The 433,420-nt window shown below is 37.4% G+C and overlaps 2 protein-coding genes and 4 long non-coding RNA genes across 7 annotated transcripts; 4 read left to right on the top strand and 2 right to left on the bottom strand.

The window, feature by feature from the left end:
• Nucleotides 1-5,813: 5,813 nt before the first annotated feature.
• Nucleotides 5,814-17,793, bottom strand: LOC123877737 (coiled-coil domain-containing protein 63-like). 2 transcript variants are annotated; one of them, XM_045924598.1, is made up of 12 exons: nt 17,639-17,793; nt 16,422-16,544; nt 15,569-15,668; nt 14,283-14,380; nt 13,790-13,929; nt 13,154-13,328; nt 12,622-12,804; nt 11,998-12,148; nt 11,446-11,617; nt 7,154-7,286; nt 6,377-6,507; nt 5,814-6,065 (listed from the first exon to the last, which is right to left on the bottom strand). In XM_045924598.1, the coding sequence occupies exons 1-12, from the start codon at nt 17,723-17,725 to the stop codon at nt 5,870-5,872; spliced, it is 1,689 nt and encodes a 562-aa protein (XP_045780554.1). In that variant the 5' UTR covers nt 17,726-17,793; the 3' UTR covers nt 5,814-5,869. The 2 variants fall into 2 exon arrangements, with proteins under 2 accessions (XP_045780554.1, XP_045780555.1); XM_045924599.1 differs by lacking the exons at nt 14,283-14,380; nt 16,422-16,544; nt 17,639-17,793.
• LOC123877751 lies at nt 13,994-29,463 on the top strand. Its single transcript, XR_006798669.1, has 3 exons — nt 13,994-14,054; nt 25,776-25,780; nt 29,454-29,463. It is a non-coding gene; the product is annotated as an uncharacterized LOC123877751 (long non-coding RNA).
• A 6,708-nt stretch (nt 29,464-36,171) lies between these two features.
• On the top strand, nt 36,172-405,525 carry LOC123877738 (alpha-2A adrenergic receptor). The gene is made up of 7 exons (XM_045924600.1): nt 36,172-36,319; nt 145,198-146,500; nt 212,024-212,167; nt 394,469-394,618; nt 396,040-396,152; nt 398,993-399,128; nt 404,762-405,525. The coding sequence occupies exons 2-7, from the start codon at nt 145,967-145,969 to the stop codon at nt 405,359-405,361; spliced, it is 1,677 nt and encodes a 558-aa protein (XP_045780556.1). The 5' UTR covers nt 36,172-36,319; nt 145,198-145,966; the 3' UTR covers nt 405,362-405,525.
• Nucleotides 168,211-186,051, bottom strand: LOC123877756. The gene is made up of 4 exons (XR_006798674.1): nt 185,956-186,051; nt 179,302-179,310; nt 169,979-169,983; nt 168,211-168,220 (listed from the first exon to the last, which is right to left on the bottom strand). It is a non-coding gene; the product is annotated as an uncharacterized LOC123877756 (long non-coding RNA).
• LOC123877753 lies at nt 194,079-195,488 on the top strand. The gene is made up of 2 exons (XR_006798671.1): nt 194,079-194,139; nt 195,442-195,488. It is a non-coding gene; the product is annotated as an uncharacterized LOC123877753 (long non-coding RNA).
• Nucleotides 405,526-417,337: 11,812 nt separating the features above from the next.
• Nucleotides 417,338-418,211, top strand: LOC123877752. Its single transcript, XR_006798670.1, has 2 exons — nt 417,338-417,642; nt 418,081-418,211. It is a non-coding gene; the product is annotated as an uncharacterized LOC123877752 (long non-coding RNA).
• Nucleotides 418,212-433,420: the final 15,209 nt, after the last annotated feature.

Genomic DNA, 433,420 nt, shown 5'->3' with positions numbered 1-433,420 from the left:
CAAAAACTACTGGCCAGGCTTGGCTGAAATTTGGAATGGAGATAGATAATATCCAGGATTAGCACATAGGCTACTTTTTATCCCGGAAAATCAAAGAGTTCTCACGGGATTTCGAAAAACCAAAATCCACACGGGAAGTCGAGGGAATCATCAAGTATAAATTATTATGGTAACCGAAATCGTGTGCAAGCAATTAGCATGGGCAATGGACATAATATAATATTGGTGAATGTGATTTCACAATCATTTCGACGGCCATTTCGGCGCTGTAATATCGGTAATATGTAAATTTGTGGTTCATGTACACATGCCTAACGATGCATCTATTTATATTACATTTTTTTATAGGTGTGGAAATGAGAAGATCCGTAGGAGAACCATAACAGGTATAGCTAAAAGGATTGCGAAGCTGAAGTAGTAATGGGCAGGGCACATGGTAAGAAAACAAGTGTAAATAAAAAATTTATAACACCCCCGACAAGTGAAGGTTACAGTAACTAGAAAAGAGCTGATAACTTTCAAACGACTGAACCGATTTTCTTGGATTATAGCTAAGAACACTCTCGATCAAGCCACCTTTCAAACAAAAAAAAAATTAAATTAAAATCAGTTCATTAGTTTAGGAGCTACGATGCCACAGATACACACGTCACACTTATAACACCCCTCTTTTTGGGTCGGGGGTTAAAAACAGGCCAAGTGTGAGTCAGACTCGTGCACCAAGGGTTCCGTACTCTGGTATTTTTTCCGACATTTTGCACGATAAGTTAAAAACTATTTACCATGCATAAAAATAGATAAAAATCTGTTTTAGAATGTACAGGTAAAGCCCATTCATATGATACTCCACTTGGAATAGTTATCTTACTTTGAAAACTGAAATCACTAATTACATTATTATTTGTTCATGAGCACATTTCAATTTTTTTTCGCGATGTAACCACAAATTCACGGTTTTCGGATTTTTCCTTTCTTTATGCTATAAGACTTACCTACCTGCCAAATTTCATGGTTCTAGGTCAACTGGAAGTACCCTAGGTTTATAGGTTTATTGACAGACACGACGGACGGACAGACAGACAGACAACGAAGTGATCGTAAAAGGGTCCCTTTTTCCTTTTGAAGTATGGAACCCTAATAAATAGTTATTTCAGGATTATTGGGAATTCGATCCCCCACCGAAAAAATTCCATTCGAACAAAGACAGGGCTGATTTGCTAGTCTTCCAATACATCGCTTCACCGTAGTTTAACAGGGCTCTCTCCGTCACTTACTCCATACAATCGTAGTTCCAATTTCATTTGAATATTAAGCAACCAAAGTCCATGAAATTTTGCAGACATATTCGAAAAACTAATATCTGTGTCTGTGGTGTTTAAGATTTTTATAAAAATATGTAGTTTTAAAATTACCGGGGCTCTAAGATTTGTATGTGAATTTTTAAGACAGGGTAACTTTGAAACCGAATAATATTTTAAAGGAAATCTGGAAAACCACAGGCATAGATATTAGTTTCTAGAATATGTCTGCAAAATTTCATGGACTTTGGTTGCTTAATATTCAAATGAAATTGGAACTACGTTAGTATGGAGCGGGTGACGGAGAGACCCCTCTTAAAAGTAGTTAGTAATTAAAATTTTACTAAAATTTATCCGAGACTAGTTTTTCTTACTTACCATACCTCTGACACTAATTAGGCGTCCAGGGAAAAGAACAGGAAGTTACACTAAAACCGGGAAGTTTTTAATTAAAACTGACGAATACAAGTTTTGTTCTACTTCCTTGTTGTAGTAATTAATATACATGTCTGGTAACTTGAGGGACGAAATTTGATAATAATTTAGTATTAAAAAAATACATGTTTCGTAATAAGTGTAAATTAAAAATTTATAACACCCCCGACAAGTGAAGGTTACAGTAACTAGAAAAGAGCTGATAACTTTCAAACGGCTGAACCGATTTTCTTGGATTATAGCTAAGAACACTCTCGATCAAGCAAGCTTTCAAACAAAAAAAACTAAATTAAAATCAGTTCATTAGTTTAGGAGCTACGATGCTACAGACAGATACACAGATACACACGTCATACTTATAACACCTTATTAGGTACACTTATTAAGTACTAGCTGATACCCGCGACTTCGTTCGCGTGGATGTAGGTTTTTTTAAATTCCCGTGGGAACTCTTTAACTTTCCGGGATAAAAAGTAGCCTATGTGCTAATCCAGGGTATAATCTATCTCCATTCTAAATTTCAGCCCAATCCGTCCAGTAGTTTTTGCGTGAAGGAGTAACAAACATACACACACACATATACAAACTTTCTCCTTTATAATATTAGTGTGATACATGTTATCTCCCAAAGCCAACATGATCCGAACTTCATAGTCGCTGATCGTTCCTACCTGTGTTGAGAACCAACGCAGAGAAACTTTCAGCTTTCATGAAATAACGAAAGTCTGGCACGCGCTGGCTCTCTGTCTATAAAACAAATGACGACAGCAGGTAGGTACTAAGAATAGCAACACTTGCGTTTTTACGGCCGTCCTACAATGAAATTCTTTGAGAACATTAAATTACTTCCTCACAATAGACGCGACGGACGGACGGCGGAAGCTCTCAAATAGTTAAAAACTCCGAAAGGACCAATCTCAACTTTGATTCAATTTTAAATTAAACTTGGACGCCGTCGGTTGCTTTAATAAAATTAAGTGTAAACTTTCTTTGCGTTTTTGAATACCTGGGTAGCTTTAGCTCAGATATCCCTAAACTTTTTTCAGGCAGGTAATTTACACAGGGACTGAACCATCAGCGACTATGATCTTTTCACTTTTGAGTTTGGATCATAGTGGCTTTGGGAGATAACAGGTGACAAAGGTGTAAAAAAATTACGTCAAAGTATGATTTTTTTGTTTTGTTTTGGGGATCTGTGTGTTGTTGCGTAAATACGCAGTATTGCTTAGTGGTAAGTTTTTCGCATGTTGCATTGCACCACACTGATTTGTCAGTTTCAGCGGATTATAGCAAACTAAACTTTTGGTTCCCTGTATCTTAATGCTTCTAGATTTTTCCGCGCGTGGATTGCCATACCTACCCCTTCCAGGTTAGCCCGCTTCTATCTTAGACTGCATCATCACTTACCACCAGGTGAGATGGCAATCAAGGGCTAACTTGTATCTAAATCCATACTAATATTATAAATGCGAAAGTGTGTCTGTCTGTCTATCTGTCTGTCTGTCTGCCTGTCTGCTACCTTTTCACGGCCCAACAGTTTAACCAATTCTGACGAAAGGTACAGGGTCAGGCTTATATCCCGGGGACGGACATAGGCTACTTTTTATCCCGGAAAATAAGCTTCTTAAAAATACCTTTTTTTTTTCTCTCGTCTGGCTTTACAAAGATTAGCCAATGTCAAGTTTGTAGTTATTTGCATACAAGTATGGACCCCGTCTGTGCCGGTGCTCGCCGATATACGCACGGCACCTCCTTAGAGCGCTTTTCAGTCAGTTTTAACGAAAAAAACACTCCAAAAAGGCAGAGCACGCCCGCCAGCTAACACCAACACAGACGAAGTCCAAAAATACCTACTTACATAGGTTTCTTATAAATGTGTCAATCTTAATGCTTCTAGATTTTTCCTCGCGTGGCATGCAGCCGGCGCGAGTGCCGCGAGGAGTTCCGCCGGGACGGCAGCAGCGCTTCCGGTCTCGAGAAAAGTGCGGGGAAACAAAGGAAAATGCGTCTTTACGTTTTCCCTACTTTTTCTCATTTTTCCAAGCAATTTTGTTGTTTGCACCTAGATGGAAGATTTTCTCCCTTATTTACACCTAAGCATTTTATTTATAACTAGCTGACGCCCGCGACTTCGTCCGCGTGGAACAAGGTTTTTCGAAATCCCGTGGGAACTCTTTGATTTTCCGGGATGAAAAGTAGCCTATGTGCTAATCCAGGATATTATCTATCTCCATTCCGAATTTCAGCCAAATCCGTCCAGTGGTTTTTGCGTGAAGGAGTAACAAACATACACACACACACACACATACAAACTTTCGCCTTTATAATATTAGTGTGATTAGCATTCCTAATCCACATGTATACCTTATATCCATCCGTCCTTCCATACTAATATCTATACTAATAAATAAAATTGAAGTGACTATCTGTTTGAACGGGCTAATCTTCGGAATGACTGAACCTATTTTGACGGGGCTTTCACAGACAAGTTGAGAATTAACCAAGGAGTAACATAGGCTACTTTTTAACCGACTTTAAAAATGGAGGAGTTCTGTTTTTCTACCTATGCACCCTATGCACTGATATCTCCGAGGTTTCTGCACCGATTTGCATAATTTTTTTTAATCGATAGAGGTACTTTTGACATTGAACTCCTCAATCCTGATGCTGTAGAGTGTAGGGGATCTGACCAATCCACGCGGGCGGAGCTGCGGGCATTATCTAGTAATATTATAAAATGCGAAAGTTTGTCTGTTTGTCTGTCTGCTAGCTTTACACGGCTTATCCGTTTAACCGATTTAGATAGATTGCATCTCGGAAAAGGACGCAGGCTACTTTTGGACCCGGTAAATCAAAGAGCTCCCACGGGATTTTTGAAAACCCAAATCCACGCGGATGAAATCGCGACCATCATATTATAGTTATGTATAAATGCGAAAGTGTGTCTATCTGTCTGCTAGGTTTTCATGACCAATCTGTCTAATCGATTTTGACAAAATTTCAAAAGAATGGAAAAATAGATTTGGCACAGAGATAGACTTCCATCTTACGGACGGACGCAGGATACTATTTGTACCAGAAAATTAAAGAATTCCCACGGAATTTAAAAAAAAATTAAATCGACGTGAATGAATTCGCGGACATCATCTATTTGGTACGGAAATAACTTTCCAGTTAAATATATTACTTACTTAAATAGCAAATATATTACTTAAACTAGCTGTGCCCGCGACTTCGTTCGCGTGGAATCAGCGCGCTTTATATAGCCACGGACGCTCAGGCGCGAGGCGTGTAGTACGTACTCTGTACGTTAAAAATGTTCGCCGTGATTCTTTAAATTGACATAACTTTTTTATTTATGAACCGATTGACATGAAATAAACACTAAATGGTAAGTGAAGCTTACTAAAATATATTAGTGAAAACCGTATCTAAATCGAATAAGCCGTTTCTGATATTAGCGTGCACAAACACACAGACAAACAGACAAACAGACAAAAAAAAATTAATTACAATTTCGGGTTCGGCATCGATGTAATAACAACCCCTGCTACTTTTTTTATATATTTCCATTGTACAGAGTACAGACACCGTTTTTCTACAATTTTATTATATGTATCTATAGATATTCTTATCATAGCCTGAATAAAACGAAAATCACTTGCTTTAACGGTGAAGGAAAACTTCATGAGGAGGAAACCTCCTTGCCTGAGAGTTCTCCATAACGTTCTCAAAGGTGTGTGAAGTCCCAATCTCAGCCAGCGTGGTAGACTGTGGCTAAACTCTTCTCATTCTAAAGGAGACCCGTGCTTAGTAGTGAGGCGGCGATGGGTTGATCATGATGATGTGGTACCAGGGTTCAAGAAATAATAGAGAGTTAGACAAAAACATAATTTATTTAGCATCAATCACATTTAATATTATAAAGGCGAAAGTTTGTATGTGTGTGTGTGTGTGTGTGTGTATGTTTGTTACTCCTTCACGCAAACACTACTGAACGGATTTGGCTGAAATTTGGAATGGAGATAGATAATATCCTGGATTAGCAAATAGGTTACTTTTTATCCCGGAAAATCAAAGAGTTCCCACGGGATTTCAAAAACCTAAATCCACGCGGGCGAAGTCGCGGGCATGGGCTAGTATTGCATATATCGCCTGGCAAGTATGAGTCTACTGCTCGGCACTCGGCACTCAGTGAGGGGGTGTATTCTGTCACTCCTCTCGAAGGCTGGCTCGTCAGCGAGCTCTTTCAGCGCTGTTGCACACATCGCCTTATCGAATGGCACTTCTGGGGAGTCGGTTACGCGAGATAGCCAGCGGGCTTCGATACAACTGAAACAAAAATGTAATTTAAAAAAAATAGCGAGCAAACGAGCAGCCGGGTCACCTGATGTTAAGTGATTACCACCTTCCATGAACATTTGCAGTACCAAAGGAACCGCCAATGCGTTGCTGGCCTTTCAGGAATTTGTTGGTCCCCATTGTTGTAATCTAATGGAAACACCACAGAAGGAAGTTGATTCCACAGTTTTCATGTCCGTGGAAAAAAGATTGCATGTCTGGTATAACGGGCGGTTGAAGTGCACCAGGAACCCAAGGTTTCTTAATATGTACGTACAGACAGACATACAGCGTATACTCACGCGGGACAAGGATCAGCAGGGACGAGCACGTGGATAGGTGTAGCTGTCCAGTATTCTGGAGGCTGAGGTCTGACAGTGTACTTCTTGAGACGGGAACTACTTTTATCGCTTTTCTTTTGGATATGCTTCTCCTGAAACACCCATGGGCATAGTTAAATACATGGAGGCTGGAGAGTGATATAGGCTACTTTTTACCAAAGGAAAATCAAAGAGTTCCAACGAGAATTTTAAAAACCTAACTGAAGGTTGTGTTTCATATTTGTCGTGAACTGTAGCCAAACTAAGAGCCGGTTCCCACTTGTCAGTTATCGGGCCCAGATTTTAATCGGATCCAGTGGCAGAACATTTGATATGAAGCTGTTCACACTTGTCTAAAAACGTTTTTAACCCCCGACCCAAAAAGAGGGGTGTTATAAGTTTGACGTGTATATCTGTGTATCTGCGTATCTGTGCATCTGTGTATCTGTCTGTGGCATCGTAGCTCCTGAACGAATGAACCAATTTTAATTTAGTTTTTTTTTGTGTGAAAGGTGGCTTGATCGAGAGTGTGCTTAGCAATAATCCAAGAAAATCGGTTCAGCCGTTTGAAATTCATCAGCTCTTTTCTAGTTACTGTAACCTTCACTAGTCGGGGGTGTTATAAATTTTTAATTTACACTTGTGTGTCAAAATGTTCTGCCATTGAACATCCGATTAAAATCCGAGCCCGACAGACGACAAGTGGAAAACGGGCTTTAGTCGACTATACAGTAAATATACTAGAACCTTAGTACTTACGTAATAGTATGTAAGTTGGATCAATTCCTGTATCTTATCAGTGATAAGCCTGAAGGTCAGGTTGACGTGGTGGAGGGACGGTTGCTTGTCGCCTAGGAGATTCTGGTAGGGCTCCAGGGAACAGTCTAGCATCCTGGGACAACAACATTTTTTAAAATATTAAAACTTATACTTAAACCATTGTTTTGTACTATCCATATATACTATTCATCCATCCATCCATACTATTTTATAATATTATAAATGCGTTACGTTTTCACGGCCCAACCGCTGAACTGATTTTAATATTTAGTATAGACATGGGATACATACATAGGCTACTTTTTATACCGGAAAATCAAAGAGTATGGGATTTAAAAACCCGAAATACACGCGGGCGAAGCCGCGGGCATCCTGTAGTTTATAATAATATGCACGCTTGGAAAAGCTATATACGAGTAATTGATTTTAGAGACACTTTATTTATTCTGAGGTAAGTATAATGCAACAAATCAATTTGACTCTGACTTTTATCGACTATATAAGTTAGCGCTTGACTGAGATCTCATCTGGTGGTAAGTGGTGATGCAGTCTAAGATAGACGCGGGCTAACTTGGAAAAGGTATGGCGGTATGGAATTTTCACATATTTCTTGTATTAAAAGTGTACATACATTTGTAAAAGTGTAGGTAACTAGTTTTTTTTTTAAAAAGAATATTAGCCATGCTAATCATGACTAATACTCCCCTTTCCCCTCCAATTAAGTGTAAAGCTGGTGCCAGGAGTGGGTACGACAATAGTGTTGGTGGGGTTTGAACCGCCGACCTTTCGGAATTCAGTCCGCTCCTCAACCGTTGAGCTATCGAGCTGTAGTTTAAAGAATAGTTGAAAAGCAGAGCTCAGAGTACGTAGTTAGCAGTAATTGGTTCGGCAGTAATGGATCGCTCACAGCGAGGGCAGGTACATTGAGGCACGTGCTAAGCGCCAAGGTAACTATGGCAGTTTAGATGGATGAAAGAGATTTTAGAAATCAATTCCACGGTTTTTATTTAGGATCTACTTAGTGCCATAGTGGCACCTCGAATAGTGAAAACCGAGAATTTGTGCTTACACCACATAAAAAAATTAAAATGTGTCCATGAACAAATCACACTAATATTATAAAGGAGAAAGTTTGTATGTGTGTGTGTGTGTGTGTGTGTGTATGTTTGTTACTCCTTCACGCAAAAACTACTGGACGGATTGGGCTGAAATTTAGAATGGAGATAGATTATACTCTGGATTAGCACATAGGCTACTTTTTATCCCGGAAAATTAAAGAGTTCCCACGGGATTTTTAAAAAACTACATCCACGCGAACGAAGTCGCGGGCATCAGCTAGTAATTAATATTTTCAATTTTCTAAGTAAGATAACTAAACCAAGTGGGGTATCATATTATGAAAGGGGAAAACAACATTTTTAGGGTTCCGTACCTCAAAAGGAAAAACGGAACCCTTATAGGATCACGGTCTGTCTGTCCGTCGTGTCTGTCAAGAAACCTATAGGGTACTTTCCGTTGACCTATAATCATGAAATTTGCCAGGTAGGTAGGTCTTATAGCACAAGTACAGGAATAAATCTGAAAACCGCAAATTTGTGGTCACATCATTAAAAAAAAAATTAAAATATTATGTTTCAATTTTCAAAGTAAGATAACTTAATACCAAGTGGGGTATCATATGAAAGGGCTTTACCTGTACATTTTAAAACAGATTTTTATTTATTTTTATGCATTAGTTTTTGATTTATCGTGCAAGATGTTGGAAAAAATACCGAGTACGGAACCCACGGTGCGCGAGTCTGACTCGCACTTGGCCGGTTTATAATGATACGGGCAATGCGGCGGTAATCATAGGTTAGATTAACAGCTAATCCCAGCTTCGTGTCATGTGGGTCGTATCTCTATTGCGTTATAATTGCTAGTTATTGTGTTATGTAATTAACGGTAATTCAATTAACGGATGACATAGGACCGCGGGTTGTACCTACTGCACCTATCTATACTAATAATATAAATGCGAAAGTGTATCTGTCTGTTTGTCTCTTTGTCTGTCTGCTACCTTTTCACGGCCCAACAGTGTAACCGATTCTGACGAAATTTGGTACAGGGTTAGCTTATATCCCGGGGACGGACATAGGCTACTTTTGTCCCGGGAAATCAAAGAGTTCCCACGGGATTCCCAAAAACCCATCCGCTTAACCGATTTGTATGAAAGGTACCGAGGTAGCTTGCGTCCCTGTAATTGAAATAAGCAACTTTTTATCCCGCAAAATCAAACAGTTCCCACGGGATCTTAAAAACCTAAATCCACGCGGACGAAGTCGCGGGCATCCTCTAGTATTATACAAAATTGTTTTTCTGTCGCTCTGTATATTTTAACATTGCACCAGTTAAAAAAGTACACTGCATTTGACGTAATATGAACTATGAATAGTACGCGACAGGCCGAGATGGCATTCCCGCACAGCCTCCGCGCTTATCTGGTGCGGGTGAGCGCATGTGACATGTGGGTGTGCGGGTCCCCCTGCCTCAAACCCCAATTGCCATCTCGACCTGTCGCGTACTATATACCATTAAGAGGGGTCTCTCCGTCACTCGTTTCATACAATCGTAGTTCCAATTTCATTTGAATATTAAGCAACCAAAGTCCATGAAATTTTGCAGACATATTCTAGAAACTAATATCTATGTCTGTGGTTTTCCAGATTTCTGTTAAAATATTCGGTTTCAAAGTTACGCGGTCTTAAACATTTTCATACAAATATTTGAGCCCCTGTAATTTTAAAACTACATATTTATAGAAAAATCTAAAACACCACAGACACAGATATTAGTTTCTAGAATATGTCTGCAAAATTTCATGGACTTTGGTTGCTTAATATTCAAATGAAATTGGAACTACGATTGTATGAAGCGAGTGACGGAGAGAGCCTTGTTAACTATATAATCTCATTACCATAGGCGATCAATCATAGCGCAGCACGGTTGCGACGTTTGCGGGTAGTGCACACTATTAATTATCGTCAGCGTTGATTTCACTGTGATACGACAACGCCCATGGGAATGTTACCAGTGTACACTGGGATTTACCTTAGTATGGCTCACTTAACATCAGCAGTAGACTTCATCACCATCATTGTCAATCGATAGAGTCACTTGAGATACACTCTAACACACAGACAATCACACTAACTTTTGTAACATTATGTACCCACTGGTTATAGGGCACATCAACTATCAAAAAATATTATAAAAACAAGTGTAAATTAAAAATTTATAACACCCCCGACGATCCAAAGTATTTGAGTTATCCAAAACATAATTTTCAAATAAATAATTATGTATTTAGGTAACGTCCATCTTGACAGCTTGATATTTGTCTATTGACATAATATTATGAACCTAACGGTTATCTAACCTTCTTTTCTACAAGAAAACTAGAAAAGAGCTGATAACTCTTAAACGGCTGAACCAATTTTTTTAGATTATAGCTAAGAACACTCTCGATCAAGCCACCTTTCAAACAAAAAAAACTAAATTAAAATCGGTTCATTCGTTTAGGCGCTACGATGCCACAGACAGATACACAGATACACAGATACACAGATACACACGTCAAACTTATAACACCCCTCTTTTTGGGTCGGGGTTTAATAATATTTAGGATAACTTTTTGTACTACAATAGTTAAAGAACTTTGATTGAACAAGTGTAAATTAAAAATTTATAACACCCCCGACAAGTGAAGGTTACAGCAACTAGAAAAGAGCTGATAACTTTCAAACGGCTGAACCGATTTTCTTGGATTATGGCTAAGAACACTCTCGATCAAGCCACCTTTCAAACAAAAAAAACTAAATTAAAATCGGTTCATTAGTTTAGGCGCTACAGTGCCACAGACAGATACACAGATACACAGATACACAGACACACAGATACACAGATACACACGTCAAACTTATAACACCCCTCTTTTTGGGTCGGGGGTTAAAAAAATTATAACACCCCCGACAAGTGAAGGTTGCAGTAACTAGAAAAGAGCTGATAACTTTCAAACGGCTGAACCGATTTTCTTGGATTATAGCCAAGAACACTCTCGATTAAGCCACCTTTCATACAAAAAAAAACTACATTAAAATCGGTTCATTAGTTTAGGCGCTACGGTGCCACAGACAGATACACAGACACACAGATACACACGTCAAACTTATAACACCCCTCTTTTTGGGTCGGGGGTTAATAAATGAATCTTGAATCTTGAATATACTCACTTGAATAGCTCTTCAACTTTCTCCATAGTGTCATTCAGAAGTTGCACCTTCTGCGTTAATTGCTTCTTTTTATCTTCTGTAACCAACTTCTGTTTCTCCAATTTGTCTCGTAACTCTTGCAACTCCTTCTGCCTTTTATCTTCCATCTTCTCGTTCCAGTCTCTTCTGTCCACTAGATTGAGATTTATCTTTTTAAACGACTTCTAGAAACACGAAGTTTCACAATCATAATCTTTTTTAGGGTTCCGTACCTCAAAAGGAAATACGGAACCCTTATAGGATCACTTTGTTGTCTGTCTGTCTGTCAGTCCGTGTGTCCGTCGGTCCGTTTGTCGTGTCTGTCAAGAAAACCTATAAGGACTTCGCGTTGACCTAGACACATGAAATTTGTTAGGTAGGTAGGTAGGTAGGTCTTATTGCACAAGTAAAGGAATAATTTCAAGTGATATTGAATTACTTAAAACGCGCATAACTCTTATGATTTATTTTATATGGAGAAACGCGTAAGAAGTGTAATGTAACCTTAAGACAATAGGGTTTTTAACTTTTTACCAATTTCCTGTATCAGTTTTTCCTTCCCTCTCTTCAACACTTCATTTTCAGCGCAGTATTCGTTCAGCAGCTTGTATATGGAGAAGTTCTCATGTTCCACGCGCTCGAATTGCTCTATTATTTTGTTGACATCGTACTCGTTTGTGTAATCCTAGAATTTAACATTTACTTATGCACTGCTAGTTGACTAGCTGACTTTGACTTTGACTTTACTTGGTTTTTAGGGTTCCGTAACTAAAGGGTAAAAACGGAGCCCTATAATTAATGTCACAGGTCTCTAGCTCGTAGACTGAGTTACAAACCTGAAATTTAGGTATTTTGCATAGAATGTTGACCCAAAATCAACTATTGAATTAAATTTAACTAATAAATTATTTTTCAGGGGGACTCCCGCCTCCCATACATGAAAATGGAGAAGGAAATTTTTTTTCTTTCCCTAGCACATGCTTTTATTGTTTAGAACTCGTCGGACTTAGGTTTTTATAAATCCTGTAGAAACTATTAGATTTTCCGGGGTAAAAAGTAGTAGTCTATGCCACATTGATTCGTTGCTCCGTTGCGACGTGGTTGAAGGACCAACAAACAAAAATATACACTTTCGCTTTTAAAGTAGTGGTTACTTACATTAATGTCGCTGAATATTTTAGAATGCGCTTCCAAATCCTTCTCGATATCTTCTTCTTGTTTCTTCTTCTGCGCCTCCTCTGTCTTCTCCGCCTTCTCGTTGATTCTCATGACACCTTTCTTTGCTAAGAAGTTGTACAACTTCATCTCATGGTCAAAGGCTTTTTGTAAGTCCCTCATTTCCTGAAACAAATAATTCATTAATTACTTGACAATACAGCATTGTAAAGTCGAAATCTCCTGAGGATGCTCCGGTGTCGGGGCGAAACGTACGTCGAGAGTAGTGGAAAAGTCTTGTGTGGTGGTGCATGTGAGTGGTGGTGGCAGTGCTTGCTTGGGAACTTGGCTTTATTGCTTGGTTGGGGAGGTAAGCGGTGCTTAGCTTGTAACTGCATGTTTGACCATACAGATTTTTTCTGTTGGCGGATTATAGCAAAATAATTTTTAACTGTTTCTTGCTACAAATAATTCAGTTTAAATTACCGCTACCGCTCAAGCAAGGCCTAAAGTTTTAACGATAACTTTAGCTAACCTGGACTTGCACCATCTGATCAACTTTCCCTTTCTCTTGAGCAGACTTTAGCTTGGAGCACCACTCGTCTCTCTGGTCGTACGCCAGTGTGGACGACTCGAATAGATCCGTTAGGAACTTCTTGCCTTTGTCCAGAGCTGACATCATTTTAGTCCAGGATTGGTTGAAGAGTGCTCTGAAGAGATTGATTTGAACCAAGTTTACTAGCTACTTAGTTAGCTGCTTAGTTTAGTTTATCTTTACTAGTTTATGCCCGCTACTTTGTCCACGTGGGCTATACTAAACCTCTATTTTGTACCCTTAGGGGTTGAATTTTCAAATATCCTTTCTTAGCGGGTGTCTGCGTCTTAAAGCTATTTGTATGCCAAAAAAAAGATCTATCCCATAACTATCGAGTAGTTTGAGCTGTACCTTGATAGATCAGTCAGTCAGTCAATCAGTCAGTCAGATTTTTTCTTTCATATTATTTAGAAGAAGTTAGTGCTTCGTGAAAATCTAGTAAATTAGGTATACTCCTAAATAGAATCTAAACCTGAGTACAAGAGTCTATCCTTTGATGGAAATCATATGAAAATCTGTGAAGTAGTTTTTGATATTAGGCCACATAAACGGACAAATTTGGAGGTGGATTCTCACCTATCATTGAGCATATGCTCAATCTCCCGTCGAATCTTCTTATTCTCGCACTGCACCTCGTTGAATCTCCACATAGCCACCTCGAGTTTATTCTCAGCAGACTGTAGTCTATTCTCACTGAGACCTCTGCGTACTTCTAGCTGTTGGTATTAAATAGACCTTTCTTTTTGCGTTGTATCCTGTATTTTACTATACTGCACAGTATATTTTTTACTCGACTGAGGCGAAACTCAAAAGGAGGATTATGTGTTTGACTTGTGTGTATGTCCATACTTATGTCTACGCAACGGCTTAACCGATTTTGATAAATGATTCATTACACATTACATTCGTTTTGATGGTGCGAATGTCACTACATACATAAAATTCCTAAAAAATCAAAATGGCGGATTTTATATGCGGGTTGAAAATATTAATATGTCGGCAATTAAGTATTACATACAATATGTACTTGAATGAACCTAGATTTGAAACAAATATTTGTTACTTTTACCTCTCCAATATTCGCTATGACTTTGCTATTTATTTGAAGTAACTCTTTATTCTTTCGGTGCAACAATTCCTCTACTTGCTCCATTAGAGTAAGTCTTTCTGGAAATCGGAGGAATACTATTTTAAACATAGCAGTAATAATCTTACTGCATTTAAGTATTTAATCTTTAGATGCGATTTTATTTTTAAAGCGCACTTTGACTTTGCTCAGACTTAAGATTGAGTTAAAACGAGACAGATTTATGTGAGAGATATACATCTGTCTCGTTTTAACTCTGGCTTAACAGGGCTCTCTCCGTCACTCGTTTTCACTCGTTTCATACAATCGTAGTTCCAATTTCATTTGAATATTAAGCAACCAAAGTCCATGAAATTTTGCAGACATATTCTAGAAACTAATATCTGTGTCTGTGGTGTTTTAGATTTTTCTAAAAATATGCAGTTTTAAAATTACAGGGGCTCAAAGATTTGTATGTAAATTTTTAAGGTAACTTTGAAACCGAATATTTTAACAGAAATGGAAAACCACAGACATAGATATTAGTTTCTAGAATATGTATGCAAAATTTCATGGACTTTGGTTGCTTAATATTCAAATGAAATTGGAACTACGATTGTATGAAACGAGTGGAAACGAGTGACGGAGAGAGCCCTCTTAAGTCTAAGCAAAGTCTGAGTGCGGTTTATAGATCTCACCCTAAGAGACGTGAGGCGGACATGTCAGTTTTACCAGTAATAATATAAGAGAAAAGCGGCCATAGCCTAATGGTTAAGACGTCGTCGGCCGCTCAGTCGGGGGTTCGATCCCGGATGCGCATCTTTAATTTTTCGGAGCTATGTGCATTTTAAGCAATTATGAATGACTTGCTTAGCGCTGAAGGACAAGATCGTGAGGAAACCTGCATGCCTGAATGCAGTTCTCAATAACGTTCTCAAAAGTGTATGAAGTCTGCTTTGGTAATGATGCTAAAAGGCGAAAGTTTGTGTATGTGTGTGTGTATGTATGTTACTCCTTCACGCAAAAACTACTTTTTGGCTGAAATTTGGAATGGAGATAGATAATATCCTGGATAAGCACATAGGCTACTTTTTATCCAGGAAATCGGCTAGTTTGCTAATAAACTATGATCTAAACTCTTCTCATTCTGAGAGGGGTCCCATGTTTAGCAGTAGGCCGGCGATGGGTTGACCATGACGATGATTGTGTGATTAATGGAACAAGGGGTCCCAACCCTCAGCAATGGGGAATACAACGCAAAAGGAAGAAGCCTTAAGTCTTGTTTTTACCTTCGCATTCTTCTTCATGTTGAGTCCGTGTGAGGAGGGCTCGCGTCAACTCCTTTTTCATCTTCTTATCATTCTTCTTATGTGCCCCTGACCTTGCTATCTGAAATTGACATTCTTTTATTGATAACCAGTTTCAATAGAAAGGCAATAATGCGAAGAGGTTTTTTTTAATTAGCATAATAACACACTGAGGTACAAATTATAATGCGTAAAAAATAAGTTTCCCGCGCCACTTTAACTCTACGGATCAATTGTTATGCCAAAAGTACCACCTTTAAAATAAAACCTAAAATTGTACTTTTGACATGATATTTGACATATAAAGTTAAAATGGCGCGTGAGAACTTATTTTTTACGCATTATACCTCAGTTTCGAAGAACTTTTTATTTATTTATTTTATCTAGGTCACAATAACATAGTGGACTGTAAGCATATTAGAATAAACTAAGGACAGTTATTGGACTGAAATTAGATTTAGAAATTATTCATAAGTAGAAGTTTAAGCTAGAATAAAATTACTTATTAGCCCATAGGCTAGATCGTAGTAGGAATAAAGCTACCATTATAATATAATGGAGCTTTATGGTAAGAAAAAAAAAAAATATATTTATTTATTTAATAAATTGTAGGTACATTTTACAAGTTTGCTACCATGCTAATAAAAAAAAACTTCTTCGCATTATTGCCTTTCTTCTATTGAAACTGGTTTGCTCCCCCGTGGCCGGTGGTATCCATACCGGATTTTCTTCACGAAAAATAAGGCTTTAGATAGAAAATTTCTTAGTGTGATGATCGCCAAACTTCGTTTCGAAGAAAACATGCGATGATGATGATGGTGATAGTGATGAATACCTTAAGGTCCTTATAAAGGTTGAGGTACTCCTTCTTAAGAGTGCGCAACAGATGGTCCTGTCGCCGGAACTGTGGGTGGACTCCGAGCGAGCGGTGCTGCCTGTCTGTCTGTATCATGCGAACCTGGAACAGTTTGTTTGTTTGTTTGTTTATTCGTCCGTTCGTCCATTTGTCCGTCCGTCCGTCCGTCTGTCTGTCAACAAACAAACAAACATGTTTGTTTGTTTGACGACCTTCCTGGCGCAGTGGTAAGCGCTGTGGTCTTATTAGAAGGAGGTCCCGGATTCGATTCCTGCCAAGGATTTGGATTTTTATAGTTTCTAAATCTCTGGTCTGATCTGGTGGAAGGCTTCGGCCGTGGCTAGTTACTGGCAAAGCCGTGCCGCCAAGCGATTAACATTCCCGTACGATGCCTTGTGGAAACCAAAGGAGTATAGGTTTAATAAAAAAAGTGCCATATCCCTTTAGGTTAGCCTGCTTCCATCTTAGACTGCATCAGGTGAGATTTTGCAGTCAAGGGCTAGCTTGTATCTGAATTTAAAAAATCTTTATTGTACAAACTAGCTGACGCCCGCGACTTCGTCCGCGTGGAGTTAGGTTTTTCAAAATCCCGTGGGAACTCTTTGATTTTCCGGGATAAAAAGTAGCCTATGTGGTAATCCAGGATATTACCTATCTCCATTCTGAATTTCAGCCAAATCCGTTCAGTGGTTTTTGCGTGAAGGAGTAACAAACATACACACACACACACACACACACACACATACAAACTTTCGCTTTTATAATATTAGTTTGATGCACACTACTTATTCATAAATGCAGGGAAAAACATACAAAAGGAAAGCTAAACTCGTACATTAGGATGCAAAGGCGGTCTTAATCTCTCCCAGAAACCTTCTAATAATAATTTTAGGGTATGATTCTAAAGCCCTTATATGATCACTTTGTTGTCTGTCTGTCTGACTGCCTAAATACCCCTGAAAATTAGACTTTATACTTTGACGTAAGATTTTTCACACCTTTGTTACATATGTCCCAAAGCCACCATAATCCATACTTCCACAATCCATACTTAGTGGCGGATCGTATCTCCCTGTTTTGGGGACAATAAGCTTTTATTAAATAACTGAGGTCTGGCCCTCCCGGGTTCTTAATCCATGAAGATATGTCATATTCTACGATTTTTAATACTTAAATAACTTGTAAACTATACTTACTTGTCTCTGTAACCGTAAGTGTTCGTCCTCCATTTTTTTCTGGACTTCAAAATCACTAGTTTGGTGTTCTGGACTCGGTGGATCCATGTTTTTAAATAAAAAATTAACTAATACGTGTAAATGTTAAAATAATTGTGCCTTTTGACTAATTATACGAGGCCTACTTGAAATGTATTTTTTTAAAGGAACAATTTTTAAATAAGGTTAATAAAACGGATGTACAACTACAGTACATTAAAATTCTATAATTACATTAATAAATATTAAGTTATTTCTAAACACACATTAAGAATAAATAAATAAAATTAAAAACTAAAATCTAAATTATTAAAACAAAGAACCTAAAACTACTAATAACCTTAAAATTACAATTACATAAACATTATAATTACATTATATAGTGTGCTCACATATTTATTCGTATTTTTAAAACAATGGAAACTTTAATAACTTGGTAAAATATTGAAAGTTAATAAAATCCGATAGCACGTTTTGAACGTAACATGTCTATGTATAGTACAAGTGTAAATTAAAAATTTATAACACCCCCGACAAGTGAAGGTTACACAGTAACTAAAAAAGAGCTGATAACTTTCAAACGGCTGAACCGATTTTCTTGGATTATAGCTAAGAACACTCCTGATCAAGCCACCTTTCAAACAAAAAAAACTAAATTAAAATCAGTTCATTCGTTTAGGCGCTACGATTCCACAGACAGATACACACATACCCAGATACACACGTCAAACTTATAACACCCCTCTTTTTTGGTTGAACGCTTTGAGGGGTTTCCATTCAAAAGGAAAATAGAGTCAGGCGATAATATTTCGCTATTCGTGGTTGCTTTAATGTCCAGTTTCCAAAGTGTTATGAGTTTTTCCACTATGTAATCCACATCCCAGCTTTGAGAGTCGCCTCTATTAATAACCTAACCTATATTCCTGTATCCTACTTTTTTAATTGACCTAAAAAATGGAAAAGCTATGTAGTTTGCGGAATTTGGCATCGAGCCTCAACTTTGACTTTTTACGTAAAGAAATTTCAGTTACACGTTTTATATGGCAAAGTTAACTTTGTTGGAGTCTAGCATAACTCTATTTTTTTTTAAATTTATTATTTTAAGGTACACCCAAAGGCCCCAAGGCATGTTCACAAAACACTTAAAAATACAATAGTATAGTGTTATTCAGTGTGACACACCACTTACGGGCACACACAACTCATGCAGGTAAAACAATGTAATATACATGACCGATCGCATAATATTATTAGTTAATAATAAATTTGGAAAAATTATATAGCTCCGAAGGATAATAAAACAAAAACAAGATAAAATTAACAAATAGTACCTAAAAATAATGACTGAATTTACTTATTTCTAAATGTTTGTTATCAGTTTTTAATTATTAACTATGCAATTAAATGTGATTGGAAATAACTACAAAATTAGGAACTTTATAGATAGATGTATTCACGGAGAGAAGTTAATATAGCGCTCTCTCTGTTATATAACCCGATACAAATGACAGAGACAAACAAATCAGTGGGCATTTACCATTGGAGATCGTGGCGTGTGGAGATTCCTACAAGAGAGCTATGTCCAGCAATGGACGTCTTTCGGTTGATAACGACCGAGAACGATTATAATGAATATCCCTCTTGTAATTTTGATGTTAGGTGACATTTTTAACCCCCGACCCAAAAAGAGGGGTGTTATAAGTATGACGTGTGTATCTGTGTATCTGTCTGTGGCATCGTAGCTCCTAAACTAATGAACCGATTTTGATTTAATTTTTTTTTTGTTTGAAAGGTGGCTTGATCAAGAGTGTTCTAAGCTATAATCCAAGAAAATCGGTTGAGCCGTTTGAAAGTTATCATCTCTTTTCTAGTTATTGTAACCTTCACATTTTTTTTTAAAGTTTTATATTTTTAAGGGGCTTTTATTGGTGTTCTATATGCCAGCCCCATCGGTACAATCTAAATTAAAATCAGACTAGGTATATACCTAAAACTACAACAATTTGAGAGAATCACTAACAAATTCATACACTTTCATTGCCGAAACGCTCAAAGGTTCTTGTCGGGGCTGTTAAATTTTTTTAATTTACATGTCTTGTTATAGTTTTGGTTAGTTAGTAGTGGTAGTTCAAGTCAATCCTCAAAGTCTTCACTTAAAAAAAAAAGATTCCGACGGATTGAGTATAGGTACTCAGTCCTCCTTTTTTTGAAGTCGGTTAAAAAGTGAAGTCTTGGGACAAGCTAGTGGGTATGTGGAAATGGTAAAGACATTATGAGATGCCGCGGGTGAAATGTCATCAGAAACTGCTTATCAGCCAACAGCGACGCGATGCACTACACCATCAGGGTTGGCAACGTTTAGTTTCTTAAATTGTTTTAGGTTTTTCCCGGACAAATCTAGCATTTCATGAGCGAAGCGGATTGTACAGATATTACGATATTTACCATCTAGTGGAATATGGAATTCTGACAAACCACCATTAGTTCCTCATGCCTGGACTCAGGACTACGGAGACAGTGTCATGCCAGCGATAGCGATGAACATTCGTAGGACCTATCGGGAGACAATCTGGACCCTTACCCTCAAGTCATTGATTAGCTATATTTCTAATGGATATCACTGACGATAGTGTAAGTGTTACGATAGTATAAAATTAAACTCAGCTTACCTACTTACTTTGATATCCGGCTGTTTATATACCGCGCTCTTTAGCGGCTCTGTTGAGGGGCTCCTTTCACCTCCATCACCATATCAGCTCAATGTCAGTCATTTCCAGTTCCTTTCAAAAGTTTGCAAAATATCAAATTAATACTACAATTGATTGGTGTAAAAAAGTTGTTAAATTCGCTTACATACTTATGAAATTTTAAAAAGCTTACAAGTAAATCGTGTAAGACAGCTACAATTTTAATAAATTCATTTTCTCGCAGGTGACAACCCTAAGCACCTCCCAGGAGAGCAGCGCGCGAAATTGAAATCTGCACCAACAAGTTTATTCTAACTTGACAACCAACATTGATAGTTGCATGGATACCACAGTGCCGCATACTATGAAAGTGATCTGACTTGACTTCCTTCCTACATTTTCCAACCGATTTTGGAACTCAGATGGATTTTGGAGATCAGTCAGTAGCATTGGGCAAGCTGTTAAACTGCTTTGACGAAGAATAGACTTCAATAGAATAGAAATATTTTTATTCAAAAGTCATTTGTGGGAATGGGTATAATCTTTTATAACAAAATTCCTCTGCCAATTTTGGACTTGCCTTTACACAAGTTCAAAAAATCTATTAAAAAAATGCTCCTGAGAAAAGCTTATTATACTATCGAAGATTATGTAAATAATAAAAAAGCGTGGATTTGACCTGCAATTCGCTCCAACAATGCGCAGGACTTCAATTACTTTTATACATGGCATAATATTGTATATCAAATCTTTGAAAAGAGCAACCGCCGAGTTTCTTGCTGGTTCTTCTCGGTAGGAAAGGCATTCCGAACCAGTGGTAGATGCTTTTGACGATTCAAAAGAACTTGTTAAAGTCTAATTGAATAAAAATATTTTGAATTTGAATTTGAACTTGAATTCCAATAAACCTCCAAGTACTTTTGGATTTCCACTGAATTTCTTGCTGGTTCTCGGTGATAAAGGAATTCCGAATCAGTGTGCAGAAGTCGATTCTTTTGACTATTCATAAGACGAGTGGAATGCAAAGTTTATTTCAATAGAATAGAATAGAATATATTTTTTCAAATAAACTTTTACAAGTGCTTTTCAATCGTCAAAATAATTTACCTACCACTCGGTCGGAATGCCGTTCCTACCGAGAAGAACCAGCAAGAAACTCGGCGGTTGCTCTTTTTAACCCCCGACCCAAAAAGAGGGGTGTTATAAGTTTGATATGTGTATCTGTGTATCTTTCTGTGGTATCGTAGCTCCTAAACTTATGAACCGATTTTAATTTAGTTTTTTTTGTTTGAAAGGTGGCTTGATCACTTCTTAGTTATAATGCAAGAAAATCGGTTCAGCCGTTTGAAAGTCATCAGCTCTTTTCTAATTACTGTAACCTTCACTTGTCGGGGGTGTTATAAATTTTTAATTTACACTTGTCACTTGTTCAATTTACATACTATACAAGTAATTGCAGCCCCGTGCATTTTGGAGCGAGTCAAATCCATGCTTAATAAAAAATCTGTCTATCAGGTAGTCACAAACAGACATTTTGTTATACATTTAGTTGCATGTGACTCGTGCATCATCTCGAGAGACGTTACAAAACATTGTTATCCCGGCTTGGCAGCTTGCGAATTTTGTGTAATATGTATTACGGTTATGAATAATTCTCATTTTTACAGAAATCGTATCATGACGTTGCGAAATGTAGGAATGTGTTCTTGAGTTTCGGGAAATACGAATTGTATTTTGCTTACATATTATACAAAACATATAAGTACAATATGACGCTATTTTATTTTTATATATCAGCCAAAACTACCTCTTTTTAGGGTTCCATAGAGAAACAAGGTTTCTCAAAAAGAAAAAAAAATTGGTTGTCTGTAAAGTCGGTTTACTGACGATAGTTGAACGTGACAACAAAGGCCGATTGTGCTTCTTTGTCGCTCGTTCCGCGCTCTCGCTTGCACTTCAAGCCTTACATGGAACGCCTCAGAGCGAGGTAACGCCGCATGAGTCATGTTTTTGCGTGCGTGCAGCCGGCTCTATCGAATAAGACGTTGTCACGTCAAAAAGGATTCCATAGGATAACTTCGTTGTATGTCTCTCTGTCTCTCGTGTCTGTCAAGAAGTCTACAGGGTACTTCCCGTTGACCTAGTTGTGAGTAGGTAAACCTGATTAAAGAAATGGTGGGCCGTCAAAGTTGTCAGTTTTGGACCATTTTTGTGAAGGAGTTTGTCTTAAAAACTAAATAAGTTAAGAGTATGATATGATATTCGGTACATTATGTACCATACACTCTATTTAAACAATAAATACTGAAAACAACGATTCATATAGGTAGTAGTTTGTACGCTGTGACCAAAACATATAACTTTGTACGGAAGTCTAAAAGAGCGAGCCCCGATTTCGATATTATTATAAAGCGGAATTTAAATTACGAGCATAGTGGCACGAAATTAATTTCATAACTTTAATTTCACTATCGCGACATTAATTGCACGTGTAAACGTCTTATTTTGTAATGGATGCATTTTACACGTGCAATTGATAATTAAATTAATGTCGTGAACTAATTTCGTAATGTAAACTCCGCGCGTACTGATGCTTCATTAGCCATCTGCGTGGCGACAAAGTCACGCTTTATCATTTCTACACCAATTCTAAATTCTGTGGACGGTAAATATGTTTTCTATTTAAGTTAACTTTATTTTGTTTTAAAGTAACCGGAATAAATGGACAAAGAGAGTTCTTTACTTTTCTTTGCTTTTCTTCTGGTACTAGTTCCTTTTTTGCTTCACTCGTTTTAGTTTAGATTAATGACTGTTTGGATTTTATAGTTTTAGAACTTCGCACGTTTTTTGAACAAATAAATCTGAGAAATTCTATTTGACTATTAGTTTTATTGATTTCATTTGAAAATGGAAATCCTCATCATCCGGCCGGCCCACTACTGAACACGGGTTTCCTCTCAAAATAAGAAAGGGTTCGGCCATAGTCCACTACGCTAGCCGAGTGCAGATAATACCTACATTTTGAGCTCGTAGTGAATTTCTAAATACTTAATCTCCTTAGAACGCTTTCATACAACTACTTCGTGTGGACAGTTAGACAAGGAAGAGAGTTGTCGTTACTAGAGTAGCAGTCCCGCAAAATTAACTGATGGCTTGTAGAGATAATATGGTATCATATTGAAAAATTTTGCTCTTTGAAAAAGGGCAACTGTTGAGTTTCTTGTCGGTTTTTTCAGTAGAATCTGCTTTCCGTACCAATGGTAGAGTCATATACATAGTATGCTCATATTATGGTGGTAGTAGTACTTAGAGAGTGGTCTTGACATATCATTTAAGTGCCAAAAGGATGATGACTATGTCATTAAATAAATTACTTCTTCGAAACGATTAAATAGAGGGTCTTCCAAATTTCATAAAATCTTTGCCCGCTGTTAGTTTTAAGTTTTGCAAACCATTTTAAATAATCGATTTAACTAAAAAAAGCAACTAAGTATGTCAAATTAGGTCAAACGTTTATGATGTCACATCTATGTATTTCATTGCTCATCGCATGCTCTCTTACTAAGCAAACGTTTTGAGATTTTATTAAAAGTCGCTGATTTGACTAGTAGTCATCATCCCTGTTGTATAAAGTCTCCTCCTCCAATAGTAAGACATCTCTCTGGTGGCCACAGTTCAGTTAGACTAAGTATAGTCTGTTCACTAAGATAGTCTCGGTACACCGATTTGTTAAATAAAGCCTCAATAGCTCAACGGTTATAACACAGCGGGCTGTAATCCGAAAGGTCGGCGGTTCAATCCCCACCCGTTGCACTATTGTCGTACCCACTACTAGTACAAGCTTTATACTTAGTTGGAAGGGAAAGGGGAATGTTAGTTAATAATTTTTTTTTTCTAAGAATAAATGGAAAGAAGTATTTTATTAAAGGCAAAAGTTACAATACAATAATACAACAAATTACAATAATTACAACAATAGGTACAATTATTGTAAAAAATATAATGTAAGTAAAACAAAACAAGCTTTAGGCACATAAACTTAGAATCTAACTAGGAATGTTAAAAAAACACTTCCCAGGCGTCACTGTCAACAAATGTAATTCTTTTTCTTATTACTATTTTGATGCACGGATAGTCAACATGTAAAAACATTGCTATTCTTTCCGCCATATCTTGAAAATACTGTTCTGAGATGCCCGGAGTCTCTCCCAGAAGGAAGCCACTCTTTTTCTAAGCGAGCAGACTTTACCTATGTCGACAGTGGGTATTAGGTGAAACGGTCGAGAGGCACTCAGAGGGAATTCGCGTTAATGGGCCCAGTGCTGGGAGGATTTGTTTTTGAAAGATTTTTTAAGTTTTAAAACTTCCTCTTTTAAAGGTAATCGGGCTTTTCCAAAAGTGGCGGACATGAACCAAAATGGTTTTAAATTAAGGACAATATTGTACTTTTCATACTTAATATTATAAAAGCGAAAGTTTGTGTGTATACAGAGTGTTTGGTAATTAGTATATAATGACGCCACGTACCCATGCTACTTTGATCTGATAAATACAATGCTGAAGTAAAATGACGAAATAAAATTGTAAAAATTTCCATACTAAATTTTAATTTTTTTAATGTCCAAGTTTTCATGGCCCTAACGTGCCCCAGCTCACTGAGATCGTTGGCCTTGGCCTATCTAAAGATGGCCAACGATCTCAGTGAGTTAGGGCACGTTAGGGTCATGAAAACTTTGACATAATTTTTTTTTTAAATTTTGTATGGAAATTTTTATAATTTTATTTCGTCATTATACTTCAGCATTGTATTTATCGGTGAAGGAAAACATCGTGAGGAAACCTGCATGCCTGAGAGTTCTCCATGTTCTCAAAGGTGTGTGAAGTCTGCCAATCCGCACTGGGCCAGCGTGGCAGACTATGGCCTAAACCCTTCTCATTCTGAGAGGAGACCCGTACTCAGTAGTGGGGCGGAAATGGGTTGATCATGATGATGATGATGATTGTATTTATCAGAAGATAAAAGGAGCATGGGCACGTGTCGTCTTTATATACTAATTACCAAACACCCTGTATATGTAAGTGAGTGTGTGTATGTTTGTTACTCCTTTACGCAAAAACTACCTACTAGACGGATTTAGCTGAGATGATAACATCCTGGATAGCATATAACTACTTTTTATTCCGGAAAATCAAAGAGTACCCACGGGATTTTGAAAACCTTAATCCACGCGGACGAAGTCGCGGGCATCAGCTAGGTAAATATAAATTTTTGATTCAAAATCGATGGGGGAAAGGTTATTAAATATTTAAAAGACCATAAAACAATAGTTTTTCTTACATCGTACAAAAAATATTTCAATTTTTTCAGTGTAGATCAGAGCGGTATTTGAATAGATACATATACTGTTAATTTCGCTTGTCTGCCCCCACAGGTATGGTTTCCATACTAAAGTGCCCGTTTACCTTTTACAGAGTTATTTAGATTTTGAAAATGACTGTGTTACATAGACAAGTGACATAGATGGACCGGACGAAACTTTAAGGGTTCCTTATTTGCGTACGGAATCCTAAAAAACCTAAACAAGTGGAGGAAGTCGCAGAAAAAAGCTATTTACTTTGATATATTTGCGCGTGCTCAGCTACAATTTGTTTTAAAATTCTATTTTAATTAGTTTATTTTTGTAAAAGAACCGGTCAAGTGCGAGTTTGACTCGCACACAAAGGATTCCGTACCATCAAAGAAGATATTAGCGACACTGCAAGTTAGTGATGGAGAGCGTCATCTATATGTGATTTAGTTAACTAATTATGGCCATGAGCCTATTTTTTTGTTTTTGTGATGTAAGAACCACAAATTCACTGTGTTCAGATTTTTTTCAGTTATCTTACTTTGAAAATACTAATTACATTACTAATTACATATTCATGAACACATTTTAATTTTTTGCGATGTAACCACAAATTTTATGGTTTTCTGATTTTTTCCTTTACTTGTGCTATAAGGACCTACCTACCTATCTGCCAAATTTCATGATTCTGTCAACGGGAAGTACCCTATAGGTTTTGATTCCCTTTTTTTGATAGACACGACAGACAGACAGACAACGAAGTGACAGACAAGGGTTCCTTTTTTCATTTTCAGGTAAGTAACCCTAAAAATACAAGTAAATACTCACATTCTAGTAATCGCGTGACAAAAGAAATTAGTACACACACTTTATGAGGTTTTTAGCCTATTTCAGGGTGTCTGATTTATTAATAAACTAGTAATTAAAATAATTGTGTTTTTAATACAATGGCGTGTTTATTATTAATTGTTTAGCTTTAGCTGATAGCCTTATGCTCGGGCCTCAATAAGGTTAACGTCAATGCCCAACAACGCCATAAATATCGCGATAATTCCGCCGATAAAAACGCATCAAACTGAGTGGTCACACTTGAATGGATAACGTCTAATGCCGATTGAATTGGGATTGAAATCGTTTAACGCCAAACGGCAATGTGAATGCCGTTGATCAAATATCGCGTTGATCGTGGCCACACCTATAGTTTTCGGCAAATGCCGTTGAAAACCGCGTTAATGTAGCCGCGGCATAGTGGTATCAACCGTCCGCCTCTCTTTAGGAGGTCATGGGTTCGATCCCTAACTTTTCGAAGTCATGTGGGTTAGCAGTAAAATATCCAACAAAATGTGCAACCCATCGCCGGCTCACTACTGAGAACAGGTCTCCTTTTAGAATGAGAAGGGTTAGACAATAGTCCACCACGCTGGCTAAGTGAGGATTGGCAGACTTTACACACCTTGAGGACATTATGGAGAACCCAAAGGCATGCAGGTTTCGTTACGAAGCAAGCGATACCTTAATTGCTTAAAACACACATAACTCCAAAAAAAAAAAGATAACTTATAAAGCTTTTTTCATGAATAGTTTCTATCTTTGTTGTAGCTATTCTACTCCATTTACAACCTCTCGCACTGCCAAGGGTCACTGGTAGAGATCTCTTATAGAGATGAGTACTTCCCTGTTCTCATTTTCTTTCTTTTTCTCTTTATTGTTACAACGTTCTGATACAAATAAAAGTAAATAAAAGACAATAAATAAACGTGCCCGGGAACGAACCCCCATCTCCCGCATAAGGCTAGGCTATCACAGCTTTCTGTGGCAAATGGATAACCACCTTTTCTGAGAAGTCGGTTCAAGAAACCAGCAGTTTCAAATTTCACGTAAGCTCCTTTGCAAGCGATTGTGGATATAAATGCGATCTAAATCTGAGCTTTGTAGCGCTTGCCGCGCTTGATCCAGCGCCAAGTTCGCTTTAGGTTCAATAACATATAAAACGAATCGATAAACAAACAAACAAACACACTTTGGTATCACACTAATATTATAAAGGCGAAAGTTTGTGTGTATGTGTGTGTGTGTATGTTTGTTACACCTTCACGCAAAAACTACTGGACGGATTGGGCTGAAATTTAAAATGGAGATAGATTATACTCTGGATTAGCACATAGGCTACTTTTTATCCCGGAAAATCAAAGAGTTCCCACTGGATTTTTAAAAACCTACATCCACGCGAACGAAGTCGCGGGCATCAGCTAGTAACATATAAAACGAATCAATAAACCAACAAACAAACACACTTTGGTATAATTTATAGTGATGATTTGTCCTGAGTTTATCTTTTAAGATATACTTAATCGAATTACCAACAGTTTGAAGTAAATTAATTAAATCACTGACTGGAATTTCGGACGAGGTAACTAGTTAAATTGCGAACTTAATGCATATCCAATTACCAAGTTGCAGTGTGTCTAAGGATATCCGTTCGGTGCGTCAATCAAAAAGCTTTACATTGTTCTAACTAGAACTTAAACTTAAACCATAGAATACTTAATAGTAGGTACCTTTCAGGCAAGCGCGGATCCAGCCCTCAAACAAGTGTAAATAAAAAATTTATAACACCCGCAACAAGTGAAGGTTACAGTAACTAGAAAAGAGCTGATAACTTTCAAACGGCTGAACCGAATTTCTTGGATTATAGCTTATAACACTCTCGATCAAGTCACCTTTCAAACAAAAAAAAAAACTAAATCAAAATCCGTTCATTAGTTTAGGAGCTGCAATGCCATAAACAGATACACAGATACACACGTCAAACTTATAACGCCTCTCTTTTTGGGTCGGGGGTTAAAAAGGGTCTGGGCACAGCCAACCGAAAATCGGCCAAGTGTTAGACGTACGTACAGAGACTATTATTTTATCCCGGAAAATTAAAGGATTCCAGGATTTGAAAATACCGAAATCAACGCAAGTGAAGCCGCGGGTATCCTCTTGTCTATACTAATAAATAAAATTGAAGTGTCTGTCTGTAATTTCGAAATAACTACCTCATTTTAAGCTCAGATGGTTATTTGAACGATACCATAACTGAATCACCCGATTTTAAAATTTTTGTCTGTCTGTCTGTCTGTTTGAAAAGGCTAATCTTCGGAACGGCTGAACCGATTTTGACGGGATTTTCACAGACAAACAGCGCATTGACCAGGGAGTAACATAGGCTACTTTTTAAACCGACTTTCAAAAAGGGAGTAGTGTTTTTCTACCTACGTACACCGAAATCTCCGAGATTTCTGAACCGATTTGCGTAATTTTTTTTTAATCGATAGAAAAACTTTGCGACAAGTTCCCACAGGATTTTTAGAAACCTAAATCCACGCGGGCGAAGCTGCGGGCATCAGCTAGTGTTAAATAAATTTACAACGTAGAAATACAAATAACAATGTAACATTTTTACTTAGTTACAATATAGATTAACTCGAGGTGTTTCAAGTTTCGACGAATGCTATAAACTAGGGCAGCCAAATAAAACGGCAAAGTTGCGGAACTATCCAACTAATTGACTACATTGTAAACCTCTGGAAGCTCACTAAAATGTTGCTTCTTTTTTAGGGTTCTATACTATAAAGGTGCCAACGGGACCCTATTTACTAAACCTCCACTCTACAATTTTTTTTATTCAGACATAAGTAAGTTAGCCGTTGAATGCAATCTCACCTGGTGGTAAGTGATGATGCAGTCTAAGATGGAAGTGGGCTAACCTGGAAGGAGTATGCCAGTTTTCATTAAACCCATACCCCTGTGGTTTCTACTTTCTACACGGCATCGTACCGGAACTCTAAATCGCTTGGCGGCACGGCTTTGTCGGTAGGGTGGTAACTAGCCATGACCGAAGCTTCCCACCCGACCAGAGACTAGAGAAATTACAAAATTCCAAGCCCCTGCCGGAAATCGAACCCGGGACCTCCCGATGAGGGGGCCACAGCGCTTACTACTGCACCAGGGAGGCCGTCAATCAAGGCATCTTCTGGCCGTCCAACCATCTGTCTATCAGCGGGTAATATCTCGAGAACCGTATAGGTAGAGAGTTGAAATTTTCACAAACTGTATAGTGATTTTAAAATCCTATGAAAACTCTTTTACTTTCCGTCCCTTGTGGCGTTGATTGGGGGGGAAAACCAACAAACAGACACATTTTCGCATCCATATCTTGTCTGATAAATAAAATTGAAGTGTCTGTCTGTAATTTCGAAATAACTACCTTTATTCTTCCTCAGTAACGTAGAAAATGTTAAATAAAACTATTATTAAGTCATTTTTGTTGATATAATATAGAAGCTCTACAAGTGGAAATTAAAAATTTATAACACCCCCGACAAGTGAAGGTTACAGTAACTAGAAAAGAGCTGATAACTTTCAAACTGCAGAACCGACTTTCTTGGATTATAGCTAAGAACACTCTCGATCAAGCCACCTTTCTAACAAAAACTAAATTAAAATTGGTTCATTAGTTTAGGAGCTACGATGCCACAGCTGATACACAGATACACACATCAAACTTATAAGACCCCTCTTTTTGGGTTGGCGATTAAAAATATAGTTTTGCAATCGTAAATGTGTCTCCTCGTATACAATTTGAGCTATTCATCAACATTCAAATCAACTATTCATACATTTTCGTGTACCTAATTGCTGGCGCTTTACATGCAATTTCAAGTTAGATGAATAGGTGCATTTTCATTAGTGTTCCGTACCTCAAAAGGAAAAAAGGACCAGCTTATATAGTTATCTGCATATCTGCCTGTCCATCCGTCGTTCAATCGTGTCTGTCCAGAAAATCTATAGGGTTCCCGTTGACCTAGAATAATGAAATTGGGTAGGTAGGTCTTATAGCACAAGTAAAGGAAATATCAGAAAACCGTATCATAAAAAAATTAAAATATGTTTATGAACAAAATAATTAGTAATTTCAATTTTCAAATTAAGATAACTGTACTGACCATATGAAAAGTCTTCCTGTACATTCCAAAACATCGGTTTATTTTTATGCATAATAATTTTTTATTTATCTTGCAAAATGTAGAAAAAAATACCCGACTACGGAACCCTCGGTGCACGAGTCTGACTTGCACTTGGCCGGTTTTTTAACAAAATAATACTCAGTTTTAGCTGCAACAATTATTTTATAACCCAGCTGAGCTTGTTGTTCGCTTCTTATCAAAGGGCGCGTTTGGAACCTAGATTTGGCACATAGGTTGTGCCAAATCTAGGTTACTTAGGTAAACCCCCCCCCTCTAAAGTTATAGACACTAATTTTTATTTTATTTAATCATAAAATCAACGTATTAAATGAACACAATAAATTCCTTCGTCATTTCTCCGTACAACACTGCTTGTCTAAAAGTAGTTAGGCATGCTGGAGCGTCGCCAGTACATTTATTTGAAGTTCACGATTGTGTATTATAAAGTTTTGAAGTCGGCAAGACATGTTGTCTTGTGGAACTTGTTTGAGATGCACAAGTTTTGACGGCATAAACAAGATACTTATTATTTTAATGAATTAAAACTTTTTTTGGTGCGATTTGTGAGTAGGAACTCGGATCTTCGTATCTAAAATTACTTGTATCCGTATTTAAAGTGGTCGCCAGATAGAACAGCTATTTTGGCCCGCCACCTTTTATTGAAGTGACCTATTTCTCCAGTGAAGTTTCCTAAGCGGAGATTTTTAAGAGATGATGACATATTTTTTCCACGTCATTTATACAGATTCTGATTGGTTGATTGATCACATCTCTACGCTTTTATAGAAACTGGGTCTCAGTAGTGTGCTGACGATGGATTGAAATGATGATTACTATTAAATCATCAAAGTAAATTGTTTCGTCATTTCTTCGTACACATTGCCTGTACATATAAGTATATACATAGTTAGCTGAACTCGCCAATATATTCATTTGAAACTCACGATTGTGCATTACAAAGTTCCGGAGTAGACAAGATATTTGACGATTGAAAAATCAGCCCTTAATCTTAAAAACCAAAGTATTAAATGAACACAATAAATTCCTTCGTCATTTCTCCGTACACTGCCTGTCAACAAGTAGTTAGGTGTACTGGAGCATCGCCAATACATTTATTTGAAGTTCACGATAGTGTATTATAAAGTTCCGGAGTAGGCAAGACATGTTGGCTTGTCGAACTTGTTTAAGATGCACAAGTTTTGACGGCATAACCAAGAGACTTATTTTCTTACTAGCTGACGCTCGCAACTTTGTCTGCGTGGATGTAGGTTTTTGATTTGCCTGGATAAAAAGTAGCCTGTGTTCTAATATAGCATATTATCTATCTTCATTCCAAGCCAATTCCATCCAGAAGTTTTTGCGTGAACGAGTAACAAACATACACACGAACACACACACTCACACACACACAAACTTTTACCTTTATAATATTACTAGTTTGACTAGCGACGTCATGAAAAGGCTTATAACTCGCACCTCTAAAGTCGGTCACCCATCCAGTTACCAACTTGAGTCAACGTTGCTTAACAATCGCAATTGATAGGACGGCTTGTTACAACTGGGCCACATGTCGCTTTGTTTTACTACGGACCCCTAAAAACCAGGTCAAAATAAGTAGATCGAGTAGGTTTTCATCATTCCATCGTTCGTTTAAAAATACATAGCCTCACTCTTCAAAGAGTAAAGATGTACACATTTCATTCATTCCCACATTAACGTCGGCGAAAGCTAAAGATAAAACGCAAAAGAAAAGAAAGAAAGAAAAAAAGATAAAAAAGATAAAATTGTGCCAACATTCGATTGTCGGGTTCAAAGGCGGCTCTATGGATTTCTTTTTCAGTTTAGACTTCAAACACAAAAGAGAATGCTGAAATGTGGACGCGAAATGGTATCGGTTTCAGATACGAAATATTTAGGTAGAGTAGTACTATTATATTATATTCTGTTTGGAGACAATTTTTAATCAGAATAGATTAAATTTATTATATTAAGGTAGAGTCGATTTTTAATCGGAATAGATTTTTATTAATATCTACTAGGTAAAAATAGGTAAGCGTAGTGTGGGACGACCTCCAGCCCGCTGGACCGATGACATAAAGAAGGTGGCGGGGAGCGGGTGGATGAGGAAGGCGGAGGACCGTGTTTGGTGGCGCGCTCTTGGAAAGGCCTATGTCCAGCAGTGGACGCTTACAGGCTGATGAAATGGAATGGAAAAAATAGGTTCTGATATTTTGCTCTAAACTAAATTTAGAGTAGTATCTGCATCTTTTTCTTTTTAATATTGCTAAAAGGGGATGGAAAATAAATTTTAAATTGAAAGACTCTAAATTTAAGGGCTCTCGACAAAATTAAACAATAGGCTCACGACTGGCACCTAAAGTCTAAACGTCGAGGCTTCTACATCACTGACTGGCGTCAAATGTACCGTTGACGCAGGTAGTTCTAATGTAGCCCTATTTTTTAATCCCGACTCAAAAAGAGGGGTGTTATAAGTTTGACGTGTGTATCTGTGTATCTGTCTATGGCATCGTAGCTCCTAAACTAATGAACCGATTTCAATTTAGTTTATTTTTTGTTTGAAAGGTGGCTTGATCAAGAGTGTTCTTAGCTATAATCCAAGAAAATCGGTTCAGCCGTTTGAAAGTTATCATCTCTGTTCTAGTTACTGTAACCTTCACTTGTCGGGGGTGTTATAGATTTTTAATTTACACTTCTTTTAACGTCACCTAGTATATTTGACATAATCGTTAATTCAAGGAGAATTTCATAATTTCCTAATGCATCATGAAATTATGAAATTTTGCATTATGAAATTAGACGTTTACACGTGCAATTGATAATGAAATTAATGTCGTGAAACTAATTTCGTAATGTAAATTCCGTTTAAAAGTCAGCTCCATAGTTGCCCAGAGCCTAACTAATCCATACTAATATTATAAATGCGAAAGTGTGTCTGTCTGTCTGTCTGTCCGTCTGTCTATCCGTCTGTTTGTCTGCTACTTTTTCACGGCCCAATAGTTTAACCGATTTTGACGAAATTTGGACAGACATAGTTAGCTTATATCCCGGGGATGGACATAGGCTACTTTTCATCCCGGAAAATCGAAGAGTTTCCACGGGATTCCTAAATGCCCATCCGCTTAACCGACTTGCATGAAAGGAACCGAGGTAGCTTGCGTCCCTGCAATTGACATAGGCAACTTTTTATCTCAGAAATTCAAATAATTCCCATGGGATCTTTAAAAACCAAAATCCACGCGGACGAAGTCGCGGGCATCCTCTAGTAAAATTATAATATTAACAAAAGAGATTCGTGAATTCTATTTTTTCAAATAGTGGACAGCTATGTCCAGCTGTGGACAGATAGTATGCTGTTACTTCGTAATGCAAGTGGTGTAGTTTGGAGGTGCTAAGTTTTGTCGCCCGGGGTGGTCCACGCAGGCGCTAGTTCCCGCCATTTTCCCCTTCGCGCGGGGATGCCAGATGCAATATCATCTGCTCTCGACAATGGAAAAAGAGGTCTCTTTTGAAGATTTACTTGTAAAAACGCTGCCCTTCATATTGAAAACGCAGCACTTGCAAAACAACAGTTTGGAGAAATGGACTCTCAAGGAGCTTTGCGACACGACAAAAAATATTTTTCAGGAAAATTTTCATTGGAAGTATGTTTTTTGCTAAGGATTTTGGCAGTACTTGCATGTCAATTTTAGTTGTGCTAAGGAAAAGTGCAATTTCTCCGAACCATAATTTTGCAAGTGCTATGTTTTCAATATGAAGGGCAGAACGTTATGATGTTAAACTTAATAAAAACTGCCATACCCTTCCAGGATACCTATCCCCCTTCTATCTTAGACTGCATCATCACTTACCACCAGATAGATTGCAGTCAAGGGCTTACTTGTATCTCAATAAAAAAATGATTTCAGAATATATTTTTTCTATTAAGTGACATGCAAATATTTTGTTCAAATCGATATAAAAGAAAAGCTTTGGGGTTACAGGGTACTAGAATGGCGACCTTTTACCGAAAATGGTGACCTTGTACTGGAAAGCGCAGCGTTGGCAGACCCCGTAAATTAAAAGACGATATTAAACGAGTTGCAGGGAGCTGCTGAATGGTGGCGGTGCAAGACTATGGCGTGTGAAAGTGCCATAAGAGATCTTTGTCCAGCGGTGGACACCTATGGTAGACGATGATGTTATTAAGAGAAAAGCTGGTCAAAAGAGAAAATTCGGTAGAAAATCTTATTTCCAAGCAAAACTACCTAAAACTAACCAAAAACTGAGACCAGAATTAGTGATTCCGATGCAAACGTCTGTCTGTCTGTCTGTCTGTCTCTTGCTTTCCTTGTTACACAGGTCCTTGTTAAGCAGGTACACTGTTTTGTTCGTCAATAATTTAGTTATTTCAGTTGCAAAATTAGTGAAATAGTTATTTTTAAAAATTTCACTAATTTTGGAATCAATATTACGTAAATCATATGTAGCATTTCACCAACCAAAACAAGTGAACCAAATCACCACGAATAATAATATTATTATGCAACATTTGCAATCGTGTTCTATTTCCAGCCTCTAACAACATTCGTGCGAGCAATTAGTAGCATGCACGCATACTGCATGCATACAAATATGCCAAGCTGCTATTAGCTAAAGAAGATTAGCTAAGGAAATATTCTCAGTTTTAACCTATTTCTACATCAGGCAATTTTATTGTGTTTTTTAATAAATCAACAGCGTTAATTTATAAGTAACTATTTATAACAGCTTAGGGTTGGATTGAAGAGGAGAGGTGAGACCAAACAAAATATTGAAGTGTGTGTGTATAATGAGTGTGTGTATGCATGTATGTGTGTGTGCGTGAATGCGAGCGTGTGTGTGTGTGTGTGTGTGTTGGCGTGTATGTGTGTGTGTGTGTCCTTTATATGCTTAAATAAAACAAAACACAAAAACACACGCCGAATAGAGAAATTTCTCCTTCCTGAAAGTCGGTTAACGAAAAGGAATCATCATTATCATCATCAACCAAGGTGCTAGAATAGCGACCCCACATTGGAAAGCGCAGCATTGGAAGACCTCCCACTAGGTGGACAGATCAGAAATTCAAAACACAAATTCCTCACTAAACAACAATCACCACTGCGCCGCGGGGAGGCTTTAATGTCCTGCGTATTATTTGAAATTCAGAATAATTTAGCTTTTTCCGTTTGTTAGGGATGCAATTAGCCACGGTTGATGCCTCCAACCAGGACCATACAGGAAATCATTGATCCCAAATTGCCCCTGCCAGGAATCAAACCCAGGAGTTCCCATTTATAAGATAGCATCAGCACTGTGCCGGGGATGTTAGTAAGTTCGGTGTATTCTTAAAAAATTCGAATGATTTCAGCGTATTCTGGGATAAATCTCCCTTTCGGGATGGTATCCCTATTTTCCCAAATGGTCAGTATATTTCGCGCCTCCGTAAAGAGCGCACGGCGCTCCATCGCGCTCCCAATTTTTCGTCAAAGGGAATAAATTAAAACACAAAAAAATGTGCTGTTTAGTGTCCCGGTATGTGTTATTTTTTAGTGTCAATGTGTTGTTTGTGTTGTTCGACCGCTGAAGTGCGCTCACGTAAGTACTCCGTTCTGGCACATGATTTTCAGGTTTTCAGGCGTGCTTTGACGTGCTATAGGGTCGAATATCGGATTGTGGAATTGTTCTGCTTGGAATCTGCGGCATTACAGATATTTCTTGTAGAACATCGTCTCAAATTGAAAGCCTTATTGTGTTCGGGTTCTATGGGAGCGGTATTTTGTTATTGTTCCCAGATGGAGTATCTAGGTTTACGAACTCATTGAGTGTAAGAATGATGATCGTTACTTCTCTGAAATGATGCTGCATTGTAGAGAAAAATCTACTCTTTTTGATACTTGCCAGGAATTGAATATTGAATACAAAACTTCCTAAAACGTTGAAAAACAAGTTGGAAAAACAAAAGCTAGCTAAAATGTAGAGTCCTCAGAATGTAAAGAGTTACAATTACACTTGCGGAAAATTGTGAATATTGAAAACGCAAGTCCTTAAAACATTTAAAAATATATTATTTTTGCTGGAATTTAGCGTTTTGGACATACGAAAGTAATATGTGGAAATACAAGTTAAAACAGTTATAACTTTTCTTTCAAATGCTTTTCTTAAAATAAGAATACGTGTTACTTAAAATAAATTGAAAATTATTTATGAATACGTTGAAATAAAGTTAGAGAAAATTAACTTTTGCAATTTTCTTAGAATACAGGTCTTATTACATTATTTACAGTAAATTCTTAATATTAAATACAAAACTTCGATCACATTATAAAACAAGTTTTAAAAATATGTATTTTTTTACTGTACTCTATCGTGCAATATCAAACATATAGGAAACACCAAAACATGTTGAAACAAAAGATAAGTAACAAATTATTAAGTTTTCTTTGATATCTAGCTTTCTTAAAATAAGAATAAGAATAGTTTAAGCACTAAGAATAAGACGTGCTAATTAAAATAAATTGAATGTTAAATATTCAACTCTACAATATGTTGAAATAACGATAGAGAAAATTAATTTATGCTGAAATGTTCTTGTTTGCACTATTGCAATTTTATTGTTTGCACTAAATTTTTCTTAAACAAAACCTCCTAAAACATAGAATAATAAGGTTTTTTTATGCTGAAATCTAGCGTTTTGGATATCATACCCAAATTGAATTTAATGATATAGGAAATATTAAAACACGTTGAAATGCTACACATCAAATTGATTTTTCTTTGCAATACACCTAGTTATGTAAAAGAATATTCAATTTGTTTTAAGTAACGAGTACTTACATTGTATATCAAATTGCAAATTGAATATCAAAGATTCAAGTCTACAATGCGTTGAAGTTAAGTTAGAGAAAATTAACTTATGCTAAAATGCAATATTCTTAGAATGCAAGGAGGATTCAATGGTAAACTCGCAGTGAATTGTGACTGTTATATGCAAAATTTTGCAATCCATACTAATATTATAAATGCGAAAGTGTGTCTGTCTGTCTGTCTGTCTGTCTGTCTGTCTGTCTGCTACGTTTTCACGGCCCAACCGCTGAACAGATTTTGATGGGTACAGACATGGGCTACATCCCGGGGAAGGACATAGGCTACTTTTTATCCCGGAAAACCAAAGAGTTCCTGCGGGATTTAAAAACCCGAAATCCAGGCGGGCGAAGCCGCGGCCATCCTCTAGTACTTTATAAAGGTGATTTCTTACGCTGAAATGTAGAGTTCTGGAAACGGAGAAAATTAATACCTATTAAATGATTTTACAATGCCTTGAAATTAAGTGATATGTGATTTTTTTCTCTAAAATTAAGCGTTTTAAAGAAATGTACATATTTTTATTTTACACTTTACATTAAATATAATTGTTCTTAGAACACACAACTAGAATACATTGAAACTTATCTATACTAATATTATAAAGAGGAAACCTTTGTATTTTTGTATGTTTGTATTGAATAGGCTCAAAAACTACTGGACCGATTTCAAAATTTCTTTTACCATTACTTAGAGGGATTTTTCCGAATCCGTATAGGCTATATTTTATCCCGGAAAATAGATAGGATTTATGTCCACCCGTGCGAAGCCGGGGCGGGTCGCTAGTGTAATATAAAGTGAACATTTTTTTTTAATGCTTAGTGGTTAAAATTTTGGTCTCCTATTTCGAGAGGGGGTCGGTGGCTTGATATCGGGGACGCACCTCTAAATTCTCGGAGTTTTTTACTTTTTGAGCAATTAAATATCACTTGCTTTAACGGCGAAGGAAAACATCGTGGGGAAATCTGCTCTGCATACCCAAGAGTTTGACCTAACTAAATTGACATTCTAACAGACCCGTTCTCAGTAGTTGGCCGGTGATGGGTTGAGATGTTGAGATAGAGACGAGGCATACGACTTTAATATAGTTGATATAGGTAAAAGTACGAGAACCTATGTGAGTAATATTAATTAATAGAAAAACTGTTGCTAGGTACTATGCTGAAAATTGAAATACTAGTAAATAACATTGTAATATTGCAGGTCCATTGATATAATAATTAACATTCTATTTTGTGATAATTTTGAATTCTCTAAAATAGGTAATTAAATGTTATAATTTAAAACCGAAATCTCTTTATCACGTTAAAATACAATTTATTAGTTATAATAATGGTATGTGATAAAGTTATTTATCAGTCGTTACCTAAACCTACTACTTAATTAATTAGATGATAAATAATAACCCACCAAGGGATACCGTTAAAAAATTGTTTTTGTAATTATTAAAATAGCCTCCTGAAAAAGCACGAATTATATAATCGAGCATTACGTAGCTAAATGATAAAATGCGTGGATTTGACTTGCATATCGCTCCAGCAATGCACGAGGCTGCAAATTATTTATTTATTATTCATAGAGTAAGGCATAATATTATAATAAATTGAATATTTGAATAGAGCAACCACCAAGTTTCTTGCTGGATTTTTTAGAAGAGCATTCTAAACCAGTGGTAGATTCATGTGACGATTCAAAAGCACTTATATATTTTATTTTAATAAAAATAAAGAAAATAGAAGACAATTTTATTGTTTGATACAAATAACTGAATAGCAACTTACATTACTATCATTACCCATATTATAAATGCGATTTTAAGTTTATATTTCTGGCGGAAGCAAGCAGAGTTTGGATACTATGCCGAATGCAATGGGCCAACGTAAACTCAACACTTTATCGGAAATAATTATCATAATTGGACACTAAAAACTGAACCCATTTGATCAAAAATTTTTACCCGAAGAGAAATGCTCTAAAATCGATTAAACACCGGTTAAGTGCGAGTCCGATCCGCATACAATGGTTTCCGTATCCCACGAAGAGTACCGTGTTAACGTATAAGAAATAACACTTTTTTAATTTTCGTGGCATCTATTTTTTTTTTTTGTTATTAAAGTTGCAATACAACACAACACATTCGGTGAAAATTTCAATTCTCTACCTATTAAGGTTCAAGAGATACAGCTCGCTGACAGATAGACGCACGGACAGTGGGGGCTCAGTAATAGGGTCCCGTTGGCACTCTTCGGGTATGGAACCCAAAAATTGATACCATTTCGACACCTCCCACGTAAGTTGTTGTAAGCCACAAAATTGCCATTTTGCGTTTTTTACATAACAATGTCTATTTTTATCTATTTTATATGTTCAATTAAAAAAAATCCTAAAAATGTTGTTTTTTAAAGTACTTATGAGGCGTATAATGTTGTATTTTTCAAACGAGGACGACGTAAAATATCATATCGACCTTTACAACGTTTTATGCGGGGTGAAGTCGTACGATTGCGGCTCGTATGTAACAGATACAACAGATCACGCCGGACTTCAAATGAAATGTTTGTAACTCAAGACACTGATATGTCACGGTTGTGTTTGCATTTTTTTATTTCATTATCGTATTTTAGTAATTTAATAGTGATGCCAAGCTAAACCATTGTATAGATTACATACAACAATTTACGTCGTTGAGGACACCCAAAAACAGTATTGTATGATGACATACAACCGTTTACGTTGCAGAATTATAATAAATTTTGTGTTAAGTGATACATACAACATTTTACTTCGGCATTTATTTCTCAAAATTTTGTTGTATGATTACATGCTATATTTTACATTGCTATGGCATTGTTTTTTTTCTTACATACGACATTGTATACAATAAAACTATGTTAAAATTTAGTTTGATGGCGACGTAAACCTATGGTAATCAATGAAATAACTAATCGGCTCATCATACCACTAGGTTACCATATAATTAACAAAAAAATCACTACTACAATATATTATTTCAGAGCCTACCTTTCCAATAAATAGGTTGGTAGAACCTGCCAGGTGGTGGAGTCCAATTTCTTACGGCCTATTGTCCAAAAATAACAAATATTTTTATGATTTTAAAGCTCATGGCCAGAAAAAGGCCAGAAATGATACTGTAGTCTTCAGCAAATGCACCTACCTACTAGAAGATCTACACGTGACTTATGGATCTTTAATTTAGTTTTAAAGATACCATAGAGCGGAACAGGAACTCAAAAGTATTTACGAAAGATCTGTCTACTAAACAGGGCCTGCTGATACGACAAAAAACTGACAACACCTTATTTCAGCTAAACTTAAGCTCTTGAAATAAGTGGAGAAGTTCTATGGACAGTTATACACCACAATACAAAGACTTGTTGAAGATTTGGCTAAAGATCACAGAGCTAAATTGACGGGACACTATACCCAAGATATCCCAGATGCCAGTTTATACGAGATAAGTATGGCTCTCAAACAACTCAAGGATAAAAATTCGCTCGGTGATATCAGAATCACAGTAGATTACTTAAGGTCTTTCAGTGATTTTCCAATCGCCATGACGGGATTTTCAATCCCGTCATGCCGTAATAAATAATAAGTAATGGTTTATTTGTTGCAATGTGGGCACAAAAGGTTAGTAAATCTTGTATTCAAATCTAGTTCATAGCATAACGAAATTACAAAGTTACAAACATTACTCAAGAAGAGTCATAGACTCATCTCGCTGCTAAGCCATGTCTATAAGCTGTTGTTATCGTAAGTCATTATGAATCGTCACAATAATAAGTTCGATGACTTTCAGCATCCCTAACAAGCTTGATTTTGAAAAATCTTAAGCACTATAGGTCACATTCATAAGCTGCGACATGTTATGCATAATATAACTGAAGGCTATTATAATAATCTGCCCCTTTGCTAAGCGTTTGTAAACTATGAGAAAGTTTTTGATTTGGTGGAAACTGGGGCTGTATTAAGGTCGCTATTGAGATGCTGAAACAACTGCCTGTTCATACAAATGCTAAAATAGAATCCTGTACGAAAACACCATGTCAGTCGACATATAGGACCAGACTAGGACAGTCCGATTGCAGTGACAGGGTGCACATTGAGACGTAATTCTCTGAAACTCTTTACCGCTGCTTTGGAAGACGTCCTTATCTTTAAGCTTGGATTGGAATTAACTTGACATTAACATCAAAAGAAATTCACTTTCGATTTGTCGATGACATAATCACTATCGCAGATATCGCATAATCACTATTTCAACATTTACAGCTCAATGACCTTTGCAAAGTTTCACAAAAGATGGGCCTGAAAATGAACATGAGTAAGACGAAAATTATGTCTAATTCTTATGTCTCGGACCACCCAGTAATCGTTGAGGGCTCTGCACTCGAAATTATAGAAAAGTGTGTAAGCCTGGAACCAGGTAGGTAAGTGCAATTTCAAGAAACAGGTCAGCCAACGAATCCGACTCGGCGGCAGCGTACGGAAACTAAATTAGTCTTCGAACAGTGCGTGTTACCAGTGATGACATATTATGGATCTGAGATAATATGGTCACATATTATAATGGAATTCATAAGAAAGTTCAGAGTCACCAAGCGGGTAATTAGAGAGCTATATTTGAAGTTTCTCTACGTGATCGAATCTGGAATGTGGATATCGGTAGGAAAATCAGAGTAACCGGCATAAATGGGTTGCGAAGCTGAAGTGTAAATGGCCGGGGCACATAATTCGAAGGACCCATAGACGTTGAGGTCCCAAGGTGCTGGAACCTCGCACTGTAAGACGCAGCGTTGACAGACTCCCACTAGGTGCACAGACGACATCAAACAAGTCACAAGGAGCCACTGGATCAGGTGGTGCAAGACCGTGGCATATAGAAGTCCCTACAAGAGACCTTTGTCCAATAGTGGACATCCATTGGTTGGAAATGATGAATCGGACTACACATACTACATTTTTTTTAAATTTTAAACGACGTACACTGTTGTATTTAACACATACGATGACACTCAACCCGTTTTTTCCAGCGTAATTTGTTGTAAGTATCTTATACAACATTTTACAAAAATGAAACACGCCGTAAAATGTTGTATGAACAAAATCTCAGAAATGTGAAGTATTTCTATAAATTATCTTTCAGAATATGTGAAAGTACTGTAAACTATAACTAAGTACCGAATTTCACAAAAATATATAGAAAAATGGAGCTTTAATTTCAATTTATATCTTTAAAACGCTCTACTGAAAAGTTGTAGTTTTGGGGATACAACAACTTACGTGGGAGGTGTCGATTTGATCTTGAAAACTGTCACCCAACGCTCTAATGCTCTAGAATCGATGTTTTCTAAAAAAACACAGCCTTTGAAGTGCTGTAGTATGAATATCTCAATTTTCCTTTTTGCTCTTATTTTATTTGTTTTGCTTTGCGCATAGCTTTTCCTTTTATTATTCACGATATAGCGCCTTCAATATTGAGAGACATTGAGAGCTCTTACGTGGAACTTGGCGCCCTTTTCAGCCAACCATAATATCCAGTTTCTTGCTGGATGGATCTTTTCGTGTATTCATTTGAGAGTAAAACGATCTTCTCTTCTTTATCACACGTTAAATATCACTAAACGTTTAATTTTTGTAACTTTTTCAATTAAGTAAATAGAATTTAAAAAAAATTTGAAATTGACATTTTTGACGAAAGCAAGCAGAATTTGAATGAATAATAAATAAATACCCTTACGAGTACTAACAGGTAATAAAAATGTAAAAATAATTACTTTATACTTAGACATAAGATTTTTACACCTGTTATCTCCCAAAGCCACCATGATCCAAATTTCATAGTCACTTTATAGTCCCTCCCTGTGTTAGGGTACGCAAAAAAACTTTCAGCTTTTATAAAATAACGAAGGTCGGCACGCGCTGGCTCTCTCGCTATTAGCACCTATTAGCATGATTGTCACCAAGCATCTCTTGCAACAAAAAAAAAAACCAACATAAGTATAAGATGAAAATACTGTAGGCACGGATGAAAAACAAACAATTGACTTACTTTTGAATAATTTAATAAAATGTAAATTACAATTCACACGGTACAGTTACCTTAAGCGATAAAAGTAATTACAAAATGTTAAATATTCACAAGCAAACAAACCCGGGCGAGTACCTAGTTACAAGTACATTAAGCTACTGTTAATGAGAAAATAATGGAATCCAAATATTTGTGGAGGGTGTTTAAACGCAGACTTCCGCAAAATTTGGGTGGATTAGATCAATTTTCGTTTATAAGACAATATTCTTATTGATATTAGAATACCGGCAATATTATTAGGGTTCCGTATCTGAAGGGTGCTAACAGGAGCGTATTTCGCCACCGCTACCTCCTCCTTCCGTCGCCTTTAGAACGCTTTCGCCATCTGTCTGTCTGTAAGCGGGCTATATCTCACAAACAGAGAGTTGAAATCTTCATAGTGTCGCTATAACAACAAATAATAAAAGAAAATAAAAAAAATTAAAATATTATTTATTCAATTAAACTTTTACATGTACTTTTGAATGGTCAAATGCATCTACCACCGGTTTGGAATGAAATAAAAAATTAAGACAGCGAATTTCTAAATGGCTGCCACGAAAAAATTTTTTTAAAGTAGGTATTATGCTTATTACGTCTATTTCCTACATTAATTGAATTAAATGCTTTTTCCTAACACGCAGGGATGCGAGTGTTCTCGCTCGCACGCTCCTTAGCTTGTTTGATGACATGGTCTAAGAAATTTAAACTATGTAATAACTCTCTATGAGATTTTGCTTCGGGAATATTCAAAAGCTACTTTCAGTGAGGCTTTTCCATAGATATAGGCTTTTCATGTAATTTTTCGCATGATGTATGTGAAACGGTCCATCTCAAAATCAAACCCAAAACTTATCGTATCCCAATCAAATTGGCTCGGTATTGGATCAGCTCGTGAATGTGATCCAATATCGCGTAGTTCATAGATTAATTAATGCGATGACAGGCACGCAGCTAGTTCGAGTTAGGAAGTTCGTTATGTTTATCGATACTCAATAACTTCCTATCGAATTTCGTGGCATCGACGCAAGGGATGCGCCGCGCTTCAATCCTGATGAAAACATGCTGCTAAAGTTCTACATAACATTAGACAAGTCGTAATAAAAGAACCAGCTAAGTGCAAGTCAGACTCGCGCACCGAGGGTTCCGTACTCGGGTATTTTTTCCGACATTTTGCACGATAAATCAAAAACTCCATTCCATCAGCCTGTACCTATGCGTCCACTGCTGGACATAGGCCTTTCCAAGAGCGCGCCACCAAACACGGTCCTCCGCCTTTCTCATCCACCCGCAAATCAAAAACTATTATTATTATTATTATTATTTTTTTTTTTATTCACTATAGGTAAGCGCTTGACCACAATCACACCTGATGGAAAGTGATGATGTGGTCTAAGATGGGACGCGTTTACCTAGAAGGTGCCTATGCATAAAAATAAATAAAAAACTGTTTTAGAATGTATAGGTAAAGCCCTTTCATATTATACCCCACTTGGTATAGTTATCTTATTTTGAAAATTAAAAATATTAATTATATTTTGTTCATGAACACAAATTCACGGTTTTCGGATTTTTTCCTTTATTTGTGCTATAAGTCTTACCTTCCTACCTTTCATGATTCTAGAATCTAGACAGACACGACAGCCGGACTGATGGACAGACGAACAGACGAACAGACAGACAGACAGACAGACTGACGGATAGACAGACAGACAGAAAGACAACAGACAACAAAGAGATCCTATAATCAAATCCATCAAAAGGAAAGACGGAACCCTAAAAAACTTTAAAAACACATTTGTGCTGCCAAAAAACGAAAAATATTTTCAGATTTGAATACAGCCGCCATCCATCCATATCCATACTAATATCTATACTTAATAGAAAGCGAAGCGAAGAGATTTCTGTACAACATTTTTATGCCCAAGAGCATAAAAAGCAGTTCTAGTCCACTAAAGCGGAATTTACATTACGAAATTAGTGGCACGAAATTAGTTTCACGACATTAATTGCACGTGTAAACGTCTAATTTCGTAAAGCATACTTTAATTTCGTAATGCATGCATTAGGTACGAAATAAGACGTTTACACGTGCAATTGATAATGAAATGAATATCGTGAAACTAATTTCGTGCCACCAATTTCGTAATGATTTGAATTCGGCTTTGCACTCGTCATGAAGAAGACCTTTACGAGAATGAGAAGTGAAAAGCTTCGTTTAGTATTCGCGAAATCCCGAACGAACGCAGCGTGGCTGGCGGCTGGGGCGGGGTCAAACAAATTAAGGGGTCTCGGCGGCTTATGGGTCTTATCCGTGATTTATTGCGCTGATTTTTCTAAACGATACCCGTATTGGTACCAGTCGATAGTAGGTATAGCTGCTTTATTCTATACTAGCTGATGCCCGCGACTTCGTCCGCGTGGATTTAGGTTTCCCGAAATCCCGTGGGAACTCTTTGATTTTCTGGGATGTTCTAATCCAGGATAATATCTGCCTCCATGCCAAATTTCAGTCAAATCCGTCCGGTAGTTTTTGTGTGAAGGAGTAACAATCATACACGCAAACTTTCGCCTTTATAATATTAGTGTGAAAGCTCCGTTTGCTGCTATAAAGCTAACCCGAAAAAGTTTTTACCCGACTACGGCAAAGCCAAATTAAGGGATTCTAGCAGTGTATGTATGTTTGTATCAGATTCTGTGTGTTTCACTGTAGAGCCTAAACTACTGGGCCGATTTCAATGAATGAGGTCAATCAATTAATTCATTATTATAATCCGGGTGACATAGGCTACATTTTATACGAACAAATCGACCTGACGGATGTTACATCCAAAAAAGTGGGGGTCTCCAAAAACTTTTTTGCTATTTTATCGAGTGGGATATTAAATGAAAGAGGAAAAACCGGCCAAGTGCGAGTCAGACTCGCGCACGGAGGGTTCTTTGCGGGGGACATTTTGCACGATAGATCAAAAACTATTATGCATAAAAATAAATAAAAATCTGTTTTGGAATATACCAGTAAAGTCCTTTCATAATATGATACCCCATTTGGTATAGTTTTCTTACTTTGAAAATTGAAATACATTTTAATTTTTTTTAACGATGTAACCACCAATTCACGGTTTTCGGATTTATTCCTGTACTTGTGCTATAATACCTACCTACTTGCCAAACTTCATGATTCTAGGTACCCTATAGGTTTCTTGACAGACACGACGGACGGACGGACGGACGGACGGACGGGCAGACAGACATACAGACAGACAACAAAGTGATCCTATAAGGGTTCCGTTTTTCCTTTTGAGGTACGGAACCCGAAAAATACTGAATTCATAAATTATATAAATATAGGACAATGCTAAAATAGACCGAGCGACAGAAAAACAATTTTACTATATCTATCGCTATCTATCGGCAGTTAGCGGGTAGTAGTAGGGTTTTCGCGTCGCTCCGTTTCGACTGCAAGTATGCAACAATATGCCTTGAGCGACAACCCCTACGTATTTAAAATTTCCTTGATTCACTAGATCAATCTTGCTCAAACCGGCTTTCCACTCGGCACTCTTGGTCCACTGGCTCGCCGCGGCCGAGGTCAAATCTAATCCCGCTATAATTCGTCCCGCATACTTTAATGCCCATATAGATGGCTGTGAATAAAGCTATTTATAAATGTCCTTTCTACACCACCAAGTGAACCATCCATATGCAGGGTGATAAATTTCCACAATCTCACATACCAGAAAAAATTGGTTGTCTGTAAAGTCGGTTTACTGACGATAGTTGATCGTGACAACAAAGGCCGATTGTGCTTCTTTGTCGCTCGTTCCGCGCTCTCGCTTACACTTCAAGCCTTACATGGAACGCCTCAGAGCGAGGTAACGCCGCATGAGTCATGTTTTTTCGTGCGTGCAGCCGGCTCTATCGAATTATAAGACGTTGTCACGTCAAAAATATAAGAAGCATCAGTTTGTTACATATTCCAACGAATACATGGTGAAATCACTTGTGCAGCGAATAAGCTTCGAAGACTATGCCACTAGGTCATGAGACCAGCGCACCGTCAGCAAGATATCACCTCGTCGACACGCGTGAATTCTACCATTTAGGACTGATCTACATTTAATGTTAGTTAAGGTATAAAAACTATGTGAGAGATGTGAAGGAGGTATTCTGTCGTCACACCTCGACGCAATTTCTAGTTAGGTTAGGTTAGATTGGCTTTAGGTCCTCATAATGTAAGAGTCTGTACCTAACATCGATGCAGACGCTAGGTTGGGTAAAAATGTAAGAATCTTGGAATTTTAGTCAAAACCCACCTTCGTTTCCTTCAAACATCCTAAACAATTCCCTACACAATTCCCATGTTTTTTGGTTATATCTCAAAAACTAAAATGCGAATTGCAGAATCAATCAATCACACTTCACACTAATATTATAAAGGCGAAAGTTTGTATGTGTGTGTGTGTGTGTGTGTGTGTGTGTGTATGTTTGTTACTCCTTCACGCAAAAACTACTGGACGGATTTGGCTGAAATTCGGAATGGAGATAGATAATATCCTGGATTAGCACATAGGCTACTTTTTATTTCGGAAAACCAAAGAGTTCCCACGGGATTTCGAAAAACCTAAATCCACGCGGACGAAGTCGCGGGCGTCAGCTAGTAAAATTATAATCCTTCCTTTTGTCATTGCCTTAGTCCGGTAATTATTTTGAAAAGGTAGGAATTATTTTGGAAAGGAATCGTTGTACTTATAGCGGTAATAGCCTAATAGTTAAGACGTCCGCCTCCTATTTGGAAGAACGGGGGTTCGATCCCGGGCTCGCACCTCTGACTTTTCGGAGTTATGTGCGTTTTAAACAGTTAAATAAGAGTATCACTTGCTTTGACGGTGAGGGAAAACGTCGTGAGGGAACAAGAGGGAACCTATATACCTGAGAGTTCTCCATAATGTACTCAAAGGTGAGTGAAATCTGCCAATCCGCACTTGACCAGCGTGATGGACTATGGCATAAATCCTTCTCATGCTGAGATGACAGCTGTACTCAGTAGTGAGCCAGCAATGGTTTGAAGATGATGATGATGACTTGCAAATCTAGAAATTCTTTCGATCTATTTTTAACCCCCGACCCAAAAAGAGGGGTGTTATAAGTTTGAAGTGTGTATCTGTGTATCTGTCTGTGGCATCGTAGTTCCTAAACTAATGAACCGATTTTAATTTAGTTTTTTTTTATTTGAAAGGTGGCTTGATCGAGAGTGTTCTTAGCTATAATCCAAGAAAATCCGTTCAGCCGTTTGAAAGTTATCAGCTCTTTTCTAGTTACTGTAACCTTCACTCGTCGGGGGTGTTATAAATTTTTAATTTACACTTGTATATAACAGCAAACAGCAAACAGCTTATAAAAGGGCGCAAACACATACCTAAAAGGCCTTCATACACACAAAGGCCCATAATCCGAAGATGTAAGGCATTCCGCCTCCAAATTATGAGAAGTTACTATTAAGGTAAGTTGGGTAGGCAGAGGTATAAATTAGGCAAGTTTGAGTATCAAACTTTGGTAGCAGGTAATTGTAACGAAGCTAACTTCGCCCGCTACGGGTCAACGGAGCTTGCTTTATATGGGCAGTAGGGATGGGAATAGGGATGTATCGATACCAAACCGTACCTAATTAAAAGGCAGGTCATGTCTGTCACCGGCCGACAGAACCGACGGCCGGTGGGGCAGACGTGTTCTGGAGTGGAGACCGCGTACCGGTAAGTGCAGTGTGGGACCTCCAACCCGCTGGACCGATGACCTGAAGAAGGTGGCGAGGAGCTGGCGGATGAAGAAAGCGGAAGACCGTGTTTGGTAGCGCGTTCTTGGAAAGGCAGCAGTGGATGAATACAGGCTGATGGAATAGAAAAAAACCTATTTCATAAAATTAAAAACACTACTGTCCCGTCAAAAACGAACTAAAACTAAACGAACTAAACTATTTGAAGATGAAGCTATAAGTACAGCTGCCACATTGAATTCATCCAAACCTGTTTAGACATTTAGAAGTTATGGTGGAATAAAGAAACTAATGTAGGTACATAAATTCATTAATCATCATCATGATCAACCATCGCCGGCTCACTACAAAGCACTGGTCTTCTCTCAGTATAAGAAGGGTTTGGCCATAGTTCACCACGCTGGCCAAGTGCGGATTGGCACATTTCACACATCTTTGAGAACATTATAAAGAAAGAACTCTCAGTCATGCAGGTTTCTTCACGATATTTTCGTTAAAGCGAGTGATATTTTATTTCTCAAACGCACATAATTCCGTCAAGTTAAAGATGCATGCCCGGAATCGAACCCCTGACCTACTGTATAGGAGGCGGACGTTATAACCACAAGGCTCATTCATACATACATGAACACTTTACACTCCTTTTTTGCATGGTAGCTGACTGGCTTTTCCCGCATATTTAGCAGTGGGAGAGCGGGCGGTGCATATCACATGCTGCATGTTGCAACATACAAAGTCTGGTTTAGCGGATTATAACAAATTAAGCTTTTGGTTCCTTGTATATCATGGACTTCCGCAAAATAACGCCTGCTTCTATGCAACGTACATATAAAAAGTGCCCGTGCAAATATGAGCTACTATCAGGTATGACAAGCAAAACTAGTCATTGATGAAAAAGTGCGACCGTAGTGAACCGTAAACCCGTCAACGCTACAAAATACATTATTCAAACACAACACGTCATAAAAGTGTCTCGCTCGGAAAAAACATCGATAAATTATGGGAATATCGATATGTTCGTGTCAATCACTACGCTAAGGGCTTAGACGGGGAACGTTACAATTTACAAGGGTCAAAGTCACTTCATTTTCCGTATAAAAAGTTCATACACGTATTATAAAATCGTTATTCATAACTTTTATAATATAATTTTGATATTATATTCTGAGGAATCCTCATTTCATTTATTCGGTACTTTCGTTTTGTGTCATACTTTAATAATATACTTTGGGACACCCTTAGAAAAGTTATGTTACGTCGCTTTGTTTCGTCTTTGTCATGTCTTTGGACTAATAAATGCTCTGAGCCTAAGATATTTTTTTATATAATAGACAGAGAGCCCGCAAGTGCCAGACTTTCGTTATTTTATAAAAGCTGAAAATTTCTGTGCGTATTTTCCCAAACACAGGGAGGAACGATCAGCGACTATGAAGTTTGGATTATGATGACTTTGGGAGATAACAGACAATAAAGGTGTAAAAAAAATTACGTCAAAGTATAAAGTGTATTTTTTTATATTTTCTTCGGAATAGTATTAGAAATGGATGGACAGGCGGACGGAGGCTTAGTAATTGGGTCCCTTTGGGTAGGTACGGAACTCTAAAAACAACAAATTAAGTAAAACAAAAGCGATAAGCTATCGCAAACAATACTCAACAAAATGCTGATAATGAAAAATATTTTGGTAATAATTTTTTGCCGATTTCACAATATTTTATACAATTAATTTTTCCGCATGACTGCAATGATAAGCAATTAATTATCCTGCTCTGATTTTTCCTCAATTGCGGCATTACCAAAAGAAAGGGTTATGATTTTAGCAGTCTATGTATGTATGTACCTATATTTTGTATGTTGGTTTGTATTTATGTGTGTTGCACCGTAGCGCCTGAACTAATGAACCGATTTTAATTTAGTTTATTTGTTTGAAAGGTGGCTTGATCGAGAGTGTTCTTAGCTATAATCTAAGAGAATCGGTTCAGCCATGGTTCAGCCGTTTGAAAGTATAACACACAACACAAATACACACGTCAAACTTATAACACCCCTCTTTTTGGGTCAGGGGTTAAAAATAGAAGTGCAATTGGCTGTCTTATTGCTTTGAACCGATCTCTACCATTATCTAACCATGCAATTCAAAGAATATTATTTTAATTCTAATATTATAGTTTTACATGCTCTTTTCGTAATAATTAAATCGAAACAAAGCGCTTTTTTAAAAGGTTCGATTCGTTTTTTTTAGGATTCAGTCTATTCAACAAGATTTTTAATTGAAAGATAATAATTTAAATTAAAAGCTGCGACGAAAAAGCCTTTCTGAGCTAGTGAGATGAAAATAGTATTAATAAGTAAGTATATAAAGTATAAGTTATTAATTTAACTATAAGTTACTAAATAGTTTTAATTATAGGTAAAAAAAAACATCTATTATAGCTCGATTTATAATATATGCCTTATAACTAGATATCGGAATATATGAAAATGCCAAGGTCCATCTGTCAATAAAACCTATAGGGTACTTCCCGTTGACCCTAGAATCATGAAATTTGGCAGGTAGACTTTAGCACAAGTAACGCACAAAATCCGGAAACTGTGAATTTCTGGTTACATCACAAAAAAAAAGTAAAAAGCGTTCATAAACACATAATTAGTATTTTCAATTTTTAAAGTAAGATAATTATACCAAGTGGGGTACCACAATAAAATTGTAAAGGGCTTTAGCTCTAGATTCTAAAACAGTTTTATTTTATTTTTGTAGTTTTTGATTTATCATGCAAAATGTCGGAAAAAATACCTGAGTATGGAACTCTGTGCGCGAGTCTGATTGGTGCACTTGGCTGGTTTTTAGGATTCCGTAGCCAAACCCGAACCCTTATGGATTCGTCATGTCTGTCTGTCTGTCTGTCCGTCCGTATGTCACAGCCACTTTTTTCCGAAACTATAAGAACTATACTGTTGAAACGTGGTAAGTAGATGTATTCTGTGAACCGCATTAAGATTTTCAAACAAAAATAGAAAAAAAAAAAACAATAAATTTTGAGGGTTCCCCATAATTTGAACTGAAACTCAATTTTTTTTTCATCAAACCCATACGTGTGATAGATAAGGTCTTCAAAAATGATATTGAGGTTTCTAATATCATTTTTTTCAAAAAATTTTTTAGTTAGGTATACAGTATACAAGCCACAGCCCATTTCCTTTCTGAATTTGAAAACGAATTTGATTTATCGTTACAAAACACTTTCAATATGTTTTCTAGATTTAGTTTTCGCAAAGTTTCACGAACAGAAAGAGAATTTATGTATTAGAGAATGATTTATTGTTTGTTCTGAGACTGCAAATTTTGCCTTTTTGTGTACTAAAACAGATTTTGTAAATGATTGCGATCTTGATGAGTGATGGATTTTGCTGTGGGAAGTGGGTGGATGAGGAAGGCGGAGGATTGTGTGTGGTGGCGCGCTCTTGGGAAGGCATATGTCCAGCAGTGGGCGCAAACAGGCTGATTGATTGATTGGTTGGCTTTTGTCTTCAATCTAGAGACTATGCATCCATGGTAAGAGGTTAATAAAGGGATCTCTGTTACGGAATCCCATAATAATGACGAAGACAAATAATTCAGTAGGCGTTAACAGCAGATTGTGCAGATTGGCAGGCTTCACGCACCTTTGAGAACATAATGGAGAACTCTCAGGCATGCAGGTTTCCTCGCGATGTTTTCCTTCACCGTTAAAGCGAGTGATATTTAATTCTATAAAACGCACCAATGAGGTGCGAACCCCCGACCAAAGCCTCCCAGGCTTTGGTCGTGGCTGGTTACACGCCTACCGGCAAAGCCGTGCCGCCAGGCGATTTGGTGTTCCGGTATGATGCCGTGTTGAAACCAAAGGAGTATGGGCTTGATGTAAAACTGCCATTCCCCTTCCAGGTTAGCCCGCAGTCAAGGGCTAACTTGTAACTGAATAAAAGAAGGGTAGGTATCACAGATAAACACAATCAAACCTATAACATAAATCCTTAACGGATATATCTGGCTGGACTATACGTAGTTAGTTTAAATACAAAAGACGTCACGAGTGGGCAGCTCAGTAATGAATCTCAGCGCACTAATGTATTCAGGAAAATATGCATTCGCTCTCGGACTATGTAAAATAAATGCGGTTTAAACATGGCACGCTTTCAGAGAGAAAAATAGCGCTTTTTCGAAACCGAGTTTAAATAAATGTGGTTCTTAAATTAAGAAATAGTTGTGGAGTTGCAGAGTCGGTCATTTACTACGATCTTGCATTAGTTTACTTGTACGCTTGTACATGGACCCAAACCTAACTTTGTTGCTCACTGTGCATTAGTCCAGCCAAATTTATTCGGTAAGGATTTACATACGTTTTAAATTTTACAGTGCTATATCTGTGATAGTCTAGTGGTTAGGACGTCCGCTTCCTAACCGGAGGTCGGGGGTTCGATCCCGTGCACGCACCTGTAACTTTTCGAAGTAATATGCGTTCTAAGTAATAAAATATCTCTTGCTTTAACGGTGACGTTGGAAAAATACCCGAGTACGGAACCCTCAGCGCGATTCTGACTCGCACTTGGCCGGTTTTTTTTCCTAGTAAGGATTTACGTTACAAGTCCACGAGGAAACGAAATTGCCAAATTCGCCATCCACCACCCATCCAGTTACCGATTAGGGCCAATGTTCCTGAACGATCACAATCGATTAATATGCGTTCTCACAACTAGGCAACACACACAAATCGTGTGCGGACAGGCCGGTGTTCGGATAGTAGTTCGCCTATATGCAGTGTGGAGAGTGTGACGGTAGTGTTTAGTCAGTGGCAGGTCATTCATTCACTCTTTCTTTAAGAAAGAGTGATAAGTGGCATTAAGATCGTAACTCAGTCTTTTTGATAGTGGAATGGATAGTGGTAATTTGTCCACTTTTGTTTGTCCGTAGTCGGCAGACGCAATGGAGCTTGAATTTATATTGATGTTGTTGTATTTGTCTTGATGTATTTTTTTCGTCGCACTCTTGGGGTATTTATAAAATAATTTATTAACCCTGCACCCTCTTACACCCTCTGCTTTAGTAACCTTACACCCCCGACCCAAAAAGAGGGGTGTTATAAGTTTGACGTGTGTATCTGTGTATCTGTCTGTGGCATCGTAGCTCCTAAACTAATGAAACGATTTTAATTTTGTTTTTTTTTTTTTTTTGTTTGAAAGGTGGCTTGATCGAGAGTGTTCTTAGCTATAATCCAAGAAAATCGGTTCAGCCGTTTGAAAGTTATCAGCTCTTTTCTAGTTACTGTAACATTCATTTGTCGGGGGTGTTATAAATTTTTAATTTTACACTTGTACAGGGTGTAACCGGACCGCTAGCAAAAATTTAGCTTTAATATTATCTACCTTAACACAATCCAATAGCAATAACCATTTGCCTTATCTTGTAGTTTTAGTTATTTAGTATTTTTCCAACCCGCATTGTATAGCGTGCAAAAAGCGGGTCAATGCCCCACCTATGACGCGGCATTAACTTAGAGTGACCTATTTACGGAACTTTCGTTCACCTCTAGCGTTAGTCAGATGTTTTATGTGCGATATATTGTGAACTATGAAAATACAGAATTTTTTGAAAAAACTTCGTAGGTTTTTATTTATTTATGATATCTTATCAGTAATCATCAATACTATCACTTATCTTCGTCTTTGCTAGGGTTGTGGTTACACCCGTATAACATACCTAAAGCTTAAATATACTTAAGCTTGTCTTAGTATGCTTAGAAGGGGTGATAGTCTAGTGGCCTTTGGCGCCTCTCACTTTCTCCTCTAATTTTTACCCGACTACGGCAAAGCCGAAAGGAAGGGTTATGATTTTAGCAGTCTATGTATGTATGTGTGTATGTTTGTATCCAGATTTTGTGTGTTCCACCGCAGCGCCTAAACTACTGGGCCGATTTTGATGAATGAGGTGTCTATCGATTCGTTGTAAAGGCCAACTTTTTTTTCGGAGAAAAGTAAAGGAGGTCCTGCATATACCTACTCAAATATGATAGCGTGAATAATAATTAAGCAATATCAGGCAAGTTTAACTTAGCAAACGGAGCCTTTAAACTGACGCTTTCAAGAAAATCTAAGAAAGACAATAAATTCAAGTCATGCATTTTATTTTAATTATACAAACTTTTAATAACCGCCATAACTTCTTCGCTTCAATTAACACAGTGATAAATTTTCTTTTTCTTCAACAATTTTTAATCAATATTAAAAACTTGAAACTAGAAAAATGTTCCTTGTAAGTAATCTTTTTTTAAAGTTCGTTAAGTTTTTTCAATAAATTATTTTTCTTACCTTGAAAAACTATTAAAAGTTTTGTGAGAATAGTTTTTGTACGGATAGTTTAAAAAAATATTAGTGAAGACTGTGTTTATAATGATTATAACTTCAACGTAACTTGTACATTAAATTTTAAAAAACCGGTCAATTGCGAGTTGGGCCTCACTATAGGGTTCCGTAGATAATTATGAACATCATATTTTGGGTGAATGAAATATTTCTTTTCTGAACTAGAAAATCGCAGTAAACCGTGAAAGAAAAATCGAAAAAATGTTCGTTTGTTTTGGTCACAGCTTACAAACTATTTTATAAATCGTTGTTTTTAGTATTTGTTGTTTAAATACAGTAATGCCACATGTAATATACCGAAATTTCATATTCCTAAATAGACTAAAAATGGTCTAAATCTAACAATTTTGACGGCCCTCTATTATTTTTTAAGGTAAATTTTAAAAATATATTCGTACTCTACTCAGTGAGTTCTAAACATGATACCCCACATGCTAGGGCAAGAAAAATATTTTTTTTCTTACCCTAGCATGTGGGGTAAACCTTCTTAAAAACAATTTACTTGAATTTTTAATTCAATATTTGGTTCTAGGTCAATGTTTTACACCAAATACCAAAATTTAAGGTTTGTAACTCATTTAGTCTACGAGCTAGAGACCTGTGACAGGCGGACATACAGACAGACAAACAGACAGCAGAGTGATATTAATAGGGCTCCGTTTCTACCCTATGGAACCCTAAAAACCGAAAATTATAATGTCTTAAAAGTTGCTCTGGGGCGATACTATGTTCCTTTTTATATCTGCGTCGTATTGCCCATTGCTGAGAGTCGTGACGCCTTTTGAGAAGTAATCATCATAATGTGATCATCTCATAATGGACTTAGCTATAAGTATAATAATTAATACTTAATATTAAAAATGCGAAAGTGTGTCTGTCTGTCTGTCTGCTACCTTTTCACGGTCCAACAGTTTAACCGATTCTGACGAAATTTATTACAGGGTTAGCTTATATCCGGGAGAGGGATATGGACTACTTTTTTCCTGGAAAATCTAACAGTTCCCACGGGATCTTTAAAATCCTAAATCCACGCGACAAAGTCGTGGGCATCCTCTAGTAATGATATTATAATACTTTTGCAAGCATTACGTGAACAGAAAAGCCGTGACAGAAAACTTTCAAAAAAATAAAAATAAACAATCTTATTCCAATTAAGATTTTGTTAAAATAATTAGCAAAACATCTTTTTATTCCCACAATTATCTCATTCTTTTGTTTCCTTTCTTTCTTTTATGCGGTTTGAAACTTGCTCACGAAAAAACAATAAATTCCGTAAGTACAACTTTGTTTTTAAAAGTCTGGAGACTGGACCGTGAGAATTGTTGCTTAGGGCTCCTATACATTGAAGAACAACTTAAAAAATTATTGAAATACTCGATGTCTGCCGGCTATTCACGTAAAATATCTATTTCCTTGTAGATTTTAGTTCTCGTGGAAAGAACATTTTGTTTCTTCTTTCTTTCTTTCTTATTTTTTATACATATTTTATTATCAACCCATTGCCGGCTCATTACTGAGCACGGGTCTCTTCTCAGAGTGAGAAAGGTTTAGGCCATAGTCTGCCACGCGGCAGTGACCTGTGAGTACTTGGTGAACTCTTAGGTATGCAGGTTTCCTCACGATGTTTTCTTTCACCGTTAAAGCAACTGATATTTAATTGCTTAGGCTATCACAACTATTTTTTTTATCTAGGTATATTATACTAATAAATAAAATTGGAGTGTCTGTCTGTAATTTCGAAATAACTACCTCATATTATTAAGCTCATATGGTTATTTGAACGATACCTTAACTGAATCACACGTTTTTGTCTGTCTGTCTGTTTGAAAAGGCTAATCTTCCGAACGGCTGAACCGATTTTGACGGGACTTTCACAGACAAGTAGAGGATTGACCAGGGCGTAACATAGGCTACTTTTTTAACCGACTTTCAAAAAGGGAGTTGTGTTTTTCTACCTATGTACACCGAAATCTTCGAGATTTCTGAACCGATTTAGATCGATTTAGATAGAAGAACTTTGCGACATTGTTTCATAAAAAATTGGATTCCAACTCCTCAATCCTGATGCTGCAGAGGACCAGACCACCAAAAATGATGGGATTTATTTTATCCTGGCAAAGAGTTCCCACGGGATTTTTAAAAATCTAAATCCACGCGGACGAAGTTGCGGGCATCAGCTAGTAAAAGAATATTAGCCATTTTAATCATGACTAACATTCCCCTTTCCCCTCCAACTAAGCGCAAAGCTTGTGCTAGGAGTGGGTACGACAATAGTGCAACAGGTGGGGTTTGAACCGCCGACTTTTCGGATTTTAGTCCGCTCCTGTAACCGTTGAGCTATTGAGGCTTCAAAGGCATTTAGATACATATTATTTTTTTTTTATGTGAAGACGCCCTTATAACCGAAGAGCGTAAAAACCCGCAGATAAAATATCAGTTCAGAAACTTTTAATAGCCACTGTTTCGAAGTTCCCCGGAGTTTATCTCTCGGCCCAAAGCTGTCATTTTCCTAGATACGCTTACAAAGAACTTTGCGCCTGACGACACCTAGCAACGAGTTCTGCTGGCTATCATGCTCAGAGTTTCATATAGGTTTTAATGAAGACTAATTCTTCTAATTCGTTATATTAGAGGGGTCTCTCCGTCACTCGCTCCATACAAGCGTAGTTCGTCTCATTGGAATACTAACCAATCATACTCAACGGAATTTTGTAGAAACGTTCCGGGAACTAATATCTATGCCTGTGGTTTTCCAGATTTCCGTTAAAATATTCGGTTTCAAAGTTACGCGGTCTTAACAAATTCACATACAAAACTTTGAGCCCCTGTAATTTTAAATCTATAAATTTTTAGAAAAATCCAAAACACCACAGGCACGGATATTAGTTTCTAAAATATGTCTGCAAAATTTCATGGAATTTCGTTGCTTAATATTCAAATGAAATTGGAACTACGGTTGTATGGAGCGTGTGACGGAGAGACTCCTCTTTAGAGGATAGTCTAATTGTAAATTTTTCCTTCTTTTCATAGTCCAGTAGGCATTTGCCTACATTTTATTCTTGAAATATTGTTTCAGGTGATAACGTTTAGCGTTTTTACCCCCCAAATGTTTACAAAATTGGACAATTTTGATCACATTAGATTCAGTACACCTTAATCTAGGCTCGTACGTTTTATTTTTTTAGTATTTTAGTTTAGTTACACCAAAAAAAATAAAAATACTCAAGAAAGATTTTAGGTCAAAAAAATGGATATTTAGCCGCTAGTAACTTTTAACATAAACAATATTTCTCTAAAATTAAGACTTACGAGCATAGTTCTTCATCATATCAACAACATTTCTTAAAAATTATGAAAATTGGACTACATTTACGTTATCGCTTTTTGTATTAAAATTTACAACTAGACGATCCTCTTAAGAGGAGATAGTTCGTTTTTTGAAGTCTGTAAAAACCTTTTAAATGACGGACGGAACGAAAAGCTCCTTACTCAACTCTCAATCACAAAACACAAAAAGCGTACATTCGAATCGCCTTAGGGTTCCGTATCTCAAAAAAAAGGACCCTTATAAGATCACTTCGATGTCTATCAGTCAAAAATACGGCCATTTATATCGCATATTCTACTTCGGAAATAAGTCAAAACTAGTACTTACCGTTGACTTAAAATCATGAAAGACAAGCAAAACAAAAAAACAAGGTCTCACAGCACAGAAATAAATCCGAAACCTATATTTTTTTTTGTTTTACCATTATAAACTTACATTTTGCCATTGGAGATAATAACAAAATAACACGTGTCCTTTCAAGGTACAGAACCCTCCGTGCGCAAATTCAACTCGCATTTGTCCGGTTTTTCAAGTAGAGTACCTATTTAATTTATTTACTTTGTGCTTTTAAAATGTCTGTAAAGCCGCTTACCTATCCTTTACTGATTCTAGAAAGGAATTCTTAAAAGGAAGTCAATTAGAAAGCAAAAAAAGATTGAGTCCAGCTTGATGGATGAGGGTTCCGTACCACAGCCAGTCACATACTGTTATTATCGTGCCTTTTTTTAGTTTCTACCTACTATTGAAGGTTGGCGGTCAATTCTTCATTTTAACGAAATCTACACGTATCCCGGATAATAATAGCCAATCATTTATGTTTTTTTTATTATAGTGTTTTACCCACACTCAAGGAAATTTCAAAATATTTTGTAAATACATATCAAAAATTGCGGGAATTATGGACACTGGACCTGTCTGCGATTTTTTAGGGTCCCGCACCTCAGAAAGAGAAAAGGAACCCTTATAGGATCACTTTGTAGTCTGTCTATCTATCTGTCCATCTGTCATGTCAGAAAATCCTATAGGGTAGGTACTTCCGTTGACCTAGAATCATGAAATTTAGCAGGTAGGCAGGTCTTATAGCACAAGTAAAGAAAAACGAAAAACGTGAATTTGTGCTTATATTACAGAAAAAATTTAAAATGTATTCACGAAAAATAATTTACTAAAATCACATAATATAATTCGCAGTGCTCAACATAAAAGTGTTATGTGTATCTTGTAAGATAGTACGGAACTCTTGTACGGACTCGCACTTGACCGGTTTTTAGGGTTCCGTACCTCAAAAGGAAAAACGGAACCCTTATAGGATCACTTTGTTGTCTGTCTGTCTGTCTGTCTGTCTGTCTGTCAAGAAACCTATAGGGTACTTCCCGTTGACCTAGAATCATGAAATTTGGCAGGTACGTAGCTCTTATAGCACAAGTAAAGGAATAAATCCGAAAATTGCGAATTTGTGGTTATATAATTAAAAAAAATGTGTTTCAATTTTCAAAATAAGATAACTGTACCAAGTGGGGGTATCATATGAAAGGGCTTTACCTTTATATTCTAAAACAGATTTTTATTTATTTTTATGTCTGATGGTTTTTGATTTATCGTACAAAATGTTGGAAAATGGAGTACGGAACCCTCGGTGCGCGAGTCTGACTCGCACTTGGCCGTTTTTTCTTTCAGGTCCAATAGACCGTAAAACTTCGTGCACACACTTCGGCTAGGTAATTAATATTGGAGTTTACTCTACGGATTTGCTGGCTTTCTATTCTTTGACCACTTGTAGAATTGTGGACTTAGATGAAAATAGTTTAAAAGATTCTTTAATGATATTTACCCTTTTAAAAGCTAACTTTCATTTCAGTGTTTTTATGGTGGGTAATGAATTTTTTCGACTTAATTTTTTTTGACGATGTAGCTATCCAGTTAAGGGTTCCGTACCTCTAAAGTTCTCTATCTGTCTGTCTGTCTGTCCGTCGTCGTGTCTGTCAAGAAAACCTATAGGGTACTTTCCGTTGACCTAGAATCATGAAATTTGGCAGGTCGGTAGGTCTTATAGCACAAGTAAAGGAATAAATCTGAACACCATTCACGGTGTTCAGATTTATTCCTAAATCTGAACACCGTGAATTTGTGGTTACGTCACAAAAAATAAAAAAATAAAATGTGTTTCAATTTTCAATGTAAGATTACTATGCGAAGTGGGGTATCATATGAAAGGGCTCTACCTGTGCATTCTAAGATAGATTTTTATTTATTTTGATGCATAATAGTTTTTGATGTATCGTGCAAAATGTCGGAAAAACACCCGAGTACGGAACCCTCGTGCGCGAGTCTGACTCGCACTTGGCCGGTTTTTTAGAAAAGCTTTACCTTTCAAAAAATCGGTACATGGAAAATGTAACGGACAGATAGACACAATTATGCATTTATATTATTAGTATGGATTACATTAGCATGTATATAACGTTCAACATTGTGTTAATGCGTCGCGAAATTTTTTGTCTTTCATAGCCTTTGTTTCATATACTATTCATATATCATATCCGGTCATATTGTAACAACAGAATACACAAAACTGCAGTGTATTCTAAAAATACGAATATTTCGTTATATTCGGTACCCAGCTGAAATCCGGGCTTTGTTATAAAATGGCTCGGTTTATAAATTTATAACCTAGCCGTTTTGACCAATTTTTACCCGACTACGGCAAAGCCAAAAGGAAGGGTTATGGTTTTAGCAGTCTATGTAGGTTTGTATTTATGTGTGTTTCACCGTAACGCCTAAACTACTGAGATGATTTTGATGAATGAGGTGTCAATCGATTCGTTATTATGGTCCGGGTTACATACTTAGGCTACATTTTACACCTCGCGTCGGACCTCATTTCGCTATGGAGGTAGCCGGCTCGCTTCGCTCGCTACCTCCATTCGCTCCAGCTGGCCTCGTAGGCTCGCTTCATTCAGGAACTTCTTCGCTTGCTTCTTAACTTCAATCAATCAATCAGCCTATTTGCGTCCACTGTTGGACATAGGCCTTCCCAAGAGCGCGCCACCACACACGATCGTCCGCCTTCCTCATCCATCCACTTCCCGCTACCCTCTTGAGGTCGTCAGTCCAACGGGTCGGAGGTCGTCCCACACTGCGCTTGCTGATACGCGGTCTCCACTCCAGAACACGTCTGCCCCAGCGGCCAGCAGTTCTGCGGCAGACGTGGCCTGCCCACTGCCACTTCAGCTGACTAATTCGTTGCGCTATGTCGGTCTCTCTGGTTCTCCTACGGATTTCCTCGTTCGGGATTATATCCCTGAGAGTAATACCCAAAATAGCTCGCTTCGTAGTCACACTTAATATTATAAAGGCGAAAAACGCAAAAAGTGATTGACGGATTTAGCTGAAAATGGAGATAGATTATACTCTGGATTAACACAAAGGCTACTTTTAATCCCGGAAATTAAAAGAGTTCCCCAAGGATATACTAAATCCTACATTCACGCGGACGAAGTCGCGGGCATCCTCTAGTAACAAATAATAGTGTTGCCCTTTCCACCCTCCTCCATAATCACGATGCAAACAGACCGCTCTGTTGTCACTCCTACAAACAACGACCCTGCAAGTCAATCACGAAGCTTTGTTATCTCTTAAACTATATTCAAATAGCTTACGACTTCCTAACCTCAATCGATAATTAATTATTCCACACTATACAAAGGATATTGAGGTCATTTTACTGGGGTGGGACTGGATGATCGAATTTTTTAAATTTTTTTTTATCCGATACAAGTTAGCCTTTGACTGCAATTTCACCTGATGGTAAGTGATGATGCAGTCTAAGATAGAAGCGGGTTAACCTGCACGAAGTATGGCAGTTTTTATAAGCACTTTGGTTTCTACACGGCATCGTATTGGAATGCTATAAATCGCTTGGCGTCACGGCTTTGCCGGTAGAGTGGTAATGAGCTACGGACGAAGCCTCCAAAATTCAAAATTCAAATTCAAAATTCAAAATATTTTTATTCAATTAGACTTTTACAAGTTCTTTTGAATCGTCAAAAGCATCTACCACTGGTTCGGAATGTCTTTCCTACCGAGAAGAACCAGCAAGAAACTCGGCGAGAAACTCTAGACCTAACCTCTAGACCTCTAGTCTAACTAGACCAAAGACAATGTAGAAGTAAATTCCCAAATTGCCCCTGCCGGGAATCGAATCCTGGACCTCCTACTTATAAGACCACAGTGCTCACCACTGCGCCATGAGTGTTGCCACTTAAATCCAAGAATGACTTAAATCCAAGAAACTCTTTTCGCAAAAATCTGAAAAAGCAATCCATTTAAACACTATATAAAAGCATATAAAAAGGACCTCACCACGAGAGTCCGACACAGACAAATGACCTCTAAGAATAATGCGGCAACGTTTATTTGGGGTCCAAATTAATGGTGCCCGTCTACCCTTATCGAGGATGTTAATTAAACTCAGTTCTGACTTATTAAAAGTCTAGATTTCTTGCTGAGTTTGCGCTTTTCAAAGATTGTATACACACAGGCGTTACTTTACGGAAATCTTTGATATAGTAACGAATCTGTTGAAAGACAAATCTGTATGGTGCAACAAGCGACATGCACTGATCGCCCTCCCACTACTTAACATGCAGAAATTTATCATATCAAGTAACTCTACATGAAATTAAAAAAAGATTTTTTCATTTAATGGTTATGTAGAGAAAGAGTAAATAAGTAAACGGAACCCTAAAAAATTAAAAACGCGATTGACCCGCCATATTATTTTTTTTTTAAATTTATAGCCAGTGTCACTCGGAATGACATAAGAATTCTAATAATACCCCATACAGCCAAGTCTGTTTAGGCATTAAGAGGGCTCTCTCCGTCATTCGTTTCATACAATCGTAGTTCCAATTTCATTTGAATATTAAGCAACCAAAGAAAGCAAATTTTGCAGACATATTCTAGAAACTAATATCTATGTCTGTGGTTTTCTAAATTTCAGTTAAAATATTCGATTTCAAAGTTACGCGGTCTTAAAAATTTTCATACAAATCTTTGAGCCCCTGTAATTTTAAAACTACATATTTTTAGAAAAATCTAAAACACCACAGACACAGATATTAGTTTCTAGAAAATGTCTGCAAAATTTCATGGACTTTGGTTGCTTAATATTCAAATGAAATTGGAACTACGATTGTATGAAACGAGTGACGGAGAGAGCCCTGTTAAGAAGTTACGGCGGAACAAAGCAACCTACTTTACGTACCTATAGGTGCATGCTTCTGAAAAATATGTTACACTCCTTTTTTTGGGCAGTCGAGTAAAAAATTACGTGAAGGTCAAAAGAATAATTCAAAAACTACAATTCGATACAGTTATATTGCAGTTTGGTTGAATATGATAATACTCGTCACCTTTGACCCCTGACCTACGATATGACATCTGCCCTGAAGCGGTTGGCATGAGACCAAAAGAAATATTTCGAGACATACCTACGCTTCCACCTGCGATGCTATTTTTGGCAGGTATATCTAACTTTAAGTAATACCTAAGCGAATCTGCTATCTTTACCTTTCTACTTATGTATAATTTTTAACCCCCGACCCAAAAAGAGGGGTGTTATAAGTTTGACGTGTGTATCTGTGTGTCTGTGTATCTGTGTATCTGTCTGTGGCATCGTAGCGCCTAAACGAATGAACCGATTTTAATTTACTTTTTTTTGTTTGAAAGGTGGCTTGATCGAGAGTGTTCTTAGCTATAATCCAAAAAAATTGGTTCAGCCGTTTAAAAGTTATCAGCTATTTTCTAGTTTTCTTGTAGAAAAGAAGGTTAGATAACCCTTAGGTTCATAATATTCAAGTGTCAATTGACAAAAGTCAAGCTGTCAAGATGGACGTTGCTTAGATATACATAATTATTTATTTGAAAATGATTTGTCGGGGGTGTTGAAAGTTTTTAATTTACACTTGTTAAACTAAGCCATACAGTCCGTACAAAATGCCTTTTCACGCGCCATTTCTAACCGACTTCTAAAAAAAGAGGAGGTTCTCAATTCGTGGGAATCTTTTTTTTTTAACTCTATGTGTCGACTGTCATGTCAAAAGTACGGTTCACCTTTAAAATAAGGACTAAAATTGTACTTTTGACCTGATATTTGATACATAAAGTTTAAATCGCGCGTGAGAAGTAATTTTTACACATTATAATAATGTAATGATATAAGTGCGAAAGTGTAGTGTTTGTCAGTTTGCTAGATTTTCACGTCCCACTTCGTTAATCCGATTTGACGAAATTTGTTTCAGAAATATCCCGGGGAAGGACGTATTATATTCTACTTTTGATTTTCATGGGATTAAACCACATTAAGTTAAGGGAGGATTCCGTACTCGGATATTTTATCGGACATTTTATACGATAAATCAAAAACTATGATGCATAAAATAAATAAAAATCTGTTTTAGAATGTACAGGTAAAGGCCTTTTACATGATACCCTAAATGGTATAGTTATCTTACTTTGAAAATACTAATTACTTATTTGTTCAAGAACATATTTTAATTTATTTTGTGTGGTGTAATTAGTGTAACCACAAATTCACGGTTTTCGATTTTTTCCCTATAAGTGTGCTATAAGATCTACCTATCTGATTCATGATTGTAGGTCAACGATACGTACGGTGTAGGTTTCTTGCCAGACACGACAGACAGACACGAAGTGACCCTATAAGGGTTCCTTTTCTCCTTTTAGGTACGGAACCCAAAAAACCTAAGTAGTCGTAAACGCGCGGCGGCATATAGAAGTCTTAACTGTAGAGCGTTGGCCGTGAATCAACTATGTAAAACTTACTGAAAATGACTGAAGTACAAAAACAAAACAGTCCCGAAATAGCAAAGCAGGCCATTAAGCGACACATTTCAGAAGTACCCTCTCCTCAAGTTCGCCCTAAGTAGCGCGCAGCACATTGTTAGGCCGAGTTGGCCGAGTTTTACACTATCATAAATATTAGTGGTTCGCCTGGAACTAAGCTGAGATCTATAGATATACTTTGACTAACTTAGACTATGACGGATTTAAAACGAGACAGATGTATATCTTTCACATAAATCTGTCTCGTTTTAACTCAATCTTAAGAGGGCTCTCTCCGTCACTCGTTTCATACAATCATAGTTCCAATTTCATTTGAATATTAAGCAACCAAAGTCCATGAAATTTTGCAGACATATTCTAGAAACTAATATCTATGTCTGTGGTTTTCCAGATTTCTGTTAAAATATTCGGTTTCAAAGTTACGCGGTCTTAAAAATTCACATAGAAATCTTTGAGCCCCTGTAATTTTAAAACTACATATTTTTAGAAAAATCTAAAACACCACAGACACAGATATTAGTTTCTAGAATATGTCTGAAAAATTTCATGGACTGTGGTTGCTTAATATTCAAATGAAATTGGAACTACGATTGTATGAAACAAGTGACGGAGAGAGCCCTGTTAAGTCTGAGCACAGTCAAAGATCTCAGCCTAAGACCTAGCGGACAAGAAGTTCGCTTCACTATTATTTATTGCGAAGTTATGTTAAAAATACTGATACCTATTAGAAATGAAATTATTTCGTTTCTTTATAATATTTATCTAATTTTAGTATTTTCTTGATCAAACACAGGACATAACTAAAACACATACAAGTACAGTTTCTAATATATAGCCGTTTTCGACATATAGCATTGAATTCAATTTTCACTTTAAAGCCGACTATTTCGTATGGGAGCCCCCTGAAACAAAGTTTTTATATATTTTTTATGCAATATTCGACTGAAAGCCATCAGCTAATTATGTTAAAAATATGAAGTAATAACGTTCAGTAATTCAGGACTTATTAGGCTGTGACAGACGGACGGACGGACGGACAAGTGCAATTTCACTTAAGTAAACTCGGATAATTTAAGGATGGATACTTGTGATCAAACCTTGCGAACTAAAATCTTGGAAAATTTGTCAGTTTTTTCGAAAAATACCTATCACTAGGAATAAAACCCGGGACTTATGCATACGAGACCACATCGCACCGTTCCGCCACAGAGTTCTTCTGAAAACAAAATAAGTAAATTACCAGTGCTAAATGCCAAAATTTCTGAGAAGGGTTAGCTAGATAGGTAGGTACTAATGATAAATGGTATTTTGTATGGAACGGTTTAAATTCCGTTGTTTCACAAATTACGCGAGCCTGCGTCCGTTTCGTCTCTAATGAAGATGTATGACGGTTTGTATGGAAACCATTGCAATATTGCGTATTCAGATCCTACTTTATTAATAACTAGATGATGTCTGCGACTTCCTTCGCGTGGATTTAGGTCTTTTAAATCCCGTGGGAACTCCGGGATAAAAAGTTGCCTATGTCAGTTTCCGGGATGCAAGCTACCTCGGTACCCATATAAGTCGGTTAAATGGATGAGCCTTTGGGAATCCCGTGGGAACTCTTTGGGGATTTCCGGAATAAAATTAGCCTATGTCCTTCCTCGGGATGTAAGCTAACTCTGTACCTAATTTCAAATATTATACAGATTGACGGACAGACAGACTGGACTACAGTATAAGAGTTTTTTTTATTAAGGGCCCTTAAAAAGACACTGCGATTCAGCTGCACTCCACTCAGTCGGAGTGTGTTGCGCTTTAGGCCGTAAATAAGTGGCCGGGGAAAATAATGTCGCACAAGCTTGTCCCAAAAAGGGGTAAAATCTGGGATAATTCCACGGGAATAATTTCATGGATTAAAACCCTTAAGGCCTGAAGATTGAAGGCACCCCAGGTGCAAGAGTCTAATTACATGAAATCCCTTGCTTTTACCATCAGTTACTGTTGCAAAGGATTTAGGCCTAAGGTACCGGTTGAGTGGTCCCACTCTGCTTTGACCCACTGGTGGTACGATATCACATAGGAACCCGTGGTCCCACTGATGGGTCTAAGGACACCATGTGCTCGCGGTCCCACAGACGGTTTCTTATAATACAATTTTAGTTAGGTAATATTATTAATGGCCGCCTTAGGCAAGTATGTGTAACTAAATATACCATTTTATCATCTACAGTGGATGCTGAGAATTTAGATATAGGGGTGAGCATTTTTTGTTCACTATGAATATTATGATTGTAGCTCAAAATCGCTAAAAAGTAAGTTACGATGTTTTTCCTTGCAGGTGTCGATTTCTACTGTTAGGTGGGATTGGTTGCTAGTCCGTGCGAGGCATTGCGTCCTCTGACATTCCCCAGGAGTCTATATATGGTATTGGCGGGCTCTACCAGGCTCTACACTCTCTGGTGACGCGTAGAATGGCGAGTAGTCGTTGTGCTCTTTTTGTAAATTGATAAAATAAGAAAACAGGCAAATAAAAGTATGTTCAAGTAAATAAAAGTGTTTTATCTTTATTACTACCTACCTATATGACCGCGACAAACAACGTCCAGTCTAAACTCTAAACCACAGATAAAAGAACTTTTTGACGTGACAACGTCTTATAATTCGATAGAGCCGGCTGCACGCACGAAAAAACATGACTCATGCGGCGTTACCTCGCTCTGAGGCGTTACATGTAAGGCTTGAAGTGCAAGCAAGCGAGAGCGCGGCGCGAGCGACAAAGAAGCACAATCGGCCTTTGTTGTCACGTCCAACTATCGTCAGTGAACCGACTTTACAGACAACCAATTTTTTTTTCTTTTATCTATGCTCTAAACTGATGGATCAATCCGAGCTAAGCCGTGGCGGTCGACTGGTAGTAGGCATAACTGCAATTCTCCTCAAGAACTCAACTTCCATTGATAGAATAATGAGCAGTCATTCTTAGTTAACGAATAATGGAACCCGGAAGCGGCGATTGTTCGATGGCGTGTTTTATCAATTTATCTTCGTCTGGTCGTTACCCACATTCCATTGTTGCATTCTATGTTTACAATGGCTTTTACAGCTTTTGTGTATAAATTGTATTAGACACTTAGATTATTTTACAATGAATCGTGTTCGATTCAGGCACGCACCTGTAATTTTCAGGAGTCCGTACCTCAAAAAGAAAAACGGAACCCTTAAACCTAGCCTTAACCCTTAGCCTTAAAACTAGTTGCAACCGCACTTTACCTTTTAGGTATAATATGTCTTATAAGACTTCTGGACCTCAAAAGGAAAAACGGAACCCTTATAGGATCACTTTGTTGTCTGTCGTGTCTGTCAAGAAAACCTATAGGGTACTTCCCGTTGACCTAGAATCATGAAATTTGGCAAATAGGTAAGTCTTATAGCACGAGTAAAGGAAAAATCCGAAAACCGTTTTGTGGTTACATCACATAAAAAATATTAAAATTTGTTCGTGAAAAAATAATTAGTATTTTCGATTTGCAATGTAAGATAACTATACCAAGTGGGGTATCATATTATGACAGGGGTTTAACCTGTAAATTCTAAAACAGATTGTTATTTATTTTTATGCATAATAGTTTTTGATTCTTAAAAAATAAAAATACCCGAGTACGGAACCCTCGGTGCGCGAGTCTGAGTCGCACTTGGCTGGTTTTTGTAATAATGCCCAACAATGGCTAAGGTAAAATACCTATACAATAGACGATCCGTCGATACCAACCGCTATACGAGAAGCGGCGTCGACTCCGTGCCTTATCATCTTTATTCTAATAACTTTTCCTTCTTGTTTTTATACTTAGCTGCAATGTTTACGTTTTATCATTATTTTTTGTTAGTACTTTTAGTTTAAGTTTCTTTTCTGGGAAAATGAAAGCAATTGTAGCGTCATTTTACTATCTAAAAAAACATAAAAAATGCCTCTACATTGATTTAAGTGTTTCCACCAATACTTATGCATGTCCATTATAGACTTTTTTTTAATAAAGAATATTAGCTATGCTAATCATGACAAATACTCCCCTTTCCCCCCCAATTAAGCGTAAAGCTTGTGCCAGGAGTGGGTACGACAATAATGCAACGGGTGGGGTTTGAACCGCCGAAACCGCCGGAATTAAGTCCGCTCCTCAACCGTTGAGCTATAGATGATCTTTGAAAACATCGAATCGATCAAATCAAATCGAATCATTTATAATTTATTTCATCATCAATAATATGATTGCTGAAGAAACTAATACCTATTGTAAATAATAAATATGTTTTCTCTGTAAGTGAATTCTGTATTCTTTGAGAGAAATAAATTCTTCTTTAACCTGGATTCGCTGATTGTAGCCATGTATGATGTATTGTCGATGTGCCCCAAACCAGTTTCATTAGAAAGACAATAATGCGAAAATGGTTTTTTTAATGGTTTTATCCGCTGTTAGTTGCTGAATAGGGGGTCTCAAAAAACCAGTTTTGATATCGTCTGCCCACTAGTGGGGGTTTTCCAACGTTAAACTTTCCGGTGCGAGGTCTATTGGCTTTTCGAACTATGTAGCCTGCCCAGTACCACTTTAAAGTCAAAATCAAAGTCATTTATTTATTCAAATTGGGTACTATTTGTACAATTTCTGATTGTCAAACAATGATGTAGTGGTGATAATTAATTACGTTAACTTAAAACTAAAGCTACGAGGGTTCCAAACGCGCCCAAGTCTGAGAAGAGCTCACAACAAACTTAGCAGGGTATTCGTGTTTTTAATATCACCACTTTACAAAAAAGTAAGCTTTAGCTTCGCAACCCGTTGCGTTACGGTTACTCTGGTTCTACTACGGATCTCCTCATTTATGGTTCGACTAGCTGATGCCCGCAGCTTCGCCCGCGTGGATTGGTCAGATCCCCTGCAGCATCAGGATTGAGGAGTTGGACTCCAAATTTTTTATGAAACAATGTCGCAAAGTTCCTCTATCGATTAAAAAAGAAATGACGCAAATCGGTTCAGAAATCTCGGAGATTTCGATGTACATAGGTAGAAAAACACAACTCCCTTTTTGAAAGTTGGTTAAAAAGTAGCCTATGTTACTCCCTGGTCAATTCTCTACTTGTCTGTGAAAATCCCGTCAAAATCGGTTCAGCCGTTCCCAAGATTAGCCTTTTCAAACAGACAGACAGACAGACAGACAGACAGACAGACAGACAGACAGACAGACAGACAGACAGACAGACAAACAAAAATTTTAAAAACGTGTGATTCGGTTATAGTATCGTTCAAATAACCATATGACCTTAATATGCGGTAGTTATTTCAAAATCACAGACAGACACTCCAATTTTATTTATTAGTATAGATTAGAGAAACTTAAGCATAGACTCTGAATTTTCTTATGAGGTCTATATTTACCTAGTGAGTATATAATCTACGTAAATTCAGCCAATTACAACAAGAGATTACGATTATAGCAATGTAATTACCACTACTTTCATACTAAAAGTATTATACATACTGGACAACTGGCCTAGCAATGCCACTTTGATAGACCATTTCAAACGTTTTCGCTTATAGCAGTGCCCTTAGTATGAGGTTTTATATCCCATTAACGTTAATGGAATTCGAGCATCGAAACGCAATAGCGTCAGAGTAAAATGAACCTAAAAATGATTTTAATTTCAAAATTAGCACAAGATCCAATATTCCATACTTTTAATACTATAAATGCAAGAGTGTGTCTGTCTGCTAGATTTTCACTGCCTATCCGTTTAATCAACTTTGACAAAATTTAGTACTGAAGTAGCTTACATCCTCTGTACGGACATAGACTATACTTTTTATTCCGGAAAATCAAATAGTTCCCGCATGATTTCTGAAATAGTGCACTTCAGCTGCGGCCTAAAATTTAATAAACATCTCTCTCTCTCTCTCTATTGAGTAGGTAATCTCTTAACATTCTCCCTGTCATAACTTCATAAGAGATATTATGTCAGAGTTGAGAGTCGTCGAAGGGGTGCACCGCCATAGTTATGATATTCTGGTAACACGAGCTAGCGATAGAAACCTGTCTGTAGATGTATAAACGAATTTAAGCAATAAAATAATACGGTTAAAGCCCATTTTACATTAACGCTGGTGATGATGCACCTTGTGTAGACTGTATTTCTTTCCTGGTATGGTGATTACACCAGTCACTGTTCCACTAATAAGACAGCGCTTACCACTACGCCAGGGAAGTCGTCGAAGCTGGTTTAGTACAGATGTAATAAACAACGCTGAAGTGTTTCGACACTCGAATTCTATCATCGTTGACGAGATGTAAAATCTCATACTAAGCACACAGTTCTAACAAACAAATCGGTCGTTAACCATAAAAGCACTCATCGTGCCCAACAGCTTTTCATTAAGGGCCCTACAAAAAGTTATTGCCATACCATAAACCCTGTCTGATTCCCCCCTCGGCCCTAATATGCCTTGATGGTGGGGAAAATTATTTTCTTTGGAGAAATTTCGGGGAAATTATATGTTTGGTGATGGACCTCCTCATGTATTAACTACTCTGACAGGTTTCCTTCACCGTCAAAGCAAGTAATATTTAATTGCTTACAAGTGTAAATTAAAAATTTATAACACCCGCGACAAATGAAGGTTACAGTAACTAGAAAAGAGCTGATAACTTTCAAACGGCTGAACCGATTTTCTTGGATTATAGCTAAGAACACTCTCGATCAAGCCGCCTTTCAAAAAAAAAAATTAAAATCGGTTTATTAGTTTAGGAGCTACGATGCCACAGACAGATACACAGATACACACGTCAAACTTATAACACCCCTCTTTTTGGGTCGCAAGAGCCTACTCAGTTATGCGCTGTATCTATATTGTAATAATAGTAATACATACATTATATATAATTCAAGCTAAGATAGCATACCGAATCGAAGGGCGATTTGAACAAAACCAGTTCTTTAGTACAGATAAATCTAGACAGTGTTGATCGATTTCAAATTTCGAAAATGGATAACGTTAAAACTGACCCACACTGCTTTCCCTATGCGAACTTGCGCCGCCCGTCTATCGGTGTTTCAAACTATGTGCCTCACCACTTTGCCACTTCACTTTGAAATCCTTTGAGCTTTCTCGGTTACTTTGGCTCTCCTTGAGATCTGATTTGATCACGCAGAGAGACTACAAGCCATCTAAATGCCTATCACACTTCACACTTTACACTAATATTATAAAGGCGAAAGTTTGTGTGTATGTGTGTAGGTGTGTGTGTGTGTGTTTGTATGTTTGTTACTCCTTCACGCAAAAACTACTAGACGGATTTAGCTGAAATTTGGAATGGGGAGATAGATGATATCCTGGATTAGCACATAGGCTACTTTTTATCCCGGAAAATCAAAGAGTTCCCACGGGATTTCGAAAAACCCAAATCCACGCGGGCGAAGTCACGAGCATCGTCTAGTAGTGAATAATAATAAAAAAATTACGGAACTTCTTGAATTGCAATTCAATTATTGTTTATTATTTAATTAAATATATACTATTAAATCTCCCCGTGGAGGCTCGAACTCTACCAACGTTGACGAGATGTTAAGTCTTATACTAACCCTTCTGGTCCTGAGGGAATGTGCCCTAATTTAGAATAAGGTAATGTCCGGATCAAACCTCAATCCGAGGCTCTGATGTTACCTCAGGGAGACAGATTTGCGGTTTGCGCATAGAATAAAATGTAGATAAGACAACTTCCAGGGCCAATTGGGTCACTTTGGGGCTTATTGGAATACTTTGGGTCAAAGTGGATTCGTTCCTAAATTAAGAGATAGTGGCGTGTAAAAAAGAAAAATAGAGTAGTAGTTTGGAGGAGCTTTGTGTCGATTTAACCGACTTGAAAGTGGAGGAGTTTGTTTTTTTTTTTTTTTTGAATTTCAAATTTGAGAAATTTCCTGATCTACCATTGATCTGAGTTTGGTGTGACCAGGGGAGGCAGATTTAAGGTTTGCGCTTAGAATAAAATATAGCTAAGACAACTTTTAGGCCCAATTGGGTCTCTTTGGGGCTTATTGGAATACTTTGAGTCTAAATGAATATGTTGATAAATTAAGAGATAAAGCTACCTATACCTACTTAAAATTTAGAGTTATAACGCAAGTTATTACTCTAAATTTTCCCGCGACTTCGTCCGCGTGGATTTAGGTTTTTAAAGATCCTGTGGGAACTGTTTGATTTTCCGGGATAAAAAGTTGCCTATGTCAATTACAGGGACGCAAGCTACCTCGGTACTTACCAAATTTCATATAAATCGGTTAAGCGAATAAGTTTTTGGGAATCCCGTGGGAACTCTTTGATTTTCCGGGATAAAAAGTAGCCTATGTCCGTCCCGGGATATAAGCTAACCCTTCAAATTTCGTCAGAATCGGTTAAACTGTTGGGCCGTCTAAAGGTAGCAGACAGACAGACTGACAGACAGACAGACACACTTTTGCAATTATAATATTAGTATGGATGTGCCTCAATCCACGCACATGCAAACTGTGGAATCAACTCCCTCCTGCGGTGTTCCCATTCGATTACCTACAACATGGGGTTATTCAAGGGGCGGAATGCGGACCAACAAAGAACCTTCCTGAAAGACAGACAGACAGACACACTTTCGCATTTATAATACTAGAATGGATAATATTAGTATGGATGATTTATGAAACATCGCAACATTTATATTTCTGATTTGAAATCAAGTTATTTCGAGACTTCATTCGCACGAGCACAACACAAAGCAGACGCTGCCAAGCGATAATCGCGGATGATCTTATCGAACATCTGACAGCTGCTCGCATCTTAGCACATTTGAGTACTTGGACTGCAGCCATCACTCTCGACATAGCACCACGTTGATCTAGAATACAATCTTACTAGAGGATGCCCGCGACTTCGTCCGCGTGGATTTAGGTTTTTCGAAATCCCGTGGGAACTCTTTGATTTTCCGAGATAAAAAGTAGCCTATGTGCTAATCCTGGATATTATCTATCTCCATTTCGAATTTCAGCCAAATCCATCCAGTGGTTTTTGCGTGAAGGAGTAACAAACATACACACACACACACACACATACACACAAACTTTCGCCTTTATAATATTACTAGAGGATGCCCGCGACTTCGTCCGCGTGGATTTAGGTTTTTAAAGATCCCGTGGGATCTGTTTGATTTTCCGGGATAAAAAGTTGCCTACGTCATTAACAGGGACGCAAACTACCTCGGTACCTTTCATACAAATCGGTTAAGCGGATGGGTCTTTGGAAATCCCGTGGGATCTCTTTGATTTTTCAGGATAAAAAGTAGCCTATGTCCTTCTCCGGGATATAAGCTAACTCTGTACCAAATTTCGTCAGAATCGGTTAAACTGTTGGGCCGTGAAAATAATATGTATAATAAGACATATTATACCTAAAACGTAAAGTGCGGTTGCAACTAGTTTTAAGGCCGATTCACACCAATTGCATACACGTTACATGTGCGTAGTGACGCGCGTAAACACCTAACACACCGGGTTACGCATACGTCCACGCTTTACGCAAGAGGTGTGCCATGTTTCATAGAGTTCCATACATTACAACGCAATGGTACGCACTATGTCTACGCTTACGCAGCCTGTGTGAACGAGCTATTAGCCAGCAAAAATTAGTTGCAACCGCACTTTGGCTTGTAGTTGTAACATGTAATAACCAAAATAATACATGAATATTAGTATTGACAGGAACAAAATCCATTTTCGTCAACAAACTGTTATTATTATCTACCAAAGCGTTTCCCCATATAAACATTCAGTAGAAATATTTCCCAGGGACCGATTTGTATGCAAATTTCGCTAAAAATCAACGCCGCAAAATCTCGTTTCGTCAAGTGAGATGTTTACTCAGGAAACTAGTGTGACTTCCTGTTACGGTAGTTGAATTTGATACTAGTCAATATTTTGTATGAATAATTTACGTAGCACTGAAAATAAAAACAGTTCAAGACGAACTACAGTTTTTTAATTTAGTGTGTTTTTTATTCAGATACAAGGTAGTCCTTGACTGCAATCTTACCTGGTGGTAAGTGATGATGCAGTCAAAGATGGAAGCGGGCTAACCTGGAAGGGGTATGGTTAATATCCCTTTAGTTTCTTCAAGGCATCGTTGGTACCATAAAGCTAAAATCGCTTGGCGATGTTAGTTTTTAACCCCTGACCAAAAAAGAGGGGTGTTATAAGTTTGACGTGTGTATCTGTGTGTCTGCGTATCTGTGTATCTATCTGTGGCATCGTAGCTCCTAAACTAATGAACCGATTTTAATCTAGTTTTTGTTTAAAAGGTGGCTTGATCTAGAGTGTTCTTACCTATAACCCAAGAAAATCGGTTCAGCCATTTGAAAGTTATCAGCTTTTTTCTAGTTACTGTAACCTGCACTTGTCGGGGGTGTTATAAATTTTTAATTTACATTTGTTACGTTAAAGAGTACCAAACATACACACATATACACAAACCTTCACCTTTATAATATGGTGTGATACAGCTCAACAAAAACAATGACAACAACGAGAGTCCCTCCTTTACGAAATACGTGGTATGTTTGCATCATTGGATCCAATGTTTGTTCAAACACCCGCCTAATAGTGTCCACTGTCACTGCCCATTTCCACTGTTCTCCCGGGATAAACACGTGTCGGAAACGACCAATGTTTATTTAACTCTACCCTGTGACAATATTGGGCGACGGTTGATTGTAAGTAAAATAAGCACGTTTGTTTTTCTAAAAGCCTCGAGGGTTACATTATTGTACGAAACTTGTTCACTACGAGGGCTGCACTGAAAATTTTGGGAATCAAGGAAGTGACACAACATTACTATTTAAAAATGTATTTATTGCTTTTCGAAGTATTCTCCGCGAAATTTGACACATTTTTCCATACGATGGAACCAATTTTTGAAGCAACCATTCCATTTGGAAGTTGGGGTCTCCAAAATGGCCGTTTTGTAGGCGTCCACAGCTTCTTCAGGTGATGAAAATCTCTGACCACGCAATGTATTCTTTATTTTAGGAAAAGTACAGAAATCATTAGGGCTTAGGTCGGGGCTGTACGGCGGATGGTCTAATAATTCTATGTTTTCTTGCTCTAAAAACTCTTTTGTTCTGTGCGCGGTGTGAGAACTCGCATTGTCGTGATGGAGGATGATGCGGCGGTTGCAGTTCTCTTTACGGAGTTCAGAAACGACCTGTGGCAAACAAATGCTAGCATACCATTCTGCATTAACCGTTCTTTGTCCCCCAAGAGGAATAGTCGCAACATGGCCGGTTTTGGAGACAAACGTGGCCACCATTTTTTTTGCAACACTTCGTGAACGAACAATTTTTGTTGGCTTTAACTCATTTTCGAACACCCAAACTCGTGACTGGTTTTTTGTTTCGGGTTCGTACGCGTATATCCAGGATTCGTCACCTAATACGATGTTGTATACAGCATTTGAGGATCCTGCGTGGAATCTTTCGAGAGTTCTGACGCACCAAGTAACGCGAGCCGCTTTTTGCTCTTCACAGAGCAAATGTGGTATCCATCGGGAAAACAACTTTTTTACACCTAATTGTTCATGCAAGATTATTTGTATTCGACTCATGCCAATGTCTAAAGTTGCCTGAATTTCGCGGTATGTCACATGTCGATCTTCTTCAATCAGCTTACGCACAGCATCAACGTTTTCTTGGGTGACTGCAGTTTTTGGACGACCTTGACGGGGATCATCACTGAGCTTGACACGTCCACGTTGAAATTCAGCAAACCAGCGATAACATGTGGTTTTAGATGGGGCTTCATCACCAAATGCAGAAATCATCCGGTCAACACACTGTTTTTGTGTTAAACCACTTCGAAAGTCATAATAAATCATCGCTCTAGAATTTTCTCGAGTCAATTCCATTTTCTCAACGACTAAACAAGTTCGACAAGACCTTGTGAAAAGACCGAGAATCTTTTTTAAATAAATAAATGGTATTCGATTTTTAAAACCAAGGAGTTTCCAATTAAAAAGATTTTAATATGACAGGGACAGTGGAAATATTCCATTCCCGATACTTTTAGTGCAGCCTATGTAGAAGTGGGTAAATGTTGCTTGTATAGAAATGGATTGAATATAAAAAGAAAAAATCGGCCAAGTGCGAGTCAGACTCGCGCACCGAGGGTATTTGGGTGTTTTTTTTCGACATTTTGCACGATAAATCAAAAACTATGTATACATATAATAAAATTGTAGAAGAGTGGTGTCTGTACAATGGAAATATATAAAAAAAAGTAGCAGGGGTTGTTATTATATCGATGCCGAACCCGAAATTGTAATTAAATTTTTTTTGTCTGTTTGTCTGTTTGTCTGTGTGTTTGTGCACGCTAATATCAGAAACGGCTTATTCGATTTAGATACGGTTTTCACTAATATATTGTAGTAAGCTTTACTTAACATTTAGTGTTTATTTCATGTCAATCGGTTCATAAATAAAAAAGTTATGTCAATTTAAAGAATCACGGCGAACATTTTTAACGTACAGAGTACGTACTACACGCCTCGCGCCCCGAAAAGTCACTATTCCACGCGAACGAAGTCGCGGGCACAGCTAGTTATTAATAAAAAATCTGTTTTAAAATTTACAGCTAAAGCCCTTTGATATGATACCCCATTTAGATACGACAGACGGACAGACAGACAAACAAACAACAAAGTGATCCTATAAGGGTTCCGTTTTCCTTTTGAGGTACGGAACCCTAAAAATGAAAGATAAAAATGTCTAAGTTACATCGGAGGTATCACTAACATACCAAAACTCCCTTTTCGGTGCACTGCAAACTTTCTGACTATTTCTCTGAAACCGCTAACTCATTTTAAAAATATGTTTGCGGAACTGCGCACGTAAATAATTGTAGTTTAAGAGAATGTTCTCGGAAAATCTATGGAGAATTTACGAAAAAAAATATTTAGACAGTGCAAAGTTATACAAGGAACCAAAAGCTTAAAGTTGCCTTCAAACTACGGAAATATAATATAATATACTATATAAATATCGCTCACCCTACTTTTAAATGTCACTGTTCACACTTAGATGTAATATTATTATATCTAACATTGTGAACAGTGACATATTTTAAAAGTAGGGAGAGCGATATTTATATATTATATTATATTCCGTAGTTAGAAATCAACTTCATTTGCTATAATCCGCCAAACCAAAGAAATCTGTATGGTGCAACATGCAACATGCGATATGCATACTGACTGACAAACATGCAGGAAAAGCCAGCCACCAAGCAAGCAATACGCGCCACCACCACGCAGCACCACACAAATCCCAACACCACTCGACGCACGTTTCGCCCCGACACCGGAGCATCCTCAGGAGATGTAGACCTTACAATGCCTAATTGCAAAAACAAAAAAAAAGTGAAAAAGATGGTGGCTAGCTTTTCCTGCATGTTTATCAGTGGGAGGGCGGGCGGTGCATGTCGCGTGTTACATGTTGCACCATACAGATATCTTTGGTTTGGCGGATTATAGCAAACTAAAGGATACCCGCGACTTCGTCCGCGTGGATTTCGGTTTTAAAAGATCCCATGGGAACTATTTGATTTTCCGGGATAAAAAGTCTATGTCAATAACAGGGACGCAAGCTACCTTGGTACCAAATTTCATACAAATCGGTTAAGCGGATCGGTATTTAGGAATCCCGTGGGAACTCTTTGATTTTCCGGAATAAAAAGTAGCCTATGTCCATCCCCGGGATTTTGGCTAACTAAGGTTTGGAATACTCTCCCGCGATCTGTGTTTCCTACCAATTACAATCCGGGTATCTTTAAAACAAGAGTGAATAGGCACCTTCTAGGTAAACGCGTCCCATCTTAGACCACATCATCACTTTCCATCAGGTGTGATTGTGGTCAAGCGCTTACCTATAGTGAATAAAAAAAAAAAAGCTAACTCTGTACCCATCAAAACCGTTTAAACTGTTGGACCGTGAAAAGGTAGCAGACAGACAGACAGACACACTTTCGCGTTTATAATATTAAGTATGGATTAAGCTTTTGGTTTGTATATCATGGACTTCCGCAAAATAACGCTTGCTTCTATACTAAATTGCAAAGTTCCTGAGCACACACAATGGTAGGATTTAGAGGAACTTATTGAAAACAAGTGTAAATTAAAGTTTATAACACCCCCGACGATCCAAAGTATCTGAGTTTTCCAAAACATCATTTTCAAATAAATAATTATGTATTTAGGCAACGTCCATCTTGACAGCTTGACATTTGTCAATTGACATAATATTAAGAACCTAACGGTTATCTAACCTTCTTTTCTACAAGAAAACTAGAAAAGAGCTGATAACTCTTAAACGGCTGAACCAATTTTTTTAGATTATAGCTAAGAACACTCTCGATCAAGCCATCTTTCAAACAAAAAAAACTAAATTAAAATCGGTTCATTCGTTTAGGCGCTACGATGCCACAGACAGATACACAGATACACAGATACACAGATACACAGATACACAGACACACAGATACACAGATACACACGTCAAACTTATAACACCCCTCTTTTTGGGTCGGGGGTTAATGAGGTTATACGGGATGTAAACTCATGTAAAGGGGTAAGTAGCGAAGTATTGCGACCCTCAAATGTTTTATCTCTTTTGTTCAAAACAGTCGAAATTCCGAGAACAAAGCCATCCATTAGCCCAATTATTTTGTACCTTTAGATCATCCTAATTATAACCCTTTTTATATACGGCTGGTACACATTATTCCAGTAGCTGGGTCCAGTAACTTCATTACAGTACTGAGTTGGAGTGGATTGATGCATGGTTCCAGTAATTCTACGCAAATTATCATCGTCGCCATCAACCGAAAGTTGTTCAGTGACGAAGATCAGACATGTCACATCTTTCCAGCAGCTCAGATCAAATACCACGTATTTTTCGTGATCGATATTCGTCAGCGTATATTTTGACTAGCCGATGCCCGCGACTTCGCCCGCGTGGATTTAGGTTTATTGAAATCCCGTGGGAATTCTTTGATTTTTCGGGATAAAAAGTAGCCTATGTGCTAATCCAGGATATTATCTATCTCCATTCCAAATTTCAGCCAAATCCGTCCAGTAGTTTTTGCGTGAAGGAGTAACAAACATACACACACACACACACACACACACACACACACACACACACACACACACACACACACACACACACACACACATTTTTTTCCATTTGGATGGAAAATTCTGTTCATTATTTGAATGTATATAACTTATTACACTTTTCTTCCTCTACAGATAATAATTGATGTCGGAAAAGTTTCCCTAGCGCGCTCCACAGCGCTTTTCATACAAACGTAGTTTGGTAGTCAATTAAACTAAATGAAATAATATGAATTCCAAAAACTAATATCTGTGTCAGTGGTTTGTCAAATTATTGTAAAAATATTTATTTTTAAAGTTACACTAAATGGCACAGGAGTAATGTGAACTGGCCATTAGACCATTCTAATTTATTAACCCTTTTCCATTGTACTTTAGAAGGCAATTAAAATTTCCTCCAAAAACAAAAATGTAAATTGTGTGCTGATTGAAATTTATCCAAACTTTTGCAATAACAATTTTTGAAGGAATAATTCTTTTTGTCTAATTTTAGAAAGGCCAAAAGTTTTTTATTTAATTAATACTGTTAGCTACCGGCTGATTAGCAAATGAAAAAAAATAATTAATTCATGCTAATATTATAAATGCGATGGTCTGTCTGTCTGTCTGTCTGATAGGTTTTCACGGCTTATCCGTTTAATAACCAATTCTGACGAAAAATACAGAGTTTGCTTCCATCCTGGAGTCAGATATAGACTACTTTTTATCCCGCAAAATCAAAAAGTTCTTACGTAATTAAAAAATATATAAATCCTCATATAATATGAAGTCGTCGTATCATAAATTTGGTACAGAGATAGCTTGCATCCAGTATGTATGTAGGTCATAATTATAGGTTACTTTTGGTCCCGAAAAACCAAAAAGTTCCCACAGGATTTTCAAAAACCTGAATCTACACGGACTAAGTCGCGAGCATCCTTTATTTGGTGCAAAGATAACTTTTATCCTGGAGATGAACATAGGCTAGTTTTATATCGTTAAAATTAAAATTTAAAAAACCCCCGACACAATAACTTCTATAAGAAAACTAGAAAAGAGCTGATAACTTTCAAACGGCTGAACCGATTTTCATCGATTATAGCTAAGAACATTCTCGATCAAGCCACCTTTCAAACAAAAAAAAAACTAAATTAAAATCGGTTCATTCGTTCAGGAGTAACGATGCCACAGACAGATACACAGATACACACGTCAAACCTATAACACCCCTCTTTTTGGGTCTGGGGTTAAAAAGTTAGAGTTCCCGCGTGATTTTCATAATCCTGTATCCACAGGGCTAAGTCGCGGACATTGTCTAGTCCAAAATATAGGTACAAAAGTCTCGTTTTTATTCCATTCTAAAAAGCAAAAAAAAAATAGCTTTTGTTGGTATAGAACTGTAGATTATAATTAAAATGTATGAAACGTCAGCCTTGGATTAAATAAATATCCTTCTATCTTTTTTATAGACTTGTAAACATCACGGGGTTGTAAACATTCGTGAAGGTGACTAGGGATGGGCTTGATTCTGATTAGATTTATCGATATCTTTTTTCCCTGAAATAATTTGAATTATCATCATAGTATCAACCCATCGCCTCATCCTTCCATCGCCCATCATTACTGAAGACGGGTAACCTCTTAGAATACGAAGGATTTTGGGCCACAGTGCTGACCAAAAAGCTTCACCGAAAAAGCCAGCCACCAAGCAAGTTATACGCACCTACACCACGCAGCACCACACAAATCCTAAAGTCCAAACACACTCGACGCACGTTTCGCCCCGACACCGGAGCATCCTCAGGAGATGTGGACCTTACAATGCACAATTGCAAAGTGAAGATCGGAACAAACGTGCGTCGAGTGTGTTTGGGATTCGTGTGGTGCTGCGTGGTGGTTGTGCGAATTAAATGCTTGATGGCTGGCTTTTCCTGTATGTTAAGCAGTGGGAGGCCGGGTATGCATATTGCATACTGCATGTTGCACCATACAGATTTGTCTGGTTTAGCGGATTTTAGCAAATTAAGCTTTTGATTCCTTGTATATCATGGACTTTCGCTAAGTAACACCTGCTTTAATACAGTACCTCTTATGCTCTTCTAGTTTTTTTGCCTCTTGCGTCCTCGCACCTTTAATATTTGCGGTTCTTACGGCTCGTCTCTCAGCATAATGTCGATAAACATCCGGAAAAAATAAATATTAAAAAACATCGATAAAATCCCAACGCACAACACTTCATAACTTTTTGAATAAAATACATTAATACTGAGTGGCTCCTAGGGAAATATGATGAAAAGTTTCAAAATGTACAGCACGTACGTTCGTGTATCACTTTTCTTTTATAGGTACACGGGAATTTGACCCATATACCTTGTACAAAGGAGCTATAATTCTCTCAAGGCTTTGGGTTAGGTCTTGGAAAGTGCTGTCGTACGTTATAAGGCTCAACGTAAACAAACCGGTTCAGTATGAATAGAATCTGAACAGAATAAAGCTTCTATTAAAATAAGGCGAAATTAGTTTTAAAATTACATGGGCTCTTTTATATATCAAGGTTTTATGCGAAGTATGGTTGTAGTTTAGGGCGTTCGTTGCTTTTATAAAGAAAAAATAACCCAATGTCTGAAAACTTTTGATGCTGAAAGGCAGTCTTACGCCTGTGGAGAGTTCTTTAGAATGATATGTCAATAGTATAAAGATTATTTGGTAATGCTCACCACTTCATCCGCGTGGCTTTAGGTTTTTGAAAATTTTGTAAAACCCTTTGCGGGATAAAAAGTAGCTTCTGTGTCCTTCTTCAGGATGCAAGCTATTTCTATACAAAACGTCAAAATCGGTGAAATGGAGATAAGTAACACACAGGCAGATAAACCTTTGCATTTATAATACTAGTATGGATTACTACGTGTGTATGATATGAAAGATTTTTTTTTTACAGAATTAAACCCAAAATCATCAAAATTTAGACATTATCTAATTCCACACTTAATAACCAGGTACTAGATTCTTTGTGCAAAATGCTCATCCTTCTATTACCAGAATAGTCAAATAAGGTGCATAAAGTAGGTATTAAACTGACTGTATCCGGATTAGAGCAAGTTTTAAAACCGGTAAGTGTGTGGTCAAACTAAATCTTACTTAGTTAGGTATGAAGGTAAACTGCATATTTAATGTAAGCGACTTTATGACAACAACATTGTACTACGCTAAAGTAGTTTAGCAAAATACTAGAGAGAGCTTTATGCTTGTGTCTAGAAAGACATATTTTCTGGCCTTAAAATCCAGGTTGATTGATGGTATGTATGAAAATCCGTCATTTTTCAAAATGGTACATGTTTTTTTTTTTTTTTTTTTTATTTTTTTTTGCTTACTTATTGCTAGTGACAAACATACATATGTTATAAGTAAATTAAATCTATAAAAAAAAAACTAACAATAGCAATAGGCCGCAAACTCAGCATGGCCGAGCATTGATGACAATGCTCAGCGCTGGTTTTCAGTTTGCTCCAAAAAATATTGATTAATAAAATAAAAACGCACCGCGCCCGTTGCGTTCCCTGCTTATTGATCAATATTAAAATGAATACAGTACAACCCAAAAAGAACCTTAAAAACCGTACAGTAGAAAGAAAAATGAAAAGGAGAAAAAAGCACACACATACACATAACAAGCAAAAAAAAAAATGAAAATAAAAACTAAACAAGATAAGATCTAAACAAGATGTCCCTTCCCAGCTCGGCCTAACGAATAATATTATTAATAACTTAAATAGTAGTATTATAGACAACAATAATAATAGTATGGTTCCAATTAATCAAGTATCTATGTATTATATAACTAAAATTATTTACATTATGCACTAGTCAGATATATGTATATAAATAAGACTAGGATAGAATATTTAGCATATCTAGCCTTAATTTCATTATTAAGACGTGTAAATAAGTAAGTTAGGTGTAAATAAATTTAGCTGCCTCGATCTGGTCATTTAAATAAAAATTCCTTAATTTCTTTTTTATTGTGATCTCGCTAGTAGGATAATTCCATTCCCGAAGCGGAGGCGGGAGATCGTTCCAAACCTTAGCTGCAGCTGCATGTTTCACGATTTTTAAAAATTGCAACCCTAAGCGAGTTAAATAGGGGATGAAAGTTTGTATGGAATGACGTCATATTTCAAATTATATCTATGCAAATTCGTTTATGGGCTTTCAGCTAAAATAAAGAAGTACATGTTTCAGGATTTCTGGAAATTAATTACCACCTTTTAAATAATTTTCAAAAATTCCTCGCAAGTTGAATTTGAAAACTCCGCTGGCTTAGGTCTTTAGGTTTTTAGTCTAGTCTTTTTTAATTGATATGAGACCACACTAATATTATAAAGGAGAAAGTTTGTATGTGTGTGAGTGTGTGTGTATGTTTGTTACTCCTTCACGCAAAAACTACTGGACGGATTTGGCTGAAATTCGGAATGGAGATAGATAATACCCTGGATTAGTACATGGGCTACTTTTTATCCCGGAAAACCAAAGAGTTCCCACGGGATTTCAAAAAACCTTAATCCACGCGAACGAAGTCGCGGGCATCAGCTAGTATGACATATGGTCATATAATAGTCAATTATATTAGTAGTATACAGATTATTAGATAATACCCGCGACTTCGCCTGCGTGGAATTAGATGAAACTGGGGTGGATCAGCTAAAGAAGATATTTGCCTGAATCACCCGGACTGAAGCAAGTTTGTAGACCAGTAAGCTAAATCCAGCTCATGAAGTGCATATTTAATGGTAGCGACTTTATATGACTGTATTCAGCAACATTGTACCAAGCTGAAGTACTTAACAGGGCTCTCTCCGTCACTCGTTTCATACAATCGTAGTTCCAATTTCATTTGAATATTAAGCAATCAAAGTCCATGCAGACATATTCTAGAAACTAATATCTGTGTCTGTGGCGTTTTAGATTTTTCCAAAAATATGTAGTTTTAAAATTACAGGGGCTCAAAGATTTGTATGAAAATTTTTAAGAACGCGTAACTTTGAAACCGAATATTTTAACAGAAATCTGGAAAACGACAGACATAGATATTAGTTTCTAGAATATGTCTGCAAAATTTCATGGACTTTGGTTGCTTAATATTCAAATGAAATTGGAACTACGATTGTATGAAACGAGTGACGGAGAGAGCCCTCTTATGCAACATACTAGCAAAAGTTTTTATGATTGTGTTTTGATATCTTGTAATCTAGTGTCGTTAAAATGAGGTGAGGTTACAGCTTTATCGTACCTGTTCAGGTTGTTACAATGTCAGGTTGTTACAATTTAAAAGATTTACAAGTTACAATAAAGACTGTTTCTTGTATGTCCCGTTTTTCGTGGGGACCCTGGGGCTAGGAGTCTTAGTACTAAAAAACCGGCCAAGTGCGAGTCAGACTCGCGCACTGAGGGTTCCGTACTCGAGTATTTTTCCAACATTTTGCACGATAAATCAAAAACTATTAGGTATACATAAAAATAAATAAAAATCTGTTTTAGAATGTACAAGTAAAGCCCTTTCATATGACAGATACCCTACTTGGTATAGTTGTCTTACTTTGAAAATTTTTTTTTTTTTTTTTGAAACACATTTCAATTTTTTTTAATGATGTAACCACAAATACGCGGTTCTCAGATTTATTCCAGTACTTGTGCTATATGACCTACCTACCAGCCAAATTTCATGATTATAGGTCAACGGGAAGTACCCTACAGGTTTCTTGACAGACAGACAGACAACAAAGTGATCCTATAAGGGTTCCTTTTTCCTTTTAAGGTACGGAACCCTAAGAACTATCTTATGGGGATTATGAGACATCAGTTCGGGGTGAACCACTAGTAGGTACTATAGAAAGTGGTTGTCTTGTCTCCCGCGGTTTCTCTACAGAAGTTTGGAACAAACTCGCCGACCCTTCTTTGCCCAACTTCTTAATGTTTAGTGTTCGCTCCATTTGAAGTTGGAAACTGCTTTAAATTAGGATTTCAGCTTTGAAATGGAAATGTGTATTGGGGATTTGAATCGCTTATAACTTACAAGTTTATTTCGATTAACTTAATCTAATTTAGTTACTGGGATTTGATTTATGGTTGACGGTACATTTCCAAATCTAAATTATGTAACAAGATATACTTAACTTAAAATTTAAAAAACCCCCCGACACAAAAACCTCTATAAAAAAAAAACTAGAAAAGAGCTGATAACTTTCAAACGGCTGAACCGATTTTCTTGGATTATAGCTAAGAACACTCTCGATCAAGCCACCTTTAAAAAAAAAACCAAATTAAAATCATCCGTTTAGGAGCTACGATGCCATAGACAGATACACAGAAACACACGTCAAACTTAGAATACCCCTCTTTTTGGGTCGCGTCGGGGGTTAAAAAGAAGGTGACTGACTGACTGACTGATCTTTTAAGGTACAGTTCAAACTACTGGACGGTTAGTTCTGAGTATGCAAGTAGTAGACTCGGGTCAATAAAAGAAGAAACTGACTGATAATGTTATATCAACGTACAGTTCAAACTGCTAGCTTCTTTATTACGTAGACTTGCACTAAGCAAGGAATTTCAAAAATTGCACCCAAACAAAGCCAGGGCTGGTCGCTAGTCTACGGAGATATATATTAGACTAGCTGACGCCCGCGACTTCGTCCGCGTGGATTTAAGTTTTTTGAAATCCCGTGGGAACTCTTTGATTTTCCGGGATAAAAAGTAGCCTATGTGCTAATCGAGGATAATATCTATCTCCATTCCGAATTTCCAGCCAAATCCGTCCAGTGGTTTTTGCGTGAAGGAGTAACAAACATACACACACACACACACACACACACACACACACACACACACACACACACACACACACACACACACACACACACACACACACACACACACACACACACACACACACACACATACAAACTTTCGCCTTTATAATATTAGTGTGAAGTGTGATAATACTCCCCTTTCCCCTCCAATCAAGCGTATGTGCCAGTGGGTACGACAATAGTGCAACGGGTGGGATTTGAACCGCCGACCTTTCGGAATTCAGTCCGCTCGTCAACCGTTGAGCTATCGAGGCTCTAATTGAAGCCACCCCTCCATGTTGTAAGCCACAGACATAAAACTTCCATTTTTTTATTTCCCTTTTAAAGGAGGGTTTTAATTAAAATCGCCTAGTGCTTGGAATTCTCTCAATAGACGGGAATTCTTTTGTAGTGGCGTCTGATCTATTAAGCGATTTAGAGAGTAAATAAACCAACGCTTTTTAGCGTCAAGTATTATATAGATACCTAGTTCTTTTAGGGCCTGTTTCATGATTTCTAGATACATTTTATCTAGCAAACTAGCTTCATTCACGTTGACCACACACATTTTAAACCCCTAATTTACCCCTCATGAGTTGAATTTTTAAAAATCCTTTCTAAGTGGATATCTACATCCTGATAACTATTAGTCAGTCAGTCAGAAAACTTTTCCTTTTATTTATATGACGTTATAACCGTTTTTAGGGTTCCGTACCACAAAAGTAAAATTGGGACCCTTATAGGATCACTTTGTTGTCTGTCTGTACATCTGTCCGTCTGTCGTGTCTATCAAGAAAACCTATAGGGTACTATCCGTTGACCTAGAGTCTTTGGCAGATAGGTAGTTCTTATAGAAGGGAAAAATCCGAAAACCGTGAATTAGTGATTAAATCACAAAAAAAAAATTAATATGTGTTCACGAAAAGAAAATTAATAACTAAATCACATATAGATAGCGCTGTCCGTCATTCACTTGCAAATGTTTACTATAGCTACTAGTTTGAAATTTCTCGTACGATGGTGCAGAACATTTCGTGTGGGAGTTCGACTCGCACTTGGCCGGTTTTCATGTTATGTGATTTATCTAACGCGCTGTATAGTAAAATTTTATGACAACGAGCATTAAAAATATCATTATCGTTAAAGCTCTTTACAAATTTAAATATTAATTAATCGATTGCGTTTATCATGCATCCGATGCGATATCCATTTTATTCTTGTTGGTGAACTTATAACTGTAAGGCCTCATTCGCACGAGAGTTTTTTTAACGCCCGTTAAAAAGGCGTTTCAGATAGGACAAAATATGCATTCCCAAGTATCTGTTCACACGTCAACGCTTTTTTAACGCGCACTTTGTATGTTCAGCGCAACGTCCGGTTTAAACGCAACGCTTTTTTAACGCTCGTGTGAATTAGGGCTAATTTAGGGTTAAATATGGACATAGCTTGTACTGGATGATGGACATAGATTGTACTAGGGATGATCAGCGACTATAAAGTTTGGATCATGGTGGCTTCGGGAGATAACAAGTAATAAAGGTATACAAAATCTTATGTCAAAGTGTAAAGTCAAATTTTTTATATTTTTAACCCCCGACCCAAAAAGAGGGGTGTTACAAGTTTGACGTGTGTATCTGTGTATCTGTCTGTGGCTTCGTAGCTCCTAAACTAATGAACCGATTTTAATTTAGTTTTTTTTGTTTAAAAGATGACTTAATTGAGAGTATTCTTAGCTATAATCCAAGAAAATCGGTTCAGCCCTTTGAAAGTTATCAACTCTTTCCTTGTTACTGTAACCTTCACTTATCGGGGGTGTTATAAATTTTTAATTTACACTTGTATCTACTCTAATATTTCAGCGTTTCTTTTTATTGTTACCATACATTGCATACAGTACATTAACATGACCATGAGAATCATTTTAGTGATAGGTAGTAGCTAGCTGCATTTTACCCAAGTGCAGGCTACGATAACGTGGACGAAGTCGCAGGCAAAAGCTAGTCCATACTAATATTATAAATGCGAAAGTGTGTCTGTCTGTCTGTCTGTCTGCTACGTTTTCACGGCCCAACCGCTGAACCGATTTTAATGAAATTTGGTACAGACTTGGGATACATCCCGGGGAAGGACATAGGCTACTTTTTATCCCGGAAAATCAAAGAGTTCCTAAGGGATTTAAAAAAATGGAAATCCACGCGGGCGAAGCCGCGGGCATCCCCTAGTAGTTATCACACTAATATTATAAAGGCGAAAGTTTGTATGTGTGTGTGTGTGTGTGTGTATGTTTGTTACTCCTTCACGCAAAAACTACTGGACGGATTGGGCTGAAATTTAGAATGGAGATAGATTATACCCTGGATTAGCACATAGGCTACTTTTTATCCCGGAAAATCAAAGAGTTCCCACGGGAATTTTAAAAACCTACATCCACGCGAACGAAGTCGCGGGCATCAGCTAGTATAAAGTAATTGCAGGTATAGCTGCAGCAATAATCTAATCCCGCGTCAATTAGCCCACAGCTGCAGATTGGTTGGCGCGCTTATCAAGCCGCTATATCGAGTTATCGTTGGACGAACTCGGAATAGATAGATTGGATTCCGAAATAGATTTGATGGATTCATACGTGCTGAAATAAATACAAGTGTAAATTAAAAGTTTATAACACCCCCGACAAGTGAACGTTACAGTAACTAGAAAGCTTGATAACTTTCAAGCGGCTGAACCGATTTTCTTGGATTATAAATAAGAACACTCTCGATCAAGCCACCTTTCAAACAAAAAAAACTTAATTAAAAGCGGTTCATTAGTTTAGGAGCTACGATGCCACAGACAGATACACAGATACACACGTCAAACTTATAACACCCCTCTTTTTGGGTTGGGGGTTGATAAATATAAATTAATATTCATCACTCAATGGTGTAAAGAGTAAACGGGCGAAGAGCCAGCGCGTGCTAGATTTTCGTTATTTTAGAAAAGCTGAAAGTTTCTCTGCGTGTTGTCCCCAACACAGGGAGGAACGATCAGCGAACATGAGGTTTGGAACATGGTTCCAAATTAAAACCCGGCGTTGCGCTGATAATACAAAGTGCGCGTTAAAAAAGCGTTGACGTGTGAACAGATACTTGGGAATGCATTTGCTCTATTTGAACGCTTTTTTAACGGACGTTAAAAAGCTCTCGTGCGAATGAGGCCTTTAATAAACTGTCAAAGTACTGGAGTGTCTGGCAGGGGGTTTCCATTATACTAAGTGTCTGGCAATGAATTGCGTGTAAAATATTTTAAAAAAAGTGTACAAAAATCTTTCGTCAAAGTATAATGACGTAAGATTTTTTTACACTTTTATTACCTGTTATCTTCCAAAGCCATCATGATCCAAACTTCATAATCGTTGATCGTTCTTCCCTGTGTTGGGGACAATACGTAAAGAAACTCAGCTTTTATAAAATAAAGAAGGTCTGGACCTCATTGGCTCTCTCTCTATTAAATTAATGTTTATTCAGACTTTAAATATTATACAGTGCTTTGTTCGCAACAAAATACGGAGCCGATCCCGTGGGAATAGATTACTTTTTGATTAAACCCATGTCTCCGTTGTGTACCTACCCCGCTTTTCTGTCAAAACTGGAGATAATTGGGATTTGATTCAACTTTTTGGCCTTTGCAATTTATTGCTAAAGATTGGCTTATTCGTAGTGTGCTCCAAAAAAAAAAAATCAAACGTACGGTTCGCCTTTTTTTGACATGACGGTTGACACAGAGTTAATATGGCGAGTGAGTACCTACTCAAAATGTATATGCACTATATACGGGCTCAAGGATTTACATACGAATCCTTAAACCCGTCTAATTTTGACACTATTATTAAGGAATACCTACTGGCAAACTACAGACATAATTATACCTACTACTTATTAGTTTCTCAAATGTGTGTATAAAATTTTGTTGACTTTGGTCGCTTAGTATTCAAATGAAAACTGCTTTTTTCATGAATGCTTTCTATCTTTGTTGTACGAGTACCTATTCCTCCCTGGAAAACCTCTCGCACTGCCAAGGATCACTGGTAGAGGTCTCTTATAGAGTAGGTATCTAATAGTAGCAAGTATTATTGAAAACTATAATTCTAAATTTCAAGTCGTTACCTATTAAATTGAAGTAATTACATTAAACACTAGCCGATGCCCGCGACTTCGCCCGCGTGGATTAAGGTTTTTCGAAATCCCATGGGAACTCTTTGATTTTCCGGGATGAAAAGTAGCCTATGTGCTAATCCAGGATATTATCTATCTTCATTCTAAATTTCAGCCAAATCCGGCCAGTAGTTTTTGCGTGAAGGAGTAACAAACATATACACACACACACACACACACACACACACACACACATACAAACTTTCGCCTTTATATAATACTAGCCGACTAGCCGACTAGCCGATGCCCGCGACTTCGCCCGTGCGGATTTAATTTTTTTCGAAATCCCGTGGGATTTTCCGGGATAAAAAGTAGCCTATGTGCTAATCTAGGATATTATCTATCTCCATTCTAAATTTCAACCAAATCCGTCCAGTAGTTTTTGCGTGAAGGAGTAACAAACATACACACATACAAACTTTCGCCTTTGTAATATTAAGTGTGATTATAAAGGCGAAGTGTGATAAAAAGTGATTAAAGTGTGATAGTGTGATTAGTAATTACGTACTGAAATAAATAGCTGTGACGGACGGATGGACAGAAAATTCGCACCAGGCTTTACCATTTTGGTAAGAAATCCCTACAAAAATCCTAGAAGTATTGCCAAGTCTCTGTCAGTCGGATAGTGTCTTCAAGACAAAAGTTGGAACTATGCCAACACGGTTAATTTGTTGAGATCTAAGACACAGTTGCATGACTGGTGGTTAAAGTTACGTTACAGCTACCGTTAAGCTTTGGCCACTGATAAAAAACAAATTCAAGTGCACAAACGACTTTTATGTAAGTACCTACTACGCACAAGACGGATCATACCGACCAAAAAGCTTTTGCGGGTTGCAAGACTTGCAACTGGCTTTTACTTATAACTTAAATGCCTTTCAGATAAGAGTATTTAGGCATCTTCTAGGCAAGCGCGCTCTAATCAAGACCTAATCATTGCTTTTTATTAAGTACTAGCCCAGGACTTCGTTCGTGTTTATGTTTTTAAAATCTCATGAGAACTCTTTGATTTCCCGGGACAAAAATACTTCTGTGTCACTTTCTAGGTCTTTAACTATATCTATGCAAAAAAGCACTTCGATCCATTGCCCTTATGTGGCGTGATTAAAGAACAAACCGATAAAACAACAAACAAACACACGATCGCATTTATAATACTATTCATAGTGATGAGTGTCGTTAAGCGTAAAACTATCTTGGAATAAAATGAACGTAACATAAGGTAACTTTAACCGCCTGTCATGCAACTGGGCCTAAGTAAAATGATGGCATAAATAAGAGTTAAGCTTAATATAGTCAGTCAGTTCAAGGTCTTAATAATCCTTCTGATAAATAAAAGCCACAACCATTCTGGTGCTGTGGTTAACGCTGTGGAGGTAGGTGTTGGGTTCGATCCTTAGCTTTGCTTCCTGGTCTGATCTTGTAGGAAGCTTCCACTGTGGTGCGTGGTTGTATGAAATCGCATTCTAGGACTAATTTGTATCAGAAAAAAAAATCTTACAACGGGTACATACCACGATTAATTTGGGGTTTTTAACTGCCCAAATTGCTACAAGATGAACGTTAAACCACGAAATAAGATTAAAATCGATTACTTCTAAAAAATGAAGTTCATCTTAGACTTAATCATCACTTACCACCTGGTGAGTTTACAGACAAGGGCTTGCTCGTAATAGAATAAAAAAAAGTCAAAACAATATTTTATGAATTGCAAAATGTTCCTAGAATGTATCTGCAAAATTTCATCGAGTCTGATCAGTTAATCCATACTAATATTATAAATGGGAAAGTGTGTCAGTCTGTCTGTCTGTCTGCTACCTTTTCACGGCCCAACATTTTAACTGACAAAATTGATTCTGACGAAAGGTACTTACAGAGTTTGCTTACATCCCGGGGACGAACATAGGCTACTTTTTGTCCCGGAAAATCAAAGAGTTCCCACGGGATTCCTAAAGACTCATCCGCTTAACAGATTTGTATAAAGTTTGGTACCGAGGTAGCTAAGCTAAAATCAAACAGTTCCCACGGGATCTTTGAAATCCTAAATCCACGCGGACGAAGTCGCTGGCATCCTCTATAGTATTCAAATAAGAGCCAAACTTAAAACTACGTTTGCTTGAAGCACAACGAAAATTATATGCTTTTAGAAAAGAAGATACAGTAGGTAAGGTACAGTTTAGCTACCTTCTATTGAGAATCGTTATATATTAAAGCATCGAGGATTGAGTGGAATCAATTCGCCGGCCATTGTGAATACATACTACATGAAGTGAACGGCAGATGAATAGCATGCAAGATTCACGCTCCGACTCATGTACGAACGGATATTGCATTTTTCATGACATGAATAAATCTATCATACCTTGCTACCTAGGAAGTAATCACTTTAGACATTATTGTATTAAAAACTAGCGGATACCCAGGGTGTGCTACTACGCTAAATAATAACAAGTGTAAATTAAAAATTTATAACACCCCCGACAAGTGAAGGTTACAGTAACTAGAAAAGAGCTGATAACTTTCAAACGGCTGAACCGATTTTCTTGGATTATAGCTAATAACACTCTCGATCAAGCCACCTTTCAAACAAAAATAAAACTAAATTACAATCGGTTCATTCGTTTAGGAGCTACGATGCCACAGATACACACAGATACACACGTCAAACTTATAATACCCCTCTTTTTGGGTCGGGGGTTATAAAACCATAGAAATAACACGTTTTTGGTAAAAGCAAACTTAAAGGGTTAAAAAGACCAGTAGCTCCAAAAATGATTTGATTTATATTCAGTACAAATCTCAGTTCACCCTCTAAACAGTTTGAATCTGTTCCAAGTTTGTATCCTCTGAGAGGCTATTTGCGTTAACGGATACTTTATGTAAACAGCGTTTAGGAATTTTACTTATGGGGCTGCAGACCACTTGCTATTAGAAATAGGCAATGTCTACTTTTATATCATCTTCATTCATTTTTAGGGTTCCGTACCTCAAAAGGAAAAACGGAACCCTTATAGGATTACTTTGTTGTCTGCCTGTCTGTCTGTCTGTCTGCAGTACGTCCGTCGTGTCTGTCAAGAAAACCTATAGGGTACTTCCCGTTGACCTAGAATCTTTTAACCTTTCCAGTTTTTACAATCATTATTTGAACGTGTTTTTAGGGTTCAGTACCTCAAAAAGACAGAAGGAACCCTTACAGGATCACTTCGTTGTATGTCCATCTGTCTGTCAAGAAAACCTATTCGGTACTTCCCGCTGACCTAGAATTATGAAATTTGGCAGGTAGGTAGGTCTTATAGCACAAGAAGGTACAGGAATAAATCTGAAAACCGCGAATTTGTGATTACTGATTACATTATTTAAAAAAATTAAAATGTGTTTCAATTTCTAGTTACTGTAACCTTCACTTGTCGGGTGTGTTATAAATTTTTAATTTACACTTGTATATGAAGACTTCAAGAAAGACTATCCGGCTTCATGGAATTATTTCTATTTCAATTGTTTGGAAAAGTTGCCCTTTCTGGCAACTATTTAAAAAAAATGCCTAAGTATAATATGGTTTTTGATCTTTGTTTTATTATACTAGCTGTAAAGTATAAAGCTATTGATTCTCTCAATATTATAGTTTTAGATTTGACTCGCTTATGCCCGCGAATTCGTCCGCGTGGACTACACAAATTTAAAAACCCCTATTTGAACCACTTATACACACAGGCTGCGTAAGTGTAGACGTAGCGCGTACTATTGCGTTGTAATGTATGGAACTGTATGAAACACGGCACACCGCTTACGTAAAGCGTGGACGTATGCGTAACCTGCGTTGTGCTAGCGGTTTACGCGCGTCACTACGCACGTCTCACGTGTACGTGCTTGGTATGAATCGGCCTTTAGGGTTGAATTTTAAAAATTCTTTCTTAGCGGATGTCTACATCATAATAGCTATGTGCATGCCTTTCAGCCCTATCGGTCCAGTAGTTTAAGCTGTGCGTTAATAGATCAGTCAGTCAATCAATTAGTTTTTCCTTTTTAACCCCCGACCCAAAAAGAGGGGTGTTATAAGTTTGACGTGTGTATCTGTGTGTCTGTGTATCTGTGTATCTGTGTATCTGTGTATCTGTCTGTGGCATCGTAGCGCCTAAACGAATGAACCGATTTTAATTTAGTTTTTTTTGTTTGAAAGGTGGCTTGATCGAGTGTTCTTAGCTATAATCCAAAAAAATTGGTTCAGCCGTTTAAAAGTTATCAGCTCTTTTCTAGTTTTCTTGTAGAAAAGAAGGTTAGATAACCCTTAGGTTCATAATATTCAAGTGTCAATTGACAAATGTCAAGCTGTCAAGATGGACGTTGCCTAGATATACATAATTATTTATTTGAAAATGATGTTTTGGAAAACTCAGATACTTTGGATCGTAGGCGCGGAATAGTCCAAGAAAATCGGTTCAGCCGTTTGAAAGTTATCAGCTCTTTTCTAGTTACTGTAACCTTCACTGGTCGGGGGTGTTGAAAATTTTTAATTTACACTTGTATATATTTAGATAATAGTAATTTGATTTCTATTTAGTTTGTAACGACAGGGTTGGCTTAAAGGCCCAAAAAATCAGATCGCGAAGGAAACCTGCATTTTTGACGTTACTATAATGTAATGTGCTTTGTCAAAGGTTTGGCAAATCTGCTAATATGCACTTGGCCAGAATGGTGGACCATGGCGTAAACTGCTGGTTCTCAGTAGTGGGCCGGTTATGGGTTGTAAAGATGATAATGATGAATCTTAGGGTAAGCCTGCACTGCGCAATTTCACCGCACGATATTTCCCGCAGAATTTTGTGAGATATCGAAATTGTATGGAAGCGGCACGCACTCACGAAAAAATAAAAAACCGGCCAAGCGCGAGTCAGACTCGCGCACCAAGGGTTCCGTACTCGGGTATTTTTTCCGACATTTTTGCACTATAAATCAAAAACTATTATATGCATAAAAATAAATTAAAAACTGTTTTAGAATATACAGGTAAAGCCGACTTAGTATATTAGTTATCTTGCTTTGAAAATTGAAAATACTAATTATTTGTTCATGAACACATTTTAATTTTTTTTTTTTGATGAAACCACAAACTCACGGTTTTGGATTTTTCCTTTACCTATAACTTGTGCTATAAGACCTACCTACCTGCTGAATTTCATGATTCTAGGTCAGCGGGAAGTACCGGATAGGTTTTCTTGACAGACAGATGGACATACAACGAAGTGATCCTATAAGGGTTCCTTCTGCCTTTTTGAGGTACTGAACCCTAAAAACACGTTCAAATAATGGTTGTAAAAACTGGAAAGGTCATTAATAAGCGGTATCTGTAGTTTGACAGTAACATAAAGGCGCGCGGGCACGCCATTAATAAAGTGTCTTTTTTACATTTTTATTGTCATTTATTGGATAGATAGAGTTTTACACGGTTTAATTTTCGTTTTCAAGTTTGCTTTTACCAAAAACGTGTTATTTCTATGGTTTTATAACCCCCGACCCAAAAAGAGGGGTGTTAAAAAGTTTGACGTGTGTATCTGTGTATCTGTCTGTGGCATCGTAGCTCCTAAACTAATGAACCAATATTAATTTTGTTTTTGTTTTGTTTGAAAGGTGGCTCGATCGAGAGTGTTCTTAGCTATAATCCAAGAAAATCGGTTCAGCCGTTTGAAAGTTATCAGCTTTTTTCTAGTTACTGTAACCTTCACTTGTCGGGGGTGTTACAAATTTTTAATTTACACTTGTTCACTATGTTCGTTGCGAAAAGGATAGCAATACTTTATGACATATTGTATTCCTTTAAAGGAATTACATAAAATTGTATGGAAAAATATTTCGTAGAGTGTGTATCGGCCTTTAGAAAATTGTGTAAAATAATATGCCTATTTAAAGCCAATAAATAATTTGAAATTAATGTTCACAACGCCATCGCAAAATTAATAATAGGCTTATTGCCAATTTTAATGACTGATTGCATACAAATTAATAACAATAATAATAAACCTACGTTAAAATTATTTATTACTGATAATTTCGATATAATATATATCAAATTATATATTTTAAACAGCACATAATATGTGATGTTACGTTACACAATTTGCGAAGATTGTAAGTCTGATTATATTATTTTATTTAAAACAAAAAAACGTGAAACGGAAAAGAGCAACCGCCGAGTTTCTTACTGTTTCTTGGAATGAATCTAACGCTGCACTGGTTCGTGAACCAGATTCATAGTATTTTTAAAAATCACGCAAAAATCGTTGACCTGTGAACATATACTTGGGAATAAATTTATTTTATTTTGACGCTTTTTTAACAGACGTTAAAAAGGCTCGCGTGAATGAATCCTAAGAAAGGATCTTTAAAATTCCACCCGGGTGAAGTCAGGGTGGCTCAGCTAGTATTATTTCAATAACTTGGCCCGGGTGGCAGTAACAATAATTAATAAATAATAATTTCTGTATTTAGCCAATTTAATTTCTTCCACCAAAATTAGCTGAAAAGCAATTCATTTAATTAGAACGATGGTCAGCATAAGGCTCGGCCAAACCGAGCGCGGCGAGTGGGGTTGAAGCGCGGTCAGTAGAGGCAGAGTAAACAAGAGTGTGGTTAAGATCTATATTAGAGAGATATATATCTCTTTGACTTTGCTCAGACTTAAGGCACTGTTAAAACGAGACAGCGTTATACCACTGGCATAAATCTGTCTCGTTTTAACTGAAACTTAAGTCTAAGCAAAGTCAAAGTGCGCTCTATATATTCCAACATGAGTAAGCTCTTGGGATGACCTTGAACTGACAATTGCATAGGTAGGGTAGGGTAGGTAGGGTAGGGTATTGGCTAGTGGCTAGGCTATAGGTAATTAAACGAATTGAAAAAGTTGTTACAGGTTATTCGCTGTGTTGAAAGCAGATTTGCTAAACATTCCCTATTTTGATAATTAATTAAAAAACCGGCCAAGTGCGAGTCAAACTCGCACGCCGAGGGTTCCGTACTCGGGTGTTTTGTCCGACATTTTGTACGATAAATCAAAAACTGATATGCATAAAAATAAATAAAGATCTGTTTTAGAATCTAAAGGTAGAGCCTTTTCATATTATTTTATTTTATTTTTATTTTATTCATTTATTTGTAAACAACAGCGTTATTATGATATTCTTATTATGATAGTTGATACGTCATTTGGTATAGTTATCTTACTTTGAAAATTTGTCCATGAACACGGTTTTCGGATTTTCTCCTTCACTTCTGTTATTAGAGGTTGCTACCTGCCAAATTATATGATTCTAGGTCAACGGGAAGGTCATACGTTTTGACGCAAGACGCGTGTTTGACCGCAGCCTTACGGTTAACTGCAACGACTCTAATAATAATCATTATAATTATAAGGCGGGAAATTAAACAATTAAACCGAGCGACACTCGCCTGAAAAGTTCGACGAATTTTACGTTGCCGTCGCCGCTGACTTAGGGTTGACACATACCCGCCAGAAAACATGAAGTCAATGACTTTTTTGAAATTCAGACTTAAGTAACTTTAGTTCCTTACTAGCTGTGCCCGCGACTTCGTTCGCGTGGAATAGTGACTTTTCGCGCTTTATATAGCCACGGACGCTCAGGCGCGAGGCGCCGTGATTCTTTAAATTGACATAACTTTTTTATTTATGAACCGATTGACATGAAATAAACACTAAATCCTAAGTGAAGCTTACTACAATATATTAGTGAAAACCGTATCTAAATCGAATAAGCCGTTTCTGAGATTAGCGTGCACAAACACACAGACAAACAGACAAACAGACAAAAAAAAAATTAATTACAATTTCGGGTTCGGCATCGATATAATAACAACCCCTGCTACTTTTTTTTTATATATTTCCATTGTACAGACACCACTTTTCTTCAATTTTATTATATGTATAGATAGCTTTAGTTTTACGTAAATAATTATTACCACTATAATTATCTTACAATTCTGACCATCAAAAGGTGTACAATAGTACCTATTTTGAATAAATTATTTTGAGTTTGAGTAAGAGCTGACCCGATACTCGATTTTTTCAAATTCAAATTCAAAATATTTTTATTCAATTAGACTTTTACAAGTTCTTTGAATCGTGAAAAGCATCTACCACCATCTACCATGGTAATGATGACGATGAAATGATGTGAAAGATGAAAAAAATCAATGCATGACGTAGTTTCTAATACTATTCCGAAAAATAATATTAAAAAAAAATTATACTTTGACATTGCTTCAGAGAAACTTTCAGCTTTTATACAATAAGGAAGGTCTGGCCCTCCCTGGCTCTCTCTCTAAAAGCATTCTCTTCTGTACTGTAGGATTTTTGACGACATTTCAAAACGTTTAAACCTCTTCAAAATTTTTGACACGAATTTTTAAACGTTCATTCGTGAATTAATTTTTTTTGCCCTTGAGAAAAGTTTTGAAAAAACCCAAGCTTCACGTTTAGTTGGAGGGGAAAGGGGAATATTAACAGGGCTCTCTCCGTCACTCGTTTCCACTCGTTTCATACAATCGTAGTTCCAATTTCATTTGAATATTAAGCAATCTAAGTCCATGAAATTTTGCAGACATATTCTAGAAACTAATATCTGTGTCTGTGGCGTTTTAGATTTTTCTAAAAATATGCAGTTTTAAAATTACAGGGGCTCAAGGATTTGTATGAAATTTTTTAAGACCGCGTAACTTTGAAACCGAATATTTTAACAGAAATCTGGAAAACCACAGACATAGACATTAGTTTCTAGAATATGTCTGCAAAATTTCATGGACTTTGGTTGCTTAATATTCAAATGAAATTGGAACTACGATTGTATGAAACGAGTGACGGAGAGAGCCCTCTTAATCATGAATAACATGACTAACATTCTCTTTTTTTAAGTTTCTTTCCGATATTCAGCGCCAGCCCTGAGTGAACGTAAACGAACTTCTTAATGCGCTTCTGTGCGCTCCATTTGAAGTTGGAAATTAGTTTAATTTGAAATTACTTGCTAAGAAACAGAAATACGTAATGAAATGCTAATTCTTGATTTACGACGTCGCGTCGCCCTCATTCTTAACACTTCAGATTTTATGAATAAGGCAAATAACTATTGTAGCTAATGGTCTACGAGCCTGCGCGTGCCAGACCGTCGTTAGTTTATAAAACCTGAAAGTTTCTCTACGTATTGTCCTCAACACAAGGAGGAACGATCAGCGACTATGATGTTTGGATCATGGTGGCTTTGGGAGATAACAGGTAATAAAGATAACAGGTAATAAAGGTGTCAAAACCGGCCAAATGCGAGTCAGACTCACGCACTGAGGGTTCCGTACTCGGGTATTTTTCCAACATTTTGCACAATGAATCAAAAACTATTATGCATAAAAATAAATCCATTTTAGAATGTATAGGTAAAACACTTTCATATGATACCCCACTTGGTAGGTATAACTATAATAGTTATCTTACTTTGAAAATTGAAACATTTTTTTTAATGATGTGACCACAAATTCGCGGTTTTCAGATTTATTCCTCTACTTGTGCTATAAGACCTACCTAGCTACCAAATTTCATGATTCTAGGTCAACGGGAAGTACCCTATAGGGTTCTTGACAGACACGACGGACGGACGGACGGACGGACAGACAGACGGACAACAAAGTGATCCTACAAGGGTTCCGTTTTTCCTTTTGAGGTACGGAACCCTAAAAATTAAAGAGTTCCCGCGAGATTTTTAAAACCTAGGTAAATCCACGCGTACAAAGTCGCGGGAATCAGCTATTCGTTTATATTTTTTTTGATAATATAAACGTCTAGGGTTTTCCCGCTTGTATTGACCTTAACAAAGACATATAAAGGTATCCATTCCAATCATAGATCGACCGACTTACGCATAAGTGACCCAAAACATCATTCGTTATTATAGTTACATGTACACAGTAAACATCATTTGTTATCATTCCGTTCTGCTCGGTCAGTGGCATTCATTATACTGGACGTCGCTTCGCCGCGTGGTCTGCGGCTGAAATGTGTTTATAGCTTATAGTCTATGGTATATAGATTATGTCAGTCAGTTTCAATGGTTTTACCGATGGTTTTATAACATTTGTGTGTAAACTGACAATAAACTGACCGATGAAATCATTTATTGATGTAATCATCTCAACCCAATATCACTTTAAAACTGAGAGTGGGTGGTATCTTTTCAGATGAAAATTCCTGGATTAGCACATAGGCTACTTTTTATCCCGGAAAATCTAAGAGTTCCCACGGGAAAACAGGTATTTTGGTATCTGGAATTAAAAGTAATATTACAAAAGTTAAGTTGAACCACGTTTAAACTGTCAGTAACTGTAGTCGGTAAAAACGATGGATTCGACGCAATCTATCCGGCTAGCGGAAAGGTATTCGAGATTGGGTCTTATTAGAGAATTCCTTCCGATTAGGTAGTCAATACGTTTCGAGCGAGCGGAGCGGAGGAGTTGGTTCTATTTATAAGATGTAGCGGTTTTACTGAGCTAATACTTCTCTTTCAGAATATATCTTAGCCTCGTGTATTATAAATAGTTGGTTTTGGGTCAACGTTCTATACAAAATACTTAATATTGGAGAGTGTTGGCCTGAGGATCAGCCGAACGAAGACAGAACATCTGTTCTGTGACTTCGGTGGCCCCTCCAGTTTCTCTGATATCTCTTTGGATGGCGTAACTCTACCTGTCTGCTCCAATTTCCGGTACCTCGGTTCGCTCTTCCAAAGTGACGGTAGCATTGATCGAGACGTGAACAATAGAATGAATGCGGGATGGATGAAATGGCGACAGGTCTCAGGTGTTATATGCGACCCGAAAATGCCCCTTAAACTTAAGGGGAAAATTTACAAAACTGTCGTTAGACCTGTCACATTGTATGGTTCAGAATGTTGGGCGGTAAAAGGGAAGGATGAAAGACGAGTACATGCGACCGAAATGCGAATGTTGAGATGGATGTGTGGTGTGACAAGAATGGATATGATAAGGAATGAATATATAAGGGGAAGTTTAAAAGTAGCACCAGTGGTAGAAAAAATGAGGAGTAATAGGCTGGCATGGTATGGGCATGTAATGCGGAGGGAAGAGAGTCATATCACTAGAAGAATGTTAAATATGCATGTGGATGGAGAAAAGAGAAGAGGACGACCAAAGAAAAGGTGGATGGATTGCGTGAAAGAGGATATGCGTATAAAAGGGGTAGATGATAAGTTGATGGATGACAGAAGAGAGTGGAAGAGGAAGACATGTTGTGCCGACCCCGCGTAGCATGGGATAAGGGCTGGAAGAAGAAGAAGAAGAAGTTCTATACAAAATACTAAAATTTCAGATGACATCATTTCGTCTACGAGCTAGAGGCCTGTGACATGTGGACAGACAGACAGACAGCAGAATAGCATTACCAATGCTCCGTTTTTACTCTTTGGGTACGGAACCCTAAAAATTGCGACCTTTCACACAAACTTTCATCCTATACTTACAATAGTCGTGAGAAACATATTTTTTCATTCTGCCTGAATCCCAATTTTCATAGATATAACTTGAGCAATGACGGACTTCCATTAAACTTTCGTATACTACTTTAAAAAAAGATCATTGACGCAGGGTTTATGTAATCTAACATAACTTAACAGAGCTCTCTCCGTCACTTACTCCATACAATCGTAGTTCCCATTTCATTTGAATATTGAGCAACCAAAGTCCATGAAATTTTGCAGACATAGTCTAGAAACTAATATCTGTGTCTGTGGTGTTTTAGATTTTTCTAAAAATATGTAGTTTTAAAATTACAGGGGCTCAAAGATTTGTATTTTTCTTTAAAAAAAGGCCCAACTTTGTGCTCGTTTTTCTAGACAACGAAGCAATTTAATGAAATTTGGAAAAACCACAGACCTAGAAAATTTAATGAATATTATGTAGTAAAAAAATTATCGTTATATATTTTATATTGTTATAATTATGTGGGAACTACGAAAACCAGAAATTACACCCAGAAATCTTGAAAATTTCGTGCTGTCTCGATTTGTGCAAGCGGGGTGGTGAAGTGCGGGGGACGACACGTGAAACTGACAGAAACTGACAGTCTAAACACACGGGCCACATTTAGACTGCACCCAACTCCAAACTTGTCGATAGGTCTAACTAAATACACTGGTACATTTCAACTTGCGTTAGACGTATGCGTTACCTACTCAGACGTTGCCTGTAGATAAAAATATGTCTCATGTTTGCTGGCAATAGCGCATACATCAAACCCTGCAAGTTGCAACTCTCTTGCAACCTATTCCTCACGCAATACGCACAGCTTTAATATTATAATTTTTGACAATGTATACTATATGTAATGCCATATCACAGGTCACTCTCTGATTTATTGCTAACAATTTACTTCCAAATCAATTCCAAATGCAAAGAAATCTAAGTGTGTTGAATTCACACTGCCCAATACCAGGACCTTAAATGACATAAATTCATTGATAAATAATCATATGTTGAAAATAAAGGAGAACCCCGTGTTTCTCGGTATAATGTTAGATGCAAAGCTTCTATGGAACACCCACATATCAACACTTGATGGTAAACTCAGCTCTGCTGCTTACACTGTTAGAAAAATTCGACAGGTACTGATGTGACGGAAACTGCAAAAATTGTATATTTTGCCTATTTTCACTGTATTATGTCTTACAGACTCTTGCTATGAGATAAAGCGGTAGATATTGAGAAAAAAATGTATTACAGAAAAGGACAGGACGTGCAATTTATAATTTAAAACCGCGCGCTGCCATACAATAAAAATATAAGGAAATAAGTACCTTATCTATTATCTTATAGTAGCTTCTAAATATATTCACAACTAGCTAATGCCCGCAGCTTCGCTCGCGTGGATTTAGGTTTTTAAAAATCCCGATCCTTTCATTTCCCAGAACAAAAGTTGCCTCTCCGTAATAGCCCGTCCCCGGGATGCAACTTGTTTCTGTATCACGTAAGAATATTTAAACGGATGATCCTTTTCAAATCCCGAGGGATCACCAGGATTTAGGAATGCAATTTCTTACAGCATCAGGGTTGAGGTCAACGACAAAGTGTTTACTTGGTATAGATACCTTCAATATCAATTAATAATCGACACTTTTTAAATCCCATTAGCTTTAGTAGTCAGGTCCCCTGCAACATCAGGGTTGAGAAGTTGGAATCCAAATTTTTTATTGAACAATGTCGCAAACTTTCTTTATCGATTAAAAAACTACCCAAAATTACGCAGTTAGGTTACCTGCCAAATTTCATGGTTTTGAGTCAACGGGAAGTACCCTAGAGGTTTTCTTGACACACACGACAGACAGAGAGATAGACAACAAAGTGATCCTATAAGAGTTCCGTTTTTCATTTTGAGGTACGAAACCCTAGAAAACGTAGGATCGGCATTCCGAACCAGTGGTAAATTTTTCTGACCATCCAAAAACACTTTGAAGTTTACCTAAAAGTTTACAGGAATAAAAATTTATCATTGTATTCCATTCCATTTCATTCTATTCCATTCTGTTCTGATAATAAAAATATTTGTCACCGAAACAATAATTTACGATACATCGACCAATATCAATTTTACTGATGACAATCGACTATTACCAAAGTGAACGACTACTATAATATCTATTATATACGACTAACATAATATGTATTATAAATTGTGTGCCGTTTGCATTCTCACTAGGTTCTCATTAAGTTTGTTTTATTTGGTTAAACTTTCTGGCATTTATATTGTTATGACGTTTAATTGGCAAATAGTCTGTTTATTGGCTGAAACTCAAAAATTCAGCCAATCACAACAAAGAAAATATTGTAATAATGATTGATGCAGATTTCTGTAATTGAAAACAAAATATTTGACATTAACTTGAATGTGACAGTGTTTTCCGAATAGGGTTGCCAGAGGCCCCGTATTTTACTGGTTACCCCGTATTTCAGGATACAGAAACCTGTAATTATGAAAATAAAATACGGGGCAAATAAAACTAAATATTTTTAGGGTTCCGTAACTCAAAAGCAAAAAAGAACTCTTATAGGATCACTTCGTTGTCTGTCAGTCTGTCAGTCTTTCCGTCTGTCCATCTGTCCATCTGTCCTTCTATCCGTCTGTCATGTGTTCATGAACAAATATTAGTATTTTCAATTTTCAAAGTAAGATAACTACATATATCAAGTGGGATATCATATGAAAGGGCTTTACCTGTTCATTCTAAAACAGATTTTTATTTATTTTTATGCATATTTTTTTAATGCATAACAGTTTTTGATTTCTCGAGTAAAATGTCGGAAAAAATACCCGAATACGGAACCCTCGGTGCGTGGGTCTGACTCGCACTTGGCCGGTTTTTTACAAATTCAGCAGGAGCTGGCTGGTGAAATTAAACACTGACGTTATGTCCAGTAGAAAGAATATTTTCCTTTTGCGGCAATGCGTAGCCGAAACCCACTCGATATTGATCATGGTCGTAGTCAAGGCGGCGGGGCTTGGTTTGAGGATGTAAGCCTTTTTTTATACAAGTTAGCCCGTGACTTTAATCTTTTCTAGTGGTAAGTGATGATGCAGTCTAATTTTTTGGCCGTTAGGGCCATACTAACCATATAACTAGCCATGACCGAAGCCTCCCACCAGACCAGAAATTTTGAAATGGCGACTGCGCCTGGGAAGCCGTCAAAAACCTAAGCCTAAAATAATACTTACACTATTTCTTGCATTTGCTTACCAATTTTTTTTTGGAAATATATCAAACATTTCGCGCTCACTTCACTCGCGCTTTGAATTTCTATTACTTGGTGTAAACGCCGCAATTTCGTTTGCATGAATTTAGATTTTTAAAAATTCCGTGGGGGATTTTCCGGGCTAAAAAGCCGCCTAAAAAAAAATTTCTGGGATGCAAGTTACCTCTGAATAGTAAGTACCAAAATTTTGGTAAAGAAGATGGGCCGTGAAAGGGTAACAAATAGATAGGTTAATAGATATACTGTCGTATTCGTAATTTTAGTATAGATAGGAAGCTTTAAAAATAAAATCTTGCTATGGCTACACTCGTTTCCCTTTCACTTTATTTTTTTCTGTATTGAACCAAAAACACTTACGCTCACTGCGCTCGTGCTTTTTTATTGTTGTATTTTATCTCACTGTCAAATTGAAAGGCGAAATTCCACTAACCAGGTAATTAGCCCATAAAGTTGAGCGAATGTTTTTTTCCTCATGACAGGATTCAGTTCCGGCCCTGATAAAACCTCTCCCGCAATCGATTCCTGGCTACGGCCATAGTATTGATACTGTGAAGGTGGAATTACAAATTAAATGTAATTTTAAGTTGAAATGAAAAGATTGTATGCATGAAATGTATAACATTTTGCTTTACAACACTAAGAGTTTTTAAAAGCTATTTAAATAAATAAATCTTTTGTTTAAAACCACATTGCAAACACAGTTCACCAATCAAGACACGGCAACATACAGAGAAAAAATACAAAACTTACAAATAAACTGAAATATCTAAATAGGCTTTCCATGCATTTCAGAGAGAACCACCGCCTATTTCTTCAAATACTTCAAATTTTCAAATTTCTTCAAATCTAAACCCCGTATTTTTGATGGTGGTAGCCTGTAAATCAAAAAGAGCCAGGTGGCAACCCTACTTCGACCTAGACAGAATGAAAAATTGTTTTCATTACTCGGTATGCCTACTGCCATAGTGTGACAGAAAGTGTGACGGTAGTTGTGACCTCTGATTGGCCGACTCTCTTTCACTATTTGCTAAAATTGATGATTGCAACAACAATATTTTCTTTTATGTAATCGAAAACAGAACACGGACGTCAAACAGGTTGACTAATTGCAATCATTTCTGACCGGCTAACATTGTTCCGCTAGTGGCTCAAACTCACTGTCGCAGCAAGAACATGGTAAATTCAGCCAATCACAGCAATTTGAAATTTGGTTATCACAAATGTACCGATCTAGGAACCGAGAATGCACGAACCAGGGCAGATAGAGATAAGAACAATAATATCATACGTAGGAAATCGACGGGGGATCGTTGACAAGGATAGCCTTAAACTAGTAATTCTGTAGCGAATTACTAGTTTAGCTTTTCTCTCAGCCCTTACGAAATGAAGCATAATTTGGTATGCTATATTATAAGCATGGATACCTACGCGATACAAGGCAGACTCCACTCTCGGAGTTTCTTCTATTATCCGCTTGATGCGAGCACTAGAATTGGCGAGAAGGAAACTCATTGACTTTCTTTTTTCTTCTTCTTTAGCATGTTGGTGACGCGATCTTGAAGTTTTTACCCATCCCAAAATAGCTCGATGAATCTATAGAAGTTTCACTTCAATAAAATCTGGTTTCTCGCTACAGTTTCTGAGTTGGCCCATACAAAAGCAACATAATTTGGTATCGTAGTTTTATAAGCATGGATACAGGATATAAGGTCGACTCCACTCTCGGAGTTCCTTCTATTTTCCGCCTGATGCGAGCACTTGATTTGCCGAGAGGGAAACTCATTGACTTTTTATTTCTTTTCTTGTTTCTGACTTGTGAAGCGTGTTTGACGAGTACATACTTATGACAGAGGTGAGTTGATTAAGAGTTCGTTCACACAGGCTGCGTAAGCGTAGACGTAGCGCGTACCATTGCGTTGTAATATATGGAACTGTATGAAACATGGCACACCGCTTGCGTAAAGCGTGGACGTATGCGTAACCCGGTGTGTTAGGGGTTTACGTACGTCATTACGCACGTGTCACGTGTACGTGCTTGGTGTGAATCGGCCTTAAGAGTTAGGTATAATGCGTAAACAATGACTTCCCGCGCGCCATTTCAACTTTGTGTCAAATATCATGTCAAAATACTAGCTACTGTCTAAACTTACTGGCTCACTGATCTATGAACGCGCAGCTCAAACTACTGGACGGATCGCTTTGGAATTTGGCATGCAGATAACTATCATGACGCAGATATCCGTTTAAGAAAGGATTTTTGAAAATTCAACCCCTAAGGGGGTAAAATGGGGATTCTAAATTTGTGTAGTCCACGCGGACGAAGTCACAGGCATAAGCTAGTTATATATAAAAGTCAATGACTGTCTACGAAAACTGATTACCTGCTATTAAAATGTATTTAGAGGGCAGTTTCTTGTTCTAGCGTAACGTTTCGTTTTATTTTTTAAATATTTTCACAAAGCAGCATGAAAGTAAAAAGATAAAATTAGTATCTTATGAGGACCCGTTCTATACGGTAATAATTCCTTCCACGACCCCTTCCCTAACTAGTCTAAGAGCCAGTGACTTAAATACCCAAAAGAAGTGAACATGAAAACATTGAACACTAGGGGATGCCCGTGGCTTCGCCCGCGTGGATTTCGATTTTTTAAATCTCGTAGGAACTCTTTGATTTTCCGGGATAAAAAGTAGCCTATGTCCTTCCCCGGGATGTATCCCAAGTTTGTACCAAATTTCATTAAAATCGGTTCAGCGGTTGGGCCGTGAAAACGTAGCAGACAGACAGACAGACTGACAGACAGACAGACTGACAGACAGATAGACAGACAAGACACACTTTCGCATTTATAATATTAAGTATGGATGGATGAACATAGTTTTCTCTGATAGTTTATATTTTAGTTTTAGAAGATTGTACATCTAATCTAATTGCATTATATTGTAAATAAACTCTATGCTCATTAATAAGTACTTATGCCACACTATCTCTTCTTTGCAATATTCTTAACTAAATAATGGGCGTGACTTCGTCCACTTGGCTTAACAGATCCTCTCGAAAAAAATTGAGACTGGTTGATTTCAAGGGATAAAAACCCTGACTGTGGTTTGCACTGCATCTTTAAAATGTATAAAATCCGCCATTTTAATTTATTTCAACCATTTATTTTGTACCATGGCACTCAATCTAATGATGTATCATTTATCAAGATCAGTTGAGCCGTTGAGTAGTTATGAGCGGACTTAGGAACGGTATACATACAGGTCAAACACATAACCCTCCTTTTAAGCTTCGCCGCAGTGGGGTGAAAAGCACCTAAAGTGGTAAAGAAACAGCAGTGATGCAGATTTCTACGTTGGTTCTTAGACTGTAAACCTATAAGTAGGTATAGTGTACAAAGTTGCCAGCCTTCACGGTTGACCGATCAAAGAAATCGAAAATGGTAGTTCTAAGGCTTGTTTACAAATTGTTACACTGCTCACCCAACGCAATATTCAGGCTTGCGATAATGATCACACTAATATTATAAAGGCGAAAGTTTGTATGTGTGTGTGTGTGTGTATGTTTGTTACTCCTTCACGCAAAAACTACTGGACGGATTTGGCTGAAATTCGGAATGGAGATAGATAATATCCTGGATTAGCACATAGGACATACATTAGCACATACCTTTTATCCCGGCAAACCAAAGAGTTCCCACGGGATTTCGAAAAACCTAAATCCACGCGGACGAAGTCGCGGGCGTCAGCTAGATGATGGTAAATAAGACGATATTATGAAGTTTAATTAATTATTCTAAATATATATAAGTGTTAATTAAAAATTTATAACACCTCCGATAAGTGAAGGTTACAGTAACTAGAAGCGAGCTGATAACTTTCAAACGGCTGAACCGATTTTCTTGGATTACAGCTAAGGACACTCGAGATCAAGCCACCTTTCAAACAAAAAACTAAATTAAAATCCGTTCATTAGTTTAGGAGCTACGATGCCACAGACAGGTACACAGATACACACGTCAAACTTATAACACCCCTCTTTTTGGGTCGGGGGTTAAAAAGAAAAGATTTATTGTATCTCTGGTTTTATTAAAATTCAAATTAATCAAAATAATATTGTTTCACCAAAAACCAATATCGAGATCTCATTGCACAAACCACATGACACGTATTCAAAATCCAATTGAATTGAATAATTGAATATTGAGTTTGTTTTTTAGTTATTCTTTAACCGCGATCTGACAGTTAATTAGTGTTTGGTAAACGTGATTTGGTAGACCTCAAATTTTAAAGTAGGGTAAATATAATATATGTAACATTTTATATTGAAGCCGCAAAAATATTTTTCTTGGATTATACTGTGATGGTACGTGGATCGTCTCTGTTTAATATTTGGTGATTGGCTATAATGAGGAAATTATTATAAATAAAACGGCTAAACTCAGGGACACCTTTGGCATTTGGAGTTATATGTTAATACACGTAATGCCAAGTATATGGCAGGCACAATACGTCGGGTGGACAATGTAGACGTCTCCAATCAAACTACCAGACTTTCGCGGTTTAAAAGAAGAACTTTATCTTATAGAATTATTATTTTGACTCATTCTACTCTCTCAAGAGAAAAACCTGAGGAGGAAAAAAAAACAGTTTAATTTATACGTTCTGGCTTGAATGAAAGGTCGGTTGATACATGTATATGCCGATTCGGCCATCTTCTACTGACCAGAGCTCCTTCTAGCACGGGGGGATCCCTGCGCCGGTATTCGGCATTTAAACATTTTTATTGGGGCTGCAGTCAACTTCCCTTGTTTCGCTGCGAAGCGTTTTCAATTGCCTAGGTACGGAAACCTAGGTTCTTTTCAATGAGCTCTGGGCTCGCCCCTTACCATGGTATATTTTAGTATATATATTCATTTGTTATATTATGTCTAAATTGGCCAATTTAGAAGTCGGGAAGTCGCTGCTTATAAGACATGGCGTGTGTTGGTGTGCCGGAACTCTGCCGCCAGGAGCCACCTAATCGACCGTGTGCCTTTTTTAATTAAATCCGACTTTATAAGTCATGGATATCAAATTAATAATTCTCTCAAATTAATGCTTTCGAATGTCCCTAGGTTTTACCAGAATGCGTCGCTCGGTCTCCCAAGAACTCAGCGGAACAATGACACACAAAAAAAAAAGGTTTATACCTGTCCTTTTGTCTGCTCGCAGCCATCGATGCTCGTTGCCTCTTGTCCATTACTTGAAATGATTATTAACCGCGATGGCACCGTGGTTAAGTCATTTCTCTATCTACTAGAAGGTCAGGGTTCGAAACTTTGACAACTATTCCTAAATCTTTCGTAGTCGTATACATTACAATTAATTTAAAACATCACTTGTTTAGTGCAGAGAATAACATCGTGAGGAAAACTACAAGCCTGAGAGTTCTCTATGAAGTTCGCGCTCAGTAGTGAGCCGGTGAAAGCTGTTCATGTTGATGAAAGACGATGTTTATACCGCGGTAGCTAGTAGTTTATAGCACACCACCTTATTTTAGCTATTGAGTGAATTTTCTACCAAATCAATAATTGTAACGACAAGAGTCATTCCATCAGACTGCATTAGACTGCTAATTCAATTCTAATCCCTATTTAATGCTGAATAAGAGCTAGTATTATAATTAGATGAATTGCTGAAAAAAAAACTAGCCTAAGTTTTACTTAATAATAGGAATTGTGATTGGTATGTAGGTCATATGAGAAAATCTTAATATTGGAGTTCAAGTTAGTTCGATACATGGTTTCTTTGTATCAATGGCTTTGATAATATTATAATATGGTAGTCTAGCCTCCAAACAAATTGAATCTCCATTATTAAATGTCTAGGAAATGTATCTAAATATAGCAAATAAAAGATGATAGTTATACCCAAGTGCATTTATTTCTGGTAAATAATTGTTTATTTACTCATACAGTTGAGTATTTAGAAAAAAAAAGAAGAGAAACTGAATTTATTATTTAGACTGGGAATTAAGTAACTTTATTACATTAATTAATTCCCGGCCGAATACTTGCTTCCTAAGCCATACTAATTATTGAAAGGGAAAAGCAAATATTCAGAACAAAAAACCCTTTCGGCTTTAGCTATTATTAGGTACACCATTTTTATCTAAAAATACACACATGCCCACATATTTAATAGAGATATTATCTACAATTCTTATTTCTATAATAAAGTAAATTTTAAGGACACACATTATGCACAGTTTTATACAATCAATCTAGATGTATTCAGATCCCAGCTCCGCAGTTAGTTATTTCGTCTCATTTAAACACTTTGGTTTAAGAAGTTTAATTTTATGTTCAAACGTGGAGTTAACTCATTGTGCGGTCTAGAGTATAGATACGATTTTTATAGCCTCGTATTCATAATTTAAGGATTATGTAAATCATTACAAACAAAATTTCTAGAACCCACCTCTGCTAAAACCAAGTTGTGGATCCCCGATTTACGTCATATAAAATACAAAGTGTGTAATGCATTATCTGGATTCATTTCTAATTAAATCAATCAATTAATTTAATTAACTAGGGTTGTGGAGCTGATTTCAAAATAATCTAGTCAAAATAATACAAAATATAATACGTCACCCAATATCAGCTTCTGTCGGCTCAAAACACACACTGATTAATTAAGATTTTACACTATCAAATTTTACTAGTTACTAATTTTAACAATACTAAAATTATTATTTCAATTTTACAATTTTTCTTTTCTCAAAACTTTAATTTTGAAATATCGAAATTAATGTCGAAATAATCTCGAATAGAGTGATGAGTCTCGAAGGCTGAGGGCCCGAATGAATCCCTCTCGACGACTGTCCTTTTGCTAATATCGTCTCCCTTCTCTACCTTTCGACTTTCTCCCTCTTCCTGTAACAGAAAAACACACGAGAGCATCTGATTCGTCTTTTGATCGTCTCCTGCGCACCCCTGAATTTTTATTGGTGGACAGAAGAAATGGTGTTTCAAAGTTCCGCCTTTTGACACACCTCGGTGTTCCTGAATGGTCCGATTTTGGCTTCACAATTATTTCTCATGTTCCCATGGTAATTTTTTACTTTCGCGCAATCTGGTTGCAATATATGGCATTGTTTATTACACTTACAAAGATTTCTAAGTTAAAATTGACGGCTTTATCAAATTTATGACCGACCCTAACGCAATTTTAAAAACTTAAGCTAATTTATTGTTTGTTTATGGATAGGCTCAAAGAAATTTTGTTTTAAGACGTATTTCTCAGTATTTAATTTATTTCATTTTTTTATTTTTTGTTCTACCATTCTTTTAACATTTAGAGTGATTTATCTCTCAAGCCGTTTGCTTTCTAAAAGCAAAACTTAAAGTAACGGCCATAAAAAAAATCTATGATGAATAGGTATGACTATCTCACACTCCCCCAAAATAGATTTTTAATACACGTAGTAATCCCCCTTTTGTCCCTGCAGCTGTGCTAGTTGTTTCAAAATCTATTTTTCTCCTTATCTGTATTAGAACGTTAGTATTAAACCTCCCACGCCTATCTATTATCCCCTCGGGCATGACCATAACTACTTAACTCAGGTATCTCTTTGTTTAGTGTACCCTAAACTACCTGTTTTCTGTTCCTTTCAATACTCTGGTTTTACCTATCTTTCTAGTTATCTACATAGTACCTAAACAAATGAATGGCATTGTAGTTACCCTTAACTTTATCAGTATGAACGTCTATTAATGTATATACATTATTATATGGAACTGCCCCTATTATGTACGGTCCTTCATATAAGCGCATGAATTTTTTTGTCAACTTTTTATCCGCATCTGACTTCGTAAAAGTCTTAAGTTTCACTAAATCTCCAATTTCGAATTGTATTAACTTATGATTTTTGTTATAATGTAATTGCCTACTTTCGGCCGCCTTATCTATGTTTTGTCGTGCCTGTTGTCGAATCTGTTCTAACGGTTCACCTTGTAAGTCTGCCCTCACCGATGAGTCAGTGTTGAAATCAGTCGATAGCAGAGTACGTTTTCCATATATAATCTCGTTTGGCGAATATCCAGTTGTAGTATGTATTACCTGATTGTAACAATCTTCTATATCCGATAATAGATCTACCCATGATCGATGTGATTTGTCGCAATACGTCCTGAATAATCTACCTAACTCTTTATTAACCCTCTCTGTCGAATTTGGCCGCGGATTTCTAACAGATGTGTGCGTTAATTCGATACCTAGTTGGCGAATACCTAACTCGAAAACTTTTGAAGTAAAGTTCGCGCCTCTGTCTGAACATAATGTCTTAATTGTGACCTGCTTATGAAACTTTTTTACACAAGTTAAAGTAGCCTTCCCACTAGCCTGGCGTAGTGGGTATAGTCTGATTAACTTACTATAAGCATCTTGCATTACGAATATGTATTTAAAACCAAATCGTCCTGCCGGTAAAGGTCCAAAAATATCGCAAAAAACTCTCTCTCCTATTTCCTTCGCTATTACAGTTTTTATCGGCCCCGTGTGCGTTTCCAAAGCATGTTTTGACTTCTGACATGTCTCGCAAGCTCTTACAACACGACCTATTATACGAGACATATTTGGGAAATAATATTGACGTTTCATCAGAGCATAAACCTTGTATCGCCCGAAATGACCTACTTCTTCATGTATGCTAACTATCAAATCCCTTAGTATGTTCTCGGGAACATATAACCTTAAGATATCCCCTTTTATGTCTCTTCTATAAAGAATCCCTTCTTTAAGCACGTAGTACTTTGATTCAGAAGTGTCTGCTGTTTGCACGCGTCTAATTATCTCACTAACAGTCTTGTCGCGACTTTGATAACTACCTATCTCTCTCCATCGCTCCCGCACTAATCGTCCTAATGATGTTTTAAATAGATTCATTTCAGGCCCCGTGGCCTTGTTAGTTAATACATCAGTGGTCCCCTTTAAGTGTCGAGACAATACGTCTGCTACAATGTTTAGTTTACCTTTCACATGTTCGACTGTGTAATTAAATCGCCCTATATAATGTACCCAACGTATCATCCTAGCGCTCAATAGTTTGCACGTCTGCAAGAAAATCAGACTTTTATGATCAGTCCTAATGACTAAATTCGCTCCTCTCAAATATGTTTCAAACTTTGACAAACTGAAAATGATGGCCCATAGTTCTTGTTCAGTAACTGTCCATTTGCGTTCTGTCTCTGTCAATGCTTTACTACAGAACCCTAATATTTGTTCTTCACCAGCTTCATTCAATTGATAGACATAACCCGAAACCCCCAAATTACTGCTATCGGTTTGTAAATAATAAGTTCCCTTAGGATCTGGGTGTACAAGAAGTATCGTGTCTATAAACAATTTCTTGACCCTTTCAAAACAATCGTTAATTTCCTCTGTCCATGACCATTTCGTATTTTGTTTTAATAGGTCACACAGTGGTTTAACCTCTTCGCTATATTTTGAAATAAATCTTCTGAAATAATTTATTAACCCCAGAAATCCTCGTAATTGTTTTATAGTCCGAGGTATAGGGAAGTCTAATATGGCTTTAACCCGTTCAGGATCCATACGTACCCCGTTAGTATTTACTATGTGTCCTAACAACTTTACCTCTACACATAAGAACCGACACTTCTCTAACCTTCCAGTTAAACCTGCGGCTTCTAATTTATCTAACACTCGATCTAAATGTTCTAAGTGTAACCTTATGTCCCCGGTAGTGAATATGACTATGTCGTCTAAATAGTTTACGCAAAACTCTCGTACTCCTACTAGGATATAATCCATTGCTCTCGAGAACCCTGCTACAGAAGTCTTTAAACCTTGAGGTAAAACATTATAAGTATACGTCTTCCCCATGAACGAGAACCCAGTATACTTCCTAGAATCTTTATGCAAAGGTATTTGAAAATAGGCATTATTCAAATCAATTAAACTGATATAATTTACTCCATGAAAGCATTGTAAAATCTCAGATGTGAGTGGAGGCGCGCCCGCGTCACCTACCATTTTCTTATTCAACTCTCGTGCGTCCAATAAGAGTCTTATTGACCCATCTCGCTTCTTAGTGAAAGTGAGAGGACTACAGTAAGGAGTCGCTTCCTGTCTGATCACGCCTAGTTTTTCTAACTCTTCTAATTCGGTTTTTACCTGTTCTCTATATGCCAAAGGTACCGGATAACTGTGTTTTACAAAAGGTGTTTCGTCTAACAGCTCAATAACGTGTACGTACTTGTTTGTCAAACCTAAACCTTCCGTAAATACCTTACAGTGTTTGTTTAACACAGGTAGTAATAATTCCTTTTGTTCATTACTTAAGTTCGCGTCATCTAATTTTAATCCCTTAAATTTCTCATTATCTAAATTCATGTCTAATACACTTTGTTCCACTGGCCTAGAGTTTTGATTTAATATTAAATTAATCGTGGCTGCGTTCGTCTCTCCCCCTAACCTTTCGATTTTGCAGTCCGAATTCAGCCTAACACAAGACCTAACGCCCATATGTTCAATAGTCAAAGTGTGTTCACCATTACAGTTCACTATTCCTTTTACCCGCTCTAACCAATCGTATCCTAGTATTAATGACCTAGGAAGACGTCGCATAACTAGTACAGGTGCTTCAACTAAAGTACTACCTAACTGAAACTCTATTAGCACTAACCGATTTGTGCTTTCACTTCGCGATCCAAACGCGCCTTGTATTTGAATTGCTGGAATAGCGATCTCTGGCAATGTCCCATGTTCTCTCAGAATAGAGTCGTACAATTCCCTAGTTATTCCACTAATCTGACTTCCCGTATCTATGAGTGCACTCATACTTCTTCCATACAATCTAACACATACTTCAGGTAACCTAGGTAAAGAATAATCAACACTCACATCGGTTTGTTCATCTAATTCATGATACATTGTGTACACATTCAAACCTCTCCTCATACAAGTTTCACAAGTCACGCCTAACTCATTACACTCTGTTACATTTTCAAACTGGTTTTCCAATAAGATTCCTATACTCCTAATTTCAAATTGACTACTATACTCGTTATAATCAACGCCGCCTCTTAATAACCGCTTAAGTCCCTTATCTCCGGTCCCCAAACTCTGTCCTGGCTTCCATCCACTATTAATTAAGATCCTATAGACTACACCTGTCCTTTCGTGATCTGAGGTCTTTCTGACGCCCGTGCCACACAAGAATAACTGATTTGACCTCGTTTGTGTTGGGCATTCTAGTTTTTTGATGATCCCTCCCCCACATTCTTAGACACAGTAAGATCCTCGCCCTCTTTCACGAACGTGATAGCCGGCCTAATTTGTTTAGATTCGGATACCGTAGGCCTGTTAAAGTTAACCCTAGAACCTAATCGACCACGATAGCCCCTCGTCGAATTTCCCCTAGCTCTCCAACTTCTTGTTGACATTGTTGCTACAATAGGTCGTCTCGATGATGACTCATTGTATCGTCTACCTCTGTAATTATTACTAACGCTACCTCTCGTAAATTGCCTAGGTTTTTCAACAATATTTTGCTCTATGTTTCGAAGAAATTTCGCTCCGTTCATGATGTTAACTTCCTCTGTTCTAGTAAACCATAATCGCTGTATATCTATAGCATAATGTCGCATAATAGAATTGACCAAATCTCTCTCACTAAACGCAATAGTTAATGACTGCATTGATTCTGCTTGCTCAGCAAAATGTTCGGACATCGACATTCCTGAATCGCTTGAATATACCGCATTAATCAATTTATATCTTATAGATTCCTGAATTTGTTCGGTCCAATAATTTCGTCTAAAATCAATCTCGAAGTCAGCGAACGTAGTCCAGCCCTTCGAATACAAGTCCATAACCTTCCGAGCATGCCCCGAGATGCAACCTAACGCTATATCTATTTCGCGATCTAATCCATTTACCGCCCTTATATATTTCTTTAATCGTTTTAGAAAAACGATGGGGTTAGTGAATGGTTTTCCGTCGAAATTTGGTTTAGTTACTGACGGCTGTACAACATATAAATTCCGGGTCTCAGATAATGTACTTGTGCTCGCGGTTTCAAGATTTGACCCCTGCCTATCAGATTTTTCATTTTCATTAATCCCGTTCGACTCGTGTGAAGAAACGCTCGCGATTTCATTTGAACCGGTATTTGAATTTAACTGTTGTAATTTTGCTTCGAACTCGGTGATTTTTTTCAAAATCAACTCTAATGTAGCATTCCCTAAGGTCGTTGTTTGCTCGCTCGATTCTATGGTACTAACATCGCTTTGCCCCGCACCTACTTGCTTTGTTCTACGTCCCTTCCTACCTGAAGACATCTTTTTTTTTTTTTTTCAATTTGACCCTATTTCTTTTACCAACTTTGGTACTATCTTAAATATTTTTAATTTTTTACTTTCCGTGTAAAATTTAGTAATATGCAAAGTTGTAATTAGAATAATAGTGCAATACTGCCATAATTTGCAACCACATGCGCGAAGTGCTTTGATTATATGAATTCCCAGACTTTAAGCAAAATTTGTTAAGTCTAAGAAATAAGCACGGGATAAATAACTCGGTCTTTGTAATATCCTCTCTGAAAACCTGTAAATTGTACATTTATAAGACACATAGCTTATTTCTGCTCCTGCTCCCCCTATACATAAATAAATGTAAATGTACAACATATATATATAAAACAACATGCAGTGTGTCCTTAAAACTTATAATTTATAAATAGTAATGTAAGTTTATAAATTTTTCTCTCTCAAATACCCAATCACAATTTCTACGTTGTGTTATTTTTATGTTAATGTAAATCTAGTCATATCGTTATTTCGAATACGTACATAGATCCCTGGTCACTCGGCATCATATTTCTGTGATGGTACGTGGATCGTCTCTGTTTAATATTTGGTGATTGGCTATAATGAGGAAATTATTATAAATAAAACGGCTAAACTCAGGGACACCTTTGGCATTTGGAGTTATATGTTAATACACGTAATGCCAAGTATATGGCAGGCACAATACGTCGGGTGGACAATGTAGACGTCTCCAATCAAACTACCAGACTTTCGCGGTTTAAAAGAAGAACTTTATCTTATAGAATTATTATTTTGACTCATTCTACTCTCTCAAGAGAAAAACCTGAGGAGGAAAAAAAAACAGTTTAATTTATACGTTCTGGCTTGAATGAAAGGTCGGTTGATACATGTATATGCCGATTCGGCCATCTTCTACTGACCAGAGCTCCTTCTAGCACGGGGGGATCCCTGCGCCGGTATTCGGCATTTAAACATTTTTATTGGGGCTGCAGTCAACTTCCCTTGTTTCGCTGCGAAGCGTTTTCAATTGCCTAGGTACGGAAACCTAGGTTCTTTTCAATGAGCTCTGGGCTCGCCCCTTACCATGGTATATTTTAGTATATATATTCATTTGTTATATTATGTCTAAATTGGCCAATTTAGAAGTCGGGAAGTCGCTGCTTATAAGACATGGCGTGTGTTGGTGTGCCGGAACTCTGCCGCCAGGAGCCACCTAATCGACCGTGTGCCTTTTTTAATTAAATCCGACTTTATAAGTCATGGATATCAAATTAATAATTCTCTCAAATTAATGCTTTCGAATGTCCCTAGGTTTTACCAGAATGCGTCGCTCGGTCTCCCAAGAACTCAGCGGAACAATGACACACAAAAAAAAAAGGTTTATACCTGTCCTTTTGTCTGCTCGCAGCCATCGATGCTCGTTGCCTCTTGTCCATTACTTGAAATGATTATTAACCGCGATGGCACCGTGGTTAAGTCATTTCTCTATCTACTAGAAGGTCAGGGTTCGAAACTTTGACAACTATTCCTAAATCTTTCGTAGTCGTATACATTACAATTAATTTAAAACATCACTTGTTTAGTGCAGAGAATAACATCGTGAGGAAAACTACAAGCCTGAGAGTTCTCTATGAAGTTCGCGCTCAGTAGTGAGCCGGTGAAAGCTGTTCATGTTGATGAAAGACGATGTTTATACCGCGGTAGCTAGTAGTTTATAGCACACCACCTTATTTTAGCTATTGAGTGAATTTTCTACCAAATCAATAATTGTAACGACAAGAGTCATTCCATCAGACTGCATTAGACTGCTAATTCAATTCTAATCCCTATTTAATGCTGAATAAGAGCTAGTATTATAATTAGATGAATTGCTGAAAAAAAAAACTAGCCTAAGTTTTACTTAATAATAGGAATTGTGATTGGTATGTAGGTCATATGAGAAAATCTTAATATTGGAGTTCAAGTTAGTTCGATACATGGTTTCTTTGTATCAATGGCTTTGATAATATTATAATATGGTAGTCTAGCCTCCAAACAAATTGAATCTCCATTATTAAATGTCTAGGAAATGTATCTAAATATAGCAAATAAAAGATGATAGTTATACCCAAGTGCATTTATTTCTGGTAAATAATTGTTTATTTACTCATACAGTTGAGTATTTAGAAAAAAAAAGAAGAGAAACTGAATTTATTATTTAGACTGGGAATTAAGTAACTTTATTACATTAATTAATTCCCGGCCGAATACTTGCTTCCTAAGCCATACTAATTATTGAAAGGGAAAAGCAAATATTCAGAACAAAAAACCCTTTCGGCTTTAGCTATTATTAGGTACACCATTTTTATCTAAAAATACACACATGCCCACATATTTAATAGAGATATTATCTACAATTCTTATTTCTATAATAAAGTAAATTTTAAGGACACACATTATGCACAGTTTTATACAATCAATCTAGATGTATTCAGATCCCAGCTCCGCAGTTAGTTATTTCGTCTCATTTAAACACTTTGGTTTAAGAAGTTTAATTTTATGTTCAAACGTGGAGTTAACTCATTGTGCGGTCTAGAGTATAGATACGATTTTTATAGCCTCGTATTCATAATTTAAGGATTATGTAAATCATTACAAACAAAATTTCTAGAACCCACCTCTGCTAAAACCAAGTTGTGGATCCCCGATTTACGTCATATAAAATACAAAGTGTGTAATGCATTATCTGGATTCATTTCTAATTAAATCAATCAATTAATTTAATTAACTAGGGTTGTGGAGCTGATTTCAAAATAATCTAGTCAAAATAATACAAAATATAATACGTCACCCAATATCAGCTTCTGTCGGCTCAAAACACACACTGATTAATTAAGATTTTACACTATCAAATTTTACTAGTTACTAATTTTAACAATACTAAAATTATTATTTCAATTTTACAATTTTTCTTTTCTCAAAACTTTAATTTTGAAATATCGAAATTAATGTCGAAATAATCTCGAATAGAGTGATGAGTCTCGAAGGCTGAGGGCCCGAATGAATCCCTCTCGACGACTGTCCTTTTGCTAATATCGTCTCCCTTCTCTACCTTTCGACTTTCTCCCTCTTCCTGTAACAGAAAAACACACGAGAGCATCTGATTCGTCTTTTGATCGTCTCCTGCGCACCCCTGAATTTTTATTGGTGGACAGAAGAAATGGTGTTTCAAAGTTCCGCCTTTTGACACACCTCGGTGTTCCTGAATGGTCCGATTTTGGCTTCACAATTATTTCTCATGTTCCCATGGTAATTTTTTACTTTCGCGCAATCTGGTTGCAATATATGGCATTGTTTATTACACTTACAAAGATTTCTAAGTTAAAATTGACGGCTTTATCAAATTTATGACCGACCCTAACGCAATTTTAAAAACTTAAGCTAATTTATTGTTTGTTTATGGATAGGCTCAAAGAAATTTTGTTTTAAGACGTATTTCTCAGTATTTAATTTATTTCATTTTTTTATTTTTTGTTCTACCATTCTTTTAACATTTAGAGTGATTTATCTCTCAAGCCGTTTGCTTTCTAAAAGCAAAACTTAAAGTAACGGCCATAAAAAAAATCTATGATGAATAGGTATGACTATCTCAATACCAAGAAAATCGGTTCAGCCGTTTGAAGTTATCAGCTCTTTTCTAGTTACTGTAACCTTCACTTGTCGGGGGTGTTATAAATTAATTTACACTTGTTATCCAACTATTGTCTAACCATTTACGTCTTTGGCCTTGGAGCCCTTTTGCCTTCAATTCTACCTTCCAACACTAATCTTGGGAATGAGAGTTGAGCCCATCTCTATAATTGCTGAAAGAAAGCGAGCTTCCTTCGCATGATGGTGGACATGAGTTCTCTCTCTTTGTAGACCAATTCGTAGACGTTAGTGTTCGGTGTAAAGCTGGTACAGGTTATCTTAAGCATTTTAATTTTTTTATTTTATACCAGAAAATTGTAATAATAAAGAGAAAAAGAAAGAAAAAGTGGACAGGGGAACACTTATCTCTATAAGAGATCTCTACCAGCGACTCTTGGCAGTGCGAGAGGTTCATTAAATTTTCATATAGCTACTTATATTGAAAGTTTGATGTACGTATAAATATTCATGGTTTCAAAACTTCGAAGGTACATTTTCGGTCATTAATCGAGCGGATATGAGCCGAGGGAGCCACTATCTACACTTCGATGTTACTGAGATCCCATAGATGCCATGTTTATGATGGATATGGCAGTTGCAAGTTAGCCCTTGACTGCGATCTCACTTGAGGGTAAGTGATGATGCAGTCTAAGATGGAAGCGAGCTAACCTGGAAGGGGTGTGGCAGTTTATATTAAACCCATAGGCACCTATTAGGTTTCAACACGTATCGAAACGCTATATGGCTTGGCAGCACGGCTTTGCCGGTAGGGTGGTAACTAGCCACGCCCGAAGCCTCCCAGCAGATCAGACAAGAGAAAGTTTGGAAATAAAAAAAATCGAAATTTCCGCCCAGTAATCAAACCCGGGACCTCTTATTAATAAGACCACAGCACTCACCACTACCCCAAGGAGCTCGTCGTCAATGAAACCTCTGATTTGAAGCGTAGATTTAAGTTTTTTAAAAATCCTATGGGAATTATTTGATTTTTCGGGATAAAACGCAGTCTACATTACTCTTCAGGTCTTTTACTATACCCATGCAAAAACCCAGTCGATTCGTTGCTCTGTTGCGACGTGACAAACATACAAACAAACACACTTTCTCATTTATGATATGGGTAGTGATCATTAGTTTGAACATGACCCTTCCACGCGTTACGTACAGACAGAAGGTGATTATCTATAAGGGGCTCCTATTTTCCTTTAACGTTAGCCCACACGGAACCCTAAAAACGTTTACGGAACTCATATATTTCCCGTACAGATTCCCCATTGTAGCACAAAGTACCGCAGTTGGCCGATCATGTAGAAAGTTCATACGATTTTGGCGAGGACGCGTGCCAAAATGGCTGTTGCATTCGCCATAGTTATAAACTGTGGTTATAAACTTTAAGTTTTGGCCCCAGGATAATGGTCGATGGGGGTGAACAACTTAATAAAAATCATATTGTACGGGTTAAGCCAAAAATGGCTTCCGAACTAACAAACGGCATTCCGAACCAGTGGAAAATTAGTCTACTTGAATAAAAATCTATTCTATTCTATTCTATTTTAAAAGGGAAGATTTCCTGCCATGTAGTTACGTCTTAGCTTTTTTAGGGTTTCCTACCTCAAAACGAACCTTTATAGGATCACTCTGTTGTCTGTCTGTCTAAGTGCCAGTATGTCCCTCTGTCCGTCTGTCGTGTTTGTCAAGAAAATCTTTAGGGTACTTCCCGTTGACCTAGAATCATGACATTTGGTGGGTAGGTAGGTCTTATAGCATAAGTAAAGGAAAAAATCCGAAAACCGTGAATTTGTGGTTACATCACAAAAAAAAATTAAAATACTTTTCATGAAAAAATAATTAGTATTTTTCATTTTAAAGTAAGATAACTATACCATGTAGGAATAATATGAAAGGGCACCTGTACATTCTAAAACAGATTTTTATTTATTTTTATGCATAATAGTTTTTGATTAATCGTGCTAAATGTAGAAAAAAATACCCGAGGACCAAACCTTCGGTGCGCGAGAGTCTAAACTAAATTAAAAGAGTTCTCACGGGATTTTTGAAAATCTAAATCCACGCAGACGAAGTCGAGGGCATCAGCTAGTGGTAATTATTTTATGTGTATTGTGTATATGCATTGGTATATGTGCCCTATTTATTTCATGGTGAATGATAAAAAAGTATGTTCAACATTGGTTTTTTCACTAGATCGGCAAATTGAAAACTATTTTTTACAACGTTCCAATAAAATATTGTTTTGGAATTTGGAGCATATATTGAAAATGTTGAATATTGAAAAGCAAGCCCCAAGTACCACCACGAAACACAAATTTTACCCCTTTGGGGTTGAATTTCCATAAATCCTTTCTAAGCAAATGTAGCGTATGAGAAAAGCTATCTGCATGCCAAATTTTAACAAGATCCGCCTAGTAGATTGAGGTGTGCGTTGATAGATCAGTCAGTCAGTTGGTGGGTCAGTCAGTCAGTCACCTTTTTCTTTTAGATATTTTGATATAAACGGATCTATAACGCTTAGTGCTAAAAACTACGGACAAATCTAAACGGCCATTTTGACAAGCGTGCTCTGGATAAGGAATAGCATCCAAACATTAGGTACTTCGTATAAGGCCCGTCAAAAACTCATTTTTTCGCTTGGTGCCACGGCTTTGCCGTCGGTTTAGCAGTTTCTGACCTCGTAGCACCATCAATCCATACTAATATTATAAATGCGAAAGTGTGTCTGTCTGTCTGTCTGTTTGCTACCTTTTCACGGCCCAACAGTTTAACCGATTCTGACGGAATTTGGCATAGAGTTAGCTTATATCCCGGGGATGGACATAGGCTACTTTTTATCCCGGAAAATCAAAGAGTCCCTACGGGATTCCTAAAGACCCATCCGTTTAACTGATTTGTATGGGTACCGAGGTAGCTTGCGTCCCTGTAATTGACATAGGTAACTTTTTATCCCAGAAAATCAAACGGGATCTTTAAAAATCTAAACCCACGCGGACGAAGTCGCGGGCATCCTCTAGTTTACAATAGATAGCACGTGATTCGCATTGCAACGCTATAAACGCATATAAATTTTATGGGTCCACTAGCTGATACCCGCGACTTCGTTCGCGTGGATGTAGGTTTTTGAAATTCCCGTGGGAACTCTTTGATTTTCCGGGAAGTAGCCTATGTGCTAATCCAGGGTATAATCTATCTCCATTCTAAATTTCAGCCCAATCCGTCCAGTAGTTTTTGCTTGAAGGAGTAACAAACATACACACACACACACATACAAACTTTCTCCTTTATAATATTATATTAGTGTGATAGTGTGATTACTGCCGCATCCAAGCATTGCTTCGTACATTGCAGGCCCCGCTAAAATCTCATCACCCAGTGAAGTATCGACTACATTTCGTCTCGATTGGAACTGAAAATTAGCCTTTACTGGGCCTGAATGTATCCGGATTATCTGAAACTGGCTAGACCTACCCCAGCTTTGAATAGATGGAATTTTTGAAAATCATTGTGAAACTTTAATTTTTCATTTTTAACCGAAATTAAATACTCCAAATAATTTCATTGATATTACTTGAAAAATAACGAACTTTCTTTAATTTCAAACCCAATAACCTATATTATAATCCCAAATTTTATTTGGAATTTTGAATCCAAATTGGTGGTTGAATTTTCAAAAATCCTTTCTTAGCGGATGTCTACGTCATAACATCTGCATGCCAAACAGCCCGATCCATCTAGTTGAGCTGTGCGTTGACTGACTGATCTGTCAGTCAGTCAGTCAGTCAGGCAGTCAGTCACCTTTTCTTTTTATATATTTTACTAGCCGATACCCGCGACTTCGCCCGCGTGGATTTAGGTTTTTCAAAATTCCGTGGGAACTCTTTGATTTTCCGGGATAAATAGTAGCCTATGTGCTAATCCAGGATATTATTTATCTCCATTCCACAGCCAAATCCGTCCAGTAGTTTTTGCGTGAAGGAGTAACAAACATACACACACACACGCACACACACACATACACACAAACTTTCGGCTTTATAATATTAGTGTGATAAAGTTCTGAAATAAGGCCGTATAGTAAATTATTCGTGTAATAAAAAATGTACTTTGTTTCGTTAAAAAATAAAAATCAAACCTTTCGTATTGTATGGAAAAATTCGATCTTTTCATAATAAATATTTCTCTTTGTGGCCTTAACTATCTGAAGTAGGGCTATTCCTTTGACAAATTATCTTATCCTTTGCTGGGGTTTTTATCCGGTACTGATTTTTACCCGGCCATTTTATTTTAGCGCGAAATCTCACTGGAGACTTTTTGTTTTAAAACATTTTGTCATCTGCTAATGCCCTCAACTTTAACCTGTTTTTAAAAAATCTGTAATAAATCTTTACTAATATTATCACACTAATATTATAAAGGCGAAAGTTTGTATGTGTGTGTGTGTGTGTGTGTGTGTGTGTGTGTGTGTGTGTATGTTTGTTACTCCTTCACGCAAAAACTACTGGACGGATTTGGCTGAAATTTGGAATGGAGATAGATAATATCCTGGATTAGCACATAGGCTACTTTTTATCCCGGAAAATCAAAGAGTTCCCACGGGATTTCAAAAAACCTGAATCCACGCGGGCGAAGTCGCGGGCATCGGCTAGTGAAGAGGTAAAGTTTGTAAGTTTGTAACTACTGAACCGATTTTGAAAATTTTTTCACCAGTAGAAAACTACATTATTTCTTAGTGACATACCCTTGCAAATCCGGGGCGGGTCGCTAGTGACTAATAAACACATACAATACTACGACAAATAAGTTTGTTTATAAAGTTGCTGATTCTAGTAAATAACATCTAATGTACGACGGACGGACGGACGGATGGACAGACGGACGGACGGACGGACGGACGGACGGACGGACGGACGGACGGACGGACAGGCAGACAGACAGACAATGTTACAATCATGTAAACTATTTTAAAAATATCATTTGGATTGCTTTTTTATATTCCACTACAGACCCCTCTTGGGAATCGAACCCGGAACCTCTCGCTTATAAAACCACAACGCTCACCACTACGCCAGAAAGGCACTTACTTGTCTTTATGTTTTGTCTTTCGGCTAAACGGTAGTGTGGCTTAACTTTAAGTAAGGATGGACACCATTTTGAAATTTTGTGGGTGTATTTTGTTGTGATCTGGGGATATTTATAACTTTTTCTCGTATTGAATTTATTTTTAAGTGTTTCCGTTCAAATCCCTTATTAACGTGACGATATTGATACACATTTATAATCTAAACCAGTGGTAGATGCTTTTGACGATTCAAAAGAACTTGTAAAAGTCTAATTGAATAAAAATATTTTGAATTTTGAATTTTTTTGAATTTAAATATATAAAAGGAAAAGGTGAGTGACTGACTGACTGATTTATCAACCCACAGCTCAAACTATTGGACGGATCGGGATGAAAGCTATGCAGATAGCTATTATGACGTAGACATTCGCTAAGAAAGGTTTTTTGAAAATTCAACAGGTGTTTGAAAGTGTAGTCCACGCGGACGAAGTCGGGGGCATAAACTAGTGATCAATACGATGCATTAATAAGGCTAGCGTCCATGAGGTCACCAAATTGCATTAATTTGTCCTCATTTACAGCATTACTGTAGAGCTGCGGTGCGCTAAGCCGAATCGGATCCATATTCTCATTATCAACATAATGCAATGCTACTGTGGCATGGCTGTGGCCGAATTCAGTCAGAATGGCTTTATAATTAACTAATTTTGAAAAATCTCGTGGTAACTCTTTGATTTTATGAGAGAAAAGTAGCCCGAATACTCTTGTAACGTTGTTTCTAACAAGTGTAAATTAAAAATTTGTAACACCCCCGACAAGTGAAGGTTACAGTAACTAGAAAAGAGCTGATAACTTTCAAACGGCTGAACCGATTTTCTTGGATTATAGCTAAGAACACTCTCGATCAAGCCACCTTTCATTTTTTTGGTTGAAGAACAAACGCACTTTTGCATTATTTTAATATGGGACCTTACCTATAATATTTTCACTAACGGATTAACCTCTAAAGAGTCAAAACAGCATATTAACACCTATTTAGAATAAATAGAATATTAAAATGTACGTAGAAAATCGGATAGCATTAAAATATGCATCTGAATATACTTACCTTGAATATTTGAATATGCATACTTCTAACTAATGACGTCCTTAGCTATATGTCAAAACATGTTAAGTTTCACGTTATATTATGGCACATAAGTTTATGTTCACACTTACGACAATTATGTCGTGAGACATAATAGTGGAGTCAGTGAAAGATTTTCGTCGGAAGTCCTCAGAAACGGCTCCGATTTTTATGGATTTAACACTTTTTCAAACAAATGATAGATAGGCTACTAGTAGGTCGACGGAGTATTTAAGGTTATTTGAATAAATATGTTTTTAACCCCCGACACAAAAGAGGGGTGTTATAAGTTTGACGTGTGTATCTATGTATCGCATCGTAGCTCCTAAACTAATGACCTGATTTTAATTTAGTCTTTTTTGTTTGAAAGGTGGCTTGATCGAGAGTGTTTTTAGCTATAATCCAAGTAAATCGGTTCAGCTGTTTGAAAGTTATCAGCTCTTTTTCTAATTACTGTAACCTTCACTTGTCGGGGGTGTTGTAAACTATTAATTTACACTTGTTGATAGTGAATTTCAAAACAGTTTCGAAACAAAAAGTCGCTAACGTGTGACTTATACCTAAGTATGAAATTCAGTGTTGTCAGACACATTCGCATAGCACTCGTAGTGAGCTCGTAGTACTTGTAGCGCGTCTACAGATTACGTAGCTCTACGAAATTCGTAGCACCATTGTCACGTGTGTGAGGAATTAGGTTGTATGCTGGAACTTGACAGTAACATTTCGGGTATTTGAATGGACTAAGAGCCAGCGCGTGCTTCGTTATTTTATAAAAGCTGAAAGTTTCTCTGCGTATTGTCCCCAACACAGGGAGGAACGATCGGCGGTTATGAAGTTTGGATCATGGTGGCTTTGGTAGTGGTGGTTTGACTTTGTTATTCATCTTTCTGATTGCGACAGGTAATAAAGGTGTAAAAAAATACGTCAAAATATTAAATAAAGTCTATTGTTTTATATTTTCTTAGGAATAGTATTAGAAATCACGTCGTGCATTGCTGGACACTTGGTACCGTGGCATCCAATCCAATCCATCTGCCTGTATGTGTCCACTGCTGGACATAAGCCTTTGCAAGAGCGCGCCACCAAACACGGTCCTCCGCCTTCCTCATCCACCCGCTCCCCGCTACCTTCTTCAGGTCATCAGTCCAGCGGGCAGGAGGTCGTCCCACACTGCGCTTACCGGTACGCGGTCTCCACTCCAGAACACGTCTGCCCCATCGACCGTCGGTCTTACGACAGACATCCTTAACTTTTGAAGTTTAAGGGCGTCTGGCAGTGGAGATCACAATGCTCACCACTACGCCAGAGTGGTTAAACATTTGGTTTATACGTTTGCAGGCTGTAGACATTAGCAAGTGGTAAGTATGCGAGTAAATCTCGACCAGCTGTCGGCAATAACTACGGGTAGGTTTGCCATGACGACGGTACATAAATCACACAGAAAATCATCTGTGATTTCGACCCGTTTCGACCCAGATCGACCCTCATAACGTTAGCTCGAACTAGAGATCCCATTCAATGTCAAGTATGAAGCTATTTATATCGAAGGATTGACTAGAAAACTTATTGGATTACTATTGTATAGAAGCAAGACTTTGTGGAAATCCATGATATACAAAGAATCAAAAGCTTGATTTGCTATAATCCGATAAAGACAAATCTGTATGGTACAATTGCAGCATGCGACATGCACCACCCGCCCCCCTACTACTAAGCATACATGAAAAGCTAGATACCAAGCAACCCGCCAATCGCATCGTACCGGAACGCTAAATCGCCTGGTGGCACGGCTTTGACGGTAGGGTAGTAACTAGCCATAGCCCAAGCCTCCCGCCAGACCAGACCAGAAATTTAGAAATTATAAAATTCAGAACCCCTGCCGCGAATCGAACCCAAGCCCTAATAAGACCACAGCGCTTACTGCGCCAGGGAGGCCGTCGATTGTGATGATAATGATTATTCTTCAAATAAATTGCAGTAAATTAGAATATTAGTTAGACAGCCCTGTTAAGGGGAAGTGGTGTTATTAATGAATCAATTCACCGTCTCTGCGCGCACATCGATATCATATTACCGGTTAACTTTACCCGCACTTCAGATTTACGAGCGTGTGGTAATTACTTCCTCTAATTATTGTTTGTACTCTGTATTAGGTTATATTATTCGCTTTGCTAGCATTACCAGGTTATATTAAAACCGGCCAAGTGCGAGTCAGACTCGCGCACTGAGGGTTCCGTACTCGGGTATTTTTTTCCAACATTTTGCACGATAAATCAAATCTATTATACATAAAACTAAATAAAAATCTGCTTTAGAATGTACAGGTAAAGCCCTTTCATATGATACCCTACTTGGTATAGTTATCTTACTTTGAAAATAAAACATTTTTTTTAATTATATAACCACAAATTCAGGGTTTTCAGAGCTATTCCTGTACTTGTGCTATAAGACCTACCTACCTGCCGAATTTCATGATTCTAAGTCAACGGGAAGTACCCTATAGGTTTCTTGACAGACACGACAGACGGACAGACAGCAAAGTGATCCTATAAGGGTTCCGTTTTTCCTTTTGAGGTACGGAACCCTAAAAAGAATGTGCGCTTCCGCACATCCCTAAATCCCATGTATATGAATTTTCTTTAAATACATACAAATTAATGTACGTGAATTCGTATTCTATGCATTGAGTTGAAACTTTGTAAAGTCATTATTGGCACTTGCGTGAAGGTTTCTGACATAATATGGAGCATCGTGGTATCATGTGAATCCTTCAAACAAATACCCATAAAAATTGAATTGCAATTTGCAATACGTACCAGATATTAGCCACTCCGGTCTTGCTCGGGTTTTCCGATATGACTCGCGTACCATTTAAGTAACTTAATTAAAAAATTAGAGCTATCCATATGACTATGTTTGTCTGTCTGTCTGTACCTTCTTACGGCTTAACCGCTAAACCGAATTTGACGGGCACCGAAGACAAAAATAGGATACTTCTTGCCCGGAAAAATTAAAGATTTTCCACGTAATTTATAAAAACCTGATTTCACGCGCTTTGAATCAACACAAAAAGCAAATGTCATTTTGAACGGGAAATTTCTTTCTTTTTAAATCAGCTACAAGTTAGCCCTTGACTGCAATCTCACCTGGTGGCAAGTGTTGATGCAGTCTAAGATGGAAGCAGGCGTATCTTTCAGCAAACTTGTATATTCATTATGTCCATTACAGTATGACACATAGGATACGTTAATGGACGTGGAAAAGTGAAAATATGGAAAGTCATTGCTTATGTCATTAATCTTTAGCGGAAGTGACAAAAAGGACCGAATTTCGTACCGACATAATGTACCCGTCAATACACCTTTCGACCTTAATTTTACAGAAATTATTACATATTAATATTTTATACTAGAGGATGCCCGCGACTTCGTCCGCGTGGATTTAGGTTTTTAAAGATCCCCTGGGAACTGCTTGATTTTCCGGGATAAAATGCCTATGTCAACTACAGGGACGCAAGCTACCTCGGTACGAAATTTCATACAAATCGGTTAAACAGATGGGTTTTTAGGAATCCCGTGAGAACTCTTTGATTTTCCGGGATAAAAAGTAGCCTATGTGTGGTCCCGGGATATAAGCTAACTCTGTACTAAATTTCGTCGGAATCGGTTAAACTGTTGGGCCGTGAAAAGGTAGCAGACAGACAGACAGACACACTTTCGCATTACGGATGGATTACATAAATAAAATTTCACGATCGGTAAAAAAAATAGTAGAATTTGAAGAGCCCAAGGCAAAAGCCAAAACCTAGTCAATATTTTTAAAACTTTGAACGCTTCTAGTTCGTAGTTTTGGTTAAAATTCCATCATAACTCTACGCTTGGATTGGCATTGGTTGACTAAAAAACGGAACAAATATTGTTCAAAGTTTGATATTCAAACGAAAATCAATAGCCAGAGGCAGCCAGTCGTTAGCCCAATATCTCTCTCTCCAGTTTCTTTCTCTCTTTCTCTCTATATCTGAAAAGAGAACTTTTTTAATGTTTAAACTATCGTGAGGGACTTCGTCTGTGTTGGTGTTAGCTGGCGGGCGTGCTCTGCCTTTTTGCAGTGTTTATTTTTTTTTTTGTTAAAACTGACTGGAAAGTGCTCTAAAGGGGTGCCGTGCGTATGTCGGCGAACGCCGGCACAGACGGGGTCCACACTTGTATAGTTTAACTAACTTGTTACAAATAACTACAAACTTGACATTGGCTAATCAGTGTAAAGCCAGACGAGAGAGAGAAAAAAACTATCGCGAGTGATATCCACTTTAGCTATAGAACGTAACAGCTATACTCACGTATTTAATCGATGTAAGCCCGAATAGTTTCAAACCCATCCGAGGTCCTTTTTTACCCGACTGCGGCAAAGCCAAAAGTGATCCTATAAAGGTTTCGTTTCTCCTTTTGGGGTACGGAACCCTAAAAACGAAGTAAATACAAAGTCTAGTATAAAAGCAGATGTCTATTAATTGGCTGAGTTGACCGACTGTTCATCGGGCTGCTTGTTGATTGAATAGAGACGTGTCTAACTATATCGACAAACAGAATTTTTATCATTTAGATACGGTTATGAATTAACAGGGCTCTCTCCGTCACTTACTCCATACAATCGTAGTTCCAATTTCAAAACGACATATTCTAGAAACTAATATCTGTGCCTGTGGCGTTTTAGATTTTTCTAAAAATATGTAGTTTTAAAACTACGGGAGCTTAAAATTATATTAAAAATATAATTATTATTTTTAAGACCGCGTAACTTTGAAACCGAATATTTTAACAGAAATCTGGAAAACCACAGGCATAGATATTAGTTTCTAGAATTATGTTTGCAAAATTTTATGGACTTTGGTTGCTTAATATTCAAATGAAATTGGAACTACGTTTGTATGGAGAAAGTGACGGAGAGACCCCTCTTAAATAAGAACTTAAGCTCAATAAAATGATACTGCATACACTTATCTATTACTATATCGTGAATACCGAGTAAAAACAATGTAAAAGTTTGAGAAATATAAAAGGATTATTTATTTATTCACAACCGACTGCATAGGAAATTAAAGCCTTTCTTTCATTGTCATATACGAGATCAGTCGTGTAGTTGACTCGACTGCTTGAGTTATATGACCGCGTGTGACTTTTATCATCTAAATATATGAAACTCTCTGACTATCTTATCAAACTCCAATCCAAACATTTGGACCTTAAAAGCTGAAATTTTCTACAGAGCTTCTCTATATAATATTGACAAGGAATAAATAAATAAATAAATAAATAAAGTTTATTCAGCTCAACAAAATCACAAAAAAAAGAAAAAAAGAATAAGACCAGAGTTTTCATTCAAATTCCTATGGGATAGGTAATAAAGAGGATTTATATTTTAAGTATTTATTTGTTAGAATACTATCACAGTATCCTAATAAATAACTACTTTAAAGTAAAAAATATTAAATGTCGTTAGTTTGTAGAGCATCACTATGAAACTAGCATACTCCTCTGTTAATTGGTCACCATTTTTGCTAAGTCATTGCCAGGGAAAGCTGAAATTTTCTACAGAGCTTCTCCATATAATATTGACAAGGAATAAGACCAGAGTTTTCATTCAAATTTCTATGGGATAGGTGATAACTCTTTTTCAATAATTAATAATTAATATTTTAAGTATTTATTTGTTACTTAAAAGAAGAAATATTAAATATCGATATTTTGTAGAGCATCACTATGAAACTAGCATACTCCAGTGTTAATTGGTCACCATTTTTGCGAAGCCAATGCCAGGGAGGCCAGGGTTGTCAATTTTGTCGAACGACCAAGCTTTACTTATTTCCACCGACAGGTTTGACAAAACCCTATTGGTAATTTATTTTTATTTTTATTTTTTTTATTTATTTATTAAGGGACGCTAACAATATACATATTTAACATTTTATATATACTAACTTACAAACTATTACATGACCGATATGTATATCAATAACTAGCGTCCACAACATTTTTGTGGAGCGCCAGGTAAACTTTATATTACAACAGACTTTACAGATATAATAAATACATACAAATACTTAAATAATAGGTATATGAAACATAATTACATTATAAAAAATAAAAATAAAATGACTATAGCTAAGTTAAACAAAGGTTAAGTACTAAAAAATACAGTCAGTTAGCTTTGGATAAAATATTATCGGTGAGTTTTTTTTTGAAGGTAATAGCCGAGTCATGGTAATGAAACCTGAAAAGCCTTTGAAAAGCCTACTTCAATGGAACGTGTGTAAAAATAGCTGAACCACATTTTAGATTTTACCAACAAATTTTCTAGGCAAGTTTTTGGGAATTTGACGTTTTTGTTTTCGCAGTGGTGAGTGTGGTGGTCTGAATTGAATGGGATATCCCAGATTCGAGTTCCAACAGGGTTAATCGAGAAAAATATTTATTTTTTAAGTATTTTTGCGTTTTTAGGGATCCGTACCTCAAAAGGAAAAACGGAACCCTTATAGGATCACTTTGTTGTCTATCTGTCTGTCCGTCGTGTCTGTCAAGAAACCTATAGGGTGGCACTTGCTTGCTGTTTGGCTTTTCCTACATGCTTAGCAGTGGAAGGGCGGAGTCCCGTCTTCAGTACTGGGCCGGCGATAAGTTAAATGATGATGATGCTGTCCAATTTACTCTAATATCGTACATTTAAATTTCCACAGAAAAGGTGTATTAAAAGTAAATAGCCAGATGGCATTCTCCTTTTCAACGTTATAAATGGAATCCATTTAACTGGTATATCTTTGGAAAGTTTATTTTAAAGCAAGAAATCTCCCGCCTTTAGCTAGTTCCGGTAGCGTACGGCGAAATGACAGCGAATCTAAAAAGATTTTAACTTTGCTTTTACCAATTTTATTTGAAAAGATATCTTTTTATTTTAATTTATTTATTTTATTGCAAATATCGCTTCAGCAATAATATTTCTTGAATTTTTATCGAAAATCACACTAAAGGCGAAAGTTTGTGTGTATGTGTGTGTGTGTGTGTGTATGTTTGTTACTTCTTCACGCAATAACTATTGGACGGATTTGGCTGGGAATAGAGATAGATAATAACCTGGATTAGCACATAAGCTAATCCAGGATTTTTAAAGAACCTAAATCCACGCGGACGAAGTCGCGGGCATCGTCTAGTTTCTTATATTTACTTTAGCTTTTCTATTTCTATTTTAATACTAAACTAAGCTAGAAGTAAAATAAACACAGAACCGTACATCGCGTGCAATCCCCACATTGTATAGAACAGAATAACCCTGACGACATTGGCTCACTGACTGTTTCCATTGTTGCAAGGTGTATTGTTGTTCGTATTATCTAGCTTATTTTATATATTTCATTGTGCTTATCATGGCAAACCAATGTATATTTCTTTTTTATAAAATTCAGAAATGCGAAAAATAATAAAAAATAGAAAATTATCTACTCGGTTTACTACGTACGCAATGGTGGAAAACAACTAGTACTACAATAATGATATTATTTTCTTTGTTTTTGCACCATCTTTGGTCAATTAAATCCTTCTACCAGAGGTTTCCTTGCAATAAAGCCGCCCTTGCATCCTTTTGTATAGTTTCTTCTGTGTAATGACTTTCTGTAGGTATATGCACTTTCTATATTTGACGATTCAAAAGCACTTGTAAAAGTCTATTTGAATAAAAATCTATACTATTGTGTGTGTGTGTGTGTGTGTGTGTTTCTTTTTATTAAGATATACAAGTTAGACCTTGACTGCAATCTCACCTGGTAATAAAACATGATGATGCAATTTAAGATGGAAGCGGGCTAACTTGGAAGGAGTATGCATTGAAATACTAGGCAGTTTGTACTAAACCTTTTGTTTCTACATGACATCGTACTGGAACGCTAAATCGCTTTGCCGGTAGGGTCACAAGGTGGTAAATAGCCACGGCCGAAGCCTCCTTTCAGACACCCACAAATAAATAAATAAATTATCAAGGTCAAAGGAGTATCATAACAATGGAAACAAAGTTTTATTTATTCAACGCATAGTTGCCCTAGAATTCGCGTGATGAGTCGATGACATGGTACATTTTGTTGGTTCCTTATGAATTTTACAGTGTTTTCCTCACCATGTCCCTTGAATGAGTTATTCAGTTTTTACCAACGACACAGTAATGAAACTTACAATAGGTCAAGACTTGAAGTCTTGTAGGTATGTAGGTTGGCTAGGTAGGCTATGAAACGACTTAGTATCTTTGATTTCACGTCCTGTTGGGTAATTAATCTATACTAATAAATAAAATTGGAGTGTCTGTCTATAATTTCGAAATAACTACCACATATTAAGGTCATATGGTTATTTGAACGATACCATAACTGAATCACACGTTTTTAAAATTTTTGTCTGTCTGTCTGTTTGTCTGTTTGAAAAGGCTAATCTTCGGAACGGCTGAACCGATTTTAACGGCATTTTCACATACAAATAGAGGATTGACCAGGGTGTAACATAGGCTACTTTTTTAACCGACTTTCAAGAAGGGAGTTGTGTTTTTGTACCTATGTACACCGAAATCTCCGAGATTTCTGAACCGATTTGCGTCATTTCTTTTTTAATCGATAGAGGAACTTTGCGACATTGTTTCGTAAAAAATTTGGATTCCAACTCCTCAATCCTGATGCTGCAGGGGATCTGACCAATCCACGCGGGCGAAGCTGCGGGCATCAGCTAGTATGTAAATAAGTATATCTTACTTAAAAACGTGTCGCATGCATCGCCTTGAGCACGTGTTTGGAAGAACTCTTGCGCCATTGGAGGACGCGTACCTTAAATTGAATATGAATTCGGAAAGAAATTAGCTCACAAATCCCTGCGTGTTCCAAAGCAGTACTGCCTTCTATTGCACACGGAAACGTATATCCACCTGGTGGTACTTGGTCAGTACATCTGGTCACTTATAATACGGAACTATAAAAACATTTTAAACAAGTGTAAATTAAAAATTTATAACACCCCCGACAAGTGAAGGTTACAGTAACTAGAAAAGAGCTGATAACTTTCAAACAGCTGACCCACTTTTCTTGGATTATAGCTAAGAACACTTTCGATCAAGTCACTTTTCAAACAAAAAAAACTAAATTAAAATCGGTTCATTAGTTTAGGAGCTACGATGCCACAGACAGATACACAGATACACACGTCAAACTTATAACTAGCTAGTTAAAAATAGCCGTGTATCTACTTACACTAATCTTAACAACATTACAAAATAAAAAGAAACAGTAACAACACGGAATTGTTTTTAATTTCGCTAAAAGAAAAGTTGGCGACAAAACCATAATCTAGTATTACTTACAGCTGGAATAAAAGCTGAAAATTTTTAACAACCGCAAAAAAGCCGGGAATGCATCCTGCGCCAAGCGCAATGCTGTTTTTGAGATGAAATTCTATTAAACAGCAAAAACATGGCCAGAGATGTTTTGCGAAACAGAAATAAATTGAAATACAGCTTAATGGGTTAGGGTTGATCTATACTATTACTATACTACTATACTATAGTATTTTTTCTCGCTGCCTCATTGGTAGACTCGGGATGACAAATATAAAGACCGGTCAAGTGCAAGCCGGACTTGAAGAGTTCCATACCACCGTACAAAATATTTAACATTTTTAGGGTTCCGTCCCTCAAAAGGAAAAATGGAGCCCTTATAGGATCACTTTTTGCTTGTCTGTCTGTCTGTCTGTTTGTCCGTCTATCGTGTCTGTCAAGAAACCTACGGGTACTTCCCGTTGACCTAAAATCATGAAATTTGGCAGGTAGGTAGGTCTTATAGCACAAGTAAAGGGAAAAATCCGAAAACCGTGAATTTGTGGTTACATCACTAAAAAAATAAATAATTAAAATGTGTTTCAATTTTCAAAGTACGATAACTATACCATGTGAAAGGGCTTTACGTGTACATTCTAAAATAGATTTTTATGTATTTTTATGCACAAAAGCTGTTTTTGATTTATCGAGTAAAATGTCAAAAAAAAACCCGAGTACGGAACCCTTGGTGCGAGAGCCCGACTCGCACTTGGCTTTTTTTTTGGCAAGGTAGTAGATTTTTTTTTTTACTAAGACTGGTTTAAAATTTTGGCTTTGCAGAAAAACGTGCACACATTGGCCGTTTGGCTGGTAGGTAAGTACGTTCTGAAGGCATTGCGAAGAATCAATGTGTCCTGGAGCCATTAGATTTGCGAGACGACAATATTTTTTTATAAAGAAAAGATGGAAATTAGAACAATACAAACAAAACGTCTCTTCTTTTCCGATTGTTCCATTACAATCTTGGATTCCAGGGGAGTGTTATTCCAGTTTTTTTTTTGTTCCCGGTTGTTTTATCGGGCGCTAATCGCCGCGGCTCCGGGGTTTTATGATTTTTAGAGTTCCTTACGTCAAAAGGAAAAAGAAACCCTTATAGGATCACTACGTTGAGTAGTCGTCGATCCGTATGTCGTCGACATTCCATCTAGGTACACGCACGAAATGTTTTGCGTCATCATTCCTAATAAGCTAAGGGTTTGAATACTCTTCCGCGATCTGTGTTTCCTACCAATTACAATCCGGGTATCTTTAAAACAAGAGTGAATAGGCATCTTCTAGGTAAACGCATCCCATCAGGCCACATCATCACTTTCCATCAGGTGTGATTGTGGTCAAGCGCTTTCCTATAATGAATATAAAAAAAAATTCGTTGTCTGTCTGTCTGTCGTGTCTGTCCGAGGAAGACAAAACCTATTATGGCATAGAATCATGAAAGGCATGTAGCATTGATAAGTAAAGGCAAAATTTCGAAAACCGTGAATTTGTGGTTCCATCACAAAAAAAAATTAAAGATTTGTGCTCCCAAAATCATTAATTTACTAAATTAAATCAAGATGGTGCTGTCCGTCATTAACTTGCAAATTTTTGCTATACTGGTTTGAGATTTTTCGTACGACGATGCGGAACCATTAGTGTGCGAGTCCCACTCGCGCTTGACCGATTTTTTCCTACGATTTGTTACCGCTTCGGTGTTCAATGATTTTTAATATTCTATCCGAGATTGGTCTCTCTGGGATCGAATTGAATCCAGGATTTTTATTACTGAGCGTCATAACTGATAACTCACACAGGAAGATGGGGAAGGTTTATTAGTATTTTTTTTAATACTAGCCGACGCCCGAGTCTTCATCTATGTAGATATTTTTTTGGTATCTTGTAGAAACTCTTTAATTTTCCGAGATAAAAAGTTGCCTATGTATATAAAAGCATGGATTTGACTCGCTCCAGCAATGCGCGGGTCTGCAATTGCTTGTATAGTATGGAATATTATTGTAAATTGAACAATTGAAAAGAGCAACCGCCGAGTTTCTTGCTGGTTCTTCTCGGTAGGAACAGTATTCCGAACCAGTGGTTAATTATTTGACGATTTATAAGCACTTGTAGAAGTTTAGTTGAATAAAAATCTATTCTATTCTATTCTATTTCAATGTCAGCCTTTTTGACGAACTCCCTGGTGTAGTACTTAGTAAGCGCTGTAGTCTTATTAGTGGGAGGTCCCAGGTTCGATTCCCGGCAAGGGCTTAAAATTTTATAATTTCTGAATTTCTGGTCTAGTCTGGTGGGAGGCTTCGGCCGTGGCTAGTTACTACCCTACCGGCAAAGCGATTTAGCGCTCCGGTACGATGCCATGTAGAAACCACAGAAGTATGGATGTAAAGAAAACTTTCATCTTAGACAGCATCATCACTTAAGTACTACCAGGTGGGATTGCAGTCAAGGGCTAACTTGTATCTAAATAAATAAAACAAGTGTAAATTAAAAATTTATAACACCCCCAACAAGTGAAGGTTACAGTAACTAGAAAAAAGCTGATAACTTTCAAACAGCTGAACCGATTTTCTTGGATTATAGCTAACACTCTCGATCAAGCCACCTTTCAAATAAAAAAACTAAATTAAAATCGGTTCATTAGTTTAGGAGCTACGATGCCACAGACAGATACACAGATACACACGTCAAACTTATAACACCCCTCTTTTTGGGTCGGGGGTTAAAAACTTGACGCGGGTAGTTATAAAGACATATACTATGCTATAAAGTGTCCCTATTTTGCTTTGATTTCACGTCAACATAGCCTAATATTTGACATTTCGTCGATTCAAGGTTAAACTGAGAGTTCCCTCACTCTAGTTCACTCTGACAACGTTTTAGGAATTTTCAAAATATGGTCACAAACCTTGTCCGGCCGCGGCAAATTCACGATACACTCACACATTCCAAGTGGGTACTTAAATTAATTTGAAAGCTCTCTGTATTCAAAGCTTCTAAGGTAATAGGAAATATGGAAAAAGGCATAATATTAATTATATTAATGTTCTAATGCGGAACGAACCGCCTCTTTTGATCTGTACCACTTTGCGGAATAGTTTAACACACTGAATCCATCACACTAATAATATTATTGTGTGTATGTTTGTTACTCCTTCACGCAAAAACTACTTGACGGATTTGGCTGGGATGAAGATAGATAATATCTTGGATTATTATTTAGTCTACTTTTTATCCCGGAAAATCAAAGAGTTCCCACGGGATTTCGAAAAAACTTAATTCACCCGAACAAAGTCGCGGGCATCAGCTAGTACTAATAAAATAAGTAGTTAGAGTATTTTGTGCTAATTTATACCTAAATACAAAAATATGTCTGTCTGTCTATCTGCGATACATTTTCACGGCGGCGGAAAATTAATAATTTCAAGTCGGTTATTTAAAATTCAACCCTAAGGGGTAAAATAGGGGTTTGAAATTTGTGTAGTCCACGCGGACGAAGTCGCGGGCATTTCAAGCTAGGCTAAATCTAATCTAAATATACTTATAAAAGGAAAAACTGACCGACTGACTATTCTATCAACGCACAGCTACTACTACAAACTACTGGATGGATCAGGCTGTTTGGCATTCAGTTAGCTATTATGACGGAGGCATCCGCTAAGGATTTTTGAAATTTTAACCCCTAAGGGGGTAAAATAGGGGTTTAAAATTTGTGTTGTACACACGGACAAAGTCACGGGATAGTTAGGTATTTAAAAGAACAAAAGAATGTACCCGTCTTCAATCATTTGCTAGGCTACCAAAGTCGACCAAAAACTTTTTCTATAGGAAAATTACTAGACCACACCATAAAAGCCATAAGACGCAGTGTCACGAATAGGTATGCATGAAAGTATAGCCTTTATCCACTTTAAAATAGAGACTGAATTCCCTTGAAAATATTATGTAAAAAGTTTCACGCTTAGAATAGTAGCTATCGTGTGTTATAGATATGTTTTAGACTTGACGATAAGTACTGTGTACGATTTTTAGGTCGTACGGGATCTGACAAAATTTATGTCGAATAAAGTTCTTTCATAGAATAGAAAAATAATAGGCTAATGATCCGCGAAGGATATAAGGAAGTTTTGAGAAGATATCTTGATTAGTAACATGAGATTCATAAGAGCCTGCAAGGATTAATCCATACTAATATTATAATCCATACTAATATTATAAGTGCGAAAGTGTGTCTGTCTGTCTGTCCGAACCGCTGAACCGATTTGAATGAAATTTGGTACAGACTTGGGATACATCCCGGGGAAGGTCATAGGCTACTTTTTATCCCGAAAAGTCAAAAAGTTCCTACGGGATTAAAAAAAATTGAAATCCACGCGGGCGAAGCGGGCATCCCCTAGTAGAGTTAGTAAAGTATAAGTAAGAGATAGTAAGGTAGTTTACCACACTGGTCAAGTATGGATTGGACTTCGCACATCTTCGAGAACATTATGCCTTTACGCTACAGCAATTGATTTTTAAGTGATTAAAATGCACTTTATTTCGAAACTACGAAAAGTTAAAAATGCATGACTGGAATCGAACCCCGGACCCCCGAATAGTTAGTACGATGACGAATTTGAATCGTATCGTGGTCGTTCCCTTGTCGTGCATTGTCAAAGTCACCCCACAAAAGCTGTATGAAAACAGTTTACTAACGGAATATTGTAAAAGTTCAGTACAAGGTCTTACATGTACTATACTTTTATTTTCACTGACTCAGCTAGACTGGAGACAGTGCCTTATAGGTCAAGAGCTGACATCCATTCTAATACATCTGACGGCAGTTGGTACTGACAAATAGTTTATAATCTTTTATAATAAAATTCCTCAGCCTATTTTGGACTTGCCTTTACACAGGTTCAAAAAATATATTAAAAATATGCTCCTGAGAAAAGCATATTATTCGAAGATTATGTAAATGATAAAAAAGCGTGGATTTGACCTGCAATTCGCTCCAGCAATGCGCAGGACTTCAATTGCTTTTATACATGGCATAATATTGTATATCAAATCTTTGAAAAGAGCAACCACCGAGTTTCTTGCTGGTTCTTCTCGGTAGGAAAGGCATTCCGAACCAGTGGTAGATGCTTTTGACGATTCAAAAGAACTTGTAAAAGTCTAATTGAATAAAAATATTTTGAATTTGAATTTGAATTTGAAAAAAGTTAAAACTTTAAGGAAAAAAGATTACCCGGCTGAGTTTTTGTGGGCTATTCTCAGACCTTAGCGCGTTTGGAACCCTCTTAGCTTTAGTTCATTAATTATAATGACAGACAGACAGACGGACGGACGGACGGACGGACGGACGGACGGACGGACGGACGGACGGACGGACGGACAGACAGACAGACAACAAAGTGATCCTGTAAGGATTCCGGTTTTCTTTTTGAGGTACGAAACCCTAAAAATGATTTCACATTTGACTTGTAAGGGTATCTGGCAGGGAGTTGCCACGATACTAAGTGTCAGGCAATGCATGACGCTGTTCCGAAGAAAATATTAAAAAAATTGACTTCAAAATATTTTGATGTAAGACTTATTACTTGTTATCTCCCATAGCCACCATGATCCATCCTTAATAGTCACTGATCGTACCTCCCTGTGTTGGGAACAGAGAAACTTTCAGGTTTTATAAAGAAACGAAGGTCTGGCACGCGCTGGCTCTCATTCTATATGATATTTCGATAAGTACCTACTATTATATCTAGACTTTGTAGACCGTGGATAGTATTAAATTGTGCAAACAATGTGCGTTATTGGGAGTTAAACGCCCCGAATCGCTTTATAAAATTTTACGAGTGTATTGATAAAATTTTATTTTCTATTTTGGTACGATATTTGGCATCGATGGTAAACAAACAAGATCTAATTGACAAGAATGAACGGAATGAAGCGGTTCACAATTAAATGCACATCACTAACAGGATAAAGTTAAAAACTAAAACCCGACTACGATTGTCTTAATAAACGCTGAAATATTATAGTAAAATTGTTTTTCTGTCACTTGGTATATTTTAATGTTGTAGTATAATTATATTTATGAACTCAGAATTTTCTCCTCTTTCATTTGACACCAACCAATCCATACTAATATTATAAATGCGAAAGTGTGTCTCTCTGTCTGTCTGTCTGTCTGTCTGCTACGTTTTCACGGCCCAACCGCTGAACCGATTTTGATGAAATTTGGTACAGACATGGGCTACGTCCCGGGGAAGGATATAGGCTACTTTTTATCCCGGAAAATCAAAGAGTTCCTGCGGGATTTAAAAAACCGAAATCCAGGCGGGCGAAGCCGCGGGCATCCTCTAGTAAGGTATATGAGTTTATGTAAACTGCCATACTCCTTCCGAGTTAGTCCGCTTCCACCTTAGACTGCATCATCACTTACCACCAAGTGAGGTCGCAGTTAGGGGCCAGCTTGTAATGGAATAAAAAAAAGTAGAGCAAGGAACTGTGTAAATTACTGTTATTAACATAATTTTCCTTATTACAGGTACTAAAATATCGACGGCAAAGGAATTAACAGTCCACGCAATTACAATAGAAATTAATGGCGGATCATTAGAACGATTGATCTCACCATACACTCAATGATGACTGGACGAAAATAAACATCGCCATGTGAAGGAATCATCTAGAACAATGTTCGCGAAGACAGATCGATTTTGGGACCGTAGAAAGGGCAAAGCTACGCGATGACGCCGAGACATCGATCCTACAACTGTATAAAATAATCGATTCGAATCGATTTTAGATACGCTAAATAGTTACGCTTTTTTGTGTGTTCTAATTAATTGCGCGTGTGTTTTTATTAATTTGCGATATTCGATTCCGTTGATTCTTTTCGTTACCGATTTTTGGTGTTCGGTGTTTTAAAGCAATATTAAGTTAAGGCCGTCGTGATTAGTGATGTATGTAAATAAATGAATAAATCTCTAGTATCGTTAACTTGTAACGTGTAAATATTGAATAGTACGAGTAATTTATTATTAATTTTGATTCGACAATCGCTTAAACACAGTTCGGTTTAACGGGTATTAGTACTAATTAAAAGAAAATCGATCAAATAAAAATCGATTCACAATTCCGTTCCTGTAATGCAATACATTTATTGAATTAAAAACCATTCGAATTAAAGTTTGAATCGTGATTTTATTTAAACACACCAAACGGGGCCAAAGATTTAATAAAAAGAAACACTGAAAAACAATAAATAAATGTAGTTAGCTGAAATAAACAAAAAACCGGTAACCGAAACCAAAATGGTGCCGAATGTGACATCGCTAATAAAAACTACGTTAGTCGCTCATATGAATGCAACTTTTGGAAATTCTACGTTCCTAGTCCCAACATATGTCAGCCCTGAAGAGTTTTTAGCGTTACAAATGACAAATGGCTCGGATAATGTTACGTGGAATGATACGAATGTGAACCAGGTCGTGTTGAAGACCTGGTACCCGAGTGGTTACTCACCAGCTCACATCATCATAGCGTCGGTGGTGGTGACAGTGTTGATGATAATGGTGGTGGTGGGGAATATGTTAGTGATAATAGCGATAGTGACGGAGAAGGCTTTGAAGAACATTCAGAACTGGTTTATAGCATCTCTTGCGGTGTCGGACTTCTTTCTCGGACTGGTGATAATGCCGTTCTCCCTCGCGAATGAGCTGATGGGTTATTGGATCTTTGGTTTCTGGTGGTGTGAGATACATTCTGCGATGGATGTGCTGCTGTGCACTGCGTCCATCATGAACTTGTGCCTCATATCGCTCGACCGCTATTGGAGCATCACTCAGGTGAGTCTATAGTTAAGAAACAAGCTAATGTGTGACAAGGATAGATTTATTCACTGTAGTGTCTTAGAAAGAGACGACAATAAAGCAACGTTGGCTGCGCCGGTAATTTTGAAAATTACGATTACGAATAACAATAAAAAATTGGTTGTCTGTAAAGTCGGTTTACTGACGATAGTTGAACGTGACAACAAAGGCCGATTGTGCTTCTTTGTCGCTCGTTCCGCGCTTTCGCTTGCACTTCAAACCTTACATGGAACGCCTCAGAGCGAGGTAACGCCGCATGAGTCATGTTTTTTCGTGCGTGCAGCCGGCTCTATCGAATTATAAGACGTTGTCACGTCAAAAAATATTAAAAAATACGGCAATGACAGTTTTGTAAATTATTATTATCCACATTATGAAAAACTACACAAAAATTAATTACATTTCTGATTTAAACTAAAAAACCTAGATGAATACTTATTTGGAGTAATTTTCGGTTTTTTTTTTTATCGAAGATATTGTTTCTATTTCATGAGGAATTTACATTAAAGAACCAAAAAGTACATAATAATGAAATTGAGGGTGCCAGTCCATACCAAGCCCAATGTTTATCGGTTATTATTTACCCGACTGCGGCAAAGCCAAAAGGAAGGGTTATGATTTTAGCAGTCGTATGTATATATGTGTGTGTGTACTGTGTATGCTGTATCCAGATTCTGTGTGTTCCACCGTAGCGCCTAAACTACTAGGCCGATTTTGATAAATGAGGTGTCAATCGATTTGTCACACATTTTATACGAAAAAAATTGACCTAACGGATGTTACATGAAAAAAAGTGGGGGTCTCCAAAATTTTTTTTTGCTATTGTATCGAGTGGGGTGTCAAATGAAAGAGGAGAAAATTCTGAGTTCATAAATATAAATGTACTACAACATTAAAATATACCCAGCAGCAGAAAAACAATTTTACTATAATATTTCAGCGTTTATTAAGACGATCGCAGTCGGGTTTTAGTTTTCAACTTTATCTTGTTCGATTATGTGCCTCATCCATTGCCACTTCAGTTTCGCAACCCGTTGATCTTTGCCGGTTACTCACAGCTTAAAATTAATCGTATCTACCATCATTTTATTCCCATGAGCAAGGTAACATAATCGCTTTCATATCGATAACCGTTCAGAATAATGCAAAATTCATTTTGTATTAAAATGGTGTAATTTCGAATTTCGAACTGAATGCATATTATATTCGCACTCGCTAGAACCCTGGAGGTTTTGTTTGACAATGAATAATGGACGCTTCAGCCCAATTCCCCTGCACTCAATAGCCAATAGCTCTGCGAGGACGGGAGCCGGCGATATGCGGCCGGAACTGATTAATACCGGTTCACTCCGGTTTAGACTGGTTTATACTAGCTGCATCTAGTATTTACTACTTTGGTTTTACATTCGCTCTCATCCCAAATAATAGAGTGAACCCTCGCCTTTATCTGTGATCCACGAAACAGGTTGGCCCTCAGCAAAGAAAATTACTAGGTCAACAATGAATAGTGCAGCAATTCAATATCACTTGCTTTAACGGTGAAGGAAAACATCGTGAGGAAACCTGCATGCCTGAGAGTTCTTTACAATGTTCTCAAGGTGTGTGAAGCCTGCCAATTCGCACTTGACCAGCGTGGTGGACTATTTTTTTTAAAAGAATAATAGCCATGCTAATCATGACTAATACTCCCCTTTCCCCTCCAATTAAGCGTAAAGCTTGTGCCAGGAGTAGATACGACAATAGTGCAACGGGTGGGGTTTGAACCGCCGACCTCTCGGAATTCAGTCCGCTCCTCAACCGTTGAGCTATCGAGGCTCTACCATTCTCATTCTGAAAAGAGACCCGTGCTCAGTAGTGGGCTGCCCATGGGTTGATCATGATCGGTAAAATTGCAATGCAAATGTAACATTGTAACTTTTGAAATTGGTTGCCGGAAATCGAATCTATTACGTATGTATTCTATTTAATTTGTGGTGAAACTTCCCTATACAGTATCAGAGAGTTGGTCCTAACCCAATCTAAAGTGAATATTTAATCTTAGATCAAAGAGAACTTTGGCTATGAATAATGGATGGTCAGCCCAATCCCCAATCCTCAATAGCCATCAGTGTGGTTAGTATGAGATCTTACACATTATAGCGTTCGATCATCGAACCCTCAGGGTAAAATGTACTTAACAGTCCTTGATTAAATAAAAATTAGTACCACTGGTTCTAATTTTACTATACTTAGGCTTCCATCCGTTTGCAGATATTGGAACCAATTTGAGCTTTAAAACAAGTTAGTTAAGTTCCATTTTACTTTGAAGCTAAACTGTTTCAATGATCGAATTCAAAAATCTTATACTAAGGCTAAAAGCTTTTAATTAGAGGAGGGAGATGTGAGTGAATGATAAAAATGAACTAATTCACTAATGTTATCTCAGTATCACTCTAGCTCAGTGTTGTTAGCTGTAGCTCAGTTTATCATTAAGCTTATTAAGTTGTGAAATGGATACAGGTTTCTCTTCCGCGGAAAATTAAACATAACAAATCATAATTAGAATCATTTATTTTGCCAGAATATGGTAAATACAACAATAATAGTATTAGGTATTTTACACAATAATATTTAGGCCTTAAGAAATATTATTATCCACATATTCTGCCAAGAACGGCGAGCAAAGCTTTAGTTATGTCTAATCCCAAGAGCGCGTCATCAAACATGTTCCACCGCCTTCCTCATCCATCCGCTCCCCGCCACCTTTTTCAGGTCCTCGGTCCAGCGGGCTGGAGGTCATCCCACACTGCGCTTACCGGTACGCGGTCTCCACTCCAGAACACATCTGCACCATAATGATCCGTTGGTTCTGTGACAGACATGACCTGCCCATTGCCTCTTCAGCTTGCTAATCCTTTGAGCTATGTCAGTCGCTTTTGTTTTTCTGCGGATCTCCTCACTCCGGAGTTTATCCCTGAGAGAAATACCCAACATTTAGTTATGTACTTGAAACAATTAGTATTAGTCCAGTTAAATCTTTGTTCTAGTTCTGCGAGTTAAACGACAAACGTGACATAGGTAATCTCTTGTGTAACACGGATCAATGGAGTTAGTTTACTGACCTACTGAGCTACTGAATTAGATGAGTCATATCTCTCATCTCTTTTTACAGAGCTATGATTCCCATCCCTTTTAATACAAAACATTGAAACTGGTTGTAAGTGGTTTAAACCGGTTCAAACCCCTTTTAGTAGCTATCTATAATTCAAATATAAGATTAAATAGTAATAGAATAAAGCCTCAATAGCTCAACGGTTTAGGAGCGGACTGAAATCCGAAAGGTCGGCGGTTCAAACCCCACCCGTTGCACTATTGTCGTACCCACTCTTAGCACAAGCTTTACGCTTAGTTGGAGGGGAAAGCGGAATGTTAGTCCTGATTAAAATGGCTAATATTCTTTAAAAAAAAATAGTATTGACCTCTATTGCGCAGCGGTGAGTTTATGGCAACTTTTTATCCCTGAAAAACAAAGAGTTCCTACGGGATTTATAAATAACCTTAATCAAAGAGGACGAAGTCGCGGGCATCATCTAGTCACATCACACTTATATTATAAAGCCGAAAGTTTGTATATGTGTGTGTGTGTGTGTGTGTATGTTTGTTACTCTTTCACGCAAAAACTACCAGACGGATTTGCCTGAAAGGAATGGAGATAGATAATATCCTGGATTAACACATAGGCTACTTTTTATCCCGGAAAATCAAAGAGTTTTCACGGGATTTCGAAAAACCTAAATCCACGCAGGCAAAGCCGCGGGCATCGGCTAGTTTCTCATAAGTATGCCCTACTCTACAATTTGTTTGCACCATATCATTATCCGTAGGAATCGTCTGTTAGTGAAAGCATCATACAGTATTCACTGAGCTGTTTTTAATGGGGATTTCGGTTCAGAGCGTGAAATACGACTTAAAATCCGGGATAGCTTCCATCCTGGCGAGCTGCCGAGATACTGAGTTTACAATTATATAATCTGGAAGCTGGATACATTTCGTTATGAGTAAACAAGAGGTTTTCAAACTCCAACAAAGCGTAACGTTTCTGCTAAAATTTTGCATTCGCTCAGTTGGATGTAAATGAAAAATTTTACTGTGCACAGCGTTGAAAATAATGGTACACAGTTACAAAATAACACTAAAATAATCTAAATACTATACAGAGGCAAAAGATGACTGACTAACTGACTGCTCCATCAAAGCACAGCTTAAACTACTGGACGGATCGGTGGAGAACTCTCAGGCATGCAGGTTTCTTCACGATGTTTTTCTTCACGTTAAAGCAAGTGATACCCCAACCTCAGACCCCTGAAAATGATTTTCTTTACTAGCCCTTTACTGCAAACTCACCTGGTGGTAAGTGATGATGCACTTTAAGATGGAAGCGGGCTAGCCTGGTGGTTTTCAATCAATACTCTTTATTAAACTACTTTTTATTAAAACCATACCCCTTTGGTGTCAACACGGCATAGTATAGGAACGTTAAATCGCTTGGCGGCACAGCTTTGCCGGTAGGTTGGTAACAAGCCACGGCCGAAGCCTCCCTCCAAACTAGACCAGACATTTAGAAATTACAAAATTCCAAACCCCTGTTGGAAATCGAACCTGGGACTTCCAACTAACAAGACCACGGCGCTTACCACTGCGTCAGGGAAGAAGCCGAAGTGTTAACAGGGCTCTCTCCGTCACTTACTCCATACAATCGTAGTTCCAATTTCATTTGAATATTAAGCAACCAAAGTCCATGAAATTTTGCAGACATATTCTAGAAACTAATATCTATGCCTGTGGTGTTTTAGACTTTTCTAAAAATATGAAGTTTTAAAATTACGGGGGCTCAAAGATTTGTATGTGAATTTTTAATACCGCGTAATTTTGAAACCGAATATTTTAACAGAAATCTGGAAAACCACAGGCATATAGATATTAGTTTCTAGAATATGTCTGCAAAATTTCATGGACTTTGGTTGCTTAATATTCAAATGAAATTGGAACTACATTTGTATGGAGCGAGTGACGGAGAGACCCCTCTTAACCACTAGACTATCACTTCTTGACTTAAATATAACTCATTTTCTCCAACACTAATTTTATCCTAACCAGTCATTTATCGCTGATTATACGAGAAAATATATGAAAGCAAAAAAAAAACAGCTTAGCAATTATATTGCTCCGTAATAAGAGATTATCTGCGTCTAGGAATAATAATCACCATCCCATAATTCGTGCAAGATAGATTGATAGCCTATAATCCTAGATCGAGGTTAATACGTGATCTATTATTATAATTACAAGAATATTGCTAGCGTGGTCATCATAAAATTATCAATCATACTTATGTAATAAAAAAATCTGTAAACATGTAGATCTAAATATTATTACATTAAAATCATAACCCTTCCTTTTGGCTTTGCCGCAGTCGGGTAAAAAGGAAAAGCTGACTGACTGGCTGATTGACTGACTGAACTGACTGAATGCGCGCGCATGTGTGTTTGTGTGTGTGTGTGTGTATGTGTGTGCGCGTGTATGTTTGTTACTCTTTCACGCAAAAATCGCTGGACGGATTTGGCTGAAACCTGCAGTAGAGATAGCTTTTTTTTTTTAAATCTGGCTTTACTCTGATTAGCCAATGTCAAGTTTGTAGTTATTTTCAAGTTATTGAATCTATACAAGTATGGACTCTGTCTGCGCCGGCGCCAGCCGACATACGCGCGGCGCCCCTTTAGAGCGCTTCCCAGTCAGTTCCACCACCAAAAAACACCAACTAACACAAAAACCAGCCACTCTTAACAAAAAAAAACACTCAAAACAAGCACAGCACGCGCGCCAGCAAACGCCATCACAGAAGAAGTCCTGTGTGTTTTTTACTCTTTCACGCAAAAACTGCTGGACGGATTTGGTTGAAACCTGGAGTAGAGATAGCTTATACCCTGACTTAATCATAGACCACTTTTTATCCCGGAAAATCACAGGTTTCCCACGGAATTGAAAAACCTATATCCACGCGGGAAAATTCATCATACACTAGCATCTAGTAGTAACTATAAGTGTAAATTAAAAATGTATAATGCCCCCTTGTCGGGGGCATTATACATTACAACTAACAGGTTACAGTAACTAGAAAAGAGCTGACTTTCAAACGGCTGAACCGATTTTCTTGGATTATAGCTAAGAACACTCACGATCAAGCCACCTTTCAAACAAAAAAAACTAAATTAAAATCGGTTCATTAGTTTAGGAGCTACGATGCCACAGGCAGGTACACAGATACACACGTCAAACTTATAACACCCCTCTTTTTGGGTCGGGGGTTAAAAAAGGCTTTTAGGTAATAATCCATTTTATTTCCTTATAACTTGCACAAAATGGGAAATGGCGGAGATCTCTGTGAAATTAATCAGCCCACGTTTACGACACCTGGCGCTGGTAATTCATCATCCTGTATCTCGCATTAACTCACTGATTTAGGGGATAACCACTTTTGTTTAGGAGTATTCACTATCATCATTATCAACATAGTCCTAAAACTTAAAAGGACTAAGACTTTTGAGCTAGTGTAGTTATAGTGTTAGTGCAGTTTCAAGAACACAAGAATGAACAAAGTGAAAATTTTGTGCTAGTGCATTTCAAAGAACACAAGAACAAAGTGTCTTTCAATGTAAACTAAGATAAGTTAATGGACCGATTCTTAGATACTTTTATAAGTTTATGTTAATATAATATTGCTTATTAGCGCTATTCGTAGACTAGATTGTAATGTTAGTAAAGTACTGTTGTTAGCACTTTATGATATTTAAAAAAAAAACTTCCCTCTCCCTCCATCCCTCTTTTTGGGTACTGGGCTAAAAACTAAAGCTACGATTGTTCCAAACGCGCCTCAAATTAGGATTATTAGGTACCAAAAATAAAACGCATCATTTTAACCGACCCATTATCACCATCTCAACTCACCGGCTCACTCCTTCACGTTACTCTCAAAATGAGTCGCCGCAGCTCCGTACGTACATAAACTCACCAACTTCCATACAAATCACAGATTCTAAAGATCGCCGTCGACCGAGTAGCCGGGCAACTAAACTACTTGGTACTACTGCTATTTTGTAAAAAATGTTTCTGCAATTTTTTTTAAATTAAGTAAAATATTACAATAAAACTTAAAGCTAGCCTTATCTTATTACTATACAAATCATGCCCGCGTGGAATGGTGCCAAGAATACTGGCTGCATTTCCGCGCTGGGCAGCCAGGCTGATCCTTTACGAAAAAAATAAGCCAGCCCTTCTGTCACAAATGAGGCTATTAAACGCGGTGAAATGTCTCGTAATTTTTTTTTAGCAGTAAGCAAATAAAAAATCTTGAATCTTGAACTAGTCGACCGTGCGTTATGGGTCTAAGACGAGACGACTATTTTGTCGTTTGTCTGCACCGCGTCAAACTGTCGCCTAATATCCCAGCTCCTTAATAGCCAGGTCGATTCCATTAGGCGATTTGCCGTGAGAATATTAATTCCATTTATATCGCCCCGAGGGACTTATTAAAGCCGTGTTTACGTTATTTCAGATCGTAAATCAATTCTCTACAGGGAACCAAAAGCTTGATTTGCTATAATCCACTAAACCAGACAAATCTGTATGGTATATGCACCGCCCGCCCTCCCACTGTTAAACATGCAGGAAAAGCCAGCCACCAAACAAGCAATACGCACCACCACACAAATCCCAACACCACTCGACGCGCATTTCGCCCCGACACCGAAGCATCCTCAGGAGATGTAGACCTTATCCAATTGCAAATTGCAAAGCAATTTGGAATTGCCTTGCTTGCTTGGTGGCTGGCTTTTCCTTCATGTTTAGTAGGATTAAATAATAAAAACTGGCCAAGTGCGAGTCAGACTCGCGCACTGAGGGTTCCGTACTCGGGTATTTTTTACAACATTTTGCACAATAAATCAAAAACTATTATGCATAAAAATAAATAAAAATGTGTTTTGAAATGTACAGGTAAAGCCCTTTCATATAATACCCGACTTGGTATAGTTATCTTACTTTGAAAATTGAAATATATTTTAATTTTTTTTAAATGATGTAACCACAAACTCGCGGTTTTCAGATTTATTCCTGTACTTGTGCTATCAGACCTACCTACTTGCCAAATTTCATGATTCTTGGCCAACGAGAAGTACCATATAGGTTTTTTGACAGACACGACCGACAGACAGACAACAAATTAGTGATCCTTTATGGGTTCCGTTTTTTTTTTCGAGGTACGGAACCCTACTAGTTTTAGGTAAGCGTCAAATAAAATAAATACAAGGACTCGCTTTCATCTCAATTTTATAAACAACCGTACCCTCAAAGTAGATAAGTGGACGAAATTTTCAAGATATCATTTTGGAAAAGAATAGAATGCTATTTTTGTCCCGCGGCACACAATTTAGGTTTCAAGGCGCAGATGTCTTGATGACAACGCTTCAAAATTACATTTTTCCTTATTTTTCTTAGAGATCCGCAGTCGACTGACAAAAACGTATAAAACCAGAATCGTTTATCACACTGTAAACTTTTGAATGTTACTCAATGGTTGAATTTAAGAACTTCTTTTGTAGCAAGCAAATGAGCTGGCGGGTATTAAAAAACTGGTATTTGGATTTCCGGGCAACAAGTGTAAATTAAAAATTTATAACACCCCCGACAAGTAAAGGTTACAGTAACTAGAAAAAAGCTGATAACTTTCAAAGGGCTGAACCGATTTTCTTGGATTATAGCTAAGAACACTCTCGATCAAGCCACCTTTCAAACAAAAAAAAAAAAACTAAATTTAAATCAGTTCATTAGTTTAGGAGCTACGATGCCAAAGACAGATACACACGTCAAACTTATAATACCCCTCTTTTTGGGTTGGGGGTTAAAAATGAAGAATTTGTGTTTCAGGATTTTTGGAAATTCAACCCCTCAAGTTCGTTTCGCCACTAGACGACAGTGATAGTCTTAAGTAATGACGTGCTCAATGTAATTGGTGTTAATATGATAGAACAATAATCCTAATTAAGATCACACGCGCCCACATTATACAATCATATCATTCTGATAATAATTTGTCTTCATATTTATCTAATACTAGCTTATGCCTGTGGCTTCGTCTGCGTGGACTAAACAAATTTCAAACCTCTATTTTAACCCTTTCGGAGTTAAATCGAAAACCGTTTCTCAGCAGATGTCTACGTCATAACAGCTATCGGCCTGATCCATCCACAATTTGAGCTGTGCGTTGATAGATCAGTCAGTCAGTCAGTCATCTTCTATACATTTAGACTAGCTGATCCAGCTCAGCTTTGCTCGAATGGAATTTTTGAAAATCTTGAGGGGGTCGAATTCCCAAAAATTCTGAAACACGTGTTTTTCATTTGTTCGAAAGCCCAAATACCAGTTTTCAATGCCCACCAGCTCATTTGCCTACTATTTAGTCAGTCAGTTAGTCATTCAGTCAGTCGACTTCAAAAAAAGTAGGAGGTTCTCAATTCGTCGGAATCTTTTTTTTTTAATGTATGTTCACCACACACGTGTAATTAAATAAAAATTATTTATTACTTTTTAGTGTTTGTGGTTTTTGAAGTCGGTTTTATTTTTTATATATTTAGATGTACAGAACCATTCGTTTCAAAGGCGGTGTGCCCTTCGAACAGTTTTTTCTTTGTGTAGCACCGACGCTCGTTCGTGGCTCTGCAATTGGTCGGATGGTAGGTATTTGGACAATATTGTATTGTTATTGTAAAGTTTTTGTTTTTTCGCTCTCTTCGATAATAAAGATAGAAAAACCGGAAAAGAGCTTTTGTATTTTTATCTTGTCTTTGTCCTGGTTCATTTTTATTTTTCATACTGCCTTTTGTATGCGGCTTTTATACCAAAACAAGCTTCATCCACGTAGACTACACAAATTTCAAACCCCTATTTTACCCCCTTAGGGGTTGAATTTTCGAGAATCCTTTCTTAGCGGATGTCTACGTCATAACAGCTATCTGTATGCTTAATTTCAGCCCGATCCACCCACAAATTAAGCTGTGCGTAGTCAATCAATCAGTCAGTCATTTTATTTAGATGTACAGAATCATTCATTTCAAAGGCGGTGTGCCCTTTGAACGGTTTTTTCTTTGCATAAATAATAAACGGATATAATATCATAAAGGCGAAAGTTTGTGTGTACGTGTGTGCGTGTGTGTGTGTTTGTTACTCTTTCACCCAAAAACTACTGGACGGATTTGGCAGAAATTTGGAATTTATTAGATGTTAGTTTTTTCGAACAAAACCTTTCACGTTGTAATAAATTACGACGCATTGCATAAGCCCGTCCCAGTTATCATCCCATAGTTCTCCATTTCACAAAACAATGATATTTCCCACATAGGCGCAAAATCTACGTTAAATTCAAATATATCGCTGCACTCAGCATGAACTCTATAACGAAGGCAATTAGTGCTATATTCCAATGAATGTAAAATAGAAATGTTGGTTTTGCAAGCCGTGTGACATGTGAATTTCATGTCATGTGCAGTGACCACTACTATTTGTTCCCTAAAATTTAAATTCAATTAGTGATGTTATATTAATCAAATGCGGATATCAAATAAAATAACATAAACATGTTTGTTTGAAGTAGGCTTAATTAAACGGGGTGTTTTATTTCGTGGTCCAGATTTCAAAATATGTACAAAAATTAATATATTTGTTAGATACAGTGAGAATATTATAGCATAGCATACTGAGAGCATTTGCTGATAAGTTTGATTGTCACTACCTGAGCCTATATCATAAGGTCCACGTAACTAACAATACAAGCGAGTCTTAGACAATTAAGGTTTATAGAATTAGGCACTTTATGACCACGTACTAAGACTATGTACTAACATTAGATTAGTGTGTAATTATATCTTTACTAATAAAATATGATCTCTTTAATCAAATATTGGCGTCACTCAGAAAAGCAGGTATTATTTAAATATTTTTATCGAATTACTGGAATGTCCTCTCCAAAACCAACACAAAAAACACAAGTTTAATGTGCAAGGTTATCCGAGAGTTTTAATCTAAACAAACTAATGCCAAAATAAATAATTTAATTAGAGCGTGATTGCTATCACAACATCTAATTATTCAGTTCACAATCCAAATACCGAAAATATGCGATATCGCTCCGAATCTCAGAAGGAGACTGAACTACAACCTTCGAAACACCCGTATTTATGCAAGTTCAATCTTGTTGGCCTCCTAGCAACAGATTGTATGACATCAAATGAGCCAAATATCGATTTTATCAATCTACCTGCATTAGATAAATTAATAATTTTATATTATTTTTGACAACTCAAATCAATTTTTAAAAATAACCTTACACAAAACAAATGATTTTTTGTTTTAATATTAGTTAGTTAGGGAAACTATACAAGTATGGACCCTGTCTGTGCCGGCGCTCGCCGACACACGCACGGCACCCCCTTAGAGCGCTTTCCAGTCAGTTTTAACAGAAAAAAAAAACACTCCAAAAAGGCAGAGCACGCCCGCCAGCTAACACCAACACAGACGAAGTCTCCAAATCTGCATTCGATAATGGTTAATGTAACTCTACGTGACAAGGACAAATAGTAGAGGCGGTGCAAATATCCAAATTTGACCATCACTCTTCGATTGCATCGGTCGTGGTTCTGATTTCAAAATTAATGAAATATTCGCGGGCGAATGAAACGCTCGGTTTATCGTTCCAGCGTTCCAAATTTGAATCGGATAGTGTGGAAAATAATTGAAATAGCTGTGTGTGTGTGTTGATCAACGATTGCATGGGAATTAGTCGATTATAGTCGAGTTTTTAACCCCCGACACAAAAAGAGGGGTGTTATAAGTTTGACGTGTGTATCTGTGTATCTATGTATCTGTCTGTGGCATCGTAGCTCCTAAACTAATGAACCGATTTTAATTTAGTTTTTTTTTGTTTGAAAGGTGGCTTGATCTAGAGTGTTCTTAGCTATAATCCAAGAAAATTGGTTCAGCCGTTTGAAAGTTATCAGCTCTTTTCTAGTTACTGTACCTAACCTTTACTTGTCGGGCGTGTTATAAATTTTTAATTTACACTTGTTGTGCTAAAATAATTTAAAAACTTATAAATGAATTTTGAATCTTGATTGACTGATTTCAATGTTTCAGAAAGATGAGCGCTTTAATCTCAAATCAAGTTTAACAGGGCTCTCTCCGTCACTTACTCCATACAATCGTAGTTCCCATTTCATTTGAATATTAAGCAACCAAAGTCCATGAAATTTTGCAGACATAATCTAGAAACTAATATCTGTGACTGTGGTGTTTAAGATTTTTTTTTAAATATGAAGTTTTAAAATTACAGGAGTTCAAAGATTTGTATGTGAATTTTTAAGACCGCTTATCTTTGAAACCGAATATTTTAACGGAAATCTGGAAAACCACAGGCATAGATATTAGTTTATAGAATATGTCTGCAAAATTTCATGGACTTTGGTTGCTTAATATTCAAATGAAATTGGAACTACGTTTGTATGAAGCGAGTGACGGAGAGACCCCTCTTAACGTTAAAAATTACCAAAGATTTTTCCGAATAGCACATTCCATATTTGAATCAGATAGTGTGGAAAATAATTCAACTAGCACCGTGTGTGTGTTGATCAACGATTGCATGGGAACTCGACTATAATCGACTAATCGATTATAGTCGAGTTTTTGTGCTAAAATAGTTTAAGAACTTCCTTATCTTGAACCTTGATTTATTTATTTACTGAGGTGTCCGTGACTTCGTCCACGTGGATTTAGGTTTTTAAAGATCCTGTGGGAACAGTTTGATTTTCCGGGATAAAAAGTTGCCTATGTCAATTACATGGACGTAAGCTACCTCGGTAACCATACAAATCGATCAAGCGGATGAGTATTTAGGAATCCCGCGGGAACTGTTTGTTTTTTTGGGATAAAAAGTAGCCTATGTCCTTTCCCGGAATGTATCCTAAGTCTGTACAAAATTTCATCAAAATTGGTTCAGCGGTTGAGCCGTGGAAGCGTAGCAGACAGACATACAGACAGATAGACAGACAGACACACTTTCGCATTTATAATACATATTAGTATGGATATGGATGGATTTACATTTGATGTTTATCTAGCACCTTGAGACCCCAATGCCTATTAGTTTTTCAAACTATATGCCCTACCCATTGCCACTTCAGCTTTGCAACCCGTTGAGTTATGTCGGTTATCCTATGACTTAAATTTAATTAATTTTCTTTTTAATAACATCCCATCCCGACGTTGTTTGATCAGTCAAGTGAGGGTGGAGCCTAACATAATACACCAGTACGTTCCAGTCCTAAAAAACCAATACAGTGGCCTTAGTATGAGATTTTACATCTCACCCACGATAACAGAATTCGATCATCGAAACACTTCAGCGTTAATGTAATATAGACTTTGATGCTCTTATTCTAAAGTTCAAATCCGTTTATACAGCGTGTTTGATGAATAATTTTTTTCATTCCATTCTATCAGCCTGTATGCGTTCACTGCTGGACATAGGCTTTTCCAAGAGCGCGCCACCAAACACGGTCCTCCGTATTCCTCATCCACCCGCTCCCCGCCACCTTCTTCAGCTCATCGGTCCAGCAGCGGGCTGGAGGTCATCCCACACTGCGCATGATAAATCATATAACATGACAAATAATATTATGAGGTAGGTATAATACGAAATAGTTAGTGCCATAGACTCTTTCGTTGTCTGTGCTATTTGACAAACGTTCAAACTGTCCGGTCTTTCGAGTTCACAGAAGTTTTTTACGCGTCCATTTCAACAATCAGCTGTTTGCATGGTTGTTACATTGGAGTTTTAAACAAATTCGTAAAGTCCCCATATCTTCCACGGGTATCATGCTACGAGGCCCATTATGTTATTGGTACATCAACCCATCAGTCCTTACCTTGACTGACTTTAAATCAAGATTTAGATCTATTTTACTCTGACATAATTGTGTTTCGACGTTCGAATTCTATGAACGTATCGGTGGCAGGTGCTTAATTTTTGACACTAAATCCTATATGTTTAAGTCCATTTTACTCTGACATTATTGTATTTCGATGCTCGAATTCTATGAACGTTTAACGTTACGAACGGAAACGTTTAAGTGCGGAAACCAGCCCAGAGAGAAGAAGAAGAAGAAGAAGAACGTTACGAACGCGAGCTTAGCGTAAAATCTCACACTAAGCTCACGGAAGTCTGTGTAAACAGCTGAGTGATGGAAATATTAACTATACCGAACCTTCCCATGCAGAGAAGGCCTGAACAAATATTGTTCTATCTGGGCATATGAATGTACCTGGATGACCGAAATTCATCGAAATATAAAGAACAAAATGATGCCCGTCGCTTTGATTTCCCGGGATAAAAAGTAGTCTATGTCCTTCCCCGGGATATAAGCTAACTCTGCACCAAATTTCATCAAAATCGGTTAATTGTTAGACCGTGAAAAGTTAGCAGACAGACAGAACAGAACTCTTCGTGTGTGAGTCCAACTCGCACTTGGCCGGTTAAAAAAAACCCGGTAGAGTGCGAGTCAGACTCGCGCACTGAGGGTTCCGTACTCGGGTATTTTTTCCAACATTTTGCACGATAAATCAAAAACTCTTATAGATAAAAATAAATAAAAATCTGTTTTAGATTGTACAGGTAAAGCCCTTTCATGTGATACCCCACTTGCTATAGTTATCTTATTTTGAAAATTGAAACACATTTTAATTTTTTTTTAATGATGTAACCACAAATTCGCGGTTTTCAGATTTATTCCTATACTTGTGCTATATATAAGACCTACCTACCTACCAAATTTCATGATTCTAGGTCAACGGGAAGTACCCTATAGGTTTCTTGACAGACATGACGGACAGACAGACAGACAGACAGACAGACAACAAAGTGATCCTATAAGGGTTCCGTTTTTCCTTTTGAGGTACGGAACCCTAAAAATGCGACAGTAGAGCTTTTCCTTTGTGGTGTTTTATATCTTTGCAAAATACTAATTATCTTTTTTCCATTAAAGACCCTGGTTTACGACGGTATTAAAAGGACATCAATCTGAATTGTCTTGGACGCCAATTTTACCGGAAATCCCTAACTAAGCGAACTCATTACGAATGGATATTTAATATTTTGAATCTTCCCTTAATCTTGTCTGTCGAAAAGATGATCTGCATTTAAAAAACGAAAAAAAAAAATTAAAAACCCAACGGATTTTACATGAAAAAAAATTTTGGAGACCCCCAATTTTTTTCATGTAACATCCGTTAGGTCAATTTTTTTCGTATAAAATGTAGCTTATGTCACCCGGACCTTTACGACGAATCGATTGACACCCATTCATCAAAATCAGCCCAGTAGTTTAGGCGCTACAGTGGAACACACAGAATCTGGATACAAACATACACAGCCACATACGTAGACTGCTAAAATCATAACCCTTCCTTTTGGATTTGCCGCAGTCGGGTAAAAACAGATGCGCGTTGTAAATTTTTATATTGATAATACTGTAAGTTCCCGGGTTCAATTCGGGAAATCGTCTAACGCCAAACGGCATTGGGAATGCCGTTGTAGGTACGTTGAACGTGGCTACATCTACGTTTATAGCTCGTTCACACAGGCTGCGTAAGCGTTGCGTACCATTGCGTTGTAATGTATGAAACTGTATGAAACATGGCACACCGCTTGCGTAAAGCGTGGATGTATGCGTAACCCGGTGTGTTAGGGGTGTCACGTGTGAATTGGTGTGAATCGGCCTTTAATGGGGAACGCCGTTGAACATCGCGTTGTTGGCCGATAATGTGGCTGAGACATAATTGTACGGGAGCGTGGCTGTATGCTCGACCGTAGCAATAGGGTTTCCCAACCGAGCGGTGTTGTGCTCGGTAGCGCCAGCTGGGCCGACGGTAGTACGTTGAAACTTCTATATATAGTGCAATTTGGTAAACGCTCTGTCAATGCGATTGAAAGTTGCGTGTTTCTCTGTGTATGCCAATTAAGCTACCCGTGCTGCCATCTAGGCGTAGGTCGTGAGTTATCAGGCTGGGGTTCGTGTTTCGAGCGTTGTTGATTGATTGAGTTGAGAAGCGACATCTTCTTGCGAATGTGGCAACCGCTACATCTCTCCCCTCTGAGACGACGTCGTGGTGTGGTGTATCGAGGAGAGGTGGCGTTGTTGTGCATCCAAGGGGAATGGCGCCTGGCTTAACCATCCAGAGAAGTGGCGTTGTATGCTGACATCTGCTGGTGGAGTGCAGACCCATTGTGCCCTGATGTGCGATGATGCTGCTTGCTGCGCTGCGCCGTGCGATCCCAAGGGTGTTGCGGTGTGTGCGCGATGCGTCCCTTGACCGCGTTGGTGTGCGCCGTGCGTCAGTGTGCGGTGTGCGTCCACTTTTTGATCACGTCGGCTGTTGCGGTGGTGTGTGACCACGCTTGAGTTGGTTGTGGTGGTGTGCGATCCGTCTTCGATCACGTCGGTTGTCACCAATGTACGGGAGCTGTGTGGGTGTATGCTCGACCGTACCAATAGGGAAATTTCCCAACCGAGCGGTGTTGTGCTCGGTAGCGCCAGCTGGGCCGACGGTAGTACGTTGAAACTTCTATATATAGTGCAATTTGGTAAACGCTCTGTCAATGCGATTGAAAGTTGCGTGTTTCTCTGTGTATGCCAATTAAGCTACCCGTGCTGTCATCTAGGCGTAGGTCGTGAGTTATCAGGCTGGGGTTCGTGTTTCGAGCGTTGTTGATTGAGTGAGTTGAGAAACGACATCTTCTTGCGAATGTGGCAACCGCTACACCGCAAAGCACCAATTTTCAATTCACCGAAAATATGTAAATTTTCCACGAGGCTCACAAGTAATTGAATAAAGAATGTTTTAAGTTTAAATTCGTAACTACTCATAACCAAGTATCTTTGTTTTTGGAACAATCAGTCCAATCAAGAGTTATCTGATAGCAGTTGTGGCGAGAATTAAAAACCAGTCACTTAATATTCCGTCCGCTTGCTTGTTGGTTTCTGATGCCGAGTTATACAAAGTTGCTGGTTGGAAGTTGGAACACAGGGATTTTAATGAAGGCTCACAATCGTTCCTGTTAGTAACCGACCGAGAAATATCATGAATATTTAAAATTGAGTGTGTTTAAGAACTTTGAGTAGCAAAATAACATTAGTAGACAAAAAAAATTGAAATGTGTTCATGAACGAATATTTAGTACTAGAGGATGCCCGCAGCTTCGCCTGCGTGGATTTCGGTTTTTTAGTCCCGTAGAAACACTTTGATTTTCCGGGATAAAAAGTAGCCTATGTTCTTCCCCGGGATTTATCCTAAGTCTGTACCAAATTTCATTAAAATTGGTTCAGCGGTTGGGCCGTGAAAACCTAGCAGACAGACAGACACACTTTCGCATTTATAATATTAGTACGGATTTTCAATTTAAGATAACTATACCAAGTGGAGTATCATATGAAAGGGCTTTACCTATACATTCTAAACCAGATTTTAATTTATTTTTATGCATAACAGTTTTTGATTTATCGTGCAAAATGACGGAAGAAATACCCGAGTACGGAACCCCTCGGTGCGCGAGTCTGACTCGCACTTGGCCGGTTTTACCTCTAGAATTTATTTGATAGCCAATCTAGTAGTAGATCTAGAGTCTAGACTAGGTTATGGGTATATTAACCAGGTAACTTTTCAGTTAACTGGTGTCGTGGTTAATACACGATTGCGAGCCCGGCCGAGGGCATTGAGGCGGAGAGGTCGGCAGGCAGTGTCGGTCAGTTTGCGCACAATGTCGGCAATATTGGATATGTCGGTATATTCCGTCCGCATATTCTGTTATTACTGGCTAAGATTTGTATATGTTACCAGCAGTGTAAGGCAGTTATTCTATAGCATACCTAGCCATTCCATGAAATACCGGGTCTGTTTCAGCAAAGTATAATAAAATATGTAATCTATCCCGTTCTATTCCGTTGAAATATTCTGTTATTGCTGGCTAAGATTCCTTGTATGCATTGGCTGAATTATTTACAGACTACGTACCTATTCGATACATTGAATTCGAATGTAAGTAAACTGGTATAATATATTACAACTAGTTGGTGCCCGCGACTTCGTCCGCGTGGATTTAGGTTTAAATCTCGTGGGAACTCTTCCATGGTCCACTACGCTGGTCAAGTGCGGATTGGCAGGCTTCACACACCTTTGAGAGTATTATGGAGAACTCGCAGGCATGCAGGTTTCCTCACGATGTTTTCCTTCACCGAGCAAGTGATATTTAATCATTTTATTAAATTAATTAAAACGCTCATAACTCAGTAAAGTTAGCACTATCTACGCTTCAAACATCAGTTCTCGGAAATTCCCACTTTTTTTTATTCACTCTATAGGCAAGCGCTTGACTACAATCACTTCTGAAAGTGGTGATGTGGTCTAAGATAGGACGCGTTTACCTAGAAGGTGCCTCTTCACTCTTGTTTTAAAGATACCCTGATTGTAATTGGTAGGAAACACTTTCTTTGGCGATAACTCAAAAACAGCTTTCTGATTAGGTATGCCCTATCCATGGAGAGAAATTAGTATAGAGCTCTTGCGGTCCATGTGGATGAAGTCGGGGGAATAAGCTAGTTCACATAATATACCAACCCGTGCATGCACGAGTGGGCAACGCGGACCGCTCTCCCCGCATGACCGCTCACACCCCACTGCACCCCACATATCAACTTAGGGTGAGAGCTATAGAGCGCACTCTGGCTTTGCTTACCCCCCATCCACACACTGCCCGTGTCGCATGGGAACAAGCGAGGAACGGAGGCAGAGACGTAGTGTGGCCGCGTTACTCGCATGTTCCTCGTTCATGCCCATCGCTCCCCATTCTGTCGGTAAGTATGCAATAGCACGCACGCTGCCACAGTTTCGACGTCCATCGCGTAGCACAGGCAAGCGACCTAGTGCGACTTCCATATAAATAAATAAATCTTAATGGCCGATTCACACACGTGACACGTGCGTAGTGATGCGCGTAAACCCCTAACACACCGGGTTACGCATACGTCCACGCTTTACGCAAGCGGTGTGCCCTGTTTCATACAGTTCCATACATTACAACGCAATGGTACGCGCTACGTATACGCTTACGCAGCCTGTGTGAACGTGCTATAAATCTAGTCTGCCAATTAGCCACACGAACCGCCTAGTCTTCATATTGTTTGTGACCTCATTGGCACCGACTCCAAGGGTTGGGACCCCAAAGTCTATCTGGGCACGTTTGGAACCCTTGTAGCTTTAGTTTTAAGTTATCATTACATCATTGCTTGACAATCAGAAAGTGTACAATAACACCCAATTTGAATAAATATGACTTTGACTTTGACTTTCAGTATTGCTTTTTCGAACGATGTGCCCTGTCCATTGCCTTTTCAGCTTCCGCGACTCACTGAGCTTTGTCGGCTACTTTGGCTCTCCTACGGATCTCCTCATTTCTGATTTAACTGAGTAACACCAATCATATTATTATACTAGCTGATGCCTGTGACTTCGTTCTCGTGGTTATAGGTTTATTAAAAATCCCGTAGTAACTCTTTAATTTTCCGGGATAAAATGTAGCTTATGTGTTAATCCAGGGTATAATCTATCCCCATTTTAAACAACCAAATCCGTTCGGGAGTTTTTGCGTGAAAGACTAACAAACATATAAACATACACAAATACACAAACTTTCGCATTTATAATATTAGTGTGATTAATGATTATAGTAAACCGTAAATTGCGATTCGTTTCATATCGTCTCTCCACTTAGTAAGAAAAAAAAATCAAAATTCAAAATATTTTTATTCAATTGGACTTTTACAAGTTCTTTTGAATCGTCAAAAGCATCTACCACTGGTTCGGAATACCTTCCCTGCCGAGAAGAACCAGCAAGAAACTCGGCGGTTGCTCTTTTCAAAGATTTGATATACAATATTATGCCATGTATAAAAGCAATTGAAGTCCCGCGCATTGCTGGAGCGAATTGCAGGTCAAATCCACGCTCTTTTATCAGGGGTCTAAGGGGTCTGCAAACGATGGGTTTTCCGATGTAAGGTCCCTATTTAACACCTTGGGACCCTAGCGACTAGCAGAACAATATGTTATAGTAAATACAATTACGCAGTCATGCAAAAGTACCTATTAATAATTAGGCCTTTGTACATTAGGTACATAATAAGCTCATTATTCTAATATTATTTTCTTTGGGGATTTTCTCTCTCCCCCCAGGGCAAAGATAACAGTCGAATAGAATACATAATTCCGTTATACGTCACTGAGTTGTTATAATTTAGAGGATCAAACCTCATACATTATAGTATGCGACAGGTCGAGCTGGCAATTGGGGTGGGGACGTGCGGATGTGCGGGGCGTCCCTCCGTGTCATACCCCAATAACCATCTCGGCCTATCGAGAACTAGAGGTTAATTCCATTCATGAGATGATTTACCTATTTACTAGCTGTCGCCTGCGACTTCATCCGCGTGCTGTGAGAACTGAGAACTATCTTTTTCTGTAGATTTTCCAAAACATTTCTGTCATAAAAACCTTGACAACCAACAATTACAAAACAAAAGATTATGCAATTTGATCGGATCGTTTTCTCGTCAAGTTATGGCGTGAAAAAGGGAAATAGGTATTTTTTTCATACATAACAGATTATTTGACGTAAATAGCGGTATTTGCCATTTTTTAACTAAATAAACTTGCGCTAGACTGTATCACATTGCAGTTGAATGGATATGGGCTTAAGATTCAAACTTTGTGTTTTTTTTTTTAAATAAAAAATAGCGAGCAAACGAGCAGGCGGGTCAACTGATGTTAAGTGATTACCGCCGCCCAAGAACATTTGCAACACCAGGGGGACCGCCGATGTGTTGCCGGCCTTTCAGGAATTTATTGGTCCGCCCCTTGAATAACCCCATGTTGTAATCTAGTAGGAACACCGTCGATGGTTGTGTAACATCACTATTGCAAAGCTTCAATGGAACGCCCATATATCAACACTTGCTGGCAAACTCAGCTCTGCTGCTTACGCTGTTAGAAAGATTCGACAGATAACTGACGTGGAAACTGCAAAAATTGTATATTTTGCCTATTTTCACAGTATTATGTCTTACGGAATCTTGCTATGGGGTAAAGCGGCAGATATTGGAAAAATTTTCGTTTTACAAAAAAGGGCAATACGCGCAATTTATAATTTAAAACCGCGCGATTCCCTACGAGAGAAATTTAAGGAAATAGGTATTCTTACAGTAGCTTCTCAATACATTTACAATAATATAATTTTTGTACGACAAAACATCCTCAGCTACAAAAAAATCGGTGATTTCCATGACAGGCCAACTAGAAATCGTAATAAGCTCGCAACTCCTACGCTCCGCCTCAGAAAAGTGGGAAAGTCATTTGTGGGAATGAGTGTAATATTTTATAATAAAATTCCACAGTCAATATTAGACTTGCCTTTACCAAAGTTTAAAAAATCCATTAAAAGTATGCTCCTGGCAAAAGCATATTACACAATCGAAGATTATGTAAATGATAAAAAAAGCATGGATTTGACTCGCTCCAGCAATGCGCGGGTCTGCAATTGCTTGTATAGTATAGAATATTATTGTAAATTGCACAATTGAAAAGAGCAACCGCCGAGTTTCTTGCTGGTTCTTCTCGGTAGGAACGGCATTCCGAACCAGTGGTAAATTATTTGACGATTCAAAAGCACTTGTAAAAGTTTATTTGAATAAAAATCTATTCTATTCTATTCTATTCTACCTCTAAAATACGACAACTCAGTGGTTATTCGGTAACTCCGACCTTTCTACATTGATGAAAAGCTTTATTATTGTTGAAGAGATTTCCATCAGTATGCAGAGCACATTAGCTGATTTAGAAATGCTAGAGGAGAAAAAATAGATGGAAGAGCGGTTATTTTAGAGTTCCGTATTCGAAATTAAAAACCGGAATAGGTACCTACTTATTCGGTAAAAAAAAGTCGTAGCGAAACTTTTGATCGTCACTGTGCACATGTGCGTTGTAAGGTTTACATCTTAAGGCTCGATGACACTGGGCTAATTTACGAGCTGCTAGTCGGCGAGTTTAAAAGCTAGCGAGTGAGCGAGTAAGCGAGTGTCGATGACACACAAAACATTCCACTCGCTCAGTAGCCAACTAGCTAGCGTGTTGACATTTTAGCTTTAACTGCCAAAACGCAGATGCTCGCAACTAGTTTACTAGCAGTGATGATGACACGTGGCTACTAGCTAGCTTACAGGCCAACACGCCAGCGAATGGCGAGTAAATTAGCCCGGCTTTCTATTTTTCAAGCAGCGTTTTTACAATCTGATAATCAAAAGCAGATTGTGAAAAAGCTCGATGACACGTGGCGAGTTTACAAGTTACAAGGCAGCGAGTTCGCTAGCAGCTTGTAAACTCGCCCCGTGTCATCGAGGCTTTATCTCCTGAGGATGCTCCGGTGTCGGGGCGAAACGTGCGTCGAGTGGTTTTGGGATTTGTGTGGTGCTGCGTGGTGGTGGTGCGTATTGCTTGCTTGGTGGCTGGCTTTTCCTGCATATTCAGCAGTGGGAGGGCGGCTAGCCGGTTGTGTGGCTTAGTGGATTATAGCAAATTAAGCTTTTGGTTCCTTTTATATCATGGAATTCCGCAAAGTTACACCTGCTTTACAATAGATAATATTATCTTATATTATATTTTTTTATTGTTTTTTAACAGCAAAGTTTCCGTTTCTCGTCCAAGGAGCGTGTCTGAAAGCGTAAAGCAAACACCTGTCTCCGTTGTTTTTCATTTATGAATGCGAGAATTTCGTACGTGACACGCGTATTAATAATAATACATACAAGTAATATTCCACGAACACTTACTTTTTGGTACCTACTTTTTTAGTTGCTTTTAGATACTCTAAAATAAAGTTATCCACTGAAAAAACTGGGTTCTTACCTAGTAATAAAAGGAGTACAATTGTACCTACTTCGAATAAATAATTTTGACTTTGACTTTGACTTTGGCTTAATTTTGGTAGATTAGTTTATTTTAGAGTACCTTTGTGGAAATCACATTTTTAGGGTCCCGTACCTCAACAATAAAAAAGGAACCCTTATAGGATCACTTCGTTGTCTGTATATCTGCCTGTAAAGAAACCTGGAGGGTACCTCCCGTTGACGTATAACTCTCTTGGCGCGCTCCATCTTAGACCGTATCATCTAACTAATTAATAGCAGGTCTAACTGCAGCCAAGCGCTAGTCTATAAATGAAAAACAAGTGTAAATTAAAAATTTATAACACCCCCGACAAGTGAAGGATACAGTAACTAGAAAAAACCTGATAACTTTTAAACGGCTGAACCGATTTTCTTGGATGATAGCTAAGAACACTCTCGATCAAGTCACCATTCAAACAAAAAAAACTAAATTAAAAACGGTTCATTCGTTTAGGCGCTACGATGCCACAGACAGATACACTCGTCAAACTTATAACACCACTCTTTTTGGGTCGGGGGTTAAAAAATACAAAGATTTGGGCTGGGTGTGGATAATTGTAAGTGAGTGAATCAGGACTTTTCGTTTTGTATGCATAGATTTTAAACCTTTATAACATTGGTAATATTATAAATATTATAGTTTACTAGAGGAGCCCGCGACTTCGTCCGCGTGGATTTAGGTTTTAAAGATCCCGTGGGAACTATTAGATTTTCTGGGATAAAAAGTTGCCTATGTTAATTACAGAAACGCAAGCTACCTCAGTACCTTTCATACAAATCGGTTTAACGGATGGGTCTTTAGGAATCCCGTGAGAACTCTTTGATTTTCCGGGATAAAAAGGAGCCTATATCCATCCCCGGGATATAAGCTAACTCTATACCAAATGTCGTCAGAATTGGTTAAACTGTTGGGCCGTGAAATGGTAGCAGACAGACAGACATACTTTCGCATTTATAATATTAGTATGGATTTTATTAACCAAATACCTTGAGACATAAACCGGCAGATATTTTGATCAAAGCAATCCATTGGGGTCTCAAGTTATTTTATTACGTACAAAAAAGACTCAATCGAGCCGTCACAGAATTCAAAATGGCGGATAAAGTCTCACGCATCCCGTTGGAGGCAATTGGAACAGATTAGGCAAATTCAATCGTACTCAAATCACGAAATGGATCCCAAATATAAAAAATCAATCGCCCGAAAACTTCCTTGGATAACTTTAATCTTTAAAATCGGCGAATTTATCTCTGATAAATCCATTGATATACAAATCTAAGATATGCAGTTTCTTTGAAACATCTTGTTCGTCTTCGCAAGTTAGTAATGGCATAGAATACTAATTAATAGCAACGCTAGTAACGGGCTGACAGGTTTTGAATCATGTTCGAAGGTGTCAAAAGGAGCATAAACTCCGCGTCAATATCTATGAAGTCCTTGTCACACACACAAGCGTACAAAGGACATTGCTCTGGCCCCATACAAAGTTCGCCTAAGAACCAACAGTCATAAAACATTGATTATTATTAGGTTCAAAGTAACACCTATGTATCTTTGAAAGCAGATTAAAACCACGGACACTTGTGAGAATTTATTTATTTGCAAAAATACTAATTTAAAATTATCTAGAACAGCCAACTCGCTACTCGCTACCTATCTACTTAGATTCATAATGCTTGCCTACCTACTAACTCTCGAAACACTCGAAAGTCAAATCTTTCAAACGCACAGCTAGACAAAATGACAATTAAAAAACCGCTTGACTAACGTAGAGCAATTTATTTCAACAGAGTGTGCATTTTCAATGGAGTAGGTATGTATTGTATAAGTGGCGTGAAGGATGCCTTGTTGTAGGTATATTTATTTGAAATCTAAGCATAAAATATACTATATAAATATGAAATAGACAATGTAAAAACAAATATACATTAGATATTGTTTGTTTAGGGTCCTATCCTATACCTACAAATTCCCGTTAACATTTTGCAAAACATCACAATTTTGGGAAGCCATTAAAATTTATCTTTATAGGGATAGTAATATTTGGCTAGGTAAGTAGAATTTCGGACCGATAGATATATTTATTAACATTTGCGGTAATTTTGAGATTTTGTACAATGTTAATGTTGATAGAATATGAATGGCGAAACCAATGATACTATTATATTACACTAGCAAATGCTCGCGACTTAGTCCACGTAGGTTTAGTTTTTCAAAGTCCCGTGGGAACTCTTTGATTTTCCAGGATAAAACATAGCCTATGTCACTCTCCTACTCTCCACTTGAAATCGTGTCATACCCAACACTACACTTAGCTGTGCTTATAGCCTGTGTATCTAGGGTTTTAGTATATCAATGCTTAATATACCTTTGAATTTTAGAGTTCCCCAAGGTTTCCCCGGTTGAGAAATCGGGCTCGTTTGTGTGGAAAAATGAGAATTATTTGAATACGAAATGTAATAAAGCAGGGATAATAATGTCCCTAAGAGGGCAGAGGACGTAATCTTTCCCCGGGAACAATTTACGGAAATAATCTTTGCTAAAGCGGTGATCTCTCTCTGCGTCGTATTCCTCATTGCTGAGGGTTGTGACCCCTTTTCAAGCGACTTCAAAAAAGGAGGAGGTTCTCAACTCATCTGAATTGCCCTTGAATGCAATCTCACCTGGTGGTAAGTGATGATACAGTCTAAGATGGAAGTGGGTTAGCCTGAAATGTCTATAGCTAAAACTCAAGACATAGCTGTAGGTAAGGTCTGTTTAAACTGAATTTCATAGTTCAAGATCAAATAGCTTGGCTTATTATTCGCACGTGAAATAAATAAAGCGGAATGAAATGATAATAGAATCGATGATATTGCTTCGTGATTTTTCACAGGCTACTTTGAGTAACATAGACTTTTCACGTGATTTTACACATGCTACGTGTGAAATGGTCTTTCTCTACATGAAGACGCTTTCACAATAAAAACTTGGGTTTATACAACGCTTCACATGTCCAACGTCTGAACCTCTAGATTAACTAACTAAAACTCAAGACACAGTGTGCTCTGTTTAAACTGAATTTCCTCTCGAGTTGAAATAGCTTGGCTTATGGCAGACAGGTATCAGTTTAGCCTTAGCAAGCGCAGACATAAGACACATTTTATGTAGGAAATCGAAAAATTTCTTGTGATATTTTTCTTGTTAATCTGTATAATTACTCTTCACTATTTGCGGCTGGTAATCAGACGTATATATTACTGGCTTATATACTACTACACAATTCATACCACTATTTTACCTACCCCGTTAGGGGTTGAATTCTCAAAAAAAAAAATCTTATCGAATCCGTCCAGTAAATTCAGTTGTGCCAGAGTGAACTAGAGTGAGGAAACTCTCGCTATGATCCTGAATCAACGATATGTCACATATTAGGCTATGGTGACATAAATCAAATAAAAATAGGGCTCCTTTGAGTTACCTGAGTCATAATTATTATTGTACTAACATTTGCCTGTCAGTGACGCCTCGACATTTGGTCAGAAGTTCCATAACTGTCGTGAACTGTGGTTGTGCGTTGATGATCGGTCAGTCAGTCAGTCACTTTTTGCTTGTTTATAGATTTAGATAAGAAATAACCAAGATAATATTTAGATAAGAAATAATCAGGATAATCTATATACTAATAAATAAAATTGGAGTGTCTGTCTGTAATTTCGAAATAACTACCGCATATTAAGCTCATATGGTTATTTCAACGATACCATAACTGAATCACACGTTTTTAAAATTTTTGTCTGTCTGTCTGTCTGTCTGTCTGTCTGTCTGTTTGAAAAGGCTAATCTTCGGAACGGCTGAACCGATTTTGACGGGATTTTCACAGACAAGTAGAGGATTGGCCAGGGAGTAACATAGGCTACTTTTTTAACCGACTTTCAAAAAGCGAGTTGTGTTTTTCTACCTATGTACACCGAAATCTCCGAGATTTCTGAACCGATTTGAGTAATTTTTTTTTTAATCCCACGGGAAAGTTCCCACGGGATTTCAGACCCTAAATCCACGCGGGCGAAGCTGCGGGCATCAGCTAGTATTTAAATAAGAAATAACCAAGCGTGTAGAGATTTGTCTATTGTCTGCAGTGAACCAAGATAAGCTAAATATCTAACTTGGTTGCTAAGCAACGGCGCAGGAATTCTGAGGTCAGCCCTTGTGGCTGCTATGTGGACTATAATATGACCTCAGGACGCCCAGTTTCATAATATGAAATTCTTTTGTGACCAAAGACTATAATATATACTTAACATAGTCTACTAGGCTAGGCTACTATGTTTATTATTGGCTAATCCATATTTAATAAATGATTTTGACTTTGACTTTGACTTTACTAATATTAAGTATGTATAAAAATAAATAAAAATCTGTTTTAGAATGTACAGGTAAAGCCCTTTCATATCATACCCCACTTGGTATCTTATTTTGAAAATACTAATTACATACAAGTACACATTTTTTTTTTATTATGTAACCAAAAAGGGTTTTAGGATTTTTTCCTTTACTTGTGTTATAAGACCTACCTACCTGCCAAGTTTCATGATTCTAAGTCAACGGGAAGTACCCTATAGGTTTTCTTGACAAACACGACAAACTGATAGACGGACAGACAGACAGACATACAGACAGACAGATTGATCCTATAAGGCTTCCGTTTTTCCTTTTGAGGTACGGAACCCCAAAAATTGAAAAAAGAAATTTCGTGGTTTCTAGTAACGGCTGCCAAATAAATACCGGTGAGCTGAATCCACTAGTAATGTATTAACCAGTTCTCAAAGATGGCGGCTCTAAGCTAGTGCTTGCTTTCAACTGATCAAGTCACAAGTGATAGCGTTTAAGAAACCCTAGTTTTGCTAGCGATTTTGTCCCAAAAATTTATTTTTCTCATTAAAATGTCCTTAACCATTTCTCAAAGACGGTAGAACTTGCTTTGAGATGGTACAAATCAAAAGCACTTGCTTTGAGATGCTACAAATCATAAGCGATAGCGTTTTTAGTAGCCCTACCTTTTGCACGCAATTTGTCTAGAATTTTGGATCGCTAAAAATTTGCTTCTAGACTTTGCACTTGCATACGTAACCAGAGCTAATTATGCCCCAAGCTGTTTGATATAGCCTAAAATATTAGTTTAGAATGAATTGTTAATGGTGCCTGATTACAATAAACTCTATTGGAATACTTACATTATTATTGTTTTGATGATATCAAATTACTAGTATGATAACAGCTAATTGTAAGCTATAACAATAAGCAAAATTTGAAGGGCTCTATTTTTATAATTTAGAGCTAGCAAATTGGTTCGCTTTTAAGTGTGGTAGTTGTGATTCGCGTTTGAAAAAGTTTAAATATCAAACCTATGCCCTTCATAGTTCTGAGTTTCAGGTAAAAACTTACTTATTTACACGTCTTAATAATGAAATTAAGGCTAGTTATGCTAAATATTCTATCCTAGTCTTATTTATATACATATATCTGACTAGTGCATAATGTAAATAATTTTAGTTATATAATACATAGATACTTGATTAATTGGAACCATACTATTATTATTGTTGTCTATAATACTACTATTTAAGTTATTAATAATATTATTTGCTAGGCCTAGCAGGGAAGGGACATCTTGTTTAAATCTTATCTTGTTTAGTTTTTATTTTTATTTTTTTTTGCTTGTTATGTGTATGTGTGTGCTTTTTTCTCCTTTTCATTTTTCTTTCTACTGTACGGTTTTTAAGGTTCTTTTTTGGGTTGTACTGTATTCATTTTAATATTGATCAATAAGCAGGGAACGCAACGGGCGCGGTGCGTTTTTATTTTATTAATCAATATTTTTTGGAGCAAACTGAAAACCAGCGCTGAGCATTGCCATCAATGCTCGGCCATGCTGAGTTTGCGGCCTATTGCTATTGTTAGTTTTTTTTTTTATAGATTTAATTTACTTATAACATATGTATGTTTGTCACTAGCAATAAGTAAGCAATAAAGCCTATTTATTATTATTATTATTATTATTATTAAAAAATGTGACATTTAACATTCATATTAAATGTAAATTTTACACAATATTATCGTTATTGAACAGCACTGAGAATCCTTTGTACTTTTGTTGAAAAGCTAGCAGACAGATAAACACAATTTCGCATTTATAATATGGATATGTGGTGGTGTGTGGTCTTGTAATCACTATTGTAGCCGCCGTCGTATTATTATTCTACGTAGTTAGTATAATAGTAGGATTTCACTCATGACTTGAGCCACCCCATAAAGGTTTAGATTTCTTGAAGAGCCACGTATTTAACCAAAGCTTGCTTTATGAGCCTCGCTCAGGGCTACTTAGGGTGGTCTTGTAATCACTATTGTGGCCGCCATCATATTGTTATTCTATCTATATAGTCTATGTATCTATAGTCTATAGTCTATAGTAGTCTATAGTCTATAGTAGTCTATAGTCTATGTAGTTAGTATAATAGTAGGATTTCACTCATGACTTGAGCCACCCCATAAAGGTTTAGATTCCTTAAAGAGCCACGTATTTAACCAAAGAGATTGCCCCATTAGCCTCGCTCAGGGCTACGGATACGGTGTATCGTGATTGCTATTGCGGCAGCATCTTATTGTTATTCTACGTATTTGTTTTCTATTATTTCCGAGCCACTTATATACTCCTAGTGTAACATTTAACTTAACGAGTTAACAGGGCTCTCTCCGTCACTTACTCCATACAATCGTAGTCCCAATTTCATTTGGATATTAAACAACCAAAGTCCATGAAATTTTGCAGACATATTCTAGTAACTAATATCTGTGCCTGTGGTGTTTTAGATTTTTCTAAAAATATGTAGTTTTAAAATTACAGGCGCTCAAAGATTTGTATGTGAATTTTTAAGACCGCGTAACTTTGAAACAGAACAGGGGAGATCAATGCTTTAATAGCACCTTTTAGTAACAAAGCCTTTTAGAGCCTTTTCACACTAGTCCGATCCGATTCCATGAAAATACGGATATAAAAAACCGGACCGAACTCTGATATTGCTTACGCAATAAACCGATCTCTGATCCATATCCAAGCTATTCAGTGGACATCTTTGACATATCTACGTCATACATCCGATTTAAATCCGAAGCACATCCGAGAACTCGGATGATGAAAGTCGGAGCTAGTGCGTAAGCTACCATACAAATAGTTCTATAACTACTTCGGAACGTATTTTCACGGATTCGGATCGGATGCAGCGCGTAATCGCCCTCAGTAAATAATAGGGTTCCTTCGGGGTAGGGGATGAAAATTTTTGTTGTAGTTATAGCCTAGTAGTTGTGATGTCAGCGTCATATTTGGGAGGTCGAGGGTTCGATCCCGGGCATGCACCTCTAACTTTTCGGAGCTATGTGTGTTTTAAGTAATTAAATATCACTTGCTTTAACGGTGAAGGAAAACATCGTGAGGAAATTCATGCCTGATAGTTCTCCGTAATGTTCTCTAAGGTGTGTGAAGTATGACAATCCGCACTGGGCCAGCTTGGTAAAAACGTGAGCGATTTTATTTTATTGCTTTTTAACCCCTGACCCAAAAAGAGGGTCGTTATAAATTTGACGTGTGTATCTGTGTATCTGTCTGTGGCATCGTAGCTCCTAAACTAATGAACCGATTTTAATTTAGTTTTTTTGTCTGCTAAAATTGCTGTGCCCCAACGGGGTTCCAATATTGACATTGTAAAATAATAATTAAACATTTACTGTAATTGTTATTGTTATAAATTATGTTAAAATATTGGAATGCATGAATAAATGACTAATGACTAAAGGTGACTTGATCGAGATTGTTCTTAGCTATAATCCAAGAAAATCGGTTCAGCCGTTTGAAAGTTATCAGCTCTTTTCTAGTTATTACTGTAACCTTCACTTGTCGGGGGTGTTATAAATTTTTAATTTACACTTGTAAAATTCTTAGATTTATATACCTACCTATTAAAGCTGCGTAAAAAATTAAAGCTATTTCCTTTGCATAATCTGAAGGACTTTTTAGTAGGTAGGTCTTATTTAAATAATGATCCTTTTATACATTTCTGAGTAAGTATTTAATAACGAAGAAAGGGATTTACGTTTGAATTGTGACGTGATTCAGTGTCTAAGGAAAAAACTTTATAATCACAAGTGTAAATTAAAAATTTATAACACCCCCGACAAGTGAAGGTTACATACAGTAATAACTAGAAAAGAGCTGATAACTTTCAAACGGCTGAACTAAATTTCTTGGATTATAGTTAAAACACTCTCGATCAAGGCACCTTTTAAACAAAAAAAACTAAATTAAAATCGATTCATTAGTTTAGGAGCTACAATTCCACAGACAGATACACAGATACACACGTCAAACTTATAACACCCCTCTTTTTGGGTGGAGAGTTAAAAATGATAAAGCAAGTAGATGATTGTAGATTATATCAATATATAGTTTATATACTTTATCCACGGAAACAAGTTATTACTTACTGAAAACATAGACTCATTTATGATTGGTTGGTCACGCATAACGTGTATCGTAGTAAAAAAAATTATCACCCACTCGGGAATCGAACCTGAGACCTGCCATTTATATTATGAAGCGTGGATTTGAACTTCGATTCGCTCCAGCAATGCGCAGGACTTCAATTTCTTTTATACATGGCATAATATTGTATATCAAATCTTTGAAAAGAGCAACCGCCGAGTTTCTTGCTGGTTCTTCTCGGTAGGAAAGGCATTCCGAACCAGTGGTAGATGCTTTTGACGATTCGAAAGAACTTGTAAAAGTCTAATTGAATAAAAACATTTTGAATTTTGAATTTTATTAGCTGATGTCCGCGACTTCGTTCGCGTGAATATAGTTTTTTTTTTTAAAAATCCCGTGGGAACTAATTGATTTTCCGGAAATAGTAGCTTATATGTTAATTCAGGGTATAATCTATCTTCATTCCCAGCTAAATCCATCCAGAAGTTTTTGCGTGAAAGTCTAACAAACATACACACATACACACAAACTTTCGCCTTTATAATATTAGTGAGATACGTAGATCTCAGCGCTGACCAATGACAGGGAGCTCAACAAAATTCGAGTTACCCCAAAGTTAGGGTGCCTTTCCACCAGAGATGTGCTATGCAGCTATGCTACGAAGATGCTACGCTACGAAAATATGTGACCGTTTCCACTAATACTAAACTATGTAGCTGTACGAGGAGGATGCGCTATGAAGATGCGCCGCCGCAAAGTAGCTGCGCGAGAAAGATGTGCAGCTCGGGCTGTGCGATGTATCGATAGTAGGGAAGCGGTGAGAGCGATGCGGTGAGGAGAGAGGCGCTCACGCGTCTTGCCGTGTCTGCACACAGCTTCCACCGCTCGCGACGCGGCGTATAGCAGGCATCTTTTTTTTTTCTTCTCTCGTCTGGCTTTACACTGATTAGCCAATGTCAAGTTTGTAGTTATTTACAAGTTAGGAAAACTATATGTATAAGTACGGACTTCGTCTGTGCCGGCGCCCGCCGACATACACGCGGCGCCACTTTAGAGCGCTTCTCAGTCAGTTCCTCGGTCAGTTCCACCACCAATAAACACCAGCAGGACACAAAAACCGGCCACTTCTAACAAAAAAACACTCCAAAAAGTCACAACACGCGCGCCAGCAAACGCCACCACAGACAAAGTCTAGCAGGCATCCATATCGTGGATATCAAACGCATCCATAGCAACGTAGCATATCACATCTCTGGTGGAAAAGCAGCCTTAAGGTCCAGGATTTACGCAAAATCGATATATGTGTCTGTATGTACATAATCATATAATGCTTACATCCAAACATCTTCGGGTCCCATGGCGCATTGAATATTTATTGGAAATTATTTAGAACATCGGGCTCGTAAATATAAAAGGAATATTGTTATGATCGAAAATCTAATTGGGCTTTTTGTAACGTACGCTAACCTAATTTATTATGATAATATCTAGGCAAATGAAAGCTTTGATGGTACTGATTAAAAAAAAATAGCGAGCAAACGAGCAAACAGGTGAACATATCGCGGCCCAACAGTTTAACCGATTCTGACGAAATTCGGTACAGAGTTAGCTTATATCCCGAGGATGGACATAGGCTACTTTTTATCCCGGAAAACTAAACAGTTCCCTCGTGATCTCTAACAACCCACCCGCTTAACCGATTTGTATGAAAGGTACCGAGGTAGCTTGCATCCCTGTCGACATAGGTAAGTTTTCATCCCAGAAAATCAAACAGTTCCCACGGGATCTTTAAAAACCTAAATCCACGTGAATGAAGTCGCGGGCATCCTCTAGTATTTATATAATATGCAATTTAAATACTTTGCAAAACAAATTCAAGTCATTTAGGTATTATTATAGCCTTGGAGTTAACGGAATGTAATCTTAAACTTTATTAATTATATTATTTGTCTTCTAAATATCTTTCGATTGTCTTTAGAAGTGTTTTGGATTTATCTTAGTGTTCAAATTAATGAGCAATCATTAAGAAGTAATGGATTGGTCGCTTAAATTAATCCTTATTTATTGTGTAGGTACTTAGAGCCGGCAAGAAACACAGCACTTATAGTAAGAGAGCCTATGAGTTCCAAACCTTCGTTATTTTATAAAAGCTGAAGGTGTCTGTGTGCATTGTCCTTGGCACAGGGAGGAACGATAAATGACTATGAAGTTTGGATCATGGTGGTTTTGGCAGATATTGTTAAAGTTTGAGAGAGGGTTGCCACGATACTAAGCACTTATACGCACGAAACGTTTCATCCACAGAAATCCAAATAATACTATACTGTTTCGTCATTATTCCTCATACGTATGGCTTGGGATTGGAATACTCTTCCGCTATCTGTCTTTCCTACCAATTACAATCCGGGTATCTTTAAAACATGAGTGAATAGGCATCTTCTAGGTAAACGCGTCATATCTTAGGCCACATCTTCACATTCCATCGGGTGTGATGGTCAAGCGTTTGCCTATCACACTAATATTATAAAGGCGAAAGTTTGTGTGTATATGTGTGTGTGTGTGGGTATGTTTGTTACTCCTTCACGCAAAAACCACTGGAAGGATTTGACTGAAATTTTGAATGGAGATAGATAATATCCTGGATTAACACATAGGCTACTTTTTATCCCGGAAAATCAAAGAGTTCCCACGGGATTTCGAAAAACCTAAACCACGCAGGCGAAGTCACGGGCATCGGCTAGTAATGAATAAAAAAAAAGTGTCTGGTGATGTGTGACGTGATTTCTAAAACTTTTCCGAAGAACATGTTAAAAAATTACACTTTGCCAAAAGATTGTATCCACCTTTGTTACCTGTTATCTGCCAAAGCTACGATGATTCATACTTCATAGTCGCTGTTTGTTCCTATCTGTTTTGGGGCAGCTTTTATGAAAAGCTTGGCCGTCACAGGATCTATTCCATTAGTCTATATTATCCCAGAAAAGCAAAGAGTTCCCTTGGGATTGCAAAATCTTAACCCACGCGGACGAAGCCGCGGGTATCAGCTAGTTTATTATTAGTATGAATTTCACAACGAAATTACCCTTTCAATAATAATTACGTAATATAATATACAAGAGCGTTATATCGTTTGCCTATATTTTACAACAAAATCGGCCAAGTAAGAGTCTAACTCGCGCACCGAGGGTTCCGTACTCGGGTATTTTTCCGACATTTTGCACGATACATCAAAAATTTATATAAGTACAAAAATAAATAATACTCTGTTTTAGAATGTATAGGCAAAGACATGTTACCCCACTTGGTATAGTTATCTTGTATTTGAAATTGAAAATTAATGTATTATTATTTGTTCATGAAATCATTTTTTTTGTGATACGCAACAACTAATTCACGGTTTTCGGGTGTTTTCCTTTACTTGTGCTATAAGACCTACCTACCTGCCAAATTTCATGATTCTAGGTCAACGCGAAGTAGGTACCCTATAAGTCTTTTTGACAGATACGACTGACGGACAGACGAACAGACAGACAGACAACACAGTGATCCGGTTTCCCTTTTGAGTTGCGGAACCCTAAAAATTGTTAAAGCACAACTTTCCTCCACACTCCGCATACTAATGGGCTCCATAAACTCCCCTAAATTATGTACACACGAAATGAGACGCAAACTGAATTCATGTTAGCGACACTTCGCTGTACCTACTTTACTTTCCACGCTCCAGGATTTGTTTTGCAACAAAAAATAAAAAATAGGACCTGTCTGTTTATTTTAATGCCTGTGGCTTTGTGGGACCGACCTCGCCTCTCCAGTGACACACTTAGCTAAACTAGCTTATAGACTCACTTGGTCACTCTATTTCCGTGACACGTTTAGCTAATCTTGTCACAGTAATAATATTCACTCTTGTCTAGTGACATATCTTGTCAGTCCAACTCATTGACTGCCTAGAAACCTGTTAGCAACAACAAAAGACATGCCAGTTTATTTTAACCAGAGGCTTTGTGGGACCCACCTCGGCTTTGTATTGACACACTTAGCTACACTAGCTTATAGACATACTTGGTTAGTATCTCAGTAACACACCTGGTCATACTATCCTAATAACACAATTATTAGTCAGTATGTCACATTATCACTAATTCAGTAATATAGAAAACTACTTTTATCTAGTGATATGTGGAGTAGCTAGGAGCTACTAATGGATTCCATAATTTCTTCTAAATTATGTACACACGAAATGAGACGCAAACTGAATTCATGTTAGCGACACTTCGCTATACCTACTTTACTTTGCACGCTCCGGGATTTGTTTTGCAACAAAAAAGTAAAAAAATTGGACGTGTCTGTTTATTTCAATGGCTGTGGCTTTGTGGGAACCACCTCATCTCACTAGTGACACACTTAGCTACAGTTCTGTACCGTTGCATCGTACAAGATACATCACTTGTTTTTTTTATTTAAATGGCGGCCATTTTGTATTTCTTATTATTTGTTGTTATAGTGACAATAGGAAATATATACACATAGGAACTGTCTACCTATTAAAGTTCATAAGATACAGCCCGCTGACAGACAAACGGACAGACGGACGAACAGATGGACGGACAGCGCAACCTTAGTTGGTAATAGGGTCCCGTAAGCACTCTTCGGGTATGTAACCCTAACAATTTATTTTGCAACTAGCTTATGCCCGCAACTTTGTTTGCGTGGACTACACAAATTTCAAACTCCTATTTCAACCCCTTAGGGGTTGAATTTTCAAAATTACTTTCTTAACGGATGACAACGTCATAATAACTATCTGCACGCCAAATTTCAGCTCGATAGGTACCGCAGTTTGAGCTGTGCGTTGATAGATCAGTCAGTCAGTCAGTCAACTTTTCCTTTTAGGTACCTATATTTTGCAATCAAAACCGGCCAAGTGCGAGTCAGACTCGCGCACCGAGGGTTCCGTACTCGGGTTTTTTTTCCAACATTTTGCGCGATAAATCAAAAAGTATTGTGCATAAAAATAAATAAAAATCTGTTTTAGAATGTACGAGTAAAGCCCTTTCATATGATACCCCACTTGGTTTAGTTATCTTACTTTGAAAATTTAAACACAGGACGGACAGATGGTCAGACCGACAGACGGACAATAAAGTGATCTTATAAGGGTTCTGTTTTTCCTTTTGAGGTACGGAACCCTAAAAATGTAGAGAAAAACAATAGCGTGATATATTATTTTGATACATTAAAACAAAGACAAACACTTGAAATCACCGCACAATATTACCATTCTCCAAGCAGGTAACCACAGAATTGTAGTGGAGAATAAATACAAAAACGCAACAGCGAGAGCCCACTTGGGGAATTGTGGAAAAGTTATGCCGCAGAGTCCACGGTTAATAAAATAGCGCTAATTTACCTTGTTCTGCTTAACTGCCGAGGTCAGAGGTTTACATTACCATTTTACCACCGAACCGCAAGACGTCGGGCGAGTTTCCATCCTTATGTCGTCGACATTCCATCTACACGCACGAAACGTTTTGCGTCTTCATTCCTCATACGCATGGCTAAGGTTTGGAATACTCTCCCGCGATCTGTGTTTCCTACCAATTACAATCCGGGTATCTTTAAAACAAGAGTGAATAGGCACCTTCTAGGTAAACGTGTCCCATCTTAGACCACATCATCACTTTCCATCAGGTGTGATTGTGGTCAAGCGCTTGCCTATAGTGAATAAAAAAAAAATCCAAGTCACTGCATCTTAGCCAATTCATTTTGAATTTTGCAGATCCTTTTTCCACCCAAATGCAAACTGTGTCAAAATAAATCAACTCCCATCGGCGGTGCTCCCGCGTCTCGATTACAACATTGGGTTATTCAAGGGACGGGCCAACGAATTGCGTCATGCTCAAAGTCATGGGTGGCGGTAATCACTTAACATCAGGTGACCCACTTGCTCGGTTGCTCGCTATTTTATTGTATAAAAAAAATGCTAGTTTAGTCGCTAGATCTACTTAAGTTAATTCCAGCGTTGGACTGAAATATTAGCAACAGCAGGGTCTGTCAGGGTCAGGGTCAACTTCGTTTGACAAGACAGGGAGTACGGACCTCGAGGCGTAGCCGCCTTGCCTGGGTGTGGCACGGGGAAGAACTTCCCTGTTGTGCCGTTCTGGCTTAGAGTCTGGTCCTCGTTAGGTATTGATACCAAGTGGGGTATTGTGGAAAAGTTATGCCGTAGTCCATGGTTAATGAAATAGCGATAATTTACGTGCTGAGGTTATAATCGCCGATTTACATTATTCAAGACATCTGGAATCAGCCAGTTAAGTCCGCATGAGTTAAGTCACTGTATAAAAATGTCGCTGAAGTAAATGTTGTGCGTTTTTCTCAACAGGCTGAAGTATGTCGGGGTATGAGTCTAGCCCGGTCGTATTCTCACAGGTAGCTTTGGCTGGTGGCTTTAAGATACTTTACACGCCTTTGAGAACATATGGAGAACTCTCAGGCATGCAAGTTTCCTCACAATCTTTTCCTTCGCCGTTAAAGCAAGTGGTATTTAAAATGCACATCGCTCCAAAAAGTTAGAAGTGCGTGCCCGGAATCAAACATCCACTCTCCCGTATAGAAGGCGTCTTACGTCTTACCCACTAGGCTCTCATGGCTCAATATGTTTTAATCAATTACAACCCGGTCACTAAAAGAATGGACCTCGCTTTTTTCAATTTCAATGTATTATAAACGCCAAACTAAGACAATACTTACTCGTAGCATAGCCAGAGTTTTTCACAAACATTTAAGTTTCATACCTAAATATTCTTAATGATGCTTTTTTGCACATCGTACCCATGCGTCGCAGTGACGTCTTGACGCCAGGTCCAATCTTTTAGTAACCGGGTTGTAATGTTTATTCCGGTTTATTTCTCAAGGTTTAATACTCACATTGATTTTGTCTAATCTGATATGGAAGTACAGTACTGGATAACATTTCACTGGACTGGACAGCTACTGGAATAATGTAGACCAGCCATAAATTATGAGACCAGTCATGATAATAATTAAAACAGTGGCACTATTATGAAATTGTTGAGTATCCAATTACGCGACCAAGCGGGGTACTTTTAACCGAGCATAAAATGCATATGCTATTTTATTTACACTGCCTTGTTTGACCAATGGGGGGTTATTTCTGACCAAGTTTCGTTAAACGAGGGGTCCAAGAATGCTATGCTCAATAAGCAGACCGCAATTCATAATGCTGAATATATTATACAACCACAGCAAAACTGTGATAGTACTAAATAAGATTCTGTGTAAGTACTATCCAACACACCTAGTTTCTCCTTTCGCCAAAGGTTGTCTGGTGGATATTGCTCTGAGCAATAAGGCCGCCTTTGCATACAACTGTTTTTAGTTTCTTTGTTTTGTCTTATTTCATGTTTTGTGCGCAATAAAGTTTTCTATCTATCTATCTGAATGTGCGTGATTAATTTATTAGTCTGTCTAATGAAAGCTGATGAAAATGGCGGCAAATAAAAATAAAACCGAACAAGAGCGAGTCAGACAACCACACGAAGGGTTCTGTAACATCGTACAAGGTGTACCTATGTACTTTTGATTTTTTTTGTTATTTGTGGTTATAGCGGTAATTAAACTTTCAAACCCTGTGAAAACTTCCACTCATGAGCTATATTACGGTTTACGAGATACAGCTTTCTGACGGACAGACAGACGAATGGACAGTGGAGGCTTACTAATAGGGTCCCGGGTACCCTTCAGGTGCGAAACCCTAAAAAACTCGGTTAAGTGCAAGTTGGACTCTCACACGAAGAATTCCGTACCATCTACAAGAAATAGGTAACAGTTTTTAATTTTTTCTAATTTTCATGGCGGCCATTTTTTAGGGGTAATAGAAATAATAAATAAACTTTAATATATTTACTAATTTATTATTTGCACACCAAAGGTAACTCAATTAAATGTAAGTAAGACCTACTTGTGCCCACATTCCAGCGAATAAACCATTATAATAAAAACTGAAAATTTCGACTCTCTATCATACATCTCTCTATCTCTATCTCTACATTTTATGAGATACAGTTCACTGACAGACAGACGGATGGACAAACGGACGGAAAGCGAAGGCTTAGTTATAGGATGCCGTTGACACTCATCGGATAAGGAACCCTAAAAAAATATCTGTTTATAACGAGGAGTGAACTATTCTATCATTTTTAATATTCTACTAATTTCTAGAACAATGAATGAAAAAAACTTGATAAAAAAAGTTCATATTTTAATTATTCGCTTAAACTCTCCCGACGCACCTAACCATTGTTACATGACCCAATTAAAAATATATGAGCTGTGTTCCATGTTGGTACTGTGTTGGACTTTATTTTGATGGTGTAGAGTTCATTTTTGCATAACAGCGAACTTCATTATACTTGCTGTTAGATTGTTAGCCTAACTGGACATTATTCGCAGAACTTTGCTTAGTCTTTACAGAATATATTACCTATAATATTATGGTCGCTCTGTAGTCTATTATAGTGAACTATAAATACGTATATAATAATAATAATAAATAAAATGAGAGTTAGTAATATAAATAATTAGGTAAATAAGCTTTTCCTTTCGAGCAACAAAGACTCAAGCAACAAGGACTCATCGACGGTCCCTACGTACATAAAGACATGTCAAAAACCGAGGTTTACAGGAGAGCGTTATTTATGTTCAAACCGCTCTAGAAATAATTCTATGTACAATTATAATTTTTATTTTTCTAAAATGTTTTATTAGCTTTAGGAACTTTATACTTAATGGTATTTCTACATATTTTCTTTTTTTATATTTTCTTGGAAAAACTGATAGATGACTGTTTCTACGCTGATATTAAAATAAAAGCATGTCAGACATGTCTATGATACCTTTTTATACGCAGGAAAGAAGAAAACAGTTAATAAAATGTACAAACATGTAGGACATGACTTCATATACTTCGATAACAATAAAATCTTTGTTTTCTTTGTAATAATTATTTAGGAAATCATATTTTAAACAAGCATGTAACATTATAATTATTTGTGAAATAATTATATTTTCATGACTATATCATAGTATAAGCGGATATGTCTGATATGACCGCTTTTACACTGATATTCTACTGGTCTAGGTTAGAAAAACAATAAAAATATTGATTTAAATATCGGTTTTGTATTTCATTGAGCTAGTAATGGGGACCCGTCTTATTGGGGAACTCCCGCCGTGAATGACGTTATGTCAGACAAGGCCGCGTCCGCACCGAGTGGCGCGCATTTTAAAACACCGTACAAAACGATACGTATAGATATCCGCATCTACGACACTTATTCGTTGTAAATATAATACTTGTTCTCATATACGATTTGTAAATGACGTTAAATACGTAATATTAAAAAAAAAATATATATACAGGTATGTGCATAAGGAAAATCTAAAACCAATTGTGCAATAAAAAAAAATGCCATTTTCGACATGTCTTTATGTACGTAGGGACCGTCGTCATATTGTTAGTAGGTACCTACCTATTAACGAAAATTGGGAAACCACAGACAGATATAAAGTTCCTAAAACTTATCTTCAAATAGCAGTGAGTTCGATGGGTTAGTATTCAAATGAGCCTCAATGATTCAATGATTTATTCAATAAAATGTAGGTACAATATGTTGAAATAATGTCTGATGAGCCTTATACATTTTACCACTATAACTGGTGGTCAATAATAGCTCAACCGGTAAAGGAGTGGACTGTAAACCGACCCGCCCGTTGCACTATTGTCGTACCTACTCCTAGCACAAGCCTGACGCTTAGTTGGAGAGGAAAGGGGAATATTAGTCATTTAACATGGCTGATATTCTTTAAAAAAAAAGAGTATCAAACTAGGTTTGTATGGGCATTGCTGCGAATAAACTCCTCTTTAACATCTCAATTTTTAACTAAATCAGTATTCAAGCGACAGCATGTTTTATAATTATTATGTTCTTGACGATTTGAAATCACGTGCGACGGAAATGGTTTCGGATTTAATCGGAAATACCACCGTGTTGGCATTAAAATGAATCCATACTAATATTATAAATGCGAATGTGTGTCTGTCTGTCCGATTTTGATTGCTTGTTGCTAATACTATCTTGTTTATTACCTACTAGCTGACGCCCGCGACTTCGTCCGCGTGTATTTAGGATTTCCAAAATCCTGCGGGAACTCTTTGATTTTCCGGGATAAAAAGTAGCCTATGTGCTAATCCAGGATAATATCTACCTCCATTCCACAGCCAAATCCGTCCAGTAGTTTTTGCGTGAAGGAGTAACAATCATACACACACACACACACATACAAACTTTCGCTTTTATAATATTAAGTAGGATATTTTTTGGTTTTTTTCTCGCTTGGAGTAACATATCCAAATAATCACAATAATTTTTCAATATTAACATACTTAATGACTGTAAATCCACACTTAATATACGGTCCAAACTCACACATATGATTGAATTAGCAAATCAAATTGGATAATTTGCTCGTCGACATTTGGAATATTAAACTAAGCCCTGTTAACATTGCTTGTTAGATGTTAGTTGAAGGTAATTAAGTTATCTGTTAAGCAATAATGAACTTCAAATAAGCGAACTTAAAATTCAATATTAACTGTTTTGAAATTAACATGTGCGTGTTGCTCATAACATATGGATGGGAGCCATGGTAGCTACATTAAGAAAGCCCAGGCCTCAGAGTCGCCGATGGAGAGAGCTTTGCTAGGGATTTTTCTAGGTAGGGTAGGTACGAGGGCGGCACTGAAAATTTCGGGAATCAAGGAAGTGACACAACATTACTATTTAAAAATGTATTTATTGCTTTTCGAAGTATTCTCCGCGAAATTTGACACATTTTTCCATACGATGGAACCAATATTGAAGCAACCATTCCATTCGGAAGTTGGGGTCTTCAAAATGGCCGTTTTGTAGGCGTCCACAGCTTCTTCAGGTGATGAAAATCTCTGACCACGCAATGTATTCTTTATTTTAGGGAAAGTACAGAAATCATTAGGGCTTAGGTCGGGGCTGTACGGCGGATGGTCTAATAATTCTATGTTCTATGTTCACGCGTATATCCAGGATTCGTCACCTAATACGATGTTGTACACAGCATTTGAGGATCCTGGAATCTTTCGAGAGTTCAGACGCACCAAGTAACGCGAGCCGTTTTTTGCTCTTTACAGAGCAAATGCGGTATCCATCGGGAAAACAACTTTTTTACACCTAACTGTTCATGCAAGATTATTTGTATTTGACTCATGCCAATGTCTAAAGTTGCCTGAATCTCGCGGTATGTCACATGTCGATCTTCCTCAATCAGCTTACGCACAGCATCAACGTTTTCTTGGGTGACTGCAGTTTTTGGACGACCTTGACGGGGATCATCACTGAGCTTGACACGTCCACGTTGACATTCAGCAAACCAGCGATAAATTGTGGTTTTGGATGGGGCTTCATCACCAAATGCAGAAATCATCCGGTCAACACACCGTTTTTGTGTTAAACCACTTCGAAAGTCATAATAAATCATCGCTCTAGAATTTTCTCGAGTCAATTCCATTTTCTCAACGACTAAACAAGTTTGTCAAGACATTGTGAAAAGACCGAGAATCTTTTTTAAAATCAATAAATGGTATTCGATTTTTAAAACCAAGGAGTTTTCAATTAAAAAGATTTTAATATGACAGGGACAGTGGAAATATTCCATTCCCGATACTTTTAGTGCAGCCTATGTATGTGGTAAACTCAGAAATGAATTATGAAAAGATTCGTGTAGAACCGAGAGTAACCGACATAGCTTAAGGTGCCCACGCACTTGAACTGAACTGCAGCTGAACTGCGCGTCGCGTCAGCGCCCCGCACGATATTCTCTCCAGCCGCGACGCGCGTACGTCACTGCCGCGCGGCGCGGCTGGAGAGAATATCGTGCGGGGCGCTGACGCGACGCGCAGTTCAGCTGCAGTTCAGTTCAAGTGCGTGGGCACCTTAAATGGGTTGCCAAGCTGAATTGGCAATGGGCAGGGCATATGGACCGATGACCTGAAGAAGGTGGCGGGGAGCGGGTGGATGAGGAAGGCGGAGGACCGTGTTTGATGGCGCGCTCTTGGAAAGGCCTATGTCCAGCCGTGGACGTTTACAGGCTGATGGATATATGATGGATGAAAGCGTAGGTACTTAGGCTGATTTTAATTCATGCAAAATATTTAACAGTTGGCCAGCGAAGGAAGGAGAATTGAGATGATGTTTATCTTGCTTACAATATCATAGATCTTGCTTAGGAGTGCTTGGCAAAATAGGTCCAAAACTTAATATATAATTCATTTAATGGTAAAAGATAACACGAGAGAAAACAATAAAGTACGATTAAATTATATATACGGCGGTCGGACGCCCGGCGCGCGGCGCCCAATCCGCCCTCTCTTTAATTTTAGGGCGAGTTATCGATGCTACACATTCGCTGGGCGGGCGGTTTTCCAATGGGCTGTCTTGATCGACATAATTTGATTATTTTCTTCAAACCATACAAAAAGACAAAGTGTCTATCTGTGAAACTCAGGAGTTTACATGATTTTCTCCATAACATAGACTTTTACTAATTTCCAAGCTATGACTCTACAGGATATACTTCGGAGAAGGTGAAAAAGATTTATTTGATCTAGTTGCCCTCTCACCATTTTAATATCGGACTGCGAGGCATCGTAAAGGTCTGCGCCCTGCACCCCTTCATAGTCGGAATTCCAGGGACTCGAACGAAGTGATTCACTTGCTCATTTCTAATACGCACTTCTAGAATATGGAACGCTCATCCGGCTTCTGTTTTCCCCGCCAATTACAATATTGGGGCCTTCAAAGGGAGAGTGGATAGGCACTTTCTAGGCAGGCACGCTCCACATTTGCCTGTATCATCACGTAATTTAATTTAATTTAAGAAATATACCAGAATGTGCGATGCAAATGAGTGTTGAGTTCAGAATATGTACCTAATGAAAACTTATTCGAAAGTATATGGTAGGTATTTCTAAATAATAATATAACTAACTATTTTGATAGACTGTAGTGATACATACTTGCAGGAAAAGATATATTTTAATCTTGTAAGTAAGTGGCACTCATTTATTTAATAGTAGTCAGTGAGCTTTAGTTTTGAAGTTTATTTTTTTTTCGTTACTTAGTTATAATTTGGGCATCATTGAATAACCATTTAATATGTACAAACTGTTTTTATCTGTGACACCAACAACAAATAAATACTTTTTCTTTCTTTCTTTCTTTCTTACACACAAAGTCGACATCCAATCAGGCCAGTGGAAACCACACTGAAATCGGGACACACTGTATCCATAACATAATAGGTAGATGTAACTTACAATAAGTGATATAATATATACCACCTACACGACTCAACTTCTTATTTATAATGATTTCCTTTCTTTCTTTGAGAATATTGAAATGTATTATGTTTCTTTTTAATGAGGTAAACTCAAACTTTTAGGCGAAGCCCTAGGCGAATTACTGGAGTCACTTCCCTAGAGCTGAAAATTCGCAACAAAATAAAACACAAAATTATCATTCAAATATTTTACTTAAAAAATATAAATAGGTTTGTTTAGAGGATCGTTTAGTTGTTTTTCATACAAAAAGCGATAACGTATTTCTCGTTAATTTTTAGAAATGTAGATATAATTTGAAGAACTATGCTCGTACATTTCAATTTTAGAGAAATATTGCTTATGTTAAAAGTTACAAGCGCCTAAGTATCCATATTTTAGACCTAAAAACTTTCTTGAGTACTTTCATTTTTTTCATACACTTTTCAGAACATTATGGAGAACTCTCAGGCATGCAGGTTTCCTCACGATGTTTTCCTTCACTGCTGAAGCAAAGCGAAATTATTCTTGAATTGTATAGAAACGATACTTTTTATGTAGATAGAGAAAATATAACTTTACTCACAATGTTAGTGGTATTTTGACGAATCATAAGCACTTGTAAAAGTTTACTTGATTAAGAATATATTCTATTCTTTTGAAAGACTAAGACACAACTTTTGATACCAAACAAACGTGTATAGTACTAGATTTATGAGCGAAGTAAGCGCGATAGTTTTCTTTAATTTTATCGAAACGACTCTTGCATATTTTTTCATTTTACTCACCCACCGAGGGTTCTACACCTTGAAAAAGAAAAATAAAATCTCAAAACCAAATCTTTTTTATTGAGGATCGCAAAACTAAGTTTATTGTTGATCAAAAAAAAACTGTTTTAGAGACTTTGTTTTATTTTCCCTGAAGGAAATATCTCTAAAAATGATTTAAATACGTATTTTTGTATTATGAAGTTTCCATTTGTTCATTTCCCATCAAAACACAATTAATTAAAAGTCTTAATGAAAAGATAAATTGAATTCGACAGTTTTAATGATGTTCGGCATAAAGACCTTCGTCCATTATACAACCGATTTTATTAAAACCCCATACTTTTATAGTGATATTTACTATTAATGTGAAAGTTTGTCTGTCTATCTGTTATCTTTTACGGTCCATGGGGTTAACCAATTTTTATGAAATTGGGTACAGAAATAACTTGTATCACGGAGACAGGCATAGATACTGATTCTGAACACGACTAGCATTCGCATCCTCTTCTTACTAATGTGATATGAAAAGGACAGACACAGTTTGACAGTGTTAAATTTAATTTAGGGCTGTCAAACCTCATGACTTTCGTAAACCTATTGTGTAAATATGTAGCGTGCACTAAAAAATGTATTTAAGTGTGAAATTCATGTTTCAGTTATGGCACAGTTCAAATAAGAATATGAGCTTCATATGACGTAATTATTTCGAAATTACAGACAGACATTTCAATTTTATTTATTAGTATCGATTGATTGGGCTAACTTTGAACCACGGGAGTCTAGTCTGTTATTAGTTATATTTATTTCTGCAAGTTATACTTAGCTTCAAAGTTCAATCCCACAAATAGTTAGGCTATTGTCAGAGTAGGGGTACTTATTATCTAATGGGCGGCGAACTTTAGTTGACGTGGAAACAATTTTGTCAGCTCAAACGCGCAAATACGGTCAGCAGAAGACTTCTATTTGAAATTTAAATGCGAAAACGTTTAAAAGTGTTTCGAAACACATGAAACGTTTTTAGTTTTTTACTCTTTGTACTTTTCGATTACTCGCAGTGGAAAAGCAACCACTCGCTATTTGGGGAAGGCGTTTAGAGCAATTTATATTTTTGTCAAGTTACTGGATCATTTGGTTGAAATAATAATACATTTGATTAGGTACAACTGCTAAGTTTTTTGCTAATTGAAGTAATTTTTCTCAGAAGAATCTGCTTTTTGAATTTGTTGAAGAGATTTGACATAAAATGACAATCATTTTGCTGTGGTTTTACATGGTTCTCTAATTATCTTAATTATATCTTAGGTTAGATACTTGCAAAATTTAAAACTAAAATAAATTAAGTTTACAATAATTAAAAAATAAGGTCTAAAATATGTATAAAGGAAAGAAATTGTGTTTGAATGCCTCGAAAATACTAATTTTACTTAACATGGTAAGGCAAAATGGAGAGACCTAGGCAAAAGGATCTTCAAGTCGCCAAAGACGCAAATGGTTAGACGATATAAGGGGGTGGACAGGGCTTAGTTTTTCAGTCATTTATCAAAATCGCTTGAGCCATTCAGTAGTTACGAGTGGACATAGGCACGGACATATATACATACAGGTCAAACACATAACCCTCATTTGGGCTTTGCTGCAGTCGGCTAAAAAATAGAATCCGAAACGATGCCGTGTAGAGACCAAAGGAGTATAAGGTTTAATGAAAGCTGCCATACCCCTTCCAGGTTAGCCCGCTTCCATCTTAGACTGCATCATCACTTACCACCAGGTGAGATTGCAGTCAAGGGTTAACTACTACTAACTTGTTGGTGAAATAAATGAAAAAAAAAAAAAAAAAGAGTCCATCTTCTCTTAGGCGTATCAACTCAACGACTCCCAGTCGGTAGTGTTTCTATTTTTGCCTCGCTCTTTGAGTGGCGGTACATTTAGAATTCATACGTAGCTTTGTTACAAAGGTTCTGTACAAAAAATGCATATTGTACCGACGGCAGTCATCGTTGCTTGTACAAGTGGCTGGGTACTTTGTGACCCAGTATTTTTCCGGCTTTTGACCAAAGCTTTTATAGCTTGAAACTTTATTCGCTATGATATGCGAAGCGTTGCCACGTGGAAAACACGTTTATACAATAGACTAGAAAATAGAATAGAAAAACTGGTGAAGGACGAGTCAGACTCGCGCACTGAGGGTTCCGTACTCGGGTATTTTTTCCAACATTTTGCACGATAAATCAAAAACATAAATGATACATAAAAATAAATAAAAATCTGTTTTAAAATGTTTTAGCCCTTTCATATGATACCCCACTTGGTATAGTTATCTTACTTTGAAAATTGAAACACATTTTAATTTTTTTTAAATGATGATGTAACCACATTTCACGGTTTTCAGATTTATTCCTGTACTTGAGCTATAAGACCTACCTACCTACCTTTCATGATTCTAGGTCAACGGGAAGTACCCTATAGGTTTCTTGACAGACACGACAGACAGACAGACAACAAAGCGATCCTATAAGGGTTTCGTTTTTCCTCTTGAGGTACGGAACCCTAAAAACTGGTAAAGGACGAATCGGACTCGCACACGAAGGGTTCCGTACATAGTTATTAAGATTATATTTTGGGTTCGTAAAATATTTTTGTTCCGAGCTAGAAATTGCAATAAACCGTGAAAGAAAAACTTATAAAATATTCGTTTGTTTTACAAATTTACATTATGAATGAATGAATGAATATACTTTTATTGTACACCACAAAATTAGTACAGAAAAACACATACAAAGCTCAACAAAATATACGTACAATTTGGCGGCCTTATCGCTACCTAGCGATCTCTTCCAGGCAACCAAACTTACATTATACTTAGCTTACAAATCTTTAATTATAAATCGTTGTTTTCTGTATTTGTTGTATAAATAAACTACATGATATACCGAAATCTCATATTATTAACTGGGTTGATTTTTGATATAGCCCACGTCACAAAAATGGTCTAAAACGAAATAAATAAAAACTGCCATATCCTTTTAGTTAGTCCGCTTCCATCTAAGACTGTATCTGCACTTATCACTAGGTGAGATTACCAAGTTAACTCTATCTGAATTAAAAAAAGATTTAATTTTCCTCAAACAACAGGCATAAAGCCTCAAAATTCAAATCCCTCAGAAACAGGCTCATCACAAAATCCGCGCACTCATTTTGGCGCCAAAATTCCGTGAACACAAAACGTTGTCACTTCCACCAACGGCATTACGAAACTGCTGAATGAAACAAGCAAAAACATTTCCTTAGAGTTGCGAAAATGCATGTTGAATTAAACATGTTGGCAACTCTTCCAAATATGTAACAACTAGTCCCCAAAATACAGGAAATAAATACAACCCGAATACAGCTCTTTCAAACTTATATTTTAACTCAAGAACAAACATACATACTTAATATTATAAATGCGAAAGTATGTCTGTCTGTCTGTCTGTTAGTTTTTGACGGCCCAACAGTTTAACCGTAGTCCGTGACCTCAAGTTTCTTTCTTTCTTTCTTTCTTTCTTAACCCTGACGAAATTTTGTACAGAGTTAGCTTACAGTAACGAGTAAATCCGCAGAAGAACAAAAGCGACCAACATAGCTCAAAGGGTTAGCAAGCTGAAGTGGCAATGGGCAGGTCATGTCTGTCGTAGAACCGACGGCCGATGGAGCAGACGTGTTCTGGAGTGGAGACCGCGTATGGGTAAGCGCAGTGTGGGACGACCTCCAGCCCGCTGGACCGATGACCTGAAGAAGGTGGCTGGGAGCGGGTGGATGAAGAAGGCGGAGGACCGTGTTTGGTGGCGCGCTCTTGGAAAGGCCTATGTCCAGCTGTGGAATAAGTCTAGCATACAGGCTGATGGAATGGAATGGAAATTACTTACATTATGCAGAAGCGAGTTCTTTTTGTTTTGACGTTAACATCAATATGGAGAATGGCTCTTTTTATTTTCCACTTCACGCCGCGTCGCCGATAGCGAGCCGTCAAATAAATTCCAATCGACGCAAATACTGCGAAAGACGGTAAAATGGGGGACACAGTGGGAGCAGTAACATTATAAATTTTTTATTAAGGAAAACAATTTGTGAAGGACAAACAACTTTTGAATTGGATTTAATTTTAGGAAAGCGCAAACGCTGAGCACCTGTAGCCTGTATAAGATTATATATAATACAAGATGATGCCCGCGACTTCGTCCGTGTGGATTGAGGTTTTAAAAAACTCTTTGATTTCGCAGGATAAAAAGTAGCCTATGTCCTTCCACGGGGTGTAAGCAAACTTTGTACCAAATTTCATTGAAATTGGTTAAACTGTTGAGCCGTGAAAAGCTAGTAGACAGACAGACAGACACACTTTCGCATTCATAATATTAGTATGGATATTTAGAGAATTCGGCGGCTGTCTCGGTGCGTCCGGTATGTTTGCGGAAAACTGTGCTTCCGTTACAAGTAGGTTAAAGAAAAGACCCAATATTATCTTGAAGGTCATAGCAGACAGACAGGACAGCACATTCAAAGCTTACTAGATGTTTGTTTTAGTTTGTAAGTATATTAATTAAATTAACTAATATAAAATAAGTTTGTCAGTGTTACTAACACAATTATGGCACCATTATTTTTTATTTAGATTTACTAACATTGGTTAAGACTGTTACTAACATTAATATTGTTGACCCATAACTGCCCCCTAGTTTAAGACCAGCGAAGTCAAAGTTTTCAAACAAAACTATGAAAAGCAAAGTGCAGATAAAATAAAACAGTTATTGTATCTATAACAAACAAATAATATAAAATTTTATGCAAAACATTCTGCGCTGTAAATAAAATACCAGAAGCTGACAATATGTCTCCAGAGGAAAAATAATCAAATATTTAAACGCTGAAAAATTTAAAACCTAAGCTCCAAAGTCGCCAGAACACGTAAACATTTGGTTATAGCTTGTAATACGGTAGTGAATTTATTTCCTTTTGCCTCTGTGTGTTGGTGGCAAATATGTTTAGATTTCCCAAGCGAATTCGTTTACGAAATTCGCCAATTCGAAAATGTATGCTTGGTTGAACGTATGATTGACGACTTTCTTAACACAGTAGTAAGTCCTTTTGACTTATGATTTGGAGTTCCTGGGTTCAATTCTCAATAGAAGCAATTTAGAAATTAATAGTTTTTAAAATGGCTAAGGTAATGGTTACTTTCTACCCTACTGGGAAAGATGCATTCCGGTATGATGTCACAAAGCGATTAGGGATATGCGTAAGAAAAAAACTCCTTACAGCTAAGCCTACCTCCATCTTAGACTGCATCAGTACTACCACCAAGAGAGATCGCATTTTTAAGGGACAACTATCCCTACACAGGGCAACCTTAGGTGGGGGTGTAAATTGCTTTTTAACTAATAAAGCTGTGCTTGCAAACGTAAATTATGATACGAATAGGCAAATTATTCTGTTGTCCAAGTTTCCTGCCACATAATTTATAACCAACTTAAATATTATCTTCAAATCAAGAGTGAATGGGCATTGTCTGAATGTACTCGAACCTAATCAAAGCTTTTTACTAAGCAAGATTTATCAAGCGAAAGCTATCTTGCAATAAAATTAAAAAACGTTTTAAATCATCAATTTTTTTTACCGATCTTGTGTTGCCATAGTATTTATCTATCTTGTCATTGAATAAAATAATTCGCGCTCGGTGTGGCGTCAGCTTTTTTATTATCAAACCGTTAAGGCGGAAATAGACGTGGCTGCTATTTACTTGACACTACATTTATTAAAAGTTCTCTCTACTTTACTGCGAGTGCTCTACATTTTACACTAGTTATTTATTTAACAGGGCTCTCTCCGTCACTTACTCCATACAATCGTAGTCCCAATTTCATTTGAATATTAAGCAATCAAAATCCATGAAATTTTGCAGACATATTCTAGAAACTAATATCTGTGCCTGTGGTGTTTTAGATTTTTCTAAAAATACGTAGTTTTAAAATTACAGGGGCTCAAAGATTTACATGTGAATTTTTAAGACCGCGTAACTTTGAAACCGAATATTTTAACGGAAATCTGGAAAACCACAGGCATAGATATTAGTTCCCGGAACGTTTGTACAAAATTCCATTGAGTATGATGGGTTAGTATTCCAATGAGAGACGAACTACGTTTGTATGGAACGAGTGACGGAGAGACCCCTCTTAAGCACTTATAATGGACTAAGAGGGTGTGAGGGACAGACCCTGCGTTATTTCATAAAAGCTGGGAAGGGAAAGAAAAGCCAAAATACTTATGTCGACATAAATTTTTAGAGCTGAAAAATTCATTATAGAGCTCTAATAAAACTTTTCGATTTTTAGAGTTCCGTACTTCAAAAGGAAAAACCTTTATAGGCAGAGGAACCTTTATAGGATCACTTTTTGTCTATCTGTCTGTCCGTCTGTCGTGTCTGTCAAGAAAACTAGGGTACTTCCCGTTGACCTAGAGTCATGAAAGGTAGGTAGGTAGGTCTTTTAGCACAAGTAAAGGAATAAATCCAAAAACCGTGAATTTGTGGTTACATCACAAAAAATCAAGATGTGTTCATGAGCAAATAAAAAAAATTAGTATTTTCAATTTTTGAAAGTAAGATAACTATACCAAATAGGGTATCATATGAAAGGGCTTTACATTCTAAAACAGATTTTTATTTGTTTTTATTAAACCCCGACCCAAAAAGAGGGGTATTATAAGTTTGACGTGTGTATGTCTGTGGCATCGTAGCTCCTAAACTAATGCACCGATTTTAATTTAGTTTATTTTGTTTGAAAGGTGGCTTGATTGAGAGTGTTCTTAGCTATAATTCAAGAAAATCGGTTCAGGCGTTTGAAAGTCAGCTCTTTTCTAGTTACTGTAACTTTCACTTGTCGGGCGTGTTATAAATTTTTAATTTACACTTGTGTATAATTTTTTTTGGAAAAATACCCGAGTACGGAACCCTCGGTGCGTGAGTCCGACTCGCATTTGGCCGGTTTTATTCCCAACTAGCTGATACCCGCGACTTCGTTCGCGTTGATGTAGGTTTTTTAAATTCCCGTGGGAACTCTTTGATTTTCGGGATAAAAAGTAGCCTATGTGCTAATCCACGATATAATCTATCTCCATTCTAAATTTCAGCCCAATCCGTCCAGTAGTTTTTGATTGAAGGAGTAACAAACATACACACACACATACAAACTTTCTCCTTTATAATATTAGTGTGACATATTTGTCGACAGAAAATTTTAGAGCTGAAAAATTCATTATAGAGCTGGAAACTTCGATTCCTCGATTTATAAGAACGGCAAGTTTCACTGCAACAAGTGTAAATTAAAAATTTATAACACCCCCGACAAGTAAACTATTCCGCGCCTACTATCTAAAGTATCTGAGATTTCCAAAACATCATTTTCAAATAAATAATTGTGTATTTAGGCAACGTCCATCTTGACAGCTTGACATAATTGTCAATTGACATAATATTATGAACCTAACGGTTATCTAACCTTCTTTTCTACAAGAAAACTAGAAAAGAGCTGATAACTCTTAAACGGCTGAACCATTTTTTTTGGATTATAGCTAAGAACACTCTCGATCAAGCCACCTTTCAAACAAAAAAAACTAAATTAAAATCGGTTCATTCGTTTAGGCGCTACGATGCCACAGACAGATACACAGATACACAGACACACAGATACACAGATACACACGTCAAACTTATAACACCCCTCTTTTTGGGTCGGGGGTTAAAAAATAACTTCTATTAAATCACAATCGACCTGTGAGACGACAGTGCGCCGCGCAAAAACAAAAGGTGATCTAACAACGTATTGAAACTTTGAGAGTATTGTTCGATTGAAAAGGGAAGTTTTTTAATTGACAAACTTTCAGCAATTCGTCTAATTCCCCCTTTGCAGAGACTCAGAGGGTTGCCTACTGATTTTGATGGAAGAATTATTTTATGAACAAAATTGAAATAATCACACTAATATTATAAAGGCGAAAGTTTGTGTGTATATTGTGTGTGTATGTTTGTTACTCCTTCACGCAAAAACTACTGGACGGATTCTAAGATGGAAGCGCGTTAACCTGGAAGGGGTACGGCAGTTTTTATTGAACCCATACTCCTTTGATTTCTACACGGCATCGTACCGAAACGCTAAACGCACTCCTTTGCCGGTAGGGTGGTAACTAGCCACGGCCAAAGCCTTCCGCCAGACTGGGCCAGAGAAAATTATAACAATTATAAATTCCCAAATTGCCCCTGTCAGGATTCGAACCCGGGACCTGGCACTTATATCTAAGCCCACAGCACTTCAACCATATCTATGTAACAAGATAAAGTTGAAAACTAAAACCAGATTACGATCGTCTTAATAAACGCTGAAATATTATAGTAAAATTATTTTTCTGTCGCTTGGTTTATTTTAATGTTGTAGTACATTTATATTTATAAACTCAGAATTTTCTTCTCTTTCATTTGACACCCCACTCGATACAATAGCAAAAAACTTTGGAGACCCCCACTTTTTTTCATGTTAGGTCAATTTTTTTCGTATAAAATGTAGCCTATGTCACCCGGACTTTTACGATGAATCGATTGATACCTCATTTAACAAAATCGGCCCAGTAGTTTAGGCACTACCACAGAAATCCAAGGGCGCTACGGTGGAACACACATAATCTGGATACAAACATACACACATACATACATACATAGACTGCTAAAATCATAACTCTTCCTTTTGGCTTTGCCGCAGTCGGGTAAAAAATCAGATCAATCCGTTGCGCGTTGCTCCGTTGCGTTGTGATTGAAGGACAAACCAACAGACCCATAAACAAACACACTTTCGCATTTATAATATGGGTAGTGATTGACGCAGAGATTGAGTAGGTGAGTTTGAGTTTGACTTTGAGCTATACGGAACCCTAACAACCTAGTGACATACCAAGCTTAAAATAAAATGTTCATCGCAATATTTCAAAGGAGATTGGCGAATTCCATAGAGTTTCAGACCCAAACTAACGGAACCGTGAGCCTCAAGCCCACGTTCACGAATCAAACTTCTCATGCTTGTTGTAGTAAACCAGTCTAACAAAAAACTTCATCAAAGTCTATCAAATAAAGTTGGGAGAAAAAAGATATTCACTTGTATTGCCATGTAACGGTTATTTATAATGTGTGCTTGTGAATAACTACATTTTTGATCGCCATCTTTTAAAAGTATCAGGCTTACACAGAAAAATACTCTGAAAAATATTATTAAAATTAAATAATTTCTGAATCTGAACGGTTTTCAAAAATGCTGGGTCCAAATTCGCCGACCTCCTTGGTGAAAAGTTGAAAATTGGCAAACGAAGCAATACGCTCGGGAAATCTAAGCGCATTTACCGAAACAGTCAGTACGCTAAAGGAAATACAATTGAGCTCCTATGCATGACAGTGTTACACGTGATAAAATATTTTTGATACTAGCTGTTGCTCGCGACTTAGTCAGCGAGGATTTAGGTGTTTCAAATCCCGTGGGAACTATTTAATCTTCGGGGATAAAAGTTGCCTATTTCAATTTCCGAGACGCAAGCTACTTCTGTACCTTTTGAATAAATCGGTTTGGGCTCTTAAGAATCCCATGAGAACTCTTTAATTCAGGATAAAAAGTAGCCTATGTCCGTCCCCGGGATGTAAGTTAACTCTGTGCCAAATTTTATCAAAATCGGTTCTGTTAGGCCATGAAAAGCTAACAGACAGACAGGCAGACACACTTTCGCATTTATATTATATTTTTACTTTTATTTATATTATAGTATAGACTGACAGACAGACAACAAAGTAATCCTATAAGGGTTCCGTTTTTCCTTTTGAGGTAAGGAACCCTAAGACTTTCGCATTTATAATATTAGTATCGGACTTCGTCTGTGATGGCGTTTGCTGGCGCACGTGCTGTGCTTGTTTGGAGTGTTTTTTTTTTTGCTAAGAGTGGCTGGTTTTTGTGTTAGTTGATGTTTTTTGGTGGTGGAACTGACTGGGAAGCGCTCTAAAGGGGCGCCGCGCGTATGTCGGCGGGCGCCGGCACAGACGGAGTCGATACTTGTATAGATTCAATAACTTGAAAATAAAACTACAAACTTGACATTGGCTAATCAGAGTAAAGCCAGATTTAAAGAAAAAAAAAAAATATTAGTATCGACTATCGAAGTATGGATGTTTTTCTCTGTCCTTTTTACAGACTAAGGGAATTCCATCTTCTTCATCAATGTTTCATAATGACCACTTTTGCTGGAGGCGTTTGAAAAAAATATAAGGCCCTCAACACACGTCCGACACGTGCCGAGCGCGGCCTGGAAATAATTTAGAATGATTACCGTCGGACGTGACGCCACGGACGGCCACTGACCTGAAAGACGAACATGTATACAGTGTAAATACATACAGTAAGACAACGCCATTGATCTTCGTGGAGGGGGGTGTTACCACAGTAGATAATATAAGGAAAGACTATTTTGATGCCTTTTATCCCGTGGTAAATGATGACCACAACGTCTCTTTTATATTATAGACTAGTTGATGCCCACGACTTAGTCCTTGTGGATTTAGTTTTTTTTAATCCAGTGGGAACTCTTTAATTTCCCGGGATAAAAATTTATTCATCTCAATTTCTGGGACGCAAGCTACCTCTGTGCCAAATTTCATATAAGAGTCACAGAGATTTTCATATCTGGGCTTTTAAGAACCTCGTAAGAACTTTTTGATTTTCCTGGATAAAGTAGTCCCCGGGGTGTAAGCTAACTTTGTTCCAAATTTCATCAAAATCAGCTGAACTGTTGGGTTGGTAGGTAGCATAGCTTCAAGCTAGCAAATATGTGGAATCCAGTGGTAGAATTATGCAAACCAGGACAACATCGTACGACATCCAAAGTTAATAGAATCCATAGTGGAAAAGTGCATGCATGCATGTTGCACCGTACAGATTTGGCTAGTTTAGCGGATTATAGCAAGTTAAGCTAGTTCCTTGTAGACTATTATAGTCTTTGTTTAGGCTGTGGCACATTTCAATTATGTGCGTGCTTATGGGGTGAAATGTGCCCCATAGGTTTCGATGTTCGTGGGGCACACTTATTATGATATTAATATGGCGTGTAGACAAATATAATTAATTTACAAGGATTATTGGAGGACATCACACCACGAATAGCTATTGACCTGTTGGAATAAACATATTTTCAAGAACGTATTAATTTGTTAAGTAAATATACGTCATAATATCAGAGTTGCGGATAATGAAAATGATTTCCATTTTGAATTTCAAGATGGCGGACTTGTTTTTTACCCGACTACGACAAAGCTAAAAGGAAGGGTTATGATTTTAGCAGTATATGTATGTAGGTTTGTATTTATGTGTCTTCTACCGTAGCTCCTTAACTATTGTGCCGATTTTGATAAATGAAGTGAGGAGGTTATTATGATCCGGGTGGCATACGCTACATTCTATACGAAAAAATCAACCTGATGGATCCAAGAAAGACGGGGTCTCCAAATAATTTTTTTGCTATTGTATCGAGTGGGATATCAAATGAAAGAGGAAAAAATTCTGAGTTCATAAATAAAATAAACACAATTTTACTAATCTTTCGCTATCTATCAGAAGTTCGCGGATAATAAGTCAGGTTTTAGTGCTGTTTAACTTCATTTTGTTTTCTGTGGCACCAAAAGGCAAACGGAACCCTTATAGGATCACTTTGTTGTCTGTCTGTCTGTTTGTATTTCCATCGTGTCTGTCAAGTAACTTATAGGGTACTTCCCCTTGACCTAGAACAATAAAATTTGGCAGGTAGGTAGGTCTTATAGCACAAATACTGGAATAAATCTGAAAACCACGAATTTGTGGTTACACCATTAAAAAAAATTAAAATGTGTTTCAATTTTCATAGTAAGATAACTATACCAAGTGGGGTATCATATGAAAGGGCTTTACTTTTACATTCTAAAACAGATTTTTATTTATTTTTATGTATAATTGTTTTTGATTTATCGTGCAAAATGTTGGAAAAAATACCCGAGTACGGAACCCTCAGTGCGCGAGTCTGACTCGCACTTGGCCGGTTTTTTTAATAAGTTGTACGTTCTAGACGATAGGTATAGTCAACCTATTTGTTATCTGTGACACGTTTAGAAATTCCGCATCTCACAGTCGTTAAGATAGCGGTTTATTGTGGACGGGTGAGTTTTTATGGGCGCCGTTCATTTTGAATAGAAATCGTCCAGATATCATAGCCTAGGAATTATGTCGTACGATAGCAGTTCAGTTGTTAGTTTATATGAGTTGTGTCTGTGATATTTTTAGTGACACTTAACTAACCTACATTCAATCACTACTCATATTATATTATGCAAAGTATGTTTGTCTGTGTGCTTGTCCTTCAATCATGTCACAATACAGCAACGAATCGATGTGATTTGGTGATTTGCATGGGTATAGTCAAAGACTTGGACGTAAGCTACATTTTATCCCGGAAAGTCAAAGAGTTCCCACAGGATTTTAAGAAACCTAAATCTAAAACTTAAAACGCACAGCGAATAAAAATTGCGCGATTTTTTTTCGCATTTCTGTAACACTTGCAATCATAATATATGGAGATGGCACTGCGATTTAAAATTATTTCTCTTTATAGTCGTATTCCTTCATTGCTGAGGGTCGTGACTCCTTTCCATTAATCACATAATTGAAGGAGTTATCTTGGGATAATAATGCGGTGGGTTCCCAGATCCTTTCGCATACAACTCACTAAGAGAACGAAATTCCGATTCTTAGGTTTTTACAGTTATTATCAGATGTTAGATATAATAACTGGGGTCGACGGTTTAACGTGCTCTCCGAGGCACTGAGGTAACGAAAAGGCCAAATACGGACTTTCAAAGTCGGTCACCCATCCAGTTATCGACTTAGGTCAACGTTGCTTAACAATTGTAATCGATTGATATGCGTTGTCACTAGGCCACAACGTCTCCTCATTTAAAATTCGCGCGTAAAAATCGCTGATTTGACACAAATTCCGGTATTAAATTCGCGCGATCATTTTGTGCAGTATTAGGTTGTATGGCGCTCACCGAATTTGCAGTGCGGTCAGGTGAAATTCCGTACGCGGAAATTAAATCGCGCGAATAAAGTTCGCGAGAATAAAAATCGCTGTGTGGACTAGGCCTTAGACAATTTTTAATAACTTACCAAAATTTATTTTAAAAATTAAAAATCGTAAAGTAATTTCACCTGACGCGATGTAACTTTGATATTCCATTACTCAGCAACTCTAATGCTCGAAGTTTTAATTACTTCTTTTCCAGCCGGGAGGTAATTCGTTTCACTTTTAATTACTTTTAGAGAAATTTTAACTGACTGATATTAATTTTCAAATAGTTATACGGTAGCTACGATAAATATGAATCCAGCGGCTTTTTGCGACTCTTTTGATGTCGTTTGTCCACTTAGTAGGTCTTCGAACGCTGCGCTTTCCATGCGGGGTCGCGATTCTATCACCTTGGGACCCCAACGTCTATCGGTTTTTTGGGTTCCGTACCTCAAAAGGAAAAACGTAACCCTTATAGAATCACTTTGTTGTCTGTCTGTCTGTCTGTATGTCTGTCTTTCTGTATGTCTGACTGCCTATTCGTCTGCCCGTCTGATTTCAGTGTACATAGGTAGAAAAACAGTAGTTAAAAAGTAAGTAAGTTTAAAAGAAGTAGCCTATGTTACACCCTGGTCAATCCTCTACTTGTCTGTGAAAATCCCGTCAAAATCGGTTCAGCCGTTCCGAAGATGAGCCCGTTCAAAGAGACAGACAGACAGACAGTGAGACAGACAAAAACTTTAAAAACGTGTGATTCAGTTATGGTACGTTCAAATAACCATAATATATGAGCTTAATATGCGGTAGTTATTTCGAAATTACAGACAAACACTTCAATTTTATTTATTAGTAAGTATAGATAACGTATCAATCTGTTGAAACCCACAAGCCCAAGCTTGCTTAACAGGGCTCTCTCCGTCACTCGTTGAGGTTGTTATTCTAGTTTCTAGAATATGTCTGCAAAATTTCATGGACTTTGGTTGCTTAATACTCAAATGAAATTGGAACTACGATTGTATGAAACGAGTGACGGAGAGAACCCTCTTAATAGTGTCATACAGAACGAGTTGATTCCAATAAACAAATGATACTTACTCAAATATTCTAACCATCATCAATAAATTTCTCAGCCAGTTTCCAGACCGTACAACATGAACTATTTCGGCGAGGGACCGTAAATTTGGAAATGCTGCTAACTACATAAGTTTCGCCTATTGGGGCGCGGGCGGGACGACACCGAACTATTCCAAACTGTGAACTCTAAATATGCTTTGACCGAGGTGACCCTGATTTTTTAAAATGCCAACTATAACAAACTTTTTCACTGCCGCAGTTCACTTATTTTCAGTTTTTAACCGACTTCAAAAATGGAGGAGGTTCTCAATTCGTCGGAATCTTTTTATTTTTATTTTTTATGTTTGTTCCCCGATTACTCGAAAACGTCTGGACCGATTTCCGTCTGGCCGAGTTTCTTGCTGGTTCTTCTCGGTAGGAAAGGCATTCCGAACCAGTGGTAGATGCTCTTGACGATTTAAAAGTACTTGTAAAAGTCTAATTGAATAAAAATATTTAGAATTTAAATTTGAATTTGGTTTTTTTTTTTGTTTGAACGGGTATACTTCCCAGGTGGTTCCATTTAAATTTGGTGAAGATCTGATGAATATCTTCGAAGATAGATGATGGAACACCTCAACGGATAAGAGTAAATTGCTCGCGATCAGTGTATTCGTTTAGTAAACAGTAGGTTTTTAACCAAGCATAGCGTATTTTAATACAGGGTCCACAAAATCTGTCCAATAGTGTTTGCGTGAAAGAGAAACAAACAAACACACACACACACACACACACCCACACACAAACTTTCACGTTTATTATAATTAGTGTGCAAAGTGTGATACTATTAATATCCTTGGATTCCACGTTGAGGTGGGTTACTTCATTGTGGATATAATATGATTCAAAAATCTCGCGGGAATCATCGAATTTTTACGGAATAAAATGTAGCCTATGAAGTAATCCAATCCAAGGCATAATCTGTCTTCGTTCCTTTCAGCCAAATCCACCCAGTACCTAGTGTTTGGGTGAAAAACACATAAACATACACATACCCTCACAAACACACACACAAACTTTCGCTTTTATGATAAAGTCAAAGTCAAAGTCAAAATCATTTATTCAAAGTAGGTACAATTGTACTCCTTTTGATGGTCGAAATTGTTAAACTTGTACGATATAGTGGTGATAATACTTAAAACTAAAGCTACGAGGGTTCCAAACGCGCCCAAGTCTGAGAAGAGCCCACAACAAACTATTTGAGAGATATTTGTGTGCATAGTGTGTGGTAATACTATTAATTTCCTAGGATTCCACGCTGGAGTGGGCTCTCCATTTGTGGAATGGAGGAAATATCGAATTGTTTGTTATGATTTATTGTAGGGCGCCCGTCTCAGGCTGTCAGTTGCATGTCGGCGCGGGAATTGGGGCGTATGGAAGTTACTATACATACTTTGTCCACGGAAAGAAGTTAGAATAGCGCTCCTTAGTACCGTACCTTAGTACCGTAGTCTTATACAAAATAATACTACTAATATTATAAACGCGAAAGTTTGTATGTATGAATGGATGTTTGTTACTCTTTCACGCAAAAACTACGGGACGGATTTGGCTGAAATCTGGAATGGAGATAGATTAAAACATAGGCTACTTTTTATCCCGGAAAACCTATGAGTTCCCACTGGATTTTCAAAAACCTATATCCACAGGAACGAAGTCGCGGGCATCAGCTAGTATCCAATAAAAATCACAAACATGTTTTCAGAAACCATTCGAAATTCAATTTAAAAATGTTTTCAAAAACATTCAAAATTCAATTCGAAAACATAGTTTCGTTTGTGATTAGTTAGTGACTCAAAATTGCTAACGCCCACTGAGTTTTTTGTCTCTGTCATTTGTATGAGATTACGCAACAGAGAGGTCCCTGTACTAACTTCTTTCCGTGGATAAAGTACAGTTAAATATTGTTTAATACAATACATCTGTTCCGTTCGCTTTCTTCACGTGCTCAGTGATTGATGGCGTGGCCGCTCGGTCACTCAGAAATACGATTTCTAAACGAAATACCATTTCCAAGCAAAATACGAGTAGGTACTTACCTACTTACGAAATAATTTTTCTTTCACGACTTGAAATAGGAAAAGATTGCGTGTGAAAAAAGAAAAATTCGTACAATAGGTACTACTTACCTATTTACTTGGGGAATTAAATTGGTAGATTTTACCAGCGACCGACCAATCCGGGTATCTTTAAAACAAGAGTGAATAGGCACCTTCTAGGTAAACGCGTCCCATCTTAGACCACAATATCATCACTTTCTATCAGGTGTGATGTGGTCAAACGCTTACCTATAGTGAATAAAAAAAAAGCGACATGAATTTTAAGTTTGATTTTAATTTTTTAAACTTGAAAACACTCATTTCTGAACCGACGGTTTTTAGGGTTACGTATCCGAAAGGTGTCAATGGAACTCTATTACAAAGCCTCCACTGTCCATCTGTCTGTCCATCTATACACTCTATATATATAAACCCTGAAAATATTATACTTCTTTTTGGAGCAGTCTGAGTGTAAAAAATACATGCGAAGCCAAATAGAAAGAACGAATGCGTAACAAATGAGTTCTCACGGTCAAATATCATATCAAAAGTTCAATTTTAGTTCTTATTTTAAGGGTGATACTTTTGACATGACAGTTGACCCATAGAGTAACAAGTGTAAATTAAAAATTTATAACACCTGAAGCAATTTTTTTAGATTATAGCTAAGAACACTCTCGATCAAGCCACCTTTCAAACAAAAAAAACTAAATTAAAATCGGTTCATACGTTTAGGCGCTACGATGCCACAGACAGATACACAGATACACAGATACACAGATACACAGATACACAGATACACAGATACACAGATACACAGATACACAGATACACAGATACACAGATACACAGACACACAGATACACAGATACACACGTCAAACTTATAACACCCCTCTTTTTGGGTCGGGGGTTAAAAATGGCGCGTGAGAAGTCATATTGTACGGACTATAATTATTAATTAATAGGGTCGTTGTTTAATGAAGTGTATAATTAAATCATTAAAAGATACCATTTTATCATTTTCAATGGATGCTGAGTTACAACCTTTTTCATTGGCTAAAATCGTAACGCCACATAATTTAGATTCATGGGTTAAGCGCCAACAAGTGTAGTTTAAAAATTTATAACACCCCCGACAAGTGAAGGTTACAGTAATAAGAAAAGAGCTGATAACTTTCAAACGGCTGAGCCGATTTTCTTGGATTATAGCTAAGAACACTCTCGATCAAGCCACCTTTCAAACAAAAGAAACTAAATTAAAATCGGTTCATTAGTTTAGGAGCTACGATGCCACAGACAGATACACACGTCAAACTTATAACATCCCTCTTTTGGGTCGGGGGTTAAAAAGAGGGCATTTCTTGTTCACTATGAATATGATTGTAACTCAAAATCGCTAAAAAGTGACTTACGATGTTTTTCCTTGCAGGTGTCGTAAAATACTAAGGTTTAAGGCCTTAGCGATACTTCAAGCATGGCGCTTTCTATCACGCGCTGAATGACTCTGATCTCCGAAAATACATTAAACGCCGGAGTGTAATACGAATTCCACCAATGAGCCCCGCTGTGCAAACTTCAGATATATTAAAATAACTTTTCACCGCAACGCATTAAGAGGGGTCTCTCCGTCACTCGCTCCATACAAACGTAGTTCGTCTCTCATTGGAATAGGTACTAACCAATCATACTCAATGGAATTTTGTAGAAACGTTCCAGGTACTAATATCTATGCCTGTGGTTTTCCAGATTTGCGTTAAAATATTCGGTTTCAAAGTTACGCGGTTTTAAAAATTCACATACAAATCTTTGAGCCCCTGTAATTTTAAAACTACATATTTTTAGAAAAATCGACATTAATCAATCAATAGACATTTTTTATTTTTTTATTTTTTTAAAAGAATATTAGCCATTTTTACCATGACTAACATACCCCTTTCCCCTCCAGCTAAGGAGGGAGTGGGTACGACAATAATGCAACGGGTGGGGTTTGAACCGCCGACCTTTCGGAATTCAGTCCTCTTCTATAACCGTTGAGCTATTGAGGCTTTGGTTGATTAATATTCAAATGAAATTGGTACTACGATTGTATGGAGTAAGTGACGGAGAGAGCCCTGTTAACGCTCGCGCCAAACCCAATAATAATATCGGATTTAACTCGTCGAACATTATGCACTCATGTACCTACTCGACGAATTCCCTCGTAAAGATAATAATAATAAATGTATTACATTGTATCTGGATATTTGGCCTATATACAGTTTAAAGCAAGCGGTACTGATTCTGAACACAACTAAGTTTTTAACCCCCGACCCAAAAAGAGGGGTGTTATAAGTTTGACGTGTGTATCTGTGTATCTATGTATCTGTGTATCAGTGTATCTGTCTGTGACATCGTAGCTCCTAAACTAATGAACCGATTTTAATTTAGTTTTTTTGTTTGAAAGGTAGCTTGATCGAGAGTGTTCTTAGCTATAATCCAAGAAAATCGGTTCAGCCGTTTGAAAGTTATCAGCTCTTTTCTAGTTACTGTAACCTTCACTTGTCGGGGGTGTTATAAATTTTTAATTTACACTTGTAGGTTGAGTTATTGAGATCTATATCTAGAGCGTTTGCTTAGACTTAAGACACTGTTAAAACGAGACAGCGTTCCTGCCCGCGAAATTCAACTATTCTCACAGATTAGTCGATACTTTAATTAATTTCTTAAACTGGACCTTTTCAAGTAAAGATTTTATATAAACCTGTGAGGATGATACTGCCACTGTCGGAATCAGAATGCCATAAGCCTACGTTGTCGTATTAGTTTACAAATTGTGAAAAACCAAATTAAATTTGAATTTCGCGGGCAAGCCGGTCTCATGCCCCTTGCTTGAGCAAAGCTGATAAAGTACGCTCTAATCTCTATAGATCTCAGCCGTAGAGTCCTTTTTCTCCTCCTAACTCTCCTTCTTTAATTCTTTAACTCTCTTCTTACTAATGTAATATGAAAAGGACAGATACGGTTTGACCGTTTTAAATATAATTTAGAACTGTCAAATCTTGTGTTGTCTCTCGTCCGCGAGACGCAGGTTCGAATCCTGTCGGTTCCACAATTTTTCATAGTTTGTACGGTCGGCCTCAGAATTCGAGTAGCAATTCCGTGAAACTATTGCATCAAAAACCTGTCGCACGTATGATCTTTTGTCTATAAACACGCCACACACCTGTTGGTGTACCAAAAATAGTAGATAAATAATAATAAAACGCATGTATACATAACCGTGCCACACGAATATGATCATTAAGATGCTACACGACTTATGGCCTTTGACTGTACTTAATTTTTTTTTAAAGAGATGTTTCCTTTGTTGCAGGCGGTAGATTACCTCAAAAAACGGACTCCTGCGCGCGCCGCGCTTATGATCGCGGCAGTGTGGCTCATGAGTGCTCTAGTGTGTATACCGCCTTTACTGGGCTGGCGGGTGTCGCGGCCGCCCGAGCAGTTCCCACAATGCAAGGTAAATAGTAGAGATAGACCAGTTTTTTTTTTTAATTTTTATGGTTCCGTAACTCGAAAGGAAAAACGGAACCCTTATAGGATCACTGTCTGTCTGTCAAATAACCTATAGGGTACTTCCCTTCAAACTCAAACTCAAAATCATTTTATAATCGCGACAGTGTGGCATATGAGTGCTCTAGTGTGTATACCGCCTTTACTTGGCTGGCGGGTGTCGCGGCCGCCCGAGCAGTTCCCACAATGCAAGGTAAATAGTAGAGGTAGACCATTTTTTTTAATTTTTATGGTTCCGTAACTCGAAAGGAAAAACGGAACCCTTATAGGATCACTGTCTGTCTGTCAAATAACCTATAGGGTACTTCCCTTCAAACTCAAACTCATTTTATAATCGCGGTAGTGTGGCTCATGAGTGCTCTAGTGTGTATACCGCCTTTACTTGGCTGGCGGGTGTCGCGGCCGCCCGAGCAGTTCCCACAATGCAAGGTAAATAGTAGAGATAGACCAGTTTTTTTTTAATTTTTATGGTTCCGTAACTCGAAAGGAAAAACGGAACCCTTGTAGGATCACTGTCTGTCTGTCAAATAACCTATAGGGTACTTCCCTTCAAACTCAAAATCATTTTATAATCTCGGTAGTGTGGCTCATGAGTGCTCTAGTGTGTATACCGCCTTTACTGGGCTGGCGGGAGTCGCGGCCGCCCGAGCAGTTCCCACAATGCAAGGTAAATAGTAGAGATAGACCAGTTTTTTTTTTAATTTTTAGGGTTCCGTACCTCAAAAGGAAAAATGAAACCCTTATAGGATCACTTTGTTGTCTGTCTATGTCTATCTGTCTGTCTGTCCATCTGTCGTGTCTGTCAAGAAAACTTATAGGGTACTTCCCGTAGACCTAGAATCATGAAATTTGGCAAGTAGGTAGAACTTATAGCACAAGTAAAGGAAAAAATCCGAAAACTGTGAATTTTTAATGACTCAATATCTTGATCTGAGCTCAGAGAAAATATATTGTCATATTTTTTGATGCTAACTCTATGAGCAAGTTTTGATGCAAAAATTTGAACTCACAGCTCAGAATAGGTACATTAACATCTGAACTCTACCTAACATGTTAATTTTGAACCATTTTATGCAAAGGAGCAACGTTTATCACAGCAGAAATAGTTAAACTGTTAACTAGGCAATTATACCTCAAGGTAAATACGTCCTGAATAATCTAAATACTTATTCCCCCCACCCCCACCCGGGGGATTGAGATAAGTTTATTATGTATGTAACTAATTTCACACCGTCAAGTTTTGCATCGTTGTTTGCACGAGGCTGCTAGGGGTGTACTTTGGCCGTATTATTATATTTATCGATAAATAATAATATAACAGTACTTTAGTATTAGGAGTGATAGATTACTGGTTAAGAGGTAGATCTCCGAAGTATTTGGGGATTCAATTCCAGGCGCGTGACTCTAACTTTTCCGAGTTATGTAAGTTATCAGCAATTAAATATCGCTTGCTTTAACGTTGAACGAAAACACAATGCGTAAACCTGTTTTAAAACAAATTTCAACTCTCTACTTATTACGGCTCATGAGATGCCCGCTGACGAACAGACAGATAATCGGACAGATGGATGGACAGCGGACTGCGGAGGCTTAGTAATAGGCTCTTTTTAGCACTCCTTGGGTACAGAATCGTATAAATGAAGCATAGATTTACTATCGATATTATGTAATTTAACTATCTGATGTTTATCACACTAATATTATAAAGGCGAAAGTTTGTGGCTATGTGTGTGTGTGTGTGTGTGTGTGTACGTTTGTTACTTCTTCACGCAAAAACTACTGGACGAATTGGCCTGAAATTTAGAATGGAGATAGATTATATTTTGGATTAGCACATAGGCTACTTTTTATCCCGAAAAATCAAAGAGTTCCCACGGGATTTTTAAAAACCTACATCCACGCGAAGTAAGTCGCGGGCATCAGCTAGTTATTATATGATTTAATATCGATATTTATTTATCGATATAATTAAACTTTCCCTCCCTAAACACAATATAACAACTCAACAACTCACAAACTTCATAAACTTGTGGGATTATAACGAGACAGTGTCCCAATTATACATTTTAATATGTATTTATACAATTATACACTTCATTAAACAACGACCCTATCCTTAATTACTTCTTGCATTTACAAATAAGAAGGTAATAAGTATTATGATTCTACCTAACTGGATTTTGTAACTGAATAATGATTATTTAATTATTTTTATTATTAGCGAGGTATTGTGGCTTAGAAGCTGTGATAGCCTAGTGGTTAGAACGTCCGGCTCCTAACCGGAAGTCGGGGGTTCGATCCCGGGCACGTACCTCTAACTTTTCAGTTATGTGCGATATAAGCAATTAAATATCACTTGCTTTAACGGTGAAGAAAAACATCGTGAGGAAACCTGCATGCCTCAGAGTTCTCCATGTTCTTAAAGGTGTGTGAAATCTGCGAATCCGCATTGGGCCAGCGTGGCAGACTATGGCCCTTCTCATTCCAAGACGAGACCCGTACTCAGTAGTGTGCGGCAATAGGTTGAATTGATGGAGACTTAAAGAAGAAAGCTTAAAAGAAGAAGAAGTAGGTTGTAGTGTAGCAGCCATGCAGCGTATGATAGATAACTGATAAATAAAAATACTGCTACATATTATCACTTGTATTACTTGGGCTGTATTTACAATATGTGCCTTGGTTACAATTAAAACTGTGGTAGAAAAACGAGGGCCGGAGCTTGATGCTAGACCGAAGTGTTTCGGTCTTGATGATCTGAAGTGAATTGGTTGAATGCGCTGCCCGGAGGCCAGCAAGATATTTTAAATCGTTCCTAATTCAAATTGTGTTCTCTAACTGACAGCTGCAAAGTGGGTTGCTTGCTTCGCAGCTGCCGGTCTTAAAAGAGGCTGCATGCCTCTACAGTAGTACGAACCCGCACTAAGTGATCTCGCGAACAGCACCTGCACCAGAGCCTGACATCCCAAACATCGTAGCAATTCTTTTCTGTGATTAATTATAACATCCATTACCAAGACATTATGGGATGGTTGGAAAAAGGTATTTTGAAGGCACCCACAAGCTATAGCTTCTTGTACCTACTATAAGGGGTTTTTTTTTTGTTGACGCTGGGGAATGCATTTACGCATCCCCCCCGGAAGCTAGCCAGCCGGCCGTGAGGCAGCCAGCCAGCTGAGGGAGGGTATGTGGGACTCGCCGGCCGAGAGGCGACCGGAATACCCACTAAACCCCAGCGGCGCTACTGCGCGTCGCCTGGCGACTGGGTCACGGGAACGCCGAAGCAAACAACCGCTACCCAGCCAGCGACGTCTGCCGAGGCAGACCCTCCACCGGGGACCTGCTCGGTCCCCACCACCGCACCTCCGGGACGCACCAACAAAGTACGTCCCTCGACCTTGGGACGCGCACGTCGTCCGCGTCCCATCCTCCGCTTCGTCCACTGTGCCCTCTGCTAGTCAGAGGGACACGCGGAGAAACCTCCCCCCCTGCCAGGTCATTAGCCATAGCCAACAATATCTCCGAAGAGAAATTATTAGCCATGTTACCGGGGCGCACCGGCCCGAACACTGCTCTTCCCCTCGGACGCATCCAAAAGGGACCAGCAGCATCCAGGCACACTGGGAGGTTACCTGGCTGGCGCCCCTATAAGGGTTCCTTTCTAGAGTCACGGAACCCTGTAAACTTTATAGGGTTCCTTTACAGTATAAAGTAAGTATAGAACCTACAAAAATTTGCTACGAAATATATAATGCTCCATCCAGACAGATACCTACAATAGGAATATTTTATTCTATACACGTAACAAAGAATTGAGTCCCGTTGAATTTTTAAGAGCGTAATGCGTAATCCGGAGCATTGTCGTCACATGAGTAAATATACCTACCTACCTACTAGAGATGGATTGTTTCAAAGGTAGCATATGAATAAAACATTTGCAAAAAAAAAACCGTGTTAAAAACCACAAACACTAAAGAGTTAAAAATAATTTAATTTATTACGGAATGTATAATGTATACAAGAGTTAATTTGGTTCTATAATAACATACTTTGGAGCCGGTGCCAATTAGCAGCATGAACAGTCTACTCTTCAAATTGTTTGTTACAAATTAAAAATTTATAACACCCCCGACAAGTGAAGGTTACAGTAACTAGAAAAGAGCTGAAAACTTTCAAACGGGTTAATCGATTTTCTTGGATTATAGCTGAGAACACTCTCGATCAAGACACCTTTCAAACAAAAAAAATAAATTAAAATCGGTTTATTAGTTTAGGAGCTACGATGCCACAGACAGATTACCAACTGTGATTTTTGTGGCGCTGAATGTAACAAAAACTCTCTGTATATTTTTTAATGTCAATAATAATAATAAAAAAAAAAGATACACACGTCAAACTTATAACAACCCTCTTTTTGGGTCAGGGTTTAAAAATAATAATATCACCAAATGGAAATGATTTTAAAGTAGCAATAATATTCATCTCAGCTATTTGCTACCTGCAGCTATACGTACATCACTTTGCCTTTGTGTGTGGCATACATTACCTTCTCTTGTTACTACCTATTATTTTGCTTCCATCATTGTACTTTCTGTTCAACATTTTGCACGGATGTATGTATCTATTTACCTATTTTTTATTAACCGACTTCAAAAAGGAGGTTCTCAATTCGTCGGAATCTTTTTTTTTTGAAAATTTGTTTAACCAATTGATATGAAATTTAGTACAGAGGTAGCTTACGTCCCGGAATTTGATGAAGGCAACTTTCTATCCTGGAAGAGTAGAGTTCCCACGGAATTTTTAAATACAAACAGACAGAGACGGATAGACAACAAAATGATCCTATAAGGGTTCCTTTTTCCTTTTGAAGTAAGTATCCTGGTAAAAAGTGGTATTTCTTGTCCGATACGGAACCCTTCGTGTGCAAGTCCGACTCGAACCTTGATTTATCATTTACATTACCTTCGATTGTATTCAAACGCTTTTTTACGAGCATACTAAAAAAAGTCTAACAAAATTATAAGTAGCGTTATAGCACTATGAAAGTGTATTTACCCTTTTACAACGCCGCTAACGAAGTTTGAGCGAACATAAAATCCCCGGATTAAAATATTCGTCACGCTTTGCCCCGGACGGTACGTCCCACCACAAGGCGCGCAAATTATTCATAAAAATGAGGTTTTAAAAAACTGGCCAAGTGAGAGTCTGATACGCATACGAAGGGTTCCGTACTATGGTTCAACCAATAACACTTTTGGACTAATTTTTTTGTAGGAGTCATGTGCTGTTACAATGTCCACTTCAGTTATTACTATGTACTGCAATGCGTAAATAATAAAATAATAATGTTATTTTATTTTTTGTTCTTTCTGTGTTTCTGTTATTTTTTCTGTTGTTTTTGTTATTGCTGTTATTTTTGAACATTTTTTAAAAATAGGGTAAAATGTGCAAAATAAATAAATGAGAGAAATAAATAAATATAAACTTTGGCCATCGATGTTTCTTCAATGGTAGTTCTTTCTAAAATCTATCAAAGAAACTTCATAATGACATTTTCATAATACTTGTATATTTAACAAGGTATCATTCGAAAGAGTAAACCGGTACCCTGAAAATCGATTTTTATAAAATTTAGATATAATTCACATTTTTATGGAAATCTAAATTAAAACCAATAGGTACTCGTACACATTTTCAAACTTACAGCCCTTATAGTTTATTTTTATATTTGTGACACACAGATAGATGGACAGAACTAAACTATAAGTATTCCATATTTTACTACGGATTTCTAAAAATGGGGTTTTAAAAAGTGGTTTTAAAACGGAAATTGGTCGTGTAAACGGTTGCCTTTTATAAGGTTTATGCGTTTGAGTAGATTTGGGATTTAGGTTTTTCGGAAATTAAGGGGTTTTTGTTTGTAGGTTTATTTAAACCCTAAGGGTCATTGTAAACAGACGGAGTGGAGTGAAGTTCTGTAGGGGATTGAGAGTTCTTTTTAATATTCTCAAAGGTGTGTAGTCTGAATACCCGTATGTGCATGGCCAGGCGTACTATGATTTTCTTTTTAACCCCCGACCCAAAAAGAGGGGTGTTATAAGTTTGACGTGTGTATCTGTGTATCTGTGTGTCTGTGTATCTGTGTATCTGTGTATCTGTCTGTGGCATCGTAGCGCCTAAACGAATGAACCGATTTTAATTTAGTTTTTTTTGATTGAAAGGTGGCTTGATCGAGAGTGTTCTTAGCTATAATCTAAAAAAATCGGTTCAGCCGTTTAAGAGTTATCAGCTCTTTTCTAGTTTTCTTGTAGAAAAGAAGGTTAGATAACCGTTAGGTTCATAATATTAATATGTTAATAGACAAATGTCAAGCTGTCAAGATGGACGTTGCCTAAATACATAATTATTTATTTGAAAATGATGTTTTGGAAAACTCAAATACTTTGAATCGTCGGGGGTGTTATAAATTTTTAATTTACACTTGTTTTTTATTTCTGAAGGGTTCCGAACAGTCTACAGTCCTAGTGGACTGTAGATGTATGGACGAACTTGAACTTTACTTCAAAATTCTTAAGATCCATTATGCTTTGACGCTGAACTGTTTTGACATTCGAATTCTATCAATGTCAGTAGAAAGCTGGCAAATGATGATGACGATGATGACAAACGGTCGGAAATAAAAAATACTCAAAAAATTCTTCTCAACATCCATTATAAGTTTAACTTGGCCATAACTGAATCCATTTGAGCTAAGTTCTAAATACGGCGGGAAAATGAAATGAAAAATGGCCTACAGCAACTTTTTCGAGTTTTACAGGAAATAAAAAGTATAAATTGCCTCCATGCATGAGGCGTGGATTGGGCCTTGGGGATTTCAGATTTGAAATTAAGGTCAATATATTTTTTCTCTAAAATTATAAATAAAGTATAAAGTTTGTACTCGTAAAAGTTTAACAGGGCTCTCTCCGTCACTCGTTTCATAGAATCGTAGATTCAATTTCATTTAAATACTAAGCAACCAAAGTCCATGTTTTGCAGACATATTCTAGAAACTAATATCTGTGTCTGTGGTGTTTTAGATTTTTCAAAAAATGTGTAGTTTTAAAATTACAGGGGCTCAAAGATTTGTATGAAAATTTTTAAGACCGCGTAACTTTGAAACCGAATATTTTAACAGAAATCTGGAAAACCACAGTTGGTTGCTTAGTATTCAAATGAAATTGGAACTACGATTGTATGAAACGAGTGACGGAGAGAGCCCTCTTAATTGAAGTTTTTATTAATTAGATAGGTAGCTTGAAACTCCTGCTATTTGGAATCCTTTGACTATCCTATCATTTGAATATCCTTTGACCTCCTATTTGGGAGATCGGGGGTTCGATACCGGGCACACACCCTAAACTTTTCGGAGTTAGGTGTGATTGTTTTTAGCTTGCTGTAATGGCGAAGGAAAACATCGCGGGGAAACCTGCATGACTAAGAGGTCCCCAAAATGTTCTCAAAGGTGAGTGAAGTCTGCCAATCCGCCTATTTAATCCATTTTGATAAAAAAAGGTAAAATCTAGATTCCAACAGCATATTAGGCATTACACCTTATAAAAATGTCAATTTAACTTAATAGTCTTTTACACCACTTTTACACCTTTTCAATCGAAAAAGCATTAGAATCCATTGAAATAAATGACGAAAATTTTCCTAGCAACCTTAATTACTAAATCCCCTTTTCAATTCGCCTCCCAAAATCGTCCCCATTACAATCAATAACAATACCCTTTTGCGATAAAACAAGCCCCGGTCCCCCCTTAACTTAGGGGCTTTCTTAATAGAAGGTCCAATTTAAGGTCATCGCACACTGCCGAAATAGCTGTAAAATCTGACAAGAGTGTAAAATCTATACCTATTAATACCTATTACAAATCTGATAATGTGTCTATCCTATCTGCTAGGTTTTCACGGCCTAACAGTTTAACCGATTTTCATGATTTTCCGGGATAAAAAGTAGCCTATGTCGGTCCTCGGGATGTAAGCTAACTCTATACCCAAAATTCATCAAAATCGGTTAAACTGTTGGGCCGAAAAAAGCTAGCGGGCAGACAAACAGACAGACACACTTTCGCATTTATAATTCAACTAGCTGACGCCCGCAACTTCGTCCGCGTGGATTTAGATTTTTCGAAATCCCGTGGGAACTCTTTGGTTTTCCGGGATAAAAAGTAGCCTATGTGCTAATCCAGGATATTATCTATCTCCATTCCGAATTTCAGTCAAATCCGTCCGGTGGTTTTTGCGTGAAGGAGTAACAAACATACACACACACACACACACACACACACATACAAACTTTCGTCTTTATAATATTAGTGTGATTAAGTGTGATTCAAATTCAAAATATTTTTATTCAATCAAACTTTTACAAGTGTTTTTGAATGTAATACTCTACCACTGGTTCGGAATGCCGTTCCTACCGAGAAGAACCAGCGAGAAACTCGGCAGTTGCTCTTTTGGTATTCAATTTACAATAATATTGTATCGAATGGATTATTTTATTTTCTTGCAGCACCTTTTAGATCGTATCTTGGTATGCGATCACCTTAAATAGAAGTATCTAATTATTTGCAGTTTCACCGCGATACCTTTGCTACTCTACCCCATAAATATGCCTCGCGAATGACGTATTGTGCGTCGAACGTGATCAATGGAGCCCTTCCATTGTTGTTACGAGGTCTATGGGCTCATTTTCCCAATTCTACTACACTACAATGTTACTTTATAGATTAACTAGCTGACGCCCGTGACTTCGTCCGCGTGGATTTAGGTTTTTCGAAATCCGTGTGGGAACTCTTTGATTTTCCGGGATAAGAAGTAGCCTATGTGCTAATCCAGGATATTATCTATCTCCATTCTGAATTTCAGCCAAATCCGTCCAGTGGGTTTTGTGTGAAGGATTAACAAACATACACACACATGCACACAAACTTTCGCGCTTATAATATTATACACACACACATAGCTCTTTCACACAGGCTGGGTAAGCGTAGACGTAGCGCGTACCATTGCCAACTATACAATACATATACAAAGCCTTATCTCGCTACGATTGATTGATATGTCTCCAGTCGTGTCGAATTGCCGTCCTACTGGATTAAGCAAGCGAGGGATAAGTTTCGGTAAATAAGTTGTAATAACGGGTCAGCAATACAATATTGTTGTGTTGTTTCGAATAATTTCTCATAGATTCATCTTGATTAGTCTGTCGGTCTGTCCATAAATTAAAGTGGGTACAGCTCTGGATGATGTATCACTTGCTTTGAACAATCTAAGACTTTGTTCTGCTTTTTCTATTCCGCAACGTTTGTTGAAGTGTTTATGTTACTTAAGTATTATTATTATAGTATTAGATGCCCGCGACTTCGTCCGCGTGGATTTAGGGTTTTAAAGATCCCGTGGGAACTGTTTGATTTCCCGGGATAAAAAGTTGCCTATGTCAATAACAGGGACGTAAGCTACCTCGGTACCAAATTTCATAGAAATCGGTTGAGCGGATGGGTCTTTAGGATTCCCGTGGGAACTCTTTGATTTTCCGGGATAAAAAGTAGCCTATGTCCGTCCCCGGGATATAAGCTGACCTTGTACCAAATTTCGTCATAATCGGTTAATCGGCCGTGAAAAGGTAGCAGACAGACAGACAGACACACTTTCGCATTTATAATATTAATAAAGTATGGATTGGGAATACACGCAGATGGACAGACAGACAGACGGACAGAATATTAGCAGAGTGACATACCAAATAATAGACGTAATAGCACTCGGTAAGACGTAAGAGAGTGACGTAATAGGTCTCCGTTTAGGGCCTTTCCTTCAAAGGGTTAATTAGGATACCTTCAAGTTAAGAGTGATTAGGTATTTTCTAGGCAAGCGCGCCCCATCTTAGGCTGCATCTTCATCCATCACTTGCCAGCAGATCTGGTTGCAGCCAAGCGGTAGTCTATAAATTTAAAAATGTTTGACCCTTTGGTTACGGTACCCTAAAAACTACTAAATCGTTGTTCAAAAACGTTTTCCGCGAATCTAAAAGGCCAATAAAATCGATAACGAAGTTTTAGTTTCGACATAAAATTGTCGAATTGAAATATTCGTCACGTTTACCCCTGCTCGAAAAACAAACGAAATATAAATCTACTCTACCATTAATATTTTGAACTATACCCTATTTCTGTCACTACTATTGGCGTCACTCAGAAAAGCAGGTATTATTTAAATATTTTTATCGGATTATTGGAATGTCCTCTCAAAACCAACACAAAAAACACCAGGTTCGATGTGTACAGGTTATCCGAGAGTTTTAATCTAAAAAAACTAATGCCAAAATAAATAATTTAATTAGAGCGTGATTGCTATCACAACATCTAATTATCCAGTTCACAATACAAAAACCGAAAATATGCGATATCGCTCCGAATCTCAGAAGGAGACTGAACTAAAACCTTCAAAACACCCGTATTTATGCAAGTTCAATCTTGTTGGCCTCCTAGTAACAGATTGTATGACATCGAATGAGCCAGATATCGATTTTACCAAACTACCTTCATCAGCTAAATTAATAATTTTATATTATTTTTGACAACTCAAATCAACTTTTTAAAAATAACCTTACAGTTCGGCCGTCCTGAATTTAACACGCCCTCGTGTTTCTAAATAATCTTGTCATGTCAGTCGCGGGCTTCCTTGCCCTAAGTCAAATCCAAATCATGGGCTATCCTGCCCTCCGTCAAATCATTAAAACCTACCGCTGAACTGCCGAACTCTCAGTTTTAATATCAAATCAACAATAAATCCAAACGACTAACTTCTCATTCGATGTATACAAAATCTGAACCACTCATTGCAAATTACTTTCCAATTCACAAAAGACTAAATTATTAAAAAAAAAAAAAAAAATTTTAATCACCAAATCAAACTTAATAAAAATTTTAATCAAATGTGGGTTGTTTACAAAAAGATACCAAAGCGAAATTATGACAACGTGAGACACATCCCACTTCTGAATTATTGGCGTCACTCAGAAAAGCAGGTATTATTTAAATATTTTTATCGGATTATTGGAATGTCCTCTCAAAACCAACACAAAAAACACCAGGTTCGATGTGTACAGGTTATCCGAGAGTTTTAATCTAAAAAAACTAATGCCAAAATAAATAATTTAATTAGAGCGTGATTGCTATCACAACATCTAATTATCCAGTTCACAATACAAAAACCGAAAATATGCGATATCGCTCCGAATCTCAGAAGGAGACTGAACTAAAACCTTCAAAACACCCGTATTTATGCAAGTTCAATCTTGTTGGCCTCCTAGCAACAGATTGTATGACATCGAATGAGCCAGATATCGATTTTACCAAACTACCTTCATCAGCTAAATTAATAATTTTATATTATTTTTGACAACTCAAATCAACTTTTTAAAAATAACCTTACACTACCTATAATATAAATATAAGTATAAGCATCGTTTGAGTAATATAAGTTCGTAAGTATGGCTTTTGTTCTATCATTTATGTTCTGTCTTTGTAATTTTGTTACAATAAAGTATTTTAAAATTAAATTAAGTAAGTAGGTATGTAATTTCTACAGAACTAAAAAAGTTGTAATCAGCTGGAAATTGGAAGCAATACAGCAAATAACGTTGTTTTGCTGAACTTTCATTTTCCTTTAAAGTTTATGTGTGAAGTTAAAAGAACTTCCTTGTAAAATGCGTTGCAACATTTTAATTGAAGCGAAATGAAATTGTACGGTACTACAGCAAAAATAATTTTCAAAAGAATATATTAATGACTTTATCTGCGTGGATTTAGGTTTTCAAAATCCCGTGGGGGACTCTCTGGTTTTCAATGATAAAAAGTAGTGTGTCATTCTATAAAAATTGCAAAAATATTACGTCAGGTTGATCCGTTGCGACGTGATTGAAGGACAAACTCACAAACCGATTAACTAACAAATAATCGTATTTATTAACCCCCGACCCAAAAAGAGGAGTTTTATAAGTTTGACGTGTGTATCTGTGTATCTGTCTGTGGCATCGTAGCTCCTAAACTAATGAACCGATTTTAATTTAGTTTTTTCGTTTGAAAGGTGGCTTGATCGAGTGTGTTCTTAGCTATAATCCAAGAAAATCGGTTCAGCCGTTAAGTTATCAGCTCTTTTCTAGTTACTGCAACCTTCACTTGTCGGGGGTGTTATACCTAAATTTTAAATTTACCTCTTTTTGGGTCGGGGTTAATAAAATAATTTGTTAGCCGTACGTATAACGTTCCTGTACGATTCCGAGTAGAAATCAAAGGGGTATGGGTTTAATTACAGCTGCCATACCCCTTACAGGTTAGCCCACTTCCATCATAGACTGCATCATCACTTACCACCAGGTGAGATTGCTGTCAAGGGCTAACTTATATCTGATGCAGTTATCTGGTTGTTAAGACCTTATTTGGATCCCACATTCTGCATCATAAAAGCGTTTTTATGAGCACTGTAGAGATAGCTCTCTAGGAAATCATAAACACATAATCACGTTCTTAATTTACATAATACACCTATAACAACCGCCATTTTGTGTGAGTCTTAAAACAAAAGGAAAATTCGCGAATTTTACTCGCTGAAAATTATAAATTTTCATTCAACGTACTATAAAAGTCTCGTGAAAGTACAGTGTTTTGGAGATATTAACTAAAATTTAACGTCCTTTGTCCTGTCTTTATAATTTGGATAGTACTCGTATATTTTTAAACATTGAAGTTGCCTAGTAGGCAAAAAGTACAGCAAAATTTTGTTCAAAACTTTAGCACTTGATATTTTTCAACTGGGTTCTCCTCATTTCTGATTTGATCATAATACCTATAGAGAAAAAAAAATTTGTTTGACATTTTTAGGGTTCCATATCTCGAGAGAAAAAAGGAACCCTTATAGGATCACTTCGTTGTCTGTCTGTCTGTCCTTCGTGTCTATTAAGACACGGGAAACAAAACCTATTGACACTTCCCGTTGACCTAGAATCATGAAAGGCAGGTAATGTCCTATACCACAAGAACCTAAAGGGAATAATAAAACCTAAAACCGTGAATTTGTGGTTATTGGTTACATCAAAAATAAGTTAAAAAATCTTTATTTTTAAACAAAAAGAAAACTAAATCAAAATCGGTCTTCACTTTAGGAGCTACGATGCCACAGACAGATACAAAGATACACAGACACACATACACACTCTTTTTAGGTCGGGTCTTTAGTTTAAAAATACAATTGTATGAGCTTTACCTATTGTTTTTAAAAAGACATTTTTATACTTAGATAAATAATGTTCAAGAATGGCTCCAACAACTTAGTAGCGGGCAAAAAGTATAAAAGAACAATTAAGTTTGTCCGCCCGTTACGGATAATTCATAAACGATTGCAACGCAAAGTCAAAAGCGATTTTGATCATGGCGACACTTTATAACATACGACCTCGACACGATGTATTTTATGGTAACGATATTCGATACGATTTTAATTAAGAGTTTATTCGTAGTGTTCTCCAAACCAACCTAGTTTTAGTCATTTAGAATAATGGGTATTAATTGTAGATAGATGATAGAAAAATAGATGTAGAGTACTAGAGTAAGCTATTGAATATACTTTAATAATACTCGTAACAGTAAAACATTTGTGAATAGAATATAATTGCCAAATGAGCCTTTTTGTGGAATGGTATGTTTGCGAAATACGACGTTTGTAATCTGATTAGCTTTTGAAACGTTTTTGGTGAAATGATCATTTGTTCTAAGTACGTTTTTATTTATTTATATTTTTTATTTATAACAGATTCTTTCAATGCTTACAGCAAATGCCAAACCGCATTGAAGTCACGATTTATATAATTATTATTAACAATATTTTCTATTACTTCATATACATTATACATCTATTCTATACATGTGATAAAACTATTGATATTAATATTGAACACATCTAGGCTTTGGTGCTGAGCAATCAACTGATGTTTCAAATCTGATTAATCATTAGTGAACCACACTTGATGTTTCAAAAGTGTCAACAGTTTTACTCGAAGTTATTTCTATTTTGTCGTAGTCGTGTCGTACTCGCGAAGTATAAAAGATCGAAAAACAGCGGTCTTGGAGTATAATACAAATTTAGAAGACAATAAATTCTTTAATCAAAAACAAAAGTTAGTTTTAATGCTGCTCCTGCTCTCACCGTTGGCTTTGCTTTGGATTTAAGTGCCATTTCAAAAGTTTTATACTTTGCTTACTCAAGATGTTTACGACTTTTGTTATTCCTTCGTATGGCTTCCTATTTTCTTTGAAGGAAAATGAAAACTATAAAATCAGTGTGGAAATCGTAGCTTAAGTTTATAACACCACGTACTAAAATAAAATTAGCACCTTTTTATCACACAATTAATAAAGGAGAATATAAGATTAAATTTAGAGCTTCACACAGGCTACGTAAGCGTAGACGTAGCGCGTAGCATTGCGTTGTAATGTATGGTTGTATGAGACATGACATACCGCTTGTGTGGCGTGAACGTTCGCGTAGACGCAATGCGTGCTGTTACGTCTACGGGTTCACGCACGTCACTACGCACGTGTCACGTGTACGTGCTGCATACGCAATTGGTGTGAATCGGCCATTATCCCGCTTTATTGTTATTATTTCGCGTACTATCCACCCGAGCTAACACGCTAAAGAATGTGCGAGCAAGAACACTCGCGTTGCTGCGTGTTAGAAATGAAAACATGTAGTTAAGACTATCGTCTAGTTACAAAACGCGTCGCGAATAGATATTTTTAAAAATGCTATCTGTTTCACGTTACTCCGCTGCCTTCTCCGTATCGTGCGATAGAGAGAGTTGCAAGTCCACTTAGTTATTTGCCTAAATTTTGTTCTTGAAATAGGTACATATTGTTTCGGGTGATAATGTTTTTAGGGCTCTGTACCTCAAAAGGAAAAACGGAACCCTTATAGGATCACTTTGTTGTCTGTCTGTCTGTTCGTCTGTACGTCCGTCGTGTCTGTCAAGTTAACCTATAGGGTACTTCCCGTTGACCTAGAATCATAAAATTTGGCAGGTACCTAGGTGGGTCTTATAGCACATTGTACAGGAATAAATCCGAAAACCGTGAATCTGTGGTTACATCATTAAAAAAAAATTGAAATGTGTTTAAATTTTCAAAGTAAGGTAACTATACCAAGTGGGGTATCATATGAAAGGGCTTTACTTGTACATTCTAAAACAGATTTTTATTTACTTTTATGCATAATAGTTTTTGATTTATCGAGCGAAATGTAAAAAATACCCGAGTACGGAACCTTCGGTGCGCGAGTCCAACTCGCACTTGGCCGTTTTTTTACCCCCCAAACGTATACAAAAATAGATAATTTATTTCGTAACCAGTTACTTAATACCTATTCTTCCCATAGGATTAATCTCTTTAGATCTTATCCATAAATATTAAAACTAATTTGGAATGTTGCTTGTATTATAATACAAATTTATAAGGCAATAAATTCCTTAATCAAAAACAGAAGTTTATTTTAAATGTTACATCTTAGGCCATTTGGTTCCCACTTTATATTTAAGTACCATTTCGCGGGATTTACGTTGTTTACAGGTTAGCCCTTATGCTTAAATACACACTTGCGACTTTTTGTTTCAATATTTTTTGTCTTGTCCAAACCAAACTAATCCTGTATGCGTCTATTGCAGGACATAGGCCTTTTCAAGAGCGCGCCACCAAACACGGCCTTCCGCCTTCCTCATTCACCCACTTCCCGCTATCTTTTCAGCTATGTCCCCTTAGCATAGAAGTTGTGATCATCACATTGCTGAAGACTCAACAGATTTAATACTAGTCACTTTTTGTCTAAGCGTAGTTTATTATGCGACAAAATTATAGCTAGTGTGGACGTGCGCTAATCATTTTTGTTATTCCCTTGCGAGCGTTATAACGACTGTTTTTGTTAAGGAAGCTAAACAGTCATTTTAGTTGGCTAACTAAGGTAAACCAAAATTAACGATTTACAGTTTTCACAGCACCAGGCTTATAATTTTAGGAGACGATGCTTTAATTACTAATTAACACTTTTTATGGATGAAATATCTGCAATTAAAGTTTATTATAAACTAGCTAACGCCCGCAACTTCGTCCGCGTAGAATTAGGTTTTTCGAAATCCCGTGGGAACTCTTGGATTTTCCGGGATAAAAAGTAGCCTATGTGCTAATCCAGGATATTATCTATCTCCATACCGAATTTCAGCCAAATCCGTCCAGTGGTTTTTGCGTGAAGGAGTAACAAACATACACACACACACACGCACATACAAACTTTCGCCTTTATAATATTAGTGTGATTATATTTTCTCTTTTTCTCTTATAATGAGAAGGGTTTGATTATTTTGTGTAATTTACGTGTAATTATTAAATTGCTTAATTATCATCTTCAACTGCAAGTTTGTAAAATCATTAACCTTAAAGGGCTTCGCATACAAAGGACTCCGTGCCATCGTACAAGAAATAACACTTTTAATTTTTTTTCATTATATGGCGGCCATTTTTTTTTTTTTATTATTTGTTGTTATTGCGGCAATAGAAATACATATTCTGTGAAAATTTCATCTCTATCTATTACGGTTTACGCGATACAGCTGGCTGACAGATAGACGGATGGACAGCGGAGGCTTAGTAGGGTTCCGTTGATACCCTTCGGGAACGGAACCCTGAAAATCGGTATCAGATAGAAAGTGGTTATCTGTAAGTTCGGAAGTTTGTACAAATATCTACTAAGATTACATTTTAATCTTGAAGGAACGTTAACGATTTCAAAGGATTACTTAGTACTTAAGTACTAACTAACCGGGAGTTAGGGATCCAGCTATTTTGATTTGTTTGAAACGGTTCTGCCAAATCTCTATGTTATCTACTTGTATAATAATACTTGTATAATAATCCATACTTCCATACTATATATAATATTATAAATGCGAAAGTGTGTCTGTCTGTCTGCTACCTTTTCACAGCCAACAGTTTAACCGATTCTGACGAAATTTAGTACAGGGTTAGCTTATATCCCGGGGACGGACAGCCTATGTCCGTCCCCGGGTACTTTTTATCCCGGAAAATCAAAGAGTTCCCACGGGATTCCCAAAAACCCATCCGCTAAACCGATTTGAATGAAATTTGGTACCGAGGTAGCTTGCGTCCCTGTTATTGACATAGGCAACTTTTTATCCCGGAAAATCAAACAGTTCCCACGGGATCTTTAAAAACATAAATCCACGCGGACGAAGTCGCGGGCATCCTCTAGAATATTATAATCATAAGGGAAGTAGGGAAATGCATAAAAGAATTCTGGATTTACGACGAAGTAGGTTGTCGTTAGGAGGCACGGTTTCATCTGCTTATTTACTTATGTGTGATTTCTCATGGGATATCGCTACGCCTATTGCTTTCCTACTAGTTTTTAACCCCCGAACCAAAAAGAGGGGTGTTATAAGTTTGAAGAGTGTATCTGTGTATCTGTCTGTGGGATTGTAGCTCCTAAACGAATGGACCGATTTTAATTAAGTTTTTTTGTTTGAAAGGCTTGGTCAAAAGTGTTCTTAGCTATAAACCAAGAAAATCGGTTCAGCCGTTTGAAAGTTATCAGCTCTTTTCTAGTTACTGTACCTAACCTTCACTTGGCAGGGGTGTTATAAATTTTTAACTTACACTTGTATTCTCAGAACTTTCTAGAGAAGTGTTTTGCCCCGATCAATAGAATAATTAGTGTTAATTACAATTTGACGAACCATGACATCGATATCTTTCACGACACTTTTTTAGTAAGATAAAATTATATTTGTACTAGTTGATGCCCACGACTTCGTCCGCGTGGATTTACGTTTTTCAAAATCCCGCGTTAATTCTTTGATTTTCCGGGATAAAAAGTAGCCGATGTGTTAATCTAGGGTGTACCTAATCTATCTTTCAATTCAATTCTTAGCCTTATCAATTCTTAGCCAAATCCGTCCGGTAGTTTTTGCGTGAAAGGGTAACAAGCATACACACATACATACAAACTTTCGTCTTATGTGTTATGCGTAGTTCTAGTTCTGTTAAATATAATAGTAATTATTTATTCAGTTTCTAAGATTTTTAAAATAGAATTTAATCGGCCCAGTAGGTACATTCTGAGCAAATTGACAAACGAACACAAGAGCGATCCTATTAGGGTTCCGTTTTTCATTCGAACGAACGGAACCCAAAAAGACACTTGTTTGTTACGTTAAGCTTTCCTATCTCGTACTTGCAAAATTCACTTAGAACATTAACGGAGTCGTTTTAATTTCTTAAAAAGTTGTCTATTAACAAACTTTCTTGTAATGTACCTAATGTCCTCAGTTAAGTCCATTAAGTTAATTGACTTTTGGGAATTCCGTGCGAAAATACTCATTTAGACGTTTTGTGTAGACCAACGCGATCGTTCTTAGAACGAGACCGGCTGGACCTCCGACAGATATTCTTCTACATCTTCTTCTTCTCTTCCTTCTTCTTTCCTCTTCTTCTTTGAGAACCTTCTCGGGAAAATTTGATAATCCATTTATGAGGCACTGGGTGGGCATATACATGCATTACTTGTGCATCGTAAAGACAAAAGATATTATCCATACTAATAAATGCGAAAATGTGTCTATCTGTCTGCTACCTTTTCACGACCCAACAGTTTAACCGATTCTGACGAAATCTGGTACAGGGTTAGCTTATATCCCGAGGACGGACATAGGCTACTTTTTATCCTGGAAAATCAAAGAGTTCCCACTGGATTCTTAAAAACCCATCCGCTTAACCGATTTGTATGAAATTTGGTACCGAGGTAGCTTGCGTCCCTGTAATTGACATAAGCAACTTTTTACCCTGGAAAATCAAACGGTTCCCACGGGATCTTTAAAAACCTAAATCCACGCGGACGAAGTCGCGGGCATCCTCTAGTGTTGAATAATAACGAATAAAAACGTACCTACGATTGTTTACACCTTTATTACCTACCTGTTATCTCCCAAAGCTACTATGATCCAAACTTCATAGTCACCGATCGTTCCTCCCTGCGTTGGGGAAAATACGCAGAGAAACTTTCAGCTTTTATAAAACAACGAAGGTTTGGCACACGCTGGCTCTTAGTCCATAACTAAGCCTCCGCTGTCCGTCCATCTGTCAACGGGCTGTATCTCGTGAACCATAATAGTTAGAGAGTTGAAATTTTCACAGAATGTGTATTTCTATTACTGCTATAACTACAAATAATAAAAATATCAAAATGGTCGCTATTTTTTTTTTTTTTAAATCAAGTGTTATTTCTTGTACGGGACCCTTGTGTGAGTCCAACCCGCACTTGAACGGTTTTTTTGGGGCAACCCGGGACTCGAACCCGGAACCTCATAATCTGCATCCACAAGCTAACCACGATACCACAGAGGCAGTACGGTTGTTCAAAAACGCGATCTTTACGTCACGAGTTACCCTTACGCCTGAGAGGGGCATATTTGCCCGCATTCCTTGTTTTATTACTGCGTAGCACAAGTTATAAGCAACAGCGATTTTTAAAAACCTGAATAAAATCGCTTGGTGTACGGTTGGCCTCAGAACTCGAGTAGCAACTCCGCGAAATTATTGCACCAAAAACCTGTCTCACTTATGACCTTCTATAAACACGCCACACACACCTAACGCATGTGCATCACACTAATATTATAGAGGAGAAAGTTTGTATGTGTGTGTGTGTGTGTATGTTTGTTACTCCTTCACGCAAAAACTACTGGACGGATTGGGCTGAAATTTAGAATGGAGATAGATTATACCCTGGATTAGCACATAGGCTACTTTTTATCCCGGGAAATCAAAGCGTTCCCACGGGAATTTTAAAAACCTACATTCACGCGAACGAAGTCGCGGGTATCAGCTAGTAATGAATATGATCATTAAGGTGCTACACGTTTTTCGGCTTTTGACTGTACATAAGGGGATAAAATAGGGGTTTCAAATTTGTGTAGTCCACATAAACAAATTCGCAGGCATAAGCTAGTATTAAAAGCAAAACTGTCGCTATCGCTTATAACTTAAATCATCTCTTGACTTAAATATAAGTCGGCATTCGGTGGCGACGTGCTCTCCGAACTCTAATATTCCTCCCACAGCCACTCCATAGCCCGGTTGTTGTACTCACAGACAGACCGACAGCTCTCCAGTTTTCTAGACAACATTTATATATCTCTTTTATCGAAAATATTACAATAATTATGACTAAATATTACGGCTAATGTGTTGAACTCTTGTAATCATAATATACATCTTTTGTAACACACATTATGCAAATAAATAGTTTCTATCCTGTTCTGGTTATAGGTTATACTTATACGCTGTCTCGTTTTAACAGTGTCTTAAGTTTGAACAAAGTCAAAGTGCGCTCTATAAATCTCAGCCTAAAGTGTCTTGCAATGCATGACGTGATTTCTAATACTACTTCGAAGAAAATATTTAATAATAATAATAATTTAATAATTTATTTATTTATTTAAGAACAAATTTTTACAAATTTTACAAAACAGGTGTATTCATAAACTTGATCAGTTTTTCCGCACACCTGTCGTCGACAATGTGTAGTGCACGTAACAATAATTTAATCTAGTATAACAATTTCTACTAGTACTTACTACTAAACTTATTGTAATTAATATTTAATTTAAAAAATTTGACTATACTTCGGCGTAAGATTTTTTTACACCTCTAATATCTGTTATCTCCCAAAGCCACCATGATCCAAACTTCATAGTCGCTGATCGTTCCTCCCTGTGTTGGGGACAGTACGCAGATAAACTTTCAGCTTTTATAAAATAACGAAGGTCTGGCACGCGCTGGCTCTTAGACCAAAAGTGGAGACTGAAAACGTTCTTTACGACTTTTACAAACTAAATTATATTGATTTGTATGTACCGACCTTGACCTGACCTTTCGTTTTGACCTTCAATCTGTTTACCATTAGCACTGACCCTGACCTTGCTTCGTATGACAAATATTTATTTGTCAGGACAAGATTTTAGAGGTGAGAGGTTCAATCTTTGCAGCGCAGGGCTACCAAGGAGGTTGGGTTTGAACTCTGGTTAGGTACCTCTTTATGACATGTAAATAGGGCGTGAAGGAACAAATCTTATTATAGTAATGTCACTCGGGATGATGTATAGATTTCAACTATACTCCATACATCTTAATCTGCTCAGGCATTTAGATATTAGAAGTTAGGTTTAAAGAGTTTATGTATCAAAAAAAACAAAAGTTCACTTACATGAGAACAATTCTAAATGTAATTATATAAAAAAAAATCTTTAAAGGTAAGGTGACTTTATACAATAACAAGCTGATGCCCGCGACTTCGTTCGCGTGGATTACGTGGAATTTTTAAAAAATCCCGTGGGGACTCTATGATTTTCCGGGATAAAAAGTAGCCTACGTGCTAATCCAGGGTACAATCTATCTCCATTCTAAATTTCAGGCAAATCCGTCCAGTAGTTTTTACGTGGAAGAGTAACAAACATACACACACACACATACACACATACCTACATACACACAATACACATATTTTCGCCTTTATAATATTAGTGTGATAAATTTCAAAATGCGTTATATTCTAAGTTAACAAACTATAATACAGTGGACCCCCGGTAATCCGGCCCCTGTCTAATCCGGCACCCCCTGTAATCCGACATGTCTATTATTATTGAATTTATTAAATTTGACATACATAGTGAAGTATGATTTGTACTTCAGAGTATGTATAACATATAGAATCTTATCATTGCATCTGTAATTTGTCGGATTACAAGGTACTCTTTTGTAAAAAAATCCGGACTATATGGGGTCAGGCAGTATTTTATAATCCGACAAATTCGATAGTTCGACAATGTCCTGCAAAACGTTTGTCGGATTATCGAGGGTCCACTGTATATCTATCTATCTATCTATTGTGTTTGACAGTTATGGTGGAGGCTCGCATACGGATACATGAACCCGGTAAACATTGCACTCCCTTTTTTGGGCAGTCATGTAGTTAGGTGTAGGTGAAGAGTATAGCGGAATAAAAGCAGTGATAGCCTAGGTCCTAGTGATTAAGACTTCAGCCTTCTAGTTGGGGGGGACCGGGGTTTGTTCCCGGGAACGCAGATTTCGGAGTTATTTATATAAACATCTTTAATGTTAACAAAATGTTTGATGAGCTCCCTGGCGAAGTGGTAAGCCTGACCTGACCTGATCAACCCAATTCCACCCCACTACTGAGTACGGGTCTCCTCTCAGAATGAGAAGGGTTCAGGCCATAGTCTGCCACGCTGGCCCAATGCGGATTGGCAGACTTCACCTTTGAGAACATGAAGAACTCTCAGGCATGCAGGTTTCCTCACGATGTTTTCCTTCACCGTTAAAGCAAGTGATATTTAATTGCTTAAAACGCACATAACTGAAAAGTTAGTGGTGCGTGCCCGGGATCGAACCCCCGACCTCCGATTAGGAGCCGGACGTTCTAACCACTAGGCTATCACGAGCTCAAGTGGTAAGCGCTGTGGTCTTATTAGTGGGAGGTCCCGAGTTCGATTCCCGGCCGGGGTTTGGAATTTTATAATTTCTAAATCTCTGGTCTGGTCTGATGGGAAGTTCCATGACTAGTCACCATAGCCTAATATCATCGATTTTCGTCGAAAATTTATATCGTCGATTCAAGATCACAACTTAAGTACGCAGTTCCTAGTAAATCACACTAATATTATAAAGGCGAAAGTGTGTGTGTGTGCGTGTGTGTGTATGTTTGTTACTCTTTCACGCAATAACTACTAAATGGATTTGGCTGAAATTTGGAATGGAGATAGATAATATCCTGGATTAGCACATAGGCTACTTTTTATCCCGGAAAATCAAAGAGTTCCTACGGGATTTCAAAAACCGAAATCCACGCGGGCGAAGCCGCGGGCATCTTCTAGTAGTAAGTAGTTTTGAAATTGCGGCGAAATTGACTAATAGGTAACGCATTAATTCAACGCCACACAAAGCCCTCAGTAATTTACAGTGTGTTCAACAATTTTAGAACGAAACGTTTTCATACGTTTCATAATTAACACTTCGAACAAAAGAGAAATTATAGTACAAGAGATGGTGCAAAATTTGATAAGGAATTTTCCTTCATTTGACACCCCAGTCGATACAATAGCAAAAAAAAAAAAATTTGGAGATCCCACTTTTATTCATGTACAATCCGCTAGGTCGATTTTTTTCGTATAAAACGTAGCCTATGTCACCCGGACCTTTACGACAAATCGATTGACACCTCATTCATCAAAATCGGCCCAGTAGTTTAGGCGCTACGGTGGAACACACAGAATCTAGATACAAACATACACACACACATACATACATACATAGACTGCTAAAATCATAACTCTTCCTTTCGGCTTTGCCACAGTCGGGTAAAACATCTGTTTCTGTACCCTTCAATTTTTCCACCTGTTTCTTAACTACAATTAACACCTTCAACCATGAAAGAGAAATTACTTGTATATTTATCGAGCTCGTTTTAATAGAGTTACTCGTTAGGTGACTTAGTTAAAGCTTAATTTGATAACTTGGCGTTATATGATGAATATCTATGCAAAACACATATTTTACTCAAAGGTGTGTGAAGCCTGCCAATTCGCACTTAGCCCTTTACATGCAGAGAGGAGACTGTACTCAGTAGTGGGTCGGCGATGGGTTTCAATGGTGAGTAAATAGTGATAGTGATGATCTGTAGGAAAACCATCGTGATCGACATAGTTCAATGGATTATTTAATTATTATTTAGTGTTACTAATTTAATAATTTAATAATAATGTAACATTAAAACTAATCTTAATTTATAATGATTATAATTGTCGTAGATAATAATTTAATGATTGTGTATAATAAATGTAATGTATTGTAAACTAGCTGATGCCCGCGACTTCGTTCGCGTGGATGTAGTTTTTTAAAAAACCCGTGGGAACTCTTTGATTTTCCGGGATAAAAAGTAGCCTATGTGCTAATCCAGAGTATAATCTATCTCCATTCTAAATTTCAGCCCAATCCGTTCAGTAGTTTTTGCGTGAAGGAGTAACAAACATACACACACACACACACACACACACACACACACACACACATACAAACTTTCGCTTTTATAATATTAGTGTGATTGCGATGCCCTGACAGGGCGTCATGTAACTATACTTATTTAGTTATTAGTACATGACAGCAATGAAATAAATAAATAATTGCGATGCCCTGACAGGGCGTCATGTAACTATACTTATTTAGTTATTAGTACATGACAGCAATGAAATAAATAAATAAAATAAATAAATAAATTAGCCAGTGGCAGTGGGCAGGCCATGTCTGTCGCGGAACTGATGGCCGCTGGTGCCGCTTTGTTTTTAAATTCTGATACAGTTAGCCGTTTACTGCAATCTCACTTTGTGGTAAGTGATGATGCAGTCTAAGATGGAAGCGGGCTAACTTGGAATGGCAGTTTTTATCAAACCCATACCCCTTTGGCTTCTACACAGCGTCGTACCGGAACGCTAAATCGCTTGGCTAAGTCGTTTTACCAAATATTGCTTAAATACTGCACCAGCATCTATGTAGTCTTAGCCGTATGCGTATGCGTGACACACACACACATACACACACACACACACACACACACGCACACACACACACACACACACACACACACACAAGCGTACGAATTCGTCTTCACTTTTTAAAATACGAATGCATGGAAGTGGGAATTATGTTATCAGTAATATTGTAATGAGCTATTACCTATCCTTTTTTATTCCAATGCTTAGCTAGCCCTTGACTGCGATCTCACCTAGTGATAAGTGGTGATGCAGTCTAAGATGAAAGCGGGCTAACTTGGAGAGTTTCATTAAACCCACACCCCTAATTCTTCCTATACGGCATCGTAAGGGAACTCTAGTTCCCTTGGCGGGATGGCTTTGCTGGTAGGTTAAGCACTAGACCAGATCAGCTTAGTTTAGAAAATATAATTGCCCCTGCCCGGAATTGAATCCAGTACCTCTTATATTAGGACCACAACGTTTACCACTGCACCAGGACGGTCATCAGTTCTGGACGTCCAAAGTTTTATAATATCTCTGCTAAAAGTGCTAAAACACTATAAAAACAAAGTAGTCTAAGATACTCTCGCAGCTAAACTAGACCACTTGAAACGCCCTTTCTCCTCTCGACCTACTTTCCATCAGCCATAACACTTCGGAAGTACTCCTAGACTTTTGTTGAAAGTTTTTACAACTTCGTGTAAAACGCTACCCTACCTAATACCCCGTCCACACACTGCCCGTGTGGCATGGGAAGTAGCGAGGAACGGAGGCAGAGACGTAGTGTGGCCGCGTTACTCGCGTGTTCCTCGTTCACGCCCATCGCTCCCTATTTTGTCGGTAAGTATACAATAGCACACAGTTTCGACGTCCATCGCGTTGCAAAGGGAAGCGACCTAGTGAGGTGGATGGCGTCGCGATTAATTGCGCGAGTAGAGCAGTGTGTGGTCGCTACATGAGGTTGTTTGCATACTATTAAAAGTTTATTTTACTGTGCGTCCACACACTGCTCTACTCGCGCAATTAATCGCGACGCGTCGCACTAGGTCGCTTGCCCTTGCAACGCGATGGACGTCAAAACTGAGGCAGCGTGCGCGCTATTGCATACTTACCGACAAAATAGGGAGCGATGGGCGTGAACGAGGAACATGCGAGTAACGCGGCCACACTACGTCTCTGCCTCCGTCCCTCGCTTCATCCCATGCCACACGGGCAGTGTGTGGATGGGGGGTTACAAGATAAAAACTATTGTTAACTTACAGAAGCAATCATAGCTTCCTGGTGCAGTGGTGAGAGCGCTGTGGGCTTCATAAGAAAGAGGACCCAGGTTCAATCCACGGCAGGGAAATTTTGGGAATTTCTGATTTCTCAATTGTGTCTGGTCTGATCTGGTGGGCTATGGCTGAGCTAGTTACCACCCTACAGGTAAAACCACGCCGCCAAGCGATTTAGCGTTCCTGCATGATGCCGTGTAGAAACTTTTTTTTTTTTTATTCACTATAGGTAAGCGCTTGACCACAATCACACCTGATGGAAAGTGATGATGTGGTCTAAGATGGGACGCGTTTACCTAGAAGGTGCCTATTCAATCTTGATTTAAAGATACCCGGATTGTAATTGGTAGGAAACACTGATCGCGGAAGAGTATTCCAAACCTTAGCCATGCGTATGAGGAATGAAGACGCAAAACGTTTCGTGCGTGTAGATGGAATGTCAACGACATAAGGATGGAAACTCGCCCGACTAAACTAAACTAACTAAAGAGGGTATGGGTTTAATAAAAACCGCAACACCCCTTCCAGGTTAGCCCGCTTCCATCTTAGACTGCGCCATCACATAGCATCAGGTGAGATTGCAGTCAAGGGCTAACTTGTATCTGAATAAAAAAAATATTAAGTAGAGATTTGCCATTTTATATTGCCCCGCGAATAAGGGACGTTGGCCTCATTTGTTACTTGAAAAAAGTCCAATATTAGTACAGCCTATACATAAAAACAGTATTATCCATATTTATAGGCTTTTTTGGATATCAAAATACTTTTAGTAAAAAACTTTCCTAATATAAGTTTCAAGAACACCGAAGTGGTGAGACTTGCGGGAAATAGGCCGACGAAAGCAAAAGTGAGACGAACCCTCTGTATATATTACAACTAGCGACCCGCCCCGGCTTCGCACGGGTGTAATATAAGTTACTAACTGAAACCCGCGACTTCGTTCGCGTGGATGTAGGTTTTTTAAAAATCCCGTGGGAACTCTTTGATTTTCCGGGATAAAAAGTAGCCTATGTGCTAATCCAGGGTTATAATCTATCCCCATTCTAAATTTCAGCCCAATCCTTCCAGTAGTTTTTGCGTGAAACATACAAACACACACACACACACACACACATACAAACTTTCGCCTTTATAATATTAGTGTGATTGTGAAACTAGCTGTGCCCGCGACTTTGTCCGAGTGGAATAGTGACTTTCGGCAGCATTTTTAATTTTTTAGGCTAATTATTCTGTAAATTAAACACTTATTAGTACATTAAAATAAGCTGCCTACAGTATTTTACTGCAAATAGCTTATTTCTTTTATATTTTTATTTTCTGGGCCGTAAGCTTGTGTGCCCACGTCATCACATTAAAACTTTCACCCCCTATTTTTACCCCCTTTAGGGTAAAAGTACAAACTTTGAATGACATATTTATTTATATCTAATCAAAAGCCTAAAAAATAAGTTTCAAGCTTCTAGCATTTATCGGTTGATGATGGTGATGAAACGAAAATACTAACCCCGAATTTACTAAATATCCATAAAAGAGTTTATGTATTTCCTAAATAACGCCAGGAAAGACTTTTACGTTACAACACATCCCATAAAATAACCATACAGTGACAATAGCGTGTAATAGCAAAGAAAATAACCCGATTTAGTGTCTATTCAGACGGACCACATCATATCTGGTGGACTATAATGGCCAACCCTTCCTCATACTGTCATTTGTGGGAGTGGGTATAATCTTCACAAGTTAAAAAAATCTATTAAAATTATGCTCCTGAAAAAAGCATATTATACAATCAAAGATTATGTGAATGATAAAAGAGCGTGGATTTGACCTGCAGTTAGCTCCAGCAATGCGCGGGACTTCAATTACTTTTATACATGGCATAATATTGTATATCAAATCTTTGAAAAGAGCAACCGCCGATTTCTGGCTGGTTTTCCTTGTTAGGTATTTATACTACATTTATTTCAATGTTTTCGTCGCCGTGGCACGTCTGTAACGACCCTTACCTAACAGCGGTCGTTAGAGCTCGCAGAATCTTCCGGAAGTATTAACTGCGTCGCATTAAACTTAGTGACGTTTGAAAAGAAAGTTTCCCGAACATCTATTTTAGAAGAAAATCAAATAAATGACGCCAATGAAACTTGGCATCTCTTTCTAAAACAGATTATCTGTTTTTTTGATGAGTAGCCATTTATTAAATTGAGATTTTTTTTAGGGTTCCGTACCTAAACGGTGAAAATGGGACCCTATTACATGACTCTGCTGTCCACCCATCCGTCCGTCTGCCCGTCCGTCCGTCTGTCTGTCAGTCAGCGGGCTGTATGATGTATCTCGTGAACTGCAATAGGTAGAGAATCAAAATCACGGAAAATGTATTTCTACTGTACTAACTATAACACTAAATAATAAACAAGTGTAAATTAAAAATTTATAGCACCCCCGACAAGTGAAGGTTACAGTAACTAGAAAAAAGCTGATAACTTTCAAACGGCTGAACTGATTTTCTTGGATTATAGCTAAAAACACTCTCGATCAAACCACCTTTCAAACAAAAAAAAAACTAAATTCAAATCGGTTCATTAGTTTAGGAGCTACGATGCCACAGACAGATACACAGATACACACGTCAAACTTATAACACCCCTCTTTTTCGGTCGGGGGTTAAAAAATCAAAATGGCCGCCATGATATTTAAAAAAAAAAAAATTGTACGATGGTACAGTTTTGTGGTGATTTTTAAAAATCTACACCCATGCAGATAAAGTCGCTGGCATGTAATCGGCTTCTGTGGTTCATTTTCTAATTAAATAAAAGGAAAAATGACTGACTGACTGACTGGCTGGCCGAATGATCTACCAACGCACAGTCCTAACTAGATAGCTATTATGACGTGGATATGTGCTAAGAAAAGATTTTTGGAAATTGAACCCCTAAGACAGTAAAATAGGGGTTTAGTGTAGTTCACGAGGACGAAGTCGCGGGCAGATGCTAGTGTAATATATAAGGATTAATCTCTAAATATGGATAGATATAATATTAATGGATCATTATTACTAATCCAGCCGTTTATCCTTTACAATCCTTTATGAATAATGATAAAACGTTTTGGATCTCATGTATTATGCAAATACCTACTACTTACTGAATTAAAAGGTGATTAATATTTGAGAGGAGTCTATTCAAAGCGCGCTCTATATCATTTGATTTAATTACAAGTGTAAATTAAAAATTTATAACACCCCCGACAAGTGAAAGTTACAGTGACAAAAAAAGAGCTGATAACTTTCAAACGGCTGAACCGATTTTCTTGGATTATAGCTAAGAACACTCTCGATCAAGCCACTTTTCAAACAAAAAAACTAAATTAAAACCGGTTCATTCGTTTAGGAGCTACGATGCCACAGACGGATACACAGATACACACGTCAAACTTATAACACCCCTTTTTTTGGGTTGGGGGTTAAAAAGTGAGTCCATGTGAATGGTAACTAATTTCCGAAATTTCTTCTGTTACAGGTAACGATTAACGATCAAAGGCTGTTCCCGTTACGAGGTAACGCTAACGACGTTACTGCCAATCGAACAATGGTCGTCCTAAAGGGCAAAGGGTCCTTAGGAAATTAAATCTCCCAAGCTTCCAGACGATTTTACATTTTAATGTGGCTCTTTATTACACCGAATCGTACCAAGTTATAAAATGTTAAAGTTCAAAGGCGTCTGGCAGGGGGCCTCCACGATACTAACGGCCGTATTCACAATCATTACTATGAGGTCTCACAGTGAGCTCAAACGCATAGTGTAACTTCCACCAATCAAATCATTGTAAATTGACGTGACACAGTAATGAGACCTCATAATAACGACTGTGAATACGGCCGTAAGTGTCTGATAACGACGTGATTTCGTTTTATTTGCAATGTATTGTGAACTTTTACAAAAATACAGGATATTTTTTGCGTTTTTTTTTTGTGGTACCTTATCAGTAATCATCAGTTAAATAAAAAATGAAAAAATCTTTATTTACATCTCTTTACTAATACAGTAATCATCAGTGTTATTATAATATTCTGTCTTCGTTTTTGCTAGCGTTCTAGTTACACCTTGTGTACTCTAAGTTACTTATACTATCAGGCCACCCGCCTGCTCATTTGCTCGCTTTTTTTTTTTTTTAATTTATTATTAATAAATGAAAATCCTTCTCCGACGACCTCCAGTCCGCTGGACCGATGACCTGAAGAAGGTAGCGGGGAGAGAGTGGATTAGGAAGGCGAAAGACTGTGTTTGGTGGCACACTCTTGAAAAGGCCTATGTCCAGCAGTGGACGCGTACAGGCTGATGGAATGAAAAAAATGGTTATAATATTTGCTACGGTGTGATAGTCAGCCTCGCCTAAAGCATTTTCGTTGCGTAGCACGTTCGCGGCGGGTCCCGTATTAAATGACGTGAGAAAAAATGTTTTTCTCTCTTTCACCCTTCCGCATCACGCCATCTCGGCATCCCTTTCTTTTCATTTAACGTATCGTGTACACTTTGCGTGTAAGAAATACGACGTTCATTTCATATTAAGTACAATACCTAAAAGAAAAAGTACTTATTGGGTAAAAACGCTCTTTATACAGAAATAATAAGAAAGGCTAAATATTTTCTAAAACGTAGAAGTTTTTCATAAAAAAATACTTTTCTCTTTATCCATTCTGTTATGATAAGTGTTTGTCTGTCTTTGTATTACCTTTGTCACAGCCCTTCTGTTTAATTGATTTTGACGAAATCTGGTGTCTCTCCACCAGATTTCGTCTTTCTCTAGAAACTTTCATCTTTTTGGCGGACATGTTTTTTGTCCCGGAAAATCAAAGAGTTTCCATAGATTTAAAAAAACCCTGTTTCTACTTAGACGACGTTGCAGGCATAATTTATATGGTACAGGGATAGTTTGCATCTAAAATTCAAATTCAAAATGTTTTTATTCAATTAAACTTTTACAAGTGCTTTTAAATCGTCAAAAAAATCTACCACTGGTTCGGAATGCCAATCCTACCGTGAAGAACCAGCAAGAAACTCGGTGGTTGCTCTTTTCAAGTACATATTCAATTTACAATAATATGCCATCTCGGAACAATAACTTTTTTTTTCAAAGAGTTTCTACGGGATTTTTGAGAAACCTATTTAGACGAAGTTGCAGATATCAACTATTTGGTACAGAGGTAGTTTGTGTCTCGGAGATGGACAAACTACGTACTTTTAACCCAGAAACTCGGATAGGAAATTTCCAAATTTGGATTTTTAAAAACTAAATAATAAATTCACGCGGGTCAAATCGCGCGCTTTATTAACCCCCGACCCAAAAAGAGGGGTGTTATAAGTTTGACGTGTGTATCTGTGTATCTGTGTGTCTGTGTATCTGTGTATCTGTCTGTGGCATCGTAGCGCCTAAACGAATGAACCGATTTTAATTTTTTTTTTTTTGTTTGAAAGAGAGTGTTCCTAGCTATAATCTAAAAAAATTGGTTCAGCCGTTTAAGAGTTATCAGCTCTTTTCTAGTTTTCTTGTAGAAAAGAAGGTTATATAACCGTTAGGTTCATAATATTATGTCAATAGACAAATGTCAAGCTGTCAAGATGGACGTTGCCTAAATACATAATTATTTATTTGAAAATGATGTTTTGGAAAACTCAGATACTTTGGATCGTCGGGGGTGTTATAAATTTTTAATTTACACTTGTTTACCAACAAAACATTCATAGGTAGGTATATGTCACTGTAAAAATAATGTAGAAAATTTCGATATCGAAAATGTTCGTGAAGTTTATATAAGGTACTAGAATAACATGTGACTACATGTATATAATACAGTCCCTGATTTCCATTCCATATTTCAATATTGAATTGAATTTCCTTCAATTGTCTTGCTATCGCTTCCTCCCCTGGCGCAGTGTTAGCGGTTTTCCCCTTTTTTGCCCGTTTTTAGAGTTCCACGCCTCGAAAGGAAAAAAGGGACCCTTATAGGATCACTTTGTTGTCTGTCTGTCGTGTCTGTCAAGAAACCTATAGGGTACTTCCCGTTGTCCTAGAACCATGAAAGGCAGGTAGGTAGGTCTTATAGCACATGTGAAAGGAAAAATCCAAAATCCATGAATTTGTGCTTACAACTCAAAAAATATTTATTTTCATTATTTGTACTATGGTACGGAATCCTTCGTGTGTGTGTCCCAACTCGCACTTGACCGGTTTTCCCAGTTTTTGCCCCTCTTTCCCGGTTTATTTTCCGCGGGGCATTAATTCATTTTGTACGAAGCTGTAAGATTTATGGCCCCGCACGGACGAAATCTTTTCTCTAAAAGAACAGACGAGGTATATGTACTATCTATTCTATTCATGTATTACTAGACGATGCCCGCGACTTCATCCGCGTGAATTTATGTTTTACAAATCCCTTGAGAACTGTTTCATTTTCTGGGATTAAAGTTAGGGCCCTTTCACAATATTTACAATGCGACATCACACCGCAAGTATTGTGAAAGAGCTCTAAACCGTCTTCGTGATGCTAGTCTATCTCTGTACTAAACGTCAAAATCGATTAAGCAGTTGGTTCAAAGCTAACAGATAGACATTTTTTTCATTTTAGTAACAGCAGAAGTAGAATTTATGTAATTAAATATTTTATTACATATATGACGCTCGTGCGAACTGTTGATCCCTTGAGAACTGTTTCATTTTCTGGTATTAAAGTTACAGCCCTTTCACAATGTTTGTAAGTATTCTGAAAGGGCCCTAACTAAAAAATCCCTTGGGAATATTTTCATTTGCTGGGATTAAAGTTAGGACCCTGTCACAATACTTGCAATGTAAAGAAATTAATTTTATTTTCCCCCTGTTATCGACACAAAAGCTGCCATATAAGAGTTACGAACTACATTATTACTCAAGTTAATAGAAAAACAGTTTTCCCATTAATAAAGTAATAACTCAACGACTCATAGCCAACACTATGTCATTTCCGGTGAAAACCCCGGACCGGACGAAGTTACAGTTTCCGGTCATGTTCACTTTAATGACTACTTCCGGTGGAAATTCATTTGTGGAGCGATTGCTTTCACATTTATATTTTACCACCTTTATTACGCTTTTATTAGCTTCGTCCGTGTAGACTACACAAATTTAAAACCTCTATTTTACCCCCTTAGGGGTTGAATTTTCAAAAATCATTTAAAATGTCAAATATCATAAAAGCTACTTATGTAGATAAGTAGCTACCAAATTCCAGCCCGATCTGTCCATTGGTTTGAGCTGTGCGATAAATCAGTCAGTCAGTCAGCTTTTCCTTTAATATATACTATAGACTAGCTGACGCCCGCGACTTCGTCCGCGAGGTTCTTTAAAAGTCTCGTACGAGCTCTTTGTTTTTTCGGGGTAAAAATAAGCCTAATGTGTTAATCCAGGGTATAATCTATCTCCATTCGAAATTTCAGCCAAATCCGTCCATTAGTTTTTGCGTGACAGAGTTACAAACATACACACAAACACACAAACTTTCACCTTTATAATATTAGTGTGACTAGCTTTATACTTCCTTTATACTAGCTTCATCCGAGTGGACTATACAAATTCAAACCCCTATTTTACCCCTTACCCTTTGCAGCAGATGTTTACTTTATATTCTTGTAGATGTACATGATTATTGTTTATTTTCATATCAAACAGCCCGATCCGTCCAGCTCTGAGCTGTGAGTTGATAGATCAATCAGTCAGTCAGTCATCAACAAAGACAACGAAAAAGTTCAATCCTCATATTATTATTTTGTCATGTTCTATGATTTATCAAGCTGTATTTCTCCTTATACAGTAGGTACGAACCAGTTATCATAAGAAAATAGTTTAGTCCAGAAAAATACCATTACTCTTATTACAGTCACGTAAATCTTTATAAAGATTTAATTTAGAACTTCGAGAGACAAAGAATATCCGAACATGGATGTATGGCGCAAAGATAAATTGGAATAAATTTAAAATTTGTCGAATCTACCTCGTACGTGATATCATTTGAGATGGAAAACAAATATGCATCCAATCCCGATGTAGTTTCCTTTTCAGATTTGTTTGATGTATAGAATAGAAATGCTTTTATAAAGGCAGGGAAAGACGTATCGATATCTGGTCTATTGGAATGGAGTTACGTATATTAGGATTCCGTACCCTATAGATCACACTTAATATTATAAAAGCGAAAGTTTGTGTGTGTGTGTGTGTGTGTGTGTGTGTGTGTGTGTGTGTGTGTGTGTGTGTGTGTGTGTGTGTGTGGGTGTGTGTGTGTGTGTATGTTTGTTACTCCTTCACGCAAAAACTACTGAACGGATTTGGCTGAAATTCGGAATGGAGATAGATAATATCCTGGATTAGCACATAAGCTACTTTTTATCCAGGAAAATCAAAGAGTTCCCACGGGATTTCGAAAAAACTAAATCCACGCGGGCGAAGTCGCGGGCGTCGGCTAGTACAAAATAAAGTTGAAAACTAAAACCCGACTGCGATCGTGTTAATAAACGCTAAATATTATAAGTAGGTAAAATTATAACATCTAAAATCTGTTGTTCTGTCGCTTGGCATATTTTAATGTTGTAGTACATATATATCTATAAACTCAGAATTTTCTCCTCTTTCATTTGACACCCCACTCGATACAATAGCAAAAAAAAAATTTTTTTTGGAGACCCCAACTTTTTTCCATGGAACATCCGTTAGGTCAATTTTTTTGGAGTAACATGTAGCCTATGTCGCCCGGACCTTTAGGACAAATAGATTGATACCTCATTCATCAAAATCGGCTCAGTAGTTTAGGTGCTACGGTGGAACACATAGAAACTGGATAGAAACATACACACACACATACATACACACATACATACATACATAGACTGCTAAAATCATAACCATTCCTTTTGGCTTTGCCGCAGTCGGGTAAAAACGGAGCCTTATTACTGTCGCTCTGTTGTTTGTCTGTCCATGTGTCACAGGTCTCTAGCTCGTAAACGAAATGAGCTACGCGTCCGAAATTTTGCTACCTTTCTGGCGCCCACTGCGCTGTGGTCTTATCAGTAGGAGGTCCCGAGTTCGATTCCCGGCAGGGGCTTGGAATTTAACAATTTCTAAATCTCTGGTCTGGTGGGAGGCTTTGGCCGTGGCTAGTTACCAGCCAACCGGAAAAGCCATGTCGCTAAGCGATTTAAGCGTTCCGGTACAATGCCGTGTAAAAACCAAAGTGGTAATGGGTTTAATAAAAACTATACCTATAAAAATAATATAAATCTATATAAAAATTTACATATAAATCTTTAAGCCCCTGTAATTTTAAAACTACATATTTTTAGAAAAATCTAAAACACCGCAGACACAGATATTAGTTTCTAGAATATGTCTGCATTTCATGGACTTTGGTTGCTTAATATTCAAATTGGAACTATGATTGTATGAACCGAGTGACGGAGAGAGCCCTGTTAAATTCAAAGTAAACTATTAGTTTCATTTGAAAATCATCACGAATATCATTAACTTAAGGTGCCTATAGCAAATTAATTTCAACAGTCTCCGAACTTCTCAGAGGCTTCCAATTTAATTTTGACAGGTTTCAAAATAAGGGCTTTTCCTTTTCGAGGGACCCATCGAACAAAGTTGACCTTCGGGAGTCTTCCCTGTCTTTAATTTCAGGGAGCCTTTATTTCAATCCCTTTCATTGCGAACCTGTTTTGAAAGTAATTTACTATTATTCGGGCATTTTGTTAATTAAAATTTGTTACCTATCCGTTGGTACCTAAACGGACGGTACCCTAAAAACTAAGTTACATTAACTTAGTTTTTAGGGTACCGTCCGTACCCGAAGTGTGGCTATTACTAAGCCTCTGCTGTCCGTCCGTCCGTCTGTCTGTTAGCGAGCAGTATCTCATGAACCGTTATCACACTAATATTATAAAGGCGAAAGTTTGTGTGTTTGTGTGCATGTGTATGTGTATATTATGTGTGTATGTTTGTTACGCCTTCACGCAAAAACTACTCGGCGGATTTGGCTGAAATTTGGAATGGAGATAGATAATATCCTGGATTAGCACATAGGTTACTTTTTATCCCGGAAAATCAAAGAGTTCCAACGGGATTTAAAAAAACCTAAATCCACGCGGGCGAAGTCGCGGGCATCGGCTAGTAGGTAATAATAATAATAAGTTTTTCAAAATGGCTACCATGACAATTTCTTGTATTTTCTTATTACATTAACTATTTTATGCACGCGACGTCATTCGCGTTGAATAAGCAAACTTCAATTCCATATTTTACCCCATGCATCACCATCAAAGCACTACCAGCCCTGACTCATGTCCTTCTTGATTCCATCAACCCACCGACCTCTAGGCCTTCCTTGGCCTCTGCTGCCCTCTGGTTTGCTGTCAAACCGCTTAGGGGTTGAATTTTCAAAAATCCTTTCTTACCGGCTAGCTGTCTTGCATGCCTAACAGCCCGATCCGTCCAGTAGATTGAGCTGTGCGTTAATAGACCAATCAGTCACATTTTCTTTTTATTTATTTAGATAAAAGCTCTTCTATTCTAGTAAATTCAGCTTGTTCAGCGCGTATAATGACGACATTCGAATCTTCAGTAGCTACTTCAAATCCAATTTAAAAACATAATAAATGTACCCATCTGTCAATCTTATATTATGTCCAATATACGATCGAGACATGATCAAAAGAAAATACATTTCTGAGAAGAAAAAACGTCTCAATAAAGCCCGCTAAAGCCTCTCAAATCGTTTATTGTGGAGGATTTTACACATGTATGCGTCAAATTTATTATTTTTCTTAAAAAATCCACCCCGCTCCATTCAAAAAGCATCTTATGGTACGCGGTACAAGTCAAGAGAGGTTGCGATTTGATTTTTTTAAAAATTGAAATTGAATTGAAACTTACGCGAACGAAATCGCGTGCACAAAGTTGCGTATTTGAATAATCCCGGGGAAACTAAGATTTTCCGGGATAAAAACTAGTGTAACGCGAATCGAAACGTCTTTCTGGACAGGTTGTCTGTGGTATTCGGCCAAGCAACCCACTTACACTAGTCTTTTTTTTTTAATTTAGTCTTTGACTGCAATCTCACCTGGTGGTAAGTAAATGATGCAGTCTAAGATGGAAGCGGGTTAACCTGGAAGGGGTATGACAGTTTTTATTGAACCCTTCCTTTCCTTTGGTTTCTACATGGCTTTGCCGGTAGAGTGATAACTAGCCACGGCCGAAACCGACAATACTACTATTCTACCAAAGTCTATACCTACCATTTAGGAACTAGTATCTGTGGCTGTGCTTTTACAGATTACTGTTAAAATATTGAGTTTCCATGTTATACGATCTCAAGACTTTACATATTACACAAATCTTTAAACCTGTGTAACCTTTAAACCAGTTATTTTTACAGAAATCTACATACCACAGATATTATTTTCTAGAACGTGTCTACAAAATTACACCGAGTTTGGATTGGTTAATATGCAATTGATAATATAATCAACCTATAGTTCGCGACAAGTTGAGATGGCAATCGCCCCGCACACCCGCACGGTTCCCGGCTATAACTCAGTGCGATATCTTGATTGCCATGTCGACCCGTCACTAACTCTTCATTTGTATGGAGCGCGTGACGAAGAGACTACCGCTAAACTGTTGAACTAACTGAATACAAACATTCAATCGCTTATCACTTATCCCACACACAACTCTGTCTATTATTTCACCCTCCCCATACAGCATTATTATATATCGACGACATATGTGACCCGTTTTCCAAAATTGGCGCCTCGCGAGCACTTATTTTTAGTTATTTCACCAACTTCGGTAAATTTTTTGAATTTATGTTTCGGTTGTTAGAGGATTGATTTAATGCACCAGTAACAGTCTTTTTCTACTTCGTTTTGCACTTGCACGACTAATAGCTAAAGAAAAAGAGAGTAAATGGAGAAGGCTAACTATATTCTTCTCCATCTTATCTTAGAGAAACTCGTGTACACATTTAATTTTTTAGGGTTCCGTACCTCAAAAGGAAAAACGGAACCCTTGTAGGATCACTTTGTTGTCCGTCCGTCTGTCAAGAAACCTATAGGGTACTTCCCGTTGACCTAGAATCATGAAATTTGGTAGGTAGGTAGGTCTTACAGCACAAGTAAAGGAATAAATCTGAAAACCGCGAATTTGTGGTTACATCATTAAAAAAAAATTGAAATATGTTTCAATTTTCAAAATAAGATAACTATACCAAGTGGGGTATCAAATGAAAGGACTTTGCCTGTACATCCTAAAACAGATTTTTATTTATTTTTATGTATAATAGTTTTTGATTTATCGTGCAAAATGTTGGAAAAAATACCTGAGTACGGAACCCTCAGTGCGCGAGTCAGCACTTGGCCGGTTTTTTTTGTGATGTAACCACAAATTCTCTGTTTTCGGATTTATTTCTTTACGTATGCTATAATGGATTTAGTTGCAAGTTCTTCAACAAGTTTCCGTCGTTATATGTATTTGAGACTTTATACGGGTTGCAAGTAGGTCACGTCTTGTTTCCTACAAATAACTCGTAAATTGCCCGTTTGAGTGTAAAATTACACAGCTCCAATGACGCGTGTATCACAGAACACGAGTACCGTGCACTAGTATCTACTGTGTTCTGAACGTTACGAATGTGTACAGTAGTAACATAATACGAGTGGGTACAGTGCACTCGTGTTCTACAGGGTGTTACTGTTTGGTAATTAGTATATAAAGACGACACGTACCCATGCTACTTTGATCTGATAAATACAATGCTGAAGTATAATGACGAAATAAAATCAAAAAAAATCCATACAAAATTTAAAAAAAAAATTATGTCAAAGTTTTCATGACACTAACGTGTCCTAACTCACTGAGATCGTTGGCCATCTTTAGATAGGCCAAGGCCAACGTCTCAGTGAGTTAGGGCACGTTAGGGCGATGAAAACTTGGACATAAAAAAAATTAAAATTTTGTATGGAAATTTTTATATGTAGTTTAATATCGTCATTTTACTGCATTGTATTTATCAGATCAAAGTAGCATGGGTACGTGTCGTCTTATATACTAATTATCAAACATCCTGCATATGTCCCAACTGTGCACAGTACTAGCATAATGATCATCATAATCAACCCATCATACCCAACCCAGTGTATTTCATTAACCGACTTCAAAAAGGAGGAGGTTCTCAATTCGTCGGAATCTTTTTTTTTAATGTTCCCCGATTACTCAAAGACGCCTGGACCGATTTGGATTTTTTTTTAACTTTTCGAAACTATTGGACGACTATTTAGCCAATTCAGTAAAGATAAGTTCCTGAAATTGTCCACGCACCAACCATAATATCAATTCTGCTGGCACGGTTAAGATAATGACATACCCTACTTAGTTCACTCTAATACTGTTCAAAAAAGATCTAAATTCAAAATTCCTTTTGAACTCGCTAGAGGCAGGAGTGTAATAATAGTGATAAGTAATGACGTCACAAGTAGGTCACGCCCGTTTTGCTACAAAATACAAATCCACACCAATATTATAAATGCGAAAGTGTGTACGTCTGTCTATCTGTCTGTCTGTCTGTCGGTCTGTCTGTCTGCTACCTTTTCACGGCCCAACAGTTTAACCAATTCTGACGTTTGGTACAGGGTTAGCTTATATCCCGGGGACGGACATAGGCTACTTTTTATCCCGGAAAATCAAAGAGATAATGACATACACTATTTAGTTCACTCTAACACTGTCCCAGAAAGATCTAAATTCAAAATTCCTTTTGAACTCGCTAGAGACTGGAGTGTAATAATAAGTAATGACGTCACAAGTAGGTCACGCCCGGTTTGCTACAAATAACTTATAATTACCACTTCGAGTGTAAAATCACCCAGCTCCAATGACTTGTCGTACTACACGTATAATCTACATGCTGCTTCACGAGTAGCTCGTTCACACATGCTGCGTAAACGTAGACGTAGCGCGTGCCATTGCGTTGTAATGTATGGAACTGTATAAAACATGGCACACCGCTTGCATGAAGCGTGGACGTATGCGTAACCCGGTGTGTTAGGGGTTTACGCGCGTCACTACGCACGTTTCACGTGTACGCAATTGGTGTGAATGGGCCTTAAGTACGTCTTTTGTTTTCTGTGTTTTTTGGTGTTTTTATTTTTATTTTTGTAGTGATAGAAATTAATAACTAGCTGATGCCTACGACTTGCAGATCAATCGTGTTTTTAACCCCCGACCCAAAAAGAGGGGTGTTATTAGTTTGACGTGTGTATCTGTGTATCTTTCTGTGGCATTGTAACTCCTAAACTAATGAACCGATTTTAATTTAGTTTTTTTTGTTTCAAAGGTGGCTTGATCGAGAGTGTTCTTAGCTATAATCTAAGAAAATCGGCTCAGCCGTTTGAAAGTTATCAGCTCTTTTTTAGTTACTGTAACCTTCATTTGTCAGGGGTTTTCTAAATTTTTTATATATTTTTTTATTATACTTAGCTTGTTTTCATTTATTTATATTTTCTTTAGCCAGCTATCACAATTTACATTTTCTCTTCGCTTTTACTGCAGCAAAGAAGTTGCAAATCACTTAAAGCGCACTCGCACTTTACGATTTCGAATTTAATTATATTATAGCTAACAGCAAACGAAAATGTATTAAAGCCAATGCTAATGCTAGAAACACATTGGCAAAATGTTGTATATACAAGGAGCCAAACGCTTAATTTGCTTTAAATAACCCTCTGAACCAGACAAATCTGTATGATGCAACATGCAGCATGCGATATACACCGCCCGCCCTCCTACTGCTTAACATGCAGGAAAAGCCAACCACCAAGCAAGCAATACGCACCACCACCACGCAGCACCACACAAAACCCAAAAACCACTCGACGCACGTTTCACCCCGACACCGGGGCATCCTCAGGAGATGTAGACGTTACAATGCACAATTGCAAAGACATTGACAAAACGCCACTCCGAGCCCACGCGAACTTATTGACCACTGCATCAATCATTATTACAATCTCAATTGTTGTGATTGGCTGTATTTAGGGTATTCTTGTTGCAACAGTGCATTGTAACCAATCGTGAGCGAGCGTCAACTAATCAGAGGTGATTGCGATCGTGACATTGTAGCTGTCATTTTACTTCAATCGAGCCCCTGGTTCCTTCTTTACTTTTCTATTATCGTACCGCAAAGCATCGTCAAGGTCTGCACCCGTACGTAGTCGAAATTCCACGGATACTTACGAAGCGATTTGCCTCCTCGTTTCTAATTCGAACAGCTAGCATATGGAACGGCATCAGTTTTCCTCTCCACTTTTAATAAAGGTACTTAAAAGTGAATAGGCATCTTCTAGGTAAGCGCGATGGATCTTAGGCTACATTATCACTTATCAGCAGGTCTGATTGCAGCCAAGCGCGAGAGTTATTGAAACTGCATCTTAAATCCACACGGTTGAAAATGCGGCCGTCATCTAGTATTAAGACTCGCCATTGTACCAAGGCTGTCGTCAAAATTCACGAATGTGTTTCTACCTTAAAAGTGAAATCTATTTGCAATCCTACCTTTCCCAATAAACGTTAACTGCGTAAGCTCATTCCGAATGCACTTTGCGGATTGATGATGTTGCAACTTCTATAATATGTAGCCGGACTTTGAAATGAAATGAAAGTAAATGAAATGAAATGAATTTATTTATTTCATGTAGGATAGGATATGGCCACTTACTATATGCCAATATTCTATCAGCGATTTGGAATCGGAAAACAATTTCTACTGAGAAGAGCTGGCAAAATACTCAGCAGTTGCTCTTTTTTTTAAACAAAATGTTAAATTTTTTTTGCGGTGTTAGGTAACAATACAAAAAGTTTTATAAAGAGTAAAATGTACAGCCTAATTTTCCCATAGCCACACCGTCCATGCATGCGAACTGATTTAAATTTTAATTACTACTATCTAAACACCGACCTGTCCGCACACTATTATTCTGTGTATAAGGCTGAGCATAGTCCAGGTCTGAGTAAAGTCAATTGAGTGGGACAAGGACAAGTTGTCCTTATTTGTCACCTTATGTTGGCATTCTGCCCAAAAGTAGGCCGTGAACTTGACTGCTAGTTAATTGTGTTGTTACTGAACGCGATTTGTCGGCAAGGAACACTACCTTTATTTCACGAGAAGAGGAAAGGAGGAAATGTGGTCATAACTAATCCCACCAATACGAAAAAAATATGATGGTTTGTCCTTCAATCACGCTGCAATGGTATAACGGATCGATGTAATTTTTTATTAAAAGACCTAAGGCGACTAAAAGAGAGCGAAACTACTAAAAAGTAAACCTGAAATTAACCTAGGTAAGTACGCCCTATTTATGTTCGATATTTTTCACCTTTTGTTGGCGTTCTGCCCAAAAGTAGGCCACGAACTTGACTGCTAATTTATTGTGTTGTTACCGAACGGTATCTGTCGGGAAGGCACACTACCTATATTTCACGAGGGGGGAAAGGGGGAAATATCTTAGGGTAAGGTCATATCGACGATAGTAATATTATGTCACTAGACAAAAAGTTGAGTTTTTCATGAATTTAGTGTTTAAATTCTACAGCAATGAGCTAGTCACACTAATCACACTAATATTATAAAGGCGAAAGTTTGTATGTGTGTGTTTGTTACTCCTTCACGCAAAAACTACTGGACGGATTTGGCTGGAATTTGGAATGGAGATAGATAATATCCTGGATTAGCACATAGGCTACTGTTTATCCCGGAAAACCAAAGAGTTCCCACGAGATTTCGAAAAACCAAAATCCACGCGGACGAAGTCGCGGGCGTCAGCTAGTCACTCATAAAACATACTTAATCCAAACCATTCCAGTGTCTAGACGACCACAAAGTAATGGTCGTTTAATAAAAAGCAATGTCCTACCCAGTCCTATCTACCATGAGTGGTAAGCTAAGAAGTAATGTTAGTTAACCGCAACCACGCAACGTATTAGCTTTTACCGCATTTTTTTATTAGAATGTTAGCCATGACTAATACTCCCCTTTCCCCTCCAATTAAGCGTAAAGCGTCTGCCAGGAGTGGGTACGACAATAGTGCAACGGGTGGGGTTTGAACCGCCGACCTTTCGAAATTCAGTCCGCTCCTCAACCGTTGAGCTATCGAGGCTCTAAAATTTTACCGTTAAAAATTAGAAAATATTTGTTGTTTATCGCCTTGTAGGCTGCGACGTCTTTCATCGACTTCCGTACAGTGTGACGTTAGTAATTATGTTAAAATTTGTAAAATCTAATTTTTTTAAATATATTTTCATTAATAAAGAATTCTAGCCCCATAAACTACCGCTATATAAAACATCACATCATTTCATCATTTTAAGGTTTTTAGTTTATTGTTTTAGTAATTTAGATTTCAGATGTTCTGAAATTTTATCACTAAAGTCTAAATCTTAATGTCAATCAGATACGCAATAGACCCTAATTATTTATTGTAACACACCTCAACATAAATCACGTAACGGCGAATTAGCGGCAAGTTAACCGTAACACCAATTAACGTTAATCGACGCTCGACCCTAATCGCTTCCTGCGAGTTTGATTTTCTCTACGTGTTCCCAACTCCGCTCATTTGTATCTAATTACAAGGGTCAATTGCTACACATATTCTGGGTATAGGTACATGCACTAGTTTTCCCCCGAGGATTTGTATGTACGCATAGATTTAGGTATAAGTTAACAGGGCTCTCTCCGTCACTCGCTTCATACAATCGTAGTTCCAATTTCATTTGAATATTAAGCAACCAAAGTCCATGAAATTTTGCAGACATATTCTAGAAACTAATATCTGTGTCTGTGGTGTTTTAGATTTTTCTAAAAATATGTAGTTTTAAAGCTACAGGGGCTCAAAGAAAATTTTTAAGACCGCGTAACTTTGAAACCGAATATTTTAACAGAAATCTGGAAAACCACAGACATAGATATTAGTTTCTAGAATATGTCTGCAAAATTTCATGGACTTTGGTTGCTTAATATTCAAATGAAATTGGAACTACGATTGTATGAAACGAGTGACGGAGAGAGCCCTCTTAATCCGGGTATCTTTAAAACAGGAGTGAATAGTCATCTTCTAGGTAAACGCGTCTCATCTTAGGCCACGTCATTACCTACTTTCCATCAGGTGTGATTGTGGTCAGGATAATGTAATAAAAAAACCGGCCAAGTGCGAGTCAGACTCGCGCACTGAGGGTTCCGTACTCGGGTATTTTTTCCAACATTCTGCACGATAAATCAAAACCTATTACACATAAAAATAAATAAAAATTTGTTTTAAAATGTACAGGTAAAGCCCTTTCATATGATACCCCACTAGGTATAGTTATCTTACTTTGAAAATTAATACACATTTTAATTTTTTTCAATCACTAATTCGGGGTTTTCAGATTTATTCCTGAACTTGTGCTATAAGACTTGCCTACCTGCCAAATTTCATGATTCTAGGTCAACGGGAAGTAAGTACCCCATAGGTTTCTTGACAGACACGATGGACGGACAGACAGACAACAAAGTGATCCTATAAGGGTTCCGTTTTCCTTTTGAGGTACGGAACCCTAAAAAATAATAAGTATAGTAATTTAGTACTTAAGTTTAACTTGTGAAACCCTTGGAAACTCTGTCATAATGTAAAACGGGAATAAGGAACTCATTTTCGATAAAATAAATGAGTGAAGTTCAAATGAGTATGACTAAACAATTTCAACGGCACCCTGTATCAAAGGCATCTTTTATTACAATCAATAATACTGCCCTTACTGTCCTAAGCGTTCAAATTCCAAAGTCACCATTATCATGCCATAATAAAACGAAATATTAAACATCAAACAATGGCGCCGCCATGAATGAAGAGACATGAAGGTAATAAAAGCCGTTATTATAGAGCTGGGGCTCTGTTACAGTGAAAATACCTTTTGTGCATTAGCTTCTCTATGGAGCTCGCCTTAAAATTCTTTCGGTCATAAACTTAACCCCTGCTTAACCCCCTTGTGAAAATCATAGTGAATAACAAGTGTAAATTCAAAATTTATAACACCCTCCACGAGTGAAGGTTACAGTAACTAGAAAAGAGCTGATAACTTTTAAACGGCTGCACCGATTTTCTTGGATTATAGCTAAGAACACTCTCGATCAAGCCACCTTTCAAACAAAAAAAACTAAATTAAAATCGGTTCAATAGTCTAGGAGCTACGATGCCACAGACAGATACACAGATACACACGTCAAACTTATAACACCCCTCTTTTTGGGGCGGGGGTTAAAAAGCTAGAAAATCGTTACTAAATTCTCTTCCATTCAATTTCATCAGCCTGTACGCGTCCACTGCTGGGCATAGGCCTTTCCAAGAGCGCGCCACCAAACACGGTCCTCCGCCTTCCTCATCCACCCGCTCCCCGCCACCTTCTTCAGGTCATCGGTCCAGCGGGCTGGAGGTCGTCCCACACTGCGCTTACCGGTACGCGGTCTCCACTCCAAAACGTCTGTCGGGTTATAGTTTTTTCAACTCTTTTTTTATTACGTAGAAATCCGTGGATGTCTGCAAACTTGATTAAAAAGCTCACACTGTCGACATATGAACTCCTAGAACATACATAGAGCGATCGACATCTTTGATATTGGATTAAACGCGAATACCTACCTGGTGCTTGCGTCGTGCGATAGAAAAATTGCTAACAGAGTTATCTATAACATATTCGTAAATGGATTTAGTACCAACTAACTGGGTGAAGGTGGATGAAATATCGTGATAATATGGTTTGGGCTCGTTGTTCGATCCTGGGCACGCACCTCTAACCTTTCGGAGTTATGTGCTTGTCCATCCATCCATCATCCATCATCAGCCTGTGGACGTCCACTGTTGGACATAGGCCTTCCCTAAAGAGCGCCACCACACCCGGTCCTCAGCCTTCCTCATCCAGCCACGTCTTTCCAGCCGCTTTGTAACGTCGGTCCATCGTGCTGGAGGGGATCCCATACTACGCTTGTTTAAACGCGGTCTCCACTCAAGGACTTTCCGGCTCCAACGGCCATCGCCTCTACGACACGAATGGCATGCCCACTGCCACTTCAGCTTGCTAATAGTTTGGACTATTCCAACTCCTCAATCCTGATGCTGCAGGGGATCTGACCAATCCACGCGGGCGAAGCTGCGGGCATCAGCTAGTTACTAATAACAAGAACTCAAATCATTTATTCAAAGTACTGGTAGGTACTCCTGTTGATGGACAAAATTGTTAGTTTTGTAAGATAGATATAGTAGTGATAATTAAGTAAACTAAAACTAAAGTTACGAGGGTTCCAAACGCACCCATGTCTGAGATGAGCCCACAACAAACTCAGCCGAGTATTCTAAAGAGAATTTGAGATTCTAGCATTGTGGAACCCAGTGAGAATTTTCGTGTTAAGGGGCAAGCGACGTGTCTGCCCGCGAAATTCAAATTTTATTTGGTTTTTTGCAATTTGTAAACTAATACGACAAAGTAGGCTTATCGCATTCTAGTTGCCACAATGGCAGTATCATTTCCACGTGTTTGTATAAATTACTTGATAAGGTCCAGTTTAAGAAACTAGCTCTAGTATCGACTAATTTGTGAGTTACAGTCGATACTAGAGCTAGTTTCTTAAATTGGACCCTTTCAAGTAAAGATTTTTATATAAATCAGTGGGGATGATACTGTTATAGTCGCAAATAAAATGCCATAAGCCTAGTTTGTCGTATTGTTTACAAATTGCGAAAAACCAAATAAAATTTGAATTTCGCGGACAGACACGTCGCATCCACCTTAAAGGTGCTCATTCAAGTTAATCTTAATTCTGAACCAAAGAATACCGTCAAAAATTATACAATTTTCACTTTCAATACCAAAAAAAACCTTTCAGACCCATTACATTTAGGATGGATCGGGGCGAATTAATTTGGTGCCAACAAAAAAAGTTCGCATTGCCGTGACGTCATCTGGGGCCCTTTGTCCCGCTCCCGATATTACGTCGCGAATACGTTGCTGTGAAAAGTTACTATTGTCTCTTTTAGGGACAGACTACATGTCGCCGGGGCATTGGATTTCGGATCGATTTTGGTAACTCAAACTGTGATTGCGTGAACTGTGATAACCTAGTGTCTTTAAACGTCGTTCTAGTATTTGTAAATCCTGGGGTTCGATCCCGGTCATGCACCTTTTCGGAGCAATGTGTGGTATAGGCAACTAAATATCACTTGCTTTAATAGTGAGAGTTCTCAATTAAATTCTGAAAGGTGTGCAGAGTCAGTCCATTCGCACTTAGTAAACCTGGTGGATTGTGGTCTAAGCCCTTCTCATTCTGAGAGTAGACCCGTGCTCAGTAGTGCACCGGCGTTGGTTTGAGATGCTGAAACCAGTCCCTGTAAAACCTGTCCCGGGCACGCAGCTCAAGCTTTTCGGAGTTATATTATGTGCGTTCAAATTCCTTCCTGAAAGGCCGGCAACGCATCGCCGGTATCTCTTGTGCTGCACATGTTCATGGTACCGCCGATAATCACTTAACATCAAGTGACCCGCTCGTTTGCTCTCTTTTTTATATTATAAAAAAACATTGTACTTAAATCTATTTGAAATATAACTTCAAATTAGGTAGGTAATTTGTTATTCATTATACTTAAAATATGTGTTAAGTTATTGATGAACTGGCACCATGTAAGCCGAGCTTAAACGTTCCACATAAGGGTACTTATGAATTAATATTTTACAAGTACATAGGTATAAAATTGAATGTACTTAGAAAATTACGAGATTGGCCTGTCTAAACCATCTGCGGTCTTTGATCATAACCTCTTTGTTCACAACTTGGTTTCAAGAACAACAATGTTCTTAAGAATCTTTAATAGGCCCACAAGTTTTACGCCAGTGCCGTAACTTTGTTGCAACAGCGTCTTAGTGAAGCGAAAAAGCCGATAAAAGACTAAATAAAAACAAAAAAACTATAAGGTGATACCTATCTACTTTCCATTGACATAGAATCATGAAATTTTTATGCATAAGTAAAGGAAAAGTCTTAAAATCGTTAATTTGTAGTTATATGATCAAAATATCAATTTTTTTTCGCCACCACGAAAAGAAAAAATAAAATAAACGGGAGTAAATTAAAAATTTGTAACACCCCCGACAAGTGAAGGTTACAGCAACTAGAAAAGAGCTGATAACTTTCAAATGGCTGAACCGATTTTCTTGGATTATAGCTAAGAACACTCTCGATCAAGCCACCTTTCAAACAAAAAACTAAATTAAAATCGGTTCATTAGTTTAGAAGCTACGATGCCACAGAAAGATACACAGATACACACGTCAAACTTATAACACCCCTCTTTTCGGGTTGGGGGTTAAAATTTATTTCGTATACTATGCTACGGAACCTGCCAGTGCGACTCGCACTTGACCGTTTTTTTTGACACAAAATAATAACGCATTTTCTTCTTAGGTACGGAATCCTTGTGGATAAATCCCAATTGTGCTTGGCAGATTTTTTGGAGTAGATATCATGTGAAAAATGAAATCGAACCATCATTCTTTGAAATATAGCTCTCTCTAATACATAGTATCAAAGATATCACATAATAGCCTGAAAGGAACACGATCCGTTCCTTATATTGGTTATAAATTACTGGTTCGATCTGGTAATTTATCGCCACATTTGATATGGGAACCGATAACTACGATCATTTTCTACCACTGTGACATAGTTTTGTTATGGCAATGGTTGATTGAAAAAGTCTCATATATTGATATTATGAGTAAATTAAATTTTTTTGTGATATTACCACAAATTCACGGTTTCCGGATTTTTTTCTTTACTTTGCTATAAGACCTACCTGATTGCCAAATTTCATAATTCTAGGTCAACTGGAATTACTCTAAGTACCTATAGATTTTCTTGACAGACACAACAGACGGACAGACAGACAGACAACAAAGTGATCCTATAAGGGTTCCGGTTTTTTTTTTGAGGTACGGAACCCTAAAAAAGTGTTTTTTTTGTTGGTTTGTCCTTCAATGATGCAGAAATCGAGTTTTTGCAAAGTTAGTATGTGGGATAGTCAAAGAAATGAAGAGTGACATAGGATACCTGCTTAGTTTTTAAACTCCCGACCCAAAAAGAAAAGAGGGGTGATATAAGTTTGACGTCTATATCTGTGTATCTGTCTGTCGTATCGTAGCTCCTAAACTAATGAACCGATTTTAATTTAGTTTTTTTTTGTTTGAAAAGTTGCTTGATAAAAGTGTTCTTAGCTATAATCCAAGAAAATCAGTTCAGCCGTTCGAAAGTTATCAGCTCTTTTCTAGTTACTGTAATCTTCACTTGTCGAGGGTGTTATAAATTTTTAATTTACACTTGTTAAAGGAATAATATCCCGGAAAATCAAACAATTCGTGGGCATCAGCTAGTAGATTCATAAGGGTATATTTAACATGAGATTTCTCTACAAAAATCCATAATTAATCGCTAAAGTTTATAATTTACGTCATATAAAATTACCCTTGCCTTAGGCGATCAACTATGGTTTATGTTTAACATCAAAAGACACTCAAGGAGACAACAATTCCGTACTTTAACATAACATGTAAATTATAAATTTATAACACCCCCGACTAGTGAAGGTTACAGTAACTAGAAAAGAGCTGATAACTTTCAAACGGCTGAACTGATTTTCTTGAATTATAACTAAGAACACTCTCGATCAAGCCACCTTTCAAACAAAAAAAAAAACTAAATTAAAATCGGTTCATTAGTTCAGGAGCTACGATGGCACAGACAGATATACAGATACACAGATACACACGTCAAACTTATACCACCCCTCTTTTTGGGTCGGGGTCAATAAGGTAGTATGCTACAATCATAACTTTATTTATTTTTTTGACATAATTTTGTACCCATTTTGTACGTATATTATATTATAACATATCGGTTGATTATTATCATTATAATAATGATTTTTCAAACACGCTGTATATTATTGTGGTAAGGTTGGTAACCCTAGTTCCAACAATCAGCTTGACCTGAATTTCAAGCAAGCGGATCCGCTGACAAAAACCCCATCCAAGTGCGAAAATGACTCGTGCACCCTCGGGTTCCGTACCTATTTTTTTACCGTTTTGCACAATAAATCAAAAACTATTTATCATACATAAAAATAAGTAAAAAGCTGTTTTAGAATGTACAAAAAACCCTTTCATAGGATACTTGGGGTATAGTTATTATACGTTGAAAATTAAAACACATTTGAATTTTTCTATTGTAACTACAACCATTCATGGTTCTCGGATTTTTTCCTTTACTTGTGCTAAAAGACCTACCTAACTGCCAAATTTCATGATTCTAGGTCAGCGGGAAAACCCCTATAGGTTTTCTTGACAGACACGACGGACGGACGGACGGACCGATAGATGGACGGACAGATGGACGGACGGACGGATGGACGGACGGCCGGGCGGACAGCCAGACAGACAGACAGACAGACAATAAAATGATCATAGAAGGGTTCCGTTTTTCCTTTTGAGGTACGGAACCCTAAAAATCTGCTGATTACTGTGCAAGCTGAACAAATATTATTCCATGTTCCCAAACAGAATTTCATCCTTACGGAAAACGCAACTTTGCATAATACCATTGAATGAATGTTGAATAAAGATGGAGTGGAAAATAATCGTGTTTGCTCCGGAGTGACGAATGTGGCCGTCGCGAATATAAACAAACTTGAACAGATTGACAGAGACAGCATAGTGATGGAGAACGGAGAATATTATGGTAAATGGTAATGATGGGGAACACGGTATTTGTCTATGCCAAAAATAAATTATTTGTTAGAAATTAGTTAAAGGAAGGGGCTGAATGAGGGAGGCTGAGGACCGAGTGTGGTGGCGCTTCTATAGGGAAGGCCTATGTCCAACAGTGGACGTCCACAGGCTGATGATGATGAGGATGATGAATATAAAAAATAGACTTTATTCTTCGGCGTAAGATTTACTACACCTTTGTTACCTGTTATCTCCCAAAGCCATCAGAATCCAAACTTATAGGTGTGAGCAAAATCAAAGTACGCTCTATAGCTTTCAGCCTACGTAACTAACTATACCTACTTAATACTTATACTAGCGACCCACCCCGGCTTCGCACGGGTAGTTTTTTACAATTTTCTGAGACATGATAGCCTAAGAGCCGTGATAACCTAGTGGTTAAAACCTCCGTTTCCTACTTGGGAAGTCGTGGGTTCGATCCCACACCTCTAACTTATCGGAGTTAAGTGCGTTTAAACTTTAAAGCAAATAAATATCACTTGCTTTAACGGTGAAGGAAAACATCGTGAGAAAAACCTGCTTGAGAATTCACCATAACGTTCTCAAAGGTGTGTGAAGTGTGCCAATCCGCACTTGGCCAGCTTGGCAGACTATGCCTAAGGAACTACACCATTCTCATTCTGAGAGGAGACCCGTGCTCAGTAGTGAGCCGTCGATGAGTTGATCATGATGATGATAATGTCTAGCTAAACCTAGCTACCCTAGATCTAGAATTTTTTACCTACCTACCTGGTTTTCAATTCATTTTGTACCAACAAATGAAAAAAGGTTTTCCAGGTTACTGTCATCTGTCTATAATAAACAAGTTGCCTATTCTTTCTATTAACAAAGCTTTTCTATCAGTTCTTTGTGGTTCCGAAATCATTGTCCATTTTCCCAATTTTTCTTATTTCCCCCGTTATTAGGGTTCCGTACTTAAAAAGGAGAAAGGAACCCTTATAGAATCCCTTCGTTGTCCATCTATCTACCAAGACCAAAGACCCTTTTCTCGAGAAAGTGTAGAGTTACCTACCAAGTTGAATTTTATCAAATACTTAGGTACCAAAAAATTCATTTATTCGGCATATTTGAAAGTGAGGAAATCTGCATGCCTGAGAGTGTTCCATTATGTTCTCAAAGGTGAGTGGAGTCTACCAATCCGCACTTGACAGACTAAATTGTCTAAACTTTTCTCATTCTGAGAGAAGACCAATATCACACTAAAAGAATATATTTTGTGATTGCAAACATACATTTACAATTAGAGCTAGAATTTAATCACTAAAATAATAACACGAATACTTCGAAGGTACGGAACCAACGATGCGCGACTCCGCTTCGTACTTGACTCGTTTTTGGTCTTGTTTTGTTGCCTGAGTTTCCCAAACAACGAAAAAATCCTGTACCACTCATTCGATAACGGTGAAATAGGAAACAGGCGACCCCAAAGTAAATATGATTGATCGAACCTGCTTCAGCTGAGAGTGGTTCATTGTGTCGTTTATGAATTATTTAATATCCTCTTTTTTGCTGTATTGTGCCTTTTTTCGATACATATTGTACTAGACTCTAGTACAATATGTATCGAAAAAAGATGGACGCGGACGAAGTCGCGGGCATTCTCTAGTAACTAGAGGATGCCCGTGACTTCATCCGCGTGGATTTAGGTTCTTAAAGATCCCGTGGGAACTCTTTGATTTTCCGGGATAAAAAGTAGCCTATGTGCTAATCCAGGGTATAATCTATCTATAAAAATGCCTGTGTCAATAACAGGAACGCAAGCTACCTCGGTACCAAATTTCATACAAATAGCTTAAGCGGGTGGGTTTTTGGGAATACCGTGGGAACTCTTTGACTTTCTAGGATAAAAAGTAGCTTATATCCGTCCCTGGGATATAAGCTAACCCTGTACCAAATTTCGTCAGAATCGGTCAAACTGTTGGGCCGTTGGTACTCTTTGATTTTCCGGGATAAAAAGTAGCCTATGTGCTAATCCAGGGTATAATCTATGTCCATTCTAAACTTCAGCCCAATGCGTTCAGTAGTTTTTGCGTGAAGGAGTAACAAACACACACACACACACACACACACACACACACACACACACACACACACACACACACACACACACACACACACACACACACACACACACACACACACACACACACACACACACACACACACACACACACACACACACACACACACACACACACACACACACACACACACATACAAACTTTCTCCTTTATAATATTAGTGTGATAAAGTATGGAAAAGTATGGATGAATACAGAGAGAGCTACGCTTGGAGTTTCTCTACGTGATCAAATCAGAAATGAAGAGATTCTTACCAGAGTAACCGACATAGCTCAACGGGTTAACCACCGCCCGACCTCCCACTGCTAAGCGTGCAGGAAAAGCCAGCAACCACGCAACCCCTAAGAGTACCACCACACTACACCACACAAATCCCTGGTAGATTTGTGTGGTGTTGTGTGGTGTTTCCTTAATTCACTCGACGCACGTTTCGCTCCGACACCGGAGCATCTTCAGGAGATGTAGACCTTACAATGCACAATTGCAAAGTGGTTTTCTTTGCAATTGTGCATTGCAAGAGCTTGCTTGGTGGCTGGCTTTTCCTGCATGCTTAGGAGGTCGGGAGGTGCATATCGCATGCTGCACGTTATAATATACAGATTTGCCTTTCCCAGCGGATTATAGCAAATTAAGCTTTTGATTCCTTGTTTAATTAATATTTGTTATGAAATATTCCCCAACTCCACTCTTTAGATAAATCTGGTGAAACAACATAAATATGTGATGTTATTTGTTATTTGCACAAAAACAGATACTGGCAAGTGTCCAGAGACACCCGCATTGCGTAGACATTCTTCCCGAAAGACATTGGATTAAAAGCTGTTTGACTGACTGTAGACAATTAAATTAAATATACCTACCCTCTTTCTTTGCGTCCTTAGGTGCTCTTAATTTACCCGTGGTCCCTCCAGTAGTCCTTACAAGGTACCACGGGTATTTTTTAGGTTTCTGTATCTCAAAAGGACAATTCGTTGTGTCTGCCGTGTCTGTCAATTCAAGGGAACCAAAACCTATACTCCCTGTTGACTTAGAATCATGTACAGTAGAACTCCAATTATCCGAACTCCGACTATCCGAATCGCCGATTATCCGAATCACAAAAAATTGTCCAAAAAAAGTCTAAGTGCGCTATTATTCTTCCCCCCGCGAAGCCAGTGTTTGCGCGTCAAGTCTTGACTTGACTTGTCTTAACTTGCCGTTGTGCCTACACTGACTTCCCCCCGCGAGGTCGGTGTAGGCACGGCGGCAAGTTAAGACAAGTTCCGGCGCATTGCAGTCACGGCGCACCTGTCATTGTTTGTTTTGATTAGCCAGTGTGCTATTGACCTTGCTCCAGGACGCTACTCTTTCGCTACGGCTTACTTTTGTTTGTGCGTGTACAATACTGTATTGTTTTTATACCATGGCTTCGAAAAGAAAACGTGTTGTGCTATCGTTAGCGGACAAACTGAAAATTATAGAGCAACTCGATAAAGGTGTAACGGGTAAGAAGTTGTCTGAGATTTATGATGTTGGACAAGCAACAATTTCTGACATTAAAAACAGTAAGTCAACACTTTTAAACTTTGTTTCGGTGCTTGAAAATGAAGATGGAAGTTCCTCCAGGAAAACAATGAAGTCAGCAACCAACAAAAATTTGGAAGATGCCGTGTTTAAATGGTTTTTGCAGCAACGTTCTATGGGAAATCCGATTTCAGGTCCAATCCTTTGTGAAAAAGCCAAAATCTTAGCAGAAAAGCTTGGTTATTCATCTTTTAAGGCTAGTAACGGCTGGCTAAGGAATTTTAAATTCAGGCATGGTGTACGCGAGTTAGATTTGGCTGGTGAGAAGCTTTCAGCAGACTCTGCAGCTGCTGAAAATTTTATTGAAAAATTTAAAACTGCATCAGAATCCTATGATCCGGAGTTTGTTTATAATGCCGATGAAACTGGCCTTGTTTGGAAAGCATTACCAAAAACCACTTTGGCTTCTAAAAGGGAATCTAGTGCCCCTGGACATAAGGTCAGTAAAGAACGTGTTACAGTGCTTAACTGTGCCAACTCCACTGGAAATCATAAACTGCCACTTCTTTTGATAGGAAAGTCAAGAAATCCAAGAGCATTTAAAAACGTAAAAAAACTTCCACTCTTCTACAAAAGTCAACCCAAGGCCTGGATGACTGCAGCTTTGTTTACCGAATGGTATGATGAAGTGTTTATTCCTGAAGTGAAAAAGCACCAAAAATCGGTGGGAAAAGAAGGCAGTAAGGTGCTTTTAATTGTTGATAACGCACCCACTCATCCTACAGCAGAACTGTTGGAAAGAGAGAATGGGCAGTTTAAAACGACGTTTTTGCCTCCCAATGTTACAAGTTTGCTGCAACCCATGGACCAGTCTGTTATTGAAACAATGAAGCGCCATTACAGAAGGCAACTGCTGAGAAAACTGCTGATCGAAGGTGCTGAAGATGAAGAATTGGTTTTGGCAAATCATAGCAAAATAAATTTAAAGGACTGCTGTTACATGGTAGCGGAAGCTTGGAGTTTGGTTACGGCAGTGACGCTAAGACGTGCGTGGAATAAACTGAAAGGCCTACCGTCTGAGAAGAACAAAAAAAAAGAATCTGAAGAAAATGAGAAACAAGAATATGGAGAGGATGATGATGATGAAGATGCGTTGTCACTAGAGGAAATAAGAAAAATGATTGTAAAAATTCCTGGTTGTACAGAAGTAAGTGCTGAAGATGTAGGAGAGTGGATGGCTTGTGACACGTCTGACCCTGGTTTTCAAATTCTCAATGACGATGAAATTGTTGTAAGTGTGAGAGAAGATGTTGAAGTGGAAGAAGAACTTTCTGCTGATGTTGAAGTAGACGCTGGACCATCAGCTAGTGAAGCATTTGCCGGCCTCGAGACTGCTTTGAAGTGGATGGAGCGTCAGCCCGAGTGTGACCACTTGCAACTGCTTACCGTCAAGCGAATGCGTGACCTGGCTGCCCGAAAACGGTTGAAGACCGCAAAACAGCTTACATTAACGGAGATGTTTAAAAAACAATGATTTTTATTTCTAAACTTGTACATAAGTACATTTTATTTATATTTAAAACATGTGAAAATTTCATGTTTCTTTCATTTAATTCAATAAAAAAATAGTGCAATATCAAAACGTAGCTTTTATTCTCTCCAATGGCAATTTTTTTAAAAAAAATCCGATTATCCGAATATTTGATTATCCGAATGGGTCCCGGTCCCCATTAATTCGGATAATTGGAGTTCTACTGTATAGCAATGTAATAGGGGAGGTAGCAATGTCTTGTGCACAAGTACTTACCTTTACTTGTTCACAAGATATTATTGTTGTAGGATCACTTTGTTGTCTGTCTGTCTGTCTGTCCGTCGGTCGTGTTTCTCAAAAAATCTATAATGTACTTGAAATTTGGCAGGTAGGTAGTTCATATAGCACAAGTAAAGGAAAAAAATTGGTTGTCTGTAAAGTCGGTTTACTGACGATAGTTGAACGTGACAACAAAGGCCGATTGTGCTTCTTTGTCGCTCGTTCCGCGCTCTCGCTTGCACTTCAAGCCTTACATGGAACGCCTCAGAGCGAGGTAATGCCGCATGAGTCATGTTTTTTCGTGCGTGCAGCCGGCTCTATCGAATTATAAGACGTTGTCACGTCAAAAAATTGGTTGTCTGTAAAGTCGGTTTACTGACGATAGTTGAACGTGACAACAAAGGCCGATTGTGCTTCTTTGTCGCTCGTTCCGCGCTCTCGCTTGCACTTCAAGCCTTACATGGAACGCCTCAGAGCGAGGTAACGCCGCATGAGTCATGTTTTTTCGTGCGTGCAGCCGGCTCTATCGAATTATAAGACGTTGTCACGTCAAAATCCGAAAACCGTGAATTTGTGGCTTCATCACAAAAAAAGTGCTCACGACCAAATCAATCCAGATTCGCGCGAATTCAAAGCTATCCTTCGAGTCCTAATAGGCAATGATCTATAATAAAGATCGAATGTTCATCCTTGCAGATGATGTCGATAGAAAGTTTAGTTTGACTTGTCAAGACAGAGATCGTCTCCGTTCTGCCGGTGAGCGTTGCGCCTAACAGACATCCTGTCAGTAACTGTCTTGCATTGAGTGTGTTTTACGCTTGTTCAGCGAAATGAGATAAATCCTATTCATGCCTATCCTATCCTATAATGCCTATAGTGCCTAGGCAAGCGCGGTCAATTTTAGATTACTTCATCACTAATTGCTGGTAGGTCTGATTGCAGCCAAGCGTTAAAAAAAGTCATGAAATCGATTTTGTTTATTGACAACATTGTTTTTTTAGCTCTCACCGTCGTGGCCAACATTGTCCTCTTACCATCTCTTTCTCAGTGAACTAAGAGTGAATAAAATCTATCCTTCTCACATTTTTGTTTCATTACGTCTCTGAACATTTCAAGACCAATACTTCACCTCCGTTCTGCTGGTGAGCTTTGCGCTTAACAGACATCCTGTCAGTAACTGTCTTGCATTGAGTGTGTTTCACGCTTGTTCCGCGGAGTAAGATAAAACTTCAACTCCGACAACTTGTGAAGTTTCACCGCAACTGTAGTCGGAGTTTGCAACTCTCAACTAGCGATTGTCTCGGCAAATCAAATGTTTACTGTAAAGTGACCTGTTGGTGACTTGGAGACTCAACTTTGACAACGTAGAGTAAAGTTGAGAACTTTTCAAACTAAGCCTTCAGTTTTTCACCCGATTATGAGGGCTCTCTCCGTCACTCGTTTTATACAATCGTAGTTCCAATTTCATTTGAATATTAAGCAACCAAAGTGCATGAAATTTTGCACACATATTCTAGAAACTAATATCTATGTCTGTGGTTTTCCAGATTTCTGTTAAAATATTCGGTTTCAAAGTTACGCGGTCTTAAAAATTTTCATACAAATCTTTGAGCCCCTGTAATTTTAAAACTACATATTTTTAGAAAAATCTAAAACACCACAGACACAGATATTAGTTTCTAAAATATGTGTGCAAAATTTCATGGACTTTGGTTGCTTAATATTCAAATGAAATTGGAACTACGATTGTATGAAACGAGTGACGGAGAGAGCCCTGTTAAGGCAAAGCCAAAAGGAAAGATTATGATTTTAGCAGTCTACGTAATATGTTTGTATCAGATTCTGTGTGTTCCACTGTAGCGCCTAAATTACTAGGCCCATTTTGATGAATAGGTATCAAAATGTGCTGACGGATGTTTCATTCAAAAAATTGGGGTCTAAAATTTTTTTTTTTAACTTAAAAATAAAGAAAATAAAATAGATTAGCAAAAATCTAAATCCACGCGGATGCAGTCGTGGTCTTAAGTAATTTATAATAGGTATATAATATTATCTAGTTAGATCTTCAGGTTTCATTACTACATTTCTATCCAAATTATTATAGGTAAATGCGAAAGTGTGTTTGTCTGTCTGTCTGTCTGTCTTTTGTTAAACCGATTCTGACGAAATTCGGTATAGAGTTAGCTTATATCCCGGGGATGGACATAGGCTACTTTTATCCCGGAAAATCAAAGAGTTCCCACGAAATTCCTAAAGACCCACACGTTTAACCGATTTGTATGAAAGGTACCGAGGTAGCTTTTTGTCTGTTTAGTAAAGTAGGTAGGTTTAAATAAATATTTACTCGTAGTACAGTTTATTATAAGTATAGATTAAGGTGTATGGATAAGTTAGTTATGTACGTTAAAATAATGCGCCACCTCGCCAACAAACTGGCCCACCAGTTTGGCGAGCTATATAATATTAAAGACTAGCTGATGCCCGCAGCTTCGCCCGCGTGGATTGGTCAGATCCCCTGCAGCATCAGAATTGAGGAGTTGGACTCCAAATTTTTTATGAACCAATGTCGCAAAGTTCCTCTATCGATTAAAAAAGAAACGACGCAAATCGGTTCAGAAATCTTGGAGATTTCGGTGTACATAGGTAGAAAAACACAACTCCCTTTTTGAAAGTCGGTTAAAAAAGTAGCCTATTTTACGCCCTGGTCAATCCTCTACTTGCCTGTGAAAGTCCCGTCAAAATCGGTTCAGCCGTCCCAAAGATTAGCCTTTTCAAACAGACAGACAGACAGACAGACAGACAGACAGACAGACAGACAGACAGACAAAAATTTTAAAAACGTGTGATTCAGTTATGGTATCGTTCAAATAACCATATGAGCTTAATATGAGGTAGTTATTTCGAAATTACAGACAGACACTCCAATTTTATTTATTAGTATAGATCCATGTTTAAATTATTTTGATTAAATAAATTAAAAAAAAAAGCTAGCGTCTCTGTAATTGACATAGGTAACTTTTTATCCCAGAAAATCAAACATTTTACACGGGATCTTTAAAAAAACCTAAATCCTTCGACTTCGTCCACGTAGTCGCGGGCATTAGAGGATGCCCGCGTTCTAAATAAATAAACAAACAAACCAATTTACTTTTTACATCACTTACTTTAAATTTCTTCACCGCAATGTTGCCACGTGAAACTAAATAGCTTTTAGAAAGGATTTTTGTGCAAAAATTTACGCAAATAGGACCTCTGTGTGACGCTTAAAGCGACACTATCGCTTGAAGAATTCCGTCTTTCGCTACATTACGCTACGTTTTCGTTAGGAAGAGATTAGCGGCAGCGGAATAAATGATAATGTCTGTCTGTCTGCCTATCTGTCTGTCTGTCTGTCGTGTCTGTCAAAAAAAAAACTATTGGGTAGTTCCCATTGACCTAGAATCATGAAAGGCAGGTAGGCAGGTCTTATAGTCCAACTCGCATTGACCGATGTCACGACAGACGGACAGACGGACAGACAGACAGACAAAAAAGTGATCCCATAAGGGTTCCGTTTTTCCTTTTGAGGTACGGAACCCTAAAAAAACTGTTCACTGAATATTTTAGCCCCGCTCACCGCTGTTCACTGGAAACGCAGCCTTTCATCGTCCCAACCTGCTATCTTGCAGATTACGCTCGTATCGCAGCTTATGCGAAACGCTGGAGATGCTGGAAAGTAAAACAAGTGATGCATTCTGTTATCCTTTAGTCAGAACAAAGCTTGGGGAAGTGTAACTATGAGAACAAAGGCGAAATGAAATATAATTCTTATAAATTTTCGCTCAAGGCAAGACTTGATAGACTGGCATCTTCTAAGCAAGTGCGTTCCAACTTAGACCTCATTCATTATTGTCGTCAAGCGCAAGCCTATCTTGCATTAAAAATTTTAAAAAACAGTTTTTTAACCCCCGACCCAAAAAGAGGGGTGTTATAAGTTTGACGTGTGTATCTGTGTATCTGTGTGTCTGTGTATCTGTGTATCTGTCTGTTGCATCGTAGCGCCTAAACGAACGAACCGATTTTAATTTAGTTTTTTTTGTTTGAAAGGTGGCTTGATCGAGAGTGTTCTTAGCTATAATCCAAAAAAATTGGTTCAGCTGTTTAAGAGTTATCAGCTCTTTTCTAGTTTTCTTGTAGAAAAGAAGGTTAGATAACCGTTAGGTTCTTAATATTATGTCAATTGACAAATGTCAAGCTGTCAAGATGGACGTTGCCTAAATACATAATTATTTATTTGAAAATGATGTTTTGGAAAACTCAAATACTTTGGATCGTCGGGGGTGTTATAAATTTTTAATTTACACTTGTTTTCTAGTAATTACTGCAGGTAATTAAGTAAGTAAAAACAATTTATTATACACAAATACTACAAGTGTAAATTAAAAATTTATGACACCCCCGACAAGTGAAGGTTACAGTAACTAGAAAAGAGCTGATAACTTTCAAGCGGCTGAACCGATTTTCTTGGATTAAAGCTAAGAACACTCTCGATCAAGCCACCTTTCAAACAAAAATAAAATCGGTTTATTAGTTTAGGAGCTACGATGCCACAGACAGATACACAGACACACAGATACACAGATACACACGTCAAACTTACAACACCCCTCTTTTTGGGTCGGGGGTTAAAAATAACAAAAAATATGGCCCAGATATTGTATGAAAACCTAAAAAGCTGGCAGGTAGTGTTGTATGTTTGATGCAAAGCTTTATATATATATTTATTTTCATGTACCAAAATTGTAGTTACAAAGTTAAGATAAATTAAGCTATGTACAAAGGAAATGCTTATCTCTAAACAGAGATTTCTTCCAGCTTCCCCGTGCAGGTTGTGAGTAAGGTGCATAAATACGTGGAATAGGTCCCATGGTACTAGATTTATAAAATGGTTAATACAAGTGCTACACAATAATATTTACACAAATATCTTCCAATAAATACCAAAATAAAATACTTACAATAATAATATAATAATAAATAGTTATGCATAATATAATAAAATACGAATAAATATAATATATATATAATATATAAATACTCTATTGTAATGATAGGTAATACTGCTTCACTCTGTATTTGAATGAATGTACTGAGCGGCAGTTCTCTCTAATATTCTCAGGAAGTGAGTTCCAAAGATGGGTGGCTAGTACGGTGAAAGATTTGCTGTAGAAGACTGTGTTACAATGGGGAGTGACGAGAGGATTTTTTGAGACACAAGACCGCATAGGCCTAGCAGGAGGGAGCGAGAATTGAAATCGCTCTCGCAGATAACCAGGGAAAGAGGTATTGAGAACATTGTATAGAACAGTCAAAATATGCAAATTGTGACGAAAGCGAATAGGGAGCCATTTAAGCTGACGACGGTAGTCGGAAATGTGGTCGAATTTGCGCAGTCCGTATATAAACCGTATGCACAGATTCTGAAGCCGATCGAGTTTGTCAAGTAGCTCTTCAGTGGCGTCTAAGTAGCACACATCAGCATAGTCGAGAATTGGAAGCAACAGAGAATGTGTTAGCATGATTTTGGTACGTAGCGGAAGAAAACTCTGCAGTCTCTTCAAGGAATGGATCGAATAATGCAAACGTTTACTAAGCTGATTTATATGTGCTGCCCAAGCGAGGTTGCCATCCATAGTCAACCCTAGGTTTTTTGCTGTGAATGTGTAAGCAACGGGTGTGCCATCATAAGAAACCAAAGGCAAATCATTGAAGTTAATACGATTTCTTAGCGGCCTACTTCCAATAATCATAACCTGAGATTTATTAGGGTTAACTAATAAACCAAAAGAGTCAGCCCAATTTTTGATGGCAACTAGATCTGCGTTCAAAGCAGTTATCTCTGTATCCAAGTCTGACAATGATGCATGCCTATAGAGCTGCAGATCGTCTGCATATAGGTGGTAGTTAGAAGTAAGAATTTTGGTGATTTCATTGATGAAAATTGAGAAGAGAAGAGGGGATAGTACACCGCCTTGAGGTACACCAGCAGATAGGCAAGCCCAGTCAGAGTTAGCCTCTTCAGAGTGCACCCTCTGCAGGCGACCATGAAGATAGGAGTGAAACCAGTCAATCGCAGAGGAGGATATGTTAAGAGAACGAAGGATACCAAGAAGGATATCAAAGTCAACTGAGTTAAATGCGTTACTAAAATCCAACAAGGCGATAATAGTCACTTGTTTGTTATCCATTGCATAACGAATGTCATCAGTGACTTTGACTAACGCTGTAACGGTGCTGTGCGAGGGTCGAAAACCTGATTGGAGGGGACTCAGCAGATTGTTCTTAAAGAGATACGTTGATAATTGTTTAAAAACAGCATTTTCAATAATCTTTGATAGGATAGGTAAAATCGAAATAGGACGAAACTGTGAGAGGGAATTAGGATTAGCAATTTTCGGTAGAGGAATAACATGGGCCTTTTTCCAGTCTGTGGGAAAGATCTTATGAGCCAGGGAGAAGTTTAATATGTGAGTAATAATAGGCACCAAAAGATCTAAAACGAGGAATATCATGTCACGGCTCAAGCCATCACTACCGACAGCTTTAGTTGAAATGGAAAGGATGTATTTCTTGACATCCTCCTCCGCAATTTCTTGGAAACAGAAAGTTTCGCACATAGGTGGGGTAATGTTTGTCAACTTTTGAAGAGTTACAATTTTCTTAGAGTCAGAAACTAGAACAGGTGGGGAGGAAAAATGTGTGTTTAGTGCATTTATATCAACAGAGTCTACTAACGTACTATGAAATTTGCCCACACCTAGGGATTTAAGAAATCTCCATTTTTCGGATGTAGAAGCGTTATCTATCGAGGAATGGATATAGCGGCGCTTGGCATCCCTACACATCCTATTGCAGAGATTACGCAATTTCTTATAGGCTGCCACATTTACGTCAGTCGGGGATTTTTTACATTTAGTCTTGGCCTTGTTACGTTTACACATTAGCTTCTTAATTGAGTCGGTCAGCCAAGGTGCTGGTAAATGCCTAATCCTGACAGGCCTCAGTGGAGCATGAGTATTATATAAGTTAATGAGAAGAGTTGTGAAAAGATTTACTTTATTATCAATATCCAGTGCATTATAAACACAGGTCCAGTCAATTTCCGACGCATCTTTCCTTAAACACTCAATATTAATATTTTTGAAATTACGTTGCAAAATAACCTTATGCTTACGTTTTGGCGAGCGCACTTTATAGCGAAGATATAAAAGATCGTGGTAGGAGAAGGGAGCAGTGAGCTGACCATGCAAAAGAACGTTTTGAGGACACGAAGTAATTATCAAGTCTAGAAGAGAGGGAACAAAACTCGGGGCGAAGTGGGTTTCTGAAAGAGGAAGGATAGTCATATTAATGGAAGACACTAACGATTTTAATTTTTGCGATCTACTATCGTTTTTTAATAGGCACGTGTTAAAGTCACCCATTATAATAACGTCGGAATAGGAAGGTGTAAGTTTCTCAAGAAGTTGTTCAAAAGTGTCAAAGTAGTTGATAGTAGATGAAGGACTATATACAACACCAATAAGAAATTTAGAGTGGTGAGTACTGATTTCAAGGAAAAGATGTTCTAGACTACCTGAGTAGGCGGAAGGTGACTGACTAATAATTTTGAATGATAAGTTGTTCCGAATGTAGATACACACACCGCCTCCACCTTTGTCTGTCCGATCATTACGATTCACAGGGGACAAAGACACCGCCCCAGGGAATTGCATTACTTTACATGTAGAGCTCTCAGTGACATACAGAGGGACCTCTTGAATCTTTTCACGTGCATTCTAAATATTTTGCTAATTTCGTTGGATAAAAGGCATATCTTTGACTGACTGCACCCCTTTTTAGGGTCCGTACCTCAAAGGGAACAAATATAAATAAAATATTATTATAAGGGTGCCCCTTATAGGTTCACTTTGTTGTCTGTCTGTCCGTCCGTCCGTCGTGTCTGTCAAGAAACCTATAGGGTTCTTCCCGTTGACCTAGAATCATGAAATTTGGCAGGTAGGTAGGTCTTATAGCACAAGTAAAGGAATAAATCTGAAAACCGCACATTTGTGGTTACATCATTAAAAAAAAATGTGTTTCAAAGTAAGATAACTATTACCAAGTGGGGTATCATATGAAAGGGCTTTACTTGTACATTCTAAAACAGATTTTTATTAATTTTTATGCATAATAGATTTTGATTAATCGTTCAAAATATCGGAAAAAATACCCGAGTACGGAACCCTCGGTGCGCGAGTCTGACTCGCACTTGGCCGGTTTTTACGCATTATACCTAAGAGTACATTGCCATCTCGCGACTCTCAAAATGGCGCGAACAGTACAATATTATCGCTCATACATTTAGCTGGAATTCCTATTAGGGAGGAAAATACACAGCCTCTAAAAGGATGTAAATCATACGCCCCTATGATGTAAGATAATAGCGAAACTGCGTAGGTCTATACCCTCTCTTGTGTTAAGTTATGATTTGTTTTACTGCATCCATCCATACTTATAATATTAAAAATGCGAAAGTGCGTCTGTCTGTCTGTCTGTTTGTCTGCTACCTTTTCATGGCCCAACATTTTAACCGATTTTGACGAAATTTGGTACAGAGTTAGCTTACATCACGGGGAAGGACATAGACTATATTTTTGGTCCTGGAAAATCAAAGAGTTCCCACGGGATTCTTAAAAGCCCATCTGATAAATCGATTTATGTGTTTGGTACAGAGGTAGCTTGCATTCCGGAAATTGACAGTAGCCACTTTTTATCCTGGAATATCAAAGAGTTCCCACAGGATTAAAAAAAAACTAAATCCACGCAGGCGAAGTCGCGGGCATCATCTAGTGTTTTATAATTTTTATCCAGGAAATTCGAAAATTTACCTCTTTAGGTTTCTCTAGTAAAACAAGAAGTAAAACCTATAGTTTCGTCCCAGTCTGTCTGTCCGTCTGTACGTGTCACACCCATTTCTCTATCTCTACATAACTACCTATAAAACAAAGTCACTTGCCGCTGCCTAGATCCAAAATATTTTCAAAAAATATTCGAAATTTAATCACACTAATATTATAAAGGCGAAAGTTTGTGTATATGTGTGTATGTGTGTGTGTTTGTTACTCCTTCACGCAAAAACCGCTGGACGGATTTGGCTGAAATTCAGAATGGAGATAGATAATATCCTGGATTAGCACACAGGCTCCTTTTAACCCGGAAAATTAAAGAGTTCCCACGGGATTTCGAAAAACCTAAATCCACGCGGACGAAGTCGCGGGCGTCAGCTAATTAGAATATGTTTTCTAAAATTTCGAAATTCAATTCGCATGTATACCCAGTGATTGGTTGGTGACTCAAAATTGTTAACGCCCACTGGCTTTTGGCTAACTATAGCTCAAGAGAGCGCTATAATTACTAACTTCTTTCCGTGGATAGACTAAAGTAGGGCATTGAATTATTATTATTAGTATGATATTTCCTCAAATCGCTAGGGTTACGTCTCTTAAGTCAATACCTATTCCATTTCAGCTAGATAATTGACATCGTTTATTAATACGTTTCTAATCAATGTAAGGGATGGTAACCCTTGTCGTTATCTTTAATAGCTGGTACCTAATAGATAATTAAAATTACCCTTTATAGTGAAATCCACCTGACTCAATGCTACCCCTAATTTAACCAGCCCTTTAATACCACATAAATCCATAATGGTTTCCCCTTAACTTACCTTTTTGGAAATCCATGTATTTAAGTAACTTTAGAACGGTAATTTCGCTATATTCAGTATATTCTTCTTTGTTGAGGGCCATACCTTTCATCACACTAATATTATAAAGGAGAAAGTTTGTATGTGTGTGTGTGTGTGTGTGTGTGTGTGTGTGTGTGTGTGTGTGTGTGTGTGTGTGTGTGTGTGTGTGTGTGTGTGTGTGTGTGTGTGTGTGCGCGCGCGCGTGTGTGTGTGTGTGTGTGTGTGTGTGTGTGTGTGTGTGTGTGTGTGTGTGTGTGTGTGTGTGTGTGTGTGTGTGTGTGTGTATGTTTGTTACTCCTTCACGCAAAAACTACTGGACGGATTGGGCTGTAGGCTACATTTTATCCCGGAAAATCAAAGAGTTCCCACGGGAATTTTAAAAAACCTACATCCACGCGAACGAAGTCGCGGTTATCAGCTAGTTAATCATATAACTTTTCAGAGCTATGTGCGATTTAAGCAAATAAATAAAGGAAAACATCGCGAGGAAACCTGCATCCTGAGAGATCTCCATAATATTCTCAAAGGTCAAAAAAGAATACTCGGCTGAGTTTGTTGTGGGCTCTTCTGAGACTTGGGCGCGCTTGGAACCCTCGTAGCTTTAGTTTTGAGTTACGTAATTAATTATCACCACTATATCGCAAAATTCAAAGATAACATCGGGCCATCAAAAAGAGTACAATAGTACCTACTTTGAATAAATGATTTTGACTTTGACTTTGACTTTGGTGTTTGAAGCCTGATAATCCGCACTTGGCCAGCGTGTTGGGCTACGGAACCCGTGCTCAGTAGTCATCCGTTTAACCGATTTATAAGAAACTAGCTGATACCCGCGACGTCGTTCGCGTGGATGTAGGTTTTTTAAAATTCCCGTGGGAACTCTTTGATTTTCCGGGATAAAAAGTAGCCTATGTGCTAATCCAGGGTATAATCTATCTCCATTCTAAATTTCAGCCTAATCCGTCCAGTAGTTTTTGCGTGAAGGAGTAACAAACATACACACACACACACACACACACACACACACATACACACAAACTTTCGCCTTTATAATATTAGTGTGATTAGTAGATAGATAGTTTATTAGTTTTTCAAAAAGATTATTACGAGCCAGGATAATCATGACTAATATTCCCTTTTCCCCTCCAACTAAGCATAAAGCTGGTGCTACTAGGTACGACAATAGTGTAACGGGTGGAGTTTGAACCGCCGACATTTCGGTAACCAGTCCGCTCCTCATGAGTTATTGAGGCTCAAGTTAGACGTGCGTACCCGAGATCTAACCTCTGACACCGTGAATAGGAGGCCGAAGTCTTAACCACTGATCTATCACGGCTTTATCACAAGTAGGTACGTACTGTACTCATGTAGTTACGTACTGGTACACAGAACACGGTGAACTCAGCGCGTCAAGTGTGGAGACACAAAAGGGATATTGGTTTATGCTGATTCTGGTAAGAGGCTGAATTCGTGAAACCGTGCCTCTGTTTCCACGTTACATTACGACACGACTACTTTTGTCACGTTTTTTATTCCGTGAAAACAAAAATTTCTCAGGGGATTTTGAAACGTAAATCCATGCGAAATTCCGAGTATCTATCTACTAATACAATAAAAGCGCGAGCTAAACGAACGCAAAATTTTTGATATATTTACAAAAAATCTATACTAATAATATTAGCGAAAGTCCTTTTCAGGGCCTATCTTCTCACTTGCGAGGAAGTTTTAACTTCAAAAATTAATTTTCTCTTAACGCGTAGGTAAAGTTTGAAATATGCTCTATATTTCGAGTCGCCATATCTGCTCAAGTCTCAATTGTATGCAAATATGGTGAGTCCTTTCACAGGCTGTACGCTTAATATAATATTCGAATATCAAAATTGGACTATCCGTCAGAATTGACGTTGTACGTAACACAATGAAAACGGTTCCATATAAATTATACGGAGAAACCGCCATTCGATTATCGACTATTTCGATATCGAGTCTATTATTAACAGGCGGGTCGCGTTATTTGATTTCCATTATGATTTTATATAAATGGGGAATATAGTATGGAGAATTCAATGTTAATATTATATTACTATGCTTTTGAGCCGACATCCAATCAACTCGCACGAAACGTTTTTAACCCCCGACCTAAAAAGAGGGGTGTTATAAGTTTGACGTGTGTATCTGTGTATCTGTCTGTGGCATCGTAGTTCCTAAACTAATGAACCGATTTTAATTTAGTTTTTTTTTGTTTGAAAGGTGGCTTGATCGAGAAGAGTGTTCTGAGCTATAATTCAAGAAAATCGGTTCAGCCGTTTGAAAGTTATCAGCTCTTTTCTAGTTACTGTAACCTTCACTAATTGTCGGGGGTGTTATAAATTTTTAATTTACACTTGTTGCTCAACGTTTCTGATCTCAGTTATTTTTTCCGACATTTTGAACGATAAATCAAAAAATGTTATGCATGAAAATAAATAAAATCTGTTTTAGAATGTAAAGGTAAAGCCTTTTCATATGATACTCCATTTGGTATAGGTTTGAAAATACCTACATAGAATTTGTTCATGAACGCATTATAATTTTTTTGTGGAACCACAAATTCACGGTTTTCGGATTTTTCCTTTACTTGTGCTATAAGATCTACCTACCTGCCAAATATGATTCTAGGTCCACGGGAAATACCCTATAGGTTTCCTTGACAGACATGACAGATGGACAGACAAACATTAAAGTGATCCTATAAGGGTTCCGTTTTTCCTTTTGAGGTACGGAACCCTAGAAAACATATTTTCATAGCCCGACACCTCTATATAATCTAGCCGAAACATTAAAAGTTGGACCCTCATAAATTGATTTTATGATTCCTAAGTACCGTATCTACTCTAAATTCTACTGCCTTCATAAATTTGTAGGCTAACTCATCCCTTGCCTCCGCTTTATGTTGATTATGTCCATATTATAATATGTACCGAGCAAATAAATCCATTTTGTTTTACATATTATTGTGTTAGGGTCATCTCTAGAGATTTTTATGAGTTTTTTCCGATATTTTTATTTAGGTGTTACAGCCAAACTATATAATATCCTCGACTAAGTCCGCGTTGAAATAGATTTTTGAAAATTCCCGCGGGAACTCTTTGATTTTCTGAGACAATTTTAACAGGGCTCTCTCCGTCACTTACTCTATACAATCGTAATCCCAATTTTATTTGAATACTAAGCAACCAAATTCCATGAAATTTTACAGACATATTCTAGAAACTAATATCTGTGCCTGTGGTGTTTAAGATTTTTCTAAAAATATGTAGTTTTAAAATTACAGGGGCTCAAAGATTTGTATGTGAATTTTTAAGACCGCGTAACTTTGAAACCGAATATTTTAACGGAAATCTGAAAAACCACAGGCATAGATATTAGTTCCCGGAACGTTTCTACAAAATTCCATTGAGTATGATTGGTTAGTATTCCAATGAGTGACGAACGACGTTTGTATGGAGCGAGTGACGGAGGGACCCCTCTTAATGCGAACGTGTGTCTGTCGGTCTGCTAGCTTTTCACGGCCCATCGCTTAACCGATTTTAACGAAAATTGGTACAGATAATAGCTTGACAGGATGCTGTGGACGGACATATTACTTTTTGTCCCGAAAAATCAAGGAGTTTCCACGGGATTTTTAAAAGCCCATCCATTTAACTGATTATGGGGAAAGGTACAGAGATATGCTTGCATCCCAGGGACCGATATAGACAACTTTAATCCCAATAAATCAAATAGTTCTTACATGATTTTAAGGAGCCTAAATCCACAGGAATCATTGAATGATCTATACTAATATTATAAACATGTAAAGTTTGTAAGTTTGTTCGTAGGAAGTAATCTCCGGAACTATTGAACCGATTTTAAAATTTCTTTCACTCGTAGAAAGCTACTATATATACTATTCCTCAGTAACATAGGCTATATTCTATTTTCAAAAAACTAGAGATCCGTACGAAAACTGTAATAAGCTACCCGTGCGAAGCCGGGGCGGGCCACAAAACTTACTTTATATTATTATAAATTCGAAAGTGTGTCTGTCTGTCTTTCTGTCTGTCTGTCTGCTACGTTTTCACGGACCAACCACTGAACCGGTTTTAATGAAATTTGGTACAGACTTGGGATACATCCCGGTGAAGGACATAGGCTACTTTATATCCCGGAAAATAGAAGAGTTCCTACGGCGTTTAAAAAACCGAAATCCACGCGGACGGAGCCGCGGGCATCCTCTAGTCTAGTATAATATGACAAGTGGATGAGAAATAGAAGGCATTATATAAAATCCCCCAATTTCCTTTTACCTAATGCACTAGGAAAATACAACTTAGTGAAAACTTTGGAGGCGGACTAAAAGCATTCCAAGGGTCCACGAGTAAATGAATACTGAATTTATAATTTAAAATATAAAACTTTCCCCAAGTTTCTTAAAAAACGCCGCGCGCGAGAAGATGACATATTTTCTAAATTATTGGGTATAAAGTTTAGACCTAACTCTAATGGCTGGTTCACGAACTTTTCACTATTTGAACCTTCATTTACGCTCGAATAGAATAATTTTTTATTCAAATAATCTTGTACAAGTAGGCACTTTTGAATCGTCAAATGCATCTAATAGTTCGCGACAGGTCGAGACGGGGGACGCCCCGCACACCCGCACGTCACTTGCGCTATTCCGCACCGGTTTAGTGCGGGGGCTGTTCGGGTGTGCGGGACGTCCTCACCCCGATTGCCATCTCTGAAGGGTTATAGATAAATAAAAGGAAACATGCTGATCGACGGAGATTTAATTTATAAGGAACACTTTAGAAAAACACACGGGAGAGCGAGTCGTCAAAGCTGACAGATTGAGAAAAAAGATCGCAAGAGCGACAGATTGCCTAATAACACTTTTTAATACCGATTTACGGCTCTGGCTACAAGCCTTTTACTTATTCGCCTACAGATAAAATATATTTAGTTTACATTTTACATTTATAACCAACAATCTCGACTTGTCGCGTACCTACTATGCAATGGTGCCCTTGCCTGTGCCTTTGAGGCTTTGCCTATGCCTTTCCTAAGAATCAGTAAGAAACTCGACGATTGCTCTTTTCAAAGATTCGGTTTACATATTATATTATGACTAGCCTGTGCCCGCAACTTCGTCCGTTAGGACTACACAAATTTCAAACCCCTGTTTTATCCTTTGGGGATTGGATTTTCAAGGTGTCTACGTCATAATAGCTATCTGCATGCCCAGCCCGATCCAGAACTCCTAGAAATGAATTTTATTTATTTCATATAAGACATCATAATATGCCACTTATGAAAAGCCAAGAATATCACCGGTTCGGAAAGAAGTTTTTATTGAGAAGAGCAGGCAAGAGACTCTGTAGAATTGCTCTTTTAAAATAAAAAAACTCCAACTGTCTAGAATTCGAAATTAATTTATTATGAGTCCCGTCTCCTTAATATTTTAGTCCACCTTAACTTTTTAAAATTAAAGGATCTTTTTTTAATTAAAAACTTAAAAAAAAAAGTTAAAGGGTCCTTGTTAAAGATTAAAACTATTTCAACTAGTTTCAACTTGGGCCATACCTAGCCGTAAGCCAATTACTCACACCAGAGTAATTAGTAATTTGAAATTGCAGGACGGGTTCGGGGCTAGGAAAATGGAACGGACAGGAGGCCTAGATATCTAGATTGTCCTAAGTGCTTAGGCATTTAGTGTTATATTTTATTCATCCACACTGATATTGTTAATAACCAAGAAGACAATATACAGGGTGTTTGGTAATTAGTATATAATGACGACACGCAATGACGAAATAAATTGGTCATAAAAAAAAGTATGGAAATTTTTATAATTTTATTTCGTCATTTTACTTCAGCATTGTATTCATCAGATCAAAGTAGCATGAGTACGTGTCGTCATTATATACTAATTACCAAACACCCTGTATACATGATTTCGAATAATTCTTTGTGACTTAGTACTATCCTAATCGCTTCTCCTTTCAGCAAAATCCCCGATTATATCCACTGATTTCGATGACATCAGTGGATATAATCGGGGGATATAATTTTTATCTACTGCCCATGCTAGCCGGGTTGATAGAGATTGCTCTAAGCCAGGTATGTCAAAGATGCGGCCCGCGGGCCGCGTTCGGCCCTCAGGCTTTCAATACGGCCCTCGCCACCAGTGAGGATTTTTAGACGGTCGGCACTCGATATCACAAACAGCGCGATTTGCGAGGCGTGCGAGCCCAACGCGATACCAATGCGAGGTTAAAGGTCCCAACGCACTTGAGCAGCGCTACGGGGCTTAAATTATGGTTTCTATGAGTCTTGATAATTTTATCCAAAACAAAACTACCTACTTCTTGGAGTAATCGTATTGTGACTCAGATGTCCGAATCTACTGGCTCAAAATAATGCTCTTCATTACCTATATTTTTAATGAATATAGGTAATATTTTTAAATTAATATAGGGATATAGGTAACACATATTTAAAAATACGTGTTAACTATCTAACCAAAAAAATATTAGTTTTAGTTTTTAAATTTGACTCTGGCCCGGGTTTTTATTTAACTCTGGGTTTTTATTCTTAGACTCTGGCCCGCTAACACGCTCTGAATCTTCAAGATGGCCCTTTAGGAAAACCAGTTTGACACCCCTAAAAGTTTTGAATAAATATTATAATTTTGAAAAAAAAAACCACTAGGCTACCCATGGATGTATGATGGAAGCGTCACTACGGTTTAACATGTTAGTACGTACTCGTAAATAAGTAGATATTAATTTATCAACATGACACATTATAGTATCATTAGTACAATTAAATATTAATTTTCACCCATGTGTCGCTGATTGGCCGCCATGCTGGAAAGATTAATGAACGGAAATAATAATCAAATACACACTAATCCATACTATCCATACTCCATACTAACATTATAATTGCGAAAGTGTGTCTGTTGTTTTTCCTGTTTTCTTCCTTCTGTGTTGTGTTCCTTTACATGTGTTGTTGTGTGCAATAAAGTGTTCTATCTATCTATCTATCTATCTAACTATCTATCTATCTATCGATCTATCTATCTATCTATTTAACTATCTATCTCTCTACCTATTACGGTTTTCGAGATACAGTCCACTGACAGACTGACGGACGTCGGATGGACGAACAGCGGAGACAGTAATAGGGTTTGGTTGGCATCGTTCTGATACGGAACCCTAATAACAGATATTAACCATATTTTATCCAAGGACTTAACTTAGTTTTTATGTGCCGTTAGTTGCTTGAAACAAAGCCAATAAATAAATTGAGAAAGAAAACAGAAACTCAATTAGATAAAAAGTGTTTTGTGTTACTCTACAATAGTTAACTTAGTACGCAATTAGGTCTTAGTACTTTTTATTTGAATTGTCGATTGGAAAGAGTAATGATTTAGCTAATTGTATTAGCTTCTTTCAAAGTAAAGACTATTCTTTTTATCCAACTACGGCAAAGGTTTATGTTTTTAGCAATCTATGTGTGTGTGTGTGTGTTTTACCGTAGTACCTAAACTACTGAGCCGAGTTTGATGAATGAAGTGTCAATCGTTTGAACCTAACTTTATCACTGACTCTACAATGGTACGGAATCCTTCGTATGCGAGTCCTACTCACACTTGGCCGATTTTATAGGGTTCCGTATCACAAATAGGAAAAAAAGAAGCCCTACAGGATCACTTCGCTGTTGTCTGTCGCGTCTGTCATGAAACCTATAAGGTTCTTCCTGTTGACCTAGAATCATGAAAGGCAGGTAGATAGTTTTTATAGCACAAGTAAAGGAAAAAGTCCGAAAAACATGAATTTGTGGTTACATCACTAAAAAAAAATTCAAATGTGTTCATAAACAAATAGTAATAACAAGTGTAAATTAAAAATTTATAACACCCCCGACAAGTGAAGGTAACAGTAACTTGAAAAGACCGAAAAGACCTAATAACTTTCAAACGGCTGAACCGATTTTCTTGGACTATTCCGCGCTTACGATCTAAAGTATCTGAGTTTTCCAAAACATCATTTCAAATAAATAATTATGTATTTAGGCAACGTCCATCTTGACAGCTTGACATTTGTCAATTGACATAATATTATGAACCTAACGGTTATCTAACCTTCTTTTCTACAAGAAAACTAGAAAAGAGCTGATAACTCTTAAACGGCTGAACCAATTTTTTTGGATTATATCTAAGAACACTCTCGATCAAGCCACCTTTCAAACAAAAAAAAGTAAATTAAAATCGGTTCATTCGTTTAGGCGCTACGATGCCACAGACAGATACACAGATACATAGATACACACGTCAAACTTATAACACCTCTCTTTTTGGGTCGGGGGTTAATAAATAATAATTAGTATTGTCAATTTTCATAGTAAGAACTATACCAAGTGGGGTATCATATGAAAGGGAGTTACCTGTATATTCTAAAACAGATTTTTATTTATTCTTATGCAAAATTAATTTTTAATATGTCGTGCAAAATGTTGGAAAAAATACCCGAGTACGGAATCCTCGGTGCGCGAGTCTGACTCGCACTTGGCCGGTTTTTTCTGAAAATCTAACTCGATTTTCTTCACCTTCTCTTGGTAACGAATGAATGTCGTATCTATTATCTCTGCTTCATACAAAACGTCACCCGGGACGCGGAGGTCGGCTGATAAATCGGTGTCGGCCATTTTGTTCCATTTCATTTTATTTTTTATCCATCTGTTATTTATCTAATAAAATATGAGTGATGGGGGTCATACTCGGATTTCAGAGCGCGTTTATCGATGTTTTTGATTTCAAACTCCTGGTGTTCTTTTTGATTTTATTTTGCCTGCTACTTTTTCGGCTAATAGGTAGGTATATTCGCCTATTTGCGACTATGCCTGACAATGCGTGACTTGATACATACTAATCATTTTTATCAATGATACTAATATTATAAATGCAAAAGTGTGTCTCTCTGTCTGTCTGTCTGCTACCTTTTCACGGCCCAACAGTGTAACCGATTCTGACGTTTGGTACAGAGTTAGCTTATATCCCGGGGACGGACATAGGCTACTTTTTATCCCGGAAAATCAAAGAGTTCCCGCGAGATTCCTAAAGACCCATCCACTTAACCGATTTGTACTGAAGTAGCTTACGTTCCTGTAATCGAAATAGGCAACTTTTTATCCCGGAAAATCAAACAGTTCCCACAGGATCTATAAACATCTGAATCCACGCGGCGACGTCGCGGTTATTCTTTAGTTTCTAATAAGTAGGTACTATTAGCAAGAAAATGTAAAAAAATTAGACTGACATAAAATTATTACACCTTTATCATCTCCCAAAGCCACCATGATCCAAACTTCATAGTCGCTGATCGTTCATGTGTTGAGGACAATACGCAGATAAACTTTTAACTTTCATAAAATAACGAAGGTCTGGCACGCGCTGGCGAGTCAAATCTACGTTTTTAACCCCTGACCCAAAAAGAGGGGTGTTATAAGTTTGACGTGTGTATCTGTGTATCTGTCTGTGGCAGCGTAGCTCCTAAACGAATGAACCGACTTAATTTAGTCTTTTTTTGTTTGAAAGGTGGCTTGATCGAGAGTGTTCTTAGCTATAATCCAAGAAAATCGGTTCAGCCGTTTGAAAGTTATTAGCTCTTTTCTAGTTACTGTAACCTTCACGTGTCGGGGGTGTTATAAATTTTTAATTTACGCTTGTTATATCGTTTACATATTCTTCGATTGTATGATGATATGCTTTTTTTAGGAGCATACTTTAGATAGATTTTTAAACTTGTGTAAAGCCAAGTCTAAAATTGACTGCAATTTTAATATAAAATATAATATTACACTTTACTAGGGAACCCTAAGAAAGCTACAGCCACTTAAACTTCCCTTGAGCCACTTCACGCCAATCATCTTTCACTTGAGGTGTCTCTTAGAATAAGAGGTCACTTATATTATATTATATTCTAAAAATAACCTTCGGTATTAATTAATTGTCTAATTAGTCGAAGTGTTTATTAACTGTGACCTTGTACGTTTCCAAAGTTGCTAAAACTTTTAAATACTTAACTAATTTTATTTTTATTAATAACTACATATATACCGCGGCTTCGTCCGCGTGGATTTAGTTTTTTAAAAATCCCGAGGGAAATCTTTTCTTTTCCGGGATAAAAAGTTACCTTTGTCAATTTCCGGGATGCACACTATCTTGGCACCCATATAAATCGGTTAAACGGATGAGCCTTTAAGAATCCTGTAGGAACTCCTTGATTTTCCGGGATAAAAAGTAGCCTAAGTCCGTCCCTGAGATGTAAGCTAACTCTGTACCTACATATCTTCGAAATCGGTTAAACCATTTGGGCCGTGAAAAGCTAGCAGACAGACAGACAGACAGACACACTTTCGCATTTATAATATTAGTATAGACTAGCTGTGCCCGCGACTTCGTTCGCGTGGAATAGTGACTTTTCGCGCTTTATATAGCCACGGACGCTCAGGTGCGAGGCGCCGTGATTCTTTAAATTGACATAACTTTTTTATTTATGAACCGATTGACATGAAATAAACACTAAATCCTAAGTGAAACTTACTACAATATATTAGTGAAAACCGTATCTAAATCGAATAAGCCGTTTCTGAGATTAGCGTGCACAAACACACAGACAAACAGACAAACAGACAAAAAAAAATTTATTACAATTTCGGGTTCGGCATCGATATAATAACAACCCTTGCTACTTTTTTTTTATATATTTCCATTGTACAGACACCACTTTTCTACAATTTTATTATATGTATAGATTATGTTTCTTGCAAATAAATAAATTCTAATTCTAAATTTTTCTTAGGTGGTGCCTATGTTAAATTCATTAGAGAACGTACGTATATGCAAAATCGGAAGCCCTTTCTAACGAGAAGAACAAATAAAAAACAAATAAAAAAACTCGGTGGTTTCAAAAGTTATATTTACAAAACTATGCCATCTATAACTAATAAGACAATGTAAATTAAAAATTTATAACACCCCCGACAAGTGAAGGTTACAGTAACTAGAAAAGAGCTGATAACATTCAAACGGCTGAACCAATTTTCTTGGATTATAGCTAAGAACACTCTCGGTCAAGCCACCTTTCGAACAAAAAAAACTAAACTAAAAACGGTTCATTAGTTTAGGAGCTACAATGCCACAGACAGATACACACGTCAAACTTATAACACCCCTCTTTTTGGGTCGGGGGTTAAAAGATAAAACTTAAAGATCAAAGTTAAACCTTGCAAACTAAGAAGTCACTTATCTTCTAAAAATACCCTTTGCTGATGATTCCTTCTAATTAGTCGGAGTGTTTACCATCCGAGATTCCGTACACTCCGAAACTCCTTGAAACTTTAAAACTCAACTGTAATTGTGATTAGAAAAGTTCATGCTTTTGTTTAATAAAGAGAGTCCGCGGGTAGTTTGACTTTTAATTGAATTAATTCACTTTGGAGAATCCAATTTTCTCAAATTTCTATACTGTTTTGTTCATGATTGTTCACGTTTTATTGGTTTATCTAATTCTTTTTAAACCCCGACCCCAAAAGACGGGTGTTATAAGTTTGACGCATCTGTCTATGGCATCGTAGCTCCTAAACGAATGAACCGATTGTAATTTAGTTTTTTTTTTTACTTGAAAGGTGGCTTGATCGAGAGTGTTCTTAGCTATAATCGAAGAAAATCGGTTTAGCCGTTTGAAAGTTATCAGCTGTTTTCTAGTTACTGTAACCTTCACTTGTCGGGGGTGTTATAAATTTTTAATTTACACTTGATCCGCATCTCTAAACACCTGTGACACCGTCGAATCATTGACTGTGTTTGAAATAATATTGTGCCCGCCAAATTCGCAAATTCGATTACACATCCATCTCAGACGAATTACAGAAAGTTAAAAAAAAATTGGCTGCCTCATTTATCACTGTAGATACTCTGAGTGACGTTTTGTGGGATATAAAGTTTTACTAGAAGTGACTTTACTATCCCAACGTCAAAGTTTAACCTTACGTTTAAGTTTTTGACGACCTCTGGCGCAGTCGTAAGCGCTGTGGTCTTTTTAGTGGGAGGTCCCCGGTTCGATTCCCGGCAGGAGTTTGGAATTTAATCATTTCAAAGGTCTGGTCTGGTGGGAGGCTTCGGCCGCGGCTAGTAACCACCCTACCAGTAAAACAGTATTGCCAAGCGGTTTAGCGTTCTGGGACGATGCCGTGTAGAAACCAAAGGGGTAATGGGTTCTATAAAAACTGCCACAACCCTTTCAAGTTAGCCCGCTTCCATTTTAGACTGCATCATCACTTACCACCAGGTAAGATTGCAGGCAAGGGCTAACTTAATGTATCTGAAAAAAAAAAAGGTGTCCATATTAGAGGAGAAACATGCCACCGGAAGAGCGTTCCATATCCTTGCAGTTCGTATTAGAAACGAGGAGGCAAATCGCTTCGTACGGGACCGTGCGATTTTGACTATGTACGGATGCAGACTGTAGACCTTGGCAATGCCTTGCGGTCATAGATATGTACTTGCGGTACGATAGTCACACTATCACACTTCACACTAATATCATAAAGGCGAAAGTTTGTGTGTATGTGAGCGTGTGTATGTATGTGTGTGTGTGGGTGTTTGTTACTCCTTCACGCAAAAACTACTAAACGGATTTGGCTGGGAATGGAGATAGATAATATCCTGGATTAGCACATAGGCTACTTTTTATCCCGAAAAATCTAAGAGTTCCCACGGGATTTCGAAAAATCTAAATCCACGCGGGTGAAGTCGCGGGCATCGGCTAGTAGAAAAATAAAGGAGGAACCAGTATCTAGTGTTTGTATATTTTTGCTATAAATTAAGTGCTAGCAGTTTTAAATTTCTTGGCCGACAGTTTGGACATGTTGGATGTATTGTTTTATTTTAGTAAATTTCTATGCGTGGATTTTTGGCAACGAATTTCTGCTTTATCGAGTATACTTTTAGATAAAATGCATGCTGGTAACGCTTCAGGTTAAATAAGAGAAATTCTTTTATTTTAGTTATTTAAGGTTACTTAAGTTAGAAGTCGTAACAGTTACAACTGAGTTATGGTTTCTAGGTAGAGTTGAATAAAAACGCCCAAGTGCGAGTCATACTCGCGAATCGAGGGTTCCGTACTCGGGTATTTTTTCGATATTTTGCACGATAAATCAAAAACTACTTTCATATGATGCGCCACCTATTACGGTTATGCTTTGAAAATTGAAAATACTAATTTATTCATTTTTTTTGTTTTTTTTTTTGGAATATAACCACAAATTCACGATATTTGGATTTTTCCTTTACTCGTAGCTTTAGTTTTGAGTTAACGTAATTAATCATCACTCTACATCATTGTCTGACAATCAGAAAGTGTACAATAGGACCCAATTTGAATAAATTACTTTGACTTTGACTTTGACTTTGATTGGTTGATCTAGTATCTCTATGTCTGTGTCTCTGGGCGTTAGGTACCCCGGCGGGTGATCCATCACGGCGCAGGGTAAACATGTTCCGCCAAAGGATTAGATGATCCGATTCGTCCGTGATTATTGTCTGTGATTCGAGTTTCAAGCCGTCATTTTGGGGATTTCTATGTCTTGACCCCATTTTGTGATGTTTGTTTTTGATATTGAAGAATCAGAATTTTGAGGTGGTGATAATAAAAAGAATACGCGGCTGAATTTGTTGTGGGCTCTTCTCAGTCTTGAACGCGTTCGGAACCCTCGAGTCAAGCTAACGTAACTAATTATTCAGCACTACATCATTGTTTGACAATCAGAAAGTGTACAATAGGACCCAATTTGAATAAATTACTTTGACTTTGACTTTGACTTTGATTGGTTGATCTAGAATCTCTATGTCTGTGTCTTTGGGCGTCAGGTACCCCGGCGGGTGATCCATCACGGCGCAGGGTAAACATGTTCCGCCAAAGGATTAGATGATCCGATTCGTCCGTGATTATTGTCTGTGATTCGAGTTTCAACCCGTCATTTTGGGGATTTGGATGTCTAGAGTCTAGACCCCATTTTATGATATTTGAATTTTGATTAGTACCTATGATTATGCGGACTTCATCATGTAACTAGCGACCGCCTGTGACTACGCTCCTATGAACTTTAAGAAAAATTCACCAATTTTAGCAAACGAAAAAAACCAGCCAAGTGCTTGTCAGACTCGCGCACCGAGGGTTCCGTACTTTGGCATATTTTCCGACATTTTGCACGATAAATCTAAAACTATTATTCATAAAAATAAATAAAAATCTGTTTTAGAACAGGTAAAGAAAGCCCTTTCATATTTTCCCATTTGGTATAATTATTATCTTAATTACTTTGAAATTAAAAACACATTTAATTTTTTTTCCGTTTTTCCTTTTGAGGTAGGGAACCCTAAAAATGAAAATCAAATATGTTTTATTGTACATCAATGTATGGGTTTTAAAAAAAACCTAAGTCTACGTGAAGTTACAGGCATCATCTAGTTTTTAACTGACTTCAAAAAAAGGAGAGGTTCTCAATTCGTCGGAAGCTTTTTTCTTTAAATAAATGATTTAACTTTGACTTTGACGGAATGTCTTAGAATCAGGGGGCACGGCAGTGCCCCCGCCAAGACGAGCTAACATTTTTTATTAACAAGGCTTCCCCGTCACTCGCTTCATAAATCGTAGTTCCAATTTCATTTGAATATTAAGCAACCAAAGTCCATGAAATTTTGCAGACATATTCTAGAAACTAATATCTGTTTCTGTGTTGTATTAGATTTTTCTAAAAATATGTAGTTTTAAAATTACAGGGGCTCAAAGATTTGTATGTAAATTTTTAAGACCGCGTAACTTTGAAACCGAATATTTTAACAGAAATCTGGAAAACCACAGACATGGATATTAGTTTCTAGAATATGTCTGCAAAATTTCATGGACTTTGGTTGCTTAATATTCAAATGAAATTGGAACTACGTTTGTATGAAGCGAGTGACGGAGAGAGCCCTCTTAAAGGGTAACATTAAAATACCTACTTTATAAACGTGTTTCATAAAATGGTAATAATAGAATAGAAGGTAAACTATGCATAGAGAGTGTCATGCATTTTATAAGCAAAAACAAGTATGTATGGTATGGTATAGACTACGGGAAAAATAAGGGTCAGCACACACTGAACGATAGTCCGAAAACCGATAGACGTTGGGGTCCCAAGATGGTAGAATAGCGACCTCGCACCGGAAAGCGTAGCGTTGGTAGATTATGTATAGACGAGTCGCAGGAGCCGCTGGATTCAGGCGGCGCAAGACGGTGGGGTTGGGAAATCCCTACAAGAGAATTGTGCCCAGCAGTGGACGTCATCGATTCATAATGATGACGATGACACACAAAACGGAGCATTCTGACCATTTCATAGCTGCCATGTAACTTGAACTTATTCTTTAGACTTTCTTTAGGTTGTAAGAGAGCCTAGACATTCCTGAAATGGCGCCGATTCAGCAGACTTTTCTTAAACTAATTTTAGAGTATCTGCATCTTTTTCTTTTTAATATTGCTTAAACAGGACGGAACATGAATTTTCCATTTAAAGACTCTTTTTAGTGCACGCTACAAATTTAAACAATAAGCTCGCGACTGGCAGCTAAAGTCACGAGGTTTGACAGCTTCTACTCGTAAATTAAACAAACTATGTCTGTCCTTATCATATTACGTTAGTAAGAAGAAGATGCGAATACTCTAAAATTTAGTCGTGCTTAGAATCAGTACCATTATAGCTAATTTTGTTGCAAATAACCCTAAAGTTATACGCAACACAGAAAAGTTAGAGGTACACATCCAGGATCGGACTCCCAACCTTCCAAGGAGGCGGACATCTTAATCACTAGTCTATCAAGGCTCTCTCAGACAAACGGATGTTAAGGTGCATCCACACATGTCGGCGGCTTGTGTGGATGCACCTTTAGTAGCCTCATTTTTAAATAGCCTTTGTGAACTAGCCTTTACCAGCACAATATTCCATTTCGCGGGGAAATTGCTTATAGCACGTATTTTGCGGGAAAAATAGAGGTAACTAGGATAAATTTTAAAACGACAGTATATTTCACTCCAAGCTCAGTGTAAACTCAATTTATCTTATTTTGTATACCTACAGTTTTGACGAGCTCTTTGTATAAAATACTGGCCTTTTCCCGCAACTTCGTTCGGGGTTAGATTTAGGTTTTTTTGGGATAAAAATTTATGCAAAAAATTACGCTGATCCGTTGCGGCGTAATTAAATAAGAATTTCTTTGTCACTGGTCTATTTCATTCTTACATCTTTGGCGTTTTCGAGATATTTAACTTTGAGACCTGTATATATTTTTTGTATAGAATATTTTATCGAAGCAGACGTTAATTTGCGTAACTCCATGATATACAAAACAATGAATCACAAGCTTAATTTTCTATATAAAAAAGGCAAATCTGTGTGGTACAACATGCAGCATGCGACATGCACCGCCCGCCCACTTTCTCACACTTTGCAATTGTGAACTGTAAGGTCTACATATTCTGAGGGTGCTCCGATATCGGAGCAAAACGTGCGTCGAGTGTGTTCTGGTGGAGTTGTGTGGTGCTGCATGGTGGTACTTGGGGCTTGTTTGGTGGCTGGCTTTTCCTGTATGCTTAGCAGTGGAAGGACGGGCGGTGCATGTCGCATGCTGGATGTTGTACCATATTTGTCTTTTTCAGCAGATTACCTATAGCAAATTAAGCTTTTCATTCCTTGTAGTTGTAACCTGTATAACTGGTCCTAACCATATTTTCATTGTTTCAGGTAATACACGATTAGCTCCCAAGAAATACTCGTAGATAGATATAATTATATATATATATATATATTATATATATATTAGTATATAAGATTTTAGTAAGTACTAAAATACCTACGTAAGTACTTCATGCAACTTCCACAATAAATCCCAAGAGCCCATTTACTTTAATTTGAAACAAGATAGCCTTCGGTGCACCGAGAAAAGATTATTATAGGTATATTAAAATAAACCTAGAGTTAATAAGGTGTTAGTAATAATTATTATGGAAATTTTTAGATACAGTTAAGTACACCTACATATTACGGTGGTATTTTACTAAACAGAAACTCTAGCTATGGCCTTTTGTATTTATCTTTATACAGCATCACACTAATATTATAAAGGCGAATGTTTGTATGTGTGTGTGTGTGTGTGTGTGTGTGTGTGTGTGTGTGTGTGTGGGTGTGTGTGTGTGGGTGTGTGTGTGTGTGTGTGTGTGTGTATGTTTGTTACTCCTTCACGCAAAAACTACTGGACGGATTAGGCTGAAATTTGGAACGGAGATAGATAATATCCTGGATTAGCACATAGGCTACTTTTTATCCCGGAAAATTAAAGAGTTCCCACGGGATTTCGAAAAACCTAAATCCACGCGGGCGAAGTCGCGGGCATCGGCTAGTGTTTGATAAATCATACCTTCTACAACATGACAAAATGAGGTGTGTATTTTTGAAGAAAACCGGCCAGGTGCGAGTCAGACTCGCGCACCAAGAGTTCCGTACTCGGATATTTTTTCGGGATTTTGTACGATAAATTAAAATCTGTTTTAGAATGTACAGATAAAGTCTTTTCATATGTTACCCCACTTGGTATAGTTATCATACTGTGGAAATTGAAAATACTAATTTAATTTGTTACTAGTCATTAAAATTTTCTTTGGCGATGTAAGCAAAAATTCGCGTTTTTCGGATTTTTTCCATTACTTGTGCTATAAGACCTACTTACCTACCAAATTTCAGGATTCTAGGTCAACGGGAAGTCCGCTATAGGTTTTCTTGACAGACACGACAGACGGACAGACAGACAACGAAGTGATCCTATAAGGGTTCCGTTTTCCCTTTTGAGGTACGGAACCCTAAAAATTATTGTCATTTAGTATACATCTATCTATGTATTAGTGGGGCTGCTGTATAATGTACGGGGTTAGACACTGGAATCTTCAATTAAGCGAAGAGGCATTCAAGCAAATTGGTGGATTAACCCATTTAATTGACCCGGCTTAGTGGATGATTGTTTACCATACCCATACATATCATAAAGGATTTATGTATTGTCTAATGGATTCAAGCGTATGTATGTATGTGTAGTGGTTAACTGTGTATAACCATTTTTTTTAACTCCCGACCCTAAAAGAGGGGTGTTATAAGTTTGACGTGTGTATCTGTCTGTGGCATCGTAGCTCCTAAACTAATGAACCGATTTTAATTTAGTTTTTTTTTTTGTTTGAAAGGTGGCTTGATCGAGAGTGTTCTTAGCTATAATCCAAGAAAATCGGTTCAGCCGTTTGAAAGTTATCAGCTCTTTTCTAGTAACTGTAACCTTCACTTGCCGCGGGTGTTATTTTTTAATTTACACTTGTATTATGATACATGTTAGGCATAAGCCCTTGATTACAATCTCACCGGATGGTAAGTGATGACAGTCTAAAATAGAAGCGAGGTAGAAAATCTAAATTCCCAAATTGCCCTTGCGGGGAATCGAAGACGTTACCTTCCACTTATACCATAGCCTTAACCACTGTGCCAGGGAGGTCATCAAAACGTTAACGATATACTCAGAATGGATAATGAGGTCTTGGGTTCAATTCCCGGGTTTTTATAAACTTATATATTCCTCATTTCGGGCGAATTCAAATAAAAAATAAAATAATATGTTCTAGAATATCGCGGCCATTGTTTCAACTGACGCGCGTACAGTACCGTCTCATTAGGACTCCGCGCTTCGCCTCCAGCTTAAACAACTAGTGAGGGGAACCGCACATCCATAAAATATCGATAAAACTTTTTATTCAAAAAAAAAAACACTAAGCTATCAAGCAAAAACACTTTCGCATTTATCACACTAATATTATAAAGGCGATAGTTTGTGTGTATGTCTGTGCGTATGTTTGTTACTTCTTCACGCAATAACTACTAGACGGTTTTGACTGGAATTTGGAATGGAGATAGAAAATATTCTGAATTAGCACATAGGCTACTTTTATCCCGGAAAATCAAGTTCCCACAAGATTCCAAAACCTCAATCCACGCGGACGAAGTCGCGGGCATCAGCTAGTAATACGGATAAATGCAAAAACGCAAAAAATGAAAAAATACAAAAACTTACAAATAAAACTTAAATATTTAAGTATTTACTTATAATACGGCTTTCCATGCATTTCAGGTCAGAAAACCATCGCTATTACATAGCTCTTATAATAATGTACTTGTATAACAAAAACAGTGATTTATTGGTTTGTTCATCAACGAGATTTTGGGTATAGTTAAAGACTTGGAGAGTGACATAGGCTTCTTTAAATCCCTGAAAGTCAAAGAGTTCCCAGGGGATTTTTTAAAATCTACATTCTACATCCTTGCGGATTATTGAGTGTACACAAGAGCTCTTTGACCTGGTTCCTCCTTCACCTTTCTACCATCGTACTGCAAGGCTCCGTACGTAGTTGAAATTTCTCGGACACGTACTAAGCGATTTGCTTCCTCGTTTCTTATCCGAACTGCTAGAATACGGAACGCCCTTCCAGCATCAGTTTTCCCTTACACTTTTAATATAAGTACCTTCAAGTCAAGAGTGAATAAGCAACTTCTAGGCAAGCGCGCTCCATCTTAGGCTGCATATTACATGCTAGTAGGTCTGATGGCAGCCAAGCGCTAGTCCGTTAAAAAAAAAAACGAATAAATATGTTCTGGAATATCGATACTCGCAAGTTGTACAACACTAGAACTGCCATCTTAGTTCCATTCGCATAATATATTTTTCTTAACAACCCCACGTACTATGTTTTATGAAGTCATATTTTGCTAACGGGATATAAGCCTTATGACCCATTTGTGGTCCGTTATAATAATGAACGATTTAGTTCCTACTTTTATTACGAGCAATTACTTTTGACGTGACAACGTCTTATAATTCGATAGAGCCAGCTGCACGCACGAAAAAACATGACTCATGCGGCGTTACCTCGCTCTGAGGCGTTCCATGTAAGGCTTGAAGTGCAAGCGAGAGCGCGGAACGAGCGACAAAGAAGCACAATCGGCCTTTGTTGTCACGTTCAACTATCGTCAGTAAACCGACTTTACAGACAACCAATTTTTTTTTACTACAATTACGATTGCCATCTGGACCTGTCGTATACTATAGTTTGATTTGATGCTTGATTGCGTGTATTTCATATCATTAGGTATGTGATTAGTATTGTACGGTTTTCCCACTACATAAAAAAATGGTTATTCAAAGGGCGGCCCAACAAATTCCTGAAAGGGCGGTTCCTCTAGTGCTGCAAATGTTCATGGGTGGCGGTAATCACTTAACATCAGGGGATACAGCTGGTTTTCTCGCTTTTTATTTTTAAAAAAAGCAATTAAACTATCACTTGCTTTAACTGTGAAGGAAAACATCGTAAGGAAACATGCATGCCTGAAAGTACTCCATAATATTTCAAAGGATGTGTCAAGTCTGCTATATAAGTCAGCGTGGTGTCTATGGCCTTCTTATGCTTAGTAGTGTACCGGTGCGGTGGTAGGTTGAACATGATAATGATGAAGACGTTACGTAGACAAAGGAAACTGTTATCCCGGAAAATCAAAGAGTTCCCACGAAATTAAGGACTTTACATTTTTTTAAGTGGACGAAGCATTGCCTTTAGTTAAGTATCACATTACATTACACTTTTCACTTTCACATTAATATTATAAAGCTGATAGTTAGTATGCACGTGTGTGTGTATGTTTGTTACTCTTTCACGCAAAAACTAATTGACGGAATTGGCTGAAATTTGGAACTAAGATAGATTTTAAGTACTCTGGATTAGCACATAGGCTGCTTTTCATCCCGAAAAATCAAAGTGTTCCCACGGAACTTTAAAACCCTATATCCATGCGAATTATCTTATCTATCTTATCTTATCTTATCTAATGAAGTCGCGGACATCAGCTCGTTTGATATAAATATGACGTAGATGAAAGAAATTGATGTAAACAGGTATCCTACAAACGCCGCATAAAGCCAGGACTACACTCTCAAGTTGCCAGTAATTAGTCACGGCTGCACACCTGGCACTCGTGTCTAACTGAACCCTAACGATGTGCGCACCCCTTTGTCCTGTCTCGCTAATGATTTGCCTGCTTCGCGGGAAATTAATGATCCTTAAGAAATACAGATGGTATCAGGTGGATATATCATTTGCGGTTAAGGAAATAAACTCCTCCCTGACACAATTTTGAGCGCTGTGGACTTTAAAGTTAAAGTGTGAAGACCAGGTTTCGATTCTGATATTAACAGGGCTCTCTCCGTCACACCAATTGCATACACGTGATACGTGCGTAGTGACGCGCGTAAACCCCTAACATATAGGGTTACGCAGACGTCCACGCTTTACGCAAGCGGTGTGCCGTGTTTCATACAGTTCCATACATTAAAACGCAATGGTACGCGCTACGTCTACGCTTACGCAGCCTGTGTGAACGAGCTATTTATCACTAGGCTGTCACCGCTCTACTAGGCTATCACCGCTCCCTTAACAAGGTAGGTATTATTATTAATTATTCTGTGGTAAAAGACATTAGCTAAAAGTATGACATCTCGTCTAGTCTCATTAGTCTATCGAGCCTAAGTGCAAGTCTGTGGCTGGCAGTTTGTCAAGTTCTCGAGCCCGCTGCCAACTAGACGTTGATCACGATCGTTTCTTTGTTTCTTTATCTTTTATTCGTTGATATTTCTGAAACATGGCACAAATCGCACATTAAATCATTTTTTAATAAGGTCTGTGTTATAGAGAAAATGTACAAGCAAAAAAGTTTCTGGTATGGATAAATACAGTAAACTAAGACATTATAAAGGCACTAGAGGTATGCAACATCTCGTCTCAATAGTCCATCGAGTCTCCGTGCAAGTCTGTGGCTGGCAGTTTGTCAAGTACTAGAGACTGCTGCCAACTAGACCTTGATCACGATCGTTTCTTTGTTTCTTTATCTTTTATTCGTTGATATTTCTGAAACGTAACATAAATTGCACATTAAATCATTTTTTAATAGGGGTCTGTGTTATAGAGAAAATGTACACGCGAAAAAGTTTCTGGTATGGATCAATACAGTAAACTAAGACATTATAAAGGCACTAGAGGTATGCAACATCTCGTCTCAATAGTCCATCGAGCCTCAGTGCAAGTCTGTGGCTGGCAGTTTGTCAAGTGCTCGAGACTGCTGCCAACTAGACGTTGATCACGATCGTTTCTTTGTTTCTTGTTTCTTTATCTTTTATTCGTTGATATTTCTGAAACGTGCCATAAATTGTCCTTTATCACACTTCACACTAATATTATAAAGGCGAAAGTTTGTATGTGTGTGTGTGTGTGTGTGTGTGTGTGTGTGTGTATGTTTGTTACTCCTTCACGCAAAAACTACTGGACGGATTTGGCTGGGAATGGAGATAGATAATATCCTGGATTAGCACATAGGCTACTTTTTATCCCGGAAAATCAAAGAGTTCCCACGGGATTTCGAAAAACCTAAATCCACGCGGGCGAAGTCGCGGGCATCGGCTAATATTTTATACTAGCTTATGTCCGTGACTTTGTCTACTTGGATTTAGGTTTTTCGAAATCCCGTGGGAACTCTTTGATTTTCCGGGATGAAAAGTAGCCTATGTGCTAATCCAGGATATTATCTATCTCCGTTCCGAATTTCAGCCAAATTAGTTCAGTGGATTTTGCGTGAAGGAGTAACAAACATACACACACATTCGGACACACACATACATACACACATACACACAAACTTTCGTCTTTAGTGTGATTAGTGTGATGGATGAACCAAGAAAAGTTTGGCTCAATGCACTGCATTGCTTCACCATCAATGGTTCAATGAATGAATGTCAAAACAATTAAATTACAGAATAATTACAGAATAATTAGCGAGGAAGAGGCATTTAATGTAATTACATTTCGGTGGGTTTTCACATTAAAATATTATGAACGGTTCAAATAAGCTCAATTATTATAAAGAATCTTTTTGAAATTGCCAATTACTTTTTTACGTTGCGTTTAAATGCGTGAGTAATAATTATTTTGATTAAATACTGCTTTAGGAACTTGAAATTTTGACAGTGGGTTACGTTCATAACATAGGCACTCACTAAGAAAGGATTTTGAAAAATCCACCCCTTACGAAGTTTTAAATAGCGAATGAAAGTCCGACATTTATCAAGTTTTAAGTTTTTAGTTAGTTCTGTACGTTGATAAACCTGTCAGTCAAGAATCAAGACAAGTCTTTTTACCCGACTGCGCGTCTCAAAGGAGTGGTTATGTGTTCATCAGTCTATTATATGCAAATATAGAAGAATATTCTATAGTTAGAAAATTATCCTATTTGATAAGTCCAAGTTATATTAACTGTGTAAAGTGGACATTGAGGCAGTTGGTAACAAATTCAGAGAGGCATTGTTACCAACTGTCCAATGTCCACTTCGCAAAACTTTCTGAAGCCCCCAAAAACACAACTTCACTCATTAACACGTCATGTTACATTGTTATTGCTGGGCTGAGTATGCCAGCGCTATATAAATGTTGGCCTAACGAGGGCGTAAGACATGAGCGGTAGCGTTTTCATATGCTGTAGAGATTTAGTCCTGTTCACGCCTAAATTCGGCGTCAAATTGTGACATTATGGACAGCCATACTGCAAGCGATTAATTAGATTGGTGATTACCCGACTGTGCAACGCAAAGGAGTGGTTATATGTTCATCAGTCTATATTTATATGTATTATTATTATTAGTCAGAAAATTATCCTTATTAATAAAATCATATTAACTATGCAAAGTGGACATTGAAACAGTTGGTAACAAATTCAGAGTCCAATGTCCACTTCGCAAAACTTTATGAAGCCCGGAAAAACTACCAACTTCACTCATTAACATGTCATGATCAATTGTTATTGCTGGGCTGAGTATGCGAGCGGTATATAAATGTTGAATTTATAGCCATTTTGTAGTAATATAGGCACAGATTTGCAATGGTAAGTGGGTTTCAATATATTATATAACTAGCTGGTGCCCGCGATTTTATCCGTGTGGATATAGGACTATAGGTTTTTCGAAGCCGTAGGAACTCCGGGATGGAAAGTAGCCTATGTGTTAATTCAGGATCAATCTCTACTGCAAATTTCAGCCAAATCTATAAATTTTTCTATTGGTGTCTAAAAATAGAAGTAAATCACGAAAATAATACATAAATGAAATTAGAAGGCGAAAAAGCGTAGCATTTTTATGCCTTTTACGTGAATATCAAAGGGGTTCATATAGATGATGAATGATGCATCAGTTAGTTATGTTTTTCATGGATGATGAATGACTCATGAAGGAGTTAATGATTCAGATACTTGTCCAAGACAAATATCATTCATCGCACCAGATGGTACTATATTACGAGACAAGTTGAGATGGCAATCGAGGGATGAGGTGGGGTAACTCCCGGCACACCCACACGTCACACGCGCTATCCCACAGCGAGTTAGCGCGGGACGGTGCAGCTGTGCAGGGCGTCCTCATCCCGATTGCCATCTCGACCTGTCGTATAATTGGTCCGTTAGTCACAGCAGTGTCTGTAGCAAAATTGACAGCAAAACGTATTGTCTAATGGACTCCTAAGAAAGACATGTTCTTCTATTCACATTTCACATTATTACATTTTAATGGTTGTAGGGGAAATAATAAATCTTTCCAAAGTTCTTTTTCATGTATTGCGCGAAAAAAATGGGTCGATCTATATTATACATTATACATATACACAATTTATTGTCGATCGAACGGCATCGCTCAAGCTTTCAGGCTATTAAAATGTCATAATAAAAGTTTTATTCACGACGATTTACGGTCGAACGATTTCATGTGTGATCGTAATCGATCGAAGCTTGTACTCGTAGGTCTTGGCTATCTGGAAACAATTCACATTGTGTGAAAGAGTACGTGTGAAAAATATTCAGACACGTTTTTAGGGTTCCGTACCACAAAAGGAAAAACGGAACTCTTAGAGGATCACTTTTTTGTATGTCTATCTGTCCGTCTGCCGTGTCCGTCAAGAAAACCTATAAGGTAACCCGTTGACCTAGAATCATGAAATTTGACCTTATAGTACTACTAAAGGAAAAAATCAGAAAACCGTGAATTTGTGGTTAGAGTGATGAAATAGACCTTGGGTCTAAAGACTTTCTATTGGTGAAAACTTGCCGCTGAGCCATACAGTTTTTTTTTTAATAGGCAAGCGCTTGACCACAATCACACCTCATGGAAAGAGGGAAAAATTTTTCAGAAACATTTATTGAATTCCTCTAAACATACTGCTATACTATAAAAGGGTCCATTGAATAGTTTTATAGAGCACTAAATTTCTACGTGGTTTCGCACTGAAACGCTAAATCGCTATTCGAATCAATTCCTTTGGATCGTTATAAAACTACGCTCCACTGGGTCCCAGTAACTTAGCTGATCGAAAGTTCTAGCACAAACTTAAATGCATTTAATAACAGATAAAAGCATAAGGGTGCAACCAGAATGCAAAAAATATCCTGTATTTTTAAAAGCTTACAATATATTGTACATAAAACATCTGACTGACGCTAGAGGTCAACGAACGTTCTGTAAATAGGCCACTCGAAGTTAACAGAGCTCTCTCCGTCACTTACTCCATACAATCGTAGTTCCCATTTCATTTGAATATTAAGCAACCAAAGTCCATGAAATTTTGCAGACATAGTCTAGAAACTAATATCTGTGTCTGTGGTGTTTTAGATTTTTCAAAAAAATATGTAGTTTTAAAATTACAGGGGCTCAAAGATTTGTATTTTTCTTTAAAAAAAGGCCCAACTTTGTGCTCGTTTTTCTAGACAACGAAGCAATTTAATGAAATTTGGAAAAACCACAGACCTAGAAAATTTAATGAATATTATGTAGTAAAAAAATTATCGTTATATATTTTATATTGTTATAATTATGTGGGAACTACGAAAACCAGAAATTACACCCAGAAATCTTGAAAATTTCGTGCTGTCTCGATTTGTGCAAGCGGGGTGGTGAAGTGCGGGGGACGACACGTGAAACTGACAGAAACGGACAGTCTAAACACACGGGCCACATTTAGACTGCACCCGACTCCAAACTTGTCGATAGGTCTAACTAAATACATTTCAACTTGCGTTAGACGTATGCGTTACCTACTCAGACGTTGCCTGTAGATAAAAATATGTCTCATGTTTGCTGGCAATAGCGTATGCATCAAACCCTGCAAGTTGCAACTCTCTTGCAACCTATTCCTCACGCAATACGCACAGCTTTAATATTATAATTTTTGACAATGTATACTATATGTAATGCCATATCACAGGTCACTCTCTGATTTATTGCTAACAATTTACTTCCAAATGCAAAGAAATCTAAGTGTGTTGAATTCACACTGCCCAATACCAGGACCTTAAATGACATAAATTCATTGATAAATAATCATATGTTGAAAATAAAGGAGAACCCCGTGTTTCTCGGTATAATGTTAGATGCAAAGCTTCTATGGAACACCCACATATCAACACTTGATGGTAAACTCAGCTCTGCTGCTTACACTGTTAGAAAAATTCGACAGGTACTGACGTGGAAACTGCAAAAATTGTATATTTTGCCTATTTTCACTGTATTATGTCTTACGGACTCTTGCTATGAGATAAAGCGGTAGATATTGAGAAAAAAATGTATTACAGAAAAGGACAGGACGTGCAATTTATAATTTAAAACCGCGCGCTGCCATACAATAAAAATATAAGGAAATAAGTACCTTATCTATTATCTTATAGTAGCTTCTAAATATATTTACAACTAGCTAATGCCCGCAGCTTCGCTCGCGTGGATTTAGGTTTTTAAAAATCCCGATCCTTTCATTTCCCAGAACAAAAGTTGTCTCTCCGTAATAGCCCGTCCCCGGGATGCAACTTGTTTCTGTATCACGTAAGAATATTTAAACGGATTATCCTTTTCAAATCCCGAGGGATCACCAGGATTTAGGAATGCAATTTCTTACAGCATCAGGGTTGAGGTCAACGACAAAGTGTTTACTTGGTATAGATACCTTCAATATCAATTAATAATCGACACTTTTTAAATCCCATTAGCTTTAGTAGTCAGGTCCCCTGCAACATCAGGGTTGAGGAGTTGGAATCCAAATTTTTTATTGAACAATGTCGCAAACTTTCTTTATCGATTAAAAAAACTACCCAAAATTACGCAGTTAGGTTACCTGCCAAATTTCATGGTTTTGAGTCAACGGGAAGTACCCTAGAGGTTTTCTTGACACACACGACAGACAGAGAGATAGACAACAAAGTGATCCTATAAGAGTTCCGTTTTTCATTTTGAGGTACGAAACCCTAGAAAACGTAGGAACGGCATTCCGAACCAGTGGTAAATTTTTCTGACCATCCAAAAACACTTTGAAGTTTACCTAAAAGTTTACAGGAATAAAAATTTATCATTGTATTCCATTCCATTTCATTCTATTCCATTCTGTTCAAAGATAAATAGATAATAAAAATATTTGTCACCGAAACAATAATTTACGATACATCGACCAATATCAATTTTACTGATGACAATCTGACTATTACCAAAGTGAACGACTACTATAATATCTATTATATACGACTAACATAATATGTATTATAAATTGTGTGCCGTTTGCATTCTCACTAGGTTCTCATTAAGTTTGTTTTATTTGGTTAAACTTTCTGGCATTTATATTGTTATGACGTTTAGTTGGCAAATAGACTCTTTATTGGCTGAAACTCTAAAATTCAGCCAATCACAACAAAGAAAATATTGTAATAATGATTGATGCAGCTTTCTGTAATTGAAAACAAAATATTTGACATTAACTTGAATGTGACAGTGTTTTCCGAATAGGGTTGCCAGAGGCCCCGTATTTTACTGGTTACCCCGTATGTCAGGATAGAGAAACCGGTAATTATGAAAATAAAATACGGGGCAAATAAAACTAAATATTTTTAGGGTTCCGTAACTCAAAAGCAAAAAGAACTCTTATAGGATCACTTCGTTGTCTATCAGTCTGTCTGTCTTTCCGTCTGTCCGTCTGTCCATCTGTCCTTCTATCCGTCTGTCATGTGTTCATGAACAAATATTAGTATTTTCAATTTTCAAAGTAAGATAACTACATATATCAAGTGGGTTATCATATGAAAGGGCTTTACCTGTTCATTCTAAAACAGATTTTTATTTATTTTTATGCATATTTTTTTTAATGCATAACAGTTTTTGATTTCTCGTGTAAAATGTCGAAAAAAATACCCGAATCGGAACCCTCGGTGCGTGAGTCTGACTCGCACTTGGCTGGCGAAACCGAACACTGACGTTATGTCCAGTAGAAAGAATATTTTCCTTTTGCGGCAATGCGTAGCCGAAACCCACTCGATATTGATCATGGTCGTAGCCAAGGCGGCGGGGCTTGGTTTGAGGATGTTAGCCTTTTTTTATACAAGTTAGCCCGTGACTTTAATCTTTTCTAGTGGTAAGTGATGATGCAGTCTAATTTCTTGGCCGTTAGGGCCATACTAACCATATAACTAGCCATGACCGAAGCCTCCCACCAGACCAGAAATTTAGAAATGGCGACTGCGCCTGGGAAGCCGTCAAAAACCTAAGCCTAAAATAATACTTACACTATTTCTTGCATTTGCTTACCAATTTTTTTTTTGGAAATATATCAAACATTTCGCGCTCACTTCACTCGCGCTTTGAATTTGTATTACTTGGTGTAAGCCCCGCAATTTCGTTTGCATGAATTTAGAGTTTTAAAAATTCCGTGGGGGATTTTCCGGGCTAAAAAGTTTATGTCTGGGATGCAAGTTACCTCTGAATAGTAAGTACCAAAATTTTGGTAAAGAAGATGGGCCGTGAAAGGGTAACAAATAGATAGGCAAATAGATATACTGTCGTATTTGTAATATTAGTATGGATAGGGAGCTTTAAAAATAAAATCTTGCTATGGCTAAACTCGTTTCCCTTTCACTTTAATTCTTTCTGTAATTGAACCAAAAACACTTACGCTCACTGCGCTCGCGCTTTTTTATTGTTGTATTTTATCTCACTGTCAAATTGAAAGGCGAAATTCCACTAACCAGGTAATTAGCCCATAAAGTTGAGCGAATGTTATTTTCCTCATGACAGGATTCAGTTCCGGCCCTGATAAAACCTCTCCCGAAATCGATTCCTGGCTACGGCCATAGTATTGATACTGTGAAGGTGGAATTACAAGTTAAATGTAAATTTAAGTTAAAATGCAAAGATTGTATGCATGAAATGTATAACATTTTGCTTTACAAAACTAGAGTTTTTAAAAGCTATTTAAATAAATAAATCTTTTATTTAAAATCACATTGCAAACACAGTTCACCAATCAAGACACGGCAACATACAGAGAAAAAATACAAAACTTACAAATAAACTGAAATATCTAAATAGGCTTTCCATGCATTTCAGAGAGAACCACCGCCTATTTCTTCAAATACTTCAAATTTTTAAATTTCTTCAAATCTAAACCCCGTATTTTTGATGGTGGTAGCCTGTAAATCAAAAAGAGGCAGGTGGCAACCCTACTTGCCACATGACATTACAGAATGAAAAATTGTTTTCATTACTCGGTAAGCCTACTGCCATAGTTTCACAGAAAGTGTGACGGTAGTTGTGACCTCTGATTGGCCGACTCTCTTTCACTATTTGCTAAAATTGATGATTGCAACAACAATTTTTTCTTTTTTGTAATCAAAAACAGAACACGGACGTCATACAGGTTGACTAATTGCAATCATTTCTGACCGGCTAACATTGTTCCGCTAGTGGCTCAAACTCACTGTCGCAGCAAGAACATGGTAAATTCAGCCAATCACAGCAATTAGAATTGGTTATCACAAATGCACCGATCTAGGAACCGAGAATGCACGAACCAGGGCAGATAGAGATGAGAACAATAATATCATACGTAGGAAATCGACGGGGGATCGTTGACAATGATCCTCTTAATGTCGCGTCTTAGGTGGGACATTGACCCGAGTTTTGCACGCTATACAATGCGGGTTTGAATAATGCTAAATCACTAAAACTACAAGATAAGGCAAATGGTTATTGGAATAGGATTGTTTTAAGGTAGTATAAAAATAACACTAAGTTTTTGCTAGCGTTCTGGTTACACCCTGTGTAACTATGTTTAATATTTTGTTACTTAACCGTGTAAAATATCGTTTATATATTTCAGTAAGCGCATCTTAAAAGTGTCGAGGCATAAGAGGTACGCGGTTTATTTCATTATTTTATTTTTATCATCGACTTGTCGATCGATTCCAAACTAACCGGCTCGTTGGAAAGCTTGGAGCAAGGCAATATCGTATGTAACGTAAAAATATACCAGACAGACGGACACTCTTTCGAATTTTGAATATTAGGATGAATATGTGAAACGTAATCCAACGTAACTCCAAAAATTATGAAGTCTAGTGAGACTTAGATTAATCGAAAGTTCTAGTGCAAAGTAAACGTATCTAATACGAGATAAAAGCAGTTATAACTATGTTTAACATTTCGATACTTGCCCGTTGTCGTTTGTGTAAGCCAATGCGCTACGTTTAATATTGAGCTAAGTGCTTCTAGGAGTGTCAAGGCATAGGAGATACGCGTATGAAAAAAACTAATTAAAAATTAAAAAAAAAAACAGATTTGTAAATGGCATCATGCAGCTGCCATATTCATTTCAAAGAAGACAGTCAATGATAGTATAATTATTAAATCACATCACTTTCAATAGCTAATTCTAACTACGTCTTCGTTCATTCAGTATACTCAGAAACTAAAATGTACGTTACTAATCGCTGCCTTAAATACTTTTTTACTCAATTTAGAAGATACCTATCACACTTTTTCTAAAGACACTAATGTTTTTGAAATCTTTAGCTGTTTTTTGTACTTTTTATGAAAATGAAATTAATCGCTGTAATCACATAACTTGTACCATAGAAAAGACCGGTGTTCGAACTATCGCAGTCAAGTATTTACTTAGTTTAACTACGGGGCTATGCCTTGTTAGCGAGGAAAATGTTGACACACTTACCAGTTTTCTTAGTTCTTGTTTTAAGCTTCCAGCCCACTTTGTCTGTGTGCGATTCGTGCATAATACATTCCTGCTTAATAAAACTATGGTCACACTTGCGCGCCATGAACGTGGGATGCGGGACGAGATGCGGGAGAGTCCACGATGCTAATTTATACAGCTACATCTACGCGTCTGTTGTATTTATAATTAATTTTTATATGATAGTTTACTTACCTATACTTCGAGGAAATTTTTATATACTTACACACAATTACCTCAATGCCTGAAAACAAAAGTCTTCAACCAGTGTGTCCTTCCCGTCCTCACCTATGGTGCTGAAACGTGGACACTGACAAATGGCCTTGTTTACAAATTCAAAGTTGCTCAGCGAGCTATGGAGAGGGCTATGTTAGGAGTTTCCCTGAGGGATAAGATCCGAAATGAGGAGATCCGCAGGAGAACCAAGGTTACTGACATAGCCCAAACTATTAGCAATTTGAAGTGGCAGTGAGCAGGCCATGCCTGTCGTAGAGGCGATGGCCGTTGGAGCCGGAAAGTCCTTGAGTGGAGACCGCGTTTAAGCAAACGTAGTGTGGGACGCCCTCCAACACGATGGACCGACGATATAAAGCGGCTGGCGGGAAGTGGATGGAAGTGGGTGGATGAGGAAGGCTGAGGACCGGGTGTGGTGGCGCTCTATAGGGAAGGCCTATGTCCAACAGTGGACGTCCACAGGCTGATGATGATGATGATGATGACACACAATACTAAAAACTAATACTAACCATGAAACCTACGAGGTAGTTAAAGTAATGTCAGTAAGTATGCAGCAACTCGGATTCTCTTGATATGAGATAGACGCAACTATGTGCAATGGTTCGTTATTCGTGGAATAGTCTGTTTTAGGATACGTGCTAAGTCTAATATTAGGCTAAGTGCTCTATTAAGGTTGGATCAAGTGGTAAGCGGATAGCGTTTTATATATCTCTTGAATTTAAGCCTTTTTAGGGTTCTCTACCTCAAAAAGAAAAACGGAACCCTTATAGGATCACTTTGCTGTCTGTCTGTCTTTCTGTCTGTCCGTCCATCCGTCGTGTCTGTCAAGAAAACCTATAAGCTACTTCTCGTTGACCTAGAATCATGTTTGGCAGGTAGGTCTTATAGCAGAAGTAAAGTAATAAATCTGAAAACCATGAATTTTTGGTTACATCACAGAAAAAGCATTTAAGCATAATCGTTTTTGATTTAAAATGTTGGAAAAATACCCGAGTACGGAACCCTCGGTGTGCGAGTCTGACTCGCACTTGGCCGGTTTTTTAACGTGAAATCGCTCCCCGCTTACACTCGTAACTTGTACCATACAACAAACCACAAACGCCTTGAAGCTGCATCCAAGTATTTGTTAGCAAGTAACAAATGCTTTGTTAGTTTAAAATATGGTATGACTAGATGATGCCCGCGACTTCGTCCGCGTGGATTTAGTTTTTTTTTTTTAAATCTATTATTAAAAAAAATATATTAAATCTATTTAAAAAAATTAAATATTTTGTCCTTTTCCGGGATGTAAGCTAACTCTGTACCAAATCTCATCAAAATCGGTAAAACTGTTGGGCCGTGAAAGGGTAGCAGACAGACAGACAGAGTAAACAGGCAGACAGAAACACTTTTGCATTCTTAATATTAGTATTGAAGTATGGATATAATAATTTCATAAAAAAATTATCCGATTAATTAAAAAAGTAATTTTGCCAGTAGAACATTGTCACCGAATCAACCCAATTGCGCGACATATTTTATCTTCCCTCGCCCCAACCCTTGTGTCATATGTTTAATAAATTTACAAAAAGGTTTGGCGCCGCTGGCCGTGAGTTACGACGCCAGAGGTCAACAACGGTTGGTCCGTGTAATTTATTTTTTAATTTATTACTCTCTTTCTATGCTACATAAAACGGATTTTATTTTCTTTCTAATACTTCTTACTTATTTTTTCTCACTTAATCATTAATGATAACTGAATCAGTAATAAGTTTCAGTCTCTGAGCATTGAAATTACATTTTATTGGTTGAATAAATCTAAATGTATACTAATCTATACTAATATTATTAAGAGGTAAAGTTTGTAAGTTTGTTTGTTGGGGGAAATCGCTGGAACTACTGAACCGATTTTGAAAATTATTTCACTAATAGAAAGCTACATTACTCCTGAGTAACATGGCTATATTTTATTTTCAAAAAATTAGAGATCCCTATAAAAATTTCAATAAGCTCCCGTGCGAAGCAGGAGTGGGTCGCTAGTAATATATATAAGGAAAAGTTGACTGACTGACTGACTTATCAACGTACAGCTCAAACTACTGAACGGATCTGACTGAAAAGCATGCATATGGTTATTATGACGTAGACATTCGCTAAAAAAGAATTTTTGAAAATTCAACCACTAAGGGGGTATAATAGACGTTTGAAATTTGTATACTCCGCGCGGATGAAGTCGCGGGCATAAGTTAGTATAAAATATGTATTAGGAAATTATTTATAACTCAAAATTTAAAAAAAACCCCGACACAAAAACCTCTGTAAGAGAACTAGAAAAGAGCTGATAACTTTCAATCGGCTGAAGCGATTTTCTTCGATTATAGCTAAGAACACTCTCGATCAAGCCACCTTTCAAACAAAAAAAAAAACTAAATTAAAATCAGTTCATTCGTTTAGAAGCTACGATGACACAGACAGATACACAGATACACACGTCAAACTTATAACACCACTCTTTTGGGTCGGGGGTTAAAAATCCTCTGGCGTCCCATCTACTTATTTGATAGGCTCTAATAGAAAAATCTTTACAATTAGTCAGTTTCTCACTTTTTCAGAAGTAAAGATAAGTTTATTTCAAGTTTTCCAATTAAAAACACAAAAATTGTAAAATTTACTAAATTAATAATTGGATTGGAAGCGTTCAAGCGTAAAGTTTTGATTAGAAATCAATTGAATGATGTTTTCTTTCAGTTATATTTTCAGCCAATCAATTAATTAATAACAATTGAATAAATATTTTACAAGTGAAGTGTTAATAACTATTGAATGAATATTTATTAAGAGAAATGACCTTTGTTGGTTGTAACTGTGAGAGACAACCCAGACAGACGTCACAAACCTTTTTATTACTTAATCAATATAGGTATTTATTTCATTATTATTTTCTCAAATTATTCCACTCCAATTTTTTTAGGGTTCCGTATCTTAAAAAGACAAAAGGTACCCTTATAGGTACGCTTCGTTATCTGTCTGACGTGTCAAGACTGATAGATGACTGACTGTGAAGGAGTAACAAACATACACACACATACACACAGACTTTCGCCTTTATAATATTAGTCTAAAGTCCAAAGTCTAATCCAGGATATTATCTATCTCCAATCTGAATTTCAGCAAATCCGTCCAGTGGTTTTTGCGTGAAGGAGTAACAAACACACACACACACACACTCACAAACACACAAACTTTCGCCTTTATAATATTAGTGTGATAGTGTGAAGTGTGATTAGTGTGATAGCTAATTCCCTGATCTATAATAATAGATATTAGTATGGATGAGTAAGTTATAAACGTAAAAGTTTGGATGTTTGGATGTTTCCATGACCGAACCGATTTGGCTGTTTGGAATAAAGATCAAACTTGCTTGACATCAAGCTTCTAGGTACACAATTTCAGGTAGTTTCAGTCGGTATATTCAAGTATTCACAGCGTGTGTTTGAAACAAGAGAGCGGGAATGAAGCTCGCATGCTCTGTACATTTTTCTCGTGTTAACGCATTCGGGGTTTTACTGGGAGCGTCAATCCGTGCCTGGAATAACTTTATACCGACTGGTCTACGAGAACTAACTTTGCCCCTTTTTTATTTGTACCAAAAATTAGTAATAGCGAAAAGAAAAAAAAAGATAAAAAGTGGACAGATAGTGTGAAATTAGTGTTTGGGCTTTTGGTTTAAAAATAAAAAAAAAACATTATGATGTGTTTTTACGATTTTTTCCAGCTCCAAGAGGGTGTTAAAGAATTGAAAGTAGGTATGAAAGTCCACCATTTATTAAGTCAAAATATAGCAATCAATATTAGGCTCCATTATTTGGGGTTTTGGTTAAAAATAAAGAAAATATTTTGTATTTCACGTTTTTTTTTTTGAATTCTAGTCTTAAAAGGTTTGAATAGAGGGTTAAAAGTTTGTATGAAAGTTAGTCGTTTTTCAAGTTAAACCCATCAAAATTGGTATTTGGGCTTTTGATTAAAAGTGATAAAGAAATATAATTACTTACTAGCTGTGCCCGCGCGAGGCGTGTAGTACGTACTCTGTACGTTAAAAATGTTCGCCGTGATTCTTTAAATTGACATAACTTTTTTATTTATGAACCGATTGACATGAAATAAACACTAAATGTTAAGTGAAGCTTACTACAATATATTAGTGAAAACCGTATCTAAATCGAATAAGCCGTTTCTGATATTAGCGTGCACAAACACACAGACAAACAGACAAAAAAAAATTAATTACAATTTCGGGTTCGGCATCGATATAATAACAACCCCTGCTACTTTTTTTTTAACCCCCGACCAAAAAAGAGGGGTGTTATAAGTTTGACGTGTGTATCTGTGTGTCTGTGTATCTGTGTATCTGTGTATCTGTCTGTGGCATCGTAGCGCCTAAACGAATGAACCGATTTTAATTTAGTTTTTTTTGTTTGAAAGGTGGCTTGATCGAGAGTGTTCTTAGCTATAATCTAAAAAAATTGGTTCAGCCGTTTAAGAGTTATCAGCTCTTTTCTAGTTTTCTTGTAGAAAAGAAGGTTAGATAACCGTTAGGTTCATAATATTATGTCAATTGACAAATGTCAAGCTGTCAAGATGGACGTTGCCTAAATACATAATTATTTATTTGAAAATTATGTTTTGGAAAACTCAAATACTTTGGATCGTCGGGGGTGTTATAAATTTTTAATTTACACTTGTTATATATTTCCATTGTACAGACACCACTTTTCTACAATTTTATTATATGTATATAGATGTGTTTCATGGTTTTTGGAATTCCACTTCCCCGAGGCTGAAATTTAAAAAAATCGTGGAATAGAGGATTGAAATTGAAAAATGTATGAAAGTCCGTCGATTTTTAGTTAAATATCGATACAAAAAATATTTGAGCTTTTTAGTTAAAAATGAATGTGTAATGTTTTTCAGAATTTTTGGAATTCTCTAAGCCGGCTAGTTTCCATATACAGCTGCATATTATAATTGAATTAACCTATTTCGTGGCTTTAAGACATTTTAAATTGTAGACAAGAGGTACATACAACGATTAAATTGGTGTTTTAACTGCCGATATTTCGACTCAGTTGCACGAATCGTGATCACTGGTATGCACTTGTTATTTATAGTATAAAATGCATTCAAATTGGTCTCTAAAGTCAAAGTCAAAATCATTTATTCAAAGTAGGTACAATTGTACTCCTTTTGATGGTCGAAATTGTAAAATTTGGACGATATAGTGGTGATAATTAATTACGTAACTTAAAACTAAAGCTACGAGGGTTCCAAACGCGCCCAAGTCTGAGAACCTACCTAAAATACAAGAACCTACCTAAGTCCACCTCTGAATATGCTAGTGGTATTTAATTTGAAATCGCCGTAAAAAAAAGGTAACTAATTAGCGTATTCCGTAGAAGCAAACAAGTAAAACCTCCTGACGTATACAACCTCGTAATGAATGAAATAAAAGTATGTCCGACCTGAAAAACTCAGTAGGGCTGTCACTGTTCAATGAATAAGAATAAATTTTATTTATGCCAGAACTAGCTGACGCCCGCGACTTCGTCTGCGTGGATTTAGGGTCATCGAAATCCCGTGGGAACTCTTTGATTTTCCGGGATAAAAGTAGCCTATGTGCTAATTATATTATCCATCTCCATTCTGAACTTCAGCCAAATTCGTCCAGTGGTTTTTGTGTGAAGAAGTAACAAACATACACACACACACATACAAACAAACTTTCGCTTTATAATATAAGTGTGATTGGCGTTACAGTGGTACTTTTTATAGCTTTGACTCCCAAACTACGAGAGATCTTAGGAGTCAGATGGGAATCAAAATTATGTAAAAGGAGAAGCTGACTGACTGACTGACTGATACCAGCTACCGACCAGCTAGCATACCAGCTAGATACCGATAATAGCGCACAACTCAAACTAATGGACGGATTGAGCTGAAATTTGGCATGCAGATAGCTATTATGACATCCGCTAAAAAATTTTTTTGAAAATTCAACCCTTAAGGGAATTATAGTCCACGCGTATGAAGAACAAAATTATTTCTTTATTACTAAAAAGTTATTATTAACCTACCCTTAAATAACAACTCGCATTTAGATACTTTTTTTGATAATATTAATTGTTATATGTAACAGGTATCAAGGTCCTATGAGCCGCGTATAGTACGCCTTTTACGCATTTTAGCAAGAAGAAGCTGCTTGATTACTTTTTTTTTAACCCCCGACCCAAAAAGAGGGGTGTTATAAGTTTGACGTGTGTCTGTGGCATCGTAGCTCCTAAACTAATGAACTGATTTAAATTTAATTTAGTTTTTTTCATTTGAAAGGTGGCTTGATCGAGGGTGTTCTTAGCTATAATCCAAGAAAATCTGTTCAGCCGTTTGAAAGTTATCAGCTCTTTTCTAGTTACTGTAACCTTCACGTGTCGGGGGTGTTATAAATTTTTAATTTACACTTGTTAAATTCAAATTCAAATTCAAATTCAAATTCAAATTATTTTTATTCAATTAAACTTTTACAAGTGCTTTAAAGTCAGTTAAGGAAAAATAGATAGCAAAGCGGGTTGTTTTTTTAATTAAACTATTATAAATAGGAAAGCTCGGGAAATTGGAACGCTTGGCATCCCTCGAACAAGATCATTTCATTTAAAATACTACCATCATCAAGTATGAATAGGACTTGCAAAAAAAGATCTTTTATTTTGAATATTTTCTTTCAATCTGTCAACCCTACTCGAATGCGATCCGATATCACTTCCACCCATTAGTGAGAAGAGGACAACATCATTAACCGCTTCACTAGCCAATGCATTGGAGCGAAATGGCAAGCTCTAATCTGCACCATCTTTTAACTGACGTAATAGGTATTTTAATCATTCAAATTTAAACTTTGAGAACAAATGAATAAAGTCGAAAATAGTTTTTTATTCTAAAACAGGGGGTTAGGTTCAAAGATAATTTCTAAATTGAGCTCGGCTTATTTTTATAGTTTATAGGTCATAATATTTAGATTTAGATTTTTGTGCTTATTGAGCTTAAAACATTAAGTTCATCTTCAGGGTTACGTAGGTACTCGAAGGATGCCAACTGGACCTTATACTATGAGCCTTTAAGAGGGGTCTCTCCGTCACTCGCTCCATACAAACGTAGTTCATCTCTCATTGGAATACTAACCAATCATACTCAATGGAATTTTGTAGAAACGTTCCGGGAACTAATATCTATGCCTGTGGTTTTCCAGATTTCCGTTACAATATTCGGTTTCAAAGTTACGCGTCTTAAAAATTCACATACAAATCTTTGAGCCCCTGTAATTTTAAAACTGCATATTTTTAGAAAAATCTAAAACACCACAGGCAAAATATTAGTTTCTAGAATATGTCTGCAAAGTTTCATGGACTTTGGTTGCTTAATATTCAAATGAAATTGGGACTACGATTGTATGGAGTAAGAGAGCCCTGTTAATGTCCGTCCATCCGTCCGTCCATCTGTCTGCTCGTACGAACCGTAATAGGTACTTAGAGAGTTGAAATTTTCACAGAATATGTAACAAATAAGAAAAAAATTAAAATGGCTGCAATGAAAATTAAATCAAAAGTGTCATCGTGTACGATGGTACGCAACCCTTGGTCTGCGAGTCCAACTCGCACTTGACCGGTCTTTAGGGTACCGTACCTCAAAAGGAAAAACGGAACCCTTATAGGATCACTTTGTTGTCTGTTTGTCTGTCTGTACTTCCCGTTGACCTAGAATCATGAAATTTGGCAGGTAGGTAGGTCTTATAGCACAAGTACAGGAATAAATCTGAAAATCGCGAATTTGTGGTCACATCATTTAAAAAAAAATTAAATGTGTTTCAATTTTCAAAGTAAGATACCAAATGCGGTAGGTATCATATGAAAGGGCTTTACCTGTACATTCTAAAACAGATTTTTATTTATTTTTATGCATAATAGTTTTTGATTTATCGTGCAAAATGTCTGACTCGCACTTGACTGGTTTTTTTTAAATTCCCCGTGAGCAAAGCCACGGGGGGTCCCTAGTTATATGTATACCGCCTGAAATACACATAAATAATGAAACAGGCACACAATAATGAATGAGCAGTGATTTAGAATTTCACGCGCAAATTAATGTGAAATGAAACGCATGAATTTCACCCACGTTTCTTGTATTCCAGTATATTCCGTGATTTGAATATTTCTAATACTATTACACGCACAATTGGGCGCCAAAATAATATACAGACGCAAGGTAATATTATTTATCGTGTTATGAGACCGTCAATTACACCGTTGCAAAAGTACAGATGAAAAAGCCAATATTTGCCAAGAAGATATGTACTAGCAGTTTCATTACTATACATACTCTTTTCTATCTTCTCTCTGGGCTGGTTTCCACACTTTAACGTTTCCATTGCCCCTCCCTGGCAAAGTCTTTACTCCAGCCATCCATCCAAGTTCGTTCCAGACGCTGAGTAGACCCCAGATTGGTGAGGGCTTCATGAAGTGAGGTTGAGGATACATACTCTTTAAGCCACCAATCTATCTACCCTTCCTGAGCGCCAACAAACTTCAGTGCAGTTTGACGAGACACACATTGTAATATATATTTGTTTGTGCATAATCAATGAATAAGCTTAAGAGAAAAATATATAAAAGGAGATACGCATTGACTTATGAAATTACAGCTCATTGGGTCTAGAAACTTAAGGTTGTTCAAATAGATTTTCTCTATAATGTAGAGCCCACGTCAGATAAAAGATTTTTTGAAATTCTGCTGATAAAAAATTCGGCGGCCTATCTAGGCTTTATGAAACCACTTGAATTTTACCAAAGCACTAGGCATACTGCTACGCTAGTCGTTTGAATAAGTTGTAGCGCTACGATGTGAGCAAAGCGCGTAGATAACCAAGTTAGAGTGAATGTTACACTACGGTGTAACAGGATGCCCATTGAAGATGTACACGGAGGTGTATACGTAAAGCGAAAAGTGTGTAAGCAATTTACACTTAATTGAGGCACGTTTCGGCAATTAGATAATTACGTTGGGCCTCAGTGCTCACGGGTTTCGTTGGCATTTCACAGCGTATATTGAACTTTTCTTCTTCAATTCAAGCCTGGTCGGGTGGAAAGCTTCTGCCCTGGCTAGATACCATCCTAACGGCGAAACTGTACCGCCAAGCGATTTAACGTTCTGGTACGATACCATGTAGAAACCGATAAGGGGTATGGGTTTAATAAAACTACCAAACCCAGATTAGCCCGTTCCTATCTAAGGTTCAAAATTATAGAGCTTACTTTGACTTTGCTTGGATATAAATTTCAGTTAAAACGAGACAGCTTTATGCCAGCGGTATAACGCTGTCTCGTTTTAACAGTGTTTTAAGTATGAGCAAATTCAAAGTGCGCCTATAGATCTCAGGCTGAGACTGCATCTCACTTACCTACTACCGCACTGCATCACGCATTACACATCTTGAGACCACAGACAAAAAAAAAAGAAGTTGCAGTGTTAGTGTTACGTTTCGGTGTAACAGAGTGCCTATTCAAACTTTATACGTAGAACAGAGTTAAAAAGAGAATGTTACGCTTCGATGTGCAGGGTGCCCATTTAAGATGTACACAGAGGCGTACAAAGTGAAACGGTAGAGTTGTAAGCAGTTTACACTTAACTAAGGCACGTTACGGTAATTAGGTAACTACGGTGCGCGTCGTCGTTCTGTCGCTGCAGTTTCACGGCCCGTGAACAGGGATGATGACTACTAGTCAAATCAGTAACTTTTTTCCTCAAAAGGAACTCTTCGTTGTCTGACTGTCCGTCCGTCCGTCTATAGAATCTTTTATATAAAACTTTAGCAAGAACATTCAGTCTTTTTATTCATTAGCCGCAGAGAAAGAGAGCGGCACAGAGTTGCCACACAACAGATACACATTACTACGACAATGACATATCACAGAGAATATTGACGCGTTCATACTTAAAAGCTCGTTCACACAGGCTGCGTAAGCGTAGACGTAGCGCGTAGCATTGCGTTGTAATGTATGAAACTGTATGAAACATGGCATACCGCTTGCGTGCCGTGAATGTTCACGTAGACGTAATGCGTGCAGTTACGTCTAAGGGTTCACGCGCGTCACTACGCACGTGTCACGCGTACGTGCTGCATACGCAATTGGTGTGAATCGGCCTTTAGGTCTCCTCCCCACACATTCCTTTTTCGGGCAGTCGTATAAAAATAGAAATACTTCATACTGATAATTAAATAACACAAAAGCCCTTTTCTCTCGAACCAGCACCCACAAAAAGCACCATATATCAATCGTAGCAAAAACACTGCATTATTCAACCGCCTTAAGGCCCCCAGTTCCCAACTATTATATTTCCAAGCATTATCCTGAATCGCGACACGGAAAAGGGATTGACCCCCATTTCCTTTATTAAATCCTCCCCAATTCACACATACACACAAACAAGTCACACATACACACAAACAAGTCACACATACACACAAACAAGTCACACATAAGCACAAATTGCTGTAAAAACGTTGGGTAGATATGTGGAGTTCTTTTATAATCGACGACATAATACGTTCCGATACGATACTGAAAGACTGCTGAACAAAACGAAAATTTAATTTCGTTTAGTTAAATTACTTTACACGAAATAAAATTTTACAGGAGGAACAAAAATTGAATAAAAGCTGTTGAAATTTTTTTGTAACTATACCGTTTTGATCAAAATTACAAACTTTGGACTCAATTTTAGTACAGTTTTGCTTGATATTAGCGTAAGGGATAGCTCAAATTACAGCCTACACTGTTAATCACAATCTTTTGTTGACAGTAATGGCTAAAATAACAGTTTACACTGAATGGGTTTATAGTTGACGTCGCAGCAAACGTGTGAAAAGGAAAATCAAAATCGTACAGTCTTTCAAATTCAAAATTCAAATTCAAAATTCAAATTCAAATGTTTTATTCAAAGTAGGTACAAATGTACACTTTTTGAACGTCATAAATAAAATAATTCAATCATAAAACATAAAATATAAATTAAGTGTACAATTTTAAGCTAGGTAAATAAATTTCAGTACGAAATACGAATACAATGTCAATAGCTATAAAATTAACATATAACATAATTAACAATATTATTATCAATAATGATGAGATGTAACATTAGGTACTTCATTGTGTTAGAGGAGCTGTCCAAGCGTTCTTATCCGATATATAATCGTTTAAATTGTAATAACCTTTCTTGCACAGGTTTTTTTTAATGTACCGTTTAAACCTCCTTTCTGGTAAACTTTGAACTTCGAACGGAATTTTATTGTAATAGCGAACACCGCTGCCCAAAAACTTTGTCGTATAGCATACGTTACGTTAAACTAAAAGTGCTTTTCAGATCGTGGATCCCAGAGCTAAGAATGCAATAAACAGTTATTGGGGTAACAACGGGTTGACGTCTAGTGAAAGCCTTTCTAATGACAATTATTACAACAGCTTTTAGACAAATAATAGCAAAGGGTTACTTATAACAGCTATTCCATTTATTTACTTTTACTTCTCCTATACTATATCTATGGTAAAAAGTTAGTATAGCGCTCTCTCTGTCGCTTAATACCATACAAATGACAGAGACAAAAATCTCACTGGGCGTGAACCGTTTTGAGTCACAAACCAATTACAAACGAAACTATGTTTGCGAATTAACATTATTCGAAATTAAATTTCGAATGTTTTTTTAAAACATATTTTGTAAAAAAACAATTGAAGATTATGTAAATGATAAAAGAGCGTGGATTTGACCTGCAGCTCACTCTACCAACGCGCGGGACTTTAATTACTTTTATACATTGCATAATATTATGCATCGAATCTTTGGAAAGAGCAACCGCCGAGTTTCTTGTTGGTCCTTCTCGGTAGGGAAGGCATTCCGAACTAGTGGTAGATGCATTTGACAATTCAAAAGTACTTGTAAAAGTTTTTACTGAGATTGGAGTTTGTAGAGATTTTTCACTGAGATTTTCGTCTCTGTCATTTGTATGACAGTATACGTGACAGAGAGAGCCTATACTAACTTCTTTCCGATAGGGTATAACAAAGGTCTGGCTCGCGCTGGCTCTTAATACATATTATGATGAATATAATATATCTATGTAAATATAAATGTATTTTAGCTTTGTAAACAATATTGCCGGCTTAGTAACTCGTGTTATGGCTTAGTAAGTAATCAATGGCGTTTAATTGATCTCCTATGACACTCTAAGCTAAGGGTCCGTATACAATTTGCAATGATCACCATCATGATCAACCAAAACCACGGGTCTCCTCTCAGAATGAGAAGGGTAGGTTTAGGTCTTAGTCTACCACGCTGGCTAAGCGCGGATTGGCAGATTTCACACAACTCTGAGAACATAATGGATAACTCTTAGCGGATTTCCTCGCGATGTTTTCCTTCACCGTTAAAGCAAGTGATATTTTTAACCCCCGACCCAAAAAAATGGTGTTATAAGTTTGACGTGTGTATCTGTGTATTTCTCTGTAGCATCGTAGCACCTAAACTAATGAACCGATTTTAATTTAGTTTTTTTTTGTTTGACAGGTGGCTTGATCGAGAGTGTTCTTAGCTATAATCCAAAAAAATCGGTTCAGCCGATTGAAAGTTATCAGCTCTTTTTTAGTTACCTTCACTTGTCGGGGGTGTTATAAATTTTTAATTTACACTTGTATTATAATACCATATTTAAAACCACTTAACTCCAAGGTGTTTGCCCGGGATCGAACCCCCGAGCCCCTAAATAGGTGGCTAACGTTTTAACCACTAGGCTATCACGGTTCTCAATAGTATCCAGCTCTCTAGGGAAAGTCGTAATTTATTACGTCACTAGCGACCCGCCCCGGCTTCGCACGGGTGTTCCGGGATAAAATATATAGCCTATACGGATTCGGAAGAATCCCTCTATATCATATTCAATACAAACATACAAAAATACAAAGGTTTCCTCTTTATAATATTAGTATAGATAACATACCAAACACAAAAGGTACGCTCCAAAGCCATAATTTCTGTGATTTCGAGAGTTCGATCGGGTCAACTATAATACGAGGGCCACATTAAGGGTAACCTCAATGCCCAACAACGCCATAATTATCGCGATAATCAACGCGTTAAACTGAGTGGTAACACTTGAACGGTTAACGTCTAACGCCAAACACAATTGTGAACGCCGTTGATTGTGGCTATATCTACGTTTAACGGGAAACGCCGTTGAACATCGCGTTGTTTGCCGTTAATGTGGCCGAGGCATAAGAAAATCTTGTAAGCTTAGTTGTGCAGCTTTAGTTATGGGTTAGTAAGCAAACGATAGCTTAGTTCCGACCGTATTTGGCGTCAAATGACGCGTAAAGCCCCTTTACTACAGAAGGGATTGCGTTCGATCGGGAATATTTATAAGGGAAAATCTGTTTTGTTGTGTTTACTCTTTATATAAACGGTTAAACTTTCGAATCGGGCAATGAGCTGGAAATTGAGAATAACTAAAGGCTTCGGCCGTGGCTAGCCCCCCCCCCCCCCTCCCCCCACCGGTAAAGTCGTATCACCTAGCGATTTAGCGTTCCGGTACGATGCCGTATAGAAACCGATAAGGGGTAGGTTAACTTTAGAGGAAGACAGAATTAGCCGAATTTGTTCGCCATATCTCTAGTGGGAGGCTTCGGCCGTGGCTAGTTACCACCCTACTGGCAAAGCCGTACTGCCAAGCGATTTAGCGTTCCGGTACGATGCCGTGTAGAAACCGATAACGGGTTTAATAAGAACACCATACCTATTCCAAGTTAACCCGCTTCCATCGTAGAATTGCATCATCACTTACCACCACGTGAGATCGCAGTCAAAGGTTATATCTGAATAAATAAAAAAGGACTAGTCAATCTGTTAAAGGTGCTTCATCATCATCATCATCATCAGTCTGTGGACATCCACTGTTGGACTTCCCTATAGAGCGCCACCACACCCAGTCCTCAGCCTTCCTCATCCAGCCACTTCCTGCCAGCCGCTTTATATCGTCGGTCTATCGTGTTGGAGGGCGTCCCACACTACGCTTGCTTAAACGCGGTCTCCACTCAAGGACTTGCCGGCTCCAACGGCCATCGCCTCTACGACAGGCATGGCCTGCCCACTGCCACTTCAGCTTGCCAATAGTTTGCGCTATGTCAGTAACCTTGGTTCTCCTGCGGATCTCTTCATTTCGGATCTATATGCATATGAAAACAAAGAAATAAAATGAAATGAATTGATATTAAATGAAAAATTCTTGCACGATCATAGGTTTGCTAGTCGTGAGGAAGTCCCCGTGACGTTGAGCGAGTTATACGTATTTGTAATACACGTACTCTGCTTATTGAATATAAGCTGCTTTTCACAGTGAATCTGAGGGTGTCCACGGCTTGTGATTGAAATTTCGAGATATTTTTTTTGTTGATAATTAATAATGTAGAGGATGCCCGCGACTTCGTTCGCGTGTATTTAGGTTTTTAAAGATCCCGTGGGAACTGTTTGAATTTCCGGGATAAAATGCCTATATCAATTACAAGGACGCAAGCTACCTCGGTACCAAATTTCATACAAATCGGTTAAGCGTATGGGTTTTTAGGCATCCCGTGAAAACTCTTTGATTTTCTGGGATGAAAAGTAGCCTATGTGCTAATCCAGGATATTATCTATCTCCATTCCAAATTTCAGCTAAATCCGTCGAGTACTTTTTGCGTGAAGGAGTACCAAACGTACACACAGACACACACACACACAGACACACACACACACACACACACACATACATACACACAAACTTTCTCCTTTATAATACTAGTGTGATATCAAAATATGGATCATGTAGTAATATTTTCTTAACCCAAGAAAATTCGCTCGAGAATGCTAAAAAGCGTATTAAGTTGTAAAACTTTTACGGCTTTTATTATTTTACGCGAGAACAAGACATAAGGCATTAAGGCACGCTTACTGCTACGAGTATGGAGGTTTCATAAAACAAGAGTGTCTACTTACTCATAAAGTTGCAACCTTGAGAATAATAACTTTTAAGTTTAAAGAAAAGCAGCATTTACAAGGAACTACAAACTTAGGGCGATTATGCACTGCATCCGATCCAAATCCGTGAAGTGGTTACGCTCCGAAGTGGTCATAGAACAATTTGTATGGTAGCTTACGCACTAACTCTGACTTCTGTCATCCGAGTTCTCACCGTCATCCGTGAGAATATCTCGGATGTGCCTCGGATTCAAATCGGACGTATGACGTTAATGTCAGCAAGTGAAGAATCAGCACGAATTATTTGCTCAGTGGCGCGAGTAGTTTATATTGCACTGTAAGCTGTCGCATATATTAGATGTATATCATTGTGACAGGGGACTGTCCTGTATAATATGACAAGGAGAGACACCCTAGCTACTTCGCGCCGTCGCTCGGTGTGAATGTCAGCAAGTGAAGCATCAGCACGAATTATTTGCTCAGGGGCGCGAGTAGTTTATATTGCACTGTAAGCTGTAGCACATATTAGATGTATATCATTGTGACAGGGGACTGTCCTGTATAATATGACAAGGAGAGACACCCTAGCTACTTCGCGCCGTCGCTCGGTGTGAATGTCAGCAAGTGAAGCATCAGCACGAATTATTTGCTCAGTGGCGCGAGTAGTTTATATTGCACTGTAAGCTGTAGCATATATTAGATGTATATCATTGTGACAGGGGACTGTCCTGTATAATATGACAAGGAGAGACACCCTAGCTACTTCGCGCCGTCGCTCGGTGTGAATGTCAGCAAGTAAAGCATCAGCACAAATTATTTGCTCAGGGGCGCGAGTAGTTTATATTGCACTGTAAGCTGTCGCATATATTAGATGTATATCATTGAGACAGGGGACTGTCCTGTATAATATGACAAGGAGAGACACCCTAGCTACTTCGCGCCGTCGCTCGGTGTGAATGTCAGCAAGTGAAGCATCAGCACGAATTATTTGCTCAGTGGCGCGAGTAGTTTATATTGCACTGTAAGCTATCGCATATATTAGATGTATATCATTGTGACATCGGACTGTCCTGTATAATATGACGAGGAGAGACACCCTAGCTACTTCGCGCCGTCGCTCGGTGTGAATGTCAGCAAGTGAAGCATCAGCACGAATTATTTGCTCAGTGGCGCGAGTAGTTTATATTGCACTGTAAGCTATCGCATATATTAGATGTATATCATTGTGACAGGGGACTGTCCTGTATAATATGACGAGGAGAGACACCCTAGCTACTTCGCGCCGTCGCTCGGTGTGAATGTCAGCAAGTGAAGCATCAGCACGAATTATTTGCTCAGTGGCGCGAGTAGTTTATATTGCACTGTAAGCTGTCGCATATATTAGATGCTCGATCTATGTTACAAATTCAAATTACTACCGCATTAAGGAGCTTCCGTATTAGGGCGGCTATCCACTAAACCGGAGTGGAGCCGAGATGTTTTAAACCGACCAATTTTTGATTAGTTATTTATGTATCACTAGCTGATGCCCACACGACTTCGTCGCGTGGATATAGGTTTTTTTTAAAATCCCGAGGGAATTCTTTTGTTTTCTGGGATATAAAGTAGCCTATGAATTTAACGATACTGTTTATAATACTGTTCCTAAGAAAATATAGACTTTATACTTGACGAAAGGTTTTATATGCCTTTGTTTTCTGTTATCTGCCAAAACCACCATGATCCAAACTTCATAGTCGCTGATCGTTCCTCCCTGTGTTGGGGACAATGCACAGAGAAACTTTCAGTTTTTATAAAGTAACAAATGCCTGGCCATCACAGGCTCTCACTCTATTACTTTAAATGAGCTCTACAAATCGCTAACGGTTCAAACTCAAAGGTAGAGAGAAAATTAATAGCTTTCAAGTCATTAATTAACCTCGGAAAGCTTTGCAACTTTGACATAATTATGACAAATTTTAACTGCTTTTACCTAACTCATATTACTTGCAATTTCATTTACTTTTGACTAATTAGTTGTTTACTAAGTTAATAAAATATCATTTTGAGTGAACTAGCCAACAGAGGTTCCAAATTGGTCGTTTACTAAACTAACAAAAACCGGCCAAGAGCGAGTCAGACTCGCGTACCGAGGGTTCCGTACTCGGGTATTTTTTTCGACATTTTGCACGATAAGATATCGGCTTCCTAGTGGGCTATTCTTATTGGTACTTCTAATTGTTAGGGTTTCGCACCTCAAAAGGAAAAACGGAAACCTTATAAGATCACTTTGTTGACTATCTGATTGTCTGTCGTGTTTGTCAAAAATACCTATAGGGTACTTCCCCTTGACCTAGAATCCTGAAATTTGGCAGATAGGTAGGTCTTACAGCGCAAATATAGGAAAAATCCGAAAGTCGTGAGTTTCTGGTTACATCACAAAAATTAAAAAAATTAAAATATATTCATCAAAAAATTGATTTACTAAATCACATATCTAAGGTTTCACACTGCGCAGTCCGTCATTAACTGAGCACTGCGTTCTATATAAAAGTGTTCTTCTTCTCTCTGGGCTGGTAAAGTGTTAGTCATTATCTTGTGCGATGGTACGGAACCCTCCGTCTGCGAGCCTGAGTCGCACTTGACCATTTTTTCGGAGTTATGAGTGTTTTAAGCAATTAAATATCACTTGATTTAGTGGCTAAGGAAAACATCGTGAGGAAACCTGCATGCCTGGGGAACTCCATAATGTTCTTGTGAAGTAATGTTTATATCCATAGAATAAGACATTTCAAAAAAAAGCTTTTGATATTAAGAGATCACTTATTTTACCTGAATAAAGATTTCTCCGAACACTTTAGCCGCAGTTTAATATCGTAATGTCACAAAGATCTTTTTATGTGACGAGGAAAATGTATTATAACTTGTGGGACTCACTGGCGACATGTTGACCGATAAAAAGTCGTAATAGCCTACTTTCATGTATAAAAAGTCATAATTTTAGCATGCTTATTTTAATACGTTTATAACGCAAAAAGTATAGTTTTCAATTTTATTTTTTTCTGACCGTTGCATCTGTCAAACAAAAAAACATATTGTGTTTTTGTAATAAATATGAAATTGATTTTGAAAAAAAAGTAGCCACGCTTTCAGGGGCTCTACTCCTATCTCTTATTATTACTTTGAGCGATGGGAGTAGGGCCCCAGATCCTTTATCATTACGGATTTCATCAAGAAAACTTTAATGATTTTGCTGTGGTGATATTAGAACAAAGCAACAGTTGAATTTTAGTCTCGAACTGTATTCTTCCCCATAATTCGATGACAACACAAAAAAAATCTAGATTAGAAATCTGAGACAGTATTAAAGTCTTTATGAACGGAACCTTTATACAGCAAAGAGTGAGGTTAGCAACTTTTTGTCTTGCAACATGTCGCTAACCTGACCTTAACGTTAGGTTTTTATTATTCTTTTTCTTCAGACGTGAAGCTTAGGGCTTAATGGCTTTTCGGATACATTTAATAAATAAGAGTTTAACGGATAAAGTCTTTGTTTTTGTAAGACACACGGCGTAATGCAGAGAAGATTACCCTTTCATTTACGGCCGTTTATGTATCGTTTAGTTACTCAAAAGAACGTGTGAATAGGCGTTTTCTTATCCATACTATAAAATTATAAAAGCGGAAGTGTGTCTGTCTGTCTGTCTGCTACGTTTTCACGGCTCAACCGCTGAACCGATTTTAATGGGTACAAAGTTAGCTTACATCCCGGGCATGGGACATAGGCTACTTTTTATCCCGGAAAATCAAAGAATTCCCTTGGGATTCGATCTATCCGTTCAATCGATTTATATGAAAGGTTCAGGGGTAGCTTGCGTTCATGAAATTAACATTGGCAAGTTTTTATCACGGAAAATCAAAGAGTGCCTACGGGATTTTTAAAACCTAAATCCAAGCAAAGTCGCAAGCATTATCTAGTAACCTAGTAAACTAATAATAAAATACAATCAACTAATCACATGCAATTTTAAAATACGGAATTAGAGGGAATAAACGTGTTTGGGTCCACAACTACCAAAATTGCAAATTAGACTGTTAAATACACACGCGGACGCATGTTTAACGTTAGAATTGCTTCGCAAATAATTAATTTCGATTGCTATTTAGTATTAATGTATTCCCATTTGTTATTTTCGATTGTGTTCAGTATGAATTAGATTTTAATTATAGATCTACTAGCAACCCTACTTTTGCACGGTTTTTTAGAATCTATTGCGAGCCCAAAATGGGTAGGATTTTGGGCTCGCAATAGGTTATTATAATAGAATATTTTGACGTGACAACGTCTTATAATTCGATAGAGCCGGCTGTACGCACGAAAAAACATGACTCATGCGGCGTTACCTCGCTCTGAGGCGTTCCATGTAAGGCTTGAAGTGCAAGCGAGAGCGCGGAACGAGCGACAAAGAAGCACAATCGGCCTTTGTTGTCACGTTCAACTATCGTCAGTAAACCGACTTTACAGACAACCAATTTTTTTTTTTAATTAAGGTGCAAGTTAGCCCTTGAATGCAATTTCACCTGGTGGTAAGTGTTGATGCAGTCTAAGATGGAAGCGGGTTAACCTGGAAGGGGTATGGCAGTTTTTATTAAACCCATATACCCGTTTGGTTTCTACACGGCATCGTAACGGAACGCTAAATCGCTTGGCGGCACGGCTTTACTAGTAGGGTGGTAACTAGCCAAGACCAAAGCTTCCCACTAGCCTAGACCAGAGAAAATTTTGAAATTATTGAAATCCCCCCTACCGGGAACCTAACACGGGACCACCCACAAATAAGACCACAGCATTCAACACTGCGCCAGGGAGGTCCTCAAATCCTTGCCAAATCCCGTTAGAGTAGCAATACGATCTTCCCCCATTACCAATTTTCACGCAACTCATTATGGTGCCAGCCAGAATGGCCGCGGCGGCGGCGTTTCGATAAATCATCACAAAAATACACACACGGACCAAATTCTGTTGACACATAATTAGCCGAACATGTACCCACGTGTGATTGATACTCTTATAATATTTGTGGTGAAAAGATCGATTTGCGATAGTGTTAACCTAGAAAGATATTTCTGGGTTAACCTAGAAAGTGTGTGTTAACCTAGAAAGGTATTTCCAGGTTAACACACAGGCTACAGCGGTGAAAGCTTAGCGGTTATAACAGCCTCCAATTCAGGCGGTCGGGGATTCGATGCCTGGCACGCACCTCTAACTTTTTGGAGTTATAAAAGCGATTAAATATCACTTGCCTTAACGGTGAAAGAAAACATCGTGAGGAAACTGCATGCCTGAGAGTTCTCCATGTTCTCTAAGGTGTGTGAAGTCTGCTAATCTGCACTGGGCCAGCGTTGACCAGCATGGTGGTGACCTAAACCCTTCTCATTCTGAGAGGAGACCCGTGCTCAGTAGTGGGCCAGCGATGGGTTGATCTTGACGATGATGAACGTCTAGGCTTTCACCGTGGAAGTTTTCGTCATCAATCGATGGACCTCTATTGCTGGACATAGGTCTCTTGTAAGGCCTTTCACGCGCCACGGTCTTCATCATCATCATCATCATGATCAACCCATTTCCGCCCCACTACTGAGTACGGGTCTCCTCTCAGAATGAGAAGGGATTAGGCCATAGTCTGCCGCGCTGGCCCAATGCGGATTGGTAGACTTCACACACCTTTGAGAACATGGAGAACTCTCAGGCATACAGGTTTCCTTACGATGTTTTCCTTCACCAAAGCAAGTGATATTTAATTACTCAAAACGCACATAACTGAAAAGTTAGTGGTGCGTGCCCGGAATCGAACCCCCGATCTCCGATTAGGAGGCGGACGTTCTAACCACTAGGCTATCACAGCTTATAGCCACGGCCTTGCGCCGCCTGAATCCAGCGGCTCTCTGTGACCGCACCAGGCGAGTCGCAGTAGTGTTTGTATAAGTTAAGTTCTAGATAAATATTTAGGTATTTAAGTTTTTATTGGTATGAGTATTTCATCCGTATTCATCTTATGTACTGTGTTTGCGCCTAGCTTATAGTCCTAAATAAAAGTATATTTATTTATTTATTTTATACGCTACGAAAACTAAGTAGGCAGTACTTTATATTAATATCTGTCACGCAAAGCCAGGCAAAGCCAGTAAAAGCCTCTAGTGTAATTCCAGAACTCATTAAGCACTAAGCTCGCGTCGGAACGAAAAGAGCAATAAAATCCTTTACGATATTCCTTCGCAAGATAACTCTAACATAGACCAGAAACATTGCTATATGGCTATATTAAACTACTACATAGCGTCGTACCACACGAGTAGAATTATCTACCCGTGTGGGTATTATGAATAAGGGCGTAACTGACGTTGTGGCTTTTTTGCTGATTTGAAATCTGCACTGAATTTCACATCATTCAAACTCATAAAGGTTTGGATAAATTGATTTTATTAACCCCCGACCCAAAAAGAGGGCTGTTATAAGTTCGACGTGTCTATCTATGTATCTGTCTGTGGCATCGTAGCTCCTAAACTAATGAACCGATTTTAATTTAGTTTCTTTTGTGTGAAAGGTGACTTGATCGAGAGTGTTCTTAGCTATAATCCAAGAAAATCAGTTCAGCCGTTTGAAAGTTATCAGCTCTTTTCTAGTTACTGTAATTTTCACTTGTCGGGGGTGTTATAAATTTTTAATTTACACTTGTTGCCTAGAAATTAGCGTTTGAAAATAAGCTACAACTGTACTTGCGGAAAAAACCGACGAAAAGAGCCACCATGACTGCAATGTATTACTTTTACCCGCCAATGAGGCAAAGCTCATGCGCTCCAAGCGCCGCTCTGTCACTTTTCATTGGATCACTCATATAATATGCTTAAAACTAATAAAATATTTAAGAATTTCATTTAGTTTCAATGCAGTCTTGCACTTATAGATTTTGCTCAACTCAGCGGTCAAAGTCAAAGTCAAAATCAAATCTTTTATTCAATTTAATATTGTAGGTACTATCACACTAATATTATAAAGGAGAAAGTTTGTGTGTGTGTGTGTGTGTGTGTGTGTGTGTGTATGTTTGTTACTCCTTCACGCAAAAACTACTGGACGGATTGGGCTGAAATTTAGAATAGAGATAGATTATACCCTGGATTAGCACATAGGCTACTTTTTATCCCGGAAAATCAAAGAGTTCCCACGGGATTTCGAAAAACCTAAATCCAAGCGGACGAAGTCGCGGGTGTCAGCTAGTTATATTATACTTTTTGATAGTCAGTTGTTGGATTTTTAAGATGATAATATGGTGGTAATAATTAATTACGTAAACTTAAAACTAAAGTTACGAGGGTTACGTGGAACATAGCAACTATGGTGTTTGTGGCTTTTTTTTTCATGAAAGCCTTTAATACGTTTGGAACCACATTCTCCGATCAAAAAGGACATAACTGCACTTGTGTCTGATAGAAACTAACTGGAACTAAAGGCGCATAACAGGTATAACTTTCCGTTGTGGTGTGTAGAACAGTTTTAGATGGTTATCATTATGACAAATGTAACCATTTCGCCCAAAACTAGGTGTCATCTAATTTATAGCCGACACAATATAAATTACCTTTTAAAGATAAGTATGATAAGCGACAGTGAAAAATTGAACCTAAATTTCGGTCCATTAGTCTTTTAAAATGATAATGTTTCTTGTTTTATTAAGAATTTTTTCTTTTAGAAGAAATTTTTCTTTTATTCTAATGTCGAGTTCATATTACTTAAGTGATAAATTGAGTTTATGTAGAGATGTTTTGAGTTGAAAATGGAAATCTACATTTTTTTTATTTCGGCCTAGCTGGTGCCCGCGACTTCGTCCGCGCGTGTTTTAACCCCCGACCAAAAAAGAGGGGTGTTATAAGTTTGACGTGTGTATCTGTGTATCTGTCTGTGGCGTCGTAGCTCCTAAACGAATGAACCGATTTTAATTTAGTTTGTTTTGTTTGAAAGGTAGCTTGATCGAGAGTGTTCTTAGCTATAATCGAAGAAAATCGGGTCAGCCGTTTGAAAGTTATCCACCGTCAAAACACCGTCATTACGTCAAAACACCCCTCTTTTTGGGTCGGGAGTTAATAAAATTAGACTTTATACTTTGACGTAAGATTTTTTTACACCTTTATTACCTGTTATCTCCCAAAGCTACCATGATCAAAACTTCATAGTCACTGATCGTTCCTTCCTATGCGGGGGACATTACGCAGAGTAACTTTCAGCTTGTATAAAAAGATGAAGGTTTGGCACGTGCTGGCTCTTAGTCCATTAGTTAAGATACGCTTATACAGGCAATTGAAATTTCTCAATTCCAGGCAATTTAGTCAATTATGACATCACGAACACATCGAGCAATTTATTGCAATACCTGAAAATTTCTGCAATATTATGCAAAATAATTGCTGTAGATTGCTCCACTCATTGCTGCAGCTTAATCCATACGTGTGGTCGAGCAACAATTGCTTTAGAAATTGCCCAAGCGCACCACTTAAATAACTGCTACGCCAAACGTAGACGCTGCGTAGAGAGAGCGCTGCGCTGTAGCCCGTAGGGTGTGGTAGCAAAAAGCTAATTTTTCACGTCTAATGGGATTATCTATAGTAATATTATAAAGAGGAAACCTTTGTATTTTTGTATGTTTGTATTGAATACGCTCAAAAACTACTGGACCGATTTCAAAATTTCTTTTACCATTACATAGAGGGATTCTTCCGAATCCGTATAGGCTATATTTTATCCCGGAAAATAGAAAAAATAAATGTCCATACGTGCAAAGCCGGGGTGGGTCGCTAGTATATTATAATATTATAGTCCGGTAAAAATTATTATATCCTTGAATGTCTATTTTGATTGGGCTTTAAGAGGGCTCTCTCCGTCACTCGTTTCATACAATCGTAGTTCCAATTTCATTTGAATATTAAGCAACCAAAGTCCATGAAATTTTGCAGACATATTTTAGAAACTAATATCTGTGTCTGTGGTGTTTTAGATTTTTCTAAAAATATGTAGTTTTAAAATTACAGGGGCTTAAAGATTTGTATGAAATTTTTTAAGACCGCGTAACTTTGAAACCGAATATTTTAACAGAAATCTGGAAAACCACAGACACAGATATTAGTTTCTAGAATATGTCTGCAAAATTTCATGGACTTTGGTTGCTTAATATTCAAATGAAATTGGAACTACGATTGTATGAAAAGAGTGATGGAGAGAGCCCTGTTAATATCATTTATATCCCATAATGAAAAATGAGCTTAATATTGGCAGATATAATAGATGAGCTACGAGTACGTGTGTACAAAATTTTATTGATTCCGATTTGTTAATATTAAATTAATGAATCAAATTACGTTGATTTGGAGTGTGCTACGAATAAACTCCTCTTAAGAACCTATAGCTAATTTAATTCAATCGATTTTTTCATCGGTGGTATCAGTAACGAGGTGTTAATGCTCAATAGACACCTGTAGGTTGAGTGCAGCTGGCATTCAGCCAACTATAATGGATATAGTGCTGGGAAGTATTCAAATTCAAATTCAAATTCAAATTATTTTTATTCAATTAAACTTTTACAAGTGCTTTTGAATCGTCAAAATAATCTACCACTGGTTCGGAATGCTGTTCCTACCGAGAAGAACCAGCAAGAAACTCGGCGGTTGCTCTTTTCAAATGTACAATTTACAATAATATGCCATACTGTATACAAGCAATTGCAGCGCCGTGTAATGCTGGAGCGAATCAAATCCAAGCTTTTTTGTCATTTACATAATCTTCGATTGTATAATAAGCTTTTTTCAGGAGCATACTTTTAATAGATTTTTTAAACTTGTGTAAAGGCAAGTCTAAGAACTCCTCTTAAGAACCTATAGCTAATTTAATTCAATCGATTTTTTCATCGGTGGTATCAGTAACGAGGTGTTAATGCTCAATAGACACCTGTGAGTCGAGTGCAGCTGGCATTCAGCCAACTACAATGGATATAGTGCTGGGAACAATTTGGTTATAAGAGTTCATTTCAAAGTAACTAATCATCCAAAATTTGACGACGCGCTAAGGTAAGCACTGTGGTCTTATAAGTCCTTGGTTCGATTCCCGGCAGGGGTTTGGAATTTTATAATTTCTTTTTGGTCTGGGCTGGTGAGAGGCTTCGGCCGCGGCTAGTTACCCGGCAAATCCGCTTGCAATTTTAACGGTGAAGGAAATCTGCATGTCTGAGAGTTCGCTATAATGTCCTCATGAGTGAAGTCTGCCTGTCTACATTAGCCAACGAGGTGGACTATTGGCCAAACCCTTCTCATTATGACAGGAGACACGTACTTAGTAGTTAGCCGGTTATTACCGGTTGATCATGATGCTGATGAATTCTCAAATTGTTCTTTCCAGGAATCGAACCTGAGACCTGTCTTCTCTCATAAGATCGCAGTGTACCGCGCCAGAGGGGTTCAAAACGCCTTGATACGAAATGAAATTGTATACAAAATTTCAGTATAACATAAACAGCAACAACGTGCATTGTATAAGATGCAAGTTTTCGTTAATTAAACCTCATTTATATACTTAGAGTCAGAACACACTAGCAACGGGTTACGACAATTCAAACGCGTATCATTAAGTAAAGCCTTCGGACATACAATTGCTGCTATATATTCTGGCATATTATTGTAAATTGAATATGTACTTGAAAAGAGCAACCGCCGAGTTTCTTGCTGGTTCTTCTCGGTAGGACGGCATTCCGAATCAGTGGTAGATTATTTTGACGATTCAAAATCACTTGTAAAAGTTTAATTGAATAAAAAACATTTAGTTTTTTTTTTTTTTGAATTTTTGGAACTTAAAACTCAAAGAGTCAAAGTGACACAACTGTTACTATATTATGGCGGATCACACTAGACATGCTAATAAACTTGTATTGATCATTTGTACTAAACTGACATTTTATTTATTTATTCAGATACAAGTTAGCCCTTGACTGCAATCTCACCTGGTGGTAAGTGATGATGCAGTATAAGATGGAAGTGGGCTAACCTGGAAGGGGTATGGCAGTATGGAAAACCAACATGATATCGTAGGGGGGCGGTAACTTCAGATCTTTTCCTGACAATCCTTGCAAATCTTTATGGTCGGCAACGTCACCCAATCCAGACATAGTTTACGGGACTAATGGTGTCCTCTCCCACGGATGATGACGTTGTCTTAGTGATAAAATTCATCAAATCGGCACACGTAGGGACAGACAGACAGACAGAGAAACAGGCAGACAGACAACAAAGTGAAGGGTGTATAAGGGTTCCTTTTTTTCATTTTGAAGTACGGAACCCTTAAAATGGATTCGCCCACCTCAGCCCCCTTCATAGTGTGCCTTGTACTGTGTGTCGTAGCCCGTGCGACTTGCACACTTCTTCGCGCCGCGTTGGTCATCGTGGTATGGCCAAACCCCTTCTCTTTCTAAGAGGAGATCAGTGCTCTGTAGTGAGCCGACGTTGATGATGATAATGATGATGATCGTAGACCGTGACGTATTTTATTATTCCACACAAGCTGACACCTTAGATTTTCAAAATCTCGTAGGAACTCATTGATTTTCCGGGATAAACAGCTGTAGCCTATGTGTTAAATCCAGGGTATAATCTATCTACATTCCAAATTTCAGCCAAATCTGTTTAGTAGTTTTTGCGTGAAAGAGTAACAAACATACACACAAACCTTCACCTTTATAATATTAGTGTGATTTTAATAGGTCGCGATTTTTTGTTAAGAGACTTTTTGTCGAGAGACTTGTTGTTTGTGTGTTACGACTCTTACCTTTGCTCATAGTTTACTGCAACAATGAGCCGAGGTCAGCCCGCTAGTTATACAGCGACTTATAACTCGGGCGATAAAGTTTTTCTGTTTGAATACCTAGTTTAATTACTTCACCCCTTTCATCGCATTGTATGGAGTCAGCCTTACATCATACTACTGGCCGGATGGAGAATTTATTTATTTACGTGTCAGTGTGTATTTAACCTAATATAAATAAAATTGTTGAAAAGAGCAGCCGCCAAGTTTCTTGCTGGTTACTCTCCGTGGCACGGCCGCGACAATTCATACAAGCGAACAGGTGTAAACATTTACTATTGACAAAACAGCTCTATGTGTAGCGGGACAATGACAACACTGCGGGACAAGGACAACGCTTTATATTATATACTCTTAGGCGTTTTCTTTGCATGCACGGGGAAGTCAGTGTCGCTTCTTTACGTATTAATAGTTAGTATTCTTCCATGGTAAGTTATTTCATCTATTTTTAATGATTTGAGAGCATTGTCTTAAAAGCTTGTTAAAAGTATGAATATGAAGAAAAACGCGCATGCTCCACTACCGCAGAGACTGTACTTACATTTTTCTGGGCTCGTCTGTTGTGTGTGCATTGCTCCTCCCCGCCGAAGTCTTCACTCCAGCCATCCAAGCTCGCTCCAGAAGCCAACTGTATTGAGTTACTTATGTTTGTATAGAGAAGCGAGTACAATGTATGGTTTTAAGATATTGCTTGTGTGACATTGATTTGCAATGTAATTCTTGATCAGTTACTCTAACGACATTTGCCTCTTGTCCAAAAACAACCAAAACGTTCCAAATTAGATACATAGTCATTAACAAACATGTTAAGCAGAAAAGGACCGAGATGCCTCCCTTGGGGAACGCCTGAGTAAACTAGAAGAAAATGAGGAACAGTTACATTTAATTGGTAAACGGTTGAGTGGGTTCCCTTAGATGAGATGATTACCTTTTCTAAATTGGGTTTGGTTTGGGTCTTTTGGGACCTTTTGGGTTATTGTCGTCCTTTAGGCAAAGGCTTCGCCTAAATGTACACATGTGTGACAATCTCTCTAGCATATTGATTAACGCTGTGATTTTATAAGCAGGAAGTCCTGGGTTTGATTCAGAATCAGCTTGGGAATAAAGTTTTAAACTGTCTTTGTTCTGGTCTGGTTGGAGGCTTCGGCCTTGGCCAGATAGTTGCCACGTACCTACCACCAAGTAATTTAGGGTGCCAGTACAACGTCACGTAGAAACCGATTAGGGAGATGAGTTTAATCCATACTAATATTATATCCATACTAATATTATAAATGCAAAAGTGTGTCTGTCTATCTGATACGTTTTCACGGCCCAACCGCTTAACCGATTTTAATGACATTTGGCACAGACTTGGGATACATCCCGGGGAAGGACATAGGCTACTTTTTATCCCGGAAAATCAAAGAGTTCCTACGGGATTTTAAAAACCTAAATCCACGCGGGCGAAGCCGCGGGTATCCTCTAGTAAATAATAATTAATTAAACTGCCATACCACTTCCAAGTTCGCATTCACTGCATTGTCACATACCACCAGCAGCTCGATTGCGGTAGAATGATAGCTACAATGTCACGATCGCAATCACCTCTGATTGGTTGACGCTTGCTCACTATTGGCTACAATGCATTGTTGTAACAAGAATACCATAAATTCAGCCAATCACAACAACTGCGATTGTAATAATCATTGATGCAGGTTTTCGGGAATCGATCAACCGATGAGTTCGTAGTCACTGACTAGCTTATTATCGAATAAAGAAAATTCGGTCAAGCGCGAATCGTGCTTGCACTTAGACTCGGAAAGTTTCCGTAGCATCGTACAAGAAATAATATTCTCTCCTTTACTTTTGCTATACCTTAGACATTGGGAAGTACCCTATAGGTAAGAATCCTTTGACAGGTCTTGAAAGACAGACAACGAAGTGATCTCATGCGTTTTTATCTACTGTCTCGCTCATCAACGAGCACCAATATATTATAGAGAACATAATAATAGATCTTATAGTATACTAGAGGATGCCCGCGACTTCGTCCGCGTGGATTTAGGTTTTTAAAGATCCCGTGGGAACTGTTTGATTTTCCGGGATGAAAAGTTGCCTATGTCAATTACAGGGACGCAAGCTACCTCGGCACCAAATTTCATACGAATCGATCAAGCGGATGAGTATTTAGGAATCCCGCGGGAACTGTTTGTTTTTCCGGGATAAAAAGTAGCCTATGTCCGTCCCCGGAATGTATCATAAGTCTGTACATTTCATTAAAATCGGTTCAGTGGTTGAGCCGTGAAAGCGTAGCAGACAGACAGACAGACAGACAGACACACTTTCGCATTTATAATATTAAATAATAGTATGGATAAATGGTACATTGGTATAAATTCATACAGTCTTAATTTAACCAAAGTTAATTGGTAGTTACCGTCAATACGATACTGCTAGGTTAGGTACTGTTAGGTACGAGGTGCTAGGTTCATTAAATGGTAGTACGTCATTTAATGAACCTATGTCACCTTCATTTGTTGGGCTTAAGCCAGCATGCAAAATATCTTTGAATTTCTAATTTCGACCCTATTGCATAGATATAAGGAACAAGATCGTCCGAGAATCGTGCGTTTTTCTAATAGGAAATAAGACTTTATTAGTGGGTGTTAAGATCTTTTACGACTGCAGAGATAACTTTTTCATGGTGTAGGATAACTATGAGTTTGGTGTTAGCTGATTTGGCTTATTTTTATAGCACTGTAAGACTTAAACCCACATTTGAATAACGCTTATCCATGACTTAAATCAGTCATTTTTGGCCGTTGAAAAATGGACTACTTAAGTCACGTTAACAGGGTGTAGGACACGTGTTATAAAATCATTATCTCAATCATTATCATTACGTGTTATATAACAGCTCACTACTGAGCACAGATCTCATCCTAGAATAGGAAGGGTTTGGCTACAGTCCAAAGCTGGCCGGAAGTACAAACTCAAACTCAAAATCATTTATTCAAAGTATTTATTGTACTCCTTTTGATGGTCAGAATTGTTACATTTGTAATATGAAATTATAGTGGTGATAATTAATTACGTAAACTTAAAACTAAAGCTACGATCAAAGTAAGAGGGTCATGCGCTACACTAGACTATCGCCGCTCAAAACGAAAAGGTCAAGTCGGTCACCCATCCAGTTGACGACTTGGGCCAACGTGGCTTAACAATCGCAATCGATTGATGTATATGGTCACAACATATAAGTTCCTCAAATATGGTAATTCTACCCGGTATTCATGATCATCGTTATCAACCCATCGATGCACCGGCCCACTACCTAAGCACGGGTTTCCTCCCAGAATGAGGTTATCTTCCGAAAAGTTAGAGGTGCGTACCGGAGATCGAACCACGGACTCCCGAATGGGGGGTCGATGTGTTAATCTTTTTTTTTATTTATTCAGATACAAGTTAGCCCAAGACTGAAATCTCCTCTGGTGGTAAGTGATGATGCAGTCTAAGATGGAAGCGGGCTAACCTGGATGGGATATGGCAGTCACTAGGCTTTCACGGCTTCATGGTCACCCTACTTGGTATTAAATAACGCTAATCCCTGGAATGCCTCTGCGAGTCACCTAGGCATTCGGCCCGCATGCTTGCCCTGTAATTTGCAAAAGCATTCGCACGCTGGAAACATTCATGTTACGTGCGGTCAGGAAAAAACTACATTTATGTTTATTACTTTTCACTATTATGTGTAAAAGATTTTCTAGGGCTCCGTACTTCAAAAGGAAAAACGGAACCCTTATAGGATCACTTTGTTGTCTGTCTGTCTGTCCGTCTGTCCTCCTATCATGTCTGTCAAAAAAACCTATAGGGTACTTCCCGTTGACCTAGAATCATCATGAAATTTGGCAGGTAGGTAGGTCTTATAGCACAAGTAAAGGAAAAAATCCGTAATCCACCATTTCTTGTTTGCTGATGGTACTATGTCAGAAACCTTTACGAAAGCGTCAACAACACCTGTACAAAGTTTCAATTCAAATGAACGATGAGTGATATTGCACATACCTAACCGAAAAGTTTAGAGGTGCGCATACCCGGGATCGAATAGAATTCAATTCAATTCAATTCAATTTTATTTGTTTGCTGAAGGCCGAGGCTGTCACTGCTTTCATCGAGATATCCATTGGCAGAAATATAGTTGTATTTCCCGCATTGCGTTCCGTGGCTTGCCAAAACGAACTTTATCTATTATTAACCCGGTCAGCCGAGGGACAGATAAATTGGCCCAATAAAACAAAAAGGAAAAGGAAATGGAGTCCTATCTATTCATTTTTTATCTGTGGCAGCTGTTGCCTGACTGCCATCTCACCTGGGCCTGGACAAAATCCATTTTCCGCCAAAGGAATGGATAAATGTAGCAAAAATTCGACGCGCAGTTTTTTTAAACAAATTAAAAAAAACAAAAATTGACAAATCTGATCGGAATTTCCACTCAAATTTTGTGCCATTGCAGGTCCAGATGTAACAGTTAGGTACACTTAGTAGGTGAAATTCCGCACAACGCAAGAGTAATTAAAAATCCCGTGGAAACTCTTCGATTTTCCGGGATGAAAAGTTCCCCAGGTCTTTAAGTATACCTATGCAAAAAATCACGTTGATTGGTTGCTCCGTTGGGACGTGATTGAAGGACAAACCAACAAATCAACAAATAAATACGCTTTTCCAATCCACTAATATTATAAAGGCGAAAGTTTGTATGTATGTTTGTTACTCTTTCACGTAATTTAACTACTGGACGGATTTGACTGAAAAAAATGGAGATAGATTACACACTAGATTAACACATAAGTTGCTTTTTATCCCGGAAAATTAAAAAGTTCCCACGGGATTTGGAAAAACCTTAATCCACCACGCGTAAAAGTCGCGGGCATCGGCTAGTAATTCAACAACAATTGGGTAAAAACATGGTAGAAACTATAAATAGGAACCTCAGGGTCCTGTAACAAGTGAACCAAAGTGTCGAGTTAGGGTGAAATGTTGCCGCCAGCTCCGCGGCTATGCCATTTCACTTTATATTTATTATAACATCACACTAACATTATAAATTACATTTTTAATACAGTTGCTCAAAAAGTGGCGTATTGCAGGGACGTATAGCGTTCGGGATGTGGGCTATTACATAATCGTGCTTATTTTTTACCTTTCCCGCACTCGTGCTTTTTCTTTCCCAACTGTCAAAATATTAAAAAGAAAAACCAACCATGAAGTTTTTACTAAAAAAAATTCATAGAAGTTTTTATGATACATGCAAATACGTATATTTCTAAAAAGAAGCTACTAATTTGTTTCAATATCAGATTTAATGATTTGATTGAATGAGTTTGGTTAGGTTTCATTTCATTTCATCTCATTAAATTTCATTTTCATTTCATATCAATAAAAAACCTCTACTGAAGACTTGGCTGTATGGGCATAGTTCCCTTTGCCTACCAGAATGGGTGAAGAAAAAAAAAACTACTTATATTCTACGGTTGGCGCCATTTTTCAGAAATTTTCTTTGCGAGTTTAGTTGTTGGTTGCCTAAAATGAGTAATTTCGACCCTAGTTTTTTATATCTATTAGCAATAAAGTTGTTTTAAATTAAATTAAATTAAGTTAGTCGAGATTATTGTGTTTTTATTATTTTATTAAATTGCTTCATTTTGTCGCAACTCTATTAAAAATAGTCGTTCAGTACACGTGCGGAACCGTCATTGCAACTCGTTCCGACTGTCAACCCTCGCCTTCAGCTACGCCTCGGCTCGGGTAGACATTTGTCGGAACTCTTTGCAATGACAGCCTTTCCGCACTTGTAATGAAATATACTATTGTATGTGTGCGTATGTTTGTTACTCTATCACGCAAAAACTACTGACCAGATTTGGTTGAAATTTAGAATGGAGATAGATTACACACTGGATTAACACATAAGGTGCTTTTTATCCCGGAAAATTAAAAAGTTCCCACGGGATTTAGAAAAACCTAAATCCACGTGCATAAGTAGTGGGCATTAGCTAGTAATTCACAACAATTGGGTGAAAACATGGTAGAAACTAAAAATAGGAACCTCAGAGTCCTGTTACAAGTGAACCAAAGTGTCGAGTTAGGGTCGGAATCGCCCCCTAGGGGGTCGTTCGGCGCGGCGGTGAAATATTGCCGCCAGCTCCGCGGCTATGCCATTTCACTTTTATTCCCCTAAGTGAATTATTTATATAAATATTAATAACGTTGTGCGTTTTAGTCCAATAACAATTTTTTTTTATACGATAACGGCCAATACGCAAAATTTTGTGAATTTTGGAAAATTTTTATTTGATAACTATTATAAATCCTATGAAAAAAAAATAGTTTTGTGCTTTTTCGGTTTTTGATCTTAATTACTTTTTTAAATTTTTTTTTGAGAGAGCTCAAACTTCTAAAAGGAAAAGCTGACTGACTGACTGACTGATCATTTAACGCACAGCTCAAACTAGTGGACGAATCGGGCTGTTTGGCATGCAGATAGCTATTATGATATAGACATCCGCCAAGAATTTTTGAAAATTCAACACCTAAAGGTTTAAAATAGGGTCATAATTTTTTTTAGTACACGCGGTAGAAGTCTTGGGTATAAGCTAGTTCTGTATAAAACAAATGTGTAGTTTAAAAAATTATAAAAAACTAGCTGATACAGGTTTTTTTTTTCAAATCCCGTGGGAACTCTTTAATTTTCTGGTTAAAAAGTAGCCTATGTTTTAATCCAAGGTATAATCTATATTCATTCTTCAGCTAAATCCGTCCGGTAGTTTTTTTGGGTGAAAGAGTAACAAACAAACTTTCGCCTTTATAATATTATGGTGTGAAGTGTGAAGTGTGATAGAATAGTTACTGAAACAAGTGTACTAAATTAAAAATTTATAACACCCCCGACAAATGAAACTTACAGTAACTAGAAAAGAGCTGATAACTTTCAAACGGCTGCACCATTTTGTTGGATTATAGCTGAGAACACTCTCGATTAAGCCACCTTTCAAACAAAAAAAAACTAAATTAAAATCGGTTCATTATTTTAGGAGCTACGATGCCACAGACAGATACACAGATACACACGTGAAACTTACATCACCCCTCTTTTTGGGTCGGGGGTTAAAAAAATATGTTAATTCCCAATAGGGTCAGTTAAACATGACAAAACAACTGACGGACTATTCCAATAAAGTATAGAGTTAGGTTGTTATCGCTCCCTAGGGCGTACTTCAATTCAGGTATGAAATATAGGCGCATATAAATGCCTCCAAATACCTGGTTATTTCCTAAGCGAGTAATTCAGTACCTAACTGAGTTCACCTGTTATTGATTTTTTATAGATCTCACATCTCAACCCATCGCCAGCCCTCCTCTCAGAGTGAGAAGGCCATTGACCACCACGCTTACCAAGTGCGGATTAGTAGACTTCACATACTTTTACCAACAATACGGATATTTATGAGGCATGTAGGTTTCCTAACGATGTTTTTAACAGACAGACGGACATACAGACGGCGAAGTCATCCTGTAAGGATTCCTTTTGTAACCCCCGACCTAAAACGAGGGCTGTTATAAGTTTGACGTGTGTATTTGTGTATCTATCTGTGGCATCGTAGCGCCTCAACGAATGAACCGATTTTAATTTAGTTTTTTTTGTTTGAAAGGTGGCTTGATCGAGAGTGTTCTTAGCTATAATCCAACAAAATCGGTTCAGCCGTTTGAAAGTTATCAACTCTTTTCTAGTTACTGTAACCTTCACTTGTCGGGGGTGTTATAAATTTTTAATTTACAGTTATTCCTTTTGAGGAACGGAACCTTAAAAAATAAGTGTTAATTCTTGTACGATGGGTACGGAACCTTCGTGTGCGAGTCCGGCACGCACTTGGCCGGTTTATATATCATACCAAAACATAAGTGCATCATTCGTAGGCATATATCGGCGAAAAGGGAAAAATTTCAAGGCAAAATATTATTTGCGGGCTGAGCAGACAACTTATATACATAATCGGCTCAATATGGCGGCGCGGCCGATATCTCACGGACGTATATCCAATACTCGGAAAGAACTTCCAAATTGCTTTCGGATAATATAATATACAAGTTTTTGCGTTGTATTTGGATTAAATTCACTTTTTTGCGTATAGGTATGGACACATGTATATTTTTCTATACTATATTATAGGGCTCCGAATCCTCCTGAGAAAAAGTTACCCTTATAAGATCGAAACAAGTGTAAATTAAAAATTTATAACACCCCCGACAAGTGAAGGTTACAGTAACTAGAAAAGAGATGATAACTTTCAAACGGCTGAACCGATTTTCATGGATTATAGCTAAGAACACCTTTCAAACAAAAAAAAACTAAATTAAAATCGGTTCATTAGTTTAGGTGATACGATGCCACAGACAGATACACAGATACACACGTCAAACTTATAACACCCCTCTTTTTGGGTCGGGGGTTAAAAAAAGAAAAAATGATTATTTTTTTAAGTTGCCACACATCAGTTGTATGGCTACGTAAGGGTTTGGTTATTCTCAATCTGAAGAAGCGCCCTCGGTATAAACTATATGTAACTAACTGTATGTAAAAACAACTCGAATAAAACTAACTAGGTGGACTTCATCTGTGTTGGTGTTGGCTGGCGGGCGTGCTCTGCCTTCTTGGAGTGTTTTTTTTGTTAAAACTGACTGGAAAGCGCTCAAAGGGGGTGCCGTGCGTATGTCAGCGAGCGCCGGCACAGACGGGGTCCATACTTATATAGTTTAATAACTTGTTCCAAATAACTACAAACTTGACATTGGCTAATCTTTGTAAAGCCAGACGAGAGAGAAAAAAAAATACTAACTAGGTCCCAACTCAGCATAATGCTTTACTATTTCCTTTTGGCTTTGCCGCAGTCAGGAAAAAAAAATAACAATGCTGGTGTCCTCATACGCCACAGGTGACGGCCCTGGCATCTGTCCAGACGGATTGAATGCTGAATCGATGATTTCCATATCGAATATGCATGACACTGTTTTTGCCCAATTAATCATTTTTTTTCATTCTCAATATAATTCTCAATCGAAGTCAATAATTTAAAAAAAAAGTGGTGATAGCCTAGTAAATAAGACTTCAGGGAGCCAAGGGTCCAAACCTGGTTAACTTCTGACTTTTCGTAGTGCTTTAACGGCGAAGGAAAACATCGTGAAGAAACCTACATGCCCAAGAGTTCTCCATAATGTTCACAAAGGCGTGTGAAATCTGCTTATCCGTACCTACTTGGTGAATTGTGACTATAATGTGACCTTCTCATTTTGAGAGGAGATCCGTTCTCAGTAGTGAGCTGGCGATGGATTGATAATGATGATGGCTTTAGTGCCAAAAATCATACAAAATCTGTTTTCAAAAATGAACAAAACCATGCCCAATGCGCAACAGGTGTCGGCCCTGGCAGCTATCCAGATGGATCGAATGCTGAATGCAGTTTGATTTCCATATCGAATATGTATGAGCCCTTATGGTGCCAGTGGGTGCGGACTATTATTTTTTTGTAGTATAACCAAATCGGTATCGAATTTTTCATGCTTGAAATGAAATAAAAATTTATTAATGAAAAAACTACATGCGATAAAAATAAATATACTGTAACTAACCAACTCGCGCACCGAGGGTCCCGTACTCGGGCATTTTTTCCGACATTTTGCTCGATATATCCAAAAACTATTGTGCATAAAAATAAATAAAAATCTGTTTTAGTATGTACAAGTAAGCCCTTTTATATGATACTCCACTTGGTATAGTTATCTTACTTTGAAAATTGAAACATATTTTAATTTTTTTTTAATGATGTAACCACAAATTCACGGTTTCCAGATGTATTCCTCTACTTGTGCTATAAGACCTACCTACCTACCGAGTTTCATGATTCTAGGTCAACGGGAAGTACCCTATAGGTTTCTTGACAGACACGATGGACGGACGGACGGACGAACAGACAGGTAGACAGACAGACAACAAAGTGATAATATAAGGGTTCCGTTTTTTAACCCCCGACACAAAAAGAGGGGTGTTATAAGTTTGACGTGTGTATCTGTGTATCTGTGTATCTGTCTGTGGCATCGTAGCGCCTAAACGAATGAACCGATTTTAATTTAGTTTTTTTTGTTTGAAAGGTGGCTTGATCGAGAGTGTTCTTAGCTATAATCTAAAAAAATTGGTTCAGCCTTTTAAGAGTTATCAGCTCTTTTCTAGTTTTCTTGTAGAAAAGAAGGTTAGATAACCGTTAGGTTCATAATATTATGTCAATTGACAAATGTCAAGCTGTCAAGATGGACGTTGCCTAAATACATAATTATTTATTTGAACATGATGTTTTGGAAAACTCAGATACTTTGGATCGTCGGGGGTGTTATAAATTTTTAATTTACACTTTGCAAAGTGTGGCCACTTTGCAATGGCCTTACAATGTCTAATTGCAAAGTGATGGTCACTTTGCAATGACCTTACAATGTTTAATTGCAAAGTGATGTCACTTTGCAATTAAACATTGTAAGCTCTACATCTCCTGAGGATGCTCCGGTGTCGGGGCGAATCACGCGTCGAGTGGTGTTGGAATTTGTGTGGTGCTGCGTACCATACAGATTTCGTTGGTTTGGCGGATTATAGCAAATTAAGCTTTTGGTTCCTTGTATATCATGGACTTCCGCAAAATAACGCCTGCTTCTATAATACAACCAGAACATAATAACGAATGTTTACAAGAACATGTTGGTAATGCAAAACATACGAGTAGCGTGCCGTGAGCGTGTCCGTGGCATTGCCAAGTTTAACGAATAAAGTTCACTCGGAGCTGAGGAAGGGAGCTAAGGAATTAGTTTCTTCCGCTACGTACTCTACGCTCGGTGTATGTTACAAGCGATGGCGATTTTTCCGAGATGTGCTACTTATGAGATGTCAAGACCCTACCACCGGTTCGGAATGAAGATTCTACTGAGAAGAGCGGAAAAGAAACTCAGTAGTTGCTCTTTTTAAAAAACAAAATAGCCCGTTTTAATTTGCTTGCGTTTTAACTTTTAAGTTATAGGATGGGCGAACTAAAGGAGAGACGGACAAACAGAAAAACAGACACACTTTCATAATTATAATATTGTTATATAGTATAATCTACTTTAATAATTCCTTGCCTTGATAACCGAGACATAATAACGAATGTTTACAAGAACATCTCGGTAATACAAGACAGTGTGTCCGTGACATTCCCAAGTTTAACGAATAAAGTTCACTCTGAGCTGAGGAACGAAGCTAAGGAATTAAATAGGAATAAAATTAATTAATTGATTTCAAATACAAATACAAATAATTTATTTCCACAAAAGATTAATAACTAAGTACAATTAAATTTACATCTTATTAAATACCTACAATCCTAAGTACCTACAACAAAGTGAACTGTAAGCATATACAATTAGTAAGATAACTTAGTTATTAATACAATTTAGAGTGTTGCAAGATCAAGGACTGGCTATCCTAGCTAGATTTTTTATATCTGTGTTAAGGATAGCCAGATTAAAAATAGATAATAAAATAATAGGAGGAATTAATAAATAAAAAAAAGTTTCTTCCGCTACGTACTCTACGCTCGGTGTATGTTACAAGCGACAGCGACTTTTCCGGGACAAAAAATAGCTTATTTCCTCGCACGAAAAGCTTTGCATCATCATACGTATAGCTAGGGCGTGAAATACTCTTCCAAGGTCAGTGTTTCCTACCAATTATAATCCGGATATCTTTACAACAAGAGTAAGGCATCCTACAGGCAAACGCGTCCATCTTAGGCCACATCATCACTTCCCATGGGGTCAATGGTGTGCACAGTTTGAAGTCAGGGTAAGATCTTTTCCATTACTCAATAGTAATTTCAAAATATATGGTAAACAGTACGTTTGTACCTCTATGACTTGCACGCCACTGCATGGGGTGTAATCGTGGTTAAACGTGTGCCTATAGTGAAAAAAAATATCATACTGAACACACTGTTTTCTCTCATAACTTATACCATACAATAATAGCCCGTATCGTCGGGCGAATTCTCCCCTGGCAAGTTATGAGGAGACTTTTGTACGGTTCCCGGGATTCCCTTTGAAATTCGCACATACCGGCCTTCATTGTTCATCATATCACAGGTAATGAGAGGACAAACACACTATTGTTTGCTTTACGACACAGTTATATCACGCGGTTATTTTGACGTGTGTTCTATTTATTAATCTTTATGAGGGTGCTACCATTGATGCCTTATAATGATTTCAGTATTGCAGGATTTCAAGAATATAATATTACTAGCCGATACCCGCGACTTCGCCTGACGACGCCGAGTCAACAGGGCACTTAGCTAACGCTTCTATAGTAAAGTGACCATAAACCATGAGTTTCATGTCCACAGGGACTTTATTTTCTGACTAGCTGACGCCCGCGATCTCATCCGCGTGGATTCAGGTTTTTGAAACCCCGTGGGAACTGTTTGATTTTCCGGGATAAAAAGTAGCCTATGTGCTAATCCAGGATATTATCTATCTTCATTCCAAATTTCAGCCAAATCCGTCCAATAGTTTTTGCGTGAAGGAGTAACAAACATACACACACACACACACACACACACACACACACACACACACACACACACACAACACACACACACACACACACACACATACAAACTTTCGTCTTTATAACATTAGTGTGATGTGATTTTGACCTATCTGGCGCAGTGGTGAGTGGCGTAGTCTTATAAGTGGGAGGTTTGGGTTCGATTCCCAGCAGGGGCAATTTAAGATTTTTCGTAATCTCTAAATAGAGTCTTGGACTGTAGTAATAAAATGTTGTGATGTTTTATACTAAATACGTTACTATACCACTGATTCATCGGAGTTATATTCTATTCGGAAGTTTATCCTAGACTAAAATAAAATACCTAAATAAACTATAATATCTACTCATGTGCCATAGCTATGCACTACCTTTTTAATTAATAGACTAGCGCTTGGTTGCAATCAGACCTGCTGATGCAGCCTAAGATGGAGCGCGCTGAAAGTTGCCTATTCACTCTAGACTTGAAGGTACCCATATTAAAATTGGACGGGAAAACTGATACCGGAAGGGCGTTACATATCCTTGCGGTTCGGATTAGAAACGAGGAAGCAAATCGCTTCGTACGTGTCCAAGGAATTGCAACTACGTACGAACGCAGACCTTGACGATGCCTTGCAGTATAATGGCAGAAAGGTGAAGGAGAAACCAGGTCAAAGAGCTCCTAACATCCGCTTTGACGTGGAGTCGTGTGTATATAGTAATGTTTCATCCAATAGTGGTGCTAAACATAGGCAAAACATAAGCTATACATTTCACGTTGTTACGTTCATCACTTAATTTATAGAGAATAGGGTGACCATGCGTTTTAAAATATAACGTTTAAATAAATAGTCCACTCCATTTTATGCACACACTCTTGTGTGATTGAAAAAGTTCCTCACAATGTTGTTCGTAAATTGGTCTTACTATACGGCTATATTAAATCTATAAAGTAGACTTTTATCACTCTTGGGCAGCAAAAAGCGTATTTGATATATATTTTCTTCATCATTTGATAATACTAATAAACAAGTAAAACTGAATCAAATTATCCATCCGGTAAGTTAAAATAAATCTCAACCCACAGATGAGAGAAACTATTACTCATCTGTGTCTCAACCCAATATTCTTATAACGTATCTACGGGTAGAATTTTGTAATGCCACCTGAAGGGAAAGTACTCTTAATACTGTAGATAGAAAATTATACTCAAAGAAAGCACTCCTTTATTTTTGAATAGAAAGAAAACTGGATTCAAAGATTTTCGAAAATTCGCTTGCCACACCCGGGAATCGAAACGACTAAAATCTGTAAAAATTACAACCTGTAGGTACTTTTATTGCATAGATCGTTAGGATCAATTATAAGGATTAAATCTCTCTAAGAAACTTGACAAATTAAATGAAAGGAAAACCATGACTCATTTTTTAGTCCAGATTTCAAGGTTTTCCTTTCAAAACAATATAAAAATAAAAATATAAAATATATCAAGTTTCTTATAGAGATTTGATCCTTATAATAATTGATACTATCGATCTATGCAATAAAAGTGGCAAACGAATTTTCGAAAACAATTTAATCCAGTTTTCTTTCTATTCAAAAATAAAGGAATGTTTTCTTTGAGTAAAATTTTCTATCAACAGTATTAAGAGTACTTTCCCTTCAGGTGGCATTACAAAAGTCCACCCTGTATATATTTTGAAATAAACTCGAGAAAAGCACAACAAACAAAATGGCGTATTATTATCTAGGGAGATGAGAATTGGTCTCGATACGACATAAGAGCAGTAAGGTTCAGAATTGGCGGGAATGGGAAACGGCATTTGATTATATTTTTGATTGCCGCAAAGAATTGCGAGTGATAAAGAATTATTATGGTTTTTTTATGCATTGCTTTTGGGTATTGTTGTTTTTTGTGCAATGTTTTGGTATTTTTTTCATAGCGAAATAAAAATACCTACTTGTTTCAAAAAAATTGACTAACTGACTATCTGTCAATAATAAAGATTTGAAATTTCGATTCCAGGTGTCTCTTATGACGTAGATAACGATTTTTCTTACACAATTGGAGGGCAGTTCAGACATTTACAAGTTGTGGTGGAATAAACTTACATACATACATGAATCCTGAAAACGTTACACTCCTTTTGTGGGCAATTATGTAATAAGTTAGTACACATAGCGACGAAATTGAGAAAATGCTAAGTGCCTAAAAATGCATCAAATAAAGTGAATGTAAAATTCTTGGAAGCATTAAGCGCTCTGAGGCATGCGAGGCATCGTCAAATTAATATTAGATATCATAAAACGGGAAATAGGAATTTTTATTAAAACGATCACATCAAATACTCGATACTTTTCTCAAGTATTTTTATTTAATAGGTCACGGATAAGACGTCGTGTTTATGTCGCTACTTTGCATTTAAATTTTACGGTTTAAATTTTACTTATGTTATAACCCGTTCTTCTGTAGTGGTATATTCAATAGAGATGTAGTCGGATTTTTGGTTCATGCGGTTTGGTTTATGGCAAACCGCAATTTTTGGTTGGTAATAGGTAAACATGTCCCATCTTAGATCACACAATCAATTTCCATCAGGTGAGATTGTGGTCAAGCGCTTGCCTATAACGAAAAAAAGGTTATGAGTTATATGACTTTTTTCACGTTTCACGTCTTATTGTGTTATACTTAGGCCAAAAAATTGAGCTAAATGTACCGGGCTTGATATTAAAATACGATAGGCCTTATTGTATACCTAGACTCCGAAAATAAGTAAGTAAGTATAGAAAGAATATAAGAAAGTAAATGCGAATTTCGTCCGCGTGAATTTAGGTTTTTAAAAATCCCGTTGGTTTTTCAGTAACAAAGTATCCAATGTCCGACTTCAAGATGCTAGCTAATAGCTATCTCTTTGCCTTTTTTCAGGCAATATTCTAGGATTGGGTCGTCAAAAGATAAAAGCCAGACAGTTGTGCATTCATAGTATCCAGTATGGGTGAATATTTCATTTGTAGTGGTGTTTTTTTAAGAATAAGTGTCTTTGTTATGCTTGTTTTTAGTTTTTTTTTTGTACCAGCATCACACTGTTTGTGTGTATGTTTGTTACTCCTTCACGCAAAAACCACTGGACGGATTTGGCTGAAATTTGGAATGGAGATAGATAATATCCTGGATTAGCACATAGGCTACTTTTTATTCCGGAAAATCAAACAGTTCCCACGGGATTTCAAAAAACCTAAATCCACGCGGACGAAGTCGCGGGCGTCAGCTAGTCAGAAAATAAAGTCCCTGTGGACATGAAACTCATGGTTTATGGTCACTTTAGTATAGAAGCGTTAGCTAAGTGCCCTGTTGACTCGGCGTCGTCAAGGGAATACGACTATCAGTGACTAAGTGGCGTGCAATCAACCGAACATCCCTTTATCCTTTTGACAGACAGACAGATTGTGGATCTATTGTTTAGCTAAGTCAAAGTTAAAGTCAAAATCATTTATTCAAATTGGCACTTTCTGATTGCCAAACAATGATGTAGTGGTGATTAATTACGTTAACTTTAAATTAAAGCTACAAGGGTTCCAAACACGCCCAAGTCTGAGAAGAGCCCACAACAAACTCACACGGGTTAGTAATTAAATGAATGTAATTAAATTAAATTAATCTATACTAATCTATACTTAATAAATAAAATTGAAATGACTATCTGTTTGAACGGGCTAATCTTCGGAATGGATGAACCTATTTTGACGGGACTTTCACAGACAAGTAGAGGATTATCCAAGGAGTAACAAAAGCTACTTTTTTATCTGACTTTTAAAATGGAGGAGTTCTGTTTCGCTAGCTATGCTCTGACATCTGCGAGATTTCTGAACCGATTTGCGTAATTTTTTTTTAATCAATAGAGGAACTTCGCGACATTGTTCCATAAAAAATTTGGATTCCAACTCCTCAATCCTGATGCTGCAATGGATCTGACCTGAAGCTGCGGGCATCATCTAGTCAACAAATCCAGTGGATATGAATGTCATGGTTCATGGTAACTCAAGTTCAGAAGCGTCAGCTAAGTGCCCCATTGACTCGGCGTCGTCAGGGAAATACGACTATTGGTGACTTAGTGATGTGCAATCAAGCGACCATCCCTTTATCCCTTTGACAGACAGGCAGATTGTGGATCCATTGTTTGCTATTTTATCCGACTAGGAATGAAAGTATTATGTAGTAAAGAATATCCACGACTTCGTCCACGTGAATTTAGGTTTTTAAAGATCCCGTGGTAACTGTTTGATTTTCCGGAATGAAATGCCTATGTCAATTACAGAGACGCAAGCTACCTCGGTACCAAATTTCATACAAATCGGTTAAGCGGATGGGTTTTTAGGAATCCTGTGGGAACACTTTGATTTTCCGGGATAAAAAGTATAAGTCTATGTCCGTCCCCGGGATATAAGCTAACCCTATACCAAATTTCGGTTAAACTGTTGGGCCGTGAAAAGGTAGCAGACAGACAGACAGACAGACACACATTCGCATTCATCTATTTTGTAAAAACTAACGTCCACGCACTGTTTCGCTCAGGTGGAAATTTCAAGAAATCAGCCTTATTACGCCTTAAAAAAGGCGTAATAAATGAAGTAAAAGTTTTACAATGAACTAAGAGCCAGCGCGTGCCAGATCTGCCTGAAAGTTTCTCTGCGTATTGTCACCAACACAGGGAGGACAGACGGATAGATGGACAGACAGACGGAGAGACAGACAGACAGACAACAAAGTGATCCTACAAGGGTTCCGTTTTCCCTTTTGAGGTACGGAACCCTAAAAATTAGACTTCATACTGTTTGACGTAAGATTTTTTCATAGCCGCTGATCGTTCCTCCCTGTGTTGGGGACAATACGCAGAGAAACTTTCAGCTTTTATAAAATAACTAGAGGATACCCGCGACTTCGTCCGCGTGGATTTAGGTTTTTAAAGATCCCGTGAGAACTTTTTGATTTTCCGGGATAAAAAGTTACCTATCTCAATTACAGGGCGTAAGCTACCTCGGTAGCACATACAAATCGGTTAAGCGGATGGGTCTTTAGGAATCCCGTGGGAACTCTTTGATTTTCCGGGATAAAAAGTAGCCTATATCCGTCCCCGGGATATAAGCTGACCCCTGTACTAAATTTCGTCAAAATCGGTTAAACTGTTGGGCCGTGAAAAGGTAGCAGACAGACAGACAGACAGACACACTTTCGCATTTATAATATTAGTATGGATGGAGGTCTGGCACGCGCTGGCTCTCTGTCTACAAGATTCAATGCCTCTACAAACTTGGCCTTTTACTACAACATTCGACTTCTAGGGCTCTTGTAGGACTGTGAAGTAAACACTTTCAGTAAATACCTATCCGATACTTCGAACTACTTCAGTCAAGTTGTATCGATTTCGTTCTTATCTGCCTTGAGAGTGTAGAGAGAACTACCTGAAGTAGGCTTTATGGCTTGGATCACAGAAATATAAAACTAACTATACATACATACATTTTGACCCAAAGAGAGGGGTGTTATAAGTTTGTCGTGTGTATCTGTGGATCTGTCTGTGGCATCGTAGCTCCTAAACTGATGAACCGATTTTAATTTAGTTTTTTTTGTTGTTTGAAAGGTGGCTTGATACGTGTTCTTAGCTATAATCCAAGGAAATCGGTTCAGCCGTTTGAAAGTTATCAGCTCTTTTCTAGTTACTGTAACCTTCACTTGTCGGGGGTGTTATCACACTATCACACTAATAATATTATAAAGGCGAAAGTTTGTATGTGTGTGTGTGTGTGTGTGTAAGTTTGTTACTCCTTCACGCAAAAACTACTAGACGGATTTGGCTGAAATTTGGAATAGAGATAGATAATATCCTGGATTAGCACATAGGCTACTTTTTATCCTGGAAAATCAAAGAGTTCCCACGAGATTTCGGAAAACCTAAATCCGCGCGGGCGAAGTCGCGGGCATCAGCTAGTAATTTTTAATTTACACTTGTCTCAATTCGTTTCTCGCTAATCGTTGGCAATGGGACAAGTGCCTTATATTATGTAGGTACATCATAATGGAATTTTAAAAATCCCCCAAGTGGCTAATAAGAAAATCATTTTAGCTGAGTAATCCAGTTATTAATTCAGCGCCCCGGGCGACTTGTCTTAGAGGGTATGCATTAAAAAGATAAATATTTAAATTAGCTTGGCTATGAAACATTCTTGTGTTAGATAGAATACTTAATTAGGAAAATATACAACATTTTTTCTTAAGAGGGTTTTTGTACGTATTAAGGAAATCACACTAATATTATAAAGGCGAAAGTTTGTATGTGTGTGTGTATGTTTGTTACTCCTTCACGCAAAAACTACTGGACGGATTTGGCTGAAATTTGGAATGGAGATAGATAATATCCTGGATTAGCACATAGGCTACTTTTTATCCCGGAAAGTCGAAGAGATCCCACGGGGTTTCGAAAAACCTAAATCCACGCGGGCGAAGTCGCGGGCATCGGCTAGTACCTACCACGTAATTAAAAGTATTTTCTTAGTAGAGTGCTGCTGATGGGTTGATGATAGTAGTGATCAGTGAGTGAAAAGCAGAAATACTCTAGAAATGGTTTACAGATAAGTGAAAGGAAATATGGAAAATAATTAAGTTTTCCTCGTTCATCGCCACCTTTAAACAGTTATCAAATTTCGCTTCTCAAAGCGACTTCACTTCGCTTCTGTGACAGCGGAAGCGCTTCGCTGATTCAATAAGCGAATTTGAAATTCAAAGATACTTTTCTTGCCAACCCTAGCAGTTGGCAGATAGATTATTTTTCTATCCATAACAGGTTAGCCCTTGACTGTGATCTCACCTGATGGTAAGTGATGATGCAGCAGCGCGCTAAGATGGAAGGGGTGTAGTGGTTTTCAAACCCTTATCGGTTTCTACACGACATCGTACCGGAAGTCTAAACCGCTTAGCAGCACGCCTTTGCCGGTGAGGTTGTAACTAACTTACTAACCAATTTCCAAATTGCTCCTGCCAGGAATCAAATCCGGGACCTCCCACAAGACTCACCACTCCACCACTGCCCACCACTGTACCAGGGCCGTGACAGTTCCAACATACCAGCTGCGAGTGAAAATTCTTTGGCAAACACCCCGATAACTTTTTGGCTCGACCTTGGACTTGAACCCGGGACTGCATGACCGCAGCCGAATAAACTAACTACTAGATCAGTGAGCCAGTGAAAAGCAGTAACACTCTAAACTTAGAAATGGTTTACAAATAAGTAAAAGGAAATAGGGAAAATATGTAAATTTCCTCGTTCATCGCCACCATTAAACCGTTATCAAATTTCGCTTCCCAGAGCGACTTCGCTTCGCTTCTTTGACAGCGGAAGCGCTTCGCTGATTCAATAAGCGAATTTGAAATTCAAATTTTCGAAAACTTACATTTGCACATTGGATGCCACTTTGCTTATATACACTTTGCGCTGAGTACTTATTGCAAGACTAAAAATTTAGTTTAAAGTACTTAGAATTTTTACTTTTACAAAAAAGACTTCGACTTCCTACTCCGTGAGCCCACAGTTTTTCGGAGTTAAAGAAGAATCTCCGTAATCCGGCACTTCAATAGTCCGACACGTCCAATAATCACCGTTAGCACCAAGTTGCACAACAGACCTCAGTTAAATATTATTTTAAAACTATGTGATTTGTTAGTTATGAGATACTAGCCGATGCCCGCGACTTCGTTCGCATGGATTTAGGTTTTTCGAAATCCCGTGGGAACTCTTTGATTTTCCGGAATAAAAAGTAGCATATGTGCTAATCCAGGATATTATCAATTTCCATTCCTTTCAGCCAAAACCGTCTAGTAGTTTTTGCGTGAAGGAGTAACAAACATATACACACACACATACACACAAATTTTTGCCTTTATAATATTAGTCTGAAGTGTAATGTTACAGTTATAAGAAAACGTGTACAACATGTACCCAAATATAGCCTTTATGAAATGCTTGATCTAATTTACTATGAATTTTTTTATACAATCGATTAATCCGAACATTTCTATAATCCGGCACCCTCTGGTTTGTAATAATGCCGGATTAGTGAGATTCTACTGTATATCGTATTGCGTTGCACGCGCTACGGACTTGGGACCAGAGAGACGAGACGAGGTGGTGTGGTGTGTTGCAACGCCATACTTTTTGCCAGAACGGCAAATACTCAAATTAGAGCCTCGATAGCTCAACGGTTGAGGAGTGGACTGAATTCCGAAAGGTCGGCGGTTCAAGCCCCATTCGTTGTACTATTGTCGTACCCACTCCTGGCACAAGCTTTACGCTTAATTGGAGGGGAAAGGGGAGTATTAGTCATGATTAGCATGGCTAATATTCTTTTTAAAAAAAATCCACAGCGCCGCAACGCACCGGAAACGCATAGTGTGGCCTCAGTCTACTACGGAGCAGTATTGGCAAAAGCAATTAACCTTCAGCTAAATCGACTGAAATAAAACGATACAATAACGTTGGCTAGTAAAGTTGTATCGAAAAATTGTTATCTAGAATTTAACAGAACAATTTTCGACAGCAAAAAGTTTCGGACGCGCGTAAAAACTGAAACCTAATCGAGAAAACCATTAAACTGCAGCTTTTAACACAAAAATTCGAACAGATGTTAGTCTAGGAGCTGGCAAGCCATTTCTCTTTATGGGATATTGTTAGCCATGGCTAATTGACCTGGCAGGGGTTGTTGTCCGCGCGTCCTTCTGAGTGACTTGAGTGAGCGAGGGGTGAGTGTGAGTGAGTGAGTGAGTGTGAGTGGAGAGAGAGTGAGTGTCTGAATGAGCAGAGGGCGTAGTAGACGCACCCATAGGGCATAACCCCAGGAGCAGAGGGTGAGGCCGTGTTGGGTGGTTGGTGATGAGTGTTGCATCACCCATCCAATCACTGGCTGCCCCACCGGTATCTCGATGTACGATTTAAGAAAGTAATATTGAAACGTCAATTGTAAATTGTTATTTTTGAAACTTGCAAGCTTCAAATACTGAAAAACTAGTCACCAGGTCTTAGAGTATGAAAAATATCTACCTGAAATAAAACACTTCGTCCATATGCCTTCCATATAAATGTAGTACAATTGTTTAATTCGATTTAGTACTCCGATACTAAAATGTTCTGGTTTGAAACGTCACACAACGGTATCTTGTTGAAAACATGGTCGTAATGTATGTTTGTATGTATATTACATTGCCATTGCATCGTTTTTAGGGTTCGTACCCGAAAGGTACCCAGAAGTAACATAGATTAATTAATTGTATATGTATCACGGACGAAATCGAGAGCAAAAGCTAGTCTTAAACAAAAACCGGCCAAGTGCGAGTTGGACTCGAACGTAAAGTAAACACAATCCAATGTCAATAACCATTTGTCTTATTTTGTAGTTTTAGTGATTCAGTATTTTTTTAAACCCGCAATGTATAGCGTGCAAAACTCGTGTCAATGCCCCACCTATGACGCGACATTGACCCCGAGTGGTATATTTACGTAACGTTCATTGACCTCTAGTGTCAGTCAGATGTTTTATTTGCAATACATTGTGAACTTTTAAAAAATACAGGATTTACTACTACTTCTATCACCTGTCTTCGTTTTTGCTAGCGTTCTGGTTATACATGGCATATTATTGTAAATTGAATATGTACTTGAAAAGAGCAACCGCCGAGTTTCTTGCTGGCTGCAGTGGTAGATTTTTTTGAAGATTCAAAAGCACTTGTAAAAGTTTAATTGAATAAAAACATTTTGAATTTGAATTTGAATACCTATATTCTATCTATATAATATCTATTCTAGATTTTCAGGCATGGATAAACAAATGAACATATTATTTTCATATGCAAATGAAGACAGGAATGGTTTAATTTCCATAAATGTGGCACCCTTCATACCCTATTAGCGTTGTTACTCCTTAATGTATTCAGCTCTCATCATTTGTCATGTTTCAAAGATTCAAGGGATAATGGACATTTTGTCTTTTGCGTTCTGTACAAGCTGGTTGATTTCCAAGGCTTTTTTAGGGGTTCCGTACCTCAAAAGGAAAAACGGAACCCTTATTGGATCACTTTGTTGTCTGTCTGTCTGTCTGTCCGTCCGTCCGTCGTGTATGTCTATAAAACCTATAAGGTACTTCCCGTTGACCTAGAAGCATGAAATTTGCCAGATAGGTAGGTCTTATAGCACAAGTACAAGAATAAATCTGAAAATTGCGAATTTTTGTTTACATAATTAAAAAAAAGTTAAAATGTGTTTTGGGTAAGGTCTGACGAAATCACAAACACAATCTTTATGATAAATTATTATACTTTTATTTCATATTTAAATTTATTAACTTTTACATTTGTGTCAAATAAATGTTGTTCCTCTTACGTTAGTATATTTTCGAATGTCGTCGTTTTAAAACCACTCTTACAGGTAACCTCTCCACGTTTATTAGCCACTCCCCTTTTTATCTTATCGTTATCGGCCAATCCAAATTGTACAATGAATAAACTTAGTGACTAATATACAAATCATCAAGCTCGTTTAACAAATCATCTAAGTAATAAAGATGTTTTCATCTTATATATTGATTACAAATATTATCCTTTATTATGCTACAATTCATCAACTAAAAACTATAAGAATTTTATATACAGTACGTTTATCGATCAGATGTTGAACAACTTCAGCCAATCAATGACGCCTTCTAATATGATGTTATGATTTGTTATGATTTGAGTGGCGCCAACTATCTAATCAGTAACTTCTATACGTTTATAGATAATTAAGATGGGCCAAGCTTACAGCTCGGCCATCCTGTTTTAAGCGAGTCTCATCGCTTTTAAAAAAAAAAAATTAAAACTTAAGTAACATGTAAACTTCACAACCAAAATGACAAAGACTTAGTTCAACAAAACAAAAAAAAATTAAGATAGTAATTAATTAAATTAATATTCTTGCTAACCTTAACTAGAAGGAATATACAGTTTTATTGATACATTGGTATTGATTATGATTGCAACTTAATTTTAGAGCACTCGCAGCAACCCTTTCCATCCGATATAATTAGAAAATAGCAGATAAACTCAATTCAATTCCAAACTATTTACCCTCGCAACTTTACCTGCCAGTCTACAGTAGCACTCAAATTTAGCCTTTAATCTAAAATTCATTTTTCTGTTCTCTTCCGCTAATATTAAAATAAAAAGATGCAGACACTCTAAATTTATAAATAATTTTTCAAAAATCATAAAGATATCAAAAATTGCGAGACCAGTAGCAACTAAAGGAGGCCTCCATTTAATCAAAGAAGGTAGGTACATGCATAAAGTCCGAAGTATCAATTATAACTCACAAGCCAATATTTTACAGGAACACTCAATAGAGATTTGGGGATGAGCATGTAAAACTAATTACTAAAAACTACTTTAAAGGGTTTCAAGTATCTCAAAATAAATTGTTAAAAGTTCTGTTCCAACTAGACTCTCCTTCCCACTAAAGAATTATATAAGAAAACTGATGAACTATATTATATAAGTCAATTATACAAATTCAAAATATGTCTATTTGTTAGGAAAATACTATTAAAGTCCGTACATACACGCATCACTTTAAAGCTAAATCTCATAAATATGGTACACAAAACGAACATACCTATTATGCTACAATTACATAAAGCTAGGACTAATTATGGTATGTAAACTACCTAGCTCTACTACATAATGTACTTGCCGAAACTCATACTGGAGGAAAAATCTTTTACAAAGTTTAAAGTTTAATCAAACAGTGTCAAACACCATAGATATCTTAGCTAGATGTAGGTATAGTTTGTTAACGAATATAACGTGTTTTGACTTTTTATATTATTGTATAGTCACCATACCTTTAAAGATTATGTTTTCTTCTATATTTATATTTAGAATCGGGAGCGATTCTTAATATGAATATGTGTAAGTGAACTTCTTGTCCTTTTGATAAAATAAACTCTCTAAACTTAAAGTTAATCGCCGCCAGTTCTCGATTTAAATCACAAAACATTTTCATACACTTTCAACGCAATAGTTTTACGCACATATTTTCTTCTTCCCTTCTTATTGGAAAATCGCGGATTCCGAGCCTTGGCGCGTCTCTCTTCTACCGGGATACATATATGATTGTCCTTATTTCCCTCCAGATCCAAATTTTTAATGACCCTTATCCTAGGGTCTTTTCCCTCCAGATCCAAATTTTTAATGACCCTTATCCTAGGGTCCACCTCCTTCCTCCTATAGGACTTTTTGTCCATAGCCCGTAACCTCGGGGCTTTTCCATCCTTTCCTTCCTTGGGACTTTGTGTCCCTGACCCATACCTAGTTTTGGGTCTTCCTTTCCCTCATTTGTTCATTTCCAACATCCTTGGATCCTGCAAACATAAAACACTTTGAGTAGACCGTTCATTTAATTTTGTTTCATAAGCATCCATCATAATACAATCCGACCTAAGAGAAGTAATTTTACTTGGTAACCTAGAAAACCTATTATCATTATTATAATTTAGTTTTCTCCAGTTCCGTACCCCTCGAAGGGTGCCTACGAGACCCTATTTTCTAAACCTCTGCTCTCCGTCCGTCTGTCCGTCTGCACGTGCGTCACGGCCCGAACCGCGAACGGCGTATCGTGAACCGTGATAGATAGAGAGTTGAAAGGAACGTGATTATGGATGTATGAAAATCCTATGCCTGGTTGCTTCCAATTCAAACTTTTTCTTTTAATGCAGATTACGCTTCCCATATTTCTTACAATTACCTATTGTTTTTTTTTTCTAGCAAAATCCACATTCTGAAGTACTAATGGACAATGTTAAACAAACGCCAGGGTACAGTAGTTGCGTCACTTGTGCCTCTTAACCATATAATATCTACATGCAAAAAGAATCTTTGATTTATAATTTCACATGATACTTATATATTTTATTTTAGCCATAATATGCACCATATGGCGTACTTTGTCGTTTCGAGTAACATAAGCAGAACTACCAAATTCGACCCTGGGAACGACACAGTCGCGACTCGCCGCCGAATGATACCTATTAGTTTATCATTAATTCCTTTTCATAGAGAAAAGCGATATCAACATAATAGCAGGAAAAAAATGAAATAAATATTCCGTTCGATACATCTCTATTCTCTACGACATCAAAATCTCTATCACAAGCTGATCGATCATAAAGATTAGAAGAAAGTAGGTACCTTATACATTATTTTATATGTTAACCGTAATGACCCGCATCTGTTCGATTTCCCTTTATTCGTTTCGTAAAAGATTCATCCTCGTACGTCCATCATCATCATCATCGTCATCTACATCGTCATCATCATAAGGTCACTGTTGAACATAAACCTTCCCTAGTAAGCACCACACGTACTGTCCTCAGCCTTCCTCATTCAACCCCTGGTTCCTATTGATACAAACCACTAAACCCCCCCCATCAAATGTGTACCTATCTACATCCATCCATCATACCCAAATGCCGTGCTGGTTGATGTGATGAGCGACAAAGTGTTAACCTCTTCAATACGTCATGGAACTGTAGGAATAGCCATGGAAGACCTCCAAACCGAACGTTGATATTTTGTGTAAGTGGTCCCACGAGTCAAAAAAAATATTCTTGTCCATAAAGGAACAAGCCACGATATAGATTCTTCTATCGGAACTTAAATATTCCAATCACTGCATGTATTCCAACTAATCAGTTTGCTACTGTATATTTGAAGTTGATAATAAATAAAAATGTTAGCTTAATTAAATTCCTATGATAATTCGATTTTTGGTGCATCAACCAGCTTCACCTATTATGTAAAATTAAATATATATGTATATTTTTTTTTTAAATTACCGGCTGTACATTTTAAACTAACCTAAGCAAAATATACTTTCTTACTAATAACTTAATCTTAAAAATTTTCAAGAGGATCCTTCCGCCTCAAATTAACTCAATGATAAAAATGAACAGGAAACTTTAAATGTTGTAAAATCCAGCCAATGCTTCGTACCTTGCCTTATTAATCCAATAGGTACTTCTTTGGATTTTGTCAAAACAAAATACTTTTACTTGTTGAGTGTATAATAAATAAATAATGTAATAAATCAATTAACTGTTAAAGCTAATAACTTTTACAGAAAGCGAACCTCATGATATCTCTTATGAGTTTTAAGCGTAAAATTACCACGCCGAAAACAAAACATGAGCTGACAGTATTCTTATTTGATATACGTAATCCAGTAATACTATATCTATCTACATAATTCGTAAATATGTATGTATAGTTTGTAAGTTACTATTTCACTTTATGCTGTTTCAATGCTTTAAGTTATTATTTTTATCTTTGTCTCATTTTTTTAGTTTAGCCTCATTCTATTTTTAAACTTACTATTTCGCTATAATATTTACAAGTAACCTCATCGAAGACTACACGGTCTTCTGATAACCCAACAAGCATTTATCCAACAGCTATCGCTTTCACCCGAACGGAGGTTCCCTGAAATATACTGAGATAACAATACCTAGTCGACACATGGATGTACAAGAGCGGCAACAAGCTATGACCTCCTCTAGTCATAACTATATCTTTATGATTGTAACATTTCAAACAGTGAAAGTATGTATAAACGATTTCGTCCATAGGACATGCGCTCTAAAGAATGTTAATATAATTATCAGCAACTAAAAGCTTGAAGAAACTAATAGGTACAACTTGTCTTTGAAGTATGAAAATATGCACATTTATCAAGTATACCAGTCCATCAAACATTAAAGTACGCATTTATAAAATGATAACTCACTTATTAATCAAGATAACTACCTGTTTATCAAACCTACCCTACCAAATATAAATAACTACTCACCAAATGTAATACTTTATAACTTAAGTAAAAATATGAAACAAATGTGCATCAACCACATACATACACTCTTCAAATTCATCCATTTATCAAAATGTTATATAATATAACCATTCACCAAATCCATTATATACTTAGTTCATTAAATAGTTTAGTCAAACTTTACTCCACTTGCCACGATTGCAAATTTTCCAAAATAATCAGCCGCAAACATTGCAGCTCATCTCACTTGATAATGCATCCCTCCCTCAGAAAAACAGGCATTAGGAATGTCTTTCCAAGACGCGCGAGAGACAGCCACCGTGGCTTTTCGCGAGATTTAATCCAAATTGAACTAATGCCTAAATAAATGATTTAATTAGAGGGCGATTGCTTTTGCAACCTCTAACCGTCCAATCAAACACCGAAAGTACCTATTCAATAATCCGAGACGTAAATAAAAACCCGTCAGAACACCGTATTTATAAAAACAGAGACAAGAAAAAGATTCCTCCTCGCAATAGATCGCGTGACATCCAACAAGTGAATTATCGACTTTATTACACAACTTATCCTCAACATGTTTTACATCATTTCCTACAATTGAAATCTTTCTATTTTAAATACCCTAACTACAACTTCATAATCCAACCAAAAATCAAACTAGATTTATCCCTCGGTCCCACATCTTTAATGCTTTTTTTTTTCTGTTTGGGTAACTAAAACAAAAAAAAAATATATACTCATGTTATAAAACGTTGTCAAAGCTTTCCTGAACGCGCTAAATAAGCAAAAACATAAAATCAGGCGAAATGCCAGACCAGCCGAAAACCCTTCAATGCTTAATCATCCTAAAAAAAAAATTATGATCAATATTCATATTATTATCATGAGATACTACCGGCGCTCCTAAGCGAAATTTATAAGGCACCGCATTTCGATTTTATCAAATAGACTGATCAATTTCGAGAGCACAACAAACGTGGTTTCCTGAGAGTTTTGTTAACTAAATGCATATCGAAACTGAACTATCGCGAAGCGAGTCAAGCGAGCGTGAATTTTTTTTAAAATATATTTCTGGGATAATGTCATGCCACAAACGCGAGCGTAGTGCAAAGATATTTGCCTAAAATTTCTTGCGTACAACAAAGAAAATAGTATTTTGGTAGTAGGTACTTATTATCGCGCCCTGCCCTAAGGGCAGTACTGTAGGTATATTACCATTAAAAAAAAACTTACTCTAATTTTAATAGAACATTTGCCAGGAATTTAACTCGCCAAGCGATGTTATTCCAATAAAAACAAAATCATATTGCATTTAAATGCGGCAGTACACAGTTAATTGCGTGAATACAGGTAAAAAAAAACCCCGCTGCCCATATACTATACCTACCTACTACTCGTAGTACTCAAATTATTGTGCCAGTATTAAAAGTAAATTAGCTGTTATCTAGCGTGGTAGACTACGGCCTAAACCCTTCTCATTCTGTGAGGAGACACTTGTTGCTCAGTAGTGGGCCGGCCATGGGTTGTTCATGGTGAGCTGTTATCAGCAAAGTTATGTTTGAAACTCAAACATTACGCGTTTCAAGTGGTAAAAATAGATAAATGAAAACATTTCTCCTCACTTTTGTAAAAAAAAACACTTATTTATGCACCCCGTATTTAAAACTATCTGACTACCTACCTACCATAATTTTAAATTTAGTTAAAGAATAACCAGATAAGATAAACCTACTTTTACACCCATTTTAGGATTTATATTTCTCAAAATGCTCAATTTATTAACCCTGGTCACTATTACTTTATTACAACGGATCACCTTCATTTTTATCAATTAACATTTTATATCCCCAATCACTCAGTAACCATTACAAGTAGAGGCGGATTATTTCACTGGCAGGCGTAAAACGAAAAGCTATTTCATGTAACTTTTTCTACCTTATCCCAAAGCGGTTTACAAAAAATAATAATTTCACAAAACAACATTCAAGATGCCCAATGAGTGCTGTGTGATAATATCGCGTCACTGTGTGCTAGAAAAAGGAAAACATCTATCTATACAATGAATGCAGCAAACGATTGAACCTAAATCCAGAAATTCACCTTCCGTAAAACAAAACCACTAGGTATGTGAAAATAAATCCCTATCGTAACTCTTAACCAAACTAATTCGGCACACGATTACAAGTGTGAAGATTGAAATACCACGTTCCGTGAGATATTCACCTGTGAAATCATTTAATGAGAAATAAAACCCCGGCAGGACATAGTAGATACATCCTGAAAACTATTTAAAAGTAACAATAACGCCCATCATTAAGTAAACCACACTTTTTATATTGTTTAACACTATGTTCACTATCTATTCCATTGTACCCACGATACAGGATAACCTAGTGCGGGTACCACCAGAAACAGGAAAATTGTACAAGACTGTATTTTGTAAATAAACATTTTTCATTTTTCATTGTAAAATAAGCCTTCTAAATACCTCAATGTTATTTAAACCACAATTTGAAGGTCGATCGCATTTGTATAACCAATATACAAGATGAATTATAAACATGTGGGTAATTCTAGGTATCATAACGTTATATAATTTCCATTCCAACTCGGAGCAAAGCTTTTTAACAAAATGATAACTAAATGTAGAACAAACAAAACGAAAACCCACACAAATAAAAATAAAAAAAAATTACCATTAATAGCTATCAATAAAAATAAAATCATGGAAAGATCCTACCCGTTTATCCAGAAATCCTCTGATGCCATGACTAGGTACTTTGATATATTGAGGCCCAAATATTGGCCTTGTGCTCCAAAATGTCTGTGGTCTACTAGACCTCCACTTCTTTCTCGTTCCTCTGTATATTTCCACTTGTTTCTCTGAGTCGTGAGCGTGACAAGAAAATATTATATTTTCTTGATGTCCCTCTTCTGACCTTTTGGGTAAGGTCTGACGAAATCACAAACACAATCTTTATGATAAATTATTATACTTTTATTTCATATTTAAATTTATTAACTTTTACATTTGTGTCAAATAAATGTTGTTCCTCTTACGTTAGTATATTTTCGAATGTCGTCGTTTTAAAACCACTCTTACAGGTAACCTCTCCACGTTTATTAGCCACTCCCCTTTTTATCTTATCGTTATCGGCCAATCCAAATTGTACAATGAATAAACTTAGTGACTAATATACAAATCATCAAGCTCGTTTAACAAATCATCTAAGTAATAAAGATGTTTTCATCTTATATATTGATTACAAATATTATCCTTTATTATGCTACAATTCATCAACTAAAAACTATAAGAATTTTATATACAGTACGTTTATCGATCAGATGTTGAACAACTTCAGCCAATCAATGACGCCTTCTAATATGATGTTATGATTTGTTATGATTTGAGTGGCGCCAACTATCTAATCAGTAACTTCTATACGTTTATAGATAATTAAGATGGGCCAAGCTTACATGTGTTTCAATTTTCAAAGTAAGATAACTATACCAAGTAATATCATATGAAAGGGCTTTACCTGTACATTCTAAAATAGATTCATATTTATTTTTATGTATAATAGTTTTTGATTTATCGTGCAAAATGTTGGAAAAAAACCCGAGTACGGAACCCTCAGTGCGCGAGTCTGAATCGCACTTGGCTGGTTTTTTAAAGAATATTATAAGATTTATAAAAATACAATTTAGAGGCCTATAGTTAACGACCATGTTTCGAATCAAATAGGTATAATAGCAAAATGCATGTTCAATTGAAATTGGCTCGTTAAAATTAAAAGAATAAAATAAAAGCGAGCAGTATATAGCAGTAATCCAATTAGGACCGAGTGAAGGAACATTTACAGCTTAATGAAAGACAACCGGTAAAATCAGAGCATAATAATCGAACGATATTCGGAAAGCTTGCTACTCACGCATAAAGTAGGGTTCCGTGGTCTAAATATACAGACGTAACGAGTACGCTAGCAAAACTAAGGCTGAGATCTATAGAGCGCACTTTGACTTTACTCAGACTTAAGACACTGTTAAAACGAGACAGCGTTATACCGCTGGCATAAATCTGTCTCGTTTTAACTGAAACTTAAGTCTAAGCAAAGTCAAAGTGCGGTCTATAGATTTCACCCGTAGCGTTATTATTATCTTACTTTAACACAATCCAATGCCAATAACCATTTGCCTTATCTTGTAGTTTTAGTGATTTAGTTTTTTCAAACCCGCATTGTATAGCGTGCAAAAATCGGGACAATGCTCCAACTCCAACGACGCGGCGTTGACTTCGAGTGACCTATTTACGGAACGTTCGTTAACCTCTAGCGTCAGTCAGATGTTAATTTGCAATATATTGTGAACGTTTAAAAAATACAGGATTTTTTCGTGTTTTTTTGTGATATCTTATCAGTAATCATCAGTACTATCACGTTTTTCACGTGACTGACTGACTGACTGATCTATCAACGCACAGCTCAAACTAGTGGCCGTCCACTATCGGGTTTTTTGGCATGCAACAGCTGCTATTATGACGAAAAAAGATTTTTGAAAATGCAAGCCCTAAGGGCGTTAAATAGAGATTTGAAATTTGTGTAGTGCAGTGGATGGAAGTCTCGAGCATAAAGGTGCCCACGCACTCGAACTGAACTGCAACTAAACTGCGCGTCGCACCGTGCATAATAATTACATTATTTGACTACCCATTCGGCCCAGCCTCATTAGCGAAAACGCACACTAAGACACACTACGGAACCCTAAAATTGGTTTCCGAATACCACTCGCGTATGTATGGCAGATATCTGAAAAGGCACTCCATTAAATTACCTTTCATTTGACGGCAACGAGACTACCAGTCAGAATTCTTTATTTATTATCTCACTCGATTATAAACAGATCGATCATCATCATTGGGTATCAGATGGCAAGAGACCAGACGGTATGACTCTGGTTCCGTGGAAGCAAGGAAGGTCGCTTGTATGGGATGCCACGTGTGTTGATACACTGGCGCTGTCTCACATACAGGTGACCTCCGTGGCGGCCGGAACGGCAGCCACTAAGGCAGAAAGGGCCAAGAGGCGCAAATATGAAAATATAGAAAATAATTTCATATTTGTGCCTTTTGGAGTGGAGACCATGGGTTCGTGGGGCGAGGATGCCAGATCCTTTTTTAAGGACCTGTCATCCCGTCTTGTGGAGTCCACGGGTGACCGGAAATCTGGCAGTTACCTTGGTCAGCATATTAGTCTGGCCATTCAACGAGGTAACGCAGCCAGCGTTCTGGGCACCCTGCCTCGTTACAGTGATTTGGATGATATTTTTGTTTTATAATTTTTATATTTAAGTATTTTTAACATATTTTGTGAAAATCTGTATTATTACTTTCTGAACAGATCGATTCGTCCTCGGCCTGTTTCGAAATGCTCTTTAAATTGTTCTTATTTGTACTGTTACTGTACTTTAAAACACATTTTTGAATCACAAAAAAAAATTAAAATGTGTTTCAATTTTCAAAGCACGATAACTATACCAAATGGGGTACCATATTATGAAAGAGCTTTACCTATACATTCTAAAACAGATTTCTGTTTATTTTTATGTATAACTAGCTGATGCCCGCAGCTTCGCCCGCGTGGATTGGTCAGATCCCCTGCAGCATCAGGATTGAGGAGTTGGACTCCAAATTTTTTATGAAACAATGTCGCAAAGTTCCTCTATCGATTAAAAAAGAAATGACGCAAATCGGTTCAGAAATCTCGGAGATTTCGGTGTACATAGGTAGAAAAACACAACTCCCTTTTTAAAAGTCGGTTAAAAAAGTAGCCTATTTTACGCCCTGGTCAATCCTCTACTTGCCTGTGAAAGTCCTGTCAAAATCGGTTCAGCCGTTCCAAAGATTAGCCTTTTCAAACAGACAGACAGACAGACAGACAGACAGACAGACAGACAGACAAAAATTTTAAAAACGTGTGATTCAGTTATGGTATCGTTCAAATAACCATATGAGCTTAATATGAGGTAGTTATTTCGAAATTACAGACAGACACTCCAATTTTATTTATTATTAGTATTAGTATTAGTATTAGTATTAGTATAGATTGTTTTTGATTGATCGTGCAAAATGACAAAAAAATACCCGTATACGGAACCCTGTGTGCGTTAGTCTGACTCGCACTTGACCGGGTTTTTTACTTAATATTTACATATTTTACTGAAGAAATCCCGAATTTTTTTTTCAGTAGAATCGTCATTTCAGACCTCTGCTGCTGAAAGAATCACTACAAATTAAAATACTTCACGTATGAAAATGCGGGATTTAAAAATTGAATTCCAATATATTTCTTAACAATGGCCCGTGCTGGACTTTAGAAATGAACAATTTTTCTTCCTACATCTAATGCAATTTTCCTTTATCTCTTTAGTAAGTTACTTCAGTCAGTTAGCTTCGTCAAAATTGGATAACCCCTAACAAATAAAGTGAATCAGTCGCAGAATAATGAAACTTTGGAATTTGGCAAGGATACTCGGACGTGTGGCTTGCAGCCAGTATTTTATTTAAACTTCTATTCTCTTAAAAATATATAACTTTTCAGATATTTTTATTTTTATATATAATGTTTCCACTATCTGTATTTAAACATACAGTGTATGGTTGTTAGGGTTCCGTACCTCAAAAGGTAGAACGGAACCTTTATAGTATCACTTTGTTGTCTGTCTGGTAGCTTAAGAGGGCTCTCTCCGTCACTCGTTTCAAACAATCGTAGTTCCAATTTCATTTGAATACTAGCTGATGCCCGCAGCTTCGCCCGCGTGGATTGGTCAGATCCCCTGCAGCATCATGATTGAGGAGTTGGACTCCAAATTTTTTATGAAACAATATCGCAAAGTTCCTCTATCGATTAAAAAAGAAATGACGCAAATCGGTTCAGAAATCTCGGAGATTTCGGTGTACATAGGTAGAAAAACACAACTCCCTTTTTAAAAGTCGGTTAAAAAAGTAGCCTATGTTACTCCCTGGTCAATTTTCTACTTGTCTGTGAAAATCCCGTCAAAATCGGTTCAGCCGTTCCGAAGATTACCCTTTTCAAACAGACAGACAGACAGACAGACAGACAGACAGACAGACAAAAATTTTAAAAACGTGTGATTCGGTGTTGGTGTCGTTCAAATAACCCTATGAGCTTAATATGAGGTAGTTATTTCGAAATTACAGACAGACACTCCAATTTTATTTATTAGTATAGATTAAGCAACCAAAGCCCATGAAATTTTGCAGATATGTTCTAGAAACTAATATTTATGTCTGTGGTTTTCCAGATTTCTGTTTAAATATTCGGTTTCAAAGTTACGCGTTCTTAAAAATTTTCATACAAATTTTTGAGCCCCTGTAATTTTAAAACTACATATTTTTAAAAAAATCTAAAACACCACAGACACAGATATTAGTTTCTAGAATATGTCTGCAAAATTTCATGGACTTTGGTTGCTTAATATTCAAATGAAATTGGAATTACGATTGTATGAAGCGAGTGACGGAGAGAGCCCTGTTAATAAAACAATTATTTTTAGCAAATATACCCGATGAATATAATATTTTCTGTATATTATTAGATAATATTATTTTACGGCATTCATAAAAAAGTTATGAAAATCAAGACGCTCCTTCATAATATAAATTCTACAAAAGAAAGTAAAATTACATTGAAAATCATTTAGTATAATTTGACTTATGATTAAATTTGCTTGATTGAATAAGCATATAAAGCATGATATTTTAAGTTATTTAAGTAAAATTAAGTTACATATTCAAGTAAAATTACACGATTTATCTAAATAACTAGCTGATGCCCGCGACTTCGTTCGCGTGGATGTAGGTTTTTTAAAAATCCCGTGGGAACTCTTTGATTTTCCGGGATAAAAAGTAGCCTATGTGCTAATCCAGGGTATAATCTATCTGCATTCTAAATTTCAGCCCAATCCGTCCAGTAGTTTTTGCGTGAAAGAGTAACAAACATACACACACACACACACACACACACACACACACACACACATACAAACTTTCGGCTTTATAATATTAGTGTGAAGTGTGATATCACTCGATCGTACCAAATGCGTTATCTATATCAGCTACTTTCTTAACTGTGGAAAAAGTGTAAATTAAAAATTTGTAACACCCCGGACAAGTGAAGGTTACAGTAACTAGAAAAGAGCTGATAACTTTCAAACGGCTAAACCGATTTTCTTCGATTATAGCTAAGAAAACTCTCGATCAAATCACCTTTCAAACAAAAAAAAAAACTAAATTAAAATCGGTGCATTCGTTTAGGAGCTACGATGCCACAGACAGACACAGATACACACGTCAAACTTATAACACCCCTCTTTTTGGGTCGGGGGTTAAAAAAATGTCCACTTCAATATCAATAGCTTCAGCAACTTCAACGAATTTATCGTCAATTTATACATGTAACTTTTGCGTTGGATATTCTGTATAGTAAAAGTTGTTTCGCACGAATAGACCCCAAATAGATTTGCCCTCTTCAACGAAAAACTCTGCTGATTTTGTTAAGAAATTGTACTTGTATATCCCATCGTGGCCACCGAAGTAAATATCATCATTAACAGAGTCGTATGCTACAGCATATCCTCCGGGAACGTCATCTATATGTCTACATTTGTATGTCTTCTTTTTTAGAGTTCCGTATCTCAAACGGAAAAACGGAACCCTATAGGATCCCTTTGTTGTCTGTCTGTCCGGCTGTTCGTCTGTCGTGTCTGTCAAGAAAACCTTTAAGGTACTTCCCGTTGACCTAGAATCATGAAATTTGGCAGGAAGGTAGGTTTCATAGCACAAGGAAAGGAAAAATCCAAAATCCGTGAATTTATGATTACATCACAAAAAAATGTTAAAATGTGTTTCAATTTTCAAAGTAAGATAACTATTCCAAGTAGAGTATCATATATCAAAGGGCTTTACATGTACTTACATTCTAAAACAGATTTTTATATATTTTTATGCATAACAATTCTTGATTCATGGTGCAAAATAGCCGAGTACGGAACCCTCGGTGCGCGAGTCTGACTTGCACTCTGCCGGTTTTGAATTAAATGACTAGACAATGATTTTGAAGTCAACAACAGATTGTGTGTTGAGTGTGACTGAAGAGCAGTGTTGTAGAAAACTTGTGTACGAGTAAGTTGTACGGCCGTCCCAGTTTTCGACCAAAACTTCTCTGTCAAAGTATACGTGGTCGAAAATAAGTCCCTTACATGAAATCTCATCACTTTTTCCATGTTTTGTCGCGACACAGGGCAATAATAGCAGGAATAATAGCATTTTATCGCTTTTAATTTTCTTTACTGTCCGTTAGGCGCGAAATATTGCGTTGGGTTTTTGTTTCTGCCCGTTTTTTTCTGCGTTACCGAATTAGGGGACAGAATGGAGTTTGTTGTCGTTCACTTTTAGGGCGTTATACCTTTTAGTATCGCTTCATAATAGCGTCTAGATAGAGTTGCCTGAAAAAAATTTGAATGTTGAAGTTATCTGAAAATGCGATGATAATGCGACATCGATGAAGAATTTAGGATTTTGAAAATCCCGTGGGAGCTCTTTGGCTTTCCGGGATAAAAAGTAGTCTATGCCCGTCTCTAAATTATAAGAAACTAGAGAATGCCCACGACTTCATCCGCGTGGATTTTGGTTTTTAAAGATCCCGTGGGAACTATTTGATTTTCCGGGATAAAAAGTTGCCTATGTCAATTGCAGGGAGGCAAGCTACCTCGGTTCCAAATTTCATGCAAATCGGCTAAGCGGATGGGTATTTAGGAATCCCGTGGGAACTCTTTAATTTTCCGGGATCCATCCCCGGGATAAAAGCTAACTCTGTACCAAATTTCGTTAAAATCGGTTTAAATGTTGTGCCGTGACAAGGTAGCAGACAGACAGACAAACACACTTTCGCATTCATAATATTAGTATGGATTATCTACGTATATGTACCAAGTACCTAGATACCTAAATCCTGATGATCCCACGGGATTTCGTCCGTTTCAATATTTTTACGAGGGACAGAGATACCTTGCATCCCGGGGACGGGCTATAACGGATAGGCTACTTTTGTCCTGGAAAATCAAAAATTCCCACGGGATTTTCAAAAACCTAAATCCACGCGGGCGAAGCTGCGGGCAGCACCTAGTATAAAAATATAATTCAATTCTCTTACCAACTCAACCGTAGATATTATAAATCAAAACGAACGAGCCATAAATCTCGAGGCCGTACTCGAGAATTGACTGCGCTCGATTGAATTAACTTAATAATACATTGTTTGTTTGTTTGCTACGATATAATTTGTAAACATACCTACCAAACTTGTATACAGAGAAAGTTTGATCATATTGTTGTTTGTATTAACTAGGTGTTAATTAATTAAATAGTTAGGGGTCTAGTTGACAAATTATTATTATATTTTCAACCCCCGATCCTAAAAGAGGGGTGTTAGAAGTTCGTCGTGTGTATCTGTGTATCTGTCTGTGGCATCGTAGCGCCTAAACTAGTGAACCGATTTTAATTTAGTTTTTTTTTTGTTTGAAAGGTGGCTTGATCGAGAGTGTTCTTAGCTGTAATCCAAGAAAATCGATTCAGCCGTTTGAAAGTTATCAGCTCTTTTCTAGTTACAGTAACCTTCACTTGTCGGGGGTAATACAAATTTTTCATTTACACTTGTCATCATTGGGTACCCATTGCCGGGTCACTACTGAGCAAGGGTCTCCTCTCAGAATGAAGGTTTTGGCCATAGTCTTCCACGCTGACCAAGTGCGGATTGGCAGATTTCACACACCCTTGAAAATATTATAGAGAACTCTCAAACATTTCGGTTTTCTTACCGGTTCACCGTTAAAGCAAGTGATATTTAATTTATATTTGAACGCAGGTACATAACTCCGAAAATTTTCAAAAAAATCTGACTGACTGATTGACTGACTGACTGATCTATCAAAGCTCAAAGTACTGGACGGATCGAGCTGAAAGGCATCTAGATAGCTATTATGACGTAGGCATCCGATAAGAAAGGTTTTTTTTTTAATTCAACCCCTGAGGGTGTAAAATAGGGGTTCAAAATGAGTCTAATCCATACGTAAGAAGCCACGGGCATAAGTTTTTAAGGTTTTAATTTTAATTTAAATAGGTAGGTATGTGTTCATTTCATTTCAATTAAGTAGTAGGTAGGTAAGTAAAGTAATAAGTTTCTGGAGCTAAGTCAAAAACATTTGGGTAATCTCGCTCCGAGCTTAATTTCCAAGCGTTCTCGCTAATTCATTTAAAGCATACACGAAAATATTTGCCTCGACTGGAAATAATTATTGTTAAACTTGCTGCGTGGGAAGCGATCTTTGTGATAAGAGGAGCGGATAACTTAATCATATTTTACTAAATGATTAGGTACTACCGCGTAGATTTAGCATTCCTAAATATCCCGTAGGAACAAGATTTAACAAGTGTAAATTAAAAATTTATAACACCCCCGACAAGGGAAGGTAACTAGAAAAGAGCTGATAACTTTCAAATGGCTGAACCGATTTTCTTGGATTATAGCTAAGAACACTCTCGATCAAGCCACCTTTCAAACAAAAAAAAAAAACAAAATTAAAATCGGTTTATTAGTTTAGGAGTTACGATGCCACAGACAGATACACAGATACACACGTCAAACTTATAACACCCCTCTTTTTGGGTCGGGGGTTAAAAATGTTTACTATCAAACTATCTCCATACTGTAACAAATTTCGCTCTAATCGGTTAAACAGACAGATACATTTTCACATTTATAATTATTCCATTTCGTATTTTTAATCCATGATATTTATTTGTGACGATATTATATTTCGACGTGTATTTTCCGGTTTGCGTGTAGTGTTTTAAAGTGGTAATAGCTTGATGGTTATGGCTTCAGCCTTTTGGGGTACGGGGTTTAAACCCGGTTACGTAGGTACCTTTTAATTTTTGGAATATGTTTGTTTTACACAATTAAGTATCACTTGCTTTAACAGGGAAGTATAACATCGTGAGGCAACATGCATGTAAATATAAAGATTTGTATGTAAATCTTTGAGCCCGAGTAACTTTAAAACTGCACATTTTTACAGAAATCTGGAAATGTACAGACACAGATATTTGCTTTTACAACGGATTGGTATTGGTATTCAAATGAGAACAAAATTAGGTTGTGTAGAAAGCGCTGAGGAATGCGCTAGGGTGACTACTCTAACTACTAACTCTGGAATTCATAGTCAAAATAGGGGCTTCTTTTGGGGCGACCTTGACTTTCTATCTTGACTATGAATTTAAGTGTTAGTGCACACATGTCATCTGAAAGAAGCCGCTACCTTGACTATGGATTCCAATGTTAAAGTTGTACTTTTTACTAGGTTGTATTTGAGATACGGTCCGTCTATATTACAATGTTAAACGATGGACTTCGTCTGTGTTGGTGTTAGCTGGCGGGCGTGCTCTGCCTTTTTGGAGTGTTTTTTTTTTTGTTAAAACTGACTGGAAAGCGCTCGAATATTATTGTAAATTGAACAATTGAAAAGAGCAACCGCCGAGTTTCTTGCTGGTTCTTCTCGGTAGGAACGGCATTCCGAACCAGTGGTAAATTATTTGACGATTCAAAAGCACTTGTAAAAGTTTATTTGAATAAAAAATCTATTCTATTCTATTCTATTCTAAGGGGGTGCCTTACGTATGTCGGCGAGCGCCGGCACAGACGGGGTCCATACTTGTATAGTTTAACTAACTTGTTACAAATAACTATAACCTTGACATTGGCTAATCTTTGTAAAGCCAGACGAGAGAGAGAAAAAAAATGTTAAACGCTCCGCTCATGAACATAACCACCCGCTATCTCACATTAGATTGCGTTAATTTGGCTCACCTTTGTAACACGTTTTAATATGCGAACGAAATAAAACAGTGATTCCACTGCAAAATGTTACTGTGGTAAAATGAAACTTATCATTTTCCGATTATTTTCGTTTTCCTGTAAATTTTAATGCCTTCAAAATTATCATCATCATCATTTTATTTTATTTTATTTATTACAGTAAAATCTACAGCGAAATAAGTTTTTTAAACGCTAATTACAAAAACATGGCCAATTACTGATTTTCTCGAAAAAATCATTGTGTTACTGAGTTAAAAACATTTCATGCTTAGATAGATACAAAGAAAACAAAAACAAGAATTAATTAAATACTTCATATAATATCAAAAGTGGATTAAAAAAAATTATATTTGTGTACGTATAAAATCATAGGCATCATAGGATCCTAGGAAGGTATCTTCAAATTATAGATATATCCACACTGAACATCTTGGGTTGGTTAAGGTCTTCATATTTTTTTTTTAATTTTTATTCGGATACAAGTTAGCCCTTGACTGCAATCTCACCTGGTGGTTATTGATATTTGATGATACAGTCTAACCCAGGGCCCACCAGGTGAATTCCGACGTTTTACTCACTAGGCCATCACCTCTTCAAAGACTTAGGCTAAATGTATAGAACGCACTTGGCTTTGCTCAGATTTAACAGGGCTCTCTCCGTCACTCGTTTCATACAATCGTAGTTCCAATTTCATTTGAATATTAAGCAACCAAAGGCCATGAAATTTTGCAGACTAATTCTAGAAACTAATATCTGTGTCTGTGGTGTTTTAGATTTTTCTAAAAATATGTAGTTTTAAAATTACAGGGGCTCAAATATTTGTATGTAAATTTTTAAGACCGCGTAACTTTGAAGTTGAATATTTTAACAGAAATCTGGAAAACCACAGACATAGATATTAGTTTCTAGAATATGTCTGCAAAATTTCATGGATTTTGGTTGCTTATTATTCAAATGAAATTGGAACTACGATTGTATGAAACGAGTGACGGAGAGAGCCCTCTTAAGACACTGTTAAAACGAGACGGCGTTATACGGCTAGCATAAATCTATCTCGTTTTAACTGAAACTTAAGTCTAAGCAAAGTCAAAGTGCACTCTATAGATTTCAACCTTAGGAAAGAAGAAATAGACTAACAAACTAGCTGACGAATAAAGTCATAACCCTTTTTTGTAAGGCGAGTAAAAATAATGAGACAATCTATACTAATATTATACAGAGGAAACCTTTGTATTTTTGTATGTTTGTATTGAATAGGCTCAAAAACTACTGAACCGATTTCAAAATTTCTTTTACCATTACTTAGAGGGATTCTTCCGAATCCGTATAGGCTATATTTTTTCCCGGAAAATAGATAGGATTTTTCGTGGTAGTGTCCACCCGTGCGAAGCCGGGGCGGGTCGCTAGTATTAAAATAATGACACATTGTTAGGGGATGTAACGGCGCATGTCGGTGGTTATACCCAATAAAGGGGCTGTTAGTCTTGTCTGCATAGCTAACTGACTTGCCCCAGATTTTTACGTCATGTGATTTTAATAGAAGTAACCCTAGCCTTCTCTCCAACGTAGTTTGGTGGTCATTAATTGAATATTTTTTATTCAATACTAGCGACCCGCCCCGGCTTCGCACGGGTAGCTTATTACAATGTACGAAGGGATTTCTACTTTTTAAATTTGCCAATGTCACTCGGGAAAATGTGGCTTTCTACAGGTGAAAGAATTTTCAAAATCGGTTAAGCACTTCCAGAGATTACTTCCTACAAACAAACTTACAAACTTTACCTCTTTATAATATTAGTATAGACACGCATAATTACACCTGATGGAAAGTGATGATGTGGCCTGAGATGGGACGCGTTTATTTAGAAGATGCCTATTCACTCATGTTTTTAACCCCCGACCCAAAAAGAGGGGTGTTATAAGTTTGACATGTGTATCTGTGTCTGTGGCATCGTAGCTCCTAAACGAATGAACCGATTTTTATTTAGTTTTTTTTTTTTGTTTGAAAGATGGCTTGATCGAGAGTGTTCTTAGCTATAATCGAAGAAAATTGGATGAGCCGTTTTAAAGTTATCAGCTCTTTTCTAGTTTTCTTATAGAGGTTTTTGTGAGGATCTTGTCATCCGATACTAGAAGCTACCATTAAGTCCTGTACTACTAATTCATACCTTTCAATTATTCCGAGGACTTGAAGATTTTTACAACTTTCGTCCATTCAGCGATACCCAACATAAAAGCATTGTCCTATAGAAAGACTCAAGTTTTCTTTTTACAGTAGCTATTATGTACAATTCTCACCCATCCTCTTTATTTATCCAACCCAGAACTTCAATGACTTGAAGTACGCGTAAACATTTTATCAATGAAAGAACCTTTTAATATCAATTCAGAAACATCAACAAAAGCGCCATTTTAGCATAATAAAGCCGGCGTCCGTTCGGAGACACTAAAAAAGGTACAAAGTAATTCACACTCGACTAAAACGCTATGGAAATTCCCGCCTAATATCCCCATCCCTTTTTGTTGGAGTCCGTGTAAAATGGGTTAAACGTTCCTAGTGCAAAGCTTTAGAGAAATTATGGAAGTGGTATGGTTGTATACCATACAATGCATACTAGTCCATCCTTATATTAACATTTAATATAATATTATAAATGCGAAAGTGTGTCTATCTGTATGTCTATCTGTCTATCTGTTTGTCTGCAAGCTTTTCACGGCCCATCCGTTTAAGCGATTTAAATGAAAGGTACAGAATTAGCTTACGTCCCGGGGACAGACATAGGCTACTTTTTATCCCGGAAAATGAAAGAGTTCGCACGGGATTCTTAAAGGTCCATCCGCTTAACCGATTTATATGTGGTACAGAGGTAGCTTACGTCCCGGAAATTGACACGTACGACTTTTTATCCCGGAAAATTAAAGAGTTCCCACGGGAATTTTAATAAATTTAAATTCACGCGGATGAAGTCGCGGGCATCATCTAGTCACACTAATATTATAAAGGCGAAAGTTTGTATGTGTGTGTGTGTGTGTGTGTGTGTGTGTGTATGTTTGTTACTCTTTCACGCAAAAACTACTGGACGGATTTGGCTGAGGAATGGAGATAAATAATAACCAGGATTAGCACATAGGGTACTTTTTATCCCAGAAAATCAAAGAGTTCCCACGGGATTTCCAAAAACCTTAATCCACGCGGACGAAGACGCGGGCATCATCTAGTATTACATAAAATATTATAATATTTTATGTAATTTCATTTACATAAAATATTATAATATTTTATGTAAATGAAATAATAATAATGTTGAAAATTTGGAGTCTGTATACAGACTCCAAATTTTCAATTTCAACAAATGACACGAGAGGCTTATGGTAACTTGACTATGAAATAATAGGAACGTATCGTATCTCATTTTCTCGAAAGCTATTCGTGTATGTGTTTGTCTCTTTTCGTTTCATCCAGTTTCAAGACACAACAGTACTAAAAAAAGTTTAAGTCGGAAACTGCAAAGCAGCAAAAACTGAAAGCTTATCCAGCAACTCTATGACGTGGAAATAAAACCGTTTTGAGAGGGTTGGGTCCGAAAAAACGTGAGAATGAATACGAATGCGAAGTTATTTGTTACGCGCCAAGATTCCACGCCCTGGACCCTGACCTCACGACTTTCACTTTGCTCTCTACAGATTTCCAGCACGATATACAGGGTGATACCAGAACGCTAGCAAAAACGAAGACAGGTCATAGTACTGATGATTACTAGAATAGAATAGATTAGAATAGAATAGATTAGAATAGAATAGATTTTTATTCAAATAAACTTTTACAAAGCGGATTGCGTGTTTGTGTGTGTGTGTGTGTGTGTGTGTGTGTATGTGTGTGTTTGTGTATGTGTGTGTATGTGTGTATTTTACTCTTTCATGCAAAAACTACTAGACGGATTTGACTAAAATTTAGAATGGAGATAGATCATACCGTGGATTAACACATAGGCTACTATTTATCCCGGAAAGTCAAAGAGTTTCCACGGGATTTTGAAAAACCTAAATCTATCCACAAAGAGAGAGGTGCGTGCCTGAGATAAAACTTCCAACCTCCGATTGAAAGGCGGAATTCCCGACCATTAGGCTGCCAAGCTTATGCGAAAGTGTGTCTGTCTGTCTGACTGCTACCTTTTCACGGTCCAATCTGACGAAAGGTACTGGATTAGCTTATATCCCAGGACCGGACATAGGCTACTTTTTATCCTGGAAAACCAAAGAGTTTCCACGGGATTCCTAAAAACCCATCCGCTTAACCGATTTGTATGTTGATACCGAGGTAGCTTGCGTCCCTGTAATTGACGTAGGCAACTTTTTATCCCGGAAATTAAACAGTTCCCACGGGATCTTTAAAAACCTAAATCCATTCGGACGAAGTCGCGGGCATTCTCTAGTTCAGCATATATTCATGAACTAGCTGTGCCCGCGACTTCGTTCGCGTGGAATAGTGACTTTTCGCGCTTTATATAGCCACGGACGCTCAGGCGCGAGGCGCCGTGATTCTTTAAATTGACATAACTTTTTTATTTATGAACCGATTGACATGAAATAAACACTAGGTGAAGCTAACTACACATTAAGTGAAGCTTACTACAATATATTAGTGAAAACCGTGTCTAAATCGAATAAGCCGTTTCTGAGATTAGCGTGCACAAACACACAGACAAACAGACAAACAGACAAACAGACAAAAAAAAATTAATTACAATTTCGGGTTCGGCATCGATATAATAACAACCCCTGCTACTTTTTTTTTATATATTTCCATTGTACAGACACCACTTTTCTACAATTTTATTATATGTATAGATATCTGAAAGGAATTAAACCAACCGTGCCCTACGTTTTCATTCACGTACCGTAGTGAAACTTTCAATACCTGAGACATCTTAGGTGCTCTTAGATACAGGCTCCACAATCGCATTTACATAATACAAGCTCTCGAGGGAACTCCAACTTTCAATAAGATGCAATATAGTGAATAGAGTAATACTTTTTTTTTTTTTTTTGGCTACTTTGTAGTCTGCATTTACATTTTTCAGATAGATTTTATTATATTAGGGTACAACGTTTATCTGCAGATGGAAATAAAGTCGAAGCAGGTTGAGGCAGCGTCTTTTTAGAGTTCCGTAGCAAAATGGTACCTAAAAACTCGGCCAAGTGTGAGTCGGATTCGGGCAGCAAGGGTTTCGTACCTTAAAGGGATACGTGTAGTGTGTAGATAATTATTTTGTTATTTACTTTAATGAATAAATTATGTTTAACTGCAAATGTAAGCTATAAATATATACAATACAAGTGTAAATTAAAAATTTATAACACCCCCGACAAGTGAAGGTTACAGTAAGAACTAGAAAAGAGCTGATAACTTTCAAACGGCAGAACCGATTTTCTTGGATTATAGCTATGAACACTCTCAATCAAGCCACCTTTCAAACAAAAAAAACTAAATTAAAATCGGTTCATTAGTTTAGGAAATACGATGCCACAGACAGATACACAGATACACACGTCAAACTTATAACACCCCTGTTTTTGGGTCGGGGGTTAAAAAGGGTTTCTATTTTGAGTTTTATAATATCTTAGGAAAAAATCTACAAGCAATATTAGTACCAACTAGACCCAACAGTTTCAAAATCTATGTAGGTATGTATAAAAATAACAAAATTTCCGTTTGTATACCTAAAGAGCGTAAGCACTGAGCGCTTTTATTATGTAAATGGTGGAAATCTGTTTTTGACGGCAAGGGTATGGGAATTAGGTTGTAAAAAGGTTCTACACACTGTGCAAGGCGTCGATGGAGGACGAGTGGGGACGTGGATGCTTTTAATGCCTTTCGGATATCTGCCAGAATGTAGATAATAATAGGTACACAGATAAAATAGCAGACAAGTGCGATTTGGACCCAAGTAAGACTATGTAAACAAAAAAAAATTCAAAAGAAAAACAAAACCGACTTCAATAACCACAAACACTAAAAAGTAAAAAAATTGATTGTCTGTAAAGTCGGTTTACTGACGATAGTTGAACGTGACAACAAAGGCCGATTGTGCTTCTTTGTCGCTCGTTCCGCGCTCTCGCTTGCACTTCAAGCCTTACATGGAACGCCTCAGAGCGAGGTAACGCCGCATGAGTCATGTTTTTTCGTGCGTGCAGCCGGCTCTATCGAATTATAAGACGTTGTCACGTCAAAAATCAAATCATATTTTTTCATCATCGATTTATAACGGACTAAGGAGTAACAGCATCGACCTACAATTCTAGAACTAGATGATGCCCGCGACTTCGTTCGCATGGATTAAGGTTTTTGAAAATCCCATGGGAAGTTTTGATTTTCCGGGATAAAAGTTGCCTATGTCAATCTCCGGGATGGAAGCTACTCCTGTGTACCTTTCATGTAAATCGGTTAAACGAATGGACCTATGAGATTCCCGTGGGAACTCTTTGATTTTCCGGGATAAAAAGTAGCCTATATCCATCCTGCCTTTACACAAGTAAAAAAAATGTTTTAAAATTATGCTCCTTAAAAAAGCATATTGTTATTACAATCGAAAATTATGTAAATGATAAAAGAGTGTGGATTTGAGCTGCAGCTCTCTCCAGCAATGCGCGGGACTTCTATTACTTTTATACATAATATTGTATATCAAATCTTCGAAAAGAGCAACCGCCGAGTTTCTTGCTGTTTCTTCTCGGTAGGAAAGGCATTCCGAACCAATGGTAGATTCACTTGACGATTCAAAAGTACTTGTAATTTTGATTATTAGTAAAGATTAATAACACAGGAAACTAACCCTCTAAGGAAAAGAGGCCCAATTTGATAAATCAGAATATATCTCAGTAGGGGTTAAAATTGATGGCTGCCGTCGGTGCGTGGCAAAAAGTGATCTAACTAGATCCTAGTGATGGGCAATATCGCTACTTTAATTTTATTTTTTTAGGCAGGTACATGATTTAACAGGTGATTTTTCACTTGCAATCGTGTGCCACGTGAAACTAGGAATCAAGCTATAGTCATGGCATAGTATTATAAATCAAATCTTTGAGAAGAGCAACCGACGAGTTTCTTGTTGGTCCTTCTCGGTAGGAAAGGCATTCCGAACCAGTGGTAGATGCACATGAATTGGATAGAAAGTTTGTTTGAATAATAATATTTTCATTCTCTTCCATTCCATTCTATTGTAAAAATGAAAACGATGATGTTAATTAAGTAATTTATGACGAAAAATTAATTTCCAATTTTCGCACTTGCAATCGTTTGCTACATTAATTTAACTAGATTTTGGCCGGCAACGCATCTGTGGTACCACTTAACATCAGGTGATCCGCCTGCTCGTTTGCTAGCTATTTTTTATTAAAAAAAATGTTTTCATCACTTTCTAAAACGCAGCGATACAAATCTTCTCGCTCGCACACTCTTTAGGGATTAAAATATAATAACTTTCCAACTTTGTGAAATTTTGCTTCGTGATATTTCACAGGCTACATTAAGTAAGATAGCAGGTGTTACGTATGAAAAAGTTTTCACATGATCTTTCACATGCTATTTGTGAAATTGTCCATCACTAGATCCTACCCTATAATCTCAAGGGTGCAATTAACTTTAACTTTCATTTATCTGTCTTAGCCTCGTATCCGTCATTGCTCAGGGTCGTTACCACTTCCATTAATCACATCATCATCATCATCATAAATTGTAAAAGGTTCTTCAAAAAATAACATTCTTATCTATTACTAGAGGAGACCCGCGACTTCGTCCGCGTGGATTTAGGTTTTTAAAGATCCCGTGAAACTGTTTGATTTTCTGGGATAAAAAGTTGCCTGTGTCAATTACTGGGACGCAAGCTACCTCGGTACCTTTCATACAAATCGGTTAAACGGATGGGTCTATAGGAATCCCGTTGGAACTCTTCGATTTTCCGGGATAAAAAGTAGCCTATGTCCGCCTCCGGGATAAAAGCTAACTCTGTACCTTTCGTCAGAATCGGTTATACTGTTGGGCCGTGTAAAGGTAGCAGACAGACAGACATACAGGCAGACAGATAGACAAACAGACATACACACTTTCGCATTTATAATATTAGTATGGATTATTATCTAAATACATAAACCCGGCTGAGATCTGCTTTCGTACAATGCACAGTCATACGCCTCGTGTTCACATTAGACTAGGTACCTACTCGTATTTATATACCACTTCTATACTAAATTCTGTGGCTAATACAGTGTACATAAATCTCTAAAATTAATGTCACATGCATTACCCCGCCTCACATAATCTATGCGGCTCACGGGCGAAAAAGAAAATTCGAGTAGGTAGGTACCTCATATTTTCATGAAAGGTACGGCGGTATGCGGGAATACGCAAACATACACATTCGCGAAACAAATTGCTGTAGAGAGTGGGTTAGGGATGTACCCATCTACGGTATCGATAAAAGATAATATTTTTATTGATTACTAGCCGATGCCCGCGACTTCGCCCGCGTGGATTTAGGTTTTTCGAAATCCCGTGGGAACTCTTTGATTTTCTGGGATAAAAAGTAGCCTATGTGTTAATCCAGGGTATTATCTATCTCCATTCCGAATTTCAGCCAAATCCGTCCAGTGGTTTTTGCGTGAAGGAGTAACAAACATACACACACACACACACACACACACACACACATACAAACTTTCGCCTTTATAATATTAGTGTGATAGTGTGACTAGAATTATGTCCGCTTCTTCGTCCGCGTGGGTTTAAGATTTTTAAAAATGCCGTGGGAACTCTGCTATTCCGGGATAAAAAGTTGCCTAACCTAAGTTTGTCTATACTTGTTGATGTACACACAAGATGAATAAACTAATTTTCTTTCTTTCTTACTCCAATTTCCGGGAGTCAAGCTACCTCTACGCCAAATCCATACTAATCTTATAAATGCGAAAGTGTGTCCGTCTATCTATCTGTCTGCCTGTCTGTCTGCTACGTTTTCACGGCCCAACCGCTGAATCGATTTTAATGAAATTTGGCACAGACTTGAGATATATCCCGAGGAAAGACATAGGCTACTTTTTATCCCGGAAAATCAATGAGTTCGAATGAGAGTGAAAATCGGTAAAAACGGTTGGGCTTTTACGAATCCTGTGCGAACTCTTTGCTTTTCCGATAAAAGTAACTGTTGGGCCGTGAAAAGCTAGCAGACAGACCGTATTTGGTTGCGCTCTCTTGTACTTCTCTATCGGAGGTAAGGTTTTTTAAATAAATAGGTTTGGATGATACTGTTATTGTCGCAACTATAATGCCATAAGACTACTTTGTCGTATTAGTTTACAAATTGCGAAAAACCATATAAAATTTGAATTTCGTGGGCAGTCCCGTCGCTTGTCCCTTCAGCCAATAAGTTCGTCTACGGCCAGGTCTACGTTTGCCTTTTATTTTGCCCTGTATTAAAAGCTGTAGCAGGTTATATTTTGAGTTGCGTATTAAGCTCATTTCAAACTACGGAATATAATATAATATATATTCCATAGTCTGAAATGAGCTTTAGGTATATTATGTAGGGTGGGAAAACAAAAATTTATAGCGCTACACGCCCATCCCTAGCGAGTAGCGAGTAGCGAGTAGCGCTAGTAAAAAGGTTAAAACTACGTCAAGTGATGCATGGCAACGATTTTTAACCGTCGACTCCTCTTTTACTTAGCATACAAATTGTATGTCGCGAATATAACCAAGATTGCTTACTTTGCATTAGGATTTAGGAGTATAGGGCTTTTTCCCCTTCCGGAGTTTCGCTTATTTAACTATCCAATCCATCAGGCTGTGCCTATGCGTCTACAGACTGACTAACTGACTGATATATCAACGCCCAGCTCAAACCACAGGACGGATCGGGCTGTTTGGCATGCAGATAGTTATTATGACATCGACGCTCACTTAGGAAGGTTTTTAGGGGTAAAAGAAGGGTTAGAAATAAAAATAAAATTGTAATAATTAAAAATATTTAATAAAATTATTAAGATTAATAAATACTTACATTGTTTTAAAGAATATTTTATAGTCATGCTATTCATGACTAATATTCCCCTTTCCCCTCCAATTAATTAATATACCTACTACTTATATGAATTCAGAGTAACGGACACCTTCACACCAGTGGCGTGCATATCCTGAGTCAGGGTAGGCAATAGTTCCTTTTTTATGTCGCTTTAGCCTGCACGCCACCCGTAATATTGAAAAATGAGCATTGTGCTATTTCACCTAGGGTCAGCAGTGTTTTTATGCTTCTGTGATCTACACGCCACTGGTTATATTAAAAAAAAATTATTGCGCTAGTTCAATTAGAGTAAGCAGCGCTTTTATGCTTCTATGATCTGCACGCCACTGCCTCACACCATTCACAGAATAATTCCGACAGAAGCAGCGGTCACGTTTTCACTTACTACCCTTTTCTAGATCGTTGGGCGAAAATGCCTTTCGCTAAAGTAAGCGAAAGTCGACCTTAAACCTTTTGTTTAAAGTTTATTTTATATCACAAAGGTAAACGTGAAAAGCGTTTCTTATGCCGTGTGTGTATTGGAAGATATAATTTTGAAGCGATTGGGTTAAATTTTATGACTAGTTACAACGATTCGAGTATCTAGAGTTAAGATAATCGGTGCTGTTGTGAGGTTCAACGATTTTGTACCCTTTTAATAATACCTAGTATTGCAGAACTAGATTTTTTATTCAGATACGTACAAGTTAGCTTTTAACTGCAATCGCACCTGGTGGTTGATTATGCAATCAGATTGACGCGGGCTAACCTGGAAGAGTTAGATAATTTTAAGGTCAAAAATATTGATATTTAGACGCTAGTAACTTTTAAAATAAGCAATCATCATCATCAACATCAGCCTGTGGATGTCCACTGTTGGACATAGGCCTTCCCTATAGAGCGCCACCACACCCGGTCCTCAGCCCTCCTCATCCAGCCAATTCCCGCCAGCCGCTTTATATCGTCGGTCCATCGTGCTGGAGGGCGTCAAACACTACGCTTATAATTAATATAAAGTAAAAATTATAATTATATATATATTGAGATATTGGTTATAAAATAAGCAATATCTCTTTAAAATTAAAACGTCAAGCACATTTCTTTATTATATCTACAACATTTCTAAAAACTATGAAAATTAGACTACAGGGGAGAAAAACGTTATTGCTTTTTGTATGAAAATTTACAACTAGACGATCCTCTTAACTCTGTCAGTTTTTAACCCCCGACCCAAAAAGGGGGGTGTTAAAGTTTGACGCGTGTATCTGTGTATCTGTCTGTGGCATCGTAGCTCCTAAACTAATGAACCGATTTTAATTTAGTTTTTTTTTTGTTTGAAAGGTGGCTTGATCGAGAGTGTCCTTAGCTATAATCTAAGAAAATCGGTTCAGCCGCTTGAAAATTATCAGCTCTTTTCCAGTTACTGTAACCTTCAATTTAATTTACACTTGTCTGTAATATAATTTCAGATTCGCTTTCACTGCTTTACGGGTTTAAGCGTTTCAGTTTTCATTAACCGTCCTCGCTTTGGCACTTCACGTCATTCCCAATTTAGTCTGCTTAATAAAATGCTGTGAGTTATTTGGACCAGCACATCGAAATTGCGCTTGAAAATCCTGACCCAGTTCTAATTTAAGTCTCAATAGCTCAACGGTTATAGGAGTGGACTGAATTCCACAAGGTCGGCGGTTCAAACACCAGCCGTTGCACTATTGTCGTAGGAGTGGGCCTAGCACAAGCTTTACGCTTAGTTGGAGGGGAAAGGGGAATGTTAGTTATGATTAAAATGGCTAATATTCTTTAAAAAAAATTAACATTTTTGCTGTCCCGTACCCGAAGAGTGTCAATGGGATTCTATTATGAAGCCTCCGCTATTTGTTTTTAGGGTTTCGTACCTCAAAAAGAAAAACGGAACCCTTATAGGATCACTTTGTTGTCTGTCTGTCTGTCTGTCAAGAAACCTATAGGGTACTTCCCGTTGACCTAGAATCATGAAATTTGGCAGGTAGGTAGCTCTTATAACACAAGTAAAGGAATAAATCTGAAAACAGGGAATTTGTAGTTAAATCACAAAAAAAATTAAAATGTGTTTCAATTTTCGAAAGTAAGATAACTATACCAAGTGGGGTATCATATGAAAGGGTTTTACCTGTACATTCTAAAACAGATTTTATTTATTTTTATACATAAAAGTTTTTGATTTATCATACAAATTGTCGAAAAAATACCTGAGTACGGAACCCTCGGTGCGCGAGTCCGACTCGCACTTGGCCGGTTTTTTTGAAGTTAAATCCACGTAGACGAACGAAATCGCGGATTTTCTCTATCTAGTAGGCTTGTACAAAATGTTTTGAGTTATCCCTCAATTATCCTCCCTCCCTCCTTATGCCAAAAGTTCTAAAATTAATTATTGTAAGTATAAAAATTTAATATTAATTTAGAAAAGCTCAGATATTTTTATGAGTTTCAATTTAATACTTAGCACTCAACAGTGACACTTCAAAATAATTGAAAGGAAAATTTTCGCAATCTACGAAAATGTTAAACGAAATAGGTATTTTCATCGTTCAAAACGTTCATAATTTTTTTCATAAAACATGTTTAGCGGGGATGATAGGTACGTTCTTAAACTTTAAATTTCATTTTCAAGTTTTGATATTCACACTATCACATCACACTAATATAACAAGTGTAAATTAAAAATTTATAACACCCCCGACAAGTGAAGGTTACAGTAACTAGAAAAGAGCTGATAACTTTCAAATGGATGAACTGATTTTATTGGATTATAGCTAAGAACACTCTCGATCAAGCCACCTTTCAAACAAAAAAAAACTAAATTAAAATCGGTTCATTAGTTTAGGAGTTACGATGCCACAGACAGATACACACATCAAACTTATAACACCCCTCTTTTTGGGTCGGGGGTTAATAAAGGTGAAAGTTTGTGTGTATGTGTGCATGATTGTTACTCTTTCAGGCAAAAAAACTAGACGGATTTAGCTGAATTTTAGACTAAAAAAAGATTATACCCTGGATTAACACATAGGCTACTTTTCATCATGAAAAATTAAAGAATTCCTAAGGGATTTTTAAAAACCCTATATCTACGCGAACGAAGTCGCAGGCATCAACAAGTAATCTATACTAATATTATAAAGAGGAAACCTTTGTATTTTTGTATGTTTGTATTGAATAGGCTCAAAAACTACTGGACCGATTGCAAAATTTCTTTTACCATTACTTAGAGGGATTCTTCTTAATCCGTATAGGCTATATTTTATCCCGGAAAATAGATAGGATTTTTCGTGGTATAGTGTCCACCCGTGCGAAGCCGGGGCGGGTCGCTAGTATATGTATATAATGCGAAAGCGTGTCTGTCTGTCTGGCGTTTTCACGGCCCATCCGTTTCATCCATTCAATGAGATAGCTTGCATTCTGGGGGACGATGATTTTTGTTCCAGAAAATCAAACAGTTCCCACGGGATTTTTGAAAAAACTAAACGCGAGGTACATTTGCTAGCATCATCTATTTGGTACAGAAGTGCGATCGAACCCCCGACCTTTCGAATAGGAGACGGACGTTTTAACCACTTTGCTTTCACGGCTTTTTTACGAATCTCCACCAGCTGCAAATTATCACACTTAATATTATAAAGGAGAATGTTTGCATGTGTGTGTGTGTGTATGTGTGTGTGTGTGTGTGTATGTTTGTTACTCCTTCACGCAAAAACTACTGGACGGATTGGGCTGAAATTTAGAATGGAGATAGATTATACCCTGGATTAGCACATAGGCTACTTTTTATCCCGGAAAATCAAAGAGTTCCCACGGGAATTTTAAATAACCTACATCCACGCGAACGAAGTCGCGGGTATCAGCTAGTCGAAAATAATTTTCAATCGTTTGACTTAATACAATTTTAAAGTTATTAAAAACATTAAAACTTGGCAAGTAACGATGAAATCCATTACGGTTATTTACAGTTTACGTAATGGTCGCCAAGGGAAACCTTTTACGCACTTAGTATTTAAAGCATCTACTGTATAATTAATTATAACTACATCCATAGTCTAAATCCATAGAATTGTGTGTCTGTCTGTCCGCTAACTTTTCACGGCCCAACAGTTTAACCGATTTTGATAGGTAAGTAAAGTGTTAGCTTACATCCATAAATAGGGAAGGACATAGGTTACTTTTTATCCCGGTAAATGAAAGAGTTCTCAGGGGATTCTTAAAAGCCCCTCCGTTTAACCGATTTATAAGAAAGGTACAGAGGCAGCTTGCATCCCGGAAATTGACATAGCAACTTTTTATCCCGGAAAATCAAAGAGTTCCAACGGGATTTTCAACAAATTTAAATCCACGCGGATGAAGTCGCGGGCATCCTCTAGTCACACTATCACACTAATCTTATAAAGGAGAAAATTTGTATGTGTGTGTGTGTGTGTGTGTTTGTTACTCCTTCACGCAAAAACTACTGGACGGATTGGGCTGAAATTTAGAATGGAGATAGATTATACCCTGAATTAGCACATAGGCTACTTTTTATCCCGGAAAATCAAAGAGTTCCCACGGGAATTTTAAAATCCTACATCCACGCGAACGAAGTCGCGGGTATCAGCTAGTTATTATATAAAAGGAAAATCTGACTGACTGACTGATCTATCAACGCACAGCTCAAACTACTGAACGGATCGGGTTGTTTGGCATGCAGATAGCTATTATGACGTAGACATCCGCTAAGAAAAGATTTTTGAAAATTCACCCCCTAAGGGGTACCTGACTGACTAGTCTATCAATCAATGCACAGCTCAAACTACTGGACGGACAAGACAGTTGATACATACAAATAAAATCCCAGACCAGGCATATAGAAATTACGCTCAGCCGGGAATCGAACCCGGGACCTCCCACTAATAAGATCACAGCGCTTACCACTGCGCCAGGGAGGTGGTCAAATACAGTGGACCCCCGGTAATCCGGCCCCTGTCTAATCCGGCACCCCCTGTAATCCGACATGTCTGTTACATTGCGACATGTACTATTATTGGATATTTTTGACAATCTTCTTATTTTTAACCCCCGACCCAAAAAGAGGGGTGTTATAAGTTTGACGTCTGTATCTGTGTGTCTGTGTATCTGTGTATCTGTGTATCTGTCTGTGGCATCGTAGCGCCTAAACGAATGAACCGATTTTAATTTAGTTTTTTTTTTGTTTGAAAGGTGGCTTGATCGAGAGTGTTCTTAGCTATAATCTAAAAAAATTGGTTCAGCCGTTTAAGAGTTATCAGCTCTTTTCTAGTTTTCTTGTAGAAAAGAAGGTTAGATAACCGTTAGGTTCATAATATTATATGTCAATAGACAAATGTCAAGCTGTCAAGATGGACGTTGCCTAAATACATAATTATTTATTTGAAAATGATGTTTTGGAAAACTCAAATACTTTGGATCGTCGGGGGTGTTATAAATTTTTAATTTACACTTGTAATATGTACATTTGTGTGTACATAATTATTTCCTAATGTAAAGTTATTATTTTTTGTAAGTTCTATAGTATTAATGACGTTAATATTGTTTAATTTACTAAATTTGATATACATAATGAAGTACTTCAGAGTAAATATATAACATATAGAATCTTATCATTGGATCTGTAATTTGTCGGATTACAAGGTACTCTTTTGTAAACATTTCCGGACTATAGGGGGTCTTAGGCAGTACTCTATAATCCGACAAATTCGATAGTCCGACACTGGCCTGCAAAATGTTTGTCGGATTACCGGGGGTCCACTGTAGTCATAGTTGTGAAGTAGGGTGTAAATGGTGAACCTACAAAAAATCCCTGTTGAGTGTTTTGAATTCAAAATTGTCATGTTTTCACGTCGGCTGCCCCTCTACAGTATGCATGCGTTAACAGGACTCTCTCCGTCACTCGTTTCATACAATCGTAGTTCCAATTTCATTTGAATACTAAGCAACCAAAGTCCATGAAATTTTGGAGACATATTCTAGAAACTAATATCTGTGTCTGTGGTGTTTTAGATTTTTCTAAAAATATGTAGTTTTAAAATTACAGGGGCTCAAAGATTTGTATGAAATTTTTTAAGACCGCGTAACTTTGAAACCGTATTTTAACAGAAATCTGGAAAACCACAGACATAGATATTAGTTTCTAGAATATGTCTGCATTTCATGGACTTTGTTTGGTTAATATTCAAATGAAATTGGAACTACGATTGTATGAAACGAGTGACGGAGAGAGCCCTCTTAATTAAAACCCAATGGTGTGAAAAATAGCAATTTACACAAATATTTTGGCGTTCCCGCAACGCAAAATCGCTCTGTGGAAAAGCGGATTAAATTTTACGTTACTAGGGTTCCATAGCGTACCCGAAGGGCGCCAACGGGACTCTATATTGCTAAGCCTATCCGTCCGTCCGTCCGTTTGTCGGTCAGCGGGATGTATCTCTTGAACCGTAATAGGTACAGAGTTGAAATTTTCACAAAATGTACTTATTTCTATTGCCACTATAAACAAATAATAAAGATTTCAAAATGGCCGCCATTACAATAAAAGAAAATGACAAAAAAGTGTTATTTCTTGTTCGATGATACGGAACCCTTTATGTGCGAGTGCACTCGCACTTGGCCGGTTTTTTTGGATTGAGTATGCTGCGTTTTTTTCGTTAAAACTGTTAAAAAAATAACTGCTAATCATAAAACTTATATCTACTTAGGCCTCATTCGCACGAGAAGTTTTTAACGTCCCTTAAAAAGCGTTCAAGATAGAACAAATGCATTCCTAGGTATCTGGTCACACGTCAACGCTTTTTTAACGCGCACTTTGTATGTTCAGCACAACGCCGGGTTTTAACGCAACGCTTTTTTAACGCTCGTGCGAATTAGGGTTTATACTTACCTACAAAAATGACTTATGTCGTAATATTTTGTTAATCTTACTATTATGTACTTCTAATTATTATTTATTGTCATGTGTATCACGTGATGTGTGTATGAAATGATAAATAATTTAACGAATTGGAATTTTATTTATTTATGCTGCGTGGGCATACTGGCTGATTCTTTCCGCAAAATTAAACAAGTACCATTGTTCACAGGTGTCGGACGACATCGGCTACGTGATATACTCAGCGCTGGGCAGCTTCTACATCCCGTCCTGCATCATGGTGTTCGTGTACATACGGATATACTACGCGGCCAAGGCGCGGGCGAGGCGAGGCATCCGGAAAAACCCGAGGCCTAGAGCCGTAAGTACCACAATAACAAACGACGATACGGCCTAAGGCCAAGGGGCCTCGATACATGTCCTCCTTACCCGGGTACGGCGCGAGGCAATCGTTTTAGCCTGGTGATTTCCCGGCTAGGACCGCCATCTTGGCTTAGGGCTCCGTGGATTTAACTGAAATCCATACTAATATTATAAATGCGAAAGTGTGTCTGTCTGTCTGCTACCTTTTCACGGCCCAACAGTGTAATCGATTCTGACGAAATTCAAATTCAAATTATTTTTATTTAATTAAACTTTTACAAGTGCTTTTGAATCGTCAAAATAATCTACCACTGGTTCGGAATGCTGAACCAGTGGTAGATTATTATTTTGACGATTCGAAATTTGGTACAGAGTTAGCTTATATCCGGGGCACGGACATAGGCTACTTTTTATCCCGGAAAATCAAAGAGCTCCCGCGGGACTCCTAAAGACTCATCCACTTAACCGATTGGTACCGAAGTAGCTTGCGGCCCTGTAATCGAAATAGGCAATCAAATAGTTCTCACGGGATCTATAAAAATCTAAATCCACGCGGACGAAGTCGCGGGCATCCTCTAGTTTCTAAGTAATTTTTAGACGTAGCGCGTACTATTGTGCTGTAATGTATGTAACTCAGGAGCTGTATAAAACATGGCACACCGCTTGCGTAAAGCGTGGAGGTACGCGTAATCCGGTGTGTTAGGGGTTCACGCGCGTCACTACGCACGTGTCACGTGTACGTGCTGCATACGCAATTGGTGTGAATCGGCCTTTAATGCCATTTAGTAGCGACACTATGCAGCTATCGATACTACTATTAGGTTATAACTAATATTCTCCACAATCTATTTTCATGTTACAATTGAAGAAATGAATGAAGAAAACGCAAAAAGAAGAAATGCCCTACTTTTGACCATCTCTACACCGCTTTTGTGATCATCTGCGCAGTCGCGTTTATTTCTGACTAGCTGTGCCCGCGACTCCGTTCGCGTGGAATAGCTCTCAGCGCGCTTTATATAGCCACGGACGCTCAGGCGCGAGGCGTGTAGTACGTACTCTGTACGTTAAAAATGTTCGCCGTGATTCTTTAAATTGACATAACTTTTTTATTTATGAACTGATTGACATGAAATAAACACTAAATGTTAAGTGAAGCTTATTACAATATATTAGTGAAAACCGTATCTAAATCGAATAAGCCGTTTCTGATATTAGCGTGCACAAACACACAGACAAACAGACAAAAAAAATTAATTAGAATTTCGGGTTCGGCATCGATATAATAACAACCCCTGCTACTTTTTTTTTATATAGTTCCATTGTACAGACACCACTTTTCTACAATTTTATTATATATATAGATGATAATATAATACCTATATGGCTTTATTAATAACTATAAATTCTGTTGTATTTCAGAACGAGCAGCAGACAAGCTTTTCGAACGCGCCAAAAGGCACGCGGCCGATGCCTACCTCATCCACTTTGTCCATGCCCCCTGGCGTGGACGCTGCCAATTCTAATAATAATAGGCAAGTATCATCAGCCTGTGGACGTCCACTGTTGGACATAGACCTTCCCTAAGAAGCGCCACCACACCCGGTCCTCAGCCTTCCTCATCCAGCCACTTCCCGCCAGCCGCTTTATATCGTCGGCTTTTTCTATAGTACCTAATAATAATACCTGCTAACTTTTTCAACACGCCAAAAGACGTTAGTAATAGTAAGCAAGTTTTTGCATTGAAGCTTTTCGTACGCGCCGTTCACCTTGACTATCCTCTCGGCGTGAACGCTACTAATTAAAATCCATACTAATATTATAAATGCGAAAGTATGTCTGTCTGTCTGTCTGTCTGCTACTTTTTCACGGCCTGACAGTTAAACCGATTTTGATGAAAGGCACAGAGTTAGCTTATATCCCGGAGATGACCATAGGCTGCTTTTTATCCCGGAAAATCAAAGATTTCCCACGGAATTCCTAAATACCCATTCGCTTAACCGATTTGCATGAAATTTGGAACCGAGGTAGCTTGCGTCCCTGCAATTGACATGGACAACTTTTTACCCCGGAAAATCAAATAGTTCCCATGGGATCTTTAAAAACCAAAATTCACGCGGACGAAGTCGTGGGTATCCTCTAGTAATAAATAATAGGCAAGTATATCAACAAAATCTAGGTATTATGGCGCCGAAAAGCGTGGACGCTAAGAATTCTAATAAATACAATATAAGCAAGTTTTAGATAAAAGCTTTTCAAACGTGCCAAAAGGCGTGGATGCTTGCAATCACACTAACATAGTGTGTGTGTGTGTGTGTATGTTTGTTACTCCTTCACGCAAAAACTGCTTGACGGATTTGGCTGAAATTTGGAATGGAGATAGATAATATCCTGGATTAGCACATAGGCTACTTTTTATCCCGGAAAATCAAAGAGTTCCCATGGGATTTCAATAAACCTAAATCCACGTGGGCGAAGTCGCGGGCATCGGCTAGTTCAAATTATAATTTGTAGGATTAACAGCTTTTTGAATGCGCGAAAAGAAGTGAATAGCGTGGTTGCGAGCCAAAGCTGGTCTCATATTATCATATTTATAACTCACCACCTGGATGTCTGATGCATTTCGACCGCCCGTTGTGCCAGATTCTTTTTTCCACGCACATGCAAACATTGACTCAACGGCCTTCGGCAGCATTCCTATTAGATTAGATTACAACGTGGGGTTATTTAATGAGTGGACCAAAAAATTCCTGAAAGGCCAACAATGCATTAAAGGTTCCTCTCGTACTGTTAATGTTCATGGGCGGCGGTAATCACTTAACATCAAATGATGATCGCCTGCTTGTTTGCTTGCAATTTCTAGGGTTCCGTACCGCAAAAGGAAAAACGGAACCCTTATAAGATCACTTTGTTGTCTGTGTCTGTCAAGAAACCTATAGGGCACTTCCCGTTGACCTAGAATCATGAAATTTAGCAGGCAGGTAGGTCTTATAGCACAAGTTATTATTAAGTCTTATTGTAGCAAAATTTCAGAAAATACCTGAGTATGGAACCCTCGGTGCGCGAGTCCGACTCGCACTTGGCCGGTTTTTTTAATCATCATGATCAACCCATCAACTACAGAGCACGAGTCTCCTCTCAGAACAAGAAGTTTTGGCCTTAGTCTACCACGCTGACGGATTGGAAGACTTCACACACCTTTGAGAACATTATGGCGAACTCTCAGGCATGCAGGTTTCCTCACGATGTTTTCCTTCACCGTTAGTATAATATATAATTGCTTTTTTTTAATGAAAATATTACAATAAAACTTAAAGCTAGCCTTATCTAATTACTATACAAATCATGCCCGCGTGGAATGGTGCCAAGAATACTGGCTGCATTTCCGCGTTGGACAGCCAGGCTGATCCGTTGCGCAAAAAATGAGCCAGCCCTTCTGTCACCCGATGAGGCTATTAAACGCGGTGAAATGTCTCGTAAAATTTTTTTTGCACTAAATTTAATTGCTTAAGATGCACATATTTCCGAAAAGTTAGAGGTGCGTAAACGGGATCGAACCCTGGACCTCCCGAGTAGCAGGTGGACGTCTTAACCACTAAGCTATCACGGTTTTTTTTTATATATTATTATTATTACTAAGCAATCAATCTATCCCATATACAAACAAAAAATCCAAATCATGTAGGTACGTTATATCCATATCCAATAATTCAAACGCCATTTATTTGCATAGAGCAATCGTATGCCCAGCCATAAATAAACGATCGCCACTGAAATAACCAAGGAGATTTGGAGTTTAGAGCGGATATCGGAAAAATTCCATTTTTTTTTTTAATTTATTAGCATTCTGATAATAACTTACTATTTTAAACGGCATTCGTCTTATGAAAAAAGAATTTAAATTATAGAAACTTCCATAGGAGTGCATAGTTTAAGCATCCAATAATATAATATGTTAGTGCATGTGTATAGTAAAAGTCAAATATCAACAACAGAAACTCAATAGACTTCACTACTTTAGATTTTTCCGGGTTTTATTCCTCATTCCTATGCGTCGTAACTAACAGTGGAGTAACAAGTTGTAATTTCGGGCTTAGTTTGTTGTTTAACGATATTTTATAGTGTAAATATACCGATTAGACACCACAACTAATGCGATGATTTTGAATTATCGATATTTCGAGCCGTGGTCACGAGGGGGTGGGATGGGATGGAATAGGAATGCTGCGAAAAGCTATGGCTGTATTGAACTACCCTTTTTCTTGAAAATTTAGCCAAAGAGCTTCTTCATAGCTTTCAACTTTGTCGTATCTGTGACTCATTTATCGTTTAAATATCTATGCTAGTAACTTAATAACTTTATTTGTATGTACAGGGAAAGTCAAATATCAACAATAGAAACGCAACAAGTGGCGATACCTACAGTGACCTGCGACTTCGCTTCCGACATATCGACGAGTGAAGCGGGGGACACGGCCGCGCAGATAGATGAAAGAAAAGACACACTAAAGGTAAAAACACTGAAACAAGTAATTTAAGTAGTTTAAAAAAAACCCGTGACTGCGTTTTGCACTGCATCTTTTTAACGGCCCGCACATTTAAAGCACATAAATTTAGTCGTCTGCAAGTGTTAGCCAGAAAGATCACACTAATATTATAAAGGCGAAAGTTTGTATGTGTGTGTGTGTGTGTGTGTGTGTGTGTGTGTGTGTGTGTGTGGGTGTGTGTGTGTGTGTGTGTGTGTGTGTGTGTGTGTGTGGGTGTGGGTGTGTGTGTGTGTGTGTGTGTGTGTGTGTGTGTGTGTGGGTGTGTGTGTGTGTGTGTGTGTATGTTTGTTACTCCTTCACGCAAAACTACTGGACGGATTTGGCTGAAATTCGGAATGGAGATAGATAATATCCTGGATTAGCACATCGGCTACTTTTTATCCCGGAAAACCAAAGAGTTCCCACGGGATTTCAAAAAACCTAAATCCACGCGGACGAAGTCGCGGGCGTCAGCTAGTTTGAAATAAGATCATAGCAGAGGATCATAGCCAGAGAGAAGGAGCCGGAAAGTCCTTGAGTGGAGACCGCGTTTAAGCAAACGTAGTGTGGGACGCCCTCCAGCACGATGGACCGACGATATAGTTATAAAAAAAAAAAAAATATTGATATTTTTTTTTTAAAGATTGACTAATAATATAATTAATTTAATAGGACATAATTAGTTAGGAATTGCCATAACATTTTTTAATTTTTATTTTTTTAATTTTTATATACGTGACATTTTATTTATATGTAATCACTTTGCAGCGCCCTGACGGGGCTTCATGTTGTAATATTATAATTATTTTCTATTATGATGTAAAACATGAATGCAAATAAATAAAGAATAAAGAATAAAGAAAGATATAAAGCGGCTGGCGGGAAGTGGCTGGATGAGGAAGGCTGAGGAGCGGGTGTGGTGGCGCTCTTTAGGGAAGGCCTATGTCCAGCAGTGTACGTCCACAGGCTGAAGATGATGATGATGATGATGAGAGTGAACTAGAGTGAGGGAACTCTCGGTTGGATCCTATAGCTCGATTCCGTAAAGCCTGCATCAGTCAATATTACAATGGCAATTGGTTGTTATTGGCTAAATTTATGCTTTTCTTGTTGCAACAATGCATTGTAGCCAATGGTGAGAGGGCGTCAAGCAATCAGAGGTGATTGCGATTGTGACATTGTAGCTGTCATTCTACCGCAATTGAGCCGCCGAATCGACGATATGTCAAATAATATAAGGTTATGGTGACGTAAAATCAAAGGAAAATAGGGCTACTTTAAGGCTACCTGCGTCAAATGTAATAGGTAACATTTGACGCCTTACAATGACGTCGAAGCCTCGATTGTTTTGTAAGAAGTAAACTGTGATCCATTGATAAAAGTATACAAAAGATGAAGTTCCTAAAGAAGATAAAAATCCAATATTATTCCTCCGTTCCCATAATCCGCTTTTCCACACCGAAATTTCCAATAATAAAACTACCCGTAACTCAAGCTCAAAGGTAAGCTAAACGCCTTAATCTTTCCTTTCAAATCTTTTCACCAACAAATTCCATTAAAAGTGGAAATGCATTTCATCATTTCCATTAAAAGCTCAGCTCGGATCGCGCGCTTTATTTTAATTTCAAGATGAGAACATTTAATTGTTCTCCATTTGAAATAACGGAAGAGACTCCGTGCACTTTCCATTATCTAACTGAGTAGCGGAAGCAATGGCCTTACATTTATTTTTACAAGTACACATTACTTACCTACGCTTGATTTTTAACCCCCGACCCAAAAAGCGGGGTGTTATAAGTTTGACGTGTGTATCTGTGTATCTGTCTGTGGCATCGTAGCTCCTAAACTAATGAACCGATTTTAATTTAGTTTTTCTTTGTTTGAAAGGTGGCTTGATCGAGAGTGTTCTTAGCTATAATCAAAAAAAATTGGTTCAGCCGTTTGAAAGTTATCAGCTCTGTTCTAGTTACTGTAACCTTCACTTGTCGGGGGTGTTATAAATTTTTAATTTACACTTGTTATTATTGGTCTTTAGAACCATTTGCTAAGCAAATATACCTAATAATTTGGAGAAATTATGTTTTTTCAAATTATATTCGAAATTCAATTCGAAAACATAGTTTGGTGACTCAAAATAGTTAACGCCCAATGAATTTATTGTCTTTGTCATTCGTATGGGATTACGTAACAGAGGGAGATCTATACTAACTTCTCTCCGTGGATAGAGTATAGTCTCGGTTTGGTTTGGCCGATTGGCTATCGTATCCGAATTTCGTTCCAGAGAACATTATCATTACAATAGGTACCACCTTCCGATAAATTCGGATATGTAGAGTAAATTTAAATTAAATTTTCCGCTGAAATAAACGTTATAGAATCCGAACATATTCTGCTGCAGGTGGAAAACACATTGAAATACGCTGAATAAATGTATTTTTCAATTTTCTCTAGAATAGGGAATCAGTAGGTAGGTATAATGGCACATTGGAACTCGGTGGCGGTGATACATCAGCATATCCGCATTTCAAGTTGTAAAATAATATGGTAATACCTAGGTATTGTGTTGAAAGTGAACAGAGTATATTTCTTCAAAATGTTCGTGTAAATTCATATTGAAGTAGGTAGTATGTTTTAAAATATGGACTAGGTATGTTATAATCTTCATTGTCTTAGTTAAATACAGTAAGAAGATTGGAAAAGGGCTTTTTGTATTATATCTAATGGCTGAATATAGAAAGGAACAACATTTATTTATAAATTGTGCCACATTTAACTAAGTTATACCTAAAGATAAAGGTTATTCCAGCGCCTTCATCATAGCCTAAGCTTAAATACCTAAATGGTGGTAGATACTAGATACCCAAGTACAAGAAGAAGAAGAATACTGAAGGTCTCTTTTAACTTTTCCCTGTCTGTATGAATTCAGCATTTTTAAAATCCCGTTTTTCTTAGTGCAGGTCTTAGTTAAACTTACTTGGAACCTGTCAAGTTTCTAGACCCAGTGGTCCAAGCTGTAGTTACGTTGATATGTTAGTTACTCAGTTTCTTCCTTATATAGTAAGTTTATTGTATCAATACATAGATTGTGTGGCCATTTACATCAATCGCTGTATAGGGAAACTGCCAAAACACGTTTTATAAAACGTAAGATTCCCGTAACAGCTTTCAAAATAATTTAGCATTCGAAAGTCGACGTTTTCAAGTCGTTTCAACGTAAAATGTTCAATATACTCTTCGACAAAAATAGACAAGAAATTCCTTTTAACTTTTATTCAAATTTTATTTGTGTACTAAGTAATTTATGTAAACGCTCAGCAGAAATCCGTCATAAAAATGCTCGTCACGAAAAACAAGCCAAACGTTCGAAACTGGATAGAATAAATATTCAAAAATAACGAGGTACCACAAAAACGTTTTTTTTTTTCATAAAATAAGATTAAAATCATGAAAGCACCACTTACTTCAGTCTTTTCTGGAAATATTTTGTATCAACTTTTAGGAAACCGATAAGTTAGCAGTTTAGTGCGATCTTATCTGAAAACCCACTAGCTGAGCATAGAAGAAGTATGTGAGTTAATTAAACCCACACCTTTTACCGGTTGTTACGCGGCATTGTACTACAACGCTTAACTACTTATATTAGCGGTACATGGCTTTGTCGGTATGCTGATACTAGCCACGGCCAAAGATTTTCATAAGAACAAAATATATAAACCAATTTAAAAAAGCCTGGAAGGGATCACTGCAGTGATAAGGTCGCCCTTTGTTGTTTTTTGCTTGTGCTAGGAGTAGGTACGACAATAGTGCAACGGGCGGGGTTTGAACCGTCGACCTTTCGGTTTTCAGTCCACTCCTTTACCGGTTGAACTATTGAGGCTATTTTGTTAACTCTATCCTTTATATTTTTTTTATTTTTTTCCTCTTTATTTGGAACACATACAGCATATTTACAATCTTACTTAGCTAATTATTCTTAGATGGTACATTCGCCTATGAAGTGTTCAGTGATAATCTATATAATTTCATTTATTTGTCATAGTATCAAGCAATAAAGATGCTTTTAAAAAAACACGAATATTCATATTGATCCCAGCCGGGAATCGAAACGCAAACCTCACTCCTAAACACACCGCTTCGCAAACTAAATTATCATATATAACCCATAGTAAATACAATACAGTCGTTCAAATATAATAATTAAAACCCTGTACGTATATTAGTTTAATGCCAGTATGGAGAAAATTGTTCTAGTTATAATTTTATAATAAAGTGTTTGAAATATTATGTTTGCTCAGCAAACAATTCTAAAGACCGCTTAGAATCAAGCGTAATGTGTGCCTGTGAAAATAAATGTAAGAAAATTGCTTCCGCTACTCAGGTAGATAATGGAAAGTGCACGGAGTCTCTTCCGTTATTTCAAAATGGAAAACAATTAAATGTTCTCATCTTGAAATTAAAATAAAGCGCGCGATCCGAGCTGAGCTTTTAATGGAAATGATAAAATGCATTTCCACTTTTAATGGAATTTGTTGGTGAAAAGATTTGAAAGGAAAGATTAAGGCGTTTAGCTTACCTTTGAGCTTGAGTTACGAGTAGTTTTATTATTGGAAATTTCGGTGTGGAAAAGCGGATTATGAGAACGGAAAAATAATATTGGATTTTTATCTTCTTTAGGAACTTTATCTATTGTTTATTTTTATCAATTGATGGTTATTGGTTAGCCTTTGAATATGATTTAGCACTTTTTTCAACTCATATCATAAACGACCGAAAATGGTCTCATCACACTAATATTATAAAGGCGAAAGTTTGTATGTGAGTGTGTGTGTGTGTGTGTGTGTGTGTGTGTGTGTGTGTGTGTGTGTGTGTGTGTGTATGTTTGTTACTCCTTCACGCAAAAACCACTGGACGGATTTGGCTGAAATTCGGAATGGAGATAGATAGTATCCTGGATTAGCACATAGGCTACTTTTTATCCCGGAAAATCAAAGAGTTCCCACGGGATTTCAAAAAACCTAAATCCACGCGGGCGAAGTCGCGGGCATCAGCTAGTTAAATCATAAAAGTCAGTGAAAAAACACAGAACATTTACAACTTTAGCGCAAACGTCCCACAAAATGCGAGCGTAAATTCTGACTCCATTTTTAACATCTTTTAAGTCGGCTGTTGTCAGATAAAAATCAGTCTCAGACTAAAAGCGATCAGCTCTCAGCGTCAGTTCTTTATTGCTAAACGTTCTATTGAAAAGGTCATCTTTTATCAAAGTGGTAATAACTTAGCAAAATAATTCGCTATAGGTTTAAAAATTTGAGATATTGCATAATGGTTCTTTCTATTACGTAGATCCCTCATTAAGAAAGGAATTTTAGAAATCTAACCCGAGCAAAACAGAGTTGGATCAGCTTGTTAATATTCTAAAGTAGATGATGCCCGCGAATTCGTCCGCGTGGATTTTGGTTTTTTTAAAAATCCCACAGGAAATTACCCTGTACCCATCAATATTCGTTAAACTATTGGGCCGTGAAAAGCTAGCAGACAGACAGACAGACACACTTTCGCATGTATAATATTAGTATGGATTAGTTTGGATTACTCAAGAAAGTTTTTACTTGTTTCAGGTGGTAACATCAGCGCAAGTAACAAGAAACCCTTTAGCAGCGTGTCCATACAGAAGTTCGACACTCTCCGTAAATGGAGAGTTAGCACTTCAGGCACAGAGAAATCGAGCACCCAGTATGGCCATAGATACTGACATGGTCTCAGAGTTAGAGCCCTCATCATCAGACTCGGGCGTTGCTACCCGTTGCGCTAACGTCAAACCTCTAAAACTAAGAATATGTCAACCTATATTTGGCAAGAAAAGTGACTTGTCAAGAAGGCAAGAGAAAACGCAGCCAACAAAAGCAGAATTAGAACCTGCGTTACCCAAACCACATAAACCAAGAGACCCGGAAAGGGAAAAGAGAAGATTAGCACGAAAGAAAGAGAAACGTGCTACTTTAATATTAGGTTTAATTATGGGTAGTTTTATAGCCTGTTGGCTGCCATTTTTCTTTTTATATATACTAAAAGCAGCGTGCAGAAGATGTATAATACCAGGCAGCGCGTTCGCTATAGCTTTTTGGTTAGGGTACATGAACTCGGTCCTGAACCCTGTAATATATACGATATTTAATAAGGACTTCCGAAGGGCGTTCCGCAGGATACTGTTCAAGTGATGTTTAGCCTACCTGTGCTGCTATAGGTGTGTGGCCAACAGGATATTGATGGCCCAACAGCGAGCAGTGCCAGGTCTTTACAATGTACGTTGATCAAATCATTTGCCATGCGACTTTAATATATCTACTTAATGGATTAAAAGCCCGTGAGGGCCAGACCATCGTTATTTTATAAAAGCTGAATACGCATGGTCCCCAACACAAACAGGAACGATCAGTGACTATGAAGAAATCATGATGGCTTTTTTTTTTAAAGAATATTAGCCATTTTAATCATGACTAACACTCCCCTTTCCCCTCCAACTAAGCGTAAAACTTGTGCTAGGCGTGGGTACGACAATAGTGCAACGCCTGCGGTTTGAACCGCCGACCTTTTGGAATTCAGTCCACTCCTATAACCGTTGGGCTATTGAGGCTTTGGCAGATAATAGTTAACAAAGACGTATATTTCTCGTCAATGTACGAGTATAACCATTTTGATCCAAACTTCATAGTCGCTGATCGTTCTTCCTTATGTTGGGGACAATGGGCAGAGAAACTTTCAGCTTTTATAAAATAACGAAGGTCTGGCTCTCTCAGACTCTTTCTCTATAAACTTGTGTCATAATGGATATGATTTCTCTAAACACTTTGCTTGTACTGTTGTCATATTTATTTGACTGGACTTCTGTAATGCGTATTTACACATTCGCGCGACATGTCAACGACACCACTGGACGTCACCACTGGGATGTCGTTTACAATTATTTTTTGGTAACGACACCACCACCTACTAATAACATTGTTTTATCTAACGCAGAACCCCAATAGTCAGCGGTGGTATTGTTATTTTTTAAAAAACGACCATATAAACGACCAGGCGTGTCTTACAAGTGTCATTGACAAGATTTATTCGCACGAGAGGGCCCAACGACTGGCGAGCTGAACGCGAGCTACTTACGAGTATGTGCTTACTATGAGATTTTACGTCTCACCAACATTGTGCCTTGAACCTTAATTGTTATGTTTTAAAGTTCAAGTTTGTCCAAACATTTACAGCAAGCGCTTTAATCGGAAATATTGCGGTACTAAATTGACCAACAATCAAGGATTTTCACATTTTCTATTTCACTCTCATCTTATTGTGTTTTGACTCTCAAATTCCGTTAACGTTTGTGAGGTGTTAAATCTCATGCTAAGCATATTAGTATACGGTCTCGAGTGGCGAGTGGCGAGCCGAGTTTCGAGTGCGAATATGTAAATGCACGGTAACACTATGCTTACACTGCTGTTATAATTGTCTCGACTTCTCTTGTACTACTTACTTGTGACATTATTAAGTTTATATTATCTCTTGTACTAAAACTATAAATATTTTGTATATTATTTATTAAGTTGCGAATATAATATTTATATAGGACCCCAAACTGTAAGGAATTGATGGATTTTGTTACTTATAACACATTATTATAAATAAAATAGGAAATGTTTATTATGTACCTATATTTTTCGATCTATTTCTAAAATTGATGTGTGCAGTTAACGCTAGGCCTCGATGTCTATAAGATTATTGTAAAAAAACTGATTATTATCAATTTCTGGACGCGAAATCTTGTCTGCAAAATTACGTAATAGCTTAGTGGATTGTATGAATCCATGGACATGGATTACTTATTTAATTTAAAGTTCACCTACAAAGGTTAATATAAAAGAATTTTAAAAGACTAGAGATGAAAGGAGTCGAGGAGTCGCAAATACTAATAAAAGTTAAAATTTGTTTCGCGATTAAAAATGATTTTAAAGATTTTTTTTTAAATGCGCTTCAAAAATTTTTTTTTTAAATTGTTAATTTCTTTGTTTTTCTTATTTCCTTTAAATCAAAATAGTATATTGTAGAACAGATACTTCAGATTAATTGACTGCTGCATCCCTCAATTGGATCTATTAAAACCACTAAACTATTAGGTACGCTTCCAATAAATTCTAAATGCATAAGATTTCATTGAAAATATGAATAAACCACCCTTTCTGATAATGTAAAATACAATTGTAAAAGAAATTGGTAGTTTATATCAATATGTAGTGAAAACCATAGCGTTAATGAAAATTAAATTAATGAAAAATATACTGCAAACACTAATGGATTTGAAAAATGTAATATAAATTATGTGGTATATATAAATTCCTTAAAATAGTTTTAATATATTATCCTCAAATAAATTAATTCCTATTCTTAATACTCGTAAAATTCACATACCTACTCAAATAATAATTTATTTATATAATGTATAATTGTCATTGCGAGATAATTTCGGAGGTGATGAGAGCTGCTTATTGATGTATTTAAAATGATTTTTTTTTTTAATTCAAGTAACTTGGTTTCTATTTATCATTTTTTAGAAAGAAAAAAACACTTCTTATTACTTTTTTCTTACTTTTTGTTACGAGTTTTGCAATATATTAAGTTGCAGCTACCTAAATTTCAGTTGATTGCCTATAATAAATCTCTACAGCACTAATACAAAATTTGCCACTATACTTTAAAAAATTTATTGAACTGTTTATTCGTATAATTTACCTTATCCCACATCTTTTAGAAAAAATTTAAGCCAAGCGCTCTCTCGCCCTGGAATATTTTTTATTATTGCTTCATTATTTTAAGTATTTTATCTGTAGTAACTATACGCTTTATATACGTACAAACTAATTTAAATTTGTTCATTAATAAAATCATTGTGCATAATATATCAAGGTAAGATTGTTTTTTATACCAGATTATCTTCATAAACTCAATAATACTGAGTTATTAACTTTTTCAATAAACTTTTATTTCGCATCACTATACACTGTAAGTATAATTATTATTTGAAAAATCAAATAGGTATACTTAAATCATTAAATAGACTCCACGCCTAACTTTTTCTTTTTTTCTTGTATTTAAAGCTGTGTATGCTGTATTTTTACTATGAAAAATATGAAAAATTGAAATACATGTTTACAGCTTATTTTTTTTTAAATAATGGTCAGTTTTTGTAAAAAAAATAATCTTACCTAATCATTAGTCATTGTCATTATTGCTGATCAAATAAAATCATTGTAAAGATGTGGTGTTAGGAAAAAGGGCTGAGAATGTTGTAAACGTAAAAATAACGTTTTTTTTCTTTAGCTGAATTTTTAAAATTAACAAACAAGTATCAGTCCATGTGAAAAAATAATTGAAAAGTTAGGTAATATTTTAATTTTATAATATAGCATACCTACTCAGCCCTCTTTAGATTAAAAAGGTATATTAAAATGAATTTGCCTCCGTGCCTACTTTTAAGCACATTGACAAATTGCACTGAAACAATTGTTTTATTTAATTAATATACTTTTTTATCGTGTAAATATTGTAAATTATTAATTTGTGTCCATATTATTACAGGTAATATCAAAATGTTAAGATTTATGCATATTTATTTTTTTCAAAAACTCTTGGCGTTGGCGGTGTTTAAATAATAATTTAAAAATCAAATGGATACAAAAATCAAAGTTCAGAAATTCAAAATTCTTTATTTGCAGAAACATTTTTACAATAATTAGATACAATTTCATTATTGATGATGAATGAGAGATATTTGATTTCAGTACAGATGTGAAAATATAATATAATAAACAACAATTTAAGAAAAAGATTTAAAAAAGATTAATTATTTTTAAAGGTTTAAAAAAATTAGAATCTGATTAAAAATATTTTTATTTTTAAAGTTTAGAACACATGCTTAAAAAAGATATGCATAAATCTAAATTATCTAAAAAATAAATGCTGCAATAAAATTGCGCTGGTCACTTGTTTTCGCCTTTTTGTAAATATTGTATCCAAGTAGATTATAATTTTAAAAATTAAGTAGAAAAAATACTTTATATTTGTAGAAAATACTTTTTATTATTATAATGTAATATACCAAAAAAGAACACCAAAATTCATGTAAATCTAATCTTATGATGATAATAAAATAGCATATTTTCTATTAGAGATATTATATATTACGATATTATTTATTATATCTATATAGCAATGTATACGTATTCATTTAGGCGTATTTATTTAGTAAAACTCAGTGTGAATTGTAAAAATGCTTATGTAATTCATGTAAATGTAAAAATACATCATTAATAATAATTATTCCTATAATAATTATTAAGTACGTGTATTCGACAAACTTATGATTAGGAATACATTTTATTTTATTAATAAAAACATATTTATCAAATTGTACCTATTGACTGAATATAGTTTGTATAAATTCCTCTCCTACAATAAATCTGTAAATACTGAGTTATAATACATTATTAGAATTTAATTAATTATTATAAATTTTAAATGACAACGACTACTTAATTCTAAATAAATGTAAATTAGATCTTTGTATTAGCGTATTCTCATTAAATATTAAATTCTTAGAAAATAAAATCAACTCCATCACTCTGAATAGTTTGTAAAAATATTTAGAATTTTAATGATATTTATTAATAAATTTGAAAGCAATAGAAAAACTATATTTCCGAATGACTAAATTTAATTTAATTCTCTTCAATAAAAGTTTCATATATTGTCTTCCAATGTGTGTGTGATCTAAATGATATAAACTTAGTAAATTTCATTTTTTTCATATTATTTATTTTAAATCCTGAAAATGGGTTTCGCACATAGTCAAATTGTTTTATGCTGCCAAAGTACTTGTATATTATTATCTATTGAAATTAAAGATAAAACAAATTTTAATGCAGAGTAATGATTATTATTATTATTATAATATAGATTAATTAATAAAATATCTAGAACCCCACAATTTTGCACAGAGCCCTTGCAAATTGTGTAGGTTTTACATAATATTTTTTTTTTTAGAAAACGTGTTCGAATTGTAAAATCAAAATCTTCATTCGAATACATTTTCCATTTTTAATAAATATTAAATATAGTTGAATGCAATAATTTTTATTATATAAAAACAACTTAAAAATAGAATCTATTATTACCAATAACAATTTTTCAAAATATTATACAGGTTTTTGTACAGTTCTGAAATATAACATGTAAAAATAAATACGCTGATTCATAACATTTAAATATTACCCATTAGAAGTTTCTAAATTTAAATTAAATTGTTTTCATAGATTTAAAATCTATAGTATATTCTATACATGAGAATAAAATAATTAGGAACTTGTTCAATACTGTTTAACTAATTCTATAATATAATTATTTATACTACTATAGTTATTATCTAGTGGTTTGTATTGTTTTGGAAAATAAATTCGCGAGTTCGTTACGTTTTTTGTTATCTTTATATTTAATGTAAACATCTTAAAATAATATTATTACAAAATTATTCTTATCGACTTGAAATTGTAAATGAAAAAAATATACGAAGTACCAATATACAAGTTTTAATCTTTATGTGCTGTTTTATTTGACTAAAATACTGTTTTATTGTACGTGTACAAGAACGTATTCGACCGACGGAAACCTTAACGCAAGTGCCTACAACAACTGTACAAGTTTCAACTCAATCGAATAGACGATGTACGAATGCATAGTCAACGAATTTGATACTTGAAGGGTTCCGTTTTTCCTCTACGGAAAGGTAGAGGAAAAACGTCTCCTCTCCTTTTGAGGTACGGAACCCTAAAAATAAATAAATATGTGTTTTTGTATGAAGGTACGGAACCCCTCATGTGCGATTCTGACTTGCCCTTGACTGTTTTCTATGGAAAATCACTTGTTGTACTAGAAGTATTATCCGTGTTACCGTCAACCAGGCTCCCAAGAATCAAACAAACATTTTGAAATCGTATTTTCAATTAAGAGACGTGTAAGTTCGGCGGGACACTTCCCAAGAGACAACACTGACTTTGATGCCAACTTTAACTCGATATTCGATACACACAGGCTGTAAGCACGGCGAATCCATTATATTACAAAATATATAAAAGCATGTCTGTCTGTATGTCTATTATCTTTTCACGGTCCATCCGTTTAATTGATTGATTTTGAATGTAAATCTAAATCTGAGGCGCTTATAAACCAGCTAACTTTTGTCATTTATTTTTATAAATATCTTATCAGAATCGCTTGCCATATTTGAAAAATGAAAATGAAAAATCTTTATTTATTACTCTTTACAATGCCTTAACAGTAAAGTACGGTAACAACTGCGTTAGTTACAAAACTGTGTTGCAGTTGTTAACCCCCACCTCCAGATTTACAAAATTAGGTACGTAAGAAAAGAAAAAGATCAATATATAACAATGTTAACAAGAGTAAATTAAAAATTTATAACACCCCCGACAAGTGAAGGTTACAGTAACTAGAAAAGAGCTGATAACTTTCAAACGGCTGAACCGATTTTCTTGGATTATAGCTAAGAACACTCTCGATCAAACCACCTTTCAAACAAAAAAGAAACTAAATTAAAATCGGTTCATTATTTTTAGGAGCTACGATGCCACAGACAGGTACAAAGATACACAGATACACAGATACACACGTCAATTGGGTCGGTTAAAAATCAGTGCACGCTATGTTAAATTACACGTTTAGTTATCCATACCTATGTTATAAATGCGCAAGTGTATTGGCTTGTCCTTTTTTCACACAGCAACGGTTAAAAAATATTTTGTTCCTGATATTTACAAATCTCGAACCCATAAAAAACTGACTTTCAAAGAATTTTGGTATGGCTTCAATATAGAGGCGCTAAAATTTGCATTACACACTTTCACCTGTGATCTTTTGAAAATGTACACAATTTTACACCTTTATTAATCCAAATTCCTCGAAGAATGCTGCCAAAGCTCGGCACAAGCCCATTCCTCACTCGATAACAAACAGTAAGTTCATTAGGGGGTTTAACATAAATTTCTAATCGTATTACCAATTAAGAACCGTGCAAGTTCGGTGTACCGCGTCCCCTGTGAAAACACTAACTTTACTTCACTTGGGTTATACACATGGATAGTGACGATGGGAAACTTTTGATTATTGCTTTCATACACAAGAAACCACAGGCTTAGGTACATGTTGTATAGAAGTAGGCGTTATTTTGCGGAATTCCATGACATACAAGGAACGAAAATCTTTTTGCTATAACCCGCTAAACCAAACAAATCTATGTGGTGCAACATGCAGCATGCGACATCCACCACCCGCTCTCCCACTGATAAACATGCAGGAAAAGCCAACCTCTCGTCATAGATTCTGAATCGCGCTATCAAAGTTTTATCTACGAAGCAGTCTAAATGTCAAGGAAATGATAAAACGCGCGGCTGAAAATAAAAATTCAGTTTGATCATTTCACTAAGCAAATCTAGTGATATGAGAAAATATTGAGCAAAGTTTAGTGACAATGACAATAATCGTTACCTAACCTAACAGAACCTATGAATATTCTAACCTAGCCTCATTTTAGATTTTGGCAGGCAGCTTTCGTTCTGAACCACATTTCACTAAACTTATGTTCACTATTTTATCATATCACTAGAATTGTTTAGTGAAACGATCAGATTCAGTTGTTATTTTTATTTTTTTTATTTTTAATGAAAATATTACAATAAAACTTAAAGCTAGCCTTATCTAATTACTATACAAATCATGCCCGCGTGGAATGGTGCCAAAAATACTGGCTGCATTTCCGCGTTGGACAGCCAGGCTGCTCCGTTGCGCAAAAAATGAGCCAGCCCTTCTTATTATAATTACAGTTGTTATTTTAACATTTGTCGGGATTTGATCAAATTCCGATTTTACCATTTCCCTGCGTTCCACGATACGGCGGTTGGTCCAGCTGGGTCCCCGTATATTCTCGTACAATATTAAACTAAGTAGGTATCTTCTTCGATTTATAAGTTGCATGAAAACTTTCAAGCCAAAGATATCTAAAGTTGATAGTGGCTGAGGAACGTGTTCACAAGTTTCATCTTACAAAGGAAAGTTCGCCATCTTAGCTGTCACTGTGTGGGGGAGAAGAGTTTAACTATGTCGCAAGTGTTCACTATTGTCTGATAACTCGCCAAACTCTGATGTTGCCACTGCCTTGTCTCTGATCACTGTTCGCTTGATAGCGTGTACTCAATACAGTTCGTCCATATACTTAAGAGGAGTCTCTCCGTCACTCGCTTCATACAATCGTAGTTCCAATTTCATTTGAATATTAAGCAACCAAAGTATGAAATTTTGCAGACATATTCTAGAAACTAATATCTATGTTTGTGGTTTTCCAGATTTCTGTTAAAATATTCAATTTCAAAGTTACGCGGTCTTAAAAATTTACATACAAATCTTTGAGCCCCTGTAATTTTAAAACTACATATTTTTAGAAAAATCTAAAAGTTTTACTTATACAAAAGTGTTATAAGTTTGACGTGTATATCTATGTATCTGTCTGTGGCATCGTAGCTCCTAAAGTAATGAACCGATTTTAATTTAGTTTCTTTTGTTTGAAAGGTGGCTTAATCGAGAGTGTTCTTAGCTATAAACCAAGTAAATCGGTTCAGCCGTTTGAAAGTTATCAGCTCTTTTCTAGTTACTGTAAACTTCACTTGTCGGGGGTGTTATAAATTTTTAATTTAAACTTGTATGTTATATAATATCTACAATTGTATTTGGGCTTTCGGTTAAAAATGAAGAAATACCTGTTTCAGGATTTTCGGAAAGGAGATTGCCCAAGGGAGATTACCTCCAAGGGCTACGCTATGTGATATTGTACATGGATAGTAGGTACTTCGCTTTATATTCTCCAGATATTTTCATTTTTTTTTTTGTAAAGTTGACCCATAAGAAAAAATAATTTTCAGATATTTCACCCGAGTGAAAAGGGGTGGATTAAGTAGTGAATTTAATAAAACGACTTTTTCTACAAAGATTTGAGCATTGTTTCAGACAATTTCGTGTGTATCAAAGCGACGAACATGGTGACTGTTACATTAAACTCAAAGTTAATGGACGACGGAGTGCAGACAGCCTTGGATGATTTTGTTAAAGCCAAGTCAAACACACAGCGTCTATAGCACCGGCATTTTTTGTAGTTGTGCCAATAGGTTAGGTACACATACGACGCACTTGATTCGCCTCCATTTTGCCCATACCTTTAAAGCCCTTCGGTTATTACAGTCCAACTGCCATCTTTTTCTTCTTCTTCTTCTCTCTGGGCTGGTTTCCGCACTTAAACGTTTCCGGTCCAACTGCCATGTTACCTCTCATTCTGAGAGGGGACTCATCTCAACGATGGGTCGGCGATGGATTGAGAAGACAATGTTGCTGATGATTATCGACTTCGCTTGCCGACTTCGTTTACCAGCGCTCATTTTGAATCGCTTCCAGTTTGCCCATACCCTTAAAGCCCTTCGGTGATCACAGTGCAGTCCCACGGCAAAGCGAAACGAAATCGATAATCATCAGATTATCGACTACAGATCACAGTCCCACTGTGAAGCGAAGCGAAGTCGATAATCATCAGACTATCGACTACAGATCACAGTCTCACTGTGAAGCGAAGCGAAGTCGATAATCATCAGACTATCGACTACAGATTACAGTCCCACGGCGAAGCGAAGCGAAGTCAATAATCATCAGATCATCGACTACAGATTACAGTCCCACTGCGAAGCGAAGCGAAGTCGATAATCATCAGATCATCGACTACAGATTACAGTCCCACTGCGAAGCGAAGCGAAGTCGATAATCATCAGATCATCGACTACAGATTACAGTCCCACTGCGAAGCGAAGCGAAGTCGATAATCATCAGATCATCGACTTCGCTTGCCGACTTCGTTTACCAGCGCTCATTTTGCCGCTTTTGCTCGCATTTTGCCCATACCCTTAAAGCCCTTCGGTGATTACAGTCCCACTGCCACGTTACCTCTCTCGGATTATATTCATTTGCGTTAACTCACGCTTGCCGCGCCGGAGTTATTCCGCAAACTCGAGAGGAAATCTTGCTATAATACCGTTTCACAGGGGTTATTTACCATGTGGGACGGATGCCGCATTTGAATTATGTTTTGTTTTAAGAATTTCGCCGCAGTATAAATCTTCTCAGGTATATGTAGCTCGCAAGCGTTGTTTCCGGGTTCTATTTTTAACCCCCGACCCAAAAAGAGGGGTGTTATAAGTTTGACGTGTGTATCTGTGTCTCTGTGTATCTGTGTATCTGTCTGTGGCATCGTAGCGCCTAAACGAATGAACCGATTTTAATTTACTTTTTTTTGTTTGAAAGGTGGCTTGATCCAGAGTGTTCTTAGCCTTATGGCTAGTCTTCAAGTGGCTTTTCTAGTTTTCTTGTAGAAAAGAAGGTTAGATAACCGTTAGGTTCATAATATTATGTAAATTGACAAATGTCAAGCTGTCATGATGGACGTTGCCTTGATACATAATTATTTATTTGAAAATGATGTTTTGGAAAACTCAAATACTTTGGATCGTAGGCGCGGAATAGTCCAAGAAAATTGGTTCAGCCGTTTGAAAGTTATCAGCTCTTTTCTAGTTACTGTAACCTTCACTTGTCGGGGGTGTTACAAATTTTTAATTTACACTTGTCTACAAGTGTAAATTAAAAATGAAAAAAGTGAAGGTTACAGTAACTAAAAATGCGCTGATAACTTTCAAACGGCTGAACCGATTTTCTTAAATTATAGCTAAGAACACTCTCGATCAAGCCACCTTTCAAACAAAAAAAAACTAAATTAAAATCGGCTCATTAGTTTAGGCGCTACGGTGCCACAGACAGAAACACAGATACACAGATACTCACGTCAAACTTATAACACCCCTCTTTTGGGTCGGGGGTTAAAAATCTTGATTGCATGACTCATTCTGTTGTACACCATCTCTAAACTAGACTCATCATCATCATAACCAACGGTGATCACTTAACTAGTGTGAACGGGTCTCCTTTTAGAATGAGAAGGGGCATTTTACACCACGCTGGCCAATTGCGGATTGGCAAACTTTACACACCTTTGCAGCTTCTGGCAATGCACAGGTCATGTTTGACTCTGTTTCAGAACGATTGGATTGCGGTCAAAATTCTTTGACAATTCTGTCACATTCTCTTTTTTTTTTCTTTTTTTTTTCTCTCTCATCTGGCTTTTACAATGATTAGACAATGTCAAGTTTGTAGTTATTTGTAACAAGTTAGTTAAACTATACAAGTATGGACCCCGTCTGTGCCGGCGCTCGCCGACATACGCACGGCACCCCCTTAGAGCGCTTTCCAGTCAGTTTTAACAAAAAAAAACACTCCAAAAAGTCACAACACGCGCGCCAGCAAACGCCACCACAGACGAAGTCCCACATTCTCTCACATTCATTGATTCTGTCACATCTCTGACCTTGTCAAGAATAGTCAAGATCACATTGTCAAGACTCACCACTGACCTATATTAATACACGCTGGACTTACGATTGCTGAATTTTTTTTTTGAAGAAACTAGATTGAGATTTTGGCACTGATAGCAACAGTGAACGTCATTAATTGTAAACGTATCTACTCGAAACTGTTTTTTTTTACTATTTATTAAAATATTACAATAAAACTTTACGCTAGCATTATCTAATTACTATACAAATCATGCCCGCGTGGAATCGTGCCAAGAAAAGCTGCATTTCCGCGCTGGACAGCCAGGCTGATCCGTTGCGCAAAAAATGAGCCAGCCCTTCTATCACCCGATGAGGCTATTAAACGCGGTGAAATGTGAAAAACTCCATGGCCCCAGGGTCTCCACGGCAAAAGGAACAAAAATGAAACTAATTGTTAGTGATGAGACATCTGTCAATATAGTCTCAACCAATGGTCTCAACACGAAGACCACAATGTCAATTTTAATTCCCGGTACGATAGGTGGGACGCTTCGAATCAGCACAAAAAATAACTTTCATTTTATATGGCACACCTTGTGGCACCTTTCTAGTATACTTGTATATGTCCATATCTGTGACCAAGAAGAATAAAACACTTGATCAAAACGTGGTCAAATCAAAATAACAAAAATCGTTGTTCTTAAAGTAATTTAAGTTAGAAAATTCAAGGAAATTACTAGTTTAGATATTGACGAGTAACAATTTAATTAAAACATTATCAAAAATGACCGAAAATAACGGAGAACCAGAACCAAAATCGACACTATCAGAACCATAGTGGAACCATAATAATTTGCTTCTTGGATTCAAGAAATTGATGTGTTTTTGCTTTTGCGTCCCGCAACTATGTTGTTACCCATCCATTTTGAGTCCGTGCTTAGCTTGCTTGCCCATGTGCGTCAAAGGTAAAATATTTATGTCCTCGCGACCGACCGATGACGGCCAATCTCCATAGAGTTTAATGTGCACGCGGACACAGGTGCGCTCTTTATTCCCTCACTCTAACACGTGGCACGGAAATACGACACGACCGGAAAAAGATCAAGCGCAGGACGTGCTCTCCGAGTCACGGGGAACACCACCACTTGTTATCTCCGGGCCGGTACCTAGACCTACTGATTATTTCTTTAACAGAAAAAACTGTTCTTGGGTATTTTTTCCGACATTTTGCACGATAATCATAAGTTGAAAATACTAATTATTATTTGTTCATGAACACATATTTTTAATTTTCTTTTTGTAATCACAAACAAAAAAAAATTAAAAGTGCTATTTCTTGAACCCACAACCGCCTTACATCTGACAGATTTTTCATGTCCTAAATATATTTTCATTTGTTCTAGATATGAAGTGTTGCCAATGTTTCATAGTCAACTACGATATGGATGAAGAAACCACAATACCAACGAGATGGAAAGACAATACGAACACTGAATAATAAAATGTTATAAGGCGATTATAGTTTGTGTATATGTATGTTTGTATGTTTGTTGCTCTTTCTGCTGAAGTTTTTCTTATTTCATTTAATTTAATAGGAAGCCAACGGTATACAAAGAAAAGTAATTATGACGACTTATATAAACTTAGGACTATCAATGTATAGTATACATTGATAGTCCTAAGTATACATTGTATACTCACTTACAGGCTAACGCAACATGCTTAATCTAAAACTTCTAAATAGTAAAACTTAACCTAAGACATTCCTTGCATAAAATCTATAATAATTAAATTAATTACTCAATAAGCCAAAAGTACAATAATTCTTAAAACTAACAATAAGTTCCGGATGGAGATAGATTATACTCTATGGATAAACACATAGGCTACTTTTTATCCCGGAAAATCAAACAGTTCCTACGGGACCTAAATCCACGCGGATGAAATTGAAAATAAAAGAATAACAATTTTCATTACCTACCTGTTAAATCTCTATGTAGGTCGCTTCCCGCCGTCTGTCTTCCCGTACGCTCTTACGCGTTAGATCTTTAAAACTACTCAACGGATTTTAATGCGGTTTTCATCAATAGATAGAGAAAAGTTCATACGTAGGTATCGTTTATTATTTTTTGTGTTAATTTGTTGAAATATGACGATAGTTGTTCAAGACGTCGGAAGAAATCAAGCCGATTGAAATTACATACATAAAAAGGTAGGTATCTGGCTTGCACTGCACCCGCACAAAGCCGGGGTGGGTCGTTAGTAATTTATTATAAAAATGATTGTAAATACCCATAGTTTTTACCTAAAGTGTATCTGTCTGTCTGTCTGCTACCTTTTTACGGCCCAACAGTTCAACCGATTCTGACGAAAGGCACAGAGTTGGCTTATATCCCGGGGACGGACATCGACTTTTTATCCCGGGAAATCAAACAGTTCCCACGGGACCTTTAAAAATCTAAATCCAAGCGGACAAAATCGCGGGCATCCTCTAGTATTTTCTATAAGTATGAGTAAAAATCAGTACAACTATAAAAGAAGGTCCTATTCTTAAATAAGAATCACATTGACGGAAAGGACGAAGTTTCAAAACGTAACAAACGCCAATTTAAACTTCATTATATAAGTATCTAAGTCATGAAGATAAACAATATTCATCAATTTATAATTACATACGAAAAGTAAATCAAAAAAGTATTTAAATCCATTAATTCTTATGTGCTTTTGGATATTTCCGTGTTTTGCTTCAATTTGCTGGGTTCCACTTTTTATATTCTGTCCCTGGATAGTTTGCGTATCGTTTTGCCCTTCGTGTCTATTTTGCCTTCCCAATTGGTGGGACCTTTCAAATGAAGGCTAAATACCGAATTATACCAACTAAAAAGTATTAAACCCAAGTGCTCAAGCCCAATACACGTGTGATCTACTTATATTTATTTTAAAGTAAAAAGAAAAGCGCTTGGTTTTTATAGTCAAATGTGCTTACATCCGTTATGTGTAGTTTTTTTTCCGTTTATATTGAGTGGTTTTATTGGTTGTATGCCGTATCTATGTACGAAATGCATTACTGCTTGTTTCAAAATAGATGATAATGATAATGATAATGAAAAACCTAAAATGTCTGATTTCTTTAAATCTGATGATTTGATGTTTTGTTAAAAATGTTGTTGAATAAAGTTATATTAATTAGTCATGTTATTATTTTTAACCAACTTCCAAAAAAGGAGAAGGTTCTCAATTCGTCGGGATCTTTTTTTTTTATGTATGTTCCCCGATTAATCAAAGACCCCTGGACCGATTTGGAAAAATTTTCTTTTGTTTGAAAGGGTATTATACTGTGCAGGTGGTCCCATATAAAGGTGAAGATCTGATGAATATTTTCGGAGATGGAGAACAGAACTCCACAATCCATAAGAGCAAATTGCTCGCGATCAGTGTAATAGCTTAGTAAACAGTAGGGTTTTAACTGGGCATACTATAATATGCTATAATATACATATATTATAGCATAATATATAAGCATTTAATTTTTAGTGGGGCCACTAAAAATTGTGAAATAAAAAATTTTCAAAAGAAAAATAAAACCGACTTCAAAAACCAAAAACACTAAAAAGTAGAAAATAATTTTTGTTTAGCTACACGTGTAATGTACCAAGGTATGAAGTCGGGCGATCTTCACTCTTGGATTTCTAATTTTGTTCGCTCGAATTCATACTAATCATAGAAAACTATAGGTAGTCTAAAAAGTAGATATTTGTTCTTAGAATGTATTACAAAATTGATAGTTGGTAAGATAGATATACTTACGTTTTTTGGAGTGCGCTACCAATAAACTTTTCTCAATAGGTTGTTGACTTGTTGTTCCTTTGCTATTGTGTTGCTATTAGTTAAGGACTTTAGGTTCTTACCAAAGTAGCCCTTCACCTTTTTCACGGCAATTTTGGCGGGAAAATTCGGGGAAAACCTCCACTTGAATTCAAAGAAATCTTCCGATTCGATTGAGAAGCAGAAACTCGACGAAAACAAGATTACGTAAACTTGTAAAGCTGAGAGGAAGACGATTTACGCTTGAATTACGAAATTATAGCGGTTCACGATCTAATAAAAAAAATTGTTAAAATGTTTTTGATAAAGGCAATTAAGTACTTACCCAGTTTTCCTAAATATTAGGTTTACATTACTAGAAGATGTCCATTTAGGGTTATAAAAATCTCGTGGAAACTTGATTTTCCGAGACCAAAAGTAGCCCATGTCCTTCCCCGGGATGCAAGCAAGCAATGCAGTCTCTTCACCAAATTCCGTCAGAACTGGTTTAACGGATGGGTTTAAAAGCTAGCAAACAGACGGACACACTTCCGTAGGATTATGGCAATAGGTACTCGATGGACAAGGAAAAACATTTAAAAAAAAACAAAAAAAAGGGAAAAATCGACTTCAATAACCACAAGCACTAAAAAGTAAAAAATAATTTAATTTATTACCGAATATATACAAGAGTTAGCGTAGTTCTATAATAATTACATCGAAGTAGGTTTTTTTTTAAATTTTATTTCACAATTTTTTAGTGGCGCCACTGTATTAAAATATGCTATGCCTGGTTAAAAACCTACTGTTTACTAAGCTATTACACTGATCGCGAACAATTTACTCTTATCCATTGAGGAGTTCTGTTCTCCATCTCCGAAGATATTCATCAGATCTTCACTAGACTAAAATGGGGTGCTTCAGGCTTGCCAACGAGCCGGTTAGTTTGAAATTGTCTACAAATCGGACAGCCCGCTTCTATATCCGATCAAATAGAAGGAGATAGTATAGAAAAGCGCGTGTGAATGCGTATCTATACAAAAACGCGCAGAAAAAACGCTAGTCTGTAACCGCCCTAAGCGCTCAGTCTATAAGAAAGAAGGATTTAATTCTATAAATATCCGTCATACCGAGATTTTCGATAAACAAAATCCGGGCTCAAACTAAAAGTACCAAAAAACGCAAACAACCCTTAAACGGTTTTGTGTGTAGAACACAGATTTGGGAGATTCCCCGAAACTTTTAAATAAGATAAAACTCTTACTGGAAAGACAAAAACGGGAAAGTCCGAACCGAGTTATCCTTGACAATAAGAGATTTAGAAAGAAAAGTTTGTGAAGACTTTCTTTACGACAAAAGTTTGGCCGCAAGTCTTAGGCCATATTGACACTTTTGTCCTATTTTTTCTTTTCTTATCTTTATTTGCCAGCGACTTCGCCCTATAGGTTTTTTGAAATCCCGTGGGAACTCTTTGATTTTCCGGGATAAAAAGTAGCCTATGTGCTAATCCAGGATATTATCTATCTCCATTCCAAACAGCCAAATCCGTCCAGTAGTTTTTGCGTGAAGGAGTAACAAACATACACACACACACACACACATACAAACTTTTGGCTTTATAAATATTAGTGTTTAGTGTGATAGAGTGTTTAGTGTGATAGTATGAAGTGTGATGGACCGCCTGCGCTCTGAAGCGCCCCTCATTCCTCATTATTTATTTGATACTAGCTCACCTGACCCTACTTAATACTTAGTATTCACTATTTTTCGTTGATATTTTAATTATACTTACTTATTACGCTATCAGATAATAATATGATGGAGAGCGTAATCAATTTTAAAACACTCCGTTGGCACAACTTGGCAGGCTCTCATCTTCTTAGTAGAGATGTACCATATTTAATTATTTTATTTATTTTATCAATATAACTCTTATAAATATTTACATAGGTTCTTAACACCCTTAAGTAAGTCTTGTCGACTTGTCTGGGCTCTACACATTCCTGTATAATATAAACAGAATTCCTTTATATGCTCTATCACAGGTTTGGATCTGAGCTTCGACGCTAAAGAGTGTGCGAGGGAGAACACTCGCATCGCTGAGTGTTAGAGTTTCACTTAGAGAGAGAAAACACATGTTGATAAATTAATGTAGCAAACGATTTGTAACTGCGATAATAGAAAAATCAGTTCCCGTGAAAACCCACCATTGAAATATTATAAGCCCTATTGATCTGGATCATAGTGATTCTTAGTTTAATCAATGTTGCAAGCGGATGTACCTGGGCGCGAAACTTGGAAAATCACTTTCCGTTAAAAACCACCTATGAAATAAATGGAAATAATAGTGTTATTGATAGTGATCATAATAATTCCTAGTTAAATTATTTATTATCGCAAACCATTGTAGTTAAGTGCAAAAATTGGAAAATAGCTTTTCATGAAAAACCACCTTTGTAATATCAGCGCTATTGATCTCTATCATAATAATTCCTAGTTAAATTAATATTGCAAACGATTGTAGTTACCTAAGTGCGAAAATTGAAAAATCACTTTCTGCGAAAAACCATCTGGGAAAATATATCAGCGCTATTGGGCTTGATTCTTATAATACATTCATTCCTGTGTTAATTGATGTAGCAGACTATTGTATGTGCAAAAATTATCACCTGTGAAATCACCGTGCCGAAAAAAAAATTTCACCAAATGAAAAGTAGCAATAATACCCATCTCTATTCTCTATCTCCTTAGCAGCAGTTGATCATACAAAGTTGATACCATCAACACGTGTGTGGTGTGTTCCATGTTTGGACAGGGTGATGAATGACTTCATCTAAGTGTAATTTAATCTTTCTGGATCCTATTAAAGTAATGATAGCCTCTTCGAAGCCTCAATGGTAACAAGTGTAAATTAAAAATTTATAAGACCCCCGACAAGTGAAGGTTACAGTAACTACAAAAGAGCTGATAACTTTCAAACGGCTGAACCGATTTTCTTGGATTATAGCTAAGAACACTCTCGATCAAGCCACCTTTCAAACAAACAAAACTAAATTAAAATCGGTTCATTAGTTTTGGAGCTACGATGCCACAGACAGATACACAGATACACCGATACACAGATACACACGTCAAACTTATAACACCCCTCTTTTTTGGGTCGGGGGTTAAAAATTAGTCAAGCGAACTAGTACGTACTACTATAAGAAATAATACTTTTTATGTGACGTAACAAGGTAACGGTTCTCAGTTTTTTAGGGTTCCGTACCTCAAAAGGAAAAACGGAACCCTTATAGGATTACTTTGTTGTCTGTCATCTGTTTCTCTGTCTGTATATCTGTCCGTCCGTCCGTCCGTCCGTCGTGTCTGTCAAGAAACCTATAGGGTACTTCCCGTTGACGAATCATGTTTGGTAGGTAGGTAGGTCTTATAGCACAAGTACAGGAATAAATCTGAAAACCGCGAGTTTGTGGTTAGGTACATCATTAAAAAAAATTAAAATGTGTTTCAAATTTTCAAAGTAAGATAACTATACCAAGTGGGGTATCATATGAAAGGGCTTTACCTGTACATCCTAAAACAGATTTTTATTTATTTTTATGTATAATAGTTTTATTGTGCAAAATATTGGAAAAATACCCGAGTACGGAACCCTTAGTGCGCGAGTCTGACTCGTACTTGGGCGGTTTTTTTGAATGAGTAGTACTAGGGAATAATGTAGTTATTTATCAGTGCAATAATTAATTAATAATGCGACATACTACCAGCCAAGACCATAGGTATTGGGGGGAGTTAAACACCCCCCTTCCTTTCCTAAATAACATAGGGATTAAAAATTAACACTTCTAACAGCAGTAACACTAAAATCTGGCAGCGTATCTAGCTATTTCAGGTTAGTATATTTCGGTCGAGCAAACAGCTTTACCAGCTGTAATGTTCGGCTATAAAGGAAAACTGTTATTTTTACGCTCCCCAGTTGCACTCGGCGACGCTGTATGCCAATAAAGTCCACAGTTCAAGAACTTTAAAGATATATCGAATTTGTCGCAAATGCATCTGCTGTACACTGTGGACTATTAAACTGTAAAAGTTTTTGATGGCCTCCTTGGCATAGTTGTGGATCAGTCGTTTTAAAACGAATTGAAACGCGGATTGGACTGAGAAATGGTTTCAGGGGGGGTTTATCCGTGTCCTGGATACCTGGTTGGTTAGTGGAATTTCATCTCTCAATTTGACAGCAAGATAGAATGCAATAAGAAATAGGAGCGCAGCGAGCGCATTTTATTTGTTTAATACTGATAAAAAAGCGAAAAATAAACGAGCTCAGCCATAAAAAAATACGTTTAAGGGGCATGAGACGGGCCTGCCCGCGAAATTCAAATTTAATTTGGTTTTTCGCAATTTGTAAACTAATACGACAACGTAGGCTTACAACATTTTAATGGCGACAATGGCAGTATCATCCTCACAGGTTTATATAAAAATCTTTACTTGAAAGGGCCCAGTTTTAGAAATTAATTCTAGTATCGACTATTCTCACAAATTAGTCGATACTAGAATTAATTTCTTGCTGCCATTGTCGACATAAAATGTCGTAAGCCTACGTTGTCGTATTAGTTTACAAATTGCGAAAAACCAAATAAAATTTGAATTGCGCGGGCAGGCCCGTCGCTTGCCCCTTAAGGCTATCGTTGTCAACGATCTCCCGTCGATTTCCTACGTATGATATTATTGTTCTTATCTCTATCTGCCCTGGTTCGTGCATTCTCGGTTCCTAGATCGGTACATTTGTGATAACCAATTGAAATTGCTGTGATTGGCTGAATTTACCATGTTCTTGCTGCGACAGTGAGTTTGAGCCACTAGCGGAACAATGTTAGCCGGTCAGAAATGATTGCAATTAGTCAACCTGTTTGACGTCCGTGTTCTGTTTTCGATTACAAAAAAGAAAAAATTGTTGTTGCAATCATCAATTTTAGCAAATAGTGAAAGAGAGTCGGCCAATCAGAGGTCACAACTACCGTCACACTTTCTGTCACACTATGGCAGTAGGCATACCGAGTAATGAAAACAATTTTTCATTCTGTCTAGGTCGAAGTAGGGTTGCCACCTGGCTCTTTTTGATTTACAGGCTACCACCATCAAAAATACGGGGTTTAGATTTGAAGAAATTTGAAAATTTGAAGTATTTGAAGAAATAGGCGGTGGTTCTCTCTGAAATGCATGGAAAGCCTATTTAGATATTTTAGTTTATTTGTAAGTTTTGTATTTTTTCTCCGTATGTTGCCGTGTCTTGATTGGTGAACTGTGTTTGCAATGTGGTTTTAAATAAAAGATTTATTTATTTAAATAGCTTTTAAAAACTCTTAAGTTTTGTAAAGCAAAATGTTATACATTTCATGCATACAATCTTTTCATTTTAACTTAAAATTACATTTAATTTGTAATTCCACCTTCACAGTATCAATACTATGGCCGTAGCCAGGAATCGATTGCGGGAGAGGTTTTATCAGGGCCGGAACTGAATCCTGTCATGAGGAAAAAAACATTCGCTCAACTTTATGGGCTAATTACCTGGTTAGTGGAATTTCGCCTTTCAATTTGTCAGTGAGATAAAATACAACAATAAAAAAGCGCGAGCGCAGTGAGCGTAAGTGTTTTTGGTTCAATACAGAAAAAATTAAAGTGAAAGGGAAACGAGTTTAGCCATAGCAAGATTATATTTTTAAAGCTTCCTATCCATACTAATATTACGAATACGACAGTATATCTATTTGCCTATCTACCCTTTCACGGCCCATCTTCTTTACCAAAATTTTGGTACTTACTATTCAGAGGTAACTTGCATCCCAGACATTTTTTTAGGCGGCTTTTTAGCCCGGAAAATCCCCCACGGAATTTTTTAAAATCTAAATTCATGCAAACGAAATTGCGGAGTTTACACCAAGTAATACAAATTCAAAGCGCGAGTGAAGTGAGCGCGAAATGTTTGATATATTTCCAAAAAAAATTGGTAAGCAAATGCAAGAAATAGTGTAAGTATTATTTTAGGCTTAGGTTTTTGACGGATTCCCAGGCGCAGTCGCCATTTCTAAATTTCTGGTCTGATGGGAGGCTTCGGTCATGGCTAGTTATATGGTTACTATGGCCCTAACGGCCAAGAAATTAGACTGCATCATCACTTACCACTAGAAAAGATTAAAGTCACGGGCTAACTTGTATAAAAAAAGGCTTACATCCTCAAACCAAGCACCGCTGCCTTGGCTACGACCATGATCAATATCGAGTGGGTTTCGGCTACGCATTGCCGCAAAAGGAAAATATTATTTCTACTGGACATAACGTCAGTGTTTGATTTCGCCAGCCAGGTTTCTGTATCCCGAAATACGGGGTAACCAGTAAAATACGGGGCCTCTGGCAACCCTATTCGGAAAACACTGTCACATTCAAGTTAATGTCAAATATTTTGTTTTCAATTACAGAAAGCTGCATCAATCATTATTACAATATTTTCTTTGTTGTGATTGGCTGAATTTTTGAGTTTGAGCCAATAAACAGACTGTTTGCCAATTAAACGTCATAACAATATAAATGCCAGAAAGTTTAACCAAATAAAACAAACTTAATGAGAACCTAGTGAGAATGCAAACGGCACACAATTTATAATACATATTATGTTAGTCGTATATAATAGATATTATAGTAGTCGTTCACTTTGGTAATAGTCAGATTGTCATCAGTAAAATTGATATTGGTTGATGTATCGTAAATTATTGTTTCGGTGACAAATATTTTTATTATCTATTTATCTTTGAACAGAATGGAATAGAATGAAATGGAATGGAATACAATGATAAATTTTTATTCCTGTAAACTTTTAGGTAAACTTCAAAGTGTTTTTGGATGGTCAGACAAATTTACCACTGGTTCGGAATGCCGTTCCTACGTTTTCTAGGGTTTCGTACCTCAAAATGAAAAACGGAACTCTTATAGGATCACTTTGTTGTCTATCTGTCTGTCTGTCGTGTGTGTCAAGAAAACCTCTAGGGTACCCGTTGACTCAAAACCATGAAATTTGGCAGGTAACCTAACTGCGTAATTTTGGGTAGTTTTTTTAATCGATAAAGAAAGTTTGCGACATTGTTCAATAAAAAATTTGGATTCCAACTCCTCAATCCTGATGTTGCAGGGGACCTGACTACTAAAGCTAATGGGATTTAAAAAGTGTCGATTATTAATTGATATTGAAGGTATAGGATGCTGTAAGAAATTGCATTCCTAAATCCTGGTGATCCCTCGGGATTTGAAAAGGATCATCCGTTTAAATATTCTTACGTGAACAGAAACAAGTTGCATCCCGGGGACGGGCTATTACGGAGAGGCAACTTTTGTTCTGGGAAATGAAAGGATCGGGATTTTTAAAAACCTAAATCCACGCGAGCGAAGCTGTGGGCATTAGCTAGTTGTAAATATATTTAAAAGCTACTATAAGATAATAGATAAGGTACTTATTTCCTTATATTTTTATTGTATGGCAGCGCGCGGTTTTAAATTATAAATTGCACGTCCTGTCCTTTTCTGTAATACATTTTTTTTTCAATATCTACCGCTTTATCTCATAGCAAGAGTCCGTAAGACATAATACAGTGAAAATAGGCAAAATATACAATTTTTGCAGTTTCCACGTCAGTACCTGTCGAATTTTTCTAACAGTGTAAGCAGCAGAGCTGAGTTTACCATCAAGTGTTGATATGTGGGTGTTCCATAGAAGCTTTGCATCTAACATTATACCGAGAAACACTGGGTTCTCCTTTATTTTCAACATATGATTATTTATCAATGAACTTATGTCATTTAAGGTCCTGGTATTGGGCAGTGTGAATTCAACACACTTAGATTTCTTTGCATTTGGAAGTAAATTGTTAGCAATAAATCAGAGAGTGACCTGTGATATGGCATTACATATAGTATACATTGTCAAAAATTATAATATTAAAGCTGTGCGTATTGCGTGAGGAATAGGTTGCAAGAGAGTTGCAACTTGCAGGGTTTGATGCATGCGCTATTGCCAGCAAACATGAGACATATTTTTATCTACAGGCAACGTCTGAGTAGGTAATGCATACGTCTAACGCAAGTTGAAATGTACCAGTGTATTTAGTTAGACCTATCGACAAGTTTGGAGTTGGGTGCAGTCTAAATGTGGCCCGTGTGTTTAGACTGTCAGTTTCTGTCAGTTTCACGTGTCGTCCCCCGCACTTCACCACCCCGCTTGCACAAATCGAGACAGCACGAAATTTTCAAGATTTCTGGGTGTAATTTCTGGTTTTCGTAGTTCCCACACAATTATAACAATATAAAATATATAACGATAATTTTTTTACTACATAATATTCATTAAATTTTCTAGGTCTGTGGTTTTTCCAAATTTCATTAAATTGCTCCATTGTCTAGAAAAACGAGTACAAAGTTGGGCCTTTTTTTAAAGAAAAATACAAATCTTTGAGCCCCTGTAATTTTAAAACTACATATTATTAGAAAAATCTAAAACACCACAGACACAGATATTAGTTTCTAGACTATGTCTGCAAAATTTCATGGACTTTGGTTGCTTAATATTCAAATGAAATGGGAACTACGATTGTATGGAGTAAGTGACGGAGAGAGTCCTGTTAAAGCGCCTAACTCTACTTTTCCCATGTATTTTATTCAGGAAAAACAAAGAGTTCCCAGGAGATTCTCAAAAACGTGAATCCACGTGGATGGATGGAAGTTGCAAACAACATCTACCTACCTATCACACTAATATTATAAAGGAGAAAGTTTGTATGTGTGTGTGTGTGTGTATGTTTGTTACTCCTTCACGCAAAAACTACTGGACGGATTGGGCTGAAATTTAGAATGGAGATAGATTATACCCTGGATTAGCACATAGGCTACTTGTTATCCCGGAAAATCAAAGAGTTCCCACGGGAATTTAAAAAAAACCTACATCCACGCGAACGAAGTCGCGGGTATCAGCTAGTCTATGATATAAATTAGCCTATGCCCCGCATGGAAACAAATTTAAAACCCCTGTTTTACCCTCTTAGGGGTTGGATTTTCAAAAATCCTTTCTGAACCATGTAAACGTCACAATAGCTATCCGCATGTAAAATTTCAGTCCGATCCTTGCAAAAGTTTGAGCTGAGCGTTGATAAATCAGTCAGTCAGTCAGTGTTTCCTTTTATAAAGTGTTACAGTGGTTTTTCACGACTCAACCCGCCAGTTTTCCCCGGAAATGTTCCAGTTAGTGAGTTGGAATCAAGGCCAACGCAGAACTTTGCGATCATTGTTGACACTGCATTCGATTCTGTATTGTTTAACGAACTGCTTTATTTTGCGACCATAATATTTCTACAACAAGATGCAGTTAAACAGCGCTAAAAACTCGACTACTACCCGTCAACTGCCGATAGATAGCGATAGATATAGTAAAATTGTTTTTCTGTCGCTCGGTGTATTTTAACATTGTACTATATTTATATTTAATTAATTGCTTTAAGCAATAAGGTCGCCTTTGCACACAATTGTTTTTTTTCTGTTTCTTCCTTTTTTGTTGTGTTCTTTTTCATGTTTCTTGTGTGTCTCATCTATCTACCTATTTATGAACTCAGAATTCTTTCCTCTTTCATTTGACATTCCACTCGATACAATAGCAAAAAAAAATTTTTGGAATTCCCACTTTTTTTTGATGTAACATCCGTTAGGTCGATTTTTTCGTATGAAATAATATTTCGTATGAAATTACAACGAATTATTGGACACCTCATTCATCAAACTCGGCCGCAATAGTTTAAGCGCTACGGTGGAACACACAGAATCTGGATACAAACATAAGTACATACATAGACTAATAAAATCATAATCATACCTTTTGGCTTTGCCGCAGTCGGGTAACAAGTGTAAATTAAAAAATAACAACCCCGACAAGCGAAGATTACAGTAATAACTAAAAAAGAGCTGATAACCTTCAAACGGTTGAGCCGATTTTCTTGGATTATAGCTAAGAACACTCTCGATCAAGCCACCTTTCAAACAAAAAAAACTAAATAAAAATCGGTTCATTAGTTTAGGAGCTACGATGCCCCAGACAGATACACAGATACACACGTCAAACTTATAACACCCCTCTTTTTGGGTCGCGGGTTAAAAAGCAAATTTGGAGTCCATAAAAAACAAATGTCGTTCCATCTTAAACTTAGTTTCTCTCACGTTAGGTAGACGAGCTTAGTGATTGATGTCTGTTTTCACATCAGAAACTTTTGGCGACGGGTGCCCAAAGTTATGTTCAGTCACGTATGTCTTTAATATTAGTTTTATTACGTACATGTTTCACAACAATGAAGGCTGCTGGTTATTGGGAAATTGCTTCAAGGCTCTCTATAGTGTATACCTTTCTATAAAGGTACACACACAAAGCTCTCCAACAGTGTTATGAAACGGAATATCTACGCAGGGGGTAACACTGAACGCGCGTGTAAACGTGCTTGTAAATATACATTAATTTTTCTTTTTAACTGACTCCGTAACGCAAAAGAGTGGTTATGTGTTCATTAGTCTTTATATTATGTTTGTATGCTCCTTTGCGGTGCACAAACTAAACGCGTGGATCGATTTTATTGACTTTTACTCTAATGAAATTTTGAATATCCTATTTCAGTGGAGGTCCTAGGTACTTTATAGAAAGAAGCTAAATATAATATGCAAGTCAGTTTCTCAATAATTTGTGATAGCTATAATATTATGATACCTAGATTAGAATTTTTTTATTCCTTGGCTATATTATACATCTGTGCGCAAACCGTTTTCTACACACGATGCAATCAAAATGCTAGCAGAAACGAAGACGGATGATAGTACTGATGATTACTAATAGATAAGTACCATAAAAATCTACGAAAAAGAAATTAAGTAAATCCTGTATTTTTAAAAGTTCACCATAATATAATGGAAATAAAACATTTGACTGACGCCAGAGGTCAACGAACGTTCCGTAAATAGGCCACTCGAAGTCAATGCCGCGGCGTAGGTGGGGCATTGACCCGAGTTTTGCACGCTATACAATGCAGGTTTGAAAAATACTAAATCATGAAAACTACAAGATAAGGCAAATGGTTATCGGCATTGGATTGAGTTATCGAAGTATAATAATATCGCTTAGTTTTTGCTAGCGTTCTAGTTACTCCCTGTAATAGATCCAAGAGTTTGGGCTGGGTATTGATGACAGTCAGTTAGTGAGACAGGACTTATCTTTTAAGTCAGGATGTTCACGTTCCCACGCGCTGTGTGTGTTACAGCCTTTAATTATATCTATGGTCACGGTATACAATAGGTAGGTATATACACAGGTTACCTTTTACGGCTGACTGGAGCTTTGAAAACTCTCATTCCATCGGTTTTTCCTTTACCTGGACTGATGGTGACCCTTTTTGTATTAAAATAAAACTGTATGGCACACATACAGTGTAATATCATCATCATCGTCATCGTTATTAACTTATCGCCGGTCCACTACTGAGTACGGATCTCGTCTCTGAATGGGAAGGGCTTAGGACATAGTCTGCCACGCTGGCTCAGTGCGTATTGGCAGATTTCACACACCTTTGAGAGTATTATGGAGGACTCTCAGGCATGCAGGTTTCCTCACGAGCGTTGTTTTTGATATTTATGATGAATGATATAACTCCGAAAGCTCTCCGAAAATCGAAAGAATAACCTCGATAACTCAACGGTTAAGCAGACTATGGCCTAAACCCTTCTGAAGAGACCCGTACTCAGTAGTAGACCGGCAACGGGTTGATCTTGATGATGAGTTACCTACCTACGAAGGCAGTATTTCAAAATTTACTCAGTCCAATCCTCATAAAAATCCATCTGTCATATACGGTCGTTTTGGTTTACTACGTACCTAGTAAAGCCCGCAGTTATAGCTAGATCATAAAAGTTTGTCGATACAAAGACATCTAGACTTTGTGACTTAGCTATACTGTGTAGGGTAGGTTTAGGTATTAAAGGACATGAAAGAATCTTTCCTAATCTTACATAATACCTAAAGTTTTGATTATCTTGCTCCGTGTTATATCTAATTTCGAACAAATACCTAAGTATTTCGCTTGTTCTTTGCGCGTATGTCTGAAGGGTCTTCTAATTACGTTTTGAAGAAAATTTTGGGGTAAAGTGAGGCCGGTCCATCGTTTACAGCGTGGTCCTCGAGTTGGTTGTTGGCGTGCTGTGGTTCCGGCATGCCTCTAACGGTGTTTGGGGGCACGTAGTGTCCCAGTGGTGGGTCTGCTGAGGCGGACATCCGCTGGCGGAGTAACGAGGTGTAGTCGGTCCCTTGTGCTCCGTCGTCATTGGTGGGATGGAACTTCGTGAGGTTCTCGTGAGGTAGGAGTCCGACATAACCACTGTGCTCCCCCGTGGTCTGTGGTATCCATGACGGATTTTCCTCACGATAAAAAAGGGGTAAAGTGGGGCAGACCATCATCATCATGATTATAACCCATCGCAGGCCCACTACTGAGAAAGTGTCTCTTCTCAGAGTAAGACAAGCCGTCTTACATGGAAATGTCATCATGAGGAAACCTGCATACCTGAGAGTTCCCCATAATGTTCTCAAAGGACTGTCAAGTCTGCCAATCCGCACTTGCCCAACGTGGTGAACTATGACAGGGTTGAGAAATGAGTGGATGATGAGTCACTCAAAACGGACTTGGGTATAGGTACTTGACAACTAAAATTAAAGAAAAAAGAAAGAAAAAACGTTTATTCTTCTGCTGCATTTCAACAGAACTTACGTAAAATTAAAATACCAGCTGAGTACCTACCAATATGTGGGTACATACAATTTATTTATGAAACTACACGATCAAAGATTAAAATCCCATCAAATCGTGG

Source organism: Maniola jurtina, chromosome 24 (assembly GCF_905333055.1).
Source record: "Maniola jurtina chromosome 24, ilManJurt1.1, whole genome shotgun sequence".
Taxonomy (NCBI): Eukaryota; Metazoa; Arthropoda; class Insecta; order Lepidoptera; family Nymphalidae; genus Maniola; species Maniola jurtina.
The sequence above is the reverse complement of the archived record's forward strand: the minus strand, read 5'-3'. Positions and strand labels throughout refer to the sequence as shown.

Coding starts and splice junctions, on each gene's coding strand:
- LOC123877737 (XM_045924598.1), bottom strand. CDS start 17,725: ATGGATCCACCGAGTCCAGAACACCAAACTAGTGATTTTGAAGTCCAG. Junction 16,545..17,638: donor ACTTACGGTTACAGAGACAA/GTAAGTATAGTT, acceptor AAACTGTTCCAG/GTTCGCATGATACAGACAGA. Junction 6,066..6,376: donor CCTGCTGATCCTTGTCCCGC/GTGAGTATACGC, acceptor TTTTTGTTTCAG/TTGTATCGAAGCCCGCTGGC.
- LOC123877738 (XM_045924600.1), top strand. CDS start 145,967: ATGGTGCCGAATGTGACATCGCTAATAAAAACTACGTTAGTCGCTCAT. Junction 212,168..394,468: donor AGCAGTTCCCACAATGCAAG/GTAAATAGTAGA, acceptor CATTGTTCACAG/GTGTCGGACGACATCGGCTA. Junction 394,619..396,039: donor AAAACCCGAGGCCTAGAGCC/GTAAGTACCACA, acceptor GTTGTATTTCAG/AACGAGCAGCAGACAAGCTT.